The following is a 576,716-nucleotide window of genomic DNA, read 5'->3' on the forward strand; positions in this document are numbered from 1 at the left end:
GGAGTTTCAGCAAAACAGCGTTATTGTCAGTAACAGACTAATTGTATCATCATGGAAAAAGTCCACACATCTTTTGGAATCTAATATTTTTTCTTAACTTTGTAATATGATATTTGGCTTGTACCTGAATCCCAATCCAAATCATTCATTTTGCTCTCATCATTTGTGAGAAGTTCAGTTTATTTTATTTCGGATTTTCTTGTCTCTTTGAATACTTCAATCCAATGAAGTGCTTCCCCAAGCTAATTTCCCCACTGTTATTGGACACCTGGAAAGCACAATGACTTAACATTTTCCCAAATACTTATGTTTCTCAGGAATGTATGGTCTGTACACAATAATTAGTCTTAATAAATGTCTGATAGATACTTCAAGACCACAATATCCATGCCCAGTTTATTTATGTTATGGGAACTAACATAATCATTGCTGCATCGAATAAAATGCCCATTTGGAAGCATGAGTTCAAATCACCTGGAGTTATTAGTGTGGAAATGTGGCTGTCCACAATCATTGTTCCATTGGATTTGCTATTTTTCCAGCAGAAGTTGGTGAAAATTTCAACACAAGCAAAATGTAGGGTAATCTGAATTTAATTTACTCCAATTGCTCTGCATCCACAAAAATAAAAGTACAAGGCAAACTTACGGCAGGAATTTGCAAATAATTGGGAGGTTTGAGGCATAGTCATACCCTCCTGTCTCTGACCACTGACTGAATCTGAGGTAGTTAATCTAAGGGGTGTGATTGCCTCCTGAAACACACTGTCCAAGTACCTTTCCTCCTTCCTTGATGTGTCACAGCTTCGTAACTCAGACCCACAAAGCAGAAGGCACTGTTGGGATGTGGGCATTACTGGCTAAGCCACCATTTATTAGCCATACCTAATTGCCTGGAGGGCAGTTAAGAGTCAACCACATTGTCAAGGGTCTTGAGTGACATGTTTTCCAGACCAGATAAGGGTGGCAGTTTCCTTCCCAAAAGGACATCGGTGAACCAATTGGGTTTTTCCCAATAATCGACACTAGTTTCATGGTCATTATCAGACTCCAGATTATTTTAATAGAATTCCAGATTATTTTAATAGAATTTAAAGTCCACCATCTGCCATGGTGGGATTCTTACTCAGATCCCCAGAATATTACCTGGGTCTCTGGATTAACAGTCCAGTGATAATACTAGGGCATCACCTCCCCAGGTGGGTGAATCATGGGTGAATTAAATCTTTGTGTTGATTGGATGTAGTGATGACAAAGAATTCATAGATTACATTCGGGATAGTTTCTGAAGCAATATGTCATGGAGACAACTAGGGAGCAAGCAATCTTGAATCTGGTAATGGGCAATAAGGCGGTTTAATGAATGACCTCAGTGTAAATGATCCCCAAGGAAGTAGTGATCATAACATGATCAAATTTATTATTCAATTCAAGACTGAGAAACTCGGGTCAGAAATGACTGTGTTTAACTTTAATAAAGGTAACTACAATAATAGATTTAGCTAACGTGAATTGGGCAGATAGACTACCAGGAATGACAATTGTTGAAAAGTGTGGCGCTGGAAAACCACAGCAGGTCAGGCATCATCCGAGGAGCAGGAGAGTCAATATTTCGGGCATATGCAGGAATGTGGAGGGGGGTGGGGGTAAGCAAGGGGGCTGAGAGATAAATGGCGGGGAGTTGGGGGTGGAGCTGAGGGGAAGGTAGCTGGGATGAAGATAGGTAGATGCAGGTGGTGGAGGGTTGCTAGTGACAGGTTGGAGGGGAGGGTGGAGTGGATGAATGGGAAGGAAGCTGGACATGTAGGATGGTTAAAAGGGAGGCGACGAGTTGGAGGGTTGGATTTAGGATGAGATGGGGGAGGGGGAATAAGGAAACTGGTAAAGTCAATGTTGATGCCATGTGTTTGAAGTGTTCCAAGGCGGAAGATGAGGCATTCTTCCTCCAGGCGTTGGGTGGCATGGATTGGTGGCGGAGGGGGCCCAGGACTTGCATGTCCTTGGCGGAGTGGGAGGGGGAGTTAGAGTGGTCGGCCACAGGACAGTCGGGTTGTTTGATGCATGTGTCCCAGAGATGTTCCCTGAAAAGTTCTGTGAGTTGGCATTCTGTCTCCCCAAGACAGAGGAAACCATATTGAGAGCAATGGACACAGCAGATGAGGTGTTTGATTGTGCAGAAAAATCTTTGCAAGATGTGAAAAAAATCCTTTGTGGCCTTGGATGGAGGTGGAGGGGAGTTGAGGGCACAGGTTTTACACCCCTTGTATTGGCAAAGGAAGGTGCTAGGAGTGGAGGGTGGGTTGGTGGGGGAGGGGGCATGAACCAAACGAGGGACTCACGGAGGGAATGGTGTCTGTGGAACGCTGGTGGTGATGTCTGGTTGTAGGTTGCAGAAATGGCAGAAGACAATGCGCTGTATCCAGAGATTAGTGGGGTGGAAGGTGAAGACTGAAGGTTGGGGAGGTAGGGCTTGATCCTTGTTGTGGTTGGAGGGGTGGGGTTCAAATGCAGAGGTATGGGAAGTGGAGGACATGCACTGGAGGGTATTGTTGATCATGTGGGTGGGAAAACTGTAGTCCTTGAAATTCGAGACCATCTGGTATTGGAATTGGTCCTCCTGGGTGCAGATACAGCGGAGGCAGAGTAATTGAGAGTAAGGGATCGCATTTTCACGGGGGACGGGGTTGGGAGGAGCTGTAGTCCAGGTAGCTGTGGGAGTCAGTGGGTTTGGAATAGATATCTGTGTTGAGTCAGTCACCAGAGATGGAGACAGAGAGGTCCAAAAAAAGAAGGGAGCTGTCCAAGATGATCCAGGTAAACTTAAGGTCAAGGTGGAAGCTTTTCATGAAGTTGATGAACTGTTCAGCCTTCTCGTGGGAGCACGAGGTGGCGCTAATACAGTTATTGATGTAGCGAAGGAAAAGGTGGGAAAGATGGTGCCAGTGTAATGACAGGAAGCAAGCAATGGCAGGCATTGAAGGAGGTAATTCATACCTCTCAGCAAAAAGACATCCCAATAAGGAGGAAACATTCTAAGAGATGGATAAACCAAACACAGCAAACCAAAGACATTTGGAAAGTATTAAGTTGTAAGAAAAAGCATATAGGGAGGCCAATGTCAGTGATAGCTTCAAAGACGAAAATAAAATCAGAATCCATCAAAGGAAGACGAAAAAGGAAATAAAGTCAGAGAAAATAAACTACAAAGACAAATGAAATGAGGAAGATTAAAAATTGACAATAAGAGCTTCTTTAAACATGTAAAAGGGAAGCGAGAGGTCAAAAGGACCACTGGCCCCTGAGAAAATGCATTTGGAGGGATGGTTTTGGGAAAAAGGAAATGGCAGAAGAGTTAAACAGATATTTTGCGTCAGTCTTGACAGTGAAAGAAAATGGGGGATGGATTTAGTATTATTAACATCACTCAAGGACTAGAAATAGACAAACTTATGGGGCTAAAGGCTGATAAGTTCCCGGCCCTAATGGCTTGTCTTCACAGATCCTAAAGTAAATAGATATTGGATGTATTGGCTATAATTTTTCAAAAATCGCTAGATTCTGGAGAAATATCAGAGGATTGGAAAACTATTAATTTGATATCACTGTTTAAAATGAGATGGAGGCAAAAAATGAGTTACTGTAGGTCAATTAGCCAAACAGCTCTTTTTGGAAAAAATATTCAAATCAACTATGAAGGAAGTGTTATGGGCTTGGCTAGACCACTCAAAACATTCTTAAGCAGGCGGCTAAGATCATAACTTTGCAATTTATTTGGTAAGTGTACAGTGAAAATTACCCAGAGTAAGTTAGCTAGGTTGACTACCAGGTTTTAAAACAGACAAAAATGTATTCACAAAATTACATAATGAACACAAAGAACAGGATAAAGAACCCCTACAGTCCATCCAAACTAGGCTTAATTATACTTTTCCAAATCTACATAACAGTCCCAATAAACAAATCCCCTTAAACACAGTAAAAATGAAAACAAGTCTTACAGGTCAAAGTCAGAAGGGCAGTAGGAGAGAGAGTCTCACAGCCTGTTTCCACACAGCCCAGAGCTGAACTCTCTCACTAATCCTAGGCTGAACTGCTGAGCTTAACTTCAGTTTCCAGGACTGGCCACTCACCTTTCATTGTACAGGTCACTTCTAAACATAAAAGCTTTGCCCTAAAGTCTCATCTGTTTATGTATGAATAAAAAGGCCTTTCATCTCTGGACCAAACCCAGCTTTTTCGGAGCCTGGCCTGTTTATGATCCCTCTGAAAAAACACAAGGACACAGTATCCTTGAGAAAAGGAACAACCTTTAGAGAAAATGGACCCGCTTAGAGATAGGAAGTAATATCAGAACATTTGGAAAATCATACAGAGGTTCAAACAGAGTCAGCATAGCCTCATGAGAGGGAAATGGTGTTTGACCACGTTATTAGAGTTTTTCAAGGAAATCTCAGCCAGAATGGAGAGAGGGGAACCAGTAGATGTGTTGTATTTGACTTCCAGAAGGCATTTGAGAAGCTACCTCACAAAGGTTAAGTCAATAAGAGCTCATGGTGTTGAAGGTAATGCATTGACATAGATAGAAAATTGGCTCATGTGCAGGAAATAGAAAATGGGGATAAAGAGTTCTTTTTCAGGTTGGTGACTTGTAACCAATGGACTTCCACAGGGATCAGTGCTGGGACCGCAACTGATTATAATATATTTCAATGACTCAGAGGAAGTAAGTGAATATGCTAGAGCCAAGGTAGAAAGGCAGGATTGTGAAAGGGATACAAACAATTTACAGAGTGATGCTGATAGGTGATGTGAGTTGGCAAATGGAGCAGAATGTGGAAAAACGTGGACTTGTACATTTTGTAAGGGAGAGCAAGAACGGTGAAATAAAGAAAAAACAACGCAGAAAGCTGCAACACAAAAAGACTTGGGGATGTTTGTGCATGAAATACAGACAGCTGGCACACAGGTGTGGCAGGTAATCTGGACGGGTAATGGAATATTGGCCCTGATCTCAAGGGGAAAGTGAGGTCTGCAGATGCTGGAGATCAGAGCTGAAAATGTGTTGCTGGAAAAGCGCAGCAGGTCAGGCAGCATCCAAGGAACAGGAAATTCGACGTTTCGGGCATAAGCCCTTCATCAGGATTCCTGATGAAGGGCTTATGCCCGAAACATCGAATTTCCTGTTCCTTGGATGCTGCCTGACCTCCTGATTTCAAGGGAGTTGGAGCGAAGAGTAGGGAAGTCTAACTGCCACTGGACAATGGCTAGGTGAGAGTATATGTGTAGCATTGTATATGTGTAGATTTGGTCCCCTTATTTAAAGAAAGATATTTTTTCATTTGAGGCAGTTCAGAGAAGATTCACTCGGTAGACCCATGGTATGGAAGGACTGTCGGATGAGCAAAGGCTGAACAGGTTGGGATTCTACTCATTGGAAGCTTGAAGAATGATGTTGATCTCATTGAAACATATAAGATTTTTCAAGTGCTTGACAGAGTAAATGCTGGGAGGATGTTTCCCCTCATGGAAGGGTCTCGGACCAGAGAACGTAGTCTCAGAATTAATTGGCACCAATTTAAAACCGAGGTGAGGAGGAATGTCTTCTCTCTGAGGGTTGTGAGTGTAAGGAACTCTTTGCAATAAAGATATGTGTATATTTAAGGGAGTCGACATTTCAGGTTGGGACCTTTCATTCAGTCGTGATGAAAGGTTCCGACCTGAAACATCGACTCCCCCTCTCCTTTGATGTTGCTTGACTTGGTGTGCTCTCTCCAGCTCAACTCTTTATCCACTCTGACTCTCCAGCACCTGCAGTTCTCATTATCTGCAAGTGTGCGTATATTTAAAGCTAAGGTAGATAGATTCTTGATGAGTAGGGAAATCAAGGGTTATGGTGAAAGCGTGGGAATGTGGACATGTACAATGTCAGATCAGCTGTGGTCCAATTGAATGGTGGAGCAGATTCAAGGAGTCAAAGGGCCTACTCTTGTTCCTACGTCTTATGGTCTTATGGAAGCGATGTCTGATTATTGGCTGTCCCTCGATTTGAAGGCGAAATCTTCTTTCAGTCAAGAGAGTCTGCCATTGATTGTGAGACTGAACAGGCCAATTCTCACCCCATAGATCTATGAACACGTGCAGCCGAATGTCCCATGAGGCAGAGGGTTTCAGGGTGCAGGAGTTCTTCCTTTTCTTTCCTCTGCTCTGTTATGGACCAGGCCAGACCCCTTCAAAACATTTCCGGGTAGCCCAAGTCCTAACTTTGCTAGTTGTTTTAAGCAGGCGTACAGTGGATATCCCAGGAGCAATGCAGGTGCCCCAACCACTCAGTTTTAAACAAAACCGAATTTATTTACAGACTACTGAATGAAACACGAACAAAAGAGAACCAAATTTGGAATAATAACCCATCTGAAAACGCAATCAATTCTATCGCAAATTAATGATGCTGTTCCAAACACTTGCCACATCCCCGAAAACACCCCCTTGGCAAAAAAATGGTATAAATGAAACCCAGGTTATTACAGGAGAGATGTCACAGAGAGAGAAGATCTGCATGGAACTGCTTCCCAGCTAAAACTTGACCAGCAGCTGCAATCAAAGTAACTTGCTAAAACCAAACCAAACCAAACCAAACTGAACTAGGAGAACTGGCCATTTCCTTTTCATTGTACAAGTGTTTTAAAGAAACACTTAAAAGCTTTTTCAAATAGATATTTCAAGACATATCAGAACCTCTGCCTTTACAAGTCTTCTGAAAAAAAAGGACAACATTACCTTCTTAAAGGAGTCACGTTATCAGAGCTGTCACTACTCCGCCTTGATGTTCAGGTATTTGGTCTCAAAAGTGCAATGTAGCTTGATGGACAGGATGTTGCTAATTTGTATAGTTATGAGCAAGTTGTTCCCTAAGCAAAAGTAGGTACTGCGGATGCTGGAGATTCGAGTCCAGAATAGAGTGGTGCTGGAAAAGCACAGCAGGTCAGGCAGCATCCGAGGAGCAGGAAAAATCGACGTTTCAGGCAAAAGCCATTCATCAGGAATGAGGCTGGGAACCTTGGGGGAGGAGACATAAATAGGAGGGGGTGGGGCTGGGGGAAAGGCAGCTGAAAGTGCAATAGGTGGGTGGAGTTGGGGGTGAAAGTGATAGGTGGGAGAGGAGGGTCGAGCGGACAGGTGGGAAGGAAGTTTGACAAATGGGACAGGTCATGAGGATGGTGCTGCACTGGAAAGTTGGATCTGGGGTAAGGTGGGGAGAGGAGAAATGAGGAAACTGGTGAAGTCCACATTGATGCCCTGGGGTTGAAGGGTCCCGAGGTGGAAGATGAGGTGTTCTTCCTCCAGGCGTCGGATGGTAAGGGAGTGGCAATGGAGGAGGCCCAAGACCTGCATGTCCTCGGCAGAGTGGGAGCGAGAGTTGGAATGTTCGGCCACAGAGCGGTGGGGTTGGTTGGTGCAAGTGTCCTGGAGATGTTCTCTGTTGTTCCCTGTCATTCATGCTGTGCTTCAAGGAAAGGTTCAAAGTACCTGTGAAGGTGTTTTTGCTCCTCCTCCAGAAACACTGGCCATTTGAAAGTTAGGTTAAAGAAACTTGGTGGTGGAGACATATTCAACTACATGGACACAGAGTTCAGGTCATTGAAATTGATTTCACCAGGATTTTATCTAAATACATGCTTCAAGAAAAAGTGTTTGACAGTACTCCAACTGACTCCAAAGGATGATCGAGAGGTATCGCGAAAGGAATTTCAGTTGCACTCTTAATTGTTGCTAATACACTGTCCAGGTCTTCCTGAAGTACAGGACTGTAGTCATGACAATTGTGTGACTTTTATTGACTTATCGAGGTCTTTGTTATTAAACATTGCCTGCCGTAGTTGAGTCAAGGTTCAATTGGAATAGTTGACTCTCTCTTGGATCTTCTCATCAATGGAGTTGCAAAGCAATGATAAATGCTCAACATACTCTTCACCAGCTGACCTATTGTCTCAACCTGCTCCTGTTCCACTGAACTCATCTCTGCATATCTTGACACTGTCCTGTTCCCCTTCATCCAGGAACTCCCCACTTACGTTCGGGACACCACCCAAGCCCTTCACCTCCTCCAAGACTTTTGTTTCTCCGACCCCCTATGCCTTATTTGCGATATGAACATCCAGTCTCTGTACTATATCTATCTGCCATGACGAAGGCCTCCAAGCCCTCCATTTCTCCCTCTCCCGCCATCCCAACCAGTACCCTTCCACTGACTCTCTCATCCGCCTGGTAGAACTGATCCTCACCCTTAACCCAATCCTCCCATTTCCTCCAAACCAAATGGGTAGCCATGGGCACCCACATGGGCCCCAGCTATGCCTGCCTCTTCATCGAGTACAAGGAACAGTCCATCTTCCGCAGCTACACCTGCACCATCACCCACCTTTTTCTCTGCTACACCGATGACTATATCGGCACCATCTCAATCTCTCACAAGGAGGTTAAACAGTTCAGCAACTTCACTAACACCTTTCACCCTGACCTCAAATTCAACTGGACCATCTCAGACACCTCCCTCCCCTTCCTGGACCTCTCCATCTCCATCACTGGTGACCAATTAACCATGGACATCTACTACAAAGCCACTTACTCCCACAGCTATCTGGACAACACCTTCTCCCACCCTGCCTCCAGTAAACACATCATCCCTTATTCCCAATTCCTCAACCTCCTCCTCATCTGTACCTAGCATGACCAATTCTACCATGGAAAATCCCAGATGGCCTCCTTCTTCAAAGATCACAATTGCCCCTCCCACGCAGTCAATGATGCCCTCCAGCACATCTCCTCATTTCCTGCATCTCCGCTCTTGAACCCCACCCCTCCCAACACAACAAGGACAGAACCCTCCTGGTCCTCACCTTCCACCCCACCAATCTCCATATACATGGCATCATCCTCCATCACTTCTGCCACCTACAAACAGACCATACCACCAGGGATATATTTCCCTCCCCACCTCTATCGGTGTTTTGGAGAGACCATTCCCTCCGCGGGTCCCTTCTCAGATCCAAACCTCCCCACCAGTCCTCGTGCCACTCCTAGCACCTTCCCCTGCCACAGCAGAAAATGCAAAACCTGGACTCACAATCCCCCCTCACCTCTATCCAAGGCCCCAAAGAATCATTCCACATCAGACAGAAATTTACCTGTCCCTCCATAAACGTTATCTACTGCATCCATTGCACTCAATGTGGTCTCCTCAACATTGGGAAGATAGGATGCCTACTTGTGGGTCATTTCAGAGAACATCTCTGGGATACCCACACCAACCAACCTCACACCCCGTGGCTGATCACTTCAAATCCCCCTCCCACACCACCAAGGACATGCAGGTCCTGGGCCTCCTCCATCGCCAAACCCAAACTACCTGACGCCTGGAGGAAGAACGCCTCATATTCTGCCTTGGGACCCTGCAACCACACGGGATTAGTATGTATTTCACCAGTTTCCTCATTTCCCCTCCTCCCACCTTACCCTCGTCCCAAGCCTCCAACTCGGCACTGCCCTCTTGATCTGTCCATCATCTTTCCCATCTATCCGCTCCACCCTCCTCTCCGATAGGATGCTGTCTCACCTGCTGTGCTTTTCCAGCCCCACGCTCTTGACTCTGACCTCCAGCAGTCCTCACTTTTCTCCTTGTTGAGCTCAACATATATTCTCTCATTCAGAGGAAGTGCAGTATTTGGTAGAGAAGGTGTGGACTGATCTGTCATTTTTTTTGCAATACGAAGGATTGGTTCAGTCTCGAGTTCACAGAACTTCACAGAGATCAAAGTTGGTTGGCAAATCTGCTTCAGAGTGGCAACAACACAGACTATCTACGGGCTGGTAGATCGTGAATAATGAGGGTTGTCAGCTTAATTTTGACACAGAAGTGATTGAGGTTAACGAGATGCCCATCAAGGTGGTATTTAACATTCACACAGGCAAACAGTTGATGCTAGATGAGGTGAACATTTTGTAATCAGTATGTATATTTTGAAATGAAGCAGTGTTTTTAACCCTTGAGTTTGGGGACACTTTGAAACACATCAGCAAGCTTTTTGTGAGTTTGACTAAAGATGATGATTTGTTCCCATATTTACGCTCAAATCTGATACGTCACTCGTGCTGAAAACAAAAAGTGCTGGAAATCGGAGCTCTCCATGGAGAGAGAGCAAGTTAATGTTCGATTCCGCGTGAATCTGCAGCAGAGCTGCTTTACCAGTTATACTCTATCAATTGTGCAATTGGGTTGCTCTTAAAAACACAGTGCAGGCCTGAGATCAAAGAGGGTTTCACTCCAAAACAACAGCCAAAATTATATAAAGTAGCATTATTGCAGGATTCTCTGAAAAAGGTGGGCTCTTTACTTGCCATGCAATAGTCATCACATTGTGAGGAGGCTGTTTTTCTGTATTGGTGAATTTGAAAAGGATCAGGCTTGGAGATTGGACAAGATTACTGTCCCCAGATCTCACGGTATTGGGTGAGTGTGATTCTGAAAACAGTTGGCAAGTAAAGGAGTTCTTTATCGAATTCTGAGAACCTAATTTTGTTTGTATTTCACACTTAATATTGAACTAGTTTATTTACTGTTTGATTTTTAAATTCTATGCAGGGTCACGCAAGTTCGCTCCACAGGATAGTGGCTTAAGTTAGTAAATTAAGGAAAACAGCTGAAACATGCACAGAGAGGCATAAAGAACAAGGGATGTGCAAAGATCATGTGTTCTGGAGGGAAGGGTGGGGAGCAATCGGACATGGGAAGAGTGAAACACAGACAAATGGTTTGGAGACGACCGTGGGGTAAATGGCAGCACTGAGATTTCCAGGAGAGTGCTGTGGGATACAGAGGAATAGGGGAAGAGTGCTGTGTAAGTTATTGAGGGATAGATGGCACAGTGGGAACGCAGGGATGACAGAAAGGAAAAGAGCAACTAGAGAGAGAGAGAGAGTAGGGCGCCTTCAAACTCAACAAGGTCGTCTTTGTGTGGAACGTCAGGATGTGGGAGAGATATTAATGAATATTTAATGTCGGTTTTTACTGTGGAGAAAGAAATGAAGGCTTGAAAACTTGGAAATACATAGTCATAGAGTTAGAGATGTGCAGCATGGAAATAGATCCTTTGATCCATGCCAAGCAAATACCCTGAATTAATCTCGTCCCATTGACCAGCACTCAGCCTATATCCCTCTAAACCCTTCCTATTCATATACCCATCCAGATGCCTTTTAACTGTTGTAATTGTACCAGCCTCCGTCACTTCCTCTGGCAGCTCATCTCATACATGCACCAACTTTTACATGAAAACGTTGCCCTTTGCGTCCCTTTTAAATCTTTCCCATCTCAGTTCTGGACTCCACCACCCCAGGGAAAAGACTTTGTCTATTTAACCAATCCATGCCCCTCATGATTTTATGAACCTCTATAAAGTCACCCCTCAGCCTCTGATGCTCCAAGGAAAACAGCCCCACCCTATTCAGCCTTTCTCTTTAGCTCAAACCCTCCAACCCTGGCAACATCCTTGTAAATCTTTCCTGAATCTTTTCAAATTTCACAATAGCCTTCCTATAGGAGGAAGATCAGAATCGCATACAATGTTCCAAAAGTAGCCTAAATAATGTCCAGTACAACCACAACATGACCTCCCAACTTCTATACTCAATGCTCTGACCAATAAATGAAAGCATCCCAGATGTCTTCTTCACTATCCTATCTACCTGCACTCCAAGGTCTCTTTGTTCAGCAACACTTCCCTGAACCTTATCATTAAGTGAATAAGTCTTGCTCTGATTTGCCTTTCCAAAATGTAGCACCTCACATTTATCTAAACTAAACTCCATCTGCCACTCCTCAGCCCATTGGCCCATCTGATCAAGATCCCATTGTACCCTGAGGTAACCTTTTTCGCTGTCCACTACACCTCCAATTTTGGTGTCATCTGCAAACTTACGAACTATATGTCCTATGTTCACATCCAACTCATTTACCGTATATACTTGAGTAACAGTCGATCTCATGTGCAAGTTGACCCCCTATTTTTGGCCAAATAATCTGGAGTTTTCCAGATATCTTGTGTAAATGTCGATCCTCATTCTTCACAGATATCAGATCAACATTTATGAGTCAGTGCACCGGCCGTCACGTCCCGCTCCAGCCTTCCAGTCTGCCGGTTGTTTCACTCTTGCAGTTCACTGGCTGTTGTGATCTGCTCTGGGTTTTCAGAATTACCATAATTTCTTTTTCCTTCATTCATTTAGAGATCAATTGGGCTTCTGCTAATGATACGGTATGAATTCTGACAGGCATGAATTTCAGTCCCTCCAAAATAGTATCCATGTAATAGTTGACCCCAGAAATTTAACCTTAAAAAGTAGTCAAAAAATTCAACTATTACTCAAGTATATAAGGTATAGAAATGATGAAATGCAGTGGACCCAGCACCAATCCTTGTGGCACACCACTGGTCACAGGCCTCCAGTCTGAAAACCAACCCTTCACCACTACTCTCTGTCTTCCATCTTTGAGCCAGTTCAGTATCCAAACGGCTAGTTATCCCTGTATTCCATGTGAATTAACCTTGCTAAACAGTGTCGCATGAGGAATCTTGTCGAACGCCTCACTGAAGTCCATGTCGATCACGTCCACTGCTCTGCCCTCATCAATCCTCTTTGTTACTTCTTCAAAAACTCAATCAAGTTAGTGAGACATGATTTCCCACGCACAAAGCCATGTTGACTATCCCTCATCAGTTCTTGCCTTTCCAAATGCATCTAAATCCAGTCCCTTAGGATTCTCTCCAACAACTTGCCCACCACCGATGTCAGGCTCACCGGTCTATAGTTCCCTGGCTTTTCCTTACCACCTTTCTTAAATAGTGGCACCACGTTAGCCAATCTCCAGTCTTCCAGCACCTTTCCCGTGACTACTGAAGATACAAATATTTCAGTGAGGGGTCCAGCAACCACTTCGCTACCTTCCCATGGAGTTCTCGGGTCCACCTGATCAGGTGCTGGGGATTTATCCACCTTTATGCATTTCAAGACAATCAGCACTTCCTCCTCTGTAATATGGATATTTTTCAATATATCACCATCGATTTCCCTACAGTCTATATCTCCTGCGTCCTTCTCCACAATAAACACTTTTGCAAAATATTCATTTAGTATATCCCCCATCTCCTGCAGTTCCTCACAAAGGTCGCCTTGCTGATCTTTGAGGGGTCCTATTCTCTCCCTAATTACCTTTTTGTCCTTAATGTATTTATAAAATCCCTTTGAATTCTCCTTAACCCTATTTGTCAAAGGTATCTCATATCCCCTTTTTGCTCTCCTGAATTTCCTCTTAAGTATATTCCTACTGCCTTTATACTCTTCCAAGGATTTACTCAATCTATCCTGTCTACACCTGACATATGCTTCCTTCTTTTTCTTGACCACAACCTCAATTTCTCTAGTCATTCAACGTGCCGTACACCTTCTAGCCTTACCTTTCACCCTAACAGGAGCATACTGTCTCTGGATTCTCGATATCGTCCCATTTTCCAGCCTTCCCTTTATCTGTGAACATATGCACCCAATCAACTTTGCCTAATACCATCAAAGTTGGTCTTCATTCAATTTAGAACTATAACTCTTAGGTCTTGTCTATCTTTTTCCATCACTATTTTAAAACTAATAGAATTATGGGCAGTGGCCACAAAGTGCTCCCCCACTGACACCTCAGTCACTTGCCCTGCCTTATTTCCCAAGAGTAGGTCAAGTTTTGCACCTTCTCTATTAGGTACGTCCACATACTGAATCAGAAGATATTCGTATACACACTTAGCAAATTTCTCTCCTTTAACACTATGGTAGTCCCAGTCTATGTCAGGCAAGTTAAAATCCCCTATGATAACCACCCTATTATTCTTACAGAGAACTTAGATCTCCTTACAAATTTGTTTCTCAATTTCCCGTTAACTACTGTACAGTATAGTACAATCTCAATAAGGTGATCATCCCTTTCTTATTTCTCAATTCCACCCAAATAACTTCCCTGGACAAAATCTCAGGAATATCCTCCCTCAGTACAGCTGTAATATTACCTTTTATCAAAAATGCAACATCCCCTGCTGTCTTGTTCCCCCTTTCTATCCTCGCCAGTCGCATGTGTATCCTGGAACATTAAGTTGCCAGTCCTGTCCATCCCTGAGTCATGTTTCTGTACTTGTTATGATATCCCAGTCCCATGCCCTGAGTTTATCTGCCTTCCCTGTTCAGCTTCTTGCATTGAAATAAATGCAGTTTAATTTCAGTCCTACCTTGTTCTCTGCTTTGTCCCTGCCTGCCCTGACTGTTTGACTTGCTCCTTTTCCCAAATGTACCAGTCTCAGATTGATCTCTGTCCTCACTATGTCCCTGGGTCCTGTCCCCCCACCTAAACTAGTTTAAATCCTCCTGAGCAGCTCTAGGAAATCTCCCTGCCAATATATTAGTCCCCTTCCAATTCAGGCACAATCCATCTTTCTTATACGGGTCATTTTTACTCCAGAAGAGATTCCAATGACGAAAATATATGAACTCTTCTCCCCTGTATCAGCTCCTCAGCCACGTGTTCATCTGCTCTATCTTCCTATTCCTACCCTCACTACCTCGTAGCACCAGGAGTAATCAAGGCAGGACCTCGTTTTTAAATTGCTGCCTAACTTCCCATATTTCCCCTTCATTATCTCATCCTTTTCCCTTCCTATGAGATTAGTTCCAATGTGTACAACGATCTCCTGCTGGTCCCACTCCCCTTTGAGAATATTCTGAACTCTCTCCGAGACATCCTTGATCCTGGCAGTAGGGAGGCAACACACCATTATGATTTTGTATTGTCGGCTGCAGAAACATCTGTGTCTCTGACTAGGAAGTCCCCTATCACAATTGATTGTCTGGAACCTGACGTTACCTGGTTACATTAGAGCCAGTCTCAGTACCAGACACTTGGCTGTTTGTGCTACATTCCCGTGAGAGTCCATCAACCCCTCCGTTTTCCAAAACAGCATACTTGTTTGAGGTGGGGATAGCCACAGCAGACTCCTGCACTATCTATCTCCTCTCCTACCTTTCCTGGTGGTAATCCGTCTACCTGACTTTATCTGCGGTTTTTCTCCCTTTCTTTTACTGCCATGCATCACACCCTCTGCTTGCCGCTCCAACTAATCCATGTGATCTGATTGGATTCACAACCAAACACTTACTGCAGACATAATCATCAGTAACATAAAAATTCTCTGTCATCTCTCATATCTGACAGGAATAGTGCACTACTCTCTTAAAGGCCACCTTTGCACCTTAACAATCTTAAAAATAGTACAGTCTTACTGCTCTAAAAAACATTTATCCAGGCTAACTTACAACCTGTGCTTTATATCTGAACCATGCTAAATTTCCCATTGTTAAAATATCACACAATACCAGGTAATAGTCCAACAGATTTAATTGAAAGAACTCGTTTTCATCAAGTAGTGTTAGGTGCATTAGTCAGGGTAAATACAGGGGAATGGGTCTGGATGGGTTACTCTTCGGAGGGTCAGTTGTGGACTTGTTGGACCGAAGGGCCTGTTTCCATCCTGTAGGGAATGTCATCCAAACAGGGTCTTGTATTCCACAACCACCTGATAAAGGAGCAGCGCTCCGAAAAAGCTTGGTGCTTCCAAATGAAGCTGTTGGACTATAATGTGGTGTTGTGTGATTTTTAACTTGGTCCACCCCAGTCCCAACACGGACTCGTCCGCATCGCTGACCAGTGAGGGTGCGCTTGTCATCCTCCAATCACTGGCCGTCTCGTTGAAGAAAGGGGCGGTGTTAGTGCGGGATTGGCCAATGGGGCGGCGGGAGATCCCGGAAGCGGTTGGAGAGGCGGAAGTTCGGGACTCAGCGGTGTCAAGAGCTGGCTGCAGACTGAGCCGAAGCACTGGCACCGGGTAACCTCGGCCGGAATTATGATCCACAGCCTGTTCCTCATAAACTCCTCCGGGGACATCTTCCTGGAGAAGCACTGGAAGAGCGTGGTGAGCCGGTCGGTTTGCGATTACTTCTTCGAGGCGCAAGAGAAGGCGAGCGAGTCGGAGAATGTGCCCCCCGTCATCCCGACTCCGCATCACTTCTTAATCAGCGTCTACCGGGATCGCATCTTCTTCGTGGCTGTGATCCAGAGTGAGGTGCCGCCGCTGTTTGTCATCGAGTTTCTCCATCGGGTGGTTGACACCTTTCAGGTCAGCGGGAAGTTATTCAACCATCTCCTGCTTTCGGGGGAACACGGGCGGCATGCATAGGTTAAATAGACAAGGTCTTTTCCTTGGGGTGGGTGGGTCCAGAGTTAGAGGGGAGAGGTTGAGGGTGAGAGGGGAAAGATATGAAAGAGACCTAAGGGACAACCTTTTCACACAGAGGGTGGTACGTGTATGGAATGAGCTGCCAGAGGAAGTGGTGGAGGCTGGTACAATTGCAACATTTAAAAGGCATTTAGATGAGTATCTGAATGGGAAGGGTTTGGAGGGATATGGGTCTGGTGCTGGCAGTTGGGATTAGATTGGGTTGGGATATCTGGTCGGCATGGACGGATCTGTTTCCATGCTGTACATCTGTGACTCTATGATCCTAACAACTGAGAGGTATTCAACCAAAGATCACGAGTGCATATTAAATGTGAGGCAAATCATTCACCATAAAAATCAATTTCTAGTGAGATTCTAAACAAGCTGGCATTTCATTGTAACAATCACAAAACAGCTACGTGGTGCTCCTGAGCTCCTCACCTTGACCTTTCTGACTTGAGTATTGTTGGCCAAAGCTGACCAAAATCCTGCATGCAGCAACGTGAAGTTCTGGTTCATTGGTTCATTCTTAAGACTCTTAACATGGACCTGTTCACGAGTTTCTTCAACCCCTAGGGATGAGAGATATCAGACGAAGTCCATCGTACAATTAGCTTGCATTGTGATATTAACCATAAGCTCCCAAAATAAAGTCTATTTATTCCCTTCTTCATACAATTATGAAAGGCAGTGGCTTTTTTTTGTGTTCCTGTGAATCTTATGAACATGTGCAGAAGCTGCAACTTCTGATTTAGATAGGTGACCTGTCCCTGAGAAAATATCCGATTCAAGTTATGTCGAAATGATTGTTTGCTTGGAGCATTTTGATTACTATTGCAGCTCTTGCAATCTGCTGAAGAACAACACTTAAGATTTTATTGGACCAATTTTACTGTTGAATTTGTCTGAGTTATTCAGTGAATAAGTGCTAGGAAAAATAATTTATCTGAGGTTCCTATTCAAGATTATTTCTCACATTTATGGCTATAAATCTTCACATTGACTTTTCTATGAGAGGTACAATTGGACGACACTCTTGAATCAGGTGTGATATAGAAGTCTGACCCAGAAGGTTAGCTCTGCAAACAAGTGTAACAGAGCAAAATTAGTGGATAATACAATAAAGAACACTACAGCACAGGAACAGGCCCTCTGGATCCAGGTCCGTGCTGCCTTATTTTGCCCTTTCATACTAAAACTATTTTCTCTTACAGGGTCCAAATCCGTCCCTATTCACGTATTAGTCCAGGTGCTTTTAGAATATTGCTGTTGTATCTGCTTCCACCACCAACTCTGGTGTGTTCCAGGCACTCCCCACCCTTTTTGTGGAAAATGTGGTTCTCACATCTCTTTTTAAACTTCCCCTTCAATTAAGTAGATAAGCAGACTGCGTTGAGGATAGAAAATTACAGCTGGATATTCATAGGTGAGGAGAATGGGCCAGCATCTGACAGATGGAGTTTGATGTGAATAAGGGTGAGGTTGTCAGAGTCATTGAGTCATATAGCACAGAAACAAGCCCTTCAGTTCAACGCATCTGTGTTGACCAGGTTTCCCACACTAAACTCAATCCACTGTCTGTTTGTCTAATTTCTCTCTAAACCTTCCCTATCTGCCCAAATGCCTTTTACAGGTTGTAACTGTACCTGCATCTAGCACTTCCTCTGGCAATTCATTCCACATACAACCCACTCTGTGTGAAAATGTCCGTATTGGTCAAAAATACGAGGGCAAATTGTGATTTAAATGGGAAGCAGATTCCAAATGCATTGGTGCAGTTAGACCTGGGCAGATTTGTGCATGAATCACAAAGTGGCAATGCGGTTAGAACATAGAATAAGAAAGACAAATGAACTCCTTGGCATTTATTGCAATAGGACTAGATTATAAAAGTAAAGTAGTGTTGTTACAATTATGTAAGCTGTTGGTGAGATCACATCTGGAGTTTTGTGTCCATTTTGAAAGGATGTGGTTGCACGCGGGATAGTTCAGAGGAGGTTCGTCTGATTGATTCCAGGGGTGAAAGGGCTATTGTTGGAGGTGCAGTTTGGCTTGAGCTTCTACTCATTGGAGTTCAGAAAGAATGAGAAGGGATCTGATCGAGGTATGTAAAATGCTAAAACAGTTTGATAAAGTGGACATTTGAACAGATGTTTCCCCCTTGTAGGACAGTCTCAAACAACAGGTCATAGATATATAGAGTGAGATGAGGTAGGTTCAAAACTCGGATGAGGCCAAAGTACTTGTCAAGACAATTGTCAACTGAAGAGATTGTACATTTCCTGATTATACACTTCTTTTCTTTAGAATCTCTTCAGTAAAAAAAATCTTCTGGTTTTGAGACTGTGTATTGGGTATGAGCAGGTCGGAAAGAGTTTTGTGAAATGTCGTTCAGCTGAGCATGACTCGGATCAGATAAGAACATACCGTTAACAGTGGGGTGCTGGAGGCAAGGATAATGGGTTAACAATGTGGAAAAGCAGTCATTATGTAGTGCCATTTAACAATATTGGAAGCATGCAGTATGTAAGGTCAGTTTAACAAGGGGAAAGGTGTATCATTATGTGAAGCCAGTTAACAAGGTTGAGAACAACGATTATATTACAGCAGAAGGCTTAATCTCTACTATAAACATTTGCTGATTGTAACAGTCACCCAATTAATATGTATGTTGCCTTATCTGGATGCTGTTTCTTTGTCTTTCCTTTGTTTTTCTGCACTACACTGGCTGTGGCCAGCCAGCCCAGAGTCAGTCCTCAACAAAGGAGATTCTCATCTCCTGGTTATTTTTTTTCTGAGGAGATTCAAAATCTCCTGTTTATATTTCTTCCTCTCCTGGGTTATATATCTTTTCTTTAACAAACACAAACAAACAATACAGAAACCCCCCAAAAAACAAATATCTTCCCTAATCAAAGGTGGGGAGGGGGGTGCAAAAAGACAAAGAAACTCTTCCCCCTCTTCAACAGCAGGAACACACTGACTGTAGCACCAGCCAGCACAGAGTCAGCGCCCTAAACTGAGGAGAGTCTAAATCTCCTGGTTATTTTATTATTTGTTTGGTTTTTGTTCCCTTTTTTTAAAATCTCCTTATTTTCTACCCCCCCCCCCCCCATTGCGTATGTGCAGGTGTCTCCTGGTCATACTGGTCAGCCAAGGATTTCCTGATTGGTCTAGGTTAACAGCCCCAATCAAACACTTTGCCGTTGATGAGGTCAGCTTGATTCCAATCCCGACAATTGGCAAAAGAGAACACTGCAAACAGAAGTTGACAGAATGCTACAGTTACTGCAAGTTCCTGGTTTTTCTTATATCAGAAGAGGCAAAAGAAAAATCTGTAGAAGCACATTATAGTCTCAAATGCCTCCTGAATGATTAAGGAGTAGAGTACAAAACCATCTGTCTTGTTAAGTTCAAGACAATGGCTGATTCTATTTCACTGTTGATCTCACAGCCATGGCACAAATAGGAATCTTAACATCTTTAATTATTGTCAAGTGCATGACCCAGTCTGTGACACACAGGCCTGAGTTGCTTCAGTGGGTTAACATAAGAGTCATTGTGTCCTGCTGTGGTCTGGTTCATCATGTGTTGACTTCCGCAAACACATACACGATCATGTGCTACAATTCGTGCTTCCAGATGAAGTAGGGAAGCTAAATTTAGGAGTTGATTTCTCTCCTTCTTTCTCATTAACTCGCATTTTAAAATAACTGTGTGAAGTATTTCACTGCACTGAAACTTTCTTAACACAGCAAATCCACAACATTGCTTGCTTATGTTCAGTGAAAGACTACTTTGTGAAAACCAAAACAGACAAAATATGATCAGTCAAGCAAGAGTCCAGTCAAAAATCTGACTTGTCCAGTAATTATAGCATACGTCAGCTGCGATAATAACAGTACTTTACTGAAGAAACTCTGTTGTTAATGAGCCGCAAATAGAATTTACGTGGAAAATACCTTTTGCAGTTTGATGGACAAGTTGAAAAACAAAGTGATGCATTGAGTGGAATGGAACAATGTTAATGGCTGGTATTGGTTTTGTACTGCTACCAGAGTTCGAAAGAAGCCAGTTGTCAGAGTGCTCCAGCTCAACTGTGGCCATGTTCATGGAGCTCCTGTTGGAATTTCATCGACTTGAGGTAGAGTCAATTATTTGAGTCTGCATTTTCACAGCTTGTTTTGCAACCACTGTTTATGCACATGTCCATTCACCAATTCTATTTGGGGAAGAGACTGTCATCTTGCCCCATTCCTGCCCCAAGATAATAGTAAGTTATTTATCCCACCTGTTGCTGTTCCCGAGTAAATCTCAAACTCCAAATTTGAGGAATGAGATAGTGATAGTTCATCTTCAAGAGATATTGAGATGGTCCTTGTCTGCTATCTACAACGACAACTCAGCTCAGTCACATTCCTGCCTTTTCCACATAGCCAGAAAAATTGTTTCTACTCTGGTGACTCACTGCCCTTTTCACAGCCACAATTGAATATACCTCTACATGTGCTTAGGCAGTGCATTTCAAGTACTAATCAGTCACTTTCTTTTTTTTAATAGGTAAGTGAAATATTTTTTCTCAGCTTGCTGTTGGTACTTTGTCAGTTAGATTGATATTTCTGTCACCAGGCAATTGACCCTTCCACTAAAAGGACCAGTTCTTCTTAGGTGGCTTCCTGTAGACCCTGCCATGATTTTGAACATCTTTCAAAATTTCCAAAGATGGTAACCTCAGCTTCTCCAGTCTACCCACAAAATTCCTAATCCCTGGATCCTCTACCTCACATCTTTTCTGCATTCTTTCTAGAATGCAGTGCTTAGAATTGGACACAATCCTTCCATTGAGGCCAAATCAGTGTTGCATCAAGGTTCATCCTGACTCCTGTAGTCTGCTTCTGTACTTGGGGAAACTCAGAATCCCACCTTTCGAAATCACTTTTTCTATCTTTTCTGCCACCTTCACCAGTTCTGTGCACCCATCACACTTGGCTTCTCTGTTCCTGAACTCTCCTCAGAATTGCAATTTTTTTCATAACTGCTCTCTTTGTTCTTCTGAATATATCATGCAATTGAAATTGCATGAAGATTATAAAAGAGGGATTCCTTATTCCATTGGCAATTGATCTTTATGAACTTTGATGGATTTGGGTAACTAACAGGAATAAAATGTTGACTATACACATTAGCCTGATGCTGCAGATTTATGAGAATACTGTTGGAGAGCTTCACGCCTGACTTCTAACCGGTCAGTTAACAAGTTCAGACACACTCTCACTCCCTTTCTCACACATTACCTGACACGCGCACGCGCGCGCACATACACTACCTAACACGAGCACGCGTGTATAAATCTATGGGGTGAATTTGCATTTGCAGATACATTCTATTTTGTTCAAAGGCTTTTTATCAATTCCCACTTTGGAAATAAAGTCAGTCTGACTCCAGGCTGAGACACAAACAGACTCAAAACAAGACCTCACACCTAAAATGCATTGTTTGTCCTGAGATGTCACATTTATTCTGATAAAACCTGACGTTATCTTGGGGCAGTAAATTGAAAGAAGTTCTGGGATTTACGTACTAATCCATCGAAACCTGCACCTCTGTTCTAACTGATAGATGGCCATATAGGTTTGTTCAATACATCTGCATCCGTTGTATGATCCTTTGATCTTTTACTATAACTTCTGCGTCTGATGTATTCTCACTCACTAGCCATCTGAGGAAGGAGGGGGACTTTGAAAGGTTGTGGTTTCAAATGATCCTGTTGGACTATAAGGTGGTTTTGTGTGATTTTTGACTGTGTCCACTGCAGTCCAACAGTGGCACTCCCAACTCCTCTGTTTTCAGGACGCCTCCCAGATATAATAAACCATCAGCCTAACATTCTATTCCAACTCCCAGCTTCTTTCCACCTCCCCACTCCCCTCTTTTCTCTAATTTTGCTCTCTCTCATTTCTTTGTATACTTCTTCTCTCTTTCTTTTGTTCTTCCTTTTGGATGTAGGTTTGCTCGCTGAGCTGGAAGGTTTATTTCTAGACGTTTCATCACCCTACTAGGTAACATCTTCAGTGGGCCTCCAGGCGAAGCACTGTACATGATTCCTGTTTTCTGTTTATAAGTTTGTGTTTCTTTGGGTTGGTGATATCATTTCCGGTGGTGACATTATTTCCTGTTCTTTTTCTCAGGGGGTGGTAGATAGGATCGAACTTGCTGTGTTTGGTGCTAGAGTTCCGGTTACAATGCCATGCTTCTAGGAATTCCCGTGCGTGTCTCTATTTAACTTGTCCGAGGATAGATGTGTTGTCCCAGTCGAAGTGGTATCCTTCCTTATCTGTATGTAAGAATACTAGTGAGAGAGGGTCATGTTGTTTTTGTGGCAAGTTGGTGTTCATGTATCCTGGTGGCTAGTTTTCTGCCTGTTTGTCCAATGTAGTGTTTTGTTACAGTCCTTGCACAGTATTTTGTAAATGACAACAGTTTTGCTTGTTGTCTTAAGGGTCTTTCAAGTTCATTAGCTGGTGTTTTAGTGTGTTGGTGGGTTTGTGGGCTACCATGATGCCAAGAAGTCTGAGTAGTCTGGCAGTCATTTCTGAAATGTCTTTGTAGGGGAGAGTGGCTAGGGTTTCTGGACAAGTTTTTTGTCTACTTGTTGGGGTTTGTTGCTGTGAAATTGGCGGACTGTGTTGTTCGGAATCCATTCTTTTTGAATACACAGTATGGGTGATTTTCCTCTGCTCTCTGTAGTTCCTGTGCTGGAGTGTGTGTTGGCTCGTTGAAGTGATGTTCTGATGCAGCTTCGTTTGTGGTTGTTGGGGATGATAGCATCTGTAGTTCAATATTTGGTCCGGATGTGTTGTTTTCCTAAAGATGCTGGTTTAAAGTTGCCCATTGGCTGTTCGCTCTACTGTGATATTTGGGAATGGCAGTTAGTTGTCTTCTTCCTCTTTAGTGAATTTTATGCCAGTAAGGGTATTATTAATGGTCTTGAACGTTTCCTCTAATTTGTTTTGTGATGACAAAGGTGTCATCCACAGAGCTTGAGGTGGATGGGTGGCAGAGCGGTTCGTTTGAGTCTCTGCATTACTGCTTCTGCTAAGAATCCTGATATTGGAGATCCTATGGGTATTCTGTTGGTTTGTCTGTAGGTTTGTTGTTCAAGGTGAAGTATCTGGTAAGGCATAGGTCCACTAGCTTGACATTACTGTCCTTGCTGATGAAGTTAGTGTTGGTGTCTGTGTCTTTGGGTCTTCTAATGGTGTAGTCAGTATTTTCTTGTCCAGGTTAATGTTGATTGATGGAAACAGGGCTGTTACATCAAAGGAGACCCTTATTCCATCCTCTTCTATCTTAGTGTCTTTGGTATTCAGGAATTCTTGGGTGGAGTGGCGTGAGTCTTCTCCTAAGTGTTTTAGTCTTTGGTGTAGCTCTTCGGCTAATCTGGGGGTTCCAGGTAGTGCGACTATGGGTCTAAGGGGGGCTCCTGGTTTGTGAATTTTGAGTAGTCAGTAGAAGCGTGGTGTGTTGGCTTCATCTGGTTTCATTTTTTTGGAAGTTGGTCTTCTTTATTTCTCCAGGATTCTGAAGTTTTTTTGAGTAAGGCTGTGATTTGCTTCTCAAGTTGTGGGGTTGGGCTATCGCCACTTGTTGGTAAGTGTTGGTATCTGTTAGTAGTGTGTTTGCTTTTTTAACATAGTCTCTTCAATTTGACTGACTGTGTCAGGTGTCCTTTGTCTGCAGGTAGGATAACAATGTTTTTATCTTTGTTTGTTTCTTAGTCTTCTCTCTCATTCTTCTCTTTTCTCCCTCACTCATCTTTCTCCTTCTCTCCTTCTTTCCTCCGTCTTCTTTCTCCCCTCCCCCTCCCTCCACTCTTCTTTCTCCCTCCACCTCCCTTCCCTCTGAGGCTTCTTAGAATTTATCAGTTTCATCTCTGTTGAAATACCCTTTCCTGAGTCTCAAGCCATCTGAGACTTCCTGCTTGTAAATCCTGGCTTTCTGCTCCATTTGTTTTTTCTCTTGTCCATTCGACCCCTGCAAGAAGGGGCCCAAAGGGCACTTTCCCTGTCCATTACCAATTCAGTTGGAGGCCTTACTACACTTTTCACACTTCTCAATAGTAAATTGCACCTTCCACATGTCTACTTCTATGCATTACCCTATCCAGGTTCTCTTCAAGAGTATCATTGTTCACCTTCTACATTTTTTGGCTTCTTCACATTCTGAAATTGTGCTCTTATAATTGAGCTGAGATCATTAGTGGGCGACACAGTGGCACAGTGGTTAGCACTGCTGCCTCACAGCGCCTGAGACCCGGGTTCAATTCCTGACTCAGGCGACAGACTGTGTGGAGTTTGCACGTTCTCCCCGTGTCTGCGTGGGTTTCCTCTGGGTGCTCCGGTTTCCTCCCACAGTCCAAAGATGTGCGGGTCAGGTGAATTGGCTATGCTAAATTGCCCGTAGTGTTAGGTAAGGGGTAAATGTAGGGGTATGGATGGGTGGTGGGTCGGTGTGGACTTGTTGGGCCGAAGGGCCTGTTTCCACACTCTAAGTAATCTAATCTAAAAATTATTTTTAGTCAAAATAAAGAGTCGGCCACAAACAAATCCCTGGAAAACCTCACTTCATACCATCCTGAAAAATACAGCTCTCCCATCTCCCCTGCCCTTTCCCTGTAGCCTTGCAATTTGTTCATTCCAATATACAGCCTACCAGTTCTACTGTGATGTATCCTACCAACTTAACTAAGACAGAATGAAACCTGATCTGGACAGTGAACGTGATCCTCCATCATTTAAATATTCATGTTAACAGACGCTGCATAGCTCATGTTGTAGGTGACCCTTGCAACAGTTTGTGTTGCTTTGCAAGAAATAATTATTATTCTGTCCAATTGTAGTTGGCTGTAATCAGTTGATTTGACCATGAAATGCTTCTTTTTCTTAAGAGTAGATCGTTATGAATGGATCGAGATTTGCAATGGTTGATTCCTGTTCAGAATGAATGACTGACTGATTTTGTGTAATGTCTGTTGTCTGTTTTTGTCAGGACCTCGCCAACGACTGAACCATATTATTTGACAAGATTATCCAGCTCAGCAGCTGGATTGTTCATAAATCAATATGATGAGGCACAGAATTAACTGTGTAGTTTTCTGCACTTGTGGTGAACGGTGATTATGCAGAGACAGTGTACAGTTCCCAAGATAACTATTGAGCACTCCTTGTCACAAATGGACAAGAGAAAGGATCATTGATAGACAGAGCACATGAAATCAAATTCTTAAGAAAGCACAGCAGAATCTTTGTCAGATCCCATGATCACCTGTCCAGTCATGTGATAGGTCTGATACTGCCCTCAGGGAGCAAATTGCATAACTGTAGGCTTATGCTTGTTGGTTAACCCTACTTGTGTCATATGCTCCTTCAAAATGATCAAAGGTAAGAAAATGTGACCCTGATACTGTGGGTGCCAGCCACCTTAAGGGATAGAAACAGAGTGCATGCAAGCCCAGTAGTTTCAAAACACTTTGGAACTGAAAATATGGTCCTGGTGTTCTGCCCTTATAGACTAATGAACTTGCCTATTGATATCTTAAAAAAGAATAGATTACTCTAGTAAGAGTGTCCGAAATGTTAAACATATCGAATTAGTTGCGGGCAGCAAGAAGATTCTTTGAGCACCTTTTGGACTGTCTTATACTCCAGACCACATGAAAAGTCTCCCAAGAATTGCAGAAAATTAAGGGGCAAACATGACAGAGGAACTTAAAATAGTTACCATCAATAGAGAAAAAGTACTGGAAGACCAGTCCCTTGGATCTGATGACTTACATCCTTGCACTTTTATTAAAAAAAGGAGGGTGTACAGACTGTGGACGGCTTGGTTGTCACCTTCTAAAGTTTTTAAAATTGTGTTTAGGTCCTTGGAGACTGAAGAAATGCAAATGCAATGCTTTTGGATTTCCTTAAGATATTTGATCACATTCTTCATGCTGCGCAACAGCGTTCAGTGTTGAGAAAAATATATTACCATGGCATAGGATTGTTTCATTGGCAGAAAACAGTCAGGATAAAAAAGGAATTTCAAGATTTGGTAATCAGAAACAAATGGGATGACCCTGGGGGGTGTGGTGGGGGTGGGGGGCTGAACTATTTCTTATCTTTTATTCATGATTTAAATGAAAAGACTAAGTGTGCTAACAAATTTGCTAACGATACAAAATGGAGCTTTGACTGACTTTTTAGGAGAGACTGGGAATTTTTTCACTGGTTGAGGGGTGGCTTTACGAAGGTTTATAAAACCATGAGGAGCATAGCTAATGTGAATAGCAGGTGCTCTTTCCTGAGGGTGGGTGGTTTCAAAACAAGGGGGCATATTTTTAAGGTAAGAAGAGAAAAACATCAAGAAGACATGAGACTTTTTTTTAATACAGGGAATGGTTCATATCTGGAATGAACTTCGAGAAGAAGTGGTGGATGTGTGTACAATTACAGCATTTAAAAGACATTTGCATGAATACATGAACAAGAAATGTTCAGAGGGATATGCGCTAAGCGCCAGCACGTAGGACTAATTTAGTTTGGGATTATGTTCAGCATGGACTGGTTGGACCGAAGGGTCTGTTTCTGTGCTGTATGAATGTAGTTAAGAATGCAAATTGCATGGTGGATGGATTGTGTCTGCAATTGAATATAAAGAGGTTAAATGACTCATCAAAATTTAGCATATACAGTAAAACATAGGGGAAATGTGAAGCTGTCCACTTTGGAAGGAAGAACAAAAGAAAAAATAATTTGCGGTATGCGGGATCTGAGTATTCTTGTATTTGAATTGAAGTTAGCATAGAGTTCTAGCAAGTAATTAGTTAGGTAAATGTAATGTTGCATCAGCATAAAATTAGAGAAGTCTTGTATCACTGTAGAGGGCCTTGGTAACACTACACCTGCATTAGGTTTTGTAGTCTGTCTCATGACAGTGTGCTAGTCTTGTGACACAGTGAGTTATATCCCTGTTTCCAAGTCAGAGTCTTGCCTCACCTGAGGACTTGGTGGCCACAGAAAGTGGATACATAATGCAGGTAAACTGGTTGAATATTAACTTGGAAATCTTTCAAGCATAAACCAATGGCAGGGCACGAAAGCAGGAGAGACTCTGGGTCAGATGGAAAGAAAATTGAATCCATGATCATTCACGGAAAACCTCAGAACGTAGAAAGCAGGAGTAGTCTATTCAGGCCTTGCTCAACTCTCCTGTGGCTGATCTTCCAACACGGAACCTTGTTCTTGCTTTCCCTCCGTACCCTTTGATTCCTTTAGCCCTAAAAAGTATGTGTCCTTCCACCTTGAAAACATTCAATATTTTGTCCTCACTCACTTCTGCCGGAGAGAGTGCGTGTTTCACAGCGGTTTCAACTTGCTGAGTAAATTGTAAAGGTAGCACCACTGTACATGCATTGGAGGCAGTTTAGACAAGGTTGAGCAGGTTGGTTCTTGGGATAGGTTTAGAATTTCAGAGTTTAGAAGAATGCAGCTGATATTTTTGGCATGAAGTTCTAAGGGGACTTGACAGTGTAGGTGTTGGGAAGGTGTCTCCTTATGGCAGAGGGTGACCATTTCAATATGAGGGTTCCCCCCATTTAAGCAGATGAGGATTTTTGTTTCCTCTGGGTTGTTAATCTTTGGAATTCTCTGTCTTGAACATTAAGCGGGAGGGGATTTGAGGAAAGATTTTTTTTTGCTAAGAGGTTGGTGAGGGTTTGGAGTACCCTTCTTTTTGGAAAGATTGTCAAAACAGATAACCTCTCTACCTTGTAGAAATAATGTCGATGAGCACTTCAAGTGTCATAACATCCAAAGCTGTGGACCTCGTCCATGGAAGTGGGACTAATGCAGGTGGTTGGTTATTTTTCGCAGGATTGACTCGTTGGGCCTAAGGGTCTCTTCTGTACTGATTGATTCTATGGTTCCTGGCTGTTAGCTTGTCGACTTATGGCATGGTTAGGCATTGTTTGATTAACTGTTGTGAAAATGGCATACAGATCAGGATGCAAAATTATCACTTGGAATACTACCTTGCTCATTCCACACAGATGGTCCTTCCTTAATGTTTGAGAGAGGCCATACAATATAAATGAAATATGGGATCTTAACAAATATGTTGAGACCCATGAAAATGGACCTATTATAAATTCTCAGAATTCTAGGGTCTTGGCTGCATTGAAGACAGCAAATCACCAAAATATATAGAATAGGCCTTAGGCGATCATATCCCACAATTCAGAAAGCCAAGTTTCACAAGGTGTATTAATCTGAGAATGCTGGAGCATTTTTTTATTGGCGATTTAAATGTATTATATTCAATGGTCGATGAATGGTGTCCACAGCATTATTAAAACCCAATATTTGAAAAAAAAAATAAGATTGAAGATGAGGTAATCAAATTCTGTTGAACAGCTATTAAGTTATCTACAATCTTTAGTTTAAAATTATTAAAACTCAGTCCATTTTCATTAATTTCCCTGCCTTTGATTAAATCAGAGCTAAAAGTAATTTGTAATGAATTGTTGGAATATTTTACCAAATCTCACATGTCTTAACTATTGCCAATATTGATGATGTTTGTTGATCTGCTTTCTATCTAGGATTATTTTGGAACCTGTTCAGAGGTGGCAATCAAAGACAATGTTGTGGTTGTATATGAGGTGTTGGAAGAGATGTTGGACAATGGCTTCCCATTGGCAACTGAGTCTAATATTTTAAAGGAGCTGATCAGACCCCCTACCATTCTCCGTACTGTTGTGAATACCATTACTGGTATGTATTGTGGCACATAGCAAGAGAAACTACAAAAATAATAGGAATGTATCATGTTTATGAGAGAGTCTTTATGTACCCTAGGCATAACTTACAACTGAGGAGAAACCAGCCATCTAATTTTTACTCCTTTAAAGCTGATAAGTCCAATTTCTCTCAAATATCAGTCATAGAGATCTACAGTACAGAAAGACGCCATTCAGCCCATCATGTCTGCACTAGCATAAAACAAGAACCTATTCTAACATTTTCCAACATTTGGGCCAAAGCCTTCGATGTCTTGACATCACAGGTGCTCATCTCAATCTTTCTGAAATGTTGTGAGGGCTTATGCTCCTACCATCCCGACAGGCAGTGAATTCCAAATTCCCAACATCCTCTGGGTGAAAAAACCTTTTCGCCATCCCCTATCAACCTTCAGGCTATTAATCAATGATCCCTCCATCAAGGAGAAAAGTGTTTTCCTGTCCAGCCTATCCATATCCCTCATAATTTTATATATCAACATTTAAAGGCATCTGGATTGGTACATGAATAGGAAGGGTTTCGAAGGCTATGGGGCAAATGCTGATCAATGAGTCTAGATTAATTTAGGAAATTTGGTCAGCATGAATGATTTGGACCCAAGGGTTTGTTTCCAAGCTGCACAGCTCTTTGACTCAATTGTGTCCCTTCTCAACCCAGTTTGTCTGATCTATCTTCAGAACTAAAACTCACCAGCCCAGGTAACATCCTGGTTAATCTCCTCTGGACTCTCTCCAGTGCTACTCCTCCTACAGTGTGAATTGCAGAACTGCATTCACTGCTCCAGCCATGGTCTAACAAATGTTTTACGCGGTTTTAATATAAACCCCCTGCTCGTAATCTCTAAATCTTGGCCAATAAAAGAAAGTATATCATATGCTTTTGTAGCCACTTCATCAACCTGTCCTGATCCCTTAAGGGACTGGTGCACTTGCATGCCAAGGTCCTTCTGATCCTTAGTGCTTCCCAGGGTCCAGTCATTTATCATGTATTCCCTTGTCTTGGTTGTCCTGCATCACCTCACATTTATCCAGATTGAATTCTGTTTGTTTCCAATCAGCACATTGAACAGCCTGACTCTAGTCTCTTGTCATCTGAGGCTATCCTGCTCACTATTTGCTTCCCAACAATTTTTATATCATCTGCCAACTCACTGACCAACCTTCCAACATTGATTTATTTAAAACTCAAATAAGCAAGTGCCCCAACACTGAACCCTGCTGGACATGACTTCCAATTACTAAAACACCCCCCCTCTATCATCACCATGAGCTTCCTGCCACAAATTAGATTGTTGATCCAATAAGCCAGATTTCCTTGGATCCCATAGACTCTTGCTATAAGTTTCTAATGCAGGACCTGATTAAAAACCTTGCTGAATTCCAAATTGATGACATCAAAAGCATCGCTCTCATCCCTGGTCACCTCTTCAAAAAATTCAATCAAAAAATCCAATCACTTGTATCGTCAGAATGTCATACAGCATGGAAACAGGCCCTTCGGCCCAACACGTTCATGCTGACCAGGTTTCCTTGTCCTGATTGCCTGCAGGCATGAAATGTAAATTGAATATTGAAGACCTACTTAATATGTTATACTGCTTCAGTATCGGTGCAGTGAGGCATCTTCCCTTTTATGTATAGTAGCAGTGAAATACAGAGGCATCATGGCTTATTCTTGATACTTCCACAATACTTCATTTGCCCATTTGCATGATTAAGCTGCACTACTTATTTGGCAAAAAATTTTAAAATATTGCTGCTTCTAATTGCGTAACCAATAATATTTTACATTCGCAACAGGTATCGTTGGTGCTGTTTCATGATACCCTGTAGAGCAGATGCTTTATGCTGGATTGCCAGTATTGCAGTGGTCTGCCGAGGTGCAGTTCAATCCATGTGTTATGTCTTGGCAGCAGGAAATTAACTGCTTGAAGGCAAAATATTGCATTCACAGAAAGATGTAGGTTTGTAAGGAGTACTCATGAAGTATTTTGAAACAATTCCTGAGTAAAATGTTCATGGCTGGCAGCTTTTGATCATGTAAAAATATTAAAACATGCATTGAATTTTAGGATTTGCTGAATCTTCTTTGAATGTAATTTTCTCTGGCAGTTTTTGTTGAGATACTCTTTGAATCACAACATTCAATTCAAAATGTTTAACTGAATATTTTATTGAACAGTAGCTTTTTTAGTTTTTAATTTGTCTTGACTAATGAATTTTCCTGAGAGATGTAGCTTTTTCATTTTGTACTTGCATTCTTCATGTTTTGTGTTATTTGTAGGTAGTACCAATGTTGGGGACCATCTCCCCACAGGACAGCTGTCTGTGGTGCCCTGGCGCCGTACAGGAGTGAGATATGCTAACAATGAAGCCTACTTTGATGTGGTGGAAGAGATTGATGCTATCATTGACAAATCAGGTACACGTGACGTTGTAGCATTCTTTGTTATTGATGAACATTGTTACGATACGGAACAGCTGAACCAAACCAAACTCTCTATATCTGTCTTCATACTACATAAAACTAAACCATCAAAGATTCCCAACTGGCAATCCGATGGTTGCAAGCCAGACTTTGCGATAATCAAGTCCAGATTTTGAATAAGTAAATTTCAAACTCCCAGTTTTGGATCTTAAACAAAAGACTTTACTAAAATTATTGTTCCTTTAATAAATAGTTGAGAGCAAACTTTAAAAAAAAACATTAAGCTGATTATTGTCTGTACTTAAAACATGTGTTTTCGGTCCCCACAAAGGACAGGCAAACACAGTTCAGGGATAGATAAAATAAAACCACAAACTAACTATGTAAATGACTTTCATGCTGCATTGGTCACAGGCATAAATGTGGACTCCTTGACTACTTTTCCTAACATGTCGTCCATTCACTCTTGCAAAGGCAACAATGCGTAACTCATCTCTCCACTCTTTTTGGGTTTGTGGAAGCTAGTGGAGAGGTGTCAAAACTTCATGCTATCCCAGAAGCAGCTAAAAATCATCTCTGAGAAAGCATAGTTTAAAACAAACCTTTAATTCTGGTTCCACCCTGATGGACTCTTCCCGGGGCCTTAATTACCATTCAACAGCTGCTGTCTGCTTGAACACAGGATCCCTTCAGGACTTGCTGGAACCGATTCCCAGGGACTGATCTTGTTAACCGCCAGCTTCTGCAATCAGATTAATCTTCCCAGGGTCCCTACATGCATTGGAATCCCTTTAACTAAGAATCAGATTGCAGTTAGCTACCAGGCCTGGCCTCCTGAAAAAGCTGTCTGAAAGTGATTCATTTCTGGCTTGCACTTCAAAATTGATACAAGAATAATAACAAAAATAATGAAAAATCAGCGAGGGTTCTCGCTGATGTTGTTGTCTGAGTGGTTTTTATTAATGCTGATGTTACACTTGCTGTAGGTTCAACAGTATTTGCTGAAATACAGGGTGTCATTGATGCTTGTGTGAAACTGACTGGAATGCCGGATCTCACCCTCTCCTTCACGGTAAGGTTTGCTGCGTAGTGCTTAAGCAATTTCAAATATCACTGAGAAAACATTTTCTACAAAATGGTTATACGAGGCCATTTTTTTTTAGCTTGTGGGTGAATTGGTCAGCTGAAAGCCAACATCTAAGATGATGGGGACTTCTGGAGGTGGCTAGGATTGGTGATCCTGTCAGCACTTTTGACTGAAGATGGTTGTTAAGACTTTCTTCAGACTTCTTCATTGACTCGTTTTGACTCTGCCATCATTTAGGATGTGATGTTCATAGAGCCGTTTAGTTGGCTGTCACCATTCATGACAGGAAGTGACAGACCAAAGAGCTTTCCTCTGTTAGCATGCATGGAGTACAATAGTGTTGCTTCATTGGCTTGTCCCTCATTTCAGGTACCCCTTATGCTAACATGCTCTTCCACATTTTTTCATGAAACCAGGGTTGGTCACTTGACTCGGTGACCATGATGGAATGAGGGATAGGCGAACGATGTTACAAATCTTCTGGAACACCGAGTTGCTGAAATGGTCTTTATCGCCTCATGGATGCCCAGTTTTTGAGGTGCTAGATCCGGGTTCTTCAACAATCCCATTTAGAATAGTGTTCATACCATGCAAAACAATCAAGAACTTTACACAGTTTGTGTGAATTGTTTTTACAGTTTGTGGTGGTCACTACTCTTGATATTATCACAGAACTGTGAAAGGCAGATTGGCAAAGTTGAGGCCAGGTAGATTTTTCTGCTGTTGGTTCTTTAGTCATCTACTACAAGCCTATACTGGATTCTGCCAGCCCACTCAGTAGCAGTCCTACTGAGCTGCTATTGCGGATTGACATTGAAGAGCCTACCTAAAATAAAATTCTGTGTGTGGTATAGACAATGTTCCTTTAATCATTCAGGGAATGTGGCCAGGTCACTATTTGTTGCACATCCATAATTGACCTTTCAAAGGTGATGGGGTGTTGTCATTTTGAACTATTGTGGTTCATTTGGTGTAAATACTCACATAATAGGGAGGGAGTCCCAGGATTTAAACCAATGACAGTGATGGAATACAGACGTACTTTGAGGTCTTGGAGAAGGAAATTACAAATAATGGTGTTGCCATAATAGATATGCTGTCGTCACCCTTGTAGATGGTAGTAATTGTGGATTTAGAAGCTGGTGTCTAAGGATCTTGGGAGAATTTCTGCTGTGCATTTTGTACGTACTGCGTGCCGATGGTGGAGGGAGTGGATGTTTGTGGAGGTGATACCAATCAAGTAGCCTGCTTTGGTGTCAAGCTCCTTGAGTGTTGTTGGAGCTGCCTTCATCCGGGCATACGGGGGACGTGACCTCGCACTATTCGACTTGTGCCTTGTTGATGGTGGACAGGCTTTGGGGAGGTGAGTTACTTGCTGTAGGAGTTCTCACCTTTGACCTGCTCCTGTAATCATGTTATTTAAATAGTGAGTTCATTTCAATTTCTGGCCAATGCTCTCCCCCAACCCCTGCCATGTTGGTCATGGATGGCGCTCCCATTAAATATCAAAAGATGATAATCATTGCCTAGCACTTGTGTGGCACAAATGTTTACCGAAACCTGGATAATGTCCAGATTTTTCTGCTGAGTCATCCATGACTTAGGCCAGGAGAAAGCAATCAGCAAGTGGTTCCTTTATATAATGCCATGAATCCAGGTGGGTGCTCATACACAGAGAGGGTTTCTATTGTCTGGAATTCACTATTGAAATGGACGATTGAGGTAAATGATGAAGTGCTTCGAGACTAGTGTGACCATAGAAATGAGTGACTCTGCTTGACTTTCAGTCAAGGTTTGCGCTGTAAACTAAGAGGAAGGATTGTGGAATTAAACTGTTGCTGAGTTTGGGCTCATGACAAATGAGGCGCTGTGCTTCTCACAAATTGGGGCTGATCATTGATGTAATGTTCTTAAAAGATCTGTGAGAAATCATATTATCTCTTGCAATGTTTGCAGAATCCTCGACTCTTGGATGATGTCAGCTTCCATCCTTGTGTACGTTTCAAGCGTTGGGAGTCAGAACGAATTCTTTCCTTCATACCACCTGATGGCAATTTTCGTCTCCTATCTTATCATGTCAGTTCCCAAAAGTAAGTAACACTTCTTTGGGTCAAAGAGTATTTGGAAGAATTATGAATATTTAATTCCCTTTCTAGATTTTTGTTTCATTTAGAGACAATGTCTCAGCTGTGAATAGCCGAACGAGTCTAGTATCCACCTGTAGGTGAACGGATATTCCGACCTTAATTTTCAGATCTCAATTTCCTTTTAATTTTGCACTGAAAGATTTACATGCCAAATGGATGTGTAGTTTGGTAACTAATGCAGTTTTTGTTTTGTTGCTTGGATGTATTTTGCTGTAGCTGTCATTTCAAAGCATGAAAGAGATATCAAAAAGTATGTATTTACAATCTGTCATCTGACTGAGAGTCACCTTTACCTTTGTCAAGTTTCATTGATTTATTTTGTTGTTTTAAGCAGAAGGATTGTCTGAATGAGGACTAGGAGTGGGCCAGTTGGCTACTTGAGCTGCTCCACAGTTTAATCAGACATGGCAGATTTAATTGTGGCCTTGCCTCCATTTTACTGATTGACTCCCTTAGTCATTCAAAAATCTAACTTAGCCGTGAATGTTTGAATATATTCAATGACTCAGTCTCCAGTGTCCTCTATGAAGGAGAATTCCAAAGTTTAATAATGCTTCTACCTCATCCATTAACCTGTCTATACTCCTTTGCAAGCTCTTTGTATCCTCTTACAGTTTGCTTTCCTAATTATCCAAGTATAATTTGCAAATTTTGCTATAATACAGATTTTCTCTACTTCCAATTCATTAATATGGATTATAAATAGTCGTGGCCCTAACATTAATTCCTGATCTTTTGAAGTTAAAACTTGATAGAAGAGTGAACTTGTAATCTCTTTCCCTTTGACTGTGTGCTACCATACTACTATTCCACTTCACATGGCCCCTATGTATCAGTGCATGACAATTCTCTGGTGTATTGGGGATTATGTGGTCATTTGCTGATTCGTTTGTTTTTCTCATCTGACCTTAAATTATTTTTAATGTTGGATTAGAGTCTACAAGTCAAATGTTCATTTTCTTTCAATGTACCAGTAATTTGAATACATTTAGGTCAAAGGATATTGTCACAGAGTCATAGAGATGTACAACACAAAAACACACCCTTCTGTCCAACGTGTCCACGCTGACCTGACAGCCTAACCCAATCTAGTCCCATTTGCCAGGACTTGGCCCATATTCCTCCCAACCCTTCCTATTCATGTACCCATCCAGATACCTTTTAAATGTTGTAATTGTACCAGCTTCCTCCACTTTGGCAGCTCATTCCATACACGTACCACCCTTTGCATGAAACCTTTGCTCCTCAGTCCCCTTTTAAATCTTTCCCCTCTCACCCTAAACCTATACCCTCTAATTCTAGACTCCCCACCCCAGGGAAAAGACTTTGTCTATTTACCCTATACATGATCGTCGATAACGTCACCCCCTCGGTCCAATTATAAAGAGGCCATCAAAACAATATTAAAGAAGGCTTTCTGATTAATATACAAATCAAGTAGACCATACCTTTATCCTTCAGTTGCAAACAAAACTGTAGTGTGATAGGAAAGAAAACAAATGTATCATTTAGCCAAGGAACTACACACTCCACTTTGTACCCATGGCTAACTTCAAATTTCTGGTTGTTAAATTCAAACATGGATCCTGTTTATTCTTGTATTCTGTTTAACTGCAGATCACAACGTATTGACTACTGGATTTATTCAATAAGTGAAAACACATTCCATTTCAGTTCTAGTCTTTGGTATTGCAAATCTAGGGTTGAGAGTGTGGTGCTGGAAAAGCACAGCAGGTCAGGCAGCATCCAAGGAGCAGGAGAATCAATGTTTCAGGCATAAGCCCATCATTACATCTGCCCAAAATGTCGATTCTCCTGCTCCTGGATGCTGCCTGACTTGTGCTTGATCCAGCACCACACTCTCAATTCTGACCTCCAGCATCTGCAGTCCTCTTTTGCTCCCACTGCAAATACCTTGACCCTGGATTTAATCAACATTTTTCCCTACCTGCATGCTGGTTTTCTCTTTTACTATTGTGACTAGAAGGAGTAAGAATTGAAAACTAGCATATAGGTAGTTATTTTATGATGCAATGGTTGTATTCTTGTGCAACCCATGTATTGTAGAAAAATTGCGCTTCAGTAAGAGTTCTTAAAGAGTTGGCGCTGTAATTGCATTGTAGCCAACATGTTGGAAATGTTCATGCTTTAGAAAATGTCCCCAATTTCTCAATCGCATTATAGCGCATTTGTGTTGACGAAACTTGTGTTATAGCAAAATGACCTGTACTCGTCAGTCTTACTCGGTTAATTGAAAATATGTACAAATGATACAAGCACATTTTTTAAGACTGAGGATGTAATTAAAGAGATTAAATAGCAGACCTCTTGTAAATTTTCTTCATCCTTGCACAAGGAGCATTGTTTGATCATCTTAAATGTTTGAAATAGCTAAGTAAAATTATTATTCAAAGATGACATTGATAATACAGGATGAACATCTTTCAACTGCAGATAGTCTTGCAATGGAGCAATACCTGTGTTTGCAGAATTATATTGGCAATTTATATGGTTCAGGAGTGAGACGGCGCTGAATAAAGCTGGCAGGTCGAATTTAGTATTTTAATACTTTTTTGGATATGTTAGCAGAATTGTTGCTACTTCCTGCCATTCATGTAAGTAAGTTAGACTGTCAACATTTTACCATTTTTTGGGTTAATTTTTGGGGTGTTCAACATCCCATGCAGTCTGTACTGACTAAAGAAATGGCAAAGTGTAATTATTGGTTTTGTAGCGCACTATTCCCTCACGCCTATCGACTTTCTTTCATTCCTGCTCATTAGAACAGTCTGATGCCTATGAACACAACCGGAATTGTTGAAAGGAAACCGAACTGCTTGCATATTTGGGAAATGTCCTGCTGATGTTCTAATGTTAAGTAACTACAAAAGTGAAATGTGGAATTAGCACCAACTCCAAAGTTGAGTGGTTAAAGCTAGTAATATTACTTTTGATGCCGAATGTGAATTTTCAGGATAATTACATTGTATCTCCAGGGAAAGGAGAATGCATGGGCTACAACGGTTCAAAATGGCAACCCACCACTGCCTTCTCGAAGACACCTAGGGACAGGCAATAAATGATGCCCAGCCTGCTGTGTCCATGTCCAACAAATGCATCTAAAAAAATTTAACATTTCCTTTTTAACCAAGGTTTAGCCATTCCTGTCAAGTGAATTGTTCAGAGCTGAAGCAAAATACTGCAAATGTTCGAAATCTGAAACCAAAAGAAGTTGCAAATACTGAGCAGGTTAACAATACTTATGGATAATGAGAGTTCATGTTTGTGGAGTCGTTGCAAATGAACAACTCAGCCTGAACAGCAAAGAAATCCACAAATTCATTCACCTTGGAAGAATTTACTCCTCTCCATCTTAAATTGGCAATCAGTCCTTCTCAGATTATGCCCCCAGTCCTCGACTCTCCCACGAGGGCAAACAACCTTTCCACATCTACCCTGTCAAGTCCTGTAAAAGTCTTACATGTTTTAATTAGGTAATTTATCATGCTTAGGAATTCCACTGAGTACAGGCCCCAACTACGCAACTTCTCGTCATAAGACAGTTTTTCCACATGGGACAGGTCGACAACCCTTTACCCGAAATCCGAAAAGCTCCGAAGTCCGTAGGTTTTCTGTGAATTTTTTTCTCATTAACAAGGTTGTTTGGCATGCAAACAGTTGACCCAAGTCCACACCCACTCGATGGTGTCTCTCAGATGCGATGTGTGGGAGTCTGGCCCAGCACTGGCAGGCCTCAATTTTGTTTCAGGACCTGTTTTACTCACGTAAGTTTATTCTTTCTTTGGAAAGACTTTTTTTTAAAATTTCACCATCAAATGGCCACTTATTCTGAAATTCGAAAAAATCTGAATTCCGAATACCAGCTGGTCCCAAGCATTTCGGATAAAGGATTGTGCACCTGTGTCAGTCTAGTGAACCTTCTCTGGACTGCCTCCAATGCAAACATATCTATCTTTAGATGTGTGATCCAGAACTGTTCCCAGAATTCCAGCTGTGGTTTGAATAGTGCCTTGTACATTTTAAGCAAGACTATTCCATTTTTACTTTATTCTGTTTGACGTAGAGGCTGGTATTCCATGTCCCTTCTGTATTACCTGATGAATTTGGAGGCTAGCCTTTTAAGATTTGAGGATTGCCAAACTCCTTTATGCTGTAGCTTTCTGCTGACTTTGACCATTTCAATAATCTTCAACTCCTCTGTTCTTCCTTTTTTTTGTTAAAGAAAAGATGTTACAATAGCAGTTTTCTAATCCTCTGGGACCTTTCTAGAATCTAAGAATTCTTGGAAGATGATGACCTGTAGACCATAAGAAAAGAACATATGGTATCTCTGTTGCAACTTCCTCTCAGGTCTCTGGTTTCCTTTGCACCTTTCCTGAAGTGATGTTCTTTGTATTTATTTCCTCTCCTTTTTGTCTGTTGATGGTTTTATAATTGCTATTGGCTGATGCCAAGACTGGGAGACCGTGAGGTCTGCAGATGCTGGGGATCAGAGTTGAGTGTGTGTTGCTGGAAAATCACAGTAGGTCAGGCAGCATCCGAGGAGCAGGAAAATCGACGTTTCGGGCTGGAGCCCTTCATCAGGAATCCAAGACTGTTCAACTCTTCTGCCATTTTCTGGATCCCCATTCCCAGCCTCATTCTCTCCAGAGGTCTCTGCTTACTTTGGCTCCTCTTGCTTTTTTTATGTATTTAAAGAATAGATCTGAAATGTTAAATGAGTTTTGCTTTGCATGTGATGCTCATGACCTGAGTATTCAAGAACGTTTTGCTTCGACCTGAGTAACAGCTGACTTTCTAACAGAATTGGATTTGGCTGTGATGCTGCCTCTGGTCAGATGTCCTTCTAGCTGCATGGCATCCAAATTTGGGGCCTTTCCATTCAAGATCTGAAGTTCATGCTAAAACAATTGCCACTAGGTAAAGCATCCATCAGCCATTTCATTGCAGGTTTCTTCAAGGATGGGTGAGTGGAAGATATTACAAAAAAATGAAATGCTGGTGATACGAATGGCTTTTCCCTCTTGCATTATATCTAGCCAATTTGAATAGATACAAACACTTTGACTGTCTGTATTTATTGCCTTACAGTTTGGTTGCCATTCCTGTCTATGTGAAGCACAACATCACCTTCCGGGATGGCAGCTCCATGGGACGGTTTGAAATTACCGTTGGCCCCAAACAAACAATGGGAAAGATGGTCGAAGGTACAGTAGTGACCAGCCAGCTGCCCAAGGTGGTTCTGAACATGAATCTCACCTCCACTCAAGGGAGCTACACTTTTGACCCAGTCACCAAGGTAATTGGAAATGATGGCTGATAGCACATCAATGAGCACATAACGATTCAAAAATAAACTCCAGATTACAAAATTATTCATGCACAAATATATTGTTTCTTACCTAGCATATGAAACCAGAGATTTATAACTTAATCTAAACACGAAAAAAATTGTTGTACACACTCTCAGATAAAAATGTCTTCAGTTTCAGAGTTCACTGTCCTCATTTATTGAATGTTTTTGTTTCAAAATACATTTTGGTCATCACCACACAGTCTCATAGAATAGAAAGAGGCCTTTTAGCCCACCATGTCTACATGGACCAACAACCACCACTAATCCCATTTATATGCACTTGGTCCATAGCTTGCTACTCCCTGAATTCTAATGAAAATGTATTGAAGCTGTTAATTACCAGTCCAAATTCTCAATGACCAAGTACATTCAAGATTAATGTGAAAGTGCAGTGACTTTGTGCAGCTGTGGGAAGGTTGAAAGCTCGTTGTTTTTTTTTTTGCAAGGCTAATCAAGGAACAATGGCAAATCACATATCTTGAAAGGTCACTTGCTTCCATGTTTACCAGCCTTATGATACATGCAAAATGGATCCAAGCTAGATGATTAAGTCTGGAACAAAACACAATTCCTTTTCATTAAAAGTAGGTTTAATCACAGGATGCAACCTTGCATGCTGACAACTATCCCAGTACCTCTGATGACTCTCTGTCGTGATCGTAACGAGGTCAGCCAAGACGACCTCCTAGAATAGGAGTTCCCTGATTGGGGTTAATCTGATCAAATCCAGGAATCCTGGCTGATCGGTATAAACAGAAATGTTGGTAGTCCTGTTCACTCAGAGTTCGCTCTGAGGAAGCTGGATCAGTGTCAAGGACTCTCTGTGTGAATGAAGGGTGACCTGGTGACTGGATACTGGCTTCAATAGGGTTATTTCACTCTCTATTTTGCAGCTAACTCCATTCATCAATGGTCCCAGTACCATCTCAAACAATGCCCATCGGTTGTGTATACTTGATTAGATTAGCTTAGATTACTTAGTGTGGAAACAGGTCCAACAAGTCCACACCGACCCACCGAAGCGCAGCCCACCCATACATTTACCCCTTACCTAACACTACGGGCAATTTAGCATGGCCAATTCACCTAACCCGCACATCTTTGGACTGTGGGAGGAAACCGGAGCACCCGGAGGAAACCCACGCAGACACGGGGAGAACGTGCAAACTCCACACAGTCAGTCGCCTGAGTCGGGAATTGAACCCAGGTCTCTGGCACTGTAAGGCAGTAGTGCTAACCACTGGGCCACCGTGCCGCCCACAAAACTAGATGAAGTATAATCTTAAGAGCAGCTTTCTTTTTCAGGACGGTTGTTCCAAAAGCTTAATTTTAAAATTATTTTATTAAAATGCATTCCAAATTCTTTTGACCCGTTGTATGAATAAAATTACTTCCTCATCTTGTCCTTTATATATTCTGGACTGATACTTAATTTTCGTTCCTTCATTATTGATTATCAAACCGGTAGAAATTAATTTTCTCAATTTTTCAAAGCTTTGAAACTTTCTATTCAAAGCTCTCCGTGTGCCGCCCCAAGTTTTTATCCAATAAACCTGTGGGGACAGGTTTATTTTCTCCATGTTTTCATAGTAATTGGAACCTCTCAATCTTGTATTTGCTGAATAATACAACACAACAGTTTGTTTTTCTCTCCAAAAACCACACCTACTGCACTAAATGAGGCCTAACTAACCTTGTAAACACTGATCGTCACCTCTTAATTTGTTGTTAATCCAATTAAACTCACAAATGTGAATGGAGTTCAACAGATTTTGAAAACGTTCCGTCTGGATGTGTAATAATTGAATAGAGAGTGGGATGAGTATTGAAAAGCAGCTAAATGGGAAATGTTATGTGGTTGAAATTGTATTCTCTTGTTAAATATTATGCTTTTGTGCAGAACAATATTTTCGGTCATACTGTCGTATATTCATCCAAACAATGGAAAACAACAAGTAGTTTGGATTTTAAGAATTCTGCGAAATGGGTAGAATGATTCTCTTTGACGATCGTCACACCTTAAAAGTGTGGCCAGTAATAATTTCATTCCTTAGAATGGTTTTCAGTAGCTTGAGGTAATTGGCCTAAGTATTGAGAAGCAATACTGTTTAACTATTTGAGGATACTGGACGTCATGCCATGGAAACATTCAATGAAATAATGGAATTGGATGGAGCTGTACCATTGAACAAGTTATCCATGGGAAATAGCAAGTTAAAGCATTTATAAGAACCAACAATTGATGATTGTGAATTAGTTACTTAGCGTTTGGAGCCAATAAGTGTAGCAGTGAGGTATACTTGCAGGCTTGATGGCAAGAATTGGCCACTGCTATTTCTACAAATTACCAAGAAATGATGTGGAAAATATCAGTTTTGAAGTTGAAACCTTGATACAGCATAAAAAGTAAATCAGGATTAGGTCTCATTTGTGATATTTGGAATGGATAAAAGAATGATGTAGTACTGGAGGCCATTCAACTTATCATCATCATGCTAGCTTTTGGCAGAGTGGCTAATAAATCCCATTCCTTTCTCTTCTTCTGTATCTCTGTTTCTTTTCCTCTGCATTATTTATCCAAATTGCTTTTTTATGTTACTCAGGAATCTGCATCCACCACCTTTTTTTTAGACAAGTCTATTTCCAACCATAGCTTGCTGCATGAAAACATTCTCCTTATGGTCATCCTCTGGCTCTTGCTCAGTCAGAGATATTGTGCTTCTTAACTCTTGACACTTCTGATGTGGAACCGAGTTTTTTCCCATTTTAATCTGTCACAATAATTTGTGGTTTTGAGGATTTCTGTCAAACTGTTTGTTCTTTGGAGAACAACCCCCACTTTCCACTGTTTTCATCCAGTTGAAGTTTTTTCACCATGCTACTTTTCCAGTCTATCTTCTCTGTACCCTCCTCATGTTCTTGCTAACGTATCGATCCCAGAAAGGAACACAAGACCTTTTTTAAAATACTTTTTGGGAATTCTTTGTTCCTCCTCTAAACAAACAAACCACTCTGCGGTGTGTTGATTAAGGCAAGGTTTTTCTTTTTCTTTGTTATAGTGTGCTGTGATTGCAAAAAAAAATTAATTCCATTTATCTATTATTTGTTATTATAGTTGAATTAAGTTCAGGTAAAGATTAAAAATGGTAGGAGATCTCAGACCTGTGTTACGCTCCTCTTGGTCCATGTAGGAGCGCAGGGATATGGCTGATGTCCCTGACTACTTCACGTGCAGGAAGTGTGTCCAGTGCAGTTCTTGTTATACCACATGACGGCCCTGGAGCTGCGGATGGACTCACTTTGGAGCATCCACGATGCTGAGGATGTCGTGATTTAGCACGTTTAGCAAATTGGTCACATCGCCGATTAGAATTGCTGAGGGAGGAAGGGCATGGGTGACCAAAAAGTAGAGAACGAGCAGGAAGGCAGTGCAGGTGTCCCCTGTGGACATCTCCCTCCAAAACAGGCACCGTGGCTGTGTCGGCTATGCAGAAGGGCAGGAAAAGTAGTGCAAGTGTTGGAGACATAAGGGATTCAATTGGAAGGGAAGTAGATAGATGTGGTCGAAAATGAGACTCCCGAATGGCACATTGCCTCCCAGGTGCACAGGTCAGGGATGTCTCCGATCGGCTGCAGAGCACTGTGAGGGGGAAGGGTGAACAGCCAGCTGTCATGGTGCATTTAGGCACCAATGATTTCGGTGAAAAAACAGGATGAGGTCCGATAAGCAGAATTTTGCGAGTTAGGAGCCAAGGTAAAAAGTAGGACCTCGGGTAGTAATCTCTGGATTGCTACGAGTGCCATGTGTTAGTCAGTACAAATGAAGTAGCTGGGGCCTTAATAGACATCTTTGCAGCATCCTTGAAAATGGGGAGGTCCAGGAGGACTGGAGAATTGCTAATGTTGTCCCCTTGTTTAAGAAGGGTAGCAGGGATAATCCCAGGTAATTATAGACCGGTGAGCCTGATATCGGTGGTAGAGAAGCTGCTGACGAAGATAATGAGGAATAGGATCTCTTCACATTTTGGGGGAGAAAAGGGCTCATCAGTGATAGGCAGCATGGTTTTGTGCAGGGAAGATCATGTCTTACCAACTTTGTCACTTCCTCAAAAGAATTCTACTAAGTTGATTGATAGAAGTTGATTGTCATATACATGGACTTCAGTAAGATATTTGACAAGGTTCCCCATTATAGGCTGATGGAAAAAGTGAAGTCGCATGGGGTCGAGGGTGTACTAGCCAGATGGATAGAGAACTGTTTGGGCAGGAGACAGTAGTAGTGTGAGTTTGTTACAATAGAGATCTGTCATCCGCAGTGTTCCACAGGGACCACTGTTTGTGATATACATAAATGACCTGAAGGAAGGTGTTGGTTTCCTCATTAGCAAGTTTGCAGATGACACTAAGATTGGTGGAGTAACAGTGAAGGGGACTGTCAGAGAATGTAGAATATATATAGATTGGAGAGTTGGGTGGAGAAATGTCATCTGGAGTTCAATTTGTGCAAATGCGAGGTAATGCATTTTGGAAGATCCAATTCCAGAGCAAACGATACAGTAAATGGAAAAGCCCTAGGGAAAATTGATGTAAAGAGATCTGGGTGGTCAAGTCCATTGTACCCTGAAGGTGGCAATGCAGGTTGTTAAGAGTGGTCAAGAAGGCACACGGCATGCTTTCCTTCATTGAGTAATGAGTACAAGAGATGGCGGGACGTATGACAGTTGTGTAGGACTTTGGTTCAGCCATATTTGGAGTACTGGGTGTAGTTCTGGTTGCCACATTACCAAAAGGATGTGGATGCTTGGGAGAGGGTGCAGAGGAGGCTTACCAAGATGTTGCCTGGTATGGAGGGTGCTAGCTATGAAGAGAGGTTGAGGAGATAAGGATTATTTTCATTGGAAAGACGGAAGTTGAGGGGCGACCTGACTGAGGTCTACAAAATCATGAGTGGTATGGACAGGGTGGATAGCAAGAAGCTTTTTCCCTGAGTGGGAGACTCTATTACTAATTCAAGGTGAGAGGGGACATTGTTTTAAGGGAAATATGCATTGAATGCATTGCCAGTGGAGGTGGTAGAGGTGGGCATGATAGTATCATTTAAGATGTATCTAGATAATACACGAATGGGCAGGGAGCAGAGGGACACAGATCCTTAGAAAATAGGCGACAGGTTTAGATAGAGGATCTGGATTAGCGCAGGCATGGTGGGTTGAAGGTCCTGTACCTGTGCTGTAATTTTCTTTGTAGATTAGATTAGCATTTATTGTGCCTCCCTAATTCACCTTGAAGAGGTGATTATGCGCTGCTTTCTTGAATCACTGCAATCCATTTGATGTATGTGCATCTCTAAAGTATTGGGCAGGGAGTTTCAGGATTTTGACTCCGTGACAGTGAAGGAACGGGTATATATTTCCTACTCAAGACGGTGAGTGACTTTGAAGTAAAATATTGCAGATGCTGGAAACTTGAAACATACAGAGAATCTTAGAATCCCTACAGTGTTGAAACAGGCCATTTGGCCCAACAAGTCCACACCAACTCTCAGAGTAACCCACCTAGACCCATTCCCCTACCCTATTACTCTACATTTCTCCTGACTAATGCATCTAGCCTTCACATCCCTCAACACCGTTGGCAATTTAGCATGGTCAATTCACCTCAGCTGCACATCATTGGACTGTGGGAGGAAACCCACACAGACATAAGCAGAATGTGCAAAGTCCACACAGTCGCCCAAGGCTGGAATCAAACCTGGGTCCCTGGTGCAATGAGGCGGCAGTGCTAACCACTGAGCCACCGTGCCACCTCAAGAGTATTGGAGAAACTCAGCAGGTCTGTCAACATCTGTGAAGAAAGAAATAGAGTTAAATGTTTCAAGTCTGGTATGACTACTTTCAAACCCCATCAGGATCTTTGGCAGGATATTGTGTTGCTTGGAAGGAAATTGGCAACCAGTGGTGTTCCCATGGATCATCTTCCAGATGGCATTAGTTTGGAGTTTGGAAAGTGCTGTTGATGGTGCCTCTGTGAATTAATGCAGTGCATCTTGTAGGTGGTATATATTGCTGCCATTGTGCATTTGGTGGTGAAGGAGGTGAATGTTGGAGTTCCTAATGATGTTGGCTGCATTGCGAATGGTGTCAAGCTTCTTGAGTGTTCTTCGAGCTGCACCCATCTAGGCAAGTGGACAGTGTGACAATGCTGCTCCTTGAACAAGGTGAGGTTGTCTTTGCCAAGTTTTTTTTAAAAAAACTTGTACAATGAAAGGGGAGTGGCCAGTTCTCCCAGCTCAGCTTTTCTCTGGTTTGGTTTTGAGCAGTCTGGCTGTTCAGAGTTACTGGTCAGTTGTGAGCTGGAAATCTAAAAGAAACCATTTACATCGAAGGAGTTCCATGTTGAATCTGTCTGCCATCTCTCTCTCGCTCTCTCTTTCTCTCCTGTAAGTTCCTGTGTTTGATTTTACCCTTTGTGCCATGGGGTGTTTATGGGGATTGTTGCAAGTATTTGCAACAGCATCGTGAAGTTGGGATAATCTGTTGGGTTTCTAGATAGGTTAAGTTATTCTGTATTCTGTTATCTTCTGTTTGTGTTTCATTCCGTAGTCTGTACATAAATTCTGTTTTGTTTAAAACCCAGGGGTTTTGACCAGCTGCATCACTCCTGGAATATGCACTGTACACCTGCTCAAAACAGCTAGAAAAGTTCAGGTCTGGGCGACCTTTTGAGGGTCTGGCATGCTCCATAACATCAGTATTCCATTACAATCCTGACTTATGCCTTCTAGATGGTACATCGGCTTTGGGAGGCAGGAAGTCAGTTAATCACCAATGAAATCCTAGCCTGTGATGTGCTATGGTAGTCACAGTATTTATGTGGCTAATTCAGGACAGTTTCTGGGCAGTGGTGACCCCCAGCATGTTGTGATGGTGGATTCAGGAATGGGAATGACATTGAAAATCAAGGGTTAGATTATCTCCTTGGAGATGGATGTTGCCTGGCACTTATGTGGTGCGAATATTACTTGGCACTTAGTTGTTCAAGCCTTACTCTGAATGGATACAGACTGCTTTATAATGGGAAGAATTGCAAATGGTGAACCCCAGACGAGTTTGAATCAGCTTTACAAAGTTTTGCAGAGCTTCCTTATTTTGGTATTTTATGCCAGTATTTTCAAGTCTTCTCAAGATGACCTTCCGACTTGAAAGATTTGTCTACACCCTGGTTATCTCTGTTCCTGCACCTGCTTTAAAATTGTACTCATCTTGTCTTTCCTCATTAATCTTTCCAAATATGTAACCATTCCGTTTCCTTCCGTACAGACCAACGATGCTCGGCTTTTTGGGGAACTTGGAACATTTGTGGAAATATTTACAGATTTGGTTTCTGCTTTAATGCAGTGCATGTTTTTTCAATGTGACAAATTTTGTGATTTGAGTACTTTTCAAACTGTAATAGTGCAATAATTTGTTCTCAACATTTTGCAGATACTGTCATGGGATATCGGGAAGATTAACCCACAGAAGCTGCCTAGCTTGAAAGGTTCCATGAGTCTCCAGGCAGGTACACCCAAGCCCGATGAGAACCCCAATATTAACATCCAGTTCAAAATCCAGCAACTTGCAATTTCAGGTAAGAAAGGCAAAAAAAAAAAAATTGCCTTGGTCTTTAGCTTGCTTTTGGGGTGGTTACTTATAGATGCTGGGAGTAAAGGGTGCCCTTGTGCACCTGCATATTTTCGTAAGCTTGGAGGTTTTCCTGCTGTTTAGAGAGCAGGACTGTCTAATTCCATGTGTGCTTTATTTTGATCGTGGTTACCACGTTTTGCTTTCTTATTTTCATTATTTCTGAACTTTGCCCTGCTTATTGTAAATGAAGTCATCGTATGTGGAAATGGGCAGGCATGTCACTGAGGTAAAAGAGCCATAACTGGGAAAAATAACAGTTACCTGAAGGTGGAGCACTCGGAAAGCTCACGTGTGAAACCTGATGTGTGAATTTCAACTTTTAAACAGAATGATTAATGCTGAAACTCACTGCATGATGCCTAAAAATAGTCAACTCCCATTTTGTATCCTTTATTTGCTTCAAGACAAAACATTAGCTGCCTAAAGATACTGCACAAGTACAAGTATGAGTACTTTTCAAACTGTAATAGTGCACTTCTTCTACCAGCACATTTGTCTCTATTGTTCTGATATTTTGAATTCAAAAGAGGACAATTCTGCTTCTGAAAAATAAAGCTCAGAAAATTGTACCCACTTCTCCCTGACCTTTTAAACACTTTTAAAAAAATTTTTTTTGAGTGGAATAGGTACAAGTGTAGAACTAGAATACCAAAGAAAGTCATGCAAAGAATCAGTTGTTCAAAGTTTGCAAGGAAAATATTGTATTTAGCTTTGTTGAATTTTGCTGCTTGCAGTACTCTGAAATATTTTATTATTATGCTCTTTTTCTTCACATGAGTGAATTGAATTGAATTTATTGTCACGTGTACCAAGGCACAGTGAAAAGCTTTGTCTTGTGAGCAATACAGGCAGATCACAGAGTTAAGTAGCACCGATAAGTGATAGGCAAACAGCGGCAAAAACAAAAACACAGGTACAAGTGACTGTTAAGAGTTTGTGTCCATTCAGGATTCTAACAATAGCAGGGTAGAAACTGTTCCTAAACTAGCTGGTGCGTGTGTTCAGGCTTCTGTACCTTCTCCCCGATGGTTGAGGTTGTAGAAAAATATTGCCAGGGTGGGATGGATCTTTGAGAATGCTGGCAGCCTTTCGCTGACAGTGGGCCTGGTAGATGGATTCTATCGATGGGAGGTTGGCCTTTGTTATTATCCGGGCCAAGTTCACCACTCTCTGTAACCATCTTCGATCTTGAATGGGTACAGTTGCCACACCAGACAGTGATATATCCAAGTAGACCTCATGAAATGGGTTGTATGTACTGAAGATAAAATTGAGTGCAATGGAGTGTGCAATGAGCCAAAAACACCTTTCTATGGATCATGACATGAACTTTAAATGGACTGAAAAGAATTATTTGATTGCGTTTAGTCTCCATTAGGTATTATAGAAATAAATAGTACATACTTGTACTTGTGCAGTATCTTTAGGCAGCTAATGTTTTGTCTTGAAGCAAATAAAGGATACAAAATGGGAGTTGACTATTTTTAGGCATCATGCAGTGAGTTTCAGCATTAATCATTCTGTTTAAAAGTTGAAATTCACACATCAGGTTTCACACGTGAGCTTTCTGAGTGCTCCACCTTCAGGTAGCTGTGAAGCAGGATCATCAGGCTTAGCTGTCCAGACCTGCTCTACAGTTACCTGGTAAAGGAGCAATGCTCCGAAAGCTTGAGCTTTCAAATAAATCTGTTGGACTTCAACCTGGTGTTGGTGTGATTTTTTTTAACTTTGTCCACCCCAGTCCAACACCAGCTCCTCCACGTCATTCTGTTCTAAGTTTGAGGGGTTAGAAAAATAAAGTACACTTTGATTATAATTAGGTTTATTGTCACATGTATTCACATGAGTGCATTGCAAGTTTACCAAGTCACCAATTGCAGTGCCACCTTAAGTACAAAGGTACCTAGGTACAGTGTGATGCTGTACCAATCTCAGAACAGCATTTCATTTGACAGCTGTGTGATATTTTGATTTTCGATCTGTTATCATTATGATTGCAGTGCAACTGCAAATGTGTTTTCTGCTGGAATACGGAACTCGATACAGATTATCAACTTGACTTTACAACTGCCACAGTCTTTGGATTGTCCCTTCATTTCTTTCAACCCTTTTCATTTTGCATTAATGTGATCCACTAAATGCAATTTTAGTTCTGTGGACTATTCCTTATTGGCATTGACTTCTGAGTGGAATAAACCGTCTAACTGATATTGCGTTCCATCTTGTCTCAGGTTTGAAGGTAAATCGACTGGACATGTATGGTGAGAAATATAAACCATTTAAAGGCATCAAGTACATGACAAAAGCTGGAAAATTTCAAGTTCGAACATAACTCTTCTGAAGGCAACTGCTGCAGCAGCAAGACTTTCTTTGCCTCTCTGTTTGCTTACCAATTGCATCTTCCCTTTTCCTTGTGTGTTATGTTGTTATTAGTACAACCCAATGGCATCGTTAACCGTACTTGAGGGGCTTTTGAGTTGAACTCCAAGTTAACTTGCAGTGTTCTTGACGTGGGCCAAAGGTTTATACTTGATGTGCCCTGCTGTAAAATTTATTTCCTTCTTCCTGACTTTGAAGGAATGCTGTTTATTATCATCAACTCAAAGAAAATGATTTAAATATATTAAATTCTAACTGGAAACATAGTTTCTGGGGCAAGATAAAAGCTGAAAAATTGCAAAGTGGTGTTAATTTTGCATTGCAGGGTTGGCATATGGAATAGAAAATGCAGTGTTATGGAGAGCAGTGATACTGTGTAGCACCTTCAACCAAACTCTCAAAAAACCAATGTCCTTTTTTTTTGAAATGTTGTTATTGTCAGTAACTGAGGATTCTGCTTTCCGAAAGTGAGAATTTAATTTTGTTATGTTCCTCCCCATCATAAGGGTATGTGGTGAGGCAGCATAGTTGGTGGTGCACAAATGCCATAAAGGCTACATTTCTGAACCATGTTTGCTGGTGTCCTTGCATAACAACAATTATGTGCAGTACAGCAGTACAGAATTCTCTTGACACTTTCTTTGAAAGATGCGTTGTTTTTTCTGCAGTGCAGTGGACGTGCTGCAAGGCTATTTCTTTGACCAGATCTTTCAATCTGTTATCTTGGTTTATTTTCCAGACTATGCCCGTACGTTCTAGTTTAAAAAAGTGTATTGTCAACTATTGTGTGTTCCTCATGTCGATGCGGAAATGATTTGTGAAGTCACTGAAATTATTCAACGATCGATATATTCTGAGACTGGAGCACTTGAGCATCTGAATGGGTATCCTATTAGAAAGGACCATATAAAATAATCTTAGAGATGAAGCGAGATATGGTGAATGTTTGTTACAAAAGCTTAACTTGAAAGTATATATTTAGACATCTGTTTGACATCCTTTTGTCCTTCCTGATTTTCAGTGTTGCCATGTCCAAGAAGGTCTCATAGAGAACTATGCATTATCCTGATTTTCATGTGTACTTGTTGGTTGGGGCTCTTAATTTGAGGGGCACTGGATTAAGCAGGAAACAACTTCATTTCGAAGTATTATTTGGCAACAATCTTCAACTACGATGAGATTACAATTTTGGTGAATAAGATGATGTACTAATAGTCAGCTTTGAGAATTCACATCACGAATTGTCATCTTCACCTGCTCTCTTGTCCTGGATTATTTTTCCTCACCCAATTCTTTGTGGAATTATTAAACTTAAAAATCTGTTGTTAAAGTAAATAGATGTTGCAGTTCTCCCAATAACTTTTTTACTCTTGTTTACTTTCTTTTTGTTCCACCACCATTTTGACGTGCAAATCTGCAGATAGTAAACCTTTGTTGATGCGAATAATTGAATTCAACACTGAACACTATTAACTGAATTTGATAAAGTGAGAGAGTACATACAGATAACAAAACAAAGCAAAATAGACATGTACTTGCTTTTTTTCTTTGAAATCTCATGAAGACTGAATTTCCTGTATTTGGTTCATTTAACGATGTTAACACCCAAATAAAATTAAGTAGATCTAGTCATTTAAAGATGTGACACAGGTTCGTGTGTAACAAACACCAAGATTACCTGAAACTGTTACCTCATTACGTCCTTTTGGCAGATTTGGGTCATGTCTTGTATATGTTTTAATTTATTTTCTTTTTAAGTATTTGGAAATATTTAACAGAATGAATATTGGTGCAATTTCCTGTTGGTTAATGTTATTCCTGAGTATGATTCTATAAGAATCTGATCATTTTGCTTGAGGAGTGTTATTCTTTAGCATTAAATAAAGTAAAACATTATTGTAACTGATATCTGCATAATGTGTTGTTGTGTCACTTGAAGTCCTTTTCTTTAAGTTCATAGAATGCAGTGTTGTGGTTCTGTTCGCCGAGCTGGGAATTTGTGTTTCAGACGTTTTGTCCCCTGTCTCGGCGAACAGAACCACAACTACAAGCACCCGAGCTACAAATCTTCTCACAAACTTTGCACAGTGTTTTTAGACAAACGGTGGATGAGCCCAAAATGTACTAGAAGAATCACAACTGGATTGTTGAAAGACAGCACTTAATTTTACCCAACATTCTTTTGTTGACCTAAAATTGAGATTTTGTTTCACTGAAATGTTAACATATCATGCTGTCCTGCCATTGGCCTTGAATGTACTCTTCTCCATCTGGAACCTGTTTCATATACTTCTAAGTGCAGTGGTTATTTGATAGGTAAGGGAAGTGCAATACTCATGACGACCTTTTGAGTATAATTCAGTGGTTGTTTATCAGTTGCTACTTATTGTATTCTTTTCATATATTCAGCACTGTCATTACCCAGTACACTTCAAAAACACCCATTCTGTGGTTCCATGTTCAATACCATTACAAATATGGCAGATAGACACAGATCTCTCACTCTAAATTCTATTTTCTCATTCTATGGTACTATACTCTGTTCACGTCCCATGATGAAACATCCTTCCACATCTTCAGTCCTCTTGCAGCAGCATAAAATTTCCTTGGCAAATAAACTATTGTCTATTTTTTTCTGTTCTCTATTTCAATACTAACTAACTTGTGTTGTCCTTGCATGGACATAACACTTTTTGAAAAGATCAATATTATTGCCTGTTAGGGAAGAAATCAGCCAAAACAACTATGCCTCACAATGTCACTTTGCTAACATGAGTAACTTTTTCATTATTGATACCATAACTTAGACACGTTTAATTCTACTTGCTAGTTCCTTTACACATTTCTTTCTCTTACAAAACCTTAAAGGCACATTCACTTTGCCTCTGGAAACTTGCACATTCCAAATCATAACTGACATCAGAAACCAAATGCTCTTGGTCTTCCTTCTGCTGCTTTTGTTTTTTACATCACCATAAATTGAAGGGCAAATAAGATCAGAGACTTAAATGTATCATTCAAAGATTGGTGTGGGAGAAATCTTTTTCAGTTTATGGGATACTACCACCATGCTTCAGAAAGTGGCAGCAGGACCTATGGTTTGGTCTTCACTTCAATTTCACTGGCACAAGTGTTGCGTTGAGTTGTATAATTTGGGCAGTGGAGAGGCTTTGAAGTTTGGCGTCATGTGAGGGGAGAAGTGATAAATTTAAATGGAAAGGACAAGGCAGTAGTAGAGGGTTACAACATGGTTAATAAACAGAGTGCAGCAAAAGGGACTGAACATTCAAACTTACGGGTCTGTCAGTCAGCAAGCAAGATCAGAAATTACAAGCTGAGTAAAAATCACAACTAAAGGCTCTGTATCTAAACATAGCATTGTGACAAAATGGACAAATTGTCTGCTCAATGAGATATAAATATATAATCTGACAGAGAATTGAATGCAAAGTATCAAAGCTTGGACCTGAATGTACAAAGATACTTGATTTCAGCACAGAATTGAAGCGTGGAAAAAGTGGTGAGGATTGTGAATTAAGAGTAGAATAGGTTTGAGGAGCGCTTTTTAAAAAGTGTGCGTAAAATGTCATTTGTAGGGTTGTTTACAGGTCTGCGATAAGTGGTTAATTCCGAGAAAAAGGCCTATCAGTCTCCAAAACAATCAAGTCAGAAAAAGTTTTGTGGTTTAGGAAACTAAAGCTCCAGAAACAAAAGACTTTCAAAGTGTCTGAGAGTAAGACAACATGCAAGGCTGTTAGCATGTTATGGAGTGAGTGATCTGTATTATCAGTTTAAGGGTCTTAGGAACAGACATTAATTAACGATAATTCGAGTGATTGGAATGATGTCAGCCAGATGGACATCATAGAATCGGACTTCCTGATTGGGTCTGTCTGACTGGCAGAAACAGGAGTGTCAGAGGTGCTGTTAAGTCTGAGAGCTGTCTCTGAGGGAGCTGGCTCATTGTCAAGGACTTTCCACGTGTAAAGGAGGGGTGACTTGGCAGTGGGATTCTGGTCTCTGCAGAGTTATTTCAATGACCTCAAGACATGCAGAAGTTGCCAAAAAAAACCAAGTACAGCTATGTGAACTGAACAAAAAACTACGGAAATAGGGTGACCCTTCATTGAAGTTTGAGTATTTATAAGACTGTGCTGACTTTATTTAAGATATTTGTCATAAAACCCTTTCAAACAGTTCTTACAATTTGTAACATTTTTGTTTTTCCCCTTGCATGCTCAAAATATTTGATTTTATTTTGTTAAATGTACATTGCAACCTCTTTTGAACATATTCCGTGACTGACCACCCCAGTTGACCAATTACAAGAATAACATTTATGCTGTTGTGATTCAGAGGTCACCCTGGGATCTGACTTGTCCAGTATTACTGTTACAGCTTATCTCATTGCATTACTTAGTCCAAGTCAGAGCTATGTCAGTGTTCCTTCATCACATGGAATCCAGCAGTTCAAGAACACCACTTTTCTCCTGGCAATCAGGAATAGGTCAGAAATGTTCATATTCAATGACTAAACAAATAATGCTGCACTCTCTCTCCCCACCCCACCCTGTTACTGCATTGCTCGTTATTTGAATACAACATGGCTAAGAAATTGAAGATGTCACTTTTTTAAAATAATAGATTCTAACCTCACATCTTTAATGCATTTTCTGAGCTGAGATGTCACTTTCTAAAAAAAACTTGATATCTCAGGACTGTGGCTTGAAAGAACTTCTGAAATTTACATATTCTCAATCAAAACCTGCATCCCCATTCAAAGTGATTAAAGACTTAACAGCAATCTACTTTTGTTCAATACATCGCATCAGATGTATGAAACTATGACCTTTTAGTATAAATTCTGTGTCCTAGGATCCTGCCCCACTAGCTACCTGATGAAGGAACAGTGCTCCCAAAATTTGTATCTCCAAATAAACCTGTTAGACTATAACCTGGTGTGGTGTGATTTTTAACTAAGAAATTAAAAGTCCATGCATTTAATCAGTAAAGAAGGCCTCTTGCACAATATTAAACTCAGACTTTCAGTTAACACACTTTCTGGCCAGGACAACAAGTCGAGGACTATGCTCAGTGCCTCTCTTCCCTGTGAATTGTATAAATGATGGGAACCCAGGAGCAATCTTCTGATGTCACAGAGTTGCATCTCAATAAGTTGTAAGATCACCGAGCGATTGGATCAGAACATTATTTCAGGTAAAACTCGAACTCTGCGTACTGAGAGTCAAACTGAGAGCACATTAAGTTAGATCAGTTCTTACTGATTGTTATGGTAAGTCAGAGCCTGACAGACCAGTGATGATCACCGGCAGCAGTATTTAGTATTAATATTTAATAAACAATGTTACTTTGAAGGCTAAACCTGAAAACGACTTTAATTTCTTCACCACCAGTCTGAAAAGAATCCAAACTCAGTGTGGCGTCCAACCACACAAGGCAAGATATTTTTCATATTCTTACGTTAAATGATTAAGTGCACAAAACTGACCCGCTTTAGTCTATATCAATACACTGAATTAGCCGTCGTTCCTTGAACATAGCCTTGATGCAAGCTGTCAGGTAATTTTAGCAGTTCGGATTGAAAAGGGTTTCCTCCGGGTGCTCCGGTTTCCTCCCACAGTCCAAAGATGTGTGGGTCAGGTGAATTGGCCATGCTAAATTGCCCGTAGTGTTAGGTAAGGGGTAAATGTAGGGGTATGGGTGGGTTGCGCTTCAGCGGGTCGGTGTGGACTTGTTGGGCCGAAGGGCCTGTTTCCACACTGTAAGTCTAATCTAAAAAAAAGCAAGAGACGGTAGCGAAGGCGAAGGGCAGGACAGGAAACCGCTTGGGGATGACAGAGGGGTTGGACCAGATGCTCAAAGATGGTGCAGAAGAAAATGCATGCGAAGCGATAAATTGTGCATCAAATTCGATTTTGTTTTTTATTTTCACGTGAATCATCCGCAGCCGGATACCTGGAATCCTCTGGAGATGCAAATAACCCAACGCTGCTGGAAAACAACTTTGTTCAATTGCATTAACCCGGAACTGTTTCGCAAAAATGTGAGGAGGTTGGTTTCAGCAGAGAGGAAGCGAGGTGATGGAATTAGAGACAGGAGAGGTTGAGGAGCTCAGACAGGAAACGTGAGGTGCAGCATTATGTGTGCGGGAGTTCTGAGCACAGAGCGACTGAAATGGCTTTGTCCTTCAGAGCTCTCCTGATCAGGACAAGCGTGAAATTCCCGCTGGGCCGGACGCTACACAGAGTGGCGTGTTTATTTCCCGACCCACAGGACGTTTTACGAACCCGAGGACGGAGCTTGCTGTCCACCGTGAGCTCCCACTTGGAACCGGGCGATCGGGTTGAGCTGATGATGGGAACAGAAGGTGCTCGGAAACGCGTTTGCTCCCGGACGGAGCCTGTTGAGATTCTCAGTAAAAGTCAGGCAGTTACCAGGATTTCAGTCGAGGGCAATATCGGTAGGGGCTCCGCATAGAAAACTGAAAAATATAAAATTATTTGCAGGAGACTTAACCATCGCGTGAATTGTTGGTTAAAGAAAATAGTGCAGAAGTGTTTTTGCTTGGAAAGGAACTGGAGCTATTATATAAAACGTGTCTGTTTTGAACAGTGGCAAAATTAAGCGGATAACTGTGAAAATCTTGGATTGTGCGAGTTTTAATTTTCAAGTGCGCTGTCCGCTGGTTTCCTCGAGGCCAGCGGGTTAAAACTAACATTCATTGTATTGTTTTCAATCCCAACTCCCTTTAGGCCAAATTTACATATCAATTTGAAATTATTAAACTTCCCAGGCACTTCTCAATTTTGAGAAGTAAATTATATCTCGCAATCCCTCCTGCACTGTGTTGCTCTCTTTTGTTCCTTGTTGCTGTTTTAATTCTTTCCAGTTCACTTTAGTGTCTCAGTTTAAAACTGTAATACAGATGTTGCAATTCTGAGATTGAAAATAAACTTTAAAACTAAACTGTACAACGAATTGAACTGAATTTATTGTCACGTGTGCTGAGGCACAATGAAAAGCTTTGTTTGCGAGCAATACAGGCAGGTCACTGAGTTAAGTAGCATAGATAGGTAAATAATAGGCAAACAGTGGCAAAAACAAAAGCACAGGATAGCTATGACTGCGTTGCCAAATACCAAACTAATATCATTTACAAATTCACTGATGACACCACCACAGTCGGTTGAATCTCACGCGATGAAACAGACTACAGACGGGAGGTGGAAGACCTGGAAACATGGTGCACTGAGAACAACCTAGCTCTCAATGCTGGAATAACCAAGGAACTCATTATTGACTTTCGGCAGGATCTAACTCATGCCCCTCTGCACATTAACAGCACAGAGGTGGAATGAGGGAGAGTGTCAAGCTCCTGGGAGTGGTCATCCACAACAAACTTTCTTGGACTCTTCATGTGGATGTACTGGTTACAAAGGCCCAACAATATCTCTTCCTCCTCAGGCAGCTGAGGAAATTTGGCATGACGGCGAATACCCTTGCCAACTTTTATAGGTGTGCCATCGAGAGCATTCTGTCTGGATGTATCACTACCTGGTACAGCAACTGTACCATTCAATATCTGAGACGGTTACAGAGAGGGGTGAACTCGGCCTGGACAATCACAAAGGCCCAACCTCCCATCTATAGAATCCATCTACCAGGCCCACTGTCAAGGAAAAGCCGCCAGCATTCTCAAAGATCCATCCTACCCTGGCAATGTTTTTCTACACCCTCTACCATCGGGGAGAAGGGACAGAAGCCTGAATACACGCACCAGCTGGTTTCGGAACAGTTTCTACCCTACTGTTGTTAGAATACCGAGTGGACTTGCAAACTCTTAACATTCGCTTGTACCTGTGTTTTTGTTTTTGCTGCTGTTTACCTATTATTTACTTACCTATGCTCCTTAACTCTGTGATCGGCCTGTATTGCTTGCAAGACAAAGCTTTTTCCTGTGCCTAGGTGCACGTGACAATAGATTCAATTCATGTTGAGAGTTTGTGAATCCATTCAGTATTATCACAACAGTAGGGTAGAAACTGTTTTGAAACCGGCTGGTGTGTGTGTTCAGGATTCTGTGATTATAATATTTTTAAAGGTTTAGTCCTGTTTATAGGTGTCATTGTCACAAAGTTTACATAGTTTAACCACTCAGTAGATGCCTGCTCTCAACTTGATCTTGAAATACAAACATATAATAAAACACACAATATCCTGGTTAATAGGGGTACAAAGTGCAAGCTGAAGGTTTGTGCTGAATTTTATAAGACACTATTTAAACCTCAGCTGGAGTGTTGTGTACAGTTTTTGGCGCCATGTTTTTGGAATAATGTGAACACTAACAAGTTGACAAGAATGGTTCCAGGGTTGACAGACTTGTGCTATGAAAAGAGAGTGGCGAAATTGGGACTGTTTTCCTTTCAAAGGAAAAGGGTATGGGACCTGGATAGTGTTGGGAGGGAAAGCCTGCCATTGGTCATAATCATTGAGTCGTAGAGATGTACAGCACGGAAACAGACCATTCGGTCCAACTCATCCATGCCACCAGATATCCCGAACCAATCTAGTCCCACCTGCCAGCACCCAGCTCATTTCCCTCTTAAACCCTTCCTATTCCGATCCAAATGCCTTTTAAATGTTGCAATCGTACTAGCCTCCACCACTCCCTCTGGCAGCTCATTCTACAAATATAACACACTCTGCGTGAAAAAATTGCCCTTTAGGTCCCTTTTATTTCTTTCCCCTCTCACCCTAAACCTATGCTCTAGTTCTGGACTTCCCCACCCCAGGGACAACACTTCGTCTATTTATCCTATCCAAGCCCCTCATGATGTTGTAGACCTCTACAAGGTCACTCTTAGCCTCCGACGCTTCAGGGAAAACAGCCCCAGCCTATGCAAACTCTCCCTATAGCTCAAATCCTCCCAACCCTGGCAAAATTCTTGGAAGTCTTTTCTGAACCCATTCAAGTTTCACAATATCCTTCCATTAGGAAGGAGACCAGAATTGCATGCAATACTCCAAAAGTGGCCTAGCCAATGCCCTGTACAGCCACAACATGACCTCCCAACTCCTGTACTCAATACTCTGACCAATAAAGGAAAGCATACCAAATGCCGCCTTCACTATCCTATGTATAATTTTGCCAGGGTTGAAGGATTTGAGCTATAGGGAGAGTTTGAATAGGCTGGGGCTGTTTTCCCTGAAGCGTCGGAGGCTAAGAGTGACCTTGTAGAGGTCTACAACATCATGAGGGGCTTGGATAGGATAAATAGACGAAGTGTTGTCCCTGGGGTGGGGAAGTCCAGAACTAGAGCATAGGTTTAGGGTGAGAGGGGAAAGAAATAAAAGGGACCTAAAGGGCAATTTTTTCACGCAGAGCGTGTTATATTTGTAGAATGAGCTGCCAGAGGGAGTGGTGGAGGCTAGTACGAGACGACACTTTCAGGGAGTTATGAACCTGCACTCCAAAATCTCTCTGTTCAACAACAGTCCCGAGGACTTTATCATTAAGTGTATAAGTCCTGCTAAGATTTGCTTTCCAAAAATGCAGCACCTTATATTTATCTAATTTAAACTCCATCTGCTTCTTGTCAGCCCATTGGCCCATCTGATCAAGATCCCGTTGTAATCTGAAGTAACTTTCTTTGCTGTCCACTACACCTCCAATTTTGGTGTCATTTGCAAACTTACTAACTATACCTCTTATGCTCACATCCAAATCATTTATATAAATGACGAAAAGTAGTGGACCCAGCACTGATCCTTGTGGCACTCCACTGGTCACAGGCCTCCAGTCTGAAAAACAACCCTCCACCACCACCCTCTGTCTTCTACCTTTGAGCCAGTTCTGTATCCAAAAGGCTAGTTCTCCCTGTGTTCCATGAGATCTAACCTTGCTCACCAGTCTCCCATGGGGAACCTTGTCGAATGCCTTACTGAAGTCCATATAGATCACATCTCCCGCTCTGCCCTCATCAATCCTCTTTGTTACTTCTTCAAAAAACTCAATCAAGTTTGTGAGACATGATTTCCTGTGCACAAAGGCATGTTGACTAACCCTAATCAATCCTTGCCTTTCCAAATACATGTACATCCTGTCCCTCAGGATTCCCTCCAACAACAACTTGTCAGGCTCACTGGGTTGTAGTTTCCTGGCTTGTCCTTACCACCCTTCTTAAATAGTGGCACCACATTAGCCAACCTCCAGTTTTCTGGCACCTTACATGTGACAATCAATGATACAAATATTTCAGCAAGGAACCCAGCAATCATTTCCATAGCTTCCCACAGAGTTCGAGAGTATACCTGATCAAGTCCTGGGAAATTACCCACTTTCAAGACATCGAGCACTTCCTCCTCTGTAATATGGACAGTTTTCAAGATATTACGATCTATTTCCCTACATTCTGTACTTTCCATGTTCTTTTCCACAGTAAATATGGCTGCAAAATGCTCATTTAGTTTCTCCCCCATTTCCTGCAGTTCCACATAAAAGCCGCCTTGCTGATCTTTGAGGGGCCCTATTCTCTTCCTCGTTGCCCTTTGTCCTTAATGTACTTGTAAAAACCCTTTCGATTCTCTTTAACTCTATTTGCCAAAGCTATCTCATGTTCCCTTTTCGCCCTCCTGATTTCCTTCTTAAATATACTCCTACTGCCTTTATACTCTTCTAAGGATTCATTTGAAGTATCTTGTCTATACTTGACATTTGCTTCCTTCTTTTTCTTAACCAAACCCTCAATTTCTTCCGTCATCCAGCATTCCTTACACCTACCAGCCTTTCCTTGCACAGGAATACACCTAACCGGAATATACTGTCTCTTGACTGTAGTTCTCTCATTTCTGAAGGCTTCCCATTTTCCAGCCATCCCTTTACCTGCGAACATCTGCCCCAAATCAGCGTTTGAAAGTTCTTGCCTAATACTGTTAAAATTAGCCTTCCTCCAATTTAGAACTTCAACTTTTAGATCTTGTCAATCCGTTTCCATCACGATTTTAAAACTAAAAGAATTATGGTCGCTGGCCCCAAAGTGCTCCCCCACTGACACCTCAGTCACCTGCCCTACCTTATTTCCCAAGAGTAGGTCAGGTTTTGCACCTTCTCTAGTAGGTACATCCACATACTGAATCAGAAAATGTTCTTGTACACACTTAACAAATTATTATCCATCTAAACCCTTAACACTATGGCAGTCCCAGTTTATATTTGGAAAGTTAAAATCCTCTACTATAACCACCCTATTATTCTTACAGATAACCAAGATCTCCTGACAAATCTATTTCTCAATTTCTGCTGACTGTTAGGGGGTCTATATAATACAATCCCAATAAAGTGATAATCCTTTTCTTATTTCTCAGTTCCACCAAAATAACTTCCCTGGATGTATTTCCAGGAATACTCTCCCTCAGTACAGCTGTAATGCTATCCCTTATCAAAAACGCTCCCCTCCTCTCTTGCCTCCCTTTCTATCCTCCCTTTGGCATTTGTATCCCAGAACATTAATCTGTCCATCCCTGAGCCACATTTCTGTAATTGCTATGATATCCCAGTCCCATGTAAAAAGACCGAGAATAAGAGGATCCAGGAATTTTTAAAAGAAACAGCTGCAATTTGCAACCTGAGAAGAGACATTTTCATGCAGTGAGAAGGTTGGGTTCAGAATGCACTGCCTGCAAGTGTGGCGGAAGCAGGTTCAAACAAAATAGTCAAGAGGGAGGAGAATGTATGACATTATGGTGAGAAAGCAACAGCACAACAGTCACCCATTATATCTATTTGGACAGGTGCTGCTGACAGTGTCCTGAAGTTTCATCCCGAGATAAGTACAATCTCATCTCTGTATTAGCTGAAAAGCACAAGAGTGGCCATGTGTCTTCTGGAATGTACTTTGTAAGATTCTGTGGAAAAATAGAAGTTGCTGGAAAAGTCTGGCAGCATCTGTGAACAGAAATCACAGTTAAAGTTTTGGGTTTGGTGACCCTTCCTCAGACTCATTTGAGATTCTGTGTCCATTTTGAAGAGAGATTTGCTTTCTTTCCAAAATGGATAATATGAGAATCACACGGATTGGATAGGTCGAGATGTATATGAATAAGTAAATTGTGAGTGTTCTGTGAAAAGCATGCTCAGTGTAAATAATAGCTTGTGTTCTTGAAGGACAGATGTTCAGAAATGTCAGAGTATTTTTCAAATGGGAGAGGTGAGCATGGTTGGCTGTGCTAGCATTTGTTTGGAGAACGTGTTCCCGTATATGTGCTGCACTTGTCTGAGGCCAGAGAGGCGCTAGTGCTGTCAAAACATCATCGATGAGTTGCTGCAGTGTACCTGATGCATACTGTAGACACTGTACACTGAGTGGTGGGTGTGAATATTTGTGGTGGTGAACCAAATGCCAACTGACCTGTTCTTGTAACCACACTATGCAGCTGATCCAATTATGTTTTTGGTCCATTGGTAACCTCTGAGATGTTATCTGTAGGATTCTGCTGTGGTAATGCCATTCAGTGTCAAGGTTAGATTGTGTTCTGCTGGAGGTGATCCTTGTCTGGTAACTGTGTGACACAAATGTTACTAGCCACTTATTATCTCAATCTTGAATGTTGTCTTGGTCTTGCTGCGTATGGATGTGAACTACTTCAACATCTGAGGAGTCATAATGGTATTGAGCATTGCACAATTGTCAGTGATTCTGTCCTTGTAATGGGATGGGTCATTTAAAAAGCAGCTGAAGATGATTGGACCGACTGGGTTGGGACAATGGGCCTCCAGTGATCACAACCACCACAATCTGTGTTAGTCTGACTCCAGATAAGATGGAATTTTCAACCTGATTACTATTCAGTTTGAATATTTTGGTGATTTCAAACAGATCTTGGGAAACTCTTGTGTGTTTTTCAAAGCACTGGATAGTATTGGAAGAAACACAAAGAACAGCCATACTCTAATCTATTTGTTCCAGTTACATATCAAAACTCTTTAGCAAATCACTATCCATTTAAGAATGAGCAGTTCCTTTTACTTGTGATCACATAAAGTGCTGACACAATATAAGAATGTCACGCAAGAAATAGGAACAGTAAGGGGCCATTTGATTCATCCCCAGCTTACCCTGTCGTTACATGAGATTTTGACTGACCTGGTTGTGGCCTTAACTCCATTTTCCTTTCCTTAACCTCTGACGCCCTTGTCAATCAAAAATCTGTCTAACTCATCCTTGAATATATTCAGTGGCGTAGCTTCAACTGCTCAGTAAGGAAGAGGAATTCGAGGTACAAACAAGCCTCTGAGAAATAAAAAAAAATTCTCCTCCTCTCCACCTTGAATACAAAAGCAGAAAATGCTGGAAATACCTGACAGATGTAGCAACAAGTAAACTGAACATTTCAAGTCTGAAAGCTGAAAATGTGTTGCTGGTTAAAGCACAGCAGGTTAGGCAGCATCCAAGGAATAGGAAATTCGATGTTTCGGGCATAAGCCCTTCATCAGGAACCTGATGAAGGGCTTATGCCCGAAACGTCGAATTTCCTATTCCTTGGATGCTGCCTAACCTGCTGTGCTTTAACCAGCAACACATTTTCAGCTGTGATCTCCAGCATCTGCAGACCTCATTTTTTACCCATTTCAAGTCTGAAAGCTTTGTTTTGGTGGTCAAAATAGCCAGGAGGAACTGGTATGAGTATCCTACAGGGTAATCAAAATGCAAACAAAAGCTATTAAACACTTCATGATCACGCTATTGTATTTCGTGAAAATTGACCTATTTCTTTCTGCTTTTACTTAGCCGTTGGTAAATCCACATTTGCTGAACTCTTGGAGCAGGTAGCTAGTAAGCAGTGGGAAATTGTTCGGGAGCCCATAGCCAAATGGTGCAACATTCCAACTTCCAGCAACAGTGAAGTAAGTATCAAATCCTTACAATGTGATCAAAACTGACCAAATTAGACCTGGAGGGGTGCTGTTTCTCTAATCAGAACAATGATCATCTTATTTTACAGTGGCATTAAAATATTTGTGGTCAAACCTTGCATTCACTGAATCCAGCAGACAGTTTTATTTCTTTTAGGGCTCTCCCAAAGGGCTACCTTTTAGAAATTGGGGCTTTTTAATTCTGATAAAAAATGAGGTCTGCAGATGCTGGAGATTCGGAGAAAGTGAGGACTGTGGATGCAGGAGATCAAAGTCGAGAGTGTGTTACTGGGAAAGCATAGCAGGTCAGGCAACATCCGAGGAGCAGGTGAATCGATGTTTCGGACACAAGCCCTTCTTCAGGAATAAGGCTTGTGGGTTGGGACTGAGAGATAAATGGGAGGACGTGTGGGGTTGCGGGGAGGTAGCTGGGACAATGATAGGTGGATGAAGGTGAGGGAGAAGGTGATAGGTCAGAGGGGGACAATGATTGACGGGTCCAGAGGGTGGGGCCGAGTTGGAGGCTTGGTTCTCGGATAATATGGGGCCAAGGGAAATGAGGAAACTGTTGAAAGCCACATTTGTCCCATGTGGTTGCAGGGTCCTAAGGTGGAAGATGAGGCGTTCCTCCTCCAGGCGTCAGGTGGTAACGGTTTGGCAGTGGTGGAGGCCCAAGACCTGCATGTCCTTGACGGAGTGGGAGGGGGAGTTGAAGTTGAAGTGGATGATACATTCGTGTGGTAATGGTAATTTCTGTCGACATCTGGACATGTGTTTCTATTTGGACACACAGCAAAGTAGAATTAGAAAAACTTTTATCAGTATTGTCAATAATTCTAAGAGAGGTGCAAGGCAGAAAATATAGTTGAGAATCAACAGGAATACTGATGGTGTACAGGGAGGGGAAACAGCTAATCAGAGAAGCAAAGAAAAACCACGAGAAAAGACTATCAGCTAATATAAAAGGAAATCCCAAAAGCTTCTGGAGGCAAATAAGTCGTAAGAAGGTTGTTAAAGCAGGAGCAGGGCTTATGCGAGGCCAAAGAGAGGATTTGCATTGGAGGCAGGGGCATATCTCAGATTTTAAGTGAACATGTTGCATTTGTCCTTGCAAAAGAGGAGGATGCTGCCCAGGATAATGGTAACAGAGGAGGAAATGTTCAAAATGAATAAGGCAGAAGTATTGAAGAGATTTTTAGTATATCATGTCAACAAGGCATTGGGGCTCGAGGAAATGCATTCAAGGATTTTGAAGGAAATGAGAGTGGAAATCTTAGGAGAAACCTTTCAGTCTTCTTGGACTTAAGGGTCGTGCCAGAAGACTGGAGAATTGCAAAGATGGCCTTGTTCAAGAAAGATGATAAAGGTAATTACAGACCAGTTACTTGAACTTCGGTGATGAGAGAAAGCCGAGAAAAAACTAATCGGGAGGAAATTAGTCGTCATGTGGAAAAAGGTGGGTTGATGAGGAAGTATCAACATGCATTTCTGAAGGGAAAATCATGTTTAACTAATGTATCAGAGTTTTTGGAAAAGGTAACGTAAAGGGGCCAAGGCTCCATATGCATTATTGATATGGTATACATAGATTCCAGAAGGTTGGATAATGGGCAGAGATCCGCAAGGATCTGAGTTGGTGGGGTGGGGGGGGTGCGGCGGGCGGCGGGAGTCGCCTCTCCTTGAAGGAGGAGGTGAAAGCTGCAGCCCTTCTGATTTGAAACTGGTACAAACTCATATGGATTTTAAATGACTTTTTTCGCTTCCTCATACTCCCCAGATACCTCCTCTGATCGTGATGCAAAGATTTCACTACCCCTACCTACAAGTTTTGTTTGGATGGCCATTTGTTTAGCCATTTTTTCAAATGAGATGAAAAAGGCTTCCACATCCTTCCCATTAAATTTAGGCAATGTTTGGACATATCTAAACAGTTTCTCACTCGGCTTCTGACTACCATGTGCTTGCTCATCCTCACTCTCTTCCTCACTGAGCCTACCTTCAGCCTTATCTCCATCCTTTTAAGCTGACTTTCCTATTAAAGTGTCAGTTTCTGATGTTCAAACTCTCTCTCTTTTTCTTTCTCTTCTGCTCAAGCCCTTCGTTCTTTTTCTTTCTCTCCTGTTTTTAACCGTAGCTCAAACTGTTTCTGCTGCTCATTCCTTATCTCTCGCCTCTAACTCAAGCTGCTTTCTTTGCAGTTGAAGTTTTGCTATCTCTACAGATTCTCCAGCATGTTTAAATGCTGAGCTACTGCTGTAATTATTTTTCCTTTCCTCACAGAAGCAGACAATTCCAACCCCAGCTTCTCTGATAATTCCTGCAGCTTGGTTTTATTCATCTTTTGCAAAACTTCTCAAGTCACCGCATCCATTTCCAGAAATCTTTTGGTGACTGAAAGAGCCATTACTATCCCAAAACTTGTCTCCCGAACCAAACCAACCCCCGACATAAAGACACTAGCACCTACCACTCACTCCCACAAATAGCCCTAAATCTGTCATGGACAAGGCCTGACCACTCAAAACATTCTGAAGCAGGCCGTCCAGACCATAACTTTACAATTTGTTTTGATAAGTGCACAGTGAAAATTACCCAGATTAAGTTAGCTAGGTTGACTACCAGGTTTTAAAACAGACAAAAATTTACTCTCAGAATTACACAATGAAACACAAAGAACAGAATGAAGAAGTCTATCCAAAACAGACTTAATTATGCTATTCCGAATATATACAACAATGCCAACAAACAAACTGCCTTAAACACAGTAAAAATGAAACAAAGACTAACAGGTTGAGGTTAGAAGGGTGGTAGGAAAGAGAGTCTAGCAACCATGTTTCCACACAGCCCACAGCTGAACTCCCTCATTAGTTCTGGACTGAACTGCTAAGCTCAAGAGTTGGTCATGCTCCCTTGACTGATACAAGTTACTTCTAAAAACATAAAAGCTTTGGCCTAAAGTCTCACTTGTTTACGTATAAACAAAAAGCCTCTCTGTACCTTTTAACCTCTGGACCAAACCAGACATTTCAGAGCCTGGAATGTTTTATGACCCCTCTGAAAAAAAAGGATCTTTGATAAAAAGGACCAGTTTTGTGGAACTCCAGAAGGACTTTGACAATTAGTGGAATGGGCGGATAAGTGACAAATGACATTCAGTGTAGAGAAGGGTGAGGTGATGCATTTTGCTCGGAAGAACATTGAGAGACAATATAAAATAGTGGGTACAATTCAAAAGGAGGTGCAGGAGCAAAGACCTGGGTGTGGACAGGTCTTTGACTTGTGCAGACAATGGCAGAACAAGTGGAGAGAACAGTAAATAAAGTGAACATTGTTCTCAGTTTTATTATTAGAGTGAAGGACATTTAACTTATGCCAGACACTTGCTAGAACTCAGTTGGAGTATTGTGTGCTATGTGTTGTGAGTGCCACATCACAGGAAAGATGTGAATCAGTTGGAGATAAGTTTCCAATAATGTTTCCAGTGATGAAAATTTTCAGTTATAATGGTAGATTGAAGAACTTGAGCCTGTTCTTGGAGAGAAGACTGTCAAAAGAAGATTTGATGGAGATATTCAAAACCAGGAGCAGGCTGGACAAAGTAGGTTCAGAGAAGCTGTTCCCACTCACAAAAGAACGAGAGGGCTTAGATTAGCAGTGATGCGCATGTGAGGCAAGGTGGTGTGAGCAATAACTTTTTCACATTGTGAGTAGTTCGGGTAGGAATGCATTGTCTGGGGCAGGGTCAAGAGTGAGAGCAAAGCAGTCTGGCATTATATAAACATTTCCTCAAACATTTCCGTGCTTTTACTGACAGGGAAACATCTCTGTGCTTGGTTGCTCCTAAGATTGAACTTTCATGTGAATTTTGGGAGGGTTTTGGGATAGATTTTCCAGTCACCTCTGCATGTTGTGAGTACAGATTAAGTCGTAAGTCTGGTGATTCTTCTTCTTTAACAATTTGCCAGAATAAACCAAAGTATTAAACTTGAACCTCAAATGAAATTGTAACATTTTGCAATGTCACACTGTTGCCTGCTTCTTGAACCAAAATACTTACATACACACTTCATAATAAAACTTGTGAAATGAACAAGAGATTTTATTTGGGACTTGTTAATTTGGCTTTATTGCAGCTCTGATTTGAAATTTTGGCTAGACTTCCTCTGAGAAAATGAAAGGACTAGCATGTGTTATAGACATTGCATCTTGACAGGATTGCAAATTTGAAAAGAAAATGCACCTTACGAAAATACAGTAATATCTTGCATTCTGTAGACCTGGGTGCTATTCATTGTTTTTTTTTCTGAGGTTGCAAGGAGTTGATGAGTTATAGTGTCACTGAATTATCTCCAATTAAGATGTGATTGATTTTTTTTTAAATAAACTGGGTCAGAACACTACTTTGAGATCACTGATCGCAGGTCCAAAAAACATTCCATAAGTTGCTGTTTTCTGCAATTATGTGGCTAGGTGGTGGTACTGCTGTGTCTGAGTCAGAAAACTGTGTGCTACTGCCACTGTGTCAAGCACAAAGAAGTTATTAACATGACAGGACAGACCTGAGGTCTAATGTTTCATGGGAAAAGTTAATACTTTTGAGTGCCAGTGAAGTTGTGACAAAAGCAAGGAACCCCGTTGTTAAACCCGAGATGAATTTATGAAAATCCTTGTTATCTCTGTGTGTCTCAAAGTGCTTCATATGAAGAATCAACCAAACAGTTTGAGGTAATGTCTTGGAAACAATTGAAAAATTGGTTGATTCGATTCAGGGGAGGTTCATACGTTGCATTGTATCCAACAGTGAACCTTTCATGTTCCCAGATACTACAGCCATTTGAACTTTGCGATTACAGAGGTTATTAAAGTGAACGTCGTACATTCACTGCCCAAGTTTTCACCAGCAATGTTGAGCCACCAAATTGCATGAAATCACATCTGTGTTCACATGCATGAACCTGCAACTTATTTGAAGAATTGACTCCTCCGTTAAACTTATAACTTTCAATTTGTTGCAATGACTCTACTTCTACTTTAGAAGATGAATAACAATAAGCAAAACATATCTGAAATTTCTTAGCAATGAAACATTAAAAGGTAAATATTGTCTCTCTTTGTTAATATGAACAAGAAGATTGAAAGCATGAGACAATATAATATTCACATCACAGATCTGTCTATGTTTGCACAGGTAAATATTCAATTCATGTAAGGTTTCTGAAATTGTAAAATAGGAGAGTTAATGGGGGAAATCAGAAACCCGAATTAAAGGAGGAGAACTCAGGGGAGGTTACTAAAATCTCCAGCACAGACATAAGTAGGAGAGCGTATGGAAAGGGTTAGGCATCAAACTTCAAGCACACTGGACAAACAAATAACATTGAGAAGAGGGACAGTTAATACAGGACTGAAGGGGTTATATCTGAATGCACGCTGTGTAAGGAATAAGGTAAGTGAGCTTGTGGCACAGATCGAAATTGGCAGGTATGACATGGTGGACATCACAGTGACATTACTGCAAGGGGATCAAGACTGGGAGCTGAATATTCAAGGATATACATCCTATTGAAAAGATAGGCAGGTGGGCAGAGGGGGTGGAGTTGCCTTATTAGTGAGAGTGAACTGGGAAAATCAGGTTGGTAATGGATTGCAAGAAAAGGGATTTGTGGAATGTCTATGAGATAGCTTTTTGAAGCAGCTTGTGATGGAGCCCATGAGGCAATACTGGATTTAGTGTTGGACAATGAGGCAGACTTGATAAGGGAGCTTCAGGTGAAGGAAGCCTTAGGAGGCAGTGATCATAATATGATTGAATTTACTCTGCAATTTGAGGGGGAGAATATAGAATCTGAGGTCATGGTATTACAGCTGAATAAAGGCAACTACAGAGGTATGAGGGAGGAGCTGGGTAGAATAAACTGGGAGAGGAGCCTAGCAGGAAAGACAGTGGAACAGCAATGGCAGAATTTCTGGGAGTAATTCAGGAGATTCAGCAGAGATTCATCCCGAGGAAAAAGAAGCATGGTGCAGAGAGGATGAGGCAATCATGGCTGACTAGGGAAGTCAGAGATAGCATAAAAGCAAAAGAGAAAGCACATAATGTGGGGAAGGGTAGTGGGAAGCTTACAAAGACCAACAGAGGGCAACAAAAAAGTAATATGAAGGAAGACTGTACGTTTCTTTAGAATGTGTAAAGAGCAAATGGGAAGCAAAAGTGGACATTGGGCCATTGGAAAATGACGCTAGAGCGATAGGAGTGGGGAACAAGGAAATGGCAGAGGAACTGAATAATTACTTTGCGCCAATCATCATATTGGAAGACATGAGTAATATCCCAAAAATTCAAGAGAGTAAGGGGGCAGAGTTGAGTATGGTGAACATCACCAAGAGAAGATGCTCAAAAAACTGAATGGCCTGAAGGTGGATAAACCAGGTGGATTATACCCCAGAGTTATAAGGGAGGTAGCTGAAGAAATAGTGAAGGTGTTAGTGGTGAGTTTTCAGTAATTGCTAGAATCAGGAAGGTTTGCAGAGGACTGGAAAATCACTGAGGTGACATTCCTACTTAAAAAGTGAGTAAGGCAAAAGACAGAAAGTTACAGACTGATTAGCATAACCTCAGTCATGGGTAAGATCCTGGAATCCATTGTGAAAGGTGAGATTTCTGAATACTTGAAAGTGTTTGGCAAAATAGGGCAAGGTCAGTATGGTTTCATCAATGAGAAGTCATGCCTCACAAATCCTCTAGAATTCTTTGAGGAAGTAACGGGCAGGTTAGACCAAGGAGAGCCAATGGATGTTATCAACCTGAATTTCAAGAAGGCCTTTGACAGGGTGCTGCACAAATGCTACTGAGTAAGATAAGGGTCTGTGGTGTCAGAGACAAGGTGCTTGCATGGATAGAAGCCTGGCTGTCTAGCAGAAAGCAGAGAGTGGGGATAAAAGAGTCCTTCTCAGGATGGCAGCTGGTAACAAGTGGTGTTCCACAAGGCTCAGTGTTGGGACCACAACTTTTCACTTTATACATTAACAATCTAAATGAAGGAATGGAAGGCATTTTGGCTAAGTTTGCAGATGACACAAAGATAGGTAGAGGTACAGGTAGCATTGAGGTGATGGGGAGGCTGTAGAGGATTTGAACAGGTTAGTAGAGTGGACAGAGAAATGGCCATTGGAGTACAACGTGGGAAAGTGTGAGGTCATGCACTTTGATATGGAGAATAGAGGCGTAGACTATTTTCTAAATGGGGAGAACATTCAGAAGTCTGAAGTGCATAAAGACTTGGGAATTCTACTCAGGATTCTCTCAAGATAAACTTGCAGGTTGAGTCATTAGTTAGGAAGGCAAATGCAGTAATGGCACTTATTTTGAGAGGACTTGAATATAAAAGCAGGGATGTACCTCTGCGGCTCTAGTAGGCGCTGGTCAGAGCACATTTGGAGTATTGTGCACCATTTTGGGCCCCATATCTCAGGAAGGATGTACTGGTGTGAAGTGTGTTCAGAAAAGGTTCACTAGAATGGTCCCAGGAGTGAAAAGCTGAACAAACGAGCAACCTTTGAAGATTCTGGGTCTGTACTCAATGGAGTTGAGAATGTTGAGGGAGGATCTCATTGAAACATGATGAATAGCCTGGACAGAGTAGATGTTTCCATTGATGGGAGAGTTAAGGACCCAAGGGAGTAACCTGAGAGTAAAGGGAAGACCTTTTAGAACAGAGGTAAGGAGAAACGTCTCCAGCCAGAGAGTGGTGAATCTGTGGAAGGCTGTGGAGGCCAGGTCATTGAGTATATTTAAGACTGAGATAGATGGGTTCTGAACCATCAAGTGTTACATGGAGAAAACAAGAGAATGAGGTTGAGAAACTAATCAACCGTGATTAAATAGCGAAGCAGATCCGATGGGCTGAATTATGTAATTTCTGCCCCATGTCTGATACTCTTCTGGTAAACAAGTATGCAACTCAAATTGAATCATGTGAAAGGATTTCCACAAAGAATTTTGATTTTGTAGTAACATAGTTTACTGTGAGATTCCCAACAGAAGTGTTATCCTTGAAAATAATTCTGAATCATTCATTGTGCGGTAAAGAATTGATTATTGACTGCTCTGACTGCAGATGCTGGAATCCAAAGTCTACAGACAGGAGGCTGGAAGAACACAGCAAATCAGGCAGCATCAGGAGTTGGAGATGTAGATGTTTCGGGTGTAACCCTTCTTCAGGTCCCACACCCAAAACTTTGACTTTTCCACCTCCTGTTGCTATCTGGCTTGTAGTGTTCTTCCAACCTCCAGCCTGGCTTAAAGGGAATTCAACAATTGAAATGACGAACCAAGAATCATAGATTTTTAATCGTGTCGAATCAGGCCCTTGGCCCTTTGAACCTACAGCAATCCTGCGAAGAGCATCCCACCCTCAACTCCCCTATCCCCACCCTATTCCTAAAACCCTGCATTTCCCATGGCTGTTCCACCAAACCTGTATATGTTTGGATTGCGGGAGGAAACTAGAGCATCCAGAGTAAACCCACAGGGAGAATGTGCAAACTCCAAATAGATAGTTGCCCAAGGATGGGTGGAGAAGTGTGGATAAAATTACTGAAGGATGATGGGGGAACAAAAGTGTTCCATGTGGCTGTTATCCTTGCTGATCTGTTTGTTAAATGATAAATAAAAACTCGAGCTAGTGGTAAAGCACTGTGTGTCACTTTCGCAGAGTTGCAACAAACTTGGCACATCTCATCTCAACCTCGGCTGATGCTCAAGGATAGAACTGATGAAGTGTTGCATTGTTGGGAGCCAAATCCATCAGCTGAGTTAAACCAAGAGCCCATTTGCCCAATTTGGTGGAGCATTTTGAGAAAGAGTCCTCCTCATGATCTGGCTGATGTTTATCTCTCAACCAATGTGAAAAAGAAAGATTATGTTATTACTAGTTTCACTTCTGTTTGTATGTCCTTCCTGAATGAAAATTGACTGTGAGATCTGCTTAGGTTATCACAGAAAGTATATTTGATAAGTATTTAATCGATTATCAAGTGCCATTGGGTATCCTCAGTGGAGGAAAGACAGGTTATACAATTTTTGAAAACATAAAGTTAACAGCATGTTACGGTATAAAATAAATCAAGCCAATAATGTCACAAGTCAGTCAGCAGAAAATGAAAATGGACTTGTGTTTCAAATGAAATTTGACTACAGTGGGATTATTCTGAAAATTGACTCATCTCTTCCAGCTGCTGACTCAGCAGATGCAAATGTGCAACATTTTCCATTGTATTTCAGTATTCAGCTTTCACAGTTTTTATTAACAAATGTTTGTTATTCCCTAGAAGCTGTCTTCCACACAAAAGACTGCTGGTAACCTACTTCAGATGTTGTATCAGGATCCCCACCGTTGGTCCTACACCTTTCAGTCATACTCCTGTATGAGCCGAATCAAGGTCCATTTGGCACCAGTATCTCCCAGACTACTAAGTGCAGAACAACCAGTGCAGATATTTGAAAGATCAGTCTACAGTGACAGGTAACTACATGGCTACAGTGTTGACTCTTAATACTATCGACTTGGTGTGTCCACCAAAGTGGAGTGGGAAGTGCAAAACTTCAGTCACCATCTATTTCAGTGGAATACCTCAGTGCCTCATTGGTGACTTCTCTGTTTTATTGAATGTACCCAGGAAAGACATAGTTAGTCTTTTTGATCTTAAAGACAGCAAGGAATGTGAGGACAAAGTGGGAATGTGACATTGAGATAGAGGATCAGCTATGGTAATATTGAATGACAGAGCAGGCTCAAAGTGCCAAATAGCCTATTCCTGCTCCTAGTTTATTTGTTTCATTATGGGTTAACTACACTGAGACCGGTATCCTGTCACCAAGTTACCCTTTATTTACACATGAATGGTCCTTGACCCTCATACTACCTCTTCAGTTCACAGAATGTCAGCATCTCTAATGCTCCCTTTTCTATCTTATCAGCCAGGATTCCCTGATTGGACCACATTAACAGCCTCAGTTAGGGACCTCAGATTCTATGAGGTCCACTGACTGATCTCACTACAATCACGACACATTCCACCTATTGTCGTGAAGTGGGTAATTATGGATTTTTTTTGAGTTATCATTTGCATCTGTGAAATCCACAAGTAGCATAGTGGCAGTTTTCCTGGATCATTGATCCTAAGACCCAGGAAAATAGTCTGGGAAGATGGGTTCCAAACTAAGGCAGCTGGTGGAATTCAGTTAATTAATCAAGCTGGATGATTTGATGGGAAGGTTATTGGGAAACAAAATCTGCACTGAAAAGCTAGTGTCATGAACACTGGCCAAGAAACTATCAGATGATCATTTAAAAATGTCACTGGTTCACTAATATCATTCAGGGAAGGAAATCCTCTGTTTTAAACTTGGTCTGCTCTACAGAGCAACACTGTTTGGTTGACTCTTGTGGAGTCTGGCCCAGTCCATTACATGTCCCACAGGTCAATTGAGCAATATCCTCGAAATATCATACTCTCTGCACCCGATGTTCAACAGACAATGGATCATCACCATCCCTGTCTGAGCCACTTTTCCATGGATAGCACAGATCCACCATAGAGAGTGGCAGCATTGATGACTGTTAGAAAGGAGTTACCATCTGAATACTTGATGTTGACTTTGAACCTCATGATTTGGGAAGGGAAATCTGTTGATTACCATCCATCCTGCCTCTGTTAAGGAACTAACATTATCCCATGTTGAAAACAACTTTGAAAGTCTTTGAGGGTGGCAAGGACAGAGAATGTTCTCTCGGCAGGGACAGTCATGTCCATCCCAAGAGTGGCTCAGTACCATAACTAAAAACTGAACTGACCGAGTCCTGAATACTATTCTAGTCGTTGGTCACTCAGCTTATCCATCAAAATAACAGCACCATCCTTGTAGAGATGAAATCTCGCCTTCACATTAACAGTACCATCTGTCATGTTTTCTAGCACAACAGTACCATACTAAATGGGATACATAGAGCATTTAAACTGCTCAGACCTCTGCAATACTGGGTACTTGATCTTCAGGGAAATGATAATGAAAGTTTCTTTCAACGCATAAGAAACAAATGAGAGGTAAAAGTAGAAATTAGGCCACTCCAAATTGATGCTGGAAGGCTCGTGATGGGAGATAAGGAAATAGCTGAAGAACTGAATGAATACTTTGTGTCAGTCTTCACCGTGGAAGATGTGAGAAATATGCCAACAATTAAGGAGAGTCAAGGACCAGAGTTGAGTATGGTCGCCATTACAAAAGAGAAAGTGCTAGAAAAGCTAAAAGGTCTAAAAACTGATAAATCTCCTGGCCCCGATGGGCTACATCCTTGAGTTCTGTGGAAGCTGGCTGAGGAAATAGCAGAGGCATTGGTTGTGATCTTTCAAAAATCACTGGACTCAGGGAAAGTCCTAGATGATTGGAAAATGGTTATTGTAACCCCCTTCTTCAAGAAAGGATCAAGACAAAAGATGGAAAATTATAGGCCAATTAGCCTAACCTCAGTTGTAGATAAAATTCTAGACTCCATTGTTAAGAATGAGATTTCTAAATTCTTGAAAGTCAGGGTCGGATTAGAACAAGTCAGCATGGATTTAGTAAGGGGAGGTCGTGCCTGACAAACCTGTTAGAATTCTTGGAAGGGATAATAAGTAGGTTGAACCAGGAAAACCCAGTGGATGTTATCTACCTCGATTTCCACAAGGCCTTTGATAAGGTGCCTCATGGGAGGCTGCTGAGCAAGGTGAGGGCCCATTGTGTTCGAGGTGAGCTGTTGGCATGGATTGAGGATTGGCTGTCTGACAGAAGGCAGAGAGTTGGGATACAAGGTTCTTTTTCGGAATGGTAGCTAGTGACAAATGGTGTCCCACAAGGTTCAGTGTTGGGGCTGCAGCTGTTCACTTTATATATTAATGATCTGGATGAAGGGACTGGGGCCATTCTAGTGAAGATTGGCGATGATACGAAGTTAGGCAGACAGGTAGGTGGTTCTGAGGAGGTGAGGAGGCTGTGGAAAGATTTAGACAGCTTAGGAGAGTGAAGATTAGAATGCTGGAAAAGCACAGCAGGTCAGGCAGCATCTGTGGAGCAGAAAAATCAACGTTTCGCCCAAAACATCGATTTTCCTGTTCCTTGGATGCTGTCTGATTTCCAGCACCACTCTAATCTTGACTGTAATCTCCAGCATCTGCAGTACCCATTTCTGCCTAGCTTAGGAGAGTGATCCAAGAAATGGCTGATGAAATTCGATGAAAGCAAATCCAAGGTCTTGCACTTTGGAAATAAGAATACAGGCATGGATTATTTTCTAAACGGTGAGAAAATTCATGAAACCAAAGTAGAAAAGTACCTAGGAGTGCTAGACCAGGATTCTCTAAAGGTTGACTTACAGATTGAGTCTGTGGTTAAGAAAGCAAATGTAATGTTGTCACTTACCTCAAGAAGGTTCGAATGTAAAAGCAGTGATGTGCTCCTGAGACTTTATAAAGCTCTAGTTCGGCCCCATTTAGAATACTGCGACCAATTCTGGTCCCCACACCTCAGGAAGGATATACTGGCACTGGAGCGTGTCCAGCAGAGATTCACACGGATGATCCCTGGAATGGTAATGAATGGCTGAGGATCCTGGGATTGTGTTCAATAGAGTTTAGAAGGTTGAGGGGAGATCTACTAGAGACTTACAAAATAAGGTGTGGCTTAGAAAGGATGGATGCTGGGAATTTGTTTCCATTAGGCAGGGTTACTAGAACCTGTGGGCACAGCCTTAGAATTAGAGGGAGTCAGTTCAGAATGGAAAAGAGGAGACATTCAGCAAGAGAGTGGTGGGCCTGTGGAATTCATTGCCACGGAGTGCAGTGCAGGCCGGGACATTATTTGTCTTCAAGGCAGAGATTGATAAATTCTTGATCTCGCAAGGAATTAAGGGCTACGGGGAGAGTGTGGGTAAGTGGCGTTGAAATGCTCATCAGCCATGATTGAATGGCGGAGTGGACTCATTGGGCCAAATGGCCTTACTTCCACTCTTGTGTCTTATGGTGTTATGGATACGTGCAAGCATTGTAATGAGTTGTCCTCTGTGAAAAACAGAGCCAACCTCTACTTGCTTCCTCTGGACTGTCAAAATTAGAACCTTGCAGCTGCTGCCAATAGCACACACTTAATATTGATAGTTTTCTGAACATCACCATAAGCAACGAGTTGTACATAGCCCCTGATAAGTAAGATTACTGTGAAGTTTCAGGGCTGTTTCCTGAGCTGTATTTTCTCTTTTTTTAACTTCTTGAATGAAACATGGCTCCATCATAGAATTGTCCAACAGAACCAAACTCACTATTTGTAATCTCTGAGGCTCAACACTTATTTGGAACAATGTTTAATCATGGAAGCCAAAAGTGACCCCCCACCACCCTCCTTCAGCATCCAGTATCTGTATTTTCTATTGTATATTGAAGAGGAAATAGAATTGTAGTTGACTTTTTTCCTGTCCTCCCCTGAGCCATGGTGTAATTGATGTTGTTTTGAGTAACCTTACTGCTGCCATAGCATAAAATAACTATTGTACGGAGGGGATTGAATTTGACCCTTGACCTGCTGTATTACTCAGCTGCTTTATGAATCAAGACACTGAACAATAGATAATCCCTTCAAGGCTTCAATTGACTCTCCAACTTAAAATTAATGATTTCATCAACAGTTCGGATCTGCTGGAATAACCACCTGACTGGAAATTTGCAAGATGCTTGCAGAAGTTCCAAAGTAGAACTATACGTTTCTCTGGTTGTTTTAAGGATTTAGAAACCTGAATTGAGTCATGTTTATGGTTCTCTATGCAGATATGTATTTGCATCCAATCTATATGAAATTGGTTGGTTGAATGAGATTGAATGGACCGTCTACCAGGACTGGCACACTTACCTTCTCAACCAATTTGGGAGTCGAGTGGCTTTGGAAGGAATTATCTACCTTCAAGCATCTCCTGAAGTAAGTTACGTGGTGAAGTTGAACAACACTGACGAATCATTTTTGATTTTGATGTTTTAACGTGCATAATTAATCAAATGGTATTGTGAAATCTGAGGGAGTATGTTTAAGCTTATAATGTGACCTATTTGGTATTTCCCACACTTCTGTGAAGGAAATTTGGTGCAGGCATTTGCAACCAAATTAAATCTTTAAGTGAAAGAAACAAAAAAAAGTGGCGGTGGCTGTATGCAGAGTTCCAGTCTATCATGCTAATACTGGGAAGGCATTAAACAGGGAATTAGAAATGCAAGACATAAAGGTGAAGGTGATAGGTCAGGGAGGAGGGTGGGGGAAGGTAACAAAGAGTACAATGGGTGAAAGGGGATGGGATGAAGATGATAGGTCAGAGAGTAAGGTGGAGTGGATAGGTGGAAAGGAAGATAGGTAGGACAAGTCATGGGGACAGTGCTGAGTTGGAAGTTTGGAACTGGGGTGATGTGAGGGAAGGGGAAATGAGGAAACTAGTGAAGTCCACATTGATGCCCTAGGGTTGAATGTTCTGAGGCGGAAGATGAGGCGTTCTTCCTCCAGGCGTCAGATGGTGAGGGAGCGGCAGTGAAGAAGGCCCAGGATCTCCATGTCCTCAGCAGAGAAGGAGGGGGAGTTGAAATGTTTGGCCACAGGGCGGTGTGGTTGATTAGGTGGGTGTCCCGGAGATGTTCCCTAAAGCGCTCTGCTAGGAGGTGTCCAGTCTCCCCAATGTAGAGGAGACCACAACGGGAGCAACAGATACAATAAATGATATTGGTGGATGTGCAGGTAAAACTTTGATGGATGTGGAAGGCTCCTTTAGGGCCTTGGATAGAGGTGAGGGAGGAGGTGTGGGCGCAGGTTTTGCAATTCCTGTGGTGGCAGGGGAAGGTGCCAGGATGGGAGGGTGGGTTGTTGGGGGGCATGAACCTGACTAGGTAGTCATGGAGGGAACGGTCTTTGTGGAAGGCGGAAAGGGGTGAGGAGGGAAATACATCCCTGATGGTGGGGTCCGTTTGGAGGTGGCGGAAATGTGGTCGGATGATTTGGTTTATGCGAAGGGTGGAAGGTGAGCACCGGGGGGTTCTGTCCTTGTTACGGTTGGAGGGGTGGGATCATAGGATGGAGGTGTGGGATGTGGACGAGGTGCGTTGGAGGGCATCTTTAACCACGTGGGAAGAGCTGTAACCCAGGTAGCTGTGGGAGTTGGTGGGTTTGTAAAAAATGTCATTAATGGCGATGGAGAGGTCCAGGAAGGGGAGGATGGTGTCAGAGATGGTCCAGGTAAATTTAAGGTCAGGGTGGAATGTATTGTTAAAGTTGATGAATTGCTCAACCTCCTCGCAGGAGCACGAGGTGGCGCCAGTGTAGTGGAGGAAGAGGTGGGGAGTGGTGCCGGTGTAACTACACAAGATGGACTGTTCTACGTAGCCAATAAAGAGACGGGCATAGCTGGGGCCCATACGGGTGCCCATGGCTACCCCTTTGGTCTGGAGGAAGTGGGAGAATTTGAAGCTGAACTTGTTAAGGGTGAGGACCAGTTCGGCCAAACAAATGAGAGTGTTGTTGGAAGGGTACTGTTGGGGACGTCGGGAGGGGAAAAAACGGAGGACTGGGAGGCCCTTGTAATGGCTGATAGAGGTGTAGAGGGATTGGATATCCATGGTGGAGATGAGGCGTTGGGGGCCGGGGAAACGGAAGTCTTAGAGGAGGTGGAGGGCATGGGTGATGTCTTGAATGTAAGTTCCTTCTAGTGAGACACAGGCCAAGTTATAATGAGCAACAAAGAGCTGGCAGACAAAGTGAATAAATGCTTTGGTTCTGTCTTCACAATGGAAGATACAAATAACACCCCAAATATGTTGGGGAACATAGGTTTTCATGAGAGAGAGGAAACAAAGGAAATAGTATTTGTTGAGAAATTGTATTGGGAAATTTGAAGTGATCCAATGCTGGTAAATCCTGAGGGTCTGATAATCTATGTTGAGCGAACTTGAGGAAGTGGCTGCAGAAATAATTATTTCTGGTCATCTTTCAGGATTTTGTCATGACTGGGACAGTTTCTCTGGATTTGGAGCATAACCAGTGTAACTCCATTGTTGAAAGGAGGAGGTAGAGAGAAAATGGAAACATTAACTGGCTTGCGTGACCTTGGTCCTTAGACTCAAAGAATGCCTACAATGCAGAAAGAAGCCATTCTGCCCCTTGAGTCTTCACCAACCCTCGCACTCATACCCAATTCTACCATATCTCCAAAACCCTGCATTTACTAAGGCTAATCCACTTAGCCTGTACATCCCGGGACACCATGGACAATTTAGCATGGCCAATCCACATAGTTGGACTGCAGGAGGAAATCAGAGTACCGGGGGGATACACAAGCAGACATGGGAAGAATGTGCAAATTCCACACAGGAAAGTCACTCAAGGCTGGAATCGAATCCAGGTCCCTGGTGCTGTGAGGCGGCAGTGCTACCTAATGAGTCACCGTAATGCCATTTTTTTCTCTGTCGCTCGGATGACCTGTTAGCCGCCTCCTATTTCAGTTCAGCTCCTTTATATAACTGTTGATGTCCCCAATTTACACCTTTTAATGTCCCCACTGCTGGAATCTACTATGAAAGATTTACTAGCAGACCACTTGGAAAACATTGATAGGATTAAACACAGCCAACATAGATTTATGAAACGGAAACTGGTTGACAAATCAATTGGAGTTTTTTGAGGATGTAATTTTTTGTTGAGTTGATCGTGGGGCTGGTGGATTTGGTTCACTTGGACTTCCAATAAGGTCCACAACAATTTAGTTTGTAAATATATAATACATGGGCCCGGGGGCTGTGTAGAGAACCAGAAAAAGGACTGGTTGGCAGGCAGAAATCAAAGAATAGGAATAACAGGTCTTTGTCTGAGTGGCACGCAGTGACTAATGGGATACTGGACTGATCAAAGCTTGGACTCTGCTCTTTACAATATAATTATTTAGATGAGGGTATAGATGTAATATGAGGAAGATATAAAGATGCTTTAATGTCATTTGGACAAGTTCAGTGAGTGGGGAAATGCTTGCTAGATGAAATGTAACAGGGATAAATATGAGGTTATCCAGTTTAGAAGCATGAACAAGAAGGCCAGATTATGACCTAAATTGTGATAAATTGAAAAGGGGAAGGTGCAGCGAACCCTGGGTGTCATTTTTCATCAGTCACTGAAAGTAAGCATGCAGATGCAGCAGATGCTGAAAAGGTCAAGTGCTATGTTGGCCTTGATAGTGAAAGGATTCAAGTACAGGAGCAGGGAGGTCTTGGGGCAATTGTACAGGGCCTTGGTGAGACCACACCTGGTGTTATAGGTGCAATTTTTGTCGTCTTATCTGAGGTAGGGTGTTCCTGCTGTGGAGGGAGTGCAGCAAAGGTTTCCCAGACTGATCCTTGGGATGGCAGGACTGACATATAAAGAAAGACTAGATTGGTTAGGATTATATTAATTGCGATTTAGAAGAGTAAGGGCGGATCTCCCAGAAACCTGTAAAATTTGAACGGGGTGAGACAGAGTAAATGCAAGAATGATATTCCTGATGACCAGGGAATCCAGAACCAAGGGTCACAGATTAAGCATTTAGGACTGAGATGAGGAGAAATTCCTTCACTTTGAGAGTGGACAGTAGATGAGGTCAAAACATTGATATGCTTTGAAAAAGGAATTAGATTCATCAGCTAAAGGGATCAAAGGCTAGTGGAAGAAAATGAGAACAGGATACTGTTGTGATCATATTAAATTGTGAAGCAAGTTCAAATCACTGAATGGTCTACTCCTGCTCCTAGTTTCAATACATTCCCTCACAAACATCTTTTTTCAACACCAGGACAACTTTCCTGATCAGGTATTTCATCTTGACATTTTTTGTCCCTTATAGAGTCATAGAGTGGACTGCATGGAAACAGACCCGTCCATGCTGACCAGATATCCCAACCTAATCTAGTCCCATTCACCACCACTTGGCCCATTTCCCTCTAAACTCTCCCTATTCATATACCCATCCAGATGCCTTTTAAATACTGCAATTGTACCAGCCTCCACCAGTTCCTCTGGCAGCTCATTCCATACATGCACCACCCTCTGTATAAAACAGAGATCCTTTTTAAATTTCTCTCATAAAAACAGCCTCAAATCCCTTAGTCTGTACTCGCAAGACCTTCCCTCCATACCAGGCAACATCCTCATAAATCTCTTCTGAACCCTTTCCAAATCTTCCATATCCTTCCTATAATGTGACCAGAACTGGACGCAATACTCCAAGTGCAGTTTTGTCCGTAATCTATTTATAAAATCCCTTTGGATTTTCCTGAACCCTATTTGCTAAAGCAATCTCGTGTCCCCTTTTTGCCCTCCTGATTCCCCTCTTCAGTATTCTCCTACTGCCTTTATACTCGTCTAAAGATTGACTCGATCTCTGCTTTCTGTACCGTCCATGGTGAACATAATCCCAAGCTAAACTAGTCCCATCTGCCTTTTTCTGACCCACATCCCTCCAAGTCTTTCCTATTTGTGTACCCCTCCAAATGTCTTTTAAACACTGTAATTGTGCTCACATCCCCCACTTACTCAAAGTTCATTCCACATGTGAACCACCCTCTGGAAAAAATTTGCCCCTTTTTCAATCTGTCTCCTTTCATTTTAAAAATGTGGTGCTGGTCTTGAAATCCCCGATCCTAGGGAAAAGACACCTATCGTTAATCCTACATATACCTGGTATGATTTTACAAACTTCTGTAAGGTCACCTGTCAACCTCCTGTGCTCGAGTGAAACAAGTTCCAGCTTTGCAGGCTTCCTTTATAACTCAAACTTTCTGTACCCAGCAACATCCTGGTAAATCTCTTCTGACCCTCTCCAGTTTTATAATATCCTTCCTATAACTGGGCGACTTATCTTTTGTGAGCTTTTTGTGAACTTTAATATTAGGTACCTAGTCCTTTCCACAATTGCCACTATATAATACTCCTACATCACTATTTATACGTAGGTCACAAACTTCGTTCACCAGACAAACATGAATCTGTTGTCATAATCTTTGTACAGGGTGTAAATGAGAAACATTAAGAGTACTATGCACTTGTCTGGACTCCATGTTTCAGTAGAGATGGAGTGAGAGAACAGAAGATCAAACAAGATGGGCAAAATTGCTATCAGACATAAAAGGTGATATCTATCTGGAAAGACTGAAAAGCCTGGAGCTCTTTTCTCTGGAAAATAAAAAGCTGAGAAGTTACCAGGAGGTCTTTAAAACTATGTAAGAGTTTAGGTGGATAAATGTAAAGAAAATGTCAAAAACCTGGGGTCATAAGAATAAAATGTAAACATTGACTAAAAAAGGAAGCAGTGTTGGCAGTGTTTTCTTGCATTTGAAGAAGCTGTTGAGTGGTGTTTTTTATGGGATCAGTGCATGGTGAACTTATCTCTCACGTCTTATTTACATAAATGGGCTGGACTCTGAAATCACCTGCAAGGTTGTTGCATTTATGAATGATACTAAAGTAAGCAATACATTGAAAATGAGATTGTAGTGGGATATTTTCAAAGATACCTGTTTAATTTGTGAAAATCACAAATAAAAATGAAGCTTATGACTCAACGCTGTGAAGTTTGCTCAACAGGATGAGGAAAAGCTTCTGATCACACTTACCTACGTTTACAATGAGAGACTTTTCCCACATGATCGTGTTAAGTCTTGTTCCCTAAAGTGACATGACTTTGGACCAAAGAAAATTGGTACATTTCACTGGTAATTGGAAATATGGGGTTACGTGCATTATTTGAACTGTTTTCTGTCTCTGAAAGATTTTGAGAGAACTGTCATTTCTTTTCCATAGAAGTGTTTGGAAAGATTACACCGAAGGGGTAGAGATGAAGAAAGGGAAATTCAGCTGGAGTACCTGAAACAGCTCCATTCACAACATGAAAACTGGCTTGTGAAACGCTCTACTGAGTAAGTGGTTTTGATTCTAATTCTTCCGTTCTTTTGTGTTTAATTTCATGGCAAATTGCAAATTCTAACGACAGCTGATGAAAATGGACTCAACCTGGAGTTCTTCAATTTCAAGTAACCTCCCTTGCCTTCCTCCGACTCTCTTCTCAACCCCTCCTTCTTCCTTCCACTCCTCTCGGCCACCTACCAGATTCATTCCTCCCATTGACCAACCAGGTCATACACTTTACCTGCTTTCCCCACCCTGCCTGCGTCACCCCCTTTATCTGCAGCTCCTCCTACACTCACTCCCAGTCCTGAAAAAAGGTTTACACCTAAAACGATGACTTCTCCACCTCCTGACGCTGCCTGGCTTGCTGTGTTCTCCCAGCCTCCTGCTTGTCTGCCACTGATCAAAATGGGATGATTTTTTTTGTTCCCTGAACCTTAACTTAATAGTTCTTCCTGCCATTTTGATATTCTTTTTCTGCTTTGCTTCTCAAAAAAACACAATTCAACAACTGAGTCTGCAAAAATGCAGCTTAATGCCCAGAATTCTGTAAAAGTTAAATCATTGAATGATACGTCAGACTGGAGCTGTCCAGTGAGTCCCACTCTGCTGCAGTTTTATTTTTTCCCTGGAAAATTTTCCTTTGCAATATTTAGCCAATCCTCTTTCAAAAATTGCTATTGAATCTGAAAATGCCACACTTTTAGACAATGTATTACAGATCAATTTTCTGTGATACCCTTGGTGCCACTGACATTTCATTCTGTCACGAGAACTGTCACTATTTCCTGCATTTGTGATTTTGTACCTCTGTGTTAAATCACCTATTGGTGCATGGTGCTCTAAGGAGAACAAGTTTTCTGGGCTCCCTCCAGGGCAACTTTTCCACAAAATTAAATGGAACAATCAGATGTTGTGTATTTTGTCGGTTTAGCATAATTTCCCTATTTTTGAACTCTCCTTCTAAAATCATAAGAAATAGGAGCAGCCATTATCCCACTCGAAACTTCTGCACCTTTCAATGTGCTCATAGCTGATGCGGCCTTAACTTGGCTTACTTGAATGGTTTGTGTCCTTACTCTCTGGACTCCTTTGTCACTCAAACACTCTCCAATTCAGTCTTGAGGGTATTGAATGTCCTAGCCTGCACTGCTTTCTGGGGAAAACAATTCCACACAGTACCAACCTTCCCTTATTTATAAACTCTCCCCCTCTACTTCAGATTCCAAATGAGGGAAACATCCTGTCAACATCTACCTTTCCGCGTCCCCTCAGAACCTTGAATGTGTTCTATACTATAATGGGTACAGACCCAAATCTCTCAAGCTGTTCTTGCAAGGTAGCCCCTTCATTTTAAGAATCAGCCTCGTGAAGTGTTTTTGTGAATGCAAGTCTATCCCTTCTCGTGTAAAGAGATCAAAACTGTAAAGGAGATAAAAGGAGATTGAAATAACTGCACAGAAGCCAGTATCCCGTCACCAAGTCACCCATTATTCACTTGTGCACAGTATTCTGGCTGTGGCCCAGCCAGTATCTGAACTGAGGAGCTTCTAATCTCCTGTTTATATTTTTTCTGTCACAGAAAGCAAACATCTCCCTAGCCAAGGGAACATTCTTCCTCCTCTCAGTACACTGGCTGTGAGGCCAGCCAGCTGAGGACTGAACTGAGGTGATTTTCATCTCCTGGTTCTGTTTCTCCTGTTTATATATATTTTTTCAGCCCCCTAAACTCTAAATCTCCTGGTTTTTTAAAATCTATTCCCTTATGCCGCCTAACAGCTATAGTGCTTATATTTTCCCCGTCGCCCACAGTGTGTGTGTGTGAAAGTGTGAGACACAGTGAAAGACAGCAGGTGTACAAATCTTTGTTCATTTTCCACCCACCAAAAAGAAAGGAAACACGAGATCAGCCAGTGACCACCAATTCCCTTCTCGTCAAAGGGCAATGCTGCGTGATCAAAAAAGTGAAGGGGAGGACAGGGCTCTCTTGATTGGCCAGGTCAACAACCCCACTCAATGACCTCATCGTCTCTGAGGTCAACCTGCTTCCAATCACGACAGGAAGGGGGGTCAAGAAGTGCTGGACTGCATATGCAAGGCGACACCAGTAAAAATGAATCTTCCTCAATTTCTTACAGGCAGTATAGTACTTCCAGAAACTTTTGTGTTTTTTAAATCCTCTATATAAAGATTGAAACTTTGTAGCCAAATATTATTTTCAGTAAAAATGATCTGTAGCTGGATATTTACACAGGAGCAGTGGCCTCTTACTTACCCTCGTTAAAAAGTCAAGGCTGTCCCCTATCCGCAGTGATTTAGCGTCACTTGGGCTAAAGGCATGATTTCGGCCCTATCTGAGGTGAAGTCTCATGTCTCAGAGCTGCTAACCAATCAGATGGCCATTAGATTTAAAGCACAGCACTGCTTTGGGAATGCAGCCAGTCCCCACCAATGGTGATAAAATTCAGCTAAATATCATCCTGGATCTATTTTATCAGTTGTAAGAACAGCACAGATCAGACATCACCCAGAAGGAGAGAATAAGTTATGATCACCCAGTGAGAACAGGGATGACACGTTTTTAGTCAGTTTGCTAGCTGCAACCTGGAGAGAAATTATGATGTGTGGAAGAAAGAGTTTTTTTTCCATGAGGAATTACATCCACTCTTTTCATTTTCAACAGACTGCACTTTGAACATCTGAAGAACATTCCAGTGTTGGTGTTGGATGTCAATGAAGAGTTTGAAGATGATAAAACAAGACGAGAAAAGCTGTTTGAAGATGTAAAGTGCTGTTCTTTCTTGTGATTTATTTTGTTCAGTTTTCCTCAGTTTGTTCATTCATTGAATATAAGTTGAGAATTTGTTGTCCATCTCTAATTACCCTTGGGTAGATACTGGTAAATTGCCTGTCGATCCATTGTAGTCCTCGTGGTGAAGAGATTTCAGTAGTGCTGGCTGGCAGTATGCTCCAGGATTTTGACCTGAAGATTCTGAGGGATTTCTGAAATATTCCTAAGTCAGCATGGAGTGGCACAGTGGCTCAGTGGTTAGCACTGCACCTCACAATGCCAGGGACTCTGGTTCAATTCCAGCCTCAGGCGACTGTCTGTGTGGATATTCTCCGTGTCTGCGTGGGTTTCCTCTGGGTGCTCCTGTTTCCTTCCACAGTCCAGGGATGTGCAGATCAGGCGAATTGGCCATGCTAAATTGCCCATAGTGTGGGGTGCATTAGTCAGAGGGAAATGGGGCTGGCTGGGTTACTCTTCGAAGGGTCAGTGTGGACTTATTGGGCTGAAGGGCCTGTTTCCATGCTGTGGGGGAATCTAGTAACGTAGATAGAAATCAATCGATATTGGCATTCCACAAATTTTGGAAGCACTTAGTTGAAATCTTTTCACATGAAGTGAGTTTAGCATTGTTGGTGAGGTCATCATTTGTTGCCCGTCCCTCATTGATCAAGAACTAGTGGTGAACTGCCTTCTTGAACCACTCCTGTCCTTATGATAGAGGTGCATCCCCAATTCTGTAATAAAGGGTGTTCCAGCTGTTGAAGAAACCGAGGCTGGTTGTTGCAACACATCTTGTCGTTGATATTCATACTGCAGCCACTATTTGTTGGTGGAGGAGTCAGTGTTTTGGGTGGTGGATAAGTGCCAAATAAGTGAGATATTTGTCTAGATGGTGTCAAGTTTCCTGAGTATTATCGGCTTGGGCCTGCTCCAGGCAGATGCAGAATATTCCATCATACCCCTGACTTCTACCTTGCAGTCACTCACCACAGAATATAATTGAAGGAGGATTCCCATTTCCTCAAATGTTACTCCTTCCAAAGAATATATTGACATCCCGGTCCCAGGAGAACTTTAGTTTTGGGATGAGTATTGAAATTCACAAAAGAGGATACAGCATGGCATTCTGCAGCCACAAGCATCTGTTCACATTGTACTGTCTGTGGCTACGCAAGTGTACAGCCACACCCACTTTCTCGCATGGGAACTTCAAGCAGAAACACCCATGCTGATCTCTTTAATATCAGCAAGGCTGCAGTATGAAATTGTGACCAGGAGGTTACTTCTGTATTTTATGTGCGAACTGGAGCATCAAGAAAACTTTTACAGGGATGCGGTCTTTCCATTGAGTTACATTACAATAGGCCGTACCTGTGGTGCTTTGGGAACTTCTCCGATCATCATGGTCAATTGAAACTTCTTCCAAATCCTACATATTCTGTGTGACAACATAAAAATTACTGCACATGCGCTGCTAGTTGTCATGATGCATGAACCTTTCAATATTTATCTGTCTTCAACATCTTCAAGCAAAACAATCAAGGGCTATATTGTGCTCCCATGATTCTTAATCCCGCAGCATTATCTCGGCAGTAACAAGGGTGTTACAACTCGGCATAAGTAGAAATTGGGGTAATTGTTGGCAACAGTTGTGCAGAACATTGGTGATTGCTGCACACATTTCATTTTTGGTCCTGGTCCATGAAAGTTCCGGGTTTTGTTCATAAAATAGGTTTTGATGTTGTTCTGCAGTGTTTTATTTTTGGTTCTGCTTCCTCTTTCAGGTGAAGAAGTTTGTGAACAGTCTGAAGTTGGAAAAATGAAACACCCTTGTCATTTTGAGAACCTGTTTTGAATAGGAATAATGTAGAGTGAAAGAAGACTTGGTGACTGAGATATTCACCCAGGTTTTAGTGCATCGTTCACCTCAAGCTCTATCCTTTATTTAAATAGGACTTGGGTTCAGTTGTGCAGATATTAATTATTACTGTGTTAATGAATTTTCTGCAGAACATTGAGTGGTATTCTCATGGCGACACAGAAACGATTGGAAATGACAATTAATCTGGTCTCTTTCAACGGAATATTTAACACTCCATACTTTCATCCAGTCTAATTTTGTTTTTTTTTTTAAACTATAAGCTATCACATGTAACACGAGATCAAAACTGATTTTTAACTTTTCTGCTGATTCTTAGTTTTGAACTGAGGATTGTTGGTAATTTATAATTTACTCAATAAAATTGCATGGTGGATCACTTAGAAGTAACTTTACTAGTGCCATATACTCAAGTAATAATCAATCTCATGTGAAAATTTGATCCCTAATATTTGGCCAAATACTTCATTTTTCACACATTTCTTAACATGTCTACTGTCTGTTTTCTAAAGACCCTGTGCTTTGAGTCTGCTTATTTTCCCACTATGCACTAAGAAAAATAGAATAGAGATGGGTGTATGAAGCAACAAGCAAAAGTGAGGACTGCAGATGCTGGAGGTTAGAGTGAGAGAGTGGTGCTGGAAAAGCACAGCAGGTCATGCAGTATCCAAACAGTAAGAAAATCAATGTTTTAGGCAAAAACCCTTCATCAGGAATGAGGCTGGGAGCCTCAGAGGTGGAGAGATAAATGGGAGGGGAGTGGGGCTGGGGGGAAGGTAGCTGAGAGTGCATTAGGTGGATGGAGGTGGGGGCTAATGGCGATCGGTCAGAGAGGAGGGTAGAGCGGAGAGGTGGGAAGGAAGATGGACAGATAGGACAGGTCATGTGCTGGAAGGTTGGAACTAGGATAAGGTGGGGGAGGATAAATGAGGAAACTGGTGAAATCCACATTGATCTACCTGATTCAGTGCTTGATCATCAAGCGCAGTTTCTCCACTGAGGTACTGTGCAAATTTTAATTTAATTTCCCTTGGAAAAAGACTGAAGAAAACTGTAGAATCAGTGTAAATAGCACCTGTGAGCTGTCAGCAAATTATTTAAATTCCTCAGAAACTAATCTAAGCTCACTCAATTGTCATAAACAGCCAAATGGCCGTCTAGAAAAAGAAAAGAGATTATTGACAGCTTATTGAAAGAAATTTCTGAAGAGATGACAAAGGTGGACAGAGATAAGTCAATGGATGTTGTTATATGAACTTCCAAAAAGTTCCACGCAAGAGCTCATCAACCAAGGTGAAAGCCCACAGAATTGAGGGGAAATTGAGGGCTGATATGGATAGGAAATTAGTCAAGTGTCAGGAAACAGGGTTGAAATCATGCTAAAGTGCTCAAATTGGCGGTTGGTGCAGAGATCTATGTTGGTGCCTCAGTTATTCATATTATCAATCAACAATTTTGATAATCGCATGAAAAGTCTAATATCTGACAGCATAAACTTACAACAGGATATTGATAGATGAGGTGAATGGGCAAGGTTGTGGCAGACAGAAAAGGATAGATTGGGTTATTTTTAGAAAGCACCAAGTTAAATACATACTGTCCAACAAGATTTAGGGGTTCAAGTGCTTAGCTCTTTAAAATGCCTGAACAAGTGCAGAAAATAGTCAGGAAGGCTGATGGAATGCTGGCTTTCATATCAAAAGAGCTGGAATATCGGGATGCAGATGTTATGCTGCAGCTGCACAAAACTCAAGTTACACCTTACTTTGAGCAGATCTGGGCACCCTCCCCACCACCACCACCACCACCCACCCTTTAGGAAGGATGGTTTGGGTCTGTATGAAGATGAACATAGTTTACAAGGATGCTGTCTGGACTTCAGGGGTTATCAGCAGGAGTGATTTGATGGATTTAGCCTTTATACTGTGGAATGCAGAAGGTTAGGGGTGATCTGCTTGACGTTATTAAGAGGAAAAAACAAGGCAGATAAAGATGAACTATTTCCACTGGTTGAAGATTCTCGAACCAGAGGCATCATCTCAGAATCTGGGCCATGCCATTCAGGGGAAATGTTAGAAAATACTTAACTCACAGACGAATGGAGATTTGAAACACTGTTCCTCAAGGTGGTTGAAGCTAATTCAATTGTGATATTTAAATCTGAGATAGATAGATTTTCATTCAGCAAGGGTATGAAGGGATTTGGGCCAAAGACAGGCATGATTTAGGCCACAGATCAACCATGATCTTATCGAGTGGCAGAATAAGATCGAGGGGCTGAATGGACTGCCTCTGTTCCCATGTTCCAGTCCACTTAGTTGTGAACTATGTATGCCTGAGACAGATGTCAAAGATTGTGCATGGTTTTCTGTTTCTATATCAACCCTGAGCTTCAGCGTAATCCCCTTGACAATATTATCTATATAAGATTGGTGGAGTAGCAGAAAGCAGAGGAGACTGTCAAAGAATACAGGAGAATATAGATAAACTGGAGAATTGGCAGATGGAGTTCAATCCAGGTAAGTATGAGCTGATGCATTTTGGTAAGTCTAATTCTAGAGTGAACTACATTGTAAACAGAAGAGCCTTAGGACCATTGTACCCTGAAAGTGGCTGCGCAGGTGGATAGAGTGGCCAAGAAGGCATATGGTATGCTTGCCTTCATTGGGCGGGGTATTGAGTATAAGAGCCGGCAGGTCATGTTAAAATTGTACAGGACTTTGGTTCAGCTGCATTTAGAATACTGTGCACAGTTCTGGTCACCACATTACCAAAAGGATGTAATCGCTTTGGAGAGGGTACAGAGAAGGTTTACGAGGATGTTGCCCGGTATGGAAGGTGTTACCTATGAAGAGAGGTTGAGTAGGTTAGGATTGTTCTCATTAGAAAAAAGGAGATTGAGGTCTACAAAATCATGAAAGGTATAGACAGGGTGGATAGAGTAAGCTTTTTCCCAGGGTGAGGGACTCAATAACAAGAGGTCACGCATTCAAGGTGAGAGGTGAAAAGTTTCAGGGGGCTACACATGCAAAGTACGCAGAGGGTGGTAGGTGCCTGGAATGTGTTGCCAGCAGAGGTAGTAGAGGCAAGCACGGTAGATTCATTTAAGGTGTGTCTGGACAGATGCCTGAGGAGGTGGGAAGCAGAGGGATACAGATCCTTAGAAATTGGGCGATAGGTTTCAGTCATGGATTTGGATTGGCACAGGCTTGGAAGGTCGAAGGGCCTGTTCCTGGGCTATACATTTTCTTTGTTCTTCTTCTTTGTTCTTTGTATAATGGTTGACCCCTTAACTTGGTGAAAAAGGTGTCTCATATTTCACTGTGAGACAAGTATACACAGCATATATTTTGACAATATTTTCTGCTGGTTTTCAGTTTTGACTGGTTCAGGTTAAGGTCATGTATGAGCTTTCTCATTCGTTCAGTGTTAGTATTTCTGCTGGTGGAGGAGTCACTGTTTCCTGTGCCTATTTCTTCCAGCCTTATTATGGTCTTATGTTCATAAGTGTAGCTGAAAGGAGAGTAGCTTTGGAGGTTTAAAATAATGCCTATAAATGTAAAAACTTCCTGTTTAATATATCACTCCTGACAGTCACTCAATGGTTATCCTGTTGTGCAGAATCACAATTCTCAGCTATTAGCTGTACAGATAAAACCTAGGAGTGACTTCACTGACAGAATACTTTCAAAGCATATATAAAGGAGCAGAAAAATCAAATGATTTGGAAGATTGCAATATTAATTACCGTGATAAACTTCCACACTGTTACACAGTTAAAATTATACAGTGAAATGGAACTTTTGAGATGGCATTAAAATTGGACAGCATGTGATGGAAAAATGGGTCAGTGGGCACAGTTTCCTCATGCTTTGTGCACAGGATTCTGGGCCCAGTATGTGACTGTGATGAGAGGTAAGTAGTAGTATACTTGCCTAAAGCTCACTGGCATGCCATTTCCTTGCCACAGTCCTCACTCTTGGCCGTTCTGTTGGAGCTCAGCTTGATCATAAGCAGCAGTTAGCTTTTTAAAATAATTTAGGCTAATTAAGGCCTTGAACAGGGGTTGACTGGTTTCATCCCCATCCTGCTGTTGTTCATGCTCCTTCAAGCCTCACCTTCTCTGCCTGACCACTGCCAGTATTGTGCGCTCACACAACTTCGTAAAAATGTTGATCAGATCTCTGACTGCCACCTACCTTACTCACCCACATTTCCTTCTCATGCTCATACCAGGATAGTTTCTTGCCACCCCTTCTAAGACTATCACATCTAAACTTGGTTGGGGAAACCGAACTGGGTCTGTGTTATTTTCCTACAGCCTGGTCTAGATGCTGTCACACGTGGAATGTCTTGAGGAAGTCGCCAATTTTTATAGGTGCGCCATCAAGAGCATTCTGTCTGGATGTATCACTACCTGGAATGGCAACAGTACCATGCAAGATTGGAGACAGTTACAGAGTGTGGTGAACTCGGCCCAGACAATCACAAAGGCCAACCTCCCATCTATAGAATCCATCTACCAGGCCCACTGTCAAGCAAAGGTCGCAAGCATTCTCAAAGATTCTTCCCACCCTGGCAATGTTTTTCGACAACCTCTACCATGGGGGAGAAGGTACAGAAACCTGAACACGAACACACACACACACCAGCCAGTTTCTACCCTACTGTTTTTAGAATACTGAATGGACTCACAAACTCTTAATATTCACCTGTACCTGTGTTTTTGTTTTTGCTGCTGTTTACCTATTATTTACTTATCTATGCTCCATAACTCTGTGATCTGCCTGTATTGCTTGCAAGACAAAGCTTTTCACTGTGCCTCGGTACACATGACAATAAATTCAATTCAATTCAATTCGTCAGGAGAAGTCCTGATACTGGTCCAGAGGTCTGTTAGTACAGACTTGCTCTGCCTCCATTTTGATGGTCAGTTGTTCAGGCATCACAGTTCAGATGCAGCATTTTGCAGCCTTGCAGCTGGCTCCCTTCTAGTGAAAGATATTATTGGGAATCCACCACACAAGCTAGGTTAATAGATCAGAGTTCTCATGGGGAAGAAATTTTGATCTCATGCTATTTTGCTCCTGCAGAAAAATGCAGTTGATGATTTTCAGATGCTACGTCTGTCTTTAATTGTGAAACCAAACATAAGCGGTAAATATCAACTTATTTGCCAAGAATTGGGGATGCATTATCATTCAATAAACATGCACCAATTTTGTTCCTTGTCTGTTGATGAAACTGTTATATCTCATGATGCACAATGCTGAACTATTCATAACATCTTCATGCTTGTCCCCTGAATTGAAGTTTGCCTCGAGCAATTCCAACACTTGCAATTTATCAAACCCTCCCCTTCTGTACAAATGAAAATAAGGAGCCAACCACTTTAGGGAACATGCAAATGAATGTTCATACAAGCAGCTCCCAAAAATAGTGTCATACTGATCAGAATTTGTTTTTCTTTTTGTATTTGAGGGATAAATATTGGACAGAGTCTCTTGTGCTTTCTTTGCATGTTGTAAATATTTTGCAGAACAGTTGATATCTTGGCTTCCTGTCTCATTTGGAAGATGGCATCTCTGAGATGCAGCGCTCCCTCAGTACTGCACGAAAGTGACAACCTGAATTTCTGTCCTGAAGTTTTGAGAGCGGGACTTAAATTAATAAGTTTCCGTCTCAGAAGTTGCAGTACTACCCGCTGAGCCTCAAATGACATGAATGAGCTGATGAAACCTATTCAACCTATTACTGGATTTGCAGAATTTAGCTCAAACATTGGCAATTAAGAACCTATGGCCTTGGGTGCTCTTCGGAAGCTCTGGCTGGAATCTTCGAGGGGTCTGAGCAATGTGGCAAGATTTGTGGAAGTAATGGACAAGAAGTCAAATGAGGCCAATCTTGATGTTACGAGCAAGCCCGCTCCATCTTTCCTGCTTTTCACAAGCAGCACAGCGAATTGCTAGTTTGTCAGGAGCAAGTTGCCAATTAAAGGGGATTATTGCTTCTTAAACTCCCCTTGATCCAACTCCCGTTATTAATATTCAATTTCCTGTCTTACTGAACTTGCCAAATAAGCTTGACATTGTGAAAATTCAGCAAAGAAACCAGGGCACACTGAATCGGAGCAACCTCTGGTGTATTAGTTAAAGTGTAGATCAGGGCACATTCCACAGGAACCAGCTGCATGCATGCCTTGTCCATGTATGTTGACATCTAACATCTGCCAACCCTTTACAACCAGCATGGCACCTCTCTGATACACTAGCAGAATGCTCTGGAAGCACAGACGTATATTACATTGCACAACAACAACTAGCATTGGCAGGCTGCTGAGCAACAGTTTGCATGCATGGACATGAATCCAACTGAGGAGTTGGACTGGGTTGCAACTCCGGGTTTTCTCTTTTTGTCCTGCATAGAGTCATAGAGATGTACGGCATGGAAACAAACTCTTCGGTCCAACCTGTCCACGCCAACCAGATATCCCAACCCAATCTAGTCCCACCTGCCAGCACCCGGCCAAATCCCTCCAAACCCTTCCTATTCATATACCCATCCAGATGCCTTTTAAATGTTGTAATTGTACCAGCCTCCACCACTTTCTCTGGCAGCTCATTCCATACACATATCACCCTCCGCATGAAAAGGGTGTCCCTTAGGTCTTTTACATCTTTCCCCTCTTACCCTAAACCTATGCCCTCTAGTTCTGAACTTCCCCACCCCAGGGTTGGCAGTCTCCATGCCTTGCCCTGCCTTGACCTACTGTACCAACTGGTGCAGTTACACAAGGGGGTGGATGTCTTGCAGCACAGTTGTGTGCTGCAACAAGGATAGAACCTCTCCGGTCCTCATCTTCCACCCCACCAATCTCTGGATACAACACATCATCCTTCGCCATTTCTGCCACCGACAGTCAGACCTCACCACCAGAGATATATTTCCCTCAACACCCCTATCAGCATTCCACAGAGACCACTCACTCCCTCATTCGGTCCATGTTCCCCCACCCACCAACCCACCATCCACTTCTGGCACCTTCCCTTGCCACCTCAAGAGGTGTAAAATCTGAGCCCATACCTCGCCCCTTAACTCCATCCAAGGCTCCAAAGGATCTTTTCACATCCGGTAGATATTTTCCTGCATATCCAAACACCTCATCTACTGTGTCTGTTGCTTCCAATGCGGTCTCCTCTACAGTGGGGAGACAGGACGCCCACTTCGGAACATTTCAGGGAACATCTCCGGGACACGCGCACACAACAACCCCACTGCCCCATGGCTGACCACTTCAACTCCCAATCTGCTAGTGATGTGCAAGTCCTGGGCCTCCTTCATTGCCAAATCTAAACCACCCGACGCCTGGAGGAGGAATGTCTGGTCTTCCTTGGGATGCTGCAACCACCTGACATCAATGTCAATTTCACCAGTTTCCTCGTCTCCCCTACCCCCATCCTATCCCAGGTCCAACCCTCCGACTCAGCACTGCCCTCTTGATCTGTTCTACCTGCCCATCTTCCTTCCCACCTATCCGCTCCAATCTCTGCTCCAACCTATCACCATTACCACTTCCCCCCCCCCACACCTTCATCCACCTAACACCTTCCAAGCTACCTTCCCTCCCATTTATCTCTCAGCCCTCTTGCCTCCACCCCACATTTCTGAGGAAGCGCTTGTGCCCAAAACATCGACTCCCCTTTTGCCTGGATACTCTCTGATCTGGTGTGATTTTCCATTTCCACGCTTTTTCACTAGGATCATGAAAAAGACTCTTTATCCTGAATCTTTGCTTTCTGCGAGTCAACCAATCCTCTGTCCATGCTAATAACCTGCCCCTAACGCTATATGTTCCAAATTTAGTTCGCAACCTCCTATGAGACATCTTGTCAAAGGTTAAATGGTGGGTTTAGAATTTTTTCGAATTTACTATCACTGAGGTCCCCACATTGGAAATATAATGACTGACATCACTCAAAGAATCTCAGGTTAAACCCCAAAATGGCATGAATTTGATTCTTGGATTTCTTTAGATATAGACGATGTTGGATGCTCATGTCCTCTGAATTGGACTGGGACTGGTGAAAATCACGACCAATGAACTATTATCGATAGCTCCTGGCCCACCTTAAACGACCAACAGGCAACATTAGATTTTACCCGCATGCTCAGTTCAGTGGCTCCCAATAAATGTACACACAATTTGCATTTTCTCTATCATGCAATTTTGGAACCAGACAAATAAAACAGTGCATTATGTACAACTGGAAAAATCACAACCATCATGCATGGTTCCAAAAATACAGACTTTAAAATGTAATGCCATTCCTCCATTCAGAGCAAATTTCTTTAAAGTTGCATTTTCTTGTCTGAGTGTTGCAATTAACAGAGTGGCACAATAACGTTCTTTGTTAGGTACTTAAACACACCACATCCTCTCCTAACACACGTCTAATTTATAGCTTTCACTGATCAAGAACCTGTGGTACATTCTCTTGATAATAGACTTCCGTTATGCCTCTGAAAGATAACATTACAATGGGTGTTCCACAATGCCTGAGGTACTGCAAGTCTCACAAACATACACACACATGCCCCAAAGAGTGAATGATTCAACTGTGAGAGCACACAATGTTTTATGTTACCAACAGGATACTTAAAACAGTATTTATAGCTCATGGATTGCTCTTAACTGTTAAAACACGAGTCACACGGTGGGTTGTGCCAAACGAACTGTTCTCCAATTTTTTTCACAAACTGGAAATTGTACCAGGTTATAAATTCATAGAAGCATACAATATAGAAGCAGACCAATCAAACCTATTGTGTCCATGCTCGCTCCAAAAAGGGCATTCATAATTTCCTCAACTTCAAATTAAAAGTTATTTATTCAAAATCCTAAAGTATTTGAGATCCTGACAACTTGAAGTTGAAAAAAAAATCTCAGATCTCCCCTTTAAATCTTTGTCAACCATTTTAAACAATGACCTCTGATTATTGATTCACTCACCAGCAGAAATGATTTTTCACTCTCGACTCTTGTTTTCCGATTCACACATGGGACATGGTTGTCGCTGGCATTTACTGCTTGTCCTCAGTTGCCCTTGAGAAGCTGGTGGTTAGCTACCTTCTTGAAGCCCTACAGTTCACATCCTGTGGGTTGACTCACAATGCTGAGGATTTTGACCCAGCAACACCGAAGAAACGTTAAATTATTTCCAGTCCGGATGGTCAGTGGCTTGGAGGGGAACTTACAGGTGGTCATGTTTCTTTGTGTCAGCTGCCCTTAACTTTCTAGCTGATACTGTACACACTGCTCTGACTGAGGGTCAGTGATAGAGTGAGTGGATGTTTGTGGATGTGGTGCCAATCAAGTGGGCTGCTTTATCCTGGATGGTGTCAAGCTTATTGAGTGTTGTTGGAGCTGCACCCATCCAGGCAAGTGGGGAGTATTCCATCACAATCCTGATTTGTGCCTTGTAGGTGCTTGACAGGCTTTGTGGAGTGAGGATGTGAGTTACCCACTGCAGTTTTCCTAGTCTACAACCTGCTTTTGTAGTCACTGTGTTTTCGTGGTGAGTCCAGTTGAGCTTCTGATCAACAGTAACTCCCAGGATCTTGATAGCAGGGAATTCAGTGATGGTAACTGAAGGGGCATTGGTTAGATTGTCTCTTCTTGGAGATGGTCATTGCCTGACCATCCCCATTTGTGTAGCACAAAATTGATCTGCCACTTTTCATCCCAAGCCCGGATACTGTCCAGATCTTGTTACCTTGCAAAGTGCCCTTCTTCAGTAATTGAGGAGTCTAGACGGTGTTGAACATCTACAATTCTGACCTTATGATGGAAGGAAGGCCATTGATGAAGCAGCTGAAGACAGTTGGGCTGAGGACACTACCCTGAGAAACTCCTGCAAAGGTGTCCTGGAACCGACGTGACTGACCTCCAACAACCACATCCATCTTCCTCTGTACCAGGTATGACTCCAATCAATGAAGTGTTTACCTCGATACTGATGAATTCCAGTTTTGGTAGGACTCCTTGAAGCCACACTCAGTCAAATGCAGCCTTGCAGTGCTGTTACTCTTCCTGCACTTCTGGAATTCAGCTGTTTTGTCCATGTTTGAAGCAAGGATTGAATGAGGTTAAGAACTGAGTGGTCCTGGTGGAACCTCGACTGGGAATCAGTGTACATGTTATTGATAGTGCTGCCTGATAACACTGCTGACACCACCTTCCATCACTTTAGTGATGAGCAATGGGGCAGTCATTGGTCAGGTCTTGCTTTTTGTGCACAGAACATACCTGGGCAACTTTCTACATTGCTGACAGATGCCAGTGTTGTAACTGTACTGAAAGAGCTTGGCTAAGGGAGTGGCAAGTTCCGGACCATAAGTCTTCAGTAATATTGCTGGAATGTTGTGAGGGCTTATGTCACATAGAGTGAATCGAATTGGCTGAAGACTGGTGTCCATGATGCTGGGACCACTGGAGAAGGCAGAGATGGATCATCCACTCAGCATTTCTGGCTGCAGATTTCTGTGAATGCTTCAGCCTTTTGCACTGGTGTGCTGGCTGTTCCATCATTGAGGATAGGGATATACGTGGAGCCTCCTCCTGAAATGACTTGTTGAATTGTTCACCACTAATCATGACTGGATGTGGAAGGACCGCAAAGCTTCGATCTGATTCATTGGTTGTTGGATCGCTTACCTCACTCACTTGATGCTTATGCTGTTTGGCACCTAAGTCATCCGTTTGATAGTTCCATCAGGTTGACGCCTCATTTTTTTGAGGTATGCCCAGTGGCCCTCCTGCACTCTCCATTGAATCATGGTTTATCTCCTGGCTTGTTGAATGTGAATGTGCCGGGCCATGAAGGTGCAAATTGTGTCTGAATAATTCTGCTGCTGTTGGCCCACTGTGCCTCATGGCTAGCCAGTCTTCAGTTGCTAGATCTGCATGAATTTACCTATTTAGCACGTTGATAGTATCACACAGCATGATAGAAGCTATTCTCAATGTGAAGGCTTATTATCTCCACAAGGACAGATGTAGCTGCAGCCAACAGGTTGGTGAGGATGACGTCAAGTTCATTTTTCCTTTCATATCATATTATAGAATCCCTACAGTATGGAAACAGGCCCTTTGGCCCAACAAGTCCACATTGACCCTCTGAAGAGTAACCTACCCAGACCCATTCCCCTACCCTATTACTCCACATTTACCCCTAACTAATACACCTAACCTACACATCCCTGAACACTACAGGCAACTTAGCACGGCCACTTCACCTAACATGCACATGTTTGGATTGTGGGAGGAAACCGGAGTACCCGGAGGAAGCCCATGAAGACACATGAAGATTGTGCAAACTCCACACCGACAGTCGCCCGAGACTGGAATCGAACCTGGGTCAGTAGTGATGTCAGGCAGCAGTGCTAACCACTGAGCCACTGTGCTGCCTTCTTGTTGGTTCTCTTACCACTCACTGCACACCCAGTCTAGCAGCTATGTCCTTTGGGACCTGACCAGCTCAATCAGTTGTGGTGCTACTGAGCCACTCTTGGTGGTGGACAGAGAAATCCCTCACGCAGAGTGCATTTAGCATCATTGTCATCCTCAGTGCTTGCTTGAAGTGTTTTTCAACATGGAGAATTCATCATTTTTATCACTTCTTAACCTTCCCTGTTCTAAGGAGAACAGTCATACCTTTTCCAGTCTCTCCCACTGGCTGTTGTCCCTAACCCCTCAGATCATTGTAATAATCCTCTGCTGTACTCCTTGTGAACCCTATGCCACTTACTTCTCGTGTACTGGCTATAGCTGTCCACAGTATGAAACAGTGATCAATAAAGAGCTAAGTCTTAAGAAGATTACTTAACACATGAATGCTTGTTAAACTTCACACATTCATTCAATTCCTCACCTTTGCCTGAGACTTGTATCACGAAGCAGTCAGCAGAAAATTGTTTCAACTCATCGTGTAATGATTCCACATCAAGATCCATGTGTCATGTGAACCCATATTCCCACAGAGGATAGAAAGGAAGAAAGGGAGGGAGGTTACTGAAGACCCAGCCATCAATGTTGAAGAGGTTAGACTTGGTAGAGAACTGAAGTGTAGGGCTGTTGTTTTTCTGAAAAAGGTTTGCGTGAAAGTATGCACGTTTTAAAATCAAAGCAGGAAAGATGGACTTGAGAAATTCTGCAAGTTCAGATGTCGGCAGCAGGCTTTTGAACAACCTCAAGGATAAAATGTGGGAGGCAAGCCAGGTTAAAATAATTAATTTACAAGATATGAATGAGGGGTTCAGCAGCATATGAGTTGAGACAGGGAAACAACATTGCCAATATCACAGAGGTGAAAATAAAAATTTGTAGAAAGGTGACAGAGAACTCAAATTTAGTGGAAACATAAATATAACAGGGCAGAAGTGGGTAATGCAGATGTTGGAGATTCGAGTCAAGATTACAATGGTGCTGGAAAAGCACAGCAGGTCAGGCAGCATCTGAGGAGCAGGAGAATCGATGTTTCAGGCAAAAGCCCTTCATCATAAATATAACAGCCAAGACTGTGCACAGTCTTGTTCAACCTTATTGGGACTGGTGGTGAGGAAAAATAAGGCTAAATCTTACTTTTTTGGCTAAGACTGAACTGCATCAAGGTTTTTGGAGAGACTTCCACCACAAGGGCCTTGTATGTTTTCTCATTGTATCTTATTAAACTTACTTGACATTAACTACGTGCCTCGCCCCGACTGCAAACACGATGTCCAGTTCTGGGCCCACCTTACCAGACACCGTTCCCAGAACAACTTGCCGATCAGAGGATAGCCACCAAAAGACCAGCACCCCTTAACCCTGTGCAATTTTTAAAACCAAACAATGTGTACCTGGAGGAACGTTGTCATATCAAAGCTGTCATGCTCATGAAGGGGACAGATTGTAAACATTTCAGGAAGGGGAAGATGGCATTATGATTTCCTCTCACATTTTTCAAACTCCCACCCACATTACTGACAATGCATGGCCTCCGCACTGCCTCCTCAGCACACCTCACCACCATTCAAGCAGCACCATCCATGCCACCCACTTTCACCTCACTCATTAAAGATGAAGGTGGCCAATAACAGTGCAGAGCAAGCCTGCTTGGGTGGATGGGTGCCTGAAATTCAGCTGATCACCTCCTATGAGAAGTAATCCTGGTCCCGGCAGGAGAAAACCAGGACTGCCACTTCTGCATTCACATCCTGTTAAGTGAGTGAGAAACTAACGTCATTCCACTGCGACTCTCACCTGAAACCCACTGCCATTGTTCATTGCATATTACTTCAAAACCACTGGTTACAATGTCTTGTCTTTCATGTTGCGGGTCCAACCAGTATCTTAGCCACAGCTGCTGCCTCAGTTGCCCTCTACACAATCTCGGAGGACAAGAGTACCATCAGCAATACTGCCTCCGGCAGTCTTCCCCATCAGGCCAGATACTGACACCTCGTTTGGAACGTTACGCTTAGAGAGTGTTTGAGCACAATCTGGTAAGCTCTTGACTGCAACAGTTCCACAGCTGGCTGAGGAAACAACACCCCAGACCACTGGCACTCAGAGGACTGTCAGAGACCTGGCACTTACTCAGGCACAGCTATGTGACGGTGGCAGTCAGGGACTTCATCGGCATGCACAGGAACAGGAGCAGCAGACAGTTACGTGGGTGCAATGAAGCTGCGGCGGTGCTATGAATTATGCAACTGTCTATTTGCCTCCAAAGACTGGTTGGCATAGGCCATGGAGAGCCAAGTCCAGCATCTTCAGGGTTTGCTGCTCTCTACTATCTTCACAGTCAAAGGCATGGGAAAGGAACCTTGACGCAAACGCATGGGGTGGTCCATGAAGAACTAAGCTGAAGGGGGAAATGACATGCAGTCCCCTCAGAAGACTCCTCTTTGGACATGCCAGAGGTGGACAAGCCCTCCATCCCCATTCAGCCTATCTGACTCTGACAGCTCGAAGTTCATGCTGGGGATGGTCAACCTGCCTCTGACAAGATTTGCGTCATGTGTGACCATCCAGACAGAAATACTCTAGGGCCGCCCACCGAAACCTCCAGGGCCAACAGACTCCACTGCTGAGCCTGCTCCCTCCACATTTGTGATGGAACCATTGATGACACTAAGATATCCTGGGAGGGAGGTGTAACAGAAAACCTCAGTGGCATATGTAAAAATGCACTGTGACTGATTTTGGACTTGTGTCAAAATGCCACTGATTTCACCTTATATTGGATTGCTTGCCTTTCTCTGTAGGCCCAAATGGCTTTGCAACAGTATCAGGCCATTTCATGGCCAGACGGACAATGTTCTATTGATGGAGGTGTGTGCAGAGAGCCTGCTGTATCATCTCAAAGCAAGAAGAACAAGGCATACACATGCCAAGTGTTCTCAAGTACACCCATGGTACTCCTGACCATAGATGAACACCCTTCTCCTGGCTGACCTGCTTTTCCTTATTCACCCATGCAGATATTGTTATGCTTTCTACAACTGCCATCCTCTCTTCCCCAATCCCCAGTGCCAAAAACTAACTTTATCAAGTCTCATTCTGCTGGGAACGGCTGCCACTGCACCCACCCCCAACTTCCCCAATGCCTTCTTTTTGCTGAAACTCTCATCTAGAAGGACCAGGGTAGCAGATACGTAGGAACACCACCATCTTCAATATCCCCTCCAAGCCACTCACCACCCTGACTTGGAAATATATCACCATTCCTTCACTGTCACTGGGTCAAAATCTTGGAATTCCCTTCCTCATGGCATTGTGAATCAACCCACTGCAGGTGGCCTGCCACAGTTCAAGAAGGCAGCTCACGACTGCCTTCTCAAGGGCAACTAGTGATGGGCAATAAATGCTGGCCAGCCACTGATGTCCATGTCCCACAAATGAATTTTATAAAATCCAGAGCCCTCCTCTCAGGATGGCTCAGTGGTTAGCACTGTTGCCTCACAGCCAGGGACCTGCATTCAATTCCCACCTTGGGTGACAGTCTGTGTGGAGTTTGCACATTCTCCCCGTGTCTGTGTGGGTTTCCTCGGGTGCTTCAGTTTCCTCCAAAGATGTGCAGGTTAATTGGCCATGCTAAATTGCCCATAATGTTAGGTTCATTAGTCAGGGGTAAATGTAGGGGAATGGGTCTGGGTGGGATACTCATTGGAGGGTCAGTGTAGACTTGTTGGGCTGAATGGCCTGCTTCCATACTGTAGGGAATCTAATCCCTCCTGAGACTGTCACATGTGGTTATTTGTTTGCTGCACATGCAGTATGGTTTCTGCAAACACTGCTGGCACATGGTTTAGGTGCGAGATTAATGAGGTCGGTCCTTGATTAGTCAGAGGATCAAGGGTTCTGAGAAAGCAGGAGGATGCAGTTGATAAAGATATCAGCCATCGAGCAGACTCAATAAGGCATGTGGCCCAGTTCTACTTTTATATCTTATGGTGTTTTGATCTATGGTCTTAACCATATGTACATCAACAGGAACAGATAGGGATGAAATTGTAACCTTCTGTTTGAAAAGGGTAACTTCACATCTATATTGGCTTCTATTATAAATGGTGTTAAAGTAGAAAATTTTTACTTTCACTTTGGGAAAAGCAATATTGAAAGTTAAGCTGAAACTCTATGCTCGTTGTGTAATGATGAGCATCATCTGTAACTGCTACATGTTATAAACATACATGTTGACATACATGTTTGATTGTGAATAATCTTAACTAAAGTATACTCCCATTTTATGATCAAAAGGTGAATGCATTTTGTTCCTTTGATAAATCTCTTATGTCAGTGTAATATCCTGACTATATATGCACTTAATTTTAAACTAACTATAGTTTAAGGCAAGGTTTCATACTTTGTTACATATTTATGTTGTAGCCTTGTTTGAGAATGAGACCATTTGGCTTTCTGATATTGCCGAAATCCAGTTACATAAGACAGCTGAGCCAACAGGGGGTGCCAATTGGCCTCATGTTGACAACAGCTCGACACCTGAACTTGCAGGAAGTGAGCAATCAATTCTGTTCACATTCCTTTACAATTAACTTGATGAAAGAAGATTTTTTTTATTGTAATGACAGAAGAAGGAGTTCCTCGTATTTTAAAATCTCTAAGCCTACACTTCTAAATTTTTCACAAACATACTTTGCAACTGATAATCTGAAACGTGGTCTTTTTATTTAGTTCTGTGAATGTTGCAGCAAGAGGTGACTGTCTGTGTGGAGTTTGCATGTTCTCCCTGTGTCTGCGTGAGTTTCTTCCGGGTGCTCTGGTTTCCTCCTACAGTCCAAAGATGTGCAGGCCAGGTGAATTGGCCATGCCAAATTGCCCATAATGTTATGTGCATTAGTCAGAGGGAAATGGGTCTGGGTGGGTTACTGTTTGGAGGGTCGATGTGGACTTGTTGGGCCGAAGGGCTTATTACTACACTGTAGGGAATCTAATCTAATCATCTAATCTAACTATGTGGTCCTATTGCACTGCACCGAATTTATTACGAAAGATGACCTTGCATAATTTCTTGATATTAACTCCTACATAAAAATTTGTTCATATTCCCTGAGTACATTGAACCCAACACAATCTGAGGTTGGGCCAAATATCTGATCAGTTTGAAATTCTTAAAAGTTGATTTTGAAAGAGAATTGTGTTTATTTAGATGTAGCACAGACATTGCTGGAGAGGTACCTAAAAAAAGAAACCAAATCACTTCAAATCATTAGTTTTCCATTCAGGAAGTAGGCAGGAACCACATCAAGAATACTGCTGCTGAGATTCTAATCCTCGACTTGGTTTTGCTCATGAATTAATATACTGCCATCTCTCTGGCGTTGTTTCAAAATGATGGGGAATCCCTTTGTGTGAATGACAATGCAGAGCTTCAGCCAACCAACTGTCTGCTCCTATCGCGATCTTAACTTATCACGAGACATCTTAACAGAATGCCAAGCAGCAGGGGAATGGCAAGCGAAGGGGCAGAAGACTAAATGATATTTCAGGGAACTGGAATGTCTAACCAATCTGTTCACCCTGCAATTGACTAATGATATTCCAAAAAATGTACAATGTGGCACCTATAGCATTGGGTACCAGCGTAGTTAAGAATTCTTTGGGGTCTGAGCATCAAAAGCATTCAGTGTCCTGTCACACAACCACCCTCTTCCAATTGACTAAAATGTAGTAGTGTGGAAATGGAAACAAGCCCATATTTGGGCACACAAGAGCAAAAGGATCTATACCCTCTTTCTAAATACTGAGGCCTGAGCTGACCCAATTTTGCACTTTGGCATACTTCAAATTCATTTCATGAAATACAGTCAGTCAACCGGTGAAGAGGAGGATTTGTTGGAACTGATTGGAAATGATTCTTGCTTGACTCCAGTGACAGGAATCAGTTGTTTGATGAGTCTCTGATGGACAAGCAGATAGATCAGTGGTATCCCTGTGGGGGACTCAGGAATGACAGGAGTGAAGTTAAGATGAGCAGTGAGTACAGAAGGTTGTGGAAGATGAGACCAGTTGTAGAGATACTCTAATCAAAGTGAAATATGTTGTCATTGGAGACCAGGTTTTGTATTGGTGACTATTACCCTAGTGCCTCTTGTGATTCAATATTTATTTTAAATTAAGAAATTTTAAATTTATTTTAAATTTGTGGGTGGCACAGTGGTTAGCACTGCTGCCTCACAGCGCCAGAGACCGGGGTTCAATTCCAACCTAGGCGACTGACTGTGTGGAATTTGCACATTCTTCTCGTGTCAGCGTGGGTTTCCTCCGGGTGCTCCGGTTTCTTCCCACAGTCCAAAAATGTGCAGGTTAGGTGAATTAGTGTTAGGTGAAGGGGTAAATGTAGGGGAATGGGTCTGGGTGGGTTGCGGGTCAGTGTGGACTTGTTAGGCCAAAGGGCCTGTTTCCTCACTGTCAGTAATCTAATCAAAGATAGTTTAAAAGCATGACATATATTATTAACTTATTCGAGCTTCAAAATTCAACATCTTATTGATAGATTAGAGTGGTACTGAAAAAGGACAGCAGGCCAGGCAGCATCCGAGGAGCAGAAAATCGACGTTTCGGGCAAAAGCCTTTCATCAAGAAGCCTCAGGAGGCTAGGGGAATGGGTCTGGCGGGGTTAGTCTTCGGAGGGTCGGTGTGGACTGGTTGGGCTGTAGAGCCTGTTTCCATACTGTAGGGAATCTAATCTAATCAAGAAGCTTAAGATTTCTTTTGTATTACTTAAGTAGGAATAAGTAAAATGAAAGCAAGGGTCCATATTCTGTTCAGTCTGGGGAACTCAGACTCATTATTTGCACACACTGTACTCTGTGGGAGATTCATAAATAGCGCATTTCAGGATATGGTCACCCCGCAGCATAACGATAAGCAGGCAGAGAGAAGGTGACTATCAAACAGAAGAAGGGAACCAGTTAGATCAGGAGTGCACCTTGCTCACAACCATTTCTCAGCTTTGGAAAGCAGTGTGTGTGACGATTCCTTTGTGGAGGCCGGCCAGTACCAAAGCCATGGCACTGTTTGTGGCCCAGCAACTCCTGTGGGGGTACAAATGTAGAAGAGCAATGTGTTCAGGAATATGTCAGTGAAGGGAGTAGACAGGAGCTTTTGCAGCCATCAATGCAACTTCAGGGTGGTCTGTCAGTTCTCAGGTGCCATGGTCAAGGACGTCACAGAATGGCTGCAAGGCATTCTGAGGGATAAGTTGAATCGCCAGAAGTTGGGATCTAGGTTGGGACCAACAACATCAGAAGAAAGTGAAGTGAAGCTTGGAAGCAGACTGATTGAAGTTGTGTTGTAAATTGAAAAGCCAACTTCCAAAGTAGCAGTGTCCAAATTACCCAAACGTGCTATGCAGCAGTAAATATAGGACTGGAAGAATAGAGTAGATGAATGCGTGGCTGAAGAGATGGTACAGGAGGGAGGGCTTTAGATTTCTAAGGCTTTGGGATTGTTTCAGGGAAAGATGGTTCTCCACATGTTGGACAAGCCACACCTGAATAGGACTGGAACTGACATCCTCACTGGGAATTTTTCCAATGCTGTTGGGGCAGATTTAATCGAAATTGGCAAGGGGATGTCATCCTTACCAGTAGTTTAGAAGGGAGAAAACCTGTTCAAACATGTGTGAGTGAGTTTGTATGAAAGAGGACACATACAAGATAAGAAAGAAATGAGTTTAGCAAGGCTAAATTGAATATAACAAATAAAAGAGGTGAAAATGTGTTGCTGGAAAAGCGCAGCAGGTCAGGCAGCATCCAAGGAGCAGGAGAATCGATGTTTCGGGCATGAGCCCTTCTTCAGGAATGAGGAGAGTGTGCCAAGCAGGCTAAGATAAAAGGTAGGGAGGAGGGACTTGGGGGAGGGGCATTGAAAATGCGATAGGTGGAAGGAGGTCAAAGTGAGGGTGATAGGCCGGAGTGGGGGTGGGGGTGGGGGCGGAGAGGTCAGGAAGAAGATTGCAGGTTAGGAGGGCGATGCTGAGTTCGAGGGATTTGACTGAGACAAGGTGGGGGGAGGGGAAATGAGGAAACTAGAGAAATCTGAGTTCATCCCTTGTGGTTGGAGGGTTCCTAGGCAGAAGATGAGGCGTTCTTCCTCCAGCTGTTGTCTTGCAATGGTCTGGCGATGGAGGAGTCCAAGGACCTGTACGTCCTCGGTGGAGTGGGAGGGGGAGTTGAAGTGTTGAACCACGGGGTGGTTGGGTTGGTTGGTGCGGGTGTCCCAGAGGTGTTCTCTGAAACGTCCGCAGTAGGCGGCCTGTCTTCCCAATATAGAGGAGGCCACATTGGGTGCAACGGATGCAGTAAATAATGTGTGTGGAGGTGCAGGTGAATTTGTGGCGGATATGGAAGGATCCCTTGGGGCCTTGGAGAGAGGTAAGGGAGGAGGTGTGGGCACAAGTTTTGCATTTCTTGCGGTTGCAAAGGAAGGTGCCGGGAGTGGAGGTTGGGTTGGTGGGGGGTGTGGACCTGACGAGGGAGTCACGGAGGGAGTGGTCTTTTCAGAACGCTGATAGGGGAGAGGAGGGAAATATATCTTTGGTGGTGGGATCCATTTGGAGGTGGTGGAAATGACGATGGATGATACGACGTATATGGAGGTTGGTGGGGTGGTTGGTGAGGACCAGTGGGGTTCTGTCCTGGTGGCGATTAGAGGGGCGGGGTTCAAGCGCAGAGGAGCGGGAAGTGGAGGAGATGCAGTGGAGGGCACCATCAATCACGTCTAGGGGGAAATTGCGGTCTTTTAAGAAGGAGGCCATCTGGGTTGTACGGTATTGGAACTGGTCCTCCTGGGAGCAGATGCGGCAGAGATGAAGGAATTGGGAGTATGGGATGACGTTTTTACAGGGGGCAGGGTGGGAGGAGGTGTAGTCCAGGTAGCTGTGGGAGTCGGTCGGTTTATAGTAAATGTCCGGTACCGACCGAAACGGACATTTACTACTGTGGTTTAAAAGCCAATGGAAACTCAAGCAACTCAACTATTGTAGGACACATATCCTCAGATTTTTCCTGACTTTGTTTTAATGAGGTCACAAAGTCACCATTTGAAACAGGAGAGATCAAACAATATAGATAAGAAAGTTGAAGTGGAATTAGCAAAGACCCTGTTTGATCAGATGGTTGAGACAAGCCAGGAGCAAATACATGACAAAGCAGACATCATTAGCTCAGATAAATTAACTGAGCTACAGCAGAAAGATAAATATTTAAAGCGATTGTCTCAAAGGGCACAACCAGAAAAAGAATCTGAATGTATCTCTGAATGTGATTATCTTAAAAATGATGTCTTAATGAGGAAATGGAGACCATCACATATTTAGGCAGATGAGAAATGGGCAGGAGTTCATCTAGTCGTATTGCCAGTGGGTTATAGAACGGATATGTTGTGAGTGGCACATGACTTACCAGTAGGGGATCATTTAAGAGTGGGAAAAACTCAAGCTAACATACATTTATCCTGGTCACCACCCAATAGAAAGACTGTGATTGCAGTGGAGATGGTGCAGATGAGATAACTTGAGTGGTGCATTGGCTAGAGGGTCAATCTGAGATATGAGGAAAGATTAGGTCGATTCAGGTTGTTTTGCCTTGGAGCAGCAAGGGTTGAAAGGGGACCTTTTCGAGATGTATAAGATTATGAAGGGCTTGGACAGGGTGATTAGGAATTCCCATTAATCACCAGGGGGCATAGGTTTAATAAGGCTCAGAGGAGAGCTGAGGAGAAACTTTTTTCATTCAGTGAGTTGTGGGAATCAAGAACTCACTACCTGGATGAGTGATTGAGTCAGAAACTCTTGTAACAGTTCAGCCGTATTTGAACCTTCACTTGTGTTTCCATTGCCTCCATGGGCCAAGGGCTAGAAAATGAGATTAATGTCGCCGGATCTTTGTCAGCTGACATGGACAAACAATGGACTTTATGGCCTCCTTGTGTGCTGTGTGTGAGGCTTCGAGAACAATTTTGGACTGGTGTTAGCACCCTAATTGCAAATCAACTAGAGGATCATCAGGATTGGAGGTTGAAGGAGAGGATCAATATGGGATGGGTGGCATATAGGGAGTCTGGGTGGAAGGCAAGAGATAAGGGGAACAATCAGAGACTATGAGGTCGGTTGGGGTTGTGAACACTATGAGCTTACTTTCAATGGTAATTCCTAATGAGTACACCAGACTCAGGTCAGCTAATTTGAAAAAGCTAACATTAGGTGACAGTATGACAGTCTTATTGACTGAGTGCAGTTTCAGTTTCATCTAGGTCTCAGATATATCCATTTAACAGGCTATGGAAAGTCCAAATGATGGGCTACATAGCCGGATTAATAGTGCAAAATAGAACAATATGCATGAAGAAACAGGTTCTAAAATATTGATACATTGAATCCGTAATGAAACAAATCGCATTATGTTGCGCTGAAATGAGGCGCTTTTGCACAGATTTCCGGGTATGTGCTTTAACCCATCCCATTCAAATCTGGAACTAAGGATTTCATGGCTCTTTCCTCACCAAGAATACAGTGGTATTAAACTGATTTGATTCCGAGAGCTACACGTTGCTACTGCACATGATGTCTCCCACTGAGGGAGATAGTGGATTTAGCTTGAAAGGAGAGGACAACGTTTATTTCTACTCTGATATTTTGTTCATCGTCAAAATTTCAGACCATCGGTGCACCATCGAGAACATTCTGTCTGGATGTATCTCTACATGATACGGGCAACTGGACCAGTCAGGTTCGGAGACAGTTACAGAGAGTGGTGAACTCGGCCTGGGCAATCACAAAGGCCAATCTCCCATCGATAGAATCCATCTACCAGGCTTGCTTCCAAGGAAAGGCCGCCAGCATTCTCAAAGATCTCTCCCACCTTGGCAACATTTCTATACAACCTCTCCCATTGGGGAGAAGGTACAGAAGCCTGAACACACGCACCAGCTGATTTCGTAACAGTTTCTACCCTACTGTTGTTAGAATACTGAAAGGACTCATAAACTCTTAACATTCGCCTGGATCTGTTTTTGTTTTTGCCGCTGTTTACCTATTATTTACTATCTAAGCTATTTAACTCTGTGATCTGCCTGTATTGATCGCAAGACAAAACTTTTCACTGTGCCTCGGTACACATGACAATAAATTCAATTCAATTCAATTCAATCCAATTCAATACCATAGGCATAACCTCCTCACTCATTTATTATTTTTCTTGCTCCTACATTCACTGAAATCTAACAGGTAATGTTGAGAAAGCGGAGTGGCTGCAGGACTTGGACAAGGGTAGGACATGGAAGTGGTAGATGGAATACAATGTGAGAAAGTGTGAGGTTATGGACTTTGGTAGGAAGAATAGAGGCATAAACCATTTTCTACCTAGGGAAAGGCTTTGAAAATCAGAAGCACAAAGGGAATTAGGAGTCTTTGTTCTGGATTCTTTTAAAGTTAACATGCAAGTTCTGAAGGCAAATGCCATGTTAGCATTCATCTCAAGAGGGCTACAATACAAGAGCAAAGATGTACAGCTGAGGCTGAATAAGGCTCTGGTCAGACCACATTTGGAATATGTTGAGACGTTTTGGGCCTCGTATCTAAGGAAAAGTATGCTGGTGTTGGAGGCAACGTTTACAAGAAAGAGTCAAGATTAGTGTAGTGCTGTACTGGAAAAGTACAGCACGTCAGGCATTTTCTGAAGAGCAGGAAAATCGACGTTTCGGGCAGGAGCCCTTCGTAGGATATTCCTGCTCCTCGGATGCTGCCTGACCCTGTTGTGCTTTTCCAGCACCACTCTAATCTTGACTCTGATCTCCAGCATCTGCAGTCCTCACTTTCGCCAGTTTACAAGAAAGACCCCAGGAATGAAAGGCTTGTCACATGAGAAGTGGTTGAGGATTCTGTGTCTAGACACTGTAGAGCTTTGAAGAATTGTGCGGGAAATCTCGTTGAACCTTACAGAATACCATAAAACCTGGATAGACTGACGTGGAGAAGATATTTCCACTGGTAGGAGAGACTAGGACCTGACGGCACCACCACAGAGTGAAGGCATGACCTTTGAGTTGAGGTGGAATATCTTGAACCGGGGGGTGGCAAATCTGTGGAACTCAGTGCCGCAGTCAGCTATGGAGACCAAGTGAATGGGTGTATTTAAGGCAGAGATATAGAGGTTCTTCGTTAGTAAAGAGGTCCAAGAAGGTAGGAGAATGGGGTTGAGAAATAGATCGGTCATGACTGAATAGCAGGCCAGACTCATGCCTAAGTGTACTTCCCTGTTGATGATCTCACAGAATATGTGACTGACCTATCCACTATCTTAATAGTTCTGTTGTATCTTTGAAAAGAAATCCCTTACCTGTATAGTTTCAGTTCATTTGCTTTCATGTGATTTGGAACTTTCTGGCCTTTATGAAGATATTGCATGAAATACATATTAATCTTCTGCTCCTAAAAGAGTGCTGAGTCCAAAGTGACTGTCTCCAAACAAAACACCTTTCATGCTTCAACCTTGATTCATTTATCAGCAAGTTGAAGTCAGCACATACAGCCTATTGATCCAAGAATTATGCTACTTGGGTTATCATCTGACGTGTGTTCGAAATATTTTGGAAATCAGTTAAAATTTAGTTAAAAATACAAACTGATGACTAAAGACTGACAAGAAGTTCAAAAAGAACACAATCACCAATTTCTCTCTTGAAGCTTGTGAGAAGAACATGGGAAGAGTGTAAAATTGTAGGGATTCCTCTTCTTCTTAAATACGCCAAGGGTTACTAGGAGCAGAGAAACCTTGATGTATCGTGTCCAAAAGTGGCAGGACAGGTGCAGAAAACAATCAATATGGCACGCAGTATCCTCGGCTTCATTCATGAGAGTATACAGTACAAAAGCAAGGATGTTATGCTGAATTTGTATGAGATATTATTGAAACCTCAGCTGGATTATTGATCCAGTGTGGGGACAGACTGAGGAAGGATGTGAATGCATGAGGGAGAGTCCAGAAGTGATTTACAAAAATGATTCCAGTGATGAGAACCTTCAGCTACAAAGATAAATTGGTGAAGTTAGGACTATTCCTCTTAGAGAGGAGATGGCGAAGAGGAGATCTGATTGAAGTTTTTGAAGTCATGAAGGGTCTGGACAGAGGAGGGAGAAACTATTCCTCCTTGTACATGGATCAAGAAAGAAAACCCACAAATTTAAAGCAATTTGCAAGAGAAGCAAATGAAAAATGAGATCTTTTTTCACACAGCAGGTATTTAAGGGGTTAGAATGCATTGCTTGGAAGTGTGGAAGCAAAAATTTCAATCAAGGCTTTCAAACAGACATTAGATGATGATGGTAAAAAGAAAATGACTGGCAATTTTATTTGGTTAGCTGGTGCACATACTGTTGTGAAGTTGTAGATGTGTACTGTACCTTTTAGGGGAGCTGAAATTTCTGGCTGGTGCACAGTATGCTAAAAGATTTAAAATCGTAACATTTGATTGACACAAATAGTTGGAGCTGCATTGCCATGGTACAAGAACAAATTCAAACTCAGCAGTTTAAATTATGCCCCAGACAGCAAAATCCAATCAAATTTGAATTTTACTGTTTTGAATGACATCAAACCAATTAAATGATGTAGTGGTTCTGTTCGCCGAGCTGGAAGTTTTGGTTGTGGCATGGTAGTGTGGCTAGTCCTTTTGGTTATGGCATGTCCTCGTTCTGTGGTCTATCTCTTAGGCATCTGTTGATAAAGTTGCGCGGGTATCCGTTTTTGGCGAATACCTTGTATAGGTGTTCCTCTTCCTCTTTTCGCAGTTCTGGTGTACACCACAGAACGAGGACATGCCACAACCAAAAGGACTAGCCACACTACCATACATCAGGAGCGTTTCAGAACTGACAGCCAGACTACTGCGACCCCTAGGACTCATAACGGCACACAAACCAACAGCCACGCTCAGACAACAACTTACTAGAACAAAGGAGCCAATACCCAACATGAGCAAAACTAATGTAGTTTATAAAATACCATGCGAGAACTGCACAAAACACTATATAGGACAAACAGGAAGACAGCTAACAATCCGCATACGTGAACACCAACTAGCCACGAAATGACACGACCAGCTATCCCTAGTAGCCACACACTCAGACAACAAGCAACATGAATTCGACTGGGAAAACACTACTATCATAGGGCAAGCCAGACAGAGAACAGCCAGGGAATCCCTAGAGGCATGGCATTCATCCACAAACTCCATCAACAGACACATCGACCTGGACCCAATATACCAATCACTACAGCGGACAGCTGAAACTGACACCCGGAAGCGGCAAGGACAGACCACTATAAATGCCGGAAGAAACATCAAAGAAGCGCTTCGCAGGAGGCTCCAGAGCACTGATGATGTCTCCTAGCCAGGGGATGAAACGTTTGCAACCAAAACTTCCAGCTCGGCGAACAGAACCACTACAACAAGCACCCGAGCTACAAATCTTCGCACAAACTTTGAATTAAATGATCTGATGTTTTGGGGTATAACATAGGACTTATGAACAGTTAGAGGGAGAACAGCAAAGAGCTGCCAAGCACCAACATAACAGCCAGCAGCGTAGCTCTCTGAAAGGTACCTGTCCATAAGAAATTTGTGCAGCAGAACATCGAAGCCAACCAAGAAAAATCTGCAGAGAAAGTTTGACATCCGAAGACAATAATTGGGTTTGAAATTGATTTTGCCATAAATTTAAGAGGCCAGTATTGTATCAGACCATTGTTTTGCAATTTCAGGCAACTGTGCAGTAACTCTCATTCATGCTTGTGATGGTGATTAAATTAAACCAGTGGAGGCAAATCAACAGGAATTTTCTATTGTGTATATGCTTGACATAGATACCAAGAGACAAACTTCTTGTTTGGACTAAAAATGCTTAAATAGAATGGGGGAAGTAAACACGTACTGTTAAAGATGACCTTCATTCTTGTGATTCACAATATTGTATTGTAGAGTGGGCGGGAGGTATAAATAGGCTTAAAAGAAAGGAGTTAAAAATATTTGTTGTTTATTGTTCTCATTTGGACTTAAAGAATAAAATTGTTACATTTTTTTCTTTAAATAATGGTACTTGGGATAGTTCTTTGCCACTTGAAATTTTACAGATTACGGCATGAGGTGAGCATTTCGGTATGGCTGGTTTAAATTAGTAGAGGGGTTTACCCCATGTTGTAACAATACGATGGGCCAAATGGCCACTCTCTGCAATACAACAGTTCTGTGACTCAGTGGTATTTTTGGGAGGTTGCTGTGCACAAATTGGCTGCCACAATTTATGACAGTCCCGACAGTTCAAAATTTACTTCAATGCAGGTGAAGCATTTGGGGAAATCCTGAGGTTGTGAAAATTAATTCCAAATATTTTCTCTTTCTCTATCAAAGATATGTTTTGCAATTTCAGGCAACTGTGCAGTAACTCTCATTCATGCTTGTGATGGTGATTAAATTAAGCCAGTGGAGGCAAATCAACAGGAATTTTCTATTGTGTATATGCTTGACATAGATACCAAGAGACAAACTTCTTGTTTAGACTAAAAATGCTTAAATAGAGTGGGGGAAGTAAACACGTACTGTTAAAGATGACCTTCATTCTTGTGATTCACAATATCTGCAAAGGATACAATATGGAAACAAATGAGAATCGTGAGTCATTTCAATGGTTCTAATCATGACATTTTAACTAAATTTCAATTCAACACACCTACATTTTGCAACAAAATGTAACCATATGTAATTAAATTTTTAAAAATTGTATGCTGAAACTTTGAAATAAAGACAGAACACACTAGCACTTGGAAATAAAGACAGAAAACACCAGAACCACAAATAGATCAGGTATTACTTGTGGGCAAAGCAATAGTGGGTTAATATTTCAGGTCATTAGCTGTTCTTTTCTGTTCTTATTACCACATATTATAAAATTAAGCTACACTTGTACATTTAGACCATGCTTGTCCATGAGACGTGGCTCCCCAAGGTGATGGACAAAGTACAGACAAGTGTAAATGGATAATTTTGCATGAAGCTGTACTTCTGGTCAGAAGTTATTTCTTAGACGCATTTGCTGCTGAGGAGTTCAGGAGAATGGATGGAAACCATCAGAAGAAAATGCTGGAGAGAAACAGTCTGTGATTGGAGGATCAAAGAATAGTGCAACACAAGCGATTTCACTCAGCTCAAATCCAGGAGCCGCATCAATGAGTCTGAAGCAAAAGGACTGAAAGGACTCATGAAGACAATGACTTGGAGTGGACACCAATGAATGTTGGGCCAGTGACAGTGTTGGCATGAGAACTGAGTAGGCTGTGAGAGGTGGGGGAGAAGAGTTTGGCAAGCTATGACGGATCTGAAAGGTGTAGGTTTGAGGGACTGGGAAGGATGGGTGAGTGAATAACTGGGTTGAGGTCGTGGCAACTTAGTGGGACTGAGCTGGATTCAAATCCACCCTTCTGGCTTTTTCCTTCCTCTTAACCTCTACCATCAACTAACCATCAAATGACTCCCTTCTGATGCAAAAACCTGTCCACAACTCCTGGGTTCAATTCCCGACTCAGGCGACTGACTGTGTGGAGTTTGCACGTTCTCCCCGTGTCTGCGTGGGTTTCCTCCGGGTGCTCCGGTTTCCTCCCACAGTCCAAAGATGTGCGGGTCAGGTGAATTGGCCATGCTAAATTGCCTGTAGTGTTAGGTAAGGGGTATATGTAGGGGTATGGGTGGGTTGCGCTTCGGCGGGTCGGTGTGGACTTGTTGGGCCGAAGGGCCTGTTTCCACACTGTAAAAAAAAGGCTAAGAGAGGAGGAATATCTAGGTTAAAAGGTAAGCCAGTCATCACCCTCAGTTTGAGGTGAATTCTCCAGAAATCAGCTTGGACCATGCCTCCCACCAGAGGTAAACAAATTTTGCATAGCCATGTGTTACGGACTAGGCCAGACCACTCAAAATATTCTTAAGCAGGCAGCCCAGACCATTACTTTGCAATTTGTTTCAGTAAGTGTACAGTGAAAAGTTAGCTAGGTTGACTACCAGGTTTTGAAACAGTTAAAACATTTATTCACAAAATTACACAATGAAACACAAAGAACAGAATAAAGAACTCCTACAGAAATTAGTCTATCCAAATGACACTTTATTTGCTGTTCCGAATATACACAATTCTCAATAAGTAAACCCTCTTAAAAAACAGTATAAATGGAACAAATGCTTACAGGATGAAGTTAGAAGGGCAGAAGGAGAGAGAGAGAGAGAAAGAGAGAGGGAGAGTTTCCACACATCTCACTGTTGAATTCCTAACTAGTTCTGGACTGAACTGCTCAGCTAGAGAGCTGACCATTTCCCTTTTATTGTGTAGATCACTTCTAAAACATGACCACTTTGGCCTGAAGAAGGGCTTATGCCCGAAACGTTGATTCTCCTGCTCCTTGGATGCTGACTGGCCTGCTGTGTTTTTCCAGCACCACATCTTTCGACTCTGGTACTCCAGCATCTGCAGTCCTCACTTTCTTCCACTTTGGCCTGAAGTCTCATCTGTTTACATATAAAGAAAAAGGCCTCTCAATACCCTTTAATCTCTGTACCAAACCAGTCTAATCAGCACCGGGAGTTGTTTACGACCCCTCTGAGAAAAACTAAGGATATAGTATCCTTGAGAAAAGGAAAAAGAGGAACCAGCTTTGTTACACCTTCCCCTTAAAAAATGAATCACCAATACCAAAAGATGGCTTCATTTTTTAAAAAAACTTTCAAAACAAACTGGTTAGTAGTCTAAAACACACACACTATACTAACTATACACATGCAAACATGCACAACCACATGCAAACTCAGGCCGTGGCACACCCACCACTGGACATCCCCCTATCTCATTCAAGTCTCAATAACATATCGGCAGTCACGTTTTCGCGACCTGCCACATGCACAGTTGTCACACTGAATGGCTGCAACAACAAGCTCCATCTAAACAGTCTGGTCTTCCTTATTATTAGCACATCATCGAGATCAACGGTGACCTGGAGTAGACCTTGTAAAATGTTCCCCATCATCCGCTGGAAAATTGCACAGGCTTATGATGTCCCAAATGGCAGTGTTGTATATTGGTCCCAACTCTTATGGTTATGATTTGCAGCATACTTGTAGGAATCCTCATCTAACTGCAATTGCAAGAACGCATGTCTCATGTCCAGCTTTGTGAAGGGCAAACCCTCTGCTACCTTTGTGTATACACAGTGGAAAGCAGTTTACCCTTTGTTTAAAATCCCCACAAATGGAACTTGATAATCAGTACAACTGGTACTGGCAATTCCACAAACTGGACAGGTTTCATGATTCCTTTGCTTTCCAGCCTTCTGAAAAACCTCTGGATATTTAATTAGGATTTCACTCAGGCATCCATTTTTGAATTTAAAAATGGTGAATTGATCAAGGTGAATCTTCCCCAACCAATGTTGCCGCATCAAGCTGGGGAGCCTTTTACCTCAATCAGTGGGAACTGAGCCAGGAGCTTCTCAAAAGAGACCAGAACCGAAGTTGTCCTCTTGATCTGTAAAGGTTTCACAGTGTAGGTTCTCAGACTAGCGAGGCCTTGCAGAAAGTTAAAGGTTGGCGTCCAGAGTGAATTTTGTTAAAACTGGTTTTGCGATCACTAAAAACGACTGTTTTAATTCACCTCCGGATGACCACTTAACCAGACGTTTATTTTGATTGGTGCTGATTTGGAAGTTGCTAAGTGTTCCAAACCAGTTATAGATGGACCTTCCAGGCTGTGCAATTGCCTGCCGGCCTAAGAGTTCTCTTAATCTATTTGGGTCTGTTGCGACTCTCTCTGTCTCAAATCCACATACCGGCAGTGAGTGCAATGGCTTGCCGGCCTGGATCCTGAAGAAAATTTTATCTGCTCGGCCGAGTCTTGGTTTTATTTTGAGATTTTGCTGTGGGCAAACCGAAAGTCCATTTGGTTGGGATAAGTCCTGGGTGAGGCTCTGCAATTGGCTTCACTCAAGTGGTGTTGCCCCTGCTCAGTCAGTCAGGAGAGAGTGCTACTTTCATCAGAATACCCTGCAACTCATATACTCTATTTGCCACATTTTCCAATGATAACCCCACTTGTAGTGCCTGTTTGAAGTCCAGCTGGATTTCAGCTTGTATGTGTTTTTGTATGGTTAAATCATTAATCCCACATTGCAAATGGTCTCTCAGCATCTCATTTAGGGTTAAATCAAAGTCACTGGTCTCTGCGAGTTATCTCAATCTAATCAAAAACCTGATTGCACCACAGGGAATGGAGTGCTTTTTTCCCTTCCAATTCTATTTTCATTTAATCCCTGTCCACCTCTTCACTTTTTTGATCACCCAGTGTTGCCCTTTGATGAGCGCACTGCTTGTCATTGGCCACTCGGGTGTTTCCTTTCTTCCGGGTGGTGGAATACAAATAAAGAATTAAACACCTGTTTTTTTCACTGTGTCCTACACCTACACACACACACAACATGGGTGCTGGCACTACTGCAGTTCGGCGGTAGTCTGGGGATAAAGAAAGAAAAATCAGAAATCCTGAAATGGATTCCCCTGCTTCATGAATTGCCAAGGAAAAAACAATGACGACTCACTTAGAGGAGGCTTGGGATCATAATATACCCTAACTAAATCCATTAAGTTTTGAAAGGTTTTAGTATCTACTGGCTCAGGGAAACCTAAACTCCCAATAACTGAAAAGGCTGCGAGTCCATAAGCTGTCAGGAGAATTGTTGCTTTTCATCTGCCCCAATGTCATTTGCCTGTAAAAAAATGCCCAGAAGGATCAAATGAGTCAAGCTTACTTAGTAAAAGCATGATGCCAAAAATGCTTACCCCAATTTAAAGGCAACTATCGAGAGCGAATTTCTTCAGGGGTGTGTTTTGCCGTAATCACTACTGAAAAAACTCCACATAGGCCAATGCCCTTTAACAAGTCACCCTTAATTTACACATGGAAAGTCCTTGATACTGATCCAGCTCTCTCAGCCAGGCAGGATGTCCGACATTGTTTTTACCTGTCAGCCTGGGCTCCCTAATTGAACCTGATTAACAGCCCCATTCTGGGAATTGATGTTCAATGCTGTATACCTGGCTGACCCATGGGAAATATCAGAATTATTATTGGATTTCTTTCTTTCATTTTTGTTAAGATAAAATCTGAGATGAAATTCTTCTGATCTACTGTGATGGATTGAAAGTCAACTTTAGGGAGTTTTGCAACATATCTTGCAGTGAACGTCAGTTATGTCTCCATTACTCAATGCAAAATTGTTTCTTCCTCTACTTTATTGATACCTATATTTGGTATGCTGTTGTAATCCTTCCTGATTTCACTGACAAATAGTCTTCCCAAACTTTACTTCAGAATTAAACTTCCCATTAAAGCTTCAGGCACACATTTCAGTGAATCACGTGTAAATTTAGACAAATTTAATTGAAAATGCGGTGCCAGTGTTGCATCACGTTACTGACTCCAACATGCAGGGCTTTAACTTTTACGAATATAGGAATAACAGCAGGAATGGACTATTCAATTCTTTTGACCTGCTCAATCAGTCAATATGATCACGACTGAGCTTCGATTTCAACTCTACCACCCTGTCCATTCCCCACATCACTCGATAACTTGAGAGATCTAACATTTTGCTAATGCCAATGTTGACTTTACTCAATGATAGAACCCTCTGATGAAGAACTCCAAAGAGGTAATTGCTGCTTACCTTCGTCCTGTCACGCCCCTTCAGAATCTTGTATGTTTCAATTAGATCAATTTTCATTCCTCTAAATGTTGGAAACCACAAGTCCAATTTACTCAGGTTTTTAGTGTCGACTGCATTAGCATTCCAGGAGCCACTCTTGTAAATTTTTGATGGATCAGTTCCGATATCCTTAATAAACAGGTCAAAACTGTGTACAGGTATGGTGTGTCAAAGTCTTACACAATTGTACCGAGATTTCCTTATTTTTTTGCATTTGAGTTGAACATGGCAATTTTCTTCCTAATTATTTACTATACGTGCATGCTGACATTTTTGTATCCATTGTACAAGTAAACCCAAATTTCTTAGAACATCAATATTTAAAAGTTTCACTTTAAAAAAAGTTTGTTTCTCCTATTTCCAAACTTCTGAATCAACTACCATGTCACACAGTGTACCTATATCATCTTCATTTCATTCTGACGTTTTGTGTGCTCCTCGAGGCTTACATTTCCCTACATTGGTTATTCGCTAACTTAGATATATCATTCAATATCTTTGTATAAGTCATGGATATAGGTTGTATACAATTACAAATTATTTTTCTTAATTTTTGGACAAAAAAATTAGATTTTTAAAATAGTCGCATTCCTAAAGGAAAGTATTTCATTTTAATTGCTATTCTTTACATAATATTAAAATTATACATTGTATTAACATTATGCATGTGTGTAAATGCACACTGTTTTTTGATCAGAAGTCCAAAGGGGCTTCCTACCACTCCTCTTCCCTTCTTACTCCCCTTCTTCCCGCACTTCTCCCACCTCCTCATCTTTCCGTGCCACTACACACACACACACAATAAACACGAATGTCCTCGGTCAATCTCTTCCCATATAGCCTTTGCTTCCTGAACTTGAAGTGAACAGTGAGTGGAAGTCAGCCGGCATATGAAAGTACCATATGTTTAACATAAAAATCCAAATCCTCCTCTTGAGACAAAATTTATTGATGTTTAATTAAAAACCAACATGCAAAATAATAAACCGACAATCACAAAATTGTGTAGATTGTGTGATTATTAGTTTATAATTGATAAAGCACCCGAATAGCATGTTTGCTGTGAATGGGAGTTGGGTGGATAATTATTGTAATTCAGTCTGGTCAGTGGCACGACAAACATACATGTGCAAATCTGTTGAGTTCCTGTAAAAAGTATTCCATATAATGCCTCATTTCGGATTTTAGACACAGTTGCACATTGAACAAAATTACAGAACGATACTTTACATTAACTTGGTGGTAGATTGTTGCCTTCGCCAATACTTCACCAATACGTCTTTTGATCCACATATTTTGAAAGTTTTAAATACGTTCAAAAATAAGTTTTCAACAAATAATTGTCGCAGGTGAGCATTTAACAGCTAGGATTTTCATTGTGTTATTTTCAATCAAGGCAGTAAAGGTAGAAAAATTAATTAGATTCAGTTATAAAATATGTTTGATTTAGATGTTGCAAATAGACTAGAATTTAGCTTGTGAATTCTTGGAGCACTCACTTGAAAAGTATAAACTTCTGTGTTTCTGCATTTGATTATGGGGAAAATGGCAACTGTCGATTTTTGAAGTAATTTCAGTAATCTGGGAGCTAAATCAGAAAAAAAAATGTTTCCTGTAACAACTGACATTCATATCTCCTTACCTCCATTATCATCGGTTATAAACTGAATGTTGAACTGAGATAAATAGCCTTTCAAATTAGCCTGTGCTTCAATCACGTTTTAAGTAAATGACTGACTTGAAAGAATATTCACCATGCAAAGATTTGGCAAAACCCGGAAAGTCCAGCTGTTGTGTCGCAATGCTTTTTTTTACAGGAGTTCAGTTAAGGACATCACATTTCCAGAGTACAAAGTACCAACCACGAATCGATTTAAGCGACCTAGACTGAAATCAGTCGAGACAAGGGAGATCTTGGGAAATATTTGCGACATTTATAAAGGTTTAATGCGGTGTTGATTTATATCAGACAGCTGTTCCTGGATTTGGCAAGAAAAGTCTCCCTTTTTGCTCGTCAGGAAGACCGACTGTGATGATGCCTCCCACCGCATCTCCCCCCAACCCCCAACCGCCCCGTCAGTTTCACAGTTTCTAAGCGACGGTTCTTACACATTAACCTCATTTTGCCGCTCAGGGGACGGGGGCCCGGGAGTGTTCTGCTCAACTGCTTCCCTTTTATCACTTGCAACACACGTTGCTGCTGGGCTTTACGCCTGCAACGTGCGGTGCCTTTCTGGGGGCTCTTTCATCTTTCTGCAGACTTTTCAAACGATCACTTGCACTTTCACTGTCGTGAACAATGTGACTTCATTCTTCCAAAGACAACATTAGTTCAGGCGTTCCTTTCGCCCGGTAAGTCACGCTTTGTTCAGAGAACTATCTTCATTTCATATGTACGGATTCACTTACATTATAGTCACTTTTTTTAAAAAAAAGGAACAGGCAACTCCAGGTTCTTTTCTTTTAAAGTAACATCGAATACCATAACAAAGCAACTCGGAAATTCAATGAGACAGACGGACGCGACGAGATCGAATTTGTCAAAAGAAACAATTGTATCCAGAAAAAGTCATTTTAGTTGTTCAGTCCTTGTGTACCGTGCACTATGTTACGATACATAGTCAGATGCACGGCGGGCCTGTACATTTGCAATTTCATTCTATTGTTTGAGCCCGCCTGTGCTATTCCAAGCCAAGCGCGGCTGGGTCGGAGGTCTGGGATGCACACTATTGCAAACGGCTTGTGAATCCATTCTGTTCCCCGACCACGCACTTTGAAGATATTCAACGTTGTTTTAAAGTATGGCACTTTAAAGTTCCCCTTTTTTCTCAGCCACGTGCTGAGGCTTTAAGGAAGTCTTGGAACTTTTTTTCCCCCGGCAACAGTCCGACCAGACTGTTTGAAATGAGTTAGGGACTCATTGAAATGAAGAGAAGCGTATTGTTTGAACGTCAGGATAAACCAATCCCTGTGCAACTCGATCCCAGTAGCGGCGAAATCGTATTTTCACTCGGTTCCGGCCAAATAATTGGTGAGCAGATCAGGCTTTGTCACACATCCATTGTTGGCAGAGGAAGTCATATCGCGATCACTGTTCGGAATACTTCCCAACCTGCATGGAAAGTTATTACAGTGCTTGCCAGCGTCAATTATTGAATTAATTCACATCAGAGAAATTCGCGGAGCTTAAGACGAAATAAGAGGCCTGTGCTGGCTTTGTGATCTGTCAGTTAATGACTAGATCCCGGTGATGGGAACAAAGACCTTCAAACTCAATTGCAAACACACAGCACTCCTCCCAATGTTTTTAATCTGGAATTGTGAACGCGCAAAACTGATCGCTCGGGCATATTAACGGTTAGAATTTTCCAGCAAAATTATTTTGAAATGAACTATTATCACAAAGAATTTCAAAGTATTCAAATGGTAACGCTGAACAGTTGCAAAGAAAAAGAGGGACATTTTCCAAGTTTGTCTTGTGGGTTCCTTCAGGCAAATGTTAAATACTTTATCAAAACAGAGAAGTCTAGGGAATCGGTTTCTTCTTAGAAATTCAGGGAAAAGTCCACTGGATCTATCAGATGAATACCTAAACTTTCCAACTCGAGAACCTAATTTTCCACTTCACTCACCTTTAACTTTACTCAGGGATCCTGAATGTTTGAAATTATGGTCTTCTGTGGATTGTGGAAGCTAAGGCTGACAAACAGATCCTTGAACTAAAGGGCAGTGGAAAGTCATGGCGAATGAGCTGAAATGTGAAATTGAGGCCATATCTGAATAGTCTTTTTGAAAAGCAGAGCAAGCGCAGAGACTGTGTGCCCAACTCATTGAGTCATAGTCATAGAGTCATAGAGATGTACAGCATGGAAACAGACCCTTCGGCCCAACTCATCCACACTGACCAGATATCCTAAATTAATCTTGTCTCACTTGCCAGCACTTGGCACATATCCCTCTAAACCCTTCCTATTCATATACCCATCCAGGTGTCTTTTAAATGCTGTCATTGTACCAGCCTCCACCACTTCCTCTGGCAGCTCATTCCATACACGCACCACCCTGTGGGAAAAACTTACCCTTTTGGCCCCTTTTAAATCTTTCTCCTCTCAATTTATACCTATACACTATAATTTTGGACTCCCCCTAAACACAGGGAAAAGACCTTTCTATTTATCCTATCCATGCCTTCATGATTTTATAAACTTTTGTAAGGTCACCACTCAGCCTCCAATGTTCCAGGGAAAACAGCCCCAGCCTAAACAACCTCTCCCTATAGCTCAAACCCTCCAGCTCTGGCAACATCCTTGTGAATCTTTTCTGAACCCTTTCAAGCTTCATAACATCCTTCCTCAAGAAGGAACATCAGAATTGCACACAATATACCAAAAGTGGCCTAACCAATGTCCTGTACAACATAAACTCCCAACTCATATACTCAGGTGCTCTGACTAATAAAGGAAAGTAGATGAAATGTCTTTTTCACTAGCCTATCTACCTGAGACTCCACTTTCAAGACTCCTGCCATATTTCTTTTTTTTGTTCTCTGAACTTCTTTGGACATATTACTCTGAAACATTTATCAATTTTCTTTAGAAATAGCAGGTGATTGGTCATAAGAAACACTTACAATTCAATTTTTACTAATTCTCTCAACTCATTCTTGTGTGTGACAACAATATTTCCCTTCCTGAACAATTAAGATTGAATGGGTCCAAAAATAAATTCCAAAATGGGGACTATTGCACAATTTTGAAAGATAACTATCCCAGATGTTAGTGTATCTTCTTTTTTTCAACTGTGAATCTATTTTGAGGTTTGAACATTGTTTTGACCCCTGGTGAAAACTGAGAGGCAGTGGGAAGGGAGTGTGGTGCAATTGGAGACCTGTGACAGTCATGAACAGGGAAGTAAAAACCTATGAGATTCAGGGTGGGGTGGAGCAAAGCAGCAGCAATTGCCACCTCAAAGGTCATGACACCAGAATTTCTGCTAGGAGACCCACCTAAGGTTTGAACTGCCGCTGTGAGAAGCTCTAGTTAAAGTCAAAGAGAGGAATTGACCCAAATAAGCTATGCCAGATAAAGGTAAAGTCACTATTGTCCCACTCTTTCAGAGAGAAGTAACTATTGGTGATTTAACATAAGAGTCATCATACATTAAGCAAAGTTGAGACCTTCATGATGGTAAAACCAAGGAACTCATTAGTGACTTTCGGTGAGATGTTACTCATGCCCCCCTACACATGAACAGCACAGAGGTGGAATGAGGGAGAGTGTCAAGCTCCTGGGAGTGGTCAGCCACAACAAACTTTCTTGGACTCTTCATGTGGATGCACTGGTTATAAAAGCCCAACAACGTCTCTTCTTCCTCAGGCAGCTGAGGAAATTTGGCATAACGGCGAATAGCTGAAAATGTGTTGCTGGTTAAAGCACAGCAGGTTAGATCAGATTTCTCCAGTTTCCTCATTTCCCCTCCCCCCACCTTGTCTCAGTCGGTTCCCTCAACTCAGCACCGCCCTCCTAACCTGCAATCTTCTTCCTGACCTCTCCGCCCCCACCCCACTCCGGCCTATCACCCTCACCTTGACCTCCTTCCACCTATCACATCTCTATCGCCCCTCCCCCACGTCCCTCCTCCCTACCTTTTATCTTAGCCTGCTTGGCACACTCTCCTCATTCCTGATGAAGGGCTTATGCCCGAAACGTCGAATTTCCTATTCCTTGGATGCTGCCTAACCTGCTGTGCTTTAACCAGCAACACATTTTCAGCTGTGATCTCTAGCATCTGCAGACCTCATTTTTTACCCATGACGGCGAATCTCCTTGCCAATTTTTATAGGTGCGCTATTGAGAATATTCTGCCTGGGTGTATTACTATCTGGTATGGCAACTGTACCATTCAAGATAGGAGACGGTTACAGAGAGTGGTAAACTCAGCCCGGACAATCACAAAGGTCAACCTCCCATCTACATAATCCACCTACCAGGCCCGCTGTCAAGAAAAGGCTGCCAGCATTCTCAAAGATGCATCCCATCCTGGCAATGTTTTTCTACACCTTCTACCATTGGGGAGAAGGCACAGATACCTGAACACACGCACCAGCTGATTTCGAAACAATTTCTACCATCCTGTCAGAATACTGAATGGACATAAACTCTTAACATTTGTCTGTCCCAGTGTTTTTGTTTTTGCTGCTGTTTACCTACTATTTACTTATCGATGCTACTTTGTAATCTGCCTGCATTGCTTCCAAGACAAAACTTTGCACTGTGCTTCGGTCTGCGTGACAATATATTCAATTCAATTCAAAGTAACTTAAACCAGTGGAGGAGTTGAAATCACAATGTTTGTCTCATTCTGCATTGCAAATGAGTCATCCGGCCAATTGAGCTAAACAACCCCCAAAGACAACACTACACTCTAGGTATCAAAATTTCCACTTTTCACCTATATCATTTTTATTGGCAGTGATCTTAAGTTTGGAAACTGCTCTCTCAGGAGATTTGGTGAATTTCTGCAGTAGATCTTTATAGATGGTGAACAGAACTGATTGTTTGTGGGGAGTGGACTTGATGGGCCGAATTCTGATCATGTATCTTTTGATCTCATGAGGACTGTATGTTTATGGATGTGATGCTAATCAAGTAGGCTGCTTTACCTTGAACAATATTGAAGTTGCACTTATCCTGACAAGTATGCACCAATCCATCGCAGTCCTGATTCATACCTTCCAGTTTGTGGATAGACTTTAGGAGTTGGGGGTGAGTTGCTCAGTGCAAGATTCCAAGCCTCTGACCTGCCACTTTAGCCACAATAATTATATGGCTTGTCCAGTTCAGGTTCTCGTCAATGGTAAAGTCCAGGTGTTGATACAGACGGATATTGAGTGATAGTAATGCAATGAAATATTAAGACACAATGGCCAGATTCTTTCTTGTTGAAGATAGTTATTGCCTGCAACTTGCATGGCACAAATGTTACTTTGTCACTTTTCAGCCCAAACATGATATATTGCATTTGGACATAGTCAGCTTCAGTATCTGAGGAGACACAAATGGTGCTGAACATTGTACAATCATCAATGGAACATGCCCACTTCTGACTTGACAATAAAGGAAGATCATTGATCAAGTGGCTGAAGATGGTTAGTCCTAAGGACCTCCTGCAGATATATCTGGGAGCTAAGATTACTGATCTTCAAAAACCACACTTGCCTTCCTTTGTGCCGGGTATGACTCCAAATCCTCAGTGGACAATTTGCCTGCTGTATCCCAATGACTCCAGTTTTGCTCTGAGTCATTAATGCCCCTCTTGCAGCCTTGATGTCAAAGGTTGTCACTCACATCTTACCTCTGGAAATTAGTGCTTTTGTCCTTGTTTAAACTAAGGCTGTAATGAGGTCAGGAGCTAAGTGACCCTGAATATCAGTGAGCAGGTTATTGCCGAAGCAAGTGCTGCCTGATAGCACTGTTGATGATACTTTCCATCATTTCACTGCTGACTGAGAGTAGACCGATGAGGCACTCATTGGTCTAGCTGGATTTGACTTGTTTTTTTGTAGAGGGCATACCTGGATAATTTTCCACATTGTTGCTGAGATGCCAGTTTTAAACCTGTACTCCACCCTCTCCTCCCTGAACTATCACCTTCATCTCCTCCCCCATTCACCCATTGTACTCCATGCTACTCTCTCCCCATCCCCACCCTCCTCTAGCTTATCTCTCCACGCTTCAGGCTCACTGCCTTTATTCCTAATAAAGGACTTTTGCCCGAAACATCGATTTCGCTGTTCCTTGGATGCTGCCTGAACTGCTGTGCTCTTCCAGCACCACTAATCCAGAATCTGGTTTCCAGCATCTGCAGTCATTGTTTTTACCTCGTTGATTTTAACCCTACTGCGAATCCTCTTGCAAGGATGCTTGCCTTGAAGAGGTTTTCCTCCTCTCTCGACAAGAATCTTGGGGAGTCCCTCTCCCACTGCAACTCCCAGATCATTTCCTCTGCCTGAAGCTCTTCAAACGTGTCGTGAAACAAACTCACTACCACAGCCACATTTGCTTCCTCAGTGCCTGCCTCCGTAACCAACTCATCCCACACAGACTCCGGAACACCTTTAAACCAGCAGAGTTCGGACCTGAACAGGACAAACAGTACAAACTACAGATTCAAAAACACCAGCAACAGTTCTCCTTCAAGATCATCCGCTCCACGCTCGCAGCAATGCGCCGGCACCTAACCTCGCTACAGTCATCCCTGCCTCAGCTGAGGGCCACATTCTCTCAGAATTGCAAAGGACCCACTCTGTACTACATCCTCAGGAGAATTCATACTCTCAACAAACAGTATTTCAATTCCATCTCAACATCAAAAACTGTAAATACAACCAACTTTTATCTACCCACCTCCATAACTAGCACTCCTCAAACATTCCAGAAGATTCCCCTGGCCTCAGAAACTACTCAGATGCCATTAGCCATGCGGCTGATGCAGCTGCCACCCGCACGGTGATTGATGATGTCACTTCCGCCCCCATCATGGCCACTCCCACAGCCACTTTTGGCCCCCACATCATCGCTGATGCCACACGCTCAGTGATTTCTGCCACCCCTACTGCCGTGGTCACCACCACTTCCGCCCCCACCAGCGCCACTCACCCGCATTCTGCTGACACATCCCCCACAGAACCCACTGTCACTATCCCCACCTCCCAGAACCCTGAGCGGAACACTAACCCTGCTCATGACTCCACCCCCATTCCCCCACCATCACACCCACTCCAGTTACAGGTTCCACCCCCATTCCCAGTCCACACCCACACCAGATCCCAGCTCCTAGCCCTGCTGAGTTTTCACCATCCCTCCGGACCTCCCCCTCACTGAGGACAAATGATCAGTCCTCAGTAAAGGACTCACCTTCATCCCCCTCCGTCCACGCAACAATGAATTTAATACACCCCGGCATGTTGAACAATTCTTCCGTCACCTCCGCCTCCGAGCTTACTTTCACAATCAGGACTCCCGTCCACCTTCCGAGGATCCCTTCGCCCACCTACAACACACTGCATCCAACTGGACACCTCACGCTGGCCTATTACCTGCCCTCGACCTCTTCATTTCCAACAGCCGCCGGGACATTAACCGCCTCAACCTGTCTACTCCCCTCTCCCACTCTAACCTCTCACCCTCACAACGCGCAGCCCTCTAATCCCTCTGCTCCAATCCCAACCTCACCATCAAGCCAGCGGATAAAGGGGGCGCAGTGGTAGTCTGGCGCACTGACCTCTACACCGCTGAAGCCAAACGCCAACTCGAGGACACCTCTTCCTACTGCCCCTCGACCATGACCCCACCCCCTATCACCCAACCATCATCTCCCAGACCATACAGAACCTCATCACCTCAGGAGATCTCCTACCTACAGCTTCCAACCTCATAGTCCGGGAACCCCGCACTGCCCGGTTCTACCTCCTTCCCAAGATCCACAAGCCTGACCACCCTGGCCGACCCATTGTCTCAGCATGCTCCTGCCCCACTGAACTCATCTCTACCTACCTCGACACTGTCCTATACCCCCAGTCCAGGAACTCCCCACATACGTTCGAGACACCACCCACGTCCTCCACCTCTTCCAAGACTTGCGTTTCCCCAGCCCCCAATGCCTCATCTTCACCATGGATATCCAATCCCTCTACACCTCCATCCGCCATGACCAAGGCCTCCAAGCCCTCTGTTTTTCCCTCTCCAGACGTCCCCAACAGTACCCTTCCACCGACATTCTCATTCATTTGGCCGAACTGGTCCTCACCCTTAACAATTTCTCCTTTGAATCCTCCCACTTCCTCCAGACCAAAGGGGTAGCCATGGGCATACGTATGGGCCCCAGCTATGCCTGTCTCTTCGTTGGCTATGTAGAACAGTTGATCATCCGTAATTACACTGGCACCACTCCCCACCTCTTCTTCCACTACATTTTTGACTGCATTGGTGCCACCTCGTGCTCCCGCGAGGAGGTTGAGCAATTCATCAACTTCACCAACACATTCCACTCTGACCTTAAATTTACCTGGACCATCTCTGACACCTCCCTCCCCTTCCTGGACCTCTCCATCTCCATTAATGACAACTGACTTGACACTGACATTTTTTACAAACCCACCGACTCTCACAGCTACATGGATTACACCTCTTCCCACCCTACCTCTTGTAAAAATGCCATCCCATCTTCCCAATTCCTCCGTCTCCGCCGTATCTGCTCCCAGGAGGACCAGTTCCACCACAGAACACACCAGATGGTCTCCTTCTTTAGAGACCACAATTTCCCTTCCCATGTGGTTAAAGATGCCCTCCAATGCATCTCGTCCACATCCCGCACCTCCGCCCTCAGACCCCACCTCTCCAACCATAACAAGTACAGAACGCCCCTGGTGCTCACCTTCCACCCTACAAACCTTCGCATAAACCAATCATCCGCCGACAATTCCGCCACCTTCAAAAAGACCCCATCACCAGGGATTTATTTCCCTCCCCACACCTTTCCGCCTTCCGCAAAGACTGTTCCCTCCGTGACTACCTGGTCAGGTCCACGTCCCCCTACAACCCACCCTCCCATCCTGGCACCTTCCCCTGCCTCCGCAGGAACTGTAAAACCTGTGCCCACACCTCCTCCCTCACCTCTATCCGAGGCCCTAAAGGAGCCTTCCACATCCATCAAAGTTTTACCTGCACATCCACTAATATCATTTATTGTATCCGTTGCTCCCGATGTGGTCTCCTCTACATTGGGGAGACTGGGCGCCTCCTAGCAGAGTGCTTTAGGGAACATCTCCAGGACACCCGCACCAATCAACCACACTGCCCGTGGCTCAACATTTCAACTCTCCCTCCCACTCTGCCGAGGACATGGAGGTCCTGGGCCTCCATCACCGCCGCTCCCTTACCACCAGACGCCTGGAGGAAGAACGCCTCATCTTCCGCCTCGGAACACTTCAACCCCAGGGCATCAATGTGGACTTAAACAGCTTCCTCATTTCCCCTTTCCCCACCTCACCCTAGTTTCAAACTTCCAGCTCAGCACGGTCCCTATGACTTGTCCGGACTTGTCCTACCTGCCTAGCTCCTTTTCCACCTATCTACTCCACCCTCTCCTCCCTGATCTATCACCTTCATCTTCTCCCCCACTCACCCATTGTACTCTGTGCTCCTCTCTCCCCACCCCCACCATCCCCTAGCTTATCTCTCCATGTTTCAGGCTCACTGCCTTTATTCCTGATGAAGGGCTTTTGCCTGAAACGCCAATTTCACTGCTCGTTGGATACTGCCTGAACTGCTGTGCTCTTCCAGCATCACTGATCCTGTACTGGAATAAGACTGCTCGGGATGTGGCAAAATCTACTGCACATATCTTGCAGTACATGTGCTAGGGACCTTAAACTTTACAGTATCCATTGCCTCCAGCTGATTCTTGATATCATGTGGAATGAATCGTATTTGCTGAAGACTAGTGCCTGTCATGCTGGGAATCACTGGAAGAGGCCAAGATAGATCATTCATTCAGAATTTCCCACTCAAGGTTGTTGAGAATTCTTCATCCTGATCTTTTGCATTCATGTGCCGGGATTCTCAATGATTCAAGATGGGGGCATTTGTGGAGCTTTCTTCTCCTCCAGTGAATTGTTTCCTTGTCCACCACAACTCATGTTGGGATGTGTCAGTAATGCATAGCTTACTGCTGATACATTGGTTAGACAAACAGTTAGCTTTGTCTAGCACTTGATGTTCACGCAATTCAGCATGCAATTAACCTTGTTCTTTTTGTAGTTGACACCTCATTTTTATGTATGTCTGTTTCTGCCCCTGTCATGTCCTCCCACACTCTCCTGATTTGATGGTAATGATAGAGTGGTGAACAAGTTGGAGTGTGAAGCTGCAGATTGAAGTACAATTCAACTGCTACTAATGGTCTACAGTGCTTCATGGATGCCCATTTGCTAGATCTGTTAGAAGTCTCTTCCATTTAGGACAGGGGTGGTGCCACACAACACAGTGCAATGTATCACCAGTGTAAAGGCAGAATTTCAAAGCCACAGGGACTGTGTGGTGGTCATTCTTATTGATACTGTCGTGTAAAGATGCTACTGTGGCAGGCAAATTGGTGAGGGTGAGATCAAATATGTGTTTCCCTCTTGTTGGTTCCCTCACTATGTTGCACAGACCCAGTCCAGTGTCTCAGCCCATAGGTCTCCACCAGCTCAGTCAGTGGAAACTGAAGTCTCCCTTGCAGTGTGTGTTCTGCACCCTTGACCCTATCAATGCTTCCCAGTATGGATGTATACTGATTGTTCACCCAGGCAGGATGGTATGTGGTAATCAGAGGATGATTCCTCAGCCATGTTTGACCAGCTGATGAAGGAGCAGCGCTCCGAAAGCTAGTGCTTCCAAATAAACCTATTGGACTATAAACTGGTGTCATGTGATTTTTAACTTTGTTAACCCCAGTCCGACACTGGTATCTCCAAATCATAAATAAGCAACAATACCGCAAAGCCATTGCCTTGCCCAAGTGAAGTATTTTAGGACACATTGAAATCATAATTGACACTGTTTTCTGTCAAGAAATTTAGTTTATACAATCACATGCCAATAATCTTAATTTTTTTTCCTGTTGCATTTTCAAAGTGTTAAAATTTGCGTTTTGCAAACTGAACTGTTCCAATGTGAAGTAAAAATATCAACCATATTCAATACATTGCACACAAACGAAGTCATTGATTCATCAAGAATGTTGAGCATTGAGGTGCCCTTCATAGATCTTTTCATAAGAATAAACCTGATATAAAAACCAGGAAATTGGTAAAAGGGGACTGTTAAAGCTTTTGAATGCTTTCAGTCTCAGTTATTCAAAGGCTGATGATCTTCCACTTCAAGACTATTTTTTTTCCTGCACACTCCTTGTATCCCTTAATCTTTGTCATATGTAGACATTATCAATCTCAGTTTTGCAAAGTGAGAAAACACACTGTAAACATCTGAGACTCCACTATCCGTTTGGGTACAGAATTCCAAAGGTTTACCTCATGACAAGGAAAGAAATTCCGAGTCCCCTCAATTTTAAATAGCCCATTCGTTAGTCTGAGACTGTGCATCGCAGTTGTCACCTCGTTCCCCCCAAAACCCCGCCCAAACATCCTTCAGGTATGCGCCCTGTGGAGATTTGTGTTTAGATGCGAACACATCTCATTCCTTCTTGGTTTCAGTGAACTTCAGTTCAGACTTAAGGTTTACAATCAAACTTTGGTTTCACATTTTTTTTTCTCTTAGACGTTTTTCACTGAACTCCGAACAAGATTTCTGATTCAAGCAAAAGCAACCAAGATGAAAAGCAGTGTGTGTGGAAGAAATTGGGCTCAGATGATGGTGATGAAGCACTGATAACTTGTTTTGAGGTGCTTTAGATGATGAAAACTGTGTTTGAACATGCTCGACTCCACAGAATACCATAACAGTAGGTTATCAGATAAAAACGGGCAGTGGACAAAAGAAGATTTGAGTCTGGTGGAAAATCCATTGGCCATCAATGGTGTGGAATCAGGGAAAACCAATCAACTGAATGGGAACTCAGTCCACGCATCTGGAAATTCTAATGCAGGATCACGAAGACAGTACGCGTTTCATTCTTTTATAAACCAAACGGAAGGTCCTCTTCTCATCAAGCCCATTGGGAAGTCAAAAGGATTAGTTGGGTCTGACATCCAGAATTCAAAGATCAGAAATAAATCCGCAAAGAAATCCGTGTTATCTTCATCTGCTGCAATAACCTTCGTTTTCCCCAAGACAAAAAAGGCAATGCTGAAGAAGATGAAACCTGTGATTAACTCAGATAATAACTCGGCATTTACAAAGGAAACATCTGAAGAGGGCTTTGAGAGCGGGCCAACAGTGGGAGACCATCAACTGACCGATGAGTATTCTAAGTCTAGCTATGAGGACTGCGATGTTGACACCATAATGATGCCATCGAAACTAAAAACTCCGGTCTTGGGTTCAGTGGATATACCTGCTTATCAAAAGAAGAAACGCAAACGCTGTGGGGTATGTGATCCTTGCATGAGGAAAGATAATTGTGGGGAATGCAGCAATTGCAAGAATCGCAAGACTGGTCATCAGATCTGCAAACAGAGGAAATGCGAAGAACTGAAAAAGAAACCCGGACTCTTTCAGGAGGTGAGAGCATTTTCAAGTTTCGGGGATTAAAGGTTATAGGAATTTAACAAGATGTGGAATTTGGAGATTTCTCATCTTTCTTATCAATTTGCAAGGAGCATAGAAGTGGGGGGAAGCATTGTCAATTAAAAATAATATTAACACTACATAACAATACAAGAAGAAGCAGAACTTTTAAAAATGCCTTTTAAAATGTCAGTTTCTCTAGCTATAAGGATCAATCCAATAAATCAAGGATTCCAGCAAAAATAACTGACATGGAATCTGAAAAACAGCCTATTAGCTAGGATGGTCACATTAAGATTATAATTTCAGTTGTTGCAAGCAATTCTAAAGCTGAGAAAGATGTTGAATGTAATCCGGTAGACTGCAAAATGACACAGATTGCTCAACCAGTACTAAAGATATGCTTTTGTACGACTTGGCGAAACTGGCTCAGCGGTGGCCTTCTAGGCTTGAAGTCAGAAGATTGAGGCTTTAAGTGTTGCTCCAGAGACTGAAGGCATACCATCCATGCTGACACTTCAGTCTGGAAGAAGTGCAAACATTTTTCAAATAAAATGCCAAGCCAAGATGCCACATATGCTCAAAATACAATGCAGGGGCCTTTGAGGGATGGAGACAAGCAACATCTGAGGGCTAATACACAAAATGAGAGGAGGGCAAGTGCAGAAATTGTAAAGGAGATTTATTAAAATGGTGGAAATATAGACGTTAAATAGACGTGGAGCAAACACAATTATGGCATCTAAATGCTTCATGAATTCCTTTGAGGGGCAAGTGAGTAAAAGAAAAACTTTTGACAATAGTAATTGAGATAATACTGCTCAAAGATTCGGTAAGGACATTAGTCCTTTCTGATTCCTTGCTCTGGTGAATTTTGAGCCATTCAACATGATTGTGAAGATCAATCAAACATTTTATCATGTGCAGTGTTTTTTTAACTGCTTAGATAAACAGCCATTAACAAAGCGAGTCTTGAGAAGATTTGTAGCTCAGGTTGAGGCTCTGGAGGGTTCATTTTCAGATGTTTCATCACCATACTAGGTGACATCTTCAGTGAGCCTCCAAATGAAGCACTGGTGGTGTAGCTCGCTTTCTATTTATATGTTTGAGTTTCCTAGGGTTGGCGGTGTCATTACATTGGGCAAACAGGCAGAAAACTAGTCACCAGGATACATGAACATCAACTAGCCACAAAATTACATGACCCACTCTCACTATTATCCTTACATACTGATGAGGAAGGACACCACTTTGACTGGGACAACACATCCATCCTAGGACAAGCCAAAGAGAGACACGCATGAGAATTCCTAGAAGCGTGGCATTCCAACCAGAACTCTGCAAACAAACACATTGATCCCATTTACCACCCCTGAGAAAAAGAACAGGAAATGACATCACCATAGGAAATGATGTCACCTCAGGAAATGACATTGCCAACCTGAGGAATCTCAAATATATAAATAGAAAGCGGGCTACACCACCATTGCTTCATTTGGAGGATCACTGAAGACCTAGTATGGTGACGAAATGTCTGAAAACGAACCTTCCAGCTCACTGAGCAAACCTACATCCAAAGTCATTAACAAAGTCACAGATTGAGTTGCAATTGTTCAGAATACATTGGTTTGCAAAATGCCATGGCAACCTCACATCCCACTCAATTTAATTGTTGATAACATTAGTTAGATTTTCAGATGACAGAAGTAAAGTTGCCATATTACTAGAGGACTGTTGGCTGCGTTCTCATTTGAGAGAGATGACTGGTGATGCATTTAATCTAGGGATTATTGTACGTGAAGTGAGGGGTGAGTTTGAGAATGTCGGAGCTTCTTGGTCCCCTCAGTTGGTGTGGCAATCAACCCCATGCTGTGAGCATTCACTTTTCATCACAAGTTTTTGGGCTTGATACCCTTCAGATGACAAAGCACTTGCGGTAAAGATTATAAGAACTGGTAAGTAGAATATTAACAGGAAAGCATGAACTTTGGAAGGCAACTAAGACATTGTCAAAATCAAAATGTTCCATTTCTCAAAGTCACCAAGCAGGACTCAGATATTCAGTGAAGGAAGGGAAGCTGAACAGGTTCAGAAATTCAATTATTTAGGAAGCAGAGTATCAGCAATGGAAGATGCAACAAAGAAGTAAGAACAAGAATAGTAATGGGAAAGACCATGTGAGGGAAGAAGAGATGGTCGCGAAATAGAAAGCTGAATAAACGTCTCAAAATGTGACCTGTAAAGTGCTTTATTTGGAGCATTGTTAGGTATGAATGGGAGATTTTGACCTTTCAGGAGGAGGTGATCAACCAGGTAATTACCTTTAAAATATAGATTTTGGAGGAATCAAGAAAGGATCTCTTGGGCAGAGAAAGTAACAAGTGATGAAATGCTGGAGTGAACGGAAGAAATTTGTGGAATTCTGTTATGAAAAGGCACTGAGGAAGACACATTAAAGAGGAAATCAACTTGTATGAAACTTAATGAAGCAGAAATGTCATGAAAATTGCAAGGTAGCCAATATCAATTAACGAGGAAGAGATTATTAGGTGGGATTGCAGGTATGAGATATCCAACCACTTACTGCCCCTCTAAAATTAAATTTTGGGCAGGAAGACACATGGTTGACCATTGCAACCACTGCCAATTAAGAGCGGTGAGAGGTCAATTGACAGCTGCTTGAAAGTCTCATCTTACCTGGGCTGAAATGATGTCAGCTTCATGAAGGATGGGGAAGGGCTGACCAATGCAAATTATAGATTGATATGGGTAGGCTGTCAGTTTGGTGATGAAGTGGCTTTTATCTGCAGCAATTGCATTCAACAAGTCTTTGAAGAGACACCCCCAACCTTGCTTCTGACATTGCTGGCCTCTCTTTCTGTAGCTTTCCCAATCCCCAGATCTCCACCCCAGAAAAAAAAACTATCATTCTGGGGATCTAGGCGGTAGTGTGTCAGGAGTACCCACAACCTCTGCTATGTACTGCAAGATCTGGAGAGGATGGAATTTGACTGGCCAACATCTTTAGATGGGCAGAGCTTCCTACTATGGCTTTGTAATTCTGGCTGAAAGCTCTCTCATTTCCAATCTACTCACATATTACAATATGATTTAGCAGACTTTCTGGTCAAGTTAGGCTGTGGTTCTCTCACCTCTGAACTTTCCTTCTGAGATAAAATACCAGAAGATCCTGCACAATAGTTTCAGAATGTCTTTGCATTTCTACAGCTGTCATTCTGCTCATACAAATAGCATCTTGCCATCTCTAACTTTTCTCTGTGTCTTTCAGTGACCACTTGTCTTCTCTATTTCTTTATCACATATTTTCATTTAATATTTCTTTTTATTTTATATTTTCTATATGCTTTTGCTCTTTGGCTACTTTTTTTTGGCAATTCATTCACTTTCTTAACTCTGATACTTTTTTCTGTAGTTCTTTCAGTTTTCATTTATCTTATGAGTTTATTTGAGTTGATCTGACTGTAAACATTGGGAAGACTAAAATCATTATATTTGGCCCCTGTTATAATTTCCCTAACTGTGGATTTCATCCCACCTTCAGACAACTGTCTCAAACTGAACTAGACTCTTTGCAACCTTGGTGTCATATTTGAGAATGAGACATGATTTCTCATGCACAAAGTCATTTTTGACTATCCCCTACTCAGTCCTTGGCTTTCAAAATACATGAAAATCCTGCCCCTCTGAAGCCCTTCCAACAATTTACCCACCATTGATGTCAGGTTTACCGGTCTATATTGCCTGGCTTTTCCTTACCGCCTTTCTTAAATAGAGGCACTACTTTAGTCAACTTCCAGCCTTCTGGCAACTTGCACGGGGTCCAGCAATCTATCCCCTGGCTTCCCACAAAGTTCCATGGGTCATGTAATCATGTTCCAGGGATTAATCCACCTTTAGGACATCCAGCACCTCCTTCTCTGTAATGTGAACACTTTTCAAGATGTCACTACTTATTCCCCCAAGATTGCCACCTTCCATATCCTTCTCCACAGGAAACACTGATGCAAAATACTCGTTTAGTATCATCATCCTGAATTACATATTGCATCATTATTCAATTAAAAGCTTTCACTTAGCCATGGTCCTTCCGTAAGTTTGCAACTTTTTTTTTGTTTTTAGGCATTTTGTATTAAGATTCAATGAACTAGTCACTTGTTGGATAACTTTTGGAAGTTTTCTTTCCAAGCTACAGTTGAGTGAAATTCATTTCACATGCAAGTGAGCTTATATCCAGAATTTATTTACTATCCAATACTTTAGATCAGTTGAGCAGTGAAGTAATCTGAATTCCAAGACCTATTACATCTCTTCAAAATGGCAGTAGATTCAGAAATTTCCACTCATCGAAAGGAAAAGATTAAGATGACTATTCAGTATTCTATCCACAAATAGAAATTTGATGATATAACACTTAAATTACAGAAATTCATTTATAAAAGTTGGATCCAAATTGCTGTGTGGACCTCAATGTCCAAATGTGTAAAACACTTTGACAAAAGTAATAATGTTCTGAAAAGGCACGGTCACAAGAAAATCGACATAGACATCCAGTCAGGACCAAATTTGCACGATAACAGCAATTCAGTTTTTTTCTTTATATTCACTGGGAATGGAACCCTAAAACCCATTTGCCCTTTTTAGACATTTTTAATTAACGTGTTAGTACATGTGTGTGGAACAGGTGGGAGTAGAACCTGGGTCCTTCCTGGCTCAGAGGTAGGGGCACTAGCACTGTGCCACAAAAGCCTCTCTATGCCCTTTTTGTACAGCAGGTAACAAGCTACTGTTTTCCTTGATTTGTCAGCAGTTACCCAAAACCCGTTCCCTTATTAGCGTACTTTATGTCTGTTCCTATAAAATATACTTTTCCTTTCATTCATCAATTGTTCAATTAAGAGTGCAGGAGGGCATGCCAGGAGCAGCCCGAGGAATCCTGGAAAAGGACGTGTCAACCTGGTGAAGCTACAAAACAGAACTACTTGCATGCCAAATGGCGTAAGCAAGAAGTGAGAGATGAAGAGAAGCATTCCCACACCAATGGATCAGATCTAAGTTCTGCAATCCTGACACGTACAGTCGCAAATGTTCGTGGACAATTAAACAACTCATTGGAGGAGGAGGCCCCGCAAATGTCCCCATCCTCAATGACAGGGGAGCCCAGCACAGCAATACAAAAGATAACGCTGAAGCATTTGCAGCAATCTTCAGCCAGAAATGCCAAGTGGATGATCCATCTTGACCTCTTCCAATTATCTCCAACATTACCAGTCTTCAGCCAATATCAGTGCACGTGATATTAAGAAATGGTTGGAAGCACGGGATACTGCAAAGGCTATGGCCACTGAAAACATTCTGGCAATAGTACTGAAGATTTGTGATCCAGAATTTGTCATGTCCCTATCCAAGTTGTACCATGACAGCTGTGACACCGGCATCTACCCAACAAGGTTGGAAAATTGCCCAGGTATTTTCTGTACACAAAAACAGGACAAATCCAACCCAGCCAATTATTATCCCATTGGTGTACTCTTGATCATTAGTAAAATTTGGAAGGTGTCATCAAGCAGCACTTCAATCACAAACAACTTGGTCACTGACACCCAGTTTGGCTCCCACCAGTGCCAGTCCTGCTCCTGATCCCATTAGTTCATAGTTCTAACATGGACAAAGGTGCTGAGGGTTTGAGGTGAGAGTGACTGCCCTCAAATCAATGCTCATTTGACTTCATGTGGCACCAGTTAACCTGAATAAAATTGGAGTCAATGGGATTCAGAGAAATACTCTCCATTGATTGGAGTCAGACCAGGCACATAGGAAGTTGGTTGTGGTTATTGGAGGTTAGTCATCTCCAGGACATCTCTGCAGGATTCTTCAGGGTAGTGCCTAGGTCCAAACAATGTAAGCTACTTCATCAATGACTTTACTGTCAAATCAGAGGTGGGGGTGTTTGCAGACAATTGTACAATGAGTAGCACTATTCGCAACACCTCAGATACTGAAGCATTCCATGTCCAAATGCAGCAAGACAACGTCTAGCCTTGGACTGAAAAGTGGGAAGTAACATTGCACAAATGCCAGTGACCATCTCGATAAGAGACAATCTAACCACTGTCTCTCAACATTCAATGGCATTACCATCACTATTTACTGCACTATCAACATCTTGGGAGTTACCATTGACCAGAAACTGAACTGGAATAGCCATATAAACACTGTGGCTACAACAGGGACTCAGGGGCTAGGAATCTGTCAGCAAGAAACTCAGATACTGATTTTCCAAAGCCTGTCATCTACAAGTTAGGATTGCGATGGAATACTCCGCACTTTCTGGATGAATGCAGCTCTGGCAACGCTCAAGAAGTTTGACACCATCCAGGACAAAGCAACCTGCTTGATTAGCATTACATTGATAAACATTTACACACTTCACCACCAACACAAAGGAACAAAAGTGTGAAGTACCGACAAAATGCACAGCAGAAATTCACCAATTTAGACAGCACCTTCTAAACCCGCAACAGCTTCCACCTAGAAAGACAAGGGCAACAAATGTATAGAATTACCACCACTTATGAATTGCCCTCCAAAACACTCACAATCCTGACTTGGGAATATATCATCATTACGGCAGTGTCACTGCATCAAAATCTTGGAATTCTCCCCAGCCTTCATGAAAAAAACTGAGTGGCACACATCACCCTCTCGATTTTTCATGAATGGAACCAAATTCAGATCTCAGATAGACTCGTAAACATTTTACAGGAGCCAGACTAGAGGACTCTAAGGTATCATTCATTACCAAATAACCATCTTGGCTCACTCATGGACTCTGAAGTGATGGAGCCCACATAACGTGTTCAGTTTGGCTTCAGGCCATCATACACTTAAGTAGTTCCTTGATCAGTAGTGCCCTGTAAACTCTGCCCAAAATGCCCAGCATGTTGGTTTTGAGGGAGGAGAGGTTTTACATGCAAACACGTAACTCCGTGTGCACCTACCTCCCCCAGGTGTGAATCTCTGCTGCAATAAAGAAGGAATGTGTTAGTGAAGGAGTGATTTATGAAATTTGGAGCAGGCATCTATAATGGTGGAATCAGGTGCAGTTGGGAAAAGTAAAGGATGCAGCTTTCATGAGTGTATGGACAAGGGACATCTTGTGAAATGTGAAGGTTGGAAAGGTGATATGAAGTTTTATTAATAGTGAGGCTGGACATAATGCGAGTGTAGTCAAGGAATAAATGGAAGGGTTGAGAATACTCATGACGTAATTACTTCCTACAGGATAAACACAATGACTGCAGATGCTGGAAACCAGATTCTGGACTAGTGGTGCTGGAAGAGCACAGCAGTTCAGGCAGCATCCAAGGAGCAGCGAAACTGACATATCGGGCAAAAGCCCTTCATCAGGAATAAAGGCCCCACCCTCCTCTAGCTTATCTCTCCACGCTTCAGGCTCACTGCCTTTATTCCTGATGAAGGGCTTCTGCCCGAAACGTTGGTTTCGCTGCTCCTTGGATGCTGCCTGAACTGCTGTGCTCTTCCAGCACCACTAATCCAGAATCTGGTTTCCAGCATCTGCAGTCATTGTTTTTACCTCGTTGATTTTAACCCTACTGCGAATCCTCTTGCAAGGATGCCTGCCTTGAAGAGGTTTTCCTCCTCTCTCGACAAGAATCTCGGGGAGTCCCTCTCCCACTGCAACTCCCAGATCATTTCCTCTGCCTGAAGCTCTTCAAACGTGTCGTGAAACAAACTCACTACCACAGCCACATTTGCTTCCTCAGTGCCTGCCTCCGTAACCAACTCATCCCACACGGACTCCAGACCACCTTTAAACCAGCAGAGTTCGGACCTGAACAGGACAAACAGTACAGACTACAGATTCAAAAACAACAGCAACAGTTCTCCTTCAAGATCATCCGCTCCACGCTCGCAGCAATGCGCCGGCACCTAACCTCGCTACAGTCATCCCTGCCTCAGCTGAGGGCCACACTCTCTCAGAATTGCAAAGGACCCACTCTGTACTACATCCTCAGGAGAATTCATACTCTCAACAAACAGTATTTCAATTCCATCTCAACATCAAAAACTGTAAATACAACAAACTTTTATTTACCCACCTCCATAACTAGCGCTCCTCAAACATTCCAGAAGATTCCCCTGGCCTCAGAAACTACTCAGATGCCATTAGCCATGCGGCTGATGCAGCTGCCACCCGCACGGTGATTGATGATGTCATTTCCACCCCCATTATGGCCGCTCCCACAACCACTTCCGCCCCCCCCACAATTCCTCACGCATCACACATGACATCACTTCCGCCCCTCACACCATCGCTGATGCCACACGCTCAGTGACTTCTGTCACCCCTACTGCCGTGGTCACCACCACTTAAGCCCCTACCAGCGCCACTCACCTGCATTCTGCTGACACCCCCCCACACAGACCCCACTGTCACTATCCCCACCCCCCCAGAACCCTGAGGGGAACACTTCCCCTGCTCATGACTCCACCCCCATTCCCCCACCACCACACCCACTCCAGTTACAGGTTCCACCCCCACTCCCAGCTCCACACCCACACCAGATCCCAGCTCCCAGCCCTGCCGAGTTTTCACCATCCCTCCAGACCTCCCCCTCACTGAGGACGAATGATCAGTCCTCAGCAAAGGAATCACCTTCATCCCTCTCCGTCCACGCATCACTTAATTTAATACACGCCGTGACGTCGAACAATTCTTCCGTCACCTCCGCCTCCGAGCTTACTTTCACAATCAGGACTCCCGTCCACCTTCCGAGGATCCCTTCGCCCACCTCCAACACATTGCATCCACCTGGACACCCCGCGCTGGCCTATTACCTGCCCTCGACCTCTTCATTTCCACCTGCCGCCGGGACATTAACCTCCTCAATCTGTCTACTCCTCCTCCACTCCAACCTCTCACCCTCACAACGCACAGCCCTCTAATCCCTCTGCTCCAATCCCAATCTCATCATCAAGCCAGCGGATAAAGGGGGCGCAGTGGTAGTCTGGCGCACTGACCTCTACACCGCTGAAGCCAAACGGCAACTTGAGGACACCTCTTCCTACAGTCCCCTCGACCATGACCCCACTCCCCCATCACCAAACCATCATTTCCCAGACCATACAGAACCTCATCACCTCAGGAGATCTCCCACCCACAGCTTCCAAACTCATAGTCCGGGTACCTCCTTCCCAAGATCCACAAGCCTGACCACCCTGGCCGACCCATTGTCTCAGCATGCTCCTGCCCCACTGAACTCATCTCAACCTACCCCAACACTGTCCTATTCGCCCGAGTCCAGGACCTCCCCACATACATTTGAGACACCACCCACACCCTCCACCTCCTCCAAGACTTCCGTTTCCCCAGCCCCCAATGCCTCATCTTCACCATGGATATCCAATCCCTCTACACCTCCATCCGCCATGACCAGGGCCTCTAAGCCCTCCATTTTTTCCTCTACAGACGTCCCCAACAGTACCCTTCCACCGACACTCTCATTCGTTTGGCCGAACTGGTCCTCACCCTTAACAATTTCTCCTTTGAATCCTCCCACTTCCTCCAGACCAAAGGGGTAGCCTTGGGCACATGTATGGGCCCCAGTTATGCCTGTCTCTTTGTTGGCTACGGAGAACAGTTGATCATCCGTAATTACATCGGCACCACTCCCCAACTCTTCCTCCGCTACATTGACGACTGCATTGGCACGACTTTGTGCTCCCGCGAGGAGGTTGAGCAATTCATCAACTGCATCAACACATTCCACCCTGACCTTAAATTTACCTGGACCATCTCTGACACCTCCCTCCCCTTCCTGGACCTCTCCATATCCAATAATGATGACCGACTTGACACTGACATTTTTTACAAACCCACCGACTCTCACAGCTACATGGATTACACCTCTTCCCACCCTACCTCTTGCAAAAACGCCATCCCGTATTCCCAATTCCTCCGTCTCCGCCGTATCTGCTCCCAGGAGGACCAGTTCCACCACAGAACACACCAGCTGGTCTCCTTCTTTAGAGACCACAATTTCCCTTCCCACGTGGTAAAAGAAGCCCTCTAATGCATCTCATCCACATTCCGCACCTTCGCCCTCAGACCCCACCCCTCCAACCGTAACAAGGACAGAACGCCCCTGGTGCTCCCCTTCCACCCTACAAACCTTCGCATAAACCAAATCATCTGCCGACATTTCTGCCACCTCCAAAAAGACCCCACCACCAGGGATTTATTTCCCTCCCCACCCCTTTCCGCCTTCCGCAAAGACCGTTCCCTCCGTGACTACCTGGTGAGGTCCACGCCCCCCTACAACCCACCCTCCCATCCTGGCACTTTCCCCTGCCACCGCAGGAACTGTAAAACCTGTGCCCACACCTCCTCCCTCACCTCCATCCAAGGCCCTAAAGGAGCCTTCCACATCCATCAAAGTTTTACCTGCACATCCACTAATATCATTTATTGTATCCCTTGCTCCCGATGCGGTCTCCTCTACATTGGGGAGACTGGGCACCTCCTAGCAGACCGCTTTAGGGAACATCTCCGGGACACCCACCAATCAACCACACCGCCCCGTGGCCCAACATTTCAACTCTCCCTCCCACTCTGCCGAGGACATGGAGGTCCTGGGCCTCCTTCACCGCCGCTCCCTTACCACCAGACGCCTGGAGGAAGAACGCCTCATCTTCCGCCTCGGAACACTTCAACCCCAAGGCATCAATGTGGACTTCAACAGTTTCCTCATTTCCCCTTCCCCCACCTCACCCTAGTTTCAAACTTCCAGCTCAGCACTGTCCCCCTGTCTTGTCCAGACTTGTCCTACCTGCCTATCTCCTTTTCCACCTATCCACTCCACCCTCTCCTCCCTGACCTATCACCTTCATCCCCTCCACCACTCATCCATTGTACTCTATGCTACTTTCTCCCCACCCCCACCCTCCTCTCTCCACGCTTCAGGCTCACTGCCTTTATTCCTGATGAAGGGCTTTTGCCCGAAACGTCGATTCCGCTGCTTCTTGGATGCTGCCTGAACTGCTGTGCTCTTCCAGCACCATAGCACCACTAATCCAGAAATTACTTCCTACACTCCAGTCATGTCCTCATTGTTAACTTCCTGGTATTGACATGTTGTCTCCTCAGTCGCATCCTCTAGCCCCTGGTGGGAAGAGGATGGCCTACCTCCTCTTTGTCTAGACCAGGGCATTCAAAAGAACATCAGAGACGTTGTGGACATTTCCAGTTTTGCTGCAGACGTATTAGTCTTTCAAGTGCGCGCTTCCTTCGCAACGCAGAGTGCACTTCTATTTTAAGAGGTGGTGTTAGTTGGGATTGAAGGTTCTGAATGTCAAGACAAACATTTCTCTCCACTCCGAACGCTCTTGTGGCAGTCAACAAATATCAGCAGGCAACACCAATATTACGGGATACCTGAACTTACACCGAAGGATATCTGCACTCTGCCTGCAGCATCCCTGCTTTGTTTGAATTTCAAGGTCATTGCTTTCTTTCCTTTTTCAAAAATAGCTTTCACAACCAGAGAAATTAAAATGCATGACGAACAGCTTCAGTCCACAATATCAACGTGCTTGGCTTCAACAATGGTGTCATTTCAGCTACCTTTGCCTCAAATCAGTCGTGTGTCTTGCATGTCATCTTCCCAAAGGTAGCCAGGGATGTATGGTGCATGGTATCCTGTAAGGTTTCCCACTTCTCTGTGGCACAGTTGTGAAGCACTGAGTTCTCTCTGGAAAACCTCTGAGAAGTCTTACACAAGGTCTGGCTGGGACATCTTGCTGACGTTGATGCAAGGTTTCCCCTGTTGCTGCGTGCAATGGAATCTCTTAGGTTGCAGCCTGATCTCGCAACACACGAGGGAGCGGTCCATGTCACAGTCCGCACTGTGGTAAGAGCGTGCGTGGAGAATGTGTTTGATGGTGGCATGCCTAAATAGGATCAGATCGAATTGGTGCCAATGCTTTGAGCGCGGGTGTCTCCAGGAAACCTTGCGCTGAGGCGTTGTCTGGAAGTAGGAGTTAGTGAAGCACAAATTGTGGTAAGTGCACAGCTCGAGCAGTCGATGTCTGTTCTCATTCATTTTGCCCACACCAAAATGCCCAAGGCAGGAGGGCCACGAGTCATGGTCTGCACCCACTCTGGCGTTAAAGTCACCCAGAAGAGCAAGTTGCTTCTTCCGAAGGATGCTGCTCATGACGGGTGCAAGATTGTCGTAGAATTTGTCCTTTGTGTCTGGCGTGGAGGACAGCATTGGGGCATACATGCTGGCAAGGGTGACTGGACCTGCGGTGGTATTGAGGCGAAGAGTCATGAGTCACTCTGAGCCATTGCTGCCTGGTTCTACTGTGTTCATCGCATTGTTCTTCACTGCGAAGCTGACTCCATGCTCTCTGGGCTCATCGGACCCCTTTCCCACCCAGTAAAGCACATTGGCTCAGTGGTTAGCGCTGCTGCCTCACAGTAACAGAGACCCGGGTTCAATTCCAGTCTTGGGTGACTGTCTGTGTGGAGTTTGCACTTTCTACACGGGTCTGTGTGGGTTTCCTCTGGGTGCCCTGGTTTCCTCCTACAATCCAAAGATGTGCAAGTCAGGTGAATTGGCCATGCTAAATTGCCGATTCATGTAATGTGCATTAGTCAGGGGTAAATATAGGGTTGGGGAATGGCTCTGGGTGGGTTACTCTTCAATGGGTTGGTGTGGACACCTCTCCTCACCCTCCTTACCCACATCTCTCATAACCATCCTTATCCACATCTCTCCTCACCCATTCTCTGCCCACCTCTTCCTCTCACCTGGTCACCTCTCTCACTGCTAAGCTATTACAGTGGAGCTATGACACTAAGATCTAGATGACAATGTGGAACGTGTCCCATGAATGTTCTGTGCACATAAAGCAGTCCCAAATCCAAACAAGCCAATTGGCATCCTATCAGTCTCCTCCTTATTATCGGCCTAGTGGGGCAGGGTGTCATTGATATTGCTTTCAAGTGGCAGTTACAAAGGGATAACCTGCCCACTGATGGTCAGTTTTGGTTCCACTAGGGCCACTCAGCCCTGAACCTCATTCCAGCCTCAGCCAAAATAGAGCCAAAAGAGAGAGTGGAGAGGTTTGGTGGGACTGACTACCCTTGACATTGCAGGGCAGCATTCCACCAAGAATAGTATCAAGGAAATCTGGAAAAACTGAAATCACCAGGAACTGAGAAAACCGTTGCTCTGCTTGGAATCCTCCCAAGCAGAATAGAAGATGGTTGTGGTTGTTGGAGGTGATCACCTCAGCCCAATAGAAGGAGTTGCCCAGGGTAGTGTTCTAGGCCCAACCATCTTCAGCTGCTGTGTCAATGACCTTCCCTCTATCATCAGGCCTGAACTGGAGATGTTCGCTGGTGAGTGCACAATATCCAGCACCATTTCTGTCTCCTCAGATACTGAAGGAGTCCATGTCCTGAACAAGACCTGAACTATATTCAGGTTTGGGTTGATAAGTCGGAAGTAATATGTACAACACGTGTGCCAGGCAATGAATTTCTCCCACAGAGAGAACTTGTCCCTTGATGTTCAATAGTGTTACCATTGCTAAAGCTGATATTATCAACATCTTGGGGATTCCCATTGACCAGAAACTGAACTTGTAAGACTGGAGGACTGTGACTAGTGGAGTGCTTTAGGGGCCATTGCTGGGCCCATTACTGTTTGCGAACTATATCAGTGATTTGGATGAGGATCTACAAGGCAATGATGAATAAGTTTGCGGATGACACTGAAATGGGCAGTTTCATGGACGGTGAGGAAGGTTGTCAGAAATGGCAGCAGGACCTTGACCAGCTGGGGAAGTGGGCTGAGAAGTAGCAGATGGATTTTAATGTGGATCAGCATGAGATCTTGCGTTTTGGAAAATCATTTCAAGGCAGAAGTTTCATGGTGAATGGTAAGACCTTAAGGAGTGTAGTGGAAAAGGGGGATCTTGGAGTTCAGGTTCACAGTTTTCTGAAAGTGGAATCACAGGAAGATAGGGCAGTGAAGAAGGCTTTTGGCACACTGGCCTTCATCAGTCAGGGCTTTGCATATACAAGTTTGGAAGTTATGTTGCAGTTATACAGGACGTTCGTGAGGCTGCACTTGGAGTATTGTGTTCAGTGTTGGTCACCTTGATATAGGAAGGATGTTAGTAAACTGGAAAGAGTACGGAAGGAATTTACAAGGATGTTGCCAGGACTCAAGGGTCTGAGTTACAGGGAGAGGTTGGACAAGCTAGGACCTTTTCTTTAGAGTGTAGGAGACTGAGGAGACTGAAGCGGGATCTGAAAGAAGTGCATAAGATCATGAGAGGCATGAATAGAGTGAATGCACTCAGTCTTTTTCCCAGGGTTGGGGAATTGAGGACTAGAGGGCATCAGTTTAACGTTAGAGGGGAAAGAATAAAAGGGAATGTGAGGGGCAACTTTTTTTTACACAGAGGGTGCTATGCATGTGGAATGAACTGCCAGCGGAAGTGATTGAAGTGGGACAGGTATTTGAACAAATACATATATAGGAAAGGTTCAGAAGGATATGTGCCAAGTGCAGGGAAATGGGGTGAGCATGGATGGTCATTTTGGGCCAAAGCGTCCATCTCCATGCTGTAGGACTCCATCACTCTATCACTTTATGAACTGGACCAGCCATATAAATAACATGGCGACAAAAGTAGATGCAAGAGGGCAGGAATTTGGCAGAGTGAAACTCGTCTCCTGATTCCCCAGAGCCTGTTCAGTATCTCCAATGCATAAATCATGAGTGGGATAGAATACTTTCTGCTAGCTTGGATACCTGCAGCTCCAACAACACTGAAAAGGTTTGAGACCATCCAGGAAAAGCAGCCTATTTGATTGGTAGTGTCTCCATAATTTGAACACCACCTCTTTCATTCCCAGTTCTCTGTAGCGTCAGGGTGCAACATCTACAAAATGCACTGTTGTAACTTATCCTATTGAGTTGGTGAGGTGAGGACCCGATGACAGGCAGACAACATCACTGAAAGGAATGGATAACATGAGGATCCTTGCAGAGAGACAGACAGACTACAGATCTGGATGGGACTTTGGATATAAATAAGAAAAAGATTTCTCTCATCTATACTTAAGTTGGAGTAAGGGTTAAAAAAAAATCAAGCGTCCATAAGATCTGGGGAGCTCAGGACTGCAATTAGCATATTGTTACACCACGGCGGTGAACCCTTCTGCTAATTAAACCAAACATCCAGAAAAGCTCACCTCACCTCATCACCTGTTAAAGTATGAGCGACAGAGAATACCCAACTTCTACTATTTAAAGGAAAAATATCAATTTATTCTTTAAACCTAAAAGTGAACATTAAACAGCAACTATCTACAAACCTTTAAAAGAAAGGAGGCTATTCTCTTAAATGCTTGTTATCTACGTCCAACTGTATCACAACCTACTGTTCCAATAGCCACCCCTATTGAAATTGCATCAACTTAATTCCAAACCCAGACAGCGGCGGTCATCTCCGGTGTTCTCCTTGCTCTGGCTGTAGATCTCCCTGGATCATCTTTGTTTTTTTGCTGCAAAGATGTTTCAGATGAGAAAGGTACCTTTGATTGAGAGTGTTTTGCTCACAGTTACTCTGGCAATAGCAGTTGGTTGCTGTCTCTGGCCAACTCTCAAAATGCCAGCTTCTTTATACCCCAAACATCGGATCGTCTCATTGGTTCGATGTTGTCAAAACATTAAATTCAAATCCAGTTGGGATTTTAGTATCCTGGGGCATAATTTAAACCAATTGGTTAAATTCAAATGGTTGTCAACATAACAGCCAAAACTAAAGTATTTGTTTCACAGCCAAATGTCACATTTTTTTCCTGTTTTCCAGTACACTCTGAGACTGCTAATCAGTCACATGAGAGGTGCCTGCAATCTCTCTATGCAAAACAGCTTTCACTCTCTGTTTAAGGTACAGTACATGCCTTCAACTTCATAACAGTATCCTGCACTAGGTGTGGAAGTTGTGGACACTCTTGGTCATCTGGATGACCATATACGCAGGAGGTGCCTTTAGCTGGAACAATTTGAGCTCTGAGTTTGGAGATTTAATGGCTGCAGGATCTACAGTGCATTGACATGGCTGAGAGATTTATGGACAGTGCACTTCAAGGCATGGTCACCTCATAACTTAAGAAAGTGCAAGTAGAGAGGGAATGTAGGCATGCATGCAGGCAAGTCATAAGGGAAAACCAAGATCTGGACATAATATTTGGAAATTACAACTCTATTCTTGCTACCAAAGGGCATAACTTTCCCTCATTGTATTTTTCCTTTAAATAGTGGAAGTTGGGTATTCTCTGTCGCTCATACTTTAACAGGTGATGAGGTGAGGTGAGCTTTTCTGGGTGTTTGGTTTAATTAGCAGAAGGGTTCACCGCCGTGGTGTAACAATATGCAAATCGCAGTCCTCAGCTCCCCAGACCTTATGGAAGCTTGTTTTTTTTTACCCTTACTCCAACTTAAGTATAGATGAGAGAAATCTTTTTCTTTTTCATTGTTTGCCCACTCTCCTAGCCTGTCCAACTTAATACTACTTGTCCATCCACCTATCTTTGTGTCATTTGCAAACTTAGCACCAGTGCCCTCAGTTCTATCATCCAGGTCGTGAATGTATGATGTGAGTAGTTGTGACCTCAAAGCTGACTCCTGCAGAATTCCACAGCTGCCATTCTGAAAAAGACTCCTTTATCCACACTTTCTGTCTTCTGCCAGTCAGCCGTATCCATGCCAGTATCTCGCCCCTAACACAATGGATTCTTATTCAGCAGCCTCATGTGCAGCACCATGTCAAAGATGTTCTGGAAATTGAATTAGGTCACTCCATTGTTTGACATGCTTGTTACCTCCTCAAAATATTCGAACAGATCTGGCAGGCATGACCTTCCTTTGATAAAACCATGCTGACACAGCCTCGTTTTGTCATGCACTTCCAACCACTGTGCACTCTTACCCTGAATAATGGACTCAAAAATCTTGCCTATGACTGAAGTCAGGCCAACCGGCCTTTAACTTCCCATCTTCTGCCTCCCTCCCATTTTAAACAGGCATGTTCCATTTTCTATTTTCTCATCCTCTGGGATGTTCCTGAGTCCACTGATTCCTCAAAGATCACCGTTCATACTTGCACACCCTCTGCAGCTATTTCCTTGAGAACTCCTTATAGTCCATCTAGTCCAAGTGATTTATTCACAATGAGACCTTTCAGCTTCTCCACCACCTTCTCCTTAGTGGTGGCCACTACATTCACCTCTTCCCCCGACTTTCATGAAATTCTAGTATGCTGCAGATATCTTCCACTGTGAATACTGACGCAAAGCACCTATTCAGTTCCGATGGCATTTCTTTGTTTCCCATTATGATTTCTCCAGCCTCATTTTCCAGCAATTCAATGTTCACTCTTGCCTTTCTTTACTTATATTTATGTGAAAATGTGTGCTTTAAAATAATTCCACGATATATTGAAAAGTTATAACTTGTGCATTAGATTGTTCAGAAAGAATTTGAGAATTGAATTTTCCTGGCCCCAAGAGGCCACAACAGTATTGGGACCCATGTTGGGACACCTCAAACCATTCCTTTCTCTGGAGATTTTCTCTGTCGCTGCATCTGAGTCAGCTGCTGGTCCGTGGAAGCAGGCAACCATTTTAGGCCCAATGGGAGGGCCATTGATGACAGCATTGATTGGATTATGATTGGATTGGATTGCTACCTGCTTCTACATTCAGTATTGCATGCCACTGACCTTTGGAGGCTCCATGGTCCGTTGATAGATTGGATGGTAGATTTAAAACTGAAATGAAGAGAAATTACTTCTCTCAAAGAGTTATGAATCTGTGGAATTTGGTACCCCAAAGTTCACAGGAATTGCTTTCAATTCTGATCCTCCTTTTCACTTGACATTTTATCTTTGTCTTTCCCCTCCCCCAACTTTTTCCCTTTGTCCTTACTTGGAACAATTTTTTTTTTACAAAATTTAATATTTAAAAGGCTGAAACCTACTCATCATTCTCCAAATACATCCACTGTTTTGAAGCAATTCACACCAAAGAGTGGTCATCTTTATTTTCTTAATCCTTTGCTTTTCTTTCGTTCCTTTGGGTGTCTGAGCTCTTTTATGAGAAATGTTCATTTTTCACTCCCTTTATTTGCTGTTAGAGATTGGAAACGCTTTAAAAAATAGATTCTGTCTCAAAAACGTCAGAGCTGGTAGTTGGAAGAAATCTAGAGAACTGGCGTCCAGACATTGGTGACCAGCATCTTTTGAAATTTCTTTAACAAATCTCCATATATTTCAAGCCCATTACTAATATTGTCTTTTGCTTATACTTATTCAGCTTCAATGATGTTTAGATCTTCAGCACCTGCAATATATTTAATGTTAAAAGCTGTCTACCCATGGAGAATAAGTTAACATAATATGGGACCAGTAGAACAGAGTAGATGCAGTCTGTGGGATGCAAGGATATTGAATAAGTCTGAGTAGGAGAAAGATAGATTTTTAAGAAGTAATGGGTTAAAGGATTATGGAGAGTGGGACAAAAAGTGGAGTTGAACTCAAGATAAGATCAGTCATGATTGTTTTAAAGCAACCTTGAGGGCCTGAATTGCTTTGACCTGCTCCTACTTTTTATAATCTTATGCACTTTTGATGTGACTCCAGGACCAGGGTCGACAGACTTGTTGATCAATTCCCCTTCATCTCAATTGCTCTTCTAGCTTCAGGCTATGTCAAGGTGTTCTTTCAAGCCTGCCTCATCAGTACCACCACTATTGATGGATCTGCTGGATTACTGCTGCATTTCTGTGATTGGACCTCCCGCTTTGTACTGTATCTGCCATACTTAATTAGGTAGGGCTTAAGAAGGAGGCTTCATTGGGCAGATCATGAATGATGTTGCACCAGCTACATATGTGCCTATAATCTAGAATTCATTGGAGAATTATGATCCAACTTGGAGTGTTTGGGCCACTGTGTGAGAGAAGCCTAGTTTTATATAACTTGTGACGATGCAGCTCCTTTAACAAGGTCATGCTGTCCTAGGCTTTTTTTGTCAGAGAGGTTGTAAACGACACAGACTCTGAAAAGTCTGGGGTTGAAGGGTTTTAGGGTCAATTTGAAAAGTCGTGTTTAAGGTTTTGATCATAGCTAACAGATACTGCCTCAGGCAAAATGCTTTCAAGTTATTAAAACAAACACTTGTACCATGAAAGGGGTGTGGCTAGTTCTCCGAGCGCAGCTTTTCTCTGGTTAGGTATGGTTTTAGCAGTAGTGTGGGGGGGAAAAAAAAGCTGCTGGACCCAAAAATTGGTGCTCAGAAAAAATTACACACATTAGGCGGTGGCATGGCTTTTGTGCTTTATGCATGTGGTTCTGGTGAGAAACTGTCTTCTAAGTTTTTTTGTGCTGTTAAATTGCAAAGCTAGATTCATAAATATCACATTCTCTGAGTTGGAAGTGCAGCAGATAATTTTTTTAAAATCTCTACATGACCTCTCTCCCCAGTTGTTTCAGACACATGGAAACAACTGGTTGTACATTCATCTGATGATGTTGTGTAGAAAGTGTGCTGTAAGCATACAGCAAATGGACCTGTGCAATTTTAATGGTTTAGGTTCCTTTGTTGCTTTCAGGAAACAAAAGTTTGACAACTGACCATTTAGGAAATCACTTTGAGAGTAAGGCTCCATGTGCTTGAAGATCTTGAATTTTGGTCTGTGCAACAATTAAAGCAGTATTGACATAGCTGAGAATTGCACATTTTAACAGCCGTTGTAGACCTATGAGAGGCCCAAGGAAAGGGATGAAGAAACGGGATACTACAGCTGTCAGAACTAACAGTAATAGCACATTTAATAACAAGGAGCGATTTCATGGAAAAAGCTTGCAGTTTGTTTCTTCGAGAATGAGAATAATTGAAAGCCAACATGAATTTTTTTTCAGACAGTAATGTATTTATAATGGGATTTTGGAAACTTGATGGGGTGGCAGAGGGGCCTAGAGAAACAGTGAGTTGCTCGTTTCAGGTATGCTGGAAGATTTCCAAGCAGTATTGCAGGAGCATTCCACAATTAATGCCATCCAACCCTCAGTCTTTCTGTCAGACGCATTTGTTTGTTTATAAAGCGTCACAGTGTAATGGCATGCTTTGCCTCTTCCTTCAGGAAGACTCCACACTGTGCCCTTTTAGCCTTCTGCTTTTACAACAAGGGGATCAGTTAAATACTCCAGCAATCTTTAGTGTACATTTTAAACTATCTTTACTCGTATGGCACGAATTAATCACAGCATTAGACTTCTGACCTGAAGGGGATGGGGGAAGGGAACTAGAAAAGAGAAAGCTGATTGGGAACCTGTTATTTATTTTCAGTTAAAATGTAGCATTTTCAACATCAGCAAAATCAGATTTGATCAAAATTTTAAAAATTGACACGAAACTCCATGACTTTGGTGCTAGTTGAGATGAAGACTTCCCAATACTAAGAGTGAGACTAAAGGGATAGTAACTGGACAAGCTGTATTTTTATCCTGACCATTATACTCAGATGCACAGCACACCAATGAGTAAGTTGCATGATAGCATCCTATGGATATGACATTAAAACAAGGACTTCTGCCTTCTCCGGTAAATATATGCAAAAATCAAATGGCAGTATTTCAGAGTAGTGGAGTTATACTCAACATCTCAGCAGATATTTAGCCCTCAATCAATAATACTGAAAACAGTTTATACTTATTATTACATAACTGTTGTGCAAGCATTTATGTAAATTGGCTGCCACATTTTCGACGTTGCAATAACGATAACGATATCCAGTAGGCACTCCTGGATATTGTGCGATCATAAATCGTTATATATTGGTGCAAGTCTTTCTTTTGAAATATTACATTCAGGAGATATATTTAATTCTTTCCCAAAAATTGTCAAATGCAATTTAGAACAGACACCAATAGGAAATGAATTTTAGCAACATTCGGGGACTTAGATTAGATTCCCTACAGTGTGGAAATAGGCCCTTTGACCCAACAAGTCCACACTGACCCTCCGCAGAGTAAACCACCCAGACCAGTTTCCCTCTGCCTAATGCACCTAACACTATTGACAGTTTGGAATGGCCAATTCACCTGAGCTGCACATCTTTGGATTGTGGGAGGAAACCATAGCACCCAGAGGAAACCCACGCAGGCACGGGGAGAATGTGCAAATTCCACACAGAGAGTCACCCGAGGCTGGAATTGAACCTGGGTTCCTGGTGCTGTGAGGCAGCAGTGCTAACCATTGAGTGATTTTCACATGGCCAGCTATTCATTATTTTAGTGTAGATGGGTATTGTACATGGGAATGTGTGGAATCCAATTTATTGCAGACTCTAAAGGAGACATACTGGCAATAGTACTGAAGACTTATGCTCCGGAACTTGGTTGCTTCTGGCCAAGAGGTTCCAATACAACTGCAGCACTGGTGTTGACTTGACAATGTGGAAAATTGACCAGCTATGTCCTGTGCACAAAACGCAGAACAAATCTAATCCTGCCTATTTTCACCCCATCAGTCCACTCTCAATCATCAGTAAATGAATGGCAGGTGTCATCAATAGTGCTATCAAACAGCACTTGCTTTGCGCTAATTTGCTCACTGATGCTGAGTTTGTGTTCTGCCAGGACCACTCAGCTCCTGACCCCAATAAAGCCTTGTTTCAAACATGGACACATGAGCTGAATTATAAAAGTGACAGTGACTGCCCTAGACATCAAGGCTGCATTTGACTGAGTATGCCAGTATTTCATAGTAGTGGAGTGAAACCCCATGTCCTGGCAGATATTTAAATATCAAAGAAGCCATTAAAAACTCAATGGCAGTCAGGGAGAAATTGCTTCGCTGTTGGAGTCATCCCTGACACAAAGCAAGATGGTTGTTGATGTCGGTCAAATATCTCAGCCTCCATGACAGTATCCTTCGCTTAACTATGTACATAATTGGTAACCTAGCCCCCCATCATAAGGTCAGAAGTGGTGATTGTCATTGGTGAGTGCACAACATACAGTGCAATTCATGACCCCTTTAATACAGACGCAGCCCATGTCCAAATACAGCAAGATCTGGACAATGTACAGGCTTGGGCTGACAAGTGGCAAGTAACATTTGCACAAAACAATGACCATCTCCAACAAAAAAAATCTAACCATTGGCCCTTGATATTCAAGTTGTGTTACCATCACTGAATAACTCAACTGCCAACATCCTGGGAGTTACCATTGTACAGATGCTGAACTGGTCTAGCCATATGAATACTGTGGCTACGAGAGTGGATCAGAAGTTAGGTATCCTGCAGTGGCTTAGTGAGGTACCCAGCTCCTCACTCCCCAAAGCCTGTTTCCCAACATACAAGGTACAAATCAGGAGCATAATTAAATGCTTCTCACTTGTCTGCATGACTGCAGTTTCAACAATATTCTAAAAGCTTGCTAACATTCAGGACAAAGCAACATTCTAGTTTGGTACCATATCCAAAAACATCCACTCCCACCACCACCAATGCTCAGGGGAAGCAGTTTATGTCATCGGGAAGGCACAGTAGAAATTCACCAAGGCCTTTTAGACAGTATCTTTCAAACACAGGACCACGTTCATACACAAGGACAGCACATACATGGAAACACCACCATATGTGAATTTCCCTCCAAGCCACGTAGCATCCTGACAGGGAAATATGTCACCATGCCGAGAGTGTCGTTGGCTCAAAATCCTGGAATTACTCCCGAGTAGCATTGTGGATCACCCTACAGCACTTTGACTGCAGTTGTTCCAGAAGGCAGCTTACCACCACCTTGTCAAGGACAGTTCAGGATGGCAGAAATACTAACTCAGACAGAGACAACCACATCCCATGAATGATTTTTTAAAAATAATCGCCTGGAAAATTGAGTAATTCTACTATGCCTGGAACCTTCAAAAAGTTTCCATATAAGTCAGAGAAGTTGGATAATTCAGCCACCTCCTAGAAACACTCAAGAGAGGTTAAACTATTCAGTACACAGTTTAAACCCTGAATAACTTGTCAATTGACCAGGTACTGACCTTGCACCACTTCAACTCCAATAGGGCCCCTCAAAGATCAGCAAGGCGGCCTTTGTGTGGAGCCACAGAAAATGGGGGAGATACTAAATGAATATTTTGCATCAGTATTTACTGTGGAAAAGGATATGGAAGATATAGACTGTCGGGAAATAGATGGTGACATCTTGCAAAATGTCCAGATTACAGAGGAGGAAATATCGGATGTCTTGAAATGATTATAAGTGGATAAATCCCCAGGACCTGATCAGGTGTACCCTAGAACTCTGTGGGAAGCTAGAGAAGTGATTGCTGGGCCTCTTGCTGAGATATTTGTAAAGACAAGCCAGGATTTGGATGCGAGCATAAGAGGTACAGTTAGTCAGTTTGCAGATGACACCAAAATTGGAGGTGTAGTGGACAGTGAACAGGGTTACCTCAGATTACAACAGGATCTGGACCAGATGGGCCATTGGGCTGAGAAGTGGTAGATGGAGGTTAATTCAGATAGTTGCGAGGTGCTGCATTTTGGGAAAGCAAATCTTAGCAGAACTTATTCACTTAATGGTAAGGTCCTAGGGACTGTTGCTGAACCATGAAACCGTGGAGTGCAGGTTCATAGCTCCTTGAAAGTGGAGTCGCAGGTAGATAGGATAGTGAAGAAGGCGTTTGGTCTGCTTTCCTTCATTGGTCAGAGTATTGAGTACAGGAGTTGGGAGGTCATGTTGCGGCTATACAGGACATTGGTCAGGCCACTTATGGAATATTGCGTGCAATTCTGGTCTCCTTCCTATCGGAAAGATGTTGTGAAACTTGAAAGGGTTCAGAAAAGATTTACAAAGATGTTGCTAGGATTGGAGGATTTGAGCTGAACAGGCTGGGGCTGTTTTCCCTGGAAGGTTGGAGGCTGAGGGTTGACCTTATCGAGGTTTACAAAATTATGAGTGGCATGGATAGGATAAATCGACAAAATCTTTTCCCTGGGGTCGGAGAGTCCAGAACTAGAGGGCATAGGTTTAGGGTGAGAGGAGAAAGATATAAAAGAGACCTAAGGGGCAACTTTTTCACGCAGATAGTGGTACGTGTATGGAATGAGCTGCCAGAGGAAGTGGTGGAGGCTGGTACAATTGCAACATTTAAGAGGCATTTGGATGAGTATATGAATAGGAAGGGTTTGGAGGGATACGGGCTGGGTGCTGGCAGGTGGGATTAGATTGGGTTGTGATATCTGGACAGGTTGGACCAAAGGGTCTGTTTCCACGCTGTACATCTCTATAACTCTATGACTCTATGACCTGCTGAGACCCTGACTTGATATCCACGAGTCTCGTCACCACGGACCCGCTATGGACCCACTCTTCATTTCACTACTCCAGATTTACACTGTACCTGAACCCCATCCTTGCTCCCTTACTCATTCTGGCCCTGAACAGCCCCTTCCTCATCTGTTCTAGACCCAACCCCACACTTTCCCCTGCTTCAGATCTGGATTAAGCTCTCTTCACCCACGTTGAGGAACTACCAGTCCCTGCCCTGCTCTGGACTCAATCTCTCTCACACACACACCTTAAACACTGCATCAGTTACGTGGCCCCCTTGCCACCTTTACCCGGCACCCTAATCACCTCGCAACATAACCTCTAGCCATCTCACACTCTACTCATCAGCAACACTTCCCTTCCAGCAGCCTAACTTCACACTTGTCCTTTGTACTTCGTATTTGGCTGCAGCTGTCAAAGTTGCTGCCTGTGATTCTGGATCTTTAAGTTGCAGTACAGGAGGCTGGCTGCTGTGAAAAGGGGGACATGCTTTGCCTTCCCCTGACAGTTTTGCACTGTGTGAGAACTGTAAGGATTTCTGAAAGAGCCCTGTTTGAAATCTCCAGTCAGAGATCTCTCCTTTTATTAAAAAGAAAGGGAAGAGTAGCAATCAGTTCGAAATGCCAACGCCTTGGAAAGTCTGGCCTGATGTGTTCTTTAATAATGGTTAATATTTCCCTTTTCAGCTCAGGTAATGTTATCATACTCCCAATGGACCATCAGGCTGCTCTTTCATTAGAGGGAGAAGACTGGTGGTGGTTTAAACTGAGAATCGCCACTCAGGTGAGGGCAGTGGTTGAGAAGCAGAGACCTTCATAGTCACCTGAGCTGGGACTGAAATTGAAACTGTACTGTTGGTGTGGCTCCACATTCATAAACTAGCCAATTTAACTAACTGACCCCCTAAAGTCGCCACAGTCCTACCAGACTATGGGACTGCTCTCTCATTTGAATGAGACGACGGATGGGTGGTTTAACATGAGGTTGACCATGCCTCAGATGAGGGGAGAGGTTGAGAAGGATGGTCCTCCTTGATAACCATACTTTTGGTGCTATGCTGCGCGACAACTCAGCAGTCCAACCAACTGAACTAACTGACCTGCTCATCTCAGAGAACATAGAGCCAGTTGTAGTGCCACAAGCCCAGGTTGAAAAAAAGTTAGGGTTGAACCTTGTTCTTTTTCAGTATTTGTGTTGTCATGCGATGTATTTCACCACTGAACCACCAAAGGGTCCTTAACTCCACACCTGGTCCCTGAAGGACACCAAACCAACTTACATTAATAGTCTTGGGAATAAGCGTCTTGCACTGGCAGATGAGATTGTTTTCCTGCAAAGCATTTTATAGAAACAAAGTACCTTTATACTGCAACCATAACTGTTACACAGGAAAAAGTGGCAGCTGATTGCTTAGAGCAAGTTGCCATAAACAGCAATGAGTCAAAAAAAAAACATCATGTGTGATTTTGGTGCATGAGTGAATGTTGGACAGGACAATTCTATTGCACTTTAATCAGGCATAAGTTTAACATTTAATTCAAAAAGCAACAGGTTCAAAAGTGTTGCACTCCCTCCGTATAATACTGAAGATTCAGGCTAATCTTGCATCGAAATGTCTGGAGTGAATCTTGAAAGCTTGACATTTTGCTTCAAAACAAAGAATGATCCAACTGAGCTCATATGGACTTCCTAATGGGTAATCTGTCATTTCACTGAAGGGCAAATCTTCCAAGCACATACTTTTCCTCAAATGCACAAGTCTATATTGAGTGAGCTGCCCATAATCTGTGTTCCATGATTTTGCATAAGTTCTCACAGTGGATGAGGTGAGGGAAACATTCCCCTTATCTAGTATTATTTCGTGTATGCTGTATGCTTACTCAATTTGATGTCAAGTGTAATCCTTACATCCGTAATTGTTAATTTTCTGTTTCCTTCTTGCATTGGTTCCTTGTTGTTATTTTGTTCCACATCCCAAGTTAACTTCCAGGATTTGTAAGGCAAAAGTGAGGACTGCAGATGCTGGAGATTAGAGTTGAGAATGTTGTGCTGGAAAAGCACAGCAGGTCAGGCAGCATCTGAGGAGCAGGAAAATCAGCGTTTTGGACAAAACCCTTCATCAGGAATGAGGCAGGGAGCCTCGGGGGTGGAGATAAGTGGGAGGGGATGGGGCTCGGGGAAAGGTAGTTGAGTGCAATAGGTGGATGGAGGTGGGGGTAAAGGAGATAGGTCGGAGGGGAGGGTGGAGTGGATAGGTGGGAAGGAAGACGGACAGGTGGGACAGGTATTTGCAGAAATGTCCACTGGTATTGCAGTACAAAATGCTGGAAGCCTAATTGACTGAACCATCTTATACACACACAGAGTACATCCAACTACAGGTGGCTGGTTTCACTGAAAAATGGCAATTTATAAAATAATGCCACTTCATAAAATACCTCCCATCTCTGTCCTTAAAAAGAAGCAATAATTTTTCACGTGTTCCTTAATTCTGGTCTCATAATCAAGAGGAAACATCCTAGTGAGTTTTGAGAAGATTTGTAGCTCAGTTTGAGGTTTTGGATGTAGGTTTGCTTGGTGAGCTGCAAGGTTCATTTCCAGACGTTTCATTACTCTGCTCGGTAACATCTTCAGTGAGCCTCAGGCAAAGCAATGCTGAAAATTCTCGCTTTCTATTTATATGTTTGAGTTTCTTTGGGGAAACCCAAACATCTAAATAGAAAGCAGGAATTTTCAGCATTGCTTCACCTGAGGCCCACTGAAAGTATTACCTAGTGAGGTAACGAAGCGTCAGGAAATGGACCTTGCAACTCTGCGAGCAAACCTATATCCAAAAGGAAACATCCTTTCCATATCCACCTTGTCAAGACCATTCAGCATCCTGTTCACGGATTCGGATCAAATTGCAGATCACACTTCTGAACTCTCGTGGAAACAAAATCAAACTGTCCAGTCCATCCTTTGAGGGTAATGCATTCATTCTGGTATCAAACTAGTGATCAAGAACAGCGAGTGCTGGAGAAGTAGCAGAGAGAAAAATAGAATTAATGTTTCGAGTCTCCTGACTCTTTGTCAGAACTGAAAGCAGCTGGGAAATCATGCTATCTGTGTTGGTAACGAGGTGGGCTGTAATTATGTCTGTTTCTTTGTGGGTTACAAAGAACATTTCTTGTTCCAGTCTTACTCTGGTCCCTCCCCACAACCCTTTCTATGGTATATTAATAATGTAATCGATGCTGCTTCCCTCGTCTCAACTAGAATTGGAAGAGCTTATCAATTTTGCTTCCAATTTCCACGCTGTTGTCACCTTCACCTTGTCCATCTCTGACTCCTCTCTTCCCTTCCTCTGGGTATAAGCTGCCTACTGATATCAGTGACAAAGCTACCGACTCCCACAGTTATCTTGACTGTTCATGTTGACAGTCTGCTTCCAGCTTCTGTTCTCCCGGTTCCTCCCTCTGTTCTCTGTCAGGAGGCCTCAGAAATATTCGTCTTTTTACTCAACTGAAATTCCTTGCCACCATTGTTGATAGGGCCCTCAGCCGTTCCCATATTTCAGCCCTCACCTGCCTTCCCATCCACCTCAGCAATGATAGAGTTCCCCTTGTCCTCACTTTCTACTCATCAGCCTCCATTTCCAAAGAACCATAAGCCATCATTTCGACTACCTCTAGCAATATGCCATTACCAGACACTCTCCTCCCTTGCCATCATTCCACAGGGATCATTCCCTCCTGGACACTTTGGTCCACCTCTCCTATACTCTCAACATCTCCCACCCCCACTGTACATTTCCATGTAATCATAAGAAATGCCATACTTGCCTGTTTACCTCCTTCTTCTCACCTTCCAAGTGAACCAGTAATTTACTTGCACCTTCATTCAATCTAGTCTCCTGTATTTATGGCTTAAATTGTGGTCTCCTCTACATTGGGGAGACAGAATGCAGGTGAAATGGTGATCGCTATGTTTGTAACCATAAAAGTGATCTTGAGCTTTCAGTTGTCTCCCACTTCAACTCACCATTGCATTCCATGTCAGCATTTCTGCCTTAGGTTTGCTGCAGTGCTCAAGCAAGCCTCAGTGCAATTCACCCTTCTGCCTCAGCATCTTATAGCCTTCAGGACTCAACATTGAGCCGAATAATTTCAGAATATGATCACACTGCTTCACTTTAATTACCCTACCCCGACACCTCTAGGTTCTGTGTTGAATAAGTTGCTCACTGCACAGCCAACACATTTTCACCTATTTTCCCTTCTTGTTCACACCCAGCCGAGCATTATTCTCTCTCAGTTCATTGTAAGCTTTATCTTTGCTTGCCCATCCTTTTGTTTTTCTCTCTCTCTGTCTCTGTCTTTGACTCTCTCTCTCTCTCTCTCTCTCTCGGTTCCATGTACTCACTTTATTACCCTCCCCAACCCCACACCTATCATCAGCATTAATACCACCCTTGCCCAACTATTTTCAGGTCTGACGAACGGTCACTGGATTCGAAATATTAAATCTATTTTTCTCTCTCCAGATTCTGCCGGACCTACTGTGTTTCTCCAGCACGCTCTGTTCTTGTTTCAGATTTCCTGCATCTACGGTTCCTTGTGTTTATTACAATCAGCCTAGGAAACCTCCAGAGCATTTATGTCCTTCATTAAATCAGGAGACCAAAGTTACACACAGAATTCAAGATTGCAAGAAATTCATTCATAGAGTGAGGATGTCGCTGGCTGGGCCAGTATTGATGGCCCATCTTAGAGGGCATTTAAGAGTCAGCCATATCGCTGTTGGTCTGGAGTCACATGTAGGCCAGACCAGGTAAAAGTGGCAGTTTCTTTCACTGAAGGACATTAGTAAACCAGATGGTTTTTACAACAATTGACTTTTGGTCATCATTAGACACTTAATTCCAGATTTTTACTGAGTTCCGTTTTCCACCATTTGCTGAACCCAGGTTCCCACTAGGCCATCACTTTCCTAGTTCTGTCTCATGAATTCCCATATAACTGAAGAATAACTGCTCTCAGTTCCTTTCATACTAGAAAACAGCATTTCATTTCCTACTAAATCATTTGCTGTCCGTGCATGTGAGCTCCTTGATTGTTGCACTAGAATGCCGAGATCCCTCTGCATCATGGAATTTTCCATACCTTTTTCATATACTTCTTTATTCTTCCTGTCAAAGTGAAAATTTTCATATTTTCCCAATTATGCTCCATCTGCGAAACTTTTGCCATTCACTTAATCTCTTGATATCCATATGTATCCTCCTTATTTCATTTCACACCATACTTGTCTTCCTATCTTTGCATCATTTGTAAATGTAGCCACTAAGCCTTTGTTCTAGACATCCAAGGCATTGACATAAATTGTAAAAATTTGGGGACCCAGCACTGACCCATTTGTCATATTCCGCCAATCTGACAAAGCCTCATTTGTGCATTGTCTGTTTCCTGTCAGTTCATAATCTATCCATACTTGAATGTTTCTCCCTACACTGTAAGGTACTTCTTTGCAGAATAATTTTTTGTGGCACCTTTTCGACAAACAGTAAATCAGCAGACTCCCCTTTATCCAAAATACATTACTCCTTCAGTGAATAATGGTAAATTGATTCAGCATGATTTCTCATTCAAAAACCATGTTGACTCTTTCTGATTATCTTGAGTTTTTCCCAACGCACAGCTATAAACTCCTTATAGCTTCCAGTTTTATGCCTCCTTCCCTTTATGATTAGAAGTGATAATATTTGTAACTTGTCAGTAAAGCGGAAACTTTCCAGAATCGAACAAATTTTGGAAAATTAACAACACATTTACTACCTCATTAGGAACCTTTTCTAAAATCCAAGGATGAAGTTCATCAGGACACAGAAATTCCTCAATTCTGGTCATAGAGTCAGAAAGATACACAGCATGAAAACAGACCCTTCGGTCCAACTTGTTCACGCTGACCAGATATCCTAACCTCATCTAGTCCCATTTGCCAGCATTTGGCTCACACCCCTCTAAATCCTTCCTGTTCATATATCCGTCCAGGTGCCTTTTAAATGTTGCAATTGTACCAGCCTCCACCACTTCCTCTGGCAGCTCATCCCATACACGCATCACCTTCTGCGTGAAAAAGTTGCCCCTTAAGGTCCTTTTATGTCTTTCCCCACTCACCCTAAACCTATGCCCTCTAGTTCTAAATTCTCCCACCCCAAAGAAAAGACTTTGTCTATTTACTCTGTCCATGTCCCTCATGATCTTATAAATCTCGATAAGGTCATGCCTCAACCTTCGACACTCCAGGGGAAACAGCCCCAGCCTATTCAGCCTTTCCCTATAGCTCAAACCCTCCATCACTGGCAACATCCTTGTAAACCTTATCTGAATCCTTTCAAGTTTCACAAGTTCCCTCCAATGGGCAGCAGACCAGAATTGCACTGTCAATTTGCTCAGTATCACTTCACTAATGATTCTAATTTCACCAAGTTTCTTTCTTCCTTCAACCTCTTGGTTCACATGGATTTTTGGCCTTTTCGGTATCCTCTTCACTGAGGACACAAGCAACATATTTCTTTATAACTTCTGATACTTCTTTATGACCTTCATTTAACTTGCTGTTCTCAGCTTCAAGAGTCCCAATATTTTGCTTACTCTTACTTTTTTAATAACGATAGAAACTCTTGCTATTCGTTTTTACATTGGTGACTAGCTTTCACTTATGCTCAGATTTTGTTTTGTCCTAGTTATCTTTTGAGTTATTCTGTATTGTTCTTTATCTTCTGACTCACCATCTGACCTGACACTCATCTTTGCCTAATTGTATGTTTTCTCAATAAGTTTAATGTTTCCCCTAACGTATTTAGTTAATAATGGTTGGTAGGTCCTCTCTGAGATTTTTTCTTATGCCATTTTTTTTTCAGTATTCTGAAATGTCCCTTCAAATGTCTGCCACTGCTTCTCAACTGATCTATTTCATAGCTTAATAATCCAGTTCACTTAAGCTAGCTCAATTTTCATGCCAAATAATTGTCCTTTCATTCATTTGAAAGTATTAGTCTCAGAATTACTCTTCTTTTCAAGATGGATATCATAATCACTTTGAGTTCCTTCAATTAATCCTTACCCAACACAGCTTGCTCACTGATTGGTTTCAGAATGTGCTCCTATCAGAAATTACCTCCAAAGCATTTTATGAACATAGAACATAGAACATAGAAAAATACAGCGCAGTACAGGCCCTTTGGCCCTTGATGTTGCGCTGATCCAAGCCCACCTAACCTACACTAGCCCATTATCCTACATATGCCTATCCAATGCCTGTTTAAATGCCCATAAAGAGGGAGAGTCCACCACTGTTACTGGCAGGGCATTCCATGAACCCACGACTCGCTGAGTAAAGAATCTACCCCTAACACCTGTCCTATACCTACCACCCCTTAATTTAAAGCTATGCCCCCTCGTAATAGCTGACTCCGTATGTGGAAAAAGGTTCTCATGGTCAACCCTATCTAAACCCCTAATCATCTTGTACACCTCTATCAAGTCACCCCATACACCTTCTTTTCTCCAATGAAAACAGCCCCAAATGCCTCAGCTTTCCTCATACGATCTTCCGACCATACCAGGCCACATCCTGGTAAACCTCCTCTGCACCTGTTCCAGTGCCTCCACATCCTTCCTATAGTATGGCGACCAAAACTGCACACAATACTCCAGATGCGGCCGCACCAGAGTCTTATACAACTGCAACATGACCTCAGGACTCCGGAACTCAATTCCTCTACCAATAAAAGCCAGTACACCATATGCCTTCTTCACAGCACTGTTTACCTGGGTGGCAACTTTCAGAGATCTGTGTACATGGACACCAAGATCCCTCTGCTCATCCACACTACCAAGTAGCCTACCATTAGCCCAGTCCTCCATCTTCTTGTTACTCTTACCAAAGTGAATCACTTCACACTTAGCGACATTGAACTCCATTTGCCACCTTTCTGCCCAGCTCTGCAGCTTATCTATATCCCGCTGTAACCTGCCACATCCTTCCTCACTGTCAACAACTCCACCGACTTTCGTATTATCCGCAAACTTGCTCACCCAGCCTTCTCGACCCTCCTCCAGGTCATTTATAAAAATGACAAACAGCAATGGTCCCAAAACAGATCCTTGCGGAACACCGCTGGTAACTGCAGTCCAAGATGAACCTTTACCATCAACAACTACCCAAATTGAGGTTATTCTTGCCAACATGATTTTTGTAGTTGAGAGCTCAATCAAAATCACCTATTATAGTCCCTTTGTCAACATCACCCAAATTTCTTTCTGTACATTGTGGTTGTTGTTTGAGACAGATCTTTCCCTCTGGTGACTTCTCTCCTGAGTGTACCTCATCTCCACCCGAACCAATCCTACATACTGATTTCTTGAGCCAAGGTCATCTGTAACTATTGTCACAATATCATCATTTATTTGGTTTTTCCTTTGCTGTTAATGAAAACCCACACTTTTAATCATTGCAAATTTACTCAGACAATGGAAGGCAACCTAAATTCTGCAATGGTCATCAATGTACGACAAATTAGCTGGCAGTTTCAGGGTATTAAGGGATGTGTTGTTAGTTCCAAATCTTTGGAATTTGGCGGTCAATGTTTATTATTTCCTTGGCTGAAATAGTATATTTCCCTTAATTTCTACAATTTTTTTTAAAAAAACTCGCCAAATTTGCACATTGCTTGCCGATTAAACACAACACCGAAATGCATGTTTAAACTATTTAAGTCCCTTTCTAACAACATAGCAATTGTTAATGAACGTCAATCAACTGCTCTGCCCAAAAAAGTGAGCTGATCATGTTGTTGGTTGAGATTTTATAAAATATAAAATGAAAAAACATTCTTTCTGTTCTTTTTCTGAATACAACATTCATTTCCCTTTCTGAGCCTGCTTTAGCAAATGTGCCTCACTTGAATACACCCTGTTTCTCAATTGTTTTTCTGCTTATATCTCAATTCTTAAATCTAATTGATTAAATCAGGTATATACTTTGTTGCTTCTCCTGTTTATTAAGGCCAGACACTATAGCTTTACAATTATCAGTTCACATCTCTGTTAAATAAACGTGCTGAAATGTAGGATGTAGATTTGCTTGCTACAAATCTTCTTGAAACTCGCTAATACTGAAATGTTTTGAGGTGCAGGTGAATGTCAGGAGTATCTGCAAGCCAGATATCTTGGTATGCTGAACTCCAAAAGTTCTGGTACAAGAGAAGGGAATGAAATATCATGGCCTATGTAGATCATGGGAGTGGGGAGAGGGCAGTTGCTAATATTAACTTATTGGAGACGGGACAGTGGGGATGCCAATAACATGTTCAGTATTTGTGCTTTGTAGTAGACTGCTGTGGCTATCTCACTCAGTTATGAGGCCTGCTTCCCCAAGTGTTTTGACTAATAAGAAAGGATGGGTTAAGGTGAGATGATGCCCCTAACTTGCCAGAAGGAAGGGTTTCAAGTGAAAAAGGACTTGACAGGGGTCAGAATGCATATCTGATGTCAAATGGATCTGAAATGAGAAGATTCATTTTCCTTGGTAAGTTTATTCATCGGCTATAGCATTACAGATCTCTGCCAATGAACTTAGTTGTTTTGGCTAATTGTGAGTTGCGTCAGGTATTTTGGTGTATTTTCACAATGAGGCCCAGCATGATTCCTTGACATATGTTACTCAAACGTATCTAAATAATGACAAACCCACACCTACTGCAACCCTCATGTCTCAGGTCTATCTCTATCTTATGATGTGCCGTTGCTGGAACAACTTTCCACTCACCGGATATTTACTAAAAGACCAGCATTCCTTGTACCCATTCCATCTTTAGAAGCCCACTCTGTGCCTACACAAGGATTGCGAGCCCTGCATGTTCCTAACATTTGCTGCAGAGATGGAAGATTGAGAGAACTGGGTGGCCCACTTCATAAATGGTGACCTGCTGGACGAGGTGATGCAGACACAGAAACATCTCATCTGCCAGAACCACCGTGCCAGCCTAATCCAAGATTGCCACTTGAGTCAGTCCAATCTTAGCCACCTGGAGGTATGCATGGTATTGCAGGATAAAGATCAGAGTCCTTCTCCACTCTGTCAGTGTAAATATCACCATTCTCTCCAACACCTCACACTCATTCTTTCTGCGCAACTTTATCTTTGTACCACCAAGCCTCATGCTCTGCCACTCTCTCAGATATTGTTTGATTTGAGCATGGACTGCTTCAGTATCTGAGGAGTTGCAAATGGTGCTCACCATTGTGCAATCGGAGGCAAACATCCCCACATCTGACATTATGATGGAAGGAAGGTCGTTTTTGAAGCAGTTGAAGATGGTTGGCCCAGGACACTACTCTGTGGAACTCCTGCAGAGATGTCCTGAAGCTGAGATGACTGACCTCCAACAACCACAACCATTTTCCTATGTGCCATGTGTGACTCCAACCAGAGGAGAATTTGCTCCTGATACCCATTGATTTCAGTTTTGCGAGGGCTGAATGATCTAGGAGAAAGTGAGGACGCAAATGCTGGAGATCAGAGCTGAAAATGTGTTGCTGGAAAAGCGCAGCAGGTCAGGCAGCATCCAAGGAACAGGAGAATCGACATTTCGGGCATGATCCCTTCTTCAGGAATGAGGAGAGTTTGCCAAGCAGGCTAAGATAAAAGGTAGGGAGGACGGACTTGGGGGAGGGGCGTTGGAAATGCGATAGGTGGAAGGAGGTTAAGGTGAGGGTGATAGGCCGGAGTGGGGGTGGGGGCGGAGAGGTCAGGATTGGAGGCCAAGCTCGGTTGAATATAGCCTTGAAGCCAAAGTTAAGTGGACTATCCTTGGTGAACGCAGGGGCACAGGGATACGGTGGTGGGTTGGATCGGGATGGGATACTTTTTAGATGGGTGGTGCAAACTCAATGGGCCAATTGACCTCTTTCCACACTGTGGGGATTCCACACTTCTATGATTCTATGAGAAAATCTATATTGTAGAACGTTATCATGTGTCAGTTATGCCTGAGTGGGCTGCAGACCCTGTTCCTGTTCTGCATGGGTGGCACGGTGGCACAGTGGTTAGCACTGCTGCCTCACAGCGCCAGAGACACGGGTTCAGTTCCCGACTCAGGCGACTGACTGTGTCGAGTTTGCACATTCTCCCCGTGTCTGCATGGGTTTCCTCTGGGTGCTCTGGTTTCCTCCCACAGTCCAAAGATGTGCAGGTCAGGTGAATTGGCCATGCTAAATTGCCCGTAGTGTTAGGTAAAGGGGTAAATGGATGGATGGGTGGGTGGCGGGTTAGTGTGGACTTGTTGGGCTGAAGGGCCTGTTTCCGCACTGTAAGTAATCTAATCTAGTTTTGTTCTTTGAATTATAGTGTTAAAAATACATCAACATGGCATTACAAACAGTAACATCTGAAGGTGTCGAAAACACTCTTACCTTTCAGAATATTCCAAACTGATCATTGCCTTTCCATTTACTTCATGGTCTTTAGAACTAACATGCTTTCGAGGATCTTCCAAGTACAGACTTCCAGGTGAAAATGGTGTGCAGGAGAAAATCACTTTTTGTCCCCCATTTAAAATGGGAACCTGATTTCAGGACGAAGGAGGTGTGCATTTTGTAAACTAGGCATTCCCAACCTGCAAAAAGGACAGAGGAAAAGGTCATCAAGTCCAACTGAGGACTTCCTTCTGAAAATCCTAGGTACGGCCATTTTTGCAGTGAAACACATTTCCAACAGTGACAAAAATTTCGACTCAAGTCCTTGAATTAAGTAATATATGTGCTGTACATATTTGATGAGAAGGCATTTTTGCTCAGTCTATGTGTAACTCAGGTGAAGATTTAATACCATAAGAACATAAGAATTAGGAGCAGGAATCGGCACCTCAGCTCTTCAAGTCTGCTCTGTCATTCATACAATCCTGGTCAGAGACAAAAAAACTGCAGATGCTAGAATCCAAAGTAGACAGGCAGCAGGCTGGAAGAACACAACAAACCTGGCAGCTTCAGGAGATAGAGAAGTCGATGTTTCAGGTGTAACCCTTCTTCAGGACTGGGTGATCTCCCATGGCCCCAACTCCACTTTCCCGCTGGTTCTCCAAAACCTTGTGATACAACTTGTAACTAATTAAAAATCTGTCGATCTCCTTCTTAAGTTTACTCAATGGCACAGCAGTCAGCGCACTCTAGGGGAGTGAGTTCCACAGATTCGTGACCCTTTGAGAAAAGTAATTTCTCCTCATGTCTCCTTTTAAATCTGTTAGCCTTTATCCTAAAATTACGATCTGTTATTCAAGATTACCCTGCAAGAGGAAATATCCTTGCTAAGTCTACATACTCAATCCCCTTTAGCATCTGATATACCTCAAGTAAGTCGAGTCATGGAGTCGTACTGCATGGAAACAGACCCTTGGGTGCAACACGTCCATGCTAGGGTTCCTGAAATTACTTCACTAGCTTCCCACAATGTCTTTTTAAATTAGATTACTTACAGTGTGGAAAGAGGCCCTTAGGCCCAACAAGTCCATACCGACCCACCGAAGCGCAACCCACCCATACCCCTACATATATCCCTTACCTAACACTACGGGCAAATTAGCATGGCCAATTCACCTGACCTACACATCTTTGGACTGTGGGAGGAAACCAGAGCACCCGGAGGAAACCCACGCAGACACGGGGAGAACGTGCAAACTCCATACAGTCAGTTGCCTGAGGTGGGAATTGAACACGGGTCTCTGGTGCTGTGAGGTAGCAGTGCTAACCACTGTGCCACCGTGCCGCCCACAAACGTCCTGGGATACATTTGATCAGGTCCCAGAGATTAATCCACCTGTATGTTTTTAAGGGCCCCAGTACCTCCTCTTCTGGTATGTGCACTATTTTCGACTATTTATTTCCCCGATTTTCCTTGCCTCCATGTCTTTCTCCACAGTAAATATTGACATGAAATATTCCTTTAGTATCTCTCCCATCTCCTGTGATGACCTTGTTGATCTTTAAGAGCCCTATTGGCTCCATTCACTGAATGTACTGAAAGAATCTCTTTGAATTGTCCTTACCCACATCTGCCCAGGGTACCATATCTCCTTATTGCCCCCCAATTTCCCTCTTAAGAATGCTCCTGCACACCTTATATGCTTGAAGAGATTCACTTGATACCGCAGTTGTCTATACTTAACATATGCCACCTTCTGATTCTTGACCAGAGTCTCAATATCTTTATTCTTGCATCTACCAGCCTCACCCTTCACACTAAAAGGAACATACCTCCTCTGAACTCTCTGTATCTTACTTTTGAAAGCACCCCACTTGCCAGTCATCCCTTTCTTGCAAACAGTCTGTGCCAATCAGTTACTCAAATTCTCTTCATAAGACAAACCCTGGAATCCTCTGAACTGCCTCCAATGCAACTACATCCTTTCTCAAGTAAGGGGACCAAAGCTGTTTGCAATACTTGAGGTGTGCTCGCAATAATGACTTTTTCAAGTGCTTCAACACTTCCCTACTTTGGTACTCTCTTCCTGTCGCAACTAATGCCAAATTCCATTTGCTTTTCTGATTACCTACTTTACCTGCATATTAGTTTTCTGCGATTCATGCACAGCCACATCCCAAAGCACTTTGAAGCTTCTCTCCATTTTGATAATAAATTGCTTTTTATTCTTCTGACCAAGGTCAGTGGCCACTTTAAACCCCATCTGCCAAAGTTTGGCTCATTCACCTTATCTATCCAAATCCATTTGTAAAATTCTTGTTTCTTCATTGCACCTTACTTTCATACCTATTTCAGTGTCACCTGCAAACTTAGAAATTGTAATTTCTATCCCTGCACCCAAAACATTCAGACTGATTGTACATGGTTGTTTCCCAAGGACCAAGTCATGTGGCACCCCACTACTTAAATATTGCCAACAGAAAAAGGACTATCTTTGCAAATTACAGCTTTCTGTTCTTTTGTCAGATGTCTACCCAAGTTAATAAATTACCTGTAACCTATATGAGCTTATATTTTATGTTAACCTTTTGTGTGGCACCTTATCAAATGCCTTCTGGGTGTTCAGATATATGATATCTACAGGATCCCTTTATCCATTTTGCTTGTTACATCTTCAAACAATTCAAGCAAATAAATGAAACACAATTTACCCTTCAGAAAATCATACTGACTCTGAAAGATTATATTTTGACTTTCTAAATGATCTGTTATTACTTTCTTAATAATGGTTTTCAACCATTTCCCAACAACAGATGGAAACAAACAGTTCCAAAGTTTCCTCCTTTTGAATAAGCGCATTCTGTTCGCATTTTTTCCATCCACTGGAATCATTCAAGCATCCAGGGAATTTTGGAATACTGTAACCAATGGATCCACTATCTTTGTTGCCACTTCCTTTAAGACCTGAGATGTAGACCATTTGCCTTCAATCCTCATCGTTTGCTCAGTATTTCTTTCCCTCATGCTGATGACTGTTCTAAATTCCTTGTTTTCTATAAACTCTGCATTGCTTGTTACAATTGGAATGGTACTAGTGTTCTTCACTATGAAAACGGAGGCAAAATATTGATCCAGCATTTCTGTAACCCCCACAATTAACTCCTCAATCTCCTCTTCCAAGGGACTGACATTAACTTTATCTGCTGTCTTCACTTTTAGAAACTTATAGAAACTTTCACTATCGGTTTTTATATTTTGTACTAGTTATCTTCCATAATTTACCTTTGCTCTTAGTACATTTTAAGTAACCCTTTGTCAATCTTTAAAAGTTTCCTGATCTTCTGCCACTTGTCTTTGCAGTGTGGTGCACCTATGTTTTTGGCTTTGTGTTATCTTTCGCTTCCTTGCTTAGCTGTGAATATTTTTTACCACATTACAAAAGTTTTACTTTCTGAAAAATGTTTTCATTGGAAGGAATTGAATATCTCCTTAAATATTTACCTGCACGATGCTATGAGTGAATAAGTATTAGAAACGTTGGAATTCCTGAACTTATAGTTGTTATTTTATGGAAAGTCACTTCTCGGAATTTGTATTTTTACCTTTGGTATTACATTCTGAAATATATAAAGCCACTTATAACTCTCTTCAAATATTAGCATGTCGCTTGGATCCCAGCTAATTAGAATTAGAATTAGATTTTAATGTCATGTGTACTCAAGTACAGGGATATAAGACGACACTGAAAAGTGTACAATATCACCATTCCTGGTGCCAGGTGAGGTACAAAAGTACCAAGATACATAATCTTAGGTACAAACTAGAAAATTAAGGAAATATACTTATAAGTTCAACTTTAAATTCCTGCTTTCTATCAAGTAGAAAAATAAAGAAATGAAATTAAAAGTCCAACCTTGCAGTCCTTCTTATGTGCTTCGCCATGCTGGGCTTGCACTCCCCACAAGGACTCCATCTCCCCCATGATGGGCTTGATCTCCTCTGCGGTGAGTTCGATCTCCCCAGGCTTGATGCCACTGCAGATGCCGGGAGACTTCAGGCTGCCTGCTTTTGCTGCTGCCACAGATGTCCGGGCACCTTGATATCACATTGGGTACATTCTCCTCTGTTTTGGTTTCATGCTCTTGTTCTTCCCCATGCTGTCTCACTCTCCTCCATGTTGGGCACACTCTCTCGCTCCCCCTCCACATGCTGGCTCGAATTCTCCATGGAAGATAAATAAGTTCAAGTAAGAAAACAAAAGGTGTGAAGGAAGAAAGAAAAAGTCAAAGTGTTTGCAGCAGATGAGATCTGGGCAGAAGCCCACATGCCGAGCTGCTACAACACACCATAGCAATGCTATTGTGATTAGTCATGGAAATATATTCACACAAGGCTGCCGACATTCTCAAATAACAGAACACAAGTTTATTACACACGCCAAATAAGCTTGATATCTAAAATAGCCAGAAAGATATTCCCATCAACAGCAAAACAAAACTTCAATCTGTTTCCCAACACTCTCCTTTTCAGAATTTGGAGACGCTGGTGTTGGACTGGGGTGTACAAAGTTAAAAATCACATAACACCAGGTTACAATCCACCAGGTTTATTTGGAAGCACTAGCTTCAGAACACTGCTCCTTCATCAGGTGGTTGTGGAGTATAAGATTGTAAGGCACAGAATTTATAGCAAAAGTTTACATTGTGATGTAACTGAAATTATATATTGAAAAAGACCTGGATTGTTTGTAATGCATTATCTGGGTCGACATGACACCAATTATTAAAGTTCACTTGAGAATGTAACTTTTCAAGAAGTTTTGTGATTGCATATGAAAGAACTGAAACCAACACTGTCATTCTAAAAGATGAGAGACTTAACAAACAATCCAGGTTCTTTTTCAATACATAATTTCAGTTACATCACACTGTAAACTTTAGCGATAAATTCTGTGTCTTACAATCTTGTTCTCCATAACCACCTGATGAAGGAGCAGCACTCCAAAAGTTAGTACTTCCAAATAAACCTGTTGGACTATAACCTGGTGTTGTGTGATTTTTATCTTTGTACTCCTTTTCAGAGACTCTGTTCCAGAGAACTTTCAGTCTGTTTCTGAGCTCTTAAGTTTTGACTTTGCTGTAACCTTTCAATGTATGTTACTTTCCAAATCTGCTGGCATGAACTTTTCAAAATGCTGATGGTCTATAAACTTCAGTTTTAAGAACTTGAAGATTCCTATTCAAACTCCCAGCTTGGCAGTTCTGTACACTAAAGCATCTTGGTGAAAAAGACTAGCTCTTCTGAATTAAAAGCTTGCTGAGAAAAATGGTTCGACTTGAATTGAACTGCTGCTTTCTTCAGTACAGGCACAACTTTGTAAAGCCATAATAAAACTTATAGCTTTTTGATCTGTTTTAAACTTAGCAGTGTAAACATTCTGTACATTAACACCATCTTGGGTGCTGCCAGCCATTTAATTGCCACCATATCCTTTCTTGGAATTGATGTACTTGGGTCACTACTCAAAATTACTTTCTGATTTTCATTTTTAAAAAATTATGTTCACAGTACTGTTGCATGATGAGCTGCGTTTATTGTAAAATCCAAATCCCAAAATACAATAAAGATACACTACACACCTTTCATCACAATAAAAAGTGGAGTGGGCATTATAGAGACCAAACGTGTAGGTAAAAATTAGTGGCATTGACACATAAAGAAGAACATTTTTGAGGGATTGAATATTTGCATGTTCTTGGGCATGATGATACTTTGTGGATTTTTTGTTTGCCATTGACTCATGACACACATGACAAAGCCTGCAGGACCTGATTGGCAACATTTTCGAACAGCCTCTTCCCATCCCTGCGATTCTCCCCCCTTTCACAACTATTTTTGCTTGTTTCTTTTCTTTTCCATCCTTCCTCATATACACGAATAATTGTGACTTCAATATGCACAATAATTGAAAGCAGTCAAATGATCAAAGAAGGCTGTTATGAGGTAGTTAAATTCTTGAACTGCATTCATGTTGTTGACCTGAATTGCTATAGCTTCTTAAATGCTTAATTGTTCCCACTGGCTTTTAACCCCGTGCCTGGAAGGCCTCCTGGCCCCTTGGGAATACACGATTGCTCTCCTTATACCATCTCTTACCAGGACGTCCTTGCGGCATGATTCCCTGCACTTTTCCATGTTCAGCCATTTCTTTGTTTTTCTGCGGACACAAAGAAGTCTCAGCGCTTGATGTACCTTGCAGTTCACAGTAGCAGGTAGTGATTTTAGATTTCTTGCGAATGCATGCAGCAAACCAACAGTGTAGTCTGTGCTGGCTGCATGCAGAAATCATCTTAGTAATCAGGCAGCAACAAGATGTCATGCTGCCTGTGTTGCATCAAATGGGTATGCACATTATGATTCTGATGCCCATTTTTGTGGGTTATCCAATTTAGCCCCGTCTTAATATTTCTTTTGGCTGAAATTCCAGAAGATCATATTGGAGGTAAGATCCATGCTGGTTTGGAAACCATTTGCTCTTGATTCTCGATGAAATTCCTGGGTTTGGTTACATGTGAAATTCAGAAGGTCATGGATGCCCCCCTCTCCTCCCCCCCACTCCAATCTAACAAGAAAACTCAGGAAGTTAACTATGTGCCAGCAAAGTAATTGTTAGACTGAAAATATTTTTCTCACATTGTACTTCGTTCTTGAAAAGCTTATTTCAGTACTACAAGTAATTATTTTGCAGGCAATGATAACTGGGAACCTCAGATACAGTCACAAGTCAGACAGACTCTTTGATCCAACTACCCACACCGACCATGTACCAAAACTAAACTAGTTCCACTTGCATACGTTTGGCCCATATCTCTCCAAATCTTTCCTATTTATGAACTTACTCAAATGTCTTTTAAACGTTCTAACTATACTTGCACCCATCATTTCCTCTGGCATTCATTTCACACACGAACCACTCTCTGTGTGAAAAAGTTGTCCCTCAGGTGTTTTTTAAATCTTCCTCCTCTCACCTTAAAAATAAGACTCCTAGTTTTGAACTCCCCTATTCTAGGGAAAAAGATCTTTGCGATTCACCTTATCTATACCCCTGATGATTTCATAACCCTTGATAAGTTCACCCCTCAACCTCAAAAAAGTCCCAGCCTATCCAGCCTATTTTTATAACTTAAACCTTCCATTTCCGACAAAATCCTGGCAAATTTTTCTGACCTTGTTTCAGTTTAATAATATCCTTCCGATAGCAGGGCAACGAAAACTGCATGCGGTACTTCAGAAGAGGCCTCACCTGTACAACCTCAGCATGACATCCCAACTCCTATACTGAAGAGGTCTGAGCAATGAAGGCAAGCATGCTAATTGTCTTCTTAACCACCTTCTCTACTTGTGGCGCAAATTTCAAAGAATTATGTACCTGAACTCCTAAGTCTCAATTCTACAACACTACCCAGGGTCTAAAATTGAATTGCAATGTGAGTTACACAAGTGCCCTTTGTAAATCATGTAGCAAAGGAAAAATCTGTAAGAAGTCAATCATGTGGAGTAATTTTAGCTTTGCCTACTTATTTGAGATCGTTTATGACCATCTAATAAACAAATGTAAAAATATGAAAATTATAAAAATAAGCATCATTTCTTGTCCATGGATGGAAGGTGCATGTAAGGGGCAGCATGGTGGCTCTGTGGTTAGCATTGCTGCCTCACAGCACCAGGGACCTGGGTTCAATTCTGTCTGTGTGGAGTTTGCATGTGTCTGTGTGGGTTTCGCCCACAGTCCAAAGATGTGCAGATCAGGTGGATTGGACATGGTAAATTGCACATAGTATTAAGTGCATTAGTCAGGGGTAAATAATAGGGTCAGGGTGAGTTACTCTTGAGCACGTTGGTGTGGATTTGTTGGGCCGAAGGGCCTGTTTCCATACTGTATGTAATCTAATCATGTAGCTAGTGCCCGTGAAGAATACCTGAGATGCTAGTGATTGGCATTCAACATAGAGGTCTTTTGTAACAAGTAACAAGATGAAACTGTGAAGAACCTACTCAGTTTTCCATGTCACATTTACCGGACGGCTAGTTTGTCTGGCAAGTTTGGAAAGGTAACATTCTGTGGTGGATTGGCTGTTCACAGAGTGTTTAGCAAACAATAATGAGTGTCAGTTGGAAACTCCTCACTGCCTATCAAGAATCTTGCCATGCTGCTTGAGCAATGTGTACAAGATGCAAAAGCATACAAGAGAGGCGGCACGGTGGCTCAGTGGTGAGCACTGCTGCCTCACAGCACCAGGGACCCAAGTTCGATTCCAGCCTGATAACTGTGTGGAGTTTGCACATTCTTCCTGTGTCTGCATGGGTTTCCTCTGGGTGCTACAGTTTCCTCCCACAATCCAAAGATATGCAGGATAGGTGAATTGGCCATGCTAAATTGCCCATAGTGTTCGGTGCATTAGTCAGAGGGAAATGGGTCTGGGTGGGTTACTGTTTGGAGGGTCGGTGTGGACTTGTTGGGCTGATTGGCCTGTTTCTACACTGAAGATAATCTAATCGAATCTAAAAAATGCAGCAAGGTGATCCCGATGTTGAGATGGAGGTCACCAAATATTCTGACATTCATCTAGCCAGAATCCAGAAAGCTGCTACCCCATCACTAAGTCACCCTTTATTTACATATGCACAGTACATAAGCTGTGACAAGCCAGATCCAAGTCAGTCCCAAGACTGAGGAGACCTTCTGAATCTCCTGTTGACTTTTTTTGCACCAGCTCCTCACAGTACATAGGCTGTGACCAGCCAGCTCCAAGCCAGTCCCTCAAATGAGAAGATTCTCTAAATCTCCTGTTTATATTTGTCAGCCAGGCTCCCAGGTCTTTCGATCACTGCACACCTAATGCTATGATGAAAAAAAGAGAATGATTCACAAGAAACCACCTTTGGAAGACTAAAGGGTGATTGGATACAACAGGTTTGAGAATGTTGGGGTACAAGTCAAGTGAAAGCCATAGAGGGATTTGAGATTTGGCCATAAGAAATCACAAAACTAATTTGTAACGCTTTTATCTGAAAGATGAATTCTTGGCACAGGGAATATTTATTAGCTGTTCATTAGGAGCTCAATGATTTTCTACTCTGCTGCACAAGTGAATTTAAATCAGTTAAAGTTACAGTCATTTAGCGAACAGCTGAGTTGTGCAGAGTTTGTACTACGTCATTGCGTCTTTTCAGAAAATGTAAAAACCTATACATCAAAATGGAGCTGGATATTTGCCTGCTGCTCTGATTTCATAATAACCTCACCTCGTTTCCTGGATTAGGAGATAGTAATTCTGTAATGTGACACACAGAGGGTGGCCGCTGCTGACTGAGAAGCTTCCTGTACCTGTTGAGGTGTGAGGCAGAGTAAACATGTGCTTATGTTGTTTCTGCAGCTGTTTTTTTCCTGGAAGTCACCAGAAGCTATAGCAGAGTAGTGCTATTTTACATCCAGGAGAAAGTGAGGACTGCAGATGCTGGAGATCAGAGCTGAAAACGTGTTGCTGGAAAGGCGCAGCAGGTCAGGCAGCATCCAAGGAGCAGGAAAATCGACGTTTCGGGCATGAGCCCTCCTGAAGAAGGGCTCGTGCCCGAAACGTCGATTCTCCTGCTCCTTGGATGCTGCCTGACCTGCTGCGCCTTTCCAGCAACACATTTTCAGCTATTTTACATCCAGTGTGGCTGATAGAGAGACTCTTCTGAACTCGCTTCTTGTCATTGGCTTTATAACCAGATTCACAACTATTTAACCATTATGAAAGCCTTCTGATTTTTCAGAGAGAGATATTACCAATAAGACCTCAGTCTAAGGCCAGACCTAAACATATTTGGAATTGAAGCTTTTTTTAAAAAAAGTGCAAAATACGTTACAAGAATTTCCTTTTGGTTTGACTGATAAAGATGAGGGAATTTTTACATCAAAAACATGAAAGTGAGTATAGAGATAAAACCAGACAAATGACTGCAAATGTAAGGTGGCTCCAATTTGCCTACTTTTGTGTTTAATTTCAACACATGAGGCTGTATATGCACATTAATCTTGAGGAATATCATTGGCAATTAGCATCTGTTAATTGCCCCATTAGATAAATATTTATAAAAGTTTTGAATTTAACATTGGATCCAAGGAGGTACAAAACAAAACTCCTTCTCAGAAGATTCAAAGTGGGGGGAAGAGGATGGTAATTAAAATATAAAGTGCCTGCAGCAATGGATTTGGGAGGCTGAGAATGCCCCTGTTAGTGTGAGGTTGACTTAGATTACATTCGTTGAAAAACCACTCAACACCAGTTTATAGTCCAACAGGTTTATTTGGAAGCACTAGCTTTCAGGAGTTCTTCTCCTTCATCAGGTGGTTGTGGAGTATAAAATTGTAAGACATAGAATTTATAGCCAAAGTTTACAATGTGATGTAACCAAAATCATGTATTGAACAAGACCTGGATTGTTTGTTAAGTCTCTCATCTTTTAGAATGACCATGTCGGTTTCAGTTCTTTGATATGTAAATTGCAAAACTTTTTAAAAAATTACATTCTCAAGTAAACCTTATCAATTGGTGTCATGTCAGCGCAGATAATGCATTGAAGGTGTGAGCTGACCTGTATGAGAATGTCTGCGCCACAAGGGTCAGACTAATTCTAATTTAAAAAAATGGATTTACAGAATCTTACATGGATTCATGCAGTTTTTGAGCAAAGTAAAATGGAATTCTGCAAGTACAAATTCAGCCCCCAAACTTATATGTGTGTGTTTGTGTGCATGTGGGTGTGTGTGGGGGTAGGAGTTTATGAGTGTGAGAGTGTGTGTATATGTGTGAGTGTGAGTGTAAAGGGATTTCAGTCTGTGAGAGGGTGTGTGTATGTGAGTGTGTTAACAACACCTATATATTCCAATGTCACTGACAACAAGCATTCTTCCAAACAACTAATTACCCTTTTATAGCACTCCCAGTTGCCTCCATTATTCAAGATCACCATCATCATAAAACAAATTTTTAAAAGTGATTAGTCATCCATCATCCCGCAATGCAAAAGATAGGAACATTGTGCAAGTGATTAACACTGATGTGACCTAACTGAGGAGCTGAAATTTAACACACAACACTCTCTCAGACAACCATGTTCATACACCACTGCAACTGTTTCCAATTACTTTTCCTTGATCCTGTACACAATCCGAAGTGGAGGTTAAGGTACATTGTTGAAATCTCTGCCCTGACTGCTGGGATACTCTTAATTGTTTGGGGAAGGCTCTCAGTGCATGACACATAATGTATTGCTTTTCAATGACTCCCCTTTAAGAACTCTCACTCGCAGCTTCTATGGCAAATGGAATGGAGCTTGAAGAGGAATGTTTTTTTTCAGTTCCTGCCAGCAACATCTGTTGTTGCTGCCTGTGAAGTGTGAAGAACCAGCAAAACACTCATCAAGATGCTTGACTTTCACGCCTTGCCAGTGCATCTTGAATTTTAGTTTCCCAGAGATTTGCTCTCTATGATTTTGCTGTATGTCACTGAGTTTTTTGAGAAGGCAAATAGCTTGTTCCTAAATGTTGTTGAAAATCTGTGGTGTTGTCAACATCCCAAGTTGCAGACTCTGGCCCTGATATGTCTGGAAGATATGACAAACACCTGAAAGTCCTGTTCTGTGGGAAACCTGAAAGAGTTGCTTTTTGGTGAATCATTTAATCAGAATTTCACTGAATTTGCCATCCAATCAGTGGTAACTACAGTGCTGGGAGCTCAAATAACTTGATCTTAATCCTGATGAAGGGCTTTTGCCCGAAACATCGATTTTGCTGCTCATTGGATGCTGCCTGAACTGCTGTGCTCGTCCAGCACCATTTATCCAAAATCTAGTTTCCAGCATCTGCAGTCATTGTTTTTACCCTGCAGTATTTAAAAGTGCAATTCCAAATGCAGTTTGGAGGAATTGGAATTGAAAAAGAACTTCACGCATTAAATCAAGATATTTGAGGTTGAGCCTCAGTTCAGTAATATAGGGGTGAGGGTTGGATGTGGAAGTGCTGGGGACAGGGTGAAAATACTTGAGCTATCTGGCCTACTGGTTTCCCTGCTTCATCTCATCCTGTGATATCAAGGAGCACATTTGAGAAGGCAAGATGAGTGGAAGGGGTGATGCACCTGCAGGATTTTGTACTTCTACTCACTATTCCTGACCTGGTTAGGCCATTGAAATGTTTCCTACATTGCATTCGGCGGCGGGTATGAGACTCCGGTTTCTCAGCTGAAGGGGAATTCCAACCCGAACACAGGTTTCTTCCTCCAATGTGCTCTCACTAGCTCCTCACATTAAGTGTCAATAACATACTTGAAAAATGCATTGACACATAAATTCATGTAAAGCAAATCTCCTGACACAATATGATCAAGGGTAATTCAAGAGGTATACAAAGCTTGCTCTATATATGTAATAAATTAGGTATTTCAGTGCTATGTAAATGAAGTATGTATTCAAACTTATTCAGTTTCTGTTATATATGACAAGCAACAGTTTCAACACCTTGCACTCCGTGACTGATTTCTGAGACATGGAATGAAAATCTTTGATAGGGCATAACTACCGATGCATATCGGATATTAATAGAAACAAAAGTTGATCCTGGTCAGTTTTGTTATTTTCTTTTGTTTATCCCTTAAGTAGTGTGTTTGTTCATCTTTTGTGTGTTTTGTGTGAATGGGGGCTGAAAGCAAACGTTTTGGATTTAAAGCATTGACATTAAATAGATCATCTTGTTTAATTTTCTCTGTTAACGGTATAGTCGATTTTATAAATTAGGTCTTTTGTTTAAGATACAGGATTGGTGTCTGGATTTAATTTTTGCAAAGTCTGGGTCTAGTTATTCGTAAGTCTGGTTAAGAACCATTGGAATGGCTATGGAGGGTCTTCAAAGAGTTTAGTTTGTGACGATGCTGCTCATTTAACAAGGTTATGCTGTTCTTGTTTTTTTTCAGAGAGGTGTCGTGGTTCTATTCGCCGAGCTGGAAGTTTTTGTTGCAAACGTTTCGTCCCCTGGCTAGGAGACATCATCAGTGCTGTGGAGCCTCCTGCGAAGCACTTCTTTGATGTTTCTTCCGGCATTTGTAGTGGTCTGTCCTTGCCGCTTCCGGGTGTCAGTTTCAGCTGTCCGCTGTAGTGATTGGTATATTGGGTCCAGGTCGATGTGTCTGTTGATGGAATTTGTGGATGAATGCCATGCCTCTAGGAATTCCCTGGCTGTTCTCTGTCTGGCTTGCCCTATGATAGTAGTGTTTTCCCAGTCGAATTCATGTTGCTTGTTGTCTGAGTGTGTGGCTACTAGGGATAGCTGGTCGTGTCGTTTCGTGGCTAGTTGGTGTTCATGTATGCGGATTGTTAGCTGTCTTCCTGTTTGTCCTGTATAGTGTTTTGTGAAAGTAACCACCCCAACACACACAAACGGAGCTGCATCAGGACACTATTCAAAAGAGCTACAACACACTGCAGTACACCAGAACTGCGAAAAGAGGAAGAGGAACACCTATACAAGGTATTCGCCAAAAACGGATACCCGCGCAACTTTATCAACAGATGCCTAAGAGATAGACCACGGAACGAGGACATGCCACAACCAAAAGGACTAGCCACACTACCATACATCAGGAGCGTTTCAGAACTGACAGCCAGACTACTGCGACCCCTAGGACTCATATCGGCACACAAACCAACAGCCACGCTCAGACAACAACTTACTAGAACAAAGGAGCCAATACCCAACATGAGCAAAACTAATGTAGTTTATAAAATACCATGCAAGGACTGCACAAAACACTATATAGGACAAACAGGAAGACAGCTAACAATCCGCATACATGAACACCAACTAGCCACGAAACGACACGACCAGCTATCCCTAGTAGCCACACACTCAGACAACAAGCAACATGAATTCAACTGGGAAAACACTACTATCATAGGGCAAGCCAGACAGAGAACAGCCAGGGAATTCCTAGAGGCATGGCATTCATCCACAAATTCCATCAACAGACACATCGACCTGGACCAATATACCAATCACTACAGTGGACAGCTGAAACTGACACCCGGAAGCGGCAAGGACAGACCACTATAAATGCCGGAAGAAACATCAAAGAAGCGCTTCGCAGGAGGCTCCACAGCACTGATGATGTCTCCTAGCCAGGGGACGAAACGTTTGCAACAAAAACTTCCAGCTCGGCGAACAGAACCACGACAACAAGCACCCGAGCTACAAATCTTCACACAAACTTTTTCAGAGAGGTTGTAAAAGCAGCGATTCCAAAAAGTCTGGCTTGGATGGAATTTAGGGCCAGTTTGGTTATAGTTAACAAATACTGCCTCAGGAAAAAGGCTTTCAAGTAAAAAAAAAACTTGTACAATGAAAAGGGGAGTAGCCAGTTCTCCCAGCTCAGCTTTACTCTGGTTTGGTTTGGCTTTGGAAGTCTGGCTGTTCACTGAAAGCAGGCAGTCGGTTTTGAGCCTGCTGATCCAAGAAGCAAACACAAGAAAGAAGCGGGTACATGCTGATCCACTCTGTCTGATATCTCTCTCCTTATATTCCTGCATTTGATTTTATGTTTTGTACTAAGGGGTGTTTATGGGGATTGTTGCAAGTATTTGGAACAGCATCATTATGTTGATATAATCTGCTGGGTTTTCCGACAGGTGAAGTTATTCTGTATTCTGTTCTCTTAGAGTCATAGAGTCATAGAGATGTACAGCATGGAAACAGACCCTTCGATCCAACCCGTCCATGCTGACCAGATATCCCAACCCAATCTAGTCCCACCTACCAGCACCCGGCCCATATCCCTCCAAACCTTTGCTATTCATATACCCATCCAAATGCCTCTTAAATGTTGCAATTGTACCAGCCTCCACTACATCCTCTGGCAGCTCATTCTATACACCTGGCACCCTCTGTATGAAAAAGTTGCCCCATAGGTGTCTTTTATATCTTTTCCCTCTCACTCTTAACCTATGCCCTCTAGTTCTGGACTCCCCAGCCCCAGGGAAAAGACCTTGCCTATTAATCCTATCCATGCCCCTCATACTTTTGTAAACCTCTATACGGTCACCCTTCAGCCTCCAACGCTCCAGGGAAAACAGCCCCAGCCTGTTCAGCCTCTCCATATCGCTCAGATCCTCCAATCCTGGCAACATCCTTGTAAATCTTTTCTGAATCCTTTCAAGTTTCACAACATCTTTCTGATAGGAAGACCAGAATTGCATGCAATATTCCAACAGTGGCCGAACCAATGTCCTGTACAGCCGCAACATGACCTCCCAACTCCTGTACTCAAAACTCTGACCAATAAAGGAAAGCATACTTCTTCACTATCCTATCTACCTACGACTCCACTTTCAAGGAGCTATGATCCTGCATTCCAAGGTCTCTTTGTTCAGCAACACTCCCATGACCTTACCATTAAGTGTATAAGTCCTGCAAAGATTTGCTTTCCCAAAATGCAGCACCTCGCATTTATCTGAATTATACTCCATCTGCCACTTTTCAGCCCATTCCACCTCCAATTTTGGTGTCAACTGCAAACTTACTAACTGTACCTCTTATGTTCGCATCTAAATCATTTATGTAAATGACAAAATGTAGAGGGCCCAGCACTGATCCTTGTGTCACTCCACTGGTCACAGGCCTCCAGTCTGAAAAACAACACTCCACCACCACCCTCTGTCCTCTACGTTTGAGTCAGTTCTGTATCCAAATGGCTAGTTCTCCCTGTGTTCCATGAGATCTAACCTTGCTAATCAGTCTCCCATGGGGAACCTTGTCGAATGCCTTACTGAAGTCCATACAGACCGCAGCTACTGCTCTGTCCTCATCAATCCTCTTTGTTACTTCTTCAAAAAACTCAATCCAATTTGTGAGACACGATTTCCCATGCACAAAGCTATGTTGACTATCATGAATCAGTCCTTGCCTTTCCAAATACGTGTACACCCTGTCCCTCAGGATTCCCTCCAACAACTTGCCCACCACCGAGGTCGGGCTCACCAGTCTATAGTTCCCTGGCTTGTCTTTATCACCCTTCTTAAACAGTGGCACCACGTTTGCCAACCTCCAGTCTTCTGGCACCTCACCTGTGACTATTGATGATACAAATATCTCAGCAAGAGGCCCAGCAATCACTTCCCTAGCTTCCCACACAGTTCTCGGGTATACCTGAGCAGGTCCTGGGGATTTATCCACCTTTAACCGTTTCAAGACATCCAGCACTTCCTCCTCTGTAATCTGGACATTTTGCAAGATGTCATCATCTATTTCCTACAGTCTATATCTTCCATATCCTCTTCCACAGTAAATACCGTTGCAAAATATTCATTTAGTAACTCCCCCATTTTCTGTCGCTCCACACAAAGGCCACCTTGCTGATCTTTGAGGGGCCCTATTCTCTCCCTAGTTACCCTTTTGTCCTTAATATATTTGCAAAAACCTTTTGGATTCTCCTTAATTCTATTTGCCAAAGCTATCTCATGTCCCTGTTTTGCCCTCCTGATTTCCCTCTTAAGTATACTCCTACTTTCTTTCTACTCTTCTAAGGATTCACTCGATCTATCCTGTCTGTCCCTGACATACGCTTCCTTCTTTTTCTTAACCAAACCCTCAATTTCTTTAGTCATCCAGCATTCCCTATACCTACCAGCCTTCCCTTTCAACCTGATAGGAAGATACTTTCTCTGGATTTTATTTGTGTTTCATTCAGTAATCTTGTAAATAAGTTCTGTTTTGTTTAAAATTAAGTGGTTTGACCAGCTGCACCACTCCCGGAATATCTGCGTTACACCTCCTTAAAACAACTAGCAAAGTTAGCGTCTGGGCTACGTTCTTGAAATGTTTGATGAGGTGTGGCCTGGACCAAAACAAATTTCACCGTGTTGCTAATTCAGAGGTAGAAAGGCTGATCTGGTTTATTTTGGCTGGCTGTCTCCATGGTGAATGAATGTAGCATTGTGGAGTGGCCTTTCTGTGTGTATATGATGAAACAATTTCAAGGGTGTATACTGCATTTCTATTTGGGTTGAGATGGTATGGGTTGGAGAATCAGAACGAAACAACAATCCTAATTTTAAAGGCCTTGAATTTTTCTATTGTGCTGGTGCTGTTTGACTAAAAGTCTTAAGTACTTTAAGTATTTTTATTTCCTTTGCATTAGCTTTTAGCAGATTACTGGTAGATCACTTTGCAGATGACCATTCCTGGTACCTTATGATATTTCAACCTGTATGTGGTACTGGGTAAGGTTTGTTCAAGGTGTTTTGTTAATACCAATTCTGCTTTGTTTGTGCTCTGCTTTGTTTTGGATCTATCAAGTTATCAATGATAGAGGACACCACACTGTGGAGTATTTACACAAGAGGCATGGATCTTAGGTAACAAAAAGGTTGATTGTCTGATATCACTACCTTTGGTCACTTATAATTATTAGCATGTTGGGGAACTGGTACAGAAACAACTGCTCCCTCTGAAAGCAAGAGGAAGTAGTGCAAAGAGACTGTTCCTCACAAATACATAAAGTAGTTGTGGGAACTTTAACAATTCCAGTTTAGTAAGTCACATAAATGTTTATTCATGATTAGATTCCCTGCAATATGGAAACAGGCCCTTCAGCCCAACAAGTCCACATTGACCCTCTGAAGAGTAACCCACCCAGACCCATTGTCTGACCCTATATTTACCCCTTATTTGGCACTTTACCATGGCCAATTCACCTGACCTGCACAAGTTTTGGATTGTGGGAGAAAACCAGAGCACCCAGAGGAAACTTATGCAGTGATAGGGAGAATGTGCAAAGTCCACAGAGACTGTCATCCAAGGCAGGAATTGAACTCAGATCCCTGGTGCTGTGAGACTGCTAACCACTGAGCCACCGAACTGTCTATTTTTTGTTTGTCCTCTTCCACGGGCTGATTTCCAGTAGAGTTCAGTTTGGCTTTGCATGAGATTCGACTCATGACTATGTCTACCGTACCATAACCTTTAGCTGGGTTTCAGTAGCATGACTGATGAAATATTGACATCATATCATCATATTGGCATTGTTGTTACCTGGAAACAAGAACATTGATTAAAAATAACCCTCAATAACATTAATAGCAAGTCAACATTGCTGTTGTGTTGATATGAAAGCCATGACCTAAATGGTGGAGGTGGGTACTGCAGATGCTGGAAATTAGAGTCAAGATTAGAGTGGTGCTGGGAAAGCACAGCAGGTCAGGCAGCATCCGAGGAGCAGGAAAATCGATGTTTTGGGCAAAAGCCTAATTCCTGATGAAGGGCTTTTGCCCGAAACGTCGATTTTCTTGCTCCTCGGATGCTGCCTGACCTGCTGTGCCTTTCCATAACCTAAATGGCGATGATTTGAACCATTATGATCGTGGAATGTGGTATCATTAAATTTTCAAGGAAAGAATTTCAAAAGCAAGTAAAAGAAAATATGCAAGAAAGAATAATATCTTAAGTCAACCATTTTTACATTTTCTGGACTCAACTAACTACCGCAGTTGCACTTCTAAAGTCATGCTGAACCATGTGACCAGACTGAAGATTTCTACATAATGCTTCATTTTGGAATGGAATCAGTGTGAGATTTACATCTCAAACAGCTTTGCAGTATAACTTGCACTTTTATATTTCCTGGTTACAGATCAGAGAATCAGCAGATTGCTCAGACAAATAGGAAACCTCTCACTGCGCTATTATTTCAGTTTCAGTCATTCTAATTCATGTGGCGGCAAAGACACAGAATTTGGTCCTATCCGTTCTTGTTATATAGGTCAGTGTTTCCCAAACTCGACCCCACTGTGACCCTATCTCAACACTTCAAAATTGTCACGACTCTTGTTTTCCAGAAGTCGGGGATATATAATGCTTGTCTCCAAAGCATAAATGTTAAAATGTTACTGTTATCTCCAAAGCATAAATGTGTGAGAACTGTCAGAGTGAATAGGAAGGGGAGAACATTTACAAAAGCAAGAAGGGGGCAACATACCTGTGACAGCAGAAAAGGAGGAGGTGCTATGTCTGCCATTGTTGCATCAAAGCATGCCATGTTGAAATTTCAGCTCCTGTCTCTACTGGGAATAAAATGCACTCTTCTTTGATGGCAATGGAAAGTAAATACCTGCATGGCTATTTATTTGGACGGTAAAAATATGTCCTGTCAAAATGATGGCACTTTAAGAAACGATAGCTGGAGAGAAATCCACTATAAAGCCTGTGTTGGATCCTGCATAGCAGAGAATGACTACTGGTGTCAGGGAATGAATTTATTTAGAGAATGAGGTCTCATTCATGGGTCAACTTGCCTTCTGAATTTCAAGCCTGGATTATTATAAAATTGAACATACAAAAAGATACTTATCGATGTATGTGTCTTTTGTCCAATTACTGCTTTCCCAGTTTATCTTATGGTGAGACTGAAAATCAATTTCCATCAATCAGGTCTTTGTTAATCAGAAAGATTTCTTTTCTTAGACTGAATGACACAATTATCTGCAAGAGGTCCAAACAACCTGATGTCTGGATAGAAGCTTTGCTTAGTTGTTAGCAAAACAGATTATGTTTTCCGGAGGTCAGGAATATATACTGCTTGTCTTCAAAGGAGAAATGTTAAAATGTCACTATTTGTATTGCAAGGTTTATCTCAATGCTGAATTGTGATAGATTTGAAGCAATTTTGCACAGCACAAGTTCGAGAATGTTGTTCCTTTGAATGGAAATGAAAACTTGATGATGTATTGTCCTTCAGGACTTCCGTGTCATTGCAAAATGCATTGTATTAAGTGACACATTATTTAACTTTGGTAATTGATGTAAATGTAGAAATAATTTCACACATCAACAGCAATTAGTCCTGTGGAATCCAAAATTACCATTGGTGGGCAGATTATTGTAAATGCCACTTCTGTCATTTTCCTGTATCCCTTGGTCCAAGAACACCCCACGTACATTCAAGACACCACCCATGCTTTTCACCTCCTCCATGACTTCCAATTCTCTGACCCCAACACCTCATCTTCACTGTGGACATCCAATCCCTCTATACCTTTATCTCCATGAAGAGGGCCAAAAAGCTCTCCATTTCCTCCTCCATCTCTGACCCAACGAGTCTCCCTCCACCAACACTCTCATTCAACTGGCAGAACTGGTCCTCAAGTTAAATAACTTTGCCTTTGAATCCTCCCACTTCCTACAAATCAGAGGGGTGGTTATGGGTACGCATTGGTCCTAGCTGTGCCTGCCTCTTTGTAGGATATGTGGAACAGTCCCTCTTCCACAGCTACACTGGCACAATCCCCGACCTTTTCCTCTGTGACATCGATGATTATATCGGTGCTGCCCTCACACTCCCACAAGCAGCTTGAACAGTTCATCCACTATACCAACATCTTCCACCCTGACCTCAAATTCACCTTGATCATCTCTGACACCTCCCTCCCCTTCCTGGACCTCTCTATCTTCATCCCCGGTGACTGATTCAATACTGACATCAATTTCAAACCCACTGACTTCACAGCTACCTTGGCTACATCTCCTCCCATGGCCCTCTTGTAAAAATGTGATCTCTTACTCCTAATTCCTCCACCTCTGCCGCATCTGCTCCCAGGATGAGCGATTCTACTCTGGACATCCCCATGTGTCCTCCTACTTCAAGACCGTAATTTTTCCTCCCGTGATCAACAATGCCCTCAATCGCATCTTCTGCATTTCCCGCACCCCCTGCCCTCGAACCTCAAGCCCTCAACCACAACAAGGATAGAATCCCCTGGTCCTCACATTCCATCCCACTAATCTCCAAATCCAGCATATCATCCTCCACCATTTTCACTCCTGCAGTCAGATCCCACCAGCAAAAATATATTTTCCTCCCCATCCCTATCTGAGCTCCATAGGGACTGTTGCCTCTGCGAAGTCCTCGTTAGGTCTACATTCCCACCAATCCCCTCTCCACACCTGGCACTTTCCTCTACTGCTGTAAGAGGTGCAAAACCTGTCTCATCTCCATCCAAGGCCCCAAAGGATCATTCCAAATCCGGCAGAGATTTACTTGCATGTCCTCAAACCTCATTTGCTGCATCTGTTGGTCTGGATGTGGTCTCCTCGATATCAGAGAGACCGAGTGCAAACTCACGGAATTGTTCAAGGTCATCTCTGGTCCACACGCACCAACCAACCCCACCTTCTGGTGGCCATCCATTTCAACTCCCCCGGTCACTCCCCTGATGACACACCCATTCTGGTCTTCCTCCACTACCTAAACAAGGCCACCTGCAAACTGGAGGAGGAACACTTCATCTTCCGCCTTGGGAGCCTCCAACTACACGGCCTTAACATTAAATTCACCAGTTTCCAAATCTCCCCACTGCCCACCCCTCCCAGATTCAACCCTCCGACATGGCATTGCCCTCTTGACCTGACCTACCTGTCCATCTTTCTTTCCACCTGTCTGCTCCGTACTTCCCACTGACCTAGCACAATTACCGCCTACCTGCACCCACCTATTGCCATCCCAGCTACTGTACATCTACAGCCCCATCCCCACTTCCCCCATTTATTTCTCAGCCCCCTTCTTCCTCCCCAGTCACGATGAAGGGGTTATGCCCAAAATGTTGACTCTTGCTCAAATGCTGCCTGACCTGCTTTGCTTTTTCCAGTACCATACTTTATTGAGAGTGTCAAACATGAAAATGGACTTCACTTCTGCTTGGGTGTATTTGGCTTCTGTTGCATGATCACATGGTTCTCAGCTCATTACATTGTTGTATGTGGATATGTGAGTAATTAATGGAATCTTGTTGATGTGATGGACAGGAAGTGCATGATCCATCCAGAACTTTCTGGGGTGGACGTTTCATAGCACATAGAACATTATAGTGCAGTACAGGCCCTTCGGCCCTCGATGTTGCATCGACCTGTCATACCAATCTGAAGCCCACCTCACCTATACTATTCCATGTACGTCCATATGCTTGTCCAAAGATGACTTAAATGTACTTAAAGTTGGCGAATCTACTACCATTGCAGGCAAAGTATTCCATATCCTTTCTGCTTTCTGAGTAAAGAAACTACCTCTGACATCTGTCCTATATCTATCACCCCTCAATTTAATGCAATGCCCCCTCATGCTCGCCATCACCATACTTGGAAAAAGGCTCTCCCTGACCACCCTATCTAACCCTCTGATTATATTATATGTCTCTATTAAGTCACCTCTCAACCTTCTTCTCTCCAACATAAAGAGCCTCAAGTCCCTCATAAGACCATCTCTCCATACCAGGCAACATCCTAGTAAATCTCCTCTGCACCCGTGCTTCCATATCCTTCTTATAATGTGGTGACTAGAACTGTACACTATACTCCAAGTGCGGCCGCACCAGAGTTTTGTACAGCTGCAGCATAACCTCACGTTTTCGGAACTCGATCCCTCTATTAATAAAAGCTAAAACACTGTATGCCTTCTTAACAACCCTGTCAACCTGGGCGGCAACTTTCAAGGATCTTTGTACATGGACACTGAGATCTATCTGCTCATCTACACTACCAAGAATATTACCATTAGCCCAGTACTTTGCATTCCGGTCACTCCGACCAAAGAATCGCCTCACACTTGTCTGCATTAAACTCCATTTGCCACCTCTCAGCCCAGCTCTGCAGCTTATCTATGTCTCTCTGTAACCTATAACATCCTTCGTCACTATCCACAACTCCACCGACCTTAGTGTCGTCTTCAAATTTACTAACCCACCCTTCTACGCCCTCATCCAGGTCGTTTATAAAAATGACGAAAAGCATATATATTTAAAAGACATCCAGACAGCTGATCTTTGGATACAATGGAAGCTGCAGCTCAACTGTCTGACCCTTCCATGATTTTCTGGTCATTGTGTCTCCCTTTCCAGGTCAGCCTGCTTCTTTAGCCAAACAGACTTCCATCTTTGGGCAGCTTCCTTTACTCATACCTGTCACAATCCAACCGTTCTACACGATGCAACTTAAATTACCACCACCCAGTCCTCAGTCATTGCATGACATTGAGGTGCTTCCTAAAGACGTCAAAGCAGTGAATATTTACTCCAACATCGAGCTGCACATTGATAATATTCAGTTGGGGGAACATAATTCCAGTGAGCTGGGCTTTTAGTCAGCATGCAAAATGAGATAGTCATAGAGATGTACAGCATGGAAACAAACCCTTTGGTCCAACTCATCCATGCCGACCAGCTATCCGAACCTAATCTAGTCTCATTTGCCGGCACTTGGCCCATATCCCTCTAAACCCTTCCTATTCATGTACCCATCCAGATGCCTTTTAAATGGTGTAATCGTACCAGTGTCCACCACTTCTTCTGGCAGTTCATTGCATGCACCACCCTCTGCGTGAAAACATTGCCCATTAGGTCCCTTTTATACCTTTTCCCTCTCACCCTAAATCTATGCCCTCTTGTTCTGGACTTCCCCACCCCAGGGAAAGGACCCTGTCTATTTATCCTATCCATGCCCCTCATGATTTTATAAACCTCTATAAGGTAACTCCTCAGCCTCCGATGCTCCAGGGAAAATAACCCCAGTCTATTCATCCTCTCCATACAGCTCAAATCCTCCAACCAAGGCAACATTCTTGTAAATCTTTTCTGAACACTGTAAAGTTTCACAACATCCCCCTGATCGGAAAGAGACCAGAATTGCACACAGAACTGCAAAAATGGCTGAACCAATGTCTTGATTTCCCACGCACAAAGCCATGCTAACTATCGCTAATCAGTCCTTGCCTTTCCAAATACATGTAAATCCTGTCCCTCAGGATTCCATCCAACAACTTGCCCACCACCAAGGTCAGGCTCACTGGTCTATAGTTCCCTGCCCTTTCCTTACCACCTTTCTTAAATACTTGATGGCAGGAAACTTGACCTGCCTTTAAAATTCAGTGAATTTAATTGCAAAAGCTCATCCTGTCAAAACTCTGAAATCTGGCTTCCCACCCAATTAAATTTTCCTGTCACCTTTCTTCCCATTTCCAGAATAGCACAAAATTCTACACATGATGTTGAATTCTATGAATCAATAACCTTAGGATGCTATTTACACATGAGTGGAAGAAATATGTAATTTCCTTTAGTAATATTCAAGAAAATCAGCAGAAGAGCAAAATATATATCAGTGAGCAAGAAAATAGAACTCACACCACCAATCACCTAAAGCAGACAGCTGCCGTCCATGGCAACTTGATGTATATGGTTGATTACCTCCGTTTACTATGAATTCACTTATCAACCTGTCTTGGAAATAATATTTTGTGGTTTATTTTTGTTTTACATTGTGGCCAAGCAGTTGTTGTAATAGCTCAAAGGCAAACTCAGAAGAGAATTTTGCATTTCAGTTACTGATCTTACACTCAGTTGAGTTCTTCACTCAGAATCCGGCCAGAAGGAGCCTGTTTCTCATCTTCTCCCTTCTTCTTTTTACTTTCTCCTCCTCACGCTTATTCTCATCAAATGGTGGCATGGTTTGTTCTCCCTTGATATCAAGATTATGCAATTGTGATGCCTGTTTTATTGAGTACCTCTGGGGTCTTTCAGAATGGTCCAGACAATGGAGGTTTTTTTTAATTGAACCTATGTTTCCTCATCAACCTGTTCAGAGATGTTATCACACACCTGAACAGGTGGGACCTGAACCTAGGTCTCTCTGGTCAAGCAATGAGAACACTACCACTGCACCACAGGACGCCTCCTCTAGGCAGTGGAAGCATTATTTCGGCATGTCAAACCCCTGCTGTATCCCTCTTAATACAACATTGTGCTTTCCATCAGTATCAGCACATATGTCATCAGTGGTTGACCTTTGTCACCTTGTGGCCATCCTTCAGTTTCCATGTTGGCTCAAATGTAGCTGGCACAGTGAATTGTTGGAGAATGAAGAATGAATAACTAACCAAGATAATGGGCATTACCGAGTACAATTCGTCACCTTTGGTTATACATCAGTTATTTCTTGAGCAAATGTCATTTCTCTCCACTCTTGTATCAGGCAGAATTGATAGACAGTGTCCAGCGAGTGACATACATTAAATCTGTGACACTGTATATCGTGAAAGTCTATAACAGTTGCAAAGCTGCCTGTTCAATCCACTTAATAGTCTCTGGCAAGGTTTAATGAAATACTGTTAGCTCTCAATGAGTAGAGACTCTGAGTCACCTCATTACTCAAGAACGATAGTAAACTACTGACAAGGCAGATGTTGCAAATATGGTGAAGGTGAGGATTGCAGATGCTGGAGTTTAGAGTCAAGATTAGAGTGGTGCTGGAAAAGCACAGCAGGTCAGGCAGCATCCGAGGAGCAGGAAAATCGACGTTTCGGGCGCAAGCTCAATATCTCCATTCCAGCCTGGCTCAAAACAGATGTATGAAAACTGGACGTAGGTTTGCCCACTGAGCTGGAAGGTTCGTTTTCAGACGCTTTTTCATCATTTGAGGTAATGGTATATAACTTGGAAAATGTGAGGTTATGCACTTTAGGAGGAATTGAATATTATTTAAATTGATAAACACTGCAGAAAGCTGCAATGCAGGGAATTGGAGGTTCTTATGCATAAAAACAAAATGAATTCTGGCCTTTATTTCAAAGGCACAAGAGTACAAGATTAGGGAAGTCTTGCAAAGAGTGTTAAGGGTTCCTCCACAGCTTGTACTTGTTTAACAACTTTTGGCTGTTCACAGAAGTTGGCATATTGCAGTTGCATCAAGTGTGTAAGAATCTCAAGAAAAATAACCTACCAGCTATTCAGAAAATGCCTTCCCTATCCATACACTTTGTTTTCTATTAGTTCACCAATTTTCCATCTATACTCATATCATCTTCAGCCTTGTGTCATACCTTGTTCAAATGCTTTTTGGAAATCGAAATCTATTCAGGTATCAGCTTATCCAATTCAAGATCATTTCTTGGTATCATACTTATCCTATTCACTTCTAAAAAAGCTACCCCACAACAGTCTCCTTCCTGCATCATCCTTCAAAGAGTCTGGTACCACTGAATATTTAGTTCCCAGTTTTTATCTGGTTGTAACCGTCTCTCTGTAATGGTTATAAGATCATGAACCTCTACTTGCACTGTTACTTCATTTACTTGTTTCACATTCTAAACGCAGCGAAGGACAGCACCATTAACTTTGTTTTTTGTGCGATTTTTCCCCTTTGACCCGACTTGATGCTTTTTCAATGTTTTCACATGCAGTCCCTTCCTGTCCCAGTCAGGGTGTGAGTACCTAAATAGTTGCTATATCATTTTGATTGGAAGCATACATATCCCCTCTCCAGAACCCACCCACCTCCAAGTTGTCGAATGTCCTCTCCACTGTCTTAGTTATTCAATTCTAGAACATTGGTTCCAAAACCGTTCAACTGAAGCTCGTAGCACCAGAACAGCTTCCTTCTAGCCCAATACTGGTGCCAGTGCCCCGTCAACCTCCCACACCAATCTTTGAGCCATGCATGTAACACCTTGGCTTTATTTACACTGTTGCCAGTTTGCCTGTGGCTCTGATTGTCATGTCAAGATTAATTTGGAGGCTGTGCTTTCAAATCTTGCCCCAAATTTTTCAAACACCTTCAGCAGAATCTTCTTGGTAGTCCTGTCAATGTCATTGGTACAAATGTGGATAATGACAGCTGGATCTCTCCACTCCCAAGTTTCTCTCCAGCCTGGAATAGATGACCCTGAAACCTGAGCAGGCAACACAGCATTTACGACTCAAGCTCACAGCTGGACAGAGCAGTATCTAAAACCTTAATCACACTGTCCCCTACCATCACCATGATTGCCCCCACTTAAATGAATGGCTTCTTGCCCCACAGGGTTATGGTCAATTTGCTCATCCTCCCTGTAGTCCCCACTGTCATCCATGCAGCTTGCAACAACTTCTTAACTGTTGCACAAGTGCAGGGACTGAACTTCTTTGAAAGCTATCCTTTAGGACCCCATAATACCACACCTGCAGTCATATGCACCTGGTACCTGATCACAAACCAGTTATGAAATCTGAGGGATGTGCCTCCATCCTGGATTGAAGTGTTGAGATAACTTGTGCCTCCCCCAGCTGGGGTGCCATGTCTGCAGCCAACAATACCTAACAAGCTGTTTTTAGGTAAAAGAGAAAAACTTACAGACTTAAAGATCTTACATTTACTTTAAAGACTTGAAATACTCAGCAGTCCTGCTCACCAATCAGCTGCTTTCTTGAGACAAAAGTGACCAACCACTCTCTCCTTCCATTGCTTAACTCCTTGAGATTCTCAACTCTAACACTCTATTGTAAGTTGCTACAAACTAAATTCGGCTACATTATGTTTTTACAGATTCAGGATTCAGACTTCCTTACCCAGCAAATGCATGGACTAAATCCTAGCTTCAAATGAGTTTGCAAGCTGAATTTATCAGTCTCCCCAGCAAAGGGACTAACACAGTCACTTAATAATGATCTAGTTTGAGCTGGTTCTTAATTAATCTGCTCTTTCACCGTAAGCTTTCTGAAAAAATATTCTACGCAAGGCTAGTACCTACATAATTTAAACTGCACATTTCAATTTAATGCCAACTGCAAACTAAATTTGACTAAATAACATTTGTACAAATTAAAGATTTAGATTTTCTTAACAATACACATTTACTTCATACTCAGGAGCACTGATGTCTTACACATTGGTCTTCACTGAGGTTTAGGAAGGACAATTGCTCCCTCAACATTGTTATGGGGATAATTAATCCTTCTCAGGGCCTGTCTCCTTGTTCCTCTTCCAACAGGCAGTCCTTCCCCACATGACTTCTATTGATTCTCTGAGTCATGTTGCATTCCATGGATTGCCTACCAGGGAACCGATATTTGGGGAAGGTGATTGGTGTAGAAGATGTGAAATCATCAATAATGCTGTAAGCACCTGCTGTGCCAAACTCTCTTTTACAGCTTGAAACAACTGTAGGAAGAGTAAAACGTGAGGTCTGCAGATGCTGGAGATCACAGCTGAAAATGTGTTGCTGGTTAAAGCACAGCAGGTCAGGCAGCATCTCAGGAATAGGGAATTCGACGTTTCAAGCATAAACCCTTCATCAGGGCTGATGAAGGGCTTATGCTCGAAACGTCGACTTCCCTATTCCTGAGATGCTGCCTGACCTGCTGTGCTTTAACCAGTAACACATTTACAACTGTAGGAAGCACTGAAGAGTTGTAAAATTGAAGGAACAAAATTGAAGAAATAGTAGAAGAACTATGTAGTAAACTGCTGAAATAAAGACATAGTGTTTCTCGCTGCTGAACCTGTGTTCAGTTGTCTAAACTTCTCTCTGAGTAACTGAGAAGGCACCCGGTTGGACATGATCACTCCATTGCTTAAGAAGGTATATTGTCAGCTTGCCAAGGTCAAGGAGAAATGAGCAATAAATAGATGTTGGCTTGCCTGGATGCAGGAGCCATTGCTCCATGATTAGATTAGATTCCCTACAGTATGGAAACAGGCCGTTCAGCCCAACGAATCCACACCAACCCTCCAAAGTATAACCCACGCAGATCCATTTCCCTTCGACTGATGCACCTAATACTATGGGCAATTTAGCATGGCCAATTTACCTAACCTGCACAACTTTGGATTGTGGGAGGAAACCGGGAGCACGTGGAGGACACCCACGCAGACACAGGGAGAATATGCACACTCCAAACAGGCAATCACCCAAGGCAGGAATCAAACCAGGGTCCCTGGTACTGTGAGGCAGCAATGCTAACCACTGAACCACCACTGCATGATGTAGCATACTGCAACCCTGATGGATAAATATCTTTACTGCCTTGCATGACAATCATTCTAATATTCTCAAAATTATTTACTACTTTGATTGACAAGGAGTAATAATTTTCTCTATCTTTTTCAGTTATCATCCTAAAAAGATAGTTGAAAATGGTTAAAAAATGGTTGAAATGTTTCAGGTCAGAAACTGAGAAATTATATATGTATAATGTTTGACAAGTATCTTCTGATGAATATGACATAAATTAAAGCCATAATTGATAACTGACTTGTCAATAGCTGCTGAATGCTTCATGCGATCCTCCTTTCTCATTTAGCTGAACCCAATACATAACTTGATTAATGAATTTTAAAAGTTGCAGCAACATTTACTATAAATGTATTCAGAACTTGCCTGCTCACAGCATCAATAATTTTATCTGTACTGATTGTAAGTTTGCTCACTGAGCTGGTAAATTTGATCTCAGACGTTTCATCACCATGTGCGGTAACATCATCAGTGAGCCTCCGATGATGAAGCGCCGGTGTTATGTCCCACTTTCTATATATGTGTCTTGGTCTGTTGTGCTGGGTGATATCAATTCCGTTTCTTTTTCTGAGAGATTGGGAGATGGGGTCCACATCAATATGCTTGATAATGGAGTTCTGGTTTGAATACCAGGTCTCTAGGAATTTCTGTGCGCGTCCTTTGTTTAGCCTGTCCCAGGATAGATGTATTGTCTCAGTCGAACTGGTGTCCCTCTTTCTCTCAAACATATTGATTTGGACCCCATTTATCAACATCTCAGAAAAAGAACTGGAAGTGCTATCACCCACCACAACCGACCAAGACACGTAAATAACAAACAGGACAGTACACCAGCACTTCACTGGAGGCTCCTGATGATGTTACCTCGCATGGTGGTGAAACGTCTGAGAACAAATCTACCAGCTCAGTGAGCAATCCTACAACCTCATTTACAACCTAAGCTACAAATCTTCTCCAAAATCGCATATATCTGTACATTAAATAAAGTAATACCACTTGAGTATTGAACAAAGACACACATTACGGAAGCTTTTTGATTTGGACTGTTGAAGAAAATTCACACCAATATGAAGTGAAAACTCTGTGTGAGAAGAGAGTGCTGACTGGTTGGCAAGTGGACTCTGATTGTTTGAGGCATTGCCAGGGAGAATGCACAAATCAGATGATGGGCAGGTGATTGCTCAGCTTTGTTTAAATTTTAAACCAGGCATGATGACTCTGATAGGTTAAAATATTGCAGAAATGAATCAGGGAGTGGCTGTCACTGATGTTGTTGAATTGAAAGTGGCATAATCTGTGCGCATTCTATTTCTGTCTGTCAATTACAAGGCTCTATATGTTATTAAATGGCTTCTGATCCCCAAAAAGGCATTTTCAAACTCTTCCCAGGTGTTCTTCCCTTGTGTGACAGACAAAAGATAGGGAACTAACTCAGATTTTAATTCAACAAACCCTCCTTTATTTAAGGATTAAGTACCAATAGTTAATTAAAACATACATTTGTGGCAACATTTACTTCTCTTTTTGTCTAACTGAACTTTAACTCACTTCATTTAACTTCAACTTACCTGACTTCACTTAATCCACGTGTAGCCCTAACTCTTAATTTAACTCTATAAGTTTGCCTTGAATCAAAACTCTAAATCATGCTTAGGTCTACATGCGCAGTTTATCCCTTGACTTCCACGTTCTACTAGCCACTAGCTACATAAGACCCAGTCTAGTTGCTTCAGCTTGCTATGCTCTAATGGAATGCCTTTTGCCCATGCACAGCCATTTCTATGATTTTGACAAACTTTGTCCCCTGAAGTAAACTGCCTCTCTCACTTAGAGGAGTCTAGTGTCTGACATTGGTGTTCCTGATGCCATTTCATCCCCCTCCCACCAGGTCTGAGAAAATCAGATTTAACCTGCTGTCATGCCTTCTCACCTTTACTAACTCTGCTGACACTGTCCTTGTAGTTGCATCAGGGGTGGTCCTATAATCAAATAGGAACAGGGACTGTTTGGTATCTAGTGACATTGTAGGCTGTTTCTTTAAGCCTGCCTTCAAAGTTTGGTTGGCTGCTTCTGTTCGACAATTGGATGACAGATGGTATGGAGCTGTCCTTTCCTGCCAAACGCCATTTGACTTTAGGGAATGCTCAAATTTTCTGTTGTTAAACAATAGCCTGTTGTCTGTGACCAACACCTCAGGGAGTCTGTGTATTGCAAAAGATGCTTGTAGTTTTTGTATTGTTGTCCGCGTGTCCAATGAATGAACTCTATGCACTTCCAACAACTTTGAATGGATGTCCATAATGATTGAAAACATGGACCCTATGACAGGACCGGTATATTTGACATGAGTCCAGGGTATAACTAGCCATTTCTATGAATGTGGGGAGGCTGCTGTGTGATGATGATGATGCTCCTTTTAACAGGGTTATGTTGTCCTTGTTGATTTTTTTTTCAGATCAGTTGTCAAGACACAGGTTCCGGGGTGTCTAGGTTTAAAGGATTTTAGGGCCAATTTGATAATAGCTAACAGATACTGCCTCAGGCAGAAGGCTTTCAAGTTTAAAAACAAAACACTTGTAACATGAGAGGGGACTGGCCAGTTCTGCCAGCTCAGCTTTTCTTTAGTTTAATTTGGTTTTAGCAAGCAGTTTTAGTGAGGCTTATGGATCCAAAGAAGCAGGCCCATGCTCGCCATCCCACTTTCTGACATCTCTCCTGTAAGACTCAAAGGCTGTGAGTGGCAGGGGTTAGTAACTTTTGCTTTTCGGGGTTGATTTTGTGGTAGTTGAAGCAGTGTTTCGGAAAGCAATGGCTTTTTCAGTCACTAAGTGTTTTCTGAGGGTGGAAGAACTGACTTCGAGAGGTTTTACAAATGGTGATTCGGGACAAGCTGCTGCAATCTGCACACAATAGACAATAGACAGTAGGTGCAGGAGTAGGCCATTCAGCCCTTCGAGCCTGCACCGCCATTCAATGTGATCATGGCTGATCATTCCTACTCAGTATCCGTTTCCTGCCTTATCTCCATAACCCTTGATTCCACTATCTTTTGAGAGCTCTATCCAACTATTTCTTAAATGAATCCAGAGACTGGGCCTCCACTGTCCTCTGGAGCAGAGCATTCCACACAGCCACCACTTTCTGGGTGAAGAAGTTTCTCCTCATCTCTGTCCTAAATGGTCTACCCCGTATTTTTAAGCTGTGTCCTCTGGTTCGGCACTCACCCATCAGCGGAAACATGTTTCCTGCCTCCAGAGTGTCCAATCCTTTCATAATCTTACATGTCTCAATCAGATCCCCTCTCAGTCTTCTAAACTCAAGGGTATACAAGCCCAGTCACTCCAGTCTTTCAGCGTAAGGTAATCCCTCCATTCCAGGAGTTGACCTCGTGAACCTGCGCTGCACTCTCTCAATAGCCAGAATGTCTTTCCTCAAATTTGGAGACCAGAACTGTACACAGTACTCCAGGTGTGGTCTCACCAGGGCCCTGGACAGCTGCAGAAGCACCTCTTTGCTTCTATACTCAATTCCTCTTGTTATGAAGGCCAGCATGCTATTAGCCTTCTTCACTACCTGCTCTACCTGTATGCTTGCCTTCATTGACTGGTGTACAAGAACACCCAGATCTCTCTGTACTGCCCCTTTACCTAAATTAGTTCCATTGAGGTAGTATTCTGCCTTCCTGTTCTTGCCACCAAAGTGGATAACCATACATTTATCCACATTAAACTGCATCTGCCATGCATCTGCCCACTCACCTAACTTGTCCAGGTCACCCTGTAATCTCCTAACATCCTCATCACATTTCATCCTGCCACCCAGCTTTGTATCGTCAGCCAAATTTGCTAATGTTATTGCTGATATCATCTTCTATATCATTAACATATATTGTAAAAAGCTGCGGTCCCAGCACGGATCCCTGCGGTACCCCACTGGTCACTGCCTGCCATTCCGAAATGGAGCCGTTTATCACTACCCTTTGTTTCCTATCAGCCAACCAATTTTCAATCCAATCTAGTACTTTGCCCCCAATACCATGCGCCCTACGTTTACTCACTAACTTCCTTTGTGGGACTTTATCAAAAGCTTTCTGAAAGTCCAGGTACACTACATCTACTGGATCTCCCTCGTCCATCTTCAGAGTTACATCCTCAAAAAATTCAAGAAGATTAGTCAAGCATGATTTCCCCTTCATAAATCCATGCTGACTCTGTCCTATCCTGTTCCTACTATCCAGATGTGCCGTAATTTCATCCTTTATAATAGACTCCAGCATCTTTCCCACCACTGAGGTCAGACTAACTGGTCTATAATTTCCTGCTTTCTCTCTCCCACCTTTCTTAAAAAGTGGTATAACATTAGCCACCTTGCAATCCGCAGGAACCGATCCCGAATCTATCGAACTTTGAAAAATAATCACCAATGCATCCACGATTTCCTGAGCCACCTCCTTCAGTACCCTGGGATGTAGACCATTAGGCCCCGGGGGACTTACCAACCTTCAGACCTAACAATCTCTCCAACACCAATTCCTGACAAATATAAATTCCCTTCAGTTCAGGTCCTTCAGCCACTGTTACCTCAGGGAGATTGCTTGTGTCTTCCCCAGTGAACACAGATCTGAAGTACCCATTTTATTCTTCTGCCATTTCTTTGTTTCCCGTAATATATTCCCCTGTTTCTGTCTTCAAGGGCCCAATTTTAGTCCTAACCATTTTTTTGCCTTGCACATACTTAAAAAAGCTTTTACTATCCTCCTTTATATTATTGGCCAGTTTACCTTCGTACCTCATTTTTCCTCTGCGTATTTCCTTCTTAGTAATCCTCTGTTGCTCTTTAAAAGCTTCCCAGTCCTCTGTTTTCCCACTTATCTTTGCTATGTTATACTTTTTCTCTTTTAACTTTATATGTTTCTTAACTTCCCTTGTCAACCACGGCCGCTCATGCCTCCTCCTGGGATCTTTCTTCCTTTTAGGAATGAACTGATCCTGCAACTGCTTGGATATGAGCTTCTTCATTCCGTAAGGAAAGGAGAGATAATAACAGCAACAACTCAGCATTTAAAGTTGTTGGAAACACCGTCAGAATCTTAAGAGATGGCTAAAGTTAATTGAAAATGGGAGCAGCTTGAACTTGTGGCAACTGAAAAGGAAAGGGCAAAAGAAATGAAATTGTTTGAATTACAATTGAAAGCATAACAACGAGAAAAAGAATGAATTGCTTGAGCAGAACAAAAAGAAAAAGAGGGAGAAAGAAAGAGAGACAAGGAGAGAGTGGAAAGGATGAAAGAGAGAGAATTTGAACTTCAGAAATTGGCACTTCGACTGGAAAGTCAGCTGAAAAGGATGGATATGAAGACTGAAGGAAAGCTTGATGACTAAGGGAGTGAGGATGAGCAAACCTATGGTAGCCAAAGGCCTCAGGAAAAACAGTTTAAATATATTCAACCATTGCTGAAATTTGAGGAGAAAGATAGGGAAACCTTTTTCATCTCATTTGAAAAGGTGGCTAAACAAATTTGGTGGCCAGTGACCATGTAGGTTTTGTTGATCCAAACAAAAATTGGAGGTAGAGCTAGTGAGGTATCAGAGAGGCACCTGGGGCATATGAGGAGGTGAAGAAAGCCATCTTAATGCATATGAGCTTGTGCCAGAAGCCTACAATGCTTCAGGAATCTAAGGAGGGATCCTGGTCAAACCTACATTGAGTTTGAAAGGATCAAACAAAGTAATTTTGAGAAATGGATAAAGGCATTAAAAATAGACCAGGGATCCAAGATGGCGGCAATCTAGGAAGATCGCGTTGCAGACCTCTGCACCGCAGCGCAAGCGGGACTAAGTTTTCACCCACCCAACCAGACCACCACGATATCCTGGGACTCTGCAAGTGTTGTGGAGTCCCAGGAAACTGTCAGAGAGCAACCTACTTTGGTTTTCGCTGCCCAGGGATGCCGAAGAAGGGAGGAGACACGTCCGAGGCTGGGTCCGCGGCCGAGCCTGCAGGATTCTCGGACTCTATTTCCTACCAGGCCCTGGTAAAGGAGCTCTTGTGTGATGCTGGGCAAGCCGACAGAGGAGAAGCTGGCCCCAATTCTATCATGCTGCAGAAGCATGAACAGCAGCTCGGAGACCTGGAGAAAAGGATGGATGAGGTAGAATACAGAGTCACAGAGATGGCAACTGATAGCGGTTCCTCCAAGGATAGGATCCAGGCCCTGGAGAAGCAGGTCTGTAATTTGCTTGACAAGGTTGATGAGCTTGAGAACAGGGGCAAGAGAAAAAATATTCCGATCGTCAGTCTGTCAAGGATAAGGAAGGTGAGTGACTGGTGGAATGTATTGTGGACTGGTTGCCGAAATTTCTTAACTTGGAAGCTGGAATGAATAGCTTGAAGATTGGGAAGGCTCCACAGTGTGGAGGTTAGGTCTGGACCAATGTCCTCATCTTGTTTTGGTGCGTTTCACCACTATAGAGATAAGGAGAGAATCGTGGAAGCTTCTGGAACCCAGGGGAAGGATCCAAAGGCCCTAGTTTATGAGGTCTCTAAGATCATGCTCTTCCAGGACTTCTCAGTGGCAGTGATCTGGAAAAGAAAATCCTATGACAGCATCAAGAAAAGACTGAGGGAGCTCGGGATCCGGCGGTACTTTGGATCACCTTAGATGGATCTGTACATTTCGTTGACAGGTCGGAGAAGGCAAGAGACTTTGTGGAGAAATTAATTTGATCTGAACAATTTAGTACGTACAAATAGTGTTGTTATTTAGGCATATCTCTAGTTTCTTTAAGAGGAAGTCCAGTCGGGGCTTTCTTTTCCTTGTTTTTGTTGGTAACCATCTAGTCTCAACTATGTTCAGGGGCGGTCGGGATGCATACTTTCAATTTCTGAGTTAACTTATATCAAAGGATGATGGGGTACTTACCTTTTTTTTTTCAAAATGTCTTTGTTCACTTTGTTATTTCATAATGTATTTTCTTTCTTTTCTGCTTGCATTTGTGGTGCAGTTTGAGCAGAGAAGGCATTTGACAGAGTTGAGTGGCCATAACTTTTCTATACTTTGGCATGGGTGAAGCCCTTATAAGATGGGTAAAGGTTCTTTACAGTGATCCTCTCACTGCAGTCATCACCAATAGGGTACAATCAATCAACTTTAGCATCTGACTGCCCCTTTCACCATTGCCTTTTGCATTGGTGATTGAACTATTGGTGAAGGCCATTCATAGCGATCCCAGTATATTGGCTTCAGAAGTGGCTCCAGATTACATAAGATTTCATTGTACATGGACAATGTCCTCATTTTTTTTGTCAAATCCAGCAGTTTCAGTGCTTGCCTGTTATAATGCATCAGCTTGTTTAGCACCCTTTCAGGGTACAAGATTAATTTTGCAAAATCAGAGGCTATGCCTATGGGTGATCTTACGGAGGTGCTTGGTCTTGAGGGCGAATCTCGATTCCCATTTAAGTGGTCACAGGGGTGTTTATGTATTGGGGCATATTCATCACTCTAGTTCTCAATCAATTGTTTAAAGCTAATTTTGTTCAATTATTTTACAAAATCAAACAAGACCTCCAAAGATGGGAGGCGCTTCTGGTCTCATGGTTAGGTTGGATCGCTCTTATTAAGAAGATTATTCCTGAACTATTTGTTGTATCCTATACGGATGCTCCCCCTGATTTTTGATAAGCAAACATTCAAGAGACTGAACAACTGGTTCAGCTCTTTAATTTAGCATCGTAAGTGACCCCTTATTAAATTAGCTAAACTGCAATTCCCAGACAGACTGGAGGGAGCGGATCTCCTGGACATTAAAAACTATCAACAAAACTTTCTTTTATATTAGGTGAATGATTGGGCTTGTGGGGACCCTTTTTCAATATGGTTAGATATCAAAACCGCTCAGGCAAAGTGCTCCCTTACTATTTTGCTGTTTTTGGACAAAATGAGGACAGTTGAGGAATATTGCCATAACCCAATAGTTATCAATACTGCTAAAACATGGAATGCAATTCGGCAGAGGGAAGGCAATACTGGCAAAACATTAATTCTTACACCTTGCATGGATGATTTATTTGAGGGAGACTCAATGATGTATTTTGATCAGTTAGCGTGGAAATACAAGCCATCTAGCAGGGACCTCTTTTGTTTCTTTTTTCAAGTTAGGGATTTTATTCAAAAAAGGACATCACTTCTGACTGATCCCTACAAATCTGACATAGAAAGAAGGGTGCTCAGTGCTAAGAGTGCACTTTCTGTCAGCACTTTATATCATCAGTTGGTGGGCGGTCCCTCAAATAAGTTTGATCGACTTTGCAGGGTGTCGGGGGAGAGAGCTAGGTGCTGAAATCTGCTCAGAGGCATGGGAAAATATTTGGTAAAACGCAAGAAAGATATCAATTTACAATAGGACCCATGCTTTACAGTTGAAAATTCTCCACAGAGTCCACTTGGCTCTGGATCTTTTGTCAAAGTTTAAACCAGATGTATCTTCAACATGCCCCAAGTGTAAAGTCAGTACAGGCACTCTTCCCCATTGTCTCTCGTCTTTTGGTAGGCTTGAAACATACTCGAGTGCTGTGGCAGGTGCAATGGAGGAGATTTTGGGTGTAAGGTTGGAGGAGGACCTGATCTCTCTACTTCTTGACCAGCCCAGTGTGTTCCCTGTAGATGTGCCACAGAAAAAACTTTTCAACATCCTCACTTTCTGCAAAATAAAGAATATTTTGTGAGGTTGGGTGTCTGAAAATCCCCAGGCTGTCGGGTTGCGTAAGATTGTTATGGAATATCTCCCCTTGGATTTTCTTCCAACTATGGTACACCACAAAACTGAGAACTTCTACAAGACATGGCGGTCCTATCTGGACTAACTGGGCACAGATTTGTCTGTCACACTAATAAGGGCTTTTATATAGCCATAACAATTGTGCTGGACGAGTCCAATATCCAGAGAGGGGGAACTGCAAACATATGAATATGTGGAAAGTAATTGTCTCGATATTCAAGAGTTAGTATTTTGTTTTGCTGAGCTGTATTATTATTATTCATTCATTTATTGTTAGTTATTATTTATTTAGTTAAGCAGTTGGGTCTTTTAAATATAGTTTTGTATGTTTATGTATTTGTTTATGAGGGCAGTTTGGGTTTTCAAAATGTTTCTTGGTGTTCTTCCTTTGTAATAGTTTTGAATTGTTTTGTTTGTATTTGTTGTAATATTTAAAAATCTATTTTTTGATGAAAATATATTTTTAAAAAGGAGCAAACCCATGATGCTCTTAGAGAGATGCTTATTTTGGAGGAATTCAAAAATTCCTGAAGTAGTGAGAACTCATGGAAGAGCAGAGAGTTAAAACAGCAAGATTAGCAACTAAAACGATTGACGATTATGAGTTGGTCCATAAATCAAGATTTGGAAATGCTGGTGTTGGACTGGGGTGTACAAAGTTAAAAATCACACAACACCAGGTTATAGTCCAACAGATTTAATTGGAAGCACACTAGCTTTCGGAGCAACACTCCTTCATCAGATGAGAGTGATCACCTGATGAAGGAGTGTCGCTCCGAAAGCTAGTGTGCTTCCAATTAAACCTGTTGGACTATATCCTGGTGTTGTGTGATTTTTAACCCCATAAATCAAAGTTTGGCTTCCAAAATCAATTTCAACCCATGAGGAATAGAAATTGGGGAAAAGAGAAATCCTCATGTGGAAAAGGAAAAGTAGATCTTGGTGAAGGTCATAAGGAAAACTTAGCACAGGGTAAAAAGAAAACTCTTGAAAGGGACAGAAAAGCTCCGGTATTTTCTCTGCAATGAAGTTAACCACATTAAATCACAGTGTTGGTGGGTTAGGAAAAGCACTGGGAAGCCAGGTGTAGGAAAACAAGATGAGCCGGTGAATTGTTTTGGAGTGGTATCAGAAAGCACAGTGGAGGCTAGAAAGCTGCACCAGAATTTCCAAGCTCGTCGGAGGTTGGTTAAGGAGGAAGTGCCAGATCTTCTTCAACCATATATTTGCAAAGGTAAAGTTTACTCACATAGACCAAGAGCAGCAGGAAAGAGGTTACAATATTCAGAGAAACAGGATCCTCTCAATCTGTGATGTTGAAAGATGAAGACAGATGTACCTCTGAAGGACTATTGAAAGAAAAGGTGCTTGTAATGGGAAATCACAATGAGACAAGAGCGCTTGCTTATGTAGAGTGAGGTTGGAGTGTCCAGTGAAGAGTGGAGAAGTTGTGGTAGGAGTACTGGACAAACTCTCAGCTCCAGGAATACAATTTGTCCTTGCAAACGATATAGCTGGTTCACAGGTAGGAGTGCTGCCTACCATAGTTTAAAAGCCAGTGGAAACTCAGGCAACTCAACTATTGAAGGATACGTATCCTAGGATTTTTTCAGAATGTGTAGTAACGAGGTCACAAAGTCACCAGTTGAAACAGGAGAGATCAAACAGTACAACTTAGAAAGTTGAAGTGGAATTAATAGAGACCCTGTTTGATCAGATGGTTGAGACAAGCCAGGAGCAGATAGATGATAAAGCAAATGTCTTTCACTCAGATAAATTAACTGAGTCATAGCAGAAAGATAGAAATTTAAAGCAATTGTATCAAGAGGCACACATGCAGGAAGAATCTGAGTGTAGCCCTGAAGGCTAATATCTTAAAAATGATATCTTAATGAGGAAATGGAGACCATCACATATTCAGGCAGATGCGAAATGCAGGCAGAGGTGTTGTGAGTGGCGCATAAGCTACCAGTAGGGGGTCATTTAGGCATGAGAAAATCACAAGCTAAAATACAAAAACATTTTTACTGGACTGGACTGCACAAGGATGTAGTTGAACTTTGCCAGCCATGTCATACATGTCAAGTATTTGGAAAACCACAGGCAGTATTAAAACTCGCACCTTTAATACTTATTCTTACATTTGAGGAATCTTTTACAAGAGTCATGATTGGTTGTGTAGGACCCCTACCTAAAACAAAAAGTGGAAATCAGTATTTGTTCACAATAATGGACGAGTCCACTGGATTTCCAGAGGCTGTTACATTCGCAATATCACAGCTAAAAGGATTGTGGGAGAATTACTCAAACTTTTCACTAGATACGGACTACCCACAGAGATACAATCAGATCAAGGTTCAAGCATCACATCAAAATTATTCAAATACAGCTTCGGTGTAAAACAATTCAAATCAACTGCATATCATCTGAAGTTGCAGGGAGTGCTAGTAAAGTGATATCAGACATTTAAGATAATATTGAGGGCTTATAGTCAAGACGATCCAGATGATTGGCATAAGGGAATTCTGTTTGTGCTTTTTGCCATCAGAGATGCACCAAATGAATTGATCAAATTCAGTCTATTTGAATTAGCTTTTGGGCAGGAAGTGAGAGGACCATTAAAATTGATTAGGGAGAAATTGGTAAGTCAAAATCCAGAGGCCACATAATTGGAGTATGTGTCAAATTTTTAGGAACAATTAAATAAAGCAGGGGAGATGGCTAGACAGCATTTAGAAGTATCACAGTAAACAATGAAACAGGAAGCAGAGAAGAAATCAAAAACTCACAATTTTGCTGTCGGGGATCAGTTACTTCCAGTGATAGCTGAATCTTTAAAAACAAGGTTTAATGGACCTTATCAAGTCAAAAGGAAATTGAGTGAGGTGAACTATTTGATAAGGACACCAGGCAGAAAGAAATCTCACAGAGTGCGCCATGTGAATACACTGAAAAGGTATTTTAACAGGGAAGGAAAGCAAGGGGAGAAGGTTTTAATGATTACGACACAGAGGGAAGAACCAAGTTCAGAAGATCCTGAATTGGGCATTCCTCAAATTGGGCAATGAGGAAGTTGTCAGTAATTGGGATAAATTATTGAGTTACCTTCCAAAGGGAAATCACAATAACCTGGAAGAGTTATTACTATCATATAGGGACATATGTGGACATAAGCTGGGAAATTACATCACTATCTAATCATGTGTGATGTAGAAATAGAAGATGCTGTTCTGATTAAGCACCATCCTTATAGGATAACCCTCTGAAATTGGCGCAGGTTTAAACGAGATTCAACGCACATTCCAAGACGACATAACTGCAGTGAGTTACAGTAACTGGAGCTCACTTGTAGTAATGGTGTCAAAACCAGATGGTACCCAATGGTTATATGCCGAATATTGCAAAATCAATACAGTTACAAAGACTGATGCATATCTGATTCCACGTTTGGAAGACTGTGTTGAGAAGGTGGGACAAGTGATTTATATTTCTAATTTGGACTTGCTCAGAGGATACTGGCAGGTACCTTTGTCAGAAAGACAATTTAAACTTTTGTAATGCTGAATGGACTGTATAAGTTTAATGTAATGCTGTTTGGTATGAAAAATGCACCAGCCACATTTGAAAGACTAACCAGTATGGTCATTGTCAGATTACCCAATTGTGTCGTATATTTCGATGACCAGATGATTTTTAGTCACACATGGAAGGAATAATTGCAACATTTATTAGAATTGTTCGAATGACTTCAGGATGCAGGTTTGGTGATGAACCTGGCTAAAAGTGAATTTGCCAAGTCACCTTCCTGGGTGATGTTATTGGGCATGGACAAATGGCCTATAGGATGCAAAAACAAAGATAATTTGGGAGTTTCCCATGCCATCGATAAAAAGAGCAGTGCTACAATTCCTGGGATTGAATGGATTTTGTCAAAAATTTGTCGCAAATTTTAGCAGTGTGGCTGCTCCATTCACTGAATTGCTAAAGAAAGGCAAGAGGTTTCAGTGGACAGCGGACAGTCAGAAGGCACTCGATAGCCTGAAAACTGTGTTAACCATAGCCACTGTATTAGCCAGACCATTGTCGAGACTTGAGTGAGAAATTGAGGCGTTTAGTGGCAGCAGTTAGACAGACTGAAACAGAATGTAGTCGTGCATATTTACATGATTATTGTCAATGCGATGTATATGTGTGTTGTCGTGTATGAACAATTTAAGATTAAGGTGTTTTAAAATGAAACCATGTTTGGATATTAATTTTTTTTCATGGGGGAAGTGTGATGATGCTGCTCCTGTAACAAGGTTTTGCTGTCCTTGGCGTCTTTTTTTCAGATAGGTCATAAAAGCAGCAATTCCAAAAAGTCTAGGTTTGAAGGGGTTTAGGGCCAGTTTGATAATAGCTAACAGATACTGCCTCAGGCAAAAGGCTTTCAAATTTTAAAGAAAACACTTGTCCAATGAAAGGGGAGTGGCCAGTTCTCCCAGCTCAGCTTTACTCTGGTTTGGTTTTGTTTTACTCAGCAGAGTTGTGAAGCTGCTTGACCAAAAGAATCAGGTCCATGCTGATCCTCCCTGTCTCTGACATCTCTCCTGTAAGACCCTGTGTTTGATTTTACCTGTCATGCCAAGGGGTGTTTATGGGGATTGCTGCAGGTATTTGGAACAGCATCATTATGTTGGGATAATCTGTAAGGCATTTGGATAGGATAATCTTTTACAAATCTTTTATTTGTATTTCATTTGGAAATCTTGTAAATAAATTCTCTTTGTTTAAAACTAAGTGGTTTGACCAGCTGCATCACTCCTGGAATATCCACTTTACACCTGCTGAAAACAACAAGCAAAGTTAGGATCTGGGATTCTTTCTTGAAATGTTTTGAGGGGGTCTGGCCTGGTCCATAACAGCTGTCAGTAAAGTTGTCCTTGATGGCACTCTGGGCACTGCCCCACCAATGCTTTTATGTTGGCATCCAATCCTGGCCACTAGACATAACCTCTTGCCAATATCTTCATTCTGGAAACCCCTGGATGACCCTGGTGGAGTTCACCCAGTATCTTTGCTGACTTTGCTTAGAACAATCATTCTTGCTGCCCTTAATAATATGCTGTGCTCTGTGGTGATCTGGTCTCACTGGGTCCAGAAAGGTTTCAATTCTGGTTGTGATGCCCCTTTTCTTTCCCCCATCACCACCATTTGTTTTAGTTTTGTCAGAGTGGGATCTCTTTTGTGTCCAAGTAAGATATTATCAGTCGTGACCAGAAGTGAGTGTCCAGAAAACCCAATGGTGGCACAATCAGTGGTATATCTGCCAATGGGAGAGAGCTCAAGGCATCTACATTTGCCATTTGGCCTCCTGGATATTGTTCCAACTTGTGATTGTATGCATTCAAAATATAAGTCCACCACTGAATTTGACCTGAAGCTTGGGCGCCCGGCTCTATCCTTTTTAAGTAGCCCTAGCAGGGGTTTGTGGTCTGTTACTATGACACATTTATGTCGGTAAAAGTATTGATGGAACTTTCTTACACCAAAAATGACTGCCAAACCTTCCTTCTCTTTTTGGCCGTCTTTGTTTGGCATCAACCAAAGTCCGGGAAGCATGTGCTGTTGGGCATTCCTCTAAACTGAGCCAACACTGCGCCAAAATCTTACGGAGAGGCGTTCCATACCAACGCCACATCTTGCTTGAGATCATAATGTGACAACAGCTGCTGCACATCTCGAAAGGCTACATCTTGGCTGTGAGTCCATTCCCAAGGCTGAACCTTTTTCAACAGCAAGTGTGAGAGTGCCAAATTGAATTTTCCATGATAATTCACCAACCCGAGGAAAAAGTCGAAGCTTCTATACAGACGAAGGAGCCAGGGCACCTTTGATAATCCTCTCTTTATCTTCCAACAAGTGTCACGTGGTCTTGCCAACTCTGTACCCCAAGTAGCTTCCTTGGGGTGCCAGGAACATACGTTTCCCTCCTAAGGTGAACCCCAATCTTGGAGAAACCATTAAGCATTATGTCCATGTTCTCTAAGTGGTCTTTATTATTGATCTTCCAGGTGATTAGCATGTCATCCAAATAAAGGTAGACCCTGTAAAATGTTTTCCATCATCTGTTGGAAAATGGCATGGGATAATGATACTCCAAAAGATAGCCTCATATGCTTATGGATGTTAATTGTAGCATACCTCTGGGAATCATCACCTAATAGCAATTGCAAGTACACATGGTTCGTGTCTAGCTTTGAGAAGGTCAGCAACCCCCAGCCAGTTTTGCGTATATGTCCTGTATGCGAGGGAAAGGGTATTTATCCAGCTGAGATGAGAAGTTCACCATTTATTTGAAATCCATTTCTACGTGTATACCATATGACACTGTCCCAGCTCGCACAGAGCTGGATCCTAAAGTGAGCAGAACCCCTAACACTCCTGTTTATATCCGTCAGCCAGGGCTCCCTGATTGTGCCAGGTTAATAGCTCCAATAAAGGAACTCAAATTCAATGAAATGCGTTCCATTCACTACAGAAAGTAATTATGAAAGCAGTGCATGATAGGAGAATGTGTTGGGAAATAAGGAAAAACAGAAACCACAAGGACAAAAGGGGTAGTTGAAGAGAGTTAAAGAACGCAATCAGAAGAGACGATCAAAAGCTAAAAGAGGAACTTCAGCCTGAAAACAGCAATGAGAGATGGAATATCAGGAACTGCTTGCAAACAATGGCAATTCAGAAACAGGACCTTCAAGAAATCAAAAGTGAACAGGAACAGATCAACCTGAGTCAATATAAAGAAACGGTGGTAAATACTGAAGCCAAGAGAGTCTGAAGTAATGGAAGCATTTTGCTTCTGATCCGAAATTCCTGAGAATTCCAGCTTACATTTTAAAATAAAAAATTGTTTGTCCCATTAGAATCAGTTTCTAAGCAGTGCTTTTTTAAAATTGCTGCGGGAGCAGAAATAGATTGAACAATACGTGACGGTACTATTATTGTAGCAAACTTTGACCTTTGATCCAGGATATGAGGCTATATGCAACACGCTGTGAAGTGTGAGGCACAGCTTTCTTATGCAATGCGCGAAGTGTAAAGAGAGTTTGTAAATTAAAAAAAACTGTCAGATATTTGATTCCAAAAATTAACAGGCAACAGCAAAACCTTTAAAGAACAATTCCGAACAATGCCTCATTTCTCTCCGGCTATGTTGTGCTCCCTTCCCCCAAATGCATCTAGAATTACAGGGTTTACACGTGACTCATAAGGAAATGGGTTTTAGTTCAGCTGTGTGCAGCTGGTTTTGAGCCGGCACTTCCGTTCGCTACTCCACTCCACAGTTTACTGCTGATTTTATGCTGATGGCTTGCACAGATACCACATAGGGGTAGTATTGTTTAGGAAGCTTAAATGAGGAAGATACTTGACAAGTAACTAACATAACCAGCCCATCCTCCACTCTCTTTCTCCCGGCTTTCGCTGATTGGTTGTTCCGGAGGAGTCTGAGTAGGCAGTGGACATGCTTGTCACGTTTTAAGTCGCGACTGGTAGAGGGGGAAGTGGGGGCTGGGAAGGTTAGAGTGAGTGAGAGAGAGAGAGAGAGAGAGAGAGAGCGCTCAGCAGTACGATAATGATGCTCGAGTCAGGATAAAAAAACCTAATGTACCACGGGTGCCCTTAACATAGCTCAAGGAGAAGGAGGCAAGATGGCTGCCTGGTAGCGTCTACCTCTGATGGAGGAAGTAGAGACTGTTACAGAGGAGTGTTGCAAGATAGAGGGTGTAGTGTAGGTATATATCTTTAGAAGCTTTTGAAGGCTATTTTTTTTAAAAAAAGGACTCTAGTTCCCAGCTCCATCTGGTGTTATATTTTGTTATATTGTTAATGAACTGCAAACTATTCACAATATACTAATTTTTGAAATAGATAATTGTTGCCTATGCTTGCAAAATGTATCTCTTAGTTTAATGACCATGCATCCAGGTCAATTTTGTTGTCATTTTCAGTGTTGTGGGCTCGCTTGTGTTAGATTTCTCTGTCGAATTTCTTAATTGATTTTTTTTGTGCTTGATTTTTTTTCTCTGCAGGTGGGGAACAAAGACAATACAAAAGCTCAGAGAAAGAAGCAAACACTGGCTGAAAAGGTAAATTCAGTGCATTTTGTGAAAGCTTTACTTTAATGTGGACAATAATTTTAATTGAGAGGAATCAAAGCTCTGACTCCAGTGGAAATAGTGTGAAGAACAAGAGGGAAACATCGTCATATATTCATGTCTGCTGTATTATGATTCAAATTAGAATTTTTTTTGATGTGAAGAAGGATTTGAAAAAAATTCTCTGGTGTGGCCAACAAAAGCTTACCTTGTCAGAAAACAGGGTAATGTAAATTTTCTTCTGAAAGATAAGAATTATGTACAACAGCTATGAAGCCAAATATAGCAGGGCAGAAACAAAGGAAGCACCAAATTAAAAAATATCAAAGCATACACAAGTGTCTATGAAAATACTAGTGAGGATTGTGAAAAAGGACACTCTGTTTAATAGCCAGGTTCTGCATGTGTTTGGAATTTGTTCCTTCATAACCTTGGCACAAAGTTATTTGTGTAAAGCATTTCAGGCTACTTTTTTAGTAATATTGGAGTACTTTTACTGTTTCTGTAAGATCTAGTGGATGGTTTTTAATTTTAGCTTGGAGAGTTGTACCAAGGTTATAAATTAGCAACTGAAATTTCTTTGGACTTTGCAGCCATCGGTTGATGTTGTATTTAAATGTTAACACTCTAAAACATGCAAAAAATTCAAACTTTAACAAACAAAATATGCCAGGAATTGCATTCTGAATTGAAGTGTCATCCTCTGTGCTTTTGTTTCATTGTTTGATGTAACTGAAGAGATTAAATAGTGTTTCAAGAGTTAGCAAATGCATTTTTTTTGGTATGTAATTATTGAAAAGGGTTGTGTAGAGGGGCGTGCTGTTGCAGTGTGCCCAATGCCTTAAGTAATTCCTCAGTCAAGTGCTTTTGCATACTAACCTTCCTCTTTTTTTATGAGAGTTTCCATCTCACAAAACTAACAGAAAAGCAGTCTGTATTTAAACTTTTAAGATTAATTAGCTACAATGTTTTCCAATGTGCATCATGTATTCTTTCATGTTCAAGTTGGCAAGGCATTTAATTTGTTCATGAATGAGCAATTACTTATGCATTATCTGATGTATTTGATGAAATGTTAGTTGCCCCAAAAATAATCTCGCTATAATTTCCAAGGATTGGGTCAGTCTTGTCGATGTTTTAGAAAAAGCAATTGATTCACAATATCACTAAATTAATCATAAATATGTTTAGTTATTTGCGTGTGTAATACTTATATTGATCCATTAATTGACAGGAGTCATCTTTATTTAATTATCTTTTCTAAAATTAGAAGTGCTATACTTTTCCATTTATTTGTCTGCAATCAGTAGGTCAGTGTGAAATGCTGAGATTTGATGGAGCAAAATGGTTGGATCTCATAATCAAACAATAACAGTGACAACTTGCATCACACATGTTTGATGATATGGTCTGTGCAAATGGAAAGACATATACTTGATACTGAGTCAAAAACAACTCAAGGTTTTGCTTCCAAATTAATTTTTTTAACATGCTGTATTTTAGGAAAAAAAATCATATTTACAAAATTCTGAAGTAAATGAACTATTTGTAAATGAAATACAGTTGATGAGGAGTGTGGTGGTTGGATACGGTAAATACTTTTGGTTTTTTTATACTAAAACTGAAATTGTGTTTCGCTCTGACATTCACGTGGTAAAGAGGCCTCATGGAAAGGTTAGAGAGATGGCATGCTAACTGTTTGGCAGGCAGTCTTGGCAAGTCATGCTGGCTGCACGCACATGGGCTTGAGGTTTACAAACAGTACTCCTGCACACGTCATCTGTGAGTCATCATATCAAGGCATGTAGCAGAAGGACCATACAAGAGGCGCCCGAAGAATAAATAATATTTTGATCGAAGAAAGAATCGTACTTTTCCAAGAGTGATTTTTTTTCTCTCTCTCAATAAGGGAAGCAGCTTCATTGTGCAGCTGGGCAGTTCCATTTGAGTTCCGTTTTTAAAGGAATATTTGTCAGATCTTTCTATTCCAACAGGTGTTCTTTAGGTGCTTATTAATGAATAACCAAGTCGCGTTATTCTTTTCCATTGTAAGTCTGAGGTGAGGGACACAGTTTAAAATAACATTATGCAGGTAAGTTGAAAGAATTAGTGCTCTTTAAAATTAATGGTTGTGCCATTTGTGTCTCGAATTAAATGTGAAGTTGATCAAACCATAATTCTGGCCAAGGATTAAATTTTATAACCTTCTTCCCAAGTCCCCACATTTACTGAGTTTGACAGTCATAAAGAGAATGAAAATAATTTAGCAAAGTAAGCCATTAATAACCTGCAAATTCCAGAATTTAATATGCATTCAATAAAAATACAAAGAACATGCACACTAATTTGTGTTTGAAACTGCTTTCATTTTTAATTTTTTTTAAACTATTGACAGAAGATATTCTTTTCCCCATCAAACATCCACTCATATGTTACAAATATAAGATTAATCTCACTAATTTTGTATTCAAATTAGGCACAATATGGAGAAGAACTCATCTTTCTGCTGAGGAGCCATTAGAAAGAAATGCTTTCAGATGATTGAATGTTTTTTCTAAGAATTTTGAAACCCAAAATGAAAATAGTAACCACGATATTTAGGAAGGGGTATATCTTAAGAAAGCTTTTGTGAGCACAGCTATTTATTTTCAACAAAAATAACCGGGTATAACTTGTTACTTATGCTTAATTCAATTTCTTAGTTCCACATTTGCCTGGATTTTAAATGAAATTGTCATACATCACTCACGGTTCACATTTTCCATGGAATGGTTTACTGACATCACACGGACTGCAGCGATTCAAGAAGATGGGGCTCGCCACCACTTTTTCAAGGGCAATTAGTGTTGAATTCTCACATTAAAAATAATTAATTTAAAAATATATCACTGTGAAGAGACAGGAACTGGGAATTACCCTGCCAGTTCCATGATGCATAGTGACAAAATATATGAATGATGTTAATTTTGAGATAGTTCAATCATGTGAACTGATTGTCCTCAGAATACAAAGCACTAACAAAATAACCACCACTGTGGTATAGCAGAAAAGTCTCTGTCATTGTTCTCGTATGATTCAGTGGAGTGTTTTCAGCCTAACTATCTTCAGTTACTTTTAAAATTGCTGACAGACCTGCAATTTTAGTTTTGTTTCAGATTTTCAGCATCTACAATTCTTTGTTGTATACTAGCAATTAGCACCGAGTTAAAAATCGCACAACACCAGGTTATAGTACAGCAGGTTTACTTAGAAGCTCTAACTTTCGGAGTGCTGCTCCATCATCAGGTGATTGTCCACTTGATGAGGGAGCAGCGCTTAGAAAGCTGGTGCTTCTAATTCTATCTGTTGGACTGTAACCTGGTATTGTGTGATTTTTAACTTTGTACACCCCAGTCCAACACCGGTATCTCCAAATCAATTAGCATCTATGTTGCGATCCAGACTGTTCATAGTCACTCTTCAGTTGACTAACCTATTGCATTTGGACGATCTGTAACACAGATTCACCAGAATGACACTGGGTCTAAAAGTCTCAAATAAATAGCACAGTACAGGTTTACATAGGTTTGTGTTTCCTCAAATGTCAAAGATTAAAGGATGATGTGATAGAGGTATTTAAGATGATTAAGGGATTTGATAAGGTATTGTCTTCAAGGAACTCCAGAACAAAGGGGCATAATCTTAAAATTAGACTTGGGGATTCAATAGTGATGTGGGAAGCAATTCTATCACATGTAGAAATCTGAGCATACCCCCAACCCCCAACCAAGCTCGACCCCCAACTGTGGAAACTAAATGTGTTGAAATTTTCAAAACAAAGATTGATGGGTTAGGCAGGGGTGTACAGTGAAATTGAATGAATGTAAGTAAATGGAGTTAAAATTTCCATCTAGATTAGAGTGGTGCTGGTAAAGCACAGCAGGTCAGGCAGCATCCAAGGAGCAGGAAAATCGACGTTTTGGGTAAAAATCCTTCATCGCTTTTGCCCGAAAAGTCGATTTTCCTGCTCCTTGGATGCTGTCTGACCTGCTGTGCTTTTTTTGCACTGCTCTAATCTAGACTTTAATCTCCAGCATCTGCAGTACCCACCTCCACTTAAAATTTACATCAGCCAAGATTTAACTGAATTGTGAAATTAGCTCAAGGGACTGAATGGCTTACTTCTAACATAGAACATAGAAACATACAGCGCAGTACAGGCCCTTTGGCCCTCAATGTTGCGCCAATCCAAGCCAACCCACACGAGCCCACTATCCTCCATATGCCTATCCAATGCATAACGTGTAATATTGTTTCCAGACTGAGCATGTTGTTTCCAAATTTGATGGTATTTCCTCCAGTAAGGGTCCTATAACCCTTCTCCACATGCTCACCCACCTGAGGTTATTTTCAGATGGTTAAATTTGAATTTGGTAATGAAACATCCAGTAAGTTGGTATTTTTGGGAACCTTGATTTTATACTTTCTGAAACTGGACATTGTTTTTTTTAGATTAGATTACTTACAGTGTGGAAACAGGCCCTTCTGCCCAACAACCCTCCGCACCTCTGAAGAGCAACCCACCCTGGCCCATTCCCCTACATTTACCCCTTCACCAAACACTATGGGCAATTTAGCATGGCCAATTCACCTGACCTGTACATTTTTGGACTGTGGGAGGAAACCGGAGCACCCGGCAGAAACCCACGCAGACACGGGAAGAACGTGCAAACTTGTTATTGCAGTAGTTTATGCAGAATAGGACTGCTGGTCAAATAGTTTTCACCCCTTGTCACTTGCCTTTTGTATACCATTCTTCACTGTTTTTACCAAAGGAATATTGCAAATCCATGAATGAAAAATAAAGTAAGTGATTCAAAGAAAATAATCTTTAGTACCTTCGAGGAAGTTCTATTCTCTTGAGGATCTCTTAAGCACATTGAAAAGTACCAAACTGCTCATTTAATCCTCACCTAGATGCATCCAGAAGAAATTTTCAGTTTTACAAACTGAATTTCAAAAATCAATTAATAAGATGGATGAGTACTTAGTGTATCCCAGTACATTACCTCTCTCAGGTGCTATACCTCCACATTGAAAACTACCATTATCGTTCCATCTTCAAAAACAAATACAGTGTACTCATTTTTCCCTTTCCAGCCCACAAATCAAACTAAAGTTATATCTATCTTTCTGCAGCTACAGATTTGAACCTCTCGTTGGATTTCTGTCCCAGTCAGACTGAAATGGTTCTAACTGGAAACACAAATGATAACCACCGATTACAGTGCATTATTTCATATCACACGCATCAGTCTACAGTCTTTGACATAGTGGGCCACCATACAAGACTCCCCTTGGTGCACTGGAGTGCGACTGCTTTTGTTCATTCTTACCAATCTGAACATAGGGAGAATATTGTCTCCACAGTGTCTGCTTATTTTCTACACTCAGGCTGTTATCTTTGGCATCTTCTCCAACAAGTTATCCTTACTCCTCCCTCTTCAGTTTCTCGTTTTCTCATGTATCATCTGCAAAGAGTAGGCCAACTCCCATATCTAGGCAGAGGTGGGTACTGCAGATGCTCAAGATTAGAGTCAAGATGAGAGTGGTGCTGGAAAAGCACAGCAGGTTAGGCAGCATCCGAGGAGCAGGAAAATTGATGTTTCGGCAAAAAGTGTTCCTGTAGAAGAGCTTTTGCCCAAAATGTCGATTTTCCTGCTCCTTGGATGCTGCTTGGCCAGCTGTGCTTTTCCAATCTTGACTCAACTCTCACATCTAGATCAACTATATTCACTTCTATCTATTGTGCACCTCACCATATCCCTTCTGAGTCAACTATGTTGATAGAATACTTGTTCAGCATCTAGTCACCAACAGATAAATATTGAGATTGCCAAAACCATTAATTTTAGCCTCATAACCAGTTTCATTTCCCTCCCTGTTTTGTAATAAATCAGATTCGTTGGCATTCTATTTTACCCAAGTTTCACAATTTCTATGATCCTATGATTTCCATTGCTAAGATTGCTGATCTCCACAATTACGGTGTCAATATCCTCTCCAGCGCTGTCCTTGAAATGCTATAGTCAGGATTTTTGCATTTATCACTTTTGCATTAACTTTGACTGTTCAAATGCTGTTCTGACTCACCAGCCATTCACTATCCTCAGTAAACTTCAAGGATAGTATTTGTTAGTCAAGGATAGCATAACGGTGACAGAGAGAACTTTCGATGAGGATTCATCTACTGAGGTAGTGTGGGCTGAGCTTAGAAACAGGAGAGGAGAGGTCACACTGCTTGGAGTTTTTTTATAGGCCTCCGCAGGGTTCCAGGGAGTTGGAAGAGAGGATTAGCAATATTATTCTGGGCAGGAGTGAAAGGAACAGGGGGGACTTTAACTTCCCCAACATTAACTGGAAATGCTATAACTCCAGAATGTCGGATGTCCAATGTGTACTGGAGGGTTTCCTGACACAGTATATCACTGGATCTGGTGCTTGGTAATGAACCAGGCCAGGTTTGAATTAAATGTAGGTGACCACTTTGGAGAGAGTGACCATAATTCAATTACGTTTAGTTTAGCGATGGAAAGGGATAGGTACATGCCACAGGTCAAGAGTTATCGATGGGGTAAGGGCAATTATAATGCGATCAGGCAAGAATTAGGATGCATGGGGTAGCAAAATGCAGGGGATGCAGACAATGGAAATGTGGAGCTGGTTTAAGGAACAGATATTACGTGTCCTTGATAGGTATGTCCCTGTCAGGCAGGGAGGAAGTGATAAGGTAAGGGAACCGTGGTTAACTACAGAAATTGCATCTCTTGTTAAGAAGAAGAAGGAGGCTTCTGTGTTGATGAGGCAAGACGGTACAGATGAGGCGATGGAGAGTTACAGATCAGCGAGGAAGGATTTAAAGAGAGAGTTAAGAAGAGCAAAGACAGGACACGAGCAGTCTTTAGCAAATAGAAGAAAGGAGAACCCTAAAGCTTTCTATAGGTATGTGAGGAATAAAAGGATGATTAGGGTAGGAATAGGGTCAGTCAAAGACAGAAGTGGGAAGTTGAGTGTGGACCCTGTGGAGATCGGAGAGGTGCTAAACAAACATTTCTCATCGGTTTTCACTCAGCAAAAGGAGAATATTGGAGAGGAGAAGAATGAGGTACAAGATATTAGACTAGAAACGATCGAGGTTAGTTACGAACAGGTGTTATCAATTCTCGAAGGAGTGAAAGTAGACAAGTCCCCTGGGCTGGATGGGATTTATCCGAGGATTCTCTGGGAAGCTAGGGAGGAGATAGCAGAGCCTTTGGCTTTGATATTTACGTCATCATTGTCGAAAGGTTTAGTACCAGAGGACTGGAGGATTGCAAATGTTGTGCCCTTGTTCAAGAAGGGCAGTAGAAATGACCCAGGTAATTATAGACCAGTGAGCCTTAGTTCTGTTATAGGAAAGGTTTTGGAAAGGATTATAAAAGATAAGATTTATAATCATCAAGCAAGCAACAATTTGATTTCAGACAGTCAACATGGTTTTGTCTCACAAACCTCATTGAGTTTTTTGAGAAGGTGACCAAGCATGTAGATGAGGGTAGGGCAGTTGACATGGTATACTTCAGTAAAGCCTTTGATAAGGTTCCGCATGGTAGGTTCATGAGAAAATGCAGAGCCATGGAATTGATTTAGCAGTTTGGATTAGAAACTAGCTTTCTGAAAGAAGGCAGTGAGTGGTGGTTGATGGAAAATATTCAGCCTGGAGTATGGTTACTAGTGATGTGCCACAAGGATCTGTTTTGGGACCACTGCTGTTTGTCATTTTTATAAATGATGACGCAGGCATAGGTGGATGGATTAGTAAATTTGCAGATGACACTAAAGTCGGTGGAGTAGTGGACAGTTTGGAAGAATGTTACAGGTTGCAGGGGGACTTGGATAAACTGCAGAATTGGGCTGAGAGGTGGCAAATGGAGTTCAATGCAGCTAAATCTGAGGTGATGCACTTTGGGAAGAATAACAGGAAGGCAGAGTACTGAGTCAATGGAAAGATTCTTGGTAGTGTGTATGTGCAGAGGGATCTTGGAGTCCATGTACATAGAATTCCTGAAAGTTGCCACCCAGGTGGATAGTGCTGTTAAGAAGGCATACGGTATGTTAGGTTTCGTTCGTAGAGGGATTGAGTTCTGGAGCCGCAATATCATGTTGCAACTATACAAAACGCTGGTGCGGCCACACTTGGAATATTGTGTACAGTTCTGGTCCTCATATTTCGGGAAGGATGTGAAAGCATTGGAAAAGGTGCAGAGGAGATTTACCAGGTCTGGAGGGAAAGTCTTATGAGGAAAGGCTGAGAGACTTGGGTCTGTTCTAATTGGAAAGAAGGCTAAGAGGGGATTTGATAGAGACATACAAGATGATCAGAGGATTAGATAGGGTAGACAGTGTTAGTCGTTTTCCTAGGATGATGATGTCAGCTTGTACGAGGGGGCCAACTACAAATTGAGGGGTGATAGATTTAAGACAGATGTCAGAGGCAGGTTCTTTATGTAGAGAGTGGTAAGGGCTTGGAATGCCCTACCTGCTAATGTAGTCAAGTTAGCCACGTTAGTGAAATTTAAACAATCCTTAGATAAGCACATGGATGATTTTGGGGGGACGAGCTGAGAATAGTTCACAGGTCGGTGCAACATCGAGGGCCGAAGAGCCTGTTCTGCGCTGTATGGTCCTATGTTCTATGTTCTAATCCAAGCTTTGCAATTCCTATCCAGTCCTGCGCGAGGTCTTATTTACCTGTCACCTTTGTACTTGATGCCTTATAGAGTCATAGAGATGTACAGCATGGAAACAGATCCTTCGGTCCAACCCATCCATGTTGACCAGATATCCCAACCCAATCCTGGCAGCACCCGACCCATATCCCTCCAAACCCTTCCTATTCATATACCCATCCAAATGCCTCTTAAATGTTGCAATTGTAGCAGCTTCCACCACATCCTCTGGCAGCTCATTCCATACAAGTACCACCCTCTGCATGAAAAAGTTGCTCCTTAGGTCTCTTTTGTATTTTTCCTCTCTCACCCTAAACCTATGCCTCGGGTTCTGGACTCCCCGACCCCAGGGAAAAGACTTTGTCTATTTATCCTATCCATGCCCTTCATAATTTTGTAAACCTCTATAAGGTCACCCCTCGGCCTCCAACACTCAAGGGAAAACAGCCCTAGCCTGTTCAGCCTCTCCCTGTAGCTCTCAGATCCTCCAACCCTGCATACATCCTTGTAAATCTTTTCTGAACCCTTTCAAGTTTCACTACATCTTTCCGATAGGAAGGAGACCAGAATTGCACGTAATATTCCAACAGTGGCCTCACCAATGTCCTGTACAGCCGTAACATGACCTCCTAACTCCTGTACTCAATGCTCTGACCAATAAAGGAAAGCATACCAAACGCCTTCTTCACTATCCTATGTACCTGCAAGTCCACTTTCAAGGAGCTATGAACCTGCCCTCCAAGATCTCTTTATTCAGCAACACTCCCTCGGACCTTACCATTAAGTGTATGAGTCCTGCAAAGATTTGCTTTCCCAAAATACAGCACCTCGCATTTATCTGAATTAAACTCCATCTGCCACTTCTCAGCCCATTGGCCCATCTGGTCAAGATCCTGTTGTGATCTGAGGTAACCCTCTTCGCTGTCCACTACACCTCCAATTTTGGTGTCATCTGCAAAATTACTAATTGTACCTCTTATGCTCGCATCCAAATCATTTATGTAAATGACAAAAAGTAGAGGGCCCAGCACCGATCCTTGTGGCACTCCACTGGTCACAGGCCTCCAGTCTGAAAAACAACACTCCACCACCACCCTTTGCGCCAGTTTTGGCTAGTTCTCCCTGTGTTCCATGAGATCTAACCTTACTAATCAGTCTCCCATGGGGAACCTTGTCGAACACCTTACTGAAGTCCATATCGATCACATCTACTGCTCTGCCCTCATCAATCTTCTGTGTTCCTTCATCAAAAAAACTCAATCAAGTTTGTGAGACATGATTTCCCACGCACAAAGCTATGTTGACTATCCCGAATTAGTCCTTGCCTTTCCAAATACATGTGCATCGTGTCCCTCAGAATTCCCTCCAACAACTTGCTCACCACTGAGGTCAGGCTCACTGGTCTATCATTCCCTGGCTTGTCCTTACCACCCTTCTTAAACAGTGGCACCACGTTTGCCAATCTCCAGTCTTCCGGCACCTCACCTGTGACTATCGATGATACAAATATCTCAGCAAGAGGTCCAGCAATCACTTCTCTATCTTCCCACACAGTTCTCGGGTACACCTGATCAGGTCCTGGGGATTTATCCACCTTTAACCGTTTCAAGACATCCAGCACTTACTCCTCTGTAATCTGGACATTTTGCAAGATGTCACCATCTATTTCCCTACAGTCTATATCTTCCATATCCTCTTCCACAGTAAATACTGATACAAAATATTAATTTAGTATCTCCCCCATTTTCTGTGGCTCCACACAAAGGCTGCCTTGCTGATCTTTGAGGGGCCCTATTCTCTCCCTAGTTACCCTTTTGTCCTTAATATATTTGTAAAACCCCTTTAGATTCTCCTTAATTCTATTTGCCAAAGCTATCTCATGTCCCTGTTTTGCCCTCCTGATTTCCCTCTTAAGTATACTCCTTTTTTTATTCTCTTCTAAGGATTCACTCGATCTATCCTGTCGATACCTGACATACGCTTCCTTCTTTTTCTTTACCAAACGCTCAATTTCTTTAGTCATCCAGCCTTCCCTTTCACCCTGACAGGAATATACTTTCTCTGGATTCTTGTTATCTCATTTCTGAAGGCTTCCCATTTTCCAGCCGTCCCTTTACCTGCGAACATCTGCCTCCAATCAGCTTTTGAAAGTTCTTGCCTAATACCGTCAAAATTGGCCTTTCTCCAATTTAGAACTTCAACTTTTAGATCTGGTCTGTCCTTTTCCATCACTATTTTAAAACAAATAGAATTATGGTCACTGGCCCCAAAGTGCTCCCCCACTGTCACTTCAGTCATCTGCCCTGCCTTATTTCCCAAGAGTAGGTCAAGTTTTGCACCTTCTCTAGTAGGTACATCCACATACTGAATCAGAAAATTGTCTTGTACACACTTAAGAAATTCCTCTCCATCTAAACCTTTAACACTATGGCAGTCCCAGTTGATGTTTGGAAAGATAAAATCCCCTACCATAACCACCCTATTATTCTTCCAGATAGTTGAGATCTCCTGACAAGTTTGTTTCTCAATTTCCCTCTGACTATTGGGGGGTCTATGATACAATCCCAATAAGGCGATCATCCCTTTCTTATTTCTCAGTTTCACCCAAATAACTGACCTGAATGTATTTCTGGGAATATCTTGCCTTAGCACAGCAGCAATGTTATCCCTTCACAAAAATGCCACTCCCCCTCCTCTTTTGCCTCCCTTCCTATCCTTCCTGTAGCATTTGTATTCTGGAACATTCAGCTGCCAGTCCTGCCCATCCCTGAGCCATGTTTCTGTAATTGCTATGATATTCCAGTCCCATGTTCCTAACCATGCCCTGAGTTAATCTGCCTTCCCTGTTAGGCCCCTTGCATTGAAATAAATGCAGTTTTATTTATTGGTCCTACCTTGTCCCTGCCTGCCCTGACTGTTTGACTCACTTCTGTTCTCAGCTGTACCCATCTCAGATCGATCTCTTTCCTCACTATCTCTCTGGGTCCTCCCAAGCAGTTCTGGCAAATTTCCCTGCCAGTATATTATGCTGGCTCCTGGATTTGCTAGTGACTTAAATTTAAGGTTTACATCTTCATGTTGACATAAGTTAATGATATGCTACTTCTTATCTTTGTGATCTTCCCCCGACAAGTCCCACATTGTCTTATTCACCAATTTGGCTTCTTGTGCACTCACCTCTTCTCTGCGTCTCAGCATTCTGTAATTTATCCTCATCTTGTGGAACTTCCTCTCAACACCTTTGCTTCTTCACTTCTCTCCCCCCATTTAAACTCCTCCCAAAAAAAACCTCTTCTATCAAGCATTTAGTCACCTTTTTAAATATATACTTGGGCACAGATTTCTTTTTTCATTACACCTCTATGAAATGTTTTCTGTACAGAAGGTGCTGTATACCTTGTATCTATTATTATGATGGAATCAAAGTGTGAGTTTGGAACAACATTAACATACAATTGGGTCGCATAATCTCATAGTGAAACACAATAATGTTATTACTTGGCAAATGTTGTCGGATTTTGTGAAGATTTGTAGCTCAGGTTATGGTTCAGGTTATCCATTTGCTCACTGAACTGGAAGGTTTGTTCTCAGACGTTTCGTCACCATGCTAGGTAGCATCATCAGTGAGCCCCAGTTGAAGCACCTGGTGTACTGTCCAGCTTTCTATATATGTGTCGTGGTCTGTTGTGGTGGGTGATACCCCATCCGGTTCTTACTTAAGAGGTTGGTAAATGGGGTCCAGATCGATGTGTTTGTTGATAGAGTTCTGGTTTCAATGCCAGGCCTCTAGATATTAATGTGCATCTCTTTGTTTAGCCTATCCCAGGATGGATGTATTGTCCAAATTGAACTGTTGCTCTCGTTGTCTGAGTGCAAGGATACTAATTGGACATGTTTTTTGGTGGCTAGTTTCCTGCCAGTCTGTCCAATGTAAGCTGTTGCAGTCCTTGCAGGGTATTTTGTACATAATGTTTATTCTGCTGGTTGTTGGTACAGGGTCTTTTGGATTCATCAAGAGCCCCTTGGCATCATGGTAGCCCACAAACCTACCAACACACTGAAACAGCTCTTGATAAATCTGTATATACAATGTCATATACAAAATACCCTGCAAGGACTGAAACAAACATTACAACGGGCAGACTGGCAGGAAACCAACCACAAGGATACACGAGCACCTACTGCCAGTCAAAAGACACGACCAACTATCACTAGCATCCTTACACACAGACAACAAGGGACTGGGACAATACATCCATCCCAGGACAGGCTAAGCATTCAGACCAGAACTCCATCAACAAATATATCCATTTGGACCCCATTCACCAACCTCTCAGAAAAAGAACTGGAAGTGATATCACCTACTACAACAGAACAAGACACATAAATAGAAAGCTGGACATAAAACCAGCACTTCACCGGAGGCTCACTGATGATGTTACCTAGCATGGTGACGACACGTCGGAAAACAAATCTTCCAACTCAGTGAACAAACTTACAATGTATTTGAAAATATTCACAATTATTCAAATAATGATCTCGATGTAAGGTTGAATGAAAGACCAGATTTTGAAACCTCTTTCGAGCCTTCAGTATTTGGCAATTAAGCTTGTACAAACTGACATTTCAGTTTCAGCATGACTTTCAGTATCTCATACTCGAATAATTTCAATAATGTAGTTAATTATTCAATCTTCTTATTTATTCATGTGTCACAGACATATGAAATGTTAGCATCTTTCCACCCTTTGCCCCCGATTGGTATGCTTTCCTTTATTGTTCAGGGCATTGAGTATAGTAGTTGGGAGGTCATGTTGCGTCTGTACAGGTCATTGGTTCGGCCACTTTCGGAATATTGCATGCAATTCTGGTCTCTTTCCTATCGGAAGGATGTTGTGAAACTTGAAAGGGTTCATAACAGATTTACGAGGATGTTGCCAGGTTAGAGGATTTGAGCTATAGGGAGAGGTTGCTAGGCTGGGGCAGTTTTCTCTGGAGTGTCGGAGGCTGAAGGGTGAAATTATAGAGGCTTATAAAATAATGAAGGGCATGGATAGGATAAATAGTCTTTTCCCTGGGGTGGAAGAGTCCAGGACTAGCAGGCATAGGTTTAGGATGAGGAGGGGAAGATATAAAAGGGACCTAAGGAGCAACATTTTCACACAGAGGGTAATGCATGAATGGAATGAGCTGCCAGAGGAAGTGGTAGAGGCTGGTACAATTACAAAATTTACAAGGCATCTGGGTGGGTATATGGATAGGAAGGGTTTGGAGGGATATGGGCCAAGTGCTGGCAAATGGGACTGGATGAGATTGGGATATCTGGTCAGCATGGATGAGTTGGAGTGAAGGGTCTGTTTCAGGGCTTACGTCTCTATGACTCTGTGACTCTGTGACTCAATCAGTTGCACCTATTATGGACCAGGCTAGACTCCCTCAAAACATTTCAAGAAAGTTGCCGAGACCCTAACTTTGCTCGTTGTCTTAAGCAGGTGTAACATGGATATTCCAGGAGAGATGCAGCTGGTCAAACTACCTCATTTTAAATAAAATAGAATTTATTTGCAAGATTATTGAATGAAACACAAACATCAGAAAAAAGAATACCGAAAAACCTATCCTATCCGAAAACCCAACAAACTATCCCAACCTAATGATGCTATTCCAAATAGTTGCAACAATTCCCATAAACACCCCTCGACACGAAAGGTAAAATCAAACATAGGTTCTGACAGGAGACATGTGAGAGAGAGAGAACCAGCATGGACCTGCTTCTTTGGGTTCAGTAATCTTTCTTTACACTACTGCGATAAAAAATAACCAAACCAGAGAAAACCTGAGCTGGGAGAACCGGCCACTTCTCTTTCATTGTACAAATTCTTTTTTAGAACTTGAAAGCCTTCTGTCTGCGGCATTATCTGTTAGCTATTATCAAATTGGCCCTAAAACCCCACATACCAGACTTTTTGGAGTCTGTGTCATTTACGATCTGGCAAAAAAGAAAGAAACCAAGGACTATATAACCTTGTTAAAGGAGCAGCTTCATCACACACCCATGGTGTAAGCTATTATTTTTTCTTCCATGAGAAGTACCTCGTGTTTTATTTGTTAAATGCCATCTACTAGTGTTTTGTTCATTTGTAGACTTGTGTAATGGCTTTTGTAAATTTCTGACTGCTTCCTCAGATTCAGTTCTCCTCTACTCCACTTAATTAAGACAATTCTATCCAAAAATAATTTTGTAGGTTTGTCACAATAATTAATTTCTGTGCATTGAATTAGTTCAAATTAGTGCAAAGCCAACATGATCAGGTAACTAAATATTTTATCTTCCAAATGAATAAAGTATCACACAGAATGGGTCATTAAAGAGAAGAAAAATATACAGAAGAAAAATAATTCGGATTATTTTGTAATTGAAAATGAGAATGCTGATAATGTTAAGCTGATCAGACTGCGTAGGTGAAGAGAGAAGGAGAGCTCACCTTAGGTCAATTAACATACATTATATAGCATCTTACCACACTCAGGATATTCCAAAATCCAATGCAGAAATGGATTACTTTTGAAGTACAGTCAATGGTTTAATATTTGGTAACTTCTTTGTTTGACAATTTGAATCATTTCGGGTACACTGAATTTCAATATTGAGAAGGACATAATGTTAGATATTCCAAGGTGTCCAAATTGGCACATTGGTTAGAGATGGGTTTCTCCGGTACAAAGGTAACTATCCAAATCTGGGGGTCCCTTTGCAAAGAAAAAGAAAGGTTTCATGAAAGAAATTAAACCATGTTAGATGCTGATTAAACTGAATCTGAGATTATCACATCAAATGTTAAATTGGAAGATTTTGCTTCTTCAGATTTCCTACCTGTTTTCCTTCATTCCCACCCCACCCAGGAATCCAGCAGAGATGCCTTCTCTTGGGTTCTGCCTGGTAAACCTAATATTATGTAAGCTTAAATAGTAACCACTGCCTCATTATTTGTAACTCGGAACATCTTGGCTGAGCTCAGTCCCGTTTTCATACAATGTAAGGATAACGATCAGATGAGCAGCTCACTTTGATTTTGTGCACTTTGCAGAACCAAGGTTTCTGAGGACCTCACATTACCCATGGGCAGAAAATTTAACAAAAACGATAGAATACGCTTTGGACCTCGCTGTTTTGTATGCTAGATGGTACATTTATCCTTATAGCCATGAGGGCAACATCAAAGAGAATTGCTATTCCACTTTCCATAAAGTCCTTGCATATCCGGGCAAGTTGAGTTAGATAATCTAGCATTGATACCCTGATCAAATTTGCTTTCATTTAAGACCGTAAGACCAAAGATGCAGGAGAATAATCTAATATGTCATTCAGCAGACAGTGATGTCATTCAGCTCATGGGGTCTGCTCTGTCATTAAATGCTATTATGCTACCCCTCAACTCCACTTCCCTGCTTTTACCTCATAATTGATTATTCCCTTATGAATTAAACATCTATCTATTTCAAAGAATTACAGAATTGTGACAGTGCAGAAGGAGGCCTTTCAGCCCAGACATTACAGCACTTTGGCCCAGCAAGACTGCAGTGACCCAGGATGTTTTTCAAAGCTAAAAACCTTTTTCTTCCAAGTGGTTTATCTAACTCTGTTCCCTGCTTATTCATTTATCCCTCTTAAATGTTGCTATTGTATCAGCCTCCACCACTAACATTCCAGCCACTTTCAACCCACTGAATAAAGAAACTTGCCTCTCAAATCTTCTTTGAACATAACCCCTTTGACTATTCCAAAGTTTACTAAAGTTCTATATCGCTGCAACATTGTCAATTTTTATCCTCTATTCCCCAAGTGATGAAGGCAACTATGCGAGGTGCCTTCTTGACCACCTTATCCACTTGTATTGCCACTTTCAGGAAACTGTGGACATGTGCATCTGGATCCCTCTGTATGTTTACCATTAAAAGAACAAATAATAAAGAACAGGTATGGCACAGGAACAGACCCTTGGGCCTACCAAGCTTGCACCAACCCATGACACCTTTCTCAACTAAAAATGTTTTGCTTCTATACAGCCCATATCCTTCTATTCCTTGCCTATTCTTGTATCTGTTGCAATGTTGCTCTTCCACCAATACATCTAGAAAGTGCATTCCAGGCACATACCACCCTCTCTGCAAAAGAAAAGTTTCTCTCACATCTGCTTTAAACTTTCCCAGTTTTACCTTTAAATGTATGTCCCCTAGGGGATGTGCCATCCTGCATTTTATTCCAAAATGCATTACCTCGTGTTTGTCTGGATTAAACTGTATCTGCCATTTCTCTGCCCAAGCATCCAACCTCCTGTGGCCTCTGGCACATCCTCTGGCGATCCTCACGAACTGCAGCTCCCCCAATCTTTGTGTCATTTTCCAATTTACTAATCTGGCCACCTATATTCTCCTCAGAATCATTTATATGTCATTATAAACAGCAGGGGTCCCATTATTGATCTCTGTGGAACACCTCTGGTCACAGATCTCCAATCAAAAAAATACCTTTGGAACCCATGTAACTTCACCTTTTGTTTTAGCCTGCTATGAGGACCTTGTCAACGGACTTGCTAAAATCCATGTGGACAACTTCTACTGCCCTGCCCTCATCAAACATCTTCATCACTTCCTCAAAAATCTCAACCTTGTTTGTAACACACAACCTTCCCTGAACAAAGCCATTCTACCTATCACTGTTAAGTCTATATTTTTCCAAATGTTAGCAAATCCTTTTCCTAACAATCTTATCCAATAATTTCCCTATCACTAATGAAAGGTTCACCAGCCTACAATTTCCCAGATTTTCCCTCTTTCCCTTCTTAAACAAAGGAACACTGTTGGCTATTCTCCAGTCCTCTGGGAACTCTCCTGTGATTAAAGATACAAAGGTGGCACAGTGACTCAGTGGTTAGCACTGCTACCTAACAGCACCAGGGTCCCAAATTCAATTCCAGCCTTGGGTGACTGTGTGGAATTTGCACGTTGTCCTCATGTCTGTGTGGGTTTCCTCTGGGTGCTCTGGTTTCCTCCCACAGTCCAAAGATGTGTAGGTCAGGTGAATTGGCTGTGCTAAATTGCCTGTAGTGTTAGGTGTGTTAGTCAGAGCGGGGTGGGTTACTCTTCAGAGGGTAGGTGTGGACTTGTTGGGCCAAAGGGCCTGTTTCCACACTGCAGGGAATCTAATCTAAAAATATTTTGGCCGAGGTCCCAACAATTTCCTCACCTACCTATTCTCAGTATTCTGGGTGAGATTCCATCAGGTCCTGTGACTTGTCCATCTTAATGCTTTCTGAAACTTTGAACACCTTTTTTTATATTGACATGCCCCAGAATATCAGCATACTCCTTTTGAGACTCATGATCCACCATGTCCTTCTTCTTTGTGAATACTAATGCAAAGTATTCATTCAGGACCTCACCCACTTCCTCTGGCTCCGTGCATAAATTCCCTCCTTTGTCCTTGAATGGACCTACCCTTTCCCTAGCTACACTTTTGCTCCTTAACTATGCATAAAACACCTTGAGATTTTCCATAATCCTATTTGCAAAGACATTTTCTGCTCCCTTTTAGCTCTCCTAAGTCCTTGTTTGAGTTCTTCACTGCTATTTTTCAAGGGCTCTGTCTCATCATCAGTTTCCTTAATCTTACATAAGTCTCCTTTTTCCTTTCAACGAAGCTCTCAATTTCTCTTGGATGACTCCAAGATTCTCAAATCTCGCTATCCTTAATCTTCATTTCCACCAGAACATGCTTGTCCTGAACTTTAATCAACTGCTCTTTAAAAGATTCCAACATGCCAGTTGTGGATTAACCCTCAAACTGCTGTCCACAATCTTCATTCCCCAGTTCCTGCCTAATTCTTCCATATCTAATTCCCAAATCAGATACCTTGTGCCAATATCCTGCCTGCCCCTCAACATCCCTGCACACCATTTCTATCCACATAATTAACCAAAACCCTCTTGACTACATCACTTGAACTTGCTCCACCACATTTTCAGGCAGTGCATTCCATACTTTAATTCTTGATGCAGACTCAAAGGGCCAAAGAACTGCTCTGTACTGTATGATTCCATGATTTTCCATGAAGATCACTTTTTTTAAAAAAAAAACCTCTATCAAAGCTCCTTAAAGCTATCTACTTTCCAAAGAGAACAGTTTCAACTTCTTCATTGATTTCTCATAACTGAAGTTCTTCATTCCTGGAAACATTTTTGGAAATGGCTTCTGTAACCTCTCCGATGGATGTTTTTCCCATAATGTGGGGCCCACAGCTTTACAAAACTTTCCGGCTGAGATTTAACAAGTGCAATGTAGAAGTTCAACATTACCTCGCTGCTTTTGAAATCTACGACACTATTGATAAAGCCAAGAACGCTTGCACACTTCATTAACTGCACTCACGTGTCCTGTCACTTTTCATAATCTATGCACATTAACACCGAGGTACCTCTGCACCTGCAACCTCTTTAGAGTTATACACCCTATTTTAAATTATCTTTCAATGTTCTTTCAACCAAAGTGCATTACCTCACATTTCTATTTCTATTCAGTCTTGTGTATATCAATTGTCACAGCCTTGACAGTTCTCTGTAGAAAGAATCGTACCGATCACTACCATCTGAAAGAAGAAATTCCTCATAACTTCCGTCTTAAATGTGTGACCCTTATTCTGAGATTATGCCTTTTGGTTCTAGACTCTCCCAGAAGGGGAAACAATCTCTCTGCATCTTCTCTGTCAAGTCCGTGATGAATCTTCTCTGTTTCAATAAGGTCACCTCCCATTCTTGGAAATTCCAATGAGCACAGGTCTAACCCACTCAACCTGTCCTCCTATGACAATCCCCCCATACCTGGCAATGGCTTCTTGTGATAAAGAATTCCACACATTCACTACCCTCTGAGAGACATATGTTTAAGGTGAGAGGGGAAAGATTTAAATAGGACCTGATGGGTAATTGTTTCATGCAGGTGTCACAGAATGAGCTGCCAGAGGAAGTGGTGGAGGCGGGTATAGTTACAACATATAAAAGGCATCTGGAAGGGTAGATGAATGGGAAGTGTTCAGAGAGAAATCGGCCCAAAGTTGGCAAATGGGACCAGGTCAGATTGGAAGTCTGATTAGTGGGATGCGTTGGACTGAAAGGTCTGTTTTAGTGCTGTAAGACGTTATGACTCTCTCAAATTCCTCCTCTTCTCATTAAGAAGGTAATCCCTTATTCTGAGATTATGCCCTCTGGTCCAAGGCTCTCCTATTACAGTAAATTATCTCTCATATCTATCAAACGCCCTCAGAAGTTTATGTGTTTCAGTAAGATTATCTCTCATTCTTCTCAGCTCCAATAAATTCAGATCCAAAATCCTCAATCTTTCTTTGGCCAAAAATCCCTCCATTCCCAGGATCTACAAGGTGAACCTTCCTTGAACTGCCCCAAACCATTCACAGCATTCCAGCTCTGGTTGATACCCCCTTACTTTTATTCACCATTCCCCTTGAAATAAAAGACAATATTGCATATTCTTTTCATATTACCCTGCTGAACTTGGTTGTTAGCTTATTTGATTCATTCATGGGGGTTCCCACTTGTCTGCAGTCTTTCTCCATTTCAATTATACTTTGTTGCTCTATTCTTCCTGCTGGAAGTGCAGAATCTTACATTTCCTGACATTATATTCCATCTGCCAAATCTTTGCCCATTCTCTTTGTATCTTGTTTCTGATTTTTGCATTATCTACAAATTTGGCTATCACTTTCCTCATGCAAGTCATTAATAAATGTTGTCAATAATTGAGACCTCATCACTGATCCATGAGGTACATCTTACTATCCTGAATATGCCTGTGACCCCAATTCTCTGAATTATATTTGTTACCCAACCCTCTATCCATGCTTACATATTACCTCAAGCACCATGGGCTCTTACATTCTTGAAGAACGTAATGTCTGGTATTTTATCAAATGGCTTCTGAAAATTCAATATATTATATCCACTCCTTTCTCTTTATCTATCCTGCTTGTCGCATTAAGCCCATCAAATGTGCTCTGGCATTGGATGATATTTGTCCAAAAAAGTGTCAATAATTGAACATGTATATATTGATGGGTAGATGCATTCAAGTGTCTGACATGTTTTGTCTGACATGTATCAACTTGTGTCTTCTACTTTGAATCAGGAATTCTCATCTTCCATAGCAAATGTCACTTTTCGGACTTCACTCGTACATTGGTTTAAAGTGGCTATTAATTTTCTGTAAAGCTATTTATTCAACACATGCACAAGATGATTTGTGTTCCCCACACTGGACCTTATACTGTGTGAACTGAGTTAATCAGTTTCTTATGTAGTGGCTTGTTTAGAAATGCACAAATAACCATTCGACATGAGCAGGAAGATAGAAGGAGTGTCTGAAAGAAAAAGACATGACCACTGGAGCTGGATCTTATTAAATCTTTTGTGTCATTAAATGCATTCAATATGTTGTACAAAATGCATTATCTGAGCTATCTTGGATTTACCTAATTTATCAACCGATCGCATTACACAATACAGTACATACAATTCTATTTCATGTAGTAAATATATAGTATTGCATTTGTTTAAGCTGCTCTATCAAAATATCTCAAACAGATATACAAGAGTATCAGAAGGGAACCTCATGAATAGCATACATGAAAGATATAATGAGTAAGTGTAAATCCTGAAGTAACAGAAGTCGAAACTTTACAATGTTTATATTTATTAAATTTTAATTATATGTAAATGAACCACAAAAATCGTATGTTACTTACTCCCAACAACTTTTGAAATGTCAAAAACTCATCTTTAAAGAGTATGTATAATGCGTACAGGGAAATTGTGTAAAGCCGAACTTGATGAGACTATTTCTTGATAACTTAGAGAAATGTTCCATGCGATTGCCTCTTCATCAGTTTTCTGAATTTCCAGTCACAAAGCTCTGAACTTGGAACACAGTTTTATTGGGTTACACTTGAACTTCTGACTTGATTTATGGCATTAAGCTCAGTATTTAACTGAACTATAATAATAGTTGACCATGAATCCTCTATTGTCTTCTGAGCAATCTCGTGAAAAATACAGGGAAAGTGTTTTTTGGGAGAACAGTATAATGCATCAAGATAATAAATTGATAATGCCATAAAAATAGGCTGGTGATAGTGATCTTAACACTCCCAATGCCTGGGAATGCTGCTGATAAATAAAAAGGCGAGAAGAATGGATACGTTTTAGATTAATCTTGCACGTGGCGAATAATTACTGGGCAAAGACTATCAATCAATAATTAAGTGAGCTTTCCCTGCTGTGACTTTTTAATAATCAGATTTGGTAGTAAAATAGAACAGAAAACAAAATCAAGCAATATATACAAACTGCAGACAAGTCATAGTCTGATGACATTGCTGGAGGAAACGAGTTTGGATTATTTTTCACTACTATGTATACAAGAATATGAAGTGCTTGTTGCTCATTCATGTTCTGGAAATAGGCAAAAAATGTCAAATACTCAACAGTGCAACTATTGTGCATCTAGAAATGAGAACGAAAGAGTAATCTGCAGCTAAGAAGTAAATATTTACTGTTCACAGAAAGATGAGCATGATATGTGAAGCAAAGCTTAAGACGATTACTTTAAAAAAGATTTTCTGTTCCTGGTATATAATAGAAAGAATATTTCCTTGGAACATAATTTTGCTCCAGAATACATTTCCAGCAGACCTAGCTGACAGCGCAATATTCAAAGTCAAGTCGCAAGCCTGAACAGCTACTTGTCGATACTTTAAACATCGAATTGGGTATTTCAGACAGCTGTTGATATTCTATCATGAAAAACTAGCAGTGCATTTTGTAATGACTGAATATAGCAGCAGGCAAAACAAAATTACTTCTGACCGGTTTTAGGAACAAATTTCATTTGATAACAAGGTTTTGCTGACATTTCCACTAAATGTCAAACAGGCTGAAATTCATCTGAAAATTCATAAAGCTGCGAAATAAGTTATTACATATCATCACTGAGACAATTTAATCTGCAACTTTACATACAGTTACTTAAAATCTACAGCATATGACCAGGCCATTTAGCACCATTGCTCTTTGCCTGAGTTTAAACTCCATAAATGCCATCTCTCTGACCCGAATTCACTTCGTTCCAATCTGCATAACGTTTTACCATTTTCTCCTTCAATTACTTACATAACTTCCGCTGTGGTATTCAACCACCTACTCCATTGGGTAGGAGCTTGAAATTCCAATTTTCAGAACTGAAAATATCTTCATCCAAATTATTATTGTGTTTATCAGATCACCTTAAAGTCTGATTACAGAGAAAAGAAATCTCCAAAATGATTGAATTGGGCCTTTAATGGAGTATATTAAACAAAGTCCCCCAAAGCGTAAAGTGTCATAGTTTGTGATGTGACACATTTATAATTTGAGAAGAGAAGCAACGAGTCATGGAATGTTTTCATAACTGTAATATGTTGGAATAAAGTTGGGCACTTTAAAGCTCACAGTCTTCAAGAATTACTACAACTACTCCTACCAAACAATGCAATAAGATTTTGTGACAGTATTTCTTACGTCTCAAAGTCTCTACCTCTTTTGGAGCCTTTAGAAAATGCTGAGGCGTGGTCAAAACAGGACAGTCAGCAAACAGATCAGTCCATTTTTGTATGCAATAAATGACTGTGCTGATGACACTGTGGTTCAGTGGTTAGCACTGCTGCCTCGCGACGCCAGGGTCCCAGGTTCGATTCCAGCCTCGAGTGACTGTCTGTGTGGAGTTTGTACATTCTCATGTCTGCATGGGTTTGCTCCGTGTGCTCCGGTTTCCTCCCACAATCCAAAGGTGTGCAGGTCAGGTGAATTGGCCATGCTATATTGCCCATAACGTTAGGTGTATTAGTCAGGGGTAAATATTGGGTAGGGGACTAGGTCTGGGTGGGTTACTCTTTGGAGTGTCAGTGTGGATTTGTCAGGGCCTGTTTCCATACTGTAGGGAATCTAATCTAATCATCAAACCTGGGGATCAATGAGGGTAAAGCCACAAATGTCAAAGTTATTGGCATGAAGCAGCATTATGGAATATTAAAAATTCAACAAATGTACCCAGAGAAATTGGAAAAGTATCAGTGATTTGCAGAAGGCTGATAATCTGCTAGATGATCTCATTTGTGACAAAATAATCACTGAAGTAGCAAATGGTTCATTATCCAATAATTTGCAGTGATGTCAGTGATGCAATTAAGTGGGTAAGCTGAAATCAGGAGGCAGGAGACATTGGTAATCAAAGCAGAGAAGGGGACAGCCTATATTCAAAAGAATGTAATTCATCAGCTGTATAAAAGGAAAAATACAGAGAATGAGACAGTTGTGGCATGAAAATAATTAACTGGTGAAGCCCAAATGAACTATGGCTGGTGCAGGATAGAAGACAGAAATGTGGAAGTTACCTTGACAAAGGCATGTGATGTCATTGTTGCAAAAGGATGGGAAATATTCAGGCAGTTTATTGCAATTAGAAGAAAAATCACAGAACACTCAAAGTTTTAAAAGGAAATTGAATTTATGAAGTATAAGATTCACAAGAAAATTGAAATAATCTTAGTTTCTAAAGCCAACTGTCCCAAAAGAATATAGGTTACCTCATATAACTCAATAAAACTGAAAAGAGAAGCCCATCTCATCTTATCAATAGATGGGAGTTTAGTCAAATTGGAGAAAAGCCTAATTTTTAAAAATTAGATGCCAGGAGGGGATATTTTGCAAATACCACTATCAGAGGAGTCCAAATTTCTCACAACTTTTATAGCAAAATTCAGAAGACTCTGTTTCAATAGGTTCTCCTTTGTTAGAACATCAACATGAGATCATTCCAAGGATAATTCCAAATACTTCAGAAGGTTGACAAAAAAATCCTTGAGTTGCTAGCCATGTGGAATACATGCTGAGACATGGGCCCACTAAAGCTGAGTATATCGTAAAACTAGTGCTGAGAAGATAGATGATTTCCAATCAGCAGTAAATGGGAGTTTTTCATGAACAGCAAAGATGTTTTTGGTTACAAAGTAAGTACCATCAGGAACAAATCTTCACTGAAGTCTTAAAGAATTTCCAACTCTAAGGAACAGTGTGGAGTCAGAGGACTATGGAATAGTGGACCAAGTGGCATTACTTCTCAATAAATCTTGACTGGTATCCGGTCATGTTGAGCTCTATTCTTAGGCCAAAATAATGAGTGATGTTAGAAAGAAGCACATCAGAAATCATTTGGAAAAAAATCAAGAAAAAGCTGATGTCATCAGAGATATTAGCACGTTATGAACTGGAATTATCTACAATAATAGCAGCAGATGCCGCCTCTACTGTTTAATGGTACAAAGAGATGGAAATGCAGTCTGTCACGCATCATAGTCAGGAACAGATAATTAGAAGAGATATGCAGTAGTCTAAAAGAAATTATCAGCAATGATGTGGGCATGTGAGATATTTGCTGACTACATCTTAGGTCTTCACAGTACAAAGAAAACAGATCACAAGCTTTTTAACAATGTACTGAATTCAGAAGAGGTTGCTGCGATACTGTCAAGAGTGCAAAGGTTTAAGTTAAGAGTGAGGAGGTTTGATACTCAGATGGTGCATGTCCAAGGAAACAACTGGGCAGAGCAAATACATTATCATGCATTGAAGCAGAGAATTGAGAATAATGCAACCATGAACTGTGGAAGAACGTGATGAGTTTGGTTTTATAATAGTCCATACATTACCAAAAATGTTATACTGAGAAGTTAAATCAAAGAGGCTTAAAGTAAGGGAGTAAAATCAGATTAAATATTTTTTAGTTGAGGAGAGCCAACATAAACGACACATAGCTTTATCTTGAGGCCATATTTCAAACAATGAGTACATCTGACGATAATCAAGATTTACTAACTCACAATGATCAAATGATCAAGAAAACTGAAACTTGAAATGCTGCAAGGTAACTTAGATATTGCTATATGCAAGCCAGAGCACAGTATTCAGTTTGGTGGCCAGGTCTCACTAGAAAAATTGGAACCAGATGTATCATGTACAATTCAGAAACTGGAATCATTTTATTTTCCTGCAATGTCACTGAAATGCATAAGAATGGAATTGTCTGATTGTAAAGGGAAAGTATTCCTAATAGTAGTAAATTAATATTTGAGGTGGATTGAAGTAACACGTTTACATGGCCACACTTAAGCAATGATACTTTCAGTGAAACTACATTTTTTTTTCATGGTGAAGTTTTTGTTTTTGTGATAACAGTTGACAATTCTCATTTCCAAATACACATTTCAAGAGTTTTCAAGAATCATTTGAATGAAAAGGATGAGGCTTTTTATTCAGCAGTCTTGAGTTGTAGATCCTCTTCCTTGCAAAATAGGATTGCTTCATGAGAGTTACTCAAGGGAGGAAGGTTGTGAATACAGATTCCTGTCCTACCACATCCATTAATGCCATAGCTCAAAGACACAAGGTAGAGTCTTCCCAGGCACTGACAACTTGGGTATTGGCAAGAATTTTGGGAGAAATGCACAAGATGAGCAGTGAGAAACTTGCTGGCATCAGGAGCAGAGTCAAGTTGTCCATCCAATTGTTGAATGACAAGATAAGCTTCTCTATACTGAGTGGTGGCGGGGGGTGCATTTTTGCATGCATTAACATCCTCATCATTAAGTTGCGTTGCGTCTTTGGTGGGCAGTTTTCAATTCTCCCACCACTGGATTGAAACCAGATAGTGATGATTTGCAACTTGGAAGTCAGATAGATAACAACTTGCTCCTCCAACCCTCTATCAGGGAGACACATTATAAAGACACAATTAATGTTTATTGGTATAATAGAAGACATGGATCTCAAGGGGGACAAAAAGGAGAGAAAAAAGAACAACAGAACAATAGAAAGAGCAAGAAAAAACACAATTGCCAAAGAGAGCACTCAAAGTCGCTACATTTCACACAAGTCTTTGTTTAGATATGTTCCAATTGACTAGGAGACTGAAGCATTGAATTTCCTCTAAATTTCGCTAAGTGTCAATTTCAGGGAGTTTCAAGGAGGCTTTCCATCAGTGAGCGCCAGCAGCTTTTCTCATGATTTTATTCTGCTCACTTCATTAAGTATGCAACACAATTCTGTGATGCAGTTCTCGCTCAATCTTCTGTTAGCAGTGACAGAGGTGCCCACCGGTGCTGGAACCTTAAAACTGTTCTTGTCACAGGTATTACATTTAAACCCCAACAATGCACCAATTCAAACATTGCCAACCTGGTCTTAAGTTGCCACCTGGGTCAGTGCGGTGCCCATGGTCCAAAGGAATGAGCTGCAATACAGCAAAGTTAATGACCTTCCTCATTCTGCAAGGACAAGTACCACCATTTTTTCTCTTCATCACTCACTGATTCCATCTCTGCCATTGCACCCACTTCTACCACTGCTGACCACAATATTGTTCCCACTATGGCTCTCGCTGACCCATCCCCCTCAATAAACTACTACCCCTTTCCGCCCTGTGCGCTTCCTACTGAATCAGTCAGGACACCTCATCACCATGTTTCCTGAGGACAGGTCCAGCTCCTAACTGACCATTGTCTTTCATGACTGGACTGGGGACCTCTGGGACACCCGGACCAACCAACCCAACCACCCCGTGACTCAACACTTCAACTCCCCCTCCCACTCCATCAAGGACGTGCAGGTCCTTGGACTCCTCCATCACCAGACCATAGGAAGAGCACCTCATCTTCCACTTAGGAACCCTCCAACCACAAGGGATGAACTCAGATTTCTCCAGTTTCCTCATTTTCCCTCCCCCCACCTTGTCTCAGTCCCAACCCTCGAACTCAGCACCACCTTCCTACCCTGCAATCTTCTTCCTGACCTCTCCGCCCTCACTCCGGCCAATCACCCTCACCTTAACCTCCTTCCACCTATCGCATTTCCAACACCCCTCCCCCAAGTCCCTTCTCCTTACCTTTTATCTTAGCCTGCTTAGCACACGTTCCTCATTCCTGAAGAAGGGTTTATTCCCGAAACATCGATTCTCCTGCTCCTTGAATGCTGCCTGACCTGCTGTGTTTTTGTTAAAGGCAAGGCAAGGTCAAATGCTAGAAGTGCAAAGTGAGTGAGCACTAAGAAAGCATGCCATAAGCCCTGCAATGCATCTTGCTGTGATGTAGGAGATGAGTGTCCATTCCTGTGTACAAAGCAGCCTCATAGCAGCATTGCAAACTCAGATATTGGTGAGCTCCAAAGTGCAATATTAAAATGCTGAATGGTATCATATATTAGTCTGACATGTGTCATGATGGTGTGCTTTGCCAATGCCAACTTCTGTGGATGGAGGTGCAGGTGGTCACTGGCCCATGGCGCATCCCTGAGAAGTTGGGGGTTACTGGCCAGGGTGGCTGCCTGGAGAAGACACTAGCAAGCTTCAGCCACCAAAATACTGCTCTAACTTTTAAGAGGTAAATTGGCACCATCTAGTTTCTCTCTGAGAGCTGGGAGAATAGAAATCTGCATACAAATGAGAAGAGATGAGGCAATAATAAGATGTTCATGCATGCAAATAAAGGTGAAGTCATTATCATCCTACCTGATCAGAGGGCTGCTCTCTTATTAGGGAGAGATGATATGTGGTGGTTTGAGCGTCACTATGTCTCTGCTGAGGGGAGAGGCTGAGAAGGAGAGTGCTTCATAGTGGCCTCAGTCAGTGCAAGAATTGAACCCATGCTATTGACATTACTCTATATCACAAATGTCAGTTGACTAGATGGTTGGTTTGAGAGGCACAGTGACACCGACAGTGCGAGTTCAGGTTTCTGCACTGGCTGAAGTTTACACGATGAACCGTCCTTCTCAACCTCTCCCTTTTCTTGGGAATTGGTGACCCTCAGAACAAATGACCACCAGTTGTCTCATCTGCCAGTAAGCAGGACTCGTAATATTCTCATCCAGTTGCTGAAACCTGATGTGGAAAATCATGCATTTATCGCAACATCAAGAATCTCACATTTTCGTTCTCACTATATTTTCTCAACTATCTTGCCATTGTCCATGTCGTTCAGAATCTGGGAAAATACAGTCAGTTACTCAGAGAGCATTGAATTCAGAACAGAGACTGGAATGGGGAGTAAAGATGTTTTTTCATTGCATAGGGAAAACCAAGTTCCATAAAGAATTCACTACAATAGCCTGTGATATCATCAAAGGAAGTAACATACATGCATGATCAGAGAATTGAAGAGAAAGTATCGTGGAAAAAAGCTATTGTAAGGAACTGGTGTTGTAAGTGTAAATAATAAATGTTATAATAAAGTTAACAGTAGGATAGAAATCTTGGCAAGTTGCTAAAGTATTCTGAATGAACAACACAATAGTATAGTTTAGATTAGAGTGGTACTGGAAAAGCAAAGCAGGTCAGGCAGCATCCGAGAAGCAGGAAAATCGATGTTTCGGGCAAAAGTCCTTCATCAGGAATAGAGGCAGGGTGCCTGCAGAGTGGAGAGATAAATGAGAGGGAGGTAGGGGTGGGGAGAAACTAGCATAGAGTACAATAGGTGAATGGGGGTGGGGATGAAGGTGATAGGTCAGAGAGGAGGGTGGAGTGGATAGGTGGAAAAGAAGATAGGCAGATAGGACAGGTCATGAGGGCTGGAAGGCTGGAGCTGGAATGAGGTGAGGGAAGGGGAAATGAGGAAACTGGTGAAATCTACATTGATGCCATGGGGTTGAAGTGTTGCGAGGCGGAAGATGAGGCGTTCTTCCTCCAGGCGTCGGCTGGTGAGGGAGTGGTGGTGCAGGAGGCCCAGGACCTGCATATCCTCGGCAGAGTGGGAGGGGGAGTTGAAATGTTGGGCCACAGGGCAGTGAGGATGATTGGTGCGGGTGTCCGGAGATGTTCACTAAAGCGCTCTGTGAGGAGGCGTCCAGTCTCCCCAATGTAGAGGAGACCGCACCGGGAGCAACGGATACAATAAATGATGTTGGTGGATGTGCAGGTAAAACATTGATGGATGTGGAAGCTCCTTTATGGCCTTGGATGGAGGTGAGAGAGTAGGTGTGGGCGCAGGTTTTTCAATTTCTGTGGTGGCAGGGGAGGGTGCCAGGATGGGAGGGCGGGTGGTTGGGGAGCATGGACCTGACCAGGTAATCATGGAGGGATCGGTCTTTGCGGAAAGCGAAAATGGGTGGGGAGTATCCAGTATAAATAAAAAATCCGAAACTTATCAAAATTCCAATTTTAATAACCTTGAATTGAACATTTACTTGTAGAGTTTGGAAAAACAGAAATTTTTCTAACCTAAGAGCTTGTCGTTCAACATAAAATGTTTTTAAATTTCACTTGTTATGAATTTTAAAATTGCTTCTGAGAAATATATTTTTATGATTCCTCACCCCACCTTTTGAAAAGAATTTTTTTTCCCCCACAGCATGAAATTTTTGGTCGTTTTTAATGTTGAAGCGTAGAGGCTTACAGCACATAAATAGTTTAATCAGCCTGGCGTGTCTTTGCAATAACCAAATACTGCAGTCCCAGCCTCAGCTTTGTTCCCACATTGATACTGGGGACAAAAGCCTCCAACTTTCGATATGACAGCAAACGTTCTTTGCAACCAAATCTTCTGAACTCTCTTTCATTATTAGACAAAGTTTTGAATAAATTATGATAGATGCATGAAGGATTCTTCAGGTTGGATGAAAAAGCCTAGTTACAGAGAAAATTAATGAGCATAGTTCTGGTAGAAAATATCTCAGGGATTCCTTTAGTACTGGACAGTAGACTAGGAAGAAAATATCCTTCAGGTGGTTAGAAATGTTCCTTGTTCAACCAAGCAGTTTCAAGAGATCTGTGTTTCCTAGTTTTTTGGCTCAGACTGAGTTGCATCGAGTTTTTTGGGTTTTTTGACTTAAGATTGAATGTTTTTTCTTGCTGTATTTCAACAATGCCCACTGAAAGACTAGCATCCCTTGCACCCACACCACCTTTGAAAGACTGTTGTGCACCTGGAAGTGCCAGCGTTGCCCTTCACTGGCAACATCATTGCTCAGCAGCCACAATGTCATGTTGACATGACTGGAACTCTGTTGCACATACAACTCCATTTTCTTCTCCTATTCCAAGTTTAACTGCCCACACCACACATTTTAATCGTATAAATCTGCATCCCAGCTGAATACACTCTTGGTCAGCACTGCCTTGTCTCCAGTACCCACTGTAGACCTTCACCTTGACATTGTCCAGTAGGGAAACATCAAATACAGACAAGCAATCAGTTAAGTCCAGAGACATGAGTTTGTATTTGGGCAAAGCAAAAGGTAACACAAACAAAATCTATTGAGGCTGATGTTTGTGTCTTGTTCATTGGTGCAAACCAGGTTTCTGATGATGATCTCATGATGATCACTGATTAATTTACAGTCTGCAATCATCTGCTTTACCCAGCTCTCACATATTCATAACATCACTGAGATCTTGTCTATTTTGTAATGCCTGATACCGCTGAGATCTGAAATGAACAGTGACAGTATTCTCCTCCTCACTAAAGTCATCCTTCTCCTCCTCAGAAGAAGATTGCTCCCATTCTCCCAGTTTCTCTGCATCCAGCACGTTACCTCATTGACTGCTGCAATTATGTGGAGCACACCATGCCAGGATGATGCAGCACATTCTGTCTGGAATGTATTGGAAGATTCCCTAAACTAGTCCAAGCAGAACTATATCTTCAATAGTCCTGTACTCTGCTAAAATGTGGCCCTGGTTGTGCCACAAATGGTATTAAACCTACATTCCACATAAATGTTCAATGTTCTCATGTTCCCTACTAACCAACCTGGTAAGGCACTCAACCAGGCACATAAAGGTACTTCAGGATGTAAGCAAATGCCAGGGTAGCCAGTATGTCACTTCAGGGAGTGAAAATGATTCTGAGGAAGAGTCATTGGAACTGAAGTGTTAACTCTGATTTCTCTTCACAGATGCTGCCAGACCTGCTGAGCTTTTCCAGCAACTTTTGTTTTTGGAAGGGACTCAAGCAGGTATATAGGAGCACATCAGGATGTATATAACTGCCAGGGTAGCAGGTATGCGGCTCCTGGAAGTGGGAATGGTGATCACAGGTGACCAAAGATGAATTGAATAGAACCCGTTGCTGTTGATGAATTACACAGCATTGTTATTTGTGAGTGTGTGCAGTTGATAGGTGGATATTCCAGGAGTGATGCAGCTGGTCAAACAACTCAGTTTTAAAAAAAAACAGAATTTGTTTACAGACTACCAAATCAAACACGAACAAAAGAGAACAGAACATAGAATAATATAACCGATCTGGAAATCCAGTCGACTCTATCGCAACTTAACGATGCTGTTCCAATTTCCTGCAACATCCCATGAACACACCCTTTGGCAAAAAAGTAAACTCAAACTCAGATTCTTACAGGAAAGGTATCAGGGAGAATCAGCTCGGGATCATTTGTTGAATAGAATCTCTTTTCACTCCAGTTGTTTCTCTCGGTCCCCAGCTAAAAAAGTAAACTAAAATAGAAAATTCCCTGAACCAGGAGAATTGGTCACTCCCCTTTCATTGTACAAGTGTTTTAAAAAAACCTATAGGCCCTTTTCCCTGATTGCTGCCTTAGGCAGTGTGCCTGTCAGCCATAATCAAAGTGGCCTAATCCCAGACAAATTGGAACCTCTGCCTTTTACAACCCCTTTTGAAAAAAGCCAAGGACAGTATAACCTTGTTAAAGGAGCAGCATCGGCAGGATACTGATAAAGGAGCCCAGTTGCAGCACTAACAACATCGTTGGGGAACAAAATGAGTGATGTGACCCTTGCACAGATGTATTTGTAGGTATATGACTGAGAAATCCAATGCTGGTTACCTGTTGCTCTCTGGAAACAGCCGGTGTATTGGAAGTTCAGAGTGACCTCCCACTCCTGCAACCCTCAGGTTCTGCTCCAGTATCCGAAACAGTTTCATCATTGTATCACAGGGCATATGGAGCCTGCATCACCCTTGTGCGCACTGAGCCCCACGAAATGGAGTTGGTGTCAGAAAATTCTAAATCTTCTGTGCATCCTGAGACCTCTCTCTCTGAGCTAGGTGCTTTTCTTCCTCTGCACTATTCTGCTACTGCTCTTGGGCTTGCCACAGCCCTGGTCCTTCTTCATCCCACATTGCCTTTTTATATTGGCAGCCACCCCAACCAACATTCCACCAATGTCATGACTGATCACTCTGGATGGAAAGGACCTAAATAGGGAAGACGGGCGTGAAAGGGTTTCTTAGACTTCAGAACATTATCAGCAGTATACCAATGAGAACTAGACGCATACAGTAAGACATGCTGCACTCTAAAATCAAGGGCACATCCCCATCACCAATCCAAATTTCGGATCAACATGTGCGGCAACTTGGTGAAGGTTCCACACTGGCTATGTGACCCCCTAGTGTCATTAAGAATGGAGTGCCTAAAGTGCACCAACACCCCACCAACGCTGGGCCCAAATCATAAGCTAAACTTTACAGTGTAATCAGTACATAGAGTTATGTAACAGATAACAAAGTAATGATGCTTGGTTCATAAGACAGTTGGAAATTTGATCAGTTGTGACTCTCATTCAACAGCATTGGCCTATTTTAGTGTCATTTTACTGAGATGCCCAAGTTTAATTTGCAAGCAGTAATAACCCGTGGCAAATTACCTTTGCCCAGCAGATGACCCCTAAGTACCTTTGCTCAGCACGTGTAGCAAATGGGTGATGGAATGATTACAAAGTAAATGAAGCTGTGCTTTGCAAACAGTCACTTCATGTATTTGTTGCTACAGTGTCCTAGCATCCAGCAAATGTAAATCCCATGTTACTCCCATCAAACAGATACTTACTTGGCCTACCCTGGGTGTTGTTCAAGCCATTTTCTAGTAAAGCCACATTGAGAGAGGGGAAAATGATGGTGGAGAACATTGACATTGTAAGTACTGAACCCAACTCGTCACATGGTACCCCAAAGCTACCATGTCCCCTCTTACCTTGCACTACCTGGACAGCCAATTTCACTCCATCCTGTAATGTGGATACCCATCACACTGAGTTTCGCCTCCGATTGTCCTCTTTATCCCAAACCCTGGCATTACACTATATTGACATGCACAATGTTCTTCTATGCTTCCTCTGTGGAGGCCTTGGTGGTGGTCACTGTCAGTAACAGGCAGGACATGGCAAAGCAATGTAAGACATGAATGGTATGAGTATGAAGTGTTAATTGTGTGAGTGTGATGATGTAGCTCCTTTAACAAGGTTATGCTGTCCTTGGCTTTTTTTTTAAAGAGAGGTTGTAAAAGACACAGACTCTGAAAAGTTGGGAGTTAAACATTTTTGAGGCCAGTTTGATTATAGCTAGCAGATACTACCTCAGGCAGAAGGTGTTCAAGTTGTTAAAAAACTTGTACAATGAAAGGGGAGTGGCCAGTTCTCCCAGCCCTGTTTTACTCTGGTTTGGTTTGGTTTTAGGACAGTAATGTTCTGAAGTGGCTGGACCCCAAAGAAGCAAAGTCCATGCTCTACTCCTCTCTCTCTCTCTCTCTGACTTCCCTCCTGTAAGAACCTGGGTTTGGTTTTACCTTCTGTGCCAAAGTATGTTCGTGGGAACTGTTGCAAGTATTTGGAACAGCATCATTAAGTTGGGATGACCTGCTGGATATTTGGATAGTTTAATGTGTTAGGTATTCTGTTCTCTTTGTTTGTGTTTCATTCGGTAATCTTGTAAGTAGATTCTGTTCTGTTTAAAACTACATAGATTGACCAACTATATCCCTCCTGGAGTGTCCTTGTTACATCTGCTTAAAACAATCACAAAATTAGGGTCTGGGCTGCTTTTTTGAAATGTTTTGAAGAGGTTTGGCCTCGTCCATAACAGTGAGCACAAAGAGAACAAGGGAGCTGCCCTGAGATAGTCATAGAAGCATACAGTATGACCCTTTCCCTCCATGTAAAGTGTCCATGCAACAATCTTTCAATCCTCATTTCCAGACCATCCTGAAATGCAAATTTGTACTTCTTCTGCTCGTATATTAGAGACATGCTACGATGCCAGTGGCTGTGGAAGAGGGATGTGTTTGTAGCTGGTACCAGTGGATTATGATTTGAGTTGCAGCTTGGCTGTGTGCAACATAGAAGTCATTTGATTCAATGGTGAGCTGAATCCACTGGATACCTTGTCAACAAGGTGTTCAGCAAGGCCAATTGCAACTCACTGCTGTCTTGGAAGAAGCTCACCGTGCCACTTGTGAAAAGCGTTAAAAAATGGCACCAGTTGTTCTTGATGTTGAGCTGGACTTCCTATCTGATTCTGTCACCCATCTCACCATAGCTCATGCCACTCAGCTCCCTCTTAAATTCTGCCCAGTAACCACCATTCATTTAATTATTCAAATTAAATACATGAGAAAGCAAAAAGAACAATATTGAATAAAGTACTCTGAAGTGCAAAGTTGCTATTCTATCTTTGAGTTATTTGTTAATCAACAACCAGTTCAAGTCACTGTAATACCTAATGAACATTCAGAGACACGGTCCTGTCGAATCAATTTTAACGAGTTAAATGTAGGTAGGCTCTGGAAGAACATCCATTCTTCATAAGTTTATTCAAGTGGTCCAGAAAATTTCAAGGGGCTGTTTGAATACCTTAACATTCTCCTCATCCCACAATAATTTTCCACATCTTTGTACTTTATTACATGAACTTATTTGAGATTTGTAAACATAGGTATAAAAAGACATTCAAAGGGAATACACGTATTGGGAAATATTTCATTAGATTTGTTAAAAATTTAGGCTCTCGCAGTATGGGACGGGGGGAGGAGGGTGGTGGAGAGGGGAGATGGTTGGGTGGGGGAGTTAACTAGGAATGCTTGCTAAGTTTCAGTATCAACTATTGCCAAAGCATGCTGAGCGAGCAGAACAATAGCGACACTACCAATTCAGTGCTGCACTTACAAAAAATTTCACTTGTCTTTTTTTAAACAGGCTCAGCCAGCTGCACTGCCCCACCCTTTCCTTAACAGCTCCTTGATGGAATTAGTCCCAACACTGGGAACTTACTTAAAACATGCAAATCACCCCAGATCCAGAAAATCAGCTACAATCAGAGAGACCCATGAAGTAAGGAAAAATAATACTTAACCAAAAAGACACTATATTCCTGCCAGCAAAGACTATCCTGGTCCAGTGTGCAGTCATTAGTCGACAGACAAATGACTGTGCAGTTTCTTTTTTTAATGGCTATTGAAGTAGAGATATGCTGCACCGTGTGATTGTGAGTGTGGCTGTCCCACGTTCCACTTCACAACATCAAAACTGTCTGGAATGAGGTGCAAGTAGGCTTGAATTCACAGTTGACTACTATTGTTAGCTCTGTACTGCATGCTAATTGCAAGTCATCTACCAACAGTTGACATGGATCTGGTTCGGATTCTGCAGACCTGGAGCATATGAAGACAGTTAATGCCAACTAGGTTGAGGCAAAAATTCCAATGAAAATAATTGGGACAACTTGGCAGGAGCAGTTGAGTATGCTGTGCTGGCTAATGATGATGCTATCGGGTGAACAGTCCCAGCTTCTGTTGATACTAAGTCTTTCCAACTTTGCCAGCAGATGCAGGGATGCACACATTGGCACTGGGGCCTCGAACACATCTTCTTCAACCTGCTCTACTTGGCTTTTACTCGTGGAGCTTCTTGTCTGATCGAGCACTTCTAATAAAATGTCAGCAGACCATAAGTGATTTGATTTATTATTGTCACATGTACTGAGATACAGTGAAAAGTAATGTAGTGTGTGCTAACCAGACAAATCATACCTTACATAAGATTAATAGAACAGAATGCAGAATATACTGATATATTCCAGCGACAGAGAAGATGCAGAGAAAGAACAGCTCCAATATATGATAGGGCTGTTCATAAGTCTGATAACAGCAGGAAAGAAGCTGTTCTTAAATCTGCTGTACGTATTTTCAATCTTTTGTATCTGCTGCCTGATGGAAGAGAGTGGAAGAGAGTATAACCGGAGTGGGAAGAGTCTTTGATTATGTCGGATGCTCTCCTGAGGCAGTGGAAAATATAAATGGTTTAAGTGGAAGGAAGGCTGGTTTTCGTGATGGACTGGGCTGAGTTCACAACTCTCTGTAATTTCTTGTGGTCTTGGAAAGGCTAGTTGCCATACCAAGCTGTGATGCATCTGGTTAGCATGTGCAAATATAAAATTGGTAAGAGTCAGTGTGGACTTGCATGACCAGAAACTTGGCTTTAGCACTGACCAAGTGCTGCACCCTGAGGGTAGCCATGATTTAAATGCAAACAATGCTTTGTCCACCCTTCTCAGTAGATGTAAAAAAATTCCATGGTACTATTCAAAGAACAGTAAAGATTTCCTGGTATTGTGGTCAAACTTTAATAATCAGTCAACAAAATAGATTATCTTTTCATTTACCTTGTGCTGTTTGAGGAATTTAGCTATGTACAACTTAGCTGTTAAATTGTCCCAAAAATTACTTCAAAAATAGATAATTGGTTGTGAAGCACTTTGGGATACTGTAAGATTACAAAACAGTCCAAAATGAATATATGTACTTTCTTTACTCAATCTTTCCTATTCACCTCACTGCTGCAATCGTGTGCAATATAAAAATTGCAAAAGAGGACATTTATTTTGCAAGATTCATTTACATTTGAATATTCTTAAGTGTTGGCACTATCACAGGAACTAACTGGAATAAGATATTCTTAATGGCATTTTTTAAAATGCTACATGCAGGAACAAGAATACATAAAGAATAATGTGCAGTGTATTGTGTGTTAGAAGATAGCAACATACTTGGAGGTTGAATTATATCATACATTCTGACATCAGGACTATAAGGATGGTCATCATTATCTTCATCCCAGTATATCCAACTGAACCATATTGAGACTGTTCCCGATGGTGATACAATTATTTGAGCTTGCTGTTTTTTTTTCAGTGACAGGGCTAATGGGTAGTAATGACAAAGGTTTCCAGACTGCATCCAAAGGATTTAACGTTACAGTACTGATATATCACATAATTTGTAAAATAAAATGTAATAGTCACGGCAGGAATAACAATAAATCTAACCCAAGCAGACGGATAAACATCTCTGTACATCTGATAACTGATAAGGATGCCATCAGACTTTTCCCAGTTTTGTTTCTTTTTTCCAGAAAAGAAACAGAAGGAAAATTATTATAAGCAACCCAAAACTGAATTGAATACGGTTTATTTATCAGCATGTCTTTTTGACAATTTAACTGACTCTGTTAAAATCTGTTAATTCATACACAACTATTGTTTGGGATTCAAATTTCAGATATGTGAACAGATTTATGTTGCTTTTTTAAAAATCCTGGTTCCTGTTCTCACCTCGTGTGAAGCGATTAAAATTCTGAATACGACAATGTAGCTCTATTGGTGAAACAGTAGACATCAAACATCAAAGCTTTTACTCCTTTAAAGCAGCAAGTCAAATTTAAATTGTTTAGACATCCTCATTCATGGTTCAGTGACCATAGATTCATTTTGGTCTGAACATTAACAGGATTTAATCTTATTGGGTGCGAGGGATTAGCATAAAGTTCTAACATTTTAGAACAGCTTTGATTGTTGCCACAGTAACAGTAATTTGACATTTTGAAAAGTATTGAGATGCTGAGTAGCTAAAGAAGCATGGATGAACCTTATTCAAAAATGTACAGCATTGCCATGATATTGGAAAATTCATGTCCAACTTTTGACCTATAATTCAGTGATAACAAAGTTCCTTTATTTACAACTGCTTTGGCCTGGAAAATTCAAAGACGTTTTGGATTGGTGAACTATTCAATAAGTGGCAACATGTGAAATGGATCTGTCAACTTACCATTTCACATATGACTATAACAGCAATAACTTAGAGTTCAATATGGCACCTGTAACATAGTATAACATCCAATAGCACTTCACAGTGATTTAAAATAGTGTTTTGGAAAACCTCAGTGGGTTAATAGTAACCAAATCTCCCTTCTCCTCAGAGTGGTGGAAGTAGTTTCATTTAATAGTTTTAAGGCAGTGGAAGATAGAATTTTTGATGAAGGAGCATACTTTGGAGTATAAGAAATGAACAGGATATGAAGCCAAAGTAATGTACACATAAGTTATGATCTTATTACATGGTGGAACAGGCTTGAGGAAGTGAACAGTCTACTCCTGCTCCTAATTTTGGGCATTTCTACAATTAACTATAAAAAAATTTGTACCAAACTCTATGAAGTAACATTTGCTGTACACAAATGACAGTCAATGACCATCTCGAATAAAAGACAATCTGGCTACTATCCCTTGCCTTTCAATGATGGTATCATCACTGAATTCCCACACTATTACCCTCCTGAGGGTTACCATTGACAAGAAACTCACCATATAAATAGAATGCCTGAAAGAGCAGGTCAGCAACTGGGAATGTTGTGGTGAGTAACTCACCACCTGACTCCCCAAAGCCTGTTCACCATCTCCAAGGCTCAAGTCAGTGGTGTGATGGAATAATCCCCATTTGCTTGGACCATATAGCACTATGTAACAGTCAAGGAACACGGCACCATCCAGGACAGAGCAGCCTGCTGGATTGGCACCACACCCACAAGCATCCATTCCCTTCACCATTGACGCTCAGTAGCAGCAGTGTGTCCGATTGACAAAATGCAGAAATTCACCAAATATCCTCAAGACAGCCCCTTCCAAACATCCGACCACTTCCACCTGAAAAGACAAAGTCAGCATATAAATATGAACACCACCCCCTGCAAGTTCTCCTCCAAGCCATTCACCATCTTGATTTGGAAACATATAACTGTTCCTTCACTGTCGCTTGATCAAAATCCTGGAATTCCCTCACTGAGGGTCTGCCTTCCATACATGGACTGCAGAGTTCAAGAAAGCAGCTCATCACCATCTTCTCAAGGGCAGCTAAGGATGATCAATAAATACTGGTCAGCCAGTGACATCTATGTCCCATGAATGAATAGAAAGCAAAAAAAAAGAGGGCACATGATCAAAAGCTTAGCTAAAGGAATATGTTTTGTCATGATTGGAAAGAGGTTGGCCAATTGAATCTCGTTGAGTATGAGTTCCCTATTGGGATTGTTAACATGTGCCAATAAGGGGGTTTTGGCTGATAGATACAACAGGAGTCTCAGGGATTCTCTTCACTCTGGCTTTGGGGTAGCTGTGCACAGGTGAATAAAAGGTTACTTGGTGACGGGATACCAGCCTCTGTGGAGTTATTTCAGATTTTAAGAATTGTTTGGGAAAGAGTAAGGACATAAAGTCGAGAGGATCAGAGAGGGAATTTCAGAGCTTCAGGCCCAGGCAGCTGAAGTTATGAATCAGGGATATTCAAGGCATGCAAGGAGGCCATTCAGCCCATTGACTGCTGGTTCATTATAGAGTAATCCAATATGCTTATTTTCCTAGCCTTCGGTGCTGAAGTCAGCTGCACTTGGGGACTGAGATCAACCAACTCATGATGTGGAGGAATCATCTATTTTGTATCCCTGAGATAATCGCTGGCAAAATTTGCTTGTCATGCACTTTGTACTAAATAGTCCTACTGTTTGGTGACAACATTCAGACCATGAAGTTAATATTTATCTTTTATATCTAGAGTTCTGATATCCAGAAGTGTTCTTACAGACAGCTGTGTGTTGTTTTTACCCTTCCAATCTCTCAAACACCCAATGTCCACTGCTTCTTGTAAGGGGAATTTCAAAGACAATTGACCTGTTGAGACAAAAAAAACTGTTCCCTAGATTTAGATTCCTCTATGAGTGGAAGAATCTTCTCAACATCTACGCTGTCAACCCCTCGCTGAATTTTACATGTTTTGATGAGATTGCTTCTAATCGTTCTACACTCTAGTGAGTATAGTCTCAAACAGCTCAAACCTTTGTACAAAAACAGCCTAAAGAACCTTAACTGAACTCAGAATGTCACTTTGTAGTAGTCCAGAAGACCAGACATCTGGAGACTACAGCTGGTAGAACATAATTTCATTTTAAACAATTGGTGACCACAAAGCCATTGTCTAGAGTAATGAAAAAAAAACTGACTGGTTCACCAAAATCCTTTGGGGCAGGAAATCTGCATCCTTATGTGGTCTCGCCTTTGTGTGACTCCAGACTCTCAGCAATGTGGTTGCCTCTTAAATACCTTCTGAACTGGTCTAACGAGCTGTTCAGTTGTATAAACCTACTACAAAGTTGATAAGAAATAAAAGAAAACTAGACAGACCACTTGGCATTGACCTAGGCACAAGAAATGACAATGGTAAACCCAGTCCTGTCAACTCTGTGATGTCCTCCTTACTAACATATGGGGACTTGGCCCAAAATTGGGAGAACTGTCTCACAGACAAGTCAAGGACCAGCCTGACCAAAGGTGTGCAGATTAGGTGGGTTGGCCATAGTAAATGCTGAAAATGTGTTGCTGGTCAAAGCACAGCAGGCCAGGCAGCATCTCAGGAATAGAGAATTCGACGTTTCGAGCATAAGCCCTAAATGGCCCATAATTTCCAGGGTTGTGTTGGCTTGGTGAGTCATGCATGGAAAATGCAGGGTTATAGTGAAAGGATGGGTCTGGGTGCAGAGCTCTTCAGAGGATTGGTACAATCTCAATGGGCGAATGGTTTCTTTCCTCACTGTAGGGATTCTACCATTCTAGAATTGAATTGCTACCAGGCAACTGTACAATTATATGGATTGGTGCCTGAATATTGAAGGGCATAGAACATTACCTAAGGAAGGTAGGAGAAAATTTAGGGAACAGGATGTGGAAACAGTTTGGGTAGAAATGAAAAATGATAAAGGCACAAAGACACTTGGGGGAGCAACACACAGGGCCCTTTAACAGTGACCCTATGATAGGGTGAATCATAAAAGAAGAAATAACCGGAGCCTGTCAGAAAGGCATGGCAATAATCATGAAACATTTTAATCTAAGTGCAGGCAATCAGATGCGGAAAGGTAACCTCGTTCATCAAATGTTTTTGGGATTGTTTCTTAGAGCAGGGTGTTTTGGAGCCAACCTGAAGCCAGGTTATACTCAATCCACATTTGTGCAATGTGATAGGTTTAATTAATGAGCTCACAGTGAAAGCACCCCCAGGTAGCATGAGGGAATTGAATTTTACATTTAATTGGACAGAGAAAAGAGTTGGGGGAGACTACTTTTGTAAACTTAGATAAGGGAAGTTATCGACACATGAAAGCAGAGATAACTCAAGTGAAATGGCAAACTAGGTTAAAGGATAGGTTAACAAAGATGCAGGAGCAGATGTTTAGGGAGATATTTCGGAATACACTGAATAAGTACATTCCAAAAATAAGAAAAATTCTCGAAGATGCACCTGCCATCTTAAGTTAATTAGAAAGTTCAACGGTAGGATCAAACTTGAAGATATTGCATATAATTATGCAAAGGCAGTTGGCATGTTACCAGATTGGACAAAGAATGGTAAAAATATCAATAAAGAAGGGAAAAATACAATATGAGAGAAAACTAACCAGAAACATAAAAACAGATAGTAGGACTCTTTCTGAATATTTCAAGAGGAAAATAATCAATGAATTGAGCATTTGCCCAAAAGCAAGTGATTTCGGAAAGTTGACAATGAAAACTAAAGAGACTACAGATGAATAGTAAACATATTTTCCATCAGTCTTCATTAAAAAGGATACAAGTTGTGTTCTCGAAGCAGCTATAAATCAGGAAATGGAAGCAAGTGAGGAACTCAGGAAAATTACAGTCACCATTGAAATAGTCCTGAATGAATTGTTGGAGCTGTGGTTAAAATGTGCCTGGGTACTGTTGAACTTCTTCCTGGGGTCTTAAAAGTAGCTAGTGCAATAGTTGATTTTAATTTTCCACAACTCTCTAGATTCCTAGTAGATTGGAAGTAACGCCAATATTCAAAGAGACAGTTATGTTCAAAACAGCCAGTTGGCTTAAGATATGTCTTCGCAAAAATGTTAAAATCTATTGCAGAAAGAGCTAGATGATCTACACTAGTCTTTGGTCCAAGTATTCACCTCTTTGATGTTACTTGTCCTATGCCAATTTGCTCATGACTTATGTAATGACCCTGTTATAATTCTGTTATTTCTGGATGTATGTTTGTTTGCTGAGCTGGAAGGTTCATTTTCAGACATTTCATCACCATACTAGGTAACATCTTCAGTGTGCCTCTGGATGGAACACTGGTGGCATGGCCCGCTTTTTATTTATGTTTTTAGGTTACCTTGGGTTGGTAATGTAATTTCCTGTGGTGATGTCATTTCAGAAAATAGCATCACCTACCCAAGGAAGCCTCAACACTTAAAATAGAAAGCAGGCCATGCCACCAGTGCTTCATCTGGAGGCAAGACAAAGCGCATAAAGAATTACCTCATTGTAAAAGAGGTGAGCACCATGCTATGCAAAAAGAAGCTCCATTCTTGTCATTTGCATTATGTTTCTCCATATCAGATATTTAAGATCAAAATTTGAGACTATTAATTATTTGGAATTTCCATTCTCAGTCAAGGTGGCTCCCAAGCACATGCTTTTGATACTGGAGCTTCCCATAACTATTTGGAACTATATTGATGATTGACAGTATCGCACATAGGTATTCTGAACTTTTTGTTCATATGCATGAAGAGACGTTGAAGAGTATTTTGTTTTGCAGTTGTTGTGGTTATGTTTGTGTGGCTGGGAACTTGGTTTGCAGATGTTTTGTTTGTCCCCTTTCTAGGTGATATTTTCAGTGCTCTGGAGTTTCTTGCATTGTGTCAGTTGGAATTTATTTGGTTTCTTTCAGCTGCTTCTGATTGCTGGTTCCAGTTGTTTGTTGCAGTGGTCGGTATATTGGATCTAGGTCAATGTGTTCATTGATGGAGTCAGTGGGTGCGTGCCAAGCTTCTTGGAATTCTCTGGCTGTCCTCCATTTGGCGTGCCCTAATATTGTTGTGTTGGTCCAGTCGAATTTATGGTCCTTGTCCTCTGTGTGTATATAAATACACGGCGGTTAGTGACTAGTTGATGTTCATGAATGCGGATGGCGAGTTGTCTGCCTGTTTATCCTACAAAGCGTTCTCTGCATGGAATCTTGGACATCTTAGGACAAATAAATTCCAAAGTCCAGCAGAATTTCACAGGGGCTCCACAGCACTGAGGATGTCATCTAGACAGGGTACGAAATGTCTGTGAACCAAAATCCCACTCGGCAAACATACCCACAACAATTGCAATTGGCAGCCGACCTTCACACAAACCTTGAAATATTTTGTTTTGTGGCAACACCACCAAAGACATACAATTACATTTTCTTTGTAAAATGCATTAAAGGGTGAAGAAAATTTCAGACAAGTTTGTCCTGCAGGATTTCAATGGCTGTTACCAAATGTCATCAGACATTGTTCTGCACCATTGGTACCCTTTTTCTATGGTATTCTGTGATTTTATATTGGCATCCCTGGCTTAGCAAGCCATGTCAGAGAGCATTTAAGAGTCATGATTTGGAGATGCTGGTGTTGGACTGGGGTATACACAGTTAAAAACTTTGGAAAGAATGCTTTTTAAAAAAGCATTTTGTGATTGACATATGAAAGAACTGAACCCAACATGGTCATTCTAACAAATGCAAGACTTAACAAACAACCAGGTCTTTTTCAATATATAATTTCAGTTACATTATACTGTAAACTTTTGCTATAAATTCTGTGTCTTACGATCTTATACTCCATAGCCACCTGATGAAGGAGCAATGCTCCGAAAGCTAGTGCTTCCAAATAAACCTGTTGGACTATAACCTGGTGTTTGCGTGATTTTTAGCATTTAAAAGTCATTCTTATTGTGTAATCCAAAGTTGTGCAGGTCAGGTGAATTGGCTTTGCTAAATTGCCCATAGTGTTAGTTGCATTAGTCAGGAGTAAATATAGGGTCGGGGAATGAGTCTGGGTGGTTACTCTTTGGAGGGTTGATGTCGACTGTTGGGCTGAAGGGCCTGTTTAAGGAATCTAATCTAATCCAATACAACGTTGTTGTGGGTGTGAAGTCATTTGTAGGCCAGATCAGATAAGGATAACATATTTCCTTCCCAAAGGACATTAATGGATTTTTGTAGTAAATGATGATAGTTTGCCAACTTTCAATTGGAGGATTTTAACAATATAATTTAAATCCCATCATTTGCCATGGAGGTGGTTGTGATTTGAACCCATGTTCCCAGAGCATTAGTTTGGGCTTTTGCTTTCACATTCCATCCTTCTCTCACCATCAACCTAGTCCATCTCTGAATCCTTTCTTCTCTTCCTTGACTTCTCTGCTTCCATCCCCTAATATCTACAGTTACATTGACAACACTTTCTTATACCTTGCTTCCTGTAAGGACTTAATTCCATTCTCCCACATTTTCCACCCTTGTTGTCTGTGTTCCGCTGATGTGCATGGCTACTTCTACCATGTCTCATATTTTCACCTGTAATGAGTGAGAAAATAGAAGCGGGATGCCAAAGGGGAGTGATGCATACTTCATGCGTGTTTGGGAAGTAAGCATAATGCAACTTTGCTACACCTCACAGAGAGATGCCGTCAATGAAAATTAGCATTTAAATAAGCTTAAAAGAAGTTGTGTTAGTCTTCCTGTTATCCTCAACAAATAATACTCTCCACTGTGGTTGACAAAGCCCTAAGTTGTTCCTGACCTATTTTCTGAATTTCTGTTCTCGTCCTCACTCTCAAAAAAAAGTCAGATATTCTCTCATTCTTACTTTCCACCCACAAGCCGCTGCATTCAAAGAATTGCCTTCTTATCATTTCTGTTTCCTCCAGCAACATATTGCCACCATAAGCATCTTACCCTCTCCTCATGGCATCTTCCTGTGTAATCATGGAAGGTGGAATACTTTGTCCCCTTCTCACTTGTCTCCTCAAGACCAACGCCCCAAACAAATATTCCAGGTGAAGCAGCAAACTATTTGTCCTTCTTTCAATCTACCTACTATATTCACCATTCACAATGCAACCTCCTCTTCCTTGGTGAAACCAAACACAAACAGGATGACTACTTTGCAGATCAGCCCCACTCTGTCCTAACGAATGACTCTGACCTTGCCACCACTTGCTATTTCAATTCACTATCTTGCTCTCAAGCTAAAATTTCTGCCCTCGTCTTTTTGCGGTGTTCCAGTGAAGCCCAGTGCAAACTGGAGAAACAGCAGCTAATGTTTTGTTCAGTCAGTTTACAGCCTTCAGGAATCAATATTCAGTGCAGTAACTTCAGGTTAGTATCTCTGTCCTCCATTTTTGCAACCCCACAACAGCTGCCCAGTGTCTCATTTGCATCGGTTTTCTTTCAGTGAGCTGACTTCGACCATCAACATCTGCTGTTAACACATGTCTTCATGTTTTATCTTTTCATCATGGCCACTCTCATTTTCTTCTGCCTTTAACTATGTTTCCCTTCTGCTAGAACTGCTGAATTTCTCAAACATTTCCTGTTTTTATTTTCAGTTGCCAGAATCTGAAGAATTTTGTATTTTTTATACTAGCTTGACCTTCTGGATTACTGGTTCAATGGCATTACCACTGTGCCACCATATCCCTCTTGATATTTCTGTTGGAATTGGGTGACCATTTAATCAGATGTTTATTTTGATTAGTTCTGATTTGGATGTTGCTACGCAATCTAACTGTTCCGAATAGGGTATGGGTGGATATTCTAGGATGTGCACTCTGTTGGATACCGGTCTATGAGTTCTCTTATTCAGTTTAGATCCAGTGGGACTCTTTAGCTGTCTCAAGTCTATTTGCTGGCAGCAAATACAATGGCTTGCCGGCCGGAATCTCTGAAAAAAATAACCATTTAGCTGAGGCTTGGCTTTATTTTGGGGTTTTGCTGTGGGTTTACCTGGAGTCCCTCTGTTCAAAGTATGTCCTGCGTGAGGCTATGCAATTGCCTGAACTCAAGTGGTGTTTCTTAGGCTCAGTCGGACTGGGGAGAGTGTCCTCTCCAACAGAATACCCGTGGCCTTTCTTTTTGTGAAAAGAAAATTGTGTTTCTCAAATTTTTTTTTGTGAAGGTGAGATATCCTGAAAGGCCATGATGTGTTGACAGATTTCAGCACGATTTGTATCATTGCCAAGTGAATTTGAAAATTGAATATAAAAGATATGCTAATATTTAATCATGAATATGATGCAACTTCATTATTTCAAAATTATAAAATATTTGTAATTCCAGTGTAAATAGACAAACAAATTTTGAAGATAAATTAAAGATCACACAACACCAGGTTATAGTCCAACAGGTTTATTTGGAAGCACTAACTTTCGGAGCGCTGCTCCTTCATCAGGTGGTTGTGGAGAATAAGATTGTAAGACACAGAATTTATAGCAAAAGTTTACAGTGTGATGTAACCGAAATTATATATTGAAAAAGACCTGGATTGTTTGTGAAGTCTCTCATGTTTTAGAAAGGCAGTGTTGGTTTCAGTTCTTTCATATGTAAATCACAAAACCTTTTTTAAAAGTTACATTCTCAAGTGAAAAAAGTTTTGTAATTTACATATGAAAGAACTGAAACCAAAATAGTCATTTTAAAACATGAGAGATTTAACAAACAATCCAGATATTTTTCAATATATAATTTCAGTTACTTCACACTGTAAACTTTTGCTATAAATTCTATGTCTTATAATCTTATTCTCCACAACCACCTGGTGAAGGAGCAATGCTCTGAAAGCTAGTGCTTCCAAGTAAACCTGTTGGACCATAATCTGGTGTTGTGTGATCTTTAACTTTGTACACTCCAGTTCAACACCGGTGTCTCCAAATCTTAAAGAAAAATATTATACTTGGAATTATAAATGGAATAATTCTTCCCTTGTGGGAGAGTCTAGGTTCACAGGACATAATCTCAGAATAAGGGGCCTCACATTTAAGACAAGGATGAGGAAGAATTTATTCTCTCCATGGGGAGTGAATCTGTCGAATTCTTTCTCATGGAAGGCTGTTGAGACACTGCCGTTAAGCAAATTTACGCTTGAAATAGTCAGATTTCTAATTAGTAAAGGAATCAAGTGGTATGGAGAAACAGCAGGAAAATGGATTGAGGATCAGATCAGCCATGATCTTATTGAAAGGCAGGGCAGACATGATAGCTGAACTGCCTTCTTCTCCTCCAACGACTTCTGAACTTACAAAATTATCTGAACACTTTTTTTTTAGATTAGATTACTTACAGTGTGGAAACAGGCCCTTCGGCCCAACAAGTCCACACCGACCCGCCGAAGCGCTACCCACCCATACCCTTACATTTACCCCTTACCTAACACAACGGACAATTTAGCATGGCCAATTCACCTGACCCGCACATCTTTGTGACTGTGGGAGGAAACCGGAGCACCCGGAGGAAACCCACGCAGACACAGGGAGAACGTGCAAACTCCACACAGTCGGTCACCTGAATCGGGAACTGAACCCGGGTCTCAGGCGCTGTGAGGCTGCAGTGCTAACCACTGTGCCACCGTGCCGCCCACTTATTATGAGATGCTCATTTTTGTTATTTATATGTTATAAGAGCACCCAGTCAAGAATATTTGCATGGAATTTACCCCACTTAATGAGGAATAAAGAGGTCAGATGGTCAATGAGTGAAAACAGTGACAAGACAACAATCAGAATATTTCTTCATAGTTCTAATCAGTCATGCATTCTTAATCATTTATGAGTTAACATGTAAATCACATTTTGAAATGAATGTTATTACAGAGCAAACTGCTATCATCCTAGTTGATGGTATTACTGGACAAGTCAGATCCCAGGAGGGAAACTTGGCTTTATAGACCATGACACTAATTTTTTTGCAATATGTTTACCATGGAAATCAGTCACAATACATTCCCAAAAGGCTTTCAGTGTACTTCTAGGAAAGCCCATCAATGCTTGTTTCTCAAAAGGAAATCATACAAACTGTATTTACACTAGATAGCAGCTATTTGAAATAACCTTGTTACAAATATCATAAATAAAGATTCAACTCTTTTAACCTCAACAGCAACCTTACAGATAGTCCTTGCTCAGTGTATTTAGTTGGAAATGTCATGGAGGCATTCAACAAAGAATTGGAATGATCATTTGGAATTGAAACCCTCTACAAGGGTATGTGGAAGAAACAGCCGATTGACACTAGGTAATGATGTTTGTGAGGCATGATGGGTTGCAATATCTTTCAAAAGTCAGTGAGATAATTTTCTGGGAGATAGTGTAACATTCAATCTAACTTTTCAAGCACCTTCTGTATGAGGCAAAATTATTACTGGAATGTCAACTTTTGAATTTTCAATTTTTGATTGATCCTTGAATTGTTCTGATTTTTATTTCACTTGATTTCTTTTACCACTCTTAAGTACACTTCCCTCCTGTGTGCCCTCCCCATCATAGTAACATTTTCACATGTGTAATGAACGGTGTATATTTGTCTTGTTTTAAAGAAGTTAGGCAAATGGAAATGATTAGTGCTGTGAAGACTTTTTAAGAAAAGGTCAGAAAATGAACTGTTCCAGGAAACTTGAGAATGTAACTTTTTTTAAAAAAGTTTTGCAATTTACATTGAAAGAACTGAAACCAACATGGTCATTCTGAAAGATGAGGGACTTAACAAACAATCCAGGGCTTTTTCAAAATATAATTTCAGTTACATCACATTGTAAACGTTTGCTATAAATTCTGTGTTTTATAATCTTATAATCCACAACCACCTGATGAAGGAGCAGCATTAGAAAAGCTAGTGCTTCCAAGTAAACCTATTGGACTATATCCTGGGGTTGTGTGATTTTTAACATTGTTTCAGGAAAACATGTGATGAAAGTCAAGGCATTGGGAGAACCCTTGGAGTGTTAATAGAATAAGATGTTTTTACCTTTGTGTTTATGGGAATCTGTGTAAACACATTAAGGCAATAGTTTTTCAGTTCACTTCAGAAAATACCAGAGTTTTAGTTTGTTGAGTTCAGAAACCAGTTTTGGTTTCTCACTTAGCAGGGTGCATTTCAGTTCAAACGAAACTAATCACTGAAGGAGCAGTGTTTTATTTTGTTCTGGTTTTTGAAGATTTCAAGCCACGAGAGCTTTGTTGTTAGAACTGGAAAAAGCTTACGTGATTAGACTTGTGAAAGGTTCATGCCATCAGACTTGAGGGGGGAATCACAAAGTTGTCTTTACAATTCACATAAGGGAAACTGGAAGGAGTCAGTTAACTAGCAACTTAAAAGCGTTGAGACAGCAATACAATTTCTCTGGACCTAATCTCTGTAAGGGATAGTGCTGTCAAACAGTGTGAAACGTTGTGACAGACTTATGACCACATGTATAAGGAACAAAAATTCATCACTCAACCCTTTGAGCCTACTCCGCCAATCAGTAAGATCAATTTTAACCTCAACTCTTCACTCCTGCAGACCCCCGATTAAAAAACATTCCCTTGGTGATCAAGAATCTGTCTCCCTCTGCCTGAAAAATATTTCAAGATTCTGTATTCGCTGCCTTTTGAGGAAGGGAATTCCAAAGACTAACAACCCTCTGAAATAATTTTTTTTTGCCATCTCTGTCTTAAATGTGTGACGTCTTATTTTTTATTCTAGGATCTCCCGTTACAGATTTTCTCATGAGAGGAAACGTCCACCTGGTCACGTCCTCTCAGGATCTTACATTTAAATTAAGTCACCTCTGACTCTTGTAATCACTGAAGATACAGACCCAGCCTGTCCAGACTTTCTTGATAAGGCAATCTTCTCATTCCATCTATTAGTTTAGTAAACCTTCTTTGAACTGTTTCCAATGCAATAACATCCTTCTGTAAGAGCAGTGATCAATAACATACACAGTACTTCAGATGTGGTCTTACCAATGCCATGTGTAACCACAGCATAACCTCCTCACTATCGCATTCCATTCCCCCTGCAATAAAACATAAGTTTGTTAGCTTTCTTATTACTTACGGTACCTGCATCCTAACTGTCTCTGATTCATGTACTAGAACACCCACATCTCTCTGCATCTCATAGTTCTGCAACCTTTCATTATTTAGATAATATGTGTCCTTTTAATTCTTTATGCTAAAGTAGACAATTATATTTATCTTTGCCCAATGACTTAACCTATCTATATCCCTTTCTGGCATGTTAAGATCTTTCCAACTGCAATATACATAAACGTTGGTTAGATTTTTTTTGCATAATAAACTTGTATATTTTGTTAAAGAACATCTGCAACATCATATGAAATATATTTCATTGACTAACCATTATGTCAATATTCTAAACAAAATAGAATTAAACAAATGATTGACAAAGCCATATTTCATTCTGGGGTCTGACTTGCCCAAGTAGTACCATCAGCTGAGATCATAACACAAGGCACACTTGCTGAATTTTTTTCGTGTATCTGTAGAACGTACTATATAATTCACGATTTGGAGATGCCGGACTGGGGTGGACAAAGTTAAAAATCACACAACACCAGGTTATAGTCCAATGGGTTCATTTGGAAGTACTAGCTTTCGGAGCGCTGCTCCTTCAGATGGTTGTAGAGTATAAGATCCTAAGACACAGAATTTATAGCAAAAGTTTGCACTGTGATGTAACTGAAATTATACATTGATTGTTTGTTAAGACTCTCAACTTTTAGAATGACCATATTGGTTTCAGTTCTTTCATATGTAGATCCCAGAACTTTTTTAAAAGTTACATTCTCAAGTGACCTTTAAAAATTGGTGTCATGTCAGCCCAGATAATGCATTGATACACATAATTCACATCATTGATTTTCTTTTTGATTTGATAAAGTCCAGAGAACCTCTTAATTATTCCCCATAGACAGGTGACAGTACTGCTACTTACAGCTCGTTTTTATACTTCTTTTAAATATATCTGAGTTTCACTGAGCTTTTTTGGAGAGAATTCTGCCCTGAAGCCCCATGTGGTTTCTTTCAAAAGACTCATTAACTACTTGCTCTGCCCCTTGGCACCCTTCTATCTGATTCTGGCCCCATCTTACTGTTCCCAAATTAACCCTCCGCTCAGTTGATGTCTGAGAACACACCAGCATCCCTTGCTTTTGCACCAACTTTAGTACCCGTTGTGTGCCTAGAAAAGCTCCATCAGTCTTCAGCTGCTCTGCATGATTCCTGACATTTGCCCTGGACGTTCAGTTGGATGGGTGATGGAGACCGACCTGATCCGAGGTTGTCACCATGGTTACTGCAGTCTCAGTTTATTGAGCTCTGATCATGTTGGAGGCTGCTACACTGCCCTGCCACTGTTACATGGTTTTCCTGTCTTACCTGCTCTTCTCTCTGAAAGAAACTTTCCCACTCACTTTCCTACTTGATGGGTCTTTCTTTATTTCTGAAAGGAGACTTGTTTCTGTCTCTACCTCCCTTAATCATAGGACACATTGTTGCAGTGTAATAGCCTATTTTGTTAAATCTTCTACCCTTGTTTTCTGAAATACTAACCTCTTCACCTAAAGGGTTTTCTAAAAAAGTCGTCATTCAAATGCATGTAAACAAACTGCAGCGCTACTCACGGATCTCAAAATCTAAAATGAAATGAAACTATATTTTCATCCTTCTGAACGTAAACAATAAGGAATTACAAATCAAACGTTAGCTATTGTGACGATGCTGTCATGTTAAAAGAGTCATTTTGTCCTTGGGTATTTTTCAAGAGAGGTCACGAAGGCAGAGGGGCTGAAATGTCTACTTTAACAATGAAGGTGCCGGTGTTGGATTGGGGTGGACAAAGTTAAAAATCACACAAAACCAGGTTATAGTCCAACAGGTTTATTTGAAAGAACACGCTTTCAGAGCACTGCTCCTTCATCAGGTAACTAGTGGGACAGGATCATTTGGCACAAAATGTATAGTAAAAGATCAGAGTGTCATACAACTCACAAAGTCATAGAGATGTACAGCAGGGAAACAGATCCTTCGGTCCAACCCGACCAGATATCCATGCCGACCAGATATCCCAACCCAATCTAGCCCCACCTGTCAGTACCCGGCCCATATCCCTCCAAACCCTTCCTATTCATATACCCATCCAAATGTCTTTTAATGTTGCAATTGTAACAGCCTCCACCACCTCCTCTGGCAGCTCATTCCATACCCGTACCACTCTCTGTGTGAAAAAGTTGCCCCATCGGTCCCTTTTATATCTTTCCCCTCTCACCATAAACCTATGCCCTCTAGCTCTGGACTCCCCAGCCCCAGGGAAAAGACTTTACCTATTTACCCTATCCATGTCCCTCATAATTTTGTAAATCTCTATAAGGTCACCCCTCAGCCTCCGACGTTCCAGGGAAAACAGCCCCAGCCTGTTCAGCCTCTCCCTGTAGCTCAAATCCTCCAACCCTGACAAAATCCTTTCAATCTTTTCTGCATCCTTTCAAGTTTCACAACATCTTTCCAATAGGAAGGAGACCAGAATTGCACGCAATATTCCAACAGTGGCCTAACCAATGTCCTGTCCAGCTTCAGTATGACCTCCCAACTCCTGTACTCAATATTCTGACCAATAAAGGAAAGCATACCAAATGCCTTCTTCACTATCCAAACCACCCGTGACTCCACTTTCAAGGAGCTATGAACCTGCGCTTCAAGGTCTCTTTGTTCAGCAACACTCCTAGGACCTTACCATTAAGTGTATAAGTCCTGATGTGATGTATTGAACAAACTTTGATTGCTGTTAAATCGTTAATCACTAAGAAAGGGGATGCAGGTTTTGAATGATTAATACGTAAATCCCAGAACTTCTTCCAAGCCACAGCCCCGAGACCTTTTAAAGTTTTATCAGTTTAAAGCTCAGCTCAGACAATGTATTAAAGGTTACAGTCTGTCTGTGTTTCAACTGTAATGTTTAAGTAAATCCTGTTTTGCTTCAAGCCAAGTGGTGTGATCAGCTACCATTGTTAAAGTAAAAATCACACAACACGAGGTTATAGTCCAGCAGATTTATCTTAAAAGTACAAGCTTTCAAAGTGTTGCTGCATCACACCTGGAATATCCACTTCACATTTACCTTCTAAATAAAAATAGTTAAGGGCTGGTCTGGCTCATAACAATACATATGGTTCTGTCTATTTCCAAAGTAGGAATTAAAAAAACATATCATATGTACTGACTGTTTACAGATTGTGTGCATGTTGATCAAAAGAGAATGTATCTGGCAAATATAAGTCTGCAAATGCAAATTCACCTCGTAGTCTTATATTTGCATGTGTGTGAGGGGGAGGGAGAGAGAAAGTGTATGTGTGTGTCTGTGAGAGAGAGAAAGAGCATGTGTGTGTGTGAGAGAGAAGAGCATGTGCATGAGAGACTGACCGCATGAGTGTGCAAGTATGATCTTGTGTAAGAGTATGTAAGTTTGTTTAATACATCGCATCAGTTGTATGAGACTGATCTTTTACAATAAATTCTGCATCCTACGAACCTGCCCAATAGCTACCTGATGAAAGAGAAGTGTTTTGAAATCTTGTACTTTCAAAATAAACCTGTTGGACTATAACCTCATGTTGTGTGATTTTTACTTTAACAGTGGCAGGGAAGTGTCAGTTCTCCCAGTTCAGGATTTTTTGTAGTTTGGTTTCAGTGAGAAACTGCTGGTTTTGCTGTAGCAGAGAAGCTGCTGCAGACCAAAGAAAGGCTGCAAGCTTCAACAGATGATTCTTCTCTGATTTTTCTCTCTGAAATCTCTCCTGCCCATAAGAACCTATGTTTGAATTTACTTTTTGCCAAAGGTAGTGTATGTGGGATATGGGATTCAAACAGTTCCTTAGTTAAGTTGCTATGTCAGGTCAATTAAGTTTTCCAAGAGTTGTTGTTCTAGATTCCATTTTCTTTTGTTTGTATTTCAACTGTGGTGTTCAAATAAGTTCTGTTTTGCTTAAAGTCAGGTGATTTGACCAGCTGCATTACACCTGGAATATCCACTTCATATCTGCCTTTAAATTTAAAAAGAAGGTAGGGTCTAGGCTACCTTCTTGGAATATTTTGAGGGGATCTGGCCTGGCCCACAACAATATATATGGTTCTGTCTACTTCAGACCTGAAGTTTTCAAATCATAATAATAACAATAATAATGAAACATGAATGTTCATCACAATACCTATTCAAAATGTACTACACTCGTGTTCCTTCTGAGGATCTTCCTACTTTCTCCTAAAGTGCTAAAGCTGGCTTAAATAACATCCAAAACATCCAATGGAGCTGTCTGTATTGGCTCGAAGTTTATGTGTATTGATGTTATGTGCTGCGAGATTGAGAGAATTTTGCTATATATAACATGCATTGGGAATTCCTGATGTAAGTTTCTACACTTGCACAATTATTTCTGCTGAGTTATATTAACTTAATTTTTAATTGCTGAAGAAATTGATATGAATATTGGTGCAATTGTGGCATGTTAGATTGAAAGACTTCCAACTGGACTTAGCCAGTATTTGGAAACAGTTTAAAACAAAGACTGCTGTCTGTTGTTTTACACAATGAACTCCCACATTTTTTCATTTTCACACAATGCTTGGTTAATGTTCATCTGCAAACTTTGTTGAAACAATGCATACTTTATCTTAATGTTTCAGTTTTGTCACTTGGTGACCTTCTGCTTTCTTGTGTAGATATAAAGGCTAGAATTATGGTGAAATTTTAATGTTCACTCCATTTTCTTTCAGTGTGTGTGTGCTATTTTGAGACTCATTCCCCAAAGGCAGTAGCAGTCTTGCTGTTTGTGTCTAGTCCAGCTACCCCAATTGGGGGTGTGGGGGTCTGACAGGGGCTGGGGGCACACGAGGGTGGTGGGGCAGCCTAGTCGGACGCGGGGTGCTGGGGTGTGGACAGGGAGCGGGGGTGGGAATGGACAGGGTTGGACGGGGTTAATGGGTGGAAGTGGGGGCAGGCAGGGATTGGGTCTCGCTTGTGGTGTGCTGCTGCCTAATCTTCTGAACAAGGAGCGGAGTTAGCAAATGCTCGCTGTGTCAATCCCATTGAACTGATGGGGGTGGGTGGGGGAGTGCAGGGGTGGAGAACACGGGAGTCTTCAGCAATGCTGCAGGCCCTTTACACACAAGTGTGTGTCTGCTCGGAAATAAACCCTGAGACAGAGAGAGGGAGCAAGGCAGGCCGAGCGAGGATAAAGGAAACTTTAGAAAACTCCGAGCCCCAGAGGAGAGGCATTGAAGCAATTAACCAAATAGTCAATTATCTGAATGAAATACTGCCCACCAATCTTGTTCAAATAATTGAGGTTCCTCTGTATATGTTGATCACACACTGAAAGATGAATTATAGCTAAAAGAAATGAGGATCAAAAATGCTTTAGATAACTTTGAGAAGTGAAGAGAATTGGGGACATACAACAAAGAATTAACCCCAGAAATATCAAAGTGTCATCAATGAATGTTTCAGGTGGATTCAAAATACCATTATGCCATGAACTGTCCCAAATGGTATAACAGAATTTTCAAAACTTACCATGGAATGAAAAATTTAGAAGAAGAAGATACACAGAACAAAGAGAAGGCATTATATTGGTCAAAAGTTTCATCCCATTGATGAATGTATTGGTAACAGTCTCAATTGTGCAGCACTAGACAGTGGATACACATTCACAGTGTGTAGAATAGACTGGCTAAAATGCCAGCTACACACTCTCATAAATAAAGTTTGGGACAAAGTTTTAGGAATTTGAGACTTTCGTTAGTTTCAGAGTAGGAGATGATAACATATAAAAATATTTGAGGAGCAGTCGTTCCTCATAAAATAGACAGAATCAGTCATTTTATTTGTCTGAATGTAGTGTCCATTGAAATAACTTGGGCATTAAGCAAGCCAGAAATGAAGAAAGCATGGATGAAATAGATGTGGAAACCAATAAAGATGTTGTGTTTGAAAACTGTGAATCAAGACATAATGGTATTCCTTTGATTCAACATAACCTCTCCAAAAGAAGGAATTAAAGAGATGTTATTGAATCAATGGGTTAAGTTTAGAAGACAGAAAGTCAATTGTATAAAAGTTGTATCGGCAATTTATCCACTTGTCATCGAGAAAGTTAATTTTTAAAACAAAATACGCAGGAATAAGAGGCAAAAGTGAGGACTGCAGATGCTGGAAATCAGAGTCTAGATTAGAGTGGTGCTGGAAAAGCAGAGCTGGTCAGGCAGCATCTGAGGAGCAGGAAAATCGATATTTTGTGCAAAAGCCCTTCATTAGGATTGAAGGCAGGGAGCCTCCCGGGCTTCAGTCCTGATGAAGGGCTTTTGCCTGAAATGTCGATTTTTCCTGCTCCTCGGCTGCTACCTGACCGGCTGTGCTTTTCCAGCACCACTCTAATCTGCAGGAATAATAGTTGCATCGTACAATAAGCTCATAGAAGAGATAGGAATTAAGGCCACCATCATTGTCTGTTCTCAGCAAGAGATTTCAATGAGATGGTGGTAATGGATTTTAGGAAATAAAACAAGAACTGTTAACTCTGTTTTCTCTTCACAGATGCTGCCAGATCTGCTGAGTTTTTCCAGCAATTTCTGTTTTTGTGCGTTGTGGATTTAAAAACCTGGGATAAAGGGAAAAAAAAAATTCCTTTTTGTAGATTGGGCAGCTGGATTTTGTTAGTCAATAGTAATACAGACTTGAGACAAAATAATTGCAGACAAGGTAATGGAAAATTGGACAGGGTGCAAGTTTAAATGTCTGATAGTATTCCTCGTAGTTCGTGGTGAAGAATTTGTTAATGATTACTTTAGAGGTACATGCAAGAATATGAATTTTTAGCAATAGTAGTTGTATAAGGAATTAATGCAGTAACAAATAGGCAAATGTTGGCAGATCAGCCCAATTGTGAATTGTCATCTATATTTGTATGGATTGTTCATGTTAAGAATTTGTTGCAGATAATTGTATGATATATTCCACATCAATTAGTTCTTGGTAGGTATCCGAAAGTCTCATCACAAAGAAACAATCAGCTCTCTGCTCGGGAAGCAGCTATCGTTAGTTCAACTTGTTTGCAGCATTTGAATTGAATTACATCTCGGCAGAAAAGCTTTATTTAAAGCCAAATTCACCAAAGAATTTGGCTAGCCTTAAAATATAAGAGGTTGTCGGAAACCAGTCTCATTTCATGAGACATAAGAGATAAGAGCTTAAAGAATAGAGAAACTCTGGGAAGATTATTGATAAAGATTGAAAAAGTACAAGTTGACAGAATGGGAACCAGACTGAATGGGTGACCTTTTCAGCCATGCTTGGTATGGATTACAAATTTGCAGATTCTGAAGGAGTTATAGAAAATAACTGCCTTTTGATCATGGCTAACATGTTTCTCAACCCTATTTTCCTGCCTTCTCCCTGGAACCCTTGATCCCTTCCCAATCAAGGATTTATCTCACTTTGTCTTAAATGCTCTCATTCACTGGGCCTCCACAGCTCTCTGCGGCAATGAGGTCCAAAGATTAACCACCATTTATCTGAAAGAATTCCTTCTCATCTCAATTTTAAAGGGTCATCCTTTCACTCTGAGACTGTGCACCATGGGTATTCGTGTCTTCTATCAGTGGAAACATCTCCATGTCCACTGTATCCAAACATCTATTCTGTAAATTTCAAACAGATCTCCCCTCATCGCGGCACAGTGGCTCACTGGTTAGCACTGATGCCTCACAGCACCAGGGACCCAGGTTCGATTCCAGTCTCCTTGTGCCTGTGTGGGTTTCCTCCAGGTGCTGCAAAGATGTGCAGGTTAGGTGGTTTGGCTATGCTAAATTGCCCATAATTTGCAGGCTAGGTGGATTCGCCAGGGGGAATACAGAGATAGGGTAGGGGTTGAGTCAGGGTGGGATGCTCTTAGGAACGTTAGTGTGAACTCAAAGAGCTGAATGACCTGCTTCCACACTGAAGGGACTCTGTTCTATAATTCGGTTATTCGTCCTTTGAAGCTCATTGAATGTGGACCTAGAGTCCTCAACCGCTCCTCATGTGACAAGTCCTTCATCCCCAGCATCATTCTTGTGAACCTCCTATGATGCCGCCCCCCCATCCCCCCTGTAAAGCCAGCACATCCTTCCTTAGATATGGGGCCTGAAACAGCTCACAATATTCCAAATGCAGTCTGACTGGAGCCTTATACAACTTCAGCAGTACATTTCTGTTTTTACATTTTGTGTCTCTTCAAATGAATGCTAACATTGCATTTGCCTTCCTAACTACTAAAAGCACCTAATTGTTAACCATAATAGAAACCTGAACTCGCACTCCCAATGTCCCATCGCACTTTAGATTTCTGAAACCTTTCCCCGTTTAGAAAATAGGAGAAAGTGAGGACTGCGGATTCTGGAGAGTCAGAGTCATAACGGACGGCACTGGAAAAGCACAGCAAGTCAGGCAACATCCGAGGAGCAGGATAGTTGTCAATTTGGGCCCCCTATCATCCTACCCCCCACACACAGCACAGGTTGCGTAAAACCTGTGCCAAACCTCCCCCCTCACCTCCATCCAGGGCCCCAGTGGATCTTTTCGCATCTGGCAGAGATTGTCCTGCACATCCACCCACCTCACCTAGGGCATCCATTGCTCTCGATGTGATCTCCTGTACGTTGGGGAGACAGGACGCCAAACCGCAGAGCGTTTCAGGGAACATCTCTGGGATGCACACACACTAAATGACCCCACTGCTCTGTGACCGACGATTTAAATGCCACCAAGGATATGCAAGTCCTGGGCCACCTCCACCACCAAATCAAATCCACCCGCCAACCGGAAGAACAACCTTGTGACCCTTCAAACACACGGCATCAGCATTAGTTTCCCTCCCCCAACTTCATCCCAGATCCAACCTTCCAACTCGGCACAACCCTCTTGACCTGTCCTACATGTTGATCTTCCTTCCCACCTATCCGCTCCACCCTCCCCACTGACGTAACCACTTGCATCCATCTTATCACCTACCTTACCTCCAGCCCCACCCCCACCTCCACCCGGTATTTATCTCTAATCCTCTTTCCCCCTCCACATTCCTGATGAAGGGTTTATGCCTGAAATATCAACTCTCCTGTGCGATGATACTGCTCCTTTAACAAGGTTATGTTGTCCTTGGTTTCTTTTTCAGAAAGGTCGTAAAAGACACAGACTCCAAAAAGTCTCAGTTGAAGGGTTTTAGGACCAATTTGATTGTAGCTAACAGATACTGCCTCAGGAAAAAAGACTTTCAAGTTTATAACACACATTTGTACAATGAAAGGGAAATGGCCAGTTCTTCGAGCTCAGCTTTTCTCTGGTTGGATTTGATTTTTGGCACTCTGGCTATTCACTGAAAGCGGCTAAGCAGTTGTAAAAGCTGCTGGACCCCAAAGAAACAGGTCAATGCTGATCCTCCTCTCTCTATGATATTTCTCCTGTCTTATCCTGTGTTTGATTTTACCTTTTGTGCCAAGGGTTGTTTATGGGAATTTTTGCAAGTATTTGGAACAGCATCATTAAGTTGGGATGATCTGTTAGGTTTTCAGATAGGTTAAGTTATTCAGCGTTCTGTTCTCTTTTGTTTGTGTTTCATTCGATAGTCTTGCAAATAAATTCTGTTTTGTTTAAAACTAAGTAGTTTGACATGCTGCATCTTTCCCATCTACTTAAAACAACTAGCAAAGTTAGGATCTGGTCTACCTCCTTGAAATGTTTTGAGGGCGTCTGGTCTGGTCCATAACACCAGCTCCTTGGATGCTGCCTGACCTGCTGTACTTTTCCAGTGCCACCCATTTTGAAAATAGTCCACTTATCTATTCTTCCTATGAGAGTGCATAACCTCACATGTCCCCACATTTATTTCACCTGCCACTTCTTTGCCCACTGTCCTAGCCCGTCCACGTCCTTTTGCATTCTCCCCATTTCCTCAGCAACATGTGTCCTCCACCTGTCTTTGTGTCACCTGCAAATTTATCAACAATGCCCTCAGTTCCTTCATCCAGATCGGTTATGTATAATGGAAATAGTTGTGGTCCCAACACTCACCCATGTGGAACTCCACTCGTCACTGGCTACCAACCTGACAAAGACCTCTTCTGCCAGTCAGCCAATCCTCTATCAATGCCAGTACATTGCACCTAACATCAAGGGGCTTTTATGGAATTTAGCAGCCTCCTGTGCATCACCTTGCCAAGACCTTCTGGAAATCCAAATGGATCATGTCCACGGGCTGTTCCTTGTCTAACTAGCTCATTATGTTACCAAAGAATCCTAACTGATTCATCAGGCATGACCTCACCTTGACAAAGTCATGCTGACTCAGCCCTATGTTAGCATGCACTTCCAAATACTGCACAATCTCATCCTTAATAATGGACTCGAAAGTCAGCCTTATTGGCCTATAGTCTCCTGTCTTCTGCCTCTCTCCATTCTTAAATATGAGTCATTTTTCAGTCCTCTGGGACCCTTATGGATTTCAGTGACTCCTGAAAAATCACCAGCAATGCCTCTACAATGTTCAACACTATCTCCTTCAGAATTATGTGTGTAGCCCTGTTTTGCCAAGTGTTTAAGAGTTGTTGAGTCATCCAGCATGGAAACAGACCTGTCGGGCCAAACAGTTCATGCCAACTATTTTCCCAAACTAAACTAAACCCACCTGCCTGTGTAAGGCCCAAATAAGGCCCAAAGCTATCCTATTCATGTAATCCAAATGTCTTTTAAGCATTGTAACTGTACTTGCATCCATCATTTACTTTGGCAGTTCATTCCACACACACACATACCAACGTGCAATGGTCAGTTTTTGCATCTTCTCTATGGACTTCACTTTCTTCTACATTGGTCCACATCTCAAACCTGTTAGATGAAAGATGAGTAAATCTGTAAGGAAAAGCCAGGGAACTACAGACAGTGAGCCTTACATCAGTGGTGGGTAAGTTGTTGGTGGGGACTCTGAGGGACTGAATTTACATGCACTTGGAAAGGCAGGGTCTGATTAGGGTCAATCGATATGGCTTTGTGCACAGGAAATCATGTCTCACTAACGTGAATGAGTTTTTTGAAAAGGTGACAAAGAAGATTGATGAAGGTAGAGTGGTAGACATTGTCAGTATGGACTTCAGCAAAGCATGCAACAAGGTTCTGCACGGCATACTACTTAGGTTACATCTCATGGGATCTGGGGGAGCTAGCCAATTGGACATAAAATTGGCTTTTAGGAAAGAGACAGAGGATGGTGATAGAGGGGTGCTTTAAAAGAGTGGATTGAACTTTACTCTGTACTTAACCTGATAATGTCCTTGACTTAGGAGCATCTGACGGGGGCGGTGTTGCAATGGTGGGGAGGGAGAGGCTGGACATGACTTTTCTGCTTGTAATTTTTGGTTAAAAGAGGATAGCTTTTTGGACTGGAAGCCTGTGACCAGAAATATGCCACAAAGATAGGTGCCAGGTGCACTGCTTTTCGTCATTTACATAAATGCTTTGAATGTGAATATAAAAGGTATTGTTAGTAACTTTGCAGATGACACCAAACTAGGTAGTGTAGTGGACAGTGAAGAAGATTATCTTAGAATACAAAAGGACTTTGCTCAGATGGGCCAATGGGCCGAGAAGTGCCAGTTGGAGTTTAATTTAGTTAAATGAGAGGTATTGCGTTTTGGTGAGGCAAACCAGGGTGGGACTTTTCCAATTAATGGCAGGACCCTGGGGAGTGTTGCCAAACAAAGAAACCTCAAGGTACAGGTGTACAGTTCCTTGAAAGTTGAGTTGCAGGCAGTCAGGGTGGTGAAGAAGCCATTTGGCACACTTGTCTTTGGTCAATACATCAATTGTCGGAATTAGGATGTCATGTTGCAGCTGTACAGGACTTTGGTGAGGCTACTTTTAGAATACCGCATGCCACTCTGGTTGCCCTTCAATATTGGAGACTGATAAACTTGAGAGTTCAGAAAGGATTTACAAGAATGTTGCCGGCACTGGAGAGTTTGAGTTGTAGGATGAGGTTGAATAGACTGAGCCCTTTTTTCCTGGAGTGTCGGTGTTATGGAACAGACCAGTCTAAGAAGGTAGACAATAGACAATAGGTGCAGGAGTAGGCCATTCTGCCCTTTGAGCCTGCACCACCATTCAATATGATCATGGCTGATCATCCTTAATCAGTATGCTGTTCCTGCCTTATCTCCAGAACCCTTGATTCCACAATCCTTGAGAGCTCTATCCAACTCTTTCTTAAATGAATCCAGAGACTGGGCCTCTACTGCCCTCTGGGGCAGAGCATTCCACACAGCCACCACTCTCTGGGTGAATAAGGTTCTCCTCATCTCTGTCCTAAATGGTCTACCCTATATTTTTAAGCTGTGTCCTCTGGTTCGGCACTCACCCATCAGTGGAAACATGTTTTCTGCCTCCTTTAATAATCTTATATGTCTCAATCATGTCTCCTTTCAGTCTTCTAAACTCAAGGGCATACAAACCCAGTTGCTCCAGTCTTTCAGGGTAACATAATCCCGCCATTCCAGGAATTGACCTCGTGAACCTCTGCTGCACTCCCTCAATAGCCAGAATGTCTTTCCTCAAATTTGGAGACCAAAACTGCACACAGTACTCCAGGTGTGGTCTCACCAGGGCCCTGTACAGCTGCAGAAGAACCTCTTTGCTTCTATACTCAATCCCTCTTGTTATGAAGGCCAGCATGCTATTAGCCTTCTTCACTACCTGCTGTACCTGCATGCTTACCTTCATTGACTGGTGTACAAGAACACCCAGATTTCTCTGTACTGCCCCTTTACCTAAATTGATCCCATTTAGGTAGTAATCTGCCTTCCTGTTCTTGCCACCAAAGTGGATAACCATACATTTATCCACATTAAACTGCATCTGCCATGCATCTGACCACTCTCCTAACTTGTCCAGGTCACCCTGTAATCTCATAACATTCTCATCACATTTCACCCTGCCACCCAGCTTAGTATCATCAGCAAATTTGCTAATGTTATTACTAATACCATCAAGGTAGTCTCGATCATAACTTCTCTTAAAGGTAAATGTCAGGTGCTGTGTTCCAGATTCAATTTGGTTGGTTCAACCACTTGACATGAAGCAAAACACAATTTATTCAAATACTACAGTCAAAATACAACAAAAGAAGAAAGTACTTGGAATAACTTAACTCCATTGGAAAATGTAACAGCATAGTACATATAGTAACTATTACTAATTAACTGTTCCAACATAGTAACTTTCCATAAATATCACTTGTAAAAAGGCAAATTCAGAATACTGATCTATCTCACATGCAATCTGGCAGCCTAGGAAGAGAACCTCCAGCTTTTTGCTGAAATCAAGAGTGGGAGAATAACCTCCACTCCTTCAAGATGCCAACAGCAACTGCTGGAAGCTAACTAAACATTCTGGATCTGTGAGCGCTTGACCATACCCACTCAGGCTGCTTCTATTGTTACAACTTTTTTTTAAAAGTCCCCAAAGCCCCACAACTTATTTACCTTCTCATAGACTGCTCACACCCATGCCTCAATCTGTCTCTAAAAGAAACCAGGATGAAACACACATCTTAAAGTCACAACATTGTACTGCTGGAGGCTGAGGGGTGACCTTATAGAGGTTTATACAATCATGAGGGGCATGGATAAGATGAATAGCCAAGATCTGTTTCCAAGAAGGGGGGGAAAGTGCAAAACTAGAGGGCATAGCTTTAAGGGGAGAGGGGAAAGATGATAAAAGGGACATCAGGGGCATTTTTTTCATGCAGAGAGTGGTGCAGGTATGGACTGAGCTGCCAGAGGAAGTGGTGAAAGTGGGTACAATGACAACATTTAAAAGGCATCTGGATGGACATATGAAAAGGAAGGGTTTAAAGGGAAATGAGCCAAATGCTAGCAAATGGGATTAGATCAGATTGGGACATCTGATCAGCGCAGACAAGTTTGACTGAAAAGTCTGTTTCCATGCGGTGTTCTGACTCTATGACAAACACAAGGGCTGAGACTCCTTCTGCATTACCTCCTATATCCCTTTACATGCTTCACTGGTCATCACGCCCTCCCAGACTCCTGACTGGATTTGAGCGAGTTAATCAACACTGAACTGCAGTTCCTCAAGCAACCAACAGTTGGTACAAATGTGGTCACAATGAACCACAATGGGGTCCACCAGTCCCCACATCATGCAGTTACAACACTTCGCCTGGTCCACCAATCTATTTTAATTAATGAGTTCTTAACTCAATTTTTAAAAAAAAAGTCACACTAGTCTTTTAGTTTATAGCCTGTAAATATTTCCCCGATTGATTTTCAACCTGAAAGTAACCAAAAATATACAGTCAAATCAATAGCTTTTACCAACCAATGAACTTATGGTTTGCCTGTGATGTCACTCTTTTTTACTGGGCTCTATTTGGCTTCAATTTATCCTGTTAAAAAATACTTACAATCTCAGTGCCAACAGAAGAACAACCAAACTGCACCTCTCCCCCCTTGCACCTAATTGCCTCCAAATTCCCCAAACTATATATTCACTCAGGCTGTGTCTTACTCTGAATCTCTCCTTCCTAACTGAGTTACGTTTTACTGAATCAGAAACATTTCTTTTTTGGAGATGGAAAATAGATACGTAAAATCTATGTACTGGTTTACCTTAGCACATCTGCTTGTTCTAAGATCCCAAATACACTTCCGTTATCTCTCCACCTTTCTCCATTTTTTCTCCTTTTGGAAACTTCTCAAAGTTACTGCTTTGACCAATAACCTTTCATGTCGCTAACTCATTTTATAATGGTCCTGTGAATATTAAAGTTACTAAAATGATGAAGTATTGTAATTCTTTTGAGCCACACATCCCATTCCAACCACCAATATCAATATATTTTATTGGATGAGTAGTGTTGAAGTCTTTCATGGGATTATGTATTAATAGCAAGGCCAGAATTTGATGTCCATTCCTAAGTGTCCTTGAGAAAATGGCAGTCCACTGCCTTTTTAAATCACTGCATTTCTTATAGTGTATATACATCCGCAATGCTCTTAGGAAGGGATTTCAAGGCTTTTATGGAGTCATAAAGATGTACAGCATGGCAACAGACCCTTTGGTCCACCCCGTCCATGCCGACCAGATATCCCAAACTAATCTGGTCCCACTTGCCAGCACCAGGCCCATATCTCTCCAAACCCTTCCTATTCATATAACCGTCCAGATGCCTGTTAAATGTTGCATTTGTACCAGATTCCACCACTTCCTTTGGCAGCTCATTTCGTACACTTACCACCCTCTGTGTGAAAACATTGCCTCTTAGATATTTTTTCCCTCTCACTCTAAACTTATGCCCTCTAATTCTGGACTCCACTGCCCCAGGGAAAAGACTTTGTCTATTGATTCTATCTATGTCCCCCCATAATTTTATAAACCTTTATAAAGTCACCTCTCAGCCTCTGATGCTCCAGGGAAAACAGCCCCAGCTTATTTAACCTTTCCCTATAGCTAAAATCCTCCAACCCTGGCAACATCTTTGTAAATCTTTTCTGAACCCTTTCTAGTTTCACAATATTCTTCCGATAGGAAGGAGACCAGAATTGCATGCAATATTCCAAAAGTGGCCTAACCAATGTACTGTACAGCTGCAGTATCACCTCCCAACTCCTGTACAGAATACTCTGACCAATAAAGGAAAGCAACCAAATGCCTTCTTCACTATCCTATCTGCTGCAACTCTACTTTCAAGGAGCTATGAATCTGCACTCCAAGGTCCCTTTGTTTCAGCAGTCCTCCCTAGGACCTTATCATTAAGTGTATAAGTCCTGCTAAGATTTGCTTTCCCAAAATGCGCCATCGCGCATTTATCTAAATTAAACTCTAACTGCCACTCCTCAGCTCATTGGCCCATTTGATCAAGATCCTGTTGTAATCTGAGGTACCCTTCTTCGCTGTTCACCACACCTCCAATTTTTGTGTCACCTGTAAACTTATTAACTATTCCTCTTATGCTCACATCCAAATTTTGATCCAACTAAAGTGAAGAGATGATAAGTCTGAGTCAGGATGGAGGGGAATTTGCAGGTGCTGATATTTATAGAGGTGAACTCCTCCTGCCCTTCACCTCTGATTCTCTGGATGCTGACAGTGTTTTATACACTATAAATGTATTCAGTCTTCACATTTTTGCCTGAAAATTAGTGTCGGTCATCTATTTGAATCACTGGATAAATGTGCTGTCCCATGGAGCTGGAGTTTTTGTTTGGAGACAGGATGCTTTAACAAATGTAATTCTCTACTTCAGAAGGTTGTAATGGCTAAGGCAGTGAAGATGTTTAACAAAGAAATAGATTTCTCGTGAGTAAAAGGGCAGTAGAGGTTTTGCAATTGAGAAATTCTGTCAGCAGAAGGATAGATGTTCCTGCGCTGCAAATTGTATATGGCACACACACTGCTGCTATAATGTGAGTTGTAAAGGGAGTGAATGTTTAATGTGGCTGATGGGTGATGCCAATCAAATGAGCTAAACTCTGTTGGATGGCAGTGAGCTACGTAACTGTTGTTGGAATTGCAATCGTCAGGCAAGTGGGGAGTACTCCACTGCTTTTTGTTTCACTGACATTTATGTATACCCTTCATTTATAGATCCTGAACAATACTAAGATTTGCTTTTAGGAAATAATATAGTTCAGCAGTATGTGCCATGCTTTATTCTCATGATTAAGAACATCTCTTAGCTCCAAATTTTATTGACTTGTAAAAGACTACGAACAATGCATCATTAAATGCAATTTTTACGAAATATTATTGAGGTTTGGAACATTTCAACTGCTAACAGTAAGTGACCCAAATTAGATAGTGAGTGATGATTACAACTGCATGCAGACTCCGTAAAGTCGTTGCATTTGGGCACAACCTTAAGGTGGGAAATCCCCTTTGTGTACAGTGACATCCATGACTTTGTGGAAAGGAATATGCTGACCTTAATGAAGATAATTCAGCTTTAAATAATAGCTAAAAATCTCAGTTAAATCCATGTTCTAATACTTATTATAATCTCAATAATATTCTGTGCCTGCATACACGTTTGAAATCATGAACTCTAAAGGAGAAGAGAGGCCACCTCTTCATTTTGCTGAGTGTTATGAGCTCGGGGGCGCTTGAAATGAGTCACAACTTACGATGGAGCACATGGCAACATTTTTACTGTTAATACCCAGGAGAACATCACAATTACGGTAAAAAGAACAGCAATGAGAAATCTGAAATTGTGATTCATACACTCGTGATAACAGGTTTCAGAGGAACAAATGACAAAGGTCACTGTTGGAAGATCATATTTGCTGCAGGATGAAATATAAAGGAGTTAAACATTCTGGCACTTTATGCATCATAGCTACACCAGTACTTCATTTTTAATTGTTTACTGTCATTATGGGTGCCAATTCATTTCTCTCAAAACATCATTGCTGTCTGGATCTCCACAAACATTGACTGGATTATTCAAAATGCAATGAATATAAGTTAGTTTCTTGTTGGTTTACTGCTTTGAGAAGTTCATGTATTTGAGAACATTTCAGGCAAAACATTCTTTTCATCTTTTTGCCTCTTATCACTGGGTAAGTACCATAATTTGTGAAATTTTCATTTTATCTTTTTTCTCATTATGCTTATAATGGAGGTCAGTAACTTTAAGCTTTAAGTTTTTCGCCTTTGCACTAACATTATTCCAAGACCAATCTATACCTTGAATACTGAGAAATAATATCAAAAAATGTATGTTCATAATTATTAATTATTTAGTACAATAACCTTTATAACATTGCCAACTGTTCAAAAATGGTCTTGATTTAATAAATATTTCACAACCTGTATGCACATTTAGATTCTAATGAAGTTCTTACGAAGTCATTCACTGAACAAGCAATAAAGATAAATACTGATTAAAAAATATTTCTTTCAGGATGTATGAACAGTAACATCACTCACTTTCATTACAACCTCTTGTTGATAATTTTATTCCATTTGTGTGACTTAGGCAGTCATTGTACATTAATTGAAAAGAATTTGAATTAAAACCACTCTTTTTATGGTTATCTGGAAAATACAGTAAATGAAATATTTATTTTATTATATTAAATTTCTGTAACTTTGTTAATTGAAGTACATTCTTTCATTCCTTCTTGAACATCCTCTTTTAAGAAGCAGCTACAATCAGGCAGAAAATGGCTCAGTACAACATTCTGTTGCTAAAACGTTAAAACAATTAAACAAGAAAATGAACATAAAAAACATGCCTAAGTCGCACTGTGGAATATTGAAATGATGCACAGTTTTTTTTAATTTAACAGTTTCAGTTGCTGCATTGAAACTACCTTTCCCCAAAATTGAAAATGAACTAAAACTTCTCAAGTTCTCATCTGGCTGCAATGTTAGGGTTTGATTTTGACCCGACCAGCCCGGTTCAAAGTCGCAGTTGGTGCTTATGTAATTAAGGCCCTGCTGCAATTTGTATTTGGCCTCACCAGGCAAATTACGGGAGGTTTTCCTGCTAGCCTACTTCAAATCTGAAGACTGAAAATATGTGACCTGGTAAATCTGCCTTTGCTCTCTGGGGTCAAGTGAAACAAAAGTTTTCTCTGTACTTGCAAGCAAAGTTGTGACTTCCTCAGTTTCACCTTCGCCAATTCATTTTTCACTCCATTGAGACGCTCCCAAAAAACCTTCCACCGCTTCAACTGAATCAGAGACTCCCTGCATTGGCAACATGCTGAGCAGAAGAGTTTGGGAAGGACAAGGAGGTGAGATCTGGACCCATGGAGATTATTGAGTGAGAAATTAGGACTATTTGCAACCAATTGCCTGGCATTAAAAATGAGTGCCGCTTTGTTGAGACCACTGCTATTTTTATTTTATTTTCCCAATTTTTGGTTTAGAACTGTGCGTTGCAGATTAGAATTAAACTTCAAACAATAGCTTTTTTTTAAATAAAAGAAGAGAGAGCAAAAAGCTATTGGTGTTGGGAATTGCCTGGAAAGATAATGCAGGTTCATGACTGTCCTAAAAATACTGCAGATGAACTGGTACCAAAGTGTTGTTTTGGTCAGGGACTGGTGTCTGCTTGGATCTTGATTTGTTCCTGTAAGGGGGGACCAGTGCTGTCCAGCTCATCATCGAGAATATTGAGAAAAATAATACAAAGTGTGAGCTGCCTCTGACTGGGCTTTGGGCAGGAGACAGTTTTGCTTTGGGGGCTGCAGGACTGGGCTGGTTTTTGGTTTTGCACTCTAGTTATTTTGCAGTTAATGACTCATTGAAAGTTCTGAGAGAAAAAAACACCGATGTATGAGACCTAAGTAAAAGTTGCCAGAGGTCTGTGGTAGCTATTGGCATTGACCATCTCTTAGGAATTCAAGCAAGATATAGTCTTATATGCTTGACATACTGCTCATTGTTCAAGGATTTTATTGAATTGATTATTGAACTAGCCAATCAAATTATTTTTTCTAATTTATCTGTTAACTGTGACTGTTTGTGGGTGTGTGACTGTGGGTTAATATTCAAAGAAAATTGGGCTTAGGTCATAGATATTAATTAGATTGCCTTATTTTTCATCTGTGTTCTGCCAAAGTTAAGTTCGTTAATTTGTTCATTTTTTTAAAACTATAAACCTCGGGTCCAAGGCTAATTGTTTGAAAATTGAGCAGTTTTGAGGGTCATTGAGTGTTTTAAGGTCACTATGTTGTGAATCCACTGAGAGTGAGGCTTGCTGTCTCTATGTCATAACAATGTCAACATTTTTGGGAGAATTGCGACAAATGCCATACTCTTCATAGTGGTAGTGTGCACATAGTTCATCAGAAGTATGTTAAGCACATGGATCATGACATAAATCTGTATAATGTAACATTGACACCAGCAGTACCATATTGGAGCTCAACACTCTGGGTGACACTCATCTCTAAATCTTGTGAGCTGAAAATAAATTCCATAAGTCTATCATAAGACCAAATAACGTCAGAGCAGAAGTAGACCTTTCAGCCTCTCAAGTCTGCTCTGCCATTCAATGAAATCAAGGCTGACCTGATGATCCTTCATCTACTCTCCTGCCTTTACCCCATAACTCTTGATTCCCTTACTGATTAAAAATCTGTCTGTCTCAGTCTTGAATATACATAGTAACCCAGGCTGGTCAGCTCTCTGCGATAAAGAATTCTGCAGATTCACTCACCTCTGTATTAAGTGGACAATCTTATCCTTAACCAGATTTTTTTTGAAAATTAAAGGAAGTAAGGGACATCATGCGAGTGTGGGTAAGTGGAGCTGAGTCCATGCTATGATCTTATTGAGTGGCAGACCAGGTTTGATGGGCCGGATGGCCTTCTCATGCTCCACGTTCTAATATTCTTATGTTCTAATCCTATCTTTTGTATGCTAAGATGGTGCCTGATCTAGTCATTTCCTTTTACTTTGGCTGTTTCTTTTATTTATGCTTCTATTTTTAATCCTGTCTTTTGTGTGCTAAGATGGCACTGGAAAATGGCAACTTTGTTCACTTTTCACCTGTACTCCCATATATTTGTATTCGCGTGCCCATGACAAAAGAATCTAAATCTAAATCTCTTGTCCAAAAGAAGCAGATGGAATGAGTACAGGACTGCACTAGGACTGCATTGTTATGATCCCTTTAGTCTGTACCAGTCTACTGTTCCAGCGACATTGGAGTCACCATGGCAAAGTATAGCTTCTGGGTGAAAAAGGCTATCTGTTGATAATATTTCTGATAACTACTGTGCAATTCTCAAATACATACATAGCTTGTTCATAAAAACTGCGATGGTGCCACGTGAGATGTGACATAACTGAACACAGGGATATGCTGAAGCAATGTTTCAATTGTTTGGACCATTCTGAAGGAACCCTGAATATATTTGCGAAAATGGTTTCAAGAGTTCTTGTCGTCTACAGCACAACCTGGAGATGATCGAGGGATAGTCCCTCACCATGAGGTAAAAGCAGCAAAGGAGCAGGAGCTTTAAGAAAAAAAAAACATGCTTAGCTCCAATTTAAAAGTGAAAAGCAACACAAAATAAATATTCTGCATTTGGCTTGAATTCAGGTTACATGCAACAGTGAATGATCACTCTTGTCCACTCCCTTCAAACATGTCATCTATGTGTCTTTGTTTATCCTGTGAGAACCCTGTAACTGAGCATGTGTAGTAGTACGTTGCTGATCTTCTGGGAAGAACACAGCAAATAGTATTGCTGAAGAAAGAGGCATTTTATTTAAACTATCAGACAATGCACTCTCAGAAATTAAGGAGTTTCTTTCAGTTTTGGTGTGACTTCTCACATCAAACAGGAAGAGGTAAAAGCTGAGTTTGAAGTCCTCTATTTCCAGTCACCCCGCCTGAAACCAGTGACGCTGAAGGTAAATTGTTGCATGCAGACCTAATTGATCTTGCACTTGATTATTACAGGACTTCAAATGTCATGTCTGACTTTCACATGCAACACAAATATCTGACAGTGTTGAAAGGCCTCAAGGCCAATGTGAATGTACATAACAGTAAACAAGACAAAGTGACAAGAATAGTCATCCTTCATGTAATGAACTCAATGAAATGTGCACCATTCTTAATGATATGTCCAAATTCATATCCATTGGACTGCTGCTTATTATAATGGGACAGTCTTACTTAAGAAAAGCTAAGACATGATTGCTGCTCTCGTGTGAGAAGGACAATCAGCCTGTTGATTTATCTACAATAGAATTGGTCCTCACCTCTCAGCGTGTGTATGAACTTTCCAAGGTACACAAAAGTGATGTCTTTTCACGTCCTGTCTTATCTATGATTGGTTCTGTTCAACGGGAGCTAGCCAAGTGATTGAGTGAATTGCTGAAAGAAGTTTTCAGCAGGTTTTCCCACATGCGTGGTGAAGAATTCCTTCATTTTACAAAATCCATAAAGGACCTTCCCATAGATAACAATGAAGTATCCCTGCACTAAATTGACATTGCCAGCCTATTTACCAGTGAACTACTCAAGGAAGCTATAGATATCTGAATTGCAGCTCTATATCATGGTGGCCTACACCCCTCATGTTATGTGAATCAATATTTATTGAACTTATAAACTTACCAGGTCACGCAGCTGCATTCACTTTTCACAATGCCATGTATGCCCAAATAGCTGGTGTTACAATAGAATTGCTGCAAGGCCCAGCAGTCACAAACATCTTTGCTGTGATCCATGAGAAATGGGCCTTCAATGGAATGACATCAGATAGAGTCATAGATATGTATAGTAACGACCCTTCAGTCCCACTTGTCTATGCTGACCAGATATCCTAAGTTAATCTAATCACATTTGCCAACATTTGGCCCATATCCCTCTCAACCTTTCTTATTCATATACCCATATAGATGTCGATTAAATTTTGCAATTGGACCAGCCTCCACCACTTTCTCCAGTTCATTCCATATACACACCACCGGTCTGTGTGAAAAGTTGCCCCTTTTAAATCTTTTCCCTCTCACCTTAAACCTATGCCATTTAGTTTTGTACTCTCCACCCTGGGGAAAAGACCTTAACTATTAACTCTATATATGCCCCTTATGAGGTTACCCCTCAGCACCTGAACCTCCAGGGAAAATAACCCCAGCCTTTTCCTTATGGCTCAAACCCTCCAAACCTGGCAAACTCCTTGTAAAGCTTTACCAAACCCTTTCAAGTTTCACAACATCGTTACAATAGCAGGGAGACCAGAATTGAACACAGTTCAAGACTGAACCAATGACTTGTACAGCCACAACATGACCTCCCAACTCCTGTACTCAATGCATTGACCAATCAAGAGTAGCATACCAAACGTCTTCTTCAGTGCCCGGTCTATCTGCACTCCAAGGTCTCTTTGTTTGGCAACTCTCCCCAGGACTTTTCCAATAATTGTCTTAAGTCCTGCCCTGATTTGCCTTTCCAAATTGCAGCACCTCACATTTATCTAAATTAAACTCCATCTGCCACTCCTCGGCCCACGGGCCCAACTGATCAGGTCCAGTTGTATTCTGGGGCAACCTTCTTTGCTGTCTACTGCATTACCAATTTTGGTATCATCTGCAAATTTACAAACTATACTTCCTATATTCACATCCAAATCATTTCTAGAAATGACAAAATGCAGTGAACCCAGCACCCACCCCTTTGGCACACCACTGATCATCGGCCTCCAGTCCAAAAGCCAAACCTCCATTACCACCCTCTGACTCCTACCTTCGAGGTAATTTTCTATCCAAATCACGTAGTTCTCCCAGTATTTCATGTGATCTTACCTTGTTAACCAGTCTACCATGCAGAACCTTGTCCAACGCCTTGCTAAAGTCCATATGGACAGCATCCACGGTTCTGCCTTCATCAACTCCCTTCGTCACTTCTTCATAAAACTCAATCAAGCTACAGATTGCCCATGCACAAAGCCATGTGGACTATCCCTAATCAGTCACTGCCTTTCCTAATACATGTAAATCCTATCCCTCAGAATCCCCTCCAACAACTTGCCTACCACTGATGTCAGGCTTACCGGTTTATAGTTCCCTAGCATCTCCTTACAGCCTTTCTTAAGCAATAGCACCACTTTTGCCAACCTCCAGTCTTCTGGCGCCTCACCCGTGGTTTTTGGTGATACAAATATCTCAGCAAGGGACCCAGAAATCACTACCCTAGCTTCTCACAAAGTTCTTAGGTATACCTGATCTGGTTCCAGGGATTTCTTCGCCTTTATGCGTTTCGAGACTCTCCTCTGTCTTTTCATGTTTGCAATGTGCAGATGATAGATTTGTTATCTATGATGACATGCAACTGTTTCTTTACACATGTTACTGGGCTCCATTCTGCATTCACATTCACTCTTGAGATGGTGCAGTAAATGACCTCACTTTTCAGGGTGTCCTTGTTTGAGAAACTGATCAGATGTTTCTCTACCACTGTTTCCCCTTCACTGATTGACATGTTTCCTGGGATTCTGACAGTGTCATGTAGTGCAAAATTTGTCTTATTACAACCTTGTAAGCGATTTGTGAACTGTGCAAGCTGATCCTGAAATACAGTGTATCAAAGCCATTGTGCAGGGTGTTGGCTGCCCTGATAAGATTGTTTTTCATTTTGTACAACGTAGACTCATGAATGGTCCAAAGGCAGTCAAGATTAGTACTGACAAGTACCGAGTTTTAAATGGTATATTTTAAGTTACACTGTTATAGATTAGGAATCCTTTTTTTCTCTCTGCCACTTGCTAAAATTAAATATGTTACAATAATAGGAATATTTTCAGTTCATGATAAAATCTGTTACGAATTGCTTACGTCCTGAAAACCAGGCAGTCATGAAAACTGGTCATCTTGTGATCTAATTGGGATTTATTCTTTAGTGATGTTTCCTAGAAAAGTGGAATATTATTACTGGCACACTCTTCCCATTTAAACTATTACAGTAGACAGAAAGAACATCTACTCATGTTGTGCTTACTGTAGCTCACAAAACAGGTGGCAGCCATTCTCTGCTTCATTTCTTCAGATAGTACCACGACCAATCAGATTCAAACTGCCAAGTTTAAAACTTAAACAACTCTTGGCAGTAGTAACTGTCACTCTTCATCTAGCTGATGCATTTTCAATGGCAAAGTCTCTATCAGTCAGGCTCCACTGCAAACCAAGCAGCACTTTCTCCTCGTGCAACATAAAAAGATGAGTTCCCTTTAGAATGGTATTTCTTGTGAACTGTCCTGATGAGTGCAAGACAGAAAGCTTCAAGAGAATGTTTCCTTTCTCAGTACTACTCAAGTTCCGTATGACCAAACAACTAACAACAGTTGGTCTTGAAGGATGATCTTGGGCAACTCGGGACTTAAAAGACAAATTGCATCCTCGTGGTTTTGGCAGCAGCAGTCTAGACTGCTTGGTCACAATACATTAACAGAGGCGCTGGGAATTAACAGGAGTGGAAGGACAAATGTTGCTCTCCTGTGACTGGCTAATAGGTTTGAGATCCATGGAGCAGCTTTCACTTCCATGGGTTGCGGCACACCAATCCTCATTGTCTATTGGAAGAGGGGCTCTTCATAAGTCAGTCCTGCTGTCCCAGGAATCACTTATCAATCTTCGTCACATTCCCCCAATTGCTAGGACATCCCTAAGATGAGGAGACTAAACCTGAATGCAATACTCTACGTTTGGACTCACTTGTAAAATAGCAGCAAGACTGTTCTCTGTTCTTCAGCTCAACATCCTTTCAGTATGAAGGCCAACATGCCATTTGCTTTCTTCACTGCTGGCTGCACTTGCATGCTTACTTTCAGCGAGGAGTGTAAAAAGATACCAGTCTTCTTGTGCCTCCCCTTTCCCAAACAATCGGCACTCAGATAATAACCTGCTTCCCTGCTTTTGCTGCAAAAGTGAATAACATCACATTCTAATTTATCTGCCATGCGTTTGCCAGTCCCTTTTTGAAAAACTCTCAACTTATCCAAATCTCACCTGAAGCATCTCATCCTCCCATCCAGCTTTGCATCATCTGTAAACCTGGCGACATTACATTTAGTTCTCTCATCTAAATCATTAACATATATTTTGAATAGCTGGGATCTCAGCACTAAATGCTCCAGTACCCCACTCATCACTGTCTGCCGTTTGGAGAAAGTGCATCCCTACTCATTTTTTTTTTCTGTGTGCAAATCAGTTCTCTATCTCTGTCAGTACATTAGCCCCCAGTCTCATGCATTTTAATTTTACATGCTCATCTCTCGTGCAGGAGCTTATCGAAAGCCTTCAGGCAAACTACATTCACTGGTTGCAACACAACAGAATTATTATTTCTGATCCAATGACTTTCTTTTGAAGTTCTGAAGAAGGGTCACTAGAACCAAAGCAATAACTCTGCTTTCTCTGCACAGATGCTGTCAAAACTGTTGAGTTTTTCCAGCACTTTCTGCAGTTCTTTCTGACTTCCAGTGCCTGTAACTGACTTCCAGTTCTTTGGTTCTTGACATTCACTGATTCCCCCTTATCATCCCAACCAGTTACGTCCTTGAAAAATTCCAATAGATTTTTCTTTCATATATCCATGTTGTCTCTGTCTAATCCTGTCACCCTTTTCCAAGTATTCTGCCATTAAATATTTTTTATAACTGATTCTTGCTAAAACAGTGAATGATGTAAGCTGAAATTCTGAAGTTTTGCAAAAAAAATCAAACGACAGACAACACTAAATAAAAAGTGCTGCACAGGATTAAGCATGATACTTTAAATCAAATGTGGAGAATATCAGGCTCTGAAAACCAAGGCAACAAAGGGGAAAGTAAAGATGAATTTGGTCATGTAAATTGAAGACAGAGAAATCAAACTTAGTTCATAAGATTAAAAGAAGTTGTTTGCTGGAAAATAATTGTGGGTCAGACTAAATTGACTAGCATGAGTTTCTCTCACTTGGCTGTGGCTGACTGAACTGAAAATAAGCTTGTTTGATTTTGATTTGGAGAATTGTAAAAGAAATACCAATGTATAATGTTACTCTTTTGAGCTGAGACAAAAAGATTGTTCTGTTATGAACGTGCACCACATTTTCAATCCGTGATTCCTGTCAGCAATGCAGGAAGCTGTTCGAGGATTTGCACTAATTTTCTTTTTCAAATCTACTGCATTTAAATGAGAACATTGCTGTGACAAGCTCTATTTTCAAAATTCTGAATAAAAGTCACACCCAGTGTTAAGTCCTCTCACTCTAAATGTATACTGAAGCAAACTTTGTAAAGGAGCTTGTCAAGTGAGATACAGAAACTAACTGCAATAGCAATTTGCTACTCAACATGTGGAATCAACAAGTCTTCATCTAGAGAACATTTTTCATCACCACAGTACTGAATCAAAACTTCTATCAGCCATGCCTCAAGCCCATCTTCCAGATTCAGTGGGAAGACTGTTGAACACATAGTGTTGTTCTTGATGCCAAATCTACAGCGTTCAGACAAAGCCTCCACAAAATCAACTTGGATGGACTGAACACTGTCCTGATAGCTGATACGCATCTCCCTGCCAATTTCTTTTTTAACCTTAAATGGCCACCTTTCCAGGAATGGACAAAGAAAACACTTCAGAGATTTATTGAATCACTCCTTGAAGCAGCAGCACAGACATTGATGATTGGAAGATGCTTGCTACCAATTATTCCAAATGGTGTCAATGTTTCCATCAAAATCAATCATGCTTTGAGTCTAAACAGTGAACAAAATGATAGCAGAAAAGGGAAGATGAGTAGCAAATTCTGCACTCTGGATTCCAGTAATCCATGGAGGTCCTGCCCCATTTACCCAAAGATCTGTGGGTAAGAATCACCCTGTTGTATCAAATTAAAACTCACGGCAGGAACTCATGACTCTGAGTAAATGCCATCCTCGAATCAAGAGACAACCAGTGATGAACAATAATGATGACTTGGGGCTGTAGTGCAAAATTTCCCAACTACATGATTTGCTACTTGTAATCAAGAAGGATAAAATACATCTGGGAGGTTAGATGACACAACAAAGAGCCCACACGAAACACAACACCTTTGCACAAACATCTGGTGATATCTGCTGCTTCAGCAGTCCTTCACAAATTTACCTCTACCCTCAAATATTGTACTCCCATTTCACTCCAGCCACGAAATGGAATGACATTATTTGCCATTGAATCAGACAATTTTCTGCCAGTGGCTTTTTTCCCATGAATCATAGCAAAAGCAGCAGGATGGTTCATTTGATTAGTTTAATTGGTGTACAGGAATTTTGCATGCCATGAATTAGGGAAACAAAATTTTCAATATTCATTTCTGTTGTGCCATGTTTGGATACTTTTATTATAAATTGGTGATTTGTATCAGTTAGGGTTTCTGAACCTGATTGAAAATATTTGATGATGGAGGGAACATCGGCATAGTTGTAATTTATTTTAAAAATAGACTGCAGCATGAGATGAAAACAACTCTTACAGTCACAAGATAAATTAATGTAATGCTTAGTTCAAGAAACATTATAACGTGTTAACATGAGTGGATACTTTAAAATTATATTCTCCTGCCAATTCTCTGATCAGTTGAAGATTGGATTTCTCTGTCATTGCAAAAAATCTTGCAACAGAAAATATAATAGCTTAATGTAATAGTGAAGTTATGTTGCAAGTCTTGACATTCTGTATCTGTGGGTATTTGAAACAATAACTACTACTTAATACAAACCTTCCTTTTTGTGTTGAGTGAATTTGATAACAGAAACATTCTTCTAATGAATTATCAAAAATAGCAGCATGTGCCACTCTGCAGATTGAAGATATAATGGTAAATTCATATGCTTTGTAATAAGACTATCCTATTTTGTTTAACAGGTTGTATCCGTAATGAAGTCACAGGTTATATATTGAAATTGTGTTTAATTGTTGAATACATAATCAATATGAATCATCAATAATTATTTTATTCCAATTTAAATCATACTATTCATCTTATCTACAAGCTTCAATATTTAATTATCTGCTTTGATTTTAAAGATACTGGACCATCCCTTATGTTTCTGATAACAAATTGTGCATGAAGTTAGTGTGAGTCTCTTGTAAGTCATTGCCACTTAAAGTAAGGAAGGTTCACACTGACTAACCACAAAGGAACCTTTCGGATGTTAATTGGCCATCACATAGCCATAAAAGACTACCTGCTCCTTTGTAAGACGTGGAGTTGGGATGAATTTCTGGCTCCCAGAGAAGTGTGCATTCATGAATATGATCATGTAGTCCATGTCGGCCATAAGTGTGGAACATATGAATGGAGGCAAAGACCTGTGTCAGGGCTTTCACATTGATATTGGTCTCCGCGATCTCTTCACTAAAATGCTGGGTCTTGGTTACACTCATGAACGTAACTTTTGAAAGATGTCTGAGATCTGTTGCCATCCAAAATAATTGACAAAGTTGAGCAATGCTGTGGTATAACTATTCATCTTGGGATTTATGAAGAGGCTGCTTAACTCTGACATGTTAACCATGCTGATATTTAAATTAGTAGAGTAAATATGTAATCATTTGAAGAACAGCTATATTTCAAGATGTTTGACTGTATTTACAATGAAGTGTCACCTTCAGAGTGTCTTATTTTCATGCTGTCACACTCTGTCTCGATTTCAGTGTCTGCACATGTGGTCGAATGAGCATGCTCTGTGCTGAGGTCTGTTGGCCAGAAGATTTGTGCCGTATGTGGTTGGAGGTCCAAACATACTAACAGTGTTCTGCCCACATGTAGGCTCACCCTTCTTGGTTGCAACTTCCACAGATTTGGGATCATAGGCAGGGTGGAGGTGGACGGGTCAGGCACCCCGGATGATAATGGGAGGAGACCTCTTGAGGGGGCCTCTGTATGTTTGTGTGATTCCTGCTCTGTCTGGGTGCCTGTTGGCATCACTGTATCTGTTTGACAGAAAAGGAAACCTAGAGTGAGGGCAAGGTCCTTCATCCCAAACTTGCCTTGCATTGCATGCTGAGCACTGATGGCTAGAATAATGGTATGCAGGTCTGTGTAAATTTTCAACAGCCCCTGAGGATTTAGCTGGACCTGGATCTCAATGACCATATGGAGACAGACAGACGCATGCCATAACCAGCACAATACTGATAAAGTCAGTGGATGCCTCCAACCTTCATTCCAGTCTGCCTAGTGTCTCTGACAAGCCTACTTGCTACTCCTGGGACTATCTGTGGATTTGAACAAAGTCATTAATGGTTGACACCATTGGGTCATCTTCTGCCTAGAAATGAGTAGATGCCCAGGCTCTGGCAGTTCTCTGTGTGCCAGTGACCCAGAACATTTCGCCTTTGAAGCAGCTGTGGAGATATGTCAATCATACGTACACTGGAATGTGCTCTTCCATTTAATCCAGGAAGTGAACTTATGAATTGAAAGTCTCTGAGTTGGTGGAGAGTGCAGGAGAAAATCCTGCTGTTACAACACCTTAGGGATCACTGGTTTCTGCGTCAGAGGTTGAGGAAGAACTGGTCTCTTTGTGATTGAGTTAAAACAATGACTGCAGATGCTAGAAACCAGATTCTGGATTAGTGGTGCTGGAAGAGCACAGCAGTTCAGGCAGGATTTTACTGCTCCTCATGAATGGTCATGACCTCTTCTGCCATTTTGAGGATCTTCTCCCAAAGGGAGTGAGGACACAAATGCCAACACCCTACTTGCTGTCTTTGTCCTTTCCACACTGTCGTTTGACATTTTCTCCTGCAATGTGACAGAAGGGTGTAATGAGTGAAATGAAAGAGGCTGAAAGAACTATTAGTGATGCAGGAGCAAGAAAGATGGTGAGGTATCCCAACTGAATGAGTAGGAAGTAGAAAGAGTTGGGGGGAAGGGGATGGTCAGAATTTTGAAAAGATGAAGTAGCTGACAGTTTCGAGTGGAGGTGCTGCATGCGATAGTGAGACTAGCAAATCATGAGGCTTGTGCGATGGTGAAGGGAGAGTGATTGTGAGGTAGCAGAAAGAAAATGACATGTGATGTAGGGCATGAGATTTATGTTTATTTTAAGATAATTTATTTTTGGGTTTGAAATTTTGAATTTTGAACTGAAGGGGTTTAATGATTAATTACTAACTATATCTGTCGCTATGGTGATTTATTTTAAAACCATGAACAAAGTATCCAGTCTAGCATATTTGACTTTTTGATGGAAAAGTCTGGACTTGTGTTTTCTATGTTTATGGGAGAAAAACTTTTCAGATTTAGTACGAGTTGAGGACTGTTCTGCATGGTTCTTAGCAGATGATGGATTTTTAAAACAGTTGTTCCTGAGAAGGTATGATAGTTTTGATTTGTTAAAAAAAACAAATTATCTTGGAGTAATGAGTTTAGTAATAGTTCTAGACCAGAAATATTTGGATTAAACCCGAAAAGGATCACTTAACTCTGAGAAAATGTATGCTCACTCATATTAAGGTTCCAGGAAGAAGCTATCAGATTCTCCACAATGGGAGTTGAAACCATAGTTCAAGTAAGCCTGGAGAGGTGATCGAAAAGGAAATTCTGTCTCATGTGATGACTGTAAAGGAGTGCTTTGCGATCTGTAAAATAGTGTTTTTGAGAGTTATGGAATTATATTTTTATTATGTTTCAAAACCCTTAAATTTGAACAGTATGCAAATAGTTTGGTTTCAACATTGATGAACATTTCTTTTCATCCTGGAAACAACATTGTGCAGGCTGGCAGTGTCTGCCAACCACACCTGCCTTTGACAGTTCAGAGGGAAGAGGATGGCCCTTCCCTCCAACATCCTGTCAACCAGGATTTCCAGATCTCTGTTGGCAAACAGGGATGCCAAGCTTCCCTTTTTTAGTCATGTATTTAGTAATAATGTGAATGCCAGAAGGTTCCTACTACAGCAGGTATGTTTGCATCTGTGACTGCTCAATTGAAGAAGAAGGATATCTCAAGAGCCCAAATGTATAAATAATTAGATGGGGAGTGAAGATTGTAAGAGAAAAGTTGCTATTGTCCATGAAACTCTACACAAATGACAGAACCAGAAAAATGGGAAAATTCAGTCCATAGAGTTCAGGATATTGCGAGGCACTGCTGAAGGAGGCGACAGAGGTAAAACCACTTTGAAATTTTGTAAGTGGAGAGAAAGATAGGAAGTGGAGTAGGCTATTTAGCTCCTTGACTCTACTCCGACTTTCAAAGATTGTGTTGATCATTTATCTAAATCTACCTTTGTCTCATAGATGTTAAGATTTTTATTATCCAAAGGTATTTCCAATGTCAGATTTTAATTTTTTATCCACTTCTTCATGGAATGTGGGTGCTGCTTACTTATTGCCCATCCTTAATTGCCTGAGAAAGTGTTGAGTAGCAACTGTCTTGGACCACTACAATCTGAGAGTTGTAGTTACAGTTACAGTGTTTTAAGAGATCAAATTCCAGATGATTTGTCCAGAGGCGGTGAAAGAAGGGCAAGTCAGATGGTGGTACGTGTATGGAATGAGCTGCCAGAGGAAGTGGTGGAGGCTAGTATAATTGCAACATTTAAAAGGCATCTGGATGGATACATGAATAGGAAGGGTTTGGAGGGATATGAGCCAGGTGCTGACCGATGGGACTAGATTAGATTGAGATATCTGGATAGCATGGACGAGTTGGACCAAAGGGTCTGTTTCTGTGCTGTACATCTCTATGACTCTATATAATGTTATGAAAATGTGGGTGTACTGTCACTTTAAGAAAGTTAAAAGCTAGTAGAACTACCTGACAGCACCAAATGTTCTCAACACAATACAATGTAGCATGTGGCCCAGCAGTCAGTGTAGCTAGTTGCCTGGATACATAAACAGATTTGAATTAGGTGAATCAGTTTAAATTATAGCCCAAAAATACCAAACTCCAATCCAATTTGAATTTAGTATATTGAAGTAGAATCCCCAAGAAGAAGAGGAAGACAGGAATACAAAGAAGAACCGAAAACTGCTTAGTTTTGAGATAAGTTTTGTTTTGTAAATCTTAATTGGGATTTTTATCGGACCAGTATTATAGAGGGGAAAGTAAAAGATAGGTTAGAGGAAGGAGTTGTAAATAGTTGTGAGTTAATTATTCTCTGTTAGACTTTCAGAAATAAAGTTGTTAATTTTTACTCTAAATAGATCTTGGCCTCTCGAATTTTCACAGATTACTGCACAAGATAAATCTTTTCTGTGTTGCTGGTTTGAATTAAGCAGGAGGGTTTTCCCCATGTCATAACTGTTGAACTCTCTCTCATTTCTTTCTATCCTTCTGCCTTTCTATTGTGTTCCTGATTAAGATTTAGAAAACAAAACTTCTTATCTCAAAACCAGGCAGCTTTCAGTTCTTCTCTGTATTCCAGTCTTCTTTTCTTCTGCTTTGGAATTCTGCTTCAGTTTACTGATCGATAAAGGTACCTTTAAGAGAGCTATTTTTCAGGCAGTCTTCACATGTTGGTGCATTGGCGGTTCTCCTCCCAATTGTTCAATTTTCCCGGGTCTTATACCCCCAAAGCATCGGATTGTGTCATTGGCTTTTAAGATTGTCAATATACTAAATTCAAACTGGATTTTTTTTTGAGGGGGTCATTATTTAAACGGATTTGCCTAATTTGAATTTGTTTATGTCTCCAGGCAACCAGCTACCGTAACTGCTGGGCCACATGCTACATTGTATCTTGTTGAGAATACTTGGTACTGTTAGGTAATTCTACTATCTTTTAACTTTCTTAAAGGTACAGTATACCCACATCTTCATAACAATAACTTAGCAAGGAATTTGCAGATTGAGGTGTTCCCATTCAACTGCTGTTTTCATTTTTCTCGGTGCTTGCCAGCATTAATTGCAATTTGCAAAAGTACACTCCAAATTTCTACCACCATTTTGTGTGTGGGTGCACTTCCTAATTTCCCTTGTCAAAGACCTGGTTCTAATTTTGAACTATGTCCCTTCAGAAAAAGTTAAAATTGCTTCACTCCATTTCTCTATGTGTTCTCTTTAATATCCTGAAAACATCCATTATATCTTGTAACTGTCTAAATTCCTTTTAAATGAGACTCAGGATCTTGCAGAATACGAAGACTTCCTATCAACCTGTGGAAGCAGTGTATCAACAGTTACTATCAATGATTTCAAGGCTGTAATGAAATATTGTTCCAAGCAAGTATGCTCACTGAAAAAGAATTCTTTTTGGATTCTTGTTGTTACATTTTTAAGATTTATGAATGTAGTTCAGTATGTTTAAATTTAATCACGTTTAAATTTTAAAATTTGTTCTTCAAAAACATTATGCTCAGTCACTGTGCGAAATAGTCATACAAAAGTTATTTTCAGTTAATTACAACGGGAATCCTTTTTGAAGAGTGACAAACAGCGAAAAGGTACAGAATAGATTTGTTAGAATTTTGGCAGAGATCAGATTACTGTTACAGAAATTGATCTGAGGGGTTATAAAGTTTTAAAAGTGTTAATAAGGAAGAAGTGGCACTCCACTGATTAGAGTTTGTCAACTTGAGAAAATCCATTTATCCCTATTCTGTGCGCCTTTTTAGCCAACCATCTTTGTTTTCTACCTCTGATGTGATACCTTATCAAATGCCTTTCAAAATCAAAGCAAACAACATCGACAGGTCTAATCTGCGTCCCATTTTATTCATCTCTAAACTCTAATAACTGAGTTAAATATGACTTCCCTTTCAAAAACGTCATGTTGACTCTACCTATGTTATGATTTTCTAAGTATCGTGGTATAACCTCCTTAATAATGGATTCCAGCAATTTCCTATGATATCTGTTCAGTTAATTAGCATATTGTTTCCTGCTTTCTGTCTCCCCCTTTCCTTGAATGAAGATGTTGCATGCGTTATTTTCCAATCCACTGGGACCATTCCAGAAGTTAAAAATGTTTTGAAGATTAAGACCAATATGTTCATGATCCAAACTGCTACTTCTCTTAAAAGACATGATATGCAGACCGTTTGGCCCACAGGACTTCTCAGCCTTTAAGTCTAATAGGTTTCCCATTATTTTTTCACTTGCTGATTACTTCAAGTTCCTCCCTTCTATTCATATCTTGATATCTTGGATGGATTGGGGGTGGGAGAGCAACCTCAGTTTTGACTTGGAGTCCCTGTAGGCCATTGAGCATAGCTACAAAAGGAGATTGAAATTTGTCATAAATTAAGATACCAGAAACAATATTTTGAATGTCCTCAAGAGTACAGAGGACAGAATATGGGAAACTAGCCAAGAGTACTTGTTATGAAATGCAAAATGAAACAGATTGGACTGGATTCTTCTTTGTGGTCACACCCAAACATTGATGGAGTTGTTGCTGAACAGGTTGTGAATTCAGACAGGGAACTCACACCAACACTGTCTTATGCTACCCTCCAGCTTTTCCCCTTTAGTGCGAAGCAAGGCTTTTGATTTGGCGTTTCTTCCAGTCTTCAGAATGTTTTTGTCCATTGACATTATTCAGATCTTTTCATGTGCCGTCATGGTGAATCTGCTGTAAATTCAACAGAATTTTCTTCTATGGCAGTAGGTTTCTTATTGCTGGAGGTCACACTTTTAGAAGTCTGTCCAGCACACCAACCAGAAGACTGAAATAGGAGTACTGGAAAATTGCATTCCTCTCAGCTGTCTGCATCTGCAGTTGAGCACAGAAAAAAGCATATTTGACCAGATGTAAATCTTAAAGGTACAGTGCAACGTAACAAACAAGCTGCACACAGTGAAATTGGAGGAAGCATTGTCAGAAGTCTAAAGTTTTTGTTTGCAAGAATGCCACCACTGGGAAAGGATACTGGACATGGAGTCTCTGTTTGACATCAGATTTGCCAGAACAATCAAAATTTAGGTAGTTTATATAGTCAGCAATGAGGTCTGACCATTTTTTGATTTTATAGACAAGGTCCTTGAATTGGAATGAACCCGCTTTGTGGCTTGATATATTAAAATTAACTGACAATTGGAGCCAAATTTTCACTGAGTTGGAAGGCTTCTACATCTTAACTACAAGAGCAAGGGAATACCAATTCCAACACTATTTCAGAATCCAGTGTTCACCATTTATTTATAGTCTAGGGGATGTATCAACCTTCAAACCAGCTAACTTTTCTAGAACTACCTCTTTACTCATATTAATGTATTTTAGTTCCTCAGTTTCACAAGTTCCTTGTTCACTGAGATTTCTGGGAAATTTTCTTTACCTTTTCCACAAGGGTAGAAACAAAGTAACTGTTTAGTTTCTCCATCATTTCCCTGTCCTCCACTATGAATTCTCCTGCCCATACTGTACTGGGCTCATATTTGACTCAGCTAGTCTTTTTTTTTCACATACCTAAAGGAGCTCTTGCAGTCTGCCTTTATGTTCCTCATTAGTTTGTATTCACATTCTCTTTTCACTTTATTAATTAGTTCCTTAGTCTTCCTTTGCTGATCTTTAAGTTGCCCCAGTCCTTAGGTTTACAACTTTTTCTAGCATCCTTATTAACCACATCCTCAGATCTAAATAAAAACCAAAAGAACTGTGGATGCTCTTCTGAGGAAGGGTCACTCGACCTAAAACGTAATTCTTATTTCTCTCCATAGATGCTGCCAGACCTGTTGAGCTTTTTCAGCAATTTCTGTTTTTGTCCTTCAGATTTAATGCAATCTTGAACCTACTACATTACCAATGTTGACTTATCTTGCCTTGTGGGTTTTAGAGTTGTGTATATCTGTTGTGGGCTGTGTCGCATTTCTTTAAATACTGGCCATTGCCTGTCCACTGTCAAATTTCTTTACCTATTTTTCTCATCCACCAGAGTCAATTTAGAATCCCTGCGGTGTGGAATTAGGCCATTCAGGCCATCAAGTCCACACTGACACTCTGAGGAGCATTGCATCCAGACCCACCTCCCATCTTATCCTTATAAGATTGCATTCTCATGACTAATCTAACTAACTTGCACATCTTTGGACTCTGGGAGGAAACCAGATAACCTGGAAGAAACCCATGCTGACATGGAGGGAATGCGCAAACCCCAAATAGTCAGTTGCCCAACGTTTGCATTGAACCTGTTCCATGGCACCATGAGGAAGCAGTGCTAACCACTAGGCCACCGGGCCACCCTCTGACCTTCAAAATTTCCATTCTTAAGATTAGATTACTTACAGTATGGAAACAGGCCCTTCGGCCCAATAAGTGGGCGGCACGGTGGTTAGCACTGCTGCCTCACAGCGCCAGAGACCCGGGTTCAATTCCCACCTCAGGTGACTGACTGTGTGGAGTTTGCACGTTCTCCCCGTGTCTGCGTGGGTTTCCTCCGGGTGCTCCGGTTTCCTCCCACAGTCCAAAGATGTGCGGGTCAGGTGAATTGGTCATGCTGAATTGCCCGTAGTGTTAGGTAAGGAGTAAATGTAGGGGTATGGGTGGGTTGCGCTTCGGCGGGTCGGTGTGGACTTGTTGGGCCGAAGGGCCTGTTTCCACACTGTAAGTAATCTAATCTAAAGTCCACACTGACCCACCAAAGCGCAACCCACCCAGACCTATTCCCCTACATTTACCCCTTCACCTAACACTACGGGCAATTTAGCATGGCCAACTCACCAAACCGCACATTTTTGGATTGTGGGAGGAAACCGGAGCACCCGGAGGAAACCCACGCAGACACGGGGAGAATGTGCAAACTCCTCGCTGTCAGTCGCCTGAGGTGGGAATTGAACCCGGGTCTCTGGTGCTGTGAGGCAACAGTGCTAACCACTGTGCCACAGTACCACTCACTGCCACTGTGCCGCCCACAATGTCAGCATTTTCAGAATGAACCACATCACATTTCAGCTTACTGCACAATTTGATCACATTCTGCTCAGTATTTCCCAAAAGTTCCTTTCCAGCAAGGTTGTTAATTATGTCTTAGGAGAAAGTGAGGACTGCAGATGCTGGAGATCAGAGCAGAAAATGTGTTGCTGGAAAAACGCAGCAGGTCAGGCAGCATCCAAGGAGCAGGAAAATCGACGTTTCGGGCATAAGCCCTTCTTCAGGAGGGCTCATTATGTTAATTATGTCTTACCTATTACACAACATGAAATCCAAAATAACTTAATCCCTTGATGCCTCCTCAACATACAGCTCCAAGCAACCCATCTTTACATGCTCCAGGAAATCATCCTCCACAGCATTAATGCTGATTTGCTGTTTACATGTAAATTGAACTTTTCCATTGTTACTCAGGTTATATGGATCTTGGGTTTCCTTATCTAAATTATGATGTAAATTACAATGATAGTTACAAACACTCTCAATGTTTGTTGCCTTTTGCTGTTTCTTGGTGCTGCCAAACTAATTGTACATTAAGATCCTTCAATCTAAATTTTTTTGTGTGTGTGAAGTGATTTTGTTCTGAATTAAGAGTGCTACCCTCACTCATTTTCCTTTCTTCCCGTCTGTCCTAAATGCCAGACATTCTTGGGTACTTGGTTCCCAATCTTGGTCACCCTGCAATCCACCTCCACAACAGCAATGAAATCATACTGATTAACCTGAAATTGTGCAGTCAAATCATTAAGCTTTTTGTGAATGTTACATACATTCGGATTGGGTGCCTTTAACTCTGCTTTTTTTTAACATTCTGAAATGGAATCCTATTTGATGCTTGCCTATGTTTAATCTGTCTTCTGTTTTTGCTTCCTACTTTGCTAATTCCTTTTACTAGTTTTTCTTATCTCAATCTGAGCTCCCACTCAACTTCCCAATGCCATTTTGATCTAGTTTAAACCCCATCCAAAAGCATTAGCAAACCTCACTGCAAACATGTTAGCCCTTGCCCTACTAATAAACAGTTCCCAACTGAACAGAGGCAGGTCCAATTGGTCAGAAATCTAATGCTCTCTCTCCGTAGACCATCCAGCCACATGTACAATTCGGTTATTTCATGAGAATGTGGGATTGGAAGTAATTCTGAAACTACTGCTTTTGAGATTCTACTTTTCAAACTCCTGCTTTTTTTTTCATAGAATCCCGACAGTGTGGAAACAGGCTCTTTGTTTCTTGCACAAGTTATTGTCTACTTGAACCATGATCTCTGGCTGTTCAGGCTCACCCAGAAAAATATCCTGCAAACATTCCTTCCTCTCTTGACCCACATCAGGAAGGCAGCAGACCATCCTGGAGTCAGAGCTGTGGGCACAGAAATGCCTGTCTATTCCCCAAACTAATTAATCTTCATCTTCTACAATGAATTCTGTGTTAGAAACAATCATAGCAAATTAAGACATAGAGTCACAGAGATGAACAGCCGGAAACAACTTATCCATGGTGACCAGATATCCCAACCCAATGTAGCCCCACCTGCCAGCACCCAGCCCATATCCCTTTAAATCCTTCCTATTCATATAGCCATTCAGATGCCTTTCAAATGTTGCATTTGTACTAGCCTCCACCTCTTCCTCTGGCAGCTCGTTCCACATATGCACCACGGTCTGTGTGAAAAAGTTGACATTTTGAACAAACTCACGTGTAAACAATGTTGTGATGGAGGTATTAAAACAATGTCTGTATCACTGAAAACCAGTGATCAGAATGTACCAGAGATGGGTTGGATGCAAGTATTCACTGGCAAAACAAAATGCACTGAACAGTGCGAATTTGGCAATGTGTTCTTGAAGTTAACGCAGTCAAATGTCAATTGTCAGTCAAATGTAAAACTCGCACTCAGTGAACATCATAAAATAGATGGAACCTCATTATGACAGCCAACATTTTTGTCATATTATGTCGAAACCCTTGAAGCGAGAAACGGACAAAAAATGTGGCGTTAAAGCATGCCAAGGCATGTGATTGGCAGCAAGACTGTATGTGTGAGGTATGTTGGGTGGATTCCTTTGGTATCAGCTGTTCGGCATTCAGAGATTACATCAGAGAGACCACTGAGAAGCTTTTTTTAAAAAAAAGGGATTGTCGTTCAGCTCCTCACGTCAGTGGCTACGGCACAATATCAGTTAAGCGCAGCGCTCATACTGGAGTTCCCACAGGGAGGAACCAGCTATTTTTTTCAAAAGGGCAGAGCCTCTATTTCGCATTCACAGGCCCTTTAAACACGCCTTCTTTGCTGAGGCTTTTAAAGATTTACAATCTAATCAAACATGAACACTCAGGATGTGAACTGCAGACTGAAGGAAAAAATAATACTGGCGCTTCCTAAGATCATAAGACCACGTAGTACTGGTTAAGCACGACAAAGATTTAATATAATAGGTTGTGTTTTTTCTCCTTTTTTTATTCTTTTCACAGACAGGCCTAATCGTACTGAGAAGCACTTTTTGTTTGGACTATGTACGTGCGCTGTGTGATAGGGATAATGGCCCCTACAGCTGTTAGGATGGGGGTGGGGGAGGTGTATGTAGGCTGAAGAACTAACCATATCACTGCTTCCTGCTTTATGCTCTCAGTTGTGGTATCACATTTACACAGGACTCTACATGGTTCAGCTTCCTTTAAGTCCTTCATTTTGTAATTTTTTTTGGACTTGTAAGATGTAAGTACGTTTTCCTTGCATTTTTGTTCCGGTGGTATGTTTGTTTTGATTTTCGATGTCGGAAATAGAAAATAAGCCCTAAAACCTGTTTTCCTGGTACTTTCACTGAAACCACAAAAGATTTAAATGCTTGCTATGTTGAAAGCTGTATTTTTTTCTGTCTGTCATGTCTTGAATTTACTGGGAATCATTATAAGCAGTACTTTAATATTTCAGCAGATCGCTTGAAATTCAGTTAAACGATTTAATATTGTTTCAAGTTTTGTGAGTGTTGCCTTAATTTATTTAACATGTTGCTGTAATACATTATTAGAGAGGCTTTACAAATAAATGTCTTTGGAATTTGAACTTTTCCCAACCTATTTGGTTGTGTTATCTCAGCAAGGTTGTTTTAAAAATATCTGTTCGTTTTGTTGACTGCACCCTACTGGGTAGCGTTGGTGTCCTAAACTCTCCTAAACTGTGTCAAAACATTTGAAATATTAATTCGTTATTACATACAAACAATTTTATATATTTTACTGAAATGTGACTGCTATTAACCATATTTAATTCAGATTATTATGAGGTTGTTAATCATAGCAAAGCTGGTTTGTTAGAAGGATGTAAGGGTGTTATTAACTTTCCATACTATTGAAATAAGGGGAGTTTTAATTGAGATCTAATTTATTGCTGTGTAGTAATAGCTGCCAAGGTGTTTGCTCCTTTGTTAATAAACAAAGTGTTAAATGAAGAGGGGAGTCAAATGCTTATGCAATGTTTTCATTAGCCATTTGATGAAACAAAGGAGCTGGAGTAAGAGATGGTCATCTGTCAAACACATTCAAGTGCTGTAGATTCATGAACTAAGAATCTTACCCTGATTAGTCTGGGATACAGCTGAACAATGATTGTTTATGTCCAAGTATATTGACGTTTTCATGAGATACTCCTGCATGAAGCTGCTGTAAATGCAATCAGAAATCTGACCTGTTTCCATTGTCAAAGGCACAGGAGTGGCTTTCTGTGTCTGCTAATCGTTCAATGCCGCGGAAGACAGTGAGAATCTACCTAGGCTTCTGCTTAGTCAGATGGAAAAAGAAGTGGCGGTGCAGGCAAAAATGGGACAGGCCATCAGGGACCTCTGCTGTGTCCGCAGCACCAGCCGCAATGAATCCTTTGTCTGGGAAGTAGCAGCAGGGTCATTCATCTGTTCCCAGGGCTGTTGACAGTGACACAATATGGAGATCAGGTTGGAGAATGCCACCACTGATGCTTTTTTATGAGAGAAATCCATTCAAAAATGATGGGATTTTAGGGGGAGAAGGAGGGTGGGAAGGTGGAAGTGGAAATTAATGACCGATTTAAGCCAGAATTCCCTGATATTGGTCATATTAGTCAGTGCTTAAAGTTTTGTATTTCTTTTTCAATTGAGAGAGACTTCAGCATTTCTTTTCAAAAAAAAACAAGTGGAATAACATAGTTCATGCCAGTTAGTCGTTAAAGTGAAAGAAACATGTAAACAAAAATAAATTGTGAACAGATGGCACTGTGTGGAGGTGGGGGAGAGGGGTTATACTACTGTTTAAAAAAAAAGTTAAAGAAAAATAAAAGATTTTTAATATTCAGTGCAGTCTTGATACCACCACCTTGGAAGAGGCCTAAAATTGGCTTTCAGCCCTTACTAACGTAAGGGTCCTAATATCAGTTTCAGAAACCAATCAGGATACTTGTGTTCAGTCAACGTGAGGTGAAGTAACCTTGAGGTAAGAAAGACAGTGACCTAATATTGGGCTAGAAATGTCTTTTTAAAAAAAATCCAACAAAATTTAGAGAACTTTCACCTCTTTTATTTTGGACCATCAACTTGTTTCTTCATGCTAATGTTGATCGACAGTCTGATGTGCGAAACTCTGAGAGAAGGCCATGGCCTGTTGATTGTGTTATGCTCATACTGTTTTGCCTTGCTGAACTGGGGATACCCTAAAGTTAAGTTCCAGCATGTTGCGTTGTGCCACGACTATGCTAAATAATGTAGATTGAGAACCGGTACAGCTGGTCAAAACTGGGCATCTATGAAATGATGTCAACCAACATCAATCGAGTTGCATTCAACTGTCCTCCTGTGGCCTGGCATTTTCTCCACTCTATTTATCATCAAGTCAAGGGATCAACTGTTGTTCAGTGAAGATTGCCAGAGGGCATGTCAGGAACAGCCCCATGTCAACCTTGTGAAGCTCCACAATATTGACATGCCAAACAGTGGAAACGGAATGTGACTGACAAATCTAAGCTATCTCACAACAAATAGATCTGATTGAAGCTTTGCAGTGGCATGAATCGTGGTGTACAAGTGTTTGTAAAAAAAAACTAACAGGAGAATACTCTGTAATTCTTTCTATCCTCAGAGGAGACCGGTGCATTGAAGCATTTGGAACTGTCTTCAGTCGGAAGGACTGAATAGGTTAATCCATTTGACATTGTGGTGTGATCTCGGATGCCGATCTTCAGCCAATTTGATTCACTTGGTGTGATATTATGGAACAGCTGAAGGCACTGGATCCTGCAAAGTCCTTAAATTTGTTTGGGAAATTTGTTTTGCAGAACTAGCTTTGTCGCTGGTCAATCCATTGCAGAACAGCTATGATATTGGTATCAACCTGATGTTAGGAAAGTTACTCAAATTCTGTCCTGAGATATTTTCTAATCAACCTGTTCAGAGGTATTATTCCACATCTCTGAAGTAAGTGGAGCTTGAATCTGCACATCCTTGTCCAGAGCTGGGGACACTACCATTGCAGCACAGAGCCCTAAATCTGTCCTGTCCACCCAATTGCTGTCCCTTAGGCCAACTCTCTATTATGAGCAAAGTGGTGGAAGGTATCACTGACAATGTTATCAAGTAACACTTGCACTGAGAAAACTGAGCAAAGAGCAGATTCAAGTTTCACTTGGGCCAATTGACTCAAACAGTAATACAACATGGATATAATCATAGACAAAGCTGAACTCAGTGAAAGGAGAGTGATAGTGTTTAACATTAGCTACATTTGGTCAAATGCTGCTATGAGAAGAATGCACAGCACATATCATTTGTTTTTGGAGGCCAGGTAGTCTTAATAGGAGAAAGTGAGGACTGCAGCTTTTGTAGATCAGTCAAAAAGCTTTGTGCTGGAAACGCACAGCCGGTCAGGCAGCATCCGTGTAGCAGGAGAGCTGACGTTTTGAGTATAAGCTCTTCAAGGCATTCCTGACAAAGAGCGTATGCTCAAAACCTTGATTCTCCTCGGATGCTGCCTGACCAGCTGTGCTTTTCCAGCAACACAGGCAATACTGCAGGAGTTCCTAAAATTATGCAATTCAGATCTTTTAATTACACTGGAACATTTAGGTGGCGTAGTGGCTTAGTAGTTAGCACAGCTGCCTCACCGTGCTAGGGGGACCAGAGTTTGATTCCAGCCTTGGGTGACTGTCTGTGTGGAATTTGCACATTTTCCTCCTGTCTGTGTAGGTTTCCTCTGGGTGCTCCGGTTTCCTCCCACAGTCCAAAGATATGCAGGTTAGGTGAATTAGCCATGCTAAATTGCCCAGACTGTTCAGGAGTGTATAGGTTAGGTGCATTAGTCAGGAGTTAATGTAGAGTAACTGTGTAGGGAAATCGGTCTGGGTGGATTACTCTGTGGAGGGTCGGTGTGAACTCTATTGGGCCAATTGGCCTGTTTCCACACTAGGGATTCCATGATCATCCTGGTCAAGAGTTATTCATCATCAACCTCCATAGAGATGCTGTGACACCCCTCGAGACCACTTTGGACTTGAACCTGTTTAGAGTTAAGGACATTACCACTGCCTCAAAAGAATCCCTGTTTCTCAGCATAGTTACTGAGGTACACCACCTTCAGATGGTCAAGCAATGACCTTCCTTTCATCATTAATGTCAAAATTGGGATGTTTGTTGACAATTAGACAACATTGAGTACTCTGGCAACTCTTCATGCACAGAAGTAATTTACAGCAAGATTGAGACAATCTTCAGGCTTCAGCTGATGAGTGGGAACAAACATCTGTGCCCTACAAATACAAGGCAATGACATCACCAACCAGAGAATCTCATCATCTCCCCATGACATTGAGTGGCATTGCCATCACTGAATCTCCCACAGTCAATTAGCTGGAGAGATGCCATTGACCAGAAACTGAATTGCATGTACTGTGGCAACAAGAGCAAGTCCCAACATGGGGCTGATTTTAGTCCAAGCCTGCAAGTACTTTGTGACAAGGAGTCATGTAATCATAGCAACTTAATGATGCATGTCAAATGTAAATGTTTCCAGTTTACTTCAAATGGATGCAATTATTAAACTTAAAATGTTGATTGTAGAATTATATACTGCAGAAGAGGCCCAAGTCTGTATCAGTAAACATGTAACATTTTTCATTTGTTTATCTTCCATCATGGTTATGATTGTGAGTCAGTACATTTGTTTGAATTCATAAGTGTTATCTCAGTCCTTCAGCATTTTAATGTGTAATGCGTTAGGGGACATAATGCAGGATGCTGTCAATAGTTAGACCAGAATATGATAGAAAATCAATTTGTTCATTATAGTTCAAAGAATTGAAACTTTAAATTTCCATAATTCAAGCAAAATATCATTGGCTTAATGTGACAAAGCTGCTCCTTTCACAAGGTTATGCAGTCCTTGGGGTTTTATTTTTGAGAGGTTGTGAATGACACAGACTCCAAAAAGTCTGGGGTGGCGCTTTTTAGGAAGAATTTGATAATAGCTAACATATACTGCCTCAGGCAGAAGGCTTTCAAGTTTAAAATAAAACACTTGTACATTTCTCCCAGCTCAACTTTTTTCGGGTTTGTTTTTTTTTTAGCGGGGCAGGGGGAGAGAGGGAGGATGGAGGGGGAAGCTGCTGGACCCACAAAAACCAGTCCAGGATGGGACATTCTCTCTGACTTCTCTCCTGTAATAACTTGTTTGATTTTTACATTTTGTGCCTAGGGTTGTATGAGGATTGTTGCAAGTATTTGGAACAGCATCATTAAGTTGATATCTGTTGGGTTTTCAGATAGGTTAAGGTATTCTGTTTTGTGTGGTTTGTGTTTCATTCAATAATGTTGTAAGTAAGTTTTTGGTTTTGTTTCAATGGTTTCACCAGTGGCATTTCTCCTGGAATATTCACTTTCCACTTGTTTAAAAATATCAGCCAAATTACTGTCTGGGCTTCCTTTTTGAAATGTTTTGAGGGGTCTGGCCTGGTCCATAACATGAAATGATTGCTTGTGCCCTAAATGATCATCTGTTTTATGTTTGTTTTGAATTTCAGTACATCTGATTTAGATTGGGAAAGTACTTGACATCAGGAAAAGTCAACTTCTATTTATTCAAACCCTTCCACACCTTGGCCAACTCTATTTGTACAATCTTCACCAGCTGTCCTACACTGCATGATCCCTGACGTTAAATTCCAGCCTCTTGAGCAGCTTTGATATTGATTGCCTCCAGCCTGCTGGCTGTGTTTTCAGTGACCAAGGTTGTGTGCTTTCCCTTACATCTCTCTACCTTTTTTTTATGTCATTCTTTCATCATTGCTTAAAACCAACTTGTTTGACCAAACTATTGGTCATTTCACCTGATAACTCCTTCTGTGTCTTGGTGTTTGTATTTTGTTTTATCATGCTCTTGTGAATTGTAGCACCTGGACATCATTGCTGTTTCTCTATACATGGACTTTGAATAATTAGAACAGATTTGCCCAAGAGGATCAGTCACAATCTTTAAACTAATCTAAGCCACATATCTGAAATTCATTTTTTTTTTCCCCCCTCATTTTGCCACATTTGTGAAACCAATTCCAAATTGAATATTCAATTTCTGCTTAACTTTCAACAATGTAGTCAGATTCAACTTTCCTTGCTGACCATTCAAGTCTGTAGCTTTGGGACCCAAGAAATGAGAAGGTCAACTACCTAGTACTTGTAGGTGAAAGTGAGGACTGCACATGCTGGAGAGTCAAGGTCGAGAGTGAATCTTCCAAATTAAGTTATCGAGAAAGGGTTAAACTGGGAACTTCTCCATCTGATGCTGCCCAGTTTACTGTGTTCTTCCAGCCTCCTGCTTTTTATAGAGATGTACAGTATGGAAACAGACCCTTTGGTCCAACCCATCCATGCTGACCAGATATTCCAATTTTAACACTCGTGCGGACAAGGCAGCATATTTGATCGGAACCCCATTCGACACCTTAAATATTCATTCACTCCACAACCAATGCTGAGTGGCAGGAGTATATACTATCTACAAGATATCCTGCAGCAACTACCAACGTTCATTCAAGAACAGCTTCCAAAACTGTATCTTTCCTACTCTAATTTGGTAATAGCAGCAGACTTACCTATTGTGTTCCTGTTGCAGCCACACACCATCCTGTCTTGGAACTAAATCACTGTTGCTTTACTGTTGCTGATCAAAATTGTGGAACTCACTTTCTAACAGCACTGTGGTTGTTGCACAAGACGACAGTCTATAGCCGTTCCTTGTCATGTCCATTGTTAGGTTTCTCGTATCAATGGAACTAATGCAAATGAGGGAAGGTGGGGAACATGTTTGAACTGCAATAATTTCAAAGGCATAATTCCTGATTTTCTTTTGTATTTCTTGCATATGAAGGATACACAGAAGAGAAAATTTAATTTTATAAGACTTCAATCACAACTTTGACTTCAAACTTTTGTTACAAAAATTGTGCATGCCCAACCTTTTGATCATGCTGGGAGGAAAAGTACGACAAATCTGTTCACATTTCTCGTCTGGCGTCGCAGTGATTTTTAAGAAGGTCTAATGATTTAACCAGCTTTGCATGGATTTGAATTAACCTCTTAAGATATGGGTCTCCAAAGCATCTTTATGAATTTCTCCATGTTTGTAAGTGATAAATTGACTGACTGCTTTCAATAAATGAGTCTTAAGAATCCCTTTTGCAAGACAGCATTGAAGATGTGCCTCTTTGTGGGAGTTTATGTTCCACCAAATTTTTCAAAAGTTTCGATGTAATCTTATCATTACTGTTAATAGTTGTTAGAATTCTGTTGTATAATTAATATGTTTAAGAAAGGTTATTTGTGTTATCTTAGGTATGTGTACCTTTTTTGGATAGTAACATTTCCTGTCTTGAACTCCTAACAGACTTCAATGATTTACACAAACAATTAATAAACCATATTCATCAGTTGTCAGTGTCTATTAACAAATTTAAACCGTCAGTCAGTAACATTATATGATTGCACTTTGGTTTCCAGGTATTTGTATATAACCATAAACTAAATTTTTTTTTATCCCAAACAAAGAATTTTATTCTTTCAGTATTTTTGACAAGATGTGCAACTGCTGTTTCTTTTTGACCTTAATTATGTTTTTTCGTTTCCTATATTAATTCCTGTACTTTCTGGTAGAACACTGTTAAACATTACTATTTATGTTAAACTTCCCAAATCACCTTTATTCATCATTTCTTGAATTTTCGGGGGAAAAAAAAGGTACTCCATGCAAAGTTCTATACAAGTAAAAAAAAATTGGATTCCTGGACAAAGAACGGAGAAAAGGGCAGGTCGTGCAAAACCCAACACACACACGCGTCATTGTTTAAAAACATTTTGTTTGGACCTATGGAATGAGTGTCTGTGCTGAAAAAGATGTGGTCTTTGTCAGTTTAATGTCATGTCTTGTAATATGAAACAGTCAAAACATTTTTGTTAGGGGAGGATGGTCTAGTGCGATTGGAACTTTATTTACTTCACATAACTAGACACTTGCAGTCACTTTTATTTGAGAAAGCTGAGACGGTTGCAATAGTGTTTAAAAATCTTCAGAATTTTAGGGGTGGCACGGTGGCTAGCACTGCTGCTTCACAGCTCCGCGCTCCCAGGTTCAATTCCAGCCTTGGGTGACTGTGTGTGGAGTTTACACATTCTCCCTGTGTCTCCGTGAGTTTCCTCTGGATGCTCCGGTTTCCTCCCACAGTCCAAAGATGTGCAGGTTAGATGAATTGGCCATGTTAAATTGCCCATAGTGTTTGGTGCATTAGTCAGAGGGAAATGGGACTGGATGCGTTACTCTTTGCAGGGTCGGTTGGGCTCAAAAGGCCTGTTTCCACACTGTGGGGAATCTAATCATCTCATCTAAATTAGAATTCCCAATATGAAAATTGATTAACTCGAATGGCTGCTCAAACAATTTTGGAATAGTTCTTAAAAGAACACAGAAGGTCAACATAAATGCAACAATGGTCTGTTCCCATCAGCGAGCTCCTTTTAAATATGCTTGTTGAAGATCGCATTTTAATATCTCTAGTTTAAACTCGTGTTAATTGAGCTGGGATCACAAGGTTACTGAACATATTCTGCCCTAATCATTGCATGTATTATGACCAAGTCATATAAATAATTTTTTCAACACTATTAGTAGAGAGGCATGTTATGGAACAGGCATTCCAAGAAAGTGGTTCAGATCCTAACTTTGCTAGTTTAGTTTAAGCAGGTGTAAAGTGGGTATTCAAGGAGCGATGCTGCTGGTCAAACCACCTTGTGTTAAACCAAACAACTTATTTTCAAGATTACAGAATTCAACCCAAACAAAAGAGAACAAAATACAGAATAACTTAACCTATCTGAAACCCTACCCACACCACCACCACCTCTGTCGAAGCAAAACGCTCAGAGACATAGTGTAGTTTTACCTCCTTCATCTTTATTCCGAGCCTAGGAGGGAGCGAACCATCGCCCGTGTGCATAGGGACAGGAGTTCATGGTCTTCTCTGGAACAACAATTTCTCAATTAACTGTATAGTCATTTCACAGGAAGGAGCATCCAGCTAAGGCAACATACTCATTGATTGTAATGGTCACCCAAATAATATGTATCAATCGCAGAGACTGAGCCCTTTACTGTTATACAATGAATGTTCTGAACCTTGTTGACTGGATTCATACAATGGATACTTTTCCTCTTGTTAGCTAACCTTGAATACTGAATGCTTCCAATACTGTTAAATGGCTGTACATGATGACTGGTTTTCCACCTTCATAACCCATTACCCTTGCCTCCAGCACCCCATTGTAACCTGTAAGTTCTTATCTGATCTGACTCATGCTCAGCTAAACCCCTTGTTTCACAAAACTCAAAACTTAACTCTTTCCATGGCTGCTTATTACCCTATACACATTCCCATTCCTTCCTTTTATTATTTCATGGTAACCACAGAGATGGCACTACCAGCTTTCATAAGATTCTGGCTGCCACTATTTAAGCAAGTTAATGAGACACAGTATACAATGATTATAACAACAAAAATTACGAGTCTTTCACAGTAATTAGAATTTGAAGAATCCTACCATGTAGAAAAAAAAATTCACTCGTAAAGTTCTTAAATCCACAGCCCTTAGTGACCACTCTATCCTCTCCAATTCCAGTGGAAATGAGCCACTTCTCCAAGATCTCCTTCAGTCAAGTCCAACCTGAAAACAAAATTCAGTCTGTTCTTGCATCACTCCTCTGAAAAATCTGATTTCTTCGAAAAGGGCAGCTAAATGTTTCAAAAACTGACGAGGCTTCCATCCTTGCAGAGATGCTTCAGATGGAGGATACCAGCGCGTCTGAGTGTGCAGTGCAGCAGCAGTAGGCTAGGTGAACACAGCATTCTTTGCTGCTTCTGCTCCCACCATGTTGTTAAATGTAACAAAGCCAAGTGCCTGTTGTGATGTTAGCTTGATCAGTGAACCATCATATTCCTCAAATGATCAAAAGACTAGGTAAGATTTATATGGTTCAATGTCTGTAGGAAGGCCACTGACAAAAAGTGTATCGACTCCTTTTCACTGTTGTTAATTTCTTCACTTTCCGTACTCATGCCTGAGGACCTAATTGAATCTGTTGGATCAGGTTGTAGAGGGGTGGGTGGTGGTTCACAGGTGTGCTTTACCTGTGAATGGGGAATCTCCAGAGGTAGTGTTGGCTGTTGAAAGTATTTTTGCATTTCCTCTCATTCCTTCCTTGCCAAAGTGGTTATCAATATGAAGACAGTCACACATTGAACTACACTAAATTGTTTCTGCCTATTTTGACATTCTTGGAACTTGCAATATGAAGGGGCCAGTGAAGTTTTAACAATAATTAACAGAACTGAAACAGCTCAGCCTCAAGTTCTAATATTCTCTCAAATCTTAGCAAAACATCAAACTAAAAATGCACTTTTTTTTGTGAATTCTCTGCATTAAAAACACAGCAGCAAAGATATTTTAATACAATACTCTCACCTGATTAAAGCATGACCACTGACCAACTGTTTCTTTTTAAACAGGCATTGTAGAATTTCAAGCACATCAAGGGCTCAAGGCACTCATACAATTTGTTTAAAGGTTATATGTTTGATTTTTTTTTTAAAAAAGGACATAATGTTGTCCAATTTCCATGTAAAAACAAAATCTGCCCCATTACACAGCCCACAAACCACACTGAATTAAGATCCTGATTCAAACAAGGCAAAACAGTTACTTAAAGGGATTTTCTGAACCAGTATTTTAAGAAACCAAAACATTTAAACATTAGCGCTCTCAGCATGGCACAATTTACATTGAAACTTCCCTCCTTCAACCTAAGTACTAGTACAACCTGAATTTCAGCGTTTCTTGTTTTTTTATTGCATCCTTTCACTGAAGTTACACTGACCACATGGCACCACAATCCAAGCCACACTCTTCCCCAGAACAAAGACTCGCAGAGCCTCAAATTTCACAATGAGGGGCCTTTAACCCCTTTCTCACTTTATTCCTCATGGGGGCTTGAACCCACTGAAACACAGAGACCCCAAATCCCATTTAAACACAGAAAGCTCAAACCTCACTTAAACACAGGCAGCCTGAATCCCAATTAAACACAAAGCTGGAAGCTCAGCACAGTGCGGAGGACTTGAACCTCAAATCAACCCACCCAGGAGATTCAAGCTCCACTACCATGCAGAGACTTGAACCTCAATCAAACCCACCTCAGGGGACTTGAACCCCAGTGCCATGCAGAGGACTCAAATCACACACACACACACACACACACACACACACAGTCACCGAGGATTCTCTTTTTAATGAAGGAGGTGTAAACCTGCTTTAACATGGTGATGATTGATATGAGCACAGAATTCACAACATTTACGCAACAATTAACTATCACTTAGACTCTTAAAACACATTACTTGTAAAGATATATCTTTGAAGGAACAGTCAGTTAAATGCAAGCAAAAAGTTAACACAGAAGGGAATATTTTTTCATTCAAAATCCCCATTTAGTTTTAAACTAATGAAGATTTGTCCCACAATTGACACATGAGCCAATAGTCCTGGTATTCTTCGCCTCAAGTAAACGTAAATGCTCAGTAATGAGATGTAAAGATGTAGTCTAATAATATTTTTATCAAGTGTAGAATCAGTTGAGAAGAATTTTCAGGTGTTCTGCCAATCCTCTGCTTAACTTTATAAGAGGATCAACTGATTTGTAATGACAAATGCTGTTAAACTACTTGATATTACTCTCATCTTTCCATTAACATTTTGCTCAAATTTCAGGAAGAGAGCTGGAGACAGTTAACAATTATAACGTGTTATTTTTATGGTTTTCCAGCCAAATGGAATGCATGGGTCCACCAAATAACTACTCTTTCAATTGTGTAGTGAGGACTGAATTGAGCATGGCTTTGTGCTGCATACTGAATTTTGCACAGCAAATGTTGTCCAATTAGTCATAGAGATGTACATCACGGAAAAAGACACTTTGGTCTAACTCGTTGATGCCAACCAGATATCCTAACCTACCCTGGTCTCATTTGTCAGCACTTGGTCCATATCCCCCTCAATCCTTCCTATTCATATACCCATCCAGATGCCTTTTAAATGTAATTGTACCAGCCTCCACCATTTCCTTAGGCAGCTCTTTCCATACATGCACCACCCTCTGCATGAAAAAGTTGCCCCTTAGGTATCTCTCATATCTTTCCCCTCTCATCCTAAACCTATGCCCTCAAGGTCTTTTTCTTGGAGTCCAGAACTAGTCTATTTACCCTCTCCAGGCCCCTTCTGCTTTTATTTACTTCTATCAGGTCACCCCTCAGCCTCTGACACTCCGGGGAAAACAACCCCAGTCTGTTCAGCCTCTCCTTGTAGCACAAATCTTCCAATCCTCCATCCTTGTAAATCTTTTCTGAATCCTTTTAAGTTTCCCAAAATCCTTCCGATAGGAGGGAAATCAAAATTGCACACAATATTCCAAAGTGGTCTCACCAATGTCTTGTACAAGCCGCAACATGACCTCCCAACTCCTGTACTCAATACTTTGACCAATAAAGGAAAACATACCAAACGCCTTCTTCACTATCCTATCTATCTGCGACTCCACTTTCAAGGAACTATGAACCTGCATTCCAAAGTCTCTTTATTCTGCAGCACTCCCCAGGACCTTACCATTAAGTGTGTAAGTCCTACTCTGATGAGCCTTTCCAAAATGCAGCACCTCACATTTATTGAAATTAAACTCCATCTGCCACTCAGCTTATTGGCCTATCTGAAAAAGGTACTCTGAGGTGACCTTCTTCGCTGTCCACTATATCTCCATTTTTGGTGTTATCTGCAAACTTATCTCCTATGTTCAACTCCATATCATTTATATGAGTGATCAAAGGCAGGTGGTTATGGTAGGGGATTTTAACTTGCCACACGTAGACTGGGGGAAAGTGAGGACTGCACATGCTGGAGATCAGAGCTGAAAAGTGTGTTGCTTGAATGGCGCAGCATCCAAGGAGCAGGAGAATCGAAGTTTCGGACATAAGCCTTTCTTCAGGAAGACTCGGACTGCCATAGTGTGAAGGGTTTAGATGGAGAGGAATTTGTTAAGTGTGTTCAAGAAAACTTTCTGATTCTTTATTTGGATGTACCTACTAGAGAAGGTGCAAAACATGACCTACTGTTGGGAAATAAGGCAGGACAGGTGATTGAGATGACAGTGGGGGAGCACTTTGGGGCCAGCAACCATAATTCTATTAGTTTTAAAGTATGGATGGTAAAAGATAGACCAGATCTAAAAGTTGAAGTTCTAAATTGGAGGAAGGACAATTTTGATGGTATTAGGCAAGAACTTTCAAAAGCTGATTGGGGGCAGAGGTTTGCAGGTCAAGGGAATGAAAGATGGGAAGCCTGCAGACATGAGATGATGAGAGTCCAGAATCAGTATATTTCAGTTAGGGTGAAAAGAAAGGTTGGTAGGCATAGAGAATACTGGACGTGTAAAGAAATTGAGGGCTTGGTTAAAGAGAAGAAGGAAGCATATGTCAGTTATGGACAGGATAGATCGAATGAATCCTGAGAAGGGTATAAAGGCAGTAAGAGTATATTTAAGAAGGAAATCAGGAGGACAAAAAGGGGATATGAGATAGCTTTGGCACATAGAGTTAAGGAGAATCCAAAGGGTTTTTACAGATACATTAAAGACAAAAGGGTAACTAGGGAGAGAACAGGGCCCCTCAAAGATCAGCAAGGTGGCCTTTGTGTGGAGCTGCAGGAAATGGGTGAGATACTAAATGAGTATTTTGCATCAGTATTTACTGTGGAAAAAAACCTGGAAGATATGGAATGTAGGAAAATACATGGTGACATCTTGAAAAATGTCCATACTACAGTGAAGGAAGTACTGGATGTCTTGAAATGCATAAAAGTGGATAAATCCCCAGGACCTGATCAAGTGTACCCTAGACCTCTGTGTGGAAAGTTAGGGAAGTGATTGCTGGGCCCCTTGCTAAGATATTTGTATTATCAATAGTCGCAGATGAGGTGGTGGAAGACTGGAGGTTGGCTAACGTAGTGCCACTACTTAAAGGTGGTTAGGACAATGCAGAGAACTACAGACCAGTGAGCCTGATGTCAGTGGTGGGCAAGTTGTTGGAGGGAATCCTAAGGGACAAGATTTACACCGATTTGGAAAGGCAAGGACTGATTAGGGACAGTCAATATGGTTTTGTGTGTGGCAAAATCATGTCTCACAAACTTGATTGAGTTTTTTGAAGAAATAACAAAGAGGATTGATGAGGGCGGAGTAGTTGATATGATATATATGGACTTCAGTAAGGCGTTTGACAAGGTTCCCAATGGGAGACTGATTTGCATGATTAGAACTCGTGGAATACAGGGAGAACCATCCTTTTGGATACATAATTGGCTTGAAAGTAGAAAACAGAGGGTGGTGGTGGAGGGTTGTTTTCAGATTGGAGGCCTGTGACCAGTGGAGTGCCATAAGGATCGGTGCTGGGTCCACCACTTTTCATCATTTACGTAAATGATTTGGATGTGAGCATAAGAGGTATAGCTAGTAAGCTTGCAGATGACACCAAAATTGGAGTTAAAGTGGACAGCAAAGAAGGTTACCTCTGAATACAACAGGATCTTGATCAGATGGTGCCACTGGACTGAGGAGTGCTAGATGGAGTTTAATTTAGATCAATGCGATGTGCTGCATTTTTGGAAAGCAAATCTTAGCAGAATTTATGCACTTCATGGTAAAGCCCTGTGGAGTGTTGCTGGACAAAGAGACCTTGGAGTGCAGGTTCGTAGCTCCTTGAAAGTGGAGTCGCAGGTAGATAGGATAGTGAAAAGGTGTTTGGTATGGTTTCCTTTATTGGTCAGAGTATTGTAGTTGTACAGGACATTTGGCTAGGGCACTGTTGGAATGTTGCATGCAGTTCTGGTCTCCTTCCTATCGGAAAGATGTCGTGAAGCTTGAAAGGGTTCAGATGAGATTGACAAGGATGTTGCTAGGGTTGGAGGATTTGAGCTTTAAAGAGAAGTTGAATAGCTGGGGCTGTTTTCCTTGGAGCGTCGGAAGCTGAGGGGTGACCTTATCAAGGTTCATAAAATCATGAGGGGCATGGATAGGATAAATTAAACAAGGTCTTTTCCCTGGATTGGGGGTGTCCAGAATTCGTGGGGCATAGGATTAGGCTGAGAGGGGAAAGATACGAGGCCTAAGGGGCAACTTTTTCACGTGGGGGTGGTGCGTGTATGAAATGGACTGCCAAAGTAAGTGGTAGAGGCTAGTACAATTTAAAAAGCATCTGGATGTGAATATGAATAGAAAGGGTTTAGAGGGATATGGGTCGGGTGCTGCCAGATGGGACTAAATTGGGTTGTGTTATCTGGTATCATGGACGAGTTAGACTGAAGAGTCTGTTTCTGTGCTGTACATCTATATGACTCTAAATGAAACAGCTTCAATTTCCTGATTTTGATGCTCCTAAAACTAGAAATAATGGAAATCACAATGCAGTATTAGATTGTAAATATAATCAATGGTTTCCGGTTATTCAGAAAATTCCATTTGTTTACTGCATGGGATTGTGGACGTTCTTCTGGTCCTATGAATTCTTCCGAGAGTATTTGAGGATCTGGGCTTTAAGTAGATACTATTGATCAACCTTTTCAGTTATGTTTCGAAACAGTTCTTGGGCAGGTCAAAGTTGAACCTGGGCCCTCTGACCCAAAGGAAGGGACATTACAACAGTGCCATAAGAGCCCTTTAAGGTCCCCATGGAGATAGGGAAAGACAGGCAGGCAGGCTAAAGGATGGATGAAGGAAAGGAGGGAGAAATAAAAGCTGATAATAGCAACCATAAGCAGGTGAAAATGGATAGACTATGCTGAAAGTAGCCCATGCCATGACAGGACCAGGGATTTGGGGTTGATAAAGAACGTAAAGGATGGTGTTCAAATATTGACGAAACCTCTTAACTCTGCTTTGGAGTTTAGCCTGGTTCCTGACTCGGACATCACCTTTTGAGGGCTGCATTTTACTGTGGTTTCAGAACTGCTGTCAGGTCAACACATATGTCTTGGGTCAACTATTTCTGATAGTATGATTGGCTCTCTGATTTTCCCATAGAGAGCCAACGATATGGTTGCCTGTTTGCTCACTGTGCATTTCAATGGGCTGGGCAGGCTGTGAGATGTCCCTGCCCCAGACAAAGATTTTGGAATGATGAAGTCTCAGCAGCCCAACTTGTGCTGCTGGGGCAGGAACAACACGTCAAGGGCACTTCAAAAGGAAGGGAGTCATGCATGATATGTCCTGCAGGACCTGGAGGAAATTATTGCAAAAGGACCATTGAAGCCATGAAGGTGGGCCCATAAAATGGCTATAATTTGGTGTATAATAATGTAAATGGTTGCCTGCCACCGGGAAGTCTTTCCGGTGCCCAGAATGCATCAAGGAATTCGTCAAACTTGGCTCCTCACTATTCTACTGACTCTGCCAATTGCTGGTGGCACGGTTTGGATACAAACCTGACAGGGTTGGCATACAAAGTGTTTTTCTTCTGTCGTGAATAGTTTAATTGTTGCTTACTTGCCTATGACTTTGAAGCAGGTTTATCAAATAAACTTGCAAAGCCCTTGCAACTCCAAGTATTCCAGCTACAAAACCAATTACTCGAGATTGATATTTGAACTGGAAAATCTGATGATCTCAGGTATGCAATTTGTTGAGATTTTGAGTAACACTTTTGATAAAGTACCTATTCAAAATGGCTCAAGGAATCCCTGATGGACTTGACCTGTGAGCCTCTCTTGGTTTGTCCTGGAGATTGTACTCTGTGATATCAATGTTACATAGTGCAAGCCTGGCTTGTAGGTAAGGTTCTAAAACTATTCCCAGCGTAGTGGTGCCAGCTCTTACCTTTAAGAGCTCTCTCAGGCTACTCTCCTTATTGCTGCAAGCAACTGTCTTTATACAGAATTTGGTATTAAAATTACAAAAACGCCACATGTCCTTACTCAGATAAGCAGCAATAAAATGGCAGAAGTTTGCAGAGGAAGAGAAACTCATTGACAGGTCTTAGTATGCTTGACTATTTAAACTACATGCATATCACAGTGGGAAACCTGGATGAAGCCAGGCCCCAAATGGCTGATTGCTTTGGCTAGATAACCTTCCTTTTTAACAGTACATCATAACGAGGGACTAGTTTAAACTATGTGGAAAGGTCATGGGGTAACCTTGCTCAGCTAACATGTCCAGTATCATTGTCCTATAAAATGTCTGTTTCTTTTAAAATCATCTTCGATTCCCAGAATGCAGATTAAATTCTTTACCTTCCCGGATCTCGAGCTCCAGGGAACAACATACAAACATCAATCCATGACAAGCCAGTGTTCAGTCAAATCATACCCCAAAGGGTTAATCTTTCCACCAGCTTCCATCCTCTCTGACTCTCGGTCTCTCTCTCTGGCCCTTGAACACTTTGGTCAGTGAATGTAATTAATAGAAGAATGTTTACTCTCTCATTCACAAATGAACATCTTCCAACTTCCTTACTATGTAAATTTTCAGCCTTTGTGTTTCCTAGCCTGTAGGGTAATGAGGCATTCACATTCCAGAACACTCAAGATGAGGGAGCTGTGCTTCATAAATTCAAATTTGCTCAGTGTGGTATCCATGAAAATGTATCAAGATTGTTCTATTACATGCATATTCCATTCCGCTTATTACATTACAAGTTTTTATCCTATTCATTATGAGTCTTGTTAAGAGTCTTCGATATAACCAGAAATTTAGTTGTCCGACATCCAACTGTGAAATATGTGCAATCTTCCAGCCCCCTGCGTGAGAAGGAAGTACTGCCACACATTCCACAAGTGAACAAATGTTATCAGCTTTACACCGATCCATTGACATTAAGAACGGATGGCCCCAATTCTTCTGAACAAATGGGCCCCTCCCTGCTGTGGTCAAGCACTTTACCAATCTCCTATAACACGTGTCACATGTAAGACTACAAGCTTTCTCACTTTGTCATTTCGTAAAATAGTTATGAAAACTGGTCAAAACCTTAATGAGTTTATTTTACATATTCTTTCATGGGATGTAGGCATTACTAGCAAACCCAACATTTACTGCCAATTCCTATTTGCACGTGGAAAGGTGGTGGTGTGCTGACTTGTGAAATAGTGTATCCAGTGTAATGAAGGCTCTCCTGCAGTGTGATTAGGTAGGAATTCCTTGAAAGAATGCTGAAAGAAATATACACTGATTTGAAAACTGCTGACAAGGAGATTTTGGTAAGTTTCTGCAGTGCGTGTTGTCAATTGTACACAGTAAAGCTACGTTGTGTTCTTGATAGAGTGAGTGTGTAAGGTTACAGCTGGAATGCCAACTGTGAGTTGCGTCATCCTGGATAGTCTGGAACTGCTTCAGTTGTTGGAACTGCACCCAGCACAGGAAATGCTTTGCAGCATCAGATTATCAACATGGAATTTAGTGGTGAGGAAATGTACAGCCAATTGTCGGATCAGAAAACTATTGACTATGGGTTGTTTTGCAGCTTTGCATTTGATCTCGGTGTCTCCTGTAACCTGCTTTTGGAACAGGATTCACAACCATTATTGTGATTGTCTCAGAATGATTTTAGCCATTATGCAAAGCTCAAATATGAAGGGAGATGCTGATTAAGACCAAGATCTGTTGTCTATTGATATGAATGGAAAGTACATTTCCCATAAAGATTCACCATTATTTATTTATTCCATATTTATTGTGGAACTAATTGTTTTTTTGATCAATTAACTGCTCATGGAAAAGCCTTTTGCTCTTAGTTGGAATGTTTAATATTTTACAAGCTTGATATTAATGTAATTGAACCCCCAAGTGAAAGCTTGTCCATATCAGAGGTATTCAACGTTTTTTTTGTTTCTGAGATCCCCACTCCAGTGTTATTATGCATCTGTTCTTTGTATATATGAAAATGAGCTATACAGCTAACTATGCAATTGCTATTTATGTTTTGTGTACTTGGTTTGAAGCTTGTTGCTGAGCAACACTGCTTTCAGAATATGCATGTGTTTTGGCCAACACATGTACATGTTATTGTCATTATTCAAATTAGATACCTTAGATATGCTGAAATTAACAGCCTGGAATTGATAAAGTGTTGTTCAAGCTGGTAGATTTATACTGGAATCAACAGACTGTCAATCAATTTTGTGAAGTGTCAATGAACCTGATGAAAGTACTGATGAGACTGATGATATTGCCTTTCTTAACAGCACAGTGAGACTTCGGGTAGATTTGTCTTCATGGATTGTGTTAGTGGAGATTGCTAGAAGCTTGACTATTGATAACTTTAGCTTTCATAAAATAACTTTTGAATAACTCCTAGGATAAAACTTATCACAGGGCTTGACAAAGACTATGCCTCTACAGAGTCCGTTGACATATGATCACTTCCATCAGTGGTGATGTAGATTGACTACTTTCTACTTGGAACAAAGCATAACTTTAAGTTTAATGTACATTTTGTTTAGTCTCTGTTTAAAAAAACCCAGAATGCAAAACAGTAAACCTGTTGAATGAGACATATTGGTTGAATTCATCATAGATGATTTTGGAATTTGAATTAGAATCCCTACAGTGTGGGAACAGGCCCTTCTGCCCAACATGTCCATACCGACCCTTCAAAGTGTAACCCACCCAAATCCATTCCTTGACATTTAACCCCTGACTAATACAGTCAACCTACATATCCTTGAATACTTTAGACGATTTAGCATGGCCAATCACCTATCCTGCACGTCTTTGGATTGTGGGAGGAAACCGGAACACCTGGAGGAAACCCGGCAGACATGGGGAGAATGTGCAAATTCCGCACAGACATTCACCCGAGGGTGGAATCAAACCTGGGTCCCTGGTGCTGTGAGGCAGTGGTGCTAATCACTGAGCCACCATGCCACTTCCATTTTGTTTGTTTCAAAATGGAGCTCCAAGAAGACCAGATTTATTTCCTAGTATTACTGTTCATTGGAGCTTTCAAATTTGTGGGAGCTTTTTGCTGGAGACACAGGAGGCTTGATGTTTGCAACTGATGGGATGAGTTTATGGGGAGTAGTAGTTCAGAACATTTTAAAAAAACGTGTTGTTGCCTCCTGATTAAGGATTTAGGAGCACAGAGAGACACACAAATCTTGGTCAGTCACTCAGTCAGGTGGAGTGGATGTGTGCCAGAGGAAAAACTGTTGCAACCTGAGATTAGGGAACTTGTGTTTGCTTTGATGTTGAACTAGTAGTGAAGTTTAGTTTGCAGTTTGTTTATCTCAGGGGGAGATGCCAATAAAGGAAAAAGCATGTCATGAATGTGCAGAGATTTGCTGTAAAGTTATTGGATGTCCTGTGCAAGCTTGAGCAAGATCCTAGGTGTAAAAACATGAGGAACTTGCCATTAGTGTTTTGGTGTTTGGAAACATATTGCTGTAATAAAGTGAATAGTGAAATATTAAATCTTTCTCTGATGTTTGCAATTGAGGATTTCCAACCTTTTTTTTTCGAATACATAGTGCTTTTTTCATTTTTAATAAATGTTTTATTCTTTGTGGTAAAAGTACATGGGCAGACTTTGGTGAAATGTGTTCAGTAATTGATACCTTGGTTTTGAAAAAAACAAGTCAGGAATGACCATGCCAAGTTTCATGCTGCAGTCTAACCATCCTTAATATCAGGTCGGATGATTCCAATACATATTTAGCATTAACTTTTGTTGCCGTAGTATCAGACCATAGGGGCTTCTTTTTCGTTAGAGAGAGAAGCGACTGGTGATGATTTTATCTGAGGGCCCCCAAACCTCAGATGAGGGAACAGGTTGGGAAGGAGAGGCCTTCATGGTAATCTCAGATCAGTGCTGGAAATTGAACCCATACTGTTGGCTTCATACTGCTCTGTCATCCAACGAACCAGCCAACTGAGCTAATCCCATTCCCCATTAACCCTTTATGCTTCATTGGCCACATCACCTCTTGCTTCTCCATTAGTCTGTTACTGAAAAGCTGATTGCACCTGTTAAGATTGAATGTAATTTCATGGATAATATGGTAGGTCAATCACAATGTGCTTCTGTCACTATGTGACGATTTTTAGTTTCTGAAGTCCATGTTAACACGACAGTTAGAGAACAAGTTGATACAATACTAGTGTTAATTGGTATCTCAGGATTGGAAGGTGAAACTTCGTGCTCTGAGTACTATAACTTTGGAGAATTGATAAAGAATCATTGTTAAATTCTCTTGTGCAGACCTCACTTTACCCCTGAGGTCACAGAGGTTCTGCTTCAGAACCTATGATCAAAGCTTTAAACTGTCCACAGAATGCCACCCAGCAATAAAGAGATTTTCCAGATTTAAATCTCTTATCAAATTAGCAAGCACCAAGATGGAGACCCAAAATAACTTGTGAAACTAAATTAAAAGATTTGTTGATGGTTGCAAGGCAAATGTCACACGAGTTTCACAGGTTATAGTTGAAAAGTTAAAGGCCAAATTATCTTCGTGATGGTTAAGACCAGCTGTCGGAGCTCAAAGTGGAAGGTGACCTGGCAGGTTAAGAGCCCGTGGAGTGGCTAATGTTGGCAGTTTCTGGCATTCGATCATGTCAGTAACAAGGCTTGTGATAGTTCCAGTTGACGCATTTGCCATGGGGAAAGAGGGCATGTTAGTTGCCACCTGCTTGTTCACCCACACCTAAAAAGAAAAGATTGAGGCTGCTGGCACAAAAGGAGGTCATTAGCACAAAAGAAGGCCGTTTAGCCAATTAAGCCCTTACCTGCTTTCTGAAGAGCAATCAGTTGAGTTCAGTTTATCCACTTGTATCCAGTTCCGATCATGTTTTTATTAAGTTAAAATAATGAATGTCCCTCATAGCTGTGAGGAATAATGTACAGTTATAACATTCACTCTGATCTCAAGTGGAAAGTGTAAAATGTTGGATGCTGAATTAAAATAGTTTGGGCTTTGGCTTTTATGTTCCAGTTCACACATGAAGAATAGTCATGTGTTTCACACACGATCCACTGAAGGCAGATAGAAATGGTGCTGAGACAGCATTCTTCTTTCACATGTAAGCGCCAGGAGGTTCAGATCTCAATAATCTGCACAAGGAGAGGAACAGTTTACGACTGTTATTTGATGTAGAATCAGATAAGATACTGATAGCTCAGAAGCAGACCATCAGCCTGCTATGACTGCTGTTCTACAAGAGCAACTCAGCTTGACCCATTTGTCCTTTTCCCTGTAGCCCTGCAAATATTTTCACCAGGAAGCCACATCTGAAACTGCCTTCACCAAACATTCAGGTAGTGAGTCACCGTGTCAAAAAGATTTCCCGCTGGTCCTTTTGACATCACTTCAAATTGCTATACATTAGTTATTAACCCGTCCATCAGTATGGTCAATTAGTAGTGATTTGGTGGCATTCTCCTGTCTTCTCATAAACCTGAACATACTGTCCTTTTAGATCACAGTCGAATTCCGTTTTCAGAGCTTCAATTAACCTGCCTGCATCACACTTTCAGGCAGTGCATTCCAGACTTTGACCACATGTTGCAGAAGGAACTTTTCCCTTGTGTTGCTTTTGCTTATTTTTTCCATTCTCATGAAATCTGTGTCCTGTTCCTCTTGATCGTTTCACAAGTAAGAAGATTCCCCCCCGCCCACACCTATTCTAACCAAGCACATCATGATTTTGATTGCAGCACTGACATTTACCTGAAAATGTGGAAAATTGCCCCAACTGTGTCCTGTGCACTAAAAAGCAGCATAAGTTGAGCTGGTTCAATTACTGCCCCATCATTCTCATCTCGATCATCATTAACACACTGCTTAATAATGACTTGAACACGTATATTCAATTTGGGTTCTGCCAGAGCCACTTGGATCCTGACCTTTTTCGAGCCTTTGTCAAAACATGGTCCAAAGAGCTAAACTCCAGAGGTAAAGTAAAAGAGCCTTGATTTCAAGGGCAATATTGGACCAAGTGTAGCATTAAGGAACTGTAGAAAAATTGGAGTCAGTGAAAACTGTGGAGAAAATTCAGACACCATGCACAAAGGAAGATGTTTGTGGTTGTTGGAGATCAATCATTTCAACAGTGGGACTGCTCTGTTGTAGTTCCTCAGGATAGCGTCTGAAACCAAACATCTTCAGCTGCTTCAACCAAGATCTTCCTCCCTCATAAGGTCAATCATCAATGAACAATATTCAGCGCAACTCACAACTCACAGTTCTCAACATAGTGGAGCAGTCTATAGCAAGTTTTGAGAAGATTTATAGCTCACTTTGAGGTTCTGGATGTAGGGGGTTTGCTCGCTGAGCTGTAAGTTTCATTTTCAGATGTTTCATCACCATACTAGGTAACATTTTCGGTGACCCTCCAGGTGAAGCACTGCTAGTGTTTCCTGATTTCTATTTGTATGTTTGAGTTTCCTTGGGCTGGTGATGTCTTTAACTGTGGTGATGTCATTTCCTGTTCTTTTTCTCGGGGTGGGGGATGGTCAATGTGGTGGTAATTGGGGTCTTATTCGATGTGTTTGTTTATAGAGGTCCGGTTGGGATACCATGCTTCTAGGAATTCTCGTGCATTTCTCAGTTTGGCTTGGCCTAGGATGGATGTGTTGTTTCAGTCGAAGTGGTGTCCTTCCTTATCTGTATGTAAGGATTCTAGTGAGAGTGGATCATGTCGTTTTGTGGCTAGTTGATGTTCATGTATTCTGGTGGCTACTTTTCTGCCTGTTTGCCCAATGTAGTGTTTGTTACAGTTCTTGTACACTTTTGTTTTGAAAATTTCAATTTCAATTGAAGAAACTAACGTGTGAGAACTGTAACAAACAGTTCCGGTTTCCTCCCACAATCGTGCAGGTCAGGTGAATTGGCCATGCTAAATTGCCCATAGTGTTAGGTGCATTAGTCAAGGATAAATATAGGGTAGGGAAAAGTCTGAGTAAGTTACTGTTTGGAGGGTTGGTATGGACTTGTTGGGCCAAAGGGCCTATTTCCATACTGTCAAGAATTAATCAAATCTAATATGAAAATATATGCGTATCCTTATTGCAAGCCATAAACTATTTTTTTTAAACTTCTGCCAGTGTTCCTCACCTGTCTTTGTCCGAAACTTCTCTTCCAGTCCATACTAGCACGGTCTGTCCTCCTTCCTTTGAAATTATTTATTTATTCCCCTTATGTAATTTTAGCATAAAGGTTGACCATCTCAAACTGAATGCTAAATTCTACCATTTTGTGGTGACTGTTTTCTGGGAGATCTTTTTCTCTGGCATCATTTGTTAAACCTGCCTTATTACACATTACCAGATTGAAAATAGCCTGATGTCTAATTGAATCTGCAACATATTGTTCTGGCAGTTTGTCACAGACACACTTTGAATTTATCCTCATCGTTACCTCTGCTAGTTTAATTTCCCAATTTACACCACAATTAAATCACACATGATTACTGCTGTTTTTTAATGCTCTCATTCTCTCATGACTTATTCTCTGATCAACTAGATAGGTACTGTTAGAGGGCTGAGACAGCTCCCACCATAAGATCACGAGATGTCGGAGTAGAAGTAGGCCATTCAATGCATGAAATCTGGTCTGATAATCGGTGAGATCACGGCTGAACTGATCATCCTTAACTCCCCTTTTCTGCCTTATCATCGTAACCCTTGTTCCCTTAAGTTAACCGCACATCGATGGATTTCAGTGGTAAAGAATTCCACAACTTCACCACCCTCAGAGGGAAAAGGTTCCCTCATATCTCTCTCTTAAACAGGTGACGCGATGCCCTCTGGTCCTAGTCTGTCCCACAAGGGAAAGCAACCTCTCTGTATTTCCCTTTTTAAGCCCGCTAAGAATCTTACATGAGGTCTCCTCTCCCAACCTACCCAACCTTTCCTCAAGCACAAAATCCCTCCATACCAGCCACCAGAATCTTCCTCTTGTTATTTCTCACTTTCTCCTATATGAATTCTAAATTATTCATTGAGCATTTCTTGCTTTCATACTTCTTTCATTATGTACTAACAAAGGTTCCTCACCGCTCCATTCCTTCCTGCCATTTGCAACATCGCATATCATCGAATTTTAAGTTCTCGGTTTTGATTTCCTTATAACAATGTTTCTACAATCACTATAAGACAATACTCAAAAAGTCTAGAAACAGTTATTCACGATAGAATTAGTAGTCACATGCTAATAAGGACAGTAGCAATGTGGAAACAAAATTGTGCGGCACGGTGGCTCCGTGGTTAGCACTGCTGCCTCACAGGCCAAGGACCTGGGTTCGAATTCCAGCCTCTGGCGACGGTCTGTGTGGAGATGGCACATTCTCCCTGTGTCTGCATGGGTTTCCTCCAGGTACTCTGATTTCCTCCCACAAAAGATGTACAGGTTAGAGGAATTTAGCTGTGCTAAATTGCCCAAATTATTCAGGGATGTGTAGGTTTATTTGCATTTGTCAGAGGCAAATGTAGAGTAATAGGGCAGGCAAATGGGTCTGGGTGGGTTACTCTTTGGAGGGTGGATGTGGACTTGTTGTGCCAAATGGCCTGTTTCCACACTGTCGGGGGTATGATTCAATGTAACAGAGTAGTGGTCAATGGGTGTTTTTCAGATTGGAGGGCAATTTGTAGTGGAGTTCCCCAAAGGTTGTCAGGTTCCCTTCTTGAGATTCTTACACACTTGATGCAACTGCAATATGCCCCTTTCTGCAGACAGCCACAATTTATTTAAGCAAGTACAAGTTTTGGAGGATCATGTCACACTCTTCACGATGCTTGCAGAGCGTGTCAAGCTAGGCTGTCTGAACAAATGAACCGTCCTACTTTCTATACCGGAGTTTACATCACAGTCAGTCGTGCGTGCATGACACCACTCCCCGCCACTTCCCCATAGTCACATGCCACCCAAAAACAATATGTGATTAGGTTATTCCTTAGAACTACAGCATTTACAGAGTATGATTAGATGGTCACACTCTGCCTGCAAGACATCCCCCCCACCATCCCCCAGCACCCGATTTCTTAGGTGTCAGCAGAATAAATTAACCCTTTAACATCTGAAGGTCAGCGTCAGAATCCTTGCTGTTGCAAATATATATTAATAACACTGTGATGAGCAATGTGTGAAACTCTAGAAGGACAGAGACAAAATGATAAAGAGCGCAGACAAGTGACAGATCACTTCAATGTACAGAAATATGGGGTAATATGTTTTGGTAGGATGAACATGGAAAGACAATATGATAAGGGGTCAAATTCTAAATAGGGTGCAGGAGCAGAGACACCTGACGTACTGATTAGATGACAAGGCAGGTTGAGAAAGCAATTAATAAAGCAGATTATATTCTCTGCTCTAAATAGGGGCATTGGGTACATAGCTATGGAGAAGGAAAGGATTAGGCAAAATGGGAGGATATTTAATTGCGGAAGGAGGAAACTATGATGCGATTAGACATGAGTTAGGAAGCATGGACTGGGAGCAATTGTTCCATGGTAAAGACACTATAGACATGTGGAGACTGTTTAAGGAACAGTTGTTGCAAGTGATGAATAAATATGTCCCTCTGAGACAGGCAAGAAGTGGTAAGATAAAGGAACCTTGGATGACGAGAGCGGTGGAGCTTCTTATCAAAAGGAAAAAGGTAGCTTACATAAGGTGGAGGAAGCTAGGGTCAAGCTCAGTTCTAGAGGATTACAGGCAGGTGAGGAAGGAGCTCAAAAATGGTCTGAGGAGAGCCAGGAAGGGGCACGAGAAAGGCTTAGCAGAACGGATTAGGGAGAACACAAAGGCATTTTACAGTTATGTGAGGAATAAGAGAATGGTCAAAGAAAGAGTAGGGCCAATCAGGGATAGCATAGGGAATTTGTGTGTGGAGTCTGAGGAGGTAGGGGAAGCCCAAAATGAGGTTTTGCTTCTGTATTTACGAAAGAAACAAACTTTGTAGTGAATGAAACCTTTTGAAGAGCAGGTGTGCATGCTGGAATGGATAGAGATAGAGGAAGCTGATGTGCTGAAAATTTTGTCAAACATTAATGTTGACAAGTCGCCAGGCCCAGACCAGATTTGTCCTCGGCTGCTTTGGAAAACGAGAAATGCGATTGCTTAGCCACTTGCGAAGATCTTTGCATCCTCAATCTCCACTGGAGTCGTACCTGGGGACTGGAGAGAGGATCTTGGTGTGCAGGTACATAGATCCCTTAAAATGGCCACCCAAGTGGACAAGGTTGTTAAGGAAGTATATGGTGTTTTGGCTTTCATTAACAGGGGGATTGAGTTTAAGAGTCGTGAGATCTTTTTGCAGCTCTATAAAACTTTGGTTAGACCGCACTTGGAATACTGTGTCCAGTTTGGTCGCCCTATTATAGGAAAGATGTGAATGCTTTGGAGAGGGTTCAGAGGATGTTTACCAGGATGCTGCCTGAACTGGAGGGCTTATCTTATGAAGAGAGTTTGACTGAGCTCAGACTTTATTCATTGGAGAAAAGAAGGAGGAGAGGGGACCTAATTGAGGTATACAAGATAATGAGAGGCATAGATAGAGTCGATAGCCAGAGACTATTTCCCAGGGCAGAAATGACTAACAGTAGGGGTCATAGTTTTAAATTGGTTGCAGGAAAGTATAGAGAGGATGTCAGAGGCAGGTTCTTTACACAAAGAGTTGTGAGAGCATGGAATGCGTTGCCAGCAGCAGTTGTGGAAGCAAGGTCATTGGGGACATTTAAGAGACTATTGGACATGCATATGGTCACAGAAATTTGAGGGTTCATACATGAGGATCAGTGATTGGCACAACATCGTGGGCTGAAGGGCCATTTCTGTGCTGTACTGTTCTATGTTCTAAGAGCAAGGAGGTGAGATTGAACTTGTACAAGGCACTTGTTCAACCTCAGTTGGAGTATTGTGGACAGTTCTGAGAGCCGCGTTAAAGCTAATCTATGAATGCAGTTAAGAGAGTGCAGAATGTTCTGAAATGGATCAGTGGACTAAAATGTTACCTCAGCAGTTCTGACAGCTGCTGTAGAAAGAAAGCAGAGTTTCTCTTCTAACTTTTTGTCATTTTTTTCAGATTTCCAGCATCCCCTGTTCTTCATTTTATTTTGGTGTTCTAATGTTGCATGTGATTTTGAGGGTGGCATATCATGAGCCTTTGGAGGTGTGTGCAATCAACGAAAGAGACTGTGAAGGAATAAAAAAGATTGTAGCACTTGGCCTCACAGACTGCAGGAAGTAATTGACCTTGTGGCATTGTGACATGTTCCCCTGAACACAGAAAGCAGCACTGACACATGTGACACCCTCAAGCCAAGCTGGCATTGTCTGGTGCCATTATAATCTCTGCCAGACCCAAGGCATGAGGATGGCTCTCTTCTGCATTATCCCATCCACTAGGACTACCTACCAGCAGAACCAAGAGCCAATATCCCTCTTTCTAACATATCTGAGTCAATTGACGTGCAGTGCGCAGGTGCATGCGTGCACAAGTTTAAAGATGGTGTCGTGTCAGGAATCCTGGGATATCCTGACTGTAATGAATACTTCTACCTTCAGTGAGTGGCAGAAAGCACTGATCTCAATAGCAGTGTGGTGCATTGATAATGAGATAAGTTTGGTAAGATGTGGTGAGAAAATATGGTAGGCCTTGTGAAAAGACCCCTTCATGAAAGTCGACAAAATTGACACTTAGGCTGAATGTCACTAGAAAATAGCTGAGTGCCAACTTCTCATACAGTATTCACTTGTATGACTGATAGTAATCCATGCATTAAATTATAGAGTGACACCTTGTACGCTTTATCTATGTCATAGAATTGAATGTCGATGCCCAAAAGACTACATTTATGCTATTAACTGCAGGGAATTTTGTTATCCAGAGGATTCCATTGCATTCACTTCCAAATGCTGAGTCAAACGATTGATTTTAATTATTTAATTAACAGTTAGCTGTTAATCTTCATGGGGATGAAGCAGTGACTGACTGACTGTCTCCATGACCCATTTTTTTTAAAAAGGTGCAATTTGTATTTCCCCTCACCACCTTGCCTCCACTTTTTGGATTAGATTACTTACAGTGTGGAAACAGGCCCTTCGGCCCAACAAGTCCACACCGACCCGCCGAAGCGCAACCCACCCATACTCTACATTTACCCCTTACCTACCACTACGGGCAATTTAGCATGGCCAATCCACCTGACCCGCACATCTTTGGACTGTGGGAGGAAACCGGAGCACCCGGAGGAAACCCACGCAGACACGGGGAGAACGTGCAAACTCCACACAGTCAGTGGCCTGAGTCGGGAATTGAACCCGGGTCTCAGGCGCTGTGAGACAGCAGTGCTAACCACAGTGCCACCATGCCGCCCACATGTGGCAGCATGAATAGCTGTGCCAGCATATTCATCTCAGTCAATCTCTCCCTTTGCATTAACGGCCAAGTTGGATCGTGCAGTGCCCAACATTCAGCTTCTCACCCCCTATGAGGAGAGAAATCCTGACTCTGACCACCCCGAGCAACTAAATGACTACTCCCCTTAAACATTTAGGCGTGGTCATTTGGTTGAAGCACATTAAGCGTCGTTACCATGTCAGCTGTTGGCACATGGTACAAGTGTGATAATGCAAACCGATGCTCGACAACAATATGCCTGCCCTTTGATGACTGCTGGCAATTACAATAAGTTGTTTGTTTGTACCTATGTCCATGCTAAAGGGCAAATCAAGACAGAAGTATTGTGAGCTTTTACACTTTGCCTGAGGGAGCAAAGTGCAGAAGTGCTTGCAGTCAAGATGACAGCACAATCGGGCTTGTGTGCCCGAGTTCGTCTGCTCCAAATGGTTTTCTTATCTTGTCCTGAGCTTGGATGGAATTGGCAGTGGCGAGAGCCTAGTGTGTAGACCCAGGATGCTGACCTTGAGCAATCATAAGCTGGGCCAAGGCATGGACCTTGAGCCTGGCCCAGGGCGAAAACCTCAGGTGGGCCAACTGTGGACCTCAGATGAACCTAGAACAGAGGAGAGTGAGCTCTTACTTATTTTCTGGAGCAAGCACAGGAACGGGAATTGCAGCTGCTGCATCGGCAGAGGTAATGTCGGTGAGGTAGATCCAGCAGCAAAAGATGGCATCTGAGGAGCAGTGACTTTGTTGTTGATTGCATCCAGAGCTGGCAGCAATGAAGGAGCGGCAGAAAGGTATCGTGGGTGGGCCCAGCGGCGAGAGACGTGATTGTAACATCTGTTGATCTAGTGCAGGAGACAGTGGCAGAAGAGCAACACCATCAAAGATGGCATCTGAGGATCAACGACTTTGATGTTTGTTGGGTCAAGTATAGACAGTGGTGAGGCGGTGACAGAGGAAAGGTGGCACAGACATCGTTGACGGTGATGAGCTGCCTCAGGACTGCCAGACTCTCTTCAAGCTATAGTTTTCTTTGCCTTCCTTATTCTTAAATTATTCAAAATGATTCTGTGTCATGGTAACAAATGAAAGCTACTTATTATTTTATTGTATGCTTAATATAAAATACATGTGGCAACAAAATCACATCCAAATCAAAAAGGAAAGGCAAAGTCGCGATGTTGTGAGGATCTGAGTAGGCAAAAACTAAATGAGCATTCTCAGACCAAGTGAGGAGTCCTGAGACGCACTCTGGTTGAATTCACGAGTCAGGTGCCCATCCCTGCATGCCATGTATGCTGGCAGCAATTTACCAATGATAGGTGCTGTTGCATTCCAAAGTCCACCATTGAAATGCAGATTAGAGATGTGCCATGAGGACACAGTTAGTCTGGTACTTGTCTGATGCCAGTGTCCATAGATGTGGCTCTTGGGTTGTCAATGTCTGTGGAATCTGCTTTGACATGGTGTTGACTGCCCTCCATGATGGAGGACTGGAGGAGCATGCCATGAGCTGAAGTCACCAGGATACTGTTTGACTTTCATGTTGGGAGTTGTCGCCAATGACTTTCCATCTGCCAGGTGTTGAATAGGAAACTGAGGTGAGATTAATTAATAATGAAATGTTAATGCATAGTAATGAATGCAAAGCCATGTCTTGTTGTTTACTCAGGAGAATCTTGACTCATTATTAACTCCTGGTTAGAAAACGAGACTTTCGCTGTTGACATGGAAGTGCTCCTTACTACCTGCCTCAGACAAGTTTTCCGCCTTTCTCAACAATGTCCATAGTGTTCAGTGATCGAGAAGTTTCTGCCTGAAATGTCAGTTGATAGAAAATCTATTATATGCTCCTACCTCCTTGGCAAATTGGAGCATGAATATACCTGTATATATGGTTTCATGAGTAATACCAGATAAGAGGTTTCTGTTTTTTCTGTTGTCTGATCTGCCTCATAACCTTTGGAGAGGATTAAGATGAAGCGGGATTTAGAATCCAAAGAGAAAATTCAAATAGTCAGAACACAACAGCAATGTAAGTGAAGACAAAAGAGCAGAATATGAAGGGATTGGAGTTTAGCAAAGTTAATACACCAATGAATAAGCTTTTAAAAAAAATTTAGATCCTTTATTTGAATGACTGCACGAAAACAAAATGACTTGCTGCAAAATAGTGATCTAATGGTCATTAGAAAGACACTGTTCCGAAGGTGATCACATTGGGAAATACATTTTTCAGGCTACACAATATTTCTGATAGATGGGCCAAGGAGTAGAAATATCTCACATAGTAAAGGAGAATGGAAGGGAATCAGTGAAGCTATGTCTGGCTTCAAAAGGTCGTGAAATAGAATCCCCGTGTTTGGAAATTAGGAATTGAGAGTCCGAATCCGCTGATGGGTGTTATTGTTTTTCAAAAAAAAAGCCAAATCATGAATCATTGGACAGAACGTAAAACAAAAAAAAAATTGGAGTTTGCAAAGTGATAGTCGTGACAGGTTGGAAAGAGTACTCCAGAGGTTAAGTTTGTAGAATGTTGGCACGACATATGCTGAGAGAACTACAGTGTGGAACGTGCTCAAGATAAAACTTAGATACTACCCCTGTTTAATGAAGAAGGGATAATTAGTCATGTCCTGATGTTATGGATCAGGCCAGACCCCCTCAAAACATTCCAGGAAGGTAGCCCAGACCATAACTTTTTATAATTGTTTTATGGAGATGTAAGGTGGATATTCCATGAATGATGCAGCTGGTCAAACCAATTGGCTCCAAGTAAAACCGAATATTTTTACACACAATGTAACACAAGCAAAAGGAAACAGAATTTAGAATAACACCTACCAACCAACACAATATCCCTGCAACTTAACAAAGGAGCTGTTCCAATTTCCTGCAACATCACCATAAACACACCCCTTGGTAAAAAAGGTAAGTTCAAACACAGGTTCTTACAGAAGAGATGTTAAAGAGAGATGGTCAGCCAGAAACATCAGGGAACTTTTGTTTCCCAGCAGCTTGCTTTAACAAGCAGCTTTGAACAGACTGCTTACTCAAACCAAATCAAACCAGAAAACAAAACCCTGAACTGGGAGAACTTGCCACTCCCCTTTCATTGTACAAGTGTTTTTTAAAAAAAATCTAAAAGCCTTTTCCCCGATTGTTACCTGAGGCAGTATCTGTTAGCGATTAGCAAAGACCCTAATCCCAGACAAATCAGAACCTCTCTGGGGGCAAAAAACAAGTACAATGTAACCTTGTGAAAGGGGCAGTATTGTCACAATAGTAAAAGATCCTCTGGAAAACTGTGATCATAATACCTCTGAATTCCATTTTGTTTGAAAGTGATATACTCCAAAATGTAAACAACATTTTGAATTGAAGCAAAGCCAAGGTTTAATGATAGAAACGGCTAAGGCTCATTAGGTTAACAACCTAAAGATTACAGCTGTACACTGGACACTGGGTAACACAGGAATTTAAGTATCTTATTTGATTAAGAGGACAGACTTAAGAATGCAGTCGAACAGTACCAAATCTGAGGTTTGGGATTCATTCAGAAATCAGTAACCGTCTATGGAAAGATTGATGATCAGAGTAAACTAGCCAGAATGCCACAAATCATTGAAGTATTATGCTGGAAATCAAGTCCTGCTATTCCCAGAGTGACTATAAACATAAAAGATTTTTTTTAAAAATTAGGAAAAGATTTTCCAATATACCTATATATAGATGCCAGTTGATAGAAAGCACAGATCAGTGTGAAAAATTATTATTCATTACAATTAATTAGATTCCAGTCAGAGGCAGCCAAAAACCATCAGCCTAGAACACCCCTAATTATCACTCTAATTCCCTTACATCTTCCACCTTACACACAGATGCACAGCAGCATTACAAAACACATGGACAAAGAAAAAAAAACTGGGAAAACAATTCAGGAATTTGGTTCAAAAAATGTTGTTGATTCTTGCAGATCATAAAGTTACTTCTCAGGTTTGTTTTTTTCCAAATGCTTCTGCTGGTTTGCAAGAGGCACAGGGTGGCTGGTTCATTTGTAAAAAGATCTCCCACTGACAAAACATTGGTGAGGCCACTTTTGTTTTCTGCATACTGTTCTGGTTGCTGTCCTACAAAAAGGATGTTATTAAACTAGAAAGGGTGCAGTGAAGACTTGTAATGATAATCGTGGGACTGAAAATAACTATAAGGATAGTCTGGGACTTTTCTTTCCTGGGAGCATAGGAGGTTGAGAGGTGACTTACAGTGATTTTTAAAATCCATGAGAGACACAGCTAAGGTGAATACCCAAGGTCTTTTCCCGAGGGTTGGGGAGTCCAAACTAGAGCGTATAGTTTTAAGGTGTGAGGGGAAAGATTTAAACAGACCTGAGGTGCAACTTTTTTTTTTACAGAGAGGGTAGTGCATATACAGAATGAACAGCCACAGGCACTGTTAGAGGCAGGTACAGTTAGAACATTTACAAGTCATTTGAACTGGTACATCAATAAGAAAGGTTTTGAAAGATACAGGTCAAACCCAGGCAAATGAGACTGGCTTAGTTTGGGAAACCTGCTCAGCATGGAGTCACAGAGATATACAGCATGGAAACAGACCTTTCGGTCCAACCCGTCCATGCCGACCAGATACCCCAACTCAATCTAGCCCCACCTGCCAGCACCCGGCCCATATCCCTCCAAACATTTCCTATTCATATACCCATCCAAAAGACTCTTAAATGTTGCAATTGTAACAGCCTCCACCACTTCCTCTGGCAACCCATTCCATACATGTACCACCCTCTGCGTGAAAAAGTTGCTCCATAGGTCTCTTATATATCTTTCCCCTCTCACCCTAAACCTATGCCCTCTAGTTCTGGACTCCCCAACCCCAGGGAAAATTTACCCTATTTACCCTATCCATGCCCCTCATAATTTTGTAAACCTCTATTGAATGGTTTGTTTCCATGCTGTATTACTCTAAACTGCTGAAGGGAAGATAAACTAGTCTTCTTTCAGGTTTCAAGTGGCTTCCTGCAGAGAATAGGGAGAATTAGCTCCTGGCTGGTTGGAGGTTCATCACTTCTGGCTTTTGTTTCTACCCCATGTTCTCAGAATCAATCACGGTTGTTTCTGAGCAAAAGGCCTTGATCATCAATAACCGGTCACTCGTCCCGAGACCAATCAACTTTTTGTTGCCACTCAAAGCCCCATCCATAATCAACCCCTTGGCTCCAATTCATAACACTTCAGCTACTGCTTGTCCAAGTAGCTGCTTCAACAGTACTGGGTGTAAAGCTCAGGTGACTTGCTTTCAAAACACAGATCAATCCTTGGAAAACCCTCTTTTTAAAAGAGATATTTCTCATTTCAATTCACAATTTCAAAAAACACACAAATAAAAAGATACAATCTTTACACCAAATAAGATCTGCACAAGTATATGAAAGATAAGAGTAAACATAGGACCTTTAGAATCAGAAATAGGAGAAATTCTCATCAACAAATGGCACACATATTGAGAAAATGTTTTGTGTCTGTCTTTATAGCCTGGACCATTTTCAAGTTAGCAGGTAGTAAATATTGGATTGCCACAAGGGTCAGTGGTGAGGCTTCAGGTATTTAGAATTTTCATGGATGTCTTTGATAAAGAAAGAGTCATGTATTGATGATTGCTTATGAGACAAAGCCTTTGGAAAGTTAAGTTGTCAGGAGGACACAAAGAAGCTGTGGAAAGGTATAGTGAGTGGGTAAAAGATAGCAAATTGACAATAATGTACAAAAGTATGATATTTTTCACTTCAGTTATAAGAGTAGAAGTTTAAAATCTGTAAGTGTTGTTACTTACAAGAGAAGTAACAGAGAAGAGTGTTCATGCAAGGTGCTCAGAAAGTTAGCATGCAGGTCCAGCAAGCAATTAGGAAGTCAAATGGCATGTTCACATTTAATGCAAAAGGAGTGGAATGCAGTGTTATGCAGGGTTGTATTGAGACCATGTCTCAAATGAATGTGTGCAGTTTGATCTTTATCTCCAAAGAGATTTTAAATATAATGAACAAAGTTTCACTGAACTATCTTATCATAAAAGACTGAACCAAATTTGATCAATATTCTCTCAAATTTAAAAGAATGAGAGACAATTACAGAAATGTGGCTCAGGGATGGACAGGACTGGCAGCTTAATGTTCCCAGATACAAATGCTACAGGAAGGATAGAAGGGAAGGCAAGAGAGGAGGCGGAGTGGTATTTTTGATAAAGGATAGTATTACAGCTGTAATTTGGAGATGCCGGTGTTGGACTGGGGTGTACAAAATTAAAAATCATACATCAGGTTATAGTCCAACAGGTTTAATCGGAAGCACTAGATTTTGGACCACTGCTCCTAACCACCTGATGAAGGAGCAGTGGTCCGAAAGCTAGTGCTTCCAGTTAAACCTGTGGACTATAACCTAGTGTTGTGTGATTTTTAATATTAAACAAGATTCAGAAATGTCTTAATCCAGTGGATGTTGAGACGTGGTGCTGGTCAGGGAATCTCAAACACAGACATGGTCTCAGGACAAGGGGCCTGAAATGAGGAACCATCTCATCACTGGAATCGTTGTGAAGCTTTAGAATTGTTTTCCACAGATATTTGTGCAGTTTCTATTATTGAATACATTTAGGGTGGGAATGCAGATTGTGGTCTTTCATGGAATCAAAGGACCTGGGCTTTTGGGCAGGAAAGTGGAGATACGTGCATACAAGGGGCAACATTTGGATGTTAGGCCTTTCAAGATTACCCCTCAGCTCAACATTCCTGTTTATCTCCAAAATTCTTACATCCATTTGGTGATAAAGAATCTATCCACTTCAGCCTTAAAAATATTTAAAGATTCAGCATCCACTGCCTTTTGAGGAAGAAATTCCAAACTCTCCGAACCCGTTGAAAGAAAAAAAAATGTTTCCTCATCTCTGTTTTAAATAGATGATCCTTTATTTTGAAACTATGACGCCTAATTCTGGAAATGACAAATGCCCCACTTGGAGGGAAATCTCCCAGGATTAAAGATGACTTTCTACTATTTTGGTATTCTGGGATCTGGGAAGATTAAATAGTCAAATATTAGATGCAGAAACTTTGACACAGGAAGGGCAAGGAGTGCTGACTGAATTGGGTACATGTGTGGGATGGTTGGGTTTTTGCACCCTCTTGTTTGCTTTTGGCCTCCATCTATATCTGTCGAAGACTCTCAAAATACTTCACTAATTTCTTGATGCTTGTCTTCCAAATTAAGTGGCCTTTGACTTGAGCTTCCCAGGAATCACTGGGGATATTTAGACTATAAGACATAGGTGCAGACATTAGGCCATTCAGCCCATCGAGTCTGCTGTGTCATTCAATTTGGCTGATAAGTTTTCAACCCCATTCTCCCACTTTCTCCCTGTAACCCTTGATCCCCTTGATATGCGAATCTATCTGTCTCAGTCTTAAATGTATCAATACCTGGCCTTCACAGCCTTCTGTGACAATGAATTCTATAGATTCATCACTCTCTGCCTAAAGCAGTTTCTCCTTATCTCCATTCTAAAAGGTCTTCCCTTTTTATTGAACAGCTTTGAGGACATTTTTAAAGCATATCCTCTGCCCTGTGGCAACTGCTTGCTGTGACAAAACCCAGAGTCCAAAGCTTTGGATGTCTCGTGTCAGGTGTGTGGGTGTCATGGCCTGTTTAATAAAGTTAATTGTCTCCAGTTTCTCAATAATGGGGATTTTAGTTGGGAGAGGATGCTGATGTTGGCATGCCTAGCCTGCCAGTCGATTTGCAGGATAATTGAAGGCATAGCTGGTGATATTTCCTAAGGATCTCTGATATCTACTGAACATTGTTCAGATCTCCAATACATATCGGAGGGCTGGCAATACTGCCAGCCTGTTCACCATGAACTTAATGACTTGATTTAGGGCTTTGCCATCAACCACTCTAAGTTTGTGAGAAGATTTGTAGCTCGGGTGCTCGTTGTTGTGGTTCTGTTCGCCGAGCTGGGAGTTTTTGTTGCAAACGTTTCGTCCCCTTTCTAGGTGGCATCCTCAGTACTTGGGAGCCTCCTGTGAAGTGCTTCTGTGCTGATTCCTCCGGCATTTATAGCGGTTTGAATCTGCCGCTTCCAGTTGTCAGTTGCTGTCCGCTGCAGTGGCCGGTATATAGGGTCTAAGTCGATGTGTCTGTTGATAGAATCGCACTCAGAATTTGTGGATGAGTGCCATTCTATCAACAGACACATCGACCTAGACCCTATATACCGGCCACTGCAGCGGACAGCAACTGACAACTGGAAGCGGCAGATTCAAACCACTATAAATGCCGGAGGAATCAGCACAGAAGCGCTTCACAGGAGGCTCCCAAATACTGAGGATGTCACCTAGAAAGGGGACGAAACGTTTGCAACAAAAACTCCCAGCTCAGCGAACAGAACCACAACATCAATCACTCTGTTCTATTGATGGCCACAGTCTGCACAGGCACAGTGAAAGTGAAGTTTTTAGCCACTGAGAGGAAGCTATAAAAGGTGTAGGAATGAATCCACACTATAGCTCACCTTGGATCTTGATAATCAGAAGGAAGTGTTGAGTAGTGGGAGCAAGTGGATACAGGGTCTATGTCTTCTGGACATTTTGCCTCACTCCTTTTGTCTTGTATGCCTCCATTAATTCATTGACAGTGACTTGGAGCTTAGCCTCTGAGAGTGTGCAAACGCACGCATCATCTGTGTGCTACTGTTCATTGTCAGTGTTGTAGACCAGGCCAGACCCCCTCAAACCATTTCAAGTAAGTAGCCCAGATCCTAACTTTGCTAGTGGTTTTAAGCAGGTGTAAAGTGGATATCCAGAAGTGATGCAGTTGGCCCAACCACTTAGTCTTAAACAAAGCAGAATTTGTTTGCAAAATTACTGAATGAAACACAGACAGAAGAGAACAGAATACAGAATAACTTAACCTATCTTAAGACCCAATAAATGACCCCAACTTCATGATGCTATTCTAAATACTTGCAATAATCCCTATAAACACCCCTCGACACAAAAGATAAAATCTTAGAGGAGCGATGTCCGAGAGATTCTGGATGTAACAGCTTCTTCCATGTAGCTATTTCTTGGACCAGCAGCCTCAAAACTGACTGCTTTCAGTGAACAGCCAGACTGCTAAAAACCAAAGAAAAGCTGAGCTGGGAGGACTGGACATTCCCCTTTCATTGTCCAAGTGTTATTTTTGAAAACTTGTAAGCCATTTTCCAGGCGGTATCTGTTAGCTATAATCAAATTGGCCCTAAAACCCTTCAAACCTCGACCTAAAACCCTTCAAACCTCGACCTTTCGTAATCACTGCTTTTATGAATTCTCTGAGAAAAACACCAAGGGCAGCATAACATTGTTAAAGGAGCAGCATTGTCACAATCAAAAGTTGAGGTGACCTTGGTTCTAGATTGGAGGTGATAAAAGTTAAGCAGTTTCCTACTTATCCAGTTGATTAGTTCCACAAAGTAAAGGTGAAGTTTAATTCTGTATCAGCAGGCAGCTTCATGGTGGAGTCTTGCAGCAAGTAAGATGCATAAGAATGTTAGTATGATGACACAGCCTTGCTTCACCCCAGTTTGCACATGCTAGATCTGTGTTGGACCCCATTGGTGAGGATCACAGCTTGCATGCTGTCATGCAGCAAGTGGAAAATGGGAATGAATTTCTGTGGTTACCAAATTTTAGGAAGATGCTCCATATGCTCTCCTGAATGACAATCAAAGACCTTTATGAGATTAAAAAGAAGCCATAGGTAGAGACTATTGCTGTCCTCTGCACTTTCCTCGAATCTGTCTTACTTTAAAGATCACTTCATTGTTTCATGTGATGATCAGACTGCATTGTGACCTCCTGCCCTGTGTCTCTTTAGCACTGAGTGGAGGCAATTGAGGAAGATGTTGACAATGACCTTCCCTGTGGGAGAGAGCAGTAATTCCATTCTGTAATTACCACAACAGGTTTAACATCTTCCTTGAAGGTGGTCACAATAATGATGTCTCAGGAGATCTCTGGGCATACTCTTCTTCTAGTTGAGGGACATGTGATCATGTATACAAGCCAAGTGTGCTTCACCACTGTATTTCAGGATTTCAAGCAGGGATTTCATCTGCTTCAGCAGCCTTGCTGGTTTTTCAGCTGTCAATTGTCTTTTTCAACTTCTTATCAATCTGGGATTATTTTGAGATGGTGCCGAGTGGCATGTGTGGGATATGATCGAGGCAATTTACCTTGAGGACTCTTGTCTCATAAAAACACCCAAAGAGTTGCTATAACTCGGAAACAAAATCAGAAAATGACTGGAAAAACTCAGCAGGTCAGGCAGCATCTGTGGAGAGAAGTTCACAACCATAAGACATAGGATTGGAAATCAGGCCATTTGACCCATTGACTCCATTCCACCATTCAATCATGGCTGATGGGCATTTCAACGCCACTCACCCGCACTTTCTCCTTATCCCTTAATTCCTTGCGAGATTAAGAATTTATCAACCTCTGCCTTGAAGATATTTAATATCCTGGCCTCTACTGTGCACCGTGGCAATGAATTCCACAATTCTGAAGAGGGATCACTAGACCCAAAACATTAACTCTGCTTTCTGTCCACAGATGCTGTCTGACTTGCTGAGTTTTTCAAGCAATTTTGTTGTAGGACTGTATCTTGGCTGATTAGATCCACAGAGTGCTCATTGCCTCTTTGCGCTTGGAGAGAACCACTCTGTTCTTCGCTGTCAGGCTTGTTGGACAGTAGATGGTTTTGACTGTGGTTAAGAAGCCACACACTTCAGCTTGTGTTGGTGACTTTTCTTTAGTCATGGGTTATTAGTTAGATTTGCATCTTCATTTGTCTGGTGTCTTTCCCTCTAACATTGGTGATGTTTTCAGTTCTGGATTGCCTTGTGGTTTGGATTTAACAGCTCCATGATCTTTCGGTCATTTGCATCAAACCCAAAGTCTCCTTGCAATTCCTGTTTGTGATGGATTTGAAGGTAGATTGGGCCTTGTGGATTTTCCGTTGTTGTTGTTCGTGAGGCGTTGTCAGGTTGACTATCAGATGCTGACTGCGTAGGTCGTTTAGTCCATCAAAATTGAATATCCTGTAACACTGTTTTGCTGCTACTACCACTTTTGGGACAGGCTGATGGATATAATAGACCAGATGATGCAACAGCTTGTCCTATGTTCATCTGCCTTGCCAAATGTGCAGATGATGCTGGCATCTCTGAGGTTGCTTGCTCAGAGTTGCATAGTCAGACAGGTCCTAATGTCTGGGTGAGCATTTTGTGATGACATCTTGTTTGATGAAATAAGGTGCTTGTGATGACCAAGAAACGTTTTCAGCATTTCATCACGAAAATAACTCTGCTGTTTGTTTTCCCTATGTCTTCCTTGCTGATCATGCCTTTCTAGAGATGTGCATCCATCCAATTCTGGCATTGTAATCACCAAAGAAAATCAGGTTGTCTCCCTTTGAGATATAGGATATCAACCTATGGGTTGAACACTGCACAAAGGTCGGAGAAGGTTGGGGTGAGTGGATTAGTTTAATTACAGTACGTGTCTGCATAGCTGCAATACCCTCCTCTGGGTACCTGGGTTGCTAGATATAATAAACGAGAACCATTTAAATTCAGCAGATTTGGTGTTGGTTTTCCAGCACTTGGAGCTGCTCGATCCATTGGATAATGTTTTTCAATGCTGCTTGATGTCCAGAAGGAGTGGGTTGTTTCTCTCCCCGTATACCCCCTGTGTTTGTGATTATGTTGCGTTCCCAATACATTCATGCTGCAATGTGGTGCTCTTGTCCAATTCAGCAGGACCTTCACACTCTTGATATTTCTAGATTCCCTGATTACGCAAATCTGTTCTAAATCCCTCCCATGAATTGTGAGGCTGAAGTATTTTGACAAATTTTTCCAGTAATTTGTAACATGAGCAGTTTTGGTTTCATCTCACCACTTTTCACCTTTCCTGACTGTTCATTTCCATCTTAATTCATTAATTTGAAAAGAAGGTGATGGTTACTCCTTCAAAGATTTATATTTTATTTTTATACTTTCTTGGTTTTAACTCACTTCTTAACTTAATGATGAAAATATACAATTATCAGATTGAATATTTACCACATGTATTACATAACTTATCTGAAGGTTTATCAGGATATTCAGAACTTTAAATCTTAAGTCAAGCGTTTATAATTTGTTTTGGTAATTTTCAGACATGTAGCCCAAGTTTATACAGAGGAAATGTTAGAGAGCGGACAGAGTTGATATTGCTGAGATAGTTCATAAAATGCATCCGCAGCACGGTGGCTCAGTGGTTAGCACTGCTGCCTCACAGCGCCAGGGTCCCAGGTTCGACTGTCTGTGTGGAGTTTGCACATTCTCCCCATGTCTGCGTGGGTTTCCTCTGTGTGCTCTTGTTTTCTCCCACATTCCAAAGATGTGCAGGTCAGGTGAATTGGCCGTGCTAAATTGTGCTCCATAGTGTTGGGTGCATTAGTCAGAGGGGAGTGGGTTATTCTTCGGAGGGTCAGTGTGGACTTGTTGGGCCGAAGGACCTGTCTTCACACTGTAGGGAATCCACTCTAATCTAAACTACATGACCGACCAAATGGGACCAAATCTAGTCCTGTATAAATGTATCTATTTTCAATCTAATTTTAGTTCTTCAGTACCAGTAACCAAAACAGGGAGTGTTTCCCAAATTCTTTCTGAATATCCCGCACAATCCTTTCCTTGAAATTAAATTGCTTTTAATTGGCTTTGAAAATATTGTTTTTAAATTACAAGAATATTGTCATTTTAGTGCAAAAATATTGCAATGACCAGCTGACTTGGCACAGCACGGAGAGCAAACACTCGTTTGGATGGTATGGGTTCCCATCAAGTAGCACCAGCAGTCTTCACTTTAACTTTAATTCACTGTATTAAGCAAAATATCACTTATTTTCATCAATTTTGAAAGTTTTGATTTCAAAACTATACAGAGTTCAGAATTTAACTTTAATCTTTAACACAATTTAGATATTAATGTTTTGCTCTTGTTGCCATTCCTCAAGGGTTTTTTAAATGAACAATATTCAAATTTCAGTCACGGATTGTTTGAAACGAAGATTGATGATATCACTTGGATAGATTTGAGGATTGCTGGATTTTATAACAATGTAATAAAATATCAGCATAGAAGGTTATTTGTTTTTTTAAAAAAATTTCCCATGTTTTCTCCTCCTCAGAAGTAGCAGACAGATGGGTAAGTAATCAGGCCACCTTGGCAATTTAGTTCTGAGCAGGAAGCTTGTTGATTTATACCCAATCAAAGCCCTAAAGTGATCAATTAACAGATGTTTAAAGGCCTCAACCACCCAACAGTTTGATTACCTGCTTTTCCAGTGAGAAAAGTAGGTACCTTCCCAACATGGAAACTAGGGTTGCTGACCTGCTTGGTTTTAGGGGGGGTGCTTTATTTGCCCCAAATCTGGGGAAATAGGGGCCAAGGATACTGAGTGAATCAGGTGGCTGCTAAAAGAGACACTCTCCCTTGTAGTTGGTGCAGCCTACATCTCCAGTCTCACTCCTCAGGTTCCAGAGACCGCCAACTTCTAATTTGCCAACATCATCTGGTGGAGCAGAACTTCAGTGTCTCAGCAATTGATAAGCTGAGAAACCCACTCGTGAGCTCTTAAGGGGTTGGTTGGAGCTTAATCCAATCGGCTTACTGCGAGCACACTTAATGTCGACACAGCTTACTTGATAGCTAAGATTTTGTGTCTAACATTAAGGCACAAAGTAGTTAATTTTGAGAAAGAACATACTCATTTCATTCTGATGTGTCTTTGAAGGTCAGTTAAATCTCACTTCAGGAGAATAGTTAACATTCAATTGCAGAGTATAGATTGATGAGAACATGTACAAATAATATATTTGGTTCAAAAGAAACACAAAGCTATGTTTCAAACAACCTTCCTTGAAGCTTGATTAAATTTGAATACCCAGGCACAGTTACGTTGTAAGCATCAGCTAAGTTGGCTTGATTGCAGTTCTGCAGCAGTTCAAGCCAGCTCACTATCAACTTCACAAGGGCAACTGGGGTTGAGCAATAAATGCTGACCAGCCACCGATGCCCATGTCCCTTGAGTGAATTAAAAAAAAATGACTATTAAAGCAACTATGTAACACGAGTTAGAATTACCTCTGGATGCTGTGGTAAATTCTTTAGATGCCTGTGGACATGAAAGCATGTTGACCAAAACTAACTTAGTGTGCAGTTTGAGGCAGCAAACTGTGTTTGACCAACTCATTAATGAAAGCCTGTAATATAAATGATATACATTTTATACCACTTTTTGGTATATACTTGAATACATGCAAATACAGATTCAAAACAATATGCTATTGTTTTAACCTATTCAATTCATTTTCTATAGACAGGTTCAGAAAGGAGCACAGTGGATGGCCCCCGAACAGACCAAATGGAAGAGGGGTCAACCAACCATGTTGGTGAAAGCAGGTTAAGATTAGAAATGGCACCAAGTCTGGTGAATGGAGTATGTAATCAAGATGGACATACGATTGATGTGGAATCAAGTGAATGGATGGATAACCAGAGACTCCCTCAACACCCCAATGGAAACAACAATCGAGGAACAACTCCAATACTGAACCAAGTTAGGAACCATGTCAAGGAAGATCTGATTACTACTGCGGATACTGTCATCCTGGATGATGCTAGAAAGTTAACTGTACTCCCTGAAACAGTCGTAAGCATACCTTCATATAACTCACCAGCAGAAAACTCTCAGCCTTTACACAGAATTAACCTTTCAGAGAAATGTAAACTAGAGATTAATAACAGCAGTGACGCAGTGAATATGAATGATGATTGTCCTCCAAATAATGATTTGGGCACTTTGACCACTGCATGGACCCTTGCAAAAAAACATGGGAAGAAACCACCAAATTGCAATTGTGATGGGCCAGAATGCCCAGATTATCTAGAATGGCTTGAGAAAAAAATAAAAGCTGTTCTTAATGAAGAACATAATAGGACTTCACAAATCCCTGATAAAATCAGTGATATGCCTGTGGAAAATGGTGCTTTACCGAATCATTTGCCTGTTTTGGAGGAAGCATCTATTTTTGATTCCTCTGATGTTCCTCAATATTCTCAGAGTGCGTTAACCATTGCAAAAGAGAAAAACATAAGTCTTCAGACAGCAATTGCCATTGAAGCCCTTACACAACTGTCATCAACACTTCCACAGCCATTGTCAGAAGCTTCATCACAGATCAACAGCACCTCTCAAATTGGTGATGCCTCATCTGGTTCCATTGAGGAAAATAATGTTCCGTTGTCTGCATCTTCTGATGCCATTCAGGGCATGCAAGAAGACCTCAATCATCAGCAGAAGAATAGGCATCCTTCTCTACAAGAACATCCTGGTCAGCAAATGTTTCCAGAATTACATTCTCAAGTGCAAACTCAGTGGGAACATCGAAAGAAAACAGCACAGATTGAAGCTCACTACATTCCAGCCATGAAAACATTACCAGATCCATTTAATAACTTTACAAATTCAATATCAACTATAAAACAAACTGACGAAGTCTCTGCTCAGAGGAGGAATACAGTCAGTGCTGAAGGAAACATGCCAGTGTTCAATGCTCATCAGCCAGTTACTTCAATAAATGACCCTATGACTGAATTAAAGCAGCTATTAGACATTAACAATAGTAACAAACACCCTGTATCATTGTTTAAAATGCCTAGCTTAATTATGCATGAAGATGCAGGCATAAAAACCCAACAAAATTTATCAATGCCATTCTCCAACTTGGTATCTGGAATTGAGTTTTATGGAATGCAGACTGAACAACAGTCATCTCAGTCCATGCAACAAATAGATATGCATCAAAGAAGTAAACATCAAAAAACACAGGCAGCATTACAACAACATCTACATCATAAACGCAACCTGTTTCAAGTGCACTGTCAAAAACAGAACCATCTCCATGAGCAGCAAAAATGGTGGTCACAACATCAGCCACATCTAAAAAGGCAGAAGCAAAAGAAACCGGTACACGAAAAGAAGAAATTACAGTCAACATATAAGCAGCGTAAAGAAACTCAGCTTCAAAAGACGCAAAATATTCAACAGCAACTTTTCTTGCTTCAACTTCAACAAATACAACAAAAGAAATTACAACAAAGTCTACAGCATCATTCATTACCACAACAGAAACAGGTCTTGGATGGATTCCAGCAAGTGGAAAAAATACAAAATAATTATGGAACAGGGGAAAATGAAGCACAGTTACTACCACAACAGGATCTTCTTAAGGAACAGCCGAAACAGATAGCACTTCAACCAACTTCTGAAGTTTCTCAGCAGAAGCAACCAGATCACAGTGAGTCAGCAATTACTCAGGAGAGTCCCACCTTTAACAGGTCAGTGTCAAAGGAAATATACAGATCTCAACTAGATTCTTTCTTGTCTAATGAAAACATTGAAAAATATCCACAATCAACTCCATTGAAGAACATCCTTGCCAGATGTGCTGATGATAAAGATTCACATACTAATTCAGTCTCCATGCCTATTCAAATACAACAAAATGATGTATCAGGACACAGTCCTCGCTCTTTTGAAGAAAAAATTGAGGAACTCTTAAAACAATTTGAAGCTGAATTTGAACCAGGCTCAACATCACAGCAATTCCAGTTTACTCCTCAGAATAACTCAGCATCTCAGGGAGAACCAAATCAAAACCAGATACTTTCCACTGGCTCTCAGCTTTCATTTCTCAGTCAATCTGGTGATTCACACCAGAGTAATCAAATATTGTTTTCTGGGAAAAGTCCTTCTCATGAACAACATGAGCGCAAACTGACCAATATAAACAACAAAACCAATTCCACTTTGCAGGATAATACAAAATGTTGTAATGACACTTTTTTGACTGGATACTCAAAACACATGAAAGTTGAAAGCTCTGGTGCTATTACAGTATTGTCGACAGTTTACTCTGGAGAAAATATCGATGGATCTTCAGAAGGCACACCCACAAAAAGTACACCACTCACCCCTTCCCTCACTGGTTTTTTGGAATCTCCTTTGAAATATTTGGATACCCCAACTAAAAGCTTGCTGGATACCCCATCAAAAAAAGCCCAAATGGAATTTCCATCATGTGACTGTGTTGGTAAGTTTCAAAAGGATCACCTTGCTTCATTTTATAAAAGAAGTTTAAGTACAATAAGTTTAGAAACGATAGGTAAGGAAATAAGGGAGGTGGGTGGCAGTACTGATTTGGGAATTCTGCTGGAATGTATTAATCTCTGTCTGAGTGACATTATACTAGCTGAGCTGCATTTTCTTTTCCTTATGTTATGTGACAGAAAATGTGCTGAACATGAGAAAGTAGATAATTGCATATTGCCTATCACTGTTCAAATCTACACTCAAATACGTACGTTTCCCTGTGCTTCTGATGCTTTACCATTAAAAAGATGCTCTAACCTCTTCAACCACAGAATCCAACAATTTCTGCCTTTTAGTCAATGTTTTGGTGATTGACAAATTGGATACAAGATATACAAATACACTCTGAATATAAGGTGATGGCCGATATAAATGACACAGTGGTTGGTCACACTTTTAGGTCATAATAAATTATGAGAAGCACCATTTGCCTCTGATTCTGCAGTAATGCAAAATGCTCAAAGTTTCAATTTTATTAATTATTAATTACCGTATGGGACATTGATTAGGCCACTTTTGGAATATGGCGTGCAGTTCTGGTCTCCTTCCAATCAGAAGGATGTTGTGAAACTTGAAAGGGTTCAGAAAAGATTTACAAGGATGTTGCCAGGGTTGGAGGGTTTCAGCTAAAGGGAGAGATTGAGCAGCCTAGGGCTGTTTTCCCTCGAGCGTCAGAGGCTGAGGGTTGACCTTATAGACGTTTATAAAATCATGAGGAGCCTGGATAGGGTAAATAGATAAAGTCTTTTCCCTGAGGTGGGGGAGTCCAGAACTAGAGGGGCATAGGTTTAGGGCGAGAGGGGAAAGATATAAAAGGGACCTAAGGGGCAACCTTTTCACGCAGAGGGTGGGGTGCATGTCTGGAATGAGCTGTCGGAAGAAGTGGTGGAGGCTGGTACAATTATAACATTAAAAGGCATCTGGATGGGTTTATGAATAGGAAAGGTTTGGAGGGATATGGGCTGGGTGCTGACAAGTGGGACAAGATTGGGTTGGGATACTGATCGGCATGGACGAGTTGGACCAAAGGGTCTGTTTCCATGCTGTACATCTCTATAACTGCATAACTGCTTATTTGGTTCACACAGACATTTCAAAGAAGACAGTGAAACATCAGAAAATTCCATCACCGTCACAACTACCATGCTCTGTGTTTCTGTAATATTTTGAAAAGCTTTTATTGTGCAAAATAACAGAACAAAGAACATTTTGTGAGTGAGTTTATTAAAAGATTCCATGAGGGTTCAAGGTGGGTTGCTGGAATGTGGAATTGGCGGAGGGGCCTTCATCAATTTGAAATAATTTGTCTCCTGTCACCCATCAAAAAAATACATCAGTCAGTATTACAATTTATTTTGCAGCTTGGTCTTAAATCCAACTCAAAACCTGAAAAAAAAACACTTTTTATGCAAGATCCCATCGCCTGCACATCCTACTCCCAAAAGACAGTGAACTTCAGTCTTGTTTTTATTCACGGTTAGTTTACATTAATCTGATATGCCAAAATCTTAATAACAAACCATATTGGGGCCAAAGCAGGTCATTCACTCCTCCTAGCCTGCTCCACCCTTCAATGGGATCATCCAACTCAGTACCTCTGTCATTGTCTTCTCATAACTTATCACTGTCGCCCCAAAAACTATATCCAACTCCTTCTTGGAATCATTCAATATTTTGGCCTCAACCACTTTCTATGATGAAGAATTCCCCAGGTTCACCACTCACTATGTGAAGAAATTTCTCTTTTCTTGGTTTTTTTTGCCATTCTTAACCAACCAACTTATGCTTGCAAAACTTACAACACTATATGTAATTGGACATTTGTGAAACAGTTCTGTGTCAGACTCATAGTGTGGTGCACTTATATGTACGAGAAGTTGCATATATTAATCCTGACACAGGGCCTTGTGTTTTGCAGGCAATAAAACAGTATGTATACATGTTTTTAACTTGACAAAGCAAATGACAGTGACTCTCTGGTTCATTTCTCAGGGCAATGCATTGACTAATTACAATCAACTGGCTTGGTTTAAAATTTAAACATGAAGTTTGGCATGGAACTGTCTGTCATTATTAACTGGTCCATTCTCCACATTAATATTTTATCAATCGGAATTAACTTGCTAATCAATTAGGATTGTCCTCTCAAAGGATAAATGTTGTTTCCCCTTTCTTTGGCATTTCATAAAAATTGTTTGGATGAGTGTTAAGACAAAGGTGTTGACAAAATGAGTCTTTTTTCAGCGATTTTTGTGGAGATCATTGCAAGGAGTTTCTTTCTTACATAGAACTTCATGAACAGCACCTGCAATTTTCAGTGTAACACAAGCCTTCCTTCTGATGAGAACTGCAATCGAAATTTGTCAAAACTAAGTATTGTTGAATTGTAGTTTTGACCTCCCAAGTATGCCATTCTGCCCACAAAAGTATGCTGTCTTAATATTAACTTTGTGTCTCACCTTCCTTCTAACAGTGGGAGAAATGGTTTAGAGGAACAGTGATAAAGCAAGTAAGCAAAGCAAAGGAATATGAAAATACAATGCAACTATACCAGTCAGTTCAATGTCACTGTTTGGATAATTTGGAGAAATAATAATTTGAGACAAAATTAATCACCATATTGACAAATGTAGGTTAATTAAGGATAGCCAGCACGCATGTCTTGAGGTAAAGTCATGTTTAACTAACTCAGTGGAGTTTTTCCATGAGGTAACACTGCGAGTTAATCAGACTGATGTGGTATATGTGGACTCCCAGAAGGCATTTTGATACACTGCCACACAATTGACATATGAGAAAAGTTAGAGTTGATGGAATGAAAGGGCCAGTAATAATTTGGATACAAAATTGATTTAGTGATAGGAAACGTTCCTCAAATGGATTAACTCACACCTGCTTGCATTGAGTTCCTATTGTCACTTCTCTGCACACCGACTAAATCCATTGATGTCTTCCTGCAATCTACAACTTTGTTTCTCGCTATCAACCACATGACCAATCTTTGCAGCAGCATCTGTAAACTTGCACATATGTATATACCAAGGAAAATGTAAACCTCGTCCTGAACCTGCAGAACCTCACCAAGAATAGTCTTCCAGTTGTAAATGCACCTGTGAATAATCACCCTTTGTTTTCTGTCACTAAACCAATTTCATCACTTTCTCTTAAGTGAGTCTAAAATGCATGGCAGGGTGGACATGATTGACTGTGTGAACTATTGCTATGCTTGGATGATATAGGTCTGGCTGATCACTCTTTGCCTTATCTAGAATAAGATTAGAAAAGATATGCAGATTTCAAAAATAGAATGATGTGACTCACAGTAACAATGTATGCTTTGTTAGCCATGAGAGAAGAAGACACAAGAACAAAGAAAAGCAATGCAACATGTTAGTGACCCTTCCCACATTCTGATACCTATCATGTATTGTAGCAACTAATTCTTGCCAGGATTTTGAAGATTCTTTTTATACGGCAGTAAATTTAAATGTTGGGGATTAGGATTAATAACCTATAATTAATTTGTGGTTGAATTTGTTTCACTATTTATTGCAAAATCTCATTGACTTTTATCAACACTGTCTGACCTCGTTCATCTCTGTTTAAAACTGCCCACTATCCAGGGGAGCAATGATAATGTATTTTGCCCATTGCCAAGCATCTCCTTAAACTTTCCCCACTCCCTCTATTCCCAAAGTCAGCATCTGATTTGAGAAGCTGATATATTTATTTGCCTTTCTGAGTCACCAGATTGAGACTATCCATTCAGCTGTCTCTCCTATCTCCACTATTTTCACTTATTATTTAAAATAAAGCTCCCTCTTCTGGTACCTGCCATTGACTTACCCTTGAATCTAATCCCTCTTTAGTTTCTAAGTCACTTTCTCTCGTAATTGTTCCAATGAGATTCATGAGATACATCTCCTGCTCTCTTTCCTCAATTCACATGAATTGATGAGCACCCATTTTCATAGGTCCCAAAACTGGTTACAATGGCAATGGTTTACTTTCCTTCACGATTATCCTGTCTTCCAAGAGAACTGTAATCCTCCGTCCTCAAAAAACCTCTTCAATCCCTATCCTTGTATACTACCACACCATCTTCTACTTCATTAAACCTCTCAAGTCCTTGAATGTATTTTTGCCTTTCAATTCATTTCTCATTTTCACACTCCATCAAAAATTGTCTAATCAGAATTTAGCCATGACACAATACCAACTACCTCTAACTAATAATAATAGGGACGGTATCAATGGTGTATCATTCTCATCCCCCTTGCTGATACTGCAACTTTTCACAAAGTGGACAAATCATTCTTGACCAACGCCTGTCCTGCATCGCCACTTCAAAGGTAACTATCCTCATTTGGCTCCACTGTTACCAATCTAATTGCAACCACAATGTCTTGATCAGCAACTCCTCTTCCCTTTTGTAGACGAATACTTTGGGAATTCACAAGGATGTATCTTTGACCTCACCTTCATTCAGATTTCACCTCTTCGAAGCATCATCCTCAGACTTATAGACAGCAATATGAATATGGTGATGATACCCAAATCCACCACTTCTTGGAAAACTCCATTACCTCTAACTCCTCAGACTACTTCACTACCAACAACCGTCATATTCTCGTTGATAGGTGGGAAGCTCAAAACCACTGGGGCTGAATCTTATTATGTATTAAAAACTTTGCCGTCAATTCTTGCCACATCCTATGAAATTGACTGTAGCTGAACCACACTTCTCATAACCAATCATCCAATTCAATGCTAAAGTGTTTTATAAATTTGAACATGGTGTCCCTAACATGGTATAGAGGAGTGGATGTAGTGAGGACCCTGACACATGCAGTCAGCAACACTGACAGAGTGGGCAAAGTGAGGATCTCGAGGTAGGCAGTCCAAGACAGAGCTAGATTAATTGTAGATGACTGGAAATGAATCCTGCTCTGCAACAGGACAAAGAGAGTGTCTCTGGTAAGTGGTAAAGATCTTTCTTTCCTATTCTTAAGTTTTAATACAGTTTCCATAAAAAACAAAATGGTATCATTAAAAAAACGCATAAAGATGGTAGTCATCAGCAATCATTCACTAATTAGTACAATTGTCCAACTGGGAAATTTCATGCCACTGGTCATATATTCTATGGGTTTTTGTGTGGCTGATGATCCTGATCCTGATCCTACAGTCTCATCTCTGACCACACATTCGGCAAGTGTTTCCTGGAGATGGAATTGGCCTTTGGCCTTGAGATTGCTGGCACTCCTTTCTCAGGTTTCCTTTTTGTACTTCTTTTACTGATGGGTAGTCTTGAAGAATTAAATCCTCGGAGATTGCTCCTAGTTGTTTTTTTCTGAATGAGGATATACTAAGTGTTGACATTGAGTTTGCATTTCTTAAGATAAGCTTTCATGGAGTTTTGAAGCACTGCCTTGGTCCACTTCTTGTTTGTGAGCCTTCCTTAAGCTGGATAAAGAAGACTGGAAAGAAAAACACAAACATGCTAAAACATTTCAGCAGATCTGGCAGCAACTGTGGAGAGAAATCAGAGATCAAGTTTCGGGTTCAGTGACGCTTCTTGAGAACATTCACAACAAAAAGAAGATTCGCTTTGGTAGTCAGAACTCGGGCACCCCTAAATATGTGGCCAGCCTAGTGGAGTTAATTTTGGATGATCATAGCTTCAGTGCTGGTGCTATTGGCTCCTTCAAGGACACTGATGATTGTATCTCCTCTCAGCTGATGTACAGAATCTATCTGAAGCCGCATTGATGGTATTACATCAGGGCCTTGGGGGGCATCTGTATGTAATCCAAGCTTTGAAGCCATACAGAAGAATGATTGCCTTATAAACAAGGATCATGGTACAAGTATGGATGGTGCGGTCATCAAAAACTCTCATCTTTTGGCATCAAATGTGTCACTCGTGATTTGGATGCATTAGTGTTGGCCTCAGATAAGAGTGAGCTCCTTGGATAGGGGAAATGTTCGATGTTTGGGAAGATTTTTCAGTTGATCTTAATGTAGGGATAGACCAAAATGTCCCCTAAGAGAGGTTGATAAAGGACTTGAGCTTTCTTGAGATTGAGGCTGGCACTAATTCTTCAGTATGTTTCCATGAAGATGTTAAGATTCTCTTTCGAGAGAGCAAAAATGACATTGTCATCTACATATTGAAGTTCCATGAGTGATGTCATTAGCATTTTCTTCTTGGATTTCAACGGGTTGAGTTTGAAACGTTTTCTGTCCTAGAGTCAATGTCCATGCCACTTGAAAAGCTCATGCTTGACAATATGAAGAATTGTAATGATAAAGATGGGGAAATGGGTGGGAGTGATAATACATCCCTGCTTGACTCCTGTCTTGATCTCAAAGGCTTCTCTCAGCTTACCATCAGTAAGTACTGTCAGAATTCCAAAGTAATTCTCCCACTCATCAATGTGGAATGCCAGCTGGTTATCACTGACACACTGTTCCTCCAAAAAGACAAGTTCACCATTTCTTGCAGCATCCACAATCAAAGCAATGGCACATGATAAATCTCATTTGTCTTTTGTTCCTGAGGACAAAACAATGAGGTGTGCAGATAACTGCTGGACAGACCACTGGCTCATCCATTATTCCATGTCCTTCAAATCACACCAAAAGCAGCTGAAGATGAAAAAATAGTTCAAAATAAAATTCAGCGTGAGCACCTTCAAGATCAAGCTAGCTAATGAACTTCTAACAATGTCTTTAACAAAATCTTCAAATCATTCATTTTAATGGAGTGGCGGAAAGCTGTAAAGAGCCAAACACAGCCATCATCTCATCCTGCGACAAAACTAGGAGACACCAAGGCTGGTTCAACAAGAACAAACATATTATCAAGATCTCATTGACAAGAAGAAGAAAGCTCTCCAAGCCTGTTAAAACAACATCACCAGCAAGGCAAAGATGACAACTCATCAAGCGGTAAACGTGAGAAAGAAAAAAAAAACAAGAAGGTAGATGTTGCAAACATCAAAAAAGACCATCTAAAGGCTCTGTATCTGACTCGGCACAACAAAGGAAACAATTGATAGATCTGATCACCATTCAGAAACATGACTTCGGGATAGAAAGGGTTGGGTCCTATTGTTGATTTGAATATGACATTAAAGAAAAATATGAAGTGAGCTAACAGTGCAGGGGAGCTCTGGTGAAAAAAATAATGCTTATGCAATAATTAGAGATGAACTTGGTTCAGTAAATCAGAACATAGAATCAATTTGGATGGAGATGAGTAAGTGTTAAGGAATGAAGTCACTACTAGGAGTGGTCTGCAGATTTCCTAACAGTAAACCACAATGTGGGACAAAATATTCAAGAAGAAATATTGGGTGTTTGTAATAAAGGAATGGCAGTAATCATGAGTGAGTTTAATTTACGTATAAACTGGAAATAAAATCAACTTGCGAGTCTTAGCTTGGATGGGGAGTTCATAGAATATTTCTTACAAGAATTTTTCATAAGGTTACATGTTTTGGAATTGGCCAAGTAGCTGGTTATGTTAGACTTGGTATTGTGCAATGTCACAGAATTAATTCATCATCATCACATTTATGACACCCCTATAATTGCCCCACAATGTGATTGGATTTTACATCCGGTTTGAAACAGAGAAGACGGAATCCAAGACTAGTATTCACTACTTAAAAAAAAAACTACTTTGTGGACATGAAAATTGAGTTAGTTAAAGTAAACTGGCATTCTATAATGGGCTTGGATAATAGATCACTGGACAGAATGGCAGACATTGTATATTTCTACAGTGAAGAAAACTTCAAAAGGGAGGAACCACCAGTCATTATTAACTAAGGAACTTTGGAAAGGCATGAAAGCATGAAGAAAAATCATATGATGACATAAAATATCAGTGGCAGGACAGTTTATTGGTCAGAATATAAAGAACAGCAGAGCATGACTAATTGGTTCATTAGAATATAAGAGGAATGTAAAAAAAAACCGAGAACAAAATTTCTCTGGGAATTTTCAAGGAAAAAGATTGGGTAAAGAGAACATTCGTCCTCCAGAGAAGAAGAATAAGGAGTTGATAGATAACACAGAAATGGCAGATGAAGTGTTCAAATATTTTTGCTTCTGTCTTCATGGCAGAGGATACAAAAAAACATTTGAAGTATATCTCTCAATCGAAACAAGAACCTAGCAACATTACAATAACAAGGATATGAAGGAAACTGATAGAGCTGGGAGCTGGAAAAGGCTTTTGGCCAAATAGACTTCATCCTGTGTTCTTAAAAGAACTTCTTAATGAGGCAGTGGATGTGTTGTTAATTTTTCACAAATCCTTAGATTCAGGAAAGGTTCCATCTAACTGAAAACAGCAAATCATAACTCCCTATTGAAGAAGGGATGAAAACAGGAAATTATTGACCAGTTTGCTTGACAACTGTTATAGGCAAGGTGTTCAAATTGAACGCTGAAGAGATTATAGATGCACACTTACAAAATCTCAAGGTAATTAGGAAGACTCACCATGGTTTCATGAAGGGAGTTATTTCAAGCCATAACTTACATTGTGGAGAAAGGGCAGCCATTTTGTGTAAAATACTTCCAGAGGCATTGGTTAAGTTTATTGTGGAAAATGAACGCTCAGGGTGCAGGGTTAACATGTTAGCATGGATGGAAGATCGGCTGGCTGATACAAAACAGAATATACATAAATAGATTCTGAATAACAATCATACCAGACACCAAAACATTTAGCTTTCTCTCTCTCTCCACAGATGCTGCTAGACCTGTTGAGTTTCTGTAGCAATTTCTCTTTGATATTAAGGAAGTTGTCAAAAGATAAGGTTCAGTTGAGTGGACAAAACATTTGGCAGATAGAAAATAATGAGGGAAGATATGAACTTTTCATTTTGTAGGGAAGCTATTTTAAAAAAAAAAGCAGCATTTAAATGGACACCTATGGAATTCTGAGGAGCAAAGGGTTTTAGGGGTTGTAATGCATGAGTCGCAATAAGATAGCATATAGATACAGCACTTAATCAAGAGGGCTAATGGGATGCTATTCTTTATTATAAAAGAAATTGAATCGAAATAAGAATTTTATTCTTCAGTTTAAAAAAAGGCATGGGTGAGACTTCATCTCAAATACTGTGCAAAGTTTTGATCTCTATATTTCGAGAACGATGTAAGTCCAATGGAGGTAGTTCTGAGGAAGATAACTTTGTCATTCCAGGTATTAAACTAAGTTGACTTCTGAGGATAATTTGCAAAGTCCAGTCTTGTTTCCACTGGAGTTCAAAAGAGTTGAGAGATGACTTAATTGAAATGCGTAAGATCCTGAATGGTCTTGACAATGGGAATGTGGAAAGGATGTACAGCTGAGTTCACACCTGAGGGTAGTATTCCGAAATTGGGAATTGCTCTTTTTGGATGTAGATGAGTCTTTTCTTCCCTTAGAGAGTTGTGCAACTCTGGAACTCTGCCTCATCAATTAATGAACCAAAGTGCATATCTTACCTACAGTTATAGCGACAGAATGGTAATTTCTGTCTCCAGTTTTTGACTTCCTGACAACTGCAGAATAAATTCATTTTCAATTGTATTGTTTACTGATTGTCAAAAGTATTTTAACAATAATGAAAAATGGATTAAATTAGTTTCTCTTCATCAATTCTTGATTCTCAATTTTGGCAGTTGAGAAATGGCACTTTGTCATTTCTATTTTTAAATTTATTAGCAGCGATACCTTCCACGGGCACCAACATTTGGCTTGTCTTCATGTACAAGTCTCAGAATCAATACAGCCGTTTCAATAAAGCTTAGCAAATATATAAATTATTGGGAATAAATACTTCATCAGAGACTGATATATAACCTCTGCTCTCATCCAGCAATTGTTCTACCTAAGTGATTTCAACCACAACTCAGCTCATCTTGCTTTCCCTTCTGAATTCTTTCCTCAGTGACTGTCTCTCTCCATTATTAATTATCATGGTCTGATCACACACTCAATCTTGCTTTCTCACATGACTCTGCCACTCCCATCATAGCTATCTTGATATTACTTTCCACTTAAATTTCCCTTCCTTCTACCATTCCCACTTCTTTATGACTCTTCCCTAGGAAAAATAAATCTTATTGAGGTCATGACAAGTAATTGTTATAGGGGATTCTATAATTAAGGGGACAGATAATAAACTTTGAAGCCAGATCATAAATTCTGCATGGTGTGTTGCCTGACTGGGGCCAGGGTACAGGACATCTCTGACCAACTTGAAAGGGTATTGAAGCAGGAGGGAGAGGCTTCAGTTGTTGTGGTCCATACTGGCACAAACGACATGGGCAAGGCTAGGAAGGATGACCTGTTTGGGGAGTCAAGCACTAGGAAGGAAATTGAAGAAGAGGTCCTCAAGGGTCATAATACCTGGCCAAGCCGTATGTTAATTGCATAGGGATAAGAAAATTAGGGAAGTCAAATATGGTTAAGAGATTGGTGTGGGAAAGAGGGATTCCATTTCATGGGGCATTGGTATGTTTTGGAACCGGGGTGATCTGTGCTGATGGATGGTCTCCACCTGAACCAATGCGGAACCAGTGTTCTGGCGAAAAGGATAAATAGGGTGGTCACTAGGACTTTAAACTTGTGAGTTGGGGGAAAAGGGAAAGCAACAGGGAGTGTGGAGTCAAGTATAAAGATAAGCAGCAGGTTAGTTTGTGTGCAGGTCATAAGTTTGAGGCAGATTAGGAATGAAGGAAAAAGAAAGGATAACTTAGGACATATTACAAGAGGTGATGGAACCCATGAGTATAAGAAAATTGGCATTAAGGTGCTTTATCTGAATGCTCATAGTATTTGTAATAAAGTAGATGAATTAATAGCACAAATCATCATGAATGATTGCTGTGGTAGGCATCACAAAGACGTTGCAGGGGGTTCAGGGCTGGCAGTTAAACATCGAAGGATTTACAACTTACCAAAAAGACAGGAAGGTGGGCAGGGTTACCTTGTTAATTAAGAATGAAATTAAATCTATGGCACTAAATGACGGAGGGTCAGATGATATGGAATCTGTGTGGGTGGAGTTGAGGAACCACAAAGGGAGAAAACCATAATGGGAGTTAGGTACAGACCTCCCAGCAGTGGCCAGGACCAGGGACGCAAAATATATCCAGGAAATAGATGGGGCATGTCAGAAAGGCAAGGACAGGGTGATCATGGGGGACTTCACTATGCAAATGGCCTGGGTGAATAATGTTGCCGGTGGATCCAAAGAACGAGATTTCATGGAATGCTTACAGGCTGGCATTTTGGAACAGCTTATGATAGAGCCCACAATGGAGTAGGCTATTCTGGACTTCGTGCTATGTAATGAGCCAGACTTTATAAAAGAACTTAAAGTAAGGGAACACTTAATATAGTAGAGTTTAGTCTACAGTTTGAAAGAGAGAAGGCAAAATCAGGTGTAATGGTGTTACAGTTAAATAAAGCTAATTACAAGGGCATGAGAGAGGAACTGACAAAAATCGACTGGAAGCAGAGCCTAGTGGGGAAGACAGTAGAGCAACAATGGCTGGAGTTTCTGGATGTAATGGAGGACACGGTACAGAGTTCATCCCAAAGAAAAGAAAGATTATCGGGGGGTGGGGGGTGGTGTTGGGAATGACACAGCCATGGCTGACAAAGGAATTCAGGAAATGTATTAAACAAAAAGAGAGATCCTATAAAGTGGCCAAGAGAACTGGGAATTCAGAAGATTGGGAAGACTACAAAAACAAACAGAGAATAACAAAAAGAGAAATAAGGAAGGAGAGGATCAAATATGAAGGTAAGCTCGCCAGTAATATTAGAAATGATAGTATTCTTTCAATACATAGGAAACAAACAAGAGGCAAAAGTAGAAATTGGGCCGCTCCACATTATACAGGGAGGCTAGTGATGGGAGATTAGGAAATAGCTGAAGAAATTAATAAGTACTTTGCATCAGTCTTCACATCAGAAGACATGAGTAAGATCCCAACAATTAAGTAGTGTCAAGGGGCAGAGTTGAGTATGGTAGCAGTTACAAAAGAGAAAGTGCTAGAAAAGCTAAAAGATCTAAAAATTGATAAATCTGGCCTCGATGGGCTACATCCTAGAGTTCTGAGGGAGGTGACTGAAGAAATAGTAGAGGCATTGGCTGTAATCTTTCCAAAAATCACTGGAGTCAGGGCAAGTCCCAGATGATTGGAAAATCGCTGTTGTAATCCCCTTGTTCAAGAAAGGATCTAGAAAAAAGATGGAAAACTATGGGCCGATTAGCCTAACCTCGGTTTTTTTTAGATTAGATTCCCAAGTCAAACAGACCCTTTGACCTAACCAGTCCATACCGACCCTCCGGAGAGTAACCCACCCAGACCCATTTCCCTCTGACTAATGCAAATAACACTATGGGCAATTTAGCATGGCCAATTCACTTGACCTCTATATCTTTGGATTGTGAGAGGAAACCGGAGCACCTGGAGGAAACTCACGCAGACACAGGGAGAATGTGCAAACTCCACATAAACAGTCACTTGAGGCTGGAATTGAACCTGGGACCCTGGTGCTGTGAGGCAGCAGTGCTAACTACTGAGCCACTATGCCCAATACCTCAGGAAGGTTGGAGGTAAAATTCTAGAATCCATCGTTAAGGATGACATTTCTAAATTCTTGAAAGTGCAGGGTCGGATTAGAACAAGTCAGCATGGATTTAGTAAGAGAATGTCGTGCCTGACAAACCTGTTAGAATTCTTTGAAGAGGTAACGAGTAGGTTAGACCAGGGAAACCCAGTGGATGTTAACTACCTAGCTTTCCAAAAGACCTTTGATTAGGTGTTTCACGGGAGGCTGCTGAGTAAAGTGAGGGCCCATGGTGTTCATGGTGAGCTACTGGCATGGATTGAGGAATGGCTGTATGACAGAAGGCAGAGAGTTGGGATAAAAGGTTCTTTTTCGAAATGGCAGCTAGTGACAAGTGGTGTCCCACAGGGTTCAGTGTTGGGGCCACAGCTATTCACTTTATATATTAATGATCTGGATGAAGAGACTGGGGGCACTCTGGCAAAGTTTGCTGATGATAAGAAGTTAGACAGACAGGCAGGTAGTTCTGAGGAGGTGGGGAGGCTGCAGAATGATTTAGTCAGTTTAGCAGTGTGATCCAAGAAATGGTTGATGAAATTCAATGTGAGCAAGTACGAGGTCTTGCACTTTGGAAATAAGAGTACAGGCATGGACTATTTTCTAAATGGTGAGAAAATTCGTCAAGTACAAAGGGATCTGGGAGTGCTAGTCCAGGATTCTCTAAAGGTTGACTTACAGGTTGAGTCCATAGTTAAGAAAGCAAATGTAATGTTGTCATTTATCTCAAGAGGGTTGGAATGTAAAAACTCTTGTTAGGCCCCATTTGGAATACTGTGTGCAGTTTTGAGCCCCACACATCAGGAAGGACATACTGGCACTGGAGTGTGCCCAGTGGAGATTCACATGGATGATCCCTGGAACGGTGGGCCTACCGTATGGTGAATGGTTGAGGATTCTGGGAATGTATTCATTAGAGTTAAGAAGGTTGAGGGGAGATCTAATAGAAACTTATAAAGTAATGCATGCCTTTGAAAGGGTGGACATTGGGAATTTGTTTATGTCAGACGGGGAAATGAGGACTCGTGGGCACAGCCTTAGAATTAGAGCGGGTCAATTTAGACTGGAAATGAGGAAACATTTCTTCAGTTAGAGAGTGGTGGGCCTGTGGAATTCAGCGCAGTGGAGGCTGGCACACTATATGTCTTCAAGGCAGAGATTGATAAATTCTTAATCTCGCAAGGAATTGAGGAATACTGGGAGAATGCGGGTAAGTGGCACTGAAATGTCCATCTGCCATGATTGAATGGCAGAGTGAACTCGATGGACTGAATGACCTTACTTCCACTCCTATGTCTTATGGTCTTATCTTCAAATTTCAAATTATCTAGCCTTTGCTTATAATGCTTTGTGACAGTTCTGCAGTTACCAATTTACTGAATCAGTATGTGAACCAGCGTAACCTCTCAGCTGAAGAGCTACGCAGCCACTCCGAGAGTCAGCATGCCACCGCCACATCCAGTTTTGGAAGGAGTTGCTGCACACAAGCCCTGCAAGTCCTCACAGAAGAAAATAACATTGATGGGAAGGAAGCTGTCAATCTCCTTTAATGCCTGTTCCCCCATTCAGAGCAATGCTGCTTTTTATCATTGTAGTTCCCTTTGACTGATCCCTCATCTTCATGTGATGAAGTCCAAATGGCTGAGATTTGAATAGATTTTGATGACAACTGGTTGAATTATTGTCACAAGATCTGGCTGGATCACAGAAAGGATTATTTGCTGTGACTTTCCAAAAGGCTATTAAAAATCAACCATGCTGTGTGGGTCTGAAGTCATGCAAAAACCAGCTGTTGTTTTCCTTCCCTCCAGAATCTCAGTGAGCTAGTTGGATCCAGCTGAACAATCCAACTGCTTCATTATCACTTCTATTGATAAGTTTTTTTTTTATTTCACAGATATCTAATACAAATGAGAAATTAATAAACTTTTGAGTCTGGATTCTTTGTCCATGTTTCCAGACGCTGAATTAGGCAAGTAAAATGGGGCAGAGTCTTGTGGAGGTATCAGGGTCCTATCTTCTGGTTGGAGACTTCAAGGGATCCCCACTTTTTTTGGGAAAGCCGGCCAACTTGCAAGTCAGTCAGGTACATGATTGATTTTCCCTTCAAATCAAGTCCCTAGGGATAGAGATGTCATTTGCTGCGAGTTTCCAACCAGAGGCCAACAGCTCTTGTGGTCTTCAGTACCACAAGGAAGGCCATGGCTGCTGCAAAGAAAACTATGCAGTTCCAAGATTGCATTTTGACATAGGCCACATTACTGAAACCATGCATACAGTGCAATTTTTGTCACATTATTGATGGGATATATTTTCCTTGGAGAGAGTTCCGAGAAGATTCACTACATTGATTCCAGTGATAAAGGAATTGTTTTACCATTTAAGTCTCCCATTCAAGAGAGAGACAAGGAGGACTTTCTTTTTTAAAAAGTTGTTGACCTTTGTAGTTCTGTAACCCAATATGCAAGGTAGGCTGGATCAGGTTTCTCATCTGCAAAGTGGCCACAATCTTAGTGCCTGATGAACAGGCTCATGGGAGCAAGTGATCTATTCCTCCTTCTAATTCTTATGTTCTTATATTCTGTGTTTCAAAGAATTGCCAAGATGGTGGTAGGCTGGATTTTAGCAAAAGTGAGGCAGTAGATTGTCATCTAATTAACTTCCATGTTCAACCATCCCATTCTCATTCAAATATGGGATGATTGACCCTTTCTTTTGAGAAATACCCTAATGAAAAGGGAAGCTGAAAGTTCCAAAGAAACTAAGACTGAAAATTAGATTAAAAGCCAAAACTGAAACTGGATGAAACTATACAAAAGGACATCGAGCTATTGGTTTCAAATCCCCATTGTGTCCTGAAGGAAGGCTAAGGAAACGGAGACCAAATCCAGATGCTGAAAATAGGCAAACAGTTTATTCAGATGTTTTTGTTACTTTGAAGAGAACATTAATGGATCTATGCCACCTCGATTGCTGTAAGCTGGGAATGAAGTCACTTACAAGAAAGTGAAATTCTTCATGAAGAGCAAAGAGTTTTAAAGGACCTTGCGACTGCAAAAATATATATGCTGACTGGACGGCCCAGCCAATTTGTAAGATAGATCTTAGTTGTACTGGGTCATTGTGTGTAACTTCTAGTTTATAATTGATCAAGATTAAGGTAGGCTGGATTTTATTGACCTATTCGTTCATCTCAAACTTCTGTTGATTGTGAGTTTTAAAGTATATATGCTGACCCAAGATAGTATTTAGAGTGTTTTTTTATCTTGCACAGTCAAAATTATTTATTCAAATACATGGAATCTTTGTTGGCTCACTTGTTCACTAAATAACTGGGATTATTGATATTTCTTCTTTAAAAAGTGACTGGTTTTGATTAATATTAGTGACAAAATTTGAGGCTTCACAGGACAGATTATTAAACGCTAAGATAAAGATCCAGTAATAATCTTCGTTGCTTCTTTGTACTGCATATCTGGTGTATAAAATGAACACAGGTTCATAACAAATCCAGGAGTAAAATCAATACAGAAATCAAACAAATCACATGATGCAATCATAAGAACCTGCTGTTCACTGTGACGTCCATTGTGCGTGTAACATTTCTACGTGAAGGTCAAATCCCAAATTTCCAATATATGTGTTAAACTTTTCGATCTCCTATTGTATTTTCCACAATGCATTTTTGGATTTGTGGTTTAAATATGGCTGTGTCAAGTCCCAATGGAATTATTCAGTGCAGTTCAACATTCTTGTTGGGAAAGTCTGCTGACACAAAATATAGTTATCGTTGCATTAAATGTTATTCCACTACCTGTTGCATAACACATTATGTAGTAGCCCTCATTATAACAGATGATTGTTTAAAAAATGATGATCTATGATTTGATTAAGAGACACTATAGCGCTACATCAAACAGAGTGTCCCCTGGACACTCCTTTGTTTAACCAGGCTTGAGAAAACTATGGATCAGTTTCAACCAGGAGCAAGACAACTGCAGAGTTCTAACTTACTAAGATAATTGTAAAGTTCATAGCCAGTCAAATTGGGGATGGTCAAAGAAACTGGAAGTTCAATGACGATAATACCATTGAATGTCTGAGACAATGGTCTGAATTTTTCATATTGGAGAATGTCATTGCCTGGCAGTTGGGCAGTTACTTGCCACTTAGCAGCCCAAGCCAGTACATTGCCAAGGTCTTGCTGTATGTGGACACAGACTGCTTCTAAGGAGTGCTGTATATTGAGTAATCATCACTTCTGATGTTATAATGAAGGCAAGGTGATTGATATAGCAGTTGAAGACTTAAAGGTATTAAAGACTTAAGGGCTTAAAGGCATCATTCTGAGGAATTTCTCAAGACATATCCTGGAGATCATTTCACTGAAACATCCATTCCTTAGCGCCTGTAGACCCGGGTTCAATTCCCGACTCAGGCGACTGACTGTGTGGAGTTTGCACGTTCTCCCCGTGTCTGCGTGGGTTTCCTCCGGGTGCTCCGGTTTCCTCCCACAGTCCAAAGATGTGCGGGTCAGGTGAATTGGCCAAGCTAAATTGCCCGTAGTGTTAGGTAAGGGGTAAATGTAGGGGTATGGGTGGGTTGCGCTTCGGCGGGTCGGTGTGGACTTGTTGGGCCGAAGGGCCTGTTTCCACACTGTAAGTCTAATCTAATCTTAATCTAATCTACACTTAAGGATGAATTTAGTGCTTTGTGCACCAAATGTGTGTAACTCAAGAGTGAGCAAGCTCTGAAAATGTGACTACTTTCTCTCATATTTAGTATTCCAGAATTTATTGATGATCTCCGCTTCAGTGTCATTCCATCAGGCTGTTAAATGGGATTTAAATTTCAAGACTCATAGATTTAGTACAACTAAAAATTTAAACTTTTGTAGCTGTAATCTGAATGGTATTCTTGATTCTATATTCTCCACAGCTTTGACAAGTGGAAATGAAACTACTTAAGTAATGTAATTTTCAATTTTTACTTTATTGCAGAACAAATCATAGAAAAAGATGAAGGTCCATACTACACACATCTTGGTTCTGGACCTACTGTGGCAGCAATTCGTGAACTAATGGAAGAAAGGTATGTTGCTGGCAAATTTCAATTCTTTTTAAATTGGAAACAGGCAACATGATGAAAAATTAGACAGGAGAAACCAAAGGTCAAAGATAACCATGAAATCCTGGTGAGTATGAAAGAATCATTCAGACGTCAGTGTGATCTGACAAAGTGCACATAGGAGGTAGTGTTAGATGAGTTTGCAGTGAATGTATGAAAGTACATGCTGTGTGGAAAACAAGGTTGGTGAGTTTCAAATACATTACCATGTGAAGCTGTGATATGTTCGAAATAAGAGGACTGGCTCAAAGAAGGGAAGAATAAAAGAGGTGAGTGGAATGGTATTATTGGTCAAAAAAGACTTGTTATTACGCTGGAGTTAGATACGTCATTGGAGTTAAAAGACAGAAGTTTTGAGCATTATGGGATATAGGAGCTACAACACAATTAGCTCTATACTATATACTGCTTAGCTGCTGAATAGTGGAATAGAGGTAGAGGTAGATACTTGCATGTAACTTACAGAATGATGTGAGAAATTCAGGGCTTTGGTGTTCAGGGACTCAATTATCAAATATGATACTGCATAATGACAAAGCACTGAAGAATTTCCTGAAATGTGCATAAGAACCTTCTTGGTTGTTGAGGAAGGCAGCAGTTCTAGCTCTTGTCCCTCTCTCTCCCTCCCCCATCTCTCCTCTGTCCATCTCCCCTCTCACTCTCCCACTCTCTATGTGTCTCTCTCTCTCTCTTCATGAAATGAAGAAAGTGAAACCTGTTTCTGGGAAAGCATTCGGAGAGCATTGATCATAATATTCTCAAGTTGTAGGAAACTTATTTAAAAAGACAAGGGACCATCAATTGTAGAATTACTCAACTGGATAAGGGCTAATTCCTTTGAAAAGGATCTGACGAGGAGAGACAAATCAAAAATTGCTATCTTAAGCATATGTAGAGTTGACAGATTACCAGGAGAGAAACAAAGAAAACACATCCAAAACTGGAGTTTCCTTGATGGCGAGAAACGTTGAAATCCAATTTAAATAGACAAAGGACATTTATGATCATTTCACCATTCATAATACAGTCCAGAAATAGGCTGCTTATAGCAAGTGCTGGGGAGATCTAAAAGCACAAAAAAAAATTTAAAAAGAGTATGAAAATAACTTAGTGGATCATGTGAATGGAAATCCAAAACTGTTATGCAACCATAGGTAGGAAAGTAGGACAATTGGAGACTGAAAGAAAATATTTCTGTGGGCAGTCTGCATGGTTGAGTTATTAAGTGAGTACTTGGCAGTCACTCTTCTCCAGAGAAGAGAAGATGATTATGTCAAGGTAGTAGTAAAGCAGGATCCAATTTTTAAAAAAAACAGATGAAGTAGAGGTATTTAAAGAGTTGCATAACTTGAAGTAGAACATAAATTTTTGGGATGCATTCTGTGAGGAAAGTGAGTGTTGAAATTACAGAGGCTTTGGCCACAATCTTCCAAGCCTCCTTGCACAGGGAAAATTTGTCAGAGGACTGGAAGATGGCAAATGTTGCATCCCTGGTTGTATAATGGAGAGAAGGATCAACCTGACAACTAAAGGATAATGAGTTAAACATATGGTAGAAAGCTTTCAGAGGTGATAATCCAGGACAAAACTACTTAGCATTTAGAACATTATGGGCAAACGAATGAAAGCATGGATTTGTTAAAGGCCAAAGATGATGGACTAATGTGAATGAGTTATTTGATGAAGCAGGAAAATGCATTGATGAAGGTAGTGATTTTTTAAAAATGTCTAGCGACTTTCAAAAGGTGCTTGACTAAGTACCACATAAAGATTGATTAAAATCCATGGGATTGAAAGAACGGCAACAGTGTGAACGTACAATTGTGGAAGGGACAGATAGCAGGCTACACAAAACAATTGTTTTTTTTTGATAGGAGGGAGGTAGGTTTCCTGGCATTAATGTGTGACCACTGGTCTTTAAGATATGTATTAATGACCTTGACTTGGGTTCAGAGGGCACAATGTTACAAATGATACAGTGTTCAAACATGTCTTAGAAGGAAGGAGTGAATGGACAGGCCTTAAAAGGGCAATGATAGATTGGTAAAACAGACAGATGTGATACAGCACCAAGATATTTTAAATTATTCACTTTTCTGGAGAAATGAGGCAAGAATGAACAATTTTAAAGAAGGTGAAGGAACAATGGATTTAGCAAACAAATGTGCATTAATTTAAGAACTGGTTCGGAAAAGTTTGAAAAATAATGTTCTTGGCATTATTAATCAGTTACAAAATCAAGAAAGTTGTGAAAAAACTTAGAGGAAACAATGCTTCACCCTCAATTTAGGGTTGTTCAGTAGGTGCATTGAACTTTAGGAGCAATGCCAATGTATTGGTAAGGTGTAGAAGAAATTTACTGGAATGGTTATAGAAATAAGGGACTTCAATTAACTGGAGAAGAGTGAAGAGGAAAGCTGCAATGAGAGCAGCAAAGGGATGTTGTGAGTGTGGTGGAGGGAACAAGGGCTGGGGAAGAAGATTTCTGCAAGGGGAGAGTGGATGGATTCAATGCGGGGGGTGAAAGGAGAAGGAGGCTGCAAAGGGGTTTTAGAGTGATGGAGACTAAAAAATAAAGCGAACAGTTTTAAACTGGCAAAAGGAACATACAACAAAGTAACAGCAGGAAAACTTTAACTCATTAAAGTTATTAATTCCTTGCCAATTAATGTGGAATGTCTGGCTTAAGGCTATGTAATTCAGGAGTTATTGTGGGTGCAAAATGAACATGTTGTAAAAGTATGGAACACCATATCAATGGTTAAATTTAAAACTGAGATTGAGATCTATGATGTGGTAACTGTCTGATTAAAGTCTTCCAGTTTTGTGCATGTGTGATGAAAACATACTTGCTGTGACCTCAATTAGTCTGTAAAAGGCAAGACTGGGGTGATGGCATTTTATGTGAATGTGTGTCAGGTATTTTGAAAAGAAAATTTGTTAACTTTTGTTTAATCTTAGGCAAAGTTATGCATTGTCTTGTTGAGGAGATTATTATTTTCCTGCTGTGTTGTGACTTTAGGTTGAATGGAGGAATGACGTGTGTTGAGGATATTGTTGAAATTTTCTAATGGTGCTTCTGTATGAGATCAAACATTCCATATGTTGAGTATGGAAGGCATTGTTTTCACGTGTGTATCATCCAAAATGCGAGTTAGTGAGCATGAAAAAGGAGTCCTGAAAAACAAATTGTAGACCCTCAAAACCAAAATTTGCACTTCAGAAAATCTCAACAAGAGTCTTTGAAAAATAAAATTTGAGCCCTGGTTAGAGATATTCAAAATTATTGATGATTTTGGCAAAATATACAAGGAGAAATTGCTTCCAATGCAAATTGTCAAAAAGCCACAGATGCAGATTGAAGGTGATGGTCAAAAGAACCAGCTGAATTATGCAGTTGAGTTCAATTTTGATTATGAAATAAATTTGGAACAGTTATGGTACTGAAGAGAGTACTGGATGGTTGGTTGAAAAACGAATCAGGCAGGATTTATTCAGAAGCCAAGATTTTCTGTCCTGCCCCCTCAGAGTTAATAGAGGACACAGCCCTGCTTATGTCAGCTGGCTGCAACCATTAACCTCAATGGGGCATTAACTGGTGAAGGACAAAACTTTCATCCTCATCCCATTTATTTGTTGGCAGCTCTGTAATCCAGTCGTACAGGGTTCAATTGATGACCACCTCATTCATACGCACCCAGTTACCTGTCAAGATTCCACTTTAGACAGCCTACATTGGTTGGAAACTCGAATGACAGTTTTCTTATTCCCTTATTTGGAAGGATATCAAGTATTCGTTAGGCTAATGGTCTGCTTTGTCTCTGGGCACACTGGCTTTTACTTTGGGTCACAGGCAGAAATAATAATGGCAGGAATTATTGGCATTTTTGTAGAGTCTTCAGTGTAGGAGAGCCTAATGTGCCTCACAGATACAGGAGCTCATTATGAGCAGAAAAACAGATCAAGCAAAAGAAGGAAATATCAGAAGTTGTAGAAAAATGAGTGGTCAAAGATTTAGGTTCTGTGGAAGATCTTAAAATCAAAATTAATGGTGTAGTAGACCGTGAAGAAGGTTGTCTAAGAGTTCAATGGAATCTTGATCAACTGGGCCAGTGGGCCAAGGAGTGTGTTACCAAGGTAGAGAGGTGCACTGTACCTTTGAGAGTTGAAAGACTTAGCAAGCACACAGAGTGCTGGAGAATTTACATTGTAACATTTGGTCCAGCAGCTAACAGTACTTGGGTTACTATGAGACAAAAATAAATTCAAATTCAGATAATCAGTTTAAATTATACCCCAAGATACTAAACTCCAATCAAGTTTGAATTTGGGATTTTGACAATATCAAAACCAATGAAACAATCCGATGTTTTGGGGTGTAAGACCAGGAAAAATCTGGCACTTGGAGGAGAACTACCAAGCCACCAACATATGCAGACTGCCCCAGAATAGCTCTCTTAAAGCTACCTTTTTCAATTAACAACCTGTGAAACGGAAACCCTAAGAAGAAGAAAAGAAGACAGAGGAAGATACAAAGAGAAGATTTGACAGCTGGCTGGTTTTGAAAGTTGAATTGTTTTGGTAAATCTTCATCAGGGTTTTTAATGGACCAGTATTAAAGATAGGAAACTAAAAGATAGGTTGGAGAAAGGAATTGTTAGTTAATTATTCTCTGTTTTAAAAAACAAAGTTGTTAATTTTTACTTTAATTAGTGATTGCAGGGATAATTCTTGGCCTCTCGAATTTTCATAGATTACCACACGGCATAAATCTTGTCTGCATTGCTGATTTAATTTAGCAGATGAAGTGAGTCTTGGGCAGAGCTCTGCAGACTCAGACCTGCTGTGTCGCCACCATCATTTAGCGGTTTTAGTATGGATTTGAACTGGTTTTGACAGATTTAAATAGATTTAGGGGTATGAAAAATGCCAGCAGATTTAAACACTTGCAGGTTAATGTCCTCAATTTTAAATAAAACATAGGTGAGACAATTTGCTTAATTTCAGTGACTTGTGGTTGATTAATTTGGAAATGAGAGAAATGGCTCTTAAAATTGCTAAAAGAGGTTCTGGGATTTGAAGATGACTCTCAAATCTGCCAAGTAAGTTTAGAAGGAAAGAAGTAGAATTAGCAAAGAAGTTAGATTTGGGTTTAACCAAGGACAAAAATAAAGCTGAAACTGTAAGGCAGTTACTCAACTGCTTAGGTGTGTCAGAGAAACAGACCAGTGCTGAAGAGGTAGAAAAACTTACATAACGATTGAGGAAAATAGAGTTAGAAGATAACAAGAGAGAGAAGGTTCTTAGCTGAGTAAAGCGGGGTGGGGGTGGGGGGGGGAGAGAGAGAGAAGAAAGTTGAAGTCAAAAAGAGAGAGAATTTGAACTTAGTCAGAACAGTCAAGTTAATAGGATGAAGATGAAAAGAAAAGGTAGTGCGATATATAAATAAGTCAAAACTCTGCCACATTTTGATGAGAAAGATGTTGAAGCCTTCTTTATTTCATTTGAAAAATTGGCTTGGCAGATGGAGTTGTCCAAGGATTTATGGGTAATGCAAGTGCAGACTAAATTGGTAGGCAGAGCTAGTGAGGTATTTGCCGCATTGTCAGATGAGGTATTAAGGGATTATGAAGAGGTTAAACAGGCTATTTTTAAGCGCTTATGAATTGGTATGAGAAGCATATAGATAGCACTTCAGAAACGTAAAGAAGGAACCAGGTCAGAGTTATATTGAGTTCGAAAGAATTAAACATAGGCATTTTGGTAGATGGGTACGTACTTTAAAAATAGATAGGACCTTTGAGGCTCTACAAGAGATTACTTTGCTGTAAGAGTTGAAAAACTCACTTCCAGAGATGATAAGTATTCACATGGAGGAAAAGGAAGTTCAGGAAGTGAGAATGGCAGCCGAATAGCAGATTAATACATGTTGGTGCATAAGCCACGTTTCCAGCCAGAATTTTGTCCTCTGAGCAACAGAATTTGGGAGAAGGGGGGATGCTACACTGTGTAAGAAAGAGTAGAGAAAACTGGTAGGAATTTACCACAGATTTAAAAATAAGCCCAAGAGCGTGGAAAGGAGGTGAAAGGCCTCAGGTGTTTCCACTGTGGTAAAGTGGGACACATAAAGTCAGAGTGCTGGTCATTCAAGAAAGACATTGTGGGAAAATATATGGTAAAAGAAGCTAAGGCAGTGGCATTAATGAAGATAGTAGAGGAGACCCCAAGAAGAGCCGAGGAGCTGCAGGAGAGGGCAGTGTCTAGGCAGGGGCTGGGTATGGATTTAGTACCTGATCTCTGCAAAGAATTTGCCTCTGTGGAGAAAGCTTATTCAGAAAGAACAGGGGGAGAAGGACAAGAAATTACAATTTTGAGAGATACAGGATCTAGATAGTAAGAGATGAATGAATATGCTCTCTTTCTGATCTGTTACCGAAGAGTGTGGGATAGGTGGACAGAAATTTAGCATTCCCCTATGTAAGATCAGGTTGGAATGCCAACTCACTGTGGGAATAATTGTTCGAGTTTCAGTTTATTCTTGGGAATGATTTGGTAGGATCCAAGGTGGGAGTGACACCCCTTGTTGTAGAGAAGCCCAAGAAAGACCAGAAAACTGAGGAGTTAAAGCAGAAATATTCTAGTATTTTCCCAGAATGTGTTGTAATCCGATCCCACTATCATAAGTCACAGCACGAAGTGATAAGAGAAAGGTGAAGGAGTTGAGTTTCAGTTAGCAGGCACCTTGTTTGATGTAATGGTGCTGGAAAAACTTGAACAGGCAGTGGGTCAGACAGAAGTGTTTAGTCCTGAAAGGGTAAAAGACTTGCAAAAGTAAGACGATGTTAAAAGATATATATGTAGATGCGTACTCTGCAAAGGAGGCAGAGAATATTTTGGAGAGCTATTATCTGAAAGAAAGAATCCTCAGACGGAGACCACAGCAGGTTTATTTGGAAGCACTAGCTTACGGAGCACTGCTCCTTCAGGTGGTTGTTCAGTCCAAGATTGTAAGACAGAATTTAGAGCAAAAGTTTACAGTGTGATGCAATTGACATGATGTATTGGGAAAGACCTGGATTGTTTGTTAAGTCTCTCATCTTTTAGAATGACTATGTTGGTTTCAGTTTTTTCATATGGAAACCCCTGAACTTGTTTCAAGTTACATTCTCAAGCAAACTTTAACAATAGGTGCTGTCAGCTCAGATAATGCATTGAAGGTATAAGGTTAAAGTCTGTCTGTGTTCCAATGTTCAGACTGATGATATTTCTAAAAAAAGGATTTATAGAATCTTACATGAACTCATGCAGTTTTTGAGAAAAATAAACTGTAATTCTGCAAGTATAAATTGACCCCACTAACTTATATGCATGTGTGTGCATGTAGATGTGTGTGTGTGGCGGGGTGCTGCAGGTGGTTATTAGTGTCTATGAGAGTATGTGTATGTATGTGTGAGTGTAAAAGGGTATAAGTCTGTGTGTGGGGTGTGTGTATATGTCCTTGTGTATGAGAGAGGGGCTGCATGAGTGTGTAGGTTTGTAGAAGTGTGTGTGCAAGAGTGTGTGTCGTGCAGTGGGGTCACCAGTAGAATGACATGAACTCAAGGTCCCAGTTGAGGCCATCCCCATGGGTACAAAACTTGGATATCAGCCTCTGCATGGCTACGTTGCGTTGTTGTCTGTCCTGAAGTCTACCTTGGAGGATGGTCACCTGAAGATCCAAGGCTGAATATCCCGGACCACTGAAGCATTCCCCGACTGGGAGGGAACATTTCTGCCTGATGATTGTTGTGCTGCGTCCATTTATCCATTGTCATAGTCTCTGCTCGGTCTTGCCAATGTACAACTTGAAAGTTAGTGCTTCCAAATAATCCTGTTGCACTATCACCTGGTGTTGTGTGATTCTTTTTTAACTAAATATTGCTTTCAACTCATGAGAAACAGAAATGTTCATTTTGCTCCTCTGTCTGATTTGGAAGTATCTCAGTTGCTTTTCCCTCTCCCTATTTCCTTTGTTACCACCACTTGTCTTATCATTTGACTGAGCAGTAGGTCATTGCTGTAAAACAAGTCAACTAGTACCTGTTTTGTTTGAAAGGTCAAATTGCCTTTGGAGAGATGACAGCAACTGTTAGCTTGCCCGGTCTATTTTAATGAAGCCCAGGCCTTCCACTTCAGATGTACAATGTTGCAACCTTTGCATTTGAAACTGTGTAGCCATTCTGTTCAGTTTTCCTTTTCAGATGTATTTAGTTGGCATTCATACCTTAGTTATGATTGCAATTTACCAAAGGCTTGTCTCTACTTGGATGTTAGGTTTACTTGCATTTGTGATGAAATTCTGCATAAGGGAAAATCAGGGATTCAGGAAAATAGATTGTTCAAGTAAAATTTATGCCTGATCAAATGTTGTTTGCTTTATCATTATTAGTAATTGATTGAGGGTAGCACAGAATTTAAATACTGCTGAAAAGAGACATAAAGTTCAATCTTTTTGTATTGTTATCATCAGGATGGGGATGCAGCAAACAAAACTTAGAAAGGGAACATTAATTTGTGCAGACTGAGTAGAGGATGTTGATGGGTGGGATCATAATTGGCAAGGAGTTAAAACAGGAACTGTTAATTATCAATCTTAGGCGAAAGTGAGACTGCAGATGCTGGAGATCAGAGTCCAGATTAGAGTTGTGCTGGAAAAGCAAGCAGTTCAGGCAGCATGCAAGGAGCAGGAAAATCGACGTTTCGGGCAAAAGCCCTTCATCAGGAATGCGGTAGGGAGCCTCCGGCGTGGAGGCTGTTCAGCTCTGTTTGCCTTGGTAGATTAGTTTCACTAGTTCTGAAACCTTTAAGATACCACAAATCTTTTTTGTGACAGCTCACTCTTTTTAACTCTTAGAATTCAACGGACATACAGAATACAATGTAAAAATAATTTTTCACATGACTGACACTTTCACATCCTGTTCTGCTCTAGAAAAAAGCTTTTGTGAGCTGGCTTTAACAGGTACATAAGAAATGTTAATTTTTCTCATGACATGCTGTGTTTCACCGATTATACTTTATATACCTCTGTTTTCAAAAACGTTTGTACACTTTTCATAAACTCTAAATATTCTGTGATATGATCCAATAATGTTTCTGCTACCACAAGTGACAGTTCCATAACTATTTTAAAAATTAGTCTGTGCACATTTTTAACCCAATACAAGCTTTTAGTCTCCTTCACTTTCACCATGTTTCATCCAAAAGGCAAGCAATACAACATAATCTCAGGTGCTATTGTTTAGCCATTCATTAGGAAATACACACAAGGAGTCTCAGGTGACACAATTTATGATTTATTTTATTATACTTTAATGAAAAATACCTGCAGCATTGTAGCTCTAAATTTGTAATATATTTTGCTTATCAACTGGATTTGATGAATAACAGTAATGTTTCAAAACCGATTTTTAGGTTTTTCGGTCTTATTATCATCATCGTATGGCGTGTTGTTGTCATTGCATCTCAAGTTATGTTGGGGTTTCTTGTTTGCAGTTGAGTACCATGGGACAAAGTGAATAATTCCGGTAATCTTAAAACTCACGTTTGCAATAGCACAACCATTTAACTAAATTTGCCACAGAACCAGAAAAAATGAACTTATACTATTGTCATGTTTTAGCTACTTTTCGCAAATGATTATATTCGCAATCAAGTTCTTGCTGCATACAAAACTGTGTCATTTAATGCCTGCGATGTCTCATAACTTGGTGTTGGTGGGGTTGATAAGAAAGTATTTTCATTATAATGAACTGACTGAATTGTGCAGGCATTCAGTTTGGTGAGCCTGCTGCATCATTCACACAAATCATTGCTTATCAGCTAACTCTACATTATTTTTGTATATGGTCCTCATATCCCTTGATGTCATTAGCATCCAGAAATGTTTTGGTTTCAACATTCACAGCATTCTGAAGTGCAGATTTTCAAACATTCCCTATTTTGGGAGTGAAGAATGTTTGCTCATCTAGGCTTCAGTTGGCCTGCTCCTTATTCTGAAACTGTCACCTGATTCTTGACTCACTAGCCAAAAGAAATATTCTATCCACACCAACCCTGCAGGAGTTTTGTATGTTTGTTTTCAGTCCACAACAGACTGTATTACAAGTGCAATCCTGCTTGTTCTAATTTTGTTGACAAATCTGTTCGTTGTTTTTGCTCTCTCAGCTCTCTCCGCTAACTCTGGCCTTTATCTCAATAGTGCAGAAGGACTTATGTACTGAACAAAGATTGTTTGATTTATCAGAAAATAATACATTTCTGGCTAAGAAACTGGAATTTCAAAAACCAGCTTTCTTTCGATGTTTGTCTTCCAGATGTTCACAGTGCAAAGTTGAGCTGAAGTGGAACCCCTGATATTACAATTATAACTTATTTGTCTGTCTTTTGAAAGCAAGGAAATAATATCGAACAATTGAGTCACACCAATGATTATTGACCTGATACGGTGTTGAAGGCCTTTGCTTTTGCAGTGTATTTGTTTCTGATGAGGCAATATTTATGTTAGGTCCCATAGTATAACAGCTAATTGTGGGTAACATACTTCTACAAGATTTATCAGACGGTTATTACAGCTCTTGCATATATAACAGTCGTAGGCACTTCAGTTTCTGGGCTAATACTAAACTAATTGATGACAAACAATAGAAAGTTCCCATCAGAGTGTCATGCTTCACGTTGCCTTATTAGGGTGATGACTGAAACCTTGATATCTTTGAGTATCATGCTATGATACAATGAAAATGACATGTCATGTTTGGGACAGAATTTATAATTCCTGACAAATTTTCTGGTATTTTTGTTGTGGCAGAGGCACTGTCCATCCTGTCCATCTTTTGAGTCATGTGCTCTGATACAGTGAAAATGAGCAAGTCCTTTAAAGATACATTGTGTACTAGCTGTGAGACATAATACAACAATTGTCAGACTGTGAATTGGTTATTTGAATACTAAAGCATTCACTAAATCTTGTTTAACTTCTTGAAGAGGTCACTGACATAATGGACAGAAGAGCATTCATTGAGGTTTTATTCCAAAAAGCATCTGATAAGGTCCTGCACAATATATCATAAGTGAATTGGAGATAACCTTTTAACAGGCTGATAATTGATAGGAGAATACAGTGTAAGGGTAAGATCATTGTACTGTTATTGACATCATAAAATTAGTGTTGTTGGCCACAATCTGCATGAAAATCAATAAGTTAGAGGGGGTCTATATTCAGGTTTTCAGATAGAGTCATAGAGATATACAGCATGGAAACACCCTTCAGTCCAACTCGTCCGTGCTGACCAGATATCCTATCCTAATCCAGTGCCATTTGCCAGCACTTGGTCCATATCTCTATAAATCCTTCCTATTCATATATCTACCCAGATGCCTTTTAAATACTATAATTATACCAGCCTCCATTGCTTCCTCTGGCAGCTCATTCCATACACGCACGACAGTCTGCGTGAAAAAGTTATCCCTGAGGTCCCTTTTATATGTTTCCCCTCTCATCCTAAACCTATGCCTTCTCATTCTGGACTCCTCCACCTCAGGGAAAAGACCTTGTCAATTTATTCTATCCATGCCCCTCATGATTTTATAAATCTCTTTAAGGTCACTCCTCAGCTTCCGATGCTCCAGGATAAACATCCCCAGTCTATTCAGCCTCTCCCTATAGCTCAAACCTCCAACCCTGGCAACATCCATGTAAATCTTTTCTGAACCCTTTCAAGTTTCATAACATCCTTTCGATAGGAAGGAGACCAGACTTGCTTGCAGTATTCCAAAGTGGCCTAATCAATGTCCTGTACAGCTACAACATGACCTCCCATCTTCGATAGTCAATGCTCTGACCAATAAAGGAAAACATACCAAATGCCTTCTTCACTATCCTATCTACCTGTGACTCCACTTTCAAGGAACTAAGAACCTGCACACCAAGGTCTCTTTGTTCAACAACACTCCCCAGGACTTTACCATTAAGTGTATAAGTCCTGCTCTGATTTGCTCTTCCAAAATGTAGCACCTCGCATTTATCTATATTAAACTCTATCTGCCAATCCTTAGCCCATTGACCCATCTGATCAAGATCTTATTGTACTCAGGTAACCTTCATTGTCAATTACATCTCCAATTTTGGTGTCATCTGCAAACTATATCTCCTATGTTCACACCCAAATCATTTACATAAATGACGAAAAGTCGTGCACCCAAAACCGACCCTTGTGGCACACTACTAGTCACAGGCCTCCAGTCTGACAAGCAATCCTCCACCACCACCCTCAGTCTTCTACCTTTGAGCCAGTTTTGTATCCAAATGGCTAGCTCACCCTATATTCCATGAGATCTAAACTGACCAGTTTCCTTGAGGAACCTTGTCGAACGCCTTACTGAAGTCCATATAGATCACATCCATTGCTCTGCCCTCATCAATCCTCTTTGTTACTTCTTCAAAATCTCAGTCAAGTTCATGAAACATGATTTTCCGTGCGCAAGGTCATGCTATCTATCACTAATCAGTCCTTGCCTTCCAAATAAATGTAAATCTTATCCCTTATGATTCTGTCCAACAAATTACCCACCACTGATGTCAGGCTCACCAGTGTATAGTTCCCTGGCTTTTCTTTACCACCTTTGCTAAATAGTGGCATCACATTAGCCAACGTCCAGTCCCGGCAACTCACATCTGGAAGATAAACAGTATGACCCTGATTTCTGACAGGATGGACACTGTCTCTGCCACATCAGAAATGCCAGAAATTGAGAGGAATGGCAAATCCTGTCCCAAACCTGCTTCTCACGGAATTGGAGGCAGATTGTGGTTCCGAGAAACAGCTGACCATTTAAATCACCAGCTACTTCCATTGAAAGAGCATTTTTGGAGTTCCTGATGTCTGGAATCTGGAGATTAGATCAGGTAAGAACAGGTCCATTCTTCATGCATTTCCTTTGGATAATGAGACCTCTTCAAAGAGCTGACATAACTCCCAGAATAAGATCTCAGGGCACGGTGGAGAGCCAAATTTCTTTGAGACCACACGGAGAGGTGGGTGTCTAATATGCAGTGGGTTGGAGGTCACAGATCCTTTGAAGTGAACTGTTTGCCCAGTTCTGAGGAAGGGTCACTTGACCCAAAACCTGAACTCTGATTTCTCTCCACAGATGCTGCCAGGCCTGCTGAGGTTTTCCAGCAATTTCTGCTTTTGTTTGTGTCTCTACCCTTTGGGACAGTTAACTATTCTTCAGTCCTAAATTACAGGCGACCTCTGTTGTTTGCATGGCCTGTTAGCACACAGGCTCTTCAGCCATAACTAAAAGCTGCTGATTCTTTGGCTTGCATTTCTTTTTAACACAGAGACCCAGGCAGCTTGCTAATGGCGACAGTACTGAACAGTCAAGGGTCTCGACAGTTTCTGTGAGGTGCCAGGCTGCATAAATGTCACACCTACAGCATGGGTCAGCAGCAGATGTGGCAAAAATACTGCATGGGCTTCAAGTAAATGGACATGCTTAAAAGCCAAAAGGGAGTAGTTCTTAGTGGGTTCAGATGGTCCAGGCTCAGGCAGGGAGTAATGTCACCAGTTTGTCAAAATGTTCTTCTGATATCAGTCTAGGGAGTTAGCTACAGTCATTCAAGAGCAAATCAGAGGATAGGGCTCCTGGGCAAGTTGCTGACTTCTCAATTCCGGTCTGTCAACTACAAAGTACAAGTTAGGATTACTATGGAATACTCCCCATTTGCCTTGATGAATGCATTTCCAACAACATAATGACAAAACATCTTCAAGGCAGCTTGATTGCTACCATTCCACATTCACTGTCTTCACTGCCAGTGCACAGTTGCAGTAGTGTGTACCAACTACAAGAAATGCTGCAGAAATTCATCTTGGACAGGTTTTTCCAATCTCAAAACTATTAGCACCTAGAAGAACACAGGCAGCAGATACGTGGAAACACCACCATCTGCAGGTTCCCTCTCTTATCCACTCACAGTCCTGACTTGGAAATCTGTTATTATTTCTTCAGTCACTGGGTCAGAATCCTGAAACCTCGTTCCTGATGGCATTGTTGATCTACCAACACCAAATGGTCTGTAGTGGTTCAAGAAGGTAGGTCTCCACCACCTGCTCAAGGACAATAGGAATAGGTAATAAATGCTGGATTATCCAGCGATGTCCAACATGCCATAAATGGGAAAAAAAGCACACAGCTTTGCACATGACTATGTATGTGGGCACCCACATGGTTTGTTGGAAATTCCAAAGCTAATGTACCACCTTGCATTGCTTGTGTGCCTTGGAAAAACATTCCAGATCTTAAGGCATGCAAATACTGTCACAAATTATTACCAAAATCAGAAATTGATGAAAAGACAGTGTGGCAGCATCCATGAAAGCAAAGTTAATTTTTCAGGTTCAATGATCCTCCTTCAGAACACAAAATGTGTATCTCTCCTTGATCTGTAGTATACTTTCCATACTGAATCCCTTCTGTCTTTTATGGATGATCTCTCTGGAATGCCATGATAATCAACTCCATTATTTCTTCTCAAAATTACACAACAGAAGCTACATGTTTTTGATTTCTCAGTGTTGGGTAACAAGGTCATCCAAACTCTCACTGGCTGTCTCTAATACAATATTCCTCTAAAATTTACTTCAGGTTTATGCTGATTTTCTAATGGTGCCCACAGATTTGGTAGATTCTTCTCGTCAGCATCAAACAAAGCTGATTTTTATTTCAGATGGTATTCGCAATTTTTATTACTTGCTTTTCTGCATCCACATTTTATGGACGAGAAAGTATAGTTCAATCCTCTGCCTAAATAGTTGAGTATTCCTGATCTAGCAGATGTCTTCCAGTTCACTCCTGGACACCTGGGAGCCACCGGCTAAGGCTCCTAATATTTTCTTTCACTTCAGGGCAAACGTTGCTTTAAAAATTGCAACAAGCTTTGCCATCTGCAGAATTGAGCAGAAGTCATACCCTGAGCAATATTGCTGCAGTGGATTGGGGTCTGGTGGTTTTCAGCTAATGATGCTGAAGTGTGGCAACAGATGGGAAAAAAAACTCTACTAAAGCACAATGTTGAGCTGATTACTTTGACTGAAGCTGCAGTTGATTTTTGTGTATTGCCACCTTGGGACAAAATGGCAAGTGCACCCAAATCACCCAAATACTATTGTCCTCCCAGTATGAGAACTGTGATCTGGTTACAGCACTTCAGGTGAGCCTTCTGACTTGCATTGATATTTTCAACTGTTGATCAGTGCTGTTGACAAACAAGCTGCTCTTCTGCTTTCTCATCTCATTCACAAGGTATGGAAGTTGAATACAAGCTTGAGTTGAGACTTGTTGCTGTTTCAGTTTACAAATGCTAACTAACTGTGCAAGAGAAATGAATAACTTTATATTTCATAATTTCTGTGGTGCGAAATCAACATAAACATACATTTCATTTAATATATTTAGTATACCAATAGTATAGTATCAAACCAACGAAAACTACTTGCCTATTATTGTTAAGTAGGATCTCCTCCATTTTGCTACACATGTGAGGTGGGAGGGATATAAATGAGGTTCTTTGTCAGGCTTTCTGGACTGCTATAAAACTTTCAACCTTTGGGTTTTCTGAGTTAAAATCAATCCTTAATATCCTTAACCAAAAACAAGCTAATGGCTTTCAATGTGTGCACTCTGTCATAAACCAGCATTACAGAAACAATATTTGATTAGCACTCCAGGTCTTCCCTATTCTCTGACACAAAACGGATTAAATAATTGTTCCAGAAGGCCTGTTTGACAGCACTATTTATTTTTAAAACTCTACTTAACGTAACCAACCTCACCTGCTACTGTTTAACATTTAAATTCTAAACATTATATATAAAATATCTTTAATCACACAATGCACATTTATAAAAGTTTTGAACTTTTGTGGATGTAGTTTTGGTTCCGCATCTCATTCCCATATGTAAATTCTGAAGCAGTCCTTTTCTACGTATTTACGAAAATTCAGGTAGTTTATTTTGGGTTGACTTGAACCTTGATCGGACAGCAACCCGAGTGTAACTAACTAAAATACTGTTAGAAAAATAAATGTTAAATCTGCTTGTTGCCTTCTTTTGAAGGCAAATAATTGCAACAAACATAATATCAATTCAAATATATTTATTTCAGTGTTCAATTGAAATGCTGGCTGACAGCAATGTAGATTTGCAACTGAGTCCATCTGTCAGCGTGATTATTAAAATTTTCCATGATATTCTCACGTTTCCAAGCTTTGATGTCTGCATAACGTTGGTTTCAGCCATTGAGTAACTTACTGCTGTGAGATCACAATGCTCCTCTGATTTATCTTAAAAGATCAAATTTGCACCCTTTTGGCAGTGAGCAAGTCACAATTGACCATTCCTTAGACACAGCATCTCATAACAGTTAGCCATTTAGGATTTGATATGAAGAGGAATGGTTTAGCCAAAAGATTGTGTATCTTTATAATCCTCTCCCCCAGAAGGCTTAGATTGTTGAATTTTTAAAATTGATTTTATGCGACGATGTAATCACCGCTGTCATAGCTCATTTTAGCATGACTACTCTTGAGAGAAAGAGCTGAAAATGTGTTGCTGGAAAAGCGCAGCAGGTCAGGCAGCATCCAAGGAACAGGAGATTCGACGTTTTGGGCATAAGCCCTCCTTCCTGAAGAAGGGCTTATGCCCGAAACGTCGAATCTCCTGTTCCTTGGATGCTGCCTGACCTGCTGCGCTTTTCCAGCAACACATTTTCAGCTCTGATCTCCAGCATCTGCAGACCTCACTTTCTACTCTTGAGAGAAAGCATACATTTGTTTCTGGTATATGCTAATTTAAGGCAGATGCATTACACCATGCAATTTCAGGCACTGAAATCTTTCACAATACACTAATAGATGCTGGAAAATGTTGGAGAAAAAAAACATCTATAGTACTGAAGATGGGTATTAATTTAGTGGCAGCTCCTCTACAAGTATCTCATGTCAGTTGACATGAGATTGGTTTGCGTTATTAGTTTCTCCATGAGCTGTCACCCAAGAGTATGCAACAGAGCATGGGAACTTGTTTAGACATGTCACAAAGTCTGCATGGATTGCCCAGATTACTTTTGACAAAATTAGCTCCTGATGGTAGAAATACTGTCCTGACCTGGAATATCTTAATATATTGATTTTTGTCATACAGCTTTTTATCTTTCTGTTCTTTGTGAAGATAAGTTAGTCAAATGAAACAGTGACTGGCCTACAAGTGCTGCTGGCTATGTATAGCTTTTGTGGCTTTTGTTTTGTAACTCACCTGTACATTTATTTCCCTTCTGAGAAATTTTATAAGCTTTGAAATTGAAGTAGAAAATAACTAGCAATCTGTACAATCTAACAGTAAACTAATCTAAAGTCTTATGGAGTTATAAAGAAATACTGTCAATGCTTGTATTCATTTTTAAAAGGTAGTTTGTTCAGTATTATAGAATCTCTAACTTAAGGATGAGTATATTTTTCTACTATGAGCACATAATTATGTGAAAAAATATTTTCAAGTACAGTGCACTTCAGAGTATTTCACATGATCCGATATTGAGCCTCCTTTAACATTTACAGAAAACATCAATCATTTTATAATAATCTGAATGATCAGCTCAGACTTTTCCCTGTTCTCATTCAGATGAAGAAAACTGACTTGGAGGGAAATTTGCAGATGGCGCCAGTCCCATACATCTGCTGTCCTTTTCCATGCAGGTGGTCAAGTTTGCAGGTTTGGACACTCTGTTCAAAGAGTGTTGATGTCAAGGGCAATCGCTGTCACTTGACTTTTGGAATTCAGATTTTTGTCCATGCTTGGACCAAGTAACCAAACTGATATGGAACTAATTGCTGCTCCTTCACTATCACAAACGTGGAACAACCTCCCTAACAGCACCGTGTGTATGCTGACACCACATTGGTGGAGTTCAAGAATATGACTCGTCACCGTTTTCTCAAAGGCAGTAATGAATGGTGTGTTATGTCTCTCAGCAGAAGTGCAATGTACCTTCAAGATACTTGCTTACGATGGCGGCACTGTATCATGGTATGTGACCTAATGGTACAAATCTCTGATTCCTTCTTGCTTGTCTCTGTTCTCTTGCAGTGTGATAGATGGAGGAAAGGTTAGCTTGAACCAAGGCACACAAGTGCCTGTTATTGTGGTGTATTTATGTAAACATGTAATAAGCACTATGGGGCTGTCTCATCCTTATGTTGTCTGAACGTACATATCGCCGCATATCATCAGTGTATCATGCTGCCACACATCCAATGAACAATGAATGCTGGTCATTTTGCATTTTAAGAAAAATCACAAATGCATGAAAAAATCTTTCTAAGGTATTTCTTTGTGATGTATGTTGTTCAACATAATTGTGATAGGATACACTTGCTGAAAATTAGAGATTTTGTAATGTGAATATTGCTGCCTTTGTTAACCAGAAATGTGTTTGACACTGGTGAAATATTGGATCATAATAAATGGTTATCTCTGTTGTCTATTTGAATTGTTACATATTTTCTGATTAACAATTTGCAACAGCATTAAGGTTACTGTTTAGTATTTCTGAAGTATTAGCAAAGTAATATGGCTTTATGGTTTACATGATGAATGTCAGTTTTGAAGAGCATACATAAAAAAATTGGTGACAAGTAGATTGGTGACCAAGCCCTAACTTCTCAGTTCCAATGAAGCATGCCCTGTGGCAGATTAAGTTGGACTCCAGACCTTAATTGCAGCACACATACACGAATAATCTGGATGACCTTCGTATATGAAAACAATTGCACTTGGAACAGGTGGGGCATTGGTAGTAGCCCCAGAGTAAGCTTTGGAAGAAAATGCTAAGCAATCAAGATGGTGTTGTCTATTTCAGTATGGTCACCAGAAGGTTTAATTTTCGAGTCAATCTGTGAATTTTGACTCAAAATCAGTGTTCAACTAATTGTCCGACATGAAGACCTCACTTCCTTTTCAGCTTACCCAATTTTCATTGTTTTCAATAATATGTTCAAAATTAACACATTGTGAGCACCAACTTGTATCAAATTCACATTTTTTAATGTGAAGCTTGCCAATGAAAATTGCAGGCAAAACATAGAACAGGATAAGCCACAGAAGAAGATTTTGAGCCAAATGATCAAAACACTGGTCAAAGAAGTAGGTTTAAGGAGCATCTGAAAAGAGACAAGCATACTGATGATTTCGGGAAGAAATTCCAAAGTTTAGGACTTTGCCAAATGAAGGCACAGCCACCAGCAGGTGAATTGAGAGACCAAAATTCAAAAAGCCTAGATATCTTAAAGGAATGTGCGATAAAAGAGATTACATTAAAAGCACAAATTGAGCATTTTTAAATTATGGTTTCCTTAACTGATAGCTTACTTACATAAGTGAACATAGTTAAGCTGAGTGAATGGGAATTGATTCAAATTAAGACAAAGGCAACAAATTTTTGGATAACCCTAATTTACAGAGGTAGAACATGGGAGGCCAGACAGTAGAAAATTAGCAAAGGCAAAAGCTTCCACTTTGACCCTACAGGTTGTTCTGCTATAACATGTGTCTTGTTAATGCAAATTCACTGTAACGCGATTGGGGACTCTTTCTAAAGTGTGAACTTTTAAAACGTGTGTTGGCTGTAACGTGATTACATCACTAACACTTTAAGTGCTGTTTCTAAAGTGTGATGTTTCTGTGATGCAGGGTTGCCAAAGAACGCAACCATCAAGTTATACAAGAACTGCCTGTACATAATCAGCTTATTCTATCCTGAAATTCTGTAACTGAAACCATTCATTTTACTGATTGAAAGCAAACTTGTTAATTCATGTGAAACCATTTTATTTTGACCAAGATATGTTAGAATAATTTCTCATAGCTATGTTTTTTAAGATTATTATTTTAGATTTATTAATGACTTTATTGACTGTAATTGAATTCACTTTTATCATTTTGTGTAAGCTCTTCATTTAAAATGGCAGCTTTTAAAAGATATTTGGGTGTGTTTGAAATGTTGCAGGCCAGAGTGAGCAAACAATGAGCAAATAATTAGTTTTGGACCTGAGATATTTAACTCTTGAGTTTCATTTATTTTCTGCTGGTCAGCCATCTGTCCAACAGTGGAAAGAGACAACTGGTGACAGATGAGTAACAAATAATTCAGAATCCACTAAATGGAACCCAGGTGGAAGGAATAAAGGGTACAACTCTTCTATTTTTGTGATCACGTTTCATATATTTGAGGAGCCCCTCTTACTGACCATGCTTCAAAGAAGGCAGCCATGGGTGGTGCCCATTCAGTAGGCCAGAAAATAATATCAAATATTGAAGACATAATTTGATTACGTAATAGCTCCCAATTAAGAAAGTGGAGGTGGAGAATTTACAAGATTTGTCAATTCATTCCTGGAATGCGCATGTTGTTGGGCCAGCATTTATTGTTCATCCCAGTTGTCCTTGAGAAGGTGGTAGTGTGCTGCCACCTTGAATTGCGTCATTGATAAGAATAAGAATTCCATGTTTTGTAGGTACACAATGACGTTAGGGAGCACGTTCCAGGATTTTGACGCACTGACACTGAAGGATCGATGTCAGGAATGGTGAGTGGCTTGGAGGAAACTTGCAGATGGTGGTGTTCCCATGTATCTGGGCGGCCAAGTGGCTAGCACTCCTGTCTCACAGCGCCAGGGACCTGGGTTCAATTCCAATGTCGGGCAACTGTGTGCGTGGAGTTTGCACATTCTCCCTGTGTCTGCGTGGGTTTCCTCTGGATGCTCCAGTTTCCTTCCACAGTCCAAAGATGTGCAGGTTAGGTGAATTGGCCATGCTAAATTGTCTGTAGTGTTAGGTGCATTAGTTAGGGGAATGGGTCTGGGTGGGTTGCTCTTCGGAGGGTTGGTGTGGATTTGTTGGGCCGAAGGGCCTGTTTCCACACTGTAGGGAATGTAATCTAATCTGCTGCCCTGGTTCAGTAAAATGGAAGTAGTCAAGACTTTGGATGATGCTATTTTAAGAGCCTTGACGAATTTCTGCAGTGCATCTTGTAAATGGAAGACACTGCTGCATTGGTGGTGGAGTGAGTAGATATTTGTGAATGTGGTGCCAATCAGGCAGGCTGCTTTTGTCTCTGATGGTATCAAGCTTACTGGATATTGCTAAACTTAAAAACGAGGGGTATTCCATCACACTCTTTACTTGTGTCTGGTACCTGGTGGACACTTTTTTTTGAGAAATTAGGAGGTGAATTACAAGCTGCAGGATCCTAGTTTCTGCAGCCACCATTTCCATGTGTATGGTGAGTCCAGTTCCATTTCTGATCAATGGTAATGTCCCAGGAAGTTGTCAGTGGGGAATTCAGCATTTGAATATCAAGGAATGATCGTTAGATTCTCTTGCCTGGAGATAACGGTTGCCTGCCATTTGTGTACTATGGGTGCTACTGTCACTTTTCAGCCCAAGCCTGGAGATGGTCCAGGTCTTGTTACATTTGACATGAACTGTTTTAGTATCTGAGGGATCCTAAATGTGTACTGAACATTGTGTGATCATGGAGTCATAGAGATTTACAGCATGGAAACAGACCCTTCGGTCCAAGCCGACCAGATATCCCAACCCAATCTAGTCCCACCTGCCAGCACCCGGCCCATATCCCTCCAAACCCTTCCTATTCATATACCCATCCAAATGCCTCTTGAATGTTGCAATTGCACCAGCCTCCACCACTGCCTCTGGCAGCTCATTCCATATTCATACCACTCTCTGTGTGAAAGGTTGTTCCTTTTATATCTTTCCTCTCTCCCCCTAAACCTATGCCCACTAGTTCTGGACGCCTGACCCCAGGGAAAAAACTTTGCCTATTTACCCTATCCATGTCCCTCATAATTTTGTAAACCTCTATAAGGTCACTCTTCAGCCTCCAACACTCCAGGGAAAACAGCCCCAGCCTGTTCAGCCTCTCCCTATTGCTCAAATCCTCCAACTCTGGCAACATCCTTGTAAATCTTTTCTGAACCCTTTCAAGTTTCACAACATCTTTCCGATAGGAAGGAGACCAGAATTGCACGCAATATTCCAAAAGTGGCCTAACCAATATACTGTACAGCTGCAACATGAGCTCCCAACTCCTGTTCTCAATACTCAGTAAAGGAAAGCATACCAAACGTCGTCTTCACTATCCTATCTACTTGCAAGTCCACTTTCAAGGAGCTATGAACCTGCACTCTAAGGTCTCTTTGTTCAGCAACACTCCCCGTGACCTTACCATTAAGTGTACAAGTCCTGCTAAGACTTGCTTTCTCAAAATGCAGCATCTCACATTTATCTGAATTAAACTCCATCTGCCACTTCTCAGCTCATTGGCCCATTTGGTCAAGATCCTACTGTAATCTGAGGTAACCCTCTCTGCTGTCTGCTACACTCCAATTTTGGTGTCATCTGCAAACTTACTAACTGTACCTCTTATGTTCGCATCCAAATCATTTATGTGAATGACAAAAAGTAGAGAACCCAGCACCGATCCTTGTGGCACTCCACTGGTCACAGGCTTCCAGTCTGAAAAACAACCCTTCACCACCACCCTCTGTCTTCTACCTTTGAGCCAGTTCTGTATCCAAATGGCTAGTTCTCCCTCTATTTCATGAGATTTAACCTTGCTAATCAGTTTCCCATGGGGAACCTTGTCTAACGCCTTACTGAAGCCCATACAGATCACATCTACCGCTCAGCCCTGATGATTTATTCACCTTTACCTGTTTCAAGACATCCAGCACTTCCTCCTCTGTAATCTGGACATTTTTCAAGATGTCACCATCTATTTCCCCCATTTTCTGTGGCTCCACACAAAGGCCGCCTTGCTGATCTTTGAGAGGCCCTATTCTCTCCCTAGTTACCCTTTTTGTCCTTAATGTATTTGTAAAAACCCTTTGGATTCTCCTAAATTCCTTTTGCCAAAGCTATCTCTTGTCCCCTTTGTGCCCTCCTGATTTCCCCCTTAAGTATACTCCTACTTCCTTTATACTCTTCTAAGGATTCACTCGGTCTATCCTGTCTATACCTGACATATGCTTCCTTCTTTTTCTTAACTAAACCCTCAATTTCTTTAGTCATCTAGCATTCCCTATACCTACCAACCTTTCCTTTCACCCTGACAGGAATATACTTTATCTGGATTCTTGTTATTTCATTTCTGAAGGCTTTCCATTTTCCAGCAAACGTCCTTTTACCTGCAAACATCTGCCTCCAATCAGTTTTTGAAAGTTCTTGCCTAATACTGTCAAAATTGGCCTTTCTCCAATTTAGAATTTCAACTTTTAGATCTGGTCTATCCTTTTCCATCACGATTTTAAAACGAATAGAATTATGGTCGCTGACCCCAAAGTGCTCCTCCACTGACACCTCAGTCACCTGCCCTGCCTTATTTCCCAAGAGTAGGTCAGGTTTTGCACTTTCTCTAGTAGGTATATCCACATACTGAATCAGAAAATTGTCTTGTACGCACTTAGCAAATTCTTCTCCATCTAAACCTTTCACACTATGGCAGTGCCAGTTGATTTTTGGAAAGTTAAAATCCTCTACCATGACCACCCTATTATTCTTACAGATAGCTGAGATCTCCTTTACAAGTTTGTTTCTCAATTTCCCTCTGACTATTGGGGGGTCTATAATACAATCCCAATAAGGCGATCATCCCTTTCTTATTTCTCAGTTCCACCCAAATAACTTGCCTGGATGTATTTCCGGGAATATTCTCCCTCAGCACAGCTGTAATGCTGTCCCTTTTCAAAAATGCCACTCTTGCTCCTCTTTTGCCTCCCTTTTTATCCTTCCTGCAGCATTTTTATCCTGGAACATTCAGCTGCCAGTCCTGCCCATCCCTGAGCCACATTTCTGTAATTGCTATGATATCCCAGTCCCCATGTTCCTAACCATGCCCTGAGTTCATCTGCCTTCCCTGTTAGGCCCCTTGCATTGAAATAAATGCAGTTTAATTTATTGGTCTACCCTGTCCTTGCCTGAACATGCACACTTCTGACCTTTGTAATGGAGGGAAGATCACTGATGAAGCAGCTGTTATCGACCTGGACTTCAAAAAGGCCTTTGACAAGGTGACACACAGGAGGCTACTGAGTAAGATATGGCCCATGGTGTCAGAGGCAAGGCGCTAGCATGGATAGAAGCTTGGCTGTCAGGCAGAATGCAGAGAGTAAGGATAAAAGGGTCCTTCTCAGGATGGCAGCTAGTGACAAGTAGTGTTCCACAAGGTTCAGTGTTGGGATCACAACTTGTCACTTTATACATTAACAATCTAGATGAAGGAACTGACGGCATTCTGGCGAATTTTGCAGGTGATACAAAGATAGGTAGAGGGCCATGTAACATTGAGGATGCAAGGAGACTGCAGAAGGATTTGGACAGGTTAGGAGAGTGGGCAAAGAAGTGGCAAATGGCGTACAACGTGGGAAAGTGTGAGGTTATACACTTTGGTAGGAAGAATAGAGAGATGGATTATTTTCTAAATGGGGAGAAAATTCACAAATCTAAAATGCAAAGAGACTTGAACGTTCTATTCCAGGGTACTCTCAAGGTAAACTTGCAGGTTGTGTCAGGAATTAGGAAGTCAAATGCAATGATGGCATTTATTTTGAGAGTATGTACTTCTGAGTCTGTGTAAGATTCTGGTCAGATGACATTTGGAGTATTGTGCGCAGTTTTGAGCCCCACATCTCAGGAAGGATGTACTGGCTCTGGAGCAGGTTCAGAAGAAATTTACGAGAATGGTCCCAGGAATGAAAAGCTTAACAAATGAGCAATGTTTGAGGACATTGGGTCTGTACTCGATAGAATTTAGAAGGATGACGGGATGTAATTGAAATGTACAGAATACTCAATGGCCTGGACAGAGTAGATTTTAGGAAGATGTCTCTATTGGTTGGGGAGCCTAGGACCCAAGGGCATAGCCTTTGAGTAAAGGGAGTCATTTTAGAAAGGAGATAAGGAGAAACTTCTTCAGCCAGAGAGTGATGAATCTATAGAATTCACTGCCACAGAAGGCTGTGGAGGCCATTTCACTGAGTATATTTAAGACTAGGATTGATAGGTTCTTGACTATCAAGGGTTACAGAGAGAAAGCAGGAGAATGGGGTTGAGAAACTTATCAGCCATGATTGATTGGAAAAACAGACTTGTTGGGCTGAATGGCCTAATTTCTGCTCCTTTGTCTTATGGTTTTATGGTTGGGCCTCGGAAAGTATCTTGAGGAACTCCTGCATTGATATCCTGGAGTAGAAATGACTGATCTCTAACAAACAAAATCATCTTCCTTTGTGTTAGATGTGATTCCAACCAGTTGAGTTGACCTCTCATACCCATTGCCTTCAGGTTTGAAAGATCCTCAATGCCACTTTCAGTCAAATGTGGCCTTGATGTCAAGGTGGTCACTCTCATCTCACCTCGAGAATTCAGCACTTTTAATCCATGTTTGAGTTAAAGCAGTAGCAAGGTTAGCAACTGAGTTGCCCTGGTAGAATCCAAACTGGGCAGGTTATTGCTAAGCAAGTGCTACTCAGGATCGCTGTTGTTTAAAACCTCCACTGCTTTACTGATGACTGAGAGTACCCTAATGGGGTGGTAATTGGCTGTTGTATTTGTCATGGTTTTTGTATGTAAGGAATATACCTGGGCAATTTTCCACATGATCGGGCGGATGGCACTGTTGTTGCAGCACTGAAATAGCTTGGCTAGGGGTGATACTAGTTGTGGCGGGCATGTCTTTAGTGCTGTTGTCAGAATGTCATTTGATTCCATGTGGAGTGAATTAAATCGATGAAAACTGGCATTTGTAATGCTGTGGACCTCTGAGGAGGCCAAGCTAGTTCACCCACTTGGCATTTCTGTCTAAGAAGTTTGTGAATTCTTCGGCCTTACCTTTTGCACTGTTGGGCTGGGCTCTGCTGCCATTGAGGATAGAGAAGTTTGTAGACCCTCCTATTCCATTGAATTAAGTGTCCACCACCATTGATGACAGGATTTAATAAGATTACAGAACTTAAATCTGAGCCATTGGTTGTGGAATTGCTTTGCTGTGTCTCTCACTTGCTACTTATGCAATTTTGCATGTAAATAGTCTTGTTTTGGAGCTTCACAGCTCATTTTAACTATGCCTGGTGCTGCTCCTCACATGCCCTTCTGAACTCTTCATTAAGCCATTGACCTGCTGGCTTGTTGGTCATGTTAAAGTTGGTGATAAGCCGAGTTATGAGGCTGCAGATTGTAATGGAGAACAATTCTGCTGCTGTATTGGCCCCCAATGCCCCAAGAATGCATCGTCTTGAGTTGCTCAGTCTGTTTGAAGTCGAAACTGTGTAATATGATAGTGCCACACAACACAATGTAAGGTATTCTCATTGTGAAGGCAGGACTTTGTCTTCACAAGGACTGTGTGGTGGTCTCTTTTCCAAATATCACAGACAGATACATCTATGGCAAAAATAAATTAATGAGAGTGAGGTTAAGTTTGTTTTCTCCTCGATTGTTCCCTCACTAAATGCCATAGACCCAGTCTGCAGTCAAGACCCAGTCCTTGAGGACTCGAACAGCGTGATCATTGCTGCCAAGTCACTCTTGGTGGTGGACATGGAAATCCCTACTGAGAGTACATTCTGTGCCTTTGCCACACTAGGAGCTTCCTCCAAGTGGTGTACTAATTCATCAGCCAAGAAAGGGGCATGAATGTAGTAATCAGCAATTGCCCATATTTGACCTGAAGATGAGATGCACGGGCTAATGCCCTCCTAACTGCACAGCACTGTGACATCGCTTCTGCTGGGTCTGTGCTGCTGGTGAAACAGAAATACCCAAAGCTGATGATGATGATGATGTCTGGATATTGTCTGAAAAGTATGATTCCATGAGAATGATTATGTCAAGCTTTTGTTAGAATAATCTGTGATACCATTCTCCCAATTTTGGCACAAGACCCAAATTTTGTATGGAGGACTTTGCAGCGTTAACAGGGTTGTGTTTGTTCTTGACATTTCTGGTACCAAAGTCAATTTCTATCCATTTCTTATTTGAGACTTCTTGGCAATTGATAGAACTGAGTGGCTTACCGAGCCATTTCAGAGAGTACTTGAGAAACAACCACATTGCTGTGGGCCTGGACCAAGTACAGAAGGCAGTTTCTTTCCCTAAAGGACATGAGTGAACCAGATGGACTTTTCTGATAATATATTCGACTTTTAATTCCAGGTTATTCTTATATTGATTTGAAATTTGACTTGTTGGGATTTAAACCAGGGTCCCCAAAATATCACCTGAGTCTGTGGATTTCTGGTCTAGTGATAACATAACTATGACATTACCTTGCCTCCCAAGTTCCACTTTAAACATTATCCATGATTCATAGTCACATTGAACTTAGCCAGGTAAACCATTGTATACCAATCAAAAACAAATGCTCATAAAATTGCAAAATTATTGTATATTATTATAGCAACAGTGCTAAATTGAGAGTGACAGCCGTTGACATCAAGGCCTTCTTCAATTGAGTGTGGCAACAACAAACGCAAGCAAAATTGGAATCAATGGAAATTAGGTCCAAACTCTCTGGTTAGAGTCATAACTGATACATGGGAAGATGGTTGAGTCACTCATTTCAGCTCCAGGGCATCTCTGCAGGAGTTCCTCAGGGTAATGTACTAGGCCCAATTATCTTCAGCTGTTTCATCAATGATCCTCCCTCCTTCACAAGGTTAGAGGTGGGGATGTCCGCTGATGATTGCACAATGCACAGCACTATTCGCGACTCCTTGGATACTGAAGTGGCCTATGTTCAAATGCAACAACATCTGGACAATATTCAGACTTGGTTGACAAGTGGTAAGTAACTGTCATGCCGCACAACTGACCATCTCAAGTAAGAGACAGTCTAACAACTGCCCATTCAGTGGGTGTTAACATCACTGAATCCCCCACTATTCAAATATTGGGGATTACCAGTGAACATAAACTCAACCAGACTCACCACGTAAGTACAGTGGCTACAAGGGCAGGTCACAGGGTAGGAATACTGTGGCAAGTAACTCAACCGTTGAGTCTCCATGATCCGTCCACCATCTACAAGTCTCAAATCAGGTGTGAGATGGCGTACTTTTCACCTCCCTAGATGGTTGAATTTTCAACACACGTGAGAAGCTTGACACCATCCAGAACAAAGCAGACTACTTGATTGACACTACATCCACAAGCATCCACTCTTTCCATCATTGACGCTCAGTTGCAGCAGCGTGTACTATTGTCAAGAAGCAATGCAGAAATTCATCAAAAATCCTTAGCACCTTCCAAACCATGACCACTTCCATCCAGAAGGACAAGGGCAATAGATACTGGGAACACCATTAACTGCAAGTCGCTTCCAAGCTATTTGGAAATATATTTCCATCCTTCACTGTCACAGGGTCAAAATCCTGAAATTCCCGCCCTTAGGGCACTGTGGGTCAACCAAAGCACAAGGGCAACTCTGAATGGGCAATAAATGTTGGCTGGCCAGCCAGCCATGCCCATAACCAAACTTTTTAAAATGTGAAAATGCAGATGAACTAACTTAAATACATTGTTGTTCAAACCTCAGTGGAACAGAACCAGGTCACTGATTGTTGATTTTATATCAGCACTTTCCGGGAAATCTACAGGTTTGAGTTGTGATTTGATTTATTTAAATTACAGTTTGATGGAAATTTTTGACGCCTGACATGGTTTTGACAATGACTCTGCCTTCTTTGCGTGTGTTTACGATTTGCGCATGTGGAAGTAAAGGCTTCAATTGGTATCATGAATTAAAGTTATTTAAAAGCACAAGCACCCAGTTCTAATGGTGCGGTGGATTAAGGTTGCCCACATTGTTTGTTTTCTCCTTTTCCAACATGGATCATTCAAATCTTGGGGCACAGATGGTATTGTTTGTTCGCCACAATAACATCACATCAATCGGCTGTGTATCAGTGAAAAATATTTGTGTCAGCTTCATGGGGAACAATAAATTACCAGATGGGGCCATGTGTAATGAGGATTCCTGGTTCATCATTGGAAAAACATGTAGAATACAGTTGGGCATGGAGTCTTCTAACCTGGAATAATTTAAGTAAATAATGTTGATTAAGTAGGTTGGAGCATGTGCAAAATAACGACATTTTCAGACATTGAGATTTTAGTTATTTAGAAATGCAATAATCTCAACTCCAAAATAATTTAACTGTTCCTTTGATTTAGTGTGTAATGTGTTCATTGTGCGATTTTCTCAGTGATCAGAAAACTAGCTTGATTTCAGTTTCTGGGAGCAGTTTTCCATTGGCTTTTTTTTTCCTTGAAGCTAAATCATTTTCAAGCTTGACAATAACACTTGACCAGAAGCAATATTGTACATGTTGAATTGAAATAACATTTAAATTTAGTTAATTTCATGGTGTACCAGTGAAAATTTTCATGGACGATTTATTTTATCAAAATTTGAGCTATTTGAAGCTTCAGAATTTTTTTCCCCAATAAGCAGTTAATAATTCGGGGGTTGCCTGCATTATGAAACACCAGTCTTAGCAGTATAAATTTCTATTTTAAAAAACTTCTTCAAAAAAATAGCTAAATATAGCATTTGCATTTGGAAAGATGTAGGAGAAGAATAATTTTGAGTAACAAAGAGTTGAAACCATTCTAACTTTTCTTTAGTCTATCTCTAGGCATTGAAATGAAATAATTACAGTTAAACTATTCCCAAATTTAGAAGCAAGTATTGTCTAGATGTGAAGACTTGTGCCAAGTTATACATTGTAATTATGTATCTTTAGCAAAACAATTTTTTAAAAATGCACTCCGGTTTGAAATAAGACATCAGTTACCAGATAATTCTAAACTGAAAACATGAAAACCTTCTGTGTTATATGGTAATCTTTAATCTTTCTAAAGGTTTAACTTACCCATAATTTTTTTTTCTTTCAGATATGGAGAGAAAGGGAAAGCAGTTAGAATTGAGAAAGTCATTTACACAGGCAAAGAAGGAAAAAGTTCACAGGGTTGTCCAATTGCAAAATGGGTAAGTGTTGAGTTCTGTTTGTTGGTGCATTTTCTTTTCTCCTTCATCCTTCCACTTCTGAAAGCAATTATTAACACATTTTGTAGGGTGTGGGCAGCCTCCAGTATTTTATGTAAATAGACATTTTAGTACAAGTTTGCATCATCAGTGTTAGTCAACCACTTACTGTGGGAGTTTAAACAACGTAGCCTGATCCTGTCTTCACCCACTATCCACACCAACACACTGCGACAGTGTCAAATTGATAAAGCTCAGTAATAGGAAGCAAATTCTTTATTTATGAAATAAAGACAAACACTTGAAGTACTCAGCTTCTCTGGCAGCATCTGTGGAGAGAGAAACAAGGTATTTTAGGTTGCCACCTTTCATCAGACTGGGGAAATGTTAGAAAGGTAATCGCTTTTCTTAAAGTAAAATAGTGGAATTTGTACAAAGAATGAAAGAGAGGGTCTGTGATAGAATGGAAGACAGGAGACATTAAATGACAAGAACTTTGGACGGTCAGAGCCTAAAATATTGGAAATGGGGCTAGTAATTAAATATAAGGTGAGTCCACAGGAGATGTGAAGGGTCATGTGTTGAGAAGTTCTGCATTTCTGTTTATATTTCGCATTCTCGCACCTGCAGTATTTTGCTTTTGATTAGTTGTGGGCATTAACTAGCCATTCAAACCGGAACAGACAAAGTGGGTTGAGTTCAGGAGGTGTGTATGTTTGTTTTGTGCATCTCTGTTTCATTGAATAAATGCTTATAAATGTGCAAAAAGAATGGTAACTTTTTTATACTTCACCACTGGGCTGTCTGGAGAGTGGGTGTTGACTGATTTATTATTTTATATCCCCTGATCCAAGAGATCAAGATCAGCTTTTGCACATTGGCCACTGGTTTGAGTACTCCATTTTACATTATTCCCCACTCACCTTCTTGACCACCAGAATGTTTCATACTTTGATAAATATAATTATTTTCCATCAAAGTTCTGACAAGGTAGTACGAAACCTTAAGTAACTCTTTTTCACATTTATGACAGAAATGCAAATACAATATGCAAATGCTACAAAGCTTACAAAAACGTTTCAATAGCTAGAGATCCACCTTCAGACCACTGCAAAAAAAATTTTAATTATATTGAAGTTGAATTCTTTTCAGTCCCACCCAAACTTGTACTGAATTCTTCCCTGTACCTGAGGTAGGGTACATGCATTGAATTCACCTATTATACCTTCTCTTCAAGTATGTAGCATGAACAACTCTTAAGCTGCATCAAAAATAGAATTGCTGAGATGCTTATGAAAGAATTTTTTCCACATCTGAAAGTCAAATGGTTTTATAATATTTAGTTGGACATGAATGTTAGTGTGTTTTGCTCAAATCTTCTAGGACAGCTTATTAGCGTAGCTTCAGATTTGGATGAATGGGCATGTTATGTCGCAAGCAGAAAATTGGCTGAGTAAATTTAAAAGTTAAGTGATTGACAGAAGAAGTTGAGACAAATTATTGAATTATTTGAAAAGCTTCAAAACACAGCCCAACATTCTCATTGCCTATGCCAAAGGAGTCAGAGAGTAAGAAATGAGAAGCAAACCTGAAAGTAAAGGAAAGCTCATGTGAAGATATTATTTTTTGGACAATTGTTTGAGTAGCCCAATACCTAATTCAAAATGTTAACTTTGTTTCTCTCTACAGATTCAGTTTTTTTTTGTGTTTCTCCAGAATATTATTTTCTTGATAAGTTTTCCAGCATTTGCAATATTTTGCTTTTATTTTTGTTCTGAGAGAATTCCATCCTACTGGTTGTAAGTGTTTTCCAACACTTTGGAGGTCATGTCTTTTATTTTGGACTTTCAAAAAAATGGTTGACACTTCCTTGCTGTCAATGCAACATGTGAACAGCTCATTTGACTCCGTGTTAGACCTCTGATAAGGAACAAAAGGAGCAATACACCAACATCAGCAATAGTAGTCTTCTCCTTAGCCACCTGCCATGCCACAGGATAGAGGAAATGAGCATAGCCTCCGATTCTAAGGAAGCAAGATCTTCAGTAGAATATCGATTTTCTGAAGGTGGCCAAGCAGTGCTTCAGGAGACTGATATGGAGGTGCCGGTGTTGGATTGGTGTGGACAAAGTTAAAAATCACACAACACCAGATTACAGTCCAACAGGTTTATTTGGAATCACTAGCTTTCAGAACACTGCTCCTTTGGAAATAAAACCAGTCTGACTCAAGATTAGGATACATACACACTCTAGCCTCACACCTTGTCTGAGCTGAGGTGTCATCTTCTTTTGACATAAAACTTTGAGTTAGCTCAAGAATGAGACTTAAAAGAAGTTCTGGGATTAACATATTAATGAACCAAAACCTGCAACCCATTCTAAAAGATGAAAGACTGAGAGCAATCGAGGTTTGTTTGACACTGTAATCTTTTGCTATAAAATCTGTGTCTTATGATACTGCTCCACAGCTACCTGGTGAAGGAGCAACACTCCAAAAGCTACTGCTTCCAAATAAACCTGTTGGACCTGGGGTTATATGATTTTTAACTCCGGAGATGGAGACATCTTCAGCAAGTCATTACTGACCACTTCAGTCTCCAGAATGAAGACAGTTTTCCAATAGGCCCAGAGGGATCCTGAAAGTCAGAGGAGGTCAAGGTCATCATGAACCTGAATTGTGTAATTTCCAGCAATCTACAGGTGGTATCTACAGAATTTTATTATCTGCACTGCACAAATACATCTCCAAGCTGACCCATGCCACATTTATCAGGCCTGCCACTTCATATCCACTTTGCTCCTGATGATGACAGTCAAAGTAAGAGAGCTGCTGAATTTTCTGCCATGTCCAGACACTTCATAGTGCAATGGAGTTGTGATGAGATGTACAGCATGGAAACAGACCCTTTGGTCTTACTCATCCATGCCAACCAGATATCCTAAATAAGTCCAGTCTCATTTGCTAGCATTTGGCCTGTATCTCTCTCAATCCTTCCTGTTCATACATCTATCCAGGTGCCTTTTAAATGTTGTAATTGTACCAGCCTCCACCACTTCCTCTGGCAGCTCATTCCATACACGCACCACCCTACATGTGAAAAAGTTGTCTCTTAGGTCCCTTTTAAATCTTCGTCTTTTCACCTTAAACCAATGCTCTTTAGTTTTGGACTCCCCCACCCAGGGAACAGACTTGTCTATTTTCCTTATCTATGCCCCTCATGATTTTCTAAACCTCTATAAGGTCACCCTTCAGCCTACTGAAACTCCAGGAAAAATACACCCAGCCTATTTAGTCTCTCCCTGTAGCTCAAATCCTTCAATCCTGGCAATATCCGTATAAATCTTTCCTGAATCCTTTCGAGCTTTACAACATCCTTGAACTGAAGGTTACTTTAAATCACCCATGGTCATCAATTGATTGAGAGGCATCCACTCCAATCGTGGTCTGTTGTTGTTGTGTAACAAGCAAAACATTTTCATTTGTTTCTATGCAAGGTGTTCTGAAAACTGCGATGTTGCTTTCATTCTGCATATTAATAAAGGTTTATAATATGTTGGTTATTGCTTGGGAATTTCGCTCCTCACATAGAGGTAAATCGATTTTAATTTTCATTTCATGAAGGTGATTTGTTTCTTTTAAATCAGAAAGTCATTTTGAGCAAATGAGTTTAAACATCATTTCCAAGAAAACACGTGACTTGAGCTAAATGACTGGATCAGCTATCTGGGATGTTAGTTACTGAATATTTATCAAGTTGAACTTTTATGATCTTGAGAGAAACAGATGGCCAGGGGTCAGCACAGGTTGATTTCAGAAGACTAGTCTTCCTTGCTAAGGGCCTTTTCCTTTCAGATTGTACCAGCTACTTGGCTGTGATAGTTGGAATAATTGAAAAGGTTGTCGGAATTGGAAAGAGGTATCCACACCATTTGAGCTGGAAAGAAGATTTAAGCTGCTTAGCAGTCCAAGGAGTAAGGCGAGAAAATCTTTGGAGTAAAAGAGAGTCAAGATAAAAGTGATGCCTAACTGAGACTGAGTGACTACAAAAGATTGAATGTACCTTCATGCTGTTGTGTTGAGATCATGCTAAATTTTATCATTTATATAAGATAGCTTTGATGTTTTTCTTGTTTTTTTGAAAAAACATTGAAATATTTACACAAGGCTCCTAGTGCCAACCACCACAGTAACCACAGAAACAAAACTTAAAATCTGTGAAGCCAGCTTTCATTGTGAGTCCTGACCTGTTCACTGTTGCTATCGAGATCATAACAACCTCCAAACCGAGTCAATGACTGGCTCCAAGGGCTATCATCTAAGCATGTGGCTGATGACATCTGTGAGAAACTCCACTGTTAATGTCAAGGAAATGTATAGCCAAAGCCACAAATCAGTCCTAAAATGAGCCCCTGGTTTGCTGAAGGTACAATTCAAGTGCCTGGAGGGATCTTCAGGCATTCTCCATATGCATGAGTAAATGTTAACCCACTGTCGTGATCTGCATTTTATTGTATAATATATCACACCATTGAGAACACAAGCTGCAGGAGGAGGAAGGTCATGACTGCTATACATATATAAGAGAAGGAGGAGATAGAGAACGGAGCAGTGGAAGGAAAAGGAACTTACTGTGGTTACACCTGTGCTTTCAGTGGAGATGCTTCCCTTCAGTGGAGGTGTTTCTGAGCTGTTTGTGGCCCATATTCTCTAATCTTTTAGACCAATGAAGACCTGAGCAAAGACTGGACCTGTGCATGAGAACTTGCCAATCAAAACAAGAGGCAGCATGTGGGCTGTGAGGGTTAGGAGAGATAGTGGTGAGACAGGGTGTCAGGGAAGAAGTAGGAATGGGAGACCTTTGAACAAAGATCCTATTCCCATATGTCCTGTCTCTATCCTTTCTCTCAGAAACTAGATAAAACTGAATATCACTGGCAATCTGAGAGTGCATTGAGAGGGGAATAGGTGGAATTAATAAACTATGTCAAGGCTAAGAAGCTTTGTTCAGGAGAATGCAGGAAAATTTCAAGTTTAATTGGCACTTGAATACCATATTCACTCCAGTTGAATTTGGAGATGCAAAAATGAGGTGCTCATGCTGTGACTTTGTTGTCAAGTTATAGCAAAATCCACTCAAGAACTTTCAGCATGAGCCTTCCCCACTGTAATAAGTCTAATTTCTTGAGGATCTTATTGATTTTCACATGTTATGACTCTATTTAAGATTATTGCTTTCAATGTCATTGATCCTTCTAAAAACCATACCAGAGTTCAGAATGATCTGACTAACAGTTGTACAGAACCGATATGTCTATTCAGTTTCTTTGTTCCGGTTCAATCAGTTTTATATAAAAATTCCATCATGCACAGCTCACCTTTTCTTCTATGAAAGTATGAACTTTGGAAACAAACTAAAAGAAAAGCTAAGCACTGATAACAAAAGCTTCTATATGTAAATAAAAAGGAAGAGAATAGTGAAAGTAAATGTTGGCCATTTAAAGGATGAAAATGCTGAAGAGATGACAGAGGCACTAAAGCTGTATTTTCTCTCTATTTTCACAGTGCAACATAGTTTCTTCCCAAAACCTGCAGTTACTTGGTGAAATTTCTGTGACTAGGGAGCAAGTATTAAGTAAACCGATAGGATTAAATTAAGTCACCAGGGCCTTATGGTGTGCAGAGATAGTAGATGCATTAGTTACGATATTCTAAAATTTCCTGGATTCTGGGAAGATACCGGTGGATTGGAGATGTGCTAATGTGACACCCTTATTCAGAAAAGGAGATAGGCAAAAAGTGGGAAACTATAGACCAGTTTGTTTGACCTCTATAGTGGGGAAGTTGCTAGAGTCAATCATAACAGAGGAGATAACTGAACAATTGGTAAAACAAAGCTCAGTTTACAGTTGTGCAATTCTCACTTGACAAACTTGCTGAACTTCTTGGAGGATGCAAGCAGCAAGATGGATAATAGGGAGCTGGTGTACGTGGTCTATCTCGACTTCCAGAAGGCATTTGACCAGATGTCACATGAAAGACTGATCCACAAGATTAAATCCCAGGGATATAAGTGTAGAGTATTTACTTGGTAAAGGATTGGCTGACTGACAGAAAGCAGAGGTTCTGGATAAATGGGTCCTTTTCTTGATGATGAACTGTAGCTAATAGGGTGTTCAGGTCTTGGACTTCAACTATTTTCATTTATATGAATGATTTGCAAGGAGGTGCAGAGTGTAACATAGTTTATGATCATCTGCAAATTTTGCTCAGTGGGAAAGCAGGTTTTGATGAGGAGGTTAAGGTTAGGAGAATGGGCGAAAATCTGGCAGATGGAGTTTAATGTGGATAATTGCGAGGTTGTCCATTTGGGCTGGAAAAATATTTTATGGGAAGCAAATTCAAATTGCGCCAATGCAGAGGGATCTGTGCAAATATCACAAAGTAGGTATGCAGGTACAGCATATAACAAGAAATGGAAATGGAATTCTGGCATTTACTGCAAAAAGAGTGGGTTATCAAAGTAAAGAAGTGTTGAAATGAATTGAACTTATTGTCACGTACACTGAGGCACAGTGAAAAGCTTTATCTTGCGAGCAATACAGATAGATCACATCGTTAAATAGTGTAGATGAATAAATGATAGGTAAACAACGGCAAAAGTCAAAACACAGGTACAGGTGAATGCTAAGAGTTTGTGAGTTCATTCAGTATTCTAACAACAGTAGGGTAGAAACTGTTACAAAACCGGCTAATGTATATATTCAGGCATCTGTACCTACTCCCTGATGGTAGAGGTTGTAGAAAAGCATTGCCAGGGTGGGATGGATCTTTGAGAATGCTGGCGGCCTTTGCTTGACACAGGCTGGGTAGATGGATTCTACATATGGGAGGTTGGCCTTTGTGATTGTCCGGGTCGAGTTCACCACTCTCTGTAACTGTCTCTGATCTTGAATGGTACAGTTGCCAGACCCAGGTAGTGATACATCCAGGCAGAATGTTCTCAATGGTGCACCTATAAAAGTTGGCAAGGGTATTCGCTGTCATGCCACATTTCCTCAGCTGCCTGAGGAGGAAGACACATTGTTGGGCCTTTGTCACCAGTGAGTTCACATGAAGAGTCCAAGAAAGCTTGTTGTTGTTGAGGAGCTTGGCACTCTCCACTCATTCCACCTCTGTGCTGTTAATGTGTTTGGGGGGGGCGGGCGGGAGGAGAGCATGAGTAACATCCTGCCAAAAGTCAATAATGAGTTCCTTGGTTTTGCTGGCATTGAAACCTAGGTTGTTCTCAGTGCACCATTTTTCCAGGTCTTCCAGCTCCCGTCTGTAGTCGGTTTTGTTGCCATCTGAGATTCAATCAATTATGGTGGTGTCATCAGCAAACTTGTAAAAGGCATTAGTCTGGTATTTGGCTACGCAGTCATGAGCATACAATGAGTACAATAGGGGGCTGAGAACATACCCCGGGGAGGGGGCTCCAGTGTTGAGTGCTAGTAACGGTGAAATCTTCACTGATTGTGGCCTGTGTGTCAGGAAACTGAGGATCCAGTTGCAGAAAGTGGGGCTTAGTCAAGATTACTAAGTTTGGTAATCAGTCTCAAGGAGAAAGTAGTCCATGAGTAGGATTCTTACATTGGTGTGAAGATGTTCTAGAGAGGAGTGAAGGGCAAGTGATATGGCATCTGACGTGTATCTGTTGGTCCGATAGGCGAATTGGAGTAGGTAAAGTGTAGTGGGGACACTGGAGTTGATTAATGCCATGACCAGCTTTTCAAAGCACTTCATGACCACTGCGGTTAGGGCCATTGGGCGGCAGTCGTTGAGACATGCTGCATGAGCCTTCTTAGGCATAGGGATGATGTTGGCCGCCTTGAAACAGGCTGGGACAGTGGTCTGCTGCAGGGAGAGGTTGAAGATGTTCGAGAAGACCTCTGCCAGTTGATCTGTGCATACTGTCTGGTCCCATCCTTGAATTCAATTTGAAGGAAAACTGATCTGACCTCTGATGCAGTGGCTGTTGGGATAGGTTCATCAGGACTTGTCGGAATAGGTGTTACCTCTCTGCCAAAATTCTGCTCAAAGTGAGCATAGAAGCGTCGAGATGATTTGGGAGGGATGTGTCATTGTCTGCTATCTTGCACTGTTTCTGTTTAGAGCCTGTGATGTCATTCAGTCCTTGCCATAGTCGCTTAGTGTCTGCCTGGGTGTCTAGTTTGGATCAGTATTGGTCCTTAGTTGTCTTAATGGCTCTGCAAAGGTCATACTTGAATTCCTTGAATTTGAGTGTGTCTCCTGATCTGAAGGCCTCACATCTGGTGTTTAGCAGATTCTGTATGTCCTGATTCATCCAGGGTTTCCTGTTGGGAAAAACCCAGATTGACTTCCTCAGTATGCAGTCCTCGACATACTTGCTGATAAAGTCTGTGACAGTGGTGGCTTACTCATCCAAGGTGCCTGCAGACTGTTTGAACATGGCCCACTCAGCCAATTCCAGACAGCACTGGAGTTAATCCTCTGCCTCCTCTGACCAGCGCTGGGCCTATATCCACGAGGGGGTCTCCTGCTTGAGCTTTTGCCTGTAAACCGGGACAAGAAACATGGCATTGTGGTCGAAGTTCCCAAAATGAGGACGAAATATTCCTGAAATGTTGTTCGAATTATAGAAGGCATTGGTGAGACCACACCTTTTCATCCCTGGAATCAAACTGGTGAACTTCATCTGAACTGCCTCCAGTGTCACCACACTCTTCCTCAAGTAAGGAGACCAAAAATCTCCTTAATTGAGGAAGGGTGTGGTGACACTGGAGGCAGTTCAGATGAAGTTCACCAGTTTGATTCCAGGGATGAAAAGGCAGTTGTATGAGGAGAGGCTAATTAGCTTGGGCTCGTACTCATTAGACTTCAGAACAATGAGGGGGGAATCTGATTGAGGCAAATAAAATACTAAAGGGTGGATAAGGTGAATAGATGTTATCTTTTGTGGGACACTCTTGAATTAGAGGTGTAAAATAGAGAGTGAGGGGAGGTGGGTTCAAAGCTGAGATGAGGAGGAACTACTTCTCTCAAAAAAATTGTGAAAATGTGGATGTGCTGTGGAGGCAGAATCAATCAAAAGACTCGAGAGAGAGAGACCGATATGTTTTTGATGAAAAGCAGGGTAAAGGGCTGTGCGCAGCAGGCAGGAAAGTGGAGTTGATGCCAGAAGAAATTCAGTCATGATCATGTCAAATAGGGGCTCAAAGAACTGAATTGCCTACTGCTCCTAATTCTTATGTTTCTTCTCACACACTGGAGAAATCAACCAGTCGGTGCTTCATCACCAGAGTCAGAAGAAAATTGCAAGTCATTTCATGTCTTTGCTGATTTCAGAGTAAACTGAATGAATTATATGAAAAATTGAATGTTAACTTTGTTAGGCTTTCATTGTCTTGTATGCATGCCAACACCAAGAATGCAAAAGAGAAACAAATTGGGAAATATCAAAATAAAGCCAATAAGTTGGGAGCAACATCCAGCACTCGAGGTTGAAACAATTTATGCATTGAAATTTTTAACACGAATAGAAGTTATATTTAGACCCAGAGTGGCTGAGGTAATCAGTAAAAAAAAATAGAAGAAACCTGCAAGTCTCCAAGGGAATTGTAGGATCAGAAATGAAATAAAAATCATCCAAAAAGCGTGTAACAAGATAAATGATATATGATTTAATTTCATTTATTTTCTGATACATTATGTAAGTTTAGGTCTTAGCATGTTTGTTACTAGTTTTCCTTATTCTATGAAATATTGCCAGTGAAACAGAGTCACACACATTCTATGAAAGATGTTGCTTTTTTGTTTAAAGTATTCTCCACTTTCAGAGAAAAATAATTATATTTTCACCAGATACTTATTTGACTATTTTTTAAAAACAAGAATTTAGAGGTCCTCAAGTAGGTTCTCCCTCATTAATTACAGGGGATGTCCTAAATGCATTTCAGAAGGGCTCCATTGCAAGCAGCAGGGTACTCAAATTCAGACAAGCCTGAGGGCGATACTGGAGCTGCCTGACCTTGAGAAATCCGCTACAGGTTGGAGAATTTGTATTCCCAGTAGTATAGTATCCCAGGTTGGCACTACAATTGACATGTTACAAAAAAAAAATCATGGTAAGAGCATAATTTTCTTGTATGAAAAGGAGTACTTCAAACAAAAAAGGATTTCTTTCTTTTTTTCTAGTGCTTTCAGTCCTTTAGAAATATTCACCAAAGAAATGTTTCACTAATTATCTATAGATAATAAGAAGAGCGAATGAAGAAGAAAAGGTCCTCTGCCTTGTACGTGAGCGTGCTGGTCATCACTGTCAGAATGCTGTTGTTATTATTCTTATACTTGCATGGGAAGGCATTCCTCGAGCTTTTGGGGACAAGCTGTATGATGAACTTACAGAGACTTTAACAAAGTATGGGAATCCTACATGTCGCCGGTGTGGATTGAATGATGAGTAAGTTTACTTATTTAGCTTTATTTACTTTAAGAGCATCTCATTAGTCCTTAATTTTAGTTAAATATTTCAAATGAAGAAACTCTTGCATTAGCTTTTTAGAACTATTTTGTTCTTTTAACCAAATTCACCAAAGATCCTCAGACAGCACCTTTCAAACCCACAACCACTTCGATATAGAAGGGCGAGGGCAGCAGTTATTTGGGATCACCACCATCTTCAAGTTACCCTCCAACCTCTCACCATCTGATTTGGAAATATATTGCTGTTTCTTCACTGTTGCTGGGTCAAACTCCTAGAATTGCCTCCCCAATAGCATTCTGGGTCAACACACAGCAGATGGACTTAAGTGGTTCAAGGCATCCCGCAAGAGAATACATGAAAAAAACCCTGTTACAATGAAACTGCTGACCATCCAATTGACCTTCATGACTACACATTAGCTGATATTGCAAATGGTTCCTTTTTTAACCACTGACTTGTCCTTTTCAAAGCGATCATCACCCCTTACTCAAAATACCTATCATTTGTTTGTCTGATCTTGCTCAATGTCTTCCAATCTCCAAACTTCCTTTCTTCACCAAAATCCATTGATGTGTTCCCACCTCTAAAGTTACAACTCAGAGTTTTCTGCAACTGCATAAATTAATTCTTCTGATTATATTTGTGCCTTTGCAACAGCATCCAAACAACCAGAGCTAATAACATCCTTTGCAGTTGCACCTATAATGTATTACCATTTCTTATTCTCGGTGACCACATTGTCGCAAATGACATACTTAACCAGACAATTCTCCTTCAGTGCTTTTCTTCCATTGACCATTTCAATTGCAGTGGTCTCAGTTGCACTCTTCCTAATCTGACTACTTAATATGACATCTTCCCCTAAAGAAGGAATGTGGACAAACTCTCCAATCAGCAGATTAAACTTACTGCACATGAAGGTTGACAGATATAAGTACATGTCCTTGTTGCAAGTCCCTTATTTGCTAACCAGAAAGTATTCAGAGGATGTCAGAGAGGAGCATTCTTTCAGTTATTTCTTTATTTCTGTAGAATGACATCTATAGATTCTTCGGTCCTGAGAATTTTTCCAATTTTCAGTCCCATGAATCCCACTGGGGCGGCATGGTGGCTCAGTGGTTAGCACTGCAGTCTAACAGCACCGAGGACCCAGGTTCAATTCCCGCCTCAGGCAACTGTCTGTGTGGACTTCGCACATTCTCCGCGGGTCTGCGTGAGTTTCCTCCGGGTGCTCCGGTTTCCTCCCACAGTCCAAAGATGTGCAAATCAGGTGGATTGGCCATGCTAAATTGTCCATAGTGTTTGGTGCATTAGTCAGAGGGAAATGGGTCTGGGTGGGTTAGTGTGGACTGGTTGGGCCTAAGGACCTGTTTCCACACTGTAGGGAATCTAATCTGTATGGAATCTAATTCCTCCAATTTTTTGAAAAACTAATTTTGTTTCAATCCTCATTCTCATTAATTCCTTGGGATCTTCCATCTTCTTCCGTGAATGTAATTAAAAAATAATTATTTCACATCTCTGCCATTTCCCATTATAAATTCTCCTGTTTCTGCCTTTATTGGGTCCACAAGTGTATTTCCTCATGTTTTCCTTTATACATACCTATTGAAGCTTTTACATTCATTTTTATGCTTCTTGTCCATTTACATTGATATTTTGTTATCCTTTTTCTTTATCAGTTTCTTGGTCCTCCTTCATTGAATGTTAAAATGTACCCAATACCCAGACTTAGTACTTTCCTTTCTCTTTATAGACCTCCTTTGATTTAACATAATCTTCTACTTCCTTTGATAGCCACAGTTAACCAAGCTTTTCCTATTTGGATTTTGTGCCTTTAAAGGAATGTATATTTTTTTATAAAATTCATATAACTTCATCAAAGACGAACAATTGCCATTTACCATCATATCTTTTCATGTATTTTCTGAATTCATTACAATGAAATTGCTCCTCGTTCCTTCAGAGTTACCTTTGTTTATATTTCAGACCCTAGTTCAAATTAAACTACTTTATATGAAAACTTAATGGAAAGTTCTGTCATGCTAAAGGTAACTCTTCACTAACTTTTACAACAAGATTATTAATTAATCTCTTCTCATCATACAATACCAGATCTAAAATAGCTAGCTCTGCAGTTGCTTCCTCAGTACACTGATCTCGAAAACCACTTTGTATACTTTTTTAATTCATTCACGGGATGTGGATGTTGCTGACTTAGCCAGCATTTATTGCACAATGGGCTGTTCAGAGTCAACCACATTGTTACGGGTCTGGAGTCAAAAGTAGGCCAGAGCAGGTAAGAACAGCTTTGATGCCATTATAATGGCAAAAATCTGATGAGAGAGATTAATGTAAGCAGTTGCAGGAAAATTGGATGGAAACATCAGAGGTGGGAACACATTAATGGATTTTGGAGAAGAAATGAAGTTTGGTAATTAAAAGGCTTATTGTGTTCTTCCAACCTCCTGATTGTCTACTCTGGATTCCAGTATCTGCAGTATTTTTTGTCTCCAATTGGAAGACATCCAGTAAGATTAAATGAGCAAATGATAAGTGTTTTCAATAAGGAGTAATGGCAGCTTTGAAAGAGACAGAAGTTTGCTCCCTAGTAGGATATTAGTGAACCAGATGTTTTTTGTGACAATTGCCCATGGTTTCATCGTCGTTCTTAGACACTGAATTCTAGATTTCTTTTGAATTCAAATTCCACCATTTGCCAGAGCAGGATTGAAACCTGGGTTGGTGGATAAATATTGCAGCAATAATACCACTGGGCCACCACCTCACTGTTACAGGAACTCATCCTCCACAGTAATGATATTAATTAGATTTATTCAATTTACATGTGGTTTGAAATCATCCATGATTACTGCATTATCCTTGTTATATTGCTGTGGACCAGATCAGACCCTCTCAAAAATATTTGAAGAAGGTAGCCCAGCCCTTAAAATTTTCTTATTTAAAGGTGAATGTAAATTGTCTGTTCCAGATGCAATGTGACTGGTCAAACTACTTGACGTTAAGCAAAACACAATTTATTTAAACACTGTAATTAAAATACAACCAAAGAAAGGAATTTAGAATATCTTAATTCTATTGGAAAACTTCACACAATAATGGAGACAGGAACTGCTACTAATTAACTGTTCCGATATAGTCACATCTCATCAACACTCCCTTTGACACAAAAGAAAAATTCACAACAGATTATCACGTACAGTTCTCCCATCCAGGAGGAAACAAAAATAAAAATCAAAAGAAAATTCGGAGAGAGTAGCAGCCAGTGGATATTCACTTAAGTTTCCAACTCTAATGAGACCCTCTATATAGGTCAAATTTTCCAGGAAGTAATCCCAGTGGCCCTGATATGAACCCTTCCCTCCTGCACGATTTCTCATGTGTCCAGTCTCTCAATCTTAATATTACTTTACTTATGACCATGTGAATAATCTTCTTTTAACCTTTTGTCTTTGGTTCCAAGATGGATTACAATCTCTAGCTGTTCATCCTCCCCCAAAACCATTTCTTGCGGCTACTTGGTGACATCTTTGACCCTCATGTCAGGGATGCAACATCTGACCCAAGAATTGTGTCTCATGCAGCAAAAACAGCTGTCTGTTCACTAAATAATCACTGCTCATATTATCTTTTGACTTTCCTTCCTTCTCCCCAATCCACAATGTCCAGCTGATCCATTCATAGGGCCACAAACATAGATCTCGACATTTCTGTCAAAGAAACCATCATGTACGCCATCCAAAATGGAATGTTTGTTCCTGAGCAACAGAGACTCAGGAGACTCTGGTTTTACTTGCCTGATACTCGTAGACTGTCTGGTGGTCAGCCATTCCATTTTAACCTTCATGTTCCTAACCTCCAGTATGACTGGGTTCTTAAACTTGCTATTCATGGAGTTCTCACCTTCGTGGATACACCATAGCCATGCCAACCATCGCTTGACTTCTAAAGCCTCGAGTTCAAGTTTCTGTCCATGGTCATTTAGGCCATGTGAACATTATGATTTAGACCAGACCAAATCAACCTCAAAACATATAAAGGAGATAGCATAGACCCGAACATTTATCTTGTTTCAAGGCCAGTGCATTTCACATCTGATTCAATTGATCAAACTACTCAGCTTTAAACAAAACACACTTTATTCTTACGCAACAGTTAAAATAGAAACAAAAAAGAAGAAATAATATAATTTTAGCTCTGTTGAAATACTTAACAAAATAACTTATTATTCAACTATTACTCATCTACCATTCCAATATAACACAGCATCCCAAAGGCAAATTCAGCAAAACAGATTTCTATCACTTGCTATCTCCTCTATTTGAGGAGAAGTAACACCAACAGAATGAATTTAGCAACAGAGACAATTTGACCTTTTACAGCATTTCTGTATCAAGCAGCTTCAATTCTTGAAACCCCAGTTGAACCAATGAAAGCAAAATCTAAAACCTGGAGTCTGTGTGAGCCTGACTCTATCCACTCATGCTTAATTTTAAACAAACCCAACACTATTTACTCTGTTTTTCTTCGAGCAGACACCTCAGCACCATATTACTCTTCAAGAAAAATGAGACAGAAAAAATCCCTCCTAAAGGCACATTTTGTCACCCCTCTCCCTTTAAAAAACGAGCCGTCGAAATGCAAAGATGGCCTAATTTAGTTTCACTACATAATATATATACATATATATTACATTAAACCTAAGCATGTAAATATTCAATACTACAGTCGTTTCAGTCTGTTTCTACTGCCACTGAACACCTCCAGCTTCCTTCATCAAAGTTGTGACAAAGGTGTCAGCAATTTTGTTCTCTCATTGTGTCACACACACAATTTTTGAATTGAACGGCTGTAACAATAAATTTCATCCAAACAGTCTGGTATTTTTATCCTTAACCCCTTAACATTTTTGGAAAAATTCATGATCAGCACATACAATTGTCTCAAATTCATTACTGACAACATAAATGTTGAAGTATTGCAATGTGAACACAAGGTCTTTTGACTAAGTGCGGAATCTTTCTTTTGATGAGTATTCAACTTTTGGGAGAAATGCCCGATAAGTCTTTCTATCCTCATGTCTTCTTATACAAGTATAGGACCGCCGCATTTGACTTGCATCGATAGCCACCTTGAATGGCTTTGCGTAGTTAGGTATTGCTATCACTGGAGCAGTGGTCAACACAGCTTTCAATCTGTCAAATGCCTTCAGAGGCTCCTTTGTTCACTGAAATTATCTTCAACTTCTTCAACAGGTCAGAACTTGGATAAAAAACCCATTCAGTCCCAGAAATTGTAGTACTTCCATCTTCGTTGATAGTATGAGAAATACCCTGTCAAGCCATTTGCCTGTGTCCAATGATATGGCCTAGGAATGTGACATGGGCTTTTGTGAACTCACTGTTAGCCTGATTTATCACTAAGCCCACCTCCTGAAGTTTATTGAATAATTCTGCTAGATGCTTCAAATGTGGGATGAAGAATCACTGGATCACCTTTGTATAATCCTGAAACAGCCTTATTGTTTAGTCTTTGAAATGTGGCTGTAACATTCTTTACACCAAACGGCATTATTTTAATTTGTAAAGTCCACTCAGTGCCATAAAAGCCAAAATTTCCTTCACTGTTTTGGACAAAAATACCTGCGTTATCCTCTGAGTTAGAAATATAAGTTGCTTTTCCCACCTTTGCAATACAGCTTTCCAAATGTGGAATCGGATACAAATCTGATTTGGTAACGACATTGACTTTGCAGTAGTCCAAACATAATCATTGTATACCATCTGGTTTCAGCACCATTACTACGTGTGTCTACCACACTGCATCTCATTTCATTTATGTCGTCTCTAAGCAAGCTTTCAATCTATTTTTAAACCTGTGCCAATTTTAGACAGTTAAGCCAATAAGGATGTTGCTTAATTGGAACAACATTTGCTGTGTCTACATTATGCATTATCAGTTTAGTACTTCCCAGCGTATTCCCATCTATTTCTCCAGGTGATTGTAATTTTGATTTTGTTTTGGAAGGTAACTCAATAATTTATCCCAATTTTTGAGAACTTCCTCATTGTCTAATTTAACTTGAGCAGTGTCAAATTCACTATCATCTGGATTTGGTTCTTCACTCTGAGTTATAACCAGTGACACATTCTCCTTTTGCTTTTTTTCCCGATCAAAATACTGTTTGAGTTTATTCACATGACATAATCATTATGATTTCCTTCTATTTGGCAATCTTATCAACAATTCAACTCACTGAATTTTCTTTCAATTTGATAAAGCCCATGAAGCTTTGCCTTTAAAGGTTTACCCACCCCTTGTCATAATACTAACACTTTTGTCTCCACTTGCAAAATATACAAATTTTGGATCTCTTGTTTGCTTCCTGTTTTATCATATGCTGTGCTACTTTTAAATGCTGTCAGCCAAATCACCTGCTCCATTTAATCTCTCTGTAAAATTTGACATCTAGTCAAAATATGTAGTCTCTGAATTCTAACTCACCAATTTTTCCTTAATTAATTTCTGTGGTCCTCTCACCTCATGCCCCAAAACTAATTCAAATGGACTGAATTTAGTTGATTCATAAGGTGCAACCCTAGTTGCAAAAAGTACAGATGGTATTCTTTTATCCCAATCCTCTGGATTGTCTTGACTATAGGCCCTCAATGTAGTCTTCAAATTTTGATGCCACCATTCTAATGCTCTCTGTGATTCTGGATGGAACACAGTAGATTTAAATTGTTTTATTTCAAAGATATTCATGATTTTCCTGAATAATTTAAATGTAAAATTTAATCTTTGACCTGATCGATTCTCAGTGGGTAGTCTGTATCTTATAAATAAATTTGAGTAACACTTCTACAATCCTTTTAGCCATGATACTGTGTAATGTAATGGTCTTTGGAAATTTGGTAGACACATCCATTATTGTCAACGAATATTGATTCCCACTTGTTGATTTAGGGAGGAGTCCTATGTTAATTAGCTGAGATTCTTGTAAAAGCTTCCTTAAATACTAGAATGGGTATTAAGAGTGCTGGTTTTATCACTGCCTAACGTTTGTCTTTTACCTGACTTGTCCAGCAAAATTCAACCATAACTTCATGCAGTCCTGGCCAATAAAAATGTTTTTGTATTTTTAGTTTGAGTTTTCCTTGTTCCCAAATGATCTCCTACTGGTAACTCATGTGCTACCTGCAACACCACCTTTCTATAACCCACCAGTATACAATTTGATAACCTTCTGTGTTTTATTCACTTGCCTGAATATGTGATGGTCTCCATTTCCATATCAAGACTTTTTAGAATGGTAATATTCTGGGATACACACAGATTCTTCCGTGTCTGCTTTTTTATACAACTGCTTTATTTTCATACCTTTCTGTTAAAACTTCATTAACTTCTCTGAATTAAAAATATCCACCTGTTCCTTTTGTTTTCAACTGTTTGATCAAACATAGTTTCTGGTAATTGAATTTCAACTTTCTTAGCTATACTCTTTGATTTTTCCTCCTGTTTCACTGTGAGCTTTGTGATCTTGTTAACACACGGGAGAATTCCCAGGATATACTTTCTGGAACTACTCAGTTCTTTGATTTTTGCACTGGTTTTTCAATCACAGTAGACATTACTTCCACCTTTGATTCGGCTATATCAGTACTGAAGATAAATTGTATTTCTTCTAAGATCAAATTTCTCCCTTACTCCTACTACCCACTTTACTGCATTTCACCAGATCCTCCAACCTCACTTTATGTCATGAAACACTATTCTTCTCACCACAGATTTTTCTGGCAGTACTCCTTCTGAATTAAATATTTCCTCATCTCCCAGCATCAAAGATGGACTTGCCTCGTATCTTTTAAAATCTTAATTTCTTTATCTACTCCTGGCATACATGAGTAAACCTGACCCACGCAAGTAAATTTTTGAAGAGATTTGGCACTTTCTTCTCAACCAACCCCTGACCAGCTGTACATTCTTTTGCAGCTTTTTAATTCCTTGTGTGCTTTCCTTTACCATTTTAACAAAACCCACTGGCTTATTCCGTTTTCCCACATCCATCTTCCCAGTGCTTTTTTTAAATCACTAACATGGGTGACTCATGTATCCTAATTTATTGTAGTGAAAACACTTGAACTTTTTTACTTCTGTCCCCCCCCTGCTCCCAGCCCTCAAAGGTTTCCTTTTTACCCTATGGTAAACTATCTTAAATGAGATTTCCTTTCCCTTCTCACCTTAGGATTTCCCTTTTACCCAATTCTATCCCTCACAGATTGAACTTGATGTCAGATGCCAAACTTTGATTTATGAACTAACCCATAATCATTTGCCATTTCTGCTAGTTTTAACTCTCTGCTCTTCTACTTAGAGTCATAGAGATGCACAGCACAGAAACAAACCCTTCAGTTCAACTCATCTGTGCCAACTACATATTCTAAATTAAGCTAGACCCATTTGGCAGCATTTGGCCTTATAGCCCTTTAAATCCTTTTCGTATACACATCCGGATGCCTTTTAAATGTAATTGTACCAGTTTCCATCACCTTCTCTGACAGCTGATTCCAAACACACACCATCCTCTGCGCGAAAATGTTGTCCCTTAGGTTCCTTTTAAACCTTTCTTCTTTCACTTAAACCTATGTCCTCTAGTTTTGGACCTTGACTATTCATCCTATCCGTGCCCCTCATGATTTTATAAACTTTTATAAGTCACCCCTCAGCCTCTGATGTTCTGGGGAAAATAGCCACAGCCTCTTCTGCCTCTCCCTCTACCTCAATCCCACCAATCCTGGCAACATCCTTGTAAATATTTTCTGGACCCTTTCAAGTTTCACAACGCCTTTCCTGTAGCAGAGAGACCAGAACTGAATGCAGTGTTCAAAAAGTGGCTGAACCAATGTACAGCTGTATTAGAACCTCCCAACTGCTATCCTCAATACAGTGGTCAATAAAGGCAAGTGTACCAAAAGCCGCCTTCATTACCCTGTCTACTTGCGGCTCCACTGTTGTGAATTCTCAGTATGTCAGAAAGTGAATTTTTGAACCCCTCCAAAATAACAGTCACTCTAGTCATATGTCTGAACTATTTCCGGTGCCCTTGTCCACCTACCAAAGTTACTTTGTTTGATCCTTTCAAACTCCATGTGTATTTCTGAAGGTTCCCTCTGTTGATTCTGAAAATATTGGCTTCTGGCAGCAGTTCATGTGCACATAAGATGGCTTTTTTCTCCTTCTCATACTCCCCAGATGCCTCCTCTGATAGTGATGCAAGCAGCTCACCAGCTGTACCTACCAATTTTGTTTGAATCAATAATACTCACATGGCCAATGGCAGTTTCATTTGTTTAGACATTTTCTCAAATGAAATGTAAAAGGCTTCTACTTGCTTCTTATTGAACCTTGGCAATGCTTGGACAGAAACAGATCCCCACCCAGCCTTTGGCTACAATGGGTTTGCTCTTCTTCACGATTATCATCACTACTCTCACCTTAGACCTCTACATCTGTCATTTCAAGGTGAGTTTTGCTTTTCAGTTCCAACATCTGAAGTGCAAAAGTTCTCTCTTTCTCCCTTTTTTCTCTCTATCTCTTCCTTCTCTCTCTTTATCCTGTTCTTCTACTCGGGCTATTCTTTCTTTTTATTTTTCTGCTTTCAATTATAATTTAAACTGTTCCATTTCTTTTCCATAGTCAAGCTGTTTTATGCTATTGAATTTTATCCATTTTCAATAATTGCATTTGCATTTCTGGCAATTGTAAATGCTGTCTATTGCTACAACTACTTCCCCCTTTGCTCATGACAAAGGCAACCTTAGCTCCAGCTTGTCCGCCAATTCTGAAAGCTTTGCCTTGCTTATCGTCTGTAAACCACACTTGTTCTGCACCCAGGAAACTCTTGGCCACTGAAACAGCCATTATTACATAAGGCACAACCTATTTAAACCAACCAAATGCAGCACCTGAAAAGAGAACACCAACATTCACTATTCACTATTTTTGAGTCTAATAATCCTAAACCCAGCCTCCTGCAAAGGCTTGAAGCAAAAGACACTCTATTTTTGACATCAGAGTTAAAATAGAAAGAAAAAAGAAGAATTGTTATAACTTTAACTGTATTGAGATACTTAACAAAATAACATATTATTTTACTATTACTCATCAACCATTCCATGCAGCAGCCTCACATAAATGCACCCTTTGGAAAAGGAAAATTCAACAAAACATTTTTTTTCACTTCTCTAGTCCAGAAGAAGGAACAGCAACAGAATGAATCTAACAGCAGAGACAGAGTCAAGCTTTTTACAGTAGCAGCTTCAATTCAAAAACCTCAATTTCAACCACTGAAAGCAAAAACTAAAACCTTGGGTCTGTGTGAGCATGACTTAACCCACTCACGCTCTATTTTAAACAATACCCAAAGCTATTCACTCTGTCTTCCAAGGAGCAGATACCTTGCACCAGATTTATAATGCCCCTCTTCAAGAGAAACCGAACAGAACAAATGCTTCTTAAAGGCACATTTCATGACAATTGCATTGGCTGAGCTGCCCTGTCATATCATAAACATACATGAAGACTATTTACCATAAAATGACAGATTAAAAAGTCGAGTTGCTCATCCTTTCCAATTACCACCTCCTTCTGTACCGATAAAGGAGATACTTGCGAGTTATGCAAAACTTATACATTTTTCAATACTCCACCTGTTTACATATTTTTCTTAATAGGAATGAATTACTCTAGATATTTGCCACAGACACTTTTCGAAGGCACTCAGTGAACAATAAACTTCAACTTTGCTGTGATGTTACTGTTCTTTCACTAAAGCTTCCTTCCAGTACAGAATTACAATTTTGAAAGAAACAAACCAAATACTCACGAAGCAATTCTTACTTGTTTCCTTGTGACCTCAGAAGCTGCAGTCACTAATGTGTCACTTTCCCTGTCATGCTACTTGAAACCTATGAAGTTCCACCGCCCTCACCAGCCACCCATTTGTTACATATTACTGTTCGTTCATCTTTTAAATCTATTTTAGATCACATCCTGTCCATCACTGCAACAAATTACCCTACTCATCAAATGTCCAACTTTACAGCCTGTGACTTGCTGCACTGTACCAAGACCTGTTGCTTTTGTGCTGCTTGTGCAAGGCCAAAAGTACTCTGGGAGCTCAAATTAATTACTTTCATCACTTGCTCCTATAAAATCCTAAGTAGTTTGCTTTTATAAGTGTAGTATTTTTGAAAATTTGTTCGGGTTATGTAGTTATTGTTGGCAGGGCCAGAATTTACTGCCCATTCTGCAGATAAGCGTCAGTCACGTTGTTGTGGATCTGAAATATCTAGAACAGTACAACGCAGTACAGACCCTTCGGCTCTCAATGTTGTGCCGACCTCTCTTCCTGTTCTAAGATTAAAGTAACCTATGAACCCTACATCTTATTATCATTCCATGTCCCTCTCCACGAGTTGCTTCAGTGCACCTAATGTATCTGACTCTGCTTCCAACGTTGGCAGTGCATTCCACGCACCCACCACTGTGTGTAAAAACATACCTATGACCTAAACATTCCTCCAATCACCTGAAAATTATGCCCCCCGTGATAGCCATTTCTCCCCTGGGAAAAAGTCTCTGGCTGTGCACACTATCTATGCCTCTCATCGTCTTGTACACTTCTGCTAAGTCAGCTCCCATGCTCCTTTGTTCCAATGAGAAAAGCCTTAGCTCCCTCAACCTTTCTCCATAAGACATGCCTTCCCATCCAGGCAACATCCTGGTCAATCTCCTCTGTATCCTCCCCAAAGCTTCCACATTCTCCTATAATGAGGCGACCAGAACTGGACACTATATTCCAATTGTGGTCGAACCATGACTTTATAGAGCTGCAACTTAACCTTGTGGCTCTTAAACTCAATCTTGAACTAATGAAAGCCAACACACCATATACCTTCTGAACAACCCTGTCACCTTGGATGGCAACTTTGAGGGATCTATGGACCTGGACCCCAGGATTCCTCTGTTCCTCCACACTGCCAAGAATCCTGCCTTTAACCCTGTAATCTGCATTCAAATTCAGCCTTCCAAAATGAATTGCTTAATACCTTCCCAGATTTAAATCCATGTACCACTCTCAGTCCAGCCCTGCATCCTGTCGGTGTCCCGTTGCAACCCTCCACACTATCTACAACTCCAACAACCTTCGTGTCATCGGCACACTTACTTCCTCATCCAAGTGATTTATAAAAATGTCAAAGAGCAGAAGTCCCTGAACAGATCCCTGCGGAACAGCACTGCTCACCAAGCTCCAGGCTGTATATTTTCCATCTCCTACCACCCTTTGTCTTCTCTGGGCCAGCCAATTCTATATCCAGACAGCCAAATTTCCCTGCATCCTATGCCTCCTTACTTTCTGAATGAGTCTACCATGGGGAACCTTATCAAATGCCTTGCTAAAATCCATTTCCACCACATCCACTGCTATACCTTTTTCAATGTATTTTGTCACATCCTCAAAAAATTCAATAAGGCTGTCAGGCATGTCCTGCCCCTGCTCATGTCCTGCCCCTGCTGATGCTGACTATCTCTAATCAAGCTATGCTTTTCTAAATAATCATAAATCATATCTCTCGGAATCCTCTCTCCAATAATTTGCCCACCACCAACGTAAGAGTGACTGGTTTGTAATTCCCATGGTTGTCCCTATTCCCTTTCTTGAACAAGGGAATAACATTTGCTACCCTCCAATCATCTGGTACTACTCCTGTGGACAGTGTGAATGCAAAGATGATCATCAAAGGCGCAGTCCCTTCCCTGGCTTCCTGTAGTAGCCTAGGGTATATCCTGTCTGGCCCAGAGGACTCATCTATCCTCTCGTTTTTCAAAGTTTCCAGCACATCCTCCTTCAAAACATCAATCTGTTCGAGCGTATCAGTCTGTTTCATGCTCTTCTCACAAATGGCAAGGTCGCTCTCACTAGTGAATACTGAAGCAAAGTATTCATTAAATACTTCCACTACCACCTCTGACTCCACGCACAAGTTCCCTTCACTATCACTGACTGGCCCTACCCTCACTCTGGCCAGCCTCTTGTTCCTTACCTAAGTGTAGAATAGCTTGGGATTTTCCTTAATCCTACCCACCAAGGCTTTTTCTCTTAATCCTACCCCCAAGGCTTTTTCACGCTGCCTTCTTACTCTCCTAAGTTCCTTCCTGACGACCTTGTAACCCTCTAGAGCCCTGTCTGATCCTTGCTTCCTCAACTTTAAGTTAACTTCCTCCTTCCTTTTGACAAAATGCTCCACATCTCTTGTCCTCCAAGGTTCTTTCACCTTACCATCCCTTCCTTGCCTCAGTGTAACAAACCTATCCAGCACTCGCAGCAAGTGCTCCCCAAACCACTTCTATATTTCTATTGTGCACTTCCCTGAGAATATCTGCTCCCAATTTATGTTCCACAGTTCCTGTCAAAGAGTGTTGTAATTCTCCTTCCCCCAATTACTTTCCCATACCGTCTGCTCCTTTCCCTCTCCATGACTATAGTAAAGGTCAGGGAGTTATGATGACTATAAACGAAATGCTCTCCCACCGAGGGATTTGTCACCTGATCTGGTTCGTTGCCAAGCACCAAATCCAATAATGCCTCCCCTCTAGTCAACATATCTACACATTAAGTAAAAAATGAGGTCTGCAGATGCTGGAGATCACAGCTGCAAATGTGTTGCTGGTCAAAGCACAGCAGGCCAGGCAGCATCTCAGGAATAGAGAATTCGACGTTTCGAGCATAAGCCCTTCATCAGGGATAAGAGAGAGAGAGCCAAGCAGGCTAAGATAAAAGGTAGGGAGGAGGGACTAGGGGGAGGGGCGATGGAGGTGGGATAGGTGGAAGGAGGTCAAGGTGAGGGTGATATCGACACATAAAGTCAGGAATCCTTCCTGGACCCACCTGACAAAATCTGCTCCATTCAAACTATTTGCACGAAGGAGGTTTTAATCAACATTAGGTTAGTTAACCATGACAAAACCCTGTTACTTCTGCACCTTTCCAAAATCTGCCTCCCAATCTGATCTGTCATGTTTCTTTGCTATTGGGAGGTCTATAGAAAATTCCCAAAGTGACTAGTTCTTTCCTGTTTCTGACTTCCACCCACACTGCCTCAATAGACCAACCCTCCTCGATGACCTCCCTTTCTGCAGCAGTGATACTATTCTTGGTTAGTAATGCCATTCCCCTGCCTCTTTTACCTCTCTCCTTACTCCTTTTGAAACATCTAAACCTTGGAACATCCAACAATCATTCCTGCCCCTGTGACATCCAAGTCTCTTCAATGGCCACAGCATCGTAGCTCCAAGTATTGATCCACGCTCTAAGTTTATCGCCTTTATTCCTGACACATCTTGCGTTAACGTAGATAAAGTTCAACCCATTGCATTGACTGCAACTTTGCCCGATCAACTGTCTGTCCTTCCTCACAGACTCTCTGCACGCTGTATCCGTCTGTCCACCAGCCTCTGATCTGTAGCTCCAGTTCCCATCCCCCTGCCAAACTATGTAGGCCAGAACAGGGAAGGATGGCAGATTACTTCCCTCATGGACAGTGATTAGTGAACTAGGTAGGTTTTTACAACAATTGACATGAGTTATGTTGTTGACGGTAAACTCAAGTGTGTATTCCAAACTTTTTTTGAATTTACATTTCACTGCTGGATTCAAACCTATGTCCCCAGTACATTAGCCTGGGGTTCTGTATTCCAAGTCCAGTGGCTGTAGCGTTATACCACCACCTGACCAATTTGTCAAAAAAAAAGGAAACTGAGGCCTGCAGCACAGAGGTCAAATATCAGGATTAATTATTTTCAATCAACTTTTTCAGTTGATTGTTGCAGTTCATTCAACAGGATAGATGCGAAAATATTCTTGTTTATTTTAGCATCTATTCTTTTGAATATCTACAGTGCAAATTTTGGAAACCAAAAGGACAATGAAAAGAAATCACCTACAATGACAGATGATCAATGTTCAGGCCATATGTATAGTCTATGTAACAATTCATACAAATCTTTTGATCACCATTTCTGAAGCTGCTGAAAGGATTAATAGTTACTGGTTTAATTTTAATTTCATTTCAGCCGCACATGTGCATGTCAGGGAAAGGATCCTGAGACCTGTGGTGCTTCCTTTTCCTTTGGCTGTTCTTGGAGCATGTACTTCAACGGATGCAAATATGCCCGCAGCAAGCATCCTCGAAAGTTTAGACTTCTGGGGGACAACCCTAAAGAGGTTGGTTTAGTTCACGAAATTTTAATACAAGAATGCATTTACAATTGTCATTTTTCATTACTGTTACAGTCCCATATTGAGAGAAGGCAGCTAAATTGACAGTCTTGGTTCATTGCTGTTGAGTTGGTTGATCGTAAGTTCCCGAACAACTTGAGAGGTTTTAACAATCAGAATGAATATTTCAGCACTGTGCCAAGGAAGAGGTGCAGTATCTTTATGATGAAACATTTTACCAACACTTTGTTGGCTGTCTTCAGTCAACATAAAGGATTCCATGGCACATTTGGAGAACAGCCAATAAGTTCTTGAGGGGCTTGGCTGACATTTATCCCTCTACAAACACTGAAGTGCAGTAAATTTCTCATTTATCTCAGAGTGTTCACAGACCAGTGTTGTGAGCAAATTGGTGCTGTTTCTCCAAATCCTAAAAGAATGACTCACTTCAGTGGCTGTGATGCAATTTCAAATATTTTTAAAAATTCAAGAGAGGCAATATGTAAATTCAGTAGTGTTATAGTCCAAGGCTCAGGAAAAGTTATAACTACAGCTTAAGAATCAGTTGAAATGTAACAATGATTCAAAACCATAAAATATAATATGAAATTTGAACACAGGTACTGCACACAGATGATCAAACAGGGAATCTGTATTCCACTGGTAACGAATGTTGGTAGACATGGGTAGAAAAGCATACTTTAGAGGAATGAATAATTTGGAGTTGATATTCACCTGATATTCCAGATCTTTAATCAGCTGAGTAGCTGAGTTCCATTGTTAGAATGTATTGTGACAATGAGACAAGGCATGGTCATATTGGTCAACGCAAGCATCTTGTCTCCCATACAGAAAGGGGATCTTCCTCACTTCTTGAACTCAAATGGTTTTGCCGAGATGGTTCACCGAGATCTCGTGTCACTCCATTTCCACTTCCGCCTCTCAGCGTCTCGACCCTGACTCCTCAATGCTCTGATCCACGAGTCTGGAACTCTACTCCTGCTCCCACTAAGTTTCTGCAGCTTAGGGGGGTTGCCAGTCAGTCTGAGTATCGAGCATTAGCCTGCTTATTTCAATTCCCTTTCCTGGCTTTGTAGCCACTGTCAGAGGGTCTCCAGACATTACAGAAGTCCTGGACTTTTCACGCATTTTTCTGTGTCCCTTGACCTAATGCATCTGGTTTTGCCCCTCACCTTACCAAACACACTACTCCCTGCTAGGAGAGGCCCATAGAAACTGATTAGTTCCCTGCTTTGTAGTTTCCCTCAGCAATGTTACTTGCTGCTGGAGACCATGCTGCACATTTCACTCCTTCAGAGCTGTCATTCATGTCATATCACAAGGTGACTGATGCTGATCAGTCATGTCATCAGCAGGTTTACTTCAGCTATGATAGCTGTTTTCTGAGTAAGAAATGAAATTAAATCAGTAGTAAGAAATGAAGTATAGTCAGGTGGTGTAGAATCTGTGGGGTTAGAATTGAGGAACCGTAAAGGTAAAAAATACTATAGTTGGAGTTAATGTACAGGCCTCCAAAAGGTCGTCAGGAGCTGGGGTGCAAGATACACCAGGAAGTAGAAAAGATATGTAGGAAAGTCAAAGTTACAGTGACCATGGGGGATTTCAATATGCAGGTGAACTGGGCAAATCAGGTTGGTAGTGGATTGCAAGAACAGGAATTTGTGGAATGTCTATGAGATGACTTTTTGGAGCAGCTTGTGGTGGAGCACACGAGGGAACAGACAATACTGGATTTAGTGTTGTACAATGAGGCAGACTTGATAAGGGAGCTTAAGGTAAAGGAGGCCTTCGGAGGCAGTGATCATAATATGATTGAATTTATTCTGCAATTTGAGAGGGAGAAGATAGAATCAGAGGTAATGGTAATACAACTGAATAAAGGCAACTACAGAGGCATGAGGGAGGAGCTAAGTGGAATTGACTGTGAGAGGAGCCTAGCAGGAAAGACAGTGGAACAGCAATGACAGAGTTTCTGGGAATAATTTAGGAGACACAGCAGGGATTCATCCCGAGGAAAAAGCAACATGATACAGGGAGGATGAGGCAACCATGTCTGATGAGGGAAGTCAGGGATAGCATGAAAACATACAGTGTGGTGAAGGGCAGTGGGAAATCAGAGGATTGAAAAGCTTACAAAGACAAAGAAATAAGGAGGGAGAAGATTACATATGACGGTAGGCTAGCCAGTAATATAAAGGAAGACTTCGGATAGATAAAGAGGAAAAGAGAAGTGTAAGTGGACATTGGGCCACTGAAAAATGACGCAAGAGAGATAGGAGTGGGAAACAAGGAAATGCTGAGAAACTGAATAATTACTTGGCATCAGTCTTCACGGTGGAAGACACAAGTAATATCCTAGAAATTCAAGAGAGTGAAAAGGCAGAGCTGAATGTGGTGACCATCACCAAGGAGAAGGTGCGAGAAAAACTAAATGGCCTGAAGGTGGATAAATCACCTGGACCAGATGAACTACACCCCAGAGTTCCAAGGGAGATAACTGAAGAGATAGTGGACGCATTAGTGGTGATTTTTCAGGAATTGAAAGAACCAGGAAGGGTCCCAGAGGATGAAAAATCGCTAACATGACACCTCTGTTTTTTTAAAAATAAGGAGAACGGCAAAAGAGGGAAAATTACAGACAAATTAGCCTAAACTTGGTCATGGGTAGGATCCTGAAATTCATTGTGAAGGATGAGGTTTCTAAATACTTTGAAGTGTACCGTAAAATAGGGCAAAGTCAGCATGGTTTCATCAAGGGGAGGTCACCCCTGACAAATCTGCTGGAATACTTCGAGGAAGTAACAAGCAGGTTAGACCAAGGCGAGCCAATGGACATTATCTATCTGGACTTCAAGAAGGTAGCCTTTGACAAGGTGCCAAACAGGAGGCTACTGTGAAAGATAAAGGCCCATCATGACATAGGCAAGGTGCTAGCATAGATAGAAGCTTGGCTGTCTGGCAGTAAGCAGAGAGTGGGGATAAAAGGGTTCTTCTCAGGATGGCAGCAATGACAAGTGTTCTGCGAGGCTCAGTGTTGAGACTATAACTTTTCACTTTATACATTAACAATCTAGATGAAGGAACTGAGGACATTCTGGCTAAGTGTGCAGATGATACCATGATAGGTAGAGGGACAGGTAGCACTGAGGAGGCAGGGAGGCTGCAGAAGGATTTGGACAGGTTAGGAGATTGGGCAAAGAAGTGGCAGATGGAGTATAATGTGGGCGAATGAGAGATCATGCACTTTGGTGTGAAGAATAGAGGAATGGACGTTTTTCGAAATGGGGAGAAAATTCAGAAGACCGAAGTGCAGAGACTTGGGATTTCTAGTCCAGGATTCTCTCGAGGTAAACTTGCGGATTGAGTCATTAATTAGGAAGGCAAATGCAATGATGGCATTTACTTTGAGAGGACTTGAATATAAAAGCAGGGATGTACTTCTAAGACTCTATAAGGCTCTCGTAAGACCACATTTCGAGTATTGTCTGCAGATTGGGCCCCATATCGCAGAAAGGATGTACTGGTCTTGAAGTGTGTTCAGAGGAGATTCACAAGAATGGTCCCAGGAATGAAAAGCTTAACGTACGAGAAATATTTGAGGTCTCTGGGTCTACACCCAGTGGAGTTTAGAAATATGGATTGGGAGGTCTAATTGAAGCATACAGAATACTGAACAGCTGGACAGAATAGATGTTGGGAAGATATTTCCATTTGTAGGAGAGACTAGGGTCCGAGGACACAACCTTAGAGTAAAGAGAAGACCTTTCAGAATGGAGATAAGGAGAAATGTCTTCAGCCAAAGAGTGATGATTCTATGGAATTCATTGCCATTGAATGCTGTGGAGGCCAGGTCATTGAGTATATTTAAGACAGAGATAGATAAGTTCTTGAGTATAAAGGGGATCAAGGGTCATGGGGAGAAAGCGGGAGAGTGGGGCTGAGAAACTTATCAGTCATAATCAAATGGTGGAGCAGACTCGATGAGCTGAATGGCCTAATTTCTGCTCCTATGTCTTAAGCTCATATGGCATGTTCAAGTCCAGGTTGGTGGGAGCATTCCCTTTGTCCATCAGCAAAATGCAGGTATGGTTTGGGTTTGTGTTGATAATCAACATTGACTCAAGGTGAACTTCTCAGCCTCTCTTCTGAACTGATACCTTCAATAATGTTTTGATAGGTAAATTTGCTCAAATTGACATTAGTCATGTCTACCAAGCCTGCTTGATCAACAATCATGGTTACTTTAGTTGCAGTCTCGATATATGATTGCTGTGCATCACCTTCCAGCACAAAAATCGATGCTTTCATACTGAATGCAACAACGGATCCCATTGGTACACAGTCCAGGATTCCCTCTCAGTTTCCAACACCTCTTCATGTGCACCGCTGTTGATTGGCATACCAGTTAGTGGCTTGCCTTTCCAATATCATCCACTGGTATTCTGAGATTGAGAAACTCAACTCTGGATCCAGTCCTCTGAGGTGTTGTTCAAGTTATGGGCCTCATGTCATTTCTGTAACCACAAGTATTGAAATACTTCTCTGCATTGGCCAAAGTGCAAATTCTCACAGGTTTGGCAGTATGGGCAGCCATCTCTGAGCTGTTACACCATTTTGGCAGTGCAGCTGACTTTTCACTACTAGATCTGAACTGTTTGTGGACAGCTTGCAAAATGTGAGGCTTGAAACCATTAGGAAGGATGAATTGCTTCATTCTTTCCTGTTGTCGTGGATCAACCATTGCAGAATGTCACGTTCCTCCCTGATCCTCTTCCAGCATTGGATGGGACCACTGTAACTGAGATCACTTGTAACTGGTATCTGTTGTTTATGAGGGCAGTCTTGTTTGAAGTCCTAATACTGCAACAATTTTAGCAGCTCTTTGGAGCCCTTGGAGAGACTTAGCAATGAGGCTTACTGTAAAAGTAGATCAAGAACTGGATCTTTACTTGCTATGCAGCAGTCTGTTCCATCTGCCTTTTCAACATGAGGTCGACATCCACATTTCTGCAAACTGTCAATTCTCTGATGGTGGCCTCTATTCGCATTTTAAGAGCGCAGTCTTTCTCCATGATCCACATGATGAAATCACATGCATCAAATAAAGACTCACTGTGGCTTATCACCATTAATCCTCCTCAGTTGCATTCATACACTTCCATATCAATTTCAGCTGATTTTTTTACTTTCATGTCCCTTGTAGATTTGATAGAAGGATCCAAGATGATATTGTCATAGACATAGAGATAGCAACAGACCCTTCGGTCCAGTTCATCCATGCCAACCAGATATTCTAAATTAATGTAGTCCCATTTGCCAGCACTTGGTTCCTATAAACCATTGTTATTCATATACCCTTTCAGGTGCCTTCTAAATGTTGAAATTATGTCAGTCTGTACTATTTCCTCTGGCAGCTCATTCCATATAGGCATCACCCTTTTTGTGAAAAAGTTGACCCTTTGTCCCTTTTAAATCTTTCCCTTCTCACGCTAAACCTATGTCCTCCAGTTTTGGATTCCCAAACCCAGGGAAAAGACTTTGTCCATTTACCCAAACCATGTCCCTCAGCCTCCGACACTCCAGGGAAAACAGCCTCAGCTATTCAGCCTCTCCCTATAGCTCAAACTCTCCAAGCTTGGCAACATCCTTGTAAATCTTTTCTGAACCCTTTCAAGTTTCATAACATCCTTCTGATAGGACAGAGACAAGAATTGCACACAATATTCCAAAAATGGCCCAAGCAATATTCTGTATAGCTGCAGCATGACTTCCTAACTCCTATATTCAATTTATGACCAATAAAGGAAAGCATACCAAATGCTATCTTCACTATCTTGCCTACCAGAGACCCCACTTTCAAAGAACTATTAACCTGCACTCCAAAGTTGCTATGTTCAGCAACACTCCCCCAGACCTTCCCATGAAGTGTATAAGTCCTGCCGGGATTTGCCTTTCCAAGATGCAGCACCTCACATTTATCTAAAATAAACTCCATCTGCCATTCCTTGGCTCATTGGCCCACCTGAAAAAGATCCCGTTGTACGCTGAGGTAACATTCTTCGCTGTTCATTACACCTCTAATTTTGGTGTCACCTGCAAACGTATTAACTATACCTCCAATGTTCACATCTAAATCATTTATATAAATGACGAAAAGCAGTGGACTGAGCAGCGATCCTCGCGGCACACCACTGGTCATAGGCCTCCATAAGCAACCCCTCACCACCAGCCTCTGTCTTCTACCTTTCAGCCAGGTCTGTATCCAAATGGCTGGTTCTCCTTACATTCCATGTGATCTAACCTTGGAACATCTGCACCTAATCAACATGCCTATTAATATCAAAATTGGCCTTCCTCAAATTTTGATCTTTAATTTTTAGATCTGGTCTATCCTTTTCTATCACTGTTTTAAGACGAATAAAATTATGGTCATTGGCCTCAAAGTTCTCCCCCATTGACACCTCCATTGTGTGCCCTGCCTTACTTCCCCAGAGTATGTCAAGTTTTGTATCATCTCCAGTAGGTACATCCACAAACTGAATCAGAAAACTTTCTTGTACGCACTTAACAAGTTCCTCTTCATCTGAACCCTTAACACTATGGCAATCCCAATCTATATCTGGAAGGTTAAAATCCCCTACCATAATCTTACAGATAACTGAGATCTCCTTACAAATTTGTTTCTCAATTTCCCGCTGACTATTGGAGGGTCTATAGTACAATTCCACTAAGGTGATCATCCCTTTCTTATTTCTCAATTCCACCCAAATAACTTTCCTGGACATATTTCCAGGAATATCCTCCCTCAGTGCAGCCATAATGTTATTGTCCCTTATCAAAAATGTCACTCCGTCTCCTCTGTTGCCCCCTTTCGAGAGCATTTGTATTCTGGAACATTAAGCTGCTAGTCCTGTCCATCCTTGAGCCACATCTCTGTCATTGCTGTGATATCCTAGTCCCATGCCCCGAGTTCATCTGCTTTCTCTGATAGCCCTCTTCCATTGAAATAAATGCAGTTTAACTTACCAGTCCTACCTCGGTCTATGCTTTGTTCTTGCCTGCCCTGACTGTTCGACTTGCTCCTTTTCCGAATAGAACCTGTTTCAGACTGATCTCTTTTCTCACTATCTTCCTGGGTCCCATCTTCTCCCCCCTCCCCCGACCCCACCTTAACTAGTTTAAATCCTACCGAGCAGCTCTAGCAAATCTCCCTGCCAGTATATTAGTCCCCTTCTGATTCAGGTGTAATCTGTCCTTCTTAGACAGGTCATTTCTACCCCAGAAGAGGTTTAATGATCCAAAAATGTGAACCCTTCTCCCATGCACTAACTGCTCCAGTAACACATTCATCTGCTCTATCCTCCTATTCCTAACCTTACTGGCTTGTAGCAGTAGGAGTAATCCAGATCTTACTATCCTCAGGGACCTCCTTTTTAAATTTCTGCCAAATTTCCTATATTCTCCCTTCATAATCTCATCCTTTTTCCTTCCTATATCATTAGTTCCAATATGTCCAATGACCTGCTGCTGGTCCCACATCCCTTTGAGAATATTCTGCACTGTCTCAGAGATATCCTTGATCCTGGCAGCAGGGAGGCAACACACCATTCTGATTTTATACCGCAGAAACATCTGTCTGTGCCTCTGACTGGAGAGTCCCCATTGCGTTCGATCACTTGGAACCTGACGTAACCCTTGTTACGTTAGAGCCAGCCTTAGTACCAGACACTTGGCTGTTCGTGCTGCAATCTCTGAGAGGCCATCACCCCCTACAGTTTCCAAAACAGCATACTTGGTTGAGTTGGGGATAGCCACGAGACTCCTGCACTACCTGCCTCCCTGTTCTACTGTTCCTGACGGGAACCCATCTATCTGACTGCATCTGTGTTTTTATTTTCCTTCCTATAATTGCCGTGCATCACAATCCGAAACTCCTGAAATGTCCTCATTGCATCTAACTGCTGCTCCAACGATTCCATGCAATCTGATAGAATTTGGAACCAAACACACTTCCTGCAGCCATAATCATCAGTAATATGGAAATTCTTCCTAATTACACACATCTGACAGGAAAAGCACATCACTCTATGAAAGGTCATCTTTGCACCTTAACAATCTACAGACCCAGAAAATAGCACAATCTTACTGCTCTACAAAACACTGCTCCAGGCTAACTTCGTACTTATGTTTTATATTTTTAAATTTTAATCAAGAGACAGGTCATCATAAATACAGAACCAAAAAGGAACCCATTCTACTCACTATTACAAAAAGATAGCAAGGTTATACTTAAAAACCATGCACTTATCTGCTCCTGTGCTGTGAGCTCTCCCACACAGATTCCTCCAAGGTCTGCTGTGAATTTTGCAGTTTGTTCATTTTTCTTAGATGCACTTCGATGTTCAGAAGTGCTTTAACTCAAACATCAAAAGCAGTAGCTGTGTAGCTTCAGTGCTGTATCAAACAGCAGTGTAGGTCTCTTTCTCTCCCTCATGGTCAAACAACCCTACCAGCTCAGGAAAATGGAGACCCCAATTCCTCTCCTGTGGCCCACTTGTATTTGTGAAACCTGTGCTGCAGCTGCTGTAGTCTGGCTATCCTCAAGCATACTCGCCAGTCTCTGAAATATTTGCTGTGGAGTTCTTTGGACATTCATACTTCTCTCCAGTATTTCCCACTTCTCCACATTTACATTCCATCATGAAAGTTGCCTGCTCTCTCTCTTTGTGTCCCTTCAATCTAATCCTCATCCAATGGATGGTTATACGTCTTTTGATTTCCACCACATCTGACCAGCTCTTCATTCATTCGCAGATAGAATATCCTTGATAGGATATTTCATCTGTAGTCAGTTATGTTGAAGGAGAACATGCTGGAATCCAGCTTTGTTTAGTCATTCACAGAATGAGGGCTATACTGGCTACACCAGCATTTTTGCCCATCCCTAATTGCCCAGAGGGCAGTTAAATGTCAACCACATTGCTGTAGGTTTTGGGTCATGTGTAGGCCCGATCAGGTAAGGATGGCAGTCCCCTTCCCTTAAGGACATAAGTGAGTAATGTTTCTTCTTCCTGACAATTGACAATAGATTCATTGTCATCGTTAGACTCATGATTCCAGATTTTGTTTTTAATTAAATCTAAATTTGACCATCTAGCAGGATTCAAGCTTGGGCCCCCAGATCATTACTTAGTTCTCTGAATTAACAGTCCATCAATAAAGCCATCAGCCAATCATCTCCCTTCTGGTCACCACTTCATCTGTCATCTTCATCCAATTAAGTGAGCATCTCAGCTAGAGCAGCAGCTGCATCAGCCGCCTTCACTGACAGGTCAGTTCCCGTCCTTCCATCCTTCACTTCTTTCAACCACCATGATTCATTCGTTCCTTGCATTGTAAAGTCTGACCCACTGCACCAAAATGTAGCAGATGATTTTAACGTACGCACTACACGAAAATTATAAAACAGACTTCTTCATTCCACTGATAACAGGCATTAATGGAAAAGCATAACTTGGAGAGAATTTAACTATTTAGATTGAGTATTCATCTGATTGGTCCAAAACAGGTAGCTGTGTCCCATTGGTGGATGTGTGCACCCAGGTCTCTCTGTTCCTGCATCCGCTTTCAGAGTTGTGTCCTTTATTTTGCATTGTCTTTCAATGTTCTTCCTATTTGGGTACATTGCTTCTCACATTTCTGCATTGAACCTCATCTGCCACCTTACTGCTCACTTCACTAACTGTCAGTGGCCTTTTTGAGTTCCACACTATCATGCTCACAGTTTACAACTCTTCCAAGTTTCATCTGCAAACTGAGAAATTGTTCTTTTGCACCCAGGTCCAGATGTTTATTGTGAAAGAGCAGGCATGCTGGTGCGAAACCCTGGAGACTCTGCTGTGGGTCCTCCTCCAGTCCAAAAAAAAAATCCATTGACCATTTCTTCCTGTTCCATCACTCAGCCAAATTTGCATCCATGGTACTGTTGTCGGGCTGTTTTATAAGACTGTATCACATCTCTTCTGGAAGTCCATGTACCACGAGTACAGCATTATCCTCATTGAACCTTTTTGTTACCTCATTTAAAAACTCCAGCAAGTTAGTTGAATGTGATTTCCCCTTTAGAAATCTATGCTGACTCTTCCTAATTGAGCCATTAGTTGATGCTGTGTAAATAGACATTCAAACCTCAGACATCTTTTCGCCTCCAGGGTGCTAAAAGTCACTGTAAAGGTGATAGAGGCAGAAACCCTCAGGAAATTTAATACTCATTTAGAACAGTGTTTAAATTTCTGGTGACATATTACTCCATAACTTGTCTCCCAGATAAAAAAGAAATATTGCTACCTTCATGGTCCCTCCAACTCAGGGGTTTTTTTTCAAATGGTTCAATTAGGCCTTCGAGACCACTACTACTTACCAAATTTTAATCAACATCAGTGCCCATCATTTCCATGATTTGTCATCCTGACTGGTCCATCATTGTGAAGCTCTGCTCCAAATTTTAGTTGTTGCCTTGCTGGCTCTCAGTGCATGAGGCTTCTTCGGCTCAAGGGTGGCCCATGTTGATCTAGCTGGATATCTGCTCTTTGTAGACCTGCTTCAAGATCCCTGTCTTCATTCCCCAATTTGGATAAGTGACTTGCTCTGCAAATCTGGGCCTGCAGCTCCTTTCCAAGGACTCTGGCCACCATTGGTGGCTTCTGTGTGTTCTACCAATGACCCTTGTTCCTCAATGCTGTGATGCACCAGTTTGGAATTCTACTCTTGTCCTGCTGTATTTTCTCTCCCATCTTTAGGCTTTGCGTCTCAGAATCCGCCAGTCAGTCTGGCTCAGTATCCAGTATTTGCCTGCTTGCTTCTATCCCCTTCACTGGCTGTTAGCCACCATCAGAGCATTCAGCCACTACTAAGTTTGAGGCTTCCACTCCATTTTACATTGTCACCAGCTGCTTTTGAAGCTCCTGCTACAATCTGAAGTGTCAGGAATCAAGAAAGGATATTAAGTCCAGGAAAAGTTCAGAGCTCAACTTAGTCCCCTTCCACAACAATGTGTGATGTTTGAATAATTATACAGTTAATCGTCTGGAATGGCTAGGAAGGGAGAAAGCAGAAATGTTTTTCTAATAAATCAAATTCACCCTGGAACATAATCAGTAAAGAAAATTGATGTATTACAGTTTCAAAGCAGTTGTCAATTGAAAAGTAAACTCCTGTTCAAAGACGAAGAAATAAGCCATGTTTAACTAACAAATAATTCAATTAACTGAACTCTCTTTATTTGTTTCACTTTGTTTTGAGATGAAGCAATTTAATCATGATTTCTCAATTGCAGGATTTTTCAGAAAATATTATCTTACTAGTTTCATCCAGCGACAGGCAAATCATGATTCTCTCACCATAACTTCAAGTTTACTGCCTCTTGAACAGTCGCTGTTTTTCATAAAATTGACAATAATAATTCTGATATTGGAAATAATGCTTAATGGTCAGTAGATATATATATATATATCAACAAGTATGGCGCTGGAAAAGCAGAGCCAGTCAGGCAGCATCCAAGGAGCAGGAGAGTCGAAGTTTCGCGGATTGTGGGGGGATCCCGAGGGGGCTGAGAGATAAATAGGAGCATGTGTGGCTGAAGGGAAGGTAGCCAGGAATGCGATAGGTAGATGAAAATGGATGGGTGATGATGATAGGTCAGAGTGGAGGGTGGAGCGGAGTGGTGGGAATGAAGATAGACAGGTAGGACAGTTCAAGAGGGCAGTGCTGAGTTTGGTTGGATCTGGGATAAGGTGGGGGAGGGGGGATGAGGAAACTGGTGAAATTAACACTGATCCCGCATGGTTGGAAGATGAGGCAGAAGATGAGGTATTCTTCCTCCAGTCGTCAGGTGGCTAGGATTAGCTGGTTGAAGAGGCCCGGGATGTGCATGTCTTTGGCGGAGTGGGCGGGGTCGTTGAAGTATTCGGCCACAGGGTTGATGGGTGCATGTGCCTCTGAAATGTTCTGCAAGTTGGCATCCTGTCTCCCAAATATAGGGGACACAATAGATGAAATGTTTGGAAGTGCAGGAAAATCTCTGCCGGATGTGGAAGGTTCCTTTGAGGCATTGGATGGATGTGAGGAAGGAGGTGTGGGCACAGGTTTTACACCTCTTAAGGTGGCAAGGGTAGGTGCTGGGAATGGAAGGTGGGTTGGTGGGAAGCGTGGACCTAATGGAGCAGTCGCGGACAGCATGGTCTCTGTGGAATGCTGAAAGGGGTGTGAAAGGAAATGTATCTCTGGTGGTGGGGTCTGACATATAAGATCACAGACAACCTCAGGATGTAATCACGTGGATTTCATTAAAGATGCACAAGTGCAAAATACAAATGCACCTTTACAGTCCTGGCAAATTATAAATCATTCTTGGATCCATAATCCACAAGATACCTTAAAATTAAATTTGCATCTGTGAAGAAACTCAATCTATGGACTTGAGATTGGCAGTTTTACATCCTTAGTAACTCACAAGTTTTAGCTAATAGCAATATTTTTGAGAAGAGTGTCTTTTTTTACATCAGTTAACTAAACCACTCAAAAGCCAAGAAATCATTCATTTTTGAAGAGTCTCCTGCAATCAAGAAGTCCAAAGAATACACTCCAACATCAGCATGGACATTTTTTTTTAAAAACATTAGGATTCCAGGATTCTCACTGCAACATGAAGCTGAGTTCCATTCTGTTTCAAAAAAATTGACTTATCTGGCAAATCTTCCAAATTTGGGCTGATCCAGACATATTCCTTGTCCTGCAGGCTTTGCTGCAAGCAATCAGGATCCAATAGAAAGCAGCACGATAAAATTTTATGAACAACTGTGGTAAGAAAAACTGTAGATGCTTCTTCCAGTGCAAAACAAGAGTAACTACATTATCAATTAGTATTTGGTAGATTTTTCGAATAATGAAATAATTCAATGAAATTTTAACAATTTCCGTTCATTGCTTTACCAAATGAGAGGTAAAAGTGAAGTTTACTGCAAATTCTAAATCTGTGTAACTATGGTTGGTATTTGAATTTTGTTTGACTGCACTTAACTGTACATTCCATTCAATCCAAGTAGGGTTCTACAATACATCACAATATAGTTAACTTAAGCAACACTTCAATTGTAATTGTTTCAAGTTATCAAAGAATAATTCTCATATGGAATTAAACATTGTCAGGGGAATCAGTAACAGTACAAGTAAATGTCATACATTTTATTGCAATGAGTCCCGTTTTAGTGTCAAGGCATTAATTTATTTATTGTTCTTCCTCCTCAGGAAGATTTACTTAAAGAGAGGTTACAAACTCTCGCCACAGAAGTTGCACCAATATATAAACAGCTTGCACCCCAAGCCTTCAAAAATCAGGTAACTTATTGCTCTGGAACAATTGACTCTATTAATTTTGGAACTGTCAGTCAGTGCTCCTAAAAAGAAGTGTACAAATTGTTTAGTATTTTAGTCATTCACAAAAATGGAAGATCATGTGCAGAGTCTGTGGTTTAGATTTCTTCAGGCAACAGATAGTTTAACATATGTGTAAAAAGATTTTGATATTTGACTATTTGATTACAGTTGTAAGTCATTTTGTAAATCATAAACCATTGTGTGCCTTAAGAAATGAAATTCACTTGCATTCATATGCTGGTTTATAGAATGGCTTGAGTTAGTACACACGATGTCTGTTCCCAATCTCTCTCATTTTACTTAAAAGGCATTTTCAAGCCATGTCAAGATGTTTCAACAGACAAAGCAGAGAAATCAGAAACTAAATTGAGCCAATTACTTGTAAGACAAGGCAATACTGGCGAATACCCTCCATGACTTGGTAGTATGACTGCAACTCTTTTTGAAATCATTTATGACCTGGATTTGGCACAGGAAACAAAATTTCAAAAGTTGAACATGATTCATCTCTTTGAGAATTGTATTGGAGGAGGACAGTGGTAAACTGAGATAGAGGAGTGAAACAAGAAGACATAGAATATAACACAGACAATATATAATCCATGTAAGTGTGAACAGGATTATTTTGGAAGTTTGTTTGGAGCAAACATAAGACGGTGCAGAAATCGAGGCATCAGATATTCAGCTGAAAAAATATTTTGAAGTGTTATTGCATCCATCCCAATAGCATCCTTTTCTCTGTGTGGAATCTGGCTGGAAGCATTTGAAGACTGATTGATTGACTATATATTAAAATGCTAAGGTTTTGGCTTGTCACTCTTCCAAGGAATAATATTTGAGGCCACAAGTGAATGTGGGAAACCTTTCATTTTTGAAGCTTGTTATGCACAGTTTCTAATCACAGTTTTGTTTTACCGCTTCCCCCCGCCGGCCCAGCACACACCTCATGTCTGTATTAGATGTCAGGTACCTACGGAGAAGGATACCTGATGAAGTATCTTAAGAGAAAAGAGTCATAGTGTTATACATTATGGAAACAGACTTTGGAGTCCAGTTCGAGTAAAGCAGGGATAAGAGAGGCCAGATATGGAACATTAAGAGCTCATGGGTTGGAAGGCGTTACAGACTTAAGAGGGCTGAGACTATGGAGTTATTGAGACCAAGGGTGACAGTTCAAAAATTGAGTAGCTGAAACAGTCCAGCAGCATGGGGCAGTAGCATGAGGATGATGGATGACACATTGCAGATGAGAAACCAATGACATCTGTTTTCCCTCTGGGGTTTTACTGAGATATTGTTATGTCAGATGACTTCAAGAGAAGTTGATACATTTTCAAAGGATTGAGATTGTGCATGTGTTACAAATTTTAGATTGATTTATGGCATTGCCAAAAAGATTTCTGAGAAGAAAGTAAATCTTCACATCTAGACATTAGAACGAAGAGCAAGAGTGAGCAATTCAGCCCCTCAAAACTTCTGCCATTTAATGCAATCATAGCTGACATTGTCTCAGCATCAACTCCACTTTCCTGCTCACTACGCACGACCCTTTAACTGCTCCAAAGTAAAAATCTATCTCCTCAAATATATTCAGTGACCTAGTGTCCATTGCACTATGGAATGGTGAATTCCATGGACTCATGATCCTTTGAGAAAAGTAATATCTCCTCATCTCAATTCCAGACAGTACAATCCTAAACTGTTAAATCTGTCTTCATATGACAAACCCCTCACCTCTGTCCTTTGCTGCTTAAACTTATATTGACAGTTTTGCATCATGCCACAAAGTTGTGTCTTCATTAATATTTTCACAATGGAGCTGATGTATAACTGTAATGAGTTGACAAATATCTCATCGTTAAAATATAGTCTTTGAAATCAGGCTTACAGTCATGTACATCTGTGCACATCTGCTCACATGGATGTGGGGGGAATTGAAATTTATGGCAAGAACATGTTTGATCAGTAAGCTGTGATAGCCAGCAATATCTGCAATGTTTCTTTGATGCCATGGTCATTAAATCACTTAAAAGGCAGCCAACATCTCTTCACTGTATTGGCACCTGTGATTGTGGCAATCTTGGGTCCAAACTAGCTAAGATGGATCATCTATTTGAAGAGAACAGTTAAGTCATCACTGCTGCAGTTTTAATCTCTGCTTCATTTATTATTTTTAATGCAGCACACATTGTGATGTTTGCTGTGGCTTGCTATAAGATCTGGAATGCTATTCTCAGATCTTCTCTTGCCATAGTCTTGGGTTCAAGATCCAAAACTTCACATGGTTCCAAGATTGATATTAGAGTTGTAGATTCTTGCAACATTTCATGGGGGTCATTAAACCAATTTAAACTCCACACTCTATGCAGATTCTTTAAAGAGAAGTGTTGCAATTGGTCTAAACCACCAGCTTGTCCTTCTTGTTGTACATAATTTTCCTTTTCAAGTTTGTGGACTGATTTTTTGAAGATATTTTCAAATTATGATTTTTTGAAGATATTTTCAAATTAATCTGTTCAAGGATGTTACAACACACCTCTGGAACAAACTATCGAGTCATCATGAGGCCAAACAGTTAACTTAGTGACAACTGGAAATATTTCACTGTAAAATAAATTATGGTTGCACTCTATAACTATCTATAATAACTGCTTGTAGATCAGTTATAATATACTTAAGCAAGTAATATTTCTGTAAAATGCTTTTCAACATTCACTGAGCTCAGAAAACCAAAAGCTCCACGATGCTTTCCTTATATGAACCTGTGCAGCAACCTTATATGAAACCACCACCGTGCCACAGAGCCATATATCTACTTTTTGAAAAGTTAGTGTTGCAAATGCTTTTACCACCTTTTCAGATAGTGAAAACAATTTCCTAAAATTCGTTTTCCCTTCTTCACACTTTTGACCAGATCTCCAGAATCTGTAGTATTTTGCTTTTATCCTTCCTTCCTTATTGAGCCTGGAAGAAATTTGGGTGTTTGAATGAGATCACCTCTTTTTCTACTAAACTGAACTGTGCATGCACTCGTTCCCCTTTCTCCCCTCACCTCCATGCAAAATATGAACCAGAGTGGGAAATTTAAATTGCATGTCATTGGGTTCAATAATGCCACCCTCAAAGTCAGAAGCTCTCTGAAAAGTCTCAAGTTTATGCTGGTATCCTGACAAATAATTATTCTTCAACCAATACCTAATAATAATTATCTGAATGTTCTGCAGATGAGACAGTGGTATATGCTAAGTGACTGTTACATGGAATATGGCTTCCTCCAGACAAAATCAAAATCTTTGCTGCCCACTCTCATTCACCCATCCATCTCATACTTCTGGCCAGTGCTGATTGCGAGTCCAGCGATTTGAATTTTAAATTTTCAGACATGATCTCAAATTACGATGTCTGTCAGTTCTTCCAACCCTTTAACTTTCACTATTCCAAATCTGGCAGTGTTGTTATTCATCTTTCCTGTTGAAGAATGAATGCTTGGGCATTCAGCTGCCTCGGCTCCAGACATCAGAATTCCATTCTGAAGTCTCTCCACCTCTTTACTTCTCATTTCTCTTTGAATACATGCCTCAAAATGTAGCTGTTGGACCAAACTTGGCAATTGTCCGAATATTTCTCAAGATTTTGGGGTCCAGTTTGACTTATATAAAACATTGGAGTATTGTGTACAGTTCTTGGGACCACATACTGTTCTGGGTGCCACAATTTTGGCAGCAAGTGAATGCAATAGGGAGAGTGCAGGAGAGGTCTATAAGAATGATTCCAGGCATGAGACACTCCAGTTATGAGGAAAAATTGGAGAAGTTGGGCCTGTTTACCTTGTAGAGGAGAAGGCTAAGAAGAAATGCGTTTTCAAAATTATTCGAGATCTGATCAGAGTGGATAGGGACAGCCTATTGCCACTTGTAAGCTGCTCAGAGAACAAGAGGGTATGGATATGTTTTCCAAAAAAAACGCAGATGTGAGGTGTGAATAACTATTTATTGCAACAAATTTTAGGGTACAGAATACACTGCCTGAAGTGTAGTAGAGCCAATTCAATTAGCAACTCAAGGGCTAAGTGGATAATGCTTTAAATAGAAACAAAATGCAAGGTGACATGGAAAAGACAGGAAATTGGCACCAAGTCAAAATACTCAAGGGAGCTACCAAAGACACAGTGAGACAAATGGCTTCCTTCTGCACTATCATAATTATGCCTGCAAGGTGTCCACAAACATCTTCCCTTAGCCTCCTCAGGGCTCCCAACTAACGGAATGTTTACCCCTCATCACCATTGACTCTAGTTTTGTTAGGGTTTCTCGGTGCAACATTTAGTCAAATCAGCCTTGATTTCAAGAACAGTCACTCTCATCTCTTCTCCAGATTTTAGTTCTTTTGTCCATGTTCATGCCAAGGTTGTAATGAGGTCAGGCGTGGAGAAGCCGCGGCGGAACCCAAAGCGAGTATCAGGGAGCAGGTTATTGCGAAGCAGATTCTGCTTGTTTGCACAGTTGATGACGCCATAATTTTACAATAATTGGCTAGGTTGAATTTGTCCTGCTTTTGTATACAGGGCGTACCTGGCAATGTTCCACATTGTTGGTTAAATGCCACTGTTGTAGTTGTCCTGGAATAGTCTGGCTAAGGCTGCGACAACTTGTGCAGCACACATTTTCAGGATTATTGCCTTAAGTTACTGGGTTCTCTTGTCCTTGCAATATCTAGTGCCTTCACCCATTTCTTCATATCATGTGGAATGAATTGAATTGAATCAAGATTGGCACCTGAGATGCTAGGAAGTAAGGAGGAATCATCCATTTGACAATTCCTTCTGAAGATTGTTCTTTAGCCTTTAGCCTTTTCTTTTGTACTGATGTCTTTGGCTCCCCCATCATTGAAAATGGGGCTATTTGTGGAGCCTCCTTGTCCAGCGAGTTTAACTGTTGATCATCATTCACCATTTAATGTGGTAGGACTGCAGTGATTCAATCTGGTCCATTAATTGCGTGATCATTTGCTGCTGTGCTGCAAGGCAACACAAGGAATCCTGTGTTGTAGCTTGACCAGGTTGACACCTCATTTTTAGACATGCCTCGTGCTGCTCTTGGTATGCCCTTCTGCACTTCTGATTGAACCAGAGTTGATTTCCTGGCTTAAAAGCAATGGTAGAATGGGGAATGTACTCACCTGTGAAGTTGAAGTTTGTGTTTAAGTACAATTTTGCTGTTGATAATGGCTAACCCTGCCTCATGGATGCTGAATTTTGAGTTTCTAAATCTGTTCAAAAGTACCCTTAGTATGGTGCCATTCAAGACGATGGAGGTTTTCCTTAATGTTAAGAGAGGCCTTTGTTTCTGTAAGGACTGTGCAGCAGTCACTCCTCCTGACACTGTCCTGGACAAACACATCAGCTGCTGACAGATTGGTGAGGATAAGGTCAATTATATTCTTCCCTCCTTTGGTTCCCTCGTCACTTGCTACAGATAGAATCTATTAGCTCCACCTTTTCGGACTTCCCCAGCATAGTTCATAGTGACACTGCTCTTTTGACTGTGACAAGGTCAGCCTTGTTTGAATAGTGTCAGAAATGCTGACATTCTGGGAGCTGAAGAAGCAGCATTAGAGTCAAAGACTGTTCATGTGTAAACAAAGGGTGACTTGGTGACTGGATACCAGTCTCTGTGGGGTTATTTCATTGGTGACAAGAGTAAAGCATGTTCCTAAGGAAACTCGTTCACGACAGTCATCTTTGACTTGGGGTAAGCATTTCTTACATTCTGCCTTTATTTGGGAAGTTTGACTTGTTTAACCCTGTTGTTGTGGACTCGGCCCAACATGTGGAAAGAATGCTGTATTGTTTCCGGGCAAATGACATTGTGGCAGATGAAAAGCAACAAGTAATTCTCCTGACAATATGTAGAGCTGCATGTTAGGAGCATAAGTTTTCCTGAAGCACCAGATACCAAACCTTTCAAGGATTAATGGAAATAGTTAAAGAACACTATGACCTCCCAAGCTGCTTCTAATGCTGAGATGCTTTCGTTTTCACTCAGCAAATCGTGAACCAGGGAGATCCGTACCAGGATTTTTGACCAAGTTAAGATGACTGGCAGAAGCAGGAGATTTTGATTTAACCCTAAATGAGATGTTTCAAGACCATTTGGTCTGTGGGAGTAATAATGTGACTATGCAAAAATGCTTCCTACTTGAAGCTCAACTGGATTTCAAACATGTGCTACAACTGACTTTATCATTGGAAAATGCAGCAATGAAGCAGATGAGATGCAGGATATCCCGTTGGAAAGAGACACTCTTGTCAGTCCGACCGAGCTTGGGGCACAACACTTGAGTGCAAAACCTCACTTAGAACGTATTCTCATCTGTTGAATGATAAAGTGAAGGTGATGAAAGGTGCCCCGGCTCGCATGCCTGTCATTTCTTGGGCTGGTAAATTATTATGGGATGTTCCTACGTAACTTGGCCTGCATCCTGGTACTTTTGCAGCAACTCTGAAAAATGGATCAGCCCTGGAAATAGTTGCATAGATGAGGCCTAGCTTTCGCTGAAGTAAAGAAACCGTTATTATCTTCTTGGGTGTTCGCACATTGTAATTCCACAAAAGATCTGGTAGTGACATGTGATTCCTCCCCGTACAGCATCAGGATGGTATTAGTTCATAGGTGACCGAATGGAGAGGAACACCCAATAGCATTCAGGACTTCAGCTCATGCAGAGTATAATTATGCTCAGATGGAGAAAGAAGGATTGGTGGTCATATATGGAGTCAAAAGTTCCACCAATACCTTTTTGGATGAAAATGTGTGATAATAACAAACCACAAACCCCACCTTGATCTGTTTAAAGAGAACAAGGCAGTGCTACCCATAGATTTGGGTGACCTTTAGCAGTGGTCCTTCATACTAAGTGCTTATAATTACAAGTTAGAACACCATCCTGGACGTCGACTTGCGAATACAGATGCATTGAACTGCTTCTCATTAGCAGATAGGCCACTGGTGACGTCACAGGTGACAATATCGGACCTCAAACGCAGAAAGATCTCATCCTGTCAAAATTGAAACAGTGGATGGTGATGGAGGAAACCAAAAGGCCATCACAACCATACCAGCTCCCAGTGGAGGGCAGCATATTGTTACGGGGAGCAAGAGTGATTGTCCCGAACAAAGGACATCATCAAAATATTGGCTGAATTCCACTAGGGTCTAGCTGCCTGGCCTGGTAGCAGATAGCGTTGCATTGGGGCAGTGCCCAGAGTGCCAACAAGGACAAAAATTATTGCCAACAGCCTCCACACATTCTTCCCGCCTCCCCCCTGCCCTACACACACATACACACATCCATGGGAAATTTGGGTAAACCTTGGATTTGGTTGCACATCAACTGTGCAGGTCCTTCCATGGATTTATTTTCATTGTAGATTTGAAGTGGTTGGACATGCATAGGTCCATCCGTCAAATGTGGGTGCGATGATAGAAAAACTGTGCGCATCTTTTCCAACGCACAAAGTCCTGCAAGTGGTGGTCACAGGTAGTGGGCTATTGTTTAGCACCATGAAATTTGGTTACTTCCTAAAGTTGAATGAGATTCAACGTATAAGGACATATCTCCATGGGGAGGTGATGGCCTAGTGGTCTTATCGCTGGACTGTCAACCCAGAGAGCCAGATAATGCTTGGGGACCGAGGTTCGAATCCCGAGACGGCAGATGGTGGAATTTAAATTCAATAAAAATATCTGGAATTAGGAGTCTGATGATGACCATGAATCCATTGTCAGGAAAACCCATCTGGTTCACTAATATCCTATATGTGAGCCCTGATCCACGGCAATGTGATTGACTCATAACTGCCCTCTGGGCGATTATGGATCAATGATGACCTCGTCTTGTAAATAAATAAAGAAAAAAAAACACCCATTACCAATGGCCTGTCAGAAAGAGCAGTCCAAACTTTTAAGGCTGGCTTGGAAAAACAAGCTAGATACCAACATGTTACAGTTCTTCAATAAAAATTGAAATCAGAAACAAAAATGGAAATTGCTGGAAAAGCTCAGCGGGCCTAGCAGCATCTGTGGAGAGAAATGAGAATTAACATTTTTGTCAAGTCACCCTTTCTCAGAAGGAAGGTTCTTTGGAAGAGTTACTCAACCCGAAATGTTAATTCCGATTTTTCTCCACAAATGTTGCCAGACCTGCTCAGCTTTTCCAGCAATTTCTGTTTATAATCACAGTTCTTAATTCATTACAGGACTATCCTATATGCAACTATAGGGATAGCATCAGCAGAGTTAATAATGTGTAGAAGACTCCATGCCAGATTAAGTCTGATGGCAGGGAGGTTTTGGGTGGGTGGGTTGGTGGTGAAATGGTATCAGAAATGCCACTGCTGGACACAAAATTCTGCCAAGCGAGACAGACGGTTTGAGACAGTTTGGTGTAGGAATCATGAAAATGGGTAAGGAGGTATGGTCAACGCTAGATCGGGACCAGTAATGTGTGAGGTTTGGGTAGGTGCGACAGTCGTGAACAAGCTTGTGGACCATATGGAAGTGCTGATTTACAAATGGTGAAGGAACAAAACATGCTCTGACCCTTGGGTTATTTGGAAAAGCTGCCAAAGCCCTGTATCCGTCAAACATTGACAAGTCCTCAGAATCTGAGGTGGACATGACAGATGTAGCTGCTTCAATGCCTTTGCTGTTAGCAAAGGAGTGTGAAGTTCTACCAAAGTGCTTCTGGTGCAAGAGGCAAGCTCCCAGGTGTTATATGCCGACTGTATCAGACACCAAGTTGAAAGAACCTAACCTGGTACAAAAACGCCCTTGAGGCTCTCCAAGAATGAAGATTGGCCTATGTCCTCTGACTCAGAGGGGAAATAGTGTAGTGATTGTAATAAGGTAAAGCCAGCTGGATCTCATAGAATGAGTTCCCTGATTAGGGCTGTTAATATTGTCCAATCAGGGTGCCCTGGCTAATAGATAAAAAGAGAAGAGTGAGAGATGCTGATATTCGGGGAGCGGATTCTGAAGAGGCAGTATTGAAGTCAAGCACTGTTTGTGTATAAATGAAGGGTGACTTGGTGATGGGGCACCAGCCTCGATAAAGTTATTTTCACTATTGTGCTGCACTCCTGGATAGATGTCACCCAGCCAGAGTACCTTCTGCACCATTTCTACCCTCAGTGCTTTCTTGATGTTTAATATGGGGGAGTATTGTCTCATCAGGGATTTGGGGGTTGGTTCAGTCTGATAATCAGCTGGATGTTTCCTTGGCCATGTTTCCGCTGATGCCGTGATACATCATGAGGTCTTGAGTCAACAATAGTTACTCCTTGGGCAACTCACTTCAGATTGTGTACGACTGTTGCATGGCTATCTGTAGAAATGGATTTCAAATTCAATGGGGTTTCCTACTCGCAGTGCCAAATGTAGAAATGGATTAAAACGAGCTACAGGACTGAGAGCGAAACAAACTCAACAAAAATTCAACAAAACGTGGTCTGGCAAAATAATCGGTCTTTATTAACAAGGAAATTGCAAGCAGAGTGGCTGAACTTGGAAAAGAAAGAGTGAGTTGATTATTGGTCTGAGTCTCTCTCACAAGTTTGCACTTACATGAGAGAAAAGCATAAATCCTCGTACTTCAACATTATCAATACCTATCAATAACTATCACTACAGATTAGTCATCCATTAGGCCGGTACATTGAATTATGATCTACAATATTACTTCTGAGGTTTGTCATATTGACTTCCCAAAACGTACCACATGCGTCTCATAGTTTTGTCCTTGTTGGAGGCTCAGATTTGGGCTTAATATTATGAAGGTGTAAGGGGTATTATGAAGGACTTCGTAAGCACACAGAGTGCTGGAGAATTTACAATGTAACATTTGATCTAGCAGCTAGCAATACCTGGGTTACTGTGAGACAATAAAAACACATTCAAATTTGGCCAATCAGTTTTAAGTAAGCCCCAAGATGACAACCTCCAATCAAGTTTGAATTTAGTATTGTGACGATATTAAAACCAATGAAATGATCCAATGCTTTGGGGATAAGACCTGGAAAAACTGAACAGTTGGGGAGCCAAGCCGCCAATATACGCACACTTTCCAGAGAATACTCTCTTAAAGTACCTTTATCTATCAATGACCTCTGAAACAGAAATCCCTAAGAAGAAAAGATGACGGAGGAAGATACAAAAAGAAGATTCGACAGCTGGCTGGTTTTGAAATTTGAATTTTTTGGTATATCTTAATTGGGGGGGGGGGGGGGTTTATCGAACCAATATTGTAGAGGGGAAGATAAAAGATAGATTTGGATCAATGAGTTGTCAATTATTCTGTTAGACTTTAAAAAATTAAAGTTGTTCATTTTTACTTTAAATCGTGACTTTTGGGACAGGTCTTTGCCTCTCAAATTTTCACAGATTATAACACAGAGTAAATCTTTTCTGTGTGTCGGGTTTAAATTAGCAGAAGGGTTTAACTCCATGCTGTAACATTAGTTAGTATCCCAGAATTTATGTGGAGCCAGCCAAATCAAGCTCTGCCGAGATTTAGCAAGGTTAAAAATTTATGTGGACTTAGCCTACTTCAAATCCTGCTGAAGTTCGCAATACTTTGACCTTTGTTATAGTTTTAACTTGTGTTACAATCAGGAGTTGGCCAGTTTTCCCATCATGCAACTGTTTGTTTCATACAGTTCCACATATCTGTGAAACAGGGTTTTCCAATTTTGGCACAAATTCTCAGATGTTAGGAAGGAGGACTTCGTAGGGTTAACAAGGCTGAGTTTGCTGTTATCATTTTCAGTGCCTAAGTTGATGCAGGTGGTACGGACACCGTACTTGCCATAATAGAGGACAGTTAAGAGTGTGTTTGGAATCAAATTGAGCAGATTTCTTTCTCTAAAGGACATTAGTGAATCAGATGGCTTTCATGGGAATTGGACTTTTAATTCCAGACTTCATAAAATGGTATGAATTGAGGTAGGTCCCCAGAATATTTCCTGGGTCTCTCGAATATTAGTCTAGTAACACCATCAACCCAAGTTGTGTACGGGCCAAAACAAAAATGGAATGAAACTGGATGGACCACTTAAGCATCAACGAAGCCTCCAAAAATGACAATGGCAAAATTCATCCTGTGCTGTTTTCCTCCGCAACATTTGGGGACTAGAACCAAAACTACAAGAGCTGTCTCATAGACGAGTCGAGCAACAACCTGAATAGTACTTTATTGACAATGTGTCAGATGACGCCATCCTCATTCCTGGATATGTCCTGTCCGACCAGCAAAGTCGGTGGCATAATAGTACACAGTTGCAAGGGATTTGCCTTGGGAATCCTAAACATTGTTTTGGCACCCCATGAAGTCTTGTAACATCAGCTCATGCACGTGCTGGGAAACCACCTACTCATTATGACATTTCACAGCACCTCACCCTCAGCTGATGATTCAATACTCCTCAAGGTTGCACACCACTTGGAAGAAACATTGAGGATGGCATGGGCACAAAATGTACTCTGAGTGAAGGACTTCAATGTCCTCGTGCAAGAATGTATCAGCAGCATCACTGGTCAAGCTGGTGCAAGCCTGAATGATACCTACCAGACTGGGACTGTGGCAGGTGGTGAAAGAATAACAAGAGGTTAAAAAACATAGTTGACCTTTTTCTCATTAATATGCCTGCTGCAGATGCTTGATCTATGGCAGTAACACTAGAAGTGAACACTGTCCAGTCTTTGTGATGAAGTTAATAATGTTTTGTGTTCACATTGAGTATACTTGTTGTGTACATTGTGTATCACCATACTAAATGGAAACACTTTGAACAGATCTAGCACATCAAGACTGGGTATTCCTGAGGCAGTGTTGGCCATCAGCAGTATCAGCATTGTACTTCTACACAACCCACAATCTCATAATCCATCATATTTCACCTCTTCTCCATGCCACTACTCTATGGTTACCATCAAGCCAAGGTATCAGGCTGGTTCAATGAAGAGCGCAGGGCGGCAAGCCAAGAACAGCAGCAGGCATACTTAAAAATGAGGTGTCAACCTGGTGAATCTACAATACCGGACTCTTTGCATGTCAAAAAGCATAGGGAGCAAGTGATAAACAATATAAGGGATTCCAGTACCAATAACTTTGATTTAAACTCTGCAGCCCTGCCACATTCAGTCTTGACTGTTGGCGGACAATTAATCAACTTATTGGAGGAGGTAACCACAAATATCCACATCCTCAATAATGGATGATCCCAGCACATCAGTGCAAAACATAAAGCTAAATCATTTGCAATAGTCTTCAGTTGGTAATACGAAGTAGATGATTCATATTGGCTTCTTCCATAATTCACCAGCATCACAAATGTCAGTGTTCAGTCAATTCAATTCACCCATGCAAAATGAAGAAATGTTTGGAAGCTGTGGATACTGCCAAGGTTATGAGCCCGAACAACATTTATGCAATAATAATGAAAATGTGTGCTCCATAACTTGCTGCACCCTTAGCCAAGCTCTTCTAGTGCAGCTTACAACACTGGCATCTACCTGATGGTGTGAAAATTGCCCATGTTGTTCTGAACACAAAATGCAGGACAAATCAAACATGGCTAATTACTGTCCCATTAATCTACTCTAGATCACGAGTGATATAATAGAAGATGTCATCAGTGCTATCAAATGCACCTGCTTCACAATAACCTGCTCACTGACACTCAGTTTGGGTTCTGCCAAGACCATCGACCTCCTGACATCATTTGAACCTTGGTTCAACCTTGGTCAAAAGAGCCAAATTCCAGTGATGAGGCGAGAATGGCTGCCCTTGATATTAATTTCTGAGTGCGTGTGGCATCAAAGAGCCTGAGCGAAACTGGAATTAATGGGAATCAAAGGGAAAACTCTTCACTGGTTGGAGTCATACTTGGCTCAAAGAAAGATAGATGGTTGTAGTTTTTGGAAGATGGGTCATTCATGCACAAGTTTCACAGGATATTGTCCTTGGCCCTACTGTCTTGGACTGCTTTACCAATGAACTTGCATTCATCAAAAGATCAAATGTGGGAATGTTTGGAAATGATTGCTCAGTGTTCAGCACTATTCATGATTCCTCAGACACTGAAGCAGTCTATATCCAAATGCAGTGGGATTTGGACAATATCCATGTTTGGGCTGACAAGTGCCAAGTAACATTCAGATCATACAAATTTCAGACAATGATTATATTTACTAGGAGAGAATGAACTATCATCCCTTCATATTTAATGGAATTAATGTCACGGGAGCATGTGTTATCATCATTCTAGGGTTACCATTGACCAGAAACTGAACTGGACGAGCTATACAGGAACTGTGGCAACAAGAGCATGTCAAAGACTTCATTGAGTCATTCACATCCTTCTGCCCCAAAGCCTGATCACTATCCACAAGGCACAAGTTAGGAGTCTGATGGAACACTCCCTATTGCTTGGATGAGTGGAGCTCTAACAACACTCAAAAAGCTTAATACCATCCAGAGAAAGCAGCCAGCTTGATTGGCACCACATCCATAAGTATCTATTCCCTCCACTACTGTCACTGAGTATTTTCTGCAAGACATACTGCAAAGTTCACCAAAGATCCTTAGACAGTGCCTTCCAAACACATGATCATGACCATCTAGAAGAACAAGGGTAGCAAATACACAAGAACACCACTACCTACCAGGTCTCACCATTCTGACTTGGAAATATATCATTGTTCCTTCAGTGTTGCTGGTTCAAAGTCCTGTAATTCCCTCCCGAATGGCATTGTGGGATACCTATATCAAAGACATATCAGAGATAACTCACGGACAACTCAGACCCCTAGGCATCTTAGTGACCCACAAACCAATAAACACCTTCCACTAGTTCCTCACAAAGGTTGAAGACACGTCTCCCACATCCAACAGGATGACTGTTATTTACAAGATACCCTGCAAAGACTGAAAAACACTACATAGGACAAACAGGAAGAAAACTGACCATTTAATGCATGAACATCAGCTTGCCACATCCAGCACTCTCATTTCTAACCACACAGACAACAAAGGACACAAATTGACCTGAGAAGATGTAACCATCCAAGCACAAGCAAACCAGAAACATACCAGAGAACTCTTTGAAGCCTGTCACTTCAACCGGAACTCAATCAATAGACACGTTGAACTGGATTCCATATACAAACCAGTCAGATACAGAACCGCAGGTACCAACAAACAGTGATATATAAATACCAAGTGGAACAGACCACCAACACCTTATTAAAGATGCACTGATGATGTCACCTAGTGAGGTGATGAAATGTTTGCAGAAAAACACACTGGATCATCAAGCAAATCAATGACATCATCCGCAGCCCGAGCGACAAATCTTCTCAAGACCTCTACCTACACTCTGTCGATTGCACTGGTTCAAGAAGGCAGCTCACCACAAACTTCTCAATGGCAACTATGGATGAACAACCTTCATTGACCATACTTGCTTCACATGAATTAAGGTTGAAAAAAAACTCTCATTATTTGAATCTATGACTCTAGGACTATAAATTTGAAAAAAAAATTAAATCAATTGAGAAAAATTGCTACTCAAAGTATAAGAATGTTTTGCAGAGGTAAAGCACTTGGGGGGAGAAAAAAGATTTGAACTTTCTAAAGCAACTAGCTTGTGAACTAAGCAAAATCGTGGTCAGATTTAACCATGAATACAATAAAATATGTGAGACATTCATTTAACACTGCCAAGAATAATACTTTAATACAGTTGCTTGAGAGGAATATTTTGCAGCACAAGAATGACGTAAAAAAACTGCCAGAAAGCTAAGTGGGGTAAAAAGGCAAATATCACAGAGATGCATTCATTAATTTTGAAAATGGCATTGACTTCCAGGGGAACTAATCTTCAGGAGATTGTTGATGATATTGCACAAGATTGGTGGTTTTTGCCTTTTCAGAACAGGCCGAGCCATAGCATTTCTCCTTAATAGTAAGAAGTGTACAAGGTCAAGATCAACACGGAGATTTTAGCGCACACAGTATTCCAACCTGATACATCACTTTAATACAAAAGAAGTTTTAAGTGCCATCTTTTTGAGTAAACCCTTCTGTTTTCTCAGTTGCAGCCATTATCACTTTTCTGAGAACTGGGTTGCAGCTCCCTGAGTGCTTAGTGTACCCCACCAATACCTTGCTGCATACAAACTCGTCATCCCGGTATATTAATCACAGCACTTCATAATTGTTTTTGAATTGCATTGGAGCATTCAGATCACGAACACAGATTTAAATGCAGGGGCTCTGTTTCCTTATAATATAATAGTTAATTTGCAGTTCCTTAGTAGAATTGCAAAAATCTCCAGTTCTTTGAGATCATTCATCTTTAATAAATAATGTGAAATCTAATGATTACAAGATAACTGCAAAGCACTGATCTCTAAAACAGGTATTCAGCAGTTTATTCAGCAGTCTAAACGTGATTAAAACAAAACTAATTAAGTGCACTATTCATTACCTCCTACAGGTTACAAATGAACAAATAGCCCCCGACTGCAGACTGGGGAAAAAAGAAGGAAAGCCATTTTCTGGTGTAACTGCATGTATGGACTTCTGTGCCCATGCTCACAAAGATCAGCATAATATGTACAATGGGTGTACTGTGGTATGTAAGCTAATACTTTGGATGAAATCAATATTTGTTCAGTTTCGTGCCTCAAACAAAACCAAGAATCCCATATTTTCAAATCATGTTGCATTCAATTTTTTTTTTATTTTTAAACTATTGTTTGATCAAATAATTGCCTTCAGGAGAACTTCAAAGTGCAATGGTTTAGATACAGACCTTTCATTTCTTGGATCCAAGTCCAAATTGAACTATGGAACAAGCGATCTGTTGGCTGTAAGAGTTGCAATGTCAAATGAGTTTAGACCATCTCAACTCTTTGCTCAAGAATCTTAACATTAATTAAATAAACCTCAAATTATTACTTCAGCAGAAAGCAAGACTTTGTTCGTGTTTTCGGTTCTGACATTCCTCTGAACTGTAAGGCAGTTCTGAAAGCTCAACTTCAAAAGCATTGACCATTTTCACTGCTTGACATGCATCACAAAATGAAGATTTCACACACAACTGAATGAAAATAAATTACATTAGAAACTGTTCTTTTGGTGCCTGTATGTTTGTTAAACGTGTTACTGTTGTCTGTCATATTTAGAAAGGTGACAGTTCCCTTCAGAAGAACAGATCTAAAGGTGATATTTGAAAATAAAAGTGCAAGCATGTAAATAAGTGCTGAGCCATGTTTAGATTTAGCACTTTCCTCACAGGATGTGTTAAAATGATATTGTACAGTATAGTGTACACCTTCACGATGCAACACTGCCACATGCTGCTAATGCTTGGTACTGCATAGACTTTCACTCCTGAAGGGATTAACACTTCGTAAGGGAGAAGGGGAGAATATCAGGATTTATTTAAATATTAAAGGCAGAAAATGTGATAACATTCACTAGTTTAGATGGTATCTCTAGAAAGATAAACAGGGTTAAAAGTTTTAGATTGATGACTTGTCAATCACAATTAACAATGTGGCCAGGGTCATGTCTGATACGAAGCACCTCTGGTCCTCCTTGTGCCTACAAGCAGTGCTGGAAAGACACTTTTGGATCTTGACCATTATTCCTTTCATTCAGCCTCCAAATTTTCAAACTCTATGCAAATCAGATAGTCAGATTCGAATATCAAATTTAGGAAGCTACCTCTGGAATATACGTTCATTTTCACTCCGCACATTCCCATTAAAAATAGAAATGATCATATGGGAAGCAGGCTATTTGTTTTTCCAGCTTTTTATGTATTTTAACCCATCCTTGCTGGTGTTTCACTGTTCTCAAGATGTGTTTCCAAACATTGTATTTTAAATTCAGATGTTCTACTACACAACACTGTAAAAATCAACGCTTAAATAATTTAGTGCGAGAACCAAGGTGATGGGCACCATTGCATTCAACTTTGCACATCGATTTAATGTTGAAATAAAATCAGGAACATTGTTTTAAAAATGAGCCTCTTCTTGATTCAGAAAATTTTGCAACTGCACCTGTATAGAATTTGTTGAAAACCAAGTTCCATTTCTATCAGATTACAGGTATTCAGCAGTTTATATTTCAAATTACACATTTGTGCTAGTTTATCTGAGTTATAAAAGCTGGATAACAAACAAAAGAATGTTTCTGATCTCCATAGGTATACTTAGCAATGTGTGAGGTACTTACCTGTTTGGTATAATTATTCATAGGTTTGTACATTAACGAAAGAAGACAATCGCAAGATAGGAACGACCCCAGATGACGAACAATTGCATGTGCTTCCATTGTACAAGGTGTCAACAACTGATGAATATGGTAGTGAAGAGAATCAGAATGAGAAGATTAAAGCTGGAGCAATACAAGTGCTTACAGCATTCCCCAGGGAAGTCAGAATGCTGCCTGAACCAGTTAAATCAGCACGTCAAAAGAAACTAGAAGCAAAGAGAGCAGCTGAGAAACAGAGAAACCAAGCAAAGAAACTTCTGGCTGGAAAACTAAAACAGGAAGCTTTGCAGGAAGATTTGCAGTGCAGTGCTCCACAAAACAAAGGTATTTTGTTTTATTGTAAATTACGTATTAGCTTTTCACAGCACTGCTGTGAACATAAATTCGAAGAATTACTTTAGTTAAATACTGTGCAGTCTAGTTGCCCTGGGTGTGATTAAATTGGAGAGGGTTCAGAAAAGATGTACCAGGATGTTGGCGGGAATGGAGGGTTTGAGTTACGAGGAGAAGCTGGATAGACTGTGACTTTTTTCACTCGACGCAAGAAGTTGAGCATGACCTTTAAAGAGATTTAGAAAATCATGAGAAACATAGATAAGATGAATAGCAAAGATCTTTTCTGATTTAAAAGGCACCTGAGGGGCAACTTTTTCTCACAGAGCTTGGTTTGTATGTGGAATGAACTGTTAGAGGAATTGGTAGATGCAGGTACAGTAACAATCTGTAAAAGACATTCCACAGATACTTCAATCGGAACGATTTAGAGGAAAATGTGCCAAACGTGGGCAAACGGGACTAGTTCCGTTTAGGAAACTAGGTCACCATTGTCGAGTTTGGCTGAGGGTTTTGTATCCACACTAAATAATTCTATGACTCTATGCGTATTCAAACCTATCTATTTCCTAAAAATATTTTGAGTGTGTCATGATCCAGATAGGAAGCAGGAACTTTATAAAGGAGACAAGCTTGAAATTCCAGTTACTCACTAAATGAATAAAGCCATAAGATTCCGTTATATTAAATAAAGAAAATAAATTTGACTATACCAAGATAGTTAATACCATCTACGTATATTCTAACAACCAGCATTAATATGAGATAAACAGAATATAACAGGCAAACCATGATCTAATACAAACCACACATCAAATGGCAGAAAATCAAGAGAAGTCTTCCATCCAGATGCCAGTGAGCTCTGTGAGTTGCCAAACCCTTCCGACTGGATCTTCCTTTTGAGAGATTTCAGCTCCTCATCTTCAAGATTTAGTATTGGTTTTCCCGTCAATAGGATCCACAACTCAGCCAGGAGGCCTTTCTTCTATCTGCAATGAGTTTTTACGGCACAGGACTCCAACTGTTGCCCAACTATTGCTCACGTGGCAATTGCTCAGGCTCTTCTGAGACCCCATCATTGGGCTTATCAGGCTGTAAATCCAGCATCTATTCACTCGCTGAGTTCCTATTCTTTCACTGCACTGAGCAAACATCAGTTCAGCTTCACAGTGCTAACACTGCTCCCCGACTCCATTGAGCAACAATTGGCTCCAGGACCTTCTCCCAGCTGAACAGAGTTCATAAAGTCAATTCAGCTATACAGAACCCGCTATCCTCTGTTCCTGATGACATGTTCTTGTGGATCAATTTTTTGTAACCAAAATCCAGACCCCAGTTATTCTTTGCATGCACTGCTCAGATCCTCTAAATCCAACACAAGTGAGGCTCTCTGCCTGAAATCTCCAGAAAGTAATGCCTCAAGTCATCTTTGAGCATGAGCACCCTGTGCACTTCCACCACCTTGTTGACATCTATGCTTGCAACAAAGTTATTGGCATGGCAGGTGTTGAAGGTCTCAGCCTTCATTTTGGAAATAATCAACTCAAACCCAAAAATACAGATTCCTTTTCAGTTGTTTTATTTAGTTTGTTGTTGATTGTTTCATCAGCTGGCAATTCAGCAATTTGTCAAAGGTGTCAAAATGTGAGTAGAAGGAGCATGTTATTAAGTATGAATTTGCTTCAACCTTCCTCGGTAGAGAAGTGGGGGTCTTAAGAAAAATATTTAATTTCTCAGCTTTACAGCTACAGAACATTAAGACCATAAGGAGTCGGCTATTCATCTCCTTGAGACAGCTCTACCATTCAATACCATTCAATACGAACATGGCTGATCTGGAATATCTCATGTAATGCACTAGGCCAGACCACTCAAAAGATCCTTGAGCAGGCAACCTAGACCGTAACTTTGCAATTTGTTTTGGAAAGTGTACAGTGAGAATTACCCAGAGTAAGCTTGCTAGGTTGACTAGTAGGTTTTAAAAAAAGACAGTAATTTATTCACAAAATTACACTTTGAAACTCAAAGAACTACAGAGCTCAGTCTATCCAAACTAGACGTAATTATGCTATTCTGAATATACACAACAGTCCCAATAAGCAACCCCACTTAAAACAGAGTAAAACAATGGAACAGGTGCTTACAGGTTGAAGTTAGAAGAGCAGAAAGAGAGAGAGAGTTTCCACAGAGCTTACTGTTGAACTCCTAAGTAGTTCTGGACTGAACTGCTCAGGTAGAGAGCTGACCACTCCCCTTTCATTATACAGGTCACTTCTAAAATATGACCACATTGGCCTGAAGTCTCATCTGTTTACATAAAAACAAAAAAGCCCCTCAATACCCTTTAATCTCTGTCCTAAACCAGTCTAATCGACATTGGGAGTGTTTACGACCCCTCTGGAAAAAAAACAAAGAACAGCTTTTACAAAAGAAAGGAACCAGCTTTGTGACGCTCACAAGAATCTATCTATCTCAGCCTTAAATATACACAAAGGCTTTGCACCTGGAACTCTCTGTGGCAAAGAGTGCCAAAGACACTCAACCTTCTGAGATAAGAAATTCCTCCACATTGCAATGGTACATTGGTACCCCTTTATTCTGCAATACGCTCTGTGTTCCTAGATTCTCCAATGAGGGGAAACATCCTCTCAATATTTATCCTGTTAAGCCCCTTAAGAATCCTACATGTACCAACGAGATCACCTTTCATTCTTCTAAACTCCAATGAGGAGAGTTCCTGAGTCAATATTAAGTGGCAGAGACGTGAATACTGTCTTCATTTTTATTTGGTCCTGCAAGTCTGTCTCTATTTAAATTATGTTTTGATTTTCTAGATTTTATGCCTCACGTTTTCCCAAATTTTGTTTCATCTGCCAATTTTTGGACAATTTACTTAACTTACATCTGCCTTTTGCAGAATCTTTGTATCTGCGTGACTTGCTTGCCAATTTAGTTGATATTTTTGACAAGTTTGGTGACAATACTTGTTGATCCCTTCATCCAAGTCATTCATAAAGGTCATCATAGTTAAGACCCCAGCTGATCTCTTTGGCCCTTGTTGCAGTTTACAAATCTGAAAATGATCTGTCTATTCAGGCCCTGTTCCCTGTGAGTCAATTCTCTATCCATATCAATTTTCATTCCAGAGCCATAAGTTATTACCGTATGTTTTATGTTACGCCTTATGAAATGCTTCTTTGAAATGCAAATGTGCAATATTTGCTGGTTCCTCTTTATTCATCATCTTGTATTCTTTAATCCCTTGGTTTAGTTTGCCTATAATATTTTCTTTAGTGATCTGATTATTTAATTCGTCCCTCCTTTTACCTCTTGATTTGCTTCAATACTTGTTCAAAGCCTCTACCATTTTCTTGTCTTCCATTATTGATTCCTCAGTCTCACCCTCTTAGAAGTCATCATTTCCTTGAGTTACACAGTCTTTTTTTAATAACTATTTATTTTTAAACAACCTGCTTAGACATGTTATGGCACAGTTCTGGGCCAGGTGGAACTTTAACCCAGATCATCTGACCAAAAGTAGGAGCACTACCCTTCTGCTTCAAGACCTTTTTTTTAATATATTTGCAGAAGCTTTTACTGCCTTTTATTATATTCCCATATTGGTAGAGATAAGAAATAAAAATATGAAGACACTAGTAGGAGTAATTTGAAGCCCCCTAACAGTAGCTTGTAGCTGGACAGAGAATAAACAGAAGGTAGTGAGGGCATGTGCAAAAAGCAGTAACGTAATCATCATGGCTGACTTTAATCCTCATGTAGATTGGGATAGTCAGATTGGCAAAGGTAACCACAAGGAAGGATTCATAAAGTACATTCAGGACAGTTTCATAGAACAGAGTGTTGTAAATCAAACCAAGGGTCAAGCTAATTTTGGATCTGGTGATTTGTAAGGAGGTAGTTCAGTAACTATCTCCAGTAAAATATCCTCAAGGAAATAATGACCATAACATGATAGAATTCAACATTCAGCTTGAGAGGGAGGAACCTGGGTTTCACACAACTATGCGATGCTTGAATAATAGTAAATACAAAAGAATGAGGGGTGAGCAAGCTGGGATGGTCTGAGAGCGGAGTTCAGCAGCAAAGATGGTTAAGAAAACATGGTAGATGTTTAATATTCCATGTCTTACAGCAAAGCTTTGTTCCAGTGAGAAAGGAGGATTTGAGGAAGGGGATAAACCAACCATAGTAAACTAGGGAAGTTAAGGATAACATCAAGTTAGTCTATGTATGTCCTCACCAAGGCCCTATACAATTTCAATAAGAGATTCCCACTCCTGTATCAAAATCCTATCATTTTTAAGACCAACATAACACCTGCTTCCTTCATCGCCTGCTGCACCAGCATACTTTGACTGATTGGTGTGCAAGATCTCGTTGCACTTCTCCCTTTCCCAATCTATTGCCATTCAGATTATAATTGATTTCCTGTTTTGCTGGCATGTTTATCCACATCATACTGCTTCTGCCATGCTTTAACCACTTACATGGCCAAATCACACTGAAGCATCTCTGCAACCTCCTCACAGCTTACCCTCCCACTCAACTTTGTGTCATCTTGGAGATATGACGTTTAGTTCCCTGTTCTAATCAGTAAAGTATACTGTGAATAATTGGGGTCCAAGTTGCTGAGCCCACTAGTCACAGCATGCCACTCGACAAAAGATGTTTTTATCTCTAACCCTTGTTTTTCTGTCTGCCAACCAGTTCTCTATCCATGTCAGTACAGAAACACCAATTCCAAACTCTTTAATTTTACACACTAATTGTTTCTTATATGAGACCATATTGAAAGCCTAAGTAAATTACATCCACTGGCTCCCCCTTATCATTTCTACCAGTTATGTCCTCAAAACATGCTGTCCAATCATTTCATTGTTTTCAAAGTGTTCTGCTTTAAATCTTTTATGAAGGACTGTAGCATTTTCCCCATTGGAGATGTCAGGATAACCAGTCTATAATTCCCTGTTTTCTTATGCCTCCTTTTTGAAATAGTGGGACCACATTAGTTACCCTCCAGTCATAGGAACTGTTCCATGGTAGGTAGAATCTTGAAACATGATCACCAATGTGTTCACCATTGATGGTATTAGTTCCTTAAATTCTCTGGGATGTAGATTATCAGACTCTGGGGATTTATCAATGTCTAATCCCATCAATTAACCTACTAATATTGATTTCCTTCATTTCCTCCTGCTGACTGGATCTTACATTCTCAACATTTTTGGGATGTTATTTGGGTCCTCCTTTCTAAATGCAGCAGTTTCTTTGTTTACCATTATAACCCACTGTTTCTGACGATAAGGCAACAACGTTTGTCTTCATTTAACTTTTTCTCTTCACATACCAGTGGAAACTTTATAATCTGTTTGCATGTTACCCACAGGTTTACTTCCCCCACTCCTGAATCAATTGCTTTGTCCTCCTTTGCTGAAATCTAAACAGCTCCCAATCCTCAGGTCTGCTGCACATTTTTGGCTGATTTGTATGCTTTTCCTTGGTTCTAATCTTATCCCTAATTTCCCTTGTTAGCCATGATCAGACTACCTTTTCCATTTTATTTTTGTGCCCGACAAAGATTAGGCTGAAGCTTTTTACACCAATCTTCAGCCAGAGATGCTGAGCAGATGCTCCATCTCAGCCTCCTCTAGTGGTGGCCAGCATTAGAGATGCCTGTCTTCAGCCAAATCGATTCACTCTACATTATATCAAGAAACAGTTGGAGGCACTGCTTACTGCAAAGGCTACAAACCCTGACAACATTCCAGCAATAGTACTGAAGACTTGTGCTCCAGAACTTGGTGCTCCCCGAGCCAAGCTATTCCAGTACAGTTACAGCACTGGCAATTACCCGACAATGTGGAAATTTGTCTAAATCTGTCCTGTACATAAAAGGCAGGGCAAATCCAACCCGGCCAATTACCGTCCCATCAGTCTACTCTTGATCATCAGTGAGATGATGGAAGATGTCAACAACAGTGCTATCAAGCAGCACCTGCTCAGCAATAATCTACTCAGTGAGGCCCAGTTTGGATTCCACCAGGGCCACTCAGCTCCTGATCTCATTACAGCCTTGGTTCAAACATGGACAAAAAAGTGGAATTCCTGAGGCAAGTTGAGAGTGACAGTTCTTGATATCAAGCTGCATTTGACCAACTGTGGCATCATGGAGCCCTAGCAAAATTGGAATCAGTGGGTTTTAGATTAGATTACTTACAGTGTGGAAACAGGCCCTTCGGCCCAACAAGTCCACACCGACCCGCTGAAGCGCAACCCACCCATACCCCTACATATACCCCTTACCTAACACTAGGGGCAATTTAGCATGGCCAATTGACCTGACCTGCACATCTTTGGACTGTGGGAGGAAACCGGAGCACCCGGAGGAAACCCACGCAGACACGGGGAGAACGTGCAAACTCCACACAGTCAGTCGCCTGAGGCGGGAATTGAACCCAGGTCCTGGCGCTGTGAGGCAGCAGTGCTAACCACTGTGCCACCCCTATCAGGGGAAACTCTCCAGTGGTTAGAGTCATACCTGACACATAGGAAGAATGGTCGTGGTTGTTGGAGCTCAGTCATCTCAGCTCCAAGATATCTCTGTAGGAGTTCCTCAGGGTAGTGTCCTAGGCCCAACCATCTTCAGCTGCTTTATCAATGACCTTCCCTCCATCAAAAGGTAGGAGATGGGGATGTTCGTCGATGATTGCTCAATGTTCAACACTATTCACGACTCCTCAGACACTGAAGCTGTCTGTGTCCAAATGCACAGGATTTGGACAATATCTATGCTTGGGTGGACAAGTAGCACAAATGCCAGGCTATAACCATCACCAATAAGAGACAATCAAACCACTGCCCTTTAACGTTCAATGTGTTACCATCACTGAACCCCCCGCAATCAACATCCTGGGAGGTATTATTGATCAGATACTCAACTGGACTCACCACATAAATGAAGTGGCCATAAGAGCAGGTCAGGGGCTCGGAATACTGTGGTGAATAACTCACCACCTGTATCACCAAAACCTGTCCACCGTCAATAAGGCACAAGTCAGGAGTGTGATGGAATACTTCCCACTTGCATGGATGCATGCAGTCCCAAAAACACTCAAAGCTTGACACCATTCAAGACAAAGCAGCCCGCTTGATTGGCCCTGCATCCATAAGCATCCACCTCCTTCACCATTGACGCTCAGTCACAGAAGTGTGTGCTATCTACAAGATGCACAGCAGAAATTCGAGAAAGATCCTTAGAAAGCACCTTCCAAACCCACAACCATCTCCAACTGAAAAGTTATGGGCAGCAGATTTATGGGAACACCACCAGCTTCGAGTTCTCTTCCAAGCTACTCACCATCCTGACATGGAAATATATCACCCTTCCTTCATTGTTGCTGAGACAAAATCCTGGAATTCCCTCTCTAATGACATTGTGGGTCAACACACAGCAAATGGACCATCGCGGTTCAAGAAGGCCACTCACCACCACCTTTGTAAGTGCAACTAGGAACGGGCAATAAATGCTGGCCAGGCAGTGACTCCCACATTCCACAAAATGAATAAATTTTCAAAAAGACAGGATTGAACAATTGTTGCATGCGCTTTTTAAATATTTACCATTGCTTATCCACTGTCATCCTGTTAAGTGAGTTTCCCACTTTACCAGAGTCAGCTGCTGCCTCATATCATTGTTAGTTTTCTTTGGGTATTCTTTTTTGATACACTGATTTGGGTCCGACAAATGGATGACACCTTTGTCATCACTAAACAAAACAAATTAGAGGAAACCTTCAAGATCATCAATAATACCCTTTCTGGCATAAAATTCATGAAAGAGGAGGAAAACAACAACAAACTGCCATTCCTCGATGTCACAGTAGAGCGAACAGTCAATGGGGAACTTCAAACCAGCGTCTACAGGAAAACAACACATACGGACCAAATATTGAACTACAGATGCCATCATCCCCAACACCCACAAACAAGGCTGCATCAGAACATTATTTCAATGAGCCAACACACACTGCAGCACAGAGAAACTACGCAGAGCAAAGGAAAATCACCCATACCGTGTACTCAAAAAGAATGGGTACCCAGTGAATACAGTCTGCTGATTTCTCAGCAACAAGCCCAAACAAGCAAACAAAACATTGAGCCTCGTGGGGTACGTCCTAGGATATTAAATGGACTTGCCACAGAGATAGTAGATATACTGGTGGTCATAGTTTAAGAAGCCTTAGATTATGGAAAACTGCCAAAGTAACACCTTTATGTAGAAAGGAAGCAGACAAAAATAAACAGGTATCTTTAGGCCGGTTAGCTTAACATCTGTTATTGGGAAATGTTGGCATCTGTTCCAAAAATGTAATCACAGAGCATTTAGAATTACATAATATGATCCCGCACAGTCAGCATTAATTATGCCTGACAAATTTATTAGAATTCTTTGAGCAGGTAACAAGTAAGATGGATCAAAAGGTAGATGGAAGTGTAACATATTTGTATGTAATTGAATGCAATAAATTTGGATTTCCAGAGGACATTTGATATGATACGACTTATTAAGTTATTTTATAAAACCCTGTCGTTTAGAAGATACGATTTGTAGATACTGGTGTTGGACTGGGTGTACAAAGTTAAAAATCACACAACAGCAGGTTATAGACCAACAGGTTTATTTGGAAACACTAGCTTTCGGAGCACTGCTCCTTCATCAGGTAGTTGTGATGAAGGAGCAGCACTCCAAAAGCTCGTGTTTCCAAATAAACCTGTTGGACTATGACCTGGTGCTGTTCGGTTTAGGAGATAATGTATCACCATGAATAGAGGGTTGGCTAATTAATAGAAGGTAGAGTGTTGGGTAAGGATTTGAAAATTGCAAAATTAAAGGGTTGAGTCTTAGATCAATCATTTTATTGTTCCTCTTCAGTGCAATAAAATATACAACTCAAGCACTGAGGGAGATGTGGGATTATTCCAAACAAATTTTAAAATCTTAGGCGAAAGTGGGTACTGCAGATGCTGGAGATGAGAGTCAAAATTAGAGTAGTATAAATTAGAGTCATTTTCTAGAAGAAATGGGGCAGCACGGTGGCACAGTGGTTAGCACTGCTGCCTCACAGTGCCAGAGACCCAGGTTCAATTCCCGCCTCAGGCAAACGTCGATGTGAAGTTTGCACATTCTCCCCGTGTCTGCATGGGTTTCCTCCGGTTTCCTCCCATAGTCCAAAAATGTGCAGGGTTGGTGAATTGGCTGTGTTAAATTGCCCGTAGTGTTAGGTGAAGAGGTAAAAGTAGGGGAATGGGTCTGGATGGGTTGCTCTTCGGAGGGTCGGTGTGGACTTGTTGGGCCAAAGGGCCTGTTTCCACACTGTAAGTAATCTAATCTAATCTAGTGCTGGAAAAGCACAGCAGGTTAGGCAGGAGCCCTTCAGCCCTTCCTAACATCGATTTTCCTGCTCCTTGGGTGCTGCCTGACCTACTGAAATTTTAAAATCTTGCCATAGCCTGCAATCTTTATTCAACAATCATTTACTGTTAACATGACTGATTCAATACATTGGTAGACTAGATATGTTGCTGAAGCCCCAGCCCATTTTCAAATGGTTACCAAGCCTAAGTATCAACTGATTTGCCTGAATAGGCTCAATTTAACTCTGTGGTAAGCTTTTTGGCATGATAAGCTGGAGAATTATTAATCACTTAGATAAATGTCATTAAATAGAATAAGTATATGGATTTTTTGAGAGGAAATAAGTTTAATTAATTTGACAGTTATTTTTGTGATTATGTGGTGTATGTCAGCTTCCAAAAGGAATTTGATGAGGTGTCACATAACAGGTTTGTCAATAAAGTCAAAACATAAACAAAGAAAATTAACAGCCCAGGACCAAGCCCTTCGGCCCTTCAAGGCTGAGCCGATCCAAGTGTCTGAATCTGTCGGTCAATTCCTAAGCATCTGTATCCCTCTGCTCCCCACCTACTCATGCATTTGTCCAGATGTATCTTAAATGAATCTAGTGCCTGCCTCTACCACCTCTGCTGGCAACGCATTCCAAACGCCCAACACCCTGTGTGTAAAAACCAACCTGCATGTGGAATAGAAGGGAGGTGGCAGCAAAGATGTGAAGTTGGTTGTGTGGCAGGAAACAAAGTCGTGTAAATGATCGTTTTCAGACTGGAGGAAGATATAGGTTGGTCCTGGGCTTACTGCTTTTCTTGATCCTTTTTCAGAGCCTTGACTTGGGTGCTTCGGGCAAAATTTTGAAATTTTCTGATGACACACACTTGGAAGCATTTTGAACTGTGAAGAAGACAGTTAGGACGTGTGGAATGAATAAACATGTGGCAGATGAAATTTAATGGAGGGAAATGTGAAGTTGTACATTACATTAGAGAGAAAAAGAAGCATTAATGCAAAATAAAGAATGCAATTCTCAAAGAAGTGCAACAGCAGGGTTTATCTGTCCATAAATCTTCGATGATGACAGGGCTGATTAAAAGAATGGACGTTGAGACAGATAGGATCCTGGGTTTTATAAATGAGGTGAAAATGTGTTGCTGGTTAAAGCGCAGCAGGTCAGGCAGCATCCAAGGAACAGGAAATTCGATGTTTCGGGCATAAGCCCTTCATCAGGAATGAGGAAAGTGTGTCCAGCAGGCTAAGATAAAAGGTAAGGAGGAGGGACTTGGGGGGGGGGGGGGGGGGGGGGGGTTGCGATGGAGATGTGATAGGTGGAAGGAGGTCAAGGTGAGGGTGATAGGCCGGAGTGGGGTGGGGGCGGAGAGGTCAGGAAGAAAATTGCAGGTTAGGAGGGCGGTGCTGAGTTCGAGGGAATCGACTAAGACCAGGTCAGGGGAGGGGAAATGAGGAAAGTGGAGAAATCTGAGTTCATCCCTTGTGGTTGGAGGGTTCCCAGGTGGAAGATGAGGCACTCTTCCTCCAACCGTCGTGTTGTTATGTTCTGGCGATGGAGGAGTCCAAGGACCTGCATGTCCTTGGTGGAGTGGGAGGGAGAGTTAAAGTGTTGAGCCACGGGGTGGTTGGGTTGGTTGGTCCGGGCGTCCCAGAGGTGTTCCCTGAAGCGTTCCGCAAGTAGGCGGCCCGTCTCCCCAATATAGAGGAGACCACATCGGGTGCAGCGGATGCAATAGATGATGTGTGTGGAGGTGCAGGTTAATTTGTGGCAGATATGGAAGGATCCCTTGGGGCCTTGGAGAGAGGTAAAGGAGGAGGTGTGGGCACAAGTTTTGCATTTCCTGCGGTTGCAGGGGAAGGTGCCGGGAGTGGATGTTGGGTTGGTGGGGGGTGTGGACCTGACGAGGGAGTCACGAAGGGAGTGGTCTTTGCGGAACACTGATGGGGGAGGGGAGGGAAATATATCCCTGGTGGTGGGGTCCATTTGGAGGTGGCGGAAATGACGGTTGATGATAGGCTGTATACGGAGGTTGGTGGGGTGGTAGGTGAGAACCAGTGGGGTTCTGTCCTGGTGGCGGTTGGAGGGGCGAGGCTCAAGGGCGGAGGAGCGGGAAGTGGAGGAGATGCGGTGGAGGGCATCGTCGATCACGTCTGGGGGGAGTCTGTGGTCTTTGAAGAAGGAGGCCATCTGGGCTGTACGGTATTGGAACTGGTCCTCCTGGGAGCAGATGCGGCAGAGACGAAGGAATTGGGTAACCAGCAACACATTTTCAGCTCTGATCTCCAGCATCTGCAGACCTCAATTTTTACTCGAAGATTTTATAAATGAGGACAAAAGTAAAGAAATTATGGTGAACCTTTTTAAAAAAAAGACTATTATGTCCAGTTTGTGGCATCACATTATCCAAATTCATCTCTTATCCGAACTCAGTTTGGTTCATTTTATCAGAAAATTGAATCACTGCCGACTGTCACTCCTCATCAACAATGATCTATCATTGATCAATTCATGGAATACCAGATTCTCAAATGAACGAAATGCATCAAAGCAAGTTTCTCCAATATAATAATTCTAATTTCCTTATTCATCAAACTAATTAATCAATTATGATTCCTGCATTTATTACTTTATTTTGCCTTACAGGATGTGGGTATAGAAATCAGGGAGAGGGCTTGTGATATACTTTAAGAAGTTAGCATAGACAGAGAGGAGCTTTTGAGTAGTCTGGGAAGCTTAAAATTAGGTAATTCTCCTGATCCAGGTGAAATATGTCTCAAGGTTTTGAGTGAGGCAAGGGCGGAAATAGCAAGGGCATTGGCAATAATTTTCAATCCTTCCCCGACACAGGAGAAGTGCCAAAGGACTGGAGGACAGCTAATGTGATACTATTATTCAAAAAGGGAGCAAGAGATAAATCAAACTACAGGACAGTTAGTCTAACCTCAAGGATGGGAAAACTATTGGAAGCAATTACTTTACACTTGGAGAGGTGGGCAATAATCAAGAACAGTCAGCATGGTTTTCTTCAGGAGAGGTCATGTCTCATCAACTTAATTTAATTTCTCACAGAGCTGACCAGGTGAGGGAAAATACATACAAAGTAGTCTACTTGGACTTCATCAAGACACTTGACAAGGTCCCGCATGATAGCAAAAGTAGGAACTCATACATTGGAAGGAAATTTGGTTCATAAATCCAGACTTGGCTGAGTGGAAGGAAGCAAATGTTTATGGTCAAGTTGTTTTTTGTGTCCAGTGGGGTTCCACAGGGGTCAGTGTAGGGATCTTTGCAGTTTATGATAATACATAAATAATTTAATTGTAAATATAGGAAAGATATTTTCAAGGATGATTAAAAAGAAAATTGGTGGGGTATTAAACCGTGCAAATAGCCTGAGTTTACAGGCAGATATAGAAAAGGAGATAAAATAAGTTGATCAGTGGCAAATAGAATTCAGTCCAGATGAATGTGATGTATTTGGGAATGACAAATAACGCAAGGGCATACATGATGAACAGTAGGAGTCTGGGAAGCACTGAGGAATGGAGGGCCCTTGACATGCATGTCCACCAGTCCCTTAAGGTAGCAGGACAAGTAAATAGTGTTTCTTTTTACTCATTAATGGGATGAGAGTGTCACTGGCTGGGCCAACACTTATTGTCCATCCTTTATTGCCCACCCCCTAATTGTCCAGAGGACCGTTAGGAGCCAACCACATTGTTGTGGGTCTGGAGTCACATGTAGGCCAGATTAGGTTAAGGGTGGGTTCCCTACCTAAGGACATTATTGAGCCAGTTGGATTTTTCTGACAATCGACAATAGATTCATAGTTGCTGTCAGATTCTTAATTCCAGATATTTATTGAATTTTAATTCCACCATCTGCTGTGGCGGGATTCAAACTTAGGTCTCCAGAATATTACCTGGGTCTCTGGATTAATAGTCCACTGATAATACCACTGCGTCATTGCCTCCCCTAAAGATGGCATGTGGCTTACTTGCCTTTATTACCCAACGCATACGTTTCATAAGCAGGGACACAACTGTATAACACATTGTTTAGTCTCGAGTATTGTATACAGTTTTGGAATTTAAAGAAAGGAGGGATGTGAAAGCACTGGAGAGGGTGCAGAGAAGATTTACCAGGTTGTTTCCTGGGCTAGAGAGTTTTAGTTCTGAAGAGTTTTAGTTCTGAAGAGAGGTTGGATGGACTGGGCTTGTTTTCCTTGGAGCAAAGTTGACTAAGGAGGATATGGTTGAAATTTATAAAATGACAAGGGGCATGGATAAGGTTGACAGGAAGAAACATTTTCCCTTGGTGGAGGGATCAATGGGCAGGTGTCGTAGGTGTAAGGTAAAGGGTAGAAGGCTTAGAGGAGTTGTAAGAAAAAGTATTTTCACCCAGAAGTAGGTGGAAAACTGGAAGTCACTACCCATAAAGATGGTAAAGGAAAAAAATTCTCATAATGTTTAAGAAGTATTTTGATGTCCATTTGTGATACCAAGGTATGCAAGGTCAAAAGATGAAAAATTGGACAAGGTAATTATTTTTGATAGTGAAGACTTGACGGGCTGAAGGACCGTTTTCTATGCTGTAGACTACGATATCTAAGAATTTATGTTGCTGACAGTGTAGGTTTGCAGAACTAACCAAGACCAGTTAATGGTTGGGGTACAGTGTTGCCACGAATCCTTCTTTCTATACTATGTCTGATGTACTACTTGGTTTACAGTGGTAAAGGATTAATGGGTCATGAGTCTTAACAAGAGGAGGCACTCTTTTTAATAGTAAGAGGCAGCACAGTGGCTCAGTAGCGGTCACTCAGTAGTGAGCACTACTGACTCTCAGCGTCAGGGACCCGGGTTCAATTTCAGCCTCAGGCAACTGTCTGTGTGGAGTTTCCACATCCTCCTCATGTCTGCGTTGGTTTCCTCCTGGCACTCTAGCTTCCTCCCACAATCCAAAGGTGTGCAGGTTAGGTGAATTGGCCATGGTAAATTGCCCATAGTGTTCAGGTGTAGGTGAGGTTCATTAGTCAGGGATAAATGTAGAGTAATAGGGTAGGGGAATGGGTCTGGGTGGGTTACTCTTCAGAGGGTTGGTGTCGACTTGTTGGGTTAAATGGCCTGTTTCCACACTGTAAGGATTCGATGATTTGAAGAGGTAGTTTATTTCAGATAGCAACAGGTCCAATTTACATTGATGAGTTACACAGAATTACTTAGACTATTTATGACCTGATCACGATCTCAATCTGGACTCTGTAATTCTCTCCCTCGACTTCAAAAACCATCAGATTGGTTGATGGCTTTTGCAGCCTCCTCTAGTAACCTTTTAGGACCATTAATTTATATAACAGCTCTCACCGAATCTACTACCTGATTACCTTTTACAATCATTACACGTAGGAAGTTATTGCTCGTTCACGTGTTCCCTTTCAAGGAAGCAAGAAAAAAAAGGAAAAGTAATTCACATGAATAGAACAGCTTCATACTTTGCTTGACAACAGTCGTTTCAATACTTTTTAAAAATTGTTAAGAAATTGAATGACCTAGACAAATTGTGTCAATTATATCAATGGAGCAGTAATTTCATAAATGCTGCCTTTCATTTTGATATTATTCAGATTTATATAAGAAACACATAATCAAATAATTCTACTTCTGCAAAATGTTAAAAAAACAAATTTTCACTAAGCAAGTTCCTTAATTGTTACTTCAGATAGTGGCATTTCTTTTCAAATGAAATCAGAACTACTGTTTTAAGTAAGTCAACCAACTTGATCAGATGGAAGACAGACAATTTTTCACATTTAGAATGTTTTCAATATGTTTGAGGAGCACCTGGATACTATTCACCTAATGCTGAAATCTAGGAATAGTGGAAGCCCAAGGAGACACAGGAGCCACGCACGCTGATTACTAAACCGCAATACATTAAAAAAACTCATCACAAAGACTAATAGAATGTAAGCCCTTCTAATTTACCACATCGACTATAAAGAACAGGATATTTTCTACTGTATATATAGCCCTAGTTAGGAATACAAAATCAAGTTTGAAGTACAGCACTTAAAGCATATAGTGATCTTGGACACAGTACAGCTCAGATTAATTGGAATGTCACTTTATGATGTGAGGTTACATAAACAAGGCTTTTTTCATTGTCTAGAATAGAGATGGTAAAGAATGATTTGGTTCAGACTCTTAGATTTGCTTACTAATCAAAAGTGAATTTTAAACAGCTCTGAGAAGAGAGAATTTCAATTCAAGGTGATAAAAATTTGAAATAGTCTGCACAATCCAGATTGTGGTCAGTGTGAGATGGAGTAGAAGAGAGATAAGCACAATGTGTTAAAAGTTCTTTCCTTGTTCTGAAATGGGATTGAGTTGAATTGAATTTATTGTCACGTGTACTGAGACACAGTGAAAAGTTTTGTCCTGCGAGCAATACAGGCAGATCACAGAGTTAAGTACCATAGATAAGTAAATAATAGGTAAACAACGGAAAAAACAAAAACACAGGGACAGGCGAATGTTAAGAGTTTGTGAGTCCATTCAGTATTTGAACAACAGTAGTGTAGAAACTGTTACGAAACTGGCTCGTATGTGTTCAGGCTTCTGCACTTTCTCCTCGACGGTAGAGGCTGTAGAAGGATATTGCTAGAGTGGGATGGATCTTTGAAAATGCTGGCAGCCTTTCTTTGACAAGCGGGCCTGGTAGATGGATTCTATCGATGGGTGGTTGGCCTTCGTGATTGTCCGGGCCGAGTTCACCACTCTCCGTAACCGTCTCCAATCTTGAATCCAGACAGAATACACCCGATGGCGCACCTATATAAATTGGCAAGGGTATTCGCCAGCATGCCAAATTTCCTCAGCTGCTTGAGGAGGAAGAGACGTTGTTGGACCTTTGTAACCAGTGCATCCACATGATGAGTCCAAGAAAGCTTGTTGTGGATAACCAGTCCCAGGAGATTGACACTCTCCACTTGTTCCACCTCTGTGCTGTTAATGTGCAGGGGGGCATGAGTGTCATCCTGCCAAAAGTCAATAATGAGTTCCTTGGTTATTCCAGCATTGAGAGCTAGCTTGTTCTCAATGCACCATTTTCCACCTCCCATCTATAGTCTGTTTCGTCGCCATCTGAGATTCAACCGACTATGCTGGTGTCATCAGCGAATTTGTAAATGGCATTAGTCTGGTATATGGTGATGCGGTCATGGATATACAGTGACTACAGTAGGGGGCACGCCGGGGGAGGGACGGGGCTTTAGTGCTGAGTGTTAGTGAGAATGAAATATTGTCCCCAATTTTGATTGTGGCCTGTGGGTCAGGAAACTGAGGATCCAGTTGCAGAGAGTGGGGCTTAGTCAGAGATCACTAAGTTTAGTAATCAGTCTCGAGGGGATAATAGTGTTGAAAGCCTTTTTGATGAACTTTGCTTATGCTCTTATTTTGTGCTTTCTTTTCAATTTTAAATTAAATTTTTGACAATAAATAAAAGTAATTATGTCTAATGTGTCATAACTGCAATGGTTACATGAGATAGATTACTTTTGACATTTAAAATTGGCTGTATGATTACGAATGATTCTAGTGCATCTTGCTTTTTCTTATATTCCAGATATGACAATGGCAACTGCAACACCCCAACATCACATTACACCTTCAATCAAAATAGAACCGCAAGATCACTACAATTCCTACAAACACAGTGGAAATTCAGTTGTTGAGAGTTACACAGTGCTTGGTAGCTGTCGACCCTCCAACTCTTACAGTCTGGGAAATGTCTATCCTTATCATTCTTACTATGCAAGGCCAACCCTGCCTTCCATTAACAATTTTCATCCAAGGTATTCATTCTCATATGGATATTATGGTTATACAAGTGACCAATTATTTCCCACATCATTCCTTAACTATGGCAGAAATGATACAAGACCAGGGAGTTTCTCAGGAAACAGCTTTGAGAAGAAGCCTGATGTACAGGAGCTGTGTGCTAATTTCAATCTTGCCCTCAGAAGTAACAGGATTGATTGCTCCGAACAGGCTGCAGAGATGACACCAAAGCAGAATCATCAACCCATGTTCCAAGGAGGATCAGGATTAGTTTCTCAAACATCGTTATCTACAACATCCAATCAATCACATCAAATACCTGAGGAAGTCAAAAGAGTTCCACAAAATGCAAACAGTGTCAATCGATTTATCAAGCAAGAGCCAGATGACTCTGTTTCCTATTCACAATCCTGTCGTGGGATATCTATGAATGTCCATGCAGTAAGCAGTACCTTTTCTCCTCTACAAATGCCACCTAACATAGCCCATCAAAGAAAATCATGGGATATGTTTAAACCAAATGGTAGTTTAATATCAGCTGGAACATCTGGTCATGAAAAAACATGGGGCTTATTCAATCCTACTGATAATGCCAACTTAATTAACACAAATGTTCATGAAAAATGGAATTCAACAACATTGAATAGGAATGCAACAGGAATACCTGCAACAAATATGCAAGAAAAGCCTTGGAATTTGCTTACAGATAGCAGAAGTGCACCACCAGTGCAAAATGCAAATCTCCAGGAAACAATGTGGGATTCATTCAAAACAGGTGAAACCAGATCACCACCCTCAATCTCATCTAATGTGAATCTTAAAGACAAATTATGGGAACCTGTGAAAATACAGAACAACTTGTCAATTATATCAGGACCTAGTCTACAAGATAAACCATGGGATTTGTATAAAATAAGTAACAGTAAGCCCTCAGTATCCAGCATAAACCCGCATGAGAAAGTATGGGGTGAAAATGGAACGATGTTACCCAGCACAAATTTGGAAGGCAAGCAGTGGGATCTTTACAAAGTAAACGAAAATAAGTCAGTATTACAAAATGCAGACCTACAGGAACAACTGTGGGATCCTTACTGCATGAATGAAAGCATGGAAGATTTGCCTCCTGAGAATGTTAAAGAGGAAGAAGAGGAAGTCTGGTCTGACAGTGAACATAATTTTTTGGATGGGAACATTGGTGGAGTTGCTGTGGCACCAGCTCATGGTTCTATTTTAATTGAATGTGCCAGAAGAGAGCTTCATGCCACAACTCCATTAAAAAAACCAAACCGGTGTCACCCCACACGGATATCGCTTGTGTTCTACCAGCATAAGAACTTAAATCAGCCAAACCATGGCTTAGCTCTCTGGGAAGCAAAGATGAAAATTCTTGCAGAAAGAGCAAAACAAAGACAGGAAGAAGCAGCAAGATTAGGCTTGCCACTGGTAAACACCAAGCTTCTTGGGAAAAAACGCAAGTGGGGCAGTGCACCAACTGCAGATATTGAACATGACAAAAAAGACTACTTTCCCACACGTCAGGCTATGACCATCACAACAAACACTGTTATCACTGTGTCTTCATATGCCTATACCCAGGTAACAGGACCCTACAACCGCTGGATTTGAGATATGTACAACCTTGCGGCCATTTTACCTCACTACAGCAGCTGTTTCTGTTGCTGGTTGCGGTGCTTTCCTCTGATGAATATACTGTAGAGGGGAAATTCCACTCAAGTGCAAATCATCTCGAAAGCTGCACTCTGAGCAAAGAATTTTAATTACAATTGAAAATTTCCAGTTTTAGTAATCTAATTTATATATCTACATGTTTTTGAACTTATAATTGCCCATCATACTGAGGGGTAAAAAGAAAACTTTCTATGTCAAATTAGAAGAATAGTATTTATTGTACACCTTTTGTTGTCTTTGTTGTTCAAAAAATAATCATTTGTTAGAGAAGCAGCTACTACTTCAGGGCCAGGTTAATTCTGACAGATAATAACATCTCGACCTGTTGAATTATATGTGTAGGGCATCATCTGAAGCAAAACTAAAAGAAAAAGAAATTGGTGCTTTTAAAAAGAATAAGTTTACAGCACAGAGTTCATTTTTTAGTCACAACAGTAAAAATCATCGACACAACCCTTAGCCCAGCAACTTAAATTTGTAAATGTATTTCGCTGGCCTGGCTTGTTGGTGCTCTAAACCTTATTAGCCTGATGTTTCAATTGAAGCATCAAACACATGCACTTATATGTAAAAAAAAAATTCCCATTGTGCCGTTCAGAGGTAGACTATATGGCAATTACGATCATGGTGCTCCTCCAGCTCATTGTTTTTACAATTTTCATAACATCTCATTTCATTGAAAAAAGAAATTTACAGTACATCTAATGTACTACTTAAGGCAAGCTTAATTGATAATCCTGAAGTCATTTTATGATTGATCATCCAGTTGTGTTTCACGAAACATCTAACTTGTAATTGCAGTAGAACGTGTACTTTCGTTATCTCAATTTGTGAGCAGCCGTTTTTCTGTCTCAGCTGTACCAGTGCAAACAAAGATTGATTAGGTAACCACATTAACAAAATTGTTTTTTTTTATTGCAACTGCAATTAAAATAAAACTATTTGAGAATATTGTAAATTTAGACTAAATCATAGATGCAACAACAGAACTGTACCATTGATTACCAAATTTGTGTCTTCTGTCAAGCAAACTAAAATTTTTAGAGCTTCAAATGTACTAAAGATACATATTCTGCTTCACTCAATTACTAAATATAGGGTTTACTATGATGACAATGTACCGCCAGTCTAAAAGGTATGCCTGTCACTATTTTGTTGTTATTAGAACTGCATTCAGGTGCCTATTCAGATTGCTGGGATTCGCATGACAGTTGAGTTGATTTTTGTTGTTTTCCTCATTTTTACACATTGGTATAAAAAGAACAGCAGGTTGTGTATTTCACCTGCATCCTATATCCTCCAATTTTAAACTGTAAATATATTAAAAACATTTTAAAGCACTTTCACATTGATTTAAAAATGACAACTTGAAGTAGTTTATTTAACAGATAATTATTGGGAGAACTACTGTAAATAGCTGCAGAATTTTTAGCAAAATATTTCTCCACCTTCTTACATTTTCCCCTAATCTTCCAAAACCATGTTTAGACATTAATAATAAATAATAATCAGTTAGTAAATTGGTTCTTGAAACTACTCATGTTTTGACACTGATTAAAACCAAAAAGGTAACTAGAGTTAATTTTTGGGATTGCTGAAATACTTGTTTTGATTAGAAACTGTTATTTAAATAGCTCGTTTAAAGTACCAGTTATTTTGCCACATTGAAGCAAGCATAGTGATGTCAAATTTGATGCATAAATCACAATTTGTAACTGCTTAATTTACACAACTATCAATCCAACCTACAGTATTTCTAAAGCAGATATAGAAATAAGGAGTGTTTTATGATCCAGGCTTACTATACTTAACAATTGTTTCATCTTGCAATTAGTCGATATTTATCCAGTTTCACATTTTAAAATGCATGTTTTATTTAATATGAGTTTCTAAAGTGGGGTATTGAATTACTTGCATGAAAATAGATCCACTGATTTTTGTATAAAAACTTAATATTTTTGACCAAATTTCCTCCGCTGAGCTTTTGTTCAGTTTTGAGGAATTGGCTGTACAGTTTAAAAATGGCACTTTTCTTTCTCTATTCCATCGACAGTATACAAATGTACATCCAATGTAATGTTTGACATTCATCAGAAAGTACTGCAATTTTTAAAAAATATCAATTGTGTACATCACAATGCAAGTTAATTCAATCTTAATTTCAAGTATAAAAAGGAAATGTAATAAAGATCTACTGTTCCTCAGGCATATTGCCCTCTATCCTCCACAGAAAGAATTATAAATATTTGAATTTAGGGGGGTTTGATTCAAATGGATTCATGTGCCTTCCTTGATTATTTTGTGTCTAATGTCCAAAGTCAACAAGCCAACCGATGAACGAAATTTAAGCCTTATTTCTATCCCAATACAAAGTTTAAAGTCATTCCAATATTGGACAAACAATATTCAAATGCATATTATTAGCTGGACATCATATTCCCCAATCTGACAATTTAATCAAATATTTACATGATACTGAAGATTCATAGTTTGGATTCTACCATCAATAGAAATATCGGTCTAAATTATATTACAGTTCACATGTCACAGATACCATTCTTAAATTACCTCGGATCTTAAATTTGTTCAAGAACTGAATGTGTTTTCTGAACAGGTTTCTGAACACGTTAATCTGATGAGGATTATATTAACATTTGCAATGTTAAGAAAGTAATTCCTAAAGCTTTTCAGGCAATAATGGTGTTATAAGAACATAAATGAAAGCTTAATTTGAAACACATTCATTGTTTGCATCATTAATTATATTATTCCATTCAAGGTTGGATTGATCCCACCATATAAAATAGAATGACCAAATTATTAGCTTTTTGCCCTCGTTTCATCACTTTTATCGCAAAATGTTGCTATGTTTCACAAGACTGTGTGAAAGATGAGTGCTTTGACGGAGCAGGACTAACATAGCCAATTATCCTCCAGGCATTTACCACCCTGCAGGTAACTTAATCCTTTTCCACACAGTGCTCATTTTAGCAACTCTGCTATGAACTGAGGAAGAGATTTTTTTTCAAGAGCTGATGTTCAAAACACATGATCCTTATTTGAGAGTTCAATAAACTGTCCGTGTATCAGCTATCAAATAAGCTATTAAAAAACAACTGTTCAGCTTGAAACATAAAAATGTAGTACTGAAAGGATTGATTGAAATGTTATTGCACTCCTGCATGCCAAATTGCAGCAATGTTTCAAGAATAATGCGAACTTTTCCCCTTACCCTGAATGTACTCAGGTCAATCTATAAAAGATTGCAGTTTATCAGAATCTATTCCCCTTGTTACTAAAAGTGCAGTGTAAAAGCTCTCCTGAATAACAGGTAATTTTAATTCCTGAAATTAAACCTCAGGCATTATTTCTATACATGCAAACACTAAAGGGTGCTAAAATAAATAATTAAATGTGAAATACCAGCAATATTTACTCACTGTAACAGCCTGACATAACTTGAATTAAATGCAGGATAGCATTTCTTACTGATTCATAACTTAATGTGGCTAAATACCACTAACATGCTACTTGTATTTTTGCTGGTTAATTGTAGAGAAGTACAGTATTTGCTTTCGAATCTCAAATGATCTGAGTTGAGAAAATTTGTCACTGACAAATATATTAATGTCACTGATAAAATTTCGATGCAAATATTACATTAGGTTTTGTACAAAACAGAAGTGAAAGCTGCTCATTAAAATCCATTGTACTGTGAAAATCAAAAATTCTTGAAAAAAGAAAGCTAAGATCAGAATTTGGCTTTGAGCCTCATTCAGTGAATATCAGTAAATTACTTAAGCCTCAAAACTAAATTTCTAGCAGCAGATCTTTTAAATTCTTTCATGTGATAATTCCCTCATCAAATGTCAAATGCAATGTTGAAACCTCTAAAAATAGATAAGTAAACCAACCAGAATGAATTAAAATCAAAGAATCATGAGAATAAATGATCCTCATGTTTTCAAGGGAATTATTTTCAAGGGGAAAAAAACTTGCAATGAATTATTTATGAATAATCTTTTGGTGAAATCCGATTAAAATGCATCATTACATCACTTGCATGCGACTTTGCTGTGGCAGGAATGATAAACTGCTATTTTACTCTCCAGACAACAAAACATATGTCACAAACATATTTGCAAAAAGAAAATAAGGACCAGCTCTTCACATCAATATCTAATGTCAGACTCAAACAGATAGTGATGAATTAGATTTAAACACATTGAAGTAAATCATTTCTTTAGAACATAATGTAGAAAGAAAATGATTTGGGATTCCAAATCCTTTAATTTGCACATTGTGCAAGTAAACCTTATCTAGTGATAGCATGCTGATTGCCAACATTGAAAATCCACCAGCCATCAGCTCATGAAATAGAATGGCATTTAACATTGCCATTGAGCCCTGGCATTATTTAAAGAGATAGTCCTCACTCAAGTCTGGAAAAATATTGAATATTAAACTCAGCAATGTTGTCAACAGACGTTCAAAAATAGCTTGGCAGTAAAAAAGCACAAAACCAATTGAACTATGTTTTCTGCTGAACATGAATCAGTGAAACAGACTTTGAGAATCATTTATAATGTGACCTGCTGAAAGGTGCTACAAAAATCTTCAATAAAGTGCTGCAGTGGTCAATGTAATATTCAAACACTTTCCAAGATTAGTAATTTAATTTGGAGTTAAAATATTTTCAGTGTCACAACATAAATTTCTTGTCAGAAAGGAAATTTATTCAAAAATCCTTACATTACAGCCTCAATTTAGTTTAAGGAGACATTTATCAATACTTTGCAACTATTGTTATCAGTGGAGACTCACACTGCACTCAATTATGCGTGGTGACAGAAAATGTTCACAATTCGTTAAACAGAAGTTTTGTGTAGAAAATGTGACTTCTTCGAGGAAGTATGTTAAATGTGTGTATTTTTGGTGCAACCTTCTTATCGTAAAATGATTTAAGGCAGCTCAGCTTCATACAGCATTTCTGTTTTTTTTCAATGACAAAGATGTTAGCTTTTGTTACCCATTCTGAAGCAACATGCTTGCATTGCCTGTGCTCAAATGTTGGCATAAATTTATGCTTTATCCATGTGGCTTTATTTTGTATATCAGTATTTGTAAATATGAAGTATGTTTTAAACTTCTTTCAAATTGCTTTTATATTTTCTTTTGTTTTATTTGAGGTGCTATTCAATTTGTCCAGTCAGGTGTTCCTCCCCCTTTTTTTAATAAATGTTTGTGTTTTGGTTGTACAGAAATATGGATTCTGTTTGGTGACTTCCTTGTCCTAAAACCCAGGAATATGTGTTTTCTATATTCCTTGTATAACTTCTAACATTAGGGCAATCTTGCAGTTCAGATGCAAATAAGCATGGCTTTCCAAAAAACTGTATTTTCAAAATCGACAAAATTGGGCATGCTTTCTTCACTTTTATAACTCTGATTTTCTGGCAGAATGTATTTATGCATTTCCTTTAACAGGCAAGAGGGTACATTTTTCAATAGGTAGATAGGAAAAAGTAACATGGGTATTCCCACACAGATAGTAGTTTTCAAGATTCACGGGTAAAATATTCCATTTTTGTTGCATTAGAGCCACTCCTAAGGTTGACTTCAGAACATTATATTGCTTAGGTATACATTTCTTGCTCAGAATGACAAAAGACTTGGCTGGGAGTAAGGGCTTTTGCATCCTTGTTAGGAGCTGGTGGATGACTGAGGAGTCTTTCATATTCCCTCATCTTGCAGATTATATTAGGGAAAATGGTCTGGAAACACAGTAATAAACTACACTGTGTACGCTGTTGCATTAGCAATTTTATCTGCTGCAACCCATGCAGACCAAATAACAACTAACACAATGATATCCAGCTTTCAAATGGAATTATCTTGAGCGGGAATATCCTCAGATATTAGCACAATTGACATGTTTTAAATATCAGAGTTAAAAATCTCACAACACCAGATTATAGTCCAACAGGACCATTTGGAAGAAGTAGTTTTTGGAGTGCTGCTCCTTTAGCTACCTGACGAAGGACCAGCGCTCCGAATGCTACTACCTCCAAATGAACCTGTTGGACTATAATCTGGTGTTCTGTGATTTTTAACTTAGTCCACCCCAGTCCAATACCAGCACCTCCTCATCTTAAATATCAGAAAAAGTGACTTATGCTTTTGACAATGATAACTGCCTTTCAGACCAGGCAGTATTCACTCTCTGCCATCTGGCTCAGATTTCATAAGCCCTGTTGAAAAAGTAAGTGCATGCACAGAGCTCTACTTTTAACAGTAAATACAGGTAACACCTGTATTTTCTAAGCATTTTAGTTTACTTCAAGTAAGAAACTCAGCTGGTTCAATGGACCTTTGAGCACTTTTTTTTGATGGCAGTTTAATACCCCTGAATTTAATGGTGTCCAAAGCAAGCTGTGTGAGACAACCGCCTGTCAGGGCTGGCTGTGGAGTTCAGGGATGGTTTCAATTTTACTTCTGAAGTCAGTTCAGGTTCTGACTCCATTGCAACTTGCTGCAAAACAAAAATGCTTAATAATGTCAGCGTTGTAATATAGAGACACCTTTAAACACATCAAAACACTGCAATTGTGTTACTTTTTTTGGGTGATTTTGGAGGAGGTATCGTCCTTTCTCTATTATGGAAGAACGTAGAAACGATTTAGACATTATCAGTTGCCCTGCTCAACTGAATGTTACATCAAGGAGCTAATGTATATACTTATCTTTATTTGTGGAAATTGTAAATTCCTAATGGCTTGCCAGTATTCCAAGATTGCCTCAGATCCTTGCAGCATGTAAATCAGCAAGCACCTTTTTGATGTAAAAATATCCTATTAATCATGTGATTGGTGGAAGGACATTGCAAGGGTTGCAGTTTCAGTGAGCTACTATGTTGTACACTTTGTATATTCTTGTAAAGAGAAAATTACTCTGCTTTCCTTTTAGTGATTTGGCTTTCATATCTTTTATAATTTATCTGTACTGGCAAGGATACCAAGTGTGGAAAATATGAACAAAAAGCTGAAATGATTTTTGTCAATAATTGATGGTGAATAACAAGCAAATTAGTATGGGATTCCATATTTCACTTGTTTACAATAAAATCAGTCGGAAGAGTACTTAAATCTGAATTTCAATGTGATATGTTTTGAAAATGAATTTGTTCCTTTAAACAGGATATTTGACCAAACACCAATAATTTATAGTTTTAAAGAGTGTGTCTTCCATTTTACGTGAAAGGCAAATTTGAAGCAAGCTCAAAATTTCCACACAACGTTTTTAACTGAACTCTTGCCAATTTGAGACAATGCTTACAAATGAAAAGTATACTTTTAATAGGCTTGAAACAAATGAATAAATGTTGCACTTTGTCATGAAAGATGTCACTTCCGAAGATTCAAATTTTGTTGCTGGAAGCTGTATATTATTACTTTTTGGATTATAATTGTCAGTTAAAGTTTTTGAAGAGCTCAGGGCTATAAGCTTCTCTGTAGAGAACAGTTTATTCCTGAGAAAATATGGCTTTGACCTGTTTAATTGATTATGGAAAATATGGACTTAGGAAACCATTGCTACTTTGAATACCTTTGGACAATGCAGGTATATGTATTCCATAGACATTGTCAGAGTAGATTTTTTTTGCATTGGACAGGTAAAAATAAACTTGTGATGCATCTTCAGGCACTTGCTAACCATTGTTTTCTTATAGCCCTATGATCAAAATTGTCTTAACAGAACAAGACTGAGTAGTAACCAGGGTTTTGGACTTGAGCCGAGGTCTTGAATATATATATATTTTATGTCTTAGTAGAAATGTTTTAAGCACCTGGAATATCTAATATAATTGAAACATTGTCCTCATGATTTCAAATTCTGCTTCATAATTACTTAATGCAGCAAAGCTGTGAGACAGTTATCATCTTGTAGATTTAATTTTTGCCTTATGGCAAATAAATGGAAGACAACTCTTTAAAACTCGACAATGAGCTGTTTCTTTTGAGTTCACCTGCAGTTGGCTGTAAATAATTATAATTAAGAATGCTGCAGTTTAACTTTTATGGCACAACCACTGCTGTAAATCTTGCACACTCGATTCAAAGTCATTTTGATATGTTTGATTGAAAATCTATATTTAAAATGGTGCAAACATATTCAGTTCTGTGCTTCTTTTAATTTGCTTTATGTTGAAAGAAGTATGATGTTAATGTCCCAAACTAATTTGAATAGTTGCCTAAAGAAAATAAAACATAGACTATTGTGTGGTCTAATTTAACTTTACTTTCCACTCTGACATCAGGGATACTTTTAACTGCGATGTATCGGTATGCCATCTCTGTTTATTTTATCATACATCTTTCAGGGATTTTATTTTTGGCTTACAATACTTCTGTTCATGTTGTAAGTGTGACAAATAAGCTTATTCTGATGCTTTGGTTAAGTAAAAAAAACTTTGTACATTATGTCAAAGCAGTAGTGTATAATGTTCTAAAGCCTATTGTCTTTTTTATTATTTTGTAATGTATTTAAGGAATTAGGGGTGAGAAAAGATGATCATGAAAGTATAAAACAATAGGAAAATATTGTTCAAATTTGTTTCTTTGTATTCAATTGTTGACCATAAAAATGTTATACATACTGTATGACAAGTTCCTCAGATTCAAGAGGTTGACTTGTAACCCATACTTGAAACTTTCTTGGGAAATGTCACTGTCCGCTACTTGAAATGAAGTTTGCAGTTTAATGGATGAAAGTAGCATTTAAAAAAATCCAAATGGAATAGGATCTTATGTACCTTACTGCAGATATTAGTACAGTAAATATTTTGCTGAAAGTTTTACTTTGGGTTGATTTATTCTTTAATTTTCTTTGAATTCTTTTTCAGTGGTCTTATTCAGTGGTCTATAATTGTATTATTAAGGCTCTGATTCAAGGCGAGGATTCTTTTTAATTTGTACTGTATTGTATACAAAAAGGTTGTTTGCAAGAACTTCCTTGTAAATGTATTCTTCATGATCATTTTGAAATATTGTGGGTGTTTTAATAAATTTTATATTTATTTTTTGCACTCAAAGCTTTGACTTTTGTTAACATTTGTGAGACTCAAAATTGTATTGAGGTATTTGGACAACTAAACATCATGAGTTGACACCAAAGATACATTGTTTGCCTTTGAAAATGAAAGAAAAAAATCAGGATTATTGACATTTCAGCCATGCATGATCTGCTTTTAAAATTTGATTTAATCCCTTTCTATTAATATTTCAATGTTGACATTTTGAGAGCTTTTATGTTATGTCAAGGAACTGAAGAGTCCACTTTGTTAGTTTAAGAGCTATCTGATCCGCTAAAAAATAAAAGAATTGAGGCAGGACCAGGTTATATGACTCCTCAACCCTTCTCTGCCATTCAATAAAATCATGGCTGAGCTGATCTTGGTCTCAGCCCCTTGAATATATTAAATAATTTAGTGCCCATCTGGAGAATTCCAAGGTTTAACAGAATTTCTTCTCAAAGTACATTCTCCTCTCCCTCTTAAATGAGCGACTGTGTCTTCTGAAAATTGCCTCCGAGTTCTAGATCCCTCATGGGAGAATATATCTATTCAACATTCATCTTGTCAATTACTGCAGAAATTTCAAGAAAATCATCTCTCATTCTCCCAAACTCAAAATCACACAACACCAAGTTATAGTCCAACAGGTTTCTTCAACCACCTGTTTGTGATTTTTAACCTTGGGCGAAAGTGAGGACTGCAAATGCTGGAGATTAGAGTCAAGATTAGAGTGGTGCTGGAAATGTACAGCACGTTAGGCAGCATCCGAGGAGCAGGAGAATTGACATTGCCGGCAGGAGCCCTTCATTCCTGTTGAAGAGCTCCTGCCCAAAACGTTGTTTCCTGCTCCTTGAATACTGCCTGACCTGCTGTGCATTTCCAGCACCACTCTAGTGTTGATTTTTAACCTTGTCCCCCCCAGTCCAACACCGGCACCTCCAAATCATGTCTTCCAAACTGCTGTGAGGAAAGGCCTAATGCACTCTACGTTTCCCCAAAAGACATACCAATTATCCGAGCAAGGACCCTCATTAACTTTCCCTCAATTGTCTCCACATATACACTTTCCTAAATAAGGAAATCAAAACTATATATGTATATTCCAGAAATGGTTCAGCTTTGTACAGTTCTTTTTTTCATTCATGGTATTGGAGCGATATTTTCTGCCCTTCATACTCTATGCCAATTAAGTCGAACGTTCTCTGTTTTCCTAACTATTACCTTAACAAAGTTAACATCTGTGTTTCATATACAAGGACACCCAGATCCCATTGTGTTGTAGCACTCTGTCATGCATCTTTTGGTTTTCTGTTATTCCTAGTAAAGTGCATAACCTCGTATTTTCCAACATGACTATGCATTTGTCAATTTTTTGTTCAATGCTTTAACTTATCTCAAGCTGTTGGAACTCTTTGGGCTGAATTTAACAAGCCAAAGTACAGGAGTAAAGTTTCTCAGCAGCAAGCACAAGCCAAGCTCGGGTGTGAATCGGCTACCTTCAGGACGAAAGGATACAGAAAATTTCTGCTTTTAAATGCCGTTATGGAATTATTAAGTGGGACCATGAGCATTTTGCTTCTGGTGAGCAACCGTGGGGATATGAGGAAGCCATTGGAGCCAGATGCTCCAGGCCTTAGAAGTGCTGCAAGCAGAAAAGCCAGCACTCACAATTGTAGCTAACATCCTTCCCTCCCCAATCCATTTGTTCCCCAGCCCAAAAGGCTTTTTCCTTTTAGTATGAAATGGCACTTTCACTTGGTGGCATCACCATTTTTTGAGGAACAGAGGACTTTTCTGGGAAGAGAATTTGTTTGATTAAAAATTTTAGATTGCATTTTATTTAATTTGCCCACCAAAGATTTGTGATCTGCTGGCATCCTCAGCGATGTTCACGTCTGTGGTGCTATAATGGCTTGAGAGAATATGGCCCTGTGATTGGGCCAACAATACTCAATCGATTAAAAAGACAACTCGAGGACAATCAGTGAGCAGGATCCCTGCAGTCTTGGGATTTGTTCCATCCTGATATCAGGATCGTGAAAACCAAGTAAAATTCATACTGTGTCCTTCTCACAAGATACTTTCCAACAACTTTATATTGACTGCAAATTTGGCTACATTACACTTGAGTCCTTCATCTAAGACCTAAGTGTAGATTGTGGAAATCAATCCCTGCAGCAATTGCGCTCGTTACAGATTGCCAACCTCAAAATGATCCATTTATCCTGACTCTCCTTTCCTATTTGTTAATGAATCCTCTAACTAGATTTATCCCCACCATATGAGCTCTTGTAAAGCATTGATACATCAAGTGTTCTGGGAATCCAAATCTGCCCTTTTATACCCTCTATTTCCCTTGCTGATTACATCTTCAAAAGCTCTGACAGGTGTTGTTCTAAGAAAGAAACAATGACAAATAAATATGATTTTAGATGGAAATGCTCGGTTAGATGTGACAAAAGTATTAATTATTTAAACCATTGACGTTCTGTCACTTGAAAAGTCAAATGGTGAGTTAGCCACTTGGGGTTTGAGGATTTAAGGGTCCTGCAGAACAGGGAATTGTGTCATGCAGGGTGACTGAATTAGGTGGAAGCTGAAATTGCAATTTTCAAAGTGGTTTGAGATGAGATAAAGTCAGCACACCATCTGTGACATATCAGGCTTCACGTTATTGAAAGGTGTACTGCCACATGTAATACATTTGCAATCCATAAATATTTGTATCCAACAAACATTTCCTTAATTGCATCTTTCCTTCAAGATAAAGCCTGTACCATCAACAATTGGCACCCAAATCACATTGAATTAAAGGTGACATGCAAGAGATGACTTTGTTTTGCATATTTGATCTAAGGTCAGAGAGTTCTTTTACTCTTCGGGGATATGGACTTCACAGGCTGAGCCAATTTTTATTATCCATCGCTAGGATATCCTTGAGAAACTGTGGTCTGCTGCCTTCTTGAATTACTGCTGTCCATCTGATGTAGTCACATCCACAATGGTATTCAGGAGGGAATTCCAGATTTTGATACAGAAATTTTGAAAGAATGACTATGTATTTCCGAGTCAGGTTAGTAAGTGACTTAAGAGAAAATGTTCATGTGGTAATGCTTCCATGTATCTGCTGACCTTTTCCTTCGAGATAGCACCTTCAAAGGCTTTGATGACTACTATCTAAGGAGCCTCAGTGATTTTCTATAATCCATCTTGTAGAAGATATATTACTGCTGTGACTGAGCATCAGTGGTGGAGGGTGTGAATGTTTGTGGAAATCAAGGCAGCTGCTTTGTCCTGGTTAGTGTGAAGCTTCTTGAGTGTTGATGGAGCTGTTGATGGACAAATTCCAGGCATGTAGGGGTATTCCATCTCACTCTTGTGCATCATTGAAATTGACCAGGGATCAGCCAGATAGGAGATGAGTTATTTACTGCACTGATCCTAGCCTCTGACCTGCCCTTGTAGCCATGGTATTTATACAGCTGATACAGGTCTGTTTATGGTCATGGTCACACCCAGGTTGTTGTTAGTAGGGATTCTGCAATGATAAAGGCACTGGATGTCAATGGGTGAGAGTTTTCTCTTATTGGAGATGGCCATTGGCTAATATCCAAGTGCTGCAAACAATACTTGCCACAGGCTGTGTGGGTGTAACTGCATTGGTGGAGGTTTCTGATCAGACAGGTGATGGTGCTTTCTCCAGAGATTTTTTTTGGTTGATGGAGATGTGGGTATCATTGGTTTTATTGCTCAGCCCTAATTGCCCTTAGACTGAGTGGTTTGTTCATTTCAGGAGATGGTTAAGAGTCCATTATTAGGCTGTAGATCTGGACAACATGTAGCTTGATTGGGTAGGGTATTTGTGAATCAGAGTTATTTTGGATGATCAAATGATATTTTCATGGTCATCATTACTGATACTAGCTTTCAATTCCAAATGTTAATTGATTTTAAACTCTATTAACTGCCATTGTGGGATTTGAACTGCTGCCCGAAAAGCAAGGACTTGAATCTTTGGATTATTCATCGATATCATTATCAGCACACTACTGTCTCTCCCTCAATTGGCTTCATCATCCCCAGAGGTCCCAGAAAGTTGTGTCGTGTTTTTCACAGACCTGACCGATAGAACAGATCCACATTATGATTCCTAACAGTGTGACCACTTAACTTTTCACATGGGTCTACATCCTGTGTGCCCATACAGCAGCATAAGGATGGCTGGATCTTCCTTATGAATAGTTGGTAGAGCTTTGCTTCTGCAATCATCCACCCCACTACCACAACAATTTCCACTACTCTTAGCTGCCATGATAAGTTTGTGGTGAGTGACTTCATCTCCTATATGACTACTTTCCCTGGGGTTATAAATACCTGTCATGAATAATGAAGGACCACTTTCACCTCCCGGAAACACCCACCAAATGTATTGTCAGAGATGCTGCTCTCGGGTTGGGCTCATCAGCCATGTGAGGAACCACAGAACCCATGAACAGTAACACAGAATTTCCAATGTGGACAACTGTACTCATTTGGCAAAAGTGAGGACTGCAGATGCTGGAAATGAGGAGTCAAGATTAGAGTGGTGCTGGAAAAGCACAGCAGGTCAGGCAGCACCTGAGAAGCAGGAAAATCGACGTTTCGGGCAGGAGTCCTTCATCAGGAAGGGCTGATGAAGGGCTCCTGGCCGAAACGTCAATTTTCCTGCTCCTCGGATGCTGCCTGACCTGCTGTGCTTTTCCAGCACCACTCTAATCTCAACGTATTCATTGGTGAATGATTGCCAATGATGATAAAGTGTACAGTTCATGACATATTAAGTGACACGTGTGTCTGAGTGCATCACCATCACTCATATATGCATGACTTCAAAGTGCATTCAAAAGCCAAATTTCTACATGTTTGGCCTCAATTGCCATGGGACAATTAAATGTAACATGAGATTTCAACGAATGGGCAACCCAAAGATCATAAAGCAGGCATTCTTTATTCTATGTGAATTAGGTCATGACAAACATGAAGGGAATTTAACATAAAACAAACAGACCCTTTGGTTTCCATCTGGTTAAAGAAATCCTAACTGTCTGAACCTTCTCCCCTCTCGAGATTTTTTTCCCCAAAATACATCCTTTCCGTCAGATTGATTTCTCCAGTTGGGTTGCCTGGCATCTTCCAAAACATCATCACTTCCTGCTGGAACTCCCAGCACAATTGCTCCAGTGGCCAGGCACAATACGTTCCCTTACCATTATCACCGATGGCTGGAGGTTCCATTACACACTGCCGTGCTTGAGACATGCTGCCCTGGAATTACACCCAGGTCCACTCCTTTTCCACTCTCAACACCTCTACATACCTTTGTGCACCATCTCATGCAAATGCAGAAAGTGCTTGCCTGTTTAGCTCCTTCCTCCTCAAAATCCAGATAAAGGAGCAATTTATTCTGCACTTTGTGAGCGCAGATTCAGTAGACTAAATTGAACAATGTGACCTCTACATTGGCAACATAAAATACAGACTGGGTAACCGCTTTGTGTAATAATTCCACTCCATCCATATAAAAGTGACCCTGAGCTTCCACTTGCCTGCCACATACCCTCCATCGCACTCAATGTGCTTTTCTTACAGAGGGAACATTTCCCAAGGGAGCATTTCACTAAGCGTCTCAGCTGGGCATGTGGGGGCCAACTAGACCTCCCAGTTGCCGCCAATTTTAATTCCCCTTCCTACTCCCTTTCCGACATGATCATCCTTGGTCTCCTCCATTGTCATAACGAAGCAAACTATAAATTGGAGGAACAATACCTCATCTTCTGTCTAGGCAGCCTACAGTGCAGAGAACTCAATACTGAGTTCTCCGATTTCAAATAACCTCCCTTCCCATCACAACTCACTTCCCAGCCCCTCCCCCTCCCTTCCACTAATCCCTACTATCAACTGGATTCATTCCTCCCATTAACCAATCGGATTGTAACCGCCACCTGTCTTGACCTATCCCCACTTTACTACCCTGCCACGCCACCCCCTTTATCTACAGCTTCTCTTCCACCCACCCCCCTCAGTCCTGAGGAAGGGTTACACCTGAAACATTGACTTCTCTACCTTCCGATGCTACCTGGCTTGCTGTGTTCTTCCAGCCTCCTGCCTGTCTACTTTGGATTTCAGCATCTGCAGTTTTCATGTCACTTCAATACACCACCATGTTCCCATGCCAATGTTTCTGTCTCGGACCTGCTGCAGTATTCAAGCGCAGCACAATGGAAGCCGGAAGAACAAACACATAATCTTCTATTTAGATATGTAACAGACCTTAGGACTTAGGAGTTTAACAACTTCAAAGCGTGAAAACCTTCTTCCATGTTTGTTCTCCCCTACACCTGTCCAGCTCCTGGCTTGTATGGATTGCTTCCAGCACAACCAATCCATTTTCAGTTATTCATACTTCTTGTTCACTCCCATTCAATATTTTGGTTTATCATCGGCAATTCTTCATTTGTTTCTCTTTTCTCCCTCTCTGTTCACTATCTCCATTTATTCTCCATCAGCATTAATACCAGTATTGGTACTTTTAGTCTGTCAAAGAGTCATTAGACTCAAAATATTAACTGTTTTTCTCTCCACAGGTGCTGCCGGATCTGCTGAGTTTCTTTATCATTTTCAGATTTTGTTTCAGATCTCCAACATTCTCAATTCTTAGTTGATGTGAAACCTGTTAAGTGGTATGCTATTCAACTTTTCTGCTTTCCTCATAACCTTAAAAGCACGTTAGGCACTCTTCTCTCGATTCAAGGGACCATACATCTGCTGTTCATTTCCTCAACCATTTCTATGCATTGGTTGGCCTTTATCCCATCCTTGGAAAATTTCATTTCAGTTAATTCACTCAGACACCACAGCAGGATATAGAAGTAAGAGTACAAGGAACAAAAGTTTCTATTCCATTTCTATAATTGCTGAAGCAACAGGAATCAATTTACTATTCAGTCTTCCAATCCCTGACAGGGACCAATTAAATGGGAACCCTTACTTTAACAGATTTGTCACATCATTTCCCCATTTCTTCTGGCCAGGATATTAGATTAGATTAGATTACTTACAGTGTGGAAACAAGCCCTTCAGCCCAACAACTCCACACCGACCCACCGAAGCACAACCCACCCATACCCCTACATATATCCCTTACCTAACACTACGGGCAATGTAGCTTGGCCAATTCACCTGACCCGCACATCTTTGGACTGTGGGAGGAAACCGGAGAACCCGGAGGAAACCCACGCAGACACGGGGAGAACGTGCAAACTCCACACAGTCAGTCACCTGAGGCGGGAATTGAACCCGGGTCTCTGGTGCTGTGAGGCAACAATGCTAACCACTGTGCCACCCAGAATATTAATATGGCTGAGCTAAGGAGCTAAGAAAAGGCCCAAATCAAATGCAAATGAGTTCTCAAATCGATACACATTTTCACATTTCATTCATGCTGGTTTGCTTCAGATTCCACCTATTCGCTTCAGGTGTTCTGCCCCCTTCCTAGTTAGTGTCAGATAAAATCAGAATGTTCATAATCTTGAAGTGCATTTGACACTAAGCCATACATTCCCCGCCCTCAGGACAGCCTTTTTCTCGTACAATGTTAGTCATCCCCATGCTGCTTCAGCTCATCTTCTGCTACAACACTCATCACATGTTTTTATCACTTCAACTTTTTATACTCTGTTGGCCTGTCTTCTGTGATGCACTTTCAATAAGCTAAAATTCAGACAAAACACAGCTGCCCATTCTCCAACTTGCAACAAATCGTATTCACCTGTCATCTCATTCCTCGCTGTCCCTCCATTCCAACAACTCCTCGAACTGCTCTTTTCTAATCACTGCATGTTGTTGAGTGCTTGATTTCAGCATTTCATCAGTGATGAGACATGGGCTGTACACATTTTTTCCAGATGCTTTCCTTCCACTTTAGTGGTCTTGAGCCAGGGTTTCCCTGGTGTTGATAGGAATTTGCACTTTTTCAAGGAGATCTCAAGATTACCTTTGAAGCATTTCATCTGCCTTCCATGGTTCACTTACTATATTAAAATCCCAGCAGAGTGTTTGTTTCAAGACAGTTGTGTCAGATATTGGACAATATGGCCCACCCAGAGGAGCTGGTGAATGCTTGAACGCTCATGACGTTAGCTTGAGCACAGACTCTGATGTTGGGACACCTGTCCTGCCAATGGTTTTGTAGGATCTTGTGGAAGCAATGCCCAGTGATGCTTCTCCATTGATTGAGGTGCCTGCTGAACATAGTCCGTGTCTCTGAAGCGTATAGAAAGATATTATCACTGTTATTCTACGGACCTTCAGCCTGGTGCCAGGTTTGAGCTCCTGATCTTGAAACAATCTTTTTCCTGAGTTGACTGAGGTTGTGCTGGCATACTAAAAGCAATGTCAAACTTATGGGAGGCTCCTAAGGTATGGAAATGGTCCACATTGTCCAAGGCCTCTTTGTGGATTTTGTAAACTAAAGGGGACAAGAAATAAAGATTTGGTGTGGCAAGGTTGGCAGAGGACCTTTGAATTAGAAATGCTTAGGGTGGGATCTATGGTCTTGTACATGTTAGTGAAGGTGTTGATGGCTTAGGCTTCTGTCTCGAATTGCATGCAGGTGCAAACATCATCTGCATTCTGTACTTCAGTGACAGAAGATGAGACAACCCTGGATCTGGCATTAAGATGAGCGAGATTGAACAGTTCCTGTTTGTTCTGTTGATCAAGCTCCCCACTACTGCGGAGTTAAAGAGAATGAGGGTGGAGCATTGGAACAAGGACGATTGAGAAATGTCTCAGTGTTATGACACAGACTTGCTTGACCCTGGTGAATTGGGGGTGCAGCGGATCTGTTGCTTCGGATCACAGCTTGCATAACACTATGCAGGTTGAGGATGGTCTCTGGGGGCAGCTGAAGCAGAGGAGGAAGCTCTATAATCCCTCATGATTATCAAAGGTCTTTACGAGGTCAAAGAAAGCTATAAACAAGTGTTGGTGCTGTTTCCTGCATTGCTTTTGCATTTGTAGCACGGTAAAGGTTGTGTCTATTGTGCCTCTGAGTGCAGAATGCACATTGGGAATCTGAAAGATGCCTTTCGTCTGCACGGAGAAGACAATTGAATATTCTTTAGCCAATCTGTAGTTGAGAGCAAGGGAATTTCTCTGCAGTAACATAGTCAGGAACTTATTATTCTTGTTGATGATCACAATTATCGATGGTATTTCTTGGCATGCTCTCCTCCTTCCAAATAACGGAAATTATAGCATGTAGTTTACCCATGGTATTACACCATATTTTTTGTACTTTGGCCTGGATTCTATTAGTTCTTGAGCCTTAGCTGTTAAATAACCTTTTCATACATCTTGTTCGGTTGGGGATCTGCTTAAATAGCGGCAGTTAGTAGGGTGCAAGATGGATTTAAGCACACTCCAATTGAAGACAGAGTCTCTAGTAGAGAGAGAAATCTTAAAATTGTTCTTTCCTGCATGTAGACAGTGACTACTTCTCCTTGACAATCACCTGTAATCAGGGTCTTTGTGTGTCTCAGTGTAAATTTTCCTACATCATTGTAGCAATACTGATGTTGAGGACAGAGCGAATTGGACAGCGGTCATCAACTCCCCTCATGGCACATGTGTTACATACAGGTGTTGGTTTTCGAGCAGCTGCTTGAAGCAAGTGTTACCATGAGGCTTATGTCTCAGATGGAACAACTTGTTAGTTTTACTATCACCATGTTCTGGATATTTTGTTAACAGCACAGTATTACTGCTGGTGGATTTCCCTACCTCCTTTCTGCCGATTACATTTCCCCAAAGCCTGTGTCTTTCCCAACTATAAAATGATGTCACCATGCTGATCAGTTTGTCGCCCATTCAAACTCTGACCAGAAACAATTCAAAGTTGGTGCAAACATTGTCTTTGAATGCATTTGTTGCAACCAGAGTTGGCATTTAGGCACTGAGAACTGTGACACTGGTCCTTGGCAAGGATGAGCTGAAGGGTCATCATGGGTTTGTTTGTCCCCAGAGGGATCTAACTTTAAGATAGCCAGGTGGTTTTTAATGGCAAAACCCACCAATTGGCCACAGTATTCAAAGTTTGTGTAAAGATTTGTAGCTCACATGCATGTTGTAATGGTTGTGGATATGCTCGCAGAGCTGGGAAGTTGATTTGCAGACGTTTTATCCCCCGTCTTGGTCACATCTTCACTGCTTTGGAGCCTCCTCTGAAGCACTGCTGTACTGTCATCTGGAATTTATTTGGTTCCATTTCTGCTGCTTCCAGTTATTCATTGTTGTGTCCAGTATATTGAGTCTAGGTCAATGTGCTTATTGATGAAGTCTGTGGCTGAGTGCCATGCTTCTAGAAATTCCCTGGCTTTCCTACATTTAGCTTGTCCTATGATTGCTATGTTGTCCCAGTCGAACCTGTGATCCTTGTTCTCTACGTATATGGCTAACAGGGACAGCTGGTCTCGGCCTTTTGTGGCTAGTTGGTGTTCATGGAAGCAGATTGCTAGTGGTCTGCTCGTTCGTCCTACATAGTGTTTCGTGCAGTCTTTGCAAGGAATCTTGTAAATTACTTTAGTCTTGCACATGATGGGTATAGGGTCTTTTGGGTTTACGGGTTATGATTTCGAGTGTTGGAGAATTCCAGCTGTCAATTCAGAGACTTTTTTTATGTAAGGTAGCGTGGCTAGTGTGTTAGGTCAGGGCATGTTGTCACCACATTGTTTGTCTGTTAGGCATGTGTGGATGAAGTTGCGAGGATATCTGTTCTTGGCGAATACGCTGTAGGGGTATTCTTCTTTCCTTCGTAGGTCAGGAGTGATACAGTGTTGTAAACTTTTGAACAAGGTCCTAATGCAGCTTCTATGGGGACCAGCTGTCCCTAGTAGCCACACACACAGATGTCAAGGACCACAAATTCGACTGGGACAACACAACGATCCTAGGACAAGCTTAACATAGGATAGCCAGAGAAGTTTTAGAAGAATGACACTTAGCCACAGACTCCAGCAACAAGCACATTGACCGAGACCCAATATACTGGCCACAACAATGAAAAAGCAGAATCGGCAATCGGAAGCAGCGGGAAATGGAATTAAGTAAATTCCAGATGATACGGTTGAACAGTGCTTCACAGGAGGCTCCAAAGCACTGAAGATGTCACCGAGACAGGGGATGAAACTCTGCAAATCAACATCCCAGCTCAGCAAACATACCCACAACCACGACAGGTCGCAGTGTTCTTCTAATTAACCTTTCAAAAGGTGTAACCACATCTTGTTCCTTCCCCCAACTATCAGATCTCATTAGTGTGGCAATGCCAAAGTCAAATTCAAAAGATCTGAGCTCATGGGCAACAATAAGAATATGGCTGTTTAGGTCTGTTGCTGTTGAGTTTATCCAAGAGGGTCCAAATGCTCCAGGCTCTGAATTTGATTTTCAGGGGTGGAAGAAGCCCATGTGCAATTTTTTTTTTTAAATGACCATGCACACCAGCTACCACATGGGCTTAGTGGAGCAAGACCTTGCCACAGTGACAAGGGTTGTCCAAGATTACTCAAAATCAGGGTCTGTTGTGTGACCCAAGGGACACACATCACACATACTCCTGCTGTCCACAGAGATTTCTTGATGTGGATGAGATCTTCATAAATGTACACTTCCTTGTATTGTTATGGTGTTGTTCAGGAAGAAGTGAGTTGATCTGGAGCTGAATGCATGCTGAATTTAGTGAATGAATACACAGGCATGTTGTCTACGCCACAGCTCATGAAATGGAGGCGACTTAACATGATACTTTTCAGCAGTTGAGAAGCGATTGGAATTTCTTTCATTTCTCAAAATCCCTGATCTTAATCTCTCTCCTATTTCTGTTTTCTCTGCAAGCTAATGAAACAGTGATTAGTTTTTGTCTGACTTCACTGTTCAAGCAGGAGGCAGTGCCATCATTCAGTGGGTCAGCCCTCGGGAGATCTGTTGCTACTCCACACCACCTTACATTTATTTTGCATGTCAGACCGCAAACTTTCCTGCAGTTTTGTGCTAATTTATTCCAATGACAAAACACATTTCAACTCATCCATCACTGAATGTAAACATTAAACAAAATATTTTTTGTCATATCAAAACCAAGTCTTCCTCAAGTTTCCTGTCACTCACTTTTTGTGCAATCAAACTGGAGAGGTGTTGGCAGAATGGAAATGTGACTGGAGCAAATACACTCTACTTTGTTTAAACAGCACACAATCTGTAGGTATTCAGTCCCTGTGATATTTTATAAATTCGTAATTTGGAAATAGAACCAATCTGACTCAAGATTGGAATACAGACAGACTCTAACCTCACACCTGTAATGCATTGTCTGAGCTGAAATGTCACTTTTAGTAAAACCTTAAGTTATCTCAGGAATGTGACTTAAATCTCTCAGATTTACATATTAATGAATCAAAACATGTAACCCATTCTAGGTGATTAAAGACTTAACAGCAATCTAGGTTTGTGCAATACATCGCATCAGTTATGTGACACTTTGATCTTTTACAAAAAAGTCTGTGTCTGGTTAGCCTGCTCCACTAGCTACCTGATGAAGGAGCAGCGCACCAAAAGCTTGTACTTCCAAATAAACCTGTTGGACGAAAACTTGGTGTGGTGTGATTTTTAACTGCAATGCCTTTTACCAACTGAATATGTAAATTAATCAACGGGATAACACTGGTGACTTGTTAATGGTGGCTGGTAGATGAAAAAAAGAGGACTATAATAGAAAAAATGTACAGCTGTGTGTAAGAGCAATTCTGGATGAACAAAAAAGTCAGCTTTATTTTTGGAAGTGCTGTTTTCACCAACTGCAAAGAAACTGGATTGAATCATTTGGAAGAAAAGCCCCCTTCACAGAACAAAATTATCACAAACCCACTACTTTTTCAAAGACCGCAATTTCCCCTCAGACGTGGTTGACGATGCTCTCTACCGCATCTCCTCCACTTCCCGCTCCTCCGACCTTGAACCCCGTCCCTCCAATCGCCACCAGGACAGAACCCCACTGGTCCTCACCTACCACCTCACCAACCTCCAAATACATCGTATCATCCTTTGTCATTTCCGCCACCTCCAAACAGACCCCATCACCAAAGATATATTTCCTTCCCCTCCCCTATCAGTGTTCCGGAAAGACACTCCCTCCGTGACTCCCTCGTCAGGTCCACACCCCCCACCAACCCAACCTCCACTCCCGGCCCCTTCCCCTGCAACCACAAGAAATGCAAAACTTGCGACCACACCTCCCCCCTATCTTCCTTCCAAGGCCCCAAGAGACCCTTCCATATCCGTCACAAATTCACCTGCAACTCCACACACATCATTTACTGCATCCGCTGCACCCGATGTGGCCTCCTCTACATTGGGGAGACAGGCCGCCTACTTGCAAAACGTTTCAGAGAACACCTCTGGGACACCCGCACCAAGCAACCCAACCACCCTGTGGCTGAACACTTGAACTCCCCCTCCCCCTCTGCCAAGGACATGCAGGTCCTTGGCCTCCTCCATCGCCAGACCATGGCAACACAACACCTGGAGGAAGAGCGCCTCATCTTCCGCCCAGGAACCCTCCAACCACAAGGGATGAATGCAGATTTCTCCAGCTTCCTCATTTCCCCTCCCCCCACCTTATCTCAGGATCTCGGACTCAGCACCGCCTTCTTGACCTGCAATCTTCTTCCCGACCTCTCCGCTCCCACCCCCTGTCCGGCCTATTACCCTCACCTTAACCTCCTTCCACCTATCGCATTCCCAACGCCCCTCCCCCAAGTCCCTCCTCCCTACCTTTTATCTTAGCCTGCTTGACATCCCCTCCTCATTCCTGAAGAAGGGCTTATTCCTGAAACGTCGATTCTCCTGCTCCTTGGATGCTGCCTGACCTGCTGCGCTTTTCCAGCAATACATTTTTCAGCCCACTACTTTTAAAACCAACTTTCCAAAGAATAATAGTAATTTCAAATCTCCACAATACAATCTGCAGCATCACACCCAGGCTCCTTTGACAGCACCTTCCAATCCAGCAACCAACCTCGACCACTTCGAAGGACAAAGCTAACAAAAAAAACGCACAACCACCATGACCTGCAGGTTTCCCGTCAAGTCACACAACATCCTGACTTGAACATTATAGCGATTCCTGCATGTCAAAATCAGAGAACTGCCAAACAGCCACTACAGTGGGGAACGGCAACACATGTCCACCCTTGCAATTAGGAATGGGCAATAAATACAGGTTTAGCTAGAACCATCCCATGCTGAGAAACAATGAGAATGGTTTTTTTTCTGATTTACTTCGATTATTCGAAGGACAAGGGCGGGCACTATTTTGTTCAGTTGATGAATTCCGGATGAGTCATAGAGATGTACGGGACCTTGCAATCTTACCGGATAATCTGACATTAGGATAATTGAATGCCAGGTAATTGAAGTTCCTTTGCATTACCATATTTGGCTAGAATGGCAAGAGTATAAGATGTATCATAAAAACGATTTCATCATGAAGCATGACACCGCATGAAGGAGCTGCAAACCGTTATTGGTATATTGTCTATTCTCAAAATAATTGAAGTGCGCAAGACAATTTTGTTGCATTTCCTGCACTTGCTTCCTCCCACAGTTCAACTGTCCCTCAAGAGGGAGTGAAGTGGATTTGCCTCTTCTACTCCAGCTTCAGCAACTCTCCTTTGCAGGTCACGCCTGGGATTCTTTTTCTTCTTCTATCCCAAATCATTTGGTTTGTATGAAATGTTTCTCACATTGATTGCACCTCCGGAACCTGCACCCGGACTGCCCTGCACTTATTTCTGATTCAGAAGTGGCGATTCAGAAGAAATGCACGGGGTGGGGGAGGGATGAGAGTGCTTAATAACATCCCTGAACAGGTTGACTAGAATAATAATAACAACAAAACGAAATTCACGCATTACACTAACGTGGAAAAAGTGGAATTACGTTGGGAAAGTTACACTTGACTGGCAGCTCCTCCTGCTGCATGGGCGAATTCTGCATTCTGCACACAAGACCGTCCCAATAACCAACACAACAAAGAACGAACAATTAATCGGATTTTAGTTTTATTTGACGGAGAAATGCTGGTCAGGCCATTTAGGAGAACGCCGCGACCTTAAAATGTCCAATCATGCCCACAGCACCGAAACTGAAGAGAGGAGACACCGAATAACTTGGGCACAGTTTGTCCGGAGGCGAGTGCCAGCCACTTACCTGCCTTCTTCCTCACGCATTCCTGCCCGAAACGTCGGTTCTCCTGCTCCTCGGATGCTGCCTGACCTGCTGCGCTTTTCCGGCAACAACAATCTCCAGCTGTTCCCCGCGGCCACTTACCTGCCGCCTTCCTCACTCCAAAAGCGCCAACCAGCAATGAAATCACGTTCAACATTTGTCGAAACCTGCTAATGGAGGCGGGGGGTTGCTGAAGTCAGGAGAGCGTGGTCTCTGCTGTTAAGTATTTCAGTGCAAAATTCGACAGGCTGAAACCTATGCCAGGCGTGACCAGCAATAACTGGTCATCCATCATTTTAAGAGCCGAAGCCAAAAAAAAGGGAGTCGCACGTGCTTGCGAACAGCTTAGCCACAGTCGTACGTCAAACAACTATTTCGCCTCGTTCTTCCAAAGTAAACAAAACAGAATAACTAAATTGCCCTACCTTAATTTTTTTTCCCCCTCTCTCTTCCCCTCGACGGGAAGTGGATTTGGGTTTGTTGCGCCGCAGAAGGTCTCACCGTTTTGACCGTTGGGCCAAGCGGATCCGAGAAGTGGCACGCGAGCAGTTTTGAAAAGCCAACCGCCCACGCACGCGAGCACCCCGCCGCCCCACCCGTGCCCCCTTTGCAAAGGGCAGAGAGGCTCGCGCAGTTGCAGTTGCCCGCGCCCAGCTCGCCCCCTCCCCGCCAACGCACTCTCTCCACCTCGAATGCATTTCAACTTTGGTCCGTCGTGCAATACGCGCCGCTCGTAGCTTATAAATGCCGCAAAAAAAAGAGAAGAGGCTTAACTCCTTGGGTCAAATTCAATGCAAAGCCGTTTAGCCCCCCCCCCCCCCCCCGTTTAAGTCACAGCTCGGGACTGTGATGGCATATGCCCCGGTGAACTTGAACTGTCGGCTGAAGTGGAAGCTATCCACAAAAAATACTCCCTGCAACACCAGCGCACAATCACAGCGCTTTCACACCATCCGTTTGCACTTCAGCAGTTTGCCAACCCCTGACCATTACCTCTGACCAAGTCAGCGGATTCATTGGTGCATGATCGCTTCTAAATCCTCCTAAAGCTACTCATCAGCCTGACTTGGAACTAGATTAGCTTTCATTCAGCGTAGTTGTATCAAGAACCTGGAATACTTACCCTGCCCAAAGCGATTGTCTACCAAAGCCAGCATAGAGTACATTCCATGACCGAACGAACATATCACATAAGTCTTTCACAGAAACGGTAATAAGAGGTCAACTGTCCATTGCATTTGTAAATATTGATCTCAACCATGGCCTTGGGTTTCAAAATAGACAAATGGATGATGGCAAAGGATTATATTCCTTCCGCAAGTCCGTCGTCAGAAAGTAGATCGGTGGGGAGTGCAGCGATGTGCAATGAAGGACCCTTCTACTGTTGTGATCAAAATAGGTGCAGTAAGCATACAAGGTTCACTTCAGAAGAGAGGGAAGGACAGGTAGAGACCTTCAAGCGATTGGAATTGAGAAAGTTTACGCTCTCAAATACGGGAAGCGTAGAAAGGATGGATCGTCAGCCTCGTCACCAGGAAAGAAGTCATCCGTTGTCAAAGTAAGGAGGAATCACAAGAGATTAACATGGAGTTCACTTTACCTGGCCTGGAATCTCATGAAAACTTGGGGGCAGGAAATGCAGAGAAACATGGTATCATTTTCATCTTTGTAGACATAGTTTTGATTTGCAATTTTTCCATTAATGTAATGGCTCAGTTGTGGAGATCAAAAAGGGATTTTACAGAGGGAAAAGGCACAAAAACATTGCATTTGCCTTAACCTATATAAAAGAGAGCTACGAGGCAACTTTTTCACGCAGAGGGTGGTACGGGTGTAGAATGAGCTGCCAGAGGAAATGGTAGAGGCTAGTACAATTGAAGTATTTTTAAAAATCTGGATTGGTACATGAATAGGAAGGGTATGGAGGAATATGGGCCAGATTGGACTATATGGCAGGTGGGACTAGATTGGGGTGGGATATCTGGTTGGCCTGGACGAGTTGGACCAAAGGGTCTGTTTCCGTGCTGTACATCTATTACTCGAACCAAAAAAAAACACTAGGCTCGACCTTAAACATGTCAAGTATAGACTCGTGCAAGAATAAAGTAGAGATTTGTATTGGACAGTTGAAAACTTTCCAATACTTTTGGAACTAGGGTATGAAGATAGGCCTAATTGCTGGGGTTTCCAGCTCATGTTTGGTGGAAAGAAACTTCCTGAAATAATGATTCGGGATTGTTTTGTGACTGCTAATTCAATGTAGAATGACGCAAAGAAATTAGCATCAATATATTGAAGGAAAATAGGTCTTAGCAGGTTTATGAGAGCAAGGGTTCACGGGGTATTCATCAACTTCACAAAATAATATTTGATATTGTACCACACAAACATGGGAACAGGTTATGCATAATAGCATGGAGTGTAGCAATCTGAATAGAAAATGGGCTAATTGATCAAAATCAGTATCAAGTTAAAGTAGAATTGAGTTTCCACCATCACCAGAACCGGTTGACCTGCTTAACCCACAAACATGCAACTCACCTGGATCCCCTGCACATAACTGCCCTTTCTCATCTTCCACTCTCGGGACATCCGCCACATAGACAATATCAACCCCTGCATGGAATGGACAGTCCTCCTCCTATCTTCTCGAGGGATTATTCTTTCCTCCTACATTCACTATATGCCTTCCCCATGTATCACCACTCATTGCGCATTCTGCCCCCTCCCCCCCCCATCCAATCACCATACAGCTCCCTGAATCCTTCCACTCTCCCACCAGAGCTACCGACCCAAATGGACTTCCTACTCCCAAAGGACACACTCGCCATCCCAGACCTCAGGACCTGCTCAAGTCTGATCCCTCTGTTCAACCCATCAGCACGACTCCCATCCCAGCCTGGCTTTTAGGTTTGCCTGGCGCACATGCTGGACCCAACTGCTCTTGCCCAACGCCATTTGTGCTACTGCCAGACCACACACCCACCCAGACCAGATTACTCCTTAAACATGGGTAGCAAGTTTAGTGGGCTTCACCAATGATGTTACCTAATATGGTGACAAAAATGTCTGAAAACAAACCTTCCAGCTCAGCGAGCAAACTTCCATTCAGATCCTTAAACACTCTATTACTGAGTTGGCCTCATTACCACTTTGCATCATAACATCACACGTACCTCGTGTACTTACCACCTGAAATCACTTGTTGAATGACTATCTGGACCAGTGTATTTCAGAATATGGTAGCTAATGGATGTGAAACTGGTGAATGATTTGCCTTCCCCGAAAAATTCTGCATTATAAAGAATGGAACCCTGATTGCATCTCCTGTTAGAAATGCAGATCACATTCCCTTGTGAAAAAAGCAAGGTGTGTGGAGATCTGGACCACCCACAAGAGACGCTTCGCGGCTCCAAGATCAGTCAAAAGAATCAAGAGGATTATGGTCTATTTCAGCAAGGTTCACCAGTTTATTACGAAGTTGAGCACAGGTTTGTCCAGCAACACAGGTTAACAGCTTCTGTGTTTCTTGGAGAAAAACTGCGCAAATGTATTTTTGAATGTTTCCTAAGATACAGTACAACCTTAATTAAAAACAAAACCAATCAAATGTAATAAGGTGACATAATAGTCAGCAGGTTAATCCAATGATATTTCTTGGGAAACAGTATTGTCTAACACATATTATGTCTCGGGCTTGCAAGTTCAATGTTAATCAGGGTGGTCAGTTAATGTCTTATGATTCATTTTATGAAGACTTCATTGTCTGCTTTATCTTTCAATTCAGCCAACTCAGCAAAGCAGGAATGCAGCCTTCAACCATTTTAGCACAGTATTAATCCAGAAGCCATTTTGTTATGTTGTTTTATATTCAAAATTCAGTTGGTTATTTTTAAAAGCTTGCATAAATTTGTTGCTCCTAACAACAGCTTAAATACAGATTGTGCGAGATTGCCCCTCTTTGGCTGAACTCGGAGAAAGTGAGGACTGCAGATGCTGGACACCAGAGTTGAAAAGTGTGGTGCTGCAAAAGTGCAGCAGGCGAGGTAGCATCCGAGGAGCAGGACAATCGACGTTTCGGCATAAGCCCTTCTTCAGGAATGAGGCTGGTGTGCCAAACGGACGGAGATAAAGGTTGGGGGGGGGGCAGGGGGGAGGAGGAATTCACCCCCCCATACACACACACACACACCTTTTATCTCAGCCCGCTTGGGACACCAGCCTCATTCCTGAAGTAGGGCTTATGCCCGAAATGTTGATTCTCCTGCTCCTCAGATGCCGCCTGGCCTCTTTGGCTAAAGGTTACTGAACCCAACAACTAAAATCCACATCATATTCTTACTTACAAAATCCGAGAACTCTGTGGGAAACTAGAGAAGTGATTGCTGGGCCTCTTGCTAAGATATTTGTATCATTGATAGTCACAGGTGAGGTGCCCGAAGACTGGAGGTTGGCAAACATAGTGCCACTGTTTGAGAAGGGTGGTAAGGACAAGCCAGGGAACTATGGACTAGTGAGCCCGACCTCTGGTGGGCAGGTTGTTGGAGGGAATCCTGAGGGACAGGATGTACATGTATTTGGAAAGGCAAGGACTGATATGGGCTGGTCAACATGGCTTTGTGCATGGGAAATCATGTCTCACAAACTTGATTGAGTTTTTTTGAAGAAGTAACAAAGAGGATTGATAAGGGCACAGTGGTGTGCGTGATCTATATGGACTTCAGTAAGGTGTTCGACAAGGTTCCCCATGGGAGGCTGGTGAGCAAGGTTAGATCTCATGGAATACAGGGAGAACTAGCCATTTGGATATAGAACTGGCTCAAACATAGAATATACAGGGAGGTGCTGGAGGGTTGTTTTTCAGACTGGAGGCCTGTGACCAGTGGAGTGCCACAAGGTTCAGTGCTGGATTCACTACTTTTTGTCATTTATATAAATGCTTTGGATGTGAGCATAAGAGGTATGGTTAATAAGTTTGCAGATGACACCAAAATTGGAGGTGTAGTGGACAGTGAAGAAGGTGATCTCGGGTTACAATGGGATCTTGATCAGATGGGTCAATGGGCTGAGAAGTGGAAGATAGAGTTTAATTTATATAAGTGCGAGGTGCTGCATTTTGGGAAAGCAAATCTTCGCAGGACTTATACACTTAATGGTAAAGTCCTAGGGAGTGTTGCTGAACAAAGAGATCTTGAAGTACAGGTTCATAGCTCCTTGAAAGTGGAGTCACAGGTAGATGGAATGTGAAGAAGGCGTTTGGTATGCTTTCCTTTATTGGTCAGAGGATTGATACAGGAGTTGGGAGGTCACGTTGTGGCTGTACAGGACATTAGTTCGGTCACTTTTGGAATATTGCGTGCAATTCTGGTCTCCTTCCTATTGGAAAAATGTTGTGAAATTTGAAAGAGTTCAGAAGAGACTTACAAGGATGTTGCCAGGGTTGGAGGATTTGAGCAAGAGGGAAAGGTTAATAGGCTGTGGCTGTTTTCCCTGGAGCTTCAGAAGTTGATGGGTGACCTTTATAGAGGTTTATAAAATCATGAAGGGCCTGAATAGGACAAATACCCTAGGGTAGGGGAGTCCAAAACTAGAGGGCATAAGTTTAGGGTGAGATGGAAAAGATATAAAAGAGATAAGGGGCAACCTTTTCCACGCAGAGGGTGGTACGTGTATGGAATGAGCTGCCAGAGAAAGTGGTGGAGGCTTGTACAATTGCAACATGTAAAAGGCATCTGGATGGGTATATGAAAAGGAAGAGTTTGGAGTGATATGGGCCGGGTGCTTGCAGATGGGACCAGATTGTGTTGGGATATCTGGTTGGCTTGGACGAGTTGGACCAAAGGGTGTGTTACCGTGCTGTACAAGTTCATGTGCCACGTTTTGAAAACCACTCTTAAGATCAACATAATTCTGACTACTCTCCAAGTGAAAATATGAACTTAAACTAAACCTCACCTACAAAGGCAAAATAATCCAGAGTGCACCTTATTCAGCTCAGTTTAAACCATCAAAATTGTGCATCAACAATGTAAATTCAAGAACATTACTAGTGTGTTAATTACAAACACAGCTGAAAATGTGTTGCTGGTTAAAGCGCATCCAAGGAACAGAAAATTCAACGTTTCGGGCCAGAGCCCTTCATCAGGGATTATTACAAACATACCCTAGTTTTCTGTAACCATCATCACTATTGCCATGAGGCTCTGCACACAAACATTCCCAAACTATTGATATTTCTAAAACTGGATTGAAACAATGTTTAGCTTCATACCTGTGTAACACCACTTTTTTCTCCAAGGAGAATCAAAACACGACACCTCATCAACTGGATTGAGATTGCTGTATTCTACTTCAGTCATTTATCTTAGTGTAGAGGATTTCAAAGGTTAACCAATTCTAGCTCTTCCCTCTTGCATAAAGAATAGAATTCTACTATTCCAAGAACAGCACTACACAAGCTAACAATACGATAATCAACCATAAATACCTTTTCTGAAATGTATCAAAACAAAAACTGCACCCGGCCGCCATTCAACAAAAGACACCTGGTATCAGAACAGTTAACTCAAGCTTATGCTTTACAAATAAGCTTTCCTTTCACATCATGGCACTCCAAAAACTTCTAGAATGTACATGTTACAAAGCATTGAATACTGATTCACTTCAGTGGAAGAACTCTCAACAGTATACAGTTTTTGAATTTACCACTTTATAGCTAACATTGCTGCAGCATTAAGCATTGTTTGAAACATTTTAAGTGTAACTCCAGTCAAAACAAATGTTCATTACATCCTTCCCTAATTATCCAGTCCCTGCCAGACATGGACTCACCTTAGGAATGGGCAGCACGGTGGCTCAGTGGTTAGCACTGCCGCCTCACAGTGCCAGGGATTCCAGCCTCGGGCACCTGTCTGTGTGGAGTTTGCACATTTTCCCTGTGTCTGCGTGGGTCTCCTCAGGGTGCTCTGGTCTCCTCCCACATTCCAAAGATGTGCATGTTTGGTGAATTGGTCATACAAAGTTGCCCATAGTGTTCAGGGGCATGTACATTAGATGCATTTGTAAGGGGTAAATATAGAGTAGTAGGATTGGGGAAATGGGTGGGTTACTCTTCGGAGGGTTGGTGTGGACTTGTTGAGCCGAAGAGCCTGTTTCCACACTGTAGGGAATCTATATGCTATATAAATTACACTGTACCAAAATTCAGAAGTGGTAGTTATTCAATCCTAGATTTCTGTTAGAAAGAAAAGTCAAGATTTACAATACAGCTTTTAAAGTCATTAAAAATGTATTCCACCCTAACTTGCAAGTCAGGATTCACATTATAGAAAAGTCTTCTTCATCCGTATAACTTTAGTTCATCGATCAGAAAGACAATTATGCTGGATTAATATTCATTCATAAAGTGAACAATCATTGTTGATCTCGAATTGGTCAGATAAGATAAATTCTCCCACCCTTAAATTCATTCTGAACTCTTGTAATTCCATTGTATGCCTCTTCAGTTGCATAATGGACAGTTTAATTCCAGTTCTCAATCCTACATGATATGAAATGACCACACGGAGAACATGGTCACAATGATAATAACCAAAGTTGAAGGAAGCTTTTGTACAGGATAGTTCATTGGATACATTATGATTGAAAAATTGGAATTCGTCCTGGCTTTTGAAATTAAGAGGATCCTAACATTAACAAAATTTCACTCAACTTGTACTTCAAACTTGGAGTTCAGTTGTAAACCTCCTCAACTTTTTTATTGTGCTCAACAGAAAAGAACTAACAGCAATATTTGATAATAAGAATGCAAGTGACTTAAATGCCAAGACTGTTCAATTCTTCTCAGCCATTAAACAGGGAAACTATTCCAGAGCTTTGACCGCAGCAAAATACAATTTAAAATGCTTAGACCTAGCAGGTGGTTATTTTCAGTAGTCACCCATATTCGGACAATGATATTTAAAAATATAAAAAAAATGCCATTCACTTAAAGCACATTATTGCTAGATTCTTAAAAAAAAACCCTTGCCCCATGACTATTGCTATTATGCAATCACAGGTTAAAAAGTTATATCCTGCTGCAAAGTTTCTTATTCACCTTGTGTGTAAAAACATTAAAAAAAATATTCAATATTAAAGCATGACTGACCAAGTTTTGAAAAAGTAGTCTAGTTAAGGCAACTGGGCACAGTCCCCAAAGTGCATCTAATAACATAAGAAATAAAGGCAACACAGTTTTCACAATATGCAATCGTACATGCTCTGTGATATAATCCAAAATTACAGTCACAAGAGTCAAACTGATCGGCGATTTAGAAATTCCAAAAAGTGGTTCAGAAAATGCATGGTCAGAAACCAAACAATAGAAAAACGTTTAAATGACAACAGTAAATTCTTACAATCATCAGCTGGTTACAGACAGTATATTGACAGCTCGGTACATGTATTTCATAGGCAATTTTTGAGGGTAAAAAAAAACACCAACTAGTGGTACTTTCTCTTGTATGTCACTGTCCTACTCTAACATTCTTCAAGCAAAACAATTTGAACATGTGCCTTCAATTTAAAACCCATCACTCTTGTGAAGCAATTAACTGAAACCTAAGTAGAGTAATTTAGAGTAAAGATTTTGAAAATTTCTCAACTTCAAATTGCTGTACTGTCAGCCTAAGACATGGAAAACATGTCCCACTGAATCAATCAAAGCTTCTTTAACATCATCAGAGATTAATGTATAAATGTATATGTATGCATCAACAAAGTACAAAAGTTTTTCCACTGTCTTTTCAATCCAAGAAGTACATTTAGAGACTGTGTACAATTAACTAGTCTACAATTAATTGGTCTATTTGCAGCGTGAACAACCTGCAGTCACACTGCAAATCAACCCATTCAAAACATACATTCAATCTGCACAAGTTCCAGTTTGCTTTTAATTTGAGGACAGGAATCAAATTAGTTTTCCATGTTTCCTCAAATAAAAGCACAAGAAGATGGAGCATGCAGAAACCAGGAATCCAAACTACAAACCCATCCATCAAGACTCTGAGTATCAAACTAACGCAGCAATAGTTTTCTCCTCCCTAAATGTCTTTAGCATGCTTTAACCAACACATTTTGCTAAGTCTGCTAGTCACACCTAGAGGAAAACAAAATCAATACTGCCATATCCTTGAAATGATCATGTAGAATGTTTGGGCACCTTTGAATCTTTCAACATGGCTGATTGGCAATGTCTTTAGAACACTGACATCTGGCCAGAACCAACAGCTTATTGACTTGTTTATCCAAAGGTTATTCATCCTAAATATTGAAGTACTATTTAACAATTACAGAGACAATGGATTTTTCCACAGAGCATGCTCACAATGATCACACATCATACTGTGTATGTGCAGGAAATGGGGATCTTGAAGGTAGAAAAAGAGAAGCACTAAGATCACGCTGATGTGGTAAAAATGGTATCAATTCTTGAAGAACATTCATCTGTCTTTTGATCCAAGCTTTTCAATTAGATCTTGGAGTGGAGCAAGCTCTTTTCTGTCAATCAAATTAAATTCCTGAAAGGGAAGAGAAAACTTCGTCAGAACAAGATGGATTGTCAAAACTTTTAGCAGAAATAAACCAACTGAAAGCTGAAGTACATGCTATTGGAACAAAAATATGAATGATTCCTCAAGTCTCAAAGCTCTATGTGGGCTGAACAGATTTATACAGACTTATCCCTGGGCTCTTCAGGACACTTTCAAGCAAAATGCTTCATTTGATAACCCCATTTAACTAAAACTTGTTCCAATGAAGCTCAATGCAAGCTGGAGAAAGAACACAATGGTTTTTTTTAAAAGACTTCGCCACTTCACAGCTTTTGGAATTCAAGATCAACAATTGTATCACACAATCACCATCCTTCAGTTGATTACAACACTCCTGCTGTGTTTAGATTGTGCCTTATTGACTTTGCTCTCTACTGAGTTTTTTAAAATTTCTTTATAGTTTATGGGCATTATTGGGCTGGCCAGCATTTATCGCCAATACTTAGCTGCCGTTGAAGAGACTTTGTAGTGATTAGTACAATTCATTGGCTTGCTTGGCCACTTCAAAGAGCAATTGAAAAATCAAACTCATGGTGTGGGTCAGGAGTCATATCGGCCAGACCAGGAGAGGATGGCAGATTTCGTTCCCTGAACGACACTAGTAAACCAGATGGTTTTTTCCGCAATGGTTTCTTGGTCATCAGTAGATTATTAATTCCAGTTTTTTTTTCTCTCTCTGAATTCAACTTCTCCTGTCCTCCCTGGCAGGATTCAAATCCGGGTCCCCAGAACATTAGCTGAGTTTCTGGATTAAATAGCTTAGTGATAATACCATTCGGCCATCGCCTCCTCAATGGATTAATTTTGTCCTTTTAACACCTGGAATTTTCTCATTTCAACACCTGGCACCTACACTAGTTCACAACTATACTGCTCCTTCACCACCATTGGTACTCCCTTTGGCCTTTGCTGGGGACACTGTCACCATCTGTTCCACTCAGAATCAGTGATCATTCGCCCGTTCGTTCACAAGCGTGGAAACCAGCATTAACTGGCTCCTGTCAGTTTTACACAAGTCATACCAAATCTGAAACATGAACTCTTTCTCTCCCCACAGATGCTGCCAGATTTGCTGAATTTCTCCAGCAATGTCTGTTTTGACTTGAAAATTATCCTTGTCTAATGCTGTTGTTGCATCAGAGGAAGCAATTTTGAGATGCAGCGATATGTCGACATCCAGAAGAAGATGTTTCTAACAGTGAAGTTTAACTTTTAAAAGCAAACCAAGTCAAATTGTTTAAAAAAGAGCAAGTTAAGAAAGATTCTGGCTGTAACGTTCTAAACAGTACTTCCCCAAAACAGCAGAGGGATATTTTTGCTCAATATATACATTGCGAAAAATGGATAGATGAACACTCCTTCTGGTATTCATGCATCTCTACTGACAAGCTCCACAAGACCAGTCAGGGCAGAACACAGCCAGTGGGTGTGTTTTCTTTTTGGAATTTAAAGCAGTGGGAATTCTGTGCAGAGGAGAAGAGGTATTTTTTGTATTTTCTTTGGTCCTTTTATACTTGGTAAAAATTACATAGCATAATAAAGATAACCAGTGAATAAGGGCCCACAAGTATTTAAAATAATGCATCTTCCAAAACATAGAAAATAGGTGTAGGAGTAGGCTATTTGGCCTTTCAGCCTGAGCCACCATTCAATGTGATGATGGCTGATCATACAATTTCAGTGTCCCACTCCCGCTTTCGCTCCATATCCCTTGATCCCTTTCGCCACAAGGGCCACTCCCAACTCATTTTTGAATGTATCTAACGAACATATCCCAACAGCTTTCTGTTGCAAAGAATTCCACAGGTTTTCTTGAATGATGAAAATCTTCCTCATCTCAGTCCTGAATGGCTTACTCCTTATTCTTAAATGTTTAAACATTTAATTTCAAGGGGCAAATCATGGCAAGAGCATGGAAATCTGTGGTGTGGGTGGTTGGGCACAGTTTGAGTCCACACAGCCAGCCTACTTGCAAGAAAGGTCTCCTGAAGCCTTCGTTTTAGAGCTGAAGAGGCTGCGGGGGCCCTGTGGAGCATCTATATTGGAAAGGGGGGGGGGGGGAGGAAAGAAGGTTGTGGTGGTGGTAGTCTCATCACAGGCTCAGACTCCACAGGCAGGAAGCAAATGGGTAACCACTAGGTTGAGCAACAGAACCAGACAGGCAGTGCACGAATGTCTTGGCTGTTCCCCTACGAAACATATATACCACTTTTGATACTGTTGACAGGAATGGCCTTTCAGGGGAAAGGAGCAACATTCAAAATCAGAGCAACATGGTTGACTCTGCTGCATATAATAGGACAAATAACAAATGTGGGAATGCAATACTTACATGGGATTCAATTGTAAAAAGAATAGACAGAGGTTTCTTTGCCTGCAAATAAGACTCTTGTACAGTATATTGGCTCACTAAACAACAACAAAAAATGCAGATGCTGGAAGTCAAACAAAAACAGAAATTGCTACAAAAGTTCAGCAGGTCTGGCAACATCGGTGGAGAGAATGCAGAGGCAATGTTTCACATCGAGTGACCCTCCAGAACTGAACCGAAGGAGGATCATTGGACCCAAAATGTTAATTCTGTTTTCTCCCCACAGATGCTGCCAAATCTGCTGAGTTTTCCAACAATTTCTGTTTTTGTTCATGGTATGTTGCTTCCCTGATGTTGGTGTCAAAGGTGTCTCAGAGCAGCTGCAGAACATTCTGGAGGGGCAGAGTAAACAGTGGTCTTGGTATACATCATATCAGTTACAAAAGAAAAAAAACATACACCCCAAGAAAAGAAAAATGGGAGTCAGGAAGTAAATTGGGAAAAAGTAGAATCTCTAAGGTAGTGATCTCAGGATTACTACCAGTGTCATGTGTTAGTCAAAGTCAAAATAGCAGGATACATCAGATAAATATGTGATTGAAGAGATGGTCCGCAGGGGACCGTTTCAGATTCCGGAGGAATGAGGACTGGTTCTGCAGGATGTGGAGCAGTCAAACTGGATGAGTTACATCTGAGCAGAAAAGGAACTGACGTATAGAATAATAGCAAGAGTGTAGTTGGGAGGTGTTAAATGGCATGGGAATGGGAACCAGGAAGTCAAAGGAAGGGGAATTAAAGTCAAGAACAGAGAGAGTTGGACGGTTGCTTTCTAGGCTGGAGTCCTGTGATCAGTGATGTTCCACAGGGATTGGTGCAAGGTCCACTTTTATTTGTCATTTATACAAATGATTTATATGAGAATGTAGAAGGTACGGTTACTAAGTTTGCAGATGATAACAAAATTGGTCATGCAGTGACAGTGAAGGTCATCTGAGATTAAAAAGATCTTGATCAATTGGGTCAAAGGGCTGATGTGTGGTAGATAGAGTTTAATTTATTTTAATGTAAGATTTGTTTTACCCAAATACAAAACAAGGGCAGGACTTATATAAAAGCAGGGTCTTGGGTCGTGTTGTAGAACAGAGACCCCTAGGGATTCAGATGCATAATTCTTTGAAGTCGGTGTCATAAATAGGGTGGTTAAGAAGGAAGTTAACACACTTGCCTTCAATGCTCAAACCTTTGAGTATACGGGTTGGGATGTTATGTTGAGGTTGTACAAGATGTTAGTGAGGCTTCTTTATGGAGAGAACTGAGAAATGCTAAGGGCAACAATTTTTGGGGGCAGTTGTCTATAGAGATGCATCCAATAAACTTATATATGTAATTATGGGTGTCTTTAAACTCCATATATCTAAGCAAAGCAAATTAGTTACAATACCATAGAGGAGGACTTCTTGGGAGTCTTTACATGATGGTTTTTTTGGACCAATACACTGAGAAACCACCTAGTAAAAAGGTCATCCTCGACTTGGTAGTGTAATGAGAAAGAAATACTTGGCAAACTGATTGTACAAGGCCCTTTTGGGATGAGTGATCATAATAGGATTGATTAATTTGGACAGCTATGCAGTTGATTTTGAGACTAGGATTCTCACTGTAAATGGAGAAAATTGGGATGGCATGAGGTGTTGACATAAACAGATAGTGATGCAAAAGCAATGGCAAACATTCAAAGAGCCCAAGTGAAGTGCAACAATTGTTCACTCATGCCAAGCACAGAAGTAAAAAAGGCAAATCTGGATAAACCATGGGAAACCAGACACCGTATTAGATCCAAAGAAGAGGCGTACAAATTGATTCTAAAACAAAAACAAGTTGACGAGTAGAGTTCAGAATTCAGAAAAGGAGGACAAAAGTATTCATTCCAAATGAGAAAATTGAGTCCAAGAATGAATTTGTGGGTATGTTAAAAACCGACTGTCAAAGTTTCTACAGGAACATGACAAGAAAGAGATTGGTAAATACAAAATGTAGATAACCATACAATCATAAACATAACCATACAATTTGTAACAGAGAACAAAAAAAATACTGACCAAACGAATACCTACTTTTGTCTGTGTTCACAAAGGAAGACACAAATAACAGACCAGAAATATGAAACAAAGCATTTAATGATGAGGAGGTGGTAGTGAAGGAAATTTATACTAGTAGGAAAATAGCTTTGGGGAAATTGATGGGATAGGCAGCCAATCCAGGGTGTGATAATCTATATTCCAAAAAAAAGTGCCCCTAGAAATAACGCATGCATTGGTGGTCATCTTCCAAGATTTTTTGGACTCAAAGACTTCCTACAGATTAGAGGGTAGCTAATGCAGCTCCTCTATTTTAAGAAAGAGAGGGAGGCTAAGAGTAAAATAAGAATTATAGACCAGTCATCCTGACATCGGCAATGGGGAAAATTACAAGAGTCCATTGTCATAGGTTTAATAGCTGTGCACTTGGATTGCAATGGTAAGATCGGTCAGAGTCAGCATACATATAAGAGAGGGAAAACTGCTCGACAGGTCTACTGGAATTCTTCGAGGTTGTCAGTACAGGTACTATGGAAGATGTTACCATGTCAAATTGAAGCTCATGCAATTGGGTCAGTGCATTCAGGTCAACAGAAAACTAGTTGGCAGGCAAGAAACAAAAAGAGGAAGACTAAACAAGTCTTTTTACAAATAGCAGGCAGTGACTCATGGGGGACTGCAGGACCAATGCTAAGGCCCTGCTATTCATAATACATATTAATATTTAGAAGAAGGAAATAAATGTACTCTCTCCAAATTTGCAAATGACACAAAATTGGGTGGGAGGGTGAGTTGTGAGGAGGAAGCAGTATAACGTGGATAAATGTGAGGTGACCTACATTGGCACCAAGGTGCATTATTATTTGAATGGCTAGAAATTGTTTGAGGGAATGCGCTTAGAACTGGGTGTTCTCATCCACCAGTCATTGAAAACACGCATGCAGATTCACCAAATGATCATTGCAGCAAATGCAATGTTGGACTTCAAAACAAGAGAATTTCACTTCTGGAGCAGTGAAATTATGCTACAACTTCAAGTACCTTGGTAAGGCCATATCTGGAATACTGTGCAGAGTTTTGGTCTCATTATCTGAGGGCAGCAAAAGGTGTATTGTAGGATCGCACGACTGACGTATGGGGAAGGGTTGAATCGGGTAGGATTATATCTACTGGAGTTAAAAGCAGGAGGAACTGAGGGTGTGGAAGTGGATCTCACAGAAAATGATAAATTCCTAATAGGATTGGACAGCACAGATGGAGGAAGGATGTTCCCAATTTTTGCAGCTGGTGGGAAACTGAAGACTAAGCTGAGAAATTTATTTACCGAGTGGTTAGTCATTGTATTCGATACCACAAAAAACAGTCAAGGCCAAAACACTGCACAATTTCAAGGATTTGGATAAAGCACTTGGGGCTAAAGACATCAAAGGATATCGGGAGAAGAGAAGATTTGGATGATCAGATATGATTACAATGAATGGTGAAGCAGGCTTTAAGGGCTGAATGGTTGACTACAGCTCCGATTTTGTGTGTTTCTTGGGATAGTTTAATGTAGAAATGGCGCATTACTAACTGCAGCATGTGATGCAGTTGTGTGTGTGCACATTAAAACATAAACAAACTCATCACCTAGAGGAAATAGAAGCCTTCCTATAGTCATTATCATGCACAAATTTAGTTTAGGCTTTGTTGATTCCAGGAAAGAGCTATTTTCATGTCTTCCTCAATTTAGTCAACGATGTCAATCATCTTGCTGTCTAATACAACTGTATTTTGGAAACAAGGACACAATGAGGAACACCATTGAAGTCATCAGCATTCTGTCTCGATATTAGATCTGTACTGCAAGCATTCTCAAATTTAACAAGTTCGATGCAGAAGTGCAGATAGCGGGGGGGGGGGGGGTAAAATAAGGTCAATATAGAGAATAGAAAAGGTGAACGGGAAGAGTTCATGCTACATTGGACAAGGAAACCCTGAGGCGTACTGATTCCAGATCTGAAATTCATCCTGGAATTCATTATGATGTTATACTTCCTCAACTTGTGCAATTTGCATAACATTAACAAATGCTCAAACTGGTGACTAGATTGCATACACAACAGATGAAATGTAATACACATTAATATTTAAATTCCTGAGGGTCAGCAATATAAAGGGTGCACTGAAATGTGACGCAGAGCATACTACCTGAACAAAAAATATGAAGTGCTTGAAGGAAGTATTAAGATGGGCCTCTTCCTGAAGCTGCATCACAGAGTCGAAATGCTGGTGATAAATATGAGCGTAAACCCTGAAGAGACGCTTAAGAATGGTCTTGGCCACAGACATGAAATTTTTAGGGAAGGGCACTCCTGCAATGTAACAGTTATCATGAATTATAACATGGAAAAGCTTCAAAGATTCAGATTTATAAAATCAACTGTACATTTTAATAGTTAATGCTAAAAATCAACTTGAAGAGGCATCACAACTTGAACAAAAACTGCAGTTCGTGGGTGACCAGGGAGAAGAATGGAACAAGACCATCATAGAACATACAACAGTACAGCACAGAACAGGCCCTTCAGCCCACAATGTTGTGCTGACCATTGATCCTCATGTATGCAACCTCAAATTTCTGTGACCATATTCATGTCCAGCTGTCTCTTCAATGTCCCCAATGACCTTGCTTCCACAGCTGCTGCTGGAAACGCATTCCATGCTCTCACAACCCTCTGTGTAGAGAACCCGCCTCTGACATCCCCTCTGTACTTTCCTCCAACCAGCTTAAAACTATGACCCCTCGTGTTAGCCATTTCTGCCCTGGGAAACAGTCTCTGGCTATCAACTCTATCTATGCCTCTCATTATCTTGTATACCTCAATTAGGTCCCCTCTTCTCCTCCTCTTCTCCAATGAAAAAAGTCCAAGCTCAGTCAACCTCTCTTCATAAGATAAGCCCTCCAGTCCAGGCAGCATCCTGCTAAACCTTCTCTGAACCCTCTCCAAAGCATCCACGTCTTTCTTATAATAGGGCGACCAGAACTGGACTCAGTATTCCAAGTGCAGTGTAACCAAAGTTTTATAGAGCTGCAACAAGATCTCACAACTCTTAAACTCAATCCCCCGTTAATGAAAGCCAAAACACCATATGCTTCCTTAACAACCCTGTCCACTTGGGTGGCCATTTTAAGTGATCTATGCGTTTGCATACCAAGATCCCTCTGTGCATCCACACTGCCAAGAATCCTATCCTTAATCCTGCACTCAGCTTTCAAATTTGACCTTCCAAAATGCATCACCTTGCAGTTATCCAGGTTGAACTCCATCTGCCACCTCTCAGCCCGTCTCTGCATCCTGTCAATGTCCCACTGCAGCCGACAACAGCCCTCTATACTGTCAACGACACCTCCAACCTTTGTGTCATCTGTAAACTTGCTGACCCATCCTTCAATACCCTCATCCAAGTCATTAATAAAAATTACAAACAGTAGAGGCCCAAGGACAGAGCCCTGTGGAACACCACTCACTACTGACTTCCTGGCAGAATATTCTTCATCTACTACCATTCGCTGTCTTCTGTTCACCAGCCAATTCTGTATCCAGACAGCGAAGTTCCCCTGTATCCCATTCCTCCTGACCTTCTGAATGAGCCTACCATGGAGAACCTTATCAAATGCCTTGCTGAAGTCTATATACACCACATCCACAGCTAGATCCTCATCAACCTTTCTAGTCACATCCTCAAAGAACTCGATAAGGTTGGTGAGGCATGACCTACCCCTCGCAAAGCCGTGTTGACTGCATTTAATCAAGCCATGCTCTTCCAGATGGTCATGAAACCTATCCCTCAGAATCCTTTCCAACACCTTGTAGACGACAGACGTGAGACTTACTGGTCTGTAATTGCCGGGGATTTCCCTATTTCCTTTCTTGAAAAGAGGAATTACATTTGCCTCTCTCCAGTCCTCAGGTACGACTCCAGTGGAGAGCGAGGATGCAAAGATCTTCGCAAGTGGCGAAGCAATTGCATTTCTCGTTTCCCAAAGCAGCAGAGGACAAATCTGGTCTGGGCCTGGCGACTTGTCAATATTAATGTTTGACAAAATTTTCAGCACATCAGCTTCCTTTATCTCTATCCATTCCAGCATGCACACCTGCTCTTCAAAGGTTTCATTCACTACAAAGTTCATTTCTTTCATGAAGCCAGAAGCAAAACCTCATTTCGGGCTTCCCCTACTTCCTCAGACTCCAATACAAGTTTCTTATGCTATCCCTGATCAGCCCTACTCTTTCTTTGACCATTCTCTTATTCCTCACATAACAGTAAAATGCCTTTGTGTTCTCCCTAATCCATTCTGCCAAGCCTTTCTCGTGCCCGTGCCTGGCTCTCCCTAGACCATTTTTGAGCTCCTTCCTCGCCTACCTGTAATCCTCTAGAGCTGAGCTTGACCCTAGCTTCCTCCACCTTATGTAAACTACCTTTTTCCTTTTGACCAGACACTCCACCGCTCTTGTCATCCAAGGTTCCTTTATCTTACCCCCTCTTGCCGGTCTCAGAGAGACATATTTATTCATCATTCACAACAACTGTTCATTAAACAGTCTCCACATGTCTATCGTGCCTTTACCAAGGAACAATTGCTCCCAGTCCAGGCTTCCTAACTCATGTCTAATCGCATCATCGTTTCTTCTTCCCCAATTAAATACCCTCCCATTTTGTTCAATCCTCTCCTTCTCCATAGCTATCAAGAATGTGAGGCAGTTGTGGTCACAATCATCAAAATGCTCTCCCACCACAAGATCTGATACCTGCCCCGGCTCATTTCAGAGCACCAAGCCTAGAATGGCCTCTCCCCTCGTCGGCCTGTCAACATGAGGAGTTAGGAAACCCTCTTGAAACACCTTATAAAAACAGCTCCATTCAAATCTTCTGCTCGAAGGAGGTTCCAATCAATATTGGGAAAGTTAAAGTCACCCCTTACAACAACCCTCCTACCTCCACACTTTTCCAAAATCTGCCGACCTATGCTTTCTTCAATCTCCCTGCTGCTATTGGGGGGCGTAACGAGGTGACTGCTCCCTTGTTGTTCCTAATTTCCACCCATACTGACTCAGTAGACAGATCTTGCTTGACAATGGAAGCTTCTGCAGCTGCGATACCCTCTCTGATTAGTAGTGCTACATCCCCTCCTCTTTTTTCCCCACTCCCTGTTCTTTTTAAATGCTCTAAACCCTGGAACATCTTGCAACCATTCCTGCCCCTGAAAAACCTATGTCTCTGTTATGGCCACAACATCATAGCACCAGGTACTATGGTCTAAGTTCCTCACTTTTATTCCTGATACTCCTTGCGTTAACGCAAACACACCTTAACTGATCACTTGGTTCCTTCCCAGGAAAATCCTTCCCACTAGCTGGTCTACCTCTTGCTATTGCCTCATCTGCATCAACTCTCACCTCCGGTATATAGCCCAGGTTCCCACCCCGCTGCCATACTAGTTTAAACCTTCTCGAACTACTCGAGCAAACCTTCCACCCAGGACATTGGTCCCCTTCCAGTTCAGATGCAACCCATCCTTCTTGTGCAGGTCCCAGAAGGCTTCCCAATTATTACATATCTGAAGCCCTCCCTCCTACACCACCTGCGCAGCCACGTGTTAAGCTGTGCCCTCTCCCTGTTCCTCACCTCGCAATCTCATGGCACCGGTAGTAAACTAGAGAACACTACTCTGTTCATCCTGCTTTGCAGCTTCCATCCTAACTCCCTGAAATCACTTTTTATATTCTCAGTCCTTTTTCTGGCTATATCATTAGTGCCAATATGTAACGCGATTTCTGGCTGTTCGCCCTCCACTTTAGAACCGATTGGAGACGTCCCGGACCCTGGCACGAGGGAGTCAACAAACCTTCCGGGAATCCTGATCCTGACCACAAAATCTCCTGTCGATTCCCCTAATTATCGAGTCTCCTACCACGAGTACTTTTCTATTCTGCCCCCTTCCCTTCTCCCAGGAAAGATGTTTCCTCTTGCAGTCTTAAATGTCAAGTTCACCAATTAAAACTCAAAGCTCATAAATTCAAACTGAGAGAATTTAATCAGCCAGAAGCTTTGCCTTTTAGTCAGCTGATATGATTTTATTTGTGAGGACAATGGAACGAAACAACTGTAGTTTCTAATCATAAGTGGATGAGCTGCTTCACATTCCAGACAGGGGAAACGGGATGGAGAAGAGATATGTCAGACACGTGGCTAATCGTGGCACAAGAGAGCAAGTGTCGTGCCAACCAAAAATGTAAAACTATTTTCTGGTACTACTGATTGCTTATTTCAAGGAGAATGCAATGATCATTGCTCACTTTTCCTACGCAGATGAAACAAAATGGCTCACCTATTTTAGAAGGAAAGAGGGTCTCATCATCAAGCTGGTCCTGTACCCATGTCATCAGGTAATCAATGTATTTTGGAGCAGAACACTTAATTGGTTTTTTAATGTTTGTGCCATCAGCCCAATGGTATTCATATCTGTAACAAATGTCCTCAGTGTTAATAAAGATGGCAAAAAATCTTCCATTTACATCTATTTAATTGATACTTGAAACATTGCACAACAGTTATAATTTGCCAAAGCATTTAACAATTGTGACTGAAAGAAAAGGTTGGAAAAGAATCAAACAGCACAAGACAAATCAGATGATCAACTGGACTATCATGTACTACTGAGAAATATTCAACTCTCTTTTCCATTACTCCCCGTTTACCAGATATTTACTCCCAACTTTGTTCTATAACGTAGACGTGTGTTATTTAAGGAAGAAATTAACTCAGAGAAACAAGTTCTGGAATCAAAGCAAGAGGAAAAAGGCACTCGAATTGAGGATAACTAAAAATGTGAACAGATAATGTATGAATTGAAATCATTTCAATCTTCTGTGAGCTTAAGGAAGTTTTAATTTTTTTTTTGAGGTGAATGTACATTACATTCATTTGGTTTTCAATTTAAACCAACCCCTGACATCCAACATGGTTACTTGTTGAAGTGGAATGTATTCTACTATGAATTTCAACATCTAGGAACACATGTTAAGCGTAGAATATAAGAGAGAGCTATCAAGTAAATCAATGGACCACAACAGTCATATCCCAGTCGATAGAATCAAATTACCTGATGAAAAGGGGCAAAGATGAAAGGGAAAAGAGTAAGTCAAGATACAATGAAGTGTGAAACTAATGTGATCATGATTAAAATACCCAAAAATGCTTTTAGCTTCTTTTTGATTACACACTGCATTTACCAAATAAAAGAAAAACAGTCTGTACAATTATGAACTCTTTTACTGGAGCATTATCAAAATGTAAACGATAAGTGTTAACATGTCTTCCACATGCATGAAAAAAACTGCACTTTCTAACAACGTTAGATCATTCAATCACCATGGGGCTATTTGTGTAACATGTTTGTGGACAGATCTCAGTCATGTCTCACATTCCAGAAATGCCTCATGAAATAAATTGCAGTAAAAATTTGCTTTCTGAATGCATACTTCTAAGTTGCATCTCAGGTTCTGTGCAACATTAAAATCCAGAAATATGTCCTTTGGCTTGTTGCATTCCCAATCACCTAACACCTCACACCTGCCCACCACAATCTCATTTTCCATAACGTGATTCACAGCCTCATGAGTTCCAAGAGATCACCGAAAGACTTTAACCCTACGATGGCTCACTCCTCTACCACTCTTTCAGAGAATGGAGTTCCTGGTCCCCATCATCCTCTTGAAATCCCTCTGAACCTCGCGGCCTTTGTCTCAAATCTATGCACCCTGACTGTGGATTATCCTACAAAGGGGAACACTTTCTTTCCGATCTCCCCCTACTTAAGCCCCTCAATCAAGTCCACCCTCCGTTTTTGCTACTCGAAGGAAAACAAGTTTTTGTGAACAGCGGAAAAGTTCCAAAGCACATAAGATAAGATATGGTCAATCTCCTCTGCATCCTTTCTCATGCAATCACATAAAAGAATGGTTTCAAATTTGGGATCTAAAAACATCTAAACAAATTTCAAAGCACGGTCCATACTGTTTGCAGTTGAGACCATCAGAAACTGATTGGATCATCAAGACTCTGGTTTTCACACTACTTTCACAACAGGGTTGTTGAATCTAATATCAAGACTCATTTCGAATACAGCATTTCATTTTCCAAAAGCTTCTCTTCTGAAAATTCACATGACCTTTACTATTCAACATGGATTTAAGTGAGCGAGACACAGAAATAAAATTTCTCATTTATATATCAAGCTGACCTCTGCTCCACATGACTCACTGGCAATCTATTACGCAATTCGCTATTAACTTACATGTCTTCATGGTTTGGTTCTTGTTTACAAAATTACCACCTTTTATTCTTGCCTCAGGTTAAAAGTTAGTTACAAATGTGACCAAGCTTAATTTAACTTTAACTACCCACTAACGGAGATCTTTGTTACTGATACTTAAATGTATGGTTTTTGTAGATTTCCATTTTTAGTTTAATTCTTTATATAGTAAATTTCAAGCGATCACAGACAAAAAACACTTATCAGTCTTACATATTCTTGCCTTCATGGAGTGCACGAGTTGGGAGGTCATGTCCTGTACAGCCACATCAGCTAGGCCATTTTTGGAATATTGTATGCAATTGTGGTCTCCCTGCTATAGGATGTTGTGAACAGAAAGGGTTCACAAAAGATTTACAAGGACGTTGCCGGGGTTGGAGGGTTTGAGCAATGGGCGAGACTGGGGTTATTTTACCTGCAGCATTGGAAGCTAAGAGGTGACCTTATACAGGTTTATAAAATCATGAGGGGCATGAATAGGATGAGTAGCTAAGGTCTTTTACCTGGGGAAACTCAAGGGCATAGGTTTAAGGTGAGGGGGGTGAAAGATTAAAAAAAAACAGATCAAGAGGCAACCTTTTTGCACTGGTATGCAATGAGCTGCCAAAGGAAGTCGGGAAAGCTGGTATGATTACAACACTTAAAAGGTATCTATGTGAATAGGAAGGGTTTAGAAGAATATTGGCCAAATGTTGGCAAATGGGACTAGATTTATTTAGGTTATCTGGTTGGCATGGACAAGTTGTACCAAAGGGACTGTTTCCATGTTATGTATCTCTACGATTCTACTGCTGGAAGAAAACCATATTTGAACAGTTCTACTTCTCCAGATATCAGTAGAACAACCAACCATTTGAGGGGGTACGTTCTAGATGGCGGGCGGCACGGTGGCACTGCGGTTAGCACTGTTGCCTCACAGCGCCAGAGACCCGGGTTCATTTCCCGCCTCAGGCAATTGACTGTGTGGAGTTTGCACATTCTCCCCGTGTCTGCGTGGGTTTCCTCCGGGTGCTCTGGTTTCCTCCCACACTTCAAAAATGTGCAGGTTAGGTGAATTGACTACGCTAAATTGCCCGTAGTGTTAGGTGCAGGAGTAAATATAGGGAAATGGTTCTGGGTGCGCTTTGGCGGGTCGGTGTGGACTTGTTGGGCCGAAGGGCCTGTTTCCACACTGTAGGTAATCTAATCTAATCTAATCTGATCGGAAGTGTTCAAGTCATTGCACCCATGAAATACAAGTATTGTAGGTCTTTCACTCGTGCAAACTATCTTGGGTGATGAAGACAGAGAACCAAGCATTGTTATCAGTTCTGGACATTATATTCTGTGAAAGATGTTCTAGAGTTGGAGATTATGGCATATGTTTCCAAGAACGCCAAGGGTGAAATTACAAGCAGACATTAGAAAATGGAATTGTATTCCCTGGAGCTTAGAAGGCTGACAGGATGAATTGCTCAAAGTTGACACATATGAAGGACAACAAAGAAGAGACTATGTGTGGACAAACTATTATCACTCAACAGGAAGTACAGGGCTTGGTACAACATGATCTCAAAATTAAAGCCATACTTTTGGACTAGCAGATGACTGTGACAAAGCAGATTGGCTGTCAGTGTGAAGATTTGCATCTGCGCAGTCATCACTACCCAAAGGAGGACACTTCACCAGCCACCCAACTTTCCTCCTCCTTTAACTGAAACAAAACATTGAGTGGTAGCGAAACGTGCTATTGCTAAATTTGTTGTGGCAGACTAAGACATAGGGCTTTGGAGGGCAGTGGTTCAGCAAAAAGTCCAGGTAAAGTCCTTTAAATTGTCCTTTTCAGTTTTACAGCAGGTGAGACAGCAGTTAGGCCAGTCACAGAGTCATAGAGATGTACAGCATGGAAACAGAGCTTTTGGTTCAACCCGTCCTTGCCGACCAGATATCCCAACCAGTTTCTGAGAAATAGAACTTTATTCCACGAGAGTCAATGCAATCAGAATGGCAGAAAAAGGCCAAGAAAATAAATAGAAATTCAAAATACTAGACTTCATGTCTGAAGTAAAACAAAAACAACTGTTTCTTCCAAGACTGTGATAGTGGAACACTATTTAGAGTTGGACTGGGAGGGAGAGACTATTCAGAACAAGGTGAAAGGGAAACAAACACCATTCAGATTTGTAGGGTGCCACAGTACATCATGGTGATCACCACTGGGTGCCTGGCTATGGCTGCAGGGGTGCCTGTCTGGGCATTAAGATGGGAAACTGATTTACAGAGGAAAGTTTAGTAAACTGAAAAATAAACCCTGAATCATTGCCAGCCTGGAGAGGGGATACGCACATGTTGCTACTGCAGGATGTTGGAGCACAGGGAGACTTCCATTATCCCTGATGACAACATCTGTGAGAAGTGCACCCAGCTGCACCTCCTAGGAGACTGTGTTAGGGAGCTGGATCTGGATGTACTCAGGATCATATGAGATACTGAGCATTTCATAGATAAAAGAGTTTTAGTGAGGTGGTCACACCTAAGGTGCAGGCAGAGTTGGTGACCACCAGGAAAAGCAAAGGGAATAGATAGAGTGCAGGAATCCCTGTGGCCATTCCCCTTGAAAACAAGGGGAGGGAAAACGACTGTTCGGAGAAAGCAGCAGCCGCCACATTAATGGCACCATGACTGGCTCTGGGGCACAGCGAGAGAGGATAAAGGTAAACCAGACCTAACTGATCGGAGACTCGATATTTAGGGGTACAAATAGGAGATTGATTCTGTGGCCATAAACCAGAATCCAGAATGGTGTATTGCCTTCCAGGTGTCAGGGTCCTAGATGTCTCAAGAGAGGCTGCAGAATGGTTTCAAGGGAGAGGAAGAGTAGCCAAAAGTCATTGTGCATGTTGGCACAACTGAGAGGTAGAAATAGGAATGAGGTCCTGCACAGTGATTATAAAGAGCAAGGAAAAAAGTTAAAAACCAGGACATTGTTGGTGATAATTTCTGGATGACTTCCTGTGCCACAAGCCAGTGAGGGTAAGAACAGGAGGATATGGCAGATGAATGTGTGGCTAAAAAAAGGGGTAGGGATTCAGATTTTTCTATCACTGGGATCTTTTCTGGGGCAGAGATGACCTGTTCCAGAGGAAGGTGTTGCACCTGAGCTGGAGGGAGAACCAATACCGTGGCGGCCAGGTTTGCTCGTGTTGCAAGAGGGGGTTTAATCTTGATGGGCAGGGGGATTGGTTTCCTCAACAGCAAGGAGGTTCAAGGGATATACAGTAATCAGAAATAGTAAGTTGAAGAGATAGGTCAGCTAGAACACGACAGGGAGCATAGAATGCCTTTTGGATTAAATTGTAAGGGGACTAACAGGTAATGCTGAAGAATTCAGGGTATGGATAGGTATGTGGGTCTGGGATATTATAGCCATTATGCAAGATGGCTTAATGGAGGGTCCTGATCGGCAGCTTAATGTGCCAGGGTACAGGTGCTTTAAGCGGGACAGAGGGTGGAAAGAGGAGAGGGGAGAGTTGCATTTTTTTATGAAGGAGAGTATCACAGCAGTAATAAGAGGTGAAATAACTGAAGGTTCATCCAGTGTGACTTTGTGGGTGCAGCTAAGGAATAAGGCAGCGATGGTGACCTTCATGGGGTTGTACTATCGATTTTCAAATAGGCAAGGGGTATTAGAGGAACAAATATGTAGGGAGACTGGGGAGACTTGCAGGAGCAACAGGGTGTTCGTAATAGGGAATTTTAATTTTTCTAACATAGACTGGGACTGCCAGAGCATTAAGGGCTTAGATGGCATGGAATTTGTTAACTGCATTCAGCAAAGTTACCTCAAGCAGTATTAGATTAGATTACTTACAGTGTGGAAACAGGCCCTTCACACCAACCCGCCAAAGCACAATCCACCCAGACACATTCCCTATATTTACCCCTTAACCTAACACTACAGGCAATTTAGCATGGCCAATTCATCTAACCTGCACATCTTTGGATTGTGGGAGGAAACCGGAGCACCTGGAGGAAACCCACGCAGACATAGGGAGAATGTGCAAACTCCACCTAGAGTCACCTGAGTAGAGGATCCTACTCGGGAAGGGACAAAACTCAACCTACTCTTAGGAAATAGGACAGGAAAGGTGACTGAGGCAACAGTGGGGGAGCACTTTGGGACCAGTGACCATCGTTCTGTTAATCTTTAAATAGTTATGGAGAAAAACAAAACTGGCCCACAGGCTCAAGTCCTAAATTGGGGCAAGGCGAATTTTGATGGAATTCGACTGGAGTTTGTTTGCAGACAAAGGGACCTCTGGCAAGTGGGAAGATTTTAAAAGCGAGATAGATAGAGTTCAATACCTATATGTTCCTGTGAGGGTGAAGGGCAATGTTGGCAGGAATAGGGAACCCTGGGTGATGAGATATTGAGCAGTACAAAAGAGGTGTGACTCAGGTACAGGCAGCTGGGTTCAAGGGAATTCCTGGAGGTAAACAGAAAATAGATAAGTTGACTGAAGGAAATCAGAAGGGCAAAAGGGGGGGGGGTAAATCAGAAGGGCAAAAGGGGGGTTGTGAGAAAGCCTTGGGTGAGAAAATTCAGGTAATCCAAAGAGGTACTTTGAATAAATTAAAGGAAAAAGAATAACTAGAGAGAGAAAATAGGGCCCCTCAAGGACCAAAGTGGACATGTATGTGTAGAACTGCAGGAGATGGGTGAGGTTCTCAAAGAATATTTCTCCTTGTTTACCATTAAGACTTGGGAACTTGGGGAAGGTAGTGGTGATATCTTGGAGGCAGTCCATATCACAGCAGATGTATGAAGGTGGATAAATCTCCTGGTCATGACCAAACATATCCAAGAACATTGCAAGAGGCTAGGGAAGAATTTGCAGGGGCCTTTGCTGATACATTTGCATCATCGATAGCCACAGGTAAGGTCCCAGAAGACTGAAGGAGTAGCGAATCTTGTGCCATTATTCAAGAAGAGCTGTTAAGAGAAGCCTAGGAACAATAGACGAGTATGCCTAATATCTGTGGTGGGTAAGTTACTTGAGAAGATTCTGAGGGATAAGATATACATGCATTTGGAAAGACATGGTTTGATCAAGAATAATCAGCATGGTTTTGAGAGTGGGAGATCATGCCTGACAAATTTCTTATGGTTCTTTGCTGAAGTGACCAGAAAGGTTGATGAGGGCATCGCGGTACATGTAATGCCTTTGATAAGGTTTCACATAGTAGGCTGTCCTGGAAAATTAAATTGCATGGAATCCAGGGCAAGCTGGCAAATTGGATACACAATTGACTTGATGGTGGGAAGGATGCTGGTCAGACTGGAGGCCTGTATATGGTGGAGTACCTCAGGGGTCAGTGCTGGGCCCATTGCTGTCGGTTACCTATCTCAATGATTTGAATGAGAATGTACAGGGCATAATTAGCAAGTTTGCTGATCACACCAAAAAAAGGCGGTAACACGGACAGCGAGGTAGGTTTTCAAATATTGCAGCAGTACCTCGATCAGCTGGTGAAGTAGACCAAGAAATGGCAAATGGAATTTAATATATCTAAGAGTGAGGTCTTGCATTTTGGAAAATCAAATCAAGGTAGGAGTTTCATGGTGAATGGTAGGGCCTTAAGGAGTGGAGTGGAACAGAGGCACCTTGGAGTTCTGGTTCACAGTTCTCTGAAAGAGGAGTCACAGGTAGATAGGGCAGTGAAGGAGATTTTTGGCACACTGGCCCTCATCAGTCAGGGCACTGAGAATAGAAGTTGGGAAGTTATGTATACAAGGTGTTGTACACAGTATTGTGTTCAGTTTGTGTTCCTTGTTATAGGAAAGATTTTATTAAACTGGAAGGACCGCAGAAGAAATTTGTAAAGGTGTTGCCTGGACTCAATGGTCTGAGTTCTAAGGAGAGGTTTGACAAGCTGGGACTTCTCTCTTTGGAGCGCAGGAGAATGATGGGGTACCTGGTGGAGATGTTTATAGTCAGGAGGGGCATGGATAGGGTGAATGCACTCAGAATTTTAGCCAGGGTTGGGGAATTCGAGGGGTAGAGGGCATCAATTTAAGGTTAGAGGGGAAAGAATAAAAGGGAACCTTAGGGACCATTTTTTTTTAACACAGAGGGTGGCACACAAATGGAATGAGCTGCAAGTGGAAGCGGTTGAGGTGGATACACTAACAACAGTTAAAAGGTATTTGGATAAACACATGGATTGGAAAGGACTTGAAGGACATCAGCCAAATGCAAGGAAATGGGTTTAGCATGGATGGACATTTTGGCTGGTATTGACCAGTTTGGGCCATAGGGCCCATCTTTGTACTGTAGGATTCCACAGCTTGAAGGAAGAAAAATAGGAAAAAGCTTGTTTCCATTTGGTGCAACATCAGAACATGAATGTGGCAACAAAGATCGTTTGCAAATGAGGGATAAAAATTAAAGTGAGATTTTGAAAGAAATGGTCTTTTCCTGTCTGCATTAGAGTTCAAAAGGAATCACTATTTAAATTAAGATAAACTTACTTCAGTTCTACGAAACTGCCTCAAAACCACATTACTTATCAGGGTCTTGGAGATGTGAGTTCCTGTGTTTTATGCTGTTCTGATTAAATAGACAGATAGAAAACAGGAAGATCAATGTCCGCAAATCCAATTAATGCAGACTGCTGAACAATGAGAAATCCCTCCAGTTTACAACTACATGGCTATTCTCTGTAATCTAAATTGACAGGTAGTGCTTCATACGCAGCAGCTCCAAGATTAATTGAGACCATGCCTTGTGTAACATAAGTTGACCCAGTGGACAGAGACTATCTAACAACATGAAAACTGCGATGCTTCTGTAAAAGCTCTTTGGTGGAAGGTGGGCAAAGATAAAGGAAGGAAGGAATTGTCAAATAAAAAAAATTTTGGTCCCTAGTACAACTATTATGACTTATTACAAAGCGTGAGCAGGAGACGGCCAATAAATGACAACTATTAGAATTAGTTTTGGAATTTGAACATTTAACATAAAATCAACACTAATCGTAGTTAATTTACAAGATGCTTTTGAAATTTCCAGGTGTAAATTTGAAGTCCTTATTCACTTTTTAGTCATTAAATTGAAAGACATGTTTGGGCTTGCAAAACATTTCATCATGACACCTGGAAGCATTTTGGAGTCTAACAGATACTTCCAGCACGTTGTCACCATCAACCTTATTTTATCTCATCATTTTTCAGAAAATTTTGTTCTGTGTGCATAGAATCTTCCCTACCTTGGTCCTGCTGACATAACAGAACAGCTTTGTTCTGTACAAAACTCTGTTATTGTTCCATACAGCATGTTGATTTGGTTGAAGAAGTCTACAGCTGAAAATAAAAGAACCAGAAACAATTAAATATTCATTTCTACTTTAGTTTGGAGGCCATGCTGATGTTATCAAACTTTGATTACATTTCAGGCCCTGGTCCATTTTAGCACCTCTTGACATAAAAACTAACATTTAAAATAAGGTGGTCATGTTATCAATACTAACAATAAGTGCTCATTGGTCAGACTGCTGCTGGTGATGATTGGGGAATATGGGGTGGTCTGTTGGAAAGGAGGAGAAGGGGAAGAAGAAAGAGTGTGAGAGTCAAGCTGGGTCACTTCTGATATTGTTGTCTAGTTCCTGAAGTGGCCAATCAAAACTTCCTGAGTCACTACAAAGTGTCTGTAGTCTCACACTTCAGCTTCGACTTACAGGCTTTCACAGAGGGACCCAGGAAACATTAGAATGTATCATCACAAGATAAAACTTGCCATGAAATTCCCATGTGGATCCACACAAGTACTTCTGCAGGGACCTGACAGCCATATGTCTGGTCTCCAACAATCTGAGGATAGGAAAATTTTGACCCTTAATTCAAGGAAACAGATTTACTCTTTCAGAACAATTAAACAAATACTCCTTTTAAAAATGGAAACTAGGGGATGGAAAATAAATACAGAATATGGAAAAAGAATCTGATAAAGATTGCTCAGGTACTGTTTTATAACAGGAAAAAAGGGTGACCAGCATTAAAAAAAAGTTGAAGCATTGTTTGAATTCTACAGAAGTTTATAAAGGAAATAACAAACATGGGTTTTTGGAAGTCTCAGTTTCGTAACTGTTAAACTTCATCTTCACCACGTTTTTCTTACAGCCTTTGCAAGAAAAAGTCACGTCCTTGCACAATATACATCTTGAGTGCCAAATTTGAGCCATATGTGGGAAACAGTAAGATAGAAAACAAAGATGCTTTCTGTTTACAAGTAGTTAATCTCATCCAATGTCCCAAGAACACTGCACAAGAGAGGTTGACATCCAAATGCTTAATTAAGAAGGTAAGAAGATTGTTCAAAGTGATAGGTGTTAATGAAAGCCTTAAAAAAGTGCTTTGTCAAGAGCATTCCAGAGGTGATGACTCAGGCAGGTGATATGGGGCAATGACAGTGATGAAAAAGTAGGGCAGGGAATGTCAGAGTGCAATTATAGTGACCCTACCTCTCCATCAGGAGAGCAGGGTTCAAGTCCCACTGGGTCCACAGGTGTGCAATATGATCTCTGGACTCAATATTTCAGAAAAGGGCAGACAGACAGGTAAAATTCAAAGTTTCAGACACTTACTATTGACGGCAATCCATTCATTTAGATCCTCGCCTTCTGGTAATATGACAGCTTGACGAAGGTTACCGCTTCCCAAGGTTGCTTCAGCATGCTTCAGCAGCTCATATTGATGGGAACCTTCCGGAATGTTCTTCTTTGGTTTGAAAGTTCTGTTACTTCGATTCCCACTGAAATGCAAGGAAATCATTCATCACCAGCGATTCTTCACACAAAATACTTTTTTTTGGCGTGGAAGAGTGGTTGTCAGTGAGAAAATGAAATTTTCACTTTTTCAAACAGATCTGTTAACTGCAGACAAGCTTTTAAGGTCTTTTTGAAGTCTCCTGTAATTTTATCTGTTGTGTATGCAAGTTCTCAAACCTGATGACTGAAGAAAATACACTTATCTATAAAGGCGCATGTCAGACGTACGACGGATGAGTGCAATTCCAACAACACTCAAGATGCTCGACACCATTCAGGACAAAGTAGCTTGACGGTCCTTCATTTTCTCCACCATCAACACTCAGCAGTAGGATGTACACTGCAGAAAATCAGAGGTCCTTGGACAGCACATTCCAAACCCACTACAGGGGAACCTCTATTGTCTGAATTATCCAATTATCCGAAATTCGATTACTCGAAGACGTGTTTCCAACAGTGATCACGTCTTTTGTTCACAGTGATTAAACAGGCACAATGTCCAAATGACTGACCTCTCACCCTTTCTCTGGAGTTCTACAGAGGGGTGTACCCCAAACACCCCCCCCATCTGATTCGGATAATCAAGTTTCCACCATACTGAGAATGGCTGTTCTAGATGATGGCAAAGGGGGCCATATGGGGCTCTGGCACATTTGAAGAGGGCCACAGACTGAAAACTGTGAGGAGGGAAACTCAATGGTTTTTGTGGGGCCAGCGTAACCGAACAGATGAAATACCCAAGCAACCACTTTCATTGAAGTCAATAGTTTCCCTCCTCTTGATAATATCTTTCCAACAAACCTTTTGAATTTGGGACACCTAGTAAATTAATTGCTTAAGCTCCTGCCACACAGCATGACTGCAGAGTTAGTCACGAATCAGACTGCACTGGGTCAACGTATTCAATCAAGGTTTCGCTCATTCATTATCACCATACTTCATTATCCAAAGATCAGCATGGCTTGCTCGGTCTTTTTTATCCTTTCCTTCAATATCTCTCGTTGAAAGTGGAATCTGCAAGGTAGTTTCCTTGACAAAATCCGGGAACAGAATTGACATTGCAACAAGTGAAATCTGACTGTCACTATCTAATTTGGAGCCCAATATCATGAAACTTGCAGAAACGCACCAAGCTCAAGGATCTCATTGCCTGAAATTAAACATCAGGCCTAGTCTTTTTTAACTTTTGTCCAGTACGTCCGAACATTCAAGTTTTCTTGGTGTTCAATAAGAAATGATTTTCTGTTTGTGTCTGTTAGTATTGTATCCGTTTGAATGGGGGCCCTGGAACCTGAAAAGAGCTGCTGGGGTTCATGGCCAAAAAAACAGTTGAGAATCACTGATCTAGAAGGACAAGGGCAGTAGATGTATGGGAACACCATCTCCAAATTCACCTCCCACTACTCACAATCCTGTCTTGGAAATGTGCGGCTGCTCCTTCAGGGTCATCGGATCGAAATCCTGGAAATTCCCTCCCTACAGGCATTGCGGGCCAACCTACAGCACATGGACTGCAGCAGTTCACTGTCACCTTAACAACACCAAGGGACAGGGAATAAATTTCCCACAAACACCTGGAAAACATTGTTTCAATTCCTGAAATTCATTTCTGAAATGCGATTGGTACTTAATCATTTGATCAACATACTCTGTCATTTCATTCAAGTGTCACAAACTGAGCCAAATGTACAGCTGTCAACTAACATTAAGTGTTACAAAAGAGACAGGCAATATCACGGGACAAATGTGAACCTGGAGGGTCACAATTAGTGCCTTTCAAACCTAAGCACAACAGATCAATGTTTTCTTCAATGGTTCATTGTGACCATCCCATTGTTGCATGTTGCAAGATAAACTTTGAAAAAAAAATGTAAACAGGAACTTATTACAATAGATTCTCAAGGTTTCTAATTATATTTGAGACTCTTACTCAAGTTGGTGCATTCAAAAAATGGTTGCAATACACCAGGAAAAAAGTTTGACTCACTTCCAAAGGAACAAAACATCCCACTGAATCAGTGAAATGACCATGTCTGCAAGTACATATCTCATGTCCATGTGTTTTTCCGTTAACTATAGTATATCAAAAATGTCAACAAACATTCAATGCAAAGAGTCCAAGGTACTTAGGTTTTACTGTCGCCACACCATCTTTCCTCATCCAAATTGACCTCTTTAAACCTTTTATTCCATTTGCCCTCAAAGTGCTTGTCCTTCAACCAAATGGTTTGGTTCAAACAATCCTTGTGATATTTTGTTTCATAATCTTCACCAAGAGTGGCAAGAGGCTCCTTCCAAAATAGCTGTATCCTGGGAGTGAAGCAGCATCACCACTGGTCTCCTCAACTGATTCCCGTCAAAAGATGGCATTTTCAAAAAGCTAAGAGACTGTGCAGATATAAAGCAAATAATCATAAATACATTAGCTAAAATAGGCAGTGATGTTCTAATAACTGGATGATTCATACCCCAAATAGTACAACAGCTACTACCTTCAAATTATGTCAAAGCCACATATTTCAGTGGTCCGATAAGGTTTGTAGCTGCAAAAAAAAAAGCCTGAAAAAAAATCGCAGAAGAGATTTCATAATTTATTGGAACCCCACAAAGAGGAGCAACACAAACTTAAATACAGTATTCAGTAGTTGTCCGCCAGGAGATAGTTCACCAATGAAAAGGTAACAAAACCCTTGTTTAGCTAATCAATGATTAATGCCCTTCATTAGTTGTTAGGAAATGAAATTCAGCCTGGTCATTTCTGGGGTTATAGGAATCAGAGGTTCTTGCTTCTCAACATGAATTGATTTTAATATTCTGTACTTGGATAGATAGAGAAGTCAAAATTCCTTGTTTGTTCTCATTGCTTTAATTCCCTCAGCAGGTGAGGTTAACATGAAAGCCTCTGCTTCTCAACCTCTCCCTTCATCTAAGCTGTGGTGACACTTGGATTAAATCATCAGTCATCTCTCTAACAAGAGTAGCAGCCCTATGATTTATTCCTGATGAAGGGCTTTTGCCCAAAAGGTCAATTTCGCTTCTCTTTGGATGTTGCCTGAACTGCTGTGCTCTTCCAGCACCACTAATCCAGAATCTGGTTTCCAGCATCTGCAGTCGTTGTTTGTATATCATGGTCTAGTAGGCCAATGACAACAGGATTTATCAGAATACTGGTCATCTGAGAAGGATGAAGCCACACAAAATTGGTTCAAATGAAAACAGAATCACTGAAGATGGAAATCAAAAGACGTAATGATAACAAGAACGCCACAGCTGCCCCAATATATGATAACGTCCGAAGAATTATTTGTCCTGGTGATGGCAAGCCAAAATGGTCAAGATGCTCACAGTTCGCAGCTAATGTCCATCAGAAAATAGAAGTGAAGTATTCGCAGTTGAGGCAATTAGTTGAAGTGACTTGACTAAGTTACACCATTACGAAATACAGCAAAAATCTTAGCCTTCAGAGGCTCCACATCTTCAAAATCAGGGTAAAAAAAATGAGTCTTATTAAGTTGTTTCCGCAATCCATGTTCACATGCACCACTTCCGATTGCAGACAACAAGATGTACCAAGTACATCAGAGGCTCCCTTTGTTGGATAGACCGCTCAAATAATAATATCCTCACCATTTATTGTGAAAGACAACATTTCAACAGGAAAATCTTCAACCTAACATCAAATGTTACATGAGGGGAAAGCGGCGAGAGATGGAAAAGAACGGCAATAGGGTTAAGGACGATAGCGATGAAAATTGACATGGGGGTGGGGGATGAAGAAAGAGGAGAAAGGAAACCGAGGCCTACAAGGCCCAAAGTTTCCAGAAAGGTAGAACCGAAAACAGGAAGAATGGACGAACTGGGCCAGAGTCAGGCACATCACCCGACCAATACTTACAATAGGAAGCTCATTTTCTTCTAATCTGCTACACTCGGAAAAAGAAGCGGCGGGGGTTAAAGAGTAATCCGGAAAGACATCACAGTCCGGGCCAGTTTTAGGAGAAAAATTGTCGGAACCAACAACTACCAAGCTGTGAAAAAAAACTTAAACTCTCCTTCCCTAGACAGCCAAGTGTCGCGAGAACGACCTGACCGCGACACCATGCAAATCAGACCGAATGATTGACAGCGCTACAGACCAATCGACGGCTCAGCCACCGCCCAATAACGGCCCGTACGTCCTACAAACCAATGACCGGCGGTAAAGAGCGGGATAATCTGTAGACAAGCCCGCCCCTCCCCCATCCGCCGTTAACGGAAAAAACTCAGTTGTGGTCATTTTACACGATCGTCCTTTTGAATTCGGTAAGGCAAGGAATGTATTTCCCCTCTTAAAATCAAAGCCCGTGAAACATCACTGACGTATGCTTTCGTCGCTGTAGCCAATCAGAGTGGGCTGGTGCAGTTTTTTGAACGTAAATAGTTGAGCGCAAATGATTTAAAAAAATCAGAGGAGTAGCATCTTTGTTGTTTGCTTTCTGCCTGTCGTTTACTCGGTGCGTATGATTGATTTCGGACGAAGATTTTTAAAAGATGATGAGAGACGGGGTTGGGGGAGGGGAGGTCTGACGGCACAATCCCGTTTATTTCCGGCGGATGACGTTAGTAGGCGCTGTCGTGCTGCTGAGGCGAGGAGGAGAGTCGCAGGTAAAGAGAGGGAGCGAAGAAAGCATCGCTTGTGAACGTTATCTTACCGCCGGTCCACCGTCAACTATCTGGCCCCTCTACAGGCGTTTCGATCCTGAAGCTATTCCGTACGCGTCTTCCTGTTTTATGATGGGAGTTGATATTTTAAGGCAGTTTTGGGGAGGGTGGTGGTGATGATATTGGAACACGAGGCCGTTGTGAAGCGCGGCCGCCATTTTACCCGCGTTCGTTGAGGGGGTGCGTTTGTTTTGTAATGGACGCTGCTGCCGGTTCCTTGGCGCCGTTGGGCTTCCCAGTTACTTCCGATCGACTTTCTTTATTTATTTTCGAAGCCTGGCCTCTCATCTCGATCTATCTACGTCCCTCTTTCAGAAGAGAGAATAGCTGCGCGTCCGTAATCGGGCTCGAGGTTTGCTGGCACCCGGCGGAGTGAATCCGGGGAGTTTTAGTTGGTCCCCTTTGTCTCCGCCGTGGTCTTTAGTTGGTGTCTGCCCATCCTCTTCGTCCCGGGCTTGCCGCCACTTCGTTCTCGGAGGCCACGTTCCTCCATTCGGGGTCTTTGGCAGTGTTTCTTCACGTTTTCTTTTTTTTCCTCTCGTGCTACCCTGGCGTGGTCGAAATGCCATCTTCCCTTGTTTCTCGCGGTGTGTTAGCGCCCTGCGTTGGCAAGATCAGTGAAATCAATGACTTGAGGCAAGCCAAATGATTTGAGGACCCCCCCCCCCCCCACAAAAAAAACAAACCGCACGCCAGGGGGTGCGAGAAGATCACGCAGAACAAGCAACTTGACGTTCTCACTCTACCTGGAATTGCAGTTCGTTGTTGCTTTGGATCATGTCACTTCTTTGCACGACCAAAATGTTTTTCTCGCCACTGATTTTGTTTTATTTATTGAATTAATGTGGCTGCAGACATTAAGGTTTTTTTTGTTCATTTTATTTATGCTTTATCTGCTTCTCTGACTCTGTCAGAGACAGAAACGACAGATGTAGGAATGCAGGGTAATCTAGCACGAGGCTAGAAGAACACAGCAAACTAGGAAGGATTGGGAGGTGAAGTCAATATTTTGGGTGTAACTGTTCTTCAGTGTTGACTTCTCCCCGTTATACGACCTGACTTGCTGTGTTCTTCCTTCTTGTGTATTTATCATTGTCTCAGTTGTCATTTACTACACATTCCCAGCTACTAGTGGACTACGGGCAATTGCTGTGGGTCTGGATGAACATGTAGCCCAGACCAGTACGAATGGTAGATTTCTTTGCTGGAAAAATGATTGTGGTAGACCAGATGGTTTTATCTGATTGTCATACTGCATGAAAACAGACCATTTATTCCAAGCAGTCCATTTGGAATATAATGCCAAATTAAATTACTGTCACCTGACCTATATCCCTCCAAACATTTCTTATTCATGTATTTATTTAAATGTCTGCATCCACCACTTCCTCTGGCAATATGTTCCCATGTCTTGAAATCCCACACGAGGGAAAAGCTGTTTACCTCATCTGTACCTAAGATTTTATACATTTCTAAAAGGTTACCAGTCAAGTTCCTACACTCCAGCAAAAAAATGCCCTCAATCCCTGATTCTTCTATTAATTCATCTTCCACCATCTGCCTTGGTGGGACTTAAATCGAGGTCCCCAAACATTAGCTGAATTTCTGGATTAATCATCTAGCAATAGTACCATGAGGCTATTGTGTTAAGATTGTGGTTTTCTATGTTTGCAAAATAAATTCGTGTATGTGTTTGTGTATGCTAGAAAGTATTCCTTGGATTGCCATGGTGTTAGGATGGTAGTTTTGTAGTCATGGTAGTTTTTTTCCATGTGTTGTGATGCTTTTGAATTTTTAAGTATACCCATCTGAACACCCAACAAATCTAACTGTAAAATATTACAGTTAAGTATCCTTGCATTGAAAAGATAAAACCACCTTGCATTGTGTGCAAATATTTATAATTAATCTATTTTTGTATTGCTTTCAGGCTTTGTGAAGAGATCTGTGTGTTACAGGCAATTACAATGGATGAAGATTTTGTTGTCCGTGTCCGTGGACTTCCATGGTCTTGCACTGCTGATGAAGTGTTACGCTTCTTCTCAGGTTTTGTGAATTCATCTCGATGATAAAGCTTTACGGAAAAATAGAATTTTTAACTTGTGACTTTAAAGTTTGGATTTGATGTTTAGGGAATCACTTTCACAGTAACTCCATATAGTAATAGGTAAACTTGGGGTTTCTTGCATGAACTTGGGGTTCCTGAATCTTACTGCAGTGTGTTAAAACAGTTTTTGTCTCTGGGCACCATTTTAAGTACCTGAGAAGAACTGACTTGACACTATTCATACTTGAATTGCTGAATTTTTTTTATGTTTCTGTGCTATACATCTGACTCTTTCTTATTTGTTGGAGCATCATGTGAACCAAGGCTCGGCGGCATGATGGCTAAGTGGTTAGCACTGCTGCCTCATAGCATCAGGGAACCAGGTTCAATTCCAGCCTCCAGTGACTGTCAGTTTCCTCTGGGTGCTCAGGTTTCCTTCCACAGTACAAAGATGTGCAGGTCAGGTGAATTGGCTGTACCAAATTGTCTATCATGGTGGTTAGATGCATTCGGCATGGGACGTACAGAGTAATAGGGTAAGGGAATGGGTCTGGGTGGATTACTGTTCAGAGGGTCATTGTGGACTTGGGCCAAAATCCTGTTTCCACACTAGGGATTCTATAGTGTTAAAATGAATTCGCCTGAAGTTGCAGTCTTGCCTATGGAAATCTGTTGTGGTGAGGAGCACCATAGAAGCTGCTGTTTTTCTGATTTTTTTATATCATGGTCAAAGTTGTTTTTCCTTACTTCCTTATTGACATTGTCAGTGTCTTATATATTGTTTCCTTAAGCAAATGAGCCCTGGCTTATTTTGAGGATCTGAACCTTCTATTGTTTTTTACTCCCTTTTTTTATTTTAAGAGACTTATCGTTTTCTTAGATTTGAATGATCAGCCCCAGTGACTGCATTCCAATTTAAGTCTATAATGGTGTCATATAGTACTTTTTTTTAGCAGTTTTGAGGACAAGGAATTTTACTTTTCCACTCATTTCAATTTGGTTAATCTCACCAGATTGTAATCAAGTCTTTGAACTATCAGTTGACAATTTTTAGAAGTTAAGTATTGTTGGGTTTGCATGCTGAACTGAAATTGAACTAGTTCTGAAGTCTTGCTGTGTCACTGAATTACAAATAGCCAACATCAGAATGCAGCTGGATTCTGCCCAGCTGCTCGTCAGAAATCCTGTTGGCAAAGTTAAAAATTGAAATGATTTTGGACTCTTGAGCTAATTGAAGACTATGAATGTGTGCCCTAATTCTCTAGGAAGATTTTGCTGTGTTTTGTCACATTAAGTAATCAATTGGAGATGCTGAAGGTAGTGATTGGTTTGCTGGAAGCTGACGTGTTAAGTGTCTCAAATGCAAGTGAAAAATGTGTTGTGCCATTAATTTTTTTTTGATCACCAATGCCTTTGCTGTTTTTGCATGTCCTGCTTCATATGCCATCACCCCACACCAATTGGGACAAGAGAAAAAATATCAGTTAATCATATGTGCTGCTTTTAGATTGCAAGATATTAAATGGAACTGCTGGAATACACTTCACCTATTTAAGAGAAGGCCGCCCAAGTGGTGAAGCCTTTGTTCAGCTGGAAAGTGCGGACGATGTAAAGCGTGCCCTTGCAAAAGACCGGGAAAGTATGGGCCATCGATACATTGAAGGTGCGTGACATTTTAAACCATCGCTCAACGTTTGTTTATGTCGCAGGTTCTTGTACCTTGTAGTAGTTGTAGGGGGAGTGTGCAGGCAGAAGAGGGAGAACTGAAATCAACAGCTTTTTATAGAAGAAACATTGAATACTGAAGTTCTGTGGCAATAATCAACTTTTCCAGGATGTTCGTTTGTGCATTACTGTCTTCCACCCTGCTGATTCACATCAGTTCTCGGTTTACACTTCAAACAGACATGTTTCTACTGACTCCTCCCAACCTTCCAATTCTAAACTCCTCAGCCCGATAAACCTCTATTCGTGTATCCCAAATTGGTAGCAAGCCTTTAGCTGCTGAGACTCTCGTCATATTCTGGTCCAAAATACATAGAATGGTGAGAGCTGAAATTTTGAGATTGCTCCTGCTTAATAATGTTACTTTTGCTTCTCCTTTGTAGGAAGTTTAGTTGAATACACAATGACTGAACTGGCAATCGACAACTTCTGACACTTAATAATAGAATTAGCTGATGTTTGTAGTGGAGTATGGTTTTCAGTCCTCGTGACCATGTTCTAATAGAGAGCGTTGCAGAATATATCAATAAGCAAGAGACTATTAAGGTTCAAGGTTTGTGCGAAGATTTGTAGCTCGGGTGCTCGTTGTTGTGGTTCTGTTCGCCGAGCTGGAAGTTTTTGTTGCAAACGTTTCGTCCCCTGGCTAGGAGACATCATCAGTGCTCTGGAGCCTCCTGCGAAGCGCTTCTTTGATGTTTCTTCCGGTATTTATAGTGGTCTGTCCTTGCCGCTTCCACTATAAATACCGGAAGAAACATCAAAGAAGCGCTTCGCAGGAGGCTCCAGAGCACTGATGATGTCTCCTAGCCAGGGGACGAAACGTTTGCAACAAAAACTTCCAGCTCGGCGAACAGAACCACAACAGACTATTAAGGTGACACAAACACACAATGTGCTGGAGGAACCCAGTTTTGACTGCATCTCAGGAGATTGAGATGCATCATGTTTTCAGTTTAATTTCAAGAACCAGCTCTGTCAACTGTTTAGTTCTCTCCAGATGCTGCCTGACTTCAAATTTATCCAGCCCGTTCTGTTTATTTCAGATTTCCAATATTTTGCTCTTAGACTTTTAAGGGTGAATGGGAAAATTTCAATAAATAAATATCTGCTAAAATATTACCAGATAAGATGTTGATATTAATGTCAAACACTTCAGTAGTCTGGACAGTATTGAAAAATGCAGACAGGTGCAATTTATGGGTTTTTTTTGTGAGGTAATCTGCTAGACGTGTACTCAAGTATTATTATTGCAATGCAGTGCATGGCATGAGAAATGACTTTGTCCATGTTGTCTTCTATTGGTATTTGGCAAATAATTGTACAGCATGTTCGTTTTTGTTAGTATTTGCAAACTTGTGTTCACAGTGTTTGAGACTAAAGCCACTGAAATGGACTGGGCACTAAAACATGCTAACCCTAACCAAACTGAGTCCACGAGCGATGGAACAGTGCGCCTCAGGGGTTTACCCTTTGGCTGCAGTAAAGAGGAAATTTTGCAGTTTTTCACAGGTACATGTTAATTTATCACTTTCTCCAATACTGGAACCAAATATTTGGGCTTGTGGATCTGATGTGGGTAGGGGGCACTAATTGTAATGTGGATTACTTTATTTAAGGGTGGATTTGTGTAGCCCATCCAATGGGTTTTGTATTTGGTGTTAGTGTACACAGCTAATGAATTCTATTTCTTTTGTCGATGCAGGGGATGGAATAGCAAAATGATTATGACCTAGAGTGGCACATAGAATTGGGCACAAGGTTTTTTTTTGTTTTTAAAAGGATGCTTTAATGAAAACAATGATTTAAAATATCTGTTTTAAAGCTTAGCATAGTGACTTAGAATAAAGGTAACTTTGATTAAGACATGCCATTTGTTTTCAACATCACCGTAAAGAAAATAGTGTTGGGGATTTTGATAGTGGTTTTTGACAAAGGACATTAGTGAGCTTCATGGTCCTGGCAAAGCTTTGTTGCTCGAAGTCACCAAACTAATTTTGTTGAAAGATGAACTTTTATGGGGCGTAGGTTACTTTTGATGACAAAGCCAGCAAAATTTACTTTTTACCTTTTTTTTTCAAAAAGATACTTTGGGCCTGTGACTTTATCAGTCCTTTTTGGCTTTTCACTTTTAAGACTGAATTGCTTTTTCTTCCAAAGAAGATAATCCTTGAGTCCAATCTTGTGAGCCAGTAATAACAAAATTAGTTGTTCTTGTTAACTTTGGAAGGAATAGTTTAGAATATTAACTTCACCATGCACAGTTGCTAATTGGAAAATGTTAACTGCAGCAGTTAACTCAAAATCTTAACTCTAAATATGTTTGGAGTTCTTTCAAATATTAAGGTTTTTATGGGCTGAAATTTAGCTCTGGTAATAATTCATAATGGTATATCGTACTAGTTATGTGACTTCTGAGCAGTGGTGCTGGTATTCAAAACTATTCCTTTAGTGTTTGTGCACAGTTGAGTGAAATTTCTGGATTCAGGCTATACAGTCATGCTGTAATTTGGCATTTGTTGTGTTGCACCATGGAGTGGTGGATGCAGGTATGTGCTTGCCATTCCAATGGAGTTTCCAAACCCACCTTTTCCAGTGTTGGGATAATTTCACCAAAGGCTGGTCACCTCTTTGATACAGAGGATTTGTGACCTGGGTTATTGGGGCTCGAGCCATTGCTTTTATGGCTGTTAACTGCCTGCCTGCATTTGGCTTCTCACGCCTTCAAATGGGATTACCCACAAAAGGGATGAAACCCTCTAACAGGTGTCTCTCCCTTTTTTTGAATTGGGTTATTTTATTTCCATAACCGTTTTTACTGATATACAAAATGTAAAGATTTTTAAGTTGTGCAACTGATGTCTCAGCACTACAATTCACTGTAGTTACTGGCTGTGAAGAATTTATAACTGGACCAGAAGTTTACATTAATCAGAAAACAAAATTCCTCATTATTCATCCAATTAACATTTATATTATGGTTCAATATAATGCCCCTTACTATGCTTTGTCTCTTGATTTTTAAAAACTGCATTCTCCATTTTTCCGGACGCATGTGCACCTCCAAATGAAGGGACATTTCATGTATGTGTTTACAAGGCTACTTCTCATGCATGAAACTTCATGATGAGCATTGGCAAGATTTTTGACCACTGCAAGGATCTGTGAGCAAAATGCAGTCCTTGTCGCACTAATCCTGTCAGCATGGTCAGAGAGCAAATAAGGACACTGCCTGTGATGCATTATTCACTTCGAGTAGCATTTCAAAAAGTACTGGTTTCCCAGAACTCTGACACTGAATGACTTTGGATTCAGCCAGCTGATGCACTATAGATCTGCCATAGATTTGTAGTATCAGGAGATAGATCGACAATTGAATTTGTGTTGTCGTAAATGTTTCTGTCTGGACTAACTGAAAGTGCTAGAAAAGTCAGGCTTCATATTGAATAAGTTAACTTCAGTGATGATATAATGCAGTCACCTAGCTGTTGGGACCAGCAACTGGTTTGATACTCTTATGGTTTCTTCACAGTCAGTAACTTGCAGCATGTATTATAAATGGACTCTTTTATTTTAAGACCATGCTAAATTGGTGTATTGATGCAGAGTTTGCTTAGTGAATGCACAGGCTGCATATTGCTAATTACCTAAAGCAAAAGGATCCTCAGTTTAGTGTAATACTGGAGCTTGATGCTCTTTACTATTTGTGCAGTTTAAACAGTCAATCACAAGTATTGGATTCTATCACTATGCCTAAGATTTACTTGGAGGAAAGTAGTTAAAGTTTCTGCAATCAGTGTGTAGTTCCTTAATTGCATGCCGATTCATGCATTTCTTCTAAAATTGTTGCATTATTTGTTTTAATTAAGTAAGCTAAGTGTTGTAGGCTGTTAATCAGTAATTATGTCAAATGATATGATATGGGCTGTTTCCACCTAGTAACTGGCACTGAAAAGGTTCTGTTTCACCAGTTTGTGCTGACTCTTAACAGAGTAAGTGGGGCTTCATTCATTTGCTTGCAAATAAGGCCCTAACTTTTGATGTGAAGTGGAGAAAACAGCAATTGTTTTTCTTCATTAACAAACTGCATGAAACTCTCGTCACTGTTCCTTTGTACATTCAAGATAAGAATTGTGCCCAGATACTTAATTTTTTTTTAAAATCCTGGTGACACAAGTGAACAGAAATGTAGTTATTTATTTCTGAAGTTTTGTCAACACGATTGTTACTTTAGGTAGCACAAATCCGTGAACAAGGACAAATTAATCAGGTCTTAGGTTATGCAGTTTGAACTTTAATGTTTATTGGCAGTCATCTTGGTTTCTCTTGTAGGTGTAAGGCTGAAACAATTTGAGTATGACAGTAATGACCTACTGATTGTGGTCATGATTAAATAATTTCTTACAATTTAATTCATGTTTTTAATATTAGTTTAAAACAATGTTGTCCTGCTCCTTTGCAAGTGTTGGTTTATATAAATGTGCAAACATATCTAACTTTTTTTTTGTTGGATCTTTGCTTTATTTAAAAAGCATTCTGCAGCCATTGATTTCATTAGTCAATTCTGACATCAGTACTCAATATTTATATTCTATAGTATGTGCATGAGTAGGAATGTTTCAATTTTTAATATTGTTCCCCTTGTGGGGTATTTGTCCTTGGGTTGAAGGGTTGGAAATCGTGCCAAATGGGATAACATTGCCGGTGGACTACCAGGGGAGAAGCACGGGGGAAGCCTTCGTGCAGTTTGCATCAAAGGAGATAGCTGAAAAAGCACTGGGGAAACACAAGGAAAGAATAGGGCACAGGTGGGGATGGACGGAAGGGTGGCTCATACGTCTTTAAGCCCACTTGTTCAGGTTGCAGAATTCATCTGTTCTTGCAGAGAAAATTGTCGAACCTCCCACATGCCATTGGAAACCTGAGTGGGGACTCAACTGATTGTTCTAAATTGTCAAAATGATGTCTTATACTGCTGGGCCTTCTATATGTTACTTCAAAATTAAATTGATTGAATGATAAGCCAGGGCAATGTTTGCCCTTCAGTCCCAACTTTGTAAAGATTGATTTTTTAGAGGGCCTTGCAGTTAGGATTATCGTGGATGTAAATGTTTTAAAATTTGAATTGTTTCAATTTGACTCAGTTTGAGTAATTTGTTCAAACATATTGATTTGGATTAATTAAATTGCATATCCAAAGTGCAGTTCCAAATTAAATTGTAACATTCACAAAGCAATGTCGCAATTGTGGGACATTTTCTCCCCCGCCCCACTTCATTAATTTATCACTTTGTGCGTCAAGCACACAGCATTCCATGTGTTTGTCTTCATCTCACCAAATGGGAAGATGAAGACTACTTGGTTTGCTGAGTTTTTTAACTGTTCTGTTATTCCAGTAGAAAAGTATTGCACTTGAAATCAGTATTAAGATTCGCGTTCAGAAGCGTCGGTATTAATAGCTAATTGGTGAAATTTTGTCTGAAATGCTTGTGTTGTATCTCTGATATCTTGCATTAAACTTGGTATTTAAAATGTCTGACTTGATGCCTTATTGCATGTAGCTTGAAATTTTATCTCATTCCTCGTTTTGGAGAGAACAGTACTAGATATTTAAAATAGTTCAGGTCCCGTGACTGCGTCACCTTGTGTTTTTTATTTTGTTTTGTTTTCTTTGCAGTTTCCCACCAGACCTTAACTACTTTGAGCCCCCGGTATTGGATGGCACTTGGGGTTGGTGGATTCCAGAATTCTGGAAACGATGCCAAGATTGCGCTCTGTAGTTACTCATTTGCGAAGATGTGTTCCTTTAATCAAATATTTCTGGAGTTGAGGAACTGTACGAGTTGCAATAATAGGATTTATATTCTGATGATGTTTCTGACCATATAGTGGCTACTTGTAGTCAGGTTTCTGGGAGTCATTACAAATCAGATGGTCACAGTAATCACTGGAACTTAGATGGAATATGCACATGACAAATACAATTTAGACCAAATTGCATGACACACATTGTGTTCTGTGTTCTTGGATAGTTCACAAATTTCACTATTGGAACCAGATGCAGGTGAATAGTTCATTATTGGCATCAGGTTCATGAACACCAGACTATGAAACAACCTGCAGTTACTTCATGTAACTGGCTTCTATGTTTCAAATTTTGCTACTGCAAGTCAGACATTTTATATCTAAATGGCAGATTATTTCCAAAATTAAATAGCTGCTATGTTTGAAAAATTGACTATGCTTATTTTTTGTTTAGATAATGTAGACAGATTGCTCTGGTGAAAAGGTAATTAGATCCATTTTCAGACGTGCCAGACTGATCATTGAGTGAATTTCAGGGTCCCATCCAGTTATAATGGATAAGACTGCTGTTTTAAATATACTCGCTCATTAATAATAGAGATACACCAGGATGCATTTGAAAATTTTGCTTTGTGTATGAATTCAGTTTGTGTAAATGTGTTTTTAAAGTTGCTCCCAAAACCTGTCCCTGAGCTATGAAGCACATCCTTTGTCTTCAAGAGTCATGCCGTCAACCTTGACACTTCAGCCTGCTTCCAAAATAAATGATGAAAACATCTCTCTTTGGTGTCTGTGAATGTGGGCTTTTTTTTCCTCTTTTGAAGACCCAATTTCAAATTGCTTATTCTGTTCCAGGATGTGTGTTCTGTTTGAGTGGTTGAATTTTGATGTCTTTTCACCAGAGCAATCTGCAACCATAATACCAACATGTTGAGTAGTGAACTGAAATAGCTGAAGGCAAGATGTAAATATATCAATTGTGGCTGTTTAGGTATATTGAAATCTTCAGGAGCAGCAGAGGTGAGATTCGAACTTTCCATGATCCTCCAAGAAGGTTAATGGGTCAGCGACCAGGACCCTATGACAGACCAATGGGGGGTGGAAGAAGTGGCTACGGTGGTCCAGGGCCCATGAGAGGAGACATGTTTGACCGTGCACGTAGAGGATCTGGCTACGGTGGAGGTAAGAGGAGAATGGGCAGTTTTCGCTCAATTTTTATGAACAGTTGGGCGTTGCACTAATGCATTGCATTTTTCAGACGTATGAATCAATCATCGTAATGTGCCTCTAACTTGAGGCATGTAGTTGAGAGGTTGGAATTAAAGTTTGATCTATCTTTTGGTTGAAGCCAGCCTGTCTCTTTCTCTCCATAGGTTATGGCAACTTTGATGATTATGGTTATAATGATAACTATGGTTATGGGCGTGATGCATACGGACACAATTCCAGAGCTGGTGCAATGATGGATAGAGGTAGGGCATCTTTGCTTAAGAGAAAGAAAGGCGTTTGGCTGAAATTTGGTTAGTGCTTTTAATCAATGGTGTCTTTGCAGCAAAGCAGAAGTTCTTTACTTTGTGCAATTCATTTATTAGTCTAATTCAAATTGTCTAGAACTTGTGATATGTTAATGTTGGATAACTTGATCATGGAGATATATTCAGTTACATACATGATTGTTCTTGCTCTAGCTATGGGCAGTCGTGGTTATGGTGGAGCAGGTGATGCTGGTCCGTTGTTTCAGAATGGTACAGGTCATTACGTACATATGAGGGGATTACCTTTCAGAGCTTCAGAAGGAGATGTTGCTGATGTAAGTGTGACTTTTGAGGAATTTGCTCTACGTTTTGGGGAGGGGAGGTTGTTAAGGGCTTATTTTGTTCAGTTCAAATAGAAACAATTTGAATATTGCATGACATGATGGATGACAGTTTAGTTCTTGTGCTAGCTTTTCATGTGACAGACTGAAGCCCATGATGATGAAAATAGAAGCATAATTTCTTGTTTTTGTCTTTGGTTCCTAATGTGAATGTTACACAGTACAAACCTTTACGAAATTATTGCTTGCTTTTGGACCCATTGTGCTTTCATTAAATGTTGCAAAACAAATGGTTATTTTATTTTGTTTGAGGGGAAATACCTCTAATTTACTTTTGTTCATCTGTTTACAACTGTACTATTACATTCCTTGCAGTTCTTTTCACCGCTGATTCCTGTAAAGATAAACTTTGAATATGGCTCTGATGGTCGGCTTACTGGAGAGGCTGATGTTGAGTTTGCCACACATGAAGATGCAGTTGCTGCTATGTCGAAAGATAAAGCTCATATGCGTAAGTAGTTCAGTGTCATAGGGGTACAGCACGGAAGCAGACTCTTTGGTTCGACTTGATTTTAGCATTTGTCAACAGGTCAGTTTTTCAACTTCAGTTTTCTACCAAGAGCTTCATTGTACATGCTGAGTTTGGATCTGCTAACTTTATACAGATTAGATAAAGTAAGGACAAATTAAGCATTTGGACTTTGATTTCAAAGCTTTCGATGTGACCAATTCACCGAAAGTACTCTGGTAAAAACAACACGCATGCAACTGCAAGAACAATTAAACCAAAACTCAAGTTTTATTCATAACGCAGTCCTTTTAAGTCTTCTTTTGTATTGAAACTCATTTTTAGCTCCCATTGACATGTTTCATATTGTTACTTTGCCAGATGGCTAAGGCCTAATCCTAGAATTGCCTTTTCTGACACTAAATCTTTTGATGCTTCCAGTTCACAAGTTGAAGGGATTATCTTTGCATCTTTTGAAGTTCTGTGGAATTTTGGGAGTTAATTGACTTTAGTTTTTCCTCTGTTTGAGATTGTTCATTAATGTCAAAATGCGTGATTGCAAATTGTGTCCTTACTAACTGAAATTTACTACTTAGAACACAGATACATCGAATTGTTCCTGGATTCCACTGCAAACATGGGAGCTGGGCCTGGTGGCTATGGAAATCACAGAATGGGTGCAATGGGCATGGGTATGGACCATTATGCAGCAGGTAATTTTCTCAAATTATGGCTGTCCATCTGACACTGTTTCTAGTTTGCTTTGTGTCCATGAGTTGATTTTACAGATTTTAGATGGGCCTATATACGCATGTTCGTTAACACTTGTTTGTTCAGCAATGTGTAGGCCAAAAGCTAGAGGATATTGCTGAGCAGGTCATACCCTCCTCGCACACGCGCGCGCGCACACTATTGCAGGGTGTTTTTTTTTTTAAATCCCTTCAACCAATAAGTGCTATCATGCTCCACTCCACCATCTGCTGCCTATTGCAAAGAGTACCTGATCTCAATCCTTCATGTAAAGTAGTTTAGTGCAATATTGAAGCTTAGTGATTTGCAAGCTATACTGGTGAATGTAAACAAATTAGTGCTTTGTTTAAGCAGGGGTTGCTGCTATGGGGTGGGGGGTGGAAGAATGATAGATCTAAGTGCGCATTTTTGTGTTGATACACAGGAACTCAAGGAGGCTATGCTCATAACAGTCAGGCTATGGCCAATAGCTATGGCAATATGGGCAATAGCTATGGATATGGAAATCCTGGAAACACACGTGGATTTGGTAAGTGCAACTGTATGTTATTAAAACTTTGGTTCCAACTTTTGGATGAGTTGCTTTATATGGGAAATGAAGAGCTTTAGGAGAATTTATCACAGTTGACATGTCAATAGCTAACTTGATATGTGAAATGAATAATTGGCAACAATTCATTTAGAGGTTAATTTTCTTTTTACACAAGATTAGGATGCAAGCTGAATGTAATATTGGAACTTGAAAGTTTGTTAATACGAATTTTAAGTAATGATTGTTCTAAAACCTTATTCTCTTTAAATTGCAGGTTATGGTGGTATGGGAGGAGGTGGATATTCAGGCAATCCAAATCAGCACATGGGAATGGGCAACCTCGATACGAGCATGGCTGGATGGAGAATGTAAACTTAATTATGCTCATCAGGCCATGAGCCACCAGCTTCAAGAACCCAAACTCTGCCACAATTTCATAATGGATGACCAATGCAGCAGCATTGCTGTTTGTTTTTTCGTCTGAACCAAAAGCAGTAATATTTTTACTAATAGAGCTACTTTGCAATTCTTTTTATTTTTTTACATGTTTTGGTGTAAACCTAGAAAGCCCATGTTGTCCAGGCTTGGGTAACTTTGTTTGAAGCTTCGGGTATTAGACCTGATGGAGAGTTTAAAACTTGTTTTGATAATTTTGGACTTGAGTGAATGTGGCAAATCAAAGTAAACATCTCGTTCAAAGCCGCCTTTTGATGAATTCTTAATTATTTTAACTAAACTAAATCTAACATTCAATCACCTTTTACAAATATTCTGAGCAAGTTGTGTGATTGTGAATACCTTTTTTACTTGGGTGATACCATTTTAAAAATGAAACCAGGAGAGATTTTGCTTCTGTTTCTATGGTCTTTACCAGAGGATCACCAACAAAATGTCCACACTTTGTTCAATTTGAGGTTGAATGTCACATGTAGAAATGTGCGGTTATGGACATCTGGTGAACATCTTTTACTAATGTCTTTATAAACAATTTCTGTCCCATTCATTCGCCAATTAGACCACAACTGCACATACTGTTCCAAGTTCAAATTGTACGTCTTTTGGTTACCCTGTTCACTTCTGTTGCTCCCTCTAGCTAATTTTAACAGCTACTTGCGAGGTTCTCAGTTGGCATTTGTTTGTCTTCTGGAATGCAGATATAGGGTGTTACAACAGTGTTGAGCTGCCAGTTCCTCCTGCTTGTATCCTTGAGCGTTGCTATTGGAAATCCAAGCAAACGTTTTCTTTGGCAGTTGCTGTTGTTTTTTTTTAACTATGTCTGGTTCACATCGTTTTTAACCTTTTAGATTCTTAATTTCTTGACTGTTAGCAATGTAGTTTTACAAATAAGAAGTGTACCTTGGTACCTTTTTTTCCTGAAAGGTGGTTTTTTTTTGGTTGCCATGCTTTGTTCAGTGGGACATATTGACTTTGACTTTGACAATTGAATGTGCAGCTTCTGAAACCTGTACTTTTTTCAGCATATGTGAAAGATGACTTACTGTACATTTCTAATGGTGAATATAATAAAGTGTAATTTCAGAAATATGTGAACAGGACAAGCTTTCTTCAGGGCTCATGTGGGGCCCCAGTTTAGTCCCTGAACTTCTGTACATGATTGCCAACTTCACACTTGTGCGATTGATCTTGCCTGGAGAAGCAAGGACATTTGAAGATGCTGCTGCTGTACGTTTTTATTTGCAGATGTGAATTACACTAGGTTTCTGTAAATAGTGCACAGGGTACATCGTTTTCATGAATGGCTGAATATGATTATATGCAGGTGAGAAAAGTATGAAATGACCTGGGGCAATAAATTTAAGATGGCGTATGAGTCATTACACTGTTTAAAATTTGAAATACACTGCCACCTTAGGTGGGACATAAGAATCACTATCGTTTCTGACAGATGTTGTCCCAACTTAGTGGGATCTAGTGCACAGAGTGCAGATGCAATGGGCTGACTGAATCAATAACTGACTATTGATCTTTTAAGTTGCTCTTCACTGCAGGTCCTGGCAAAATTTGTTGCTGACTTATTACTTGAGCTGCACTGTTCACCTGCACCTGAAATGTCATGAGTAATAATTCATCACGAGAATGGACTCAAGTTTGTCTAGTGATACAGTCAGCATTTCTTAATACCATTGCAAAAGCGATTTCCGTTTTAAGTATTGTCTGTATGCTCATTCTGTTTTCCAATCCATTCTTCGATCCTGTCCACTTCCTTCATTGGTGCATCCCTTTTTGAAGAAAAGTCAAATATCTAAATTTATGAATTGGTCATTGACATGTGGTCAGTGAACCTTGCGATTTTTGAGTTTCTAGTAGTAACTGTAAATAGCAAAGAACTGTTATGAAAACAAATCGCTGGAGGAGTGGAGCGAATCATCTGGTAGCATCTGTACAGATTAAGTACAGTTAACGTTGAGTCCAGTGATGACTCTTTAGAACTGACACATACAGTATTTTTAATAGGTTTGTCTTTGGAATCCTTCATGTGACTTGCATCCTCTTAACTAGTATGTCATTTGTTGCTTTTTTTGTTCTCACTGTCAGTATGTCTTTCATAGGACATTGGCAAATCACTGAATCAGTCTTGCCACTAACCTGCTGAGTATTCAAAAATCAGAGCCAAAATATCAAATCGCATTGGCCTTCAACAAATGTTATCCAATGAATAGTTTGCATGCAACAGTTAACATGTCCAAGATAGGCTGATGTATCAGTTGTTGGTATATTCACCCATAGAATATTTGTAATCCTTTAGGTAATGACCTTTAAAAATCTGAACATTTTGAAGCCTGAGATTCACTCCACTTTGGGCTGGACATTCAAAGATCAACCTTATGATTGACTGACTTGAAAGTTCACATGGTGGAAAAGGAATCCCCTATCCTACAGGCTTTAATCTTTACTCTTGGGCGGTATGTCCTTCTTATGAAGTTAACCTATGTCCTTTGAAGTATTTTGATATTTTGTTCCTGGTCATTTCATCCTCTCTGATGGACTAGTTGAAGTTATTGATGTACTTCATGGAGAAACTGCAGTAACTGCTAGATTATTCTGAACAACTGTCCAATTGGGAAGGAAAAACATTTACCAAAAAGTCACCTGTACCTGTCACTGCTTTCATTTAGTAGTTCAGTCATTCTGTCCTGTTCAGTCAAGTCTGTCAGTGTATTGTCCTGAAGTGGCTTTACCCTAGTAAGCTCATTTTATCCCAGGTCATTTGTTTAGGAGACAGTCACACAGGGGTATCTGTCTGCTTAGTTTCCCTTGTGTTCTGTAATCCTTTGCACTGGGGTGACACCACTCTTGAAGAAAGTGGCCAAATTTAGAGTTGTGGACATGTTTGTCGGAACCTCTGGTTTTCTTGATTTATTCTAGACTTGGTTGTGCAGGTCACCTTTCAAAACCTGCGGATCGGGCTGGAAGATATTGTTGTGACAGAAATGCTGACCTTCAGAAGACACCAGTTGCATCAGCGGAAATTGGTGGCTCGGTGGTAGATTGAATTTCACAACCCATTTAAAATGACTAAATGGGTTTGAAGGACAAGGCAAAATAAAATGATCAAGTCAACAGATGGTGCATACTTTATGGCAATCCACGTTACTATACACTTGTTGCAATTTTGTATCCTACAAGAAAAGCTAACTAGTTACAATCTATGTGTATAGATTTTGGGTTTTGTCCTGTTTGGCATAACATTATCACAGATTGCAAAAACATTTTTTGCGTGATTTTGAGGGACAGCCTTGATTTCCATGCCAGGATGAAAACATGATGGTTGTATGATGCAGTTAGTCAAAATTCAGAAGCTAAATTGGGTAGTTGGTGAAAATTTGTTTGCAGGATTCAAGAACCACAAGTGCTCCTTTTTTTGAGGGGAAGAAAAATAGGGTTTGTGTTCCTTTTTTTTTTTGTTTTTTGCATTGTTAGTTTCCCAATCCTTTGCCATGCCTTACCAGCTGATGTCAAGGTATTCCTTTTTAGATGGTATCACCTGTACCAGTATTTGGTTCCAAAATAGAATTTTTCAGCAGTATGACAAATTCATGTCCTGACATGAACTATGTGAACTTGAGTAAGTTGTTCGACAAGGTTCCCTATGGGAGACTGGTTCGTGAGGTTAGAGCTCATGGTATACAGGAAGAACTCTCCATTTGTGTATAGAGCTGGCTCACAGAAGACAAGGTTGTGCTGGAGGGTTTTTCAGATTGGAGGCCTGTGACAGTGGATTGATGCTGGGTCCACTACTTTTTTGTCATTTCTGAAAATGATGATATTGGATGTGAACATACAAGGTATAGTTTACTAAGTTTTTTGCAGATTACACCAAAATTGCAGGTGTAGTGGACAGTGCAGAAGGTTACCTCTGATTGCAATGGAATCTTGATCAGATAAGCTAATGGGCTGAGCAGTGGCAGATGGAGTCTTAGATAAGTGCAAGGTGTTGCATTTTGGGAAAGCAAATCTTCATACTCCATCGCAGAACATACACTGAATGGTAAGTTCCTAAGAATCCTTGGAGTGCAGGTTTATCGTTCTTTGAAAGTGGAATCTCCGATGGATAGGATAGTGAAGATGTTTGATATGCTTTCCTTTGCTCAAAGTGTTGAAGACAGGAGTTGGGTTGTCATGTTGCAACTGTACAGAATATTGGTCTGGCCACTTTGGGAATGTGTGCAATTCTGGTCTCCTTCCTACCAGAAAGATGATGTGAAACTTGAAAGGGATCTGAAAAGATTTTGAAGGAAGTTGCTAGGGTTGGAGGGTTTGAGCTATAGGGAGGGGTTGAGTAACTTAAGGCTGTTTTCCCTGGAGTGTCGGAGGCAGAGAGATGACCTTTATATAGAGGTTTACAAAATTTTGAGAGGCACGGATTCAATGAATATCCAAGGCCTTTTCCCTGTGGTGGGGGAAGTCCAGAACTCAAGGGCATGGTTTAGGGTGAGAGGGGTAAGATATAAAAGGGGCCTAAGGGGCAACTTTTTCACTCTGGTGTGAGGGTGGAATGGCCTGCCAGAGGCAGTGGTGGTGGCTAGTATAATTGCAACATTTACCCATCCAGATGCCTTGTATGTGAATAGAAAGGGTTTGTAGAGAGATGGGCTGGGTGGTGGCAAGTGGGACTAGATTGGGTTGGAATATCTGGTCAGCATGGATGAGTTGCTCTGAAGAGTCTGTTTTTGTGATGAACAGCTGTGATCTTGATATTTGCTGCCACGAAATGTCTGGCTGTTGTTTGGAAAATGTTTAGACAAAGCCAAGTTGTTAACCCTCTTCAGAGGTGTGACCTGAACTTGGGTCTCATGCCTCTGACATAGGGATATGACCATAAAAGCCTTGCTGTGTATAACTATTGGATATCAGGGTCATCAGAGATGGTATTTAACATGGGGGCAAGGTGGTGCTCTAACCTGTCCTCATTCAGAGGACAGATACTACCACTGTTGGAACATTACTGGATTTGAATGCACTTCAAGTAATGTGAAATGATCCATTGTCCACTGGTTTTTGCCAATCTTCATAGGAAGTTAGGTATGTGATTGAGTTCTGCTGAGATATTTGTATCATTGATTATCTAAGGGTGAGGTACTGGAAAATGGGGGTGGTTAATAGTTGTTTAAGGTGGTAAGGAAAAGCCAGGGGATATCCTAGTTAACCTGATGTCATTGGAGAAGATTGAGGGACATGCTTTTCCAAATTCCAATTAATCAAGGAGTGATTGGGGATAGTCAACAGGGCATTGTGCAGGGGAAATTGCGTTTATAGAAATGACGACACAATTGAAGGGTGACTGGATATCTTGATCAACTGCAGTGGTAGACTGGTTAGCAAGATTCCATCATATGGAATCCTGAGTGAGCTAGCCCTTTTGGATACAAAATTAGCTTGAAGGGAGAAGACCAGCGTGATGGAGAGTTGTTGTCAGACTGGAGGCTGTGACCAGTGGTGTGCAACAAGGATCAGTGCTGGCTCTACGGCTTTCCATTATTTGTGTGATTTGGGTGTGAATGTCCGAGTAAGTTCGCAGATGACAGCAAAATTGATGGTGTAATGGACAGCAATGAAGGTTACCTCAGAATAACAAGATCTTGATCAGTTGTGCCAATGGGCTGAGGAGTGGAAGATGAAGTTTAATTTTTGGTAAATGTGAAGTGCTGCATTTTGAAAGGCAAATCAGGGCCGGACTTATGCACTTAATGCTAAGATACAGGGAGTGTTGCTTACCTAAGCACCCCTGGGATGCCGTTCATCATTCCTTTTGAAGGTGGAGTTACAGGTAGACAGGGCAGAGGAGAAAATGTCTGGAACAAGAGTTACAATGACTGACTTTGCAGCTGTTAAGGATGTTGGTTATGCTGCCTCTTGTAAAAATGCTACCTTATTGCCAATTCCTCTATCTGTGCCAAGGATGACCAATTCCACCACAGAAAATCCCAGATGGCCTCGTTCAAACACTGCAGTTTCCCTTCCGCTGTGGTCGGCTGTGCTCTGTAGCACATGCCCTTCACTTCCCACACCTCTGCCCTTGAACCCTACCCCTCCCAATGCAACAAGGCCAGATCCCTGTTATGTGCCTACCTACCTGCATATACATTGCATCATCCTCCTCCACCACCTCCAAACAACAGACTGCACTACTTGGTCTATATTTCCCTCCCACCCTTATCAGCATTCTCGAGAGACCATTCCCTCCCTACCTGCCTTGGCAGAAGAATGCCTATGGCATTAATGTGGATTTCACTAGTATCCTCAATTTCTTCCCCCTCCCCTCCCCTTTAGCCTAGTCCCAAGCCTCCAACTTGCCACTGCTCTCTTGACCTAACCCTTATCTGTTTGCTCTACCCTCCTTTCTGACCTTACACCTTCTCTTCCACCTACATCTACTTATTGCATTTTCAGCCACTTTCTCTCTTCTCTCCATCCTGCCTCCTTAGCCCCAATTTCCTCCTGCCATGTATCTCTCAGCCACCCAGACCACAAGCCTCATTCCCCATGAAGGCTTTATGCCTGAAACGTTGATGTTACCTGACCTGCTGTGTTTTTCCATCTCCACGCTCGACTCTACCTGCCATTCAAAAAAAAAGTTTTGAAAGGATACCGACAAGCTTTGCAAGGATATTGCTGGGAAACGAGAGGTTGTATAGCCTATTTCCTCTGGAGAATTGGAAGCTGACTTTAGAGAGGCTTATATAATCATGAGGGGCATGGATTGAGTAGACAACCACCATCTTTGCCCAAGCGTCGGGGAGATGAGAAAAGATATGAAACGAACCGAGGACAATTTATCAGGCAGAGCATGGTGTGTGTGGAATAAATTGCCAGAGGAAGTTCCAGGGGCTCGAACAATGAGACATCGTTGAAAAAAAAACCCAGCGTGGGAACATAACTAAACGGCTTTAAACGGCTATAGGCTGAATAATTTCCTATGCATGAGGTCCACCTCAATGGTAAGCATTATGGCTGTGTGGTGGATCAAAATAGCAGAATAGGCGTTGCACTATCTCACGCTTATCAATCCAGAACAGAGGTACGAGTCAATCAAACCACTTCCCTCTGCCTTTTCACGTACAAGCGGCAAGCAGCAGCAAAAGAAACATTGCCGGAACGCGCAGTCTTCCTGAAGAAATACAACCTGTCCATGACCTGAGATGGATCTCCTGCGCTATCACGTCAGAAAATTATCTGTGTATCTGTGCCTATTGACCATTTACAAACGTGCTGGTGCAGGCCAAGCACAAAACCTCAGACATCCCATCTCCACTTTTACGCTGTCTCGATCCAGCATTGGCTTGTTCACTCACAACTGGGATGGAAGAATGATTTGGAGATGCCGGTGTTGGACTGGGTTGTAGAAAGTTAAAAATCACACAACACCAGGTTGTAGTCTAACAGGTTTAATTGGAAGCACACTAGCTTTCGGAGCGACGCTCCTTCTTCAGGTGATAGTCATGGAAAAAGGTCGTCATCTGTACCGATGAGTCTTCAAAGACTCCCTCAACGGCGGCGGCTACGGTATTTAAAACTTCACAGTGACTAATTATTGGACGTTGTTTGATCATGGTGAATGGTGGAGGTTTTGTTCTTGACATGACGTCTGCTATTTTGCAGTTCGGCGGAGTAAAGAGGATTCATTGAAATATTAAACATAGCTAAATGATCGCTAGTTGCAACATAAATGAGATCATGTTGGTTGTCTTGGAGTGGGTGGCAGATTTGAGGGGTAGTGAAAGAAGCCTGTGGCAGCCTCATGTTGGTTCCATCGTTTATTCACGGTGTAACACGAACTTCCACGCAGCACAAACCATCTTGCTTTCCCAAGTCAGAGCCACGGTGGCTGTAATTCTCTTGCAGAAGCGCTATGAACATGCCTGACTCGCCCTCTCCCGCCGCAAGAGGTCAGGGAACGTCAAAACTGGTGACGTGATGTTTGTTGCGCGGCAACCGAAATGGAAACAGTTGACGGACAGGCGCTGGCTAATCAGCAGGGGGCTCGCCGGGGTGACGTTGGCACGGGGCAGCCAATTGGGTTCCGCCAGGGGCGGGGGTTAACCAGCCCCCAGCCCGCCTTTTGCGGACGTCAAGGAGATGTAAAAGGCGGTGGAGAATATCCTTCTGTGTCTAGTCAACGCAAGTGGAAGCATGGCACATAGCAGCTGGCTTTTTCGCAGCAGCTTGGGTAGGCTCTGCTTTCACCGCCAGCTTCACCTGAGCGGCTTGAGGTTGGTATCTTCCCCCTCTTTCGCCACCCCCTACCCCCATCGTTTCATGTCGCAGGTTGAGGATGTGGTTGCCGGTTTTGCGTGCCGTGGGAGGAGAAAAACCCATCTTTCTTGTTTGATAGGCGCCGGGCATGAGGCTGCTGATGCATGATGAAATATCTCCAGCTACTTACGCTAGAGTGATCTGAATGCCGGTCAACGTGATCCGCATTGACCGCGGGTCCCAGCATTAAACTTCCCAGGGCGACACGGGATGAAAAATCCTCTGCGATCTGCACGTTTCCGCTCCCCTATTTCAACTCCCGCATTTGGCGTGAGGGCGAGAGAAAAAAAGTTAACGCGTTCATTCAGTCATTCTTGGGAGTGTTGTTATTGGAGACGGTTTGTGTGTGTTGGTTTGTGCCCGCAATTTGTTTGTTGGGGGAGGGGGCGGGTTGGGGAGGTAGTGAGTAAAAAGTTAACAACCCCTTTCAAACAGCACAAAAAGAAAGCAATCTGACCAACATTCTGTGGTAATTAGGCGAGTTCCTCTCATGAATATTCAAGTGTATTTTGTATTTGTCCGAGGACATTTTCATATTCCACCCGAAGGAATTCCGATCTTGCAGCTGAGCCAATATTTTCCCCCCCAACAAAACTAAATTTCGAGCTCCATCGGTTTTCCATTTTTTGTTTATTGCCAAACTTTAAATCGGGTCTCACTCAGCTGTTCGTCGCTCAGTGAAGTCCCCAGTCTGATATTTGGATCCCAACTTTTATCAAGATTTTAATCCATTTCCTTTTGTACAGTAATAGCGAATGGATTGTAAGAAGAACACCTCAAAGATTATATCGTTGTTTGGGCATCGTTTTTGTTTTGCATGTGAACTTGCATGAACATATAGATTTTCAGATTACGATTTTATGGCTCTGGATGAAACCATGGTACTCAATGGAAAACTCAGTGCAGAGCAAATAATTGCATTAGCCAGTGCTATTGATTTGTCAGAAGGTTTTTGATTAAAAGCTTGTGTTGAAAACTCATTCTGTTCAAGACATAGTAGTGCAGTCCTTATTTGACGATCTCTAATTGCCATCCTTTTTAAGTCCACGGGCTTCTTTAAAGGTAAGCTTCCAAATAACAGCTGCCGATTCTAAATCTGGAGGTTGGACAGTTCTATCGGTTTCCAGGAACCGTGAGTTACACTGCCGAGAAAGATCTATGTGGCTCCAGTTCACGGAGAAATCTAAGAGTGTTGAAATGCGTAAAACGTCATTTTTAGTTAGTGAAGTGACTTGGTAAGGGATAGTTACAATCTTTGCCATGGATACTTCAGCTCTTCATGCACAAAACACCTGTATTTAACCATTTCTTTTACCGTGCATATAATTATATAAGGGCGATCGTTTCAATAATTGCTATTTGATTTGCAATCTTCAATTACAGTTAATATCATAATTAAAATTCATGATTAACTGTGTTGAATACTGAAAAGTTAGCTGAGTTCATGGCAAGCTTCCTCATTGTGATTTTAAGCATGCATACCTTTGTGTTTGCAGCAATGTCCCTCCAACACATTCTACTGGGAGTAACTGTTCCTTTTTTTGTTTTTGGAGAGTATTTTGTTTGAATGACGAGGGCTGGTAATTACATGGGCATATTTGGAATCAAGAAATTATGTAGTCCAGCATTTTTGGTGCACCCTAAACCTAACCGATAATCTAAGATTCATCTTCAATTCACTCTGTCTATCTAGAACAAGAGGTTTTTAATTGGAGGTCAGCACACTGAAGGTTGTATTTTCAAAGCCATTGTTAAAGTATCAGGAAAGATGAGTTTCCTTATCTGTGTGAGAGTACAATACCACCCAAAGTTTGTCAAATGTCCTCTGAAGGGTTGACGTGTTTTGATTTGTTGCAGTGTCTGCTCGTTTCCCTGTTCTAGCTTCCAGAAAACTCGTGCTAAAAAGCACGAAGATGTAGATGCTATGCTTTTTCGAAAGTTACTCTATTTTCGCCATCTTGGAGTATTCTATTCATATTACCCACTTCATTCACCGGGTTACCTTTCTTCACCTTTTCTCAAGCCCTGGTTTGCTATGAAATAGGTATTGCAAGTGCTAGCAGCCACTTACTCCTATTACCAAAGTGGCTAGTTAAACAGCATTGCCTGTAGATCATTGAACACTTAAACATTAGAATCCGATTTGATCTGGTTCTCATCCCAATTCCGTAGACACAGTTCCAAATCAGGTCTTGCAGCAGGGATCCAAGCCAACCTTTGTCTTTTCAGCTGCTTCACTGAGATTAACTGTGGCACCACAATCTTGCTATTGAGCTACAGATTGAGAATTGCATGTGCGTTGCACTTTGTTTATAATTCTGTTTTGCTTTTAAATATTTAAAGCAGATTAAAAGTAGATCCTATGTTTCATATCCCTTCACGACACCTTAAAGGGAGTGATATTATGTGATTGACTTTCTTCCACTTGCTGCACAAGTTGACAATCAACTGGAGTTATGGTTCGCATCAGCTGTGATGGTCAGACTTGCAATCCAATGACCTATTTGTCTCGCCCACCTGTTCCAAAGGGTTTTTATGAACATCTTGGATAAATGTGACTTGAACCTTCGTGTCCTTCCTCAGATAGGATCAGTACCACTACACTGCAGTGAGCCCCAAACATGTCATGTGTGTATAACTATATAGGCGAAAGTGAGGTCTGCAGATGCTGGAGATCAGAGCTGAAAATGTGTTGCTGGAAAGGCGCAGCAGGTCAGGCAGCATCCAAGGAGCAGGAGAATCGACGTTTCGGGCATAAGCCCTTCTTCAGGAATGAGGAAAGTGTGTCCAGCAGGCTAAGATAAAAGGTAGGGAGGAGGGACTTGAGGGAGGGGTATTGGAAATGCGATAAGTGGAAGGAGGTCAAGGTGAGGCTGATGTCAGGAAGATGATTGCAGGCTGGAATCCTTTCTTCCCTCCAAGGCCCCAAGGGATGCTTCCATATCCACCACAAATTCACCTGCATTCCACAGACATCATTTTACTGCATCAGCTGCACCAGATGTGCCCTCCTCTATATTGGGGTGACAGGCCGCCTACTTGCGGAACATCTCAGAGAACACCTCTGGGACACCCGGACCAACCAACCCAACCACCCCATAGCTCAACACTTCAACTTCCCCTCCCACTCCACCAAGGACATGCAGGTCCTTGGACTCCTCCATTGCCAAACCATAGCAACATGACGGCTGGAGGAAGAACGCCTCATCTTCCATCTAGGAACCCTCCACCCACAAGGTATGAACTCAGATTTCTCCTCCAGTTTCCTCATTTTCCCTCTTTTTCCACCCCCTCCCCCGCCCCCCGCCAACCTTGTCTCAGTCAAATCCCTCAAACTCAGCACCGCCTTCCTAACCTGCAATCTTCTTCCTTACCTCTCCGCGCCCCCCCCCCTCCATGCCGGCCTATCACCCTCACCTTGATCTCCTTCCACCTATTGCATTTCCCAAGTCCCTCCTCCCTACCTTTTATCTTAGCCTGCTGGACACACTTTCCTCATTCCTGAAGGAAGGCTTATGCCCGAAACGTCGATTCTCCTGCTCCTTGGATGCTGCCTGACCTGCTGTGCTTTTCCAGCAACACACACTTTCAGCTGTGTAACTATATAAGTAGTTACTGCATTCAAGGACTGCACAGATAAAAGTTGCCATTGTTGTCCCAACCATGAGTTTCACTTTTATGTTAGCTGGATCGTGTATGCACCCATAGAGTCAATAGAATGCATATGAGCCAAATCTGTCTCGTGGTGGTGTCTAGAACTTGAGAAGATTTTCAAAACCAAGCTGTATAATTTTTAAGACTGAGCATTTGTTTCTTTTTTGATCTGAGGAATTTTTCTAGCCAGAAATTGATGGAGGCTGAGCCACTAAATTGGGCATCTTTTTATTACACAAACGAGGCTGGAGTTAAGACCCTAATTGGGTCAGCAGTGGTTTTACTGTGCGGTAAACAAGCTGAAAGACCTATTCCTGCTTCCAATTCCTTTCTTCCTGTTAAGGTATTCATGTCATGTTAGAAATGTTATGACTAATTTGGCCTCCAAATGAAAACTTTCAATCTACATTTTCCTTGAGCTTATTTTTATTGGCCTATTTTAATTTCAGAAATGAGGCAGTCGTCATCTCTGGAAGAAGGCTTGCGAGGCAAATCCAAAGAGAGGCCAAGGTTGATGTGGAGAACTGGGTTGCTGATGGCAATCGGAGACCACATCTCAGTGTTGTTCTAATTGGAGACAATCCAGCCAGTCATTCCTATGTGAAAAACAAAACAAAAGCTGCTGCTGATGTAGGTATGGATTTCAATGTATTGTGTTCATTTTTATCCAAGTATTCTATTTCACACAACACCAATGATGAAAGAAATCCCTTCAGTTTTAATGTCAGTTGGAATTTAAGACACTTCCTGCCATTATGAAGAATAGATTTTGTCACTTGGGAACAATGACAATATCATTTGGCTATCTTTTTAAGGTGGTGTTACGAAGGAATTTTAACCAGCAACCCTCATTCCATTGTTCCTGAAACGTACATAAGGTGTGGGGTTTTGTGGGCAAGTTTTTCACAGACTAATCAAGTTTTCAGAAAGCTAATGATTATAGGATTTAAATTCTGTGTAACTTTCTGATAAGTGTGACTCAAGCCCTAGATTCTGATCATTAGATTATAACAGTTAATATTGATTCTTATTCAATGTTTCCTGAGGTTGGTCAGGTGACCATTGCAACTATCTTAAGTCAATGTTTTCCTTTTTAAAACTAGTTTAGTCTATGAACGATCCCAGGTACTAGTAGCATCAGATGATGGTGGTATAAAATTGTCATCTGGGTTTCACCACAGCCAGAACATTATCAAGTAAATGTGGTAACTTCCATCTGGAGGCCAAAAGCTGCTTTTGAAGTGAGCCAACTAAGTTTAAATGAAATAAATTTTAATGTGCTTTTTGACTGTACAAGGGGAAGAAAAGATCAGGGGGTTTAGGTGAGGAAAAGATGAGTATTTATTTATTTATGGTTTGCAATAATAGTATCTTCTTAAAAATAAAACAACTGACTTGCTTAAAGGTATAGTTTTAGATCGGTACTTTGTAACTTGGCAAATGGCAATCATGTCAATTCTAAAGGACTTTCAATTTAGACACAGGTTTGTGCCAAAGTTAGTCCACAGTGACATATGTTACTGTGGACTAATTTTGAGTGCTCAGATCTCCTGCTTCCATGTCTGTGTTATTCATTCCTGTTCTTGGTAACTTTAATTTAAAAATCTCATTGGTGCCTTTAGTAGCTCTTGACTTGTCTACTCCAACATATCCTGACGAGCCTTGCTAATTCTAGCATCCATCCAATACCCTCTTAAACTTGATATCTTTAGAAACTCTCTCTAGCCAAACTCTTGGCACCCCTGTTTTTCTATCTGCCATATGCTTAATGACCTATACTGGCTTTCACATTAGTGATGTCTTGACCTTTAAACCATTTTTCCCTTTTTAAACCATTTTCAGGTCTTGCAGTAGTCTTCTAATTCAGGGTGTCTGAGCAATCCCAACTTGAGCTGTGCCACTGGTGATGGATGTGCCACTTTATGACTATTGATCATTCTATTGATATCACTCATTTGTTTAATATCACAGTTTGTTTTTTCTGGACATTGCTGTGTGTAAATTGATTGCTGTATTTCTGACGTTGTGACAGCACTACACTTTGTTTTAAAAAAAAGAACTTTAGCTGTCAAAAAAATGCTGTAAGAAGTGTTGTCAAGCTTTCTTCTTCAAAGAAATACAGCTGTTGTTATTCCCTTCCTCCCAACTTCTCCACAAACACTTGATTTGATTTGGTTCATGTTTCTATTTTAATGATACTTAGCTTTCCCGATAGCTCAGTGCGAAGCTGAATCAGGCACAGGGACAAGATTGCTGATTCATTCCCCTTCTGAGCTTGCTGCAAACAGTTGGAGAGGTGGCCCCAAGTGAGAAGAGAAAAATCAGCTTTTGATGTCTGTATAGTGAATGATGTGCTAAAGGAGTGACTCGGTGGCTTTTGAGTGTGGCCAGGCTCTGGTGTGTAAAGTGTGTGTAGCCGTAGCTCTTTTTCTGAAGGTACATGTACGCTGACTGTATCCAGAAGCAAAAAATGAAGAGGAATATCTTGGGAGTAGGCTCATGTGACTGGAAGTCCACTAACCATGGTTCTGAAGTGTTGAGGTGACTTCAAGGTCCTTTGTTGATAGCCTTTGAGAATCTTGTTCTGTTTTGGGCTTGTTTATGATTTTCTATAACAGTCATTTAGTTTGGTTCCTTGTTTTAACATTCTTAGGGCTATCTTTGGCTTTCATTTGTCCAGTTATCTCACATTTGCTACCTAGCACCCCAATGCATTCCATAGTTTTCACAGTATCAACGGAGTTTTCTTTTTGTCATATTAACGTCTCCATTTTCTCTGCATCAAGTTTTCAGAAGTGCCACATCTCCAATCACTTCTTTGTTTTGACGAAACTTTGTCAAACTGAAACATGAACTCTGTCCCTATCTCCATGCTATCAGACCTTTAAAAGCATGTCTATGATCTTGTTATATTTCAGTTTTCCAACCTGGGCAATGCTTTGCTTTGCTTTACTTTACCATACCTTTTGCTGACGAAATTTTGACAGACTTGAGTTCAGGATAACAATAGGCAATAATATTTGGTAGAACAGGCTGGTATGATCATTGACTGACAGTGCCGATTTGAATTTTGGATGTTTCATTGTAGTAATAGTTATTTTGCTTTATTAAACAGGTATCACAAGTGAGACCATTCTGAAACCAGCCAGCATCACTGAGGAAGAAGTACTCCAGCTGATTGATAAGCTCAACAATGATGACGAAGTTGATGGTTTGCTTGTACAGCTACCTCTGCCTGGTAAGAGTTTGGTACTCGAGTGAACTCTTGTGTTTGATCTGAATACTTCTATTTAATCAAACAAACATGTTTTGTTTTTCTTTTTGGGCTGTTTTTGAGTTATATTCAAATCAATTATTTGAGTAGCTGGAACATATAGCTGACAAATTTTATCATACCTAAAGAAATGCTTAAATGAATAAAGATTTCTCCACATTTTCTTAACAATTCTGTTAAATTCAAATCTAGTTTAAAACAATTATCGCTTAGTTTGTCACATCAAAGATGTTATAGTGCAGCACAACTGAAGTTAGTTATTGGACAAAAAAACTGCAAGGACTTGGTTTGAAAGCTGTTTTTTTTTAAAATAAAATTGGAATTCCATGTTGAGAAGGCCTTTTTTGTATGATTCAGAAATAGTTTTAACCACTTGCCTTGGTGAACCCATTTTTTTTAGGTTGTGTGCAGCTGGAGTTTTGATATCTGAGAGATACTCTGACTTGCATGCAAGGCAATTTTCATTCCATGACACGCCCAGCTCAAATGTTTGTTTATTCTTTATCAGTTTGTTTTCTACATTTTTGAATATTGCATGTGAAAAGGTTGTTAACTGTGCCTTACATGAAGTAATACATCTGAAGATGTTTTCAAGACAGCGTGAAGCCATCTGATTAATTGTCAATGTGCAGGCTCACTACCAGCTTAGTCCAGTACTAACTGGTCTGCTTCTTGCCCCTGTTGCAACTTTGATCAAAGATGCAATCAACATTTCCTCCGTTCTTATTTCATTCAGTAATTCTGATGTCATGGAATTAATTTAGTCACTTGGTAAAAGAGACTTTTCCTCATCGCCACCATGTATCCGGATGCTCACTTTTTTCTAATATAAATCGCATTAGATTAAATAGCATGTGTTTATGATTTTGACCATTGGTGCTGTTTGCTACGTCACTGCCTAAAAGATCAATAGCAGTCTTTGTCACTGTCCAGTTGCAGACCTGGGCACATGTCAAGAGCCAACCATAGGCATTCCAATAATTAGGATTTTTATGCTCCAGATTTCCCAAAGAAACTTAGCAAATGTATTTTCGTCCTCTTTCCCCCAAGAATATTATGAAACCAGATCATATCTTTAACAGTCTGTAAACAGTTGAATTGGAACACCCAGACTGACTCTTTCCTGTCTTATTTGCACCACCCTGTATGGGAATATAAAGATGTCTAAAAGTTGTATTGAGATCCACGTGACCAAACTGTGAATAGAGGTGCTCGGATGCAGGTATTTCTTTGTAAAAGACCTGTTCTTAATTTAAAAGGGGGGGGAAGAAAGAACATTTGACAACTGATTTTTTTTAAAGGAGAAATCTTCCTTCAGGGGTCCCAACCCAGAAACTGTCATTTGTGACTGATTTTTCAAGTGTAGCATGTCATGATCGCTAAAACAGGAGTCAACTAAAAAGAACATTCAATCCAGCATCATGTATCTCAAAATTTAGGGCTAAGATGAGTAATTCCTTCGTCCAATGGGTGACGAATCCTTTTGAGTTCCCTCCCTCCCCCTCAAGAGAACTTTGAAATGTTGGTCATCACATTTCGGACAGGAAGAGAAAAGGAAATCCGAGATGTGAGATTCTTCAGGGATATACAGATAAGCTGAGCTAGATGATCACCCATGATAGAATGACTGACTGAAAACACTTGAATAGCTGAACAGCCACCCTCTATTTTCCGATTAATACCAAGGAACACTTACCATACCGGTCAATGTCCAAAATTAATGGTAGCATATTATGCTCAGGGAGCTGACTGCAAAACTGGTGGAAATGCTTTATCTTGCTGTGGTCGTTGAATTTTCCCTCTTCCCATTGACTACCATTTACTATTCATCAGTTGATATTTTGCAAGTGAGGGGAATGCATTGGAGATGAAGTTTTAAATGCCATTGGCAGATGAGAAGAAGACATGGAGCAGAAGAATTGCTTGACTAGTATTACCAGTTTACTGTACCTCATGGTACTTTGGGATTGCTACTTCACTGCCTTTTGATTTATTGCTATCCTATTGAATGTCATCCTGCTATTAAGAACCGAATTCTGCTTTCTTTAACATTTGTATGTAGTAAAACTGAAGTTTAAAATACAGTAAAACCATCTTTAGCATTTTGAGTATTATTCTTCAGTTTTTCTCTTGAAACCTGTGGTGAAATCGTTGTTTCATTCTGTTGTGAGAGTAGTGGAACCTGTGCGAATATTAAAAATCTCACGTCTACGACACAGTAACAAATCATTTTGGCCCAAAGGGTCTCTGCCATATACATGCTTACAATTTTTTTCACTTTTTTCATTTCAACAATCAACATGTCCTTCTATTTCCTTTCTGCCTTGTTCTTTTCCTCCTGGTCACTTTAAAAATCCAACAGCTTTGGAAGCAATGGTTGCAATGTTTAGAATAACATAGCTCAGTTTCATGCTAATGAAATTGGAACATGCTTCATATTATATACCAGTTGGAATCTTTTCTTTTATATTTTAAAAAAAAACAAGTGATACACATTGGCTCTTTGTACTGCTAATTTACGCTTGTAAATGTTAATTCATTTCATTTTCCTAGAACACCTCGATGAACGCAAGATCTGTAATGCAGTGTCCCCTACCAAGGATGTGGATGGATTTCATGTGATCAATGTAGGTCGCATGTGTCTGGATCAGAAGTCCATGCTGCCTGCTACACCTTGGGGAGTGTGGGAAATAATCCAAAGAACAGGTAATCTTAAATAAAATGTTGCTGAAGTACTTTATAACAATTGGTTATTTGAGCAGAGATGTATAAACATACTTACTTGCACATTGCTGAGTTCTGAAATGGCATGTCTATTCAAATATTTTTTGTTTCAAAACCTGATCTATTTAAAATAGCTGAAAATGTGTTGCTGGTTAAAGCACAGCAGGTTAGGTAGCATCTCAGGAATAGGGAATTCGACGTTTCGAGCATAAGCCCTTCATCAGGAATGAGAGAGAGTAGCCAAGCAGGCTAAGATAAAAGGTAGGGAGGAGGGTTTAGTGCAGTTGTGAAGTGGGTTACTATTTTCAAATGTGGGGATAAACCGATGGCTCTGACAGTGTTCCCTTTGCTTGTCTGAAGGAACAGAAATTCCCTTGACCTAGATCACCAAAAACATAATCTTGGTGTTGACACAGTGCAAAAACGTACAACTAGGGGAACTTCAACCTCTAAAATGTATTGTACGTAACAGAACAGGGAAACAAGAGTTTTTGATGGGCGGGAGGGTATGAGGATAATTTTTCATATTTTAGCAACCAATCAACAGTTTTGTTTTTTGGTCAGCCTAGAAGACAAGCCACAGTTAGAACCCTTGGTTCTCTAGAGGGAGAAGGCAGAGTTCTTATTCTGGAAAGATTAATACAACTTTTTTTAAAGTGTTGGCTGGACTAGTTAGCTTTTTTTTATTCATTAATGGAATGAGGGCATCACATTGTAGATGAGCAATTCTTACCCATCCCTAACTGAGTCCTCCATATTGCTGTGGGTCTGGAGTCACACGTAGTCCAGACCAGGTAACAATGTCAACTTGAATTCCTCAAAGATATTTTTGAGCTGGATGGATTTTTCTGATCTACAATAGTTTCAGGTTGATTGTTAGACTCCTTGATTGCAGGTCTTTGCTGAATTCACATTCTGCCATTCTGCTCTGATGGGATTTGAACCTGGGTCCCCAGAACGTGACCTTTTGGTCTTTAGATGAACAGTTCAGCAATAATACCACAGGGCAATCACCTCCCCTAATCAGGTTTCATCAGATTGCAGCCTTGGCAAAAACTGCATTGTAGTGGGAGAGATGTGTGCTCAATATTTCATCATAAAAGTTGTGGCAGTTCTCTAACAGGATAATGTTTTTCCATCCAGGAATTGCAACTCTTGGGAAGAATGTGGTTGTGGCTGGACGGTCCAAAAATGTTGGAATGCCCATTGCTATGCTTCTCCATACTGATGGGGCACACGAACGACCTGGAGGTGAGGAAAGGGAGAATCTTACTGTGAAGAATGAAAAGTTTAACAGGACTTCCATTTTTGAAGTTCAGTCTAGTCTACTTATTCTCCTTCAGCGGTTGTTCAGAATGGCCCATGATGAAACTTTGCAAATGCCATCATGATATTCATCAGGTATAGTTCAGGTCAAAATGTTTGTCACTGAAAAAGTGAACTGCTGGAGTCTTATATGACGACATTGAAAGCCCAAGATCTTTGTAGAAGAGTCCTATTGGACCCGATGTCAACTTTGTTTCTCTCTCCACAGACGTTACCACACCTCCAGAGGTTGTCCCAGTGTTTGCTTATATTTTCAGATCTCCAGCATCCAGAGTATTTTGCTTTTATTATCAAAGTGTTTTGTAATATGTCAGGGAAAAGGAAATGCCCACTTTTGAAAGTCCGTATTGATTTTGTTATAAAAATGTTCTGAGGAAAAATAACACCTTTTTTCCTGAAAAATAAAACTAAAGCATTATGCTGCTATTCCATTCTAATTTCACAGCAAATCTGACTCCTGTGACCTGAAACTGGTGCCATTGTATGTTGTATAAATTGTACTTGATAGTGAAAGCTCACACATGCCCAACATACCATCCATTGTTGCTAAGAACCTGTCTATTACAGTTAGACTCCTTACAATCTGGATAAAATTAAACCAAGGTACTTTACCAGGCAAGATAATGGAAGGATAAAGCAACAAAAATACAAAACTTGATGTGCAATTAGCAGTAGAAGCATTTGCTGACATGGTTTTATGAAATGCATATAGCAAGACTGTCTTGATACATTTTTCAATTGGTTTCTCCTGTTGGTGCAGAATGACTTAATAAATCCCTCAACACCCAGAGTCTACTTTTATCCTCAGAATATTTGTCATCCCATCAGTGAGAAGGAACCTCTGGGGGTCCAGAAGCTGCTTCATTGAATGAAGGAAAGACCTAAGCTTTTATACATGTTTTCAGCCTGCCTTTGTTACAAATCAATTGCATTACTAATTGATCCGGTACACATCCCACCCCCACCCAAAAAAAATCAAGTTAATCATGTGACTGTAGGATTAGTGATGGGCACTCTTATGGACAATTCTAGATATTGGTACGATTGCAGTCTTTACTAGCTAGCCCTTTACAATGCATGGGCCATTTACAATGCATCTTAATCCATCCATATTCCAGTGTCTGTTCATTTCTGCATCTTATCATTGCATTTTCCTGTAAGCAGTGTGGGGACTTTTTCTATTGACAGACAGCCTTAGATAGTAAGGAATTCAGTCGAATCTGTTAATGCTTGCTTTTCTTTTTTGGAAGAAAACTTTTTTGTGTAAAGCAACCAGTGTGATATGAATTGTTTGGCTCTTGTCAAAACTGTTTGTCTAGTCTGTCAAGATGATTTAGACAACTCCAACCAGAATGTTATGAATGAATTTGCCCAAGTGTCCCACAATGCCAAAGTGGTCAAATCAATACGAACACAAGACCGTACCAATGCAAAATGGACCCAAATTTATTAGGAACCAAGTTACAATAACCTTTTAATACTAAACAGACAATCTCTAATCCTTTTTGGTCCCTTAAGCATGCAAAACTTTCCAAGTCTCCTGTAGATCTCAGCTCCCTCTGGGTATGTGAAGCTGCTTGCTTTCTTTCTTTCTGTCTATCTTTGTCTGGATGATCAGCTGGTCTCCTGCCATTCTGGTCTCCCTCTGAAGGCCTCCTGATGATTCCGTGAGAGAGGTCTGCAGGTGAAGTCTCTTCTTATACCTTGTGGATGAGTTTTCTGCAGTTTTCTATAACTTTGCCCTAGATCAGTGAGACATTCTTCATAGTTTGAAACATCGTCAATCATTTGGTTTGCTTGCTAGAGTTAGTTTATTTGTGTAGAAGGACCTTTGTGTTTAGTGAATAAGTTATTGGGGGTATGTCTATGCAGGGTAATTGTTGCCTTTTCCTCTATGCTAATATCATTTAGTACCTCACTGCTGCGTTCACACTGTTTCTGCCTGGTGTGTGGGTTTTGTGATTTTAGTGTTTTTACTTGGCCAATGTCCCTAGCACCCTTTGCTGTTTGACCAAGTTACAATCTACCTGTGTTTGAGCAGACCCCAGCTGCTAAGCTGTAAAGAAAACTCCTACAGCAACTCCTAGAAAAACACAGAACAGAAGAGGCCTTTCAGTTCTGAAAGTCTGTACTGACAAAAATACAATACAATAGCACTCCTCCTACTTTGCCACATTAGGTCCAAAACCTTGGTACTTACAGTGCCTCAAATGTTCATCAAAGTACTTTTGAAAGGTTGAGATTTCCTGCTTCAACTATCCTCCCAGGCTGTGCATTTCAAACTCCCAATATCCTTTTGATTGAAATTATTTTCCTTAAATCCTCTGTGAACCATTAGCCTCCATCTTTAAAAGTGTGCCTCCTTGTTCTTGGTCCTTTGACTATATAGTCCTGTTTTGTCACAGTTGGAGTGGAGAATGAAGGTACTATCTCATACGTTTTCACAAGTTAGAAAAGAATTTATGGCATTGATCATCACGGCCTTTTTTTGAAAAACTTCATAGTTTTTTTTGGGTTTTGAAGTTATATTTTACTGATGGCTCACTGGAAGTGTTGGTGCCCTGTTTTGTTTGACTTTGTGTTCTCGTATCTCATCCTAATCTTTTGTGCAGAAAGGGGATTTGTTGCTTTGATAGCTACTTGCAATAAAACAGTTGTTATCTTGCAGGGGATGCTACAGTGACCATCTCTCATCGATACACACCCAAAGACCAGCTGAGGGAACACACCAAGCTTGCTGATATTATTGTGGCTGCAGCAGGTGAGCTTTTGTGCTTCAGTCATGTTTGAGCCTGGGTTTCACAAATTGGCAGAAAGTAGAACTGCACCCCTCCCAACCCCACATGTCATGCATGCAGCTACATGTGCATACTGACTGCCACGCAATGTCTAAAGTTTTGTTATCCTCAAGGTTTTCTTTTGTTTTCGGAAAATTGGGGTAAGTGGTTCCGGAGTAATGACTCACTAAGGGAGTGTCTGGATTTTTCCATCACCCTGACTGATGTGATGGATTTTTCGGTCTAAACTTTTTTTTTTATTTTAGTTTAGATTCCCTACAGTATGGAAGCAGGCCCTTCAGCCTAGCAGTCCTGCTGAAGTGTAACCCACTCATGCCCATGCTCTATATATACTCCTGGCTAATGTGTTATATAGGCAAGTTAGCATGGCCAATTCACCTGACATGCACCTCTCTGGATTGTGGGAGGAAACCCATGCAGTCACAGGGAGAATGTACAAAGTCCACACACAGTCGCCCAAGGCAGGAATTGAATCCAAGTTCCTGGTGCTGAGGCAGCAGAGCTAACCACTGAGCCACTGTGCTGACCCATGTTTCGCCATGTTTAATCAAAAATTTTGATCTGCCAAAATGTTCTCTGAACTATTGTCATCTCTGTTTTTTGAATATGATTTTTTTTCTTTCTCATCCTTTCCTGAATCTGATCAACTCAACTCCTGTCACCTCTTCCCCTGTCCCTCCAAAAAAGTCAAGTAAGATAAACGTAGAATGTTCTTGGCACGCCTAAAATGTCATGAAATTTACCGCGGTGGCACTAAGTTTCATGAATTAAGCCAAACACTTTTTTTTTAATTGCAAAAGGAGTCTGCAGTTTCATCTACTCTCTCCTTTATCTGTCCAAACAAGGGAACAAATAGAAATGAGGCAGGGACAAAGTTTTTTTTTAATGTTGATCCATGATATTTGGAGTTTCTCAGAACTATCTGTCAGAACACTTGTTTCAGAAAGATATTCTTTCCCAATGGTTGCACAGCATTGAGACCATTGTCATATGTTGATAACAACAGTACCACAAAACAAATTTATCTTGGTGCAAGGATGGTGAGAAGCCATTTGTGTTATTTCTCATTGTTTTTCTGGAAATGGCAAACTTGTAATAAATGTTTCTTTTCCTGTTCTCTGCATTTTAAGGTTTAAGTTTTCCCCAAACTCATATCCTTTTTGGGGTTTATTTTCCACAAATGCTATGTTCTGTAAACCTGATGGTTCTTTGTCTTGCAGTAATGGGAGGAAATTAAGTTGTGCAACATCTTGTGACTAATCAGTCAATAGTTTGCTGTTTATTCTTAATCTGGGTGTGAATTCACAGTCATCACATTATTTAAAATATTTATGTTGACAGATGTTTTAAAAAAAACACTTGAGCTTAATTCAGGATTCCTGACTTGTCAGAGGTTATGTATCCAAAAAAATGGGAGCGGCAATGGGTTGTACAGTCACTGCTGCCTTTTGTACCACTTGAATAGATCATGATTCAACTTGCCCATCAAATTCAGTTTCCTATCCTACCTCTGTATATTTTGTGGCCCTAATGTTCAACAACATGGAACTTTTAGTCATAATTATATTGGAACCCAGAATCCTCTTATATAGACATGTACAAAGATTCATAATCCTCCATGTAGACAAACTTGTTTTCATCACAGTCCCATCCCAATTTCGTAAACGCCAAAGACAATATGCTCATTAAAAGTACAGTCCTGAGAAAAACAGAAACCGAAAGAACTAAGGATGCTGTAAAACAATTTCTGTTTTTGTCTCAGAAGAACAAAATTGCGTACGTGCAGAATTGTGACTTAATCACCATTACTTGTGCATTGCAGGTATTCCAAAGCTAATCACAGCTGATATGATTAAAGAAGGAGCAGCAGTCATCGATGTTGGTATCAATCGTATCCAGGACCCAGTCACTGGGAAGCCCAAACTTGTTGGTGACGTTGATTTTGAAGGTAAATGGCTTACACTGAAATATAAAAATAGCACATGCAATTTGGACAGTGTACAATGATGTTAGCATGAGCAATTCAGTTCTG

General features: G+C 41.1%; 6 protein-coding genes across 16 annotated transcripts in view; 5 read left to right on the plus strand and 1 right to left on the minus strand.

The window, feature by feature from the left end:
- The first annotated feature begins 15,914 nt into the window (after nucleotides 1-15,914).
- On the plus strand, nucleotides 15,915-52,162 carry LOC132837061 (AP-3 complex subunit mu-2). 3 transcript variants are annotated; one of them, XM_060856741.1, is made up of 8 exons: nucleotides 15,915-16,264; nucleotides 29,010-29,181; nucleotides 31,492-31,629; nucleotides 32,622-32,707; nucleotides 34,679-34,812; nucleotides 39,982-40,189; nucleotides 47,731-47,875; nucleotides 50,163-52,162. In XM_060856741.1, the coding sequence occupies exons 1-8, from the start codon at nucleotides 15,992-15,994 to the stop codon at nucleotides 50,261-50,263; spliced, it is 1,257 nt and encodes a 418-aa protein (XP_060712724.1). In that variant the 5' UTR covers nucleotides 15,915-15,991; the 3' UTR covers nucleotides 50,264-52,162. The 3 variants fall into 3 exon arrangements, with proteins under 3 accessions (XP_060712724.1, XP_060712725.1, XP_060712726.1); XM_060856742.1 differs by lacking the exon at nucleotides 15,915-16,264 and adding an exon at nucleotides 18,435-18,470; XM_060856743.1 differs by lacking the exon at nucleotides 15,915-16,264 and adding an exon at nucleotides 27,426-27,446.
- Nucleotides 52,163-56,182: 4,020 nt separating this feature from the next.
- Nucleotides 56,183-89,285, plus strand: LOC132836821 (deoxycytidine kinase 2-like). Of its 4 annotated transcripts, none has more exons than XM_060856291.1 (7): nucleotides 56,183-56,382; nucleotides 64,119-64,234; nucleotides 73,574-73,767; nucleotides 78,101-78,248; nucleotides 84,132-84,247; nucleotides 86,920-87,019; nucleotides 88,812-89,285. In XM_060856291.1, exons 3-7 carry the CDS (start codon nucleotides 73,616-73,618, stop codon nucleotides 88,848-88,850), a joined length of 555 nt encoding a protein of 184 aa, XP_060712274.1. In that variant the 5' UTR covers nucleotides 56,183-56,382; nucleotides 64,119-64,234; nucleotides 73,574-73,615; the 3' UTR covers nucleotides 88,851-89,285. The 4 variants fall into 4 exon arrangements, with proteins under 4 accessions (XP_060712274.1, XP_060712270.1, XP_060712271.1 ...); XM_060856287.1 differs by lacking the exon at nucleotides 56,183-56,382 and adding an exon at nucleotides 56,389-56,791; XM_060856288.1 differs by lacking the exon at nucleotides 56,183-56,382 and adding an exon at nucleotides 56,389-56,791 and having other exon boundaries at nucleotides 73,577-73,767.
- Nucleotides 89,286-135,115: 45,830 nt separating this feature from the next.
- Nucleotides 135,116-479,732, plus strand: tet3 (tet methylcytosine dioxygenase 3). 4 transcript variants are annotated; one of them, XM_060856636.1, is made up of 11 exons: nucleotides 135,116-135,489; nucleotides 217,192-217,248; nucleotides 352,022-354,797; nucleotides 372,506-372,596; nucleotides 402,707-402,800; nucleotides 413,072-413,280; nucleotides 428,461-428,611; nucleotides 441,932-442,021; nucleotides 457,617-457,754; nucleotides 459,391-459,730; nucleotides 476,809-479,732. In XM_060856636.1, exons 1-11 carry the CDS (start codon nucleotides 135,124-135,126, stop codon nucleotides 478,647-478,649), a joined length of 6,153 nt encoding a protein of 2,050 aa, XP_060712619.1. In that variant the 5' UTR covers nucleotides 135,116-135,123; the 3' UTR covers nucleotides 478,650-479,732. The 4 variants fall into 4 exon arrangements, with proteins under 4 accessions (XP_060712619.1, XP_060712622.1, XP_060712621.1 ...); XM_060856639.1 differs by lacking the exon at nucleotides 135,116-135,489 and adding an exon at nucleotides 216,457-216,894; XM_060856638.1 differs by lacking the exon at nucleotides 135,116-135,489 and adding an exon at nucleotides 216,457-216,890.
- A 31,091-nt stretch (nucleotides 479,733-510,823) lies between these two features.
- LOC132836932 (MOB kinase activator 1A) lies at nucleotides 510,824-538,334 on the minus strand. Its single transcript, XM_060856510.1, has 6 exons — nucleotides 538,148-538,334; nucleotides 534,070-534,236; nucleotides 532,696-532,789; nucleotides 523,462-523,595; nucleotides 519,279-519,442; nucleotides 510,824-512,666 (listed from the first exon to the last, which is right to left on the minus strand). The coding sequence occupies exons 1-6, from the start codon at nucleotides 538,159-538,161 to the stop codon at nucleotides 512,589-512,591; spliced, it is 651 nt and encodes a 216-aa protein (XP_060712493.1). The 5' UTR covers nucleotides 538,162-538,334; the 3' UTR covers nucleotides 510,824-512,588.
- Nucleotides 538,335-538,468: 134 nt separating this feature from the next.
- LOC132836931 (heterogeneous nuclear ribonucleoprotein H3-like) lies at nucleotides 538,469-553,676 on the plus strand. 3 transcript variants are annotated; one of them, XM_060856508.1, is made up of 12 exons: nucleotides 538,469-538,554; nucleotides 540,884-540,999; nucleotides 542,508-542,663; nucleotides 544,091-544,234; nucleotides 547,392-547,530; nucleotides 549,519-549,709; nucleotides 549,901-549,999; nucleotides 550,216-550,337; nucleotides 550,719-550,854; nucleotides 551,448-551,564; nucleotides 552,026-552,130; nucleotides 552,408-553,676. In XM_060856508.1, the coding sequence occupies exons 2-12, from the start codon at nucleotides 540,921-540,923 to the stop codon at nucleotides 552,503-552,505; spliced, it is 1,386 nt and encodes a 461-aa protein (XP_060712491.1). In that variant the 5' UTR covers nucleotides 538,469-538,554; nucleotides 540,884-540,920; the 3' UTR covers nucleotides 552,506-553,676. The 3 variants fall into 3 exon arrangements, with proteins under 3 accessions (XP_060712491.1, XP_060712492.1, XP_060712490.1); XM_060856509.1 differs by lacking the exon at nucleotides 538,469-538,554 and adding an exon at nucleotides 538,829-538,896; XM_060856507.1 differs by lacking the exon at nucleotides 538,469-538,554 and adding an exon at nucleotides 538,831-539,003.
- A 7,030-nt stretch (nucleotides 553,677-560,706) lies between these two features.
- The window catches only part of LOC132836941 (bifunctional methylenetetrahydrofolate dehydrogenase/cyclohydrolase, mitochondrial-like), a 22,447-nt gene continuing 6,437 nt past the window's right edge, over nucleotides 560,707-576,716 (plus strand). Inside the window, exons 1-7 of the mRNA XM_060856519.1 lie at nucleotides 560,707-560,865; nucleotides 565,012-565,196; nucleotides 567,678-567,800; nucleotides 570,390-570,542; nucleotides 571,704-571,811; nucleotides 574,555-574,647; nucleotides 576,507-576,632. Coding sequence (XP_060712502.1) covers nucleotides 560,786-560,865; nucleotides 565,012-565,196; nucleotides 567,678-567,800; nucleotides 570,390-570,542; nucleotides 571,704-571,811; nucleotides 574,555-574,647; nucleotides 576,507-576,632 — 868 coding nt within the window. The 5' untranslated portion in view covers nucleotides 560,707-560,785. The remainder of the gene's footprint in view (nucleotides 560,866-565,011; nucleotides 565,197-567,677; nucleotides 567,801-570,389; nucleotides 570,543-571,703; nucleotides 571,812-574,554; nucleotides 574,648-576,506; nucleotides 576,633-576,716) is intronic.

The sequence above is a fragment of the Hemiscyllium ocellatum genome, chromosome 48, assembly GCF_020745735.1.
Source record: "Hemiscyllium ocellatum isolate sHemOce1 chromosome 48, sHemOce1.pat.X.cur, whole genome shotgun sequence".
NCBI classification, from domain to species: Eukaryota; Metazoa; Chordata; class Chondrichthyes; order Orectolobiformes; family Hemiscylliidae; genus Hemiscyllium; species Hemiscyllium ocellatum.

Coding starts and splice junctions, on each gene's coding strand:
- LOC132836932 (XM_060856510.1), bottom strand. Junction 532,790..534,069: donor TGAATGGATTGCCGTCAATA/GTAAGTGTCTGA, acceptor TTTTATTTTCAG/CTGTAGACTTCTTCAACCAA. Junction 519,443..523,461: donor CCTCTTTCCTTCTAAAATAG/GTGAGCCATTTT, acceptor GTTACATTGCAG/GAGTGCCCTTCCCTAAAAAT.
- LOC132836821 (XM_060856287.1), top strand. CDS start 56,506: ATGGCTTTGTCCTTCAGAGCTCTCCTGATCAGGACAAGCGTGAAATTC. Junction 56,792..64,118: donor TTCAGTCGAGGGCAATATCG/GTAGGGGCTCCG, acceptor GCTTTTACTTAG/CCGTTGGTAAATCCACATTT. Junction 87,020..88,811: donor GAGAAAAGCTGTTTGAAGAT/GTAAAGTGCTGT, acceptor TTCCTCTTTCAG/GTGAAGAAGTTTGTGAACAG.
- LOC132837061 (XM_060856741.1), top strand. CDS start 15,992: ATGATCCACAGCCTGTTCCTCATAAACTCCTCCGGGGACATCTTCCTG. Junction 32,708..34,678: donor ATCTCACCCTCTCCTTCACG/GTAAGGTTTGCT, acceptor CAATGTTTGCAG/AATCCTCGACTCTTGGATGA. Junction 34,813..39,981: donor TATCATGTCAGTTCCCAAAA/GTAAGTAACACT, acceptor ATTGCCTTACAG/TTTGGTTGCCATTCCTGTCT.
- LOC132836931 (XM_060856507.1), top strand. CDS start 538,846: ATGACGTTAGTAGGCGCTGTCGTGCTGCTGAGGCGAGGAGGAGAGTCG. Junction 547,531..549,518: donor AAGGAAAGAATAGGGCACAG/GTGGGGATGGAC, acceptor GTGGCTGTTTAG/GTATATTGAAATCTTCAGGA. Junction 551,565..552,025: donor TATGGACCATTATGCAGCAG/GTAATTTTCTCA, acceptor GTTGATACACAG/GAACTCAAGGAGGCTATGCT.
- tet3 (XM_060856636.1), top strand. CDS start 135,124: ATGAAACCTGTGATTAACTCAGATAATAACTCGGCATTTACAAAGGAA. Junction 402,801..413,071: donor GTTGTCCAATTGCAAAATGG/GTAAGTGTTGAG, acceptor AATTATCTATAG/ATAATAAGAAGAGCGAATGA. Junction 442,022..457,616: donor CCCAAGCCTTCAAAAATCAG/GTAACTTATTGC, acceptor TACCTCCTACAG/GTTACAAATGAACAAATAGC.